The sequence below is a fragment of the Aythya ferina genome, assembly GCF_964211825.1.
Source record: "Aythya ferina genome assembly, chromosome: 2".
Taxonomy (NCBI): Eukaryota; Metazoa; Chordata; class Aves; order Anseriformes; family Anatidae; genus Aythya; species Aythya ferina.
The window spans coordinates 102,167,106-102,743,821 of record NC_140297.1 but is presented as its reverse complement, the minus strand read 5'-3'; the positions used below and the strand labels follow the sequence as shown (position 1 = coordinate 102,743,821).

Here is a 576,716-nt window from a genome sequence, read left to right as displayed (position 1 = left end):
GCTGTCAGGTAAGAGGGAAACCTACACAGCTGGAGCCCTCAACATTAGTTTTAAATGAGAAATACATACAAGTCCAAATGGACTGACCTCCAACATGGCTTATCTCTAATGCTTGTTTCTGTTCTAGGAAACTGTTTTTTTTTTTTTTTGTTTGTTTGTTTGTTTTGTTTTGTTTTCCCAGAATGATCTAATTATACAACTTTTTCAAGTGTAGTGGCTGAGAAGTGAATATTGATACTACAGGCTCAAATGCATAGAAGTTAAGGTTGATATATTATGAAGGTTTGTAATCAAACATAATATTCCTGTGTGGAAAACTTACTGCAAATTATTTAAAGCAGTATTTCAGAGTTTCTTTTGGCCTTATGGGTAGTAAATGACAACATCTGTATTTGCAAATATTTATGTTGCAAGTATTTAGGATTTGAACACAACTTCAAAGACATAAGAGATATTAGCTTACCAAAATAATTTTCTTGAGGGTTGAGGTTTCTGTTCAAGTTGGGACTGTTGCTGGATGTTATGAAAAATGATGTGTGAATTTCTCTGATATCTAATTTCAGTGCTTTTTCTTTGAACTTTGACTTTCTACCCAGTCACTTTGTTTTAGTAATGTTTTAGGAGTTAAATTATTGGTGAAAATGTACTCCATCTGTCAAAGCTATTGGAAAAATTTCAACAGATTCAAAAATGATAACTAGGTGTGAAGAATAAAAATTAAAAGATAAAAAAGATATAAAAGATAAAAAGCAATCATGCTGTTTGTAACTTGGGTTATTATTAGCCTCTTTCCTCAACCAATTTACAAAGTCTTTACAAAGATTTATGTGGGTTATAAATGTACTCAGACATAGGGAAACCAAAACAACCTACTGAATGCATCATATTACCCTAAAATGGAATAGAAACTGTATCCATGACAGTAACCTGCTATAACAGTAATTACTTACAAAGTATTATGAAAGTTATTGAGCATTGACGTCTTATCATCTAATTTAGGACAAAATTTTAGTTACGAAAAGAACATCACATTAAGTGCTTCTGTTTTCTGTTACTGCTTCCAACTGTTGGCACCTCGTGTCCTACTATAACTTCAAAGAGCAACGTTTCTTTACCTAGATATATTTCTTTTATTTAATACTGGAAGAAAAAAATAAGGTACTTAGACTTAGACTTCCACGGTCAAATTATCCTATTGGCCTACAAAACCTATATTTTACAGAAGCAATTCACACATTGAGAGACATAATATAACCCATAATTTTCACAGGAATCATAGTGGATGTAATAGTTTCAAAAACAAACAAACAAAAAAAACAAACACAAAAATCAGTCCAAATATAATGTTTTGTGGAACTTTATGGAAAATTAAATGCTTCCTTCAAGTCACTATTTGTTGCTCTAACAGATACATCTATTCTATATTGTTTCCACCTGTGTTTAGGAGAATTGACCATTAGTCTGGAATCTGGGAATACCTGTTTATCTTTATACTCCATTTTTTTCACACACAGTTCTGTATGTTCACAGTTTGTGTTGGCAGAACAGGTTTACCTGGAAAAAGCTGGGGTTTATACACAACCCTCTTTATTCTCTTTTGTTATCCTTTAAAACTGTGGTCTACCAGGGCCCTCACTGGAGCTGAAATAAAACTATTAGTTTGCTTCTAATGCAATTAGCTTAGGAAGTGACGAAGAGGAACAGAAGAAAGTTTTTTGTCATCACAGAATGGTTTGGGCTGGAAGGGATATTAAGGACTATTCAACTTCCTTGTATAGGGATACCTCTCATTACACCAGGTTACTTGAACACTTTCAGTGATGGGACATCCACAACTGCTCCAGCCAGTCTTTTCCAATGTCTCACTACCCTTACCCTGAAGAATTTCTTCCTACTATCTAATCTAAATCTACCCTCTTTTGGCTTAAAGATATTACTCCTTGTTCTATCACTATACTCCCTGACAAAGTGTTCCTCCACAGCTTTTTTGTAGGCCCTGTTTAGGTACTTGAAGACTGCTGTAAGATCTTCCAGGAGCCTTCTCTTCTCCAGGCTGAGTAAACCCAACTCTCTTCATAGGAGAGCTGCTCCAGACTTCTGAGCATCTCCATGGCCTTCCTCTGAACTTCCTTTAACAGGACCAGGTCTTTCTTTTGCTGCAGGCCCCAGAGCTGAATACAGCACTCCTGGTGGGGTCTCATGAGAGCAGAGTACAGGGGGAGAATAACCTCCCTTAATCTGCTAGGTACACTTCTTTTCATGCAGCCCCATGATATGTTTGGGTTCTGGGCTGTGTTATAAATTCCGAGTCAATTTAGCTTTATGAGATTTTTTTTGGGGGGGTCAATAAAAGGCAAGCAAACAGCGCTGGGTGCGTGGGGAGTCTGGGCTCCTCCAACACACACACACATTACATCAGGCAGCTGGTTTTTATGCTCCTAGGCATATTCATTACTACTACATATTCATTACTACTTCTAGAAAAGGCAGGGTTATTGTAATTAGTTCCCGGAATCCAAACCCTCCCACTTGTTGTCGACGGAAGGAAGACACAGACGCTCAATATGAGTGAACAGTGAACTTCAACTTTAATGGATAGCTCAGTCGCCTTTTATCTAGTTCAAACATAATCAACTCATACATATTGCAAAAACTAAGCTCAGGATTGGCTAACATTTCCCGCTCTTTTCAGGTAGTTCCTCCTTCTTTTAGCCACCATCCCGCCTTAGGGACTTTCCCCATCGCTCAAGGGCATCGTGTCCTTGAGCCTGATTGGCTCTCAGCCAGCTGCGTACGTGCCAGACTCATGTGAGTTGAGTACGGTACTTTACTAGCCCATTGCCTCCTAACTGCCCAACATCCACGTGTCCTATTTCACTTAACCATTCCTCCACACCCACTGGTGCATGCGTATGTCTCCAGTAGTCCCTCTGGGGGTCTCTTGTGCTGTCTCTTGTGCTGAAGGCTCGTAGTCTTCCTCCCAGGCTTTTTCCTTGTCCTTCTCCTTTGTCCTTCTTGGCTGGATATCAGAGACTTATGTAGCGTCCCATGCAATAGTCACAATAGTTAGCAGTTATTCTGAAACCCACTAGATATCAGAGACTCAAGGTTTACCCTTCAAACCATCTATTGACATGAATTGTTGGAACATTCTTTACAGCTGCAAGCATATGTTACTTGCTCATGATGAGTTTTTCAGAACCCCCAAGTCCTTCTCTGCAGGGCTGCTCTCTATCCACTCACCACCCACCCTGTATTTGTGCTTGGAATTACTCCAACCAAGGTGCAGGGGCCTTGTTGAGCTGCATATTATTTGCACGGGAAAATAACAAGTCTTGAACCTGTCAAGGTCCCTCTGGATGGGGGACACTTCCTTCCAGTGCATTGACCACACCACTCAATTTAGTATTGTTGAGACACTAGGTTAGTGTGCACTCAGTCCCATTATCCATGTTGCCAACTATGTTAAATAGTACTATTTCCAATACCAACCCCTTAGGAATGCTGCAGTCTCCACCTGGACCTTTACCTCACATAAGAATCGGAGTCCATCCCTGAGAATAATTAGTCATGATCTGTGGATCTTTTCTCAGAAAGGAGGAGAAATATGTCAAGATGAAAAACAAAACAATACACTAATCTTTCAAAAGGATTTGGATTTGAACAATCTGCTGCCCTTCTACCTCAAGAAAATCTAAGTTATGTGAAATACAATGTAACAGTTCTTAGTCACAAAGAATAGTTCTTTATTTTATAGTATTTTGGGGGGGATTCAACTTTTCTTCATCTTTGCTCATACTTAACTGATTAAATGTCTCTGGTTTTGCATATGTCCAATGTCTTTTTTTACAGGTTGCCCTTTGACTCTAGAGTATCCAAGTATTAAAGTATTACAAATTTTAAGTACTTAGTCTATGTTTATAGACTCAAGTTTTATCTGGCTTGGGAGGAGCATATATTCCTTTGAGCTTCTCTTATTTTAAGAACTTTTTTTTTTTTTCTTTGTGTGCCAGCATTTCTATTCCTTTGTTTTTTTTGGAAACAAGGAGCCTGTACACTTGCAATAATAGATGTGGGAAAGACAAAAAACTGTGTAAGTTGCTAAACACAATCACGCTTTATATCTCAAGATATTTTATATTTTTTTCTAAAATGTATGTATTTGTTTCATGGATGAGTGCATAGATCCTGATGTGTTTCATAAATCCAATAAAAAGATATAACTTAGAAATTAGAGATATGGGGGAGTAGAGCCTAGCTGTCTTAAAAATGTCACTGTTATCTGTTGCATACCTTGTAGTGTTTTTTTGTTTGTTTGTTTTTAATCTTAAATGGAAACAAGAAAATTGCAAGAAAATACATTACTGCCCTTGAATAACAAATAAAGATAATTTAACTGTCCTTTTGAAACAGGTAGTCTGGGTTTTTCTTTCAATCACTAGAGTGAAAATTGTTTAAATAGGAAAATAGTTCAGAGAAAATCTTTTCCATATGTCACTGAATTCTTACAGAAGCATAACATAGTCTTATTTTTTTCTGTGTGTGAGAGAATTCTGATGCTAATCACAAGAATGATTTTTTATTTACAATATGATGTTTTTATTAATGTTAATTGCCATATTGAAAGCAAATGTGTTCTGCGCATAATCTGCTGCTGGATTTTAAAAGTTCAATAATTGAGTTTGTTAGAACAAAGTTCCAAAGCATATATACGTCCACATGAAAAACATGTTAATTATTATTTTTATTTATTTATTTATTTGCAGTAACAGTTATTCCATTAAGATTACAAAATAACTTTATTTTTAAAAATACATTAACTGGAAGAGTTGTAGATGTCAAAAATGTGGAGATACTTACTATTTGTGGTAACAATTGGGATATGCTGCTTCTAGGATTAGTGTTTTCACAGGATCCTCTACTCCTTATATAGTGGTTTTCAAGCCATTTATCTGCAAGTTATATATTCAAAAAGATTAAAAACTCTTGATTCGTTCTTGTTCCTTGGCTGTTACAGCAGTGTTGTTAGGAGAGGTGGACATACACAGCTCCTCCTAAATTGCACTTCTCAGAGAATGATGAGGTTAGAGGGGATGACAAGAGTTCACCCAATCCAAGCCCTGTGCTTGAAGCAGGTCAAATAGTGCAGATTACTCAGGGTTTATATACATCACATAATTTCTTCCAAGAGAAATTTCTGTTTTATCTGTCAGAGTGAAAGCTGTTGTTGTTGTTATTATTATTATTATTATCAATTAATAATATATTATAATGATTATAATATAATAATTATAATTATATATTATGTATAATAATATAATAATCATACTTATAATAATATAATATTTAATAAATTATAATATTAATGAAATTAATAAATTATAATATAATTAAAAGTATAAACAATAATAAATATAAATTAATAATAATAATAATAATAATAATAATAATAATAATAATAATAATAATGTCCTGGTTTCAGTTAGAACAGAATTAATTTTCTTCCTAGTAGCTGGTGGAATGCTGTGTTTTGGCTTAGGATGAGAAGAGTGCTGATAACACCCCGATGTTTTAATTGTTGCAGAGCAGTGCTTATACCAAGCCAAGGACATCTCAGCCTTTTGCTCTGTCCTGCCAACAGGCAGGCTGGGGGTGCAGTAAGAGCTGGGAGGGGACAGACCCAGGACAGGTGACCCAGACTAGCCAAAGGGGTATTCCATAGCATCTGACGTCATGCTAAACAATATATAGGGGTGGCTAGCCGGGGCGAGGGGGCCGGACTGCTCGGGGTTAGGCTGGGCATCGGTCAGCGGGTGGTGAGCAATTGCATTGTGCATCACTTGTTTGTACATATTATTATTACTTTCCTATTATCACCATTGTATCATTATTATTATTATTGTTATTATTATTTTGTTATTATTATTTTCCTGTCTTATTAAACTGTCTTTATCTCAACTCACGGGCTTCACTTTCCATTTCTCTCCCCCATCCCAGAGAGGGAGGGGGGAGGGTGAGCGAACGGCTGCGTGGTATTTAGCTGCCGGCCGGGTTAAACCACGACAAATAATAATAATAATAATAATAATTCCCTCCCCTCCTCTTTCTTCTCTTTCCTGAAAAGCTTCCCTAAATTTTCCTTAAAGTGGGGCAGGACCACTTCCACTTGGAACTGTAAATCTTATTTCAGACGTTGGAGTAGTTTATGGGGAAGGATAGGAGATGAGGATAAACTGTCAATGAGAATGCTATGGCCAGCTTGAGGGCCTCACAAGACTTCTTCACATTTCTCTTTGTGAAGTTACAAATTATATATAAATCAGTTTATATATCTATATATATCAATTTACTCTACATGTCTTTGTGTGAATTGTGAAAACCTTCAGCAGAAGAAAGCTGATGTAAGCTACTATTAACAAGGATTCCTCCAAAGTCAGAGGTTTTTTTTTGTTTGTTTGTTTCTTATGATAAATACTGGAATATCAGGTAGCAATATACTTAATATTGTTTTATAGTGTAAAATGCTTATTGCAGCATTCTGGTGATTGCTTTATTTTCCTTTGGTTTCTGAATAATCTTATTTAGTTTCTGAATAAAAAAGAAAGCCATCATCTATTCCAGACTAAATTCCAGCGTGAAAAAATATTTCTTTTTACTTATTAATCCCTCTGTGGCTTATTACATTTCAGTCAGTATCTTTAATGCTCATCCTTTACCTTTTCTCCTGGGAGTATAAGGATATATAAGATATAAAATGCTGTGACAAAGTGTTTCTGAAGAACCACAGAAAATGTGCTATTACATTGTCAGTCCATGTATAGCTCACTTTGTCACGGCATTTTATACCCTAGAAAAATGCATTTTTTTTTCTACAGAAATGTTCCTGAAGTTACTTTCTTGTATTGAAATGTTTTGGCTACTTAGGTAGTTAACAAACTTTGTTTTGATATTTTTCAATAGTGCACCAAATGGAAACTTAGGTCTCATTTATATACCTTCTCTCTGCCTTATTGTTCCCTCCCATCATCTGGTGGTGATCAACACAGAATTGGGATCTGACTCTTTGCACAGATTCTGTATTCTACTAACAAGTACTTACTTACGTTTGGTCATACTCCGTTGTAGTATTACTGTATTATTATTATTACTGTATTTTATATATATATATATATTAATCCTCTAGTGGGATTATTAATTAATTAATTAAATTTAAAGGCAAAGGTGTTTATACCATAAAGAAACAATGAGCAAAAAAGTGATATTCAGTTTTACCACTATTTTATATTTGACCAGATCTGTACAAAATGTGTAAAACTTCTAGCATTTCTATGTTTACTCTTGCTCTCTAAGGCAGTTTAATTACTTTGGGTTTGTTTTATTTTTTTAGGAACTTTAGAATTAAGTTTTTGTCCTTACATTATCAGTTATATTTCAGAAGCTCAAGTGGAGCGTAGGTGATGGAAGATGAGATTGCATAACTTTTTTTTGTGTGTCAAGACATTGATTAATTGCGGCTGTGATTTCATTTGATCCCAAAGACGTACTGAACAAACCAAACTTTCCAAACTGATATAGTGGAAAAAATTGTTTCTTTCATACACTTACTTGTGATTTTATAATCACAAAACAAATAACAGTAACAATAACAAAAAAATCAAAACCATTAAAACAGTTCTTTTTTATGACACTAGAAACGTAACTTTATATTTCATGGTTTTCGCAGCATAATTGTTTTTAGTTATCAGACATGTAAGAGGATTTTTAAGATTTGCATCAAAGGTTTGATAATAAAAGGAATGTGGCTAGAGAAGTGTAAACAGGAAAAATGATGAGCAGATAAGTTATGACAGGAAGTAAATGATTTGCATCGTTTATCTTTATTTCAGGACATTTTTTTTTGGCTGATTTTTAGTTACAACACATGGAGAGAATATAATGTTTGGAGCCAACATCAACTGCTTAAAAATGGTTTAATTTTTATAGCTCTGGAAAAAAATAAGCACGATGATCCTCGGCTGTGCACTCAAAAATCTTGGAATTGACATCTTTTAATTTTCATTTCTAAAATAACACTTTTCTTAACTTTCTAATAGAGATCATGATCCAGACCCAGGTTGAGGAACTATGAGAATGTGCATACATTGCACTGTAGAACCAGGTTGTGGAACTATGTCAATGTGCATACATTGGCACTGTCCATTTAGGTCTCCCAAATTTACAGGACAAATGTACTCTGTACTAAAATATTAAACTTTACCTTCTATGCTCATTATCAGTAAAAACAATACAAAAACACCAAATAAAAATAAGACTTCAATTCTCTTTGTATAGACTAGTTTAGAATTTACTAATTCAGTACTTCATTAAGTCATGAACTCTGTAACCCACAAGTTCTAATTCCTTATTAGTGCACCTGTGAACAAAATAGTTACCAAGACGATGGTGCAAGTGCACATTCTTCCTCCTCTGTCACAGTTTGGATGTCCCCTGTAATACACCAGGAAGCAAAAAAGCCTCAGCAGTCTGGTTGCTCCTGGATCTGGTTCAAAAGCTTTTTGGCATGCTGACATATTTATACTTTTTAGATTGGAATTTGGTCTATACTGTTTCCACAAGCTAGTGGATTTTGAAGAAATTGCTAGGCAGTAAATCTGCAAAGACCCCAGGAAATGATGACTTCAGGGAACAGCTCATTGCAGGTGAGAACAGCTGCAGAGTGGATGTTACCTCTTCCTGTACTCTGCACTTGTTGCTCTTGCTCTTGAGCTAATGTTTCTGGTTCCTAGTCCCTAGCATGAGCTGTGTGTTCAGCCAAAACCTGAGCAGGATCTCAGGAGTGACCAGTTACGTATGTCCAGATATTTGGGGCCACTTGTAAAATGGAGATGAACTTCGACAGACAGAGAGATTTGTAAGTTGTGAATAGAATGGAAATTGTAAAACCAAGTGTGTCCTAGTCATTCCTGTAACCAGTTACTTGTTCTGCCCTAAGGATTTTGTGCTACATTTATTTGAGACAAAGGACGAGCCACCTGACTCCAATGTGCCTCAAGATTTGCAGGCTTTTTTGTGGGTAGACACATATTCTTAGATTTAGCTATATTGTAAATAATTCTGGTATGTTTACTTTCCCATACATGTCTACCACTTACTTCTCTCTCTCTCCTTTTACCCTACTCTCTAGCCATGGGGTTGAACAATCCCACACAGCATAAATATCTGCATAGGCATGAGTGACTCTATGCTTCAAAGCCATTTCCACATCTCTAAACTCAGTTTTGCTCTGAGCCACCAATCTCTGCTGTAAAATTGTGCTAGTCTTTACTGATATAGTTGCAGCTTTCTCTCTATAATTCCCCACTCACTGTGCACTCCTGTCTGTGATCCACACCGCTGTCAGCAGAGAGATAGGCAGATGGGTGTCCCAACTCACTTTACACTCTCTGTTTGTCCTGTCACTTGTTACCTGGCGATGTACATTCCCCTTTTATGAATTAATGTCTCCATTGTTGGCAGCCCTGCATATAGAGCAAAGTTTTCAGGGAAGGACAGTCAGTGTTCTTCCCTGTTTTTCCCACCCACCTCCTCCAAGCCTTTTTTCCATTGTAGTGGAAACAAAATGCTAAACCAAAGAACTAACTCAAACAACCTAAAAGCCCCAAATATGATCACACTCCCAAGCTATGACTGATTTTTACAAAAATCTATTTCTTTATTTTTTCCCCCCATGGATATAAGTTCACACATTTTTGTAGCACCTGGAGTAAATGAAAATTACTTTTGTTCTTATTGTTTTTAAACAGCTGTAGCAATATCATGTGAAGTTCTGACTTTCCAGTAGCACTTACAAAAAAACACATGTAGTTTTGACTTTTTTTTATATATATATTTTTAATTATTTTTAATAGATTAGACAAAAGAAAATTAACTGGCTTCATCTGAACTAGATACTTTCTGTTAAGATATGGGATCCCTTTAAAAAGAAGTTTGGCTGAAGCCTATGAAGGCATAAGAGAGATGTAACTACAGGTTAAGTCATGCAGTATGGGATGCAGAGGGATGTTGAAATGCTATCCTCTGATAGTGAACTTACTGGAAAAGCTGATTTCAATGAGCATGAATTAAAACAAGGGAAGTGTAATAATTCTTTTCACTTCTGGTGATTTTGCCAACTGTATCACCAGGTTTATTACTTTTCTCTTTGCCCATAATAGTAACCTGGGATAATAAATCTAGAGCTGTTCTTTTTTGTTACAATTGTTTATGATCATAAATAAGCAAAGGTTGTAATATAATAAAATATGGTGTAGATAGATTCCTTGTTTTGTTTGCCAATTATCTGTATGTTTCTTCTTTCCTCTTATAACCATCAGATCTGTTTCTCTAACTCCCTTATGCTGTCCTCACCCCACTCACATGATAACATGAATGTTGATTCCTATACATTACATACATTAGATTATTTAGTTAAGAAAACTACTCTAAAAGGGACTCTGTGTTACATCTTATCCCTGAATTGTTAAACAGGTGGAACTACCATAAGATTTCACAGGACAGAAAATCCCCACTTTCATCTACTTCCCTAACTTCATCTTATCTTTCCATCTAATTATCTTTTATTAAGTAAATTACGTTCATCATGTTCCATATGCTGAGCTAGCTTGTCTACTGCTGCAAACTCAAGCTGGAAACTTTCAAACTAGCTGCAGACAGCATTTTTTTTTCTTCTCCATTATCAGACTCAGCAAATTTCTGATGCTTAGAGGTCTGCATCTGTAACAAAATGAATGCTTTCTTATCTTTATTATCTTTCAGATACACCTTAGACATTTTTCTTGATTGTCCCTGGAACAGATTGAAAACTGTCACCTATAAAATATAACCAAAATTCAACGTAGATGTGAAATGTTTTACTGTGAATTATTTTTCTATGAAGCAGTCATATACCAGAGAAGGGAATTTTGAAAGTATCATGATAGCTAAAAGGATGACTAAGGATTCATTGTCAACCAGGGGATTATGACTGTCTTAAATTAAACATTTTGCTTTTTATTTCGTCAGTGCAGTTTTGTTTAGTAACATGAAAGATCCCATTGACATAAAAAAGCCCATCCTAATCATCCATCTGGAATCATGAGATCCTGATCGCTTCAGGCACTTTGCTAAAAATCAAAAGATTTTAATTTTAAACCTTTGCTTCCTTTCAGGATTCATATTCAGTCTATTTCTGTTAAAATAGATACAAGCTCAAGTCTTAGTTTTCATAGCTGAAATTGAATTCCCATTGCTATTTTTATCAGAGTTGGTTTACAACAGTCAAGCATGGATATTAAACTAGCTGCATAAGAATATCCATCCTTGCTACTATTAATATTTTGTTTCAACACTCACAGAAAGCTATTATTCTTCAGATTAAATGAAAATGTTTGTGAAAAATATCTGAAGAAAATAAACATTACATTTAAAAAAAAAAAAAAAAGTTTGGAAATGCCACATGGCATTTTAAAGGGTAGTTCATCTGCTTTCATCCCCCATGTTCTTAGAGGTTGATGCTCCTAGTTAGAGTTACCTCAATGGATCTGTGCAATACACATTAGTGGTTTCCCACAAAAGGAAGCTGACAGCCAAACGCTCACTTTAGCTTATGTTTTTTTTTTGTTTGCTTGTTTGTTTTGTTTTGTTTTGTTTTCCAAAATAAAAACCAAGCACTGTGTTTTAAATGTAATATGGTATAGCTTATCTAGTGTTTTTGTTTTTTTTTTGTCAGTTGCATCACAATTTCTTGCTTATCTTTTATTGATATTGCTTCTATAATTCTGTGATCTATATAGATTGAATGCAATTCTATGATGCTGTCAAAAGGGACAGTCCTACTTTCCTTCCACCTCTACCATGTGTTTTGTGGAAACACTGTTTCATGCAGCCTCTTGTGAAAATATGTGAGGGCACTGATAAAGCTGACAAATTACTAGATGGAAATGTTGCATCTGTTTGATCTGATTACTTCATTAACAGGAAAAAATAACTAGTCAAAAGAAAGTGTAAGACTGAGAATGTGTGAGAATGGAGGGGCTGACTTTTCAGGAGCTGACTAATACTGGTTATGGAAGTACAGCAATTATGCAAAGCAGAAAATCCTACTTCCATTAAGGTCAATGGAAAAACACCCTTTTACTTTGAGAGCAGGCATGCATCCAGAAGACCTATGGATGCTTCAGTATAAAATATAACGGAAATTTAACAAAGTAAATATGGTAGTGAGATTCATTTTTCCTGATTACAATTAATAAAATTACACTGAGTCATGAACTGCCCTTCCCACATTCTAAATACTCTTGTTCTCTACTGTGTTAAATGTAGTGTTAAATTATAGGGCACTGCACCTTGCTCATTAATCCCAAAATATATCTAAACCAAAAATATATCTAAAAGTCTTCAAATAAGTGTTGCACTTCTGTACACCTGTTTTGTTTTTATTAAGTGATAAAATTTGTAAGTTAAATTACATGAGAGAAATCCAATAGATGAAATGAGATCTGAAAAGTCTTTAGTGAATCATGGCCTCTAGTTACTTTTTGTTCTTTTATTTTTGAGAATTTGGCTTTACGTCTTCCTCTGTGTTTCAGTGATAATATTTGATTGTCTGTATTGTGTACAAATGAGACAGAACAAGGCAATCTGACCCCAAGCAATGAAAGCTACTAATTTATTATTACTATTATTATTATTATTATTATTATTATTTACAGAATCACAGAATTTTCTAGGTTGGAAGAGACCTCAAGGTCATCGAGTCCAACCTCTGACCTAACGCTAACAGTCCCACTAAACCATTTCCCTAAGCTCTACATCTAAACGTCTTTTAAAGACCTCCAGGAATGGTGACTCCACCACTTCCCTGGGCAGCCTGTTCCAGTGCCTCACAACCCTTTCAGTGAAGAAGTTCTTCCTAACATCTAACCTAAAACTCCCCTGGCTCAACTTAAGCCCATTCCCCCTCGTCCTGTCACCAGGCACGTGGGAGAACAGGCCAACCCCCACCTCGCTACAGCCTCCCTTGAGGTACCTATAAAGAGCGATAAGGTCGCCCCTGAGCCTCCTCTTCTCCAGGCTGAACAAGCCCAGCTCTCTCAGCCGCTCCTCGTAGGACTTGTTCTCCAGGCCCCTCACCAGCTTTGTCGCCCTTCTCTGCACCCGCTCAAGCACCTCCATGTCCTTCTTGTAGCGAGAGGCCCAAAACTGAACACAGTACTCGAGGTGCGGCCTCACCAGAGCTGAGTACAGGGGGATGATCACCTCCCTAGCCCTGCTGGTCACACCGTTCCTGATACAAGCCAGGATGCTGTTGGCCTTCTTGGCCACCTGAGCACACTGCTGGCTCATATTCAGCCGACTATCCACCATCACTCCCAGGTCCTTCTCTGCCTGGCAGGTCTCCAACCATTCCTCTCCCAGCCTGTAGCTCTGCTTGGGGTTATTGCGCCCCAGGTGCAGGACCCGGCACTTGGCCTTGTTGAACTTCATGCAGTTGACCTCAGCCCATCGGTGCAGCCTATCCAGATCCTCCTGCAGAGCTTTCCTACCCTCAAGCAGATCGACACACGCACCTAACTTGGTGTCATCTGCGAACTTACTGAGGGTGCACTCGATGCCCTCGTCCAGATCATCGATGAAGATATTAAAGAGTACATATAATTTAGTACATATAAGAGGGTGAAAACAGGCTACCTGACCAAAGAAAGTTTATATGTTTCTATATAGTGAAACATCAAAATATTTCAGTCATATTTCCACTAGAATATTTCCACAGGTTCCAGAATTTTGGTGTAGGTCCTTCAGTGCTGTCATTCTACTTGAAAAGGAAAAACATATGGACATCTAGCAATAACAATATGTAATGTAAAAATGGGCAAAGCTTCTCAATGTTTGTTTCAAGCAGTAAATTATCCTCATTTTACAAATGGGAAAATATATGCAAGTATTAATGATTTGCTGACTTCCCTCTGTCAAAAGGGAGACCAAAGTCAAGGTTTTCTGTCCTAATCACTGATCTTCTGTCTACTGCAGCAGTGTAAGAGCTGGTCAGATAGCATGGTCAGATATCAATTAAACAGTCATTTTTAACCAGTATAAGCACAACATCTTTATAAAGTCAACAATATATGTACATTTCTCTTGTTTATAATGGGGTAACAGGGCTAAATATTTTTCTGTCTTTTATTTATTTCTCCCCTAGAAATTAGCCATGCTGAAAGCTGTATTCAGTGTGGATTCTAATTTCATCTTTTGTATTGTTTGTGCTATTGACCTATATAATCTGTAGATTATTATCTGTAGACCTGTATAATCTGTAGCTCTAGACCAGGTTGCCCATAGCCGCATCCAACTTGGCCTTGAACACTTCCAAAAATGGGTCATCCAGAGCTTCTCTGGGCAACGTGTTTCAATGCCTCACCACCTGCACAGAAAGGAATTTCTTCCTAATATCTAATCTATTTTTTTGTTTGTTTGTTTAAAGCCATTACCCTTTGTATACCCACTGCACTACCTGACACAGTCCCTCCCGAGCTTTCCCGTAGGCCCCCTTTAGGTGGAAGGCCACTATAATGTCTCTCAGTAGCCTTCTCTACTCCAAGCTGAACAATCTCAACCTTCTCAGCCTGTCTTTATAGGAGAGTTGTTCCAGTTCTTTGATCGTTCTTATGGCCCTCCTCTGTACTCATGCTAATAGGTCTATGTCCTTCTTGTGCTGTGGGCCCCAGAGCTGAACACAGTACTCAAAATATCTGTGTTTTTATCTGACATCAGCCAGCCACTGAAATGAATTATGTTGACATATATTTCTTTTAATAATAAATAAATAAATAAAAAGCTAAGACACTGTTCTACCTCCTACAGTCTTACAGGGGATTTCTAAAAATCAGTTTTGGTTAGGTTTTCTGAAAAACACACAGGGAAGTTAAGACAAATATGAATACCTAGTATTCCTTACCATCTCAGACTAAGTCACCACTAATATTTTCTGAAGGAAGAGTCATTTATTTTGACTCTTAATTTATTGGACATTTAGGTACAAAGTTAGGATCAGCTATCCAGGATGAAATGTGCTGGCACATTTCGATGTTTCACAAAACTCTTTGAAGTCTTGGAGCTACTCAGCTGTGGTAGTTAAGCTACAAGTCAACTTCAAAAATTAGCAGCTTCAACTTGGACTGGTAAGTCTGATCTGATGAACCTGATCTGATTTCAGCCAACACAGTGGAGGATGGCCAAGAATTCATGGTCAGTGGATGAGGCCAATGGTATGGCAGCAGTTTGCAGTTAGATTGCCTTAAACCAATAATGAAACCACAGCAACAGGCTGTTCTGATTCTTAAAGGTCTAGTTCTCTTCTCAGGACTTCTGAAGTTTCAGCCAAAGCAAATGATTTAAAAGATTTCCATCCTCTCTCTTTTTTTTTTTTTTTTTTTGTTTTGTTTTGTTTTGTTTATTCTCCAACTTTTCAGATATGTAAATATTTGTAAACTGTACACTTTACAAGTTGTTCCTTCTTCCAGTGAATATATAAAGCCACTAGCAATATCCTTTAAAACAAAAACAAAACAAAACAAAAATACTGATTATCAACATAGTAGTGAATGTCTCCGCAAATACTATTGTTCTTGGACAGAATCAAAAAATGTGAGTTTTTTCACTACTAAAAAATAAAAAATGACCTTCATTTTAAATAAATTTTTCTCTCTTTCTCTCTCTCTCTCTTTTCTTCCTTCCTTTCTTTCTTGCTTTCTTGCTTTCCTGCTTTCTTGTTTTCTTTTTTGTTCTTCCTTCCTCCTTCCCTCCCTCCCTCCCTTCCTTTCTCTCTTCCTCCCTCCCTTCCTTCCTACCTTTTTTTCCTACCTTTTTTCCAACACTTTAGGAAAAAAAATGCATTACCACAAACAAAAATTAAAGTAACAAACTACAGTAAGATTTTAACATTTAATTATTTTGGCTCTACTGGGCCTCTTTGAAAATCATGTGTGGGGATATCTTTGTGTTTTGGGTAGGGTTTATTCAGATGACAGTTCTGGAAAGAGATCAGGAAACAAGGAAAAGACTACCTTGATTAAGCTTTGGCAATGGCTGTTATGCAGCTGTGTAGTGTTGTTGTGTGGGTTGCTGGTGCTAACCAGAGAGTGACAATAAAGGGAGTTGGAGTATATTTGTCCACGTTTTTCCTTTTCTACAGTCATCTACCACAATTCTCCAGAACCTTCTAATGAGTGGCAAGTAAATGTCCTGGAAAGTACTGAAAAGTTGATAACAGCTGAGAAAATGGAACCAGAAAATTCAGAAACTGAAATGAAACATGAAAGAACCATAATGTCAAAACTATCCACTCTTCAATGATTTGTTTACTGCATTTATTTTCTACATTTCAAATACAGGTGTTAATGCTAATCAATGTAGCATATAAACATTATTTATATTAAACAATATAATAGATAATATCATTATATATAATATTATATATAATATATAATATAATATATATTACAATATAATATATAATATATTATATAATGGAATATAAGATTTTTTTAAAAAACAATTTAGTCTTCTATTGATATAGCAAGATGTTTTGTTTTGTGTTGTTTTGTTTTGTTTTGTTTTAACCAAGAGGAGAAAAAAAAAAAAGTGACTACAACTTTTCCATATCATCATTGTTTTAGCAATGGGATAGGAAAGCAATTTCTGAGGTGTTGATTTTCCTCTGGGAATCAATAATAGTAATAGTGGATAAATAATGAAAGAGAGCAGCAAGATTTACTGATAGGATATTGATATTCTTTCAAGAATAATAAATGAATACACTTATACACTTTCTGGACAGTTTCTGGAATGTAGATAGCAAAATAAAGCACACCATAAAGATTCTTGATTTTCTTTTTCTTGTGAAACAAGGAGTATCCAAATGTAAATTGGTGTTTTTTTTTTTTTTTTTTTTTTTGCTTATGTAGATAAATTACTAGGTAAGTTTTGCTTAGTATGAAGTTCCATAGTCTAAGAAAGAAGGCAAATGAATCTGTGACTGTAGATATAGCTAAATCCTTTCATCTTACTAGACATTTAAAACATATATTGATTCAATTTAATCTTATCTTGAAGGAAGAAGGTATTTGCATAATTTTTTTTAGTCTCAGAAATTTTTGAAAGCATATCAAATGACATTTCCTTTGGTAACAATTCCTAGTTATTTCTAGGAATTCCTAACAAGTAATAAGTATGTCTATTTATGCTGTACTCAAAAATGTTACATAAAATATATTTTCATAGCTATTTCTTAATGAAATATACTGCTAAATGCCTAACAGTATTTTTAATAAGATTATATCATTATACAGTAAACAGTGTAACAGTAAAACAAAATACTGTTTGAGGTTATTCATAAAACATAATTTAACTGAGCAAAGCTAAAATATTATCTTTGTCTTTTTTAGGAGTGAAATTATATTATGAATCAAAACATGAACATAGGCTCTTTTCAGAAAATAATGGAAGAGATGCAGGTTTTTAGGACCCAACCAAGACAGCCTTATAAATCAGCTGAAGTTCGCCAACCAGATGGCAATATGTGTAATTCAAATCTTCCATCTCAACATTCCTATCCATATTCATCTAATTATACATGTATGCATATGAATTACAGCAGCGATTTGGAAATCTTTGAAGCAGTAAAAATTCGGGAACTGGAAGAAGTCAAAGCCAGAGCTGCACAAATGGAGAAGACCATGCGCTGGTGGTCAGATTGTACTGCTAACTGGAGGGAGAAATGGAGCAAAGTTAGAGCAGAAAGAAATAAAGCCCGAGAGGAAGCAAGGCAATTGAGAATAAAATTAGACAACGTTGTAAAAGAAATGAGCATGCTTAAAAAGTTAAATCAAGATTTAGCAAATGAGAAGGAAAATTTAGAAAATGTAACTACTTGGAAAACAGAATGCAGTTGCTCAGAAATATATCATATAAAACAAGACCTAAACCAGTTAACATTTCCTGAACAAGAACCTGTGAAAGAATTGAGCAAAACCAACAACATTCCTGTGGCAAAGAAGGTAAAGAATGGGGATTTTTGTAGCTCATTAAGAAGAAGGAAATTATGGATGTGTGTAGGAATTGAATTTTTCAAGGATTTTCACCAAAATACCATGTGATTTGGTCATGAGAAACATGGAAGACTATTCATACTCCTCAGCTGTGGCTAAACATAAAAGAGGCAAACTGTTGCCTCCAATAATCTCTTGTTCTATCTTTCATGTTATAAGGTATCAGGTTACCTCTAAATTCTTCACATTTTGTGTACTGTTATGTCCAAAAAAAAATAAATAAATAGTTCTCCTTTCTTGGAATTTCTGAAATGAGGGAAGAGGTGAATCAAATTCCTCTTCAAGGTAGCAAGATTTTTATTTGGTAAGGAGAGCAATTAAAATCTCAAAAGAACAGACTGGTATGAAACAGTACTGTTGGTACCATGCTAAAATGTGATTAGCTTTTAAGCACAATTGGTTAGAGGTTATAAAATTTAAGCATATTTCTGAAGAAAACTGTTCAGTCTTCCTAATGGAAATGTATTTTGTTTTTTAGTCATTTTTCTACCTGTTTTTAATTTTGCTTGCAGTTTACATGCAAAATATGTACCCTCTAAACAGGTATTATAGTGCTTTTGCTTTCTGGATTGGACACAGATTGGTATGTTATGCAAGTAACTAGTCCTTATACAAAACTTGTTAAAGTCCATCACTTGCTTCAATATGATTTTTATTAGAAGTCTAAGAGTTCTTATCTGGAATTTCTCAATATATTATCTGTATGTACAAATTCTGTTTCTGGTTTTAATAGTTCTAGGTTTCTGTCTTCACCATAGTTACAGCCAACTAGTGATAACTGGAACCTATTTGTTTAGGAGTGATACATTAGAAATATCTTGCATACGGAACATCTTGCACATTCACAGAGTGTGAAATGTCACAAAACGACAGTGATTACTCCAACCAGAATGACCTTTTTTGCATTAGAGAACATTCTAATTGTATCCTATGCAAGTATACAAGATGTTACTTATTCCCTTTCCCCCCTTACATGGTTTAAGTGTTTGGAAGAGCCTTGGTAGGCCTTGCAGAAGTTATGTTTAGACTTCTCATTTACGTTTTTCTGAAATGTCATGTTTTTCTTTTTTCTTAGGATGTGGAGATAATCAAAGACTCTTTAAGAAGCAATCAAAATAAAAAAACAACTCTAAAGCATTCTGATTCCTTTCCTTGTGGAATTGCCAGTATTTATTTGGAGGAACCAAAAAAAAGTCTGGACAATATAGCCCAGACATCAGAGAATGGTTTAATACATGTTTCTGTCTTGCATTTGCATTTGGCTGAGTTACAGAAAATCTTACAGAAGGAAAGAGAGTAAGTGCTTGGGGGTTCTCCTTGGGGAAATCTTTATTTAAAAATAAGTTTTTAAAGACATTTTCTAAAGTAGATATGGTGATGTTTTGCATTTGCAGCTCATATTATGTTATCCTAGATATTTCTATGCTTTATTAATTGCCTTAAGTAATTCAGAAAAAAAAAAAAAAGTATTAGTTAGTGGTTTTGAAAATCTATATTTCCCTGTTTTGAAAACATTTCACAGTACTATGTATGTTTTTCTTGTTTTCTTTTTCTTATTTGTCATTTGCATAAGACGCACTCCATGTAGAAGCGTTAAGAATATACAGTTACTCACAAAATCATACTTACCAGTAATGTGGTACCAATGAAATAATATCTAATGTTTGTTGTACTCAGTTATCGGAGTGCCTTGTGCTTAAGAGGAACTTTTCATAGACTTTGATTTCAAAGTCCACCTACCTCAGGCAGTACCTGCTTACATAGCAGTGATTTTTACATAATAGTGGACACTGGTGTAACAACTTCCTCCCTAGGTCACCTTGGGCAGCGTTTCCTGCTTACAAAGAGGTTCTGTAAGCAGAATATATGCAACTTGAAAGTATGAAGTAATTATTTTTGGCTATGCACACAATATGTACCTAAGAATAATGTTAGTAGGAACATTATTAACATAGTCAACAGTCTCTGAGACGCCCTATGAGTTTTTGTTGGGCAAGCTATCATCTGCCAGCTCACAAAGAATTAGTCTCCACTTCTCATGGGAATGGGATGATTTTGATGAGTTGCCATCTTCAGATTCCCAGATTTTCTCTAAGATTTATACTTCATTTTCATACTTCCCGGATCCTGCAGATGCTACTAATCACTAAGTGTTCTTACCCCTCTTTGCATTGTTACTTATCTTGCATAGCTCTAGCTTAAATATTTTCTCACATCTTCCTCACTATTTATCAGTTTTCTCAATAAAAGTAAGCCAAGGACACTGCTGCGCTGCATCAAAAGCAAGCTTGGTTTATAGACAGCTTGAAACCACTAGGTCAAAGGTTATCTTAGCAGCCAGTATGATCTTGCTCATTCTGCACAGGACCATTCAGAATTTTTTTTCCCCACAGTGCTCCAGAATTGCGGCTACATTCTCTCCAAACTCAAACCAGCTCATGGAGTCATGCAGAGCTACTGTTTGGACATGCCTCTGCTTACCTTACTAACCTCTCCATAAGCAATTTAGATGGTTCTGCTTCAAGAATATGAAGTTGCAGAGGCAACAAGAAGATAGCTCATTCAAGTGAATTGCTTCGTTGGCATAGCTAACATTGCTTCCAGGCCCTGAGCCAGATTACTCAGCGTTAACTCTCATACTTCTGCACAGGCCTGCAGTGTGCTGCGTAGACATACCCTAGAGACATATCTCATCAAATATACTATGGTTTAATTCCTGTAAATAATTCCTGTGACATACATTTATTTTATTGCTAGTCAAATTTTCTTTTTTCACTATTTCAATATCTTTCTCTTTTCTCATCACCCTGCATCCCTCTAGTTTTGTATTATGTATATAATGTAAAATTTTCACCTCCCAACATAATAGTGCTTCTATGGCTTTACTGTTTTTCATATTTTAGATTTCTTCAGAGTCCTGACTTCCATATTTTATTCCTGCATTGCTGTTTATAGCCAATTGAATATTCAGGGATTATAAACTGTGACAGTATTTCATTAAAAATTATTAGAAATATAATTTAAAAGATTTTATTTGTAATTAAGAATTATTTTTTCTTTCATTTTTAGTTGTGGTCCAAATTCTATTTTGCTAGACTATTGCAAAATGATGTACACATGCTACACAAATATTAAATTAAATTATGAAAGCATAAATTATAAATAGATATAAATTACAAATAGGTTTAAAATGTATAAATTATGAGAAGTTCATTCTTATCTTTGGAACTTGGCTAATAGTCTTTACTGTGGACACAGAAATGAGTTTTTAACTGGTCTCAAGGACAAGAACACCTATAGTGCTTGTGCTGCTTCATATTTCTTACATTATCTACTGAATGGTTGAAAATAATGTAGGTGTTTTGAAGACAGGTAAAAATCAAAATCAAACTTCAGTGTTTCAGTACTGCAATACCTTTCTCCAAGGAACCATCATCATTCATTCTTTGTGAATTACGTATCTTAAATATTTTCCTGAATGTAAGAATAAGCATGCTCAAATAACACTCCAAAGGCAAATCCTTAAAATTTTCACTTTAATGAAGATGAGTCCCTCTGAGCTAAACAATCTGAATTTCCAAATTTTTTAAACAGCTAAGTAACACATTTTAACTTTTTTTTTTTTTTTTTTTTTTTTTTTTTACTTTTCTATTTCTTTTTACATCTAAAGTAGATCCTGTGGATTTCTGTTCATTACTCTGTGCATACTGTATATATTTCCACATATGTGCGTACTTAAAATAATCTTTTACCTGTAGCCAAAAAAAGTGGTACAGTATCTTTTCTCTGAGGATTTTTGCTATCTAACCATATGTTATGCAATCTAGATCACTATTTGAAGTCTATTTCCCAATTTTCTTCAGTTGAGCCCAAAGTTGCATTTAATTTAAAATTTGAATTTTATATGACTGGATTTCTTTATTCTTCTCTGCTATTATTTTTGGTAAATCTCTTAGAATAATTATATGGTGATAGTAGGCAGGTATGTAATTAAAAACAAACAAATAAATAAGCAAACAGAAAATAAACCCCACAAATATACAGTTGGAAAAGGCAGCAAAATACAGCTGAACTTATATAAAGAAATTAAATATAATTTGTCTTTTGTTGTCTTCAAAAAAATGTAATACTGATTTTTAAAACACTTTCAGAATGAACATATTTCTGGAAAAAGAAGTGGAAAGGACAGCAAATGAATTATCTCTTTGGAAATGGAAATATGAAGAACTAAGACAATCTAAGCTAGAAAGTCTGAACCAGGTATGCTAGCAATACATTGTTGTTATGTGGAATAAGAAACAAAACAGAGACTTCAGATTTTCTATGTGTAACTAAGAACAAAATGATTTTTAGGGTTTACGAAAATGATAAACAACTATTTTTTTTTTTTATTTATTTAAAAACAACAACAACAACAACAAAAAACTGTATTCACCACAGGATCATAGAATAATTCAAGCTGGAAGGATCCTACGGAGGTCTCTGATCCAGAGTTGGATCATCTCTGAGATGCTCAGAGATGGCTGCTCGGGATTATGTTCAGTAAAGTCTTGAGAGTCTCCAAAGATTGGAGGCTGCACAGCCTTTCTGGGCAGCCTGTCCCACTGGTAGACTTTTCTTATGCTGAAGAAGGTTCTGGCTTCTGATGGTATTATCAGAATATCTCATGTTCCAGTATACATGTATGCTTGTTGTGTGTTCTCCCAATTTGCACCACTATGCAAATTGACCTGGCTTCATGTCCTTGATAATCCCTCTGTAAGTAACGGTATTATCAAAGAGAGGAGAGGCACACCGAAGTCCTCTCTTCTCCAGGCTGAACAAACTGTGCTCCCTTGGCCTCTCATCACAGGGCAAGTGCTCCAGTATGTAACTGTCTGTGTGGTCTTCTTCTGAGCATGCTTCAGTTCATCCACATTTTCCTGTGCAAGGGACCCCAAACTGGTTGCGGTATTCTGCATGTGGTCTAACAAGTGCCGAGAGCACTCAGCTAGCCTGTGTTACTGTGGTGATTTTACCTTGCTAGGTGGCTGAGTTCCACCACAACTACTCTCTCACTCACTCTCCTCATAAGAGGAGGGGAAGAAGAAAAGGAAAGAAACAACTCATGGGTTGAAATAAACATGATTTAATTAAATGAAAAATAATTAAGGGAAAATTATTATTTATTAAATAATTTAACTAAAGGGAAAATGGAAAAGGGGAAACAAACAAACAAACAAACAATAACAACTAAAAAGCAAAGGTCATGTGGAAGTGCAGAGGAAAGAAATTGCACCAGCAAGTGATGCTTGACAACGTTCTTGAAGCAGGGCCTCAATGCACGTAGCCATTGTTTGGGAGGAAAGACTTTTTCACGAGAGCCCACCCCTCCCCTTGTCTTCCTTTTTCCACCTTTTATTGCTGAACGTGGCATCATATGTTACGGAATTTCCCTTTGGTTGGTTTAGGTCAGCTGCCCTGGTGATGTTCCTTTCTCACCTCTTGCCCACCCCGAGCCAGCCAGCTTTGGGGATGTTACAGGGAGTCCTGATATGGTGCCAACATTGCTCAGCAGTAGACAAAACACTGGTATGATACTCTTCTAGCTACAAGTGCAGAGCACAGCTCTGTATGGTCTGCTGCAGAGAAAGTTAGCTCCATCCCAGACAGACCCAGTACAATTGTTACTAATACCACGTAAGGTGCTTTTATCCATCTTTGCTGTCAGGGAACATGGCTAGCTTACATCAAGTTTGCTGCCCACCAGGACACCCAAGAACATTTCCAGAGAAGCTACTCCCCAGTCTTTCCATTCTCTGTCTCTATTGTTGCAAAAGAATCTCCCTTCCCAGGTGCAGAGCCAACTTTAACCTGAACTATGCATTAATATGAGGAGGAAACAGCAATTGGCAGTAGTGGGAGAGTCCCTCCTGTGGAGACAGAAACTGTGTCTCACACTTGACATTTTGAGGGTTATGTTGCTTGCTGTGGACTTTGATCCAGGACATGTGGAGAGATTTCCAAGGTTTGTCCAGTCCTTAGACTAGTATTCCTGGCTGCTCATCCACATTGGCACCAGCAGCACTGTGGATGTTATATTGAGAATGCGTATATGGCTCCGGGCTTGACATCTGTGGGGCCAAGGTATTGTCTCCGCTATTCAACAAGCTGGTTAGCATGATAAGGAGAGTTTTGAACAAAGAATGGTGTGGGAAGGAGATCACAAACCATAGTTAAGTGAACAAGTGGTGGTCAAGGGTGGGAAGCTCAGGGTACATACATCTATATAACCAAATATATGTAACAGGGTACATACATCTATATAACCAAATTTCAGCATAGAACTGACATTTTCTTATAAATTTAACATATCAGATTTAGAATAATCTAGGCAAATTAGTTAACTTTATTTTCACATTCTGGGAAAGATCACGAGCAGCTTATTAAATTCCAAGTCCTAATTACAAGGTGGTGCACATGTAAATGAAAGCTCTTTCGTAGATGAGCATCCATAGCAACAAAATAACATCTGTCATATTTGAGTTCCATCAGATTTTAGTTCTTTATTTTCTGTTTGCTCATTAAGTATGATTTTAGCTTGTCATACTTCTGCACAACAGAAGTAAATCCAGATTTAATTAATAGTCTTATTTAAGAATGGTGGTCTTCATGTTTTATGGCACTGTCAGCGGGAATGGAACAACAAGGAGTAAAAGCTTGCTGAGAAAAATTTGGAAATTGATAGCTTCCAGTTTTTATTTATATGCATGTACAAACATACATGCATGTTTCTGATTTTTATCTGGGGAACATGCTGACTTGCTTTAATTGCTAACAGGTGTTATTTTGAGCATTCTATTTGTCTTCTGAGATTTACAAGACATACGTGTTTTTAAATTTCAGGAGAGCATTGGCCTGGATGAATGTGACAAATGTCAATGAAATCATATTTGTTCTTGTTGTATTTTAAGTGAAAATTCTTCCTTTATTGAAATATACACACCCCCAACAAACAAGATTTGTATATGAATTGATATTTGTATGAGAAGTGGATATTGAAGAGCCATCCAAGGTTCTTGACAATGAGTAATTTGGAAGGGAAATAAAGGAAAGTGCAGATAAACATGGAATCTGATTCATATACACACATGCAATATTAAATCACAAATTAATTTATAAATTTATAACATTAATCATTGCTTTGGGATTATTTTCATGTCCTTGACCAAGAGTTTTTGGCCTCAGAGTCATGAATAACTTATTCTGTTATGTCCTTTGGTAGATCACCTGACAGCTCCACTGGGAATGTGGAAAAGAATGTTTAGATTTTCAGTGTCAGTGCCACTGCAAATTAAACCATTTTTAACAATAACTCAGCTAGCTTTTTAGAAAACTATGAGATTTTGTGCAATGTTATAAGCTTCATAGCAGCCAAGAATATTAGTACTCCAAATAACTAATTGTATTCTGTTGAAAGATCCACTCATCTGAAAACAAAACAAACTAAATATGGAAAACCACAATGGTCTTGGTAATCATCATCTTCTTCATTTTTTTTTTTTTTAATAGATCAATTTTGCATCACTTGGAAACTGTAAATCAGTTCTCAATTTCTTGAGGTTGCTAAAAAAGGTAGTAAAGTGGCAATTTATTTTTACAGTAACTACAAGCATTATCTATAGCTTTATGTGTGATTGTAGCATTGAACTTGGCCTAACTGGCTTCATAAATTAGATAATTTTTATGGATTGACATGAAATTGCATTTAGTGTTGAAATTGCTTGTTTCTTTTTCTGTTGTAAAAATTCTACTCTCCCACTAAATAGTAAAATAAGAAGTTAAGATTTACACTGAGAAGTTTATTCAAACCTTGGTTCATATTTGGCAGCACAGTTTCTTCATTTACAGTCTAGTGTGTGCTTTTTGCAGCACACCATTTTGTCTGCTTCTATACAGACACACAGAGGTCCTCATTCTTTCAGCTTTCTCTGCCTTTCTTTAATTTCAAGTATTCTTTCTTTATAACAGTTTCAAACCAATTTCTAATTCACTACACTTCTTGAGATTACTTCCTTGCTACAAAGGGGGCTTAAAAGTTATCCTGTGTGGCCGGCTAGCTAGAGAAAATTATCTCAGATTTCTTTAGAGAACTAGTGAATTAACATTTATGTACACCAAATATTTTCTTGGAGAGAAAAGAGTGGAGTGCCTCTTCATTACAATTTCTGTTTATTGCAGGAAAAATGCATTGAGCTACCTGGCTATCTTGCAAATTATTGCGAACTTGTGGCGTAACAATGCTGTCAGTCTCAGAGATGATTAGATACATTTTGGGCTTTTGAAGAGAATCATTTATGTGCTTTTTAAACTATACACAGCCCATGTGATCATATTTTAAAGATTTATGTGTTAATATTTCTTAGCTACTGAAAATGGTTTTTATGTACTGTCTAGTTAAGAGGCTTCAGTTCTACTTCTAGGAAAGTTTACAGCTTTATGGGATGGTAAATTATTTAATATTTTATTTACCATAGTTTTCACATATGTCTCAATTAACATATTTAGAACTGCAAAAAACTTTCTTTTTCCTAAAAGAAGGAAGCATTTGCTCAGTGTAACTTTATACATACATTATTTTGTTTGCATTAAAATCCTCAGAAAAGCAAAGATCAAGTCTGTGAAACCATTGACCTTAGATATATTTGTTTTTAAATTAATATTTATTTAAAAACTTTTTTTTTTTTTTTTTTTTTTTAATTCTTTAAGAATCTTTAAGTTCTTTGGACAACATACAAATTTTGCAGTCAATGATGTTGCTGACTGAATGTCCATAGTCAGCCCTGGAAATGAGCTATCCAGTTCTATTACATACAAGTTAGCTTATATGTCAATTAACTAACCTTATGATCTGAAAGGCACAAAAATTATAACTAAGTTTGATCTTTGCGCTCCTTGTAAAACAGTGTAAATCCTTGGTGTGCTGTCCAGATGTTTGTAAACACTGAATTATGGTTTGCAAGACTGTTAAACTTTCAGCTTTTAGAATTCTTATTTTATCTTATAACATGAACAATAAAACATTCTTGTGTACACACATTATTAGTGTTCCTCAGCATTTTATAGCTGCCTTTATCATTTCTGAAGGACATCCTTTTCAGGTGGTTTAAAAGTTAAATGAGACGGGATATTTACAAAGCAATTTTGCATTATACTGTGAATAGTGGAAAGCATGCATATACTGCTATGTTCCACTGGTGTGCACTGTATACTTACAAATGCCTCTATAGGAAGTGAATTCTGTGTTGTTTAAAAATATTATCTTCTAGCTGATGTACATAAAATACTCTTACTCTAGACTGTCTAGTGTGTTGGTAATTAATGAGGGAAATTTATAGTTCAGTTTGTGGGATATGAGACAAAAATTACACTAATCGGTACCTAAAGCCTATTGGAACATCAGTATGAAATACCCTTAGATGAAGGGTATTTCCCTTCATATTTTACCCTTCATAATTCCGAAATAATGTATTATTGTAGGTATGACACAGATAAAATGGAAAGGAACTGTCGTATAAACTGTATTGAAAACAGTAGACCTGTTTCTACAGGCACTTTCCAGCAGACCATTGAGCTATAGAAATTGTTTCATGTACTTGCTTATATAGATCCAAGTGACTAACGTTGGACATTTTAGGTTCATACTCTGAAAGGAGAGCCATGTGGAGGCAATATTCTATGCCACATTAGTCTTAAGTCTAAACACCACAACAGTTTAAAATTCCTTAAAAACAAAGTTTTAAAAACAGCGCTCCTGGAAACCTCTTAATCTTTTGGTTCCAAAGAGAAAGTAAACTTTAAACTGCTTTAATCTGTCCTTTTCAGTAAATGCTGTTGTTTAAGGACAGAAAGGTCACCCCACCAAAATGTGACAACTTTTGGATTCTGGTGTATAATACCTGCAAATTACCTGCACTGTAAGGAATGTTAGTATAATACTCTAGTATTCATCATGCAGCATTGATGCAATCTTCATTTTCCTGAAAATTTAAGGTTATGTTCAATCAGACATTTTTATTAAATATGTTGTTGGTGTGGATTGTTTTGCCTACAGAAAAGTAACAACTACAATTTCTAGTGTTTCACAATATTTAGTATTCTCATAATTTAATACATATTTTTAGAGTTCTACAATTAGATCACCTCAACATCACTTAACAGTTAATCTGAATAGTCAACAATCCTCAGTGTCTGTAAGAAAAATGATCTTCTTTAGTTCCTGACTTAAAATAACTTTGTAGAGTGCTTTGACTGTTCCTGTCAATTTTGATGTATTCTTTGTATGATTCGTTAACAGGTACACTGAAAAATGTACTGTAAACAGAAATAATTTTACTTAGTACTTTCTTTTCCTGTCTATCAGTTAACAGTCTTGTTAGATATCTGATAACTTAGGGCTAATTTATGTTAAGTCACTGTTCTGATCTGCAACACATTGCACTAATACAGTCTAGGAAATTCATGAAACTGATTATAGTTTGAACTTGCTTTGATTGCTTTTAGTCATACTGACCGCTGTTGATTTACTGTTACCTTGTGACACCTTATTCATCTATAAATTTGGCTTAATATAGCAGTATAAAGTCAGGATGGAAGGTCAGCTTAGAAATCAGTTGAAAACAGAGAAGTGTTATTTCAGTGACCTTTTATATGGCAAATAAAACTTGAAAGAGAGAGATTACCCATTGCATTGTTTACTTTTTTCAGGTGATTTTCTACATGCTTACATTCATCATCTTGTGACAAATCACTGCATTTTTTATTAATGTTTTTCTTCTTCCTTTGCTTATTAGAATGGACCATGGTTTATCCTAATCCATTAATTTATTAACAAGTGGTAATGAATACACAGTGATAGATAACAACAAGCAAAGTGATGTAGGCTATTATAGTCTGGACAACAATTGAACTTGTATGCTGTTTATCTGGAAAAATCCCAAATTTTTAAATTATCTCTGGTAAATTATAGGTAAATTTACATTGTTCTGAGGGTTAAGAGAAATGATTAATGATTTAATCATTCAGCCTTTTTGCAGAGAATAGAAGCTTATTTATGCATACAATACAGCAGGTATATGTATTTCTACTCATGGGCATATAAACTGACATATCTGTTCTTATCTTGATGATTGGAAAGATTTGGATTAGTTAGTCTCAGCTCTCTAAGGGGGTCATTAGTCTATGACCCTTACTTTGGGAAGAAGATTATGTTTGGAGAAGAAAAAAAGAAAAAAAAAAAAGCCCCCTTTTCCCTACAGCCCCTTTCAGAAATAGTAACAGTAAACCCACCTCAGATCATTAAAAATCTTAAACTGGGCGATTCGAAAATAAGCACTGGATTTCAAATGTCTTTTAAAAAATGTTCTCAGCATTCTGTTATACCTTCTTTTGAAATGTAAACCAAAATGCCTAATATTGAACCTTTAAACACACTTGGGAATTATTGAACAAATGTTTTGATTTTTTTTTTTTTTCCCATAAAGCTGAGGCAAAATCAGGATCAAAGCTCATGTTGTGCTTCAGATCTTTTGGTTAAGAATGCTCCAAACCAGCTACCCTTTGACATTTAAAATTAAATTAGGAGAAATGATTGTTATAATCCCTGTACCTAAAACAATCCTTGCTATTTACTTAGTTTTTTAACAGTTTTTTTTTTTTTTAATCTATTAATTTGTTTAACCTTTGTTCTGTCATAATCCAATCACCTGCAAGAAAACTATGCTACTCCTTTTAAAGCAAGCAAGCAAACAAAAAAACACCTTTTGGTGTTTTTGGTCAAGAGTTCCAGTTTCCCCTCATTCAGTAATGAAACATAACAAAATGTGATTATTTTTAAAAAAGAAATCATTTTCAGATACTTTTCCTAAATCACTTGATTTCTATTATTGGATATTCACTTGTGTATTCCCTGAATTAAAACTTCCACCTCTCTATGCATAGTAGCAAAAGCAACTATGTGCATGTTAGCACATCAGAGTTCTGATCCTCCAAATGACTGATGGATTGTCAAGTGTTGAGAATTTTAGTTAACATGCATCCTTTATGACTTTCAAGCAATATTCTCCAAGGGATTAGCTGAAATGTAAATCTCTTGATTGAGATTAGAGAACATTTCAAAATCATCTAAATGGCTGCATTTAGATTACTCATTTAGATTAATTCTTGGTTCATTTAGATTATTCTTGGTTGGAACTATAATTATTATGTTCTGTTTTAAGCAAAAATGAAATGTAGTTTGAGAATTAAGTCATATTAACCCCATCTCAAATATCACTTGCATGTAATAATATAGCAAATAAGAATTTTATGCATGACATTTTTATATGAGTTCATGTTTATTGTTCTTGTCTAATCACTGATAGTTTGCTAAACAGAACAAACAAGTAAAAAAAAACAAATTGACAAAGTTGCATTACAAAAGGTGTTACAGAAAGATACATCCAAAGAAGTTTATATTCAGTCTCTGTTTCTAAATATGGGAAGCACTTGAATCTGATTTTTTTTTTTTTTAACATTATTCAAAAAATAATTTTTGTATCAAAGGATACTTAAAGAATGCCTAATATTAGAATTACTGAATTGTGTTGGAAGTGTTTTGTATTCATACAGCTGTGTAAGTGTTGTCTTGAACATGTACTCTTTTCTTCCCATGGGAACCAAGGCTTCAACTTTGACTTCTGCTGTCAGGAATTACTCTGAGAATTCGTGTCTTCAGATCTGTATACATGCTGAAGATGGAATAAAAAGTGTTTTACTTTTGAACAATTTAAATCTTTAAAAGTAGCTAGGTTCAGGAAAAAGACGATTCTAACCTACTGTCATAGATAGTTAATCTGGAAAACCTGAAAGACCTTGCAGGCTTCCTGCTGCCTTTGTTTGCTTTTCTTTTTCCTGGGATGGACATTTTCTTGAGCTTGGAGAAGGGGATCATTGAATGTCAACCATTTCTCTTGGATCCTAGGCTCCATGGGATTCTTCCAAGTAGATCCCTGAACAGACCAAAATATATTCTCCTGAGAATATATATAGGTCTCCTGAGACCTAGTGTTTTTGCCCTGCTTCCCCCTTCTCACAATCCAGAACTCCACTATCTCATAATCAGACCAATGATGTCTGCCTTCAGATTTCATATGCATAACCAGGTCTTCCTTTTTTGTAAGTTAGAGATCTAGCAGAACACCATTCCTTTTTGGCTTCTTGATAACCTGTGCCAGGAAGCTGTCCCCAATACATTCTAGAAACCTCCTGGATTGCTTGTACCCTGCTGTAATTCAAGTTCCCTATGAAGACCAGGGCCTGTGAATGTGATGCTTCTTCCTTCTGTTTGAAGAAGACCTCATCTACTTTCTGATCCTGATCAAAATTTCTATAGCAGATCCCTGTTACAATAGCATCTGTATTGGTCTGCCTGTTAATCTTCACGCATAAACTCTCTGTTGGTTCCTGACCCATCTCAAGACAGAGTTCCATGTATTCCAGTTGCTTTCTCCTGCAAAGGGCAGCACACCCTGGCCTGTCCTTCCTAAAGAGTCTGTATGCATCAGTCACAGCACTCGTTATGTGAGTCTTCCTAAAATGTTTCCATGCCTCTTTGGTCCCAATGAGTTCATAGCCCTTATGAGTTCATAGGCTTCTAATTCCATCTGTTTCTTCCCCATGTTACATGTATTAGTGCAGAAGCATGTCAGAGACTCATCCAAGTGTGCTGATTCCTTATAATCAGTACAATAAATTTCCTCATAAGGCTATTCTGCAGACAATTCCTTCCTTAAATGCTTACAGTTGAAGTGATTCTAATTCAGCCTTATTTTGTTGATTGCTATGTGCCCTCTGTTCCTATTATCCTGGACCCTTGGCTTCCTTGCTCCACCCGGAATTTCATCACTTCTTTGTTCAATCTCCTCCTCTCTTTAAAGCTCTCCTTATCATGTTGGCCAGCTTAGTTAGGTGAACCTTGTCTCTCTGAAGCATCTATTGACCCTCAAAAAGGGACTTGTGGTCACAGAAACCAAAATCCTGCTGCTGAAACCAACTGCACAATTACTTACATGTAGGATCCATCCAGTCCTCCTCAGGCCTTCCTTCTCAAGATCGAGGATACTACTACCATGCCATTGCCCTGAGAGCTGTGCAGTTGCACTTGACTATATGTGTATTGACCTTGTCAGAATCATTGGTATGTACATAGAAGGGCAACAGGGTGTAATAGTTGGAGGGCCAGTTGAGAATTGGCAGCATCTCCACTAAATCCCTGAGGCAAGCTGCAAACCTTCCTCTGACAATTCAGCTCAGCAAATGGGTGCCCCAGCCCCGACAGTAGGGGGTCTCCTACTGCTATTACAGCTCCCTTCTGTGGATAATGAGAGACTCAGGCTCAGACAGTAGAGATATTCCATTTGACAATACTCCCAGCTTCTAATCAACTGCAAGGGCAGTGAACCTGTTTTGAAACTGCAGGTTATCAGATGGGGCAGAAGCCTGCCTCCTAGTATGAGAAGTCACTAGCTTCCAGCCTTCACCACCTTCATGGGAGTTTCCATTTTCCAGTTTCTTAGGGACAGATTCTTCCAGCTCCTCCACCTCAGTTGAAGGCTAGGGTCCTTGAAACTTCAGGGTCTCAGAGAAGATCTGGTTCATCTCTTTCTCATCCTCTCTGATGCTGTGCAGTGTGGTAAACTCTTCCCACAACTCCCATGGAAACATAGCCTCTCAATAACTGCACACTCCCTGCAGTGTATGATACTGTATGCCCCAGTGAGAAGCCCCAGGGACTCCCTACAGCCTGAGACTTGCAGAACTGCATCCTCCTTCTGGAGCTCTGTGTCTGAGAGTATGACAGTAAAGGGACAGTTACTCCAATGGCTCCTTACCTGGCAACAGCAGGTACCCACAAGTTCCTCAGAGGGTTTCCATGATCATTGACAAAGTGCCAAGAAACTCAAGAAGAGCCTAAACAAAGTACTTTCACCTTCAACCTGGAAAATGTACTCACTATGATTATTTCATCTAATCTACTTAAAATTCATCCAATATCAATATTGATGACCAAATTCAGGAATGGTTCTTACACAAATATTTTATTTTAATGTATGCAAATATATGGCCTGCTCCCTTTTTGACTGCAAATATGTATGTAATCTGAGAGCTCCCCAACCAGGAACGGTGATTAAATATTGAAATATTTATGTTAACAAATATGAGACAAAGCTGTACCAAGAGTGAACACTGAGATGAGGCTGATATTCTATTTTATTCTGCAAGGTGTATGGAGATGGTCATGTTTAGTTTTTATTTTTTATTATTTTTGCTAATTAAATTTGCATTTAGAAGCCATTAATATTCATAATAATCAAATGTACTTTCTTATATATGCATGGCCTAGGAATCTTTTTTTTTCTTTTTTTTTTTTTCTGTAATTTCTCTCAGCTGAAACACACCTTATTGATAGGAAAAAAGACAAGTGTTTTTGTGAACTGGGTATATACAAAATTTGCATCCTGAACAGGTTGCTGAGGGTATAGAAGTTCATTTACAAAACAGAATAAAGTACATGGTTTATTTCACATATTCACTATTAACTTAGCTGATATGGATGTTTGTTATATTGCTTAGCCATAAAAATGAATAAAGCATTTATACATTTGTTCAGTTTAGACTATGTCTGAAGGCCCCTAAATTTCCAAGACAGTTTGCAAATGGTTTAGCATTTGGCTCATAGAATTGTTTTAGTATGTAAGAGGATTTAATTCTTCAGTATTCTTGTCTGGAAAAATTCTTCAAGTAATGGTATGCAATTATTGGAATGCATGTGGGATTGAGAGCACCCTCACCAAGTTTTTGGACAACACCAAGCTGCGTGGTGTGGTGTGGTTGACACACTGGAGGGAAGGAATACCAACCAGAGGGACCTTGACAGGCTTGAGAGGTGGGACCATATGAAACATCTGAAGTTCAACAAGGCTGAGTGCAACATGCTGCACCTGGGTCAGGGCAATCTTAAGCACAAATACAGTCTGGGAGGAGAATATATTGAGAGCAGCTCTGCAGAGAAGGTGTACTGGGTCTGGCTGGAATGTTAACTTTCCCGGCAGCAGCCCATTCAGTGCCGTACTCTGTACTTGTAGCTGGAACAGCAGTGTTATCACACCAGTGTTGTGTCTACTGCTGAGCAGCAGTGGCACAGCATTGGGCCTTTCTCTAACCCTCCTAGGGGGTGGGCAAAAAAGTGAGGAGAGAAACATCACTAGGGCAGCTGACCTAAACCAATCAAAGGGATATTCCATACCATGTGGTGTCACACTCAGCAATAAAAGGTGGAAACAGGAAGAAGAGGGGAGGGGTGGGCTCTCGTTGAGAAGACGTCGGTCCTCCTCTCGAACGCCAGCTGCGTGCGTTGAGGCCTTGCTTCAAGGACGTGGTCAATCATCGCTCATTTGTGGGAAGTAGAGAGTAATTTCTTTCCTCTGCACTTCCATATAGCTTTCATTTATTTTGTTTGTTTGTTTTCCTCCCTTTTTCCCCTTTCCCTTTTATTTCCCCTTAGTTAAATTGTTTAGTTCATGGTAGTCTTTATTTAGTTATTATAATTATTTCCCTTTAATTAAATTATCCTTATCTCAACCCGTGAGTTGTTCTTTGCTTTACTTCTCCCCCTCCTTATCTAAAGGAGGGGGAGTGAGAGAGCGGTTGTGGGGTTTAGCTGCCCAGCACGGTAAAACCACCACAGAAGGACTGGGGAGTACTGGTGGATGAAAAACAGCATGAGCCAGCAATGTGTGCTTGCAGCCCAGAAAGCCAACCACATTCTGGGCCATACCAAAATAATTATGGAAAGAAAGTCAAGGGAAGTGATTCTTCCCCTTTACTCTGCTCTTGTGAGACCACCTGGAGTACTGCATTCAGCTCTGGAACCCCTATTGTAAGGACATAGACCTGTTGGTGCAAGTCCAGAGGAATGCTACAAAGATGATTGGAGGTTTGGAGCACCTGTCCTATGAAGACAGTCTGAGAGATTTTGGGTTTTTCAACCTGGAGAAGAGACCTTATGGTCTTTCTGCCCTACACACTGACATAGCATTTCCCCTTCATGGGTCTCTTAAAGAGATTGTAGGTGTTTTGTAGTAGACTTTTTTTCTGAGCTTATTGCATGTAGATGCAAAATAAAATATATGTGTAGCAAGCCTTTTAGGTAGATTTTTGAATTTTAATTTAATCTGATGTATATAGACTTCAGAAGGAACCCAGATACTTCTCTTCAGTTTTAAATTCTAAATCTGATCATCAATTACGTCATAGTTTACCAGGAATATTTACTATTTTTTTCTGTCAAAACCAAAATTTATCTTGTGGGCCAGTGGGGTTACATAATATTATTTTTTATTATTTACATAATGGTACACAAAACCAGAGGTAATTTGAGATAATAGGGGCCTGAGTGGGAATCATATAATTGTGTAAATATGAAAATAGACATTTTATGGGAGAAGAGACAGCTAAAAAAGCACAAAATGTATCAGAAAAAAATAAAATAAAATCTTGTACACACACAGAAAAAAGTAATCCAAACTTTCAAGTTTTTTTTTTTTTTTTTTTTTTTTGTAAGCCCAAAAGAAAGTCTACTTGACAGAATTGTCCTTATAGTTTATGACTAGAAAATATTTAAATCACATGTTTGCATATGCGTCATATAGAAGTCCTTTCTAGTTCCTGGTTTCCTAGATTTTTTTTTTCAATAACTTGTTATTTGTATATGAAAATGTGAAACTGGTAGCTGCAGTATTGTACAACTTGTTAGACAACGACAGTTTGTATATTTCACTGGTTTCAATCTTTTTACGAATTGTGATTACAGTGAAGAATGCTGTCATACAGCAAGGAGCTTTCAGTGTTTACCTGGTCATCTTCCCTATTTTTTTTCCACCCCAAAAATATAAATATTTCTCTTGTGTTTAAAATAAGAATAATGGCACTTCATAATTTTACAGTAAAAATGAGCGCATGATTGGTGTTGGTGTACCAATCCCAAGGTAAGGGAGGTAAAAGTAGTTAATTACCTTTTAGGGAGGTAAAAGTAGTTACTCTGAAGTTTTTTCATTATTTTCAGGTAATTTCTGGAAGTAGAATTTTGGCAGTCATTATAGATAATTCTCTCTGATACTCATTGAAGAAAAAACAAAAACAAAAACAAAACAAAACAAAACAAATATTTTTTTTTTTCCTTGAGTCCATAATAGATTCCCCTAAATTAAGCAGGATGGTTTTATGCAATTCTTCATGTGAATCTATTGGTTTAAATGGGACTCCATCAGGTATGCTATGATCCACTCAGATGATATTTGAGAGATTAACACAGTAAACATCATCTGAATAATCAGGATTTTATGTTCAGTATGTTAATGTATGTTACTGCAAACTGCATGCATGAAGCATTATGAAGCATTATTAAGCAGCATGAAGGATTATGTAAAATGGACACAGTTCCTAGTCTTTTCAATAAAGATATTCATGTTTATTTATTTTAACATAATTCATAGTCCATAACAACTTGTACTTAAAATAAACCAATAAAAACAGTGCCAGAATCAACATGGAAAGAAGGATATGTGAGGTAAAGGATAATTTCCCTCACCTCACTCCAAGTATTTTCCTTTTCTTGAACTTATTCATACCTCTCTGTTTATTTTTTTCCATGATTTACTCTTTTGGTAAATTAGCCATACACACAAAGCATTTTCTCTATGATCAGATGGAGAAAATGAAAAAAAAAAAAAAAAAAAAAAAAAGGCCAATAAATCAGCAACTTTTCTCTAATGTCAACATAGTACAACAATACCAGCTTGCAGCAGACTTAAATATTTGAGTAGCACCAGAAGGAAGAAATATTTGATTACTAAACATGCTGGGGCTCAGATATGTGTATTGTTATGAATATAAACATTCATTAAAAAAGTTAAATTTGTTGCAGGTCTTGGTGTCCTAAAATATTGCCAGACACAATAACATTTATCATTTATCATTATAGTTTCTGATGGCCTAAATGGTGTTCTTGGAAGACTTGCTCACAATCAGAAATAAAGCAGACTATTTTTTTTTTCTATATTGAATATTGAGGTAATTGTCAAATAAAAATGTAACTAACATTTGTCTTCCATTTTCTGTGAAAGGGGTGTTATGGATTCCAGTAGTATTTGATCACTTTTTTTTTAGTTTCCTTAAAAGAATTGTAGAAACAGTCACATATACTGTAAACAATCATTAAAAAACTGCAATTAAAAAAAACATTGCACACTGAGTATCTCTGAAGAAAATGTCTGTAAGAGACAAATTCACTAATTTATTCAGTATACTTTATTGTTATTTCAATAGTTTTTTATTTTTATTTTATTTATTTAGGAGAGTACTGTGATCTCTAATTCCTAATCAATCTGTGGCTCACAGCTTTCAGTTCAATCTTTTGCTTTAAGTTTGCAGAATAACTTTTGGTGGAGGTAACTGGAAATGACTTCCGTGCACAAAGTAGTGGTGAAATCAAGAATCTTGAAAATGTGTACTAATTCTTCTCACTTTAAAACCTGAATAAGCCCTGTACAGGGCTTTTTGTGTAAAGCACAAAAAACATTGATTTTAAATGTTAATTTCTGGTCTGTGTAAGATGAAACAGGTGGTTTACAAGTATCTGACTGAGGTTGCCAGAGGTTTCTTTTTATTAAAAGGGAATTCTTACCTCTTTGGGTCATGAGTTTATAAGTCTTATTTGTCTTACTTATAAATTATTAGTATGAAAGCAGATGTATTAGAATTTAATGTTTCTGTGTCGTTGAGCAAGGCTCAGACTATAAATAAATAAATAAATGAAAACGTTCTGTTATTAGCCAATTCAGTTGGAAAAAGGCCTTGCACATGTGAATTATCTTCTAGAGCAACTGTGCAACTGTTTTTTGTTTGTTTGTTTGTTTGTTTTTAAGATGTTTGGAGAATATTCAAGAGAGAATACTGTTGTTAAAAAGTGAAAAAGAGAATTTCTGGTTGAACTGTTTTATTATTATTATTTTTCTGTTTCTGATAACACTGTTGGTCTATAAAAGATAAAATCAAAATTACATTGTCCTGTTGAAAGCTGGAAATCATAGGTCTCTAGAAACACTTTCATATCTTTTCCCAAGTTTAATAATCTACAATCTAAATTAAATTTATGTGAATCTCTCCTGTCTTTGTTTTAAATGCAAATACATAAATACACAGGTTTTTAAAAAGCAAATTTGAGTAAATGATTTCACACTGCCTTTTGCTTCTATAAAATCAGCACTTTGGGGAAGATTGTATTCAGGATTATTTCAGAATATTAAAAAACAAAACAAAACAAAACAAAACAAAACATTTTTAACAAAACCTCGAAGACCAATCTAAACTCACTCATATTTTTTTTTTCCTATTTTTCTCTCTTAAGTCAGTAAAGACTTTATCCAGAGGTTAGTGTTTGCTGACTCCAACATACACTGTTCCTTTGCTCTTTTGTTATGAGAGACACGTATGTTTGCGATGTTGTCAGGGAGCAGACAGGCAGACTGCTTTCCAAGTGAAGGAGAGCTGGTAGGCTGATGTAGTGCTGTCTGGGGCCCAGTTCTACAGTACTTAAGCCAGGTCAGCAGAGCAGGTTCAGGTCCAGATTATTAGACAAGTCCACAGTGATGGGGAAGGTGTGGGAAGCCAAGTCCATTCTGAACCAGGGCTGGAGCTCAGCTCTGGATCGTAGATTAATAGAATGGTTTGGCTTTGAAGGGACCCACCTCTCAAGCCTGTCCAGTTCCCTCTTGATTGCATCCCTTCCTTCTAGCATGTTGACTGCACCACACAGCTTGGTGTCATCCACAAACTTTCTGAGGGTGCACCCAATCCCACTATCCATGTCACCAACAAAGATGTTAAACATTACTGGTCCCAATACCAACTCATGAGGAACACCACTTGTCACTAATCTCCATTTGGACATTGAGCCATTGACCGCAACTTTTTGTGTGACACCATCCAGCCAATTTCTTACCCACCAACTGTCCATATGTCAAATCCACGTCTTTTCCATTTAGAGACAAGGATATCACATGGGACAGTGTCAAATGCTTTGCACAAGTCCAGGTAGATGATGTCTGCTTTTCCCCATCCACCAGTACTGTAACCCTGTCACAGAAGGCCACCATATTTGTCAGGCATCATTTGCCCTTAGTGAAGCCGTGTTGGCTGTTACTAATTTGTCCTTTTTTAGTGTTTGCCTTTGCATAGTTTCCAGAAGGATCTGCTCCATGATCTTGCCATGCACAGAGGTGAGACTGACTGGCCTTTAGTTCCCTGACTCTTTTTTCTTTTTTTTTTTTTTTTCCCCCTGTGGCTAGAGCCACATATATCAAGTACATATATTCTCTTGTCAGTGAAGACTGAGGGAAAAAAAGGCCCCTTTTCCTCCAGGATGGAGGTTCCCATCCCTCAGCAACTCTAGTTTAAAGCCCTCTTTACCAGCTTGGCAAGCCTGTGACCAGAGATGCTCTTCCCCAAATCTTCCACAAATATGGTGGCCTTCTGAGACAGTGAGCAACACTGGTTCAGCCTCTGGGAGAGCAAATATAAGGAAGGGAAAAAAAACTGCTGCACAACACCAGCTGGGAGAGAGGAGTGAGAAAATGGGAAAGAACCAGCCCTGTAGACACCATGGTCAGTGCAGGAGGACAGGATGTGCTCCAGGCCCCACAGCAGAAGTTCCCCTGTGGCCCCTGGTGGAGCAGGCTGTCCCCCTGCAGCCCATGGGTGGAGTAGATCTCCACGCTGCAGCCCATACCCTGTCAGAGCACTGGGCACTCAAGAGGAAGTTGATCTTTTTATCTGAAAGTTGGAATCTGGCACCTCACCCACCAACCTCCCCTGCTTTCTTTACTTAAGATGAATGGAAGAACAAATACCTTGAGAACATTATATGAAAAATGTCATGTTTAATAAGCATAAGATATTGTTTGGAAAAACTCTAATGAACAACAAACCAGTAAGAACTATTAACATTCTGAAAATTAGCCAATACAGTATCTCAGAACATATGAGTTCTAATACTCTGCTGAGCAGTGATTTATACTGAAATCAGTGATACCAAACTTGTCTATTAAATGTACTAACATATGCAAAATCATTTTGTGAATATTCTAGAGATCCTTGAGTATCTGGTATAATAAATATTAAAAATTGTCATTGTAGACATGAGCTTGTAGCCATCCTGGGTGCACTGAATTAAATTTTACAGACACAGATAAGTAAATTTATCTTTCACATCACCTCTTGGCTTGATAGTCATCTTGTACTTAATTGCTTGACTGAAATTCAACCTTGGATAGCTTTGTGATTTCACTCTATGTGAAGTCAGCCAAAAATGAATTGCTATTGATTAGCATCATCACTGTGAAAAGGCGAGCTTTGAGGCTTAGAATCTGTAGTTGTGTGTTTTGGCAAATGTTTTGTAAAAACTTATGGGGTTCTGGTATACCGAATCTATCATGGATATTTGTAAGACATTATGATTGTATATTTATTCAGAAAGATACAGATTTTGTGAATCACTGAACAGTGTTTGAACAACTATAAATCTGAGCAATTTGAGGGAGAAATGATTTGTTGGTAAATAGAACTACATGATTCTTTTTTTTCTAGTTACTGTACATAAATTCAGTGAATAAAGTTTAAAGACATCATGAGAATCTAGCACAGTTTTGAGCATTGCAGTTAACATCTTAGACTCCTGTCACTAGTGGGAAGACCATGAGGGGAAAAAATAAAAATAAAAATATAAATATAAATAAAAATATAAATAAAAAAGAGGAAAGGTCAATCCCTATTCCATGTTTAATATTAGTACAGATGCTTATCACATTCTAGAGGATTTAGTTTTATATTTTGAAGACTGTGAGGTAGCATAAATGTAAAATATGTAAGCTTTTCACTCTGTATCATTCTCTACCCAGACAGGAAAAACAAACAAACAAGAAAAATTACAACAGCAAAGTTAGTAGTTTAGTAGCTGTGTAAAGTATTTTTATACATGGAGAAGTCCATAATGTAAAGATGATTACTGTATAGTAGTATATGGTTTGAAAAATTAAAATTTGTTCCCAGTTAGTCTGCCAATATGATGCAGAGAGTAAAAGAAATATATTTCTTCCTTTCTTGCTACTGTACATAATCTTAGATCAAAAGCCCATTTCAATTTTAAGAACTGTTTTGAGCTGTCTCCAAAGAGTACCTTCAACAGCATATCAACGTGTTAATACTTACCAAAGTTTTAACAGTGGGTACATGGTTTATTTATTTATTTATTTTTGTAAGAGGAACATGTAATCCATTATAAAAGGAACAGCCTGAGGAATAATATTTTTGTTGGCAGAATAAAATAACTCTAAACATAATCCATTCAATTTTTACCTCTGAGAAGTTACTTTTTTAGTTGATACCTAGTCTCTGTATTTATGTGAATGGGCTTAGAATTTGGATATGGCTCTAATGAATTTGCTAGTGAGTATATTCTTATAATTTCTGAGTTCTTTTGTCTCTGTTTTCCCATTTATTCCTTTTGCTAATAAAGTGTTCATACCTAAATGACAGAAAGATTTAGGTAGTATGGATCTCACTTTCAAACTGAGAATATCATGACTGGGTTCTGATGTTTACATGGAAATGTTCTGAATCATCAGCACTGCTGGTCTTCGTTATCAGTAATGATGCTTGTGGAGAAAAAAACACTTTGGTTTTTCTTTTTTCTTACTTTGCTCAGTCTCTGGGGAAATCTAGTTTATCATATTTAAAACACTATCTAGAGAAATATTTGGAAAAGAATATGATTGTTGTTAGTAAATACTAACACTTTCTATTTTCCATTGAATATGATTTTTGTCTTCACTAGACAGACAAAAATATTTATTTGTACTTTGATTATATGTATATATATATATTTAATACAATACATATATTTCAAAGGATCATTTGTCCTTTGATAATTTAAATATTTTCTTGAGAATCCTAGCAAACTGCATGAATGATTGATATGTTTGTTCACTTTCATTTTGATCCATTCTTCTAAATGAATATATATTTTCATGCATATTGTTTCATCTTTTCTTGACATTTTCTTTCCTGGAGGCTTTGCTCAGTATTTAAGAAAATTCAAATGGCATGAATAATACAATGAAATGACTTAAAATGGATTAATTTTTGTGACTCATTGTTAATATTTGATTTTACTTAGGAAGAACTTTACCAAGTATGTATCTATCTTCAACTAGACAACAGGTTGTAATATACTTATCCTTTCACTCTTATCTGGCTACAGTTCAGTTAGAAAGCTATTTTACTTTTGAGAGGAAATGTGATTCAATTTCTTTTGTGATTTTTTTTCCACATATATAAGCTATTTACGCTTAAAGATATGGTTTTGACTGAGGAAAATAGGAGCAGCTGACTCACTATAGCTGGCCAAGTTAAGGGATAAAAAAATATTTAAATATAAAATTGAATAACTTTTCTCAGTTTTTCCATTTTTACATTTTTTTTACATTCACTGTTTTCCATCATAATTGATGTGTTCTCAAACAGCAACGACAATAAACAAACAAAACCACACCCACTTCTGATCCCTATCTGTGTTCTGTTAAAATCTATTACTACATTGTATAGTGTCCTTGGAACAGGACACTAACATTTAGTGTCTATCATGTGCCTATCTATATGTATACATATGTATACATATGTATGTCTCTTTACATATATGTAAAAATTATGTTTTATTATCTACATATATTGCTGTATGTGCAACTTATTTACAGTCAAGACCATGACATAAAATAGTCAGACCAGGAAGACTAAAGCAGGCTTCTCAGTGTGCAAGCAATGTGACTTGATAGTGTCACGTAGCATTCTTTTGAACAAAGGCTCCTCAGCCTCATTGTGTTGAACTCTCTGTGAAAGAAGCAAAGGTAGCAAAGGTTTAAATGACCCTGTCATTTAAACAGTTTGAGTTGGCTTTTGTGGTTATCTGAAGACCTTTTAATACAACAGCACCACTCTTCCTATGAGTTTAGTTGCAGGGCTGGATCTCCTTTAAAATAATGTAAAAAGATGTTACGCTTTGTGTCAAAACAGGTAAGCCTAATTCTGAGAGTAGTTAAATTCAGTTGTGAGGAGCTGGTTAAATATATATATATATATATATATATATACGTACATATATATATGTACATATACACATGTATTATGCCTTGATAATACAACCACTTTGCTCAGTTTCATTTCTGAGAACACTTCTGGTCCATGAGACATGTGAAGAACTAGGACCTTAAAGAACTGAAAGTTTTGTAGAAATAAGGTGGGAAGATAAAAGTTTATTAGTTGATTTAGCAAGATAATCACATTGTTAAAATTAACAGGGTCTGAATTTGGTTTCTCTGATGTAATGTCTCATTCTCTTTGTTTTACATTCAGCAGCTTTTCATTATCTGCCATAAATTTATTTTAGAATAAAAGTAAGCAATATCTGAAAATAAAACAAAACAATATACCTCTCTATTTCTTTCTAAAGCCTTCCTTGCTTAGAATAATGTGTCTTCCACTGTTGTCAGTCTCCATACTTTTATCATATAGTTGATTCCTTCATGGAACTAAAAATTGTAAAGATCCTAATCTTTTTACTTTTGTACATGAGCAGTTTTAATTTTTTTTTTTTTTTTGGTTGGTTGGTTGGTTGGTTTTGTCCATTGAAAGAACCAGAATCTTTCATTTGCACATTTTTAATCTATTTTAATCTGTTTTAATCTTTTGATAAGTATCTGTTGATAATAACTTATTAGTAGTAAGTGCTTGCAATCATAATCTTCCAATAAATATGTTAGTACCAGTTTTGTGCTATAAAGGTCAAATTGTTTTACCTTTGTTTTTTATTTTTAAATCTGAGAAGCATTTATTACATTCTTGACATAAGCACTATCTCCTTGTCTCTGAAGAGTAAATAAAATCAGCTGTGAGATAATTACGTCCTATGATTAGTAATGTGGCTTTTTGTTGCTACTTTTAATTCCTCCTGTATGTGGATTAGATTAATGAATTAAGAAAACTTGTTTATCCTAAATTAAGGTAGCACTAGTGATTATAAAAGATAATTATGTTAAGGTTATTAATTGCAATGTTAAGAAGTAGAGTAGTGTGAAATATTTCCTTTGGTTATTAGTAGTATCTACTGATGAAGACAATTTATAACTTCAGTATAATGAAAATTCATTGTAGTAATTCTAAAGTAAAAGCAGACAATATGTGAGAAGGTGATTATATTTCATCTTTAGGGAAATAGGAAGTGAACTTTGACACTGTCAGACCAAAATCAATCTCAGTGTATTTTAAAAGATTTTTTTTTTTAAATAATGTTGTTCCATAAATAGAATGGAAAGAAATAAGATTTTGGTTGCTAGTTACCATTTTAAAATGTTATCTATCTTATGCTTTACTTTTCTGGAAATACAATTTATGAAAACTTGTTGTTCAAGTTCTTGATTTTACATGCCATGGAAAAGTACATCTTGGTCTGATTTTTAAGATGCCCACCTTACTTGAGGTGAGGCTGTGAGCTTCTTCTTATAATAAAAAACAGATTTTATTGTATTATTCTTCTTCTTTCTTTATTCTTCTTTCTTATTCTTCTTTCTTTTTTGTTTGTTCTCTTGCTCCCTCCATAAATTCTTCCCAGGTAGAAAGGTTGAAGCTTGAGAATACCTCTGAATGGGGAAAGAGAGAGAGACTTGAAGGAGAAAAGCAAAATTTGGAAGAAGAAAGCAGAACATTGAAGTTGCAGGTGAAAGAAATTCAGAGACTTCTGGAGATGAAAAATAAAGCAACACCGATTAAATTGAGCTGTGATCATCAAAATACACAAAGCAAGCTGCTGGTTAAAAATAAGGTATGTGCATTTCTTAGTTTGATTACTTGAGGAGCATGAAGCTACTCATTTCATTATTTCATAATGGAAAAAAAAAAAAAAAGTTGTCCCTAAAACAAGAGCTGTAAAAGACAGAAGATCTGTATTTGTGCATATCAGATATGCACAATTAGTGCTCAGTGACTTTGAATTTCTGCAGGGTACAGAAACTGAAATATTTTTTCATTTTTAAAAAGAAGCATGGAAAATTGTAAGTCTGAAAAGAAGACTATGGAGCAAAAGTTACGACCAGGAGGATTTGAAGAGATTAATTAATCTTTGGTAGCTACAGAGTCCTGATAAAGGTCGAAGCAAACAAAATGTGAGACAAATCATTTATCTGTCTTTCTGAATATGTAATCTCCCTTCAGAAAAGAGAAAACTGAATGAAGAACAATATTTCTTATTTTTTATTCTTCTAAAATCTGTTCACTTTTAAAACATTATTGTGTAGCTATTTATGCAATAGCATAAATAATGGTGTGATAAATTATTCAGAGACCCTTGTCTCTGTGTATTTCTTCTATTTTATGTTTTTCTATGCCAATACATTAAGTAGTGATCTGGAAGACTTCCACTTTCATTGAGACTCTGAAAGCTGTATAAGAGAAAGCAAAAAACTAACAAAAACCACATTAAATGTACATACTTAATGTTGCAAATTGGGCAATGAGAAGCATTTTTATTTGCTTAAATAAGAAATTGTTTAATTTACAACACTGAAATGAAGCACATGAAATGACAATACCAACCAGAGGAACTAGGACTAGATTTGAGGTATTGTTACACTAGGTAATTTTTCTTGGGAAAGATTAGGAGAGAGACTATTCTATACCTGAGGTCTGCTTATAAATGTAATGATTTTCCTGTATTTCTGTGGTGTCTCAGGAACAGCAAATTGTATTTCACACATATAGTTTACCTTTATAGGTGTTCATTGTATAAGAAGATACTCTGTCTTTGATTTTCCATTACTGGTATTTATCATGTTATGTGATATGAGGATTTTCATGATTTCTTTGTAATGCAAGTAATGTGAGGTTAGAGATGTGGACAGAAAGATTGGTATCTCTGCCTTGATATTTTACTGTATTTAAAATATCTTTTAGTTATCTAGATTTATTATTTTATTATTATTTTTTTAATGTTACTTGTATAGAATATTAGACATCTGTGATCAGGTTTATCTGTTAGTATAATTGCTGTGAGAATATTTTACATCCTTTCATCAAAGTCAAAAGGTGGATATGAAGCTCAAGCATCTCTCTTTTCCTATTATAAAAGTGAATGTTCCTGTAGTGTTTGCTTTTTCATAGCTGGTGATTTTAGGATAAGATTGTCTTCAAAACTATTAACTATCGGTTTAATGAGAAAATTAAAAATTATAATTTATTAGCAGATGAAGCTGTAAACCATCATCTGGTAGCTTGTTAGTAGTTATAATCCAAAGAATGGGGTGGGAAAACATTTATTTGCAGCTGTTTCTCTCTGTGATTCACAATAACTCCTGCAAATCATGGAATCACAGAACATCATCAAAAAACATAGAATGACTTTGGATTCTAATCCAAAAGCCCCTCCCCCACCCCCCCCTTTTGGTTTGTTTCCTTTTTTTTCTTTTTATGGCATGGTGGCTTGAGTTCAATTAAAATAACATGCTGTACAGAGGACTGGAAGAGTGCATAAGGATTTCTGTATGACATGGGTGATGGTTAGGTGTTTAGGTAAGCAAAAGGAAGCATATGCAATATTTAAACCACAGCTATGTAGAGATTTTTATCAATTTTTATATGAATGATTACAGATTTACATATAAAGTACATACAAGATATATAGGTGTTGTAGAATGAACTCGAGAGCAAAACAAGTACCTAATACCCTTACTTCTCCAAAACCTGCATATGCAATAAGGAGATCTGTTACAGTTGTTTAGAACAGCATATAGTGATGAATGTCTGATTCATTCTTTTAAAGGTTATAAACAACCAATGACAACATTTGTTTTCCTTTTATAACAGTTTATAAATGGAATATAACAGAATATTAGACAGGGTATCAAAAGACAGAGGGATATCCTCGTGTAAAGAATTTCATGTTGATGATGTCTTGCTTTTTAATATGGACACCTCTAAACTATATAGAATGCATGCAATCTCTTGCCATGTATACAAATTGAAATTCTGAGTAGAAAAGTTAATATGAATCATATTTTGCTCAAAACATGAAGCCTTAATATTATTCTTAGCTAGCAGTATGTTGGTTGAAAATGTTTCCATGTGCAGTTTTTAAAAGGTTAACTCCTGTCATACAAGATGAGAAAAATTGATGAAACAATTGAGATCAGACATCATAACTACATTGTTTTATTGGTTGTACTTGATGGAACAGAGAATGCCCTTTAAATTAATAGCTGTATTGTTTGATGTGTAGAATGGCAAAAAATATTAAATGGATCTAACTTGTTCATCTAGGAAGGGATAAAATGAAGAAAAAAAAACTTGTTGATGGTATAGATTAATACCCAAAACATGCTTTTTATGGAGAGAAATTTTCTATCTCAGCTGTAAGTATTACTTTTAGGCAAATTTATATGTTAATTTAGATAAATAATAATTGTGTTATTTTGCATTCTCTCTAATTGTTATGCTAAAAATCTGCTTTATTATGTGTTGATTCACTGAATATGTTTTGTAGGGGACTACTACAGAATCTAAGTTTAGAATGCGAAGCTGTGAAGATTGGGGATTCATAGACTAATTTTTGTTATTAACTCTAGTTTCCAACTTTAATGCAATAAAGCTATAATATTAGGAAAAAATGCATATATCTTAAAGATGTGATGACATATAACGTACTTTTATGAAGCCATTTTAGCTTTACATTATTTAGCAAGATTGCTAAGTAATGTTAAGCTAATCATCAACAACATCAATATTTTAGGTTTGATTTTTCAGAAGTAGGAAGCACTCCATTTTTAATTCAAATTCTTTGAAAAATTAAGACATGCTGGGTTTATATGGCAAGGTGGTGACAACAGGAGGGGGACAAGGGCTACAGGTCTCTCAAAAGCAAGGATAGGCTCCAGTGGCCCCACCTCAGGGCACGGCTGGGCCTAGAAGCCAAGATGAGTGATTATCAGCCAGGCCACCCTGGCCCTTCCACCAGAATGATATTGTGGGTGTATCCTACATGGGAAATATTTCATTTTTATGATAATGTCTTGAATGAAATTTAATTCTTATAGATATGAACTTTTGTTTTGAAATGGTTATGATGTGAATGACATCCTTCCTAAATTTAACCATAAAAACCACTAAAGGTTCTGAGACTAAATTGCCACTTCCTAAATCTGTTTGTTTATTTTTACTCGAATGAGGATTGAATAAGGAACAACAGTTCAATCATTGCTTCTTTAAGATCTGGAAAATCAAAATAATAACATTTTCAAAAACTGGGCAAACTTTGTACATCTTTGTCAAAATATTAGTGGAAAACTATTTTAAAATTTATGAATTATTAGAATAATTAATCACATGCTGTAATCCACGTGAAGTATGTAAAATGACATGTATTTCATATTTGTATACTTGAAGAGTATACAAGCAAGGGATCACTCATTCTTTCCTTTTAATCAAATACTGTGGCATAAAGTGTCTGAAATCCTAAATTCAAATCTGTCATTTAAAACTAACCAACTAAATGACTCTTCCTTCCTTTCCCCTGCTACTCTCCCCACCCCTTCCCTCCACTGGCAAAAGTCAAAGGAGTGTTTCTTATTGTCCAATTCTTAATAGATTTACTCCTCAGTAAATAAGTTTTTAGTAACATTAGGAAATTACAGTTCAAATTATGAACAATTTTATAAAACTATTTAATTTATATTTTAACCAGCACAGTATCTGCGAGAGGAAAAAATATATGTTTAACTATGGTATTACCTCCTTCCATCTTTACTAAATTTTCTTGAGTTTCACAAGTGACTGGTGCAAATATAGAGCAGCTGCTTCATATTAGAAATAATATGATAATAGTCAGTATAGCAAAAATAAAAGGAAAGAGCACAACTGGAAGAAAATCTAAACACCCTGTTTCTGCAGGGGCTTTAAATTTCCTTTAAAACAGAACAAGAAAACAAGCAAACAGCAAAACAAATAAAAAAAAAAACAACAAAAAAAAACAGGTAACATTTTACAATGTACATTTTACAATGTACACCAAAATAACTCAGAAAGACCTGATAAATATCCTTCTATTATGTATCAGGGGAAAAATATATCATTTCAATTTAATATTGGATTAGTTATTGTTATTAATCCTATTTTAACACATTAAGAAATGCTCTTTGTAAGTTTTTTAATTTATTTATTATACACATACACACATATATAAATAAATAAATAGTAGAACTCTGGAAATAGACTGAGGAAAAGTCTACTGCTACAACAAGAACTTTCTCCATTTCCTAAATCCTTGTTTTATACCTGTGCTATGCTTCTTAGTGATTACATCTTTAAACAGGCTTTATCAATTTTGCCTGTTCATTTCTTGCTTTTTCTTCCACATTTTGTCCCAGACACCATTCAGTACTACATCTTGCAACACATAAAGAGTTGTGACTGTCCACTGGTGTGGACTTTTTCTCTGGTCAATCTAATCATTAATCTTAGCTTTAATATTTGGGAATTAAAACATTCTCTGTCTTGCAAGTGCTTGGAGCATCTCTCCAGTGCTTTCTTACACTGTGAGAAAAGCCTGTGAGAAAAAAAAAAATGAGTTGTTTGAACCCCAATCCCTTTTTTTTTTTTTTCAGTGTCTCTGTTCCAAATGGAAAAGCTAGTACAAAATGAGATGTTCACAAAGGAATTATTTTTAGGCTGTTTATAAACAGTTTGATAAATATGTTTATAAACTCTTTGATAAATACAATGATTAATGAAAAAAAATGTTTACATCTATTGTCTTATTTGGATCATTTAAAAGTTTATTCATTTTTATTTTTTCCCACTGTTTACTTGAATGTAGAATACTTCTAACGAGATACAGCCTTGTTACTCTAAGCTCCATACAAACTTACTATAGATTATTAACCAGAAAAGTATTTACAATTACAATTGTAAAATAAAAATTTAACAAGTTTTTTTAACAAGTATTTTATTGAGAATAATAAAAGGAATGAGATAAGGTGACAAATGTTGCAGCTGCATAGATATACATGAACATTTTGGTACAAAGAAGTAATGGGGCCTTAAGACAGGTCTCCTAGTATCCCCTGTTGAATTGGTATTGGTGTATTGTTGGGTGTTTTTGTACATGCTTTACTTGATTTCTTCAGTAGCAAACTATGTGGGAAGTTTTGCTTCAGGTACTCACTGTAGTTGTTCCAAGCCCTAAGGGGGTGGACAGGGCTGGACCAATGCCAGTTTTTGAGAAGGTCTGCTATTACATGTGCAGCCCTCAGCACCTGCTGCTGCAGTCTGCTTACCAACTTTTGCTGTGCTAACTTAATAGTGTGAACACAGACAAATACAAAAGGGAATGCAAATTGTTACCTTAACGGTGGTCAGAGGTCTGAATCTGTCTAGCCCAGAATGTGATGTGCCAGAGGTGCTTCAAGTAGGCACCGCAGTACGCAGATGGAATTTTATGATTTGCCTAGAAGTATGAGTAGTAAAGGCTTGTAATAATTGCTGTGTGTTTTATTCCTGGCTTTGTGTCATAGATCTCTTTGACTGAGTTGTTAACACATTTTTAACTCTTCATCAGGAAAAAATACTCAAGAGAACATTATGGTTTAACTATTGGTAAACACTTTGATACTTGTTAGCACTGTTCATCCAATGGAGAATTATCTTTGTTTCAGTACAAACCTCCGGGACTACTTATTGTGATGGTTAAGCATCGGTGGCTGCACAATTTGCGCCCTTAGCAGATTTTTCAAAAGCAATGTGTTTTGTCAGAATTACCACTTGGGATACAGTTGCTTTATACAACTTTTCTTTCTAATCACATTTGTGGTGAAATGGTCATTTCCATCTCTTAGACTGAAACTGGGGGGAGAGATGGACAGAATGGAAAACAGAAATTCATTAATAAAGATATTAATGTTTGAATAATTATATTTCCTGTAAGGCTTAGTATTCTTTTCCTAATAAATCTTAGACTATTTTTTTCCTCTGTTACATATGTGTAACATAATGTTACACATTATACTTCATTCAAAAAATATCAGCTTTTTATTTTTAAAGTAACTTTTATAATTGTACAATCTAATTTTGAATGCTAGTAGCAAACTGGACCTACACCTCTACCAGGAGAATCAGAACTGTGTTTTAATTTATATTTCTTTATAGTTTTCCGTGTTAAGTTTCATCACTTAGTTTTGTAGACCTTTCTGGAGTGCATTTCAGTTGACCCTACTTCACTTTATTGCTTTAAATATCCTAGTATTTTTGTTACTATTATCTAGCTTCCTAAATAATTTCACTTTTTTTTTTTTTTTTCCCTGTGGCTCAAGTCCAGTCTTCCTTTGGGAAGATGGCATGGAAATTTGTCATTTATCCCTCTTTTCATGTGACTTCTTCCTTATTTTTTCCCTCATTCAATAACTAGGTATTCCAGCATGTAAAAGATTTTTTTTTTCCTGAGTCAGATAACTATGCTATATTTCTCTTAATTTTTATTTTTTTTCTCCCCTATTCTTGGACTAGAATGTGGTTTCAGACTATTCCTGAACATCTGTGATAAAAATAAAATTCTGAGTTCTTCCTTATTTTTTTTTTTTTTTACACACACTCCTGTTTTATTTATTTCAGAAATATGTCCTTTATGTTATTGGTGGTGTTAGAAGGTCTATGATTTTTTTTTTTTTTTTTTCTGACACATAATTAAGCTGTAACTTGGTAAAGGTGAAAGTATATATCAAATTTCAGTATTCTAAATTCAGCCTATCAAATCTGTCTGTTACAGCTTCAGTGAGGTAGAAACTTTAGCCGTGTTTGGAATCTCAGCTTAACATCCAGTTTGTGTAAAGTGACTGCTTTGACATAGCAGATATAAAGATTTGCTTGCTGACTAATTCATTTTTAAAGGGGGCTGGGGGGAAAGGAAAGGGCTGATTATGGAAATCAGTCTAAATTAGTCCTGGCGCTCTTTTTTTTTAAAAAATTTTTTTCTTCCTTGGAAAAAGGTGTGATTTGTGACATTTTTTACTAGAAATATAATGCAGAAACAGGCAGCACTAGATATCTAAAGTATCTTGTGCTTTGTCCTGCTGTGCTATGCTTTCCTCATTATTTTTAAGATAGCTGTCTTGGGTTATTATGTTCATTGAGTCTTCATCCCTGTAAGACTATTCTAATTTAGTTCTGATGTTTGCCTTTTATGCTCAATGAATTAGTGTTGGAGTCTCTTTCTCTGAGTAATTCTGGTTAAGCTGTTAATTGTCTTTTCATTATACTAAGTTTTTAGTTTTTATGCTTTTCCATTTACATATTTATTCAATTATTAAATACACAGATAAACCAGGCATTAAGAACTGTTTAAAAAATTAAGTCTCGTGCAAAAGGAGAAAACTGAAATAAGATCTCTACCTTCTATTTTATTATTATTATTATTATTATTATTATTTATTATTATTATTAATATAATTAAGAATATAATTAATAATAATTATAGCATAATAATTATATAATATAATAATAGTATATAATATAATAAAATAATTATAATATAATTAAAATAATAATAATAATAATAATAATAATAAAACAAAACAAAAACAAAACACCTGCATAAACATTATTTTATGGAGCTGAACACCTCTTGTCTGACCCAGTCACTTTCTGTATGCTTTGTTTTGATCAGTTTAGGGATATTGACCTGTCTTCCTCAGTTTCAGAGAATTTGTAAGGAAGAAAAATAATGGTTGATGAACAAAGTTACTTTTCTGTCTGAAGAGAATTCCCCCCCCCTTTTTCTTAAAAAAAAAAAAAAAAAAAAAAAAAAAAAAAAAAGAAAGAAAAAGATAGCTTGACCAGAATTTTGTTTAATGCTTAATGATGAAAAAATATGGTTCCCTAGAAAACAAATGTTGTACCCTACTTCTGCCCTTCATAATGCAGAAACATTGTGGAATAAATTAATTCTTGGGGTTAAGTGAATAATATTTAATATTTCTAATCTGTTTAATTGTTGTTGAAAAGCAGGTACATTAAAAAAAAATAAACTTTCAAGACATTCTTAATAAAACATGTGCAGAGGAAAGCACATATTTTTCGTCAGTATTTTGTCTTTTGTCTAGTCAGAAATACCAAGAAGTCATTTAACAGTACTTTAGATACCAGGGTCAATACTGATTTATCCAGTTTCTGAATGGAATATTTGGGGTGATTATTGTATTGCTCCCTCCCAGCTTGTATTATACACATTCTCTCATTCACTGATTAATTCCTTTTTTTGTGTGTGTGTGCTTTTTTCAGATAGATGACGTTGTTTAATTCCATATGTGTCATAATATTACCAAGGACATTTATTATCATATTACGAAATGTGTTGTATAAATGAGCAGAAACTATGCTGGAAGGAGATTTCATGTCTTTAGTGCAGAAGAACATACTGTATTCAATACACTGTTGTGAATATACTGTGTCTGAGCAAGGCCATAGAAATCTTTCCAAAAGTTTTCTAGAAAATATTATGTTTTCTCTCATAGTGTTTACAAGAGGTCTGAAACTTACCAAGTGATTAACCCGTGGAGACTATTATCTTCTTTTGCCAATGTCGTGTACGTATATTGTAGCTATAAGAATTTGGAATTTCAAGTTCTCTTATGTTGTACTACTGCAATGTTGGTATCAGTGTCAAAGCACGTATGTTGACCTCTACCCAAATATGTCAGAGGTCCAACTGTTTCCTAAGGAAAGGAGAGACAGGAGCTGAGGACAGTACCAAGATCAGAAGAGGCAGAGACTTTCATCCTTTCACCAATCCCTCAGCACCTGAGGAAGGAAAGCAGAGTAAATTGGGTGGTGACAGACCAGGTCAGCTGAAAGTCCAAATCACTAGGCAAGTTCATACTCCAGGAAGCCAGTCAGTGAGGTCTGAGACAATATTAATGGTTGATTTGGCCAAGCACAGGCAGGGCTGTAAATATGACATGGCAGCTGGGACTAGAGTCCAGGCAAGTCCCTTGGGAGAGCCTCAGCGTAAAAGCTCCCAAGGGAAGGAAGAGAAGTCTTTGCTTAGGGTTTCCAGCAGGGTGTTCTGGAAACACTGTTTTCTGGTCCTTTGCAAGCAATTGAGGAGCAGGCCCTCATCTATGCTCTCTGCCCTGAGCCCACGCAGACAAATGTTAGGAAGGGGATATTCCTCACTCACTATCAAATGATTGTATCAGCAGTAGAGCATGGCTAAAAGACTGCAATGCAATTTTAGAATAGAGAGAGGTTCAAGAGGTTCAGCCCATTCTAATACAAAAAAGTAAAAAACAAAACAAAAAAAACTTTTGTCTTTATATTGATTAAATATGATCTATTTATAGTATTGTTTTGTGATAGTTGGTTATTATAATAAATTAATTGGTTGCCAACATTTATGTCCTACTGAAGGTCAACAGTGCAAATTGCTGACCTTCAAAGGGAAATGACTGTAGCAGACTCTCATATAGTTGAGTGGAAATACTTTTTGCCAAGTCTAATGGCCTAGAACTGATTAAGTTGAAATTGGTTACGGTACATTCACACTCTTGTGGTTTTACGATTACTAGGTGTAAAGGTGTCTGTAGTTCTGAATTATCTTAGACATTTACGTTTCATCATATATACAGAAGCCATATACCATGATTGAAGAAACTGCCTTTTCACAAGAAGTTATATTTCAGCTAAGTGTAAGTGAATGCTTTTGGCAGTTCTTCATCGCTGGCTCCAGTGGACTAAAATAGTATCAATTTACATAAAGGATATTGTTTATAAAATCTGGAAGAGCATGGTATTCATATCTACATAATCTGCCTTCTGGCTGCAGTGGATTAGGTGAAGAAACCTATTGATGCTTCTCTTTGTTTCAAACACTGATGGTTGTTTGAGGGTAAACTTTTCTTTCATCGGCCTGATTGGGGCTTTACAAGAAATGTAAAATATTTAAGAGATGGTAGTTTCTTCTATGGTATGGAAAGATGTGTGGTAACTTTTTGTATTAGTACATGATTGTACTAATCTATGTCTGGGAAATAGATTTGAGGCTCTCAGGGAGGTTGCAGAAGAGTCTGAGGGTCTGGACAGTAGTCCGAACCCAGGAAGCAACCCCAAGAAGAGAATCAAGATTGGGTGAAGTGCAAAACATAAGGATCAGGGCTGGATGGAGCACCGCATTGTAACCTGTGCCACAAAAAGAAAGAGCAGAGAGTCCTGGTGATTGGGGACTCCTTGCTGAGGGGCACTGAGGCTCCTATCTGCCACCCAAATAACCTAGCCAGAGAAGTGTGCTGTCTTCCTGGGGCACGTGTCAGAGACGTTAGGAAGGCTCTGCCACGGCTCATTAAACCGGAGGACTACTATCCTCTCATAGTGTCCTGGTTTCAGTTAGCACAGAATTAATTTTCTTCCTAGGTGTTTAGCTGCCGGTCGGGTTAAACCACGACACATAGTCATTCAGGTTGGATCCCGGGAAGCTGCTATTAGAAAAATGAAGAAAGTCCTTATTAAAAAGGACTTTGCTTCCCCAGGGAGGTTGTTGAGGGGGTCGGGGGTGCAGGTAGTGTTCTCCTCTGTCCTCCTGCTGGGTGACTGGGATGCAGATAGAAGGAGCAGAACAGGACAGGTAAATGACTGGCTGAGGGGATGGTGTCTAGACCAGGGATTTGGGTATTTTGATCTTGGGCCGCCCTTTGAGAGGCCGCGTATGTGGGCTATGGACAGACACCAACTGAGCAAGTGGGGCGCAAGTTTGTTGGGGAGCAAGCTCTCTGGGCTGATTACCAGGGCTTTAAACTAGGTTTGATGGGGGAAGGGAGGGGAGCTAAAGGTGACAGAGAAGGGCTGGGGGAAGTCGTCACTACTGTCACTGTTGAAGACAGGGAAAAACTTCTGAGCTCTCCCATAGGATTGTCTGAGGGCTGTCTGAGAAGTAGTGTTCCCAGTCCCCCAGCCAGTATCTTCTTCTTGCATCCCCCCAGGGGTAACTGCACCTGCTGCTTCCCTAAAGTGCCTGTACACCAATGCACAGAGCATGGGAAATAAACAGGATGAGCTCGAGATCTGCGTTCGGTCGCAGGGCCACAATCTCATTGCGATCACTGAGATGTGGTAGGACAGCTCTCATGACTGGAATGCTGTCATTGAAGGCTATGTCCTCTTTAGGAAAGACAGGCTGGGGAAGTGAGGGGGTGGGGTTGCCCTTTATGTGAGGGAGCAATTAGAGTATACCCAGCTCCAGCTGGGGGAGGGGAAGGACAAGTGGAGAGCTTGTGGGTAAGAATTAAGGGGTGGGCTGGTATGGGAGACACGGTGGTGTTGGTGGTCTACTACAGGTCTCCAGATGAGGAGGAGGAAGTCGATGAGGCCTTCTACGAGCAGCTGCTAGTAGCCTCACAATCACAAGCGCTGGTCCTCATGGGGGATTTCAATTACCCAGACATCTGCTGGGTAAGCAACTCGGCCAGGCACGAGCAGTCCAAACGGTTCCTACAATGCGTTGAGGACAATTTTCTGATGCAAGTGGTGGAGGAGCCAACGAGGTGGGGGGTGCTCCTGGGCCTCGTTCTTACCAACTGGGATGGCCTTGTTAGGGATGTGAAGGTTGGGGGCAGCTTGGGATGCAGAGACCATGAGATGGTGGAGTTCCAGATGGGACTAGGCAAAGGAAGTAAGGCTAAAAGCGGGAATGTTACCCTGGACTTTCAAAGAGCCAATTTCAACCTCTTCCTGGACCTGCTTGGGAGTATCTCATGGGCTAGGTTGCTAGAAGGTAAGGGTGTACGTGAGAACTGGGCTACATTTAAGCAGCACTTCTTCCATGCTCAGGACCGGTGCATCCTGAAGAATAGGAAATCGGGGAAGGGGGGCAGGAAACCTGCGTGGATGAGCAAGGAGCTCATCGATAAGATCAAAAGGAAGAGGATGGTCTATGAAATGTGGAAAAAGGGCCTGTCATCTTGGGAGGAGTATAGATGTGTTGTCAGGGCCCGCAGGGATGTGATGAGAAAGACTAAAGCCCACCTAGAGATGAGGATTGCAAAAGAGATAAAAGATAATAAGAAGGGTTTTTTCAAGTATGTAAACAGCAAGAGGAAGACTAGGGACAATGTGGATGCCTTGCTGAATGAGGGGGGTGTCCTGATCATGGGAGATGCTGAAAAGGCAGAGGTACTGAATGTTTTCTTTGCTTCAGTCTTTGCTTCAAGGACACTCCCCTGGGACTCCTCACCCCTGGCAATAGGACAAAGGGTCTGGGAAATGGAGGGCTCCCCACTGGAGGACGTGGGAGTGGTTTGGGAGCATCTGAGTGGGCTCAATGCACACAAATCCATGAGTCCCGATGGGATGCATCCGCGTGTGCTAAGGGAGCTGGCAGATGTGATTGCCGAAATGCTCTCTATCATCTTTGAAAGGTCCTGGAGAACGTGTGAGGTGCCTGAAGACTGGAGGATATCCAGTGTCACTCTGGCCTTCAAGAAGGGCAGGAAGGAGGATCTGGGAAACTACAGGCAAGTCTCATCTCTGTCCCTGGAAAGGTATTGGAACAGCTTGTTCGGGATGCCATCTCCAAGCAACTAGAAGAGAAGAAGGTTATGAGGAGTAGTCACCATGGATTCACCAAGGGGAAGTTGTGCTCGACCAATCTCGTTGCCTTCTATGATGGCATCACCAGCTGGGTAGATGGGGGGGAGAGCGGTGGGTGTCATCTACCTTGACTTTAGCAAGGCTTTTGATACCGTCTCCCATGACATCCTACTAGCAAAGCTGAGAAAGTGTGGGATAGATGAGTGGACGGCAAGGTGGGTTGAGAACTGGCTGAGTGGCTGAGCTCAGAGGGTGGTGATCGGCAGAGCAGAGTCTGGCTGGAGGCCTGTGACCAGCGGTGCTCCCCAGGGGTCGGTGCTGGGTCCAGTCTCGTTCAACATCTTCATCGACAACCTTGATGAGGGAGTACTGTCTGCCCTTAGCAAGTAGGCCGACGACACAGAGCTGGGAGGAGTGGCTGACACACCAGAAGTCTGTGCTGCCATTCAGCGAGACTTGGACCGGCTGGAGAGATGGGCAGGAAGAAACCAATTGAGATTTAATAAGAGCAAGTGTAGAGTCCTGCACCTGGAAAGGAACAACCCGAAGTATCAGTACAGGCTAGGGGATGACCTGCTGGAGAGAACCTCTGAGGAGAAGGACCTGGGGGTCCTGGTGGACGACGGGTTGACCCTGAGCCAGCACTGTGCCTTTGTGGCCAAGAGGGCTAATGGGATCCTGGCGTGCGGCCAGCAGGTCAAGGGAGGTGATCCTCCCCCTCTACTCTGCCCTGGTCAGGCCTCACCTGGAGTACTGTGTCCAGTTCTGGGCTCCCCGGTACAAGAAAGACAGGGATCTCCTGGAAAGAGTCCAGCAGAGGGACACAAAGATGATACGAGGCCTGGAGCGTCTTCCCTATGAGGAAAGGCTGAGAGACCTGGGTCTGTTCAGCCTGGAGAAGAGAAGAATGAGAGGGGATCTCCTCAATGTATAAAAGTATCTGAGGGGTGGGGGACAGAAGGATGTAGCCAACCTCTTCTCAGTGGTTTGTGGGGATAAGACAAGGGGCAATGGCTACAAGTTAAAGCACAGGAAATTCCACACTGACATGCAAAAAAACTTCTTCACGGTGAGGGTGACAGAGCATTGGAACAGGCTGCCTAGGGAGGTTGTGGAGTCTCCTTCTCTGGAGATATTCAAGGCCCATCTGGATGCCTACCTGGGCAGCCTGCTCTGAGGAACGTGCTTTGGCAGGGGGGTTGGACCTGATGATCTTTCGAGGTCCCTTCCAACCCCCTACAGTTCAGTTCGGTTCTGTGACCGTACATGCAAGTACTGATTGGGGTTATATGGTTATCTATGTGAATATATTTTCATATTTTTCATCTTAAAAAAGTTGGTATGTCAGTGTAAAAATATTTTTATGTATGATATTTTTTCTGTTTATAGTATGGAAGTTCTGTTTGACAGATACAAGAATAATGTTTATGATTTAGATCAGAATTGATATTTTGGGGTGATCAGATATGCATCTCATTGTTTAATGCCTTTTTAAGGAGCATACAATTTCTTAAGATATGAAAGCACTGTTTTACTTTCCTGTCCATATAACCATATAATATGGGCATATTATTATAATATATATATATATATACACACACATAAAAACAACTGTAGATGGATATTTAAGTGATAATGCTCTTTTGTTGTTGGGGTACTTTTTTTTTTTTTTTTTTTTTTTTTTTTGAAATAATGAAGTCTGGAAAACATCAACTCCATAAGCCCAAAGTTTTTATGAAAATACACAATGAGAACTCAAGGTCCTAGAATAAACTAAACTGAAATATGGAAAATCTAGGAAAAGATTTTCTAGGGGAAAAAAAAAAAAAAAAAAAGAAAAATGGAAAAGCCTATTATCTAGGCTGGGATAGATCCTCTTAAGGCTATTTACTTGAAGCTCTTCCACATTTAATAAGTCACTGTGGGGTTCATTGAAGTGTTCAATTCCTATTCAGACTGAATCATCTAACAGTCAAGCTGATATGAAGACCCTGTGTATCTTATTTTTGTTCATCTTTTGTTATATATCTTTTCATACAGAAAGAAATACAAACAACCTCCCACTCAAGTCCTTGGTTTTATTCTAACATAAACTAACAATTTTTTTTGCCTGTCAGTTTCATGGATAGGAAAGGTGTTGAGACTTACTTCCAACACTGCCAGCTTCCTCAGAGAAATAGTTTAATTGTACATATTTGAAAACAACATTAACCTGAAAAGTAATAAATAATTTGTGAAAAGGAGCAGTTAGTGTCTGGAAATTAGAGTTATGAGTTTGATTTCCATTCTCTGTGATTACTTCATTCAGCTGTACCCTTTCTACCTATGCTGAACTTTTTAGGAAATAAAGGTTTACATTTCTGATGGACATTGCGTTATGACTTGAAGATCCATTTGTTGCCTTTAAAGATGTATTTTTAAATTCTGTCAGTAAAGAGTGCAAACTGTTGAGGTGTAACTTTGTAGTAGTGATGATGGACTTTTGGCTTCCACATTTATTTATGGCAAATAAAGACAAAGTGATTGTTAAGTCCAAAAGCTGTCCTGTTAAGGATATAGCTGGACTGTCACAAGTGCACAAGGTAGAATAGAGGCAATTGAGTTTGTTTTTTTTTTTTTTTTTTAACAGTACTTCGGATTATAAACTCAGTGTTAGAGCCCCACTCATCCAGGCTTTTTTGTTATTTGATGCTTCATGAAGACAGTTTAATTCTTTATTTCTGTTCTATTTTGATATTAATGTATGTACAAATACAACAGTAGAACACCTCTAAATTTGTTTGTCCTAGCAAGATTTAGTTAATGGATTATTCTTTATTTTGAATAACTTTCCTGTTGGGGACGGTTACTAGTTACTAGTTATTCCAGTGTGCAATACTGACAAGGTACCACAACTTTCACATCTCCTCTTGAATGGTTTCAAAACTTGTATCATATCCACATACCTGAATCTCTTAGTATGGCCTCTGAATGCACTCAAAACCCATAAATTATTTGGCTATCCTATCAACATATTCAAGGTGAAGAAAATAGGATCATTGCTGGGGTTCATCAAGTGGGGTTCAGACAACCAACTTCTTATCATAGGCACTGTACCCCCTCTTTTTGTTTGGAATTGCTCTGGATTGGAATACTTTATATTGTATGTATTTATTTATATTTATATTCTCTATATTGGAATACTTTAAAGCTCTGCTGAGATTCTCAATATTCTCCGAGAATGTGCTGATTCTCTCCTGTTCATGTGAACTGTAAGACAAGAGGAAACATAGTAAACTTGTCCATTTAAAATCACTCCAGTAGAACTTGAGTAGAGGGTTACTTTTGCGATGATATCATAGTAGAGGGTTACTTTTGTAATGATATCATAGTCTACACCTTTATCTCTTCCTTTCTCTCCTCTTGCTTCTTCCCTTCCACAAAATAAATAATAAAAAAATAAAGCCTCCACAAACAAAAACATAAAAAACCACTAGTAATCAAAGATCACATAATCAATAATGAGTTGTGACTCAACTTGCAACTTGTCTTGATGTCAAAAAGCGTGCACAGTCCTTTGCCTACACTGTAGAAGGCTTCATATTTAACTGGTTTTGGGAAAACTATTAGCGCTCTAGTTTATCCTCTATGCAGCAATAGCTTTTTCTTTATGCCACGCAGCTCAATTATTGTTGGTATTAGATTTTTAGTCCTGACTGGGTTTGCTTCCCTACTTCTCATTTTCAGTTTAATTCTTTCTTATTAGTGTAAATATATATAATTCTCTATTCTGTGTGTTTCTTTCTATCCGTATGTTTATATAGAACTGTGGGCCATATACTACTTTTCTTTAAGCTGTATTTGAAAATAGTTCTATTTTTACAGGATGAGAGGTAATACAGTTTAGCGTTTTACACATTGTTATAGGAAGAATCTCTCATTTTCATTACCTCAAAACAAACAAAAAAACTCACAAAGATATTTAAAATTTTATAATGTTATAACACATGATAATCTACTCTTGGCTTGCGGACAGTATTTTCTTCTTCAACTGTTAATTTTAAAACTTTAATATAGTGGAGCATACAACTTAAAAGTTTTAACTCACTGCCATCACTTAGTTTACAGCAACATTTGAGAAACAATTCTATAGTATGTTCCCTTACTCTATAGTCATGGAATATATTTAAATACTTTTTAATATTAGTAATTTACAGGTGCCTTTTGTCAGAGTATCCTTCAAGAGTGTCAATTAAAAAAAATAATTTTTCTAAGAGTATTGCAGAAATGTGCAAACATCCTAAGATAACAAATTTATATAGATATATTCAAAGTACCTAGTTACTTTTAACCTACATATTTTTTTTTACCTAGTAATTTTGTGAATGTTTCAGATAAAAAGTGAAATATGAGAATGATGCAGACATGACTGGAACAAGAAGGACAGAGAAGTCACAATAAAGAGTTTCTTCATTTCAGCTATGAAGCTGACTATCACAACTTTTGCCACTTCATTAAGGATTTACCTCCAAATTAAACATATCAGTAAAAAGGAGATTACAGTTTGAATAGTTCCATTTCATTAAACTTTTAAACTTAATTCATCTTGATGTTCTTTTTCATGACCGGGGATTAAGGTTTAATTTAGGTAATACGTGTTTTTTATTTTGTTCTGAGGTGTAAAATCTCTGAAGAGATTTTAAGAGTTCTAATTTGCCATAAATATCATGTGTGTCTGGACAAATGCAGTAGCTGTAATTATTAAGAATTCTTTTTTACTTCATCCATGCTTTATTCAGTAAAAATAAAGTGTGTTATTTTGATGCATCAAAGATAAAACCATACAACAAAAAGTGATGAGCTAATATACATTTACTACAATGTAACTCTCCTGTAGACATTCAAAGTTACGTATAATACAGCTATTGGTTCCTACTAGATAATGGATGGTAACTGATTTTTTATAATGCAGTTTATTGAAGCATATTAAACCTATGTGATGTGAAAATATTTGTCATAATGTTGTGGAAACTCTTGTAGAATAGTGAGGAGAAAGCAATTTGTCCACGTTTATCTATGAGAAAAGACCAGCATTACAGGCTCATACAGCTGTCATTTTTTCTAATTTATGTTTGTGGTTGCACATGGCTGCTTCTTTGTCCTAAAAATGTGTTTTCACATTGCTTACTTCCTAGTTAATATATCTGTAGTCCTATATGTCTATGGAATCACTTCTTTTGTATATTCATAAGTACCATAGAGAACAAAATTTACCTAAATTAAATGTTAATCCCCACTCACGAAAAATAACATCAAGATGAATGAAATTTAAAAGTTTAATAAAATGGAATGATTTGTGTATATACTCTTGTCTCTATTTTGTGGGAATATATGTAAAGTACAAGGATACCGGACTGATACTGGATTTATACAGAGAAAACAAGTTTGACTTATTTTAGGCTCTCTGCTTTGCTCCAAGAATGGGAAAATGGAATTATGCTCTAAAATCATTAGATGTCTATATATAATATATATAATATATGTAATATATATATGATAATAATCTGTACGCCTGCTTGGCTTGGAAACATATTCTAAACTACAACTGGGCTGTTTTATGAGAATGAAATAATTGTTAGCTAGTATGTTGGAAGTGTACATCATATCTCTTTTATTTATTTATTATTTTACATTACTGTTAGGATTATTGCTAAACAGAAGATAAATAAATAGCTTTTTCTGATCAAGGGTTAAACGTGGGATGTACAGAATGATCAGATTTTGTTTAACCTCAAATATTTGACATGAATGACAAAGAAAACATGTTTAGAGGTCTATACGTTATATATATGTGAATACATAATATACATTATATACTCAGAGGGCTATACATCATAGCCCTCTTACATACTTTAGAAGTAGCAACCTTATATCTTAATATGAAAAAAATATGCTTCATAGGCACTGGGAAACACAGGAAGATTGTGGCAAGTTCCAAAACTCAGTTATATTGATGTGAATTCACTTTCTTAAAGCTCTGAGCACTTAAACAGCATAATAGTAGAAACATTGATCAAAAATCCTTATTTTGGCAGGTTCTGTTTATGAACTTTGAAGTAAATAGATCTAAATAATTTGTAACTCTGTAATTTGTTATTTTGTACAGAGTGTGTTTCTTTTAACAGAAGAATTATTATAAAATGTGATAGCTAGTATCTGAAGAAAAAAAAAAAAAGTCCTCTGTGGCTAAAACACTAACCCATGTTTTAGACTGGTGTAGCTAGACAGATAAAGTCTAACCTGGGTGTGAATGGAGTTTGGAGTATTTCATATCTGTCTGTGAATTGTGGACAAAATGATATGGCTCTGTGTTTTTCTTATTCATCAACAGTGCTATTGACTAAGAAATATCTGTTGCAGCAGTAGTTAGTGTTTGATCAGTTTGGCCCTAGAGAAATAAGAGCTATGTTTCATAAAATCAGCCAAATTGATATTTAGAAATGTCACCAAAGACATGATGGCATTTTATTATGTATCCCAAGGTAAATATAACCTTTTACTCAGAATTTCTGTTATAGAAAATATGTGGTCATATAGTCTGTTTCTTATTTGGAGGCTTTATTTTTTTAATTATGTTAAATTTAATTATGTTAAATAAATCACTGTATTTGGAAGCAGATTTACCTTTGTAGAAACTTTTTATGCTGTGAATTATTACTCGTTATGCTAGATAATAACACATAATTTGAAATATTTGAATATAAATATGCTGTAAACAGTCTGCAGAGAAAGAAAAACTGATTTATCAGTATTAGTTTCACTGTGGTTTATGTTCAGGTGTATGTGTTATGATTGTCCTTCATTTCAAATATAACATTGTTCCCTACTTAAAACATAAGAAACATAAAAAAATGTATACATGTATGTTCTCTTTCTAAAATACATGTGATCTTTCAGCATGTGTATTATGCGAGGCTTTGGTAATGCACAATTGTTGTTAGTGTTTTTGTTTTGGGGTAGTCTATAGAATACAGCTCCATTTTTATGAATGTAGTTTTTATCCAGCCACTGTGCCTTCTCAAGAAATTTGAAGGAATATAGAGTAGCCTGCATGGTCTAAAATAGACAAACTGTTGATGCTGAGGGTCAAATGTTATCCAGTGTCCTACATAACTGTGAAAATCTGTTTTACATAAATGAAATACATGGTTTATTATTTATTCATATTTTGAAGGTTGTTTGTTATTTTGTTTGTTTCCATTTTTACATCTATTATGATCTTAATTGAATTAGCTTAGTAACATACTTATGGACCAGTGTTTACCCTAACATTGGTGTCAGTCACTTATCCAAAGTTTAAACATATTTAAGTCTTTTTCATCTCAAGAACATTGATTTCCACTATTTACATATGTGAGGGAAACTCATAGAGAAAATTTTAAATTTTGATTTCATTGTGAGAATGTCAAAACAGAAGAGAATAAATACAACTAAATATAAGTATTCAAGATATGAATTCCTTTTTCTTCTGTGTGACTCCAGCATGGAAATATCTGTGCCTTGTTTTCAATTGTTTTCCATGAAAATTAATAGTTTCCTAACTATATGTTTAGCAACATAACGTTCATCTTCTGATGTATATATCATCATAATACATGTATTATTTATTTTTTATGTATCATTTATTTTTATTATAATTATTTGTAATTTTAGGCAGACACTTAATACATATCTGTCCCATATCCTGTAAACCACAGACTCATAAATACATATATATATATATATATGTATTTAAATGTAGCAATAATTACAAGAAACAAACAAACAAAAAGAGATTGGTGTCAATAGCGTGGTAGAAAAAGTTTGTGTAGAGGTAGAATGTTTGATCAAAGAATTCCCACTGAAGATGGGAAAAATGGATTTTGTTAGGCTGGGAGAAGAGGAATATTTGATGTGAGAAAAATGCATGGGAAAGGGCAAAAAAGCATACATACTAACCAGAAGCTTTAAGAAATGGTGCTGTCTTCCTATATGTAGTCTTCGGAAACCGAGAACAATGCTCTAAGACTTCCATCTTTAAGCTTTTTTACTTTTTCAGTGTATTGTGTCCTCCTATTCTTTTTCTCTAACCTTCTGCCAAAATGGGCATAATTTTGTTGATGACATAAGGAAAATTTGGCAGGAAAATTATTCTACTTTAGAATAGTCTTTGGACAAATTGTTTCAGAGGGCTGACAGAAGTGCTTTGCTGGTATCATAACACATACATTAGAGTTACCTTCCAGGGTGATCTGAAGGAAGAATAATACTTCTTATGTTCTTTTTCAAGTTCTGAAATAGCATAGTAGCAGACTACCCTGCAAGAGAGCTTTACATGTGCTCTGAAGATTGATTATTGTGAGTTCTTTCCACCACAGTGTATGAACTAAATGGCTTTTAAGAAAATATCAACATTAGACAGTATTCAATTTTTTGATCCTTTGAGCTAAAGTAGAATTTCTATGTGGTTACACAGGGATCACAAAAATAAATAGATAGATTACCAAACCAACCAACCCCCAGCCTCCCCCTCCCCCAAAACAAAACAAAACAAAACAATCAAACAAAAAACAAGGAACCATGCTGCCAAGGTTATTACAGTGCTGTGGGGTGGGCAGCTCTCAATTTACAAATATAGTAAAATACCACTGTGGATCAGTAAGACAGGAAAGATCAATTAGAAAGTATGAATAAACTAATGCATTGTGCTATTAAAACATGCTATTGTGTCTTTAAGGCAACTATGATATTTTCTAGACAAGTTAGTAAGATAGGTTGTTTTTAACTTTCACATTTTTGATATGCAGCAGCCACGTGAAATTGCTGAAAGAAATTGGACTAGGATGTGTTAAATATACAGGATTAACATATAAAATAGTTATAAAAATAAAAATACTTATAGTATTTTTATATACTTTTTAAATACTTTATATACTATTTTAAATACTTATAGTATTTTTATAAAAATAAAAATACTTATAGAATAATTTTAATTGTATAATTGTAAGTTACAGTAGCAAAACTAATGTTTTTACCAATACGATAGCATCCACCTAAAGATGTATAGGTAGGTGTACAGCTGCAGGTAGTTGAATTAAAGAAACAAACAAAAAAAATTATCATTGTTTTGGGCTTAGATGCTCATCAGTTCAGGGAGTTTTGTATGTATCTCTGCCCTCTTGACTGGAAATTTTATTCAATGGAATTCAAAGTTGTTGTTTTTTGTTTTTGTTGTTTTTTTTGTTTGTTTGTTTGTTTTTGTTTTTTTTTTGTTTGTTTGTTTTTTACAGATGTTAGGGAATTGTCTTGTACAAAGTACAAGCCTTGAATGGATTACAAAATTTCATAATTGAAATCTGGGGATGAAATCTTACACAGCATGTCCACTGTGTAAATCAGCTTAATAAGTTCTCTCCAGTGATGCTGTGATTTCAGGTAATGCAGATGGTCTGCAGATGCATCAATGGTTTGACCACACACAGCAAATTTGGCACAAGCAAAATGTGTTGGTTTTCCTGAATGTGCTCATACCATCTGTGTACCTCATACTCAATAGATCTGACTTAGAAATATTGACTCACTGTACTCATGTGCTAAATAGGACATGTGAACATGTTGATGAACACTAGAGCAGTATGACTACTCAAGAGCAACAACTAAGGTAAACAGTGACAAAAATATTTCTTGGGTAGCTTTCCTAAATATTCAAGGTCTGAGTGTGATGCAATAGATTATCTGAATTATTTCTCTGCATGATTCTGTTATCTTAAATATGTTCAGATCTTAGTTAATGGCACCAAGTCATGCTTCAAGGAACAGAGCCTCAGAAACAAGCAAAGCATAGCTGATTTCATGAGATGCACATGAAGTACTATAGCGATGTGCTGCATGGATGTTTGCATGGATGCATGGATGCTTGGTACAGCATTTTTGCATCTTTTTTTTTTTTCTCTCTCTCTTCCCCACCTTCCCGCCCCCCCAGGTCTACATTGAGTTTCTGACTGTTATATTCCTTCATGTTCTGTGAAGTCTTGCTTCCTGATACTATGGTTAGAACCTAAAAATTATCTCAGTAATCCTATTGTAGTTTATGTAACCTATGAAAGATTCTTCCAGATTACATCACACAGAACCATGTGTCTGTGTGATTTAAGGATGGCTGAATAATAGCGTGTGTGTTTCTATTGTTCCACTGCAGTATATTACAGAGGTAAAATGCCTATTTTATTGGTCTAAACACACTATGGTGTTATACTACTTGTTGGAGGTACTAAATACTTCATATTGGTAGACCTCAAGACTGTTTTTTTGTTGTTGTTGATGTTTTTTTTTTTTTTTTTTTTTTTTTTTTTTTTTTTTTTCAGTGAAGGGAGAAGCATAGTTAGATTCCACTTGAATATCGGTAAAAACAAATGTTTTGTTTGTTTGTTTGTTTGTTTGTTTTTATTGCTAAGTTTGGTATTTTGAAAGTTTAACAAATCAGTTTTAGAGTGGTAAAGATGAAATTTGCAATACAAGTTAAAATGAGCTGCTTGCTTAGTTCTTACTTGGCTTCTTTTCCTATATAGTAATTCTCCTGGGGTAAAATTTGTCTTTGAACATAGTCACTTGAGCATACCTGAAGATTCACTTTTTCAAGATAATTCCTTTGTTGTTTTCTATAGCTCAAACTTTCTGTTATGTCAGCATTTAACTTATTTCTTAAGACAGTTTCTTCTGTTGACAGGATTAAAGAGTAACAACAACAACAGCAAAAAAGCTAATTACTGTTCTCTTACAGTATTTTAGATTGTTCTTTACAATCTTTGCTTGTGTACCATAAATAGAAACATATATAAAATACCAGTAATTAGAGCACAGCTCTGTGTACTGTGTATTTTCAGATTGTGTACTGACAACATTCAGACTATACAATGTTTTTTAGTTTTTCTTAACAATTGAGCTGTGGATAGATTTTAAATCCCAATTCTTTCTATTCTTTGAGGGATATGCAGTTGTCATTCAATGCATTTTTTCTATGATTATGCAAAGTTCTCCTTTACTTCTCCTTTGTTTCTTGATTCAGAGCAATAAATGTCATGTAGGCATTTTTCTATCTTCTCTGTTTTTGTTATGTTTGGTTTTTTTTATTTTTTTTTCTTCTATTTAGAGAGAGAGGAGAAGCAGAGGAAATAGTGTTACTGATGGTTATTTTTATTATTAGTAGTAGTTATTTATTTATTTTAATTCTGTCAGTAAGCAGTATGTTTCTAGATAGCAATAATACACTTCTATTCTGAAGAATACCTGTCCTGTTAGAGGAAAATAAATCCAAGAAGAAAAATAAGTAGTCTCTCCAGAATATTGATCTCATTTGTTTGTTTGTTTTACTATGATAGTAACACAGACATTAGAGATGAAATCATGAATTAAATACTTTCTTTTATCACATTCCTCCATGAAAAATAATGGTCATTCTCTTCATGATTTGGACTTCACTACTTTACTATCAGCAAATCATTGGTCAGGTTTTGAGTACCTTGAATGTCTCTAATTTATTTCTCTTTCTGATTGATGAATGTTGCAGGATGGTAGTTGTATCAGAACAAGACAAAGAAAGAAAAGAGACAATAGAGATCACAAGGAGATCTTGAACTTAGGAGGTTCATATGCTGCTGGCACTAATTGAGAAAATTCATCCACATTTCAAATTATGCTGCAATACCTCTAGTTGATGCTGCACATCTAGAGGTTTAGCATGCAAAACTGCTGATGATATTTTAGTTGTAGCCAGAAGAGCATCTTAGCATGAAACCCTTTGCATATTTTTATATATGGTATTTATAAACTTTACCGTACTTTAAACATTGCATTTAAAAATACATACGATATAAAAACCATTTTTAAACAAATTATGTTCTCAGCTTCACTGCAGAAATTTCAGGCCTTATTTAGATATTCCCAGGAGGCAAGAATTTCATGACGGCATAAGTTAGTTTAAAGGCATCTCACTCCCTTTTTTTTAAAGGTAAAAAATAATCACTTCTTTAAAATGTCTAATCATACTTTCTATCTCCTATATATTACAGAACACAAAGGACAGTTTTATCTTGAAGGAATAAATCTAATTGTCTCTGATGGAGGAATAGGGTGCAGGGAGATGATCAGAGTTATTTCACTTCTGAAGGGCTTTATTTACTTGAAAATTCTGGTTTACATTTAACCGTTTATATACACCACACTACATGCAATCTAAAAAAAAATGCTTAAAGATTGAAATTTTAGGAGCAAAATGAGAATGCACCTTATGTACAGAGCCAAGAATTTATCGTTAGTGTAAATCAGTTCTTAACATTCTAATCCAAATGTGATGTTGATAGCTTAATTAAAACACTAACATTTACAGGCCAAAATATCTAGGAAATAAAAAAAAAGTTTCAGCAGTACAGATAAATTTGTACCAAAAAATTTAACTCTTTTTCTGTTTGTTTTTTGTTTGTTTGTTTGTTTTAATCTTTCCATTGTGGTTCTGGTACCTATATATGATCAGTAGTAGTGGAGGGTTGGTTTAAGGGGGAGCATGTACTGAATTTTTTACATGGAGTATATGATTGGTAGTGAGGGTTTATCTTTTTATTTTTCAGACATCATCATATTATTTGCTTTTTTTATCACTGGTAGCTAGTTAAGGTGTCTCTGCCTTCCCTCATTTGCTTTTAAGTTAGAGTCTGACAGCCTCCAAATCCACTTAAAGGGATAGTATTTTTTAGTCTTTAGCTTTGTAGATTTGTTAGACCAACAAGCGTATTCATAGGTAATAGTCACTTGATTGCTACCAAGTGACTATCAGTATATAACAAAACTGTATCAAGCTTTATTCAAAACAAGAACTGAGATACTGTATTGTCAAGTTAATAAAACTTCTGTGGCCTGGTACTAGTAATGGCAAATCATTACATGTGATGGCATCACCACTATCACCACTGAATTACTGTCAGTAGAAAACCTTAGTCAATGTTTTCAATGCATCATCTTTGAATTAACAATCAAATGAATTCTACCTGTTCAGATTTACAGATCTGGATCACTGTACTTCCATAAACATCTGTACTTCAGATTTGCTTTTTAAGCACACATGAGTATGATTACATATGTATTTCTGTTATTTCTCATTGTTCTGTGACAATTCTGCAACAATTGCTGACAACAGACCTGGAGACTTCTTAAACTAATCGTAGTGGTTAGTTCTGTGATTTTTAACAGGAAAAATGACACATAATTTTACAATACTTGCTTGAGTAAACTTGATGGCAGTGTAGTGCTGTTGCCACAGTATACTTTGTACTTGGATAGCAGAATTTCTTATTTTTCATTTTACGTCTGTGAAGTTCTGTCATTGTTAAGCAAAAGTCAGATGATTTAAACTTGAATTCAGTTCCCCTGAGAGCATACTTGCTAAAATAAAATTAATACAGGCAAGTGTTTTTGATCCAGCCATGCACTTTTAATCTGAGAATTCTCTGTGGCATATGTGAGTTTAAATATGTTTAGATGTATGTGAATAAGGTCTCTGAGCAGAGAGTTCATTTTAGTCAAAGTTGGTAGCATTAATATTTTATTCTCCTTTTTCCAAATTTAACAATATACAATCATACTAAATAAATAATTTTCCTACTACCTGATTTATATTCTAATTTTTGTTAGTCTTTTTTTGACACAGCTGCTATTGATGTTGAAACTGCCTCTGGGAGTTGAAAGAAATCATTACTGGAGGTAATTAATTATGGTTTGAAGAAAAGTTTCAATGCCTTTAGAGCAGTAAACTGTATGATAATATGAGGTTCTTATTTACAATGTCAGCCAAATTGACAATAGATAAGTATATAAGATCTTGATGTATATTGATGCACATAAATTACATCAATAAATTTACTTGCGGTCCCGTGTCATGTCGTCCCCCTCCCCCTCCCTCCCCCTCCCCCCCCTTTTTAACAGTACTCTAAAATTTATCATCTTTTTCCTTTCTCCTGAGCAAGTATGAAAGCAACAACCATCCTCAACAAGAGTCATTAAGTGGGAAGTCACAATAGTATTTCCTGTAAATATCTACATGGCATCAACTTTGCATAATAGAACTGCACTATTTTTTACTGCATATACAATATTTTAACTGAAACAAAAAGAAGAGTATTGCACTTCTGAAGTGTAATGCCCTCTATAGCAATCACATCAAATGGTGTACAGTATTACAGTTTTGGCAGAATTACATTTTTGAAAGGTCAAGTTAACGTAGCACCATCAGTGCTAGTTTTAAAAAGTTTCATCTCATTGAAAAACAGGAGAGCACAGTGTTTTTTTTCTTTCTGTGTATTAGGTTTCTTGGGTAGAAGTAGTCATGCTTACAGGGCTGAGACTTACCTACGTGTTTTGTGTTAGCTGTTTTAAAAGGATCTTCTGGTCTTTGGTTTCTGGATTGTTTCTCAGAGGTACCAAGACTTTTTCAAGACTTTATCTTGGTACAAGAGTTTAAATACAGTTCTGGAATTCTGAGGTCTTGTATCCTCTAAACAAAGGTGGACGTTGGAAGCAACTGTCTTCATACAGCTTTACAGAATTACCTCATCATCATAGGTAAGGGTACACAGAATATTCATGAAACACAATACTAAAACTCGGTATAAAATATAATAAGTTTAATAATGTAATTGTATGTCTTATACTTTGGAAACTTTCATTCTCAAAGTTTCATTTATTATTTATTCAATACAGCAAACTCTATTTTTCTGTGTGTTTATCCAGTTGATTAAAATTATTGAGGCTGCAAATACTTGAAAACACTTTCTCTGCATTTAGTGTCAGAATGCCATTAAGTTGAATTTGATTACATGTCCAATGAATTCTATTTGCATTCAACAATAAGAATCAATAGCTTGTTTGATGAGAACTTCTCATAGACTTGTTTACAAGTTCATAAATTTTCAAGTGGTTGACAAAGAGTATGGATAATTTATACTCTGTAAATGGTCTATAAAGTGCTGTAGTCCTTTCCCATACTGTTTAAAAATACAGTTTTTGATGTTTTGTCCATATTTTGAAGTAGTTACAAACACTTTGCATGTTAAGAATTCCTTTGAAAAACACAAAAAAATGTTAAAATGGAAGTAGAGAACATAGGTCAACCAAGAATAATAGAGACGAGATTATTTCTTTCGTTCATGAAAGATTATGAAGTCATTTTGACACATGGAGCCTCATGAGTTCAGATCTGTGAAGTATGAGAAGAACCCTTTTCCAAGTTATGTAATAGTACATGTCCTCTATCTCCTAGGCACGATGATCTTATGGAGGAAATTACTCTTTAAAGGTGACGCATGTTGAATGTCATTCCTTGGCAGTCATTAATGAGGTGATCACTCAGAAAATAAATGCCGGATTAAGATTTAACAGTATTTAAATTCTGCTTGCATTTCTTTCTGCAAAGCTAATGAATGGCCTAAAGGATCAACAGACACTGTTTGCTCTATCTGAAGCACATCATTCATTCAGCACAACTTCATCTTTCATTATGACTCAAATTCTGGTGGTTGAATATATTTATCTCATAAAATCAACTGCAAACTTAAATGAACTCTCTCCAAAATATGTATATGGATGCAGAGGGCCTAAGGAATCAGAAGATAAAATATTTAATTTATGTTCAGAAATTGATCTTAAGCAGAAAAAATAGCCAAAATTTAGTAGATTAGATAATCAGTGTTAAATAATTGCAAGTTTTCCTATATCTATATGAAACCTGAATAAGAATATAAAACAAGATCCACACCGATAAAGATTATCTTTGAGATTACGTTTAGTCCTCTGTGCTTAAGGGGAGCTAATTTTGATTTACATTTATAATATCTGGCAACTGAGGCTGAGAAATCATTCAAAGGTAAGAAACTGTAAATCAGAGATGTCTATGAATGCAACAGGAATAAAAGAAACAAACAAACAAACAAACAACAAACAACAACAACAAAGATTTGTGGCTTACTTTGCTGATGTTTTACTTTTATACAATAAGCAACTTCAATAAACTCAGCCGGTGTCTATAAGGTAGTGATTTTTAAAGTATTAAACTTCTGATAGTGTAATTTCAGATACTGCTATATTCCCTTTCATGATGTGGAAATTTTTTGATCTGTGTTTTTGTTGTTGTTGTTGATTTGTTTGTTTGTTTTTCTCCCAAGTTGTGAAAAATAGGGTAAAAGATCAGAGGATATTTTGCTATGGGTAACTGCCATCTGTATCTGTATGTTCTTTTAGGTAAGGAAGAAATCAGGAAAATAATAATTTGCATTTTAAGAACTTTAATCATACTTGTTTATCATCACAGAACTTTTACATTTAGCTGTATTTCAGCGTAGTTTATTTCAACAGAGGACTCCTGGATTGAGAGTTTCCAAATAAGTTATGATTATTATTATTATTTATTTTTTTTTTGCTTAACCTTGTAACAACCTCATAATGAGATTTTTCAAGGAGTCCTTCTCTAACTAAATAGAGTAGGTTTTTCTATTATGTTTTTCTATTATGTCTTTATTTAGCTAGCTTCCACTGATTTCTCCCATGCTTCCAATGAAAGGGGTTCTCTTAAATAGACTTTTTTTCCCCTAATTTGGATTCTTAACTGATTTTCCTATTTTACATAACTTAGATTAAAAAAATAATAATAATAAAAAATATAAAAAAATAATTTAAATACTCAGTGAGTTATAAACGTATAGGCTACAAATGATTACAAAATGATTAGGCTACAAAACTGTGTTTTAATTTAAAAGATCTATATTAAATTCACTGGGATTCTGTATATTGATAAAACTGAGAATATCAAAACTTTTGATAAAGTGACAAAGATTACATTTTAAACAGGAGGAAATGAAAATGAAAAATTAAGTGACCTTTTGGATTAATATCAATACATGAACTCTTAAAACTTACTCATTTTCTAATCCTTTTCTTGTTTCATATAAAATGTAAAACATGAAAGATGGAAATTAATTTAATGTTCAGTGAACATCAAGGATATATTCATATTGAAAAATATTCTACAGCTAAGTACAGTCATTAAAATCACAAAACAGGGTAATAATATTAACCTGTAAATAATATAAAAAGAAAAGCAGAGAAGACAGTGGCATCATCTACTTTGGGATTTAACTCTAGAAATTCGGAGACTTCTATTTTCAGGTGTTATTATTTGAACGTAACCATTTAAACTGTTAAATGGTTAGAAAAGTGAAAAATAATGCTGCTAGTGTTGTGAGAGCCTGAAAAACACTGCCCTGCTAACAGGTGGCTCAGTCAGTTTGGTCAGCAACAAGCTTTTTGGTTATTACTAAATAGCAGCAGAGCTATTGATGAGTAATAAACATGGCCCGTTCAAGAAGATAAATGGTTCTGTGCTGATCTAGTTTCACCTCCACCATTTGTCCCAGTCTATCCTAGATGTACAAATTGCTCCCTAGGCCCTGGTACATTTGCATCATCTGAACATTCTGCTGAGATTTGTAATTTAGTAACTGCACATTCATTTGTCACCATAGTGTTTTGTTTCTCTCTAGTTTGTTTTGCCAAATAATGACAATAAGGCTAAACATATCTATACATTCCTTTCAATAACTTTTTAACCTGTTGATCAATAACAGTCAAATGATTAAATCAAATGATAAGTGCTTCACAATAACTGAGTTCCTATGGGCTTTGGGAAAATTGTCTTGCTTGATAGAGGAAAAAGACACAAATTATTTTTCGTTACAGCTCCTTAGTAAGGGTGGCTAAATGAAAAAGGCAAAATTTGACTGGTATGTGTTATCTGTGGTAGCAGCTGACCAGTCAGCACAACACATAAATTCTGGATTAGTCAGAGTATGTGCTGTGTGTTATCCAGTATGTGCCTTGTGGAAGATAAGAGAAGTTAAAGATAAATTAGCTCATAAGATACTGGACTAATTCTACTATTCATAGAAACTCATTTGGTCTCTACTATAGCTGTGTAAAAAAAAAAAAAAAAAAAAAAAAAAAAAAAAGATAATTGTTATAACTATTACTTTGGACCTTGAATATGTGATGGATTGTATGTGGATTTGAATGTGCTCTGTGTAAGTGGATTATATGAGGATTATATCCATAGCACTTATTTGGCTATACATATAGAGTCTGGGGGGGGGGGGGGCGGTATGAGAGCAGGAACCCCTTGTTCCAAATACCTCTTAACGTTTGAAGGAAGAAAATGTTGTTTGATTCCAGTACAAACAGAGCACAATAGTGCTCTGTTCTCTATTGTCCACTCTTGGATGTAGATTATATGAAGAATCAGATGAAGAAAACATCTCTTAGCAATGCCACAAGTTCTTTTTAACCTCAGACAATTAGGTTTTAGATGTGGCTAGAATAAAGAAACAAATGTAATGAACTAAGGTTCTGTTGGCAACAGATAGCAGCAGAATATCAGCCGTTCCTTTAGTTTGTTGGTTACCATGAAAACAATCAAGTACGAGATGTTGCTGACACAACTGGGAACTTTAGCAGCAATCATTAACTTCAGAAGGGTTGTGCCTTCTGCTTGACATGTCTAAAGAGTAACAGTGAGCATTTTTGCTTGGATTTGGTTACCAATTCTTCATTAGGATAAACAGGAGCTAAAAAAGAAATGCTTGAAGTGTGGATGTGTGGATTATTGGGTGTTCAGGCTCTGGCTAGAGAAATGCTAATGTTTATAGCCCACTTTTTCTATTGGTGCATATATGTTTGTATGTGGTAAGAATTATCTGGAAGAAACTCAACAGAATATAACGCTGTAATGCTTCTTATGTGAGAAGAAATTAAAGTGAAATTTTGTCATGGTTCTCATGATTGATGAGATTTGTAAAATGAGAGGGAGTGCAATTACTAAATACTGTTTCAGGCGAAAAGATCACTGAGTTTCTCAATCACTGATGACTGCTAATCAGTTCGTTGAGTGATGATTAAAACGTTTTGCTTTGACCTAAAATGACTTAGCAGTTTGAGTCCTAGCTAAATGACTCTCTCTGATACCACAATCACAATCTCTCTGAACCACAATCCTCTGTATGAAAGCTCTCAGTTGCTTGTTTTAGGAAGAAAAAATATGAGTTGGTATTTTACAGTTTTATAATTCCCTCCATTTTTGCCTTAATCACAACAGGAATTTGTCTTATTCGTAATACTTACATAATTTTTTTGTTGGTCATGAAGGTAGGAGAGAGAGTGAAGGATGTTAGGGGTGAAAATGACACTGATATTTTATAAATCTTTATAAGATCTTCCTCCTTAACAATTAGTCTACTCATTTTTTGTTTGACAAAGGTTTTGTGGTGAGTAGGGTGCAGGAAAATACATGTGTGTGTGCATGTGACCTCACATTCTCTTCTTTATAGAATGAGCTTTCTTAGATCAGTCAACAAGGACAGAACCCACTAAATAAATAAAAACTAAACCAAATAAAAAAGCTTTTGGAATTTTCTATATGAAAGACTAGATAGAGAAGAGCCAGAATATTTCTCTGTTTATATCTGTTTTATTTAGAAAATTATGAATATATGAGTTCATAGGGAATAATATAATGCTAATCAAGTAGAGTGACTTCTGGGAGAAAAAAAAAGCAACACCACCTACCAATAGTGGTATGCCATCTGCAGATAATGCAGTGGTATGCAATTAAAATCTATACTCCAGATTTCCATGCAGCATAGAGGTGATGCATGTGTATAATCCAATTCAAATTCTGTAGAGCAGAAGTATCATCCCTCATTGCCTCAGTAATCCTTTTGTAAGATTTATCTAACAGTCAGATAAGATTATACAAAAATTTAACTTAGGTCTGAGGAAAAAAAATGCTGGTACATCAAAATGTCAGGGTAACCGATAACATTGAGGATAGTAAAGCTTTCCCTCATAGTAACATATGAAAACTGAAAACCCTTCACTTTCCAAAGTAGATTTATTGTATAAAAGCTTTGGGCAGAAGTCAGGTATGATTCAAACACTAATTTTTGTGAAAATCCTATTTTAAAAACTGTAGCGTTAATTCTGTTAGTGGTCTAAAATGCTGACTTCTTATAAGTACCTGTACTGTTTGTGAAGTGATTCAAAACTGAAAAATTTCTTAATAATTCTAAGCAGGTTTATTTAGCCAAAAGTTAAATTTGCTTTATAGTTTTATATTAGGAGGGAATGCTAGCTTAAACAAATTATGATGCATGCAAATTAGATAACTCAGAGAATTAAAATCTCTTCAGAGAGTTATAAGAAAACATTTTAATATTTTGTTTAGTTGACCATGCTCAATAGTAAAATAGTAGGGAATACAGTTCTAGTTAATTTTTAGAACTCTTATTTCAGAATTTATTTTCTTTTGGAGTACTTAAAAGAGTGAATACTCCAATTCAGGTTATATTGAAATCAATAAATGTGTTACTTTCATGTATTAAGAGAGTAAGTCATCTTCTCTTTATTCATCTGTATTTGTTTCTGTTTACTAGATTTGTTTTGCTTTTGTTCTGTTTTGTTTTGTTCTTCTAGATCTAAGTAATTTTTTTTTTAGCACCACAAAAATTCCGTTAAAATATGACACATGCAGAAAACAATATCAAGTCCTTATCTGTGTATGAACATCTCTATGAGCAGAACACATAATACAAAACTTTTATTGAAAAGTGCAACGTGGAAGGAAAGCTGAATTACTTATTACACCACCTAACACAGCCAAACAATTCTTTGGAACAGTTTGCTTAGTTTGTAGGCAGAAGCAGTGTCAGTATTTCCTTCTCTGCATTTACTTTAGGTAGGAGAGATTATTCACAAAAACTCTAAGCAGTGCTAAAAAGGAAGTTGGAATTGCAGAGCTAGTAAACTGTGGATTAATTTGCTTGCAGGGAACTACAGTCTGGCTCTGCTTGGAAGAGTAACATCTCACTTTATCTTACTTTATCACAAGATTTATGGCACCTTTAAGCTGAAAAAAAGTTTCTTGAAAAAAAAAAAAAAGATGTGGTGGTCATGATCAAAGCACTGTCCTTGTGATTAATAGTTCTGTGTTTTACGTTCAGTTTTGTGCAGGCTTGAAGAAGGCAGGTAGTAGTTCCCTGCTTCAGATTTCTCATCAATCAAAATGGATATTTTCCTACTTCATTTCTTTATTATGAGGAAAAAATATTGCTTATAGGGCCTTTACAAAATGTGGGTCCATAGTACCCGAGAGAAATAGTAATATCCAAATAGTCCAAAAATCCAAATATCCAAATTAATATCCAATATTAAAATAGTAATATCCAGGATCTACACACACTTAAAATATTAATATTCTTCACTGTGTTCCAATCACTGCTTTGTGGTTGGTCCATGGTTTTCTTTGGTCTTCAAGATATTTCACTTGTATGACACATACAAGTGTCATGTGAGTATCTGTGAGTAGCTCTAAATATAGATGAACTTCGCAGCTGGAATTTAGTTATATTTCATTTATATAAGTAATTATATGAATAATGTTGCCCTTTTAAAACTGCATTTTTTGAGTAGGCTTCTCACTACAAGAAGGATATCAAGGTGCTTCCTAAGTTTGGATTGTGTCCAAAGAAAGGCAATGATGCTAGTGAAAGGTCTAGAAAACAAGTCTTATGAGGAGAGCTGGTGTTGTTTAGCCTGGAGAAAAGGAGGCTCAGAGGAGATCTTATTACAATTACCTTGAAGGCAGGAGATCTCTACAATTACCTTAAAGGAGACTATAGCAAGGTGGGGGTTGGTTTCTCTTCCCAAGCAACAAGTGATAAGGCAAGAGGAAACAGCCTTAAGTTGTTCCAGGGGAGTTTTATGTTGGATATTATAATAAACTTCTTCACTCGAAGGGTTGTGAAATATTAGAACAGCCTTCCCAGGGACATAGTTGAATCACCATCCCTGGAGGTCTTAAAAAATAAAAAAGTAGATGTAGAGCTTAGTGACATGTTAATGGTGGATTTGGCAGTGCTAGGTTAAAGATTGAACTAGATGCTCTTGGAGTTCTTTTCCAAATTAAATGTTTCAACCTGTGAAATTATGAAAAAAAAATAAAAATAAAAAGAAGAGCTTGAAAAATATGTATAAAACTAGTTCCCTTCTGTGTATTACCAGATACTTATCATTTTCCAGTTTTCCATAATATTTTTACAGAAAAGTGGTATAATTTTAATATAGTGAGGAAAAAAACAGGTGACCTACCAGCAGAGAAATGTTTCTTTAATGAATATGCTCTTTAATTATATTCTTGTTCTGCTGTATGCTCAAGATTGTAAAATTGCTGAAGAGAAGAGTAAGTAATTGAATAGCAATTTAAGTGTGAATTTATTAAATCAATTAGATTTACAAAAGTAATTTGAGACACAGTACTGCTATATTGTCCACACCAAGTATATAAAAAATTTAAAATAGATGCTTGTAAGTGTAGTATAGTTTCTAATGGGAATTTGTCTTGGTTATAATAGTAAAAATGATTGATTCTACATGTCTTGCAAAGCTTATTCAGTAAGTTTTTCTAATCCTAATAGCACCTCAGAGGTAGGCCATATAATTTGAGACTGCTGGGGAATCTCTAGATGCACTAAAAGATTTCATAAACAGATGAAAATTTATAGCAGGAATTCAAATATTTCTGTGCTTTCTTCACCTCAATCCTAAAAATATCTACTGTATTAACTAATTTGATAGCTAGTAATTTCTGTATGATTTGACCTTCCATGTACATTATGTTAAAGTTTTCTAATGTACTATGAAATATTTTAAGTGGTACCTTAGAAAGTTAAAGCAAAATGATTTTGTGCAATTTGGTGAGTTTATGTACACTAAGTAGCCAACTGGAAGGAGAGAAAATGGTTATGAGGACTTACATGGCCAATAGCTGCTTTAGTTTATCTGAAAAGATGAATTCTTACCATGGTGTCTTGTGGATTATATGAGTTTGAGAGAAGTTGGTATCAAAAAATTCAAGGATTGAGGATGATGTGCCTATTCATTTGTTATCCCTCCCACCTTACAAATAATGAGAGAGAGGATATCTGTTCAAGCTTTTCTTAGTGTGATAAAAGAAGATGTAATAGCTGCAGACCTTATTATCCCTTAACAAAAGCAGAACCTTATGATGTAGTCATCCTTGTTGCTCTGATTTTATGACAATCTCCTTCCTCCTCTGTCTTCCACAAAATATCTGTGATTCTTCAGGCAACATTTCCTATCCCATGAGACTGTTTTATCGTTTGTTACCTGGACATACACAGGACTTTGAAATACAATTTCATTCTCTACTTTTTTTTTTTTTTTTTTTTTTTTTTTTTTTTTTTCCCCTCTCTGCTTTCAAATGTCCTTGACATCTGATAATTAAAGCTACAGTCACTATTGTTATATTACTTCTTCTCTCTCTCACTTTACCTCCAACAAGTTGCTTGGATATTTAAGTTCCCCTCTCTCACCTCTGGTCTTTAGAGACTGTGTGTTTTAATTTTCCACAGCTCTCCTTAGCCATCTGCAATCAGGAAGTTTTCAGTCTAAGTAGAAGAGTAGCAGTTTTGATTAATCTTTATTATTATTATAAGAATTTGTTACTGATTACTCCAGTGTGTATAAAGTCAATGTGGGGGCTACATATTCATATTAGCAGCAAAATAGTTAATTTTGCTCTCCGTTAGTTTTGGACAGCAAAATTAAGTTTATTGTTTGCTAGAGTATACATTTGTATTCCATCGATAAACAATGATGTATCATAGAGATCAAAACAGACCAAATGAATGTGTTTGAGATTAACTAGATAGATTGACCATTTATTTAACTAAAAATGGGTTTAAAAAAAAATATTTTAAAAGTACAAAAGGAAGCAGGTGAAACAGTATTCAAGGGATGCACAGTTAATTTTGTCCACAGAGGGTGGTCTCAGAATATTAGTATAGGACAATCCATTTAATATGTGTTTTAAGGCAATAAAAGAGAAGTGCCTGTAGAATACCACTATCTGTATTAGCTTGCATACTTTTTCTATGGCCACTTTGGGTATTAGGCAGTCATTTATGGAAATAAAGTAATAAAAACCCTGGTCTTAAAATATTAGTGTTCAATGAAGTAGGAAATATCCTGAAAATCAGATCCCTATTTATGTAAGTTATAAAACATTTGAGAAGCTAATGAAATTAAAGTAAACTTGAATTGGGTTGCTTTATTCAGATTCCTGTATATTCTGAATTTGTAACAACACTCCCCCACTCCCCACTCCCCCCCTCAAAAAAAAAAAAAAAAAAAAATAATATATATATATATATATATATATATATATATATAAGGGGGGGAGGATAATGGAAAACTGTTATAACTAAATTCTACATATCTAATTAGTTGTTGCAACAACCAGTAAAAAAGAAAAGTGAGTGATCTCCCTGTCCTTATCTCAACCCTTCAGCCCTTCATATTTTCTCGCCCTTTTTCTCTGAGGGGGACTAAGAGAGTGACTGTGGTGGAATTCAGCTGTCCAGCAAGGTAAAACTACCACAGTCCTTTCTGACAACCAATGTAGGGCACAAGGAATTTCAGATAAGGATGGTAATTGAGAGAACTAATGGACAAAATATGGACTGGATATTTTGTAAGAATATAATAGTTGTGAAAAATGTACAATGAAATAATGATTGTGAAGAACATGTGTTGTAGTAATGTGGTGAAGGGATGAGGGATAGAATGTGTCTAAGTTGTCCACTTTATCAGTGTTGTGATGATATTTGCTTTGGTATAGGGATTTTTTTTATTTTTTTTTTTAACATAAGTTACTTTTGTGAAGATTGTGATGATACTGATGTAAGAGTATATTTTAATGATAATTCTTAATAAACATTTCACAGAGGTGAGGGGTGTATTGGGTTTAAGGATTGGCAAGGATTTGGTACTGGGGAGGCTGCAGGGGTGGCCCCTGTGAGTAGAGCCCAGCAGCTACCCTGTGGCAGATCAGAGCTAGCTCCAAAGGGACCCACCGCTGGTCAGAGCTGAGCCAGTGAGTGATGCCAGTTGGGCCTCTGGAAGAACAGATTTAAGAAAGAGGGAAAACAACAACAACAACAAACACTGCTGCACAACAGCAGCTGGGAGAGACTGCCCTGCAGACCCCAAGGTCAGTGCAGAAGGAGGGCAGAAGGTGCTCCAGGCACAGAGCAGAAGTTCCCCTGCAGCCTGTGGAGAGGCCCCTGGTGGAGCAGGATGTCCCCCTGCAGCCCATGCATCCCACAGAGGAGCAGTCTGTGGAAAGTTCATGTAGGATCAGCTTGGGAAGGGCAGCATCCCATGGGAGTGACCCCATGTGGAGCAGGGGCAGAGAGTGACCAAGAAGGAGAGGCAGAGATGAAGTGTTAGGGACTGACTGCAGCCCCCGTTCCCTGTTCCCTTGCACCACCTGGGGAGATGATGTAGAAGAGGGTATATGGACATGAAAGTTGGGTTTAGTTTATTTCTAGTTACTCACTGTTCTGGTCTGCTAGTGATAGGCAATAAATTATATAAATCTCAATATGTTGAAACTGTTTAGTCCATAATGGTAATTGATGAGAGATCTCCCTGTCTTTATCTCAGCCTTCAAGCCCTTTCAATCACATTTTCTCCTGCTCTTCCTTTGATGAGTGGGATTGAGAGAGTGGCTATGGTGGAGTTTTGTTGCCCAGCAGGGTAAAACCACCATAGCATGCTACACACACTCCAGCTTCTGACCATTTATAATTACTTGCATAAAGCAGTTGCACACCTCACTGAACAGACAGTTATTTACTATAGCATACAAGCCCTTTAAATGCCCTTATTTCTCTTGGTTTGTGAGGAAAGAACACACAACATGTAGGAATCAACCAAAGAACACTGAAAGCTTAAGTAGTCACTACTGCAGATTCTTGCTCTAAGGAGTCTACTTTAATGATTCAGTAGTATATGTTCTTCTGTGAAGTAGACAATTAACTTTAGAGCAATTTTGTCAACTCTTTGAGATAATACATCTGTTGTCAGTTGGTGTAAAGTAAATGATGTCTTGTGGAAAACATCCCAGAAAGTGACAAATAATAGAGACCATCAGGAAAAAGTAAAGATTTATGAACTCACAAGAAGCTGGAGTGTAGTGAAGGTTTGGGGACTTTATTCAGTTTCTTTAAGGTCTTCCCCCCACCCCCCACTCCCTTTCTCTCTGCATTAAAGTCTGGCAGCATTGTAATTCAGGGAGAGTAAATTTGATGGAGAAGATATCCATTACATTTTCACCTATAGATAGAAGTGTCGCAGATGCTAAAAAATGTTTTCTTCTGATGTAATGTGACCAGATGTGACCAATAGCTTATAAAATAATGCATTTTAGGTGTGGGCTCCTAGTCTTAGCAGATAGAGTGTGAATTCTAGGGCTGATATATCATGGAGTCAAGCAGATATTCTCATGAAGACTGATACTATTGTCTGTATACACAAAATATTTAATAGCAGGTCTTTAAATTAAAATCACCCTGGTGGCATGCTTGAAGGCAGGGAGGTATCACTGTTTGTGTGGTAGTACTGAAGCCACAATTAACAACTCTGACACTATTTAAACAGGTCTAGCAGATCAATTCCAGAAATAAAGTCAAGACAGACTGCACAGCTCTCAGGAGGATCACAAACAAGATATTTCACTTCGACTGACCATGCTGTTTGTGGCTGAAGTCTTACTGAGAGCAGTGTCAGGCCATAGCAGTTGTGGTAACATGCACAGGGATCCTGAGGAAAATGTGGGAGATTACACCAGTGTGTTGTGGTGTAAAAATGCATCAGCAGAACCATTTCAAGAAATAGATTGTTTTAGTATTTCTCCCAGAGATTGCCTGATATCTTGGGGTCTCCAAAGAGCTATGGAATACATTTAAAAAAAAAAAAAAAAAAAAAGGAATTAGAGTTACAATTAGAGTTACAGTTAGTTGTCACTAAGAAAATTGTCATTTAATAAATGGCTTAGAACAACTTAGTTCCATCTAATCGGCATTGTTTTCCTTATACTGAAGGTATACTGGACTGGTAAATTTTGAATTTAGAAAATAATAACAATAATTAGAGAACAGTTTAGAATTTAGTTGATTAAGGTGAAGTCCTCCTAAATCCAAGAAGAATTCTGACAGTAAAAAAAGTAAATAAAAAAAAAATTGACAGTAAAAAAGGGGGGAGGGAGGAGAAGAATTAAGCACTGGTAATATGAAATAGCAGTATAATTCTGGTTTATAGAGGTAACTAAAAATTAATTATAAGAGTTTACTCTCTGATGGAGACAATGGTTTTATACCTTAGTTAAGAAAACACACAGGGTTGTACAGCCTTGGTCTTCTGAATATAGGCCAGTAATGGAGCAGTTAGCTGAAAAGAGTATTTGGTAAAGCCATTTACAATGTTACACCATAATAACACTATTTCTCAGTTACTTGTAACTGAACAGAAATAGTCATTTTCTCCTTCTGCCTGCCTGCAAATTCTCTGCCTGCATGACTGAAGCTTAGGCTTCAAATGTAACTTTGGATACAAATAATGAAACTCATTTCACTTAATTTTGCAGAATGGGCTATTTTAGGATGCAGTTCATTTCATCCAAAAGTAGATGTGTCTCTGAAAATTTGTTTTCCAAGAAGACATGCATGCAACATAAACATATCGGATAACCTATGAGTGTGCAAAGTCTAGAAATGACTTGTTAACTCAAATTAGAGGCTCAAAAAATTTCATTCAGTTCACTCATTAAAAATGTCATTCTGATGTATTGTTGACCATTTGGAAACTAAACAAACTGAAAATCACAGTAATAAATGATTGAGATAGGAATTATGAAGCAATTATTTTATCTAATTACTGATGTGTTTTGGATTTTCAATACTAAGAAAATATAGTACAGCAGTAAATAATAATTTTTCTTTGCAGCTGATAGCCAAATGTCTTCACATTTCAGTCAAATTTAATTTTATTTATGTTCTAAGTTGTTCAGGAAAACGATTTTTTGCTGTTTTCTCTTACTAGAGTGTAATGAGTGCACTGTATTCTAATGTTACCAAGCACCAATTTGACACGTTACATTAGCTTTTGTTCCTAAGTCTTTTCCCTCTTTTAAAAGTTGGTTTCATGCCCTAACTTTACATACTAAAGATATAAAATAAGCCCTGTTGTCATTTTCCTACATACCCTGATTTTATCATTTCTATCTAAATGCTAATTTTACCATAAGAGAGAGAACCTATTTCCTCATCATACATATGCAACACTAGGGGGGGGACACAACAAACCATGCACAGGATTGGTGGAAAAGCGTGAGATAGCAGTGATAGCTAGATAGTTTGGTAATCCTTCTACTGAAAGGACTATTCTTTCTTAGTCAATGTCTGAAACAAGAGAATCACCACTTTGTGACCTTCAAAAATTTACACTTTCTGTAAATATTTCACAGTTGTTTATCTATCTATCTATCTATCTTAAATCCAATTCTCTTTCAAGTAATCTTCAAATATGGATCAGCCATTATACAGTGCATTTATGCCTGTACTAGGAATGCCTATGTACTGGGAAATCTATTAATGCATTATTTTTTTTTTCCCCAACAGTAGTCAGATTTCTCATCATAACTCTGAAAAAGTCCTTGGGGTGTTAGTTGTGTTTTTTGTTTTTGTTGCTGTTTTTTTTTTTTCCTCTGTTCTTATTTAATGGGTACTCCAAAATCTGCAGCATACTTACAGCAAACTGAAAAAGGAATAACAAGAGAGAATCAAGAAAAAGCAGCAGAACTGATGGGCAAAAAAAAAGAAGTAAAATAGCATGAAACTGGAGTTAAAATACTGAGAATTCATGTGGGTGACTTAGGGAGATAAACATGACAAGTTCAGGTAGGTCAAAATAGAGGTGACTACTAGTGCAGTATTTTGTCAGTACAGTATTGTCATACTAGCATATGAAAAAGTAATATTGTTAATTTTGCAAAATGTTATATTTGTTGGAAATGAATCAAGACTTATACTCTAGATCTAGACAAGGATCAGACTAATCCATTGTTTATAGTATTCTTCCTTAAGAATTTTCTGTCTTCTACATAGAAACATATGTGTTTTCCTGTTTGTCTGTGTGTCTATGTATATAATTCCAATTTCTTTTCAATTTTCATAAAATAGTGCGATGGTAAAATGTTAATACATGTTTTTAAATGTAATTAGCTAAGTTTCAACAGTCCTCTTAGTATAATTAAAAGAAGTTGATTCATGTTCATGTCGCAGAATGATTTAATTTGAAGGGGACAGAAGGAGTTATGAATTTAAATTTTTAATGGGAAGTGAATTAAATTAAAGTTTGTTATATAGAAAACAGTATTGAGTAGAAGTGATACACCTTTGTTAATTAAATATAATTAACAATTGTTAATTAAACATTGTTAATTAAATATAATTAACAATCTCTCTAAATACAGATTTAAGATCCTCATGAATATTTAATTTTATACTTTGCTCAAAAGAGACATTATGAGAAGGAGAGATTCATCTTTGCCTTTAAAACTGTATGCGCAAAGGTGTCCATTCTTCCTTCTGTTCTGTTTGTCTTCTTTTACTGAAAATATTCTGACTTCAAAAGTCACCCACCAATCTCTGTTTAAAGATTTATTTTTTTTTTCCCTGAGTAAAATATTCATAGTTCGTGAAAACAGCTGTCCTGCAGAATCACTGAAAAGTGGTTGGACTAGCTTTTTATCACACTTTATTCTGAGGATCACCTTTCCTGTAGGAGTGCATGGAAGTTGTATATTCTTCCTCTTCTGAATTCATGCGAAGAAAGAAGTAAATTACTAGCTATGTTTTAAACCTATTAAAATCGTCTCTGTAATCATGGTCATAAGATCTGGTGATACAGTGGCAAGAAGAGCTCTTCCTATTGTTCACCTTTTAATGTTTCTTTTGTATAAGAAATAAAATTTGTATAACAAATAAATTTGTAAGAATAAATATTTTCTTACCAACCAATATGACCCTAGTAAGATAACACATGTTATAACTCAAGCAAAGATGGACTAAACAAGTACTTCCCTTGTGCTGAGGAATAAATGTTTTTTTCCTTTCTAGCTTTTGCTAGAAAGCTTTTATTTCTTGTGGTTGGCTTTCTGAAGGTCGATTACACCCAAAGACCAGAACCAAGCAAACAGATCTTAAAGAAAAGATAGCAAGAGTTGTGTTAGTAGGAGAATATGGGATGGTAGTTCTAGTTGTTTGTTTGTTTGTTTGTTTGTTTTTTTGCTTGTATGCTTTGTTTTGTTCTAAATTCAACCTCTTGCCTGTTTGAAAGCTTTAGTTTTCCCTCTTTAACTGGAAGAACTGAATTTTTTATCATAGCATGCACAGTCACCATCTTCCTTAGTCTTAATCTGAACTCTACTTCTGCTTTAACAGATGAACAAGGGCTTGCTTGTAGGTTGGCTGCATACGTAGAACTGCTCAAAACTTTACCTACCACAGACTCCAACGTATTTGAAAATCTGTGTAACATCTCAATACAGGCACAGCATCCTAACAGTTCTAATTAAATGTCCTGATTAAAAGGACAAGAGGTAGTGTGCACAAAATGAAATGCAGACAATTCCATTTAAAAATGAGAAAACTTTTTTTTTTTTTTTTTCTCTCTCCATGAGGATGGTCAAACATTGGCACAGGTTGCCCAGACACAATGTGGAGTCTCCATCCTCTGAGAAATTTAAAACCTAACTGGACAAGAAATTGAGCCATCTGCTGTGACCCTGTTCTGAGCAAGTGGGTTGATCTAAACGAGTTTTCTTCAAAGTGGGGTGCATGCACTATAATAAGTAAAATAAATAAATAAATAAATTCTGCAGTAATGGAGTAATATCTTTCCTTTAAACACTTCTTATTTGAAAGGAGAGAGAGGTACCTTGTATTTTTGGAGAAGTTAACATGTTAATACTTATATTCTTTTCCCTAATGCAGCAGTTTAAAAATTATTTAGCAAAAGCATGAAGATCCTCTATTCAGTTTAAAATTGGGCAGTGGGAATAAAATAAGACTAAATGCTAAAACAGTTTTCTTCAGATAGCACTTAACTATGGTATGTTCACTGCACAAACCTGTACTGCAGGCAATGTGTCTTTAATGTACCACAAAAGCTGTTTGTTGTTTTCTCTGTTCCATTGCCAGGAAATTGTCCTGTGTACTTGGGTGAAAAGTACAATCTGATTATTTGTATTCTCAGACTCATAGGAAAATGGAAATTCCTGTCTTCTGACTCTGCTATTTTTTATGTTGTTATATGATCCATATTCTTTTCCACTGGATCTCTTAGATGTTATATAGCTGTAGTCTAGCCTAGCAGGTTTCAAAAGGATATTTGACATGAAGTTAATACTCAATATGATTTATACAGATTAATGCAGCAATCTGAGGTGCTGTCAGATTTTCTCATTATTTTATGTGCTATTCAGTATATGAGTCATTGGAATATCAAGGCTCTTCAGGGGTAAGGATGATCCCGAATACTGTCCTGACTGAGTTGGTAGTAAACTCTCCAATTTCAAGGGTAATGAAATCATAGAATGGTTTGGGTTGGAAGGGACTTTAAAGACCATCTGGTTCCAACCCCCTGCCATGGAGATTGGAACACCTCCCACTGGATTGGGTTGCCCAGGGCCTCATCTAACCTGGCTTTGAGCACCTCCTAGCATGGGGCATCCACAGCTTCTCTGGGCAACCTATTCCAGTGCCTCGCCACTGTCTGAGTGAAGAATTTCCTCCTAACATCTAATAAAAATCTCCCATCTTTTAGTTTAAAACCCCTTGTCCTGTCAAAGCAAAAAGTTGCTCTCCATCTTTTCTGAAGTTCTCTTTAAGTATTGAAAATCTGCAATAAGGTCACCACAGAGCTTTCTCTTCTTCGGTCTGAACAAGCCCAGCTCTCTCAGTCTTTCTTCATAGGATAGGTGCTCCAGCCCTCTGATCATCTTTGTGACTATCCTCTGGAACTGCCCTAACAGTTCCACATCTGCCTTGTGCTGTAGGCCCTGGACCTGGATGCAGGACTCCAAGTGGGGTCTCGCAAGGGCAGAGCAGAGGGGGACAATCACCTTCCTTGACCTGCTGGCCAAGTTTCTGCTGATGCAGCCCAGGACACAGTTGACCTTCTGGACTGTAGGTACATACTGCTAGCTCATGTCAAGCTTTTCATCTGCCAGAACCCTCAAGGCCTTCTCTGCAGGGCTGCTCTCAATGAGTTCTTCTCCCAGTATGTACTCATGTCCAGGATTTCCCTGACCCCAGTGCAGCACCTTGCACTTGGACTTGTTGAACTTCATTAGGTTCACATGGGCCAACTTCTCAAGCCTGTCCAGGTCCCTTTGGATGACATCCTTCTGTTGTATCAACTGCACCACTCAGCTTAGTGTCATCTGCAAACTTGCTGAGGGTGCACTTGATCCCACTGTCTATGTCACTGATAAAGATATTAAATAGTTCTGGTTCCAAGATGGACCCCTGAGGGACATCTTGGGAACATCATGGGAAGTTGTCACCAGACTCCACTTGGACATAGAACCATTGACCACCATTCCGTGGGTGTGGCCTTCAGGTTAATTCCTCATCCACTGAATGGTCCAGCTGTCAAATCCATCTCTCTCCAATTTGGAGATCAGGATGTCACATGGTACCATGTCAAAGACCTTACAGAAATCCAGGTAGATGACATTGGTCAGTCTTCCCTTGTCAACTGATGCAGTCACTCTGTCATCATCATAGAAGGCCACCAGATTGATTAGGCATGATTTTTACCCTTGGTGAAGCCATGCTGGCTGTCTCAAATCATCTTTTTGTCTTGTGCCTTGATGTTACTTCCAGGAGGATCAGTTCCATGATTTTCTCAGGCACTTTTCCCAGGTGATGCTCACTGGTTTGTAATTCCCCAGCATTCTTTTCAGTCCTTTTTAAAAACGGGAGTGAGGTTTTCATTTTTTCAGTCACCAAGGATTTCACCTGACTGCTATTACTTTTCAAACATGATGGAAAGAGGCTTGGCAACTCCATCATCCAGTTCCCTCAGAATACTGGGATGCATATCATCAAGTCCTATAGACTTGTATCTATTTAGTTTCTTCAGGTGGTCTCGAACCTGCTTGTTGCTCACAGAGGCACTTTGCTCCACCAGCCCTCACCTATAGATTCAGGGAAACAAAAGATGTGGGAAGACTGACTTCCAGTAAAGACTGAGGCAAAGAAGTTGTTGAGTACCTCAACGTTCTCCCTGTCTGTCATTACCACTTCTCCCTTCTCATTTATCAGAGGTGGTACAATCTCCTTGGCCTTTCTTTTCTGACCAGTGTGCCTGTAGAACCTCTTCTTGTTATTCTTCACATCTTTTGCCAAGTTCAGTTCCATCTGTGCCTTGGCTTTCCTGATTACATCCATCCATGGGTATCCCTGTACTCTTTCCAGGCCACATGTCCCTGCTTCCACTGCCTGTGCATTTCCTTCTTAGACATCAGTTTGACCAGCAGGTCCTTTCTCAGCCATGCCAGTCTCCTGCCTTCCATGTTTGGTTTCTTATACAGGGGGATGGAGAGTTATTGCACTCTTAGAAAAGCGTCTTTAAAGAGTTGTTCAGCATTTTTGTCCCTAAGGGCAGTGTTCGAGGGGATGTCATCCACTAAGTCTATAGACAGCTGGAAGTTCATTCTTTGGAAGTTAAGGGTCCTGACTTTGCTCTTTGCTAGGCCCATATTCCTCAAGATCACAAACTCAGCCAGGGCATGGTCACTGCATTTGGGGTTCATTTTGTCTTTTGATTTATTGTTCTTTCTTAAGTGAAATAATTTTTACAATTTGTCATAAGAATATGTAGTGCCTAATTTTTATATGTACAATTATATGTGTATGCAGCTGTAGATGTTGGTGGACGTAGTAATATTACCTTGTTTCCAATAAAATATCAGTTATCAAAACTCATGATTATAATATCTTCCTGATAGTATCTTCCTCTATAATGTTTCCCCCCCCCCCCCCCCCCCCCATGGTTATAAATTAAGGTTTTACATTAACTTCTTTATGAGTTAGGAAAACTATTTTATTTTCTTTGTGAGAGGTGAGAAAGAGATACTCCTTTAAAGACCTGTACACATTTATACAACTAACCTGTACATGCTGAACAAGGAGTAAGAAACACCAGTTATTTCTAAACAAAAATTTTATTCCCAAAAGCACATTTTGTGGAAATGATTAGAAATAAAGAGAATTTTGTTGAGGGACTCTTCTTTGTCAATAAACAAAATTGGGAAAAAAAAACACAAAACTATTTTATAACAGTTCTTTAGTGTTGCAGGGTACTGTTTCATTTTCTTACTTTCTTCTGTTGCCTTTTGTTCTCATTTGGTGCCCTATAATGCATTGTAGTCTGTTTTCTTGATACATATATAATTGGGGCATTTTATTCATGTAGTCATTTAAAAATGTATTTACATTGTTCCAACAGGTTTTATGTTAACTATTTTGTGTTTTCAGTAACAAAACAAACAAACAAACAAAAAAGGAATGAAAATATCAAGAGAAATATGTACAGCGTGTTATATTTCCTGACAGTGACATGCAATTAAGGATGCAGTGAGATTTGTGCTTTACAGACATCGCTGAACTGATTTAAGTCTTTCAAAGATATAAATATACCTCCTAAGCATCATCTTTACAGAGTTTAATCTCACTGAAGAATGGCACTCTTGATGCTTAATTTGAAAACTGGCAGATAGAATGGTTGGGAAAAAAGAAGATAAAAGTATCAGAGTTAGTGTAGGATTTATGAACTAAGAAGCACCAGGACAAGAGCAATAAAGCTATGGCTGAAAAATGAGATCCTCTAAGATCTTGCTTTAGTGATCTTAGATGAACAAATTGATGTGGTCTTCTATGGACAGTTAGGAGCAGCCTCAGATTCACAGGACCCAATTCTCAAAAGGGACTTGAGCCACCCTGACATCAGTTGGAATGATGGTACAGCAATCCATGATGTTCCTGGGGAGTATCAGTGACAAATTCCCAACCCAGAATAGAGGAGCCAATGAGGAGAGGTGGACCTCTGCTGAACTTCATACTCACCAACAAACAAGGGCTTATTGTGGATATAACGTCAAATGTTACCTTGACTGCAGTGACCCAGAGATGGCAGAGTTCAGTATCCTAAGAAGAGGGAAGACAAAAACCAAGATCCAAAAACTGGATTGCAGGACAGCAGACTTTGGCTTCTTCAAAGATCCATTTGGAAGAGTCCCATGGGATAAGGCACTGGAGGCAATAGGCAGCCAAGAAAGCTATTTCATACTCTTATCATCTTTTTCAAACTCAAGAGGGGTATATTCAAACAAAGAGGAAGTCAGGCAAAAATGCCAGGAGCACAGCATAGAACAAAGTGCTTCTAACTGAATTCAAACACAAGAAGGAAATATACAGAAGGTGGAAGAAGGGGCGAGTAACTTGGGAGGAATATAGTGACATTGCCTGACCATGAAAAGATGCAGTTAGGAAAGCAAAAGCACAAACGAAATTGAATCTTGCAAGGGATATCAAAAGCAACAAGCAGGGCTCCTCTAAATATGTAGGTAACAAAAGGAAAACTAGCAAGAACGTGGGCCTGCTTCTGAATGGGGCGGAGGACCTGGTGATGCAGGACATGGAGAAGGCAGAGCATTAGGGTGATTTTATTTGGTGACGGAGCACTGGCACAGGTTGTCCAGAAAGGTTGTGGAGTCTCCTTCCTTGGAGATACTCAAAAGCCATCTGGACATGGTACTGGGTAGCTGGCTGTTTCTACACCTGCTTCTGCAGGGTGCTTGGACAAAATGACCTCCAGAGGTCTCAAAACCTCAGCCGTTCTGTGATTCTGTGAAGGCAAACTCTAAGTCAACTAGAACCAGGGCCAGAACAGTTGTTAGTATTACTATTTTATTATTATTATTATTTTTTACAGAGTCCTTGAGTACTTCACAAGGACTCATCTGGAGAGGATCAGCTGGGAGGAATGAAGAGATGCACTACAAAGAAGTCACAGTTGTGAAGTTTAATTTTGTGGATATAATGCATTTCTTAAATTAGCTTCTAAGCTAAATGTCCTCAGAAGGGCAAAACAGAAAGAGGGAAAGAGCAGTTTTATCCAATTGGCAGTCCAAAAGGAAGGTGGGAAGCAATCAAATACAACTATTTATTTTCAAATGCTTCTCATGGCTCCTGTACTTACACAAGCTGTAATCATTAAACTGTTTTGTGTATTTTCATTTTGTGGATTAGCAATTTGTCTTTTTTTTTTTTTTTTTTTGGTTTGTTTGTTTCTTTTCAATTTGATGATTACTTGAAACATTTCAAGAAAAAAAAGCCTGTAACCTTTCACTGAAAAGCAGAGAGAACTCCATGACTGTTTCCTTTCCTAGCTGTATTTTAGTGCTTTTGATCTCAGTTCTGCACCTCACTGATAAAGAACCTATTTTTTTTCTGTCCTACACACTTTATCTGACTCTATTGATGCCTTTGCAATTTTTCCTTAAAATAGTCTATTAATTTTAATTTCCCTTAAATGGTAGTTTTCAGGAACAAGCAACACTGATTTTATTCATTCAATTAAATGTAGACTCTTTAAAGGTCGTTAGAAAGACTGCTACCTTGAAGAACTACCAGAACCAGGTCATACATATGCATTTTTTTCCACAAACACCAGAAAGCTCTGCTCTATGTACTCTAGAATATTGCTTTAAGCAATGTTGGTATTATCTCCTGTCAAATAGTAGACAATACTCATAACTATTTTAACTATTCCTGTTAATGCCAATCAAGTGGGAAAAAAAAAAAAAAAAAGCTATTGTTTATTTTCTGGGAAAAGAAATCTGTAATAGAAGAGGATATGAATGTAATGTAAGTAGAAGAAATACGAATAGTGCTTCAGTCAGTTCCTTCCTTTTCAGGATCTCTTACTCATTTCCTTGTTCTATCTTCAGTGCAATGAAACAGTTAATAAATATAATTAGGTAAATGTAGCTCCTCCTTTTGGTGGAGCAGACATCAACAAATCAAGAGATATTTTAAAATGACAGAATGGCAGGCTAGGGTCAGAATTTAACATATAGCTAAAATAACACGTTGTGATAATTGTGGTGTTTAAACACTCATCGTAGATGAGAAGCTTATAGAAATTGTTTGTTTCAATCATGCTAGCCTGGATGAAGGCTAAATCAATGAAACAATTATGTTTTGATGTTTGACCAGCATAGGGAAGGGGAGGGGAGGGGAGGGGAAGAGATGTAGTTGAACTGCAAGTGATATCAACAATTAGTTATTTGTTTTAGAACAGTAGGCCATGCAGCAACACAGAAACAACTGCCAGAGAGTGCATTCATGATAAATAAATATAACTTTAAATAAATAAAACTTTAAATAAATAAAATTTTAAGTAAATAAAATTTAGGCTTCAGACAGTGGCTGTTGCTCTACCATGGGACAAGGATCACAACTAGAGGTGCTGGCAGATTCATCTGTGGGAGGTATACTCACTGTAGCACCAGGTGAGGCAGCCCCATGAGGTGATCCTGTTCCCACTGTCTCAGGGATTACAAAAAAAAAGATTGACAGAATCTTTGAAGGATCCAGGAGAGGCTAGATCCTAAACTTCAGGAGAGAAAAAAATAAAAAAGGTTCAATGAGGCAATGCAAGAGCAGGAAAATGACGTGTTTTCAAATGGTAGAAGCTTGTTACTTCCGCCAGTAGAAGGAAGGCTCACCATCTCCATCTAGAACTGTTCCCCTAACCGGCTCAGGGCCAAACAAAAGCAATGTTCTACTTCATCTGCTGTTTCCAAGAAGAGAAGAATTCCTATCAAGTGTGGGCAACTTGCGCTGTGGCAACCATGATCTGACTGCATTCAGGGTTTGCAGGAATTCCTGGAAGGTGAGCAGAAGCAATCAGTTAGAAAATTGGATTCCAGCTTGTTTGGAGAATTAAAAGGCAATTATCTGGTAAGCTATCACAAAGGGAAGAATGCCCAGGAAAATTGCTCAAGTTCTAGAGAAAACTTACTGAGTGCTCATAAACAGTGCTCTGAAAAAAAATCAACCCATTGTGCAGGAAAGCTGGTAAATTTGGTGGAACATCATATAGCCTTCTTAATAATACTGAAACCAAAATTATTAATGATGTGCAAATTAACCAAGTCTACAAATGAGCAGTCATAAAACTCAGACACTTAAAATCAGGAAAGCAAAAGCCCAGCAGGATCTCAAACTTGAAGTGGATATCAGGAAGGGATTGTAGCAACTCCCATTCAAAGAAAGTGTCAGTCCATTTCTGGAGGAAGGCAAGCTAGTGACAGAAAATGTGAAGGAGGCTGAAGTGCTTGCTGCATTTCTCTTTAAATATCTGTATGGTCCTGATTTCAGTTTGGAGAGAGTTAATTTTCTTCCTAGTAGCTGGTAGAGAAGAGTGCTTATAACATGCTGATGTTTCAATTGTTTCAGAGCAGTGCTTCCACCAAGCCAAGGACGTCTCAGCTTCTTGCTCTGTCCTGCCAACAGGCAGGCTGGGGGTGCAGCAAGAGCTGCAGACCAGGACAGCTGACCCAAACTAGCCAAAGGGGTATTCCATCCCATCTGACATCATACTAAACAATATATAGGGGTGGCTAGCTGGGGGGAGGAGGGCCGGACTGCTTGGGGTTAGGCTGGGCATTGGTCAGCGGGTGGTGAGCAATTGCATTGTGCATCACTTGTTTTGTACACATTATTATTAGTAGTACTATTATCATCATTATTGTTATTATTATTATTATTTTCCTGTCTTAATAAACTGTCTTTATCTCAACTCACAGGCCTCACTTTCCCATTTTTCTCCCCCATCCCAGAGAGGGAGGGTGTGTGGTGTTTAGCTGCCAGCTGGGTTAAACCACAACACTTTACTTATTATCAAAATCAAGTACAAGTGGAAGAAGAGATCTAAACATTAGCTGATATGAAAATATTTTTACTGGCAATAAATGAAAGTATCAGTAATCATTTGCCTGACCTATAAAAATCTGCTTTCATATCTTATGGGCATGTTAAACTATGTAACTTAGAATTATGAAACCTGTAATATGACCATTCTCATTAGTACGCTTTTCTAGGTTTAGAAAAGTTGGTGCAAGAATTCTTTGTACCGTCTAGAGTGAAAATACTCTTCTTCTGAAGGGAAGACTACAGGAAGTACCTTGGCTGTCGATCTTGCTAACATTAAACAGGGGAGAAAAAAAAAAAAAAAAAAAAAAAAAAGGAGAACAACAACAACAACAACAAAAAAATAAACGGTACTGTGGAAGAAAAAAATGTTGTAGAAGTAAAGGAAGGATTATCATTTACTTTCTGGTCTGCTGAACTTGCCATAAAGAGCAATTAGAATTTGTAGAGCTACAAATTCTTCATACTTATTTTTTTAACTTTTTAGAAGAGACCTTGCCTTAGCATATGGCTAAGATTTTTAGAAGAAGTATATGGATAGCATCTGAGGTAGCCTAGATTAGACTTGCTGTAATGAAATTTTTGTCTTTGAGTAAATCTGTGTTACTAATCTATCTGTAAAATCACCAGGACCAAATTCAGGCACTTATACATTTTTGGTAGGAAAGTCTACAAAAGGAATACATTTTCCTCCTTCCCTCCCCTCCTCCCCCCTCCACTCCCTTCCCCTGAATTTTCTGAACAGAGTTAAAGACAAGAAGTCTAAGAAACTTAAGAAAACTTTAATTTAGTGGTGTTTTAGATAAATGTCATAAACATTTCTAAGAGACATTTCAGATCATAGATGAAACTGGTATGCAATGGATGACAGAGCATTGAATTAAGGCTCAAAAACCTTGAATTCCCATTCTAGCTTTTTCCACTATGGAGTTACGATGTCAGGCAAGTCAATTCTCTGTGCTTTGAATGTATATCCTTTAAACAGAGATGTGTGTGTCTCTTTTGTCAGATCTCTCATGATGTGCTATGATGATGATGCTGAGTGTTTGAATTGGTAATCTACAGGACAAAACCAAGTCAGAAATAAAAGATGACTTAAGAATTGTAATTCTCCTTAAGAAGCATTACCAGTTTAAAGTATAACACATTTCAGGTGGCCTACACTGTTCTCCTCCCATACACCCCCAACCTGGCAAGTCATGTTCTAAGCCATTTGTGTGGGAGTAATAGGAGTTTCTTACTGTACAGAAGATTAGGAGAGTTTCTATGAGAGTCAGCTCTTTAAAGATGATGTATTAAATGTTTGATAGTGAAAGCACATGAATCCCTTAAAAGAGGCACAAATCCAAGGTGATTTTTTTCAGTGTCACTATTTGCAGTGACAAAGTTCCATGACAAAGAGGCTTTAGCAGGTACTGAACCAAATTCTTCCCATTGATTGCAGAGAGATTATACGACTTGAACAGACAACAGAATTTGCCTTGTGTTACTCTGGCCTCATTCCAAATTGGGTGATTGCATTCTGCATAACTATATTTCTCCTCTAGTTTCAATTCAGCTCAATATTCATTATTCCCAACTTTTCTATGCAGCCTTTTTATTTTAGGAGCCTGTAATTCTGTTGTATAAATGGCATGTGTGGATAATATTTTTCTTTAATTAAAACAGTATTTTTATTTGTAGCAATGCAGCATACTCATATTCATATTTTGCTAAGAATCTGTCTATACACAACAAAGCAGGGCAGGTTTTGAGAATCTTAAAGTCTAATTAATTTGTTACACTTCTCATTTATTAACATCTGTTTGGAACCTCTGTTTATGTAATGTCAAATGCATGATCACTTTAATAGCCACTTAGTTTTAAATAAAATTCAGCATCGGTAAGATTTCTGTATTTTTATGTGTTTCCATGAACGTACAAGATCTCAGTTTTTGTTTTTTTTTTTTTTTTTTTATCTGAAGGCTTACAGTTCCAGTTATTATTCCAAGTGATTTATAATTTATCACACGAGTTTACTTACCTTTTTTTTTTTTCAGTTTCTATTTATACTTTTTAAATTTTTCTTACCCTCTTAACATCATCCTTTATCATAAATCATACAGTATGCACCCACCAAAAGTCCCAAAACTTAACTTTTATATTTATTGATGTAATCAGTATAAATCTGTGTATACACATGGTGATATTGAGGGAGACTAAATTCCTTTCCTTGCAGCTGAAGAGTAGAAAGGAATTGAGTTATATGCAGCATGCACATTGAACCCATTTATCTGAAAATGCTCAGAAATTCACAACATAACTTTAGGGATTTCAGAGGTCATGATTAGGAAAGATACATATCTTAATTACACCACAATTAAAGAGCTTTATTCTCTTGACTCCTTTACTGTGACTAAACCATCTGGCTGGGACATGTTTAATAATTTCTTAGGGACTATGCTAAAGTGGCTCACTTTTGTGGCTTTTGCTCAAAAATAAATTTATTGTAATGTTAGTTAGATCCTCACAGATAAGATGATGACATTATTCCAGTATGAATACTTTCAGGAAATGATGGAGGCATGCTTTGGATAAAACAAGCTACTTGGTGTACTTTGCATACAGTGACACTCCCTATGTGAATTATGTGTAGGACGGACTCTTAGCACACTAAAAACTCATGAAGAGAAGGGAATGATCAACTTCTGTCTCCATCAGCATGCTACCTGCTGACACCAGTGCCACTAATATTGTTAGTAACATTTATGCAGACTTGTTGAGGCAAATGAATCATCCTGCTAATGCTTTGGAAGTAATTTCAGAAATTAAGACAAGTTCATATGACTTTTTAAAATGAAGACTTGTCCATTACGTCTAGACATGAATTGGGAGGGCTTCAAGGTGACTACACTCAGTTGGTTTTGCATGTCTTCAGTCTGAGTCTTAAAAATTCCATGCCATGTTGATATCCTAACCATTATTGTGATTGGTTCTTACAAACAAACACTTTTCTTTGTTTTAAAGTCCAGGTAGCCCATATTTATGGTATTTGTTTTTTTTTTCTTTTAAAACAATTATTTTCACTTTTCTGAGTGCAAAGTACAAAATAGTTCCTTTTCCCTCTTCTGTTCAAAAGCCTCCAGTTCATTGATTTTGATTCTTGTAAACAAGTATTACTTTCTCTTTGGTATCATCACTGAACATCATCTATTTTTGTCAGTCTCTTGTAGAAAATTGTTCTCTCCATAGTGTTACTAGAATACCTATCACTCTTATTTCTATCAAGCACTGATGATGAACCTTATTATCAAGATTTAGTTCCCACATGAAAACAATGAGCTATAGATTAGTTCTACACAAATGACATGAAAAGTGAAAGTTAATAATACTTGTTTACAGAAATGAATGCATACTGAACTTACACATGCAGAGACACACACACACACACGATTTCTAGGGACCTATTCAGATTTGGTCAAAATGTAAAAATGAGACTACTCTTTACTTGCAAATGAAGCCAGATAAAACTGCTTTATCCCGTGGAAAACAATAAATTCTGTATGCCTTCTAGGCAGAGTAATTTAAAAGGTCAACAACATGGTGTTTGCTCTGTGTTCCAGATTGACCCAAAAGAGAGTATTCCTTAAATTGAAATACTTATATTAAGTATATATAACTATATATAAATGTAATAATGTAATATAATAATATATTATATATTAATATATATAGAGAGAGAGATAATATATAATAATATAATATAATACTTACATGAAGCAGAACAGCCAGTCTCATTTCCCATCAATTTTTAAGTGATTTGTTAAATTTAGTTCTGGTATATTTACATCTCACATCTTTGTAATTGAGTGCAACTTCAAAAACAACATCAGTAGCATTCCCTAGGACTCCACTAGACAGTGTCATTCCCTTTTTCACAAATTGTGGACAAAAAGCCTGTTTTATCTCATTCTGACTTTATGAATATAGTGGGTTTATGTGGCGAGGTTTTGGTAGCAGGGGTCTGCAGGAGTGGCCTCTGTGAGAAGAATCCGGCAGCTGCCCCATGTTAGAAAAGGGACAGTTTCAGTCAGCTCCAAAGGGACCTGCTGCAGGCCAGAGATGAGTCTGTGAGTGATACTGGTTGGGCAAATTTAACAAAGGGGAAAAAAACTGCTGGGCAGCAGCAGCTGGGAGAGCAAGGAGTCTGCAGAAGGCAGAATGGCGACATGCTGGAGGTGCTCCAGGCATGCAGCAGCAGTTCCCCTGCAGCCTGTGCAGAAGCCCCTGGTGGAGCAGGCAGTCTCCCTGAAGCCCATGGCTCCTATGTGGAGCAGATCTCCACGCTTCAGCCCATGGAGGAGCCCCCGGTGGAGCAGGTGGATGTGGCCTGGAGGAGACTGCAGCCTGTAGAGAGGAGCCCATGCAGGAGCAGGGGACCTGGGGGGGAGCTGCCGCCCATGGGGGACCCATGCTGGAGCAGTTTACTTCTGACAGCTGGACCTGGACCCTATGGTATGGAGCCATGTGGGAGCAGTTCTTGAAGAGCTGCTACCTGTGGGAAGTCCATGCAGGATCTGTTTTGGAAGGATAGCATCCCGTGGGAGGGACCCCATGTGGAGCAGGGGCAGAGAGTGACTGGGAAGGAAGAAATCTTGTCCACTGTGCCAATGGCATTGACCTGAAAACTAATGGTATAATATTTTATTCTTTTTCTCAAAGGTACTTAAATAACAAGATCTGTAGAACAGAAGTTTCTACCACGACTGATAAAATTCAGAAATACAGTACTGAAACTGAATTCAGTTACTGAACAGTAACTGAAAAAGTGTGCTATTTTTCTATGTTTTTCTAAGAATACAAGATCTGGAAGTCCTGGAAACCAGATAATTTATTTTTTAATTATTATTATTTTTTAAAGTTCTTCCTTTTAAACTTTTTTTTTTGTTTTGGTCTAAAAATTATTTGTCTTTGGAAAATATTGTAATGAAAGCTAAAAGAAAAAAAAAAAAAAGTTTTATTTCCAGTTAAAACTATTCCATGTCACTTTTCCAATATGTGACACAGTTCATGGCAGTGTAATATTTCCTTTGATACAGATTTTTCTCATTTAGTGCTGAGTAACACATATACTCTGCTTAATGAGACCTATAACTGAGTATCATTCCAGAAAATAAGTATTTTAAACCAATTTGTTATACATATATATATTTGCTATATACTTCATGTCAGCTTAACAAACTAAAACAAAATATTTGTATGCATGCCAAGCACTTTTGTTTCCATTCTCAGTTTGACAAGTTTTCAAAACTTGCAATTTATAACTATTTTATTTTGACATTTCATCTAACTAATTAATGAAATATCAAGATGTTATTTTAGAACTGTTTGTGACATGTTAGGCACATAGCAAAGTCACAGAAAAAAAAAAAAAAAAAAAAAAAAAAGAAAAGAAAAGAAAAAAAAAGAAAAAAGAAAAAAAAAAAGCTATTTTCTAAATACATGTATATTGTTCAACCAATAATGTTAGTTATGACTCACTTCACATACAAACGTGCCTAATGTCTGCCACTGAAGTGTCTTTCATCGTATTCAAGTATCCTACTTGTCACTATTAAGTGTCATGTTGACAAATAGATCTGGTTGTTTTAAAGACTTGTGTTAGTTAATTCTAACCAATCATATTTCCATATGATAAATTTTCATATATCATGAAATCTTAAAACAAGTAAATTTAACCAAAGTGGATTTAACTTCCATTTCAGACTAAGAGTAAGCATGTCCTTACTCATGTGCTACTCAGAGGGTTACCCAAAGTATGAAAGATCATACTGGAAGGACTGAATTATATCTACCCTGTGTATAGCATTTTATATATAAAACCACTTGATTGCTCCTTGAGTTAATTCAGGTTTTCAATAGCTTTACACTCTGTTACAAAAATATGGGAAAAAAAATCACTGCACATTAATGTTTACTTACTGAAATATAAATTAATGATAGAAATAACATTTCACCTGTAATATACGAGATGTTATACAGTGCCTGTCAGTGACTTGGTTACACTTTTGAAACAGAACAAGCTCTGTATAATAGGATAAGGCTGTGATGTGATAGCTTTTAACAATTAGTTCAAAATTAAGTACAATGGTTCAAAAACATCATTTATAAAAGAAAAAAAAAAAAAAAACAACTTCTAATTTAGACTTGTTCATAAATTATCGGCAATTTAGTGTTTTGTGTTTCAAGGAAGTCAGACTAATCCATCAAGAATCAGATGCAACCTTTTTAAGTAACACTTAATAGCAATAACTATAGCACAATAAATAGAAAATACATTTCTAGATGGTGGGAAAAAAAAAAAACTCTCATGTACGATTAATGCCTGCTTGTTATGTTTCCCTTGAAATATTCTGACATTTCAGTCAATGATAATTCAAAGTCGTTGGCTTATCTGAGCTCTGAGAATCAGGAAGGTTAAGGCACGTTTCTTCAAATTGCTCATGAGAAAAGAAAATGCACAGATTACCCCAGCTCAGTTGAGAGTCTCAGACTGTTAAAGACATTGATGTTAAATCTTCAGGAGAAAGCCACTTTTGATTTCCTTTCTCTTAATTTTATAATAATACAAGATTTATGTTCCATTAATTGCAGATTTAAGCGATCTCTTTGAATCTCTTTATCTGCATGCAACTGCATTAGCATGAACAGAATCACTGTTTGTGCAATAGAATATATAGCCATAAACATTTACTAGCATTTTCTTCTTAAATTGACTAGTGGCAGTATGAGTATATATTCATAGAATCATAGAATCATAGAATATCCCAAGTTGGAAGGAACCCACAAGGATCATCAAGTCCAACTCCTGGCTCCACACAGGTCTACCCAAAAATTCAGACCATGTGACTAAGTGCACGGTCCAAATGCTTCTTAAACTCCAACAGGCTTAGTGCAGTGACTACTTCCCTGGGGAGCCTGTTCCAGTGTGCAACAGCCCTCTCAGTGAAGAACCTCTTCCTGATGTCTAGCCTCAACCTCCCCTGTTGCAGCTTGACAACATTCCCTCAGGTCCTATCACTGGTCACTAAAGATAATAGATCAGCACCTGCCCCTCCATTCCCCCTTGTGAGGAGTCTGTAGGCCATGATAAGGTCTCCCCTTTTCCAAGGCCTTGAAGCCTACTCTTTTACAAGCTGAACAGGCCAATTGACCTCAGCTACTCATCATACATCGTCCCCTTTAGGCCCTTCACCATCTTTGTAGCCCTTCTCCAGACATTCTGCAACAATTTCACGTCCTTTTTGTACTGTGGTGCCCAGAACTGCACACAGTATTCAAGGTGAGGCCACACCAGCACAGAGTGGGGCAATCCCTTCCCTCAATCGACTAGCAAGGCCGTCCGTGCTTGATGCTCCCCAGGGTAGAGTTGGCCCTCCTGGCTGCCAGGGCACAGTGCTCACTCATATTCAGCTTAATATATTCTTGATATTCTTAGTATTCTTAATATTCTTAAAGTACTTAAGTAGAACAATACTAGAAAGGTAGTTTAACACATTTATATTTAGTTGAACAGGAGTTTTTGCCACCATTTTGATCTCAGGAATAAGGATTCTTGGGAATTTCTGTTGCCAGTTTTGTATTTCTTAGAGATGTGAAAATAGGAAATATTAAAAAGAAAAGAATCTACAGTATTAATGGCAAGTGACAACAATTAATATGAGTTAAATAGATCTAGGGAAGTTTTTGTGATATTTCATTAATTTTTAGCTTAAAATTCATATGAAGCTAATTAAAACTAATATGAGTATGCAGAAGACTTTGCTCAATTCTCTTGAGGCTGGTTAGCCTTGAGTTCAAGGTGCTTTTTCACACTTTGCACAATAAACACAACTGTCTATCTGCTTGTCTGTCTGTTCACCCAAGGGTTTGTTTTTACTGTGGGGATAAAGGCAGCATTATTTTGGAGCACATTGTTTTGGTTTGTTTGGAGCTCATGATTTTGATCAAGTTAAAAGGAAGGCAAGGTTTATGAAAGGGGAGCATAGATTATCTTCTAGCAAGTGTGTAAGGGCTTCACAGGGAAAAAAATGGCTTGATTTCAGTTCCATTTTAGAGTTTTAAAGTTAAATGGGTGATATTTATCAGTTTCTAACACCATATAAAACCAGATGACTTAAAACAACCTATGTGATGACACTTGCTGCTTGTTCTCAGGCAATCAAGCATTAAATATTCCTAAGCAAAAGAAAGAAGACAATGAGGGAATTTAGAAACTGGAACTAAGACCAAGACTGAATCCAGACATGGATAATCTACTTGTACTTTCTGAGAAGTACAGATTAATGGCTGTGGTGGTTTTACTCAGGTGGGCAGCCAAGCTCCACCACAACCACTCTCTCACTCCCCCTCTCCTCAGAGAGGAAGGAGGAGAAAATATAACACAGAGAACTCGAGGTTTGAGAAGAGAAAGGGGATATTAAAAGGAAAGGGAATGGGGAGAAAAAGAAACAAAAGAAACAATAAGTCCGCACGGAAGCACAGAGAGAGGGAAAAAATTATTCTCTGCTTCCCATCAACGAGCAATGTTTGGCCACATCCTGGGAAGCAGGGCCTCAAAACGTGTAGTGGTTGTTCAGGAGGAACAGCCCCCTCCGCCACGAGAGCCCCCCTTTTTATTGCTGAGTGTGACATCATGTGTTATGGAATATCCCTTTGTTTGGTTTAGGTCAGCTGCCCTGGCAATGTCCCCTTCCCATCACTTGCCCACCCCAAGCCTGCTGGCTCTTGGGGGCTTGGAAGGAGTCCTGATGCTGTGCCAGCACTATGCAGCAATAGACACAACACTTGAGTGATATCAGTGCTGTTCCAGCTACGAGTGCAGAGCACAGCACTGTGTGGGCTGCTGCAGGGAAAAGGTGACTCCAGCTCAGACAGACCCAATACAATGGCAAAAAGATGGTATCCCACTATAACTTGAAGATACATTAAATCCTATTTTTGATACAACTCTTCATACTGAAAATTAAATTTTAAAATGGAACCTGGAGAAATAAACAATGTGTAAACAAATCAGTGTTGAGATTTGAGATGAGGTATTACAGAAAATGGACATGTCATACTGGTTGTAATGATATCCTTTGGAAATGCTTTTAAATTATCTTGAACATATTGTTAACCAATATGAAATAATGCAGGATGCCAATCATTGTATACTTTTACTGCATTTATTTGGAAAATAATGTTTTACAGGTAGCTTGATCCTGATTGCAAAGACGCTCCTGAGTCAGATCTGTTTCCAAGCCATAACAGTTTCATTAGAAGCTTTTCTACTAAGCTTATCAAATCTTACCATTATGGGCATGAATACACAGGAATATGCTCACAATTATTTTGGGAAATATAAATGCAAGCTTTTGACTCTCCATCACTGCACCCCTTCCCCCCAGTCTATGGCTTTTAGAAACTTAATTGCCAAGTTACATTCACTTTTCCATTTGAGACTGGCTTGTTTTCTTGAGAGTAAGAGTACATGCCTCCATCCATCAACTTTCTTTTCTACAAGTACACAAAGACATAGGGCACTTCAATAAGCTCAGACAGAACATTTTTGAGAATGCCTTTACAAAAAATGCTGGTCATGCATCAGTTTATCAAAAACAGGAAAAAAATCATCTACTAATCTATTATCAGTTTTCATAACAGTTATAACAGGTTTTTGTTTGGTTTTGTTTTTTAAGTTTCATAGGGTTCAAATTACAGTTTTGGAATGAAAGTTATATGCAGCCTGTTTTTAAACCATCACTGCATTATATTGCTTTTCCAGTCTTGTGACATGTATTTTATTGGCAGTGGCACACAAACTGGAGAAATACATTAAGATAAAGAAATGTCCTTGTCTGTGATTAGAAGGAAAGTTGTATGTAATGTCCTGTTGTCAATAAATTGTCACATAACATTTTAATGGAAGAATTTCAAGGTAGCTAAGAAAATGGGGCTTCTGTGTATAGCCTATAATACAGAGTACAACAAATTCAATGCAATAATATCTGACAACTTTAGTTCAAGACATGCAAAGCAGAATGCTATTCCTTGAAGTTCATCTTTTTAAAAAGTGAAACACATGTACATGTATAAAGAACAGATTCAAATATTACTAGTTTACTTTGAATTTATTGCATTATAACTAACATCAATGTAGAAATGTTCTTGGATTATTTGAAAATCAGTCTATTTGCTTTCAGCTTGATGGTTTGCTGCATTAGATTCAAAAACTACAGCAGTGCCTGGATAAGCAGACAGAAGCAAAACAAAATCTTCTAATCCAATTTAAAATGTGTATAAATTACACTAACAGCTGGGTTTAGGTAGATTAAGTGAAGATTCACTATGCATTGATTAAATTTATAATAATACTTAGAATTAATTATTATTATTATCATTATTACTTTTATTTTGCTATTTTTCACATATGTTTCTAATCTTAAATGCTGTTTTTAGGGTTAGATGTGGCAATTTTAAGACAAAGTACAGACAAACAGTGGTGTCACTGAAAGGAAAAAAAAAAATCTCATGGATCTCACGGAGAAGGAATTTCATGAGAGACAAGTAATTGAGCTGTGCATATGCATGTTGTGCATGTAGATGCTGTGCCTGATTGTTCTTGGTGAAAATAAAAGATATTTGACACAGATGATACATAACTGGCATAAAAAATCACAGAATCACAGAATTTCTAGGTTGGAAGAGACCTCAAGATCATCGAGTCCAACCTCTGACCTAACACTAACAGTCTCCACTAAACCTAAGCTCTACATCTAAAAGTCTTTTAAAGACTTCCAGGGATGGTGACTCCACCATTTCCCTGGGCAGCCTGTTCCAATGCCTAACAACCCTTTCGGTAAAGAAGTTCTTCCTAATATCCAACCTAAAACTCCCCTGGCTCAACTTAAGCCCATTCCCCCTTGTCCTGTCACCAGGCACGTGGGAGAATAAACCAACCTCCACCTCGCTACAGCCTCCTTTGAGGTACCTATAGAGAGCGATAAGGTCGCCCCTGAGCCTCCTTTTCTCCAGGCTGAACAAGCCCAGCTCCCTCAGCCACTCCTCGTAGGACTTGTTCTCCAGGCCCCTCACCAGCTTTGTCGCCCTTCTCTGCACCCGCTCAAGCACCTCCATGTCCTTCTTGTAGCGAGGGGCCCAAAACTGAACACAGTACTTGAGGTGTGGCCTCACCAGAGCCGAGTACAGGAGGACGATCACCTCCCTAGCCCTGCTGGCCACACTGTTTCTTATGCAAGCCTATGACAATATAGCTTATGCAAAGCTTATGACAATAAAAAGACTGCCCAAAAGGAAGTTGACATGGAAAATAATAGCAGAAAAGTCTGATCTTTGAAAACATATCCCGTTGTGATAAGCTAGTTAATAATGTGTTTGCTGTTCAATTCCAGAGTACAACCTCAAAGTCTTAGGCTGAATGAGGAGTGATAATTCTTACAGAGCTCAATAAAATAAAATAAAATAACATAAAGAAATAAATTGAAATGAATTTGAAATTTAAATAAATTTAAATAAATAGTAAAACTATTACTGTATGTAATGCAGTATGTATTACTGTATGTAATTACTGTATGTACTGTATAAGAGCATATCTGATTTTCTGAGAAGTTAATTGGAATGAAAATATTCTGGAATAATATTCTGATGAAGGAATATAATAGACTAAAAAAAAAAATAAATACTTCAGGAAACTTAGTTTAGCTTCATGCAAGAATAAACATTGGTCTATATAAACCTATTTCTCCTACAGGTTATAGCTAACCATAGGATTGAGTTGGCTTTCCTGCTTTGCCACAGAAGCACACCTAGTCACTATATTGAATTTATACTCCAGCATACTTTCATTTTATAAATATGGTTTGGCTACATCTAATAACATTATATAAACATTTCAAATTACTCCCAAATTTGTTGTTGTTTGTGTTATTGCACTCTGAATCAATTTAATTCTGTTGGATACAATGTGATGATCAGTTGCCTTGTTCTTAAGTAACACTTTTTTTTGGTAGATAATCGCAGTGAAATCCCACTGTTCACTTTGTAACAACAGATTATCCATGATAGCACGTTTTTGACAGAGATAGATATTCAGCACAGTAGATAATGAAATGTGAGTGAAATAGCATTGTGTGATGGTGGTACAAACGTACATATGACATGATAAAATTACCAGCTGATCTTTTCTTTTGATCAGCATGCTTATGTACTTTGCCAGATTTAATAAAATCTAAATAGATCTACTAAGATCTAAATAGATCTACTAATCATTATTAATGCAATCTCCTTTGTTAAGGAGACAATTAGTAATGTGTTAAATCAAAAAAAGAACTTCATTTATAAATATAATTTCAGGTTTTTGTCCCTAATTTACCAAACAGAGGGGCAGCTAGCTATGTGAGGCTTTTTGATATCGATTTTGCCAGCCATGCAGTGGAAACGCAAGTAAGCCTGAAATGCAGTATTCTTGTTGCTTTTGTTGTGTAATGTTTTTGGAACGGTTGAATGATTATGGATTTAATAAACCTATCAAGTGTTAATTCATATACTAAAATAGGTAGATGTCTTTGTGGGATCTGGGTGTACATCTGCCAGAATCTGCAATATCAGAAAAGCTCCAAAACACACAGGAGACCTCTATACCCATGTCAACAGATGGGATTGTGTTTAAGAATGCAGGGTTGCAATAAAAATTTGGGCTGCTGCTGAAGTGGTTTGGTTCCATGAGCTTTTAATGACCAGCTGTTTTTCGTATCCATGGTTACCCTGACTGTAAAAACATGCTTTTCCAAACATATTATTTATATATTACTGTATATTATTTCACAGTGCAGTGTGTAACTATGGAAAAATATTAAACAAAAGTGTGCAATAGTTCAAATATAGTGCAAAATAGTATTGTAACCAAAGCAGATACACATACTTGAAATACCCTAGGTACATATACATGAAAAAGATTACTTATTTATGGTTCTTTTCTTCAACTGATTAATAAGTATAAAGAAATCTGTCATTATATAATGTAATGGTTGTATATAAAACAATGTGATCTCAGAATACAAATTCACTCAATATAATATTATTTCTGTTTCTCATGTATAATTATATATCTCTACTGGATAAGATGTATTCATTATTGAAAGCACCATTTTAAAGACCACTATTACCTTAGAAGATATGAATACTACTGCTCCACATTACCATTCTGCTGATTAGATTAGTATTTGGGAATTGCTGTTCTCTGCTATTGACTCACAGTAGATCTTGGATCAAGCAGATCATCTCTGGACCTATTCTCTCTCCCCCTGCCCCCACCCCTTTCTCTTTTCCTCTTTATTTTAGTTTCTAGTCTTTTTATACTATTAAATACTGCTCATTATACACTCGGTAAGATCTAGAACAGCTGGTGTTTAAATTCAGCTCTAATTCCCATCATGTAAAATAAACACTTGATTCTGTTCAAGGTGTATATAAAAGTATTTCATATGTATGGGATAGATCTCATGCCATTGCTGTATGTGAGCAATTTGGAGGTAACAGGCAAAAAAGAGGAAAACCTTTAACAAAATTATAAAATATTTTGATGTTTGCCTTTCTTTTTGATTTGTATACCTGAGTAACAAACAGTGTAAGTATCTAATCAGCTTCTATATATTATTATAACTATATATTAGGTATTGAATATCATGAATTATTATATTGGATATAATGAATTAGGTATTTATGTTATATTTAGGTATTATATTATATTGGATATAATGAATTAGGTATTTATGTTTGCATCCCATCTAACTTATCATTAGACAGAAGAGAGAGTGACATTCTCTTCTACTTTCTTAGGGTCTATCAACCATCATTCTCTGTCCTCAGTAATTACCCTTAGTCTTTACAGTTGGGCTCAATTAGCATTAGCTGTGTAAGATAAACTTTGGTTAGCTAGGAGACCGAAAGGTTTATACAGAGTACATCTGTATGTATTCCTTTGATACTTGCTAAAGAAGGAGGAAAAAAAGGTGATAGTGAAAATCAGTAGATGACTGAAAAACAAAAAAAAAAAAGTAGATTTTTCATTGCCCGATATTTTATTTTATTTTATTTTTATTTTATTTTTATTTTATTTTATTTTATTTTATTTTATTTTATTTTATTTTATTTTAATCTGAAGTTTTTGTTTTCTGAACATTCAGGAAATAAAAAAAGCATTTTATTTTTCTGTGTGTACATCTTTCATAAATTAGTGTAATACTATATTATACTATATCATCATAGAATCATAGAATCATAAAATATCCCGAGTTGGAAGGGACCCATAAGGATTATCAAGTTCAACTCCTGGCACTGCACAGGTCTGCCCAAAAGTTTAGACCATGTGACTAAGTGCATAGTCCAATCGCTTCTTAAATTCAGACAGACTTGGTGCAGTGACTACTTCACTGGGGAGCCTGTTCCAGTGTGCAACCACCCTCTCGGTGAAGAACCTCTTCCTGATGCCTAAACTTCTCCTGCCTCAGTTTACCACCATTCCCACAGGTACTTTCTTCTCCTTCTCACAGACGTGGAACTCGATGAAAGCACGAATTAGTTTGTTTCAGTGGAATTATGTTATACAAATGGTGAATTTGTTCACTGTTCCAATAATTTCCAACAAAACAAATGAAAATGCACTATGTAGATAGTCTAGCTCCCTCCTATTCCCTCCTGCTTATTGCAGCAGTGTTGTTTTGTTGATAACCAAATATCCCGATATCTCTTGAGAGGTCAAAGATAAAATAAATTACATGTTTGCAATAGTTTCACCACAATTATATAGTGATAGCAGTTATAACAGAGTCTTCAGAAAGTAACGTCTCAATGCTAAAAAAGTAGTTGTTATTTTTAATATAATTTTCTGTTTTAAATTTATATATCAATTTACTAAGCTAGTTAACAGGTACTGGAGGTATTGAAGAGTTAAATAGTTCTGTAAGAATGTTAGGAATGATTTGGATAAAAGAAATGTATTCTCTGGAATTTGCTGGAAATATTTTTTTACTTCTTCTTCAGAACTATAATGTAAGTATTAAAAACATTGAAAAAACATCATGAAAATGTGTCGTATTGGAGAAATCTTCCTGTCTAACAAAGGACAACAAAACTACACAGAGCTTTCCAGTATTAATGCAGGCAGAGGCTCAACAGATATAACAGATGCATAACAAAATACTTTATTAATTTACCCAATTAGGAGTTGAACAGATTTTATCACTTCAGGGTAGAAATATTTCTGAAAGACTTAAAAATCACTGAGGTTGTTATAATTGCTGTTACATGAAGCATTTAAATACATTTCCTGAGTCAATGCTGAAAAAATAAAGCCTGATAAGTTCTCAGATATTTAGCATAAATTTTCTCTCAGGACATTCTTACATGTTATTGTTGGTAGCTGTTCTAAATCTTCATGTCTTTTTGATACCTTGGGGATGAAAAGAGATTCTGAAAGGATTTTCTGCAAATCTTGCTATATTTCTAATCCTTGATGGTCATATTATTACAATGTAATAATTAGAAACTTATATATACAGTTTTCTGGGAAATCAGAGATGCTACTTTTAGCAAAAATCTTATGCTTATTTTATGTTAATATTTTAGTTTTAACATCTTGATATTTGATATCATATAACTGCATTTGGAACAAAAAATAAAACATTTTTGTTGACTTACTTCAGTTTGAGTTGTCAGCATTTCTAGTCGTAATTTAGCTGTAACTAAGAATTTCACACTTGCACCAAAATGTAAATTGAAATAGATAAATTAGTAATACACTTGCAAAACAACATTCAAGAATATTCCTATATTCTGCTACCAAATTTTCCATACATCTAGGGAGAAGAGATGAACTAAACAATATCAGAGAATTACACAGGGGTTCAGTTTCTCTGAATAAATCTTCTATGTTCTTCCATTGTTATAACTCTGTTCACGTGATTAAAATAAGGAAAGTAACCTGAAGGTTTATACATAAGGTATATGGCTAATATATGTAATAGTAATGAAGCTATGGATTACATGTATCAATAATTCACAATGCCTTATGGTTTTACTAACTTTCCTAAGTACTTTTATTCACAGGAAAGGACAATAACACTAGGTATTTTTTTTTTCTTTTTTCTTTTTTTTTTATTTTCCTATTAAACAAAGCCAAGTAAATCATAAATATGTTATTTGTATCCTTCACGAATCTGCTTTGTGGTCCTGCTGTTCATATGACACATCTCAGCAAGGTCAAGGAGTAGGCTGTATATCCCTCCAGGCATTTTATCTCATTTTAGAAAGGATGCTGATTATAAATCATCCAGAAACACTTTTATTCCCATTTTCTCATTAGGGCACTGTTCTGCCAAGCCCATTTTTAATAGCCAGCCATTTATATATGTTTTTAAGTGTGTTCTAAAATGTTTTTCTTCCTTGAGCTCAGGGTCAGAGACCATGAAATGCACCTGTGATCAGTGCTGCTTCATCTGGGAGATAACTCTGAACTTCAGGATAATTTACTGTTAGCCTTTGGTATACTCTTAATCTTTCAGTAGATTGCTGCTTCTGTATCTTTACATATTTTATTTTAGGCTTTTGAAATCCTTGGTTTCAAATTGATGATACACAAGGGGACAGTATTTTGCAAATCCTATGGGCAGGATTGTAAATTGCAGAAAACACATATTTCCTGGATGTATTTATTTTTTGGAGGATAGCAGAGTTGAATCTAGCTGCTATAATTTTTTGTTTTGTTTTGTTTTGTCCCACCTTTTTTTTTTTGGGTGGGGGGAGTGGGGGCAGGGATGGGGAGGGAGGGTGGATATTGGTTTGGTTTTGTTTCATTTGCTTTGTTCTTTTCTGGTGTGAAGAGTCCTCTCTCATGCTACTAAGCATGTTAATCTGGATACGATCTGCCTCAAACTTCAAGGATCTTACCAATAAATACTAAGAGTAGTTATTAAGTATCTCAGTTATGATCAAAAGTAGCATTTGTGATGTTGCACTGAATGACTGTTTTCATCAAACCATCTATCAAAAAGAATAAAGAAATGTAGAGGCATAACCTGACTATGCTGTCAAGCATATATGTATGCATGCCTACCTGTACACAATTTTTTCCCATGTAATTGCTGAAATATTAATATCAGTGTTATATGAAATATATATATGACTGTGTAGGTATAGTTCCTGCTAACTCTTGCCCTGGATTTTAATTTATGCACTAAAGAATCAAACTATTTTGATAAAATCTATTGGTGTTACTTTTACTTAGACTTTTAATTCACAGCTTAGAGTTCCATATGAGTTCAAATCCACTTAGAGAGTGGGACTTGTATCTAGATCTTCTACATCTTGAGTTCTAACTTCCAAAGTAATTCATCTGTATGTGATGTATGCAACAGCAGATTTTATGTGCCTCTCTAAAAGCAACATATATTTTCTAAACCCTTAAGTCTAGTGAATTGCCATGAAAGAATTCATATCTTAAAGAAAGAGGTCTGAATCCATCATTGTTATACAATAGCTTTTGTGAACTATAAATGACAAGGAAAAAACCTGTTTATAATGGAATTCTTCAGAATTAAAATTTCCATTTGCAAGGATTTATTCTAATTTGTTCTGAAGACTTCATGGATTATCACAATTCCTTGTTTATTAGCCTTGCCTGATTAATAGTAATTTGTAGGCATTTGGTATTCTTAGTGGTTTCTTATAGTGATAACCCATTTGATGTAAAAGGCTATATTAAGTCATAATAGTGTTTTGAGTATATTTTAGGATGCTTTTTCACTCCAATTATTAATTTAATTAAGTAATTAAATTAATTAAATTTAATTAATTTAATTTAATTAATTTAATTAATTAATTCAATCCTTGGGATGAAAAAAACTGTTTATGCCCTGGAAAATATTGTTATTTCTTTGCATTGTGCATTTAATATGTTATTGAATTTAAAACATTAATTTTTTTATTTTTTTTTTTTGGTGCTGGTAGTGGTGAGTTTGTTTGTTTGGTTGGTTTGTTTTCTTTCTGCTTTCTGATGGCTGTTTTTGCTTTCGAATTATTACATGCATTTTTATTGCCTTTCTTTTTTTCTTTTTTTTTTTTCTTTTCTAATCACTTGTAAGGTAATAAATACTATGTTCCTAATTGCCAAGACTCAGCTGTAGTTCATGCTGTCATAGCTTGAAAAACCTCGGTTTTTGTAGACCATTAGTTTTATGTAGATCTGCTCATTGCATATAGAGACAATGTTACTTTGCCTTTTATGGCATGACAATTTGTACATAATATATCTAAACTGCTGCAAATTCCTACTGTTTCTACTTCTGTGTTTAAGATGTTCAATATTTGTTCTGAACAATGCAGCTTGATTATCCATGTTTTCTGCTTTTGTTTTTGCTAGGAAACAGTGTTTCTAAGAAATGCATTTTAGTTTAATTGCTCAAATACATCAGTTTGGTAGTTCACTGATAAATTATTTTTACTCTGTGTCTCTTTTATGAAGATAAATATCTATAAGTGCTTTGAGAGCCTTGCCTATTCCAATACACTGTTATATAACTCTAAAATTTTTTAATACATTTCTCTTTGTTAGAACTTCTATATTTTTATATTGTTACCTAAAATAGTCTTGATTATTATTATTCTTTTTTTTTTTTCTGAAGACCCTAATTCATCACTTCTAAATTCTAGTGTCTTTTTTATTCAATTAATTGATTCCAAAACACTCCTAGGTATGACATGCAACCTGGAACCAAATCAGAAAGTCTGTTTAGGATATAGGTTCAACCTATATCTAGTACACTGATAATAAAAATTTATTTCTTCCCAGCCTTTTCTCGTCTTTGCTTTGGCATTTATGTATGTTCTGAAATATGGAAATATATTTTTCATATGGAGTTCTGAAATAGTATGTGGAGCAATTCTAGCCTTATACATTAAACATTTAAATTTCAAAGGAATAAAAAATTTATAGGTAATAAAAAAATAGATATTTCCAATTTTGCAGTTTCCTTTTATTGCACAACAATTAAGGCTCATATTCTCAAGCTTGTATAAAAATGAAAACATAATGGACTATTTAGGTTTAAGAACTTATAAGTAGGATGAGATTCACATTCTTATTCACTAGGTTGTAGAGTTGGAAGTGGCCCCTTGAAGATGCAAAACACCAGACATACAGCTTTTTAAAGTAACTTGCCTTTTAGAAACAAAAAATCTTGACTGAAAATAAATAAATCCAAACCTCATGAACTTTCAAAAAACATTTCAAATTATTCCAAAGATAAATTACCTTACTGACTTGAAAAAAAATATATATATCTATTTGTCAGCTTTTAGCTTTCAATCACTATTGTATCTTATTGCACTTAAATTAATTCTACAGTCACATACTGTTAACACATAGGTTTTTATAGTTTATGGCTGCACCAGCCTCATTTGATAAACTGAAAAGATTTTTGTTCCAATTCCTTCCTAAAAAAAAAAAAGAATTGCTTCCTAAAAAAGGAATTCAAAAGTTAAAATTCTATTTCTTTCATTTCATTTTAATTTTATAAAATGATTGCATTAGTCCTTTAATTCACAATATCCATTTGGATATTCGGATATTGGACATCATGGATATTTGGACATCATGTAAAATGACCATCCCACAGTTATGTTCTGAGTATTTTGCAGACTTATAACTTTCAAAACACCATCCATCCATTTTGGACATATTTTTATTTAAAATCTCAGTAGGAACTTTATGCACTTCAGTAAGAAAAAAATTCAGATCTATAAATTATATAAATCCTGTTAAAGAGCATAACATCATGAAATATCATACCTTTAAGAGGTATGTTAAATTACAGTAAAAGAATGATGACAGAATTACAGGTCATAAAAATTAAGGACAGAAGTAAACACTTAACATCTTGGGTTATGTATCCTGAAGAGAAAAGTTGGAAGCCATCTTAAATAAATAAATAAATAAATAAATAATGTTCCTTTAATTTCACTGTAACCTTTAAGTAGTCTTTCTAGATTAGACAAGCACAAAAGTCAATATGTCCTTTTCTGACATATTTATTGATTATAAATTTTATAGATTCATACATAATATGATAATATTATGTAATATTATAATATATATAATATTATAATATGTAATATTATAATATATATAATTTTATATATATAATATGTAATATTATAATATATATAATATATAATAATGTATAATATCTACATTCCCTAACTGGTATGTTATCTGTGCAGCTATGTGATTCAGATTTTTTCAATCCTGCTATGGCTAGAAATGTCATAAATCCTGGTCCTACCACTTAAACTCTTTTAACCACTTAAACTTTTTTTTAGGAAAAAAAAAAAAGAGAGAAAAAAGACTTCTTATACTGATGGGTTAAATGGTCTTAATTTATTAATCTTCATTATAAAATGGTAAAATTTTCTTCCCCTATTAATCACCAAGAGAAACAACAGGCACTGAACCTTGAGGTTAATGAGCTAGAAAACAATTTATATAATATTATTTATTATTGAACTAATATTTTATCTATAGTTTTAGCTGACAAAGGAAAGGTAAAATAGATGGAGAGGAAAAAAAAACAATTGTATTTTAACTAAATATTGTGTGTAAAATATCTGCTTGCCTTTCTGGTTTATTTTCTGAGTAACAGAACCACAAAAAATGTGATCTGATATGTTAATTCATAATGTTATTAATTTAATTGTCCACTCTTTCTTTCTTGGCATGTATTCATATCTCATTTCTCTTTAGGGAAACTTTGCATTTCCCTTCATTTGTGGTCATAATGGTTAGAATATTCATTCTGTGATTCTGTTGTTCTGTGATGATATCACTATATTATCATCATATATTAGGTAGGTCTTTTCTGTGGTATGTATTGTCATGTGATTTTCATACCATATGGCATCTTTGGCTATCTGCATATCAAGGGGAGGAAATATTCTTTTTGTAGCTTCTATCCTACTAATTCAGTTTATACTTCATATTATCTTGATGCTATAAAAATTTACATATAAGAATTAGTATTGTTTAGTTTGATTAGAACATGCATCTGCTCCTGAAAATGAAGATGCTTCAGGTTTCTTTTACTGTTTACTCTCATTATAATGACAATCCATTACCAGTAATGAGATTGTTTACTTCAAGACCTGAAACTGAGCAGTAGTCATCTGCCTTCAGCAGCATCTGTATGCACCTACCATCTGTTCTTCCCAAATGGTCATGAAGGATCATTTTTAAAAATTCTTCCTTTCACTTTGTGAATGGTGCCTAAGATTTCTTAATATTGGCTGTAAGCAAATTAACAACTTCCTTGTGTTTAGACACAGCTTAATATCCTTTGAAAATAATATTTTTATACATCAGCAAGGATTAGCTTTCAAGTAATGCTTTAACCTTTCAGAATAATTTCCATAAGAAATGTGTGATGCAGAAATTAGATGGCAATAAACTGAAAATTCTGTAAGCTTGGAATTTATTTTACTCTCAGTAAAATTTAGAAATATAGGTTTTATGGGTGCAACCTGTTGCCTAGGCATGCAAGGTTACATTTAAATTATTGATACATTAAGTAGGTCCATTTTTTCTATGAAGAAAGTAAAGAAGTAAAATGATGGATAATGGCAGTTTAACATGTACATCTCACTCATTATTAGTAGTAGTAGTAGAAGTAGTAGCAGTAATAATATATGTGAGGCTTCATTAACATTATCATTATTATTCATTTATTATATTATTAGATGATCATATTAATATTAATATATTATCAGTAACAATAGCAATAATAGTAATAATAATAGCAATAATAATAATAGTAATAATAATTAAAACAACAACAACAACAACAACAACAAAAATGTGTGCTGAGAGAATCTGGTTACAGTGTAATAATTCTGGGACACTGGGACGTGACCAAAAGTCAGCTTTAACACGCCTATTACAGAAGAATGACCCACTTAAAATTCTTTGGTTGTATCTGTTTTAATGATATTGAAATCTTTTTGTATCTCTTGCCATTACTGCAAAATATGTAAGGTAGAAGAATATTGTGTAAGTTCTGTATTTTGCAGTCTGAATTTTCTGCCATTACTATTAACTATTTAGTAATTAACTTAGGGGTGGAAGACTCTATAAACACGTTTTTATGGCAAACCTGTTCGGTAAATATAAACACTTTCTATATCCAAACAAAGGAAACATCAGCTAAATAAAAACATCATACGATGGGTGAGCAATTGGCTAACGGGCAGGGCCCAAAGGGTTATGGTAAATGGAGCTGCGTCAGGCTGGCGGGCGGTCACCAGTGGGGTCCCTCAAGGCTCCGGTACTTTTCAATATTTTTATAAATGATCTGGATGTAGGAATAGAGGGTATTTTGAGCAAGTTTGCTGATGACACCAAACTTGGAGGATTTGTGGACTCAAATGAGGGCGTAAAGGCCTTGCAGAGGGATCTGGACAGGTTGCAGAGCTGGGCGATCACCAACCGCATGAAGTTCAATAAGAGCAAGTGCCGGGTCCTGCACCTGGGACAGGGAAACCCTGGCTGCACGTACAGACTGGGCGATGAGATGCTGGAGAGCAGCCTAGAAGAGAGGGATCTGGGGGTCGTGGTAGACAGCAAGTTGAATATGAGCCAGCAGTGTGCCCTGGCAGCCAGGAGGGCCAATCGTATCCTGGGGTGCATCAAGAACGGCATCGCTAGTAGGTCAAGGGAGGTGATTGTCCCGCTCTACTCTGCGCTGGTGCGGCCTCACCTCGAGTACTGTGTGCAGTTCTGGGCACCACAGTATAAAAAGGACATGAAACTGTTGGAAAGTGTCCAGAGGAGGGCTACGAAGATGGTGAAAGGCCTGGAGGGGAAGACGTACGAGGAACGGCTGAGGTCACTGGGCCTGTTCAGCCTGGAGAAGAGGAGGCTGAGGGGAGACCTCATCGCAGTCTACAACTTCCTTGTAAGGGGTTGTCAAGAGGCAGGAGACCTTTTCTCCATTAACACTAGTGACAGGACCCGCGGGAACGGGGTTAAGCTGAGGCAGGGGAAATTTAGGCTGGACGTCAGGAGGGGGTTCTTCACAGAGAGGGTGGTTGCACACTGGAACAGGCTCCCCAGGGAAGTGGTCACTGCACCGAGCCTGTCTGAATTTAAGAAGAGATTGGACTGTGCACTTAGGCACATGGTCTGAACTTTTGGGTAGACCTGTGCGGTGTCGAGAGTTGGACTTGATGATCCTTAAGGGTCCCTTCCAACTCAGGATATTCTATGATTCTATGATTCTATGATCTTGCATTTTATATCTTAGTTTGCTTATAGCAAAATGTTCCTGTTTTTTGTTTGGACCATTTTTGTTTGTGAGCAAGCAGATATGGATGTTGAAAATGTAGAATTTCTTGCTGAAAACGTAGAATACAGAAATAAAATAAAATAAAATAAAATAAAATAAAATAAAATAAAATAAAATAAAATAAAATAAAATAAAATAAAATAAAATAAAATAAAATAAAATAAATACAGAAAAGGCAAAAAAAGAATATTATTAAAATGATGGTATTAAAATTCTAAAACTTCTTTCCTAAAAATAAAGAAGGCAAGGACAGGTATGTGATAGAATTATTATCTTTGTTTTGTATTTTGGCTTATTCCTTTTCTTCCTCTGGACTCTGAATACAACAGAATATAAGAAATAGAGGAAAGAGTTGTGTATTGTTGTGTACAACAGAATGTATATTTTATTATTTGGTAATGTTTTCTAGCTTCATACAAGCATAATACAGATAATAACCATTACCACTTAATATGCAGTTCTTAATCTAACTGCAAGGTTAATGATAACATGAGATGAGCAAATGAATGTGGCTCCAGTGTCCATTCTGTTCATTCTTAATGTATTGTAGCAGGGCTTTTTTTGCCTTTCTTACTTTTTAAAAACATAAAATAGGATCTTAAGCATAAAGAACTGTGTAAGCATAAGTGATAGAAAACGAAAACACTCAGCAATATTTTCATTAAAATTTAAATTTACATTATTAAAGTGCTGATCCTTCCTAACTAGACAATTTTTGTCAGGGTAGCTGAAGATTGATCTAGCGTTGTTTCTGGAAACTAGAAAAATGAAAAATGTTCATGCTCACATCAACATTCAATGAGCATGCTTAACTTACGAGTAAAAATGTTCTTTCTGTTAAGGATTCTAAATATACTACAAAGGGTATATTGGAAAAATAATGGTTGTCCATTTTTAGCATAAATAAAGGAAAAATATGAGAAAATAAAAGGCATTTAATGATCTTTTATGAGGACAAATCAATTTTAAAATTATTTTCAGGATGAAAAGCTAATATTTTGCTGATAAGACAATTTTCTACTTAAGAATTATGTTTTAAGGAATAGTCATATTTTATTAAAATGATTAATTATCTCACTGAACTACTAAGCTAATAATGAAGGAAATACACTAATTGAATATTATTAGTATGAGTTTTTAATAAGAGAACAAATTTAAATAGTAATATATGCTTCCCATATTCCTTAGCAGCAATTTAAATGCAAATGTACAGTACAAAAAGGAACCTCTATCTATGCATGGAAAGAATGTAGGAATGAAGGAATTATGCATTATGGAATGTATGCACATGTTATGAAAAGGCACATGTTATTTATTTATTTATTTATTTATCTAGGAACTAGGCTAAGAAAAGACAAACTAATGTGGAAATATTGGTTATTAAAATAGAGGTTAAAATCCTACTCTTTGGAAGACAATGAGTTCAGCAGGGACAGATTTCAAACAGTGTTAACTTTCTTAAAGTGAAAATTCAAAAGCAGTAATTTCTAAATATATTATTTCCTTAGTCTTCAGCTCTGCAACTATTGCAAAACCCACTTGTCCTCTTGGAGCAAAACAGATTACAGATTTTTGTGCAACACAAACCTTTTTTTTTAGGAATGTAGTTCATGGGTATAGTATTGAACAGAACTCTCATTGAAATAGCATTTGTTTGACATAAGGTTTGGAAAACTTTCTGTACAATGAACATGCACAGCATGTACATTACGCAAAGGTCCTATACATAGAATATGCAGTAACAGCATGAAACTGGGGCTGATGGAAATTTTTGCCGAGAAAGAGAATCTGGGATAAAATAAAGGTAAAATACGGATTTTCATGTCTTTTTTTTTTTTTTTTTTTTGGTAGTTTAGGAACTGGTTCAGCTTCTGCATAGACCTATATGTGTGATTTCTGTAGTCAAAGGGGTATTCACACCAAAAAGGTAAGTCAAAGTTAGATGGTGCATCAAGTCATATGTGAATAATAAATTGGAACTGTTCTGTATATTGTTTCCAGAAAGCAATATTGATCTTCAGAACAGCCCTTATCTTCTGTAGAGAAAGAACTAATATCCAATTTTCACATACAGCTAGATATTTCACACTGCTATCATATTCATAACTCAGTAACCATACTTTCCTTTGACGTTTTCTAATTTATAATATAGGTAGTCATCTAAATAATTCAGATTGATTGTTTTCACTCACAAAGTGGAGAAACCTGAAAGACTATGACAGGAAATGCTAGTCTTTTTCTAGTACCTTCTAACTGTGCTTCCAGAAGGGAGAAGGGAAATGCAGATATCAAACTGACATCTGGACATATTAAACAGATTCAGTGCTATATTGCATATCAATACTAGATTTAATTCCCTAGCATTAGTTGTGTCACTGTACACAAGTTGTTACTAACAAATAGTTCCTAAGATGAAAATCTAGTAAGGAAGCACTAGCATCAGAAGATAAGCAGAATAAAAAGAAATACTGGAAACATCTCTTCAGATGGAATTGTAGGTTACTACTATTATGATTAGGTTCCCTTTTTTTTTTTTTTTTTTTTTTTTTTTTTTAATCTAATAGTGTACTGAAATCACTTTATTTCTCACATTTGTCCATCTCTCTAGTTGAAAGGAAACCTTTTTCTTTTCTGTCCTATTTTATTTCCCTCGTTCTTACTATTTTCTAATTATAATAGCCACCAATGTGAAAAATGGTTTCTTTATTAAAGCAAGGACTGAGGAAGGGACTTTCAATCTTAATTTATAATAGCAGTTATAATAACCAGTTGCTTCACAATGGTTCAGTTTATTACATCTCATACCTAAAAGTTCTGAGAAATTGTTCATATTAAAATTTGTATGAAAATGAAGCTTAGAAGTGCAAGAAAAGCAAGAAATTGACTTTCCCACTGAACTGTAATCCAAGGTTAGAAGTAGTTTATCAATTTCCAACATGGCTTTTAGAGATATAGGAATGTGGTGATTGAGAACAAACAGGAAATACATACTGTGTTAGCCTCTAAACTTTATGCAGTGAATAATTAAGTTGTGTTGTCCTTTTCAGATTTGCTCTCTTCTTACAGCAAGTCATCTTCAATAGTCTTTTATTTTAGCCATTGAGAAATGGCTGAAGAGACTGAAGAGACTTATTTGAGATGTAAATAAACAGAAACTACACAGTCCAAGTGCTTTCAAGTAATCTGAATAGTCATGTCCGCCATTTTTTTCTTCTCTTTCTTTTGATTAATTTATAGGTAAGAGCCAATTCATTTTCTGAGTTTTTGGTTTCAGAGTTTCTGATTTGACAAATGAATCTAATGTTTTCTGTCTTGTCATTAGTACAAAATTAGGTGATGAAGGAAAGCATACTTGGATAGTTTTAATACATTGATAATTACTACTCTAAAAATGGCCTCAATATTCTGTTTTGCAACCTATGTTGCAAATGCCATTAATTTTTAAAATGTGCAATTCATAGAATAATAGAATCATTTGCATTGAAAGGACCCTTAAGATCATCAAATCCAGCCATCTACTTAACTACCAAGTACCCCACTCAGCCATGTCCATTAAGTGCAACATTCACACATCTCTTCAGGTATGTGGTCTACAGCACTCCCCTGGGCAATCTTTTCCAAAGCTTAACCACCCTTTTTTTGTGAAGAAATTCTTCCTGACATCTAATCTAAACCTCTCCTGGCACAACATGAGGCTGTTGACTTGTGTACTATCACTTGAGAAAAGAGACCAATACCCTTCTCTCTGCAACCTCATTTCCTAGTTATAGAGAGCTATGAGGTCTCCAATCAGCTTCCTGTTCTCCAACCTAAACAACCTCAGTTTCCTCAGCCACTCCTCATATGTCTTTTTTTCTACTCCCTACACCACCTTCATTGTTCTTCTTTGAACATGTACCAGCAACTCAGTGTCTTTCTTGTAGTGAGGGGCCCAAAACTAAATACAACACTCAAAATGCAATCTCACCAGTACCAAGTAACAAGAGACAACCATTTCCTTAGTCCTGCTGGCCACACTATTTCTGATGCAGACAACGATGGCATTGGCCTTCTTGATCACATGGTTGTGTCACCTGACGGCTCATGTTAAAATGGCTATAAACCAGCATCCCCAGGTCCTTTGCTGCAAGGCAAATTTCCAGCCATTCCTCATTGCATGGGTTTGTTATGACTCAAATGTAGAAACTGGCATTTTGCCTTGTTGAATGCCATACAACTGGACATGGTGCTTCGATCTAACTTATCTAGATCCCTCTGCAGACCCTTCCTACCATCAAGCAAATCAACACTCCTGCCCAACTTGGTTCTCAGAACAGAGACTGAAGGATCTTAGTGACAGACCTTGTTATAATCTATAACATCCTTCAATACATCTTTATGTAATAATAGTCATACATTCTGAAATTTGATTTGATTTGATATTAAAATGTATTTTGAGTAGGAACTATGTATAACATATATTAAACTTGTCATACTTTTCATTCTGTTTCAAAACGTAAGATTTTTCTTAAACAATCACAGCATTAACAGGAAAGATAATCTTCATCTCTATTTTAGGGATTTTGTTTATTTGTGTGTTTTGTTTCACACTAGAGATATCTGGATTTTTCATCAGAAAGTATAAAGGATTTCTCTAGTAGCACTGAGAAATTCTCATTTGTAATATGTAGGCAACGATTTGGACACATTGAGAAAATCCATGAGAATATTTCCAAAAGGTCCATTTCCAGGTGTGAAAAGTCACATTTTTAGCTCTCTTGAACTGGGATATTGTGTTGGCTTACTAAAGACTCTCATATAATGGGCAGTAGGTAGTTTTGTGTGGCTTGAAAAATCAGTTATTCTTGAGTTTTCAGTCAGCATTGATGTTAATCATCATGAATTTCTACTATATAACCTATAGTTATAAACTATAACTATATATATATATAGTGTGATATGCTTTCAAATACTGGAGGTCACAGTCAAACACTAAGCACTGCAAAATATGCAAATATATATATATATATATGTATGCATACATAAAGTTACTTTACTTGTGTTTTTTTTTTTTGTTTGTTTGTTTTTGTTTTGTTTTGTTTTAAAGTTTAATGAATGGAAATGTAGTGCTCATGCAGTTCTTTAAAATTATTATAAGCTGAAAATGCTTGAAGTAATGTCTCAAGACTATAGTTGCTGTGTTGTTTTTTTTTTGTAATTTACAAATATCAGCTACATAAAATTATGTGCTGCATGTTGCAAAGCAGCATATAATTACTGTCAGGAGTGACACCACTCAGCGTGCAGAGTGAGAAGGCTGGGCTTTGGGTTGTTGTTTCTTCTTTATTCTACTATAATAGATGTGTTTATATATTAAACTGTCAGGCAGTCTGATTAAATTATTATTGTTGAGATTGCCTTCTTCAGAGTTAAATGTTTTTATAATAGCTGGGGTATTGGCTTTGTTTTGTGTCAGTATTGTTATTTTTTTTTCTAGCAAAAACAAAACCCTAAGTCTTTTCATTTCTGATGTTGCTGAAATACACTTGCCTCACATCATGGAAATGGAATTCTGGATTTGTTGTATTATTATATTTTTGAAAGCATATCAATATACTACAGGCTGCTTGACAATTTTTCCTCTATTGCCTTACCCTGTTGACATCTTATGCTTCCAAAAAAGTTTCTAATTGCATTTCCAATTTTTTAATCTAATGTGACTTGAGATAATAGTGATAGGTTCTTGGCAATACGATTAAATCCCAAGGTAAACTATTTTAAAAAAAGACGCTGAAAAAAGTCAGGTTTTATTTGAGGTTATGTGGAAATAGAAAAATCTGTGAAAAAGCTCTTCATATTCATTCAAAAATATTTTGAATGAAACTCAGTATAACACATGAAAAAATGGTATGGGGCACCAAAAAGGCTGAAAAATAATTGCAACCACTATATCAAAGACAGACATATTGCAATTAAGTAACTTATGAACTTAGTTACAGAATAAGATTTTTAAAGAGGTTAGGTTGGATTTTACTGTGTTTGTATATGTAGTAGTTTCCAACTGTATTTATGGAGGCTATAATAGTCAACAAATATAAGGTTCCCATAACACCTTGGCTATGTCTCCTGGAACATTAATATGCCATTTTGGAAGATACAAAATGTTTGAGGAAGAAAGGAATAGAAAGAAGAGGTTGTTTATGTTTTGTTTGTTTGTTTTGATAGGTCAAATTTTGTTTGGAGACATCATCGTAATACTTAAGTACTTAATACTACAGCCCCTAAGTCTTTTTCCATATAAACAACAAATGAACAATATTCAAAATAGATTAATTTATCTAAACTGTCTGTTTTTCTTTTAAAGCATAGCTATGTATAAATAGCAACTAGGGCCAAAACAGTAGCATATTAAATTATTTTGCTTAAAATAACGTTACAAAGTCATTCTCTTTAGGCAGTCAAGATCATTAGGCAATCACAGTGTTGCTTGAAGTGTGCATTTCTTAGTGACTCAACAACTGATTTAAGAGAACAGTCAATTTTCTGATATATGAGAGAAAAGGGGGTGTTGATATTTTCTAATGACACAAAAACGTAGGTTATGCTGCCCATGTTAGGTTGTGAAATAGCTGTCAAAATGTTTTCTGTGAAACCTTAAAAAAAATCTCCAAGTGTTATCTAAAACTAATATATCTCATGTGTCCTTATATTCCTTATATAAATAACATTCAATGTTGAATAAAATATCTGCTGAACATATGAAGAATTGATGATCATATGACAATAAAAGTTATGACCATAGGGTGTAGAAAATCACAAAACAAACTTTAGTCAATAACACTACCATCCTTAACCTTCTTTGATGTAAACTAAGTGGACAGGTTAGAGCAGAAATCTAACTTTGTTATAATATTTTTTCTCTCAGTTTACTGGTAAGGGATTTTCTTTGAACAGGCTTGCCCAGACAGCATAAAAGTGTACTCTTCTAATAGGCCTCAATTTTACATGGAAAGAAAATGTACCAGAAAATACTCTATTTGGGTTTCTGCTTTTTTTTTTTTTTTTTTTTTTTTTTTTTTTTTTTTAGCATATATGCTTATGTATTTGTTTGATTGTTGTTGTTGTTAATATAAAAAGAATAATAAAGTGTTGTCAGAATTTGTATCTTCTCCATGTTATTTGAAAGAGAGCCATTCCTTAGTTAAGGACCAAGCTAGTGCATTTTATTAATTAGTTTCTAGGACTATTTTGGTGATATTGTGGTGCATAGAAATAATTTCTTTATTGATCAGTGTGCAATCATGTAAAAACAAGCATCCACTTAAATACATTTCAAAATATTTTTCCTTCTAAAAATATTGTATAGTAATTATGCAGTATATTTAACACTAGTGGTGTAAATTCAGAGTGACAGAGGTGCCTCAGCCAAACATTTAGTGAGAAATTGCACTTTCAGTGAGCCATGAAAGTTAATAGATCCCGGTTCTGCCAGATTCAAAAGTACAAAAGTACAGATTCTGCCAGTACAAAAATGTACTCTCAAAAATGAGAGAAGTACCTCTAGCTTGTTCCTGTCTGTTCGACTTGTCTCTGCTTGTGTTCTCTCTTCATCTCTTCATTTGCTCTCTTCCCTCCATCTCACTTCCTTGCCTTCTCGCTCTCTTACCTCCAATCACTTTTTCCCTCATTCATTCTCTTTTTCTCTACCTCCCCCACTCCCACTTCCCTTCTCACTTTTTAATTTATTAATACCTAAGATCACAATCTTCAATGCTGCTTTTTTCAATTAAGGAAGCAGCGGAAGATCCAGATTGTACATCTTAGATTATTTTACTCATCTGACATCTCTGCTTATCTAAAGCTCATGCATATCATTGATTTATGTAGATCATCTGGAATGATTGGTTATTAAAACTTATTACACCTTGCCCATTCATTAAATGCCGTAGGGTTTCTATTTTACGTTAAACAGAAACATTCAAGAAAAGATTTCAGATTAGATGTCTTTTAATTTTAGTTCATTTTTCTGGTAATTTTGATGTGTAGATAAAAATCCCATGGTCTGGCAAATGGGGACAAGTTACAATGATTTTTGTGCTATTTAATCCCAAAAGCACCAGTAAGGCTTTCAAATACAAATCACTGTAAAACTGAACAACAGAAGTTTGAGGAAAACTTTTGATTTCAAATCCATTAGATGAAGATTTAGTTTGATTCTGTGGACATGCATAAGAAAGCTAGGTAAGCAAAAATAAATAAATAAATAAAATAAAATAAAGCTTTGACAAAGAATGTTTTTTTTGTTGTTTGTTTTGTTTTTGATTTAGGACATTAGACCAGAGTGGGGAGAAGGAGTTGTTTTTAAATTACCTATTAGAAATGTAGAAAAGGATTTGGAATTAATGTTATGAATCAGATCATAAATTTAGAGATTTAAAAAAAAAAAAAAAAAAGATACAAACATAAAGTAATATCTTCTGTTTTGAAGGGAAACATTTAAACTGGCAATTGTTTTATTATTATTATTATTATTATTATTATTATTAGTTCATTTCTTAATGTTAACAAAGGGTATATCTCTTTGTGGGATTAATAATTTCCAAGAATATTGATTTTATTTCTACTGGAATTTAAGTATTAATACTACTAATATATATATATTATTTTCTTTTTCTGTAAAATATAATAGCATTCACAAAATTCTTGAGGTTTACTTGTAAGAGATACTGCATGTAAAAAAAGGGTTCTTTCTACGCAAACAGCATTTTCTAGGTTCATATATTTGATTTCTTGGAGAAATTATTCTAAGTCAAAACTTTTAGAAGCTTGTCACTTAAGACAATTAAATAAAAAGGGAAAATAATCCAAATAATACCTAGTTGTTATATGTATCTTATCTGTTTAGATCTTGCCCCTCATTATTCTGCATGAGAAATGGAAATATCTAAGAGGTTAATGAAGGGCAAAATATTCTGGTAGGAATGTGTCAGTATGACAAGTACTGCTTATTTTTACTGTAGAGAATTAACGCACCATTTTTATTTCTTGCCTGCAGTATTTTATGTATAACACTATTGACTACTCCTCATTATCCTAGATTGTCTAACTGAAATGAGATATTTATTCACTCATTGGCTCAGAACCCCCAGCAGTCTTTTGCTTCTTTGAAATTGGCATTAATATTGCCCATTGGCTTTGATAATTAAATTGTACACCTGTTCGAAAATAAGCACCAGATTGTTAATGATTCTTTGCCATCAAATTTTCAGTAGTTTTCCAACAATATTTCTCTTCAAATTATCAGAACATTTTTGTATTCCTCTAATAGTTACATGAACTATTCCAAGTCTTCTATGGCAAGGTTTTCTAAGGTAAAACCTTGAGTGTCTGTATTCTAAATCTATAATGCTGTAGATGAAGTGGGTAACCTATTGAAAAGAGATCATATTAAGGTTTTCTTTAATTAATCATCTCCTAATTAATCTTAATAAGACAAAATTCATTTCAGTTATTTCTACAAGTATATAACAGGTCTGTGTATAACTAAAGCACAGGAAGTTGAGAAATTCTAGTGAACTGAAATCTGGCATATATTCTCTAAGAATAATAAATTGTCTTATTTTAAATTGCTTGTTCCTGGATAGCTATGATGAAAATACTAGAAACGGGGCATAATATAGAATAAACTATCCCATGCATAGATGTTATTATTTATTAGTTTTTTTCTATAGCAAACATGATCATACTGTCTCACCACTAACATGTTAGAGCTTTAAGTTCAATCCTTTTCTTGCATATTTAAGTTCAATCCTTTTCATTACAAGATTTATGAGCTTTGTGTTTTATGTAGGACCTTTTTACTAGGTCAAAATTTCATTGAACAAATTAATTGTTAAAGGAGCAAACAAGTGCAGAAGTGACTAGTACATTAGTTTTCCTTGCTCTCACCTCATTCTCTGACTTTATTACATTATTAGTATGATCCATACATTTTTAGTCACTGGGAGGGCAGAAAGCAGCATAATTGGGCATTTATCATATAAAGTATAGTGTCTCCTAAACAGATAATTTATTAATGATTCCTTATGGTTTAAACAAACTCAAGAGCATGAATTCCTGAGCTGTCATCCTGTTCAGTTCTGCCTCAGGTTGTTAGGCCACCCAGACCCAGAAGCATAAGTATGGCAGCATGTAAGCCTGTCTTTTCTGTTCCAAAGTGCCATCTGTGTGGTACTCTGAAGTTGGTTACTACATCTGGCAACAGTACTGCTTTTCCTGGGACATGCAATATTCTCACCTTGCAGAACTAGAATCTCAATAGCTGGCACTGCAGTAAGATAATCATTGCATTCTTTTGTGCCTTCTTCATGATATATTCTAATAGCTTCTACCCAGGCTGCACATCTGCTGTCTGGCTGAAATATATATATGAATATATATGAAACAATCCATTCAAAAGAGCATAGCCAGTATTTTTTTTTTTCTGCATCCCCACTCCCTTTTTGTATGCACCCTCCTCCTGCCATACAAAGAATGAAGGACCCTTGACCTGTTCCAGCACAAGTCTTACTGTTTTCTTTATTCAAGATTCTGATTTTTAAGTTCTGTTTTGATTCAGTTTGTCTCAAGGTTCTATAAGCTTCTATAAGTGGGTGGGAAAAAAAGTTCTATAAGTGGGTGGGGAAAAAAAAATATATATATATATATTATAATATAATATATATATATATATTATATATATATATATATAATATATATATAACATATATATAATAATATATATAACAGTGCATATATATATATTATATATATTATATATATTATATTATATATATATAATATATAATATTATATATATAATATATATAATATATAATATATATATATTATATATATATATATATGCACTGTTCAAACCACAAAATTAGACTGTTGCTATCTCTTAGTCAAGAAATTAAGTGAAACTGAAACAAAAGCAATACGAAGGCATCTCTTTCTGTCATGTGTCCAGGAGTATTTTTATTTATGTATTTATTTGTTTGTTTATTTTAAAGGCTTCTCTGGTTGAATGTTGCACTGATCTAAACTGCTTTCTGTTTGAAAGTTGTAGTTCACTCTACCTGAAAAGATTAGTGCTACATTATCTGGAAAAGACACACAAATTTGGTATAGAGATACAAATGTAGAGTTGCAGAGGATGTGGTGTTGAAATTTGGTTAGACAAATAGTAAGCAACTTGCTTCAGCAGATTATTTCAATAATCTGATTTTAAAGTCATTACATATATTTCTATTTTTATGACAACAACTTCCAGAAAGAAATAAAACCTCTACTGGGATGTGAGTGGCTTCCTGTTATCTGCCCTGTGCACCACAATGATCTATATGCTGAACATTGATATTTCTGTTTACTTTGTTCTTCTCTCTACTATATTAATGTGGCCATAATGCCTGTATTCTGATTTGTTCCATGTCTTTTGTGTCTTTTGAATTATGTTGTGAAGCCTGTAAACTTACACCAAATCTTGTTTTCTTTACTTAGATTGTGCTATTTTACCTAGCATTATATCTAAGTTATTTTACCTAACATTCCTATTAGCACATATGTATATATAATAATTATTATAATAATAATTAGAATAATAATTATTATTATTCTAATAATATTCTAATATATACAATATAATATATAGCAAGGTCCCCTGGGAAACTGCTCTTGAAGGCCTTGATGTCCACCAGTGCTGGTCATTCTTTAAGCGATGCCTCCTAGAAGCACAAGATCAGGCAATTCTTAAATATCGCAAGTCAGGCAGGCGGGGCAGGAGGCCGGCGTGGCTGACCAGGAACATTGTAATGGAGATTAGGCGGAAACAGAGAGTGTTTCGCTACTGGAAGGAGGGCCAGGTGTCATGGAAAGAATACAGGGATGCTGTTCGTGTTTGTAGGGAGAAAATTCGTATGGCCAAAGCACAGCTAGAGTTGAAGCTGGCTGTGTCTGTGAGAGAAAATAAAAAGGTTTTTTTTAGATATGTGAATGGAAAAAGGAGAACTAAAGAATACATAGGGCCGCTCCTTGATAGGGAAGGTCTCCTCACAGACAATGACATAGGCAAAGCAGAGACGCTTAACGCCTTCTTTGCCTCTGTCTTCAATGCCGATGATGGGCTTCGGGACCCAGGGTGCCCTGAGCTGGAGGACCGGGACGGTGGGGATGACAAACTCCCAACCGACCCTGAACGTGTGCGGGATTTGCTACTCCACCTGGATCCCTACAAGTCCATGGGTCCGGATGGAATTCATCCCCGGGTGCTGAAAGAGCTGGCGGACGTCATCGCGGAACCTCTCTCAATTATTTTTCAACAATCCTGGGAATTTGGAGAGGTCCCGGTAGACTGGAAGCTGGCAAATGTTGTGCCGATTTTCAAGAAGGGTCAGAAAGAAGACCCTAGCAATTACAGGCCTGTCAGTCTCACGTCAGTGCCTGGTAAAATCATGGAGAAGATGGTTCTCGAACTTATTGAGGTGCACGTGGGGGACAAAGCAGTCATTGGTCCCAGCCAGCATGGGTTTGTGAAGGGTAGGTCCTGCCTAACTAACCTGATTTCCTTTTATGATAAGATCACCCGTATGGTGGACCAAGGGAAACCAGCTGATGTGATTTTTTTGGACTTCAGCAAGGCTTTTGACACGGTTTCCCATAGGATCCTACTGGACAAAATGTCCACCATACAGCTAAATAAAAACATCATATGATGGGTGAGCAATTGGCTAACGGGCAGGGCCCAAAGGGTTATGGTAAATGGGGCTGCGTCAGGCTGGCGGGCGGTCACCAGTGGGGTCCCTCAAGGCTCCATTTTAGGGCCGGTACTTTTCAATATTTTTATAAACAATCTGGATGTAGGAATAGAAGGTATTTTGAGCAAGTTTGCTGATGACACCAAACTTGGAGGAGTTGTGGACTCGAATGAGGGTGGAAAGGCCTTGCAGAGGGATCTGGATAGGTTGGAGAGCTGGGCGATCACCAACCGCATGAAGTTCAATAAGAGCAAGTGCCGGGTCCTGCACCTGGGACGGGGAAACCCTGGCTGCACGTACAGACTGGGCGATGAGATGCTGGAGGGCAGCCCTGCAGAGAGGGATCTGGGGGTTGTGGTAGACAGCAAGTTGAATATGAGCCGGCAGTGTGCCCTGGCAGCCAGGAGGGCCAACCATGTCCTGGGGTGCATCAAGCACAGCATCGCTAGTAGGTCAAGGGAGGTGATTGTCCCGCTCTACTCTGCACTGGTGCGGCCTCACCTCGAGTACAGTGTGCAGTTCTGGGCACCACAGTATAAAAAGGACATGAAACCATTGGAGAGTGTCCAGAGGAGGGCTACGAAGATGGTGAAAGGCCTGGAGGGGAAGACGTACGAAGAACGGCTGAGGTCACTGGGCCTGTTCAGCCTGGAGAAGAGGAGGCTGAGGGGAGACCTCATCGCAGTCTACAACTTCCTCGTAAGGGGGTGTCGAGAGGCAGGAGACTTTTTCTCCATTAACACCAGTGACAGGACCCGCGGGAACGGGGTTAAGCTGAGGCAGGGGAAATTTAGGCTTGACATCAGGAGGGGGTTCTTCACAGAGAGGGTGGTTGCACACTGGAACAGGCTCCCCAGGGAAGTGGTCACTGCACCGAGCCTGTCTGAATTTAAGAAGAGATTGGACTGTGCACTTAGGCACATGGTCTGAACTTTTGGGTAGACCTGTGCGGTGTCAAGAGTTGGACTTGATGATCCTTAAGGGTCCCTTCCAACTCAGGATATTCTATGATTCTATGATTCTATGATATATATTATTCTACTGTATATAATTATTATTATTATTCTAATAGCTATTTCTAGCTATTTTACCTAACATTATATCTAAGTCTACTTCTCCACAGAATCTGTACTGAGTGTACTGTATCCTGAAATCACAAGTCCTTCAACTAATCCTGTCTTATATGTCTTAAATGTCTGATACACATTTGGATACCATACCTATTAGCTTTTCAACATGTGCATTTAATGTTCTTCTGCTCCTCTTCTTCAAATTTAAAAACAGATAAACAAACAAAAAAAGACTTCCCACAGGGCTATATCTTGCCCATAATATATGAACTTACAGGCTATCCAGGACAAAATAATGCTCTGCCACAGAAGTTTGCCAAATTATAAGCAGAAGACTGAAAAAGGGTTTTAATTAATACTATCAATATCAGTTCCAGGTACAACTGCTGTAAGGATAATAGTTTTTTTGTTTGGTTGGTTGATTATTTGTTCGCTTGTTTTTGGTTTTGTTATGTTTTTTAAGCAAACCAATATAAAAATAATCTTTTTATGTATACTGGAAACCTTAAAAGAGTCTGATCCATCCGATGTTCTGAATATCAAGATTTGTCGTGTCTCGTGTTTTCTATGAACTGTAAATTCATGCTACCCTCCTGGAGAAGAGCTTTGCAACATTTATGGGTACAGTTTTAATAATGTCCACAGAGGAGTTGTAGTGCAATTCTTTTTGTTGCCAGGAAAGTCTTTTCTAATCTACTAAACACAGAAACAAAACTGTACTAATTGCACAGCTTTATTTTTCATTGTTTTTAGAAAACTGCAGCTTTCTTAATACCCCCTGTGACCTCTTCTGACTAAAGTGATTAAAGGAGAGAAATCTTGGCATCCTTTCCATATAACCTGCAAGAGATAAGGACATGAAACTATGACATCCTGTGCAGTGTGTAATAAAGCATACAGTTATATGGTCACTGATGAAATTAGAATGGAAAGAATGAGACAATGACAAAGATGACTGGTGGATGAGAAACTGTATATAAGCTAGTAGTGCATTTTTGCCAACTGTATCCTAGGCTGCATCATGAGGGAGGTGATTCTCCCCCTCTGCTCCACTCTTCTGAGACCCCCACATGGAGTACTGTGTTACTGTGTTCAGCTCTGGGGCACCCAACATAGGAAAGTAATAAACCTGATACAGCACATACAGCAGAGGAGAGCCATGAGGATCATAAGAGGGTCAGAGCACCTCTCCTGTGAAGACAAGCCAAGGAAGTTGGGGTTATTTAGCCTAGAGAAGACCTGGGGAGTACTAGACAGTACTAGACAGGGTCTACAGGACAGAAGTGGAGGGACTCTATCAGGAATGTAGTGAGATGAGCATTACCCATCACAAGGGGTAATGGCTCTAAACTAAAATAGAGTAGATGTAGATCAGGAAGAAATTCTTCACTCAGAGGGTGGTGAGGCACTGGAACAGGATGCCCAGAGAAGTTGTGAATGCCCCATCCCAAGGCCAGGTTGGATGGGGCTTTGAGCAATCTGGGTTAGGGGGAGATGTTGCTGCACATGGCAGGGAGGTTGGAATTTAGTGATCTTTAATGTCCCTTCTAACTCAAACCATTTTATGATTCTATGATTCTATGATTTATGCATTTCAAAAGAAATGAATTGGTCTTGAAAGCGAACACCCAGCATTTTCTTGTTCAACCTGTTCTAAAAGCAAAAAAATATTCTGAAATACAATCTCCATAAATAAATAAATAAATAAATCTATAATTTTTATTATTTTATAACTTGCATTTGGGTACTGTTCCAATTCATTTAGGGATTTTTTGGTTCAGTTTATTTTGGTTTCCAACTTTTCAATCTTGCCTAATATCTTTAAGTATAATAGATGAATAGCTTGTGACAAAGCAATTTCAAAGATAACAAGAGTCAAGCGTTCAAAGTCCAAAACAGACGAGACTGAAAAATGTGCTACAGTGCTCTGTAGTATTGACTTACAATCTAGCTCTTGAACTCGTCTCTTTTACCTGTCCACTAAAAATGACAACATGTATTTGAGGAAGTGTATTGGATAGTGCAAATGGTATAGGAGAAAAAGTGTAGAATTGTTTCATTTTCCCTTTTCCTAAATTCTATCTGTTAGCAATATTGCTATTGTAGCAATTTAAATGAAAAAAAAACCTCACTGTGTAGGTATGAGTTTCATTTCTTAAACTAGAGAACAAACTATAGCAATTTTATTAGAGGAAAACATAAACCTGGATGGACATGATTTTTTTTTTTTTTCCTGGAAAAATTAACTGTATTTTTCCCCTACTATTTTAAGGTTATTTATCTATCTATCTGTCTGTCTATCTATCTATCTATCTATTTATTTTGAAAGACACTAGTATGCTGGTCTCTGGACAGCAATAGCACTATGCAGGAAAGTATTAACAACTCTCCATACTGCTTGTATGTGCTCTGTTTTCACTTTCATATATTAATAAGATGCAAATGTATGGGCTGCAGTATAATAGCATTGTCTAAGAAACAAATTTAATTGTTAAAGACTTAATTAAGATAATTAACAATATTTGGGCATCTTAAGCTCATTGCTGATGAAGTATTGGGCATATAAATCTTTATAAATAGTTGACTGTAGTACATGGTGCACATAGTAAGTACTCAGTCAACTTATAAAAACGAGCATACACAGAATGACAACTCTATCAAACTGATTTTAGAATTTTAATATTAATAATAATGAGGTATATTAATCACATGTATATATGCTGTTACTTTGTTTTATAAATAAACAAACAAAAATATTAGCCCCTATATTAGAATACCATCTCTCAGATTTAACTCCAGCAGTGTCCATGTAATTATAAAGTAAAATGTTATTATAAAATATATATTTTTAAAGCCTACTTTGTAGTTTCAACTAGTTTATCTGAAATTTAATTTATATCAATTGAAAGAGGAAAGCTCTTACTACCAGTGACATTGGAGATCATCCCTACCATTAACTGTATAACCTTCTAGAACTTTCTCAGACTTATTTCCTTAGACTGAATGCACAGGTACTGGTACAAAGCACAGCACAATTGCACACTGTCAGGGGAAGCGCACACTGGCACTGGAAAGATACTGTGCCTGCAGTGTGACTCTCGGAGTAGGCAAGGTGAGAGCAGGAAATGGGACCCTCACCAGCTAAAAAGCATTAGAGACACCTTTAAGTTAAAAATGAACCAAAAGTAAATATGCTGATTAAAAGCTACAGTTTAAATAGCCAAATATAAATTTTAAGTCTAAATTTTAAAACCTTAAATGCCAGTAATATTCAATAGAGACTATGCATATGAATATTGTAACCATTTTATTTCATGAAACATTTCTCAAATACTTCAATTAGTCTATTTTGCAGCTAGTATCAACAATTTAAATAAAATTGCATAAATAATTTTTAATAAAAGCTTAAACAATCTTATTTTAAGAACTGAGTACTCTAGTAGTCTGGAATCTATACATTTGTTTTTAAAAGAGTTAAGTATATATATTCACATTTACAACCCCTGAAAATTGGTAAGACCAAGAGCTGTTAAAAAGTTGGTTCAGAAAAGAGCCATCCCCAAATCTTAAGAACTAGGTTATATTTTCCTAAATGATTGTCAGCAATCTTGAAAAATGTCATAGAATTATAAAATAATAGAATGGTTTGTATTAGAGGGGACCTAAAAGACCACCTAGTTCCAACCCCCTTGGCATGGGTAGAGACACCTTCCACTATACGAGGTTTCTCAAAGCCTCATCCAACTTAACTTTGAATACCTGTAGTCATGGGGCATCCATAGCTTCTCTGGGCAGTCTGTTCCAGTGCTTCACCACCCTCTGAGTGAAGAATTTCCTCCTAACCTCTAATCTAAATTTCTCCTCTTTTAGTTTAAAATCATTACCCCTTGTCTCACTCCTGACAAAGAGTCCCTCTCCATCTTTCCTGTAGGCCTCCTTTAAGTACTGGGAGGTTGTTATAAGGTCTCCTCAGAGCTTTCTCTTCTCCAGGCTAAACAACCCCAGCTCTCTCAGCCTATCTTCACAGGGAAGATGCTCTAGCCCTCTAAATTTGACAGGATTTTCTTGATGGCTCTCCAAGATGTATGCACACACAAAACCAAAACAAAGTCTATTACAATGTTCTGCTTTACAACATTGCAGTGTTTATATATTTAGGAAGTTCAATACATCACATAAACAAAACAAGTTGTAGGATTAATACCTCTAATAAGGAGTTGTAATAATGTGACTCTATTTTCCTTTAAAAATTATTTTGTGCTTGACACCACAGCCTTCTTCAGGCACTGCAATGGTTTTGCAAGATGTCTACACTAATTAAGCCAGTATGTTTTTAGGGGGAAGATTCCCCCCACCTCTCAGATAGTATCAGCTATTTAACAAGTGTATATGTGCAGAAGGCTGGTTGGAAATATCTGCATAACAGATCTGCATAACAGATCATGTTTTGCATTTGACTTAATCCTGGATTTAAGAGCTTTAGGCATCATTTCCAAATGTTTTGTTTAATATAGTGACTCTGTCTGGTTTTCCACACAAACATCCAATCTCTCTTAAGCATTCCTACTGCATTTGAGAATGTAACCCTTAGCATCAACATTGCCACACATTTGAAATATACCTCCTGGTGATGGGAGCCTGCACACTATAATCTCAGCATCTGTTGTTTACAACATAGATTATCTGCGATAAAGATGCTAGGAGCCCAACAAAGAGTATTATATGTTTGAGTATACACAAATATTATATACAGTGAAGACTATTAGATACATTATTATTTTGATTCTCATTCATTTTATCCTCTGTTGAACACACATTAACATTGGAATATATATGCCATTCCATTACATTTCTCCAGCTACTTCTGGCTGTTATTTTTCAACGCAGATATTTCAGCAACTCTAGACTTCTGTTATTCATGGTTTTTATGTTAGAAATGACAGCAGCAATTACATAAGTTAAAACAAAGTAAACCCACAAAATCCCAAGTAACAAAAAATAATAATTTAGAGATATTATGAGTTTTATCACTGGATAGAAATGTGTTTGTTTCTCAAACTGTTTCCTAGGTTCATTAAACTGAGCATACAGGTTTAAATTACTTTATAGATCTCAGAAGATGGTTGTATGACCTCACTACAATGAACTAATATTTTGTTATTTCCTTATTAAAAATTAAAAAAAAATAAATGCAAAGAATTGATCATACATAGCATCAGCCACTCTTCTGTAACTTCTACTGGGCATTCCTAGCAATTTTTAGCTGGCATTTTCAGCAAATCTCCTTTTCTTTCCACAGCACAACCTAACATTCCCCAATAAATGTACTTTTCAGCTTCCCTTACTATCTGCTACATGATTAGTTAGTGTTTACACTAACATGTGTCATCAACTTGTTTGTTTGTTTTTTCTGTGCTGAGCTCTGTAAAAGTATGTACAGTTTATATGTTCTAGCTGAGGATTTCCAAATATGGTGAGAAAAGCAGTGACAGCACAAAGAACCCTTTTTATGTTCAGTATGACTGACTATATAGGTCATTGAGGCTAGGCGTCAAATACTGACCAGGGAGAACAACATCCCTGATGTTAATATATATATATGTATATATTAATTAATATAGAAAAAACATGTGATAATTTGAATAATTACAATAATAATTTGAAATTTGAGGGATTATAGTCAATACAGACAATAATGCTCTTTATAAATACATTAAAGGAGGCTGTAGAGAGGTGGGGGTTGGTCTATTCTCCCACATGCCTGGTGACAGAACAAGGGGGAACAGGCTAAAGTTGCACCAGGATTGTTTTAGGTTGGATATTAGGAAGAACTTCTATACTGAGAGGGTTGTGAAGCATTGGAATGGGCTGCCCAGGGAAGTGGTGGAGTCACCATCCCTGGAAGTCTTTAAAAGACCTTTAGATGTTGAACATAGCAATATGGTTTAGTGGAGGACTTGTTAGTGTTAGGTCAGAGGTTGGACTTGATGATCTTGAGGTCTCTTCCAACCTAGATAATTCTGTGATTCTGTGATTCTGTATTACTGTGCTAAGTTACAATATGTCAAAAACAGGATAAGCTTGGCTTTTCCACTCAGTTTACCTCACATACTTTCTTTTCCTTTGCTTGGGATAGGAAGAAGAAATGATGATTCTCTCATTTTGTATTCAGGCTAAATCTAGAGGTTGTGGATATTCTTTAATTGCTACTGGTTATAGCAGAGTCCCTCTAGCTTGAATAAAAGACCAAAAAATGCCATACTGCAGAAGGGAAAATATTGGAATAGGTTTAAGAAAGTTTGTCTAGAATACTAGCTGTAGTAACAAGTTTATTTTTAATTGTTTTTGTCCTAACAAAGGGAACCCATTTAGTTTCACAAACATAAAGATTTCATGCTACTGCACAACAAGTGGGACATGAAGGAGAAATGCAAAGTCCTGCACATGGTGAGGAACAACCACAGGCACCAGTACACGCTAAGGACCACCAAGATGGAAAGCAGTTCTGCAGAAAAGAACATAGGAGTCCTGGCAGACATCACATTGAACATGACACTTGACGCTAAGTCTACTGGCATTTTTGTCTCCACTAGGCAAAGCATTCCCAGCAAGTGAAGAGAGGTGATGCTTGAAGCGCACCTGGGGGACAATGCGGTCATTGTTCCCAGCTAACATGGGTTCATGAGGGGTAGGTCCTGCCTAACAAATTTGATTTCTTTTTATGATAAGATCACGTGTCTAGTCAATCAAGGGAAACCAGCTGACGTGATCTTTTTAGACTTAGCAAGGCTTTTGACACGGTTTCCCGTAGTATCCTACTGGACAAGATGTCCAGCATACAACTTAACAAAAACATGATGTGATGGGTGAGCAATTGGCTGACGGGCAGGGCTCAAAGGGTTGTGGTAAATGGAGCCACATCTGGCTGGCAGATGGTCACTAGTGGGGTCCCTCAAGGCTCCATTTTAGGGCCAGTCCTCTGCAATGTTTTTATAAATTATTTGGATATAGGACTAGAAGTTGTTCTGAGCCAATTTGCTGATGGAGGAGTTGTAGACTTGGATGAGGGTGGAAAAGCCTTGCAGAGAGACCTGGATGGATTGGAGAGCTGGGCAATCACCAGCCACATGAAGTTTAACAAAAAGGATCCTGGGCCAGGAGCTGGCAGGGCTCATTGAGAGGGCTTTAAACTAGCTAAGAAGGGGGATGGGGCTGAAGCAAGGATTGTTGGAGCTGTGCCAGGGGGAACAATAGTAAGGTCGGGGGATAAGGCAATGGCCCAGCTGAAGTGCATCTACACCAATGCACACAGCATGGGTAACAAACAGGAGGAGCTGGAAGCCATCGTGCAGCAGGCAGGCTACGACTTGATTGCCATCACGGAGACGTGGTGGGACCAGTCTCATGACTGGAGTGCTGCAATGCCTGGCTATAGGCTCTTCAGAAGGGACAGGCAGCACGGAAGGGGTGGTGGTGTGGCTCTCTATATTAGAGAGTCTTTCGATGTTGTAGAACTCGAGGCTGGGAACGACAAGGTCGAGTCCCTTTGGGTTAGGATCGGCAGGGACAACAAGGCTAGCGTCCTGGTCGGGGTCTGTTATAGACCGCCAAACCAGGATGAGGAGACTGATGAGGAGGTCTACAGGCAGCTGACAGAAGTTGCGAAATCTTCAGCGCTTGTTCTCGTGGGGGAATTCAACTTCCCTGACATATCCTGGAAGCACAACACAGCCCAGAGAAAGCAGTCTAGGAGGTTTCTGGAGAGCGTGGAAGATAGCTTCCTGACGCAGCTGGTTAGTGAGCCTACCAGGGGTGGCGCCTCGCTAGACCTTCTCTTCACAAACAGAGAAGGACTGGTGGAGGATGTGATTGTCGGGAGCTGTCTTGGGCAGAGTGACCACGAAATGGTGGAGTTCTCTATTCTTGGCGAGGCCAGGAAGGGGACCAGTAATACCGCTGTATTGGACTTCCGGAGGGCTGACTTTGTGCTGCTGAGGACACTGGTTGGTAGAGTCCCTTTGGAGGTGGTTCTGAAGGGCAAGAGGAGTCCAGGAAGGCTGGGCGCTCTTCAAGAGGGAAATCTTAATGGCGCAGGAATGGTCTGTCCCCATGTGCCCAAAGATGAGCTGGAGGGGAAGAAGACCAGCCTGGCTCAACAGAGAATTGTGGCTTGATCTTAGGAGAAAAAAGAGGGTTTATAATCTTTGGAAAAGTGGACAGGCCACTAGAGAGGACTATAAGGATGTAGCAAGGCTGTGCAGGGACAAAATTAGAAAGGCCAAAGCTCATCTGGAGCTCAATCTGGCTACTGCCGTTAAAGATAACAAAAAATGTTTTTATAAATACATCAACACAAAAAGGAGGACTAAGGAGAATCTCCATCCTTTACTGGATGCGGGGGGAAACTTAGTTACAAGAGATGAGGAAAAGGTGGAGGTGCTTAATGCCTTCTTCACCTCAGTCTTTAGCAGCAATACCGGTTGTTCTCTGGATACCCAGTACCCTGAGCTGGTGGAAGGGGATGGGGAGCAGGATGTGGCCCTCACTATCCACGAAGAACTGGTTGGTGACCTGCTACAGCACTTGGATGTGCACAAGTCGATGGGGACGGATGGGATCCACCCAAGGGTACTGAGAGAACTGGCAGAGGAGCTGGCCAAGCCGCTTACCATCATTTATCAACAGTCCTGGCTATCAGGGGAGGTCTGAGTTGACTGGTGGCTAGCAAACGTGACACCCATCTACAAGAAGGGCCAGAGGGCAGACCCAGGAAACTACAGGCCTGTCAGTTTGACCTCAGTGCCAGGGAAACTCATGGAGCAGATTCTCTTGAGAGTCATCACGCAGCACTTGCAGGGCAAGCAGGCGATCAGGCCGAGTCAGCATGGGTTTATGAAAGGCAGGTCCTGCTTGACGAACCTGATCTCCTTCTATGAGAAAGTGACGCGCTGGGTGGACGAGGGAAAGGCTGTGGATGTGGTCTACCTGGACTTCAGCAAGGCTTTTGACACTGTCTCCCACAGCATTCTCCTCAAGAAACTGGCTGCTCTTGGCTTGGACTGGCACACACTTTGTTGGGTTAGAAACTGGCTGGATAGCCGGGCCCAAAGAGTCGTGGTGAATGGAGCCAAGTCCAGTTGGAGGCCAGTCACTAGTGGCGTCCCCCATGGCTCGGTGCTGGGGCCGGTCCTCTTTAATATCTTTATCAATGCTCTGGATGAGTGCACTGAGTGCACCCTCAGTAAGTTTGCAGATGACACCAAGTTAGGTGCGTGTGTTGATCTGCTTGAGGGTAGGAAGGCTCTGCAGGAGGATCTGGATAGGCTGCACCGATGGGCTGAGGTCAACTGCATGAAGTTTAACAAGGCCAAGTGCCAGGTCCTCCACCTGGGATGCAATAACCCCAAGCAGAGCTACAGGCTGGGAGATGAGTGGTTGGAGAGCTGCCAGACAGAGAAGGACCTGGGAGTGATGGTTGATAGTCGGCTGAATATGAGCCAGCAGTGTGGGCTCAGGTGGCCAAGAAGGCCAACAGCATCCTGGCTTGTATAAGAAACAGTGTGGTCAGCAGGGCTAGGGAGGTGATCGTCCCCCTGTACTCGGCTCTGGTGAGGCCGCACCTCGAGTACTGTGTTCAGTTTTGGGCCCCTCGCTACAAGAAGGACATCGAGGTGCTTGAGTGGGTCCAGAGAAGGGCAACGAAGCTGGTGAGGGGCCTGGAGAACAAGTCCTACGAGGAGCGGCTGAGGGAGCTGGGCTTGTTCAGCCTGGAGAAAAGGAGGCTCAAGGGGCGACCTTATTGCTCTCTACAGGTACCTCAAAGGAGGCTGTAGCGAGGTGGGGGTTGGTCTATTCTCCCACGTGCCTGGTGACAGGACGAGGGGGAATGGGCTTAAGTTGCACCAGGGGAGTTTTAGGCTAGATCTTAGGGGGAACTTCTTTACCGAAAGGGCTGTTAGACACTGGAACAGGCTGCCCAAGGAAGTGGTGGAGTCACCATCCCTGGAAGTCTTTAAAAGACGCTTAGATGTAGAGCTTAGGGATATGGTTTAGTGGGGACTGTAGACAACCCTGGCTTTATGTACAGACTGAGCAATGAGATGCTGGAGGGCAGCCCTGCAGAGAGGGATCTGGGGGCTGTGATTGACAGCAAGTTGAATATGAACTAGCAGTGTGCCCTGGCAGCCAGGAGGGCCAACCGTGTCCTGGGGTGCATCAAGCACGGCATTGCTAGTTGGTTGAGGGAGGTGATTGTCCCGCTCTACTCTGAGCTGGTGTGGCCTCACCTCGAGTACTGTGTGCAGTTCTGGGCACCACAATACAAAAAGGACATTAAACTGTTGGAGAGTGTCCAGAGGAGGGCGACAAAGATGGTGAAGGGCCTAGAGGGGAAGACGTATGAGGAGCAGCTGAGGTCACTGGGCCTGTTCAGCCTGGAAAAGAGGAGGCTGAGGGGGGACCTCATCGCAGTCTACAACTTCCTCACAAGGGGGAGTGGAGAGGCAGGCAACCTATTCTCTGTAAACACCAGTGATAGGACCCACGGGAATGGTGTTAAGCTGAGGCAGGGGAAGTTTAAGCTTGACATCAGGAAGAGGTTCTTCACCGAGAGGGTGGATGCACACTGGAACAGGCTCCCCGGTGAAGTAGTCACTGCACCAAGCCTGTCTGAATTTAAGAAGTGATTGGACTGTGCACTTAGTCACATGGTCTAAACTTTTGGGCAGACCTGTGCAGTGCCAGGAGTTGAACTTGATGATCCTTATGGGTCCCTTCCAACTCAGGATATTCTATGATTCCCCTCTACTCAACTTTGGTGAGGCAACACCTAGATATTGTGTTCAGTTCATGGGCCACCAGAGAGACATGACAAAATGGAGAGTCCAACAGAGGTCTACCAAGGTGATGAAGGGACTAGAGCACCTTTCCTGTGAGGACAGACTGAAAGAGCTGGGATTGTTCAGCCTAAATAAGAGGAGACTCAGAGAGGATCTCATTAATGTGTACAAACACTGAAGGCAGGGTGCAAAGAGGACAGAGCCATGTTCTTTTTAGGGGTGCCCAGTGCCAGGACAAGAGGCAATGGGCACAAAATGAACTAGAGATTCTGCCTAAACACCAGTGAAGCACTTCTTCACTGTGTGAGTGACAGACTACTGGCATAGGTTGCCCATAAAGGCTGTGGGGTCTCCCTCCTTGGAGATCTTCAAAAGCTATCTGGTCCTAGACAACCTGCTGTAAAAATTCCTGCTTGAGTAGGGAGGTTGGATCAGATGATCTCCAGAGGTTCTTTCCAATGTTAAGCATTCTGTGACTCTATGATGAAACTTGTAGTCAGTAGTCACTCTAGGGAAAACCATAGCAAAGAAGAAAGGGAAATTAACAGACAAAGCATCTCTGAAACTGTGAGGACACCAAGGAGGCCCTCAGAATGCTGTCAAAGATGTATTCCCAAAGCAAGAAGAAAGTCTGGACAGCAGAAAGTTATTTAACTAAAGATAAGTGAACATAAGTTAACTTAGTTGTCTTCAATAAACGTTAAGAGAGACTATTTGAGATGAGGAAGGAACAGGGCGAAGTGAACAGTTTTACAGTGCTTCAAATAGGAATGGGAAGAAAACAAATAACAAATTAGACCCTGTTGGTAAGGTTCCCACAACCTGGAAGCAATAATGATGTCAAGCTGGTCACATGAACTTATATAGAATTTATCATTAGCTCCATGGGAGAATGGTTTAAAAGAAATAATACACACACACACATTTATTGAAATTAAATTTGACATCTGTAAATAAAGTTACAGGTTTCAGATTGTATGAAAATTGGTTGTTTTCATGTTTATGGAGGCAGTGGTCTTACTCGATGTTATTTAACCTTATAGTGAATCCTTGCCTTCCCTAATAAACATCAAACACTGATGTTCAGCCAACATTTATGTATTAATTACTCTGAATTTTCTTTCTTTTCCTTGCTTTCTTGTTTACTACATAAAAAACTTCAGTGAGGTTTTGCTCAAATTTCTTTAGACATATATGCACAGAAGAAAATTAAAAACAATATTAATTAAAATTATGTAATTGATTAGTTTACCAGTAGCATTTAGCAATAAATATATAGGATACATTTTGAAATATTTATTTAAATAAATATTTCTGCTAAAAATAAACATGTATTTATGCAGATTCTACTATTCAAAGAATGAACAAAAAAAAAGTGAAGGTTTCATTATCTTAAAGCTCGATACTTGAGATGTGGAACTGATAAAACCCAGAAAAAATCTTATTGGTGTGCATTCCATAGTATTATCTCCTGCTGGAGCAGTAAATTATGGTTTAAAAATAATAAATTGGAACTTTAGTAAAATTGCTTAATGTTTATACTTGCACTGAATTCAGAATTGAAAGTTTGTTATAAAGTTGGCTCTAAAAAGGGATTCTTTCCCCTTAGCAAAAGTGTGAAGAATTGCATTTGGCAATTGCTGCCATTGCAGAAGGGAACTTAAGTACCCTTAAAGGATATTTAATTTAAATTTATTTTATTTTATTTTATTTTATTTTATTTTATTTTATTTTATTTTATTTTATTTTATTTTATTTTATCTCTTACTGGATATTTTTATGGATTTGTCATAGTGGAGGTGACAAATCAAAGAAATGTGAATCAGTAGATCTTGGGAAATAATTCACATCATGGGAAGTGATTAATTCTAAACTTGTAGCACCATAGCAACTCTTCTATTCTATAATTCTACAGATTAAAATATTCATATTTTTGACCTACCAAGTTGGCAGCAAGGAATCACATGGATACTATTTCAACGAGCATGAGTGATTATATTATGTTATGTAAAATAAATGTAGGAAAAGAACATTAGGAGTTATATAAAAGCTTTGCAAAGACAAGTTCTTGCATTCTCCTAGCAAAAATTTTCTATGCAAAGGAATTCATGGCATCCCACACAGTATCCCAGCTATATAAGCTTCTGAAAAATAAGACAAAATTATGCATACTGTTTCTACATAGCTTTAAAATCAGTCTTAAAAAAAAAAAAATCATAATTACATAAATACATAAATTATATTTTCCTTATTTTTGATGCTCCCCATTGAATCTGTTTTCTAAATTGGTATCATCACTTAAAACAAGAAATCAACTAAGGAAAGAAAAAAATTATATATATTTACTTCTTTTAGTATTATTTTTATTTAATTAGAAACTATCTGTATTAAACTGCCATTCATTTAGAATATTTTCACGTATAGCTCTTTGAAAATGAGAAATCATATTCACTCATACAAAATATTTTAGTTTGATATTTCTTCTCAAATTAAAAATGTAGCCTGTTTTTTTTTCATCAGATAATTCTGTGTTGAAAAATCTTCTTGTCACTAATTTTTAGTTTTCTGATGTTTAATTATAACTTTGCAGAAGAAAATGTACGAGAAGGTAGGTGGATTACTTCTGAACATTTAGAGGAACATTAAAGAGAATTTCAATGTTCTTCAAAATGTAGAACGCTCTATAATCATATTTATGCACACTATTAAATTGGAAAGCAAAACAAGTCTTACATCAGTGATCTGTTTGAAACTATAACCTGCTTCTCTACATTTAGCTGCTCTTATATGAAGTTTTCATTGGTTTCTTTACACTTCAAAAGTTGATAAACTCTTCGTGTTAGTGGTTTAACTTCAGCAGAGAGATAAATTACTGTTTTAGTAGGAAAGCTTTAGTAATGAAATTAGCTAAGTCCAGTTTACGCTTTGCTTCTTATGCATTTTGATAAATTCAATGTGTGAACATATTTTTATGTTTTGGCAATTCCAAACAATGCTTTCATACATTATCTTCTTTTGGACATATTTGGTATGTTGAGTAAATATCCATCCCAGCCACCCCAGGTTTCATTCTACAAGTGATCCAAAATAAAATAAAATAAAATGTTTACGTGAACAAAATGCATCCTTTCAACTTAATTATTTAAAGATATTGATCTGTTAGAGTGGGTCCAGAGGAGACCGCAAAGATGGTCAAGTGGCTGGAGCACCTCTCCTACGAAGAAAGGCTGAGAGAGCTGGGATTGTTCAGCCTACAGAAGAGAAGGCTCTGGGGTGACCTCTTTGCAACCTTTCAGTACTTAAAGGGGACTTATAAAAAAAGATGGAGAGCAACTCTGCTCAATCAGATAATGACAGGATGAGGGGGATTTTAAACTAAAAGAGTTTAGATTAGCTGTAAGTTTAAACTTCAGTTTGGTTTAAACTAAAAGAGGTTTAGATTAGCTATAAGGAAGAAATTCTTCCCTCAGAGGGTAGTAAGGGACTGGAACATATTTCCCAGAAAGGCGCCCCATTCCTGGAGGTGTTCGAGACTAGTTAGATGAGGGCTTGGGCAACCTAATGGTGGCATCCCTGCCTATGGTAGTGTGGGTGGAGCTAGGCGATCTTTGAGGTCCCTTCCAACGCAAGCCATTCTGTGATTCTATGTTTATATGATTTAGAAGTGATTAGGTCACAAGTGGAGCAAGTATTTTTACCCCATGGGTTTGAATTCACTTGATGATTATATAAAGTATATATAATTATAGTTATATAGTAATATAATATAGTATATTATATAAAGTATAGATAAACAAAGCATTATTCTGAAAACTAACCTCAACTAATGTGTGATTTTGTTAAACATAAGATTAAAAAAAAGGCAGGGTATAATCATAATTGTTCTTAAAATGAGTCATTGATCTTTCCTGAAATTGTTTTGTCACTAAAGACAAATACCATTTGTAGAAAAAATTATAAGCTAGCTACTTAAGCAGACAGGTGCTTTTATGCTAATAACAAATATAATCTTAAAGCATAATTTTACAAATATTTTTTTAAAGTTACACACTAATTGTTTATTGTTTATAAAATAAATTAATGTCTTTTTACAAATAATTTCTAATTTCAACTTTTCTAAATGTATCAGAGCAAGTTTAGCTAATTATCTCCAGTAAGTGTTTTAAAACATTTTCTGTACTCAGCTGTGTATTTTCCATTTCTTGAAGATTCCTCAACAGATAATTTATCATGACAGTTTTTGTGTCAGTCGTTCTTTTCTTTATTCCTGAGAGCTTTAATTAAATCTTTTAGATGTACTGTACTTATCACTTCTCAGCAAATATTTCAATTATATTTTATACCCAAGTCCAGAAGAAAGACTTTTGTCTAGGTTTTAGATATGTTTAGAAATAATTAAGAAGGTTTGGAATGAAGCATTTACATGGCTTCTGTCCTGGTTTCAGTTAGAACAGAATTAATTTTCTTCCTAGTAGCTGGTGGAATGCTGTGTTTTGGCTTAGGATGAGAAGAGTGCTGATAACACCCCGATGTTTTAATTGTTGCAGAGCAGTGCTTATACCAAGCCAAGGACATCTCAGCCTTTCGCTGTGTCCTGCCAACAGGCAGGCTGGGGGTGCAGTAAGAGCTGGGAGGGGACAGACCCAGGACAGGTGACCCAAACTAGCCAAAGGGGTATTCCATAGCATCTGACGTCATGCTAAACAATATATAGGGGTGGCTAGCCGGGGGGAGGGGGCCGGACTGCTCGGGGTTAGGCTGGGCATCGGTCAGCGGGTGGTGAGCAATTGCATTATGCATCACTTGTTTGTACATATTATTATTACTTTCCTATTATCACCATTGTATTATTATTATTATTATTGTTATTATTATTTTGTTATTATTATTTTCCTGTCTTATTAAACTGTCTTTATCTCAACTCACGGGCTTCACTTTCCATTTCTCTCCCCCGTCCCAGAGAGGGAGGGGGGAAGGTGAGCTAACGGCTGCATGGTATTTAGCTGCCGGCCGGGTTAAACCACGACAGTCTCTATCCACCCCTTATTCCATACCATTTATGTCATGCTCAGGTTACACTCTTTTCCAGACATTCTAATTAGTCACCTATAGTAGTCATAGTAGTGATAACATACAGTATTATATAGTAATTAACATGGTACAATTCAGTTCATGGGCTATTCTCACCCAGTATTAAATCTCCTTGAGGTACACACCGGACCTCTCCATTCTTTTGCATCACCCACCAAGTGTATCCAGGTCCCTGAGCGAAAACAATTCCACGAATAGGTTTGCCTTTTCCTGAGGCAGGAGTAGCCCAGACTCTTTTACCCAGCATATTTCTTACATGCACTACAGGAACTTTATCCCCATCTACAGTATGTAACAGGTTTGATTGGGCAGGTCCAGCTCGGTTGGCAGATCCCCTAGTATTGACTAACCAGGTGGCCTTTGCCAAATGCGTATCCCAATTTTTGAATGTCCCAGCGCCCATTGCTTTCAATGTAGTCTTTAACAGTCCATTGTATCGTTCAACTTTCCCGGAGGCTGGTGCATGATAGGGGATGTGATACACCCACTCAATACCATGTTCTTTGGCCCAAGTGTCTATAAGGTTGTTTCGGAAATGAGTTCCATTGTCTGACTCTATTCTTTCTGGGGTACCATGTTGCCATAGGACTTGCTTTTCAAGGCCCAGGATAGTGTTCCGGGCGGTGGCATGAGGCACAGGATATGTTTCCAGCCATCCGGTGGTTGCTTCCACCATTGTAAGTACGTGGCGCTTGCCATTGCGAGTTTGAGGGAGTGTGATGTAATCAATCTGCCAGGCCTCTCCATATTTATATTTCAGCCATCGTCCTCCATACCAAAGAGGCTTTGACCGTTTGGCTTGCTTGATTGCAGCACATGTTTCACAGTCATGAATAACCTGTGCTATAGCGTCCATGGTCAGGTCCACCCCTTGATCACGAGCCCATCTGTATGTTGCATCTCTACCTTGATGGCCTGAGGTGTCATGGGCCCATCGGGCTATAAATAATTCACCTTTATGCTGCCAATCCAGGTCCACCTGAGCTACTTCAATCTTAGCAGCCTGATCCACCTGCTGGTTGTTTTGATGTTCTTCAGTAGCCCAATTCTTGGGCACATGAGCATCTACGTGACGTACTTTCACAGCCAGGTTCTCTACCCGAGCAGCAATATCTTGCCACAATGCAGCAGCCCAGATGGGTTTGCCCCTATGCTGCCAGTTGTTTTGCTTCCATTGCTGTAACCATCCCCACAGGGCATTTGCTACCATCCATGAATCGGTGTAGAGATAGAGAACTGGCCATTTTTCTCGTTCAGCAATGTCTAAAGCCAGCTGAATGGCTTTCACTTCTGCAAACTGACTCGATTCACCTTCTCCCTCAGCAGCTTCTGCAACTCGTCGTGTAGGACTCCATACAGCAGCCTTCCATCTCCGATGCTTCCCCACAATATGACAGGACCCATCAGTGAACAGGGCATATTTCTTTTCATTCTCTGGTAACTGGTTGTACAGTGGGGCTTCTTCAGCACGACCCACCTCCTCCTCTGATGATATCCCAAAGTATTTGCCTTCTGGCCAGTCCATAATCACTTCCAATATTCCTGTGCGACTGGGGTTTCCTATTCGAGCCCGCTGAGTAATCAGTGCAACCCACTTGCTCCATGTAGCATCAGTTGCATGATGCGTAGAAGAGACCCTTCCCTTGAACATCCAGCCTAGTACCGGCAATCGGGGTGCTAGGAGGAGCTGCGCTTCAGTACCGACCACCTCCGAAGCAGATCGAACTCCTTCATATGCTGCCAATATCTCCTTTTCAGTTGGAGTATAGCAGGCCTCAGATCCTCTGTATCCCCGACTCCAAAACCCCACGGGCCGACCTCGAGTTTCCCCAGGTTCTTTCTGCCAGAGGCTTCAGGTGGGGCCGTTCTCCCTGGCTGCAGTGTAGAGCACATTCTTTACATCTGGTCCTGTTCGAACTGGCCCAAGGGCTACTGCATGGACTATTTCCTGCTTGATTTGTTCAAAGGCTTGTCGTTGTTCAGGGCCCCATTCAAACTCATTCTTCTTACGGGTTACTTGGTAGAGCGGGTTTACAATCAGACTGTAATTTGGGATGTGCATTCTTCAAAACCCCACAACACCTAGGAAAGTCTGTGTTTCTTTTTTGTTAGTTGGTGGAGACATAGCTGTTATTTTGTTGATCACATCCATTGGGATTTGACGACGTCCATCTTGCCATTTTATTCCTAAAAACTGGATCTCTCGTGCAGGTCCTTTGACTTTATTTTGTTTTGTGGCAAAACCGGCTTTCAGAAGGATTTGGACTATTTTCTTCCCTTTCTCAAAAACTTCCTCTGCTGTGTCACCCCACACAATAATGTCATCGATGTACTGCAGGTGTTCAGGAGCTTCCCCCTGCTCTAGTGCAGACTGGATCAGCCCATGGCAAATGGTAGGGCTGTGTTTCCACCCCTGGGGCAGCCAATTCCAAGTATATTGGACTCCCCTCCAAGTGAAGGCAAATTGTGGCCTGCACTCTGCTGCTAGAGGGATGGAGAAAAATGCATTAGCGATATCAATTGTGGCGTACCACTTGGCTGCCTTCGATTCAAGTTCATACTGAAGTTCCAGCATGTCCGGCACTGCAGCACTCAGTGGTGGCGTCACTTCGTTCAGGCCACGATAGTCCACTGTTAGTCTCCACTCGCCATTAGACTTTCGCACTAGCCATATGGGACTACTGAAAGGTGAATGAGTCTTGCTGATTACTCCTTGGCTCTCCAATTGACGAATTAGCTTATGGATGGGAATCAGGGAGTCTCGGTTAGTGCGATATTGCCGCCGGTGCACAGTTGTGGTAGCGATTGGCACTTGCTGTTCTTCGACCCTCAGCAACCCCACAACAGAGGGGTCCTCTGAGAGACCAGGCAAGGTAGATAATTGTTTAATGCCCTCTGTCTCTAAGGCAGCTATACCAAAAGCCCACCGGAACCCTTTTGGGTCCTTGCAATATCCTCTTCTAAGATAGTCTATGCCAAGGATACACGGAGCATCCGGGCCAGTCACAATGCAGTGCTTTTCCCACTCATTCCCAGTCAGACTCACTTCAGCCTCCAATACAGTCAACTGCTGAGATCCCCCTGTCACTCCACAAATACAGATGGGCTCTGGTCCTTTATAGTTCGATGGCATTATAGTACATTGTGCACCAGTGTCTACTAAAGCCTTATACTTCTGTGTGTCTGACATGCCAGGCCATCAAATCCACACAGTCCAATAAACTCGATTGTCCCTTTCCTCCCCCTGGCTGGAGGCAGGGCCCCCCTAATCCTGGTCAGAATCTTCTTCGTTTCTGTGTTTGAAGGACTGTCTGCTGGAAGTTGGAGCAGCAAACTTTTCAGAGAATCCCTTTTTCTTGATTGTTTTCTTTTGCAACTCACGTACCCGTGCCTCTAGGGTCGCGGTAGATTTTCCATCCCATTTTCTCATGTCCTCTCCATGGTCTCGTAAGTAAAACCACAGGGTGGCACGGGGTGAGTACCCACCATATCGTCTTCCTTGTGTGGATGAACGCCTACCCCTGATAGCTGAGACACTGCTTTGTACAGGTGCGGAGGAGAATAATCTCTCTTCAAGTTGGTGAACCTTTTCAGAAAGTTTCTCCCAAGTGTTCTCTTTTGGTCGGTGGACACTGGTTGGTTCAGGTGGGGAGGAAGATAGATTCTCTTCAAGTTGGTGAACCTTTTCAGATAGTTTCTCCACAGCTGAGACGCAGGCCTGTAAGGAAGAGGAGAGACTTTCTTCGTACTGCCAGAGTTGTTTAGCCACTTCATCCACTGTTCGTTCCTCATCCTCTTTCCAGGCCATTATTGCCAATGAGCTGGCATATGATGATGGTGCACTCCGTACAAACTTCCGCCACATGGGTCGTGTACACCTGACTTCATCTGGATCTTTGGATGTTTGTCTGAGGTCTGGATCCTCATAAATCACTTCCCGTACGGCTAATTCCCTCAGGTACTGGATTCCCTTCTCCATAGTGGTCCACTTGCCTGGTAGACATAAAAGTTCTTCCTTGAAGGGATACCTTTCCCTCACAGCTGAGAGGAGACGCCTCCAGAGGCTGTGAGATTGTGCTCCATCTGCAATTGCTTTGTCAATGCCTGCGTCTCTAGCAAGGGATCCCAGTCGCTTGGCTTCCCTGCCGTCTAATTCCACACAATTGGCTCCAGAGTCCCAGCATCGGAGCAGCCAGGTTGCTCACCTATACAGCAGGCTGCTCACCTATACAGTGATCAAAATCTTTTCGCACATCTCGTAACTCACGCTCGTTTAGGCTTTGGGTAGTTACTGTTGATTTTTCGGCATCCTCATCTTCCTCCTCCTGAATCCTTGATGGCCCAGCGTCGTCATCGTCTCCGTCGTCTCTATACCTAGATTTGGCAGAAGACTCTCTGCATTCTAAACGACCTGAATCTCTATACCATTTTTTCACCTTCTCTACAGGGGCAGCTTGCACTGCTACTGCTCGTTTCTCTCACCTTGTTACAGGGTCTGCCACAGAGGTTGGAATACCCTCTGCAGGGTCAACTTGCACTGCTACAGCTCGTTTCTCTGACCCCGTTACAGGGTCTGCCACAGGGGTTGGAATACCCTCTGCAGGGTCAACTTGCACTGCTACAGCTCATTTCTCTGACCCAGCCACAGGAGCTGGAGCGGCTGCAGGAGCTGGAGCAGCTGCAGGAACTGGAGCTGGAGCAGTTGCAGGAGCTGGGACTGGAGTAGCGGCAGGAGCTGGAACTGGAGCGGCTGCAGGAGCTGCGACTGGAGCGGCTGCAGGAGCTGGGACTGGAGCAGCTGCAGAGTCCACCGTAGGGGTCACAGTGGCCGTTGGATCTGTCACAGGGCTTGGAGTGGCCGCAGGGTCTGTCACTAAGTTGATAGCAGTATCAATGGCAGCTCGATAGGCATGAGCCAGGCCTCAGCATGTTACAATGATTTGTGTTACTTCGGAACTGCCAGAATCATGACACCTTTTTTTTCAAGCATTCTGCCAGTTTTTGAGGATTTTGCAGTTGTTCAGGGGTGAATTTCCAAAACACTGGGGGTGCCAACTGCTCTAGATGCCTGCCCATATCCTCCCATACTCCCTGCCACCCACAACTATACTGCCTCCGGGCAAATCTCCGGATGAGCTTCCTAAGTAGTTGTTTAACTTTAAGCAGAATCTGAAGTGCATTCAGGAGGCAGAACGACAGGACTATGCTGGTCTGAGTATCCCAAGGATATTCAATATCTTGGAGAGCTATTGTAACAAGCTTGGAGGATAAGAGGGTGGTGAAGGAGGAAGGGAGAGTAATCAAGTAAGAAAAAATATCTTCCCCTTTCCCCTCCACAGATTGACTCCCTAATGGAAAAAAAACAATAGGTATAATTCCTAATAGTTTCCAAGATACAGTTTCCAAAATACAGAGTCGACGATGTTACTGAGTACAAATACCAAGTTAGAGTCATGACCAGATATCTCATCATCTCATAAGCCATTGCTACAACACTCAGTACCATAATGATCTGAAACCAGGGCCCGGAGAGGATAAACAACATGACAGAGAGCAAATACGGAAAATAATGTACTATAATACTCAATTTGGAAAACAGGCGCAGCAGAGTTGAGATTAAAGCAATCAGCATTATGACAAGTGACTATTAAGCAGGTCTAATACTTACACCAATTTTAGTTTAACACACTCTGGTCAGATCTGCCGTTATCTCAACCTTTTGAGCCCCACGTTGGGCGCCAAAAAGACTGTCGTGGTTTAACCCGGCCGGCAGCTAAATACCATGCAGCCGTTAGCTCACCTTCCCCCCTCCCTCTCTGGGACGGGGGAGAGAAATGGAAAGTGAAGCCCGTGAGTTGAGATAAAGACAGTTTAATAAGACAGGAAAATAATAATAACAAAATAATAATAACAATAATAATAATAATAATACAATGGTGACAATAGGAAAGTAATAATAATATGTACAAACAAGTGATGCACAATGCAATTGCTCACCACCCGCTGACCGATGCCCAGCCTAACCCCGAGCAGTCCGGCCCCCTCCCCCCGGCTAGCCACCCCTATATATTGTTTAGCATGACGTCAGATGCTATGGAATACCCCTTTGGCTAGTTTGGGTCACCTGTCCTGGGTCTGTCCCCTCCCAGCTCAGGTATAAATACCTGAGGTGTGGCAGACAGAGGGATTTGGCCAACCTCGTTTTAGTGGTTTGCGGGGACAGGACAAGGAGTAATGGTCACAAGATAGAGCACAGGAAGTTCTGCACCAACATGCGAAAGAACTTCTTCATGGTGAGGGTGACGGAGTACTGGAACAGGCTGTCCAGGGAAGTTGTGGAGTCTCCTTCTCTGGAGATATTTAAGGCCCATCTGGACTTTTCCACTTCTTTTCACTTTTTCACTTTTTCACTTCTTTTCCCTGCTGTTCACATGCTTAAGATAATTTTACTGGTCCTGAAAGCACTTGTACTATTTTATCAGACATAGTGGGTCCTAAGATAATGAAATGTTCAGTATCACAGATTACCATCAACATTTGTTCCTTTTCACTTCAGTTCCCACATGATTTCAGTGGCCAAAATTTGACAAAGCATGGAGCTAAAGATTTGTGCTTTGTGATATTTGAAAGTTGAGGTTCAAACTTCCCAGTAGATAATTTTCTAGCTACATGCAGTCTTTAACAGTGAGATAGCAGTTTCCATCATGCCAGGATTTGAAGCTCGGAGGAGTGAAAGTAAGCAGAATAAGTAATTGTAATGTGCAAGTTTATATTCTATCTCCCAACCTTGCAAGTTTAAGAATAAATGCTTTCACTCTTGCAAATCTTGTAATCACAGTACTGCAATGATGCACGGTATCTGTTTATACTGAGACCAGTTCAAGAGATACAAGACTTTAATACTGTCAAAGATTAACAGTCTGTTTTGGGCAATGGTCCATGGCAGAACATGTTGTATGGCAGAACTCTCTAGTGCTTCCCATAACTCTCATATAATTTTCATTCAATTAATAGAAATCAATTTCAAAAAGTAACATCTATGGGAGGCATAATATTGAATGATATTGCATTGTAAGCATGTTTTCTCAGGAATTAAATAGTGTAATTTGATAAATGTAAGTTTCTTTTCCCCTATGTTGAAAAGAACTTCATTTTCTGTTTAAACATTAATGTAATGTTTTCAATGAGAAAACAAAAGTACATAAAAAACCACTTGACATTATTCCTAAGATACTCTACAGTAGAAACAAATTTTGAGATAAATTTTGACAGAGAATAGAAAATGGATATGGGAAAAATAATAATAATAATATCTGCTACTTAGTTGACTACTTTTCATACCTGGAAGAAGTAAGAGCATAGTAATGAAGATGCATGTTGAACAACTGTTAAAAGTTAAGAATTTTGAAAGGGTAAATGGAAATAAATTGAAGCTGGCAAGCATATAATTACTGGGAAGGAAAATGATCATGGTTTTTATTGGCTGTAAGATTATGCAGGTGAAAATACTACTACTGGAGAAAGTGAATTACTGTATAAAAGAGAAATAAGAAAAGAGCTTGTACCAAGTGTACTTTCTTATCTTTTTTTCTGCTATTAAGGAAAAAAAAAATACTTTCATGCCAATCACACTTCATAGAAGAAAATTGAGTGTATGTATTACTGATACTATCTTTTAAGGCTAGAAAAACTTCCAGTGACCAGAAATAAGAAGCCATTTCATTACAAAATATTAGAGCACATTACACAAATTAGTCTTACGTCTCATATCTACTTACAGCATCTGCTTTTCCTAGATAGGCTTTAGATTGTTTTCTTTATCAATAAATATTTCAGTAAATATTTCATAAATAATGAAAAACATAGGAAAAAAAATCATTTTAAAGAATGTTGTGAAAAATGTTCTTACTTCTACATTCTTTCACTGTAAAAGCAGACGATATGTACAGTTTTGTTCATTCTGGTAGATTCAGAATATTCTAAAAACCAAAGTCAGAAAAGCCAAACGATTACTGTCATTTCTCTAAAAACTGAAATTATTTCCTGTGTTCTTTTTGAGGTGGAGATTGGATGGATCTTTTCTTCTATTATATAGTTGAAGCATTTTCTTCAGAAAGGCAATTATTTTCTGCAGACATGTCAGAAGCTGGCATGATCAGACTAAAATATAAAGTTGGAGAAAGAAGCTATTATGTAAAGTCAATTGAGCAGAAATATGAGATTAACTGAGAATTAAGCAAAAACAGTTTAAGCAAAACCAGATATTTTGTAAGGTCATCTTAATTCTTATTATGTGCCAAGATAGTAAAATTATTTTGTTATAATTTTAAATGATCCTTTTGGAAAACCTCATTGGTAACAAAACCTGAATTTATGAATAAGTGTTCGAAGGAGTCCTTCTCTGTTATATGTCCACTGCATAATGCTGCATCCTCTGCCTTTCTAAAAGGGATGTCTGGATGACTTGAACTACTTAATATACCTTTTTTTATGTTCCACCATAGATAAAATATTAAAAGTAATTGTTTAGGAAGTTTTTGTAGTAGCCATTGTAATGCACAAGACATAGAAATGAAATTCATTCTCAAAAGAATTTTGAAAGTTAAAAGGAGATATATTTATAGGGCAAAATAAACATGGCCAAAAATAAATAAATAAATAAATAAATAAATAAAAATCCAATTTGTACCTTATGTACATTCCATGGAAGAAAAAAATAAATAAACAAAATTGAATGCGAAATACAAAAGTATGTCATTTAGGGTTTTGTGACTCTCAGAGGAAGCTAAATATATGAAGAAACTATTGTAGCTTGAAAGCCCATGTAGTATTTTTTTGAGATTGGATCAGCACATTAGAAGAGTTTACCCAGGGTTTAAGCAATTTCTGTCTGTTAAAGGTATGAAACCTAACTCAATATCCATATGTTATATCCATCATTTGTAACATCCCCATAATCCCATAATACTAAATAACAAATACATTTTAATTAAATCAGAAATTGAAATGTTACTATAATTTGGGAAGGAATATTACTTTTTTAGAATTTTTTTTTTTGAATACTTTTTTTTAGAATATTACTTTTTTTTTTTTTTTTTAGACATCAATAAATGTGTAAAACTGAAGTACAGTTTATAAAAATGAAGATACATACTACTAAAGTTTGTAATGATTTTCTTTCATCCTCATCTGTTTTCATATCACAGATCCCATCTTTTTCCATCCACTCTTGTAAATAAACTCTGCATGTTTTTTCTGTAGTACTGAACAATGCCACTGTCATAGGTGAAACAGTAAAGGCCAGAACCTAGTGTATCTGGATACTGAGTTTTATTAATTACTAAGTGAACCTTCACGCTTTATCTTTTTGTAGTGGGTTTACATGGCAAGGTTTTGGTAGCAGGGGGCTATAGGGGTGGTTTCTGTGAGAAAGATCTAGAAGCTGCCCCATGTTTGGGAAGGGCCCCATTGTTTTCCAGATCCGAGCCAATAAGCGATGTTGTTTGCGCCTCTGTGAGAGCATATTTAAGACAGGGAAAAAACACTGCGCCACACAGCAGCCGTGAGAGTCAAGGGAGTGAGAGAACAGCCTTGCACCAAGGTCAGTGTAGAAGGAGGGGGAGAGGTGCTCCAGGCGCCGGAGCAGAAGTCCCCTGCGGCCTGTGGTGAGGACCATGGTGAAGCAGGATGTCCCCCTGCAGCCCATGGAGTACCACGGTGGAGCAGGGTTCCACGCTGCAACCCGTGGAGGAGACCACGGTGGAGCAGGTGGCCCTGCACCAACGGAGGCTGCCGCCTGTGGAAGACCCCTGCCGGAGCAGATTCTGGGCCGGACCTGTAGCCCGTGGAGAGGAGCCCACGCAGGAGCAGGTGACCTGGCAGGAGGACCTGTAGGGGAGCCAGGTTGGAGCAGTTTTCTCCTGAGGGATGGACCCCGTGGTACGGACCCATATCTGGAGCAGTTCTGAAAGAGCTGCTGCCTGTGGGAAGCCCACGCTGGATCAGTTCATCAAGGACTGCATCCCGTGGGTGGGACCCCACAGCACAGGGGACGAGAGTGACCGAGAAGGAGCGGCAGAGAAGAAGTGCTGTAGACTGACCATAACCCCCATTCCCCGTTCCCCTGCGCCGCTCGGGGGGAGGAGGTGGAAGAGGGTGGATGGGGGGGGAAGGTGCTTTTGTTTTTTTTTTCCTTTGTTTTCTCACTTCTCTCGCTTGTTAGTTGTAGGCAATAAATCTTACTATCTCCTTATGCTGAGTCTGTTTTGCCCGTTACAATAATTATTGCGTGATTTTCTTGTCCTTATCTCAATCCTTGAGCCCTTTTCACATATTTTCTCCCCATTCCTCTTTGAGGAGGGGGAGTGAGAGAGCAGCTGTGGTGGAGCTCGGCTGCCCACTCGAGCGGAACCACGACACTTTTAAAATTAAATATTTAGTCTATTGGTTGTTTGATCTAATCCATTTTTTGATGTAAACATTTCTGATGCAAACATTTAACAACTTTTTTTTTTTAATTTTCTCCTTAATTTCATTTTCTATAACAAACTCATGAAATAATATATGAATGTTTAAGGAAGACAAACAGATAAGGTAATTAACAGTATTCCTTTGGGAAGAGAATATTTTTATTTATTTATTTATTTGTTTGTTTGTTTGTTTGTTTGTTTTAGGATTTCTGAAATCACATAGTATATGTGATAGGATTTAGATAGGGTGGGAATGTTCCTCTACAAGGCATACAAAATCTGTAGATACCAAAGAGAGAGACAATTTATCTCAAATGTTTTAAATATTATTTATGAAAATTCTTAGAATCCTTAATCATATTCATAATTTTGAATATAAATATCCATGAAGGAGATCTTTCAGACATCGTGTTTTTTCTCTTTTCACTTCACATACATGTGGACATTTATCAGTTTATGTTTCTTGTTTTATTTTCTTTATCACTGCTACATTAGTTCGTTACTATTATGCCTCTAGTCCATACTCTTGAGATATATCCACATTATCCTTGGGCAGTGTTCATTGATTAAAGCAGACAACAACCTTGTAGTGGTTCACTGTGGCATTGTTACAGCAAACTGTGTGAACACTTAATTAGTAATAATTTTAGTATATTGTGTAGCTACCTTAAAATAATTTTATATAGGTCCCTCATTTAATTAGGTTTTGGAATAAATCCTTCCTTATATTAATACTTATTATACAGTTGTATTAAACTTAATTTTAAGCAGCAATGAAGAATTTTAAAATATTCTGTAGAAAAAATATACACATAAACTCTATTAATTGGGCACTAAATTAGTGATGCTAAACAGCAAAAACAGGGAAATGCACAGTGAAGCAGGAAATGTACCTTATGTTATTGTGAGCACAATGGGAACACCATCTTAATGGCTTTCTTAATGTTCCTGTTGTATGAGATATTGGTGGACATATGGTATGCTGCCTGTTTATATGCCATAATTTTGTTAGCTGATTTGCTAGCACTTCATATTTTTCTTCTGCTAGGAAAAGGATATATATATATATATATATATTTTTTTTTTTTTTTTTTGTCCTTTTTGTTTTGCTTAATTGGAGCTCAAAAGACAAGTATTTTATTTTGGCTTCCCCTCAAGAGCAATTGCATATTTCTCTTATTATTAGGCCATTGCCCAATAATTCCTATTGGGCAATAACCTGGAACAGAGTTTTGTAGTCCTTCCTTGAGCTTTTGTCTCTCTCTCCACTGACCTAACAAACTGCTAATGCAACTCCAGAGCTGACAGTGCTTTGCACAAACAGGGTGGGCACATGTGCAGTCGACTGCTTCCTTGCATACACGAAGGAGCCCCAAAACACTGGAGGTGGAAGCAGATTGTTTCCTGTTTCCTGTTTCACCTGGTTCCCTAGTGCCCTTTACACCAACCATGTGGCTGAGGGACACAACTGAACAACTTCTTGTCCCACCACTTCCAGGATGCGAGGAAAGATTTCCTTAATTTTTTATATCAAATGTTTATTCCATTTTTTAATGTGGCCTGCCTTCTCATTTGTTTGTTTGTGCCTTTTTTTGTTGTTGTTGTTGTTGTTTTGTTAGTTGGATTTATCCAGGTCTGTAGCAAAACACGTGCAAGATCAATTCCCTTACTTGGTTTAAACATAAAGAGTTGTTAAAAACAGCTTAGTGGGATAGAAGAGACAAGATTCAAAATATTTACAGAAAAATAATAATAATAATAATAATTATTATTATTAATAATAATTTATAATTTACATTATAAATATTAATTTATAATATATTATTTATATTAATAATATTATATTATTATAATATTGTAATATTATAATATTATAATAATATCATTTATATTAATAATAATTTAATAATAATAATAATAATAGGCTCTTTTTACTCATACTGATGCTTATACATCAGTATACAATTCCCTTATACAGAGCATTGATGTCAGAAGTTCTTAGCAGGAGATGCTTGAGGATTGTTGCAAACTGGTATGGAAATGATAGGCTGTTCTTGTATATTAGCTTGTCAACATATGCTCTTGAGTATTGTGTTTCACTACAGACTGTGACTAGTCTTTTAAAGATTTTAGTGATATGCTAGTCTATATGCTAGTGAATTCTGGCAAGCATGTATTCTTTTGTACAAATAATTTAAAAATACCATTGCATGTGTTTATTGTCGTTCTTTACTGTAACTGTATTAATTTTATTAGGAAACAGAAGTCACAATGAAACTCTCTTACTGCTTTATAGACAGTAGACTAACAATACATCTAGAAGCACCAGACTATTTCTAACTTAAGTAAGAAATAAATATTACTTTTTTTTTTTTTTTTTGAAAATGTACTATGTGTATTCCTAGAGGAACAAGATGCAATTTAAGCCACAACCATTAGCTAAGGTTAATAATATATTTTAAATATTATTAGTTTCCTTAAATTGAATGTAAAACTCTTTCAGATGCTATTTTTAGGGATTTTAACATATATTAATATTTTTAGATTAGCAAAATGAATAGAAAAGGATGGAACAATAAATGACATTTCAGTCACGGAAGTATTTTTAATGACAAGGATTACTAAAAAGGAGTTACCTAGAATTTTTAATAAGGCAAAGTTAAGTTTGGAAATCATGAAATTTTAATTATTAAATTTTAATTTTAGTCACTAATTAGAAGGGAAACTGCTTAAAAAAAAAAAAAAAAGGAGAAATTTAAAAATTACAGTTAATTTTCTGATCAGCCTAGTCTTGTGTATCCAATGGGGTGAAGAATTTGACAGCTTGTTGACTCTCACTGACGTAGGGCTTGGCAATTTGTCTGTATCTGTATGATTAGTGGAAATCACAGAATCACAGAATTGAAGGGGTTGGAAGGGACCCCGAAAGATCTGTTCATCAGCAGACAGTATCATCATGCGGTCTTTGATGTTGTAAATAATCTCATTGCCATGCTGGCTTTAAGGTTTTTTTACTTTTTTAACCCAGAGTGATTTTGATATTATATACTTTTTTTTTTTCCTTTCCTTTTTTTTTTTTTTTTTTTTTTTCCCCAAGAAAATAACGAGATAACTTATTTTCTAAGCAAAAGACATACATATTAAATACGTATGCACAGTAGCATGACTGACCCATTCACACTGCCAGGAATTGGGTTACAGCTACAAAGAAGTAATTGGTATCTGCAATATTCTACAGTTTGCTGAAAACTTCCAGGTTCCTTGGCATATTTAGTCATTGTTCCCAAAACTCTTAGGTTCCCAGATTCAAAACTAATCACCTGGGTTTGCCAATTTCCCTTTCTGAAAACATGTTCAAGTTACATAAAGAAGAAAAAAAAAATTGAAATTGCATTGCGGTTTGTGATAGGATTTCAATGCAATTACAGACATCATATGGACAGAATTTGAAGTATATGCCTGTAAGTTTAAAACAAAGGAAATTTTCAATTAATTATAGATAAGATAAAAACTAGTAATAAACACAAGTAATAAACAGTTTAGGTCTGCTAGGATTTACCTATTCTAAAGTAGTCATCTTGGATCAGTTTGTAGTGTATCTACTTTGTGCACTGCTTGAGCACATAAATCTATGTTCTATGCACAGCTATTGAGTATCGGTTCACTGTGCTCTAAATGCTGAAGAGCATAGCAGCTTGTTTCTGGTGCATAGCCTGAGTGGATGTTCCTGTTCTGATGCACATTGTTATTGAGAATGGGATTTATCAAAACAAGATTTGCAAAAACTAATATATATTTCAGCATGGCTATCTTTTAACAGTGTTCTTTATAATGATTATGTTTTTGTAAATAATCTCTCCCTACTGCTATTTGTTTAATAGAAGGCTTTTATGATGGACTTTGTGTTTTTCACTGTTCTGCACATTTGATTCTTCCAATAAAAAGAAAAAAAAAAAAAGACTCAAGAATTAGATGTGACTGTTTTAAACGTATCTTTAATAACAATGGCACTGCAGTTCAGAACTGTCAATCAATAAATAATGACTCCTAGTCATCAGAAGCAAAGCAAGCAAGTGCAGCCTGCTTCACATTGAAAGACAATTCTAAGTAATTGCTCTGAAACCCTGTGCTTTTTCTTCTTTATTAAAGAATCTGTTGAAAAAGTACCCAGTGTATAGTATAAAGTTAACAATAGACAGAAAGATTCTGTATCATCTAAATTCTGCTGGTCTTCTACTGAAACTTTTTCTTAGAAGAAATTTGATCTGCAGTTGTTTTAAATTTAAACTGGCTTTTCCACTTAGTCACAATTTTTTTTTTTTTTTTTTTTTTTAACAATTTCATTTCAGGTTAAAGAGAGAGAAGAAAATGAGCTTAAGATCTGGGACCAAACAAAGTTCTTCGTATGTTGTTGGAGACTTCACCAAGACAGTGAGTGAAGATGCAAGAGACTATCAAACAGACCTTCGTCAGCAAGGCTAACATTAAAGAAAAGGGACAAAGGACTTAAAGCCTTCAAAAAGACACATAAATAAACTAAAATAAATAAGCTGAAGAAGTACATACAAGACATATATAGAAACAACACGCATTATTTCTGTGCATTTCATATTTCCACTAAGGACCAAGAAAAAGTGTCAGTGTATACCAACACAGAAATTTTGGCAGTTCATTCTTCCTTCCCCATTATCTAAATTGCTATCTTCTAAAGCAAAAGGTGTACTTGAATTAATCTGATCCACAGCTTAGCTTTGGGAAAAAGTAATTTAGAATGTACATGGCTAAGGAAAGAGGTTCACATCTGGTCCTGTGAAGACTGAGTCTGAAATGGAAGTCAATGTTTTTTTTCCTTGCTTGTCTCTTGTGGTTGTTGTTGTTTGTTTGTTTGTTTTATACAGCAGCAGGCAAACAACTCTGTTTCTCAGTCAATTTCCCTAATTCTATCAGGGTGGCATGAAGAATACACCTTTCATTCATTTAAAATATACATATATAAATATATTTAAAGAGGAAAAGTTATTTTATTTTAAATATCTGAATATTATCACTTATACATTTACATTTAAATGTATCCATTTTCTTTATGTTTCTTTGTGTTTTCTTTGCATTTCACAAAAGAATACATAGAAATAATGCATCTCAAGTTAATCTTAATGTATACATCATATTTTTATTTACATTTGAATTTATTGTCCATGTAAAAACTGTAAGTGTCACATAGGAAATAGCATGAATATATTAAGCACCAGAAATGTTCAGCCATCAAGTCGGACACGTGAGTATATACAGGTTCTGTTTCACAGAGATAATGTGAACTTGCTCTATTTACTCTGCAATATGTTTCTCTCATACATTATATCCATATAATTGAAAAACTTGTATTTTTGAGAGTTCTATTTTATAGTTAAATCTAACAGCATTTCTTCTCCCACTAATACTCCTTCTAGGCCTTCTTCAGCAACTGTAATCTCTTAGTTTGTCATGGAATTTACATACTACCATAGAAAAATAAACATTTATTTCTATAATTGGTAAATAAGCCATGAAAGTCTTTATGAAGACAGTGTGTCTACAGTTAAAATTTGCTTAGATTTAAGTGGAGGTTGGTCATGTTTTGAATGGAAAATACTAAATATTATTAATTACATAAGAATCACCTTTTTTTTTTTGAGTAGGAATTACCCAAGCTGCTGGAGTTGGAGGCTGGGATCATCCAGCAGACTTTAACTGTTCTTAAGGCCCTCCCTGAGCACCTGCATTTGGCCGCTGCTGGAGACAGCATGTTAAAACAGAAAGTTTGACTCCCACTTTAGGTTCCTAATCTTCTTTTATGTTTGCAAATGGTGACCTAATCCCAGCGGTTGTCTCTTAGGTTATGCTAGGAGTGCATGATGAAGAAATGCTCTTTCTCTGCTCTCTGGTAGCTGACACACAAGCTTTTCTCTTCTCTTCTCTTCTCTTCTCTTCTCTTCTCTTCTCTTCTCTTCTCTTCTCTTCTCTTCTCTTCTCTTCTCTTCTCTTCTCTTCTCTTCTCTTCTCTTCTCTTCTCTTCTCTTCTCTTCTCTTCTCTTCTCTTCTCTTCTCTTCTCTTCTCTTCTCTTCTCTTCTCTTCTCTTCTCTTCTCTTCTCTTCTCTTCTCTTCTCTTCTCTTCTCTTCTCTTCTCTTCTCTTCTCTTCTCTTCTCTTCTCTTCTCTTCTCTTCTCTTCTCTTCTCTTCTCTTCTCTTCTCTTCTCTTCTCTTCTCTTCTCTTCTCTTCTCTTCTCTTCTCTTCTCTTCTCTTCTCTTCTCTTCTCTTCTCTTCTCTTCTCTTCTCTTCTCTTCTCTTCTCTTCTCTTCTCTTCTCTTCTCTTCTCTTCTCTTCTCTTCTCTTCTCTCACTGATTTCAAGGGATGTTCTCCATATGTTCAACAAATACTAGTATGCTGCAGTGAAGATGTGATCCAGATACTTGCTTTAATCATGAATAGATTTTCCAGGCAATGCCATTTCAGAAGGTAATTGATCATAATAAGAAAAGGGCAATGAATGACTGCTTATGCTGAGATTGGAAAAAATAATTATTGGTTATTAACATTTGAAATGAAGAAAATGTACATAAGAAAAGGAAAAATAAAATTATGCTATTTATATTTTAGGCTTTGAGAGTTTTTTCTGAGTAAGAGAAGCTCACTTCAGAAGCTCTTTGCTCTTCATAAAGAAAATAGCAATGATGGCACTGGATGATATCAGATCTGAAATATGTAAAATGGGGTTGGTCAATGTTCAGGAAAATTGGATTCAAATTGTAAATTTACAGTCAAGGGCTACTAAGAAGGATATAAGAATGAAGAACCTTTCAACTGATTTCAGGGTGCTGATTAATGCTCTCCAGAACATGAACAGGCAGTGTGACCACGTGGCCAAGAAGGCCAACGGCATCTTGTCTTGTATCAGGAATAGTGTAGCCAGCAGGATGCGATCATCCCCCTGTACTCAGCTCTAGTGAGGCCACACCTTGAGTGCTGTGTTCAGTTTTGGGCCCCTCACTACAAGAAGGACATTGAGGCCCTGGAACTTGTCCAGAGAAGGGCTACGAAGCTGGTGAAGCACCTGGAACACAAGTCCTGTGAGGAGCGGCAGAGGGAACTGGGATTGTTTAATCTGGAGGCTCAAGGGATGCCTTATTGCTCTGTACAGCTACCTGCAGGGAAGGTGTGGGGAGCTGGGGGTTGGCCTCTTCTCACAGGTAGCTAGAGGGGAGAGAATGGTCTCAAGTTGCACCAGAGGAGGTTTAGGTTGGAAATGAGGAGACAAGTCTTCTCAGAAAGAGTAGTCAGGCATTGGAATGGGTTACCCAGAGAGGTGGTGGAGTCACAGTTCCTGAGGGTATTCAAGGAAAGGTTGAACCTGGTGCTTAGGGACATGGTTTTGTGGGTGGCATTGGTAGTAGGGTCATGGTTGGACCAGATGACCTTGAAGGTCTCTTCCAACCTTAATGATTCTGTGATTCTATGATTAGAATAGCTTGTCTTTTTTCTTCATACTGAAAAAAGCCTAAGCAAATCATAGAATCATAGGTTGGCTTGAGTTGGAAGGGACTTCACAGATCATCTAGTTTCAATCCCCCTACCATGGGCAGGGACACCTCCCACTAGACCAGGTTGCTCAAAGCCCCATCCAGCCTGACCTTGAGCACATCCAGGAATGGGGCACCCACAACTTCTCTGGGCAACCTGTGCCAGTGCTTCACCACCCTCAGAGTAAAGAATTCCATCCTAATATCTAATCTCAATCTCCCCTCTTTTAGTTTTAAACCATTCCAGTTTGTCCTATCATTATCTACGTGAGTAAAAAGTTGTTTTCCATCCTTTTTATAAGACCTATTTAAGTACTGAAAGGCTTCAGTGAGATCTCCCTTCAGCCTTCTCTTCAGTCTGAACAATCCCAGCTCTCTCAGTCTTTCTTCATAGAAGAGGTACTCCAGCCCTCTGGTCATTTTTGCAGCCCTCCTCTGGGCCCCCTCTAACAGATCCACATCATTCTTGTGCTGGGGACCCCAGACCTAGATGCAGGACTCCAAGTGGTGTCTCACAAGGGCAGAGCACAAGGAGAAAATCACCTCCCTCAACCTGCTGGCCAATCTTCTGTTGATGCAGCCCAGGACACAGCTGACCTTCTGGGCTGCAAGCACATACTGGTGGCTCATGTCAAGTTTTGCATCCACCAGAACCTCCAAGTCCTTCTGTACAGGACTGCTCTCAGTGAGTTCTTCTCTTAGTCTGTACTCATGTCCAGGATTGTCCTGACCCCAGCGTAGCACCTTGCACTTGTTGAACCTCATAAGGTTCATGTGGGCCCACTTCTCAAGCTTGTCCAGGTCCCTTTGGATGGCATCCCTTCCTTCTGTTGTATCAACTGAACCACTTAGCTTGGTGTCATCTGCAAACTTGCAGAGGGTGCAGTCAGTCCCATTGTCTATGTCACTGATGAAGATATTAAACAGCAGAAGCATAATGGATGTTTGAGAAATCAACTATATAGGCCACAGTACAATGGCATCATAATAGCATATGATCATAAATTGAATATAAAAGTTTTATCTTCAGCACTAGAACAAAGTCCTTAACATTTGTTATGAGGTCATGATAACATGACTTCATCATCACAAGTGATGAAGTGAGTGATGCCATGATTTCTGACTTTTAAGATGTTATTTATGAATTTGAAAATGATTTAAATTAAAATCTAAGTGCACAGTGTTAGAATGGGGAATGGGAACATGAACCCCAAGGTATTCTGGAGTCCTTTGTGTCAGTTTAGCCTGATGTATTAAGACTGATAGAAAATGATCGAATTCAGCTATCCATCAACTGGGTTTCATACAGCAAGAGTGTGTTCCAATTGCAATAATATAATGCAACTACCAGTCACATTGTTCCAACATACTTCTTCTCTAAGGTATTTCCTCCAAGAAATATTGTATCTAAAGTTGCAGAATTAATGATAATAGTAAATTATACCAGAGCAAGGGGAAAGTGGTACTGAAAACCTGTAACTAATTGGGGCATGTGAGCATAGTCCCTGAAATTCTGCATCCTTTGGGATATAAGGAAATTGTTTGAATTTGTAGACTCTATGAAAAAGCTTTTCTTAACATATGAAACATCCTTGAATTTCAGATGAGGATGAATCATCAAACAGAGGAAACAGTTGGCTCTGCTGCCACCAGCTCAATTTGCAGTTGTTGTCACTGTCAAGTGGTGCTGGCAAGGAAATGGAGCGTTGTGCCACACCAATGTCCTGGCTGCACCACACACCCTGGAGAAATTCTTCCTTTTTATAGAGACAAAAGACACTTTCTGCCATTCACAATCACAGAAAGGACTCAATTTTTGTAGAATTTCTCAGTTCATAAAGAGACCTATCATATGATATGTCTATTTTTTGAAGTAATACTGGCTAACATAACTTGACTAACTCTACAACACTGATTCTCTCAATTAACAAATGTTGTCATAGTATTCAAATATATATCATTCAAACATGTTTTCAAGTGACTAGAAACACAGAGACCTGAATTCTTTCACTAAAAACAGTTTAGGGCTGACCATAAGAAAGATTTGCCTAAATGATTTTAACTTCTGTGCTTAACTTCATTCTACAGGTGTGAATTATCTTCTACTCTATCTTGCCCCACAGCAAATTGACATTTAGCTTCTTAGGCAACAGCAGGATAATTGATCTCTAATTGGGAACAACAGCTAAAACGGTGCTCTCTGGGAGTTGTTCAACAAATACATATTCATTGAAATGTTCTGCATGTTACCTACATAATAGGTGTTGGACCTCAGCCATGCACAAGGTAGATGACAGCAATAGACACCAAGCTATCAGCTATACTCTCAGTATGGGCCTTTTTTTCAGACATCCTTCTGTTCCCTGCATTCCTCAGAAAATAAATTGTTTTCTAAACTCTTACAATTTTTAATGAATTAGAATTCTGTTTTTCTGGCCAAACCTGGTAATAATTCATATAATCCCCTCTTTAAATGATAAATTAATCTGCTTTTTGGCACAGTGTTTCTTTCTTCATTGAGAGGCAGGAATTTATCACAATGGAATAAATTAGATTATTTCACTATATTTTAATACATCTTTAATACAAGTAAATATCCTTCCTTTTTGAGAGCAGTGTACTGCTCAATTCACAATTTAAATTAATTTTTACCCTTGTGTTTAATCAACCTTTTCATACAATGCTCCTTCTTACTTTTACAATAATACATTCACTTACAGTGGTTTCACATGAACCTAGCTAATGTGAACCACACTGCTCTCTCATTCCCCTTCTTCAACAGAACAGGGGGAGAAAATAGGATGAAAAAGGACTCAAGGTTTGATATAAGGACATGGAGATCACACAATAATGAGCAAAATAAACTCAGCACAGTGAGATTATTTTAATTTATTACATATTGCTAACAAACTAGAGAAGTAAGAACTAAAAGCAAATCAAAAACACCTTCACCCATTCCCCCTCTTTTACCTCCTCCCACTAAGAAGTGCAGGGGAAAGAGGAATTGGAGTTCTGATCAGTCCTTAATATTTTGTCTCTGCTGCTCTTTCATGATCACTCTCTGTCTCTGCTCTACATGGGGTCCCTCCCATGGGATGCAGTCTTTCCTGAACTGATCCTGAGTGGGTTTCCCACAGTCAGCAGCTTTTCAAGAACTGCTCCCACAGGGGTCAGTACCATGGGGCGGTACTCCTCCTTCAGGAACAGATTGTTCCAACCTGGGTTCTCCATGGGCAGCAGCTCCTACCAGCTCACCTGTTTTAGCATGGGCTCCTCTCAACAGGCTGCATGTGAACTTCTGCTCTGTTACTGGAGCACCTCCTCTCCCTCCTTACTCACTGACCTTGGTGTCTGCAGTATTGTTTCTCACTCCTCTCTCTCCCAGCTGCTGTTGCACAGCAGTTTTTTTCCCTTTCTTAAATCTGCTCTCACAGAAGCATAACCAATATCATTCACTGTCTCAGCTCTGGCCAACAGTGAGTCCCTTTGGTTGGAGTTGTCCCTTATCAGGGGGCAGGTTCTAGGCTCTTCTCAGAGAGGCCATGCCTGCAGTCCACCAGCTACGACAACCTTGCCACATAAGCCTAATACATCATCTCATTTGTTAGAGGACTGCAGTTTGCAAGCTTTACAAAAATCATCAGAACTCATTTTTTTCCCAAATTATCTTTAAGTGGTACCACTTCTGTAGCTATAATCACATTTCATTTTCAATTGCTAGATCTGTAACATATTCACAAACAATTGTGTCAAAAATAATAGGATATGACATAGATACTGGAAATTTTGCTGCCTGTAAAACATCTGCAAAACCACAGTTACACTTTCATTATTAGCGTATGAGGAGTCAACAAATCTCTTCTCTCCAAGCATTGGTAGTCCCTGGGGCTAAGAATACAGTGGTAAATAAAAGATGTCAAGAACTATTCACTGGCTCTGACACCAGAATGAGCTATCTCACAACCACGTGCCTCCAAAAAGAGGGCAACATCGTAACTGCTTATGTGGAATGGTCCTTGTCATGCGCTATTTGTGACAAGCTCTTTGGGAAATGCATGGCAGAATGAATGCTGATCCTAGCCAGGGCTGTATGAAGCACCATGCCAATGACTTAGCATGCTAACATAACAGACAATAATTGATATTGAATTACAGACAACAATTGTGATATCAACACAAGTCTGACCCTGTTTTATTTATTTATAGGACCTATGAAACATGATACAGTAAAAGAGAGGTGTTTAACACCTGCAGAACATTAATAGAACATGGGTTGAAGGAAAAAATATAATGTGCTATGAAATTATTTTATTGTTGTTCTTGTTTCTGTGAGAACTATGAATTTGAAAACCCTAGACATCTTTTCATGGAATCGACGTAGCATGTTTTTCTAGCTATTTAAGCACCTTTTTAGGGAAGCATCATCATTCCAGATACCTAAGCTCATGGGTAAATCTTACAGAAATACAGGTGAATTACAGTCCCCACATACCTGGACCACATAGTTTCCTGCAAGAGGACTTCCATTCAGTATTGGACCTGCCTTAGTTTCCAGCAGTTAGAACTCTTTCTGGGTATTTAGCAACTTTTGCAACAAGTCTTACTTAGGGATTGATAGGAGTTAATTCTCTTCCAGAAAGATATAAATGGCAGTCTCAACCCAGTATTAATAAATAAATAAATAAATAAATAAAATAACAAAGTTAACCTTTGAAAACAGTGGGAATTGAGGAAATAAAGTTGGAATTGTGGATGCAGAAAGCTACAGAAATTAGACATTATCAAAAATCGCATATACTGGGGGTGTAATAGAGTCAGCAAGAATATATCTCAAGCCCAAATCAATACTAGCAAACTAGTTACATAACAGATGTCTGACTCAGTACTATGTAATTAAAGTTGCCTAAAGTTGGCTGAACAGTTTAAATTAATTGACTTTAAAGTCGTAAAGGTATTCCTCCTGGAAATAATTTATTAGTCATATTTATCTTTATTAATGTGTTCACAGAAAGTGCAAATTGTCATTGAAGAATTTTACTTACTTTTAAATGTTTTAATTCACTGTGAAAGTAGAGTTGCTAAGTCTATACCTTGTGAAACTTACATTTGAATCAAACTGACATATCAAAACAAAACAAATCAAAACAAAACACAAAGATATGACCTATCAAGGTTTGGAACATGACCAACAAAGAACTGCAATATAAGGAAAACATTGATAGCTCTTTAAAAAATCCAGTTGGTTAAAACAAACTTTGTTTTTATTTATTTATTTTTATTAACAGCACTCCAGAGAGAATTTTCAAGAAATGACCAAGATCTTTAGTCCTAAATCATCATAAGTAATTTCCTCAAAGTTCAAGGAAAGAGAAAAGAAATGTTTTTGGTTCTAGGATCATAGCTGATACAAATTACTGTAAATAATTATTTTCTTCCAGCTTTCTTTGGAAGCTCCTATTCACTCCTTACAGTGATATTATAATACTTGAAAATCTGTATGCGTAAGAAGATGTTACTATTTTTCAGAATACATTTATGTCTTTTATCAGTCCTTACAGTATGTTTTAAAATCTTTTTATATCTCGATCAAGAATTGTTCTCTTTTTTCAAGAAAATAACATGCTATGGTATTTCAGAGCTCATTCTCAAACCCAGAGAACCTGTTTGGTGTGGGTCACAGACAATAGTGATAATTATTTCCATTGATTTGAAACATTGCTGAATAATGACCTTCTACATATGTCTGATATCAAGGTCCAGTTGGAGATTCAATCAATTTTTTATTTTTGGTTCCTAATGAACTTAGAAGCATCACATTTGCAGTAACAAAAACTAAATAGAAACATTTTCTCTACTTACTACCCAATATATAAACTGGCTGAAACAAACACACAAACAAACAAACAAAATCAGATGGCACTGTAGTTGTTTTTTGAACCTATCAAAGCATTCTATATTGTGGGAAAGGAATTTGCTTGTGGCTCCATGCTGTTTCACATGTCTCTGAATAAGAGATAATGAGGAAACAAGTGGTAGAAACAAAAACTTGAGCAAGGCTGAGATAAAGTAAATTGGCTACAGTGTTAAAGATGACCTTTGGGCAGTGGCCAATTGCTGGCTGGCTCAAGGCACGCGTCTGAAGGTCTCTAACCAATTGTATGACAGATTCAAGTGCTTGGACAGCATATGGGGCTACAGGGAAAGTATATGTAGTAGTGAAAAAGGGCAATAAATGTCTCCTGTTCAAGAGCGATCAGGAGTCCATGTCTTGCATCCCTTCACTATATAACATATGAAATATTCTAATTTGTCATCTACTGAATCCTTTTCAGCTAGCTCTGCAGCTAAGAAGTGTTCTTTCACTTGAATTTATTTAATTATTCATAAGTTTCTCCAAATCAAATCTGAACATTTGGCTTTATTTTTTTTTAGCCCTAAAAAATTCCTTCTATTTTTCTCTTCATAATGAAATAATACTTGTATTATGTGTAGGATTATTTAGTCTCATATTTACCATAGTAGGGGTATTTGAAAGGTCTCTTGTACTGGGGAGCCCAGAATAGTACATAGTACTCTAGGTGAGGCCTCATCAGGGCTCAACAGACAATGAGTATTATCTCCCTCAATCTTCTGGCAATGCTCTTCCTAATGCAGCTCTGTATAACATTGGTCTTCTTGGCCACAAGGGCACACTGCTGACTCATAGCCAACTTGTTGTCTACCGAGACCCCCAGGTCCTTCTCCAAAGAGCTACTTTCCAGCAGGTCAGCCCCCAGTCTGTACTGGTGCATAGGGTTATTCCTCCACATGTACAGGACCCTGCTCTTGCCTTTGTTGAATTTCAAGATGTTCCTCTCTGCCCATCTCTCCAGCCTGTTGATATGCTTCTGAATGGCAGCACAGCTCTCTGGGGTATTAGCCACTCCTCCCAGTTTTGTATCATCAACAAACATGCTGTGGAGGCACTCTATTCCTTCATCCACATCATTGATGAATAAATTAAACAATACTGGAGCCAGTATTGACCCCTGGGGGACATTGCTAGCTATGAATATCCAACTAGACTCTATGCCACTGATCACAACCCTCTGAAATCTGCCATCCAGCCAGTTCTCAATCCACCTCACGATCCATTCATCCAGCTTTGTTAGTTTGCCTATGAGAATATCACAGAAGACAGTGTCAAAAGCATTAGTGAAGTCCAGATATACAACATCCACTGCTCTTCCTTCATCTATCCAACTAGTTCTCCCTCCATAGAAGGCCATCTGGTTGGCTAGGTATAATTTTCACTTTGGTGAATCCATGCTGACTACTTATCACCTTCTTGTCTTCCACAGGCTTAGAGATGGCCTCCAGTATGAGCTGTTTCATCACTTTTCCAGGGATTTGGGTGAAGCTGACTGGCCCATAGTCCCCTGAGTCTTCCTTCTTGCCCTTTTTGAAGACTGAGGTGACAATCGCTTTCTTCCAGTGCTCAGGCACGTATCCTGATAGGCATGACCTTTCAAAGATTACCAAGAGTGGACTAGCAGTGATGTCTGTCCACTTCCTCAGAATTTGTGGGTGCATCCCATCAGGGCCCATGGAGCTGTGGATGCCAGGGCTGCCTAAATGATTTCTACCCTGATCCTCCTCAACAAAAAGAAAATCTTCCTTTCTCCAGGCTTTCTCCCCAGTCTCCTGGGTCAGGGATTCCTGAGAGCCGGCCTAGGCAGTGCGGACTGAAGCAAAAAAGGCATCCAGTATCTATGCCTTCTCTGCATCCTCCGTCTTCAGGATCATTACCCCATTCAGTAGCAGGCCCACATTTTCCATAGTTTAGCTTTGATATTTATGTATTCAAAGAAGTCTTTCTTGTTGTCCTTGACAGACACAGCCAGATTTAATTCCAAATGGGCCCTGGTCTTCTTCATGACATTTCTGCATACTCTGACAGGGTCCTTATATTCATGCAAAGTGGCCTGTCCCTACTTCCAACTCCTGTACACCTCTTGCTTATGTATGAGTTTTGTCAGGAGTTCCCTGTTCATCCATTTTTTTGTCCCCTGTGCTCAATTTCTTGCTCATAAGGATGAGCTGTTCTTCCTGGAGGAAGTGACCCTTGAATATTAACCAGTTCTCTTGGAATCCTCTTCCTTCTAGGGCCCATTCCCAGGGGATTCTTCCAAGAAGATTCCTGAAGAGGCCAAATTTAGCTCTACTGTCATGCAGGGTTTTGATCATACTTATTGGCTTGCTTCCTTTTCACAAGATCCTGAACTCCATGATCATGTAGTCATTGTAACTAATACTGTCCCCAACCTTCACAGACCCAACCGGTCCTTCTCTGTTTGTTAGTACAAGGTCCAGCAGCGCACCTTTCTTCATTGGCTCCTCCAACACCTATGTCAGAAACTTAACGTTAGTGTTTTCCAGAACCTTGTGGATTGTTTTTGTGCCTTGCTGCGTTGCTCCTCCAGCAGATGTCAGGGTGGTTGTGGTCCCTTAAGATAACCAGGGCCTATGAGTCTGAGGCTACTTCCAGCTGTCTGTAAAAGGTCTCATCTATTTCCTCCTCCTGATCAGGCAGCCCGAAGCTAACATCCACAACACCATAACCCTTGTTAGTCTGTCCTTTAATCCTTACCCATAAGCTCTCAACCACACTCCGAAGCAGAGCTCCATATACTCCAGGTGTTCTCTCACTTAAAAGGGCAGCTCCACTTAAAGGTATGTAGCTATTCACAACATACCAGTCATATGTGCTATCCCACCATGTCTCTGTAATTCCAATGAGATCAAAGCCCTGCAACTATGCACAGATCTCTAATTCTTCCTGTTTATTTCCCATGGTACATGCATCATAACAGAGACCCTTCAAAGAGGTATTCAGTGTGCCAATTTCCCAGGAGGATTTTATATAGAGAGAATCATAGAATAATTCAGGTTGAAAAAGACCTCTAAGATCATCTAGTCCAACCTTTCACCTAGTACAGAAGTCCAGCACTAAACCATGCTACAAACTTCCAAATTTACACATTTATTGAAAACCTCCAGAGATGGCGACTCAACCATTTTCCTGGGCAATCTATTCCAGTGTCACACAACTCTTTCAGTAAATAAATTTCTCCTAATATCCAACCTTGACTTCCCCTGGTGCAACTTGAGGCCATTTCCCCTCATCTTATCACTTGGTGTTTGGGAGAAGAGCCCCATCCCCACCTCTCTTTAGCTTCCGTTATGGAAATTGTAGAGCATGATAAGGTCTCCCCTCAGCCTCCTTCAGGCTAAACTACCTCAGTTCCCTCAGCCGCTCCTCATAAGACTTGTTTTCTAGAATCTTCATCAGTTTTATTGTCCTTCTTTGGACATGCTCCAACACCTCAATGTCCTTCTTATAGTGAGGGGCCCAAAACTGAACACAGTATTCAAGGTGCGGCCTCACCAGAGCTGAGTACAAAGGTACGATCACTTCCTTAGTCCTGCTGGCCACATTATTTCTGATACAAGCTGGCATGTTGTTGTCCTTCTCAGCCACCTTAGCACTCTGCTGACTCATATTCAGCCACCTATTGACCAATACCCCCAGGTCTCTTTCTACCAGGCAGCTATCCAGCCACTCTTCCCCCAGCCTCTAGCACTGCATGGAGTTTTTGTGCCTCATTGATAAGGATATTGAAGAGAACTAGCCCCAATACTGAGCCGTCAGGGACATCACTTGTGATTGGCCTCCAGATGGATTTAACTTCATTCACCATGACTCTTTGGGCCTGGCCACCCATACAGTTTTTAATACAACAAAGCATATACCCATCCAAGCCTTGAACAGCCAGCTTCTTCAGGAGAATGCTCTGGGAAACTATCAAAAGCCTTACTGAAGTCTAGGTAGACCACATCCACAGCCTTTCCCTTGTCCACTGAATGTGTCACCTTGTCATAGAAGGGGATCAGGTTTGTCAAGCAGGACCTGCTTTTTATATACCCATGCCAACTGAGCCTGATCACCTGGTTGTCCTGTAAGTACTGCATGATGGCACTCAAGATAATCTGCGTCATGAGCTTCCCTAGCACCAAGGTCAGACTGCCAGGCTTTAATTTCCTGGATCCTCCTTCAGTCTGTTCTTGTAGATGGGTGTCACATTTGCTAGCCACCAGTCAACAGGGACCTGCCCTGATAGTAGGGACTACTGATAAATGATGGAAAACAGCTTGATAAGCACTTCTGTCAGCTCCTTCTGTACCCTTCAGTGGATTCTATCTGGCTCCATAGACATGTGTACATCTAAGTGGTCCATCAGGTCACTAAACATTTCCTCACGGTTTAGGAGGACTTCATTCTGTTCCCTGACCTTATTTACCATCTCAGGGTGTTGAGTACCTAGAAAACAACTGGTCTTGCTGTTAAAGACTGAGGCACAGAAAGCATTAGATACCTCAGCATTTTCCTCATCTCTTGGCACTATGTTTACACCAAAATCCAGTAAAGGATGGAGATTCTCCTTAGTCTTTCTTTTCTTGTTATGAATTTATAAAAACATTTTAATTGTCTTTCACAGCAATAGACAGACTGAGCTCAATTTGGGCTCAAGAAGGGCTTTGGCCCTTCTAATTTTGTCCCTGCACAGCCTCATAACATTTTTGTAGTCCTCCTGAGTGGACCACCTCTTCTTCCAAAGGTCATAAACTCTCTTTTTCTTCCTGAGCATTAGCCACAGCTCTTTGTTGAGCCAAGACAGTCTTCTTCTCCTACATTGACTCGTCTTTCAGCATATGTGGATGGTCTGCACCTGCGCCTTTACAATTTCCTTCTTGAAGAGTACCCAGCCTTCCTGGACTCCTTTGCTCTTCAGGATTGCCTCTGAAGGGATTCCTCCAACCAGTCTCCTTAACAGGCTGAAGTCTGCCCTCCGAAAGTCCAGGGTGGCAGTTCTGCTAACCCGTCTCCTTACTTCTCCAAGAATCAGAAACTCTATTAATGCATGATCACTGTGCCCAAGACAGCCTCCAACCTTCACATCACCTACAAGTCCTTCTCTATTTAGAAGAAAAAGGTGCAGTGGTGCGCCTTTCCTAGCTGACTCACTCATCAGCTGTGTCAGGAAGGTATCTTCCACACACTTCAAGAACCTCATGGACTGTTTCCTCTCTGCTGTGTTACATTTCAAGCATCTGGTAATTTGAAGTCCCTTATGAGAACAAGGGCTAACAATTGAGATACTTCTCCCAGCTGTTTGTAGAATATTTTGTCTGCAGGTCTTGGTTTGTCCTCTTGCTCTGGGTAGTAAGAGGATACGCCCTAGTCATGCCTTGCAGGTAGTTCCTTGGCTGCATGCACTTGCTGGAGGCTTATTTTGCTCTCTTGGTTGTCTCTATAACTTTCCACTTCCCCTATTTCTCCTAGTTTAAAGTTCTCCTTACCAGGTTAGCTATTCTGCCAGCAAAGACATGTGCACCCTATTTAATAAGGTGGATCCCATCTCTGCCAATTAGTTGTCAATCTTCAGATAGGGTCCCATGCTTATAGAAACCAAAGCCCTGTTACCAACACCAGCAATGCAGCCAGTTGTTTACTTGGAGAATCTGTCTATTCTTCCTCTCATCCTTTACTGGTAGGATTGAGGAGAAAACAACCTGGGCTCCCAGGGCCTTGATCATAATCTCCTTGAATCTATCTCTTGAATCTCCTTGAATCTCTCTTGAATCCCTTCTAATGGTTTCCAAGTTGTCTTTGGTATCATTGGTGCCCACATGGAAGAGCAGTACGTGAAATAATCAGATGTGTGGACAAGACTTAGGAATTTTTAAGATATCTTTGATTCAAGCTCCCAGCAGGCAGCAAAGCTCTCTAAATAGCACATCCTCCAGAAAATCTGGCAAACTGGTTGAGGACAAAAGTATATCTAGGGGACAGATTGGCAATATTTCAGGACCAAGGTTATCATCATTTACATGAACAGATACTGTGAAGTTGGACCTTGGGCACAGCCTAACCTACTTTCCAGAGCTGAGGACCTCTGCTTTCCTAAGCATGGCTTCTAGCTTAACACACACCATAATAAGCCTGATTATGGTTTTCTGCTGGCTTGGGTAGCCTGCAGTCACATGGTGAGCATGCAGATGTGTTGCACAGCATCTTTTATTTATAAACCCTCTTGGTGACAGATAAATAGTGAAAAAGTCAACATCTCTTTAAATCAAATATGACAGGGGCCACTTGTGCAGGGTCTTGAGACCATATGAATTGGCATCACTTGCAGACAGGTGCCCACACTCTCCCTCTCAGCTGTGTTCTTTCTCCCCCAGCTCTGGCTCCTCCAGGGGTCAGAGCATTGCCTTGGAACATGTTATGTGTCACTGGGAGCATGCTGAAAACAGCAGCATGGAAATGATCCCATGCTGGTTTCTATTTTATTTAATGGCAAAACCATAAGTCAGGAGAACAACATTACATCCTTTTCACCTATTTCAGTTCAGTGTTCCCCTGATGGGAAATCAGTAACTCCAGAGAGAAGGAGTCAATCATAGATTGATTTCTGAAATGCTCTCAAGCTTCTAGAATTTAAGAGGAGATGGAAAACTGATTTGTGTTTCGCATGCCACATTCATTTGTGGAACATGTCCTCAGCTGGAGTAATCTAGTATTTCTCCATTACAGTAATGTGTATGAAGCCTGATTTACATTAGGTTTTTGCAATGTAATTCTCTTTTAAATCCCAGGACCGTAGGAGAAATATTGGTATTCCTTACTTACTTTTGGCATGAACATATAAGGTTCTTGAAACCTGTTTCTTAACTCAGAACTTAATGGTTTCCTCTCTGCCCTGTTCATGACCTCTTTTCTGAATATCCCAATGAAGAGGGATAGCATTTTCATGGCAGGAAGCAGAAGGTATTACTCTATTCCACTGTCTCTGTTACATGAATTAAATATGATTAAACAGATGGCAAAATTTCTCTGTAAAAATTATAATTCCTGAGAGAAACAGAATAATGAGAGTATATTTTAGCAGATAAGCAGGTTCAGTTTGAATATTGAGGAAACACTATATAGACTGCATAAAGCCAATATTTGTAGCATTTGTCAGCTCACTATTTGATTTATCTTTCCCTGGGGAACTTCAGTTTACTGGTTCTTAAAAAGATTTCAAAAAATATACTAATCGTGTAGACTGCTTCAGTCCCTTAAAACTGAAACCTTGAACAAATCAATTTCATTTATAACACTGATCTTTCTCAAATTTATTATGCAATATCTATTTCAGGTTATTTATTTAAATCATGAACTTGTTTGAACATGGATCATGTTCTGATTAGATAGAAATATAAAATTAATTTTCTTCAGATCAACTAAGCTGAACAATGTGAATTCCACGGTTCTAAAGCTCACTGAATAACAGGAAGTTAAGAAATATAAAAATTAGACCTTGGTCTGTATCAGGAGGGTAGAGATTCACATATGGATTCACATTTATTACAACTGACTTCATGTAGCATGAAATTGATGCCTCCATACAAAAATGATGACATATTGCTTTCATACAGTCTCTGAAAATGAATGAGAATCTGTGGATAATTCTCCTAGAATTTTCACTTTTTTTTTACAAGCATAAACAAATGATAACAGATTATGTCTGGTAATGACAGACATAGAAAAGTTTTAGGTATTTAACAACTTCTTTGCCTCTGTCTTCACTGGCAGTCAGGCTTCACCTGCCTCTCATTTCCCTAAAAAGGCCAAGGCTGGGGGAGCAAAGTGCCTTCCACAGTAAGCCATTAACAGGTTTGAGACCACCTGATGAAAATTAAAAACAGGTTCAAATATATGGGATCCAATAATATGCATCCCAGGATCCTGAGGGAATTGGCTGATGGAGTTGTTAAGGTGCTCTCCATCATATTTGAAAAGTCCTGATAGTTAGGTGAAGCCCCTGGTGACTGGAAAAGTGGAAATATCAATGCCGTTTTTAAAAAGAGTAGAAAGGAGGACCCAGGGAATTGCAGACAAGTAAGCCTCACCTCTGTTCCAATGATCATGGAACTGATCCTCCTGGAAGCAATGTTAAGGTATATGCAAGACAAGGGGGTGATCCAAGACAGCCAGCATGGCGTCACAAAGAGCAAATCATGCCTGACCAATCTGGTGGCCTTCTATGATGGAATGACTGCATCAGTTGACAAGGGAAGACCGACTGATGTCATCTACCTGGACATGATGAGATGATAAATTATTTCTGTTGTTGTTGTTGTTGCTGTTTTTTAGTTTTAAATATGAAGCATGAAATTAAGAACTGCACCCATCATTTTTAGATGGGCTTATAAAATGCTATAAACACTTTGCACTTTGTTACCTCCTTTCAGTAGCCATTTGTGTCACAGTAACTTAATTTTATCCAATAAATTTGTTATCAAAAACTACTTCTATATTATTATTTCTGAAGGTAATGACATCAATTACAGCAGTGGGGGATAAAGAAAATTCTTCAGAGTAAAATAAGACAACCACCTTATGAATCACTGCATCACAGCCAAAATTTTATCAAAGCATCACAGCCAAATTTTATAGGCTTAAGCTACAAAGAATGTAAGCAGCTTTCCAAAAAGACAACCTCTTTCTCAATGTCCACCTAGAAGAGTCTCCCTTGACCCTCTTTCTCTGTTTCATGTCAATTGAAATCATTCTGCTTGCAACATAAAACAGCAGTGATCTCACTCATTCAGTGTTTCTCTTGACATTGTCTGGTGGGAAACCAAAGAAAACCACTTTCTCTATCCACTGAAACAACAACAACAAATGGTCAAAGATAAAGGCCTTTGAGAAAACTGCTTCCTAACAACATGGACAACTTTCTAACATGAAGGGGGCAGAACAAAAGTCACACATATATTAGTGATGGAAAGCTGTGTTTGAACATATAAAATCTTACTTCTCCTTGATATCTAGCTGTTTGTCATTTGCGTTGATGTTGTAAAGTATGGGAAAATTATTTTTCACGATTAGAAGCCAGGTGACCCAAAACCAAACCATGAGAAATTCATAATTATTTTCAGCCATTCTACAAAGTATAGTTTAAACCTTTGAGAATTTTCTGAGTCTGTAGAATTACTGAAGCAGTATTTGTCAAATTTAATCTCTTCCTTTTTACATGGCTGTTTCATCAGTGGAAATACATTCTTTTGAATCCAGGTATATTGACCATGCAATATCTGCATAAACATATTGCATAAACATTCTACCTTTTATTGGAATGAATGCCATGAATAAGCAGTATATGAAACCTAAGAGGAGAATTTTCTAACTTTAGTCATCTGAATCATCCTCTATAAAGATATCTTTGGCCTATTGGCAGTTTGAGGTTACACAGTCTGAATACTGTTTTGTGTTTAAGACATACTCAGAGTAGTAAAAATTTGCATCCACTTGTGTTGGTTTTTTTTTCAGGAATAAAGGGTATGCCTTGTTAAACCAATGAATCTCTGTAAGAATCTAGTTCTAAATGATGATTTAATACCATCAAGCCATCAGTTTATCTCCAAGATATTTTAAGGTAGGACGTTAAATTGCTTTTGCTATTCTTTCCCTGAAAGAACAATCAATAACAAACATGATGGATGGATAGTGCTAGACAGAGAGAGAGTGGTCCTGCTTGTGAAAGATGCTAATTACTTTGTGCCCTGTGGAACAAACTTTCATTTCACAAAATTGCTAAGACAAAACAACCCTTTCACTCAATCTGCTCATATTTGAAGGCTTCTCTTCTCTGTCTTGTATCTGTAAATATGGCATAGAAGCTACACAGTCTCCACACAATCAGAAGTAGCCGAATGTTTCTGTTTTCAAAGCTGTTTACAGCAATCTGTACTGAAGACGGTTATTCACACATTTTCTTAGCCACTATCCCAACACAGTGTCCTAATAGAAAGTCCCGTGATCCCATTTTTTTTCCTACTGCTAGTTAGGAAACTCTGATGTTTACTTTTCCCTTTTCTCTAGCTCAGTCTGGGTATCTTGTATTGTTCCCTAATCTTCAGCCTGTCTGAATAAAGTTATGTATTGCAGTTAACTGAAATGTAGGTTAGAGTTGAGGTATCTATGAAATTACTGTGGTTCTTCCTTCATGTTGCCATCAAGAAAGGACATAATCTTGTGACCACCCTCTCCCGAATATTTCTGTAGCACCGTGAAATGTCTGAGAATAAAAAACAATAAAATTGCTTGTTCTTCTTTTGTGTTAGAATAAACCTAACATATTGTTAGGAAAAACTACCTCCATTGCAGAAAAGTTATTCATGGCTCACTGTCCTAACATTATTCAACATGCATTGAAAACTGTTTCAAAGGGATAAAATGACAAATATACATGAAAAATTTATTGTCTTTTTACCTGAAGCACAGCATCTTCTTACAGCCTTCTTCTGTTCCAAGTTGCCTATCAAAAATCAGGAGGAATCCAGCTCAAAACCGAATTTAACAAAAACAAGCAAACACACAGACATAAAAGTAAAAATGAAAATATTTTAGATTTGCAAGTTGATTGTGATAATTTAGAATCATTTGTTTATTCATTTATTTATCATATTCTTACTTAGACAAATACATTTGTACAAATACTCAAAGTGAAATGGTAGTGCATGTCATTAAAACAAAACAAAAACTTCAAAGCTTGTATAACTGAAGCATATGGCTATATGGTTTAATGGCTAAAGTTTTAAAATTCAGTTTACTTCATAATGTCATAATTGTTTCTTAAAAGACTTGTGCAGTTAAGAATATGTTGTTTCTGATATTGGATTGCAAGTATATTTTCTTATATAACCTATATATAAGTATAATTAAATTATGAATGTAGAGCGATGTTTCAACAGAAGTTTGTTTGTTTTTTTTAAACCTTTTAATGCAATATTGGCTATTGTGAAGCTATATTGGCTATTGTGAAGTTAACATAAAAGTCCCATATTTCATATTGTCCCCATTTTATGTAATTTACTCTGGCCAGCAGCATAGAGCAAACATGTACGTGTTGAGGAATTAAACCTCTTGTATTCAACATCTGTCTATTTTTTCCCTTACAATCTGCTCCATTCTCACTTTCCCCTCATGTCTTTACACATTTCCTTTCAGAAATTAGTGATTACTTCTCTCATCATTATGCACATGGCTACTTCTTTTCATTTCACAGTGAGAAAAAAATCAGTCTTGGAGTAGATCCAATAAACTCAAACTAAATTCTCTAAGGATACATTTGTCTCTCTTAAATTTCTTTGTCACTTCCAACTGTTAATTCTGCAGATGAAAAAAAAAAATATATTTTAATATTTGATAGTGCCTTGTCATTTTTATACTAGGACCTTTGGAGGAAGAAAAAATTGTAAATTTATCTCCAGTTATTGATGCCATTTTTCAAAGCATTCTTTGAAAACTATGCACACACCACCAGTATTTCATAGTTGTGAGTGCTGCTTATTATAACAGCTTGTTTAGGCTTGCCATTTTTTCTTGGAAAGTATCAGACAACTGGAAAAGTAAAATCCCACATTGGCAGCAAAATGGCTACTCAACAGTTGTCATGACATTGCCATACTGCAGCAATGCCAGATGATGGATGGCATTCTGTGGGTATTATTCCTTGTATACCTTTGGTTCTCTTGATTCATCTCTTTCCTTCCTCTCTTGTGACAATGTTCTTTCTTCAGAAATTGAAATAATTTTCACAAGAAAGAGCTTATAAACTGTGACTGTGAATGCATAAAGTGTAAGAATGTCTGTAGTGTGTGACATAATATAACAGTTATAGCAAAGAAAAAACAATTGTGAAATTTTATATCTTCTAGCAATAAAATCATGATTATGATTTTAAAAAGAGGAGAGGAGAGGAGAGGAGAGGAGAGGAGAGGAGAGGAGAGGAGAGGAGAGGAGAGGAGAGGAGAGGAGAGGAGAGGAGAGGAGAGGAGAGGAGAGGAGAGGAGAGGAGAGGAGAGGAGAGGAGAGGAGAGGAGAGGAGAGGAGAGGAGAGGAGAGGAGAGGAGAGGAGAGGAGAGGAGAGGAGAGGAGAGGAGAGGAGAGGAGAGGAGAGAGGAAAAAAAAGAGAGGCAAAAAAAGAAAAAAAAAGAAAAAAAGATGACAGAAAATACAAGATGTAAACAAACATAAACAGCAGAAACCATAGTTTCTCTGCACTGTTCTATAATGGCTTATTTTAATGTTTGCTAGTGTTTCCAGGGAGATGTTATAATATCTATGATTATTCATTCTGCTGCAGAAACAAATAGGTCAGGAGAAAATCTTTCAGAAATAGAGGTCTCTTGAAGTCCCAAGGTCTAGATGCCATGCAACTTCATGCCAAATCATACAGACTAATGGACAATATTGTAGATATATTCTTAGGCAGCAGGCTTGTTCTCTGACAATTTTGCCTAAATGTCGTGCAATTACAGTGCACCAGTTAACATAATGTGGTGGTTTTACCGTGCTGGGCAGCTAAACCCCACAACCGCTCTCTCACTCCCCCTCCTTTAGATGAGGAGGGGGAGAAGTAAAGCAAAGAACAACTCACGGGTTGAGATAAGGATAATTTAATTAAAGGGAAATAATAATAATAATTAAATAAAGACTACCATGAACTAAACAATTTAACTAAGGGGAAATAAAAAGGGAAAGGGGAAAAGGGAGAGGGAAAAGGAAAAATAAAAAGAAGGGAGGAAAACAAACAAACAAAATAAATGAAGGCTATATGGAAGTGCAGAGGAAAGAAATTACTCTCTACTTCCCACAAATGAGCAATGATTGACCACGTCCTTGAAGCAAGGCCTCAACACACGTAGCCGGTGTTCCAGATGAGGACCGACGTTTTCCCAACGAGAGCCCACCCCTCCCCTCTTCTTCCTGTTTCCACCTTTTATTGCTGAGTGTGACATCACATGGTATGGAATATCCCTTTGATTGGTTTAGGTCAGCTGCCCTAGCGATGTTTCTCTCCTCACTTTTTGCCCACCCCCTAGGAGGGTTAGAGAAAGGCCCAATGCTGTGCCACTGCTGCTCAGCAGTAGACACAACACTGGTGTGATAACACTGCTGTTCCAGCTACAAGTACAGAGCACGGCACTGTATGGGCTGCTGCTGGGAAAGTTAACATTCCAGCCAGACCCAGTACACATAATTATTCATTTCCTAGATCCCATCATTATATCCCATCATTATATCACGTATCACAGGTCTGACATCATCTTAGCAATAGATACCACACAATTTTATCTGAGATAAGAAGGGTCCCCTTTAACAATTACAGTACTTGAGATACATAGCAAGTGTTTATTTTAGTATGTTATTTAATGAGTTCTAAATGAGATATGAGTAAGAATATTCTTATTCCTATAAGAATAAGAAAAGACTCATTTTTATGATACACTTTGACCCATTCCATAATATTTATTTCCAGAATAAATATACCTAAGTTCAAAAAATATTTGAAAGTCAACATAATTTCCAAAGGTCATGAAAACATAATTTTCTTCAAAAAAAAAAAAAATTAAAAATATATACAGAGAGAGACACACACGTGAATAAAACAATTGTACTTTTAGCACATTTATAATACTAATTATCGTTGCTATAGTACCTAAGACTTCCATCTCTTCTCTTTTATTTAAGTGTCTCAGAGCTCATTATTGATTTAAGAGCCCAGACATCTTTATAAGGTGGAAAAATACTTTATTCATTTTGTAGTAGGGATATTGGCAGAAAATTAACTTCTAGAAAAGTCTCTGAAAACTATAGTAGACTCTTTCTTTGTTTTATATTTCTGCATATTCCACTTCTTCCATTACTATTGCTTCTAAGCTAAAAACATTTTAGTCAGTGAGAATTCATGTATATGTATGTATGTATATATATATATAATTATATATAAATATAATATATATATAGTTTGTCTAACTCACCCTTACAGCTCAGTGTGTATACTTATTTCTGTCAGTCATTTTCTTGCATTTCTATTTACATAATGACAGCACAGTTCTATCTTAGTAATTTACCACAGTATGCGAATTCCCATACTCTGAATTGCAGGCAGCAATTAGCCAGGCAAACTATGGGGATCTACGTTAATCAGTGTATGGCTTTCTCGTTTACTCTATTGCAGTTACTCTGATAGGTTTGAGAAAACAGAGTTGGAGTGAATTTAATTTTTGAAGTTGCACATTTTCTAAGGTTTTATGGACTGCACAGGTAAAAAAAATATATATTCAATAAGTAAAGACTGAACAATAGTCTGGGTGAAGTCACAATTATACATGTATATACATTTCTAAGATTAAACATGATGCTTAAGTCATCACTCAAAATGTTCTCAGGGAAGCAGATCTGCTTTAAATTATGACAATAATTATGATATTTGACACATTGGGCCAGTCTTCCTGGTATTATAGGCTGTCAGCACTCTGTTGACTCAGAAAGAATGACATCAATTTACAAAGAATGTAAAGAAGGATGTCCAAACTATGTAAGTGACTTAGAATCTCAGCTGAACTACAACTCTTAATTGCATAGGCACATTTTCATCTCTTGGCCTGTTTGTTCTGGGAGAGATTTAAAAAAAAAAAAAAAAAAAAAAAAAAAAGCATTTGTTCTTAGGTGAGTCATCCTCCACTTTAGGAGCGCTGAAAGTGATATAACTGAGAGAAAATGTGTCTCATACAATAACAAGCAAATTTTTTCATCATAAGGAGACAAATCCTGCACCAGTGACATTTTTTTTTCTGTTCCTCCCAAAATATCAGAAAAAAAAAGTATAAAAAAGTATATATAGAGAGAAAAAAAAAGTAAGCCTATTTGTTTTTCAAAGTGTACGTGGTTAATTTAGTGAATTCAGTGGACTGACAGAAAATTTTATTATGTAGGTGCTGAGCAAGCTGAAAATGAATCAAATAACTGACAAAATAGCAGATACTTTAGTTTGCAGAAAACATCTATCAGCTTCAGTTCCATCTATCAATTTTATTTCAGGTCACACTGAGTATCTAAGGTATCTAAGTAAGTGGGTGTGCTTGTTTTTTGTCACTTCTGCTCAGAGAAAACTGAATGGGCTTGGGACAAAACAAAATTCTGCTTGAACATCACTTTAAATTTAAGGTGAAAAAAGTGTTCATAGCTAAAATATGCTAGATTAACATGTTAGCCAGATGTGACATCTTGTTATAAACGTTTTTTGTAATGGAAAAGTTAAAAATTTAAAAACAAACAAAGTCAATAGTAGAAAGACCTACTGATAAATGTATTTAAAGAAACTCTAGATGCCTTATGTAAATTAGCATAACTCCATGTACTGGGAGTAACATCTGGCTGGGATGTTAACTTTCCTTGCAGCTTTTTTCCCTTTAGTTAAATTGTTTAATTCATAACAATCTTTCCTTAATAATTATTTTTTCCTTTAATTAAATTATCCTTACCATGAGATATTCTTTCCTTTACTTCTTCCCCTCCTCTTCTAAGGAGGGGGAGTGAGAGAGCAGTTGTGGTGGAGGTCAGCTGCCTACCAAGGTAAAACCACCACACTCCAATTAATTAATTCCCCTCTGCCGCCAGTTACTGGCTCGGTAAGTAACTTTTTAAAAAGCGTTATCGATTATAACAACCAAAACAATGCCATGAATATTTAACTTTAAAATTGGTGTTTTTACTCATCTGGGCAGCTGAACTCCACCACTCTATCCCTCTCCCTCCTTAAAGGGAATAGGAAAATGTGATTTTGTCTTGTGATTTCATCCATGAGTTCAGTGGTATAACTGTATGCTTCAACCCATCTGCTTCTGATGAATATGCACAACCAGTTTTTCCAGTCTTGAAGATTGGGTTTAATGCACTACAGAGTTCTTGCATTTACCTGCATGCACAGTAACCTTCACTGGGAAATTTTCTGGCTATGCCCAAAATGTTTGCATGGCAACTCAGGGTAATCCCCAAAGAGGTGCACAGCAGAAAATGGAATATAATCATAGAATCATAGAATCATTTCAGTTGGAAAATACCTAGAAGATAATCAAGTCCAATCATCAATCTGACCAACCAAGTCCTAAATTATGTCCTTTAGTGCCCTGTCCAGAGGTCTCTTAAATACTCCACCACTTCCCTGGACATCTCATTCTTGACCACCCTCTCTGTGAAGAATTTCTTCCTAATACACTAGATCTTTCCTGTCATAACTTGGAATATACAATAAGAATCCATTTTTGTGTTTTTTTTTTTTTTTTTTTTTTTTTTTTTTTTTTAACATTCCAAATAAACAATCTCGTTAGTATTACCTTCACAATATTTTTCCTTTAAGGCTTCTCTGTGCTACATACATATAAATACATACACACAGAGAGACTTAATGTAAGATTTTCTGTTGAAATCTCTAAATTAGATAAAAAGCTTTGGAGCTTGCATTGTCACGTGGATTGAAACAGGATACAGGATAGTTATACAGAGTTCTGAGAAAGCCTAGAGCTTTTAGGGCAACATTCTAGCATTTATTTTGCAGCTATGTGAAGCAGCTAGACTTGAGGCCCTGAAATGTTCTCAGTGGTTTTAATTTAATATAATATTCTCAAAATTAGGAGTTGTAAATATTTTTAATTGCCTGAAAATTTGCAGCAGTTGAAATAAAGTACTCATTAAACCTAGTTTTCCACTCCAGTTATCTTTGTTTTCCTTTTCCCTCAGGAATCTTAATTTTCTCCTGACTGGTGGAAGCAGTACTAAATTTTTGTAAGACAATTGCTATATAAAAATTCATATATATTTGATATTAATTTCTTATTTTCACTGCAAGTTATTAGAAGTGATCTGAAAATTGTTTTTTTTTAATATTTCTATGAAAATATAATTTTACATTAATTTTACTTTTTAATATATAACAATTTGAATGCTTTATGCATGTTTGTTTGTTTGAAATACAAGTAGATCTTCAGAAGATATGCACATATATAAACATAGCATGATTTTGTTCTAATGCTAATTATTTAAAGGCTCTGAAAATACAATAGTGTAGTTTGAAAAAGAACACATCTCTTAGATACAGATTCTTACAGTTTTTTGTAAAAAGAATAAACAAAACTTTGTGCAACATATCCTTAACTTCATATTTATAGAAGTAGGAGCAGAGTCACTTAACAATCAACCAAGAAGTGCTTAAGGGAGTAGCACATTTTCTGTCAAAAGGCTTTGGACTTGATTCTTTTCATGCTTATTATATCCAGAACCATAATTTGGCACCTCGCCCATTTAAATAATATGTAGTTAAAATTAACTATTTATTTAATTGTATATAATTTAATATAATGTATATACATGTATATTTTATTTTTATATTTAAAATTTTATGTTTTTATAATTTATTTTTTAATATTTCTATATTTATTTGTACTATATATTACATAATATATAATATATAATATTATATATTTTTATACTTTAATATTTATATTTTTATTTTATGTAATGTATATAATTTAATTGAATGAATTAATTAATTAAAGGTGCTTTTAAGAGGAATGTGAAATAACCAGCATTATCATCAGACTGGTACCTACTGTTGGCCTGAAAGAAATACTGAACTAACAATATCTCTTATGCAGGGAGGCATTTCTTTCAAACCTCTACAGACAACACGTCTTTCAAAAACTAACAGCATATAACTACATAAAAGTCATTTTTTCAGAGCTAGTGATGTTGTTGTCCCTTACTTCTCCTACATAAATTTACATACAAAAGTACTCAGTCAAGAGGCATTGATGAGGATACATTTCTCATTTCCAAAGCATCCCAGTCTATAGTTTGTGAGGAGTTTGTTCATATAGGTTTATATAGGTGTGCTTGGAGAAGCACATGCTCTCCTGATCGATGAAGAGGAGAATGAATGTGTTATTTCTAAATACAGGTCAGGTTGGCATGAGAGAGTTTGGCATGGAGTAGGATTACTTCAAGGCGGGCAAAAAAGATAAAATATGTAGTTTCTAAGACCTGTAAGGAAAAAAAAAATTAAAAAAAAATGAACCACTGAAAATAAATGCATGTCTCCAAAGTTTCTCCAAAATTAGATATATTATTTTGATGACAGCCAGCTAAAATTCAGGTTAAAGTGCAAGTATGTCATTATTCCAAGCCAAATATAGACCTCAGAGACTACAAACCCAAGCTGATCAAAACTTCATAATAATAATAATTTTAAAAAATCATTTTCTGCATGTTCTTTATAAGGAAAATATGATCCAACTACATTAGAGAGCAAAGCCACTGTTCTTTACAAATACCTGTGAAAAACCTAACAGGCTAGTGTGTACATGCAATCTGTTTTGAATTTTAATGGAAAAACATGTTGATGATGATGATGTTGCAATGATAGTGAATGTGGTTTTTGTTTTGTTTTGTTTTGTTTTTCTAAATGAAAATAAGATGTAAAGTGATAGATTGTTAGGATAACAGCAAAAGTGGATTTGGGGGGCGATAATTATCAGGGAAATAATCCAAAAGTCATCGTGTTTTGGGAGATTTATTTTTATTTTTTACAAGCACATTAAAAAATATAAAAGTACATGTATTATGGAGTAATTCTTCATAGAGAAGGTTTCCTCTACAACTCTATTGTCTAGTGGGAAATATTTGCAGTTTCCAAAGATTTGTGTTCTTACAAATTTTCACATGGCAAAGGATTAATCTGGAGTAAATCAGAAACATTCTGAATTATGTAAGTTATACAGTTTGCATAATTCCAAGAATTTACCTTTTGAGGTTTTTAAGACACAAAATAGAATGAGTTTAGTGTTCCTTGAACAGCATATAACAAAACTCTATAACAAAACTGTATAATAAAATTTACATTAATATTGTTATAAATTCATGGATTTCATGAATGAATTTCATACCTTGATTCTCAGGTATGATGAAGATTCACCCAGCATTACTGAGTGAGATATGGCATGAAAGATCTAGAGAGCAGGGAGCATGTCTTGCAGTTTTGCTAAGGCAGAAAGAGAAGGGGAAGATTTGCTACAGCCCAAATATTCTTGTATTATCATGTAAGTATTTAAATATTAAATATGAGATCAATTGCTGAAAAAGTGGTATTAAGTGCATTTAAACAACAACAATAAAACACACAGAGTAGTGGTTAAGTTTATTCTTTAACCCTTTGCAATAAATGCAGTTCTGGTTTGTAGATAACAAACGAGAACTTTGATCTTCAGAACTGAGAGTCTACTCAAAACTACTTCATATGACATATGAAGTATGACATATCTTGATAAGCAAAGAACAGTGGTGGCTTAAAGCTATCTTTCCTTCTCTTTAACTAGATCTGGTTCTACTGAGATTCTGCTAAAAGTCACTTTTTGATAACTTCCTAGTGAGACAAATTTATTAGTAGTATTTCATAGATATTTTCCCCAAAATATCTGCTGCTTAGAATGCTGCCCTCTGCCTAGTTGCCAGTTATCCACATGAACTAAAGAAATGAAAGTTGGGGGTTCAAATCTGTATGGAGCTCTCCTTGTCAGTTTTGAGTTCCTTCTACCTAATTTGTTTTTAATGAGATGAGTTTGGATTTTCATTTTAGCTTTTGCTTTATGGGTTATTTTGGATGTCATTTCAAGGCCCATTAATTTCAGACTAAATGTGTGATTTTAAAAACTTTATGCAATTATAAAGCATTACTTTGTGGTTTCAGATAAATAACCTTGGTTTGGCTTGTATCTTTGCTTGTTAGCAATTATATATGGTGGCTGGCAACACTTCTTCTACACAATTTTTCCTGGTTTTGATGAGATCCAGGTTCCATCGAATTGGATTTCCCAGCTCAGAGACCATTAGACCAGTACTGCTGATGTTCACATTTGCTTCCATAAAAGCAGCCAAGGCAAAGAATTTTTGCAAATTCAGCTTACAATCTCCAACAATGATCTGCTGCTCCTTGAGTCAGCAGAATCACTCCAACTCACTGGGAGTCTGGCCAGGTTGCATGTTATCAGAATTGTTTTTTCAGAGCCCAGCATTATTTAGAACAGTCACCAGAATGTCTCAAGCTCATAAGCTTGTTAACAGCAACAGTGACAGGATCTTTGATATAATTTCTGATTAAAAGCTATCCCTTAAATAGGACAAACTGAAATGAAATGGGAATTAACTTTAACTGATTACTAACTAGCATTTGTTAGTTGTCAAGACTGAAAAGGAGGGAAAAATCATATTTAGATTAATTTATCTCACATAAAAATGTGTAAAGCAGTCAGATGTATTGATACAGCAGAAGATAAATTTCAAGTGATTTTTCTCTTACTCTGGGAAATTCTTGCTTCTTAAGTGATGAAACACAAATTTATAGTAGAAGTCAAAAAAGTAAAGAGAGAGAGAAATGTTATGCTTTTATTTTCATAACAACAAATATTAACACAGTATGTACATCATTGTAAACAAAAATCATACCATATAGAAAATATTCTCTGCATGAAAGCTGCTTCAGCACCCAGCATTCTAAGCAGGAAAAAAAAAAACAGTGGAAGAAAATCAATATTCTTTTCATCAAATACGATGATATTATATATATCATATATCATATATGGTATCATATATGGTATCATGTATGATATATATATGATATATATCATATTCCATATATCATATATATATATATCATATATATTATATGTTATATATATCATATATATCATATATCATATATCATATATCACAGAATCACAGAATCACAGAATTTCTAGGTTGGAAGAGACCTCAAGGTCATCGAGTCCAACCTCCAACCTAACACTAACAGCCCTCCACTAAACCATATCCCTAAGCTCTACATCTAAGCGTCTTTTGAAGACTTCCAGGGATGGTGACTCCACCACTTCCCTGGGCAGCCTGTTCCAGTGCCTCACAACCCTTTCAGTGAAGAAGTTCTTCCTAACATCTAACCTAAAACTCCCCTGGCTCAACTTAAGCCCATTCCCCCTCGTCCTGTCACCAGGCACGTGGGAGAACAGGCCAACCCCCACCTCGCTACAGCCTCCCTTGAGGTACCTAAAAAGAGCAATAAGGTCACCCCTGAGCCTCCTCTTCTCCAGGCTGAACAAGCCCAGCTCCCTCAGCCGCTCCTCGTAAGACTTGTTCTCCAGGCCCCTCACCAGCTTCGTCGCCCTTCTCTGCACCCGCTCAAGCACCTCGATGTCCTTCTTGTAGCGAGGGGCCCAAAACTGAACACAGTACTTGAGGTGCGGCCTCACCAGAGCTGAGTACAGGGGGACGATCACCTCCCTAGCCCTGCTGGTCACGCTGTTCCTGATACAAGCCAGGATGCCGTTGGCCTTCTTGGCCACCTGAGCACACTGCTGGCTCATATTCAGCCGACTATCCACCATCACTCCCAGGTCCTTCTCTGCCTGGCAGCTTTCCAACCATTCCTCTCCCAGCCTGTAGCTCTGCTTGGGGTTATTGCGCCCCAGGTGCAGGACCCGGCACTTGGCCTTGTTGAACTTCATGCAGTTGACCTCAGCCCATCGGTGCAGCCTATCCAGATCCTCCTGCAGAGCTTTCCTACCCTCAAGCAGATCGACACACGCACCTAACTTGGTGTCATCTGCGAACTTACTGAGGGTGCACTCGATGCCCTCGTCCAGATCATCGATGAAGATATTAAAGAGGACCGGCCCCAGCACCGAGCCCTGGGGGACGCCACTAGTGACTGGCCTCCAACTGGACTTGGCTTCATTCACCACGACTCTTTGGGCCCGGCTATCCAGCCAGTTTCTAACCCAACGAAGCGAGCGCCAGTCCAAGCCAAGAGCAGCCAGTTTCTTGAGGAGAATGCTGTGGGAGACGGTGTCAAAAGCCTTGCTGAAGTCAAGGTAGACCACATCCACAGCCTTTCCCTCATCCACCCAGCGCGTCACTCTGTCATAGAAGGAGATCAGGTTCGTCAGGCATGACCTGCCTTTCATAAAGCCATGCTGACTGGGCCTGATCGCCTGCTTCCCCTGCAAGTGTTGCGTGATGACTCTCAGGAGGATCTGCTCCATGAGCTTCCCTGGCACTGAGGTCAAACTGACAGGCCTGTAGTTTCCCGGGTCTGCCCTCCGGCCCTTCTTGTAGATGGGCGTCACGTTTGCTAGCCGCCAGTCGATTGGGACCTCCCCTGATAGCCAGGACTGTTGATAAATGATGGACAGTGGCTTGGCCAGCTCCTCTGCCAGTTCCCTCAGTACCCTTGGGTGGATCCCATCCGGCCCCATCGACTTGTGCACATCTAAGTGCCGTAGCAGGTCACCAACCAGTTCTTCATGGATAATGAGGGCCACATCCTGTTCCCCATCCCCTTCCACCAGCTCAGGGTACTGAGTATCCAGAGAACATCCGGTATTGCCGCCAAAGACTGAGGCAAAGAAGGCATTGAGCACCTCCGCCTTTTCCTCATCTCTTGTAACTAAGTTTCCCCCCGCATCCAGTAAAGGATGGAGATTCTCCTTAGTCCTCCTTTTTGTGTTGATGTATTTATAGAAACATTTTTTTTTATCTTTAACGGCAGTAGCCAGATTGAGCTCCAGATGAGCTTTGGCCTTCCTAATTTTGTCCCTGCACAGCCTCGCTACTTCTTTAAAGTCCTCCTTAGTGGCCTGCCCACTTTTCCAAAGATTATAAACCCTCTTTTTCCTCCTAAGATCAAGCCACAATTCTCTGTTGAGCCAGGCCGGTCTTCTTCCCCGCCAGCTCGTCTTTGGGCACGTGGGGACAGACCGTTCCTGCGCCATTAAGACTTCCCTCTTGAAGAGCGCCCAGCCTTCCTGGACCCCTCTGCCCTTCAGAACCACCTCCCAAGGGACTCCACCAACTAGTGTCCTGAGCAGCTCAAAGTCAGCCCTCCGAAAGTCCAATACAGCGGTTTTACTGGTCCCCTTCCTGGCCTCGCCAAGAATAGTGAACTCCACCATTGCGTGGTCACTCAGCCCCAGCACTGAGCCCTGGGGAACGCCACTAGTGACTGGCCTCCAACTGGACTTGACTCCATTCACCACGACTCTTTGGGCCCGGCTATCCAGCCAGTTTCTAACCCAACGAAGCGTGCACCAATCCAAGCCAAGAGCAGCCAGTTTCTTGAGGAGAAGCTGCCCCATGTTTGGTAAGGGCCCCATTGTTGACCCGAGCTGAGCCAATAAGTGATGTTGTTTTGCGCCTCTGTGAGAGCATATTTAAGACAGGGAAAAAAAACGCTGCACCACACAGCAGCTGGGAGAGTGAGAGGAGTGAGGAACAGCCATGCAGGCGCTTAGGTCAGTGAAGGAGGGGGAGAGGTGCTCCAGGCGCCAAAGCAGAAGTCCCCTGTGGCCTGTGGTGAGGACCATGGTGAAGCAGGCTGTCTCCCTGCAGCCCATGGAGTACCACGGTGGAGCAGGGTTCCACGCTGCAACCCGTGGAGGAGACCATGGTGGAGCAGGTGGCCCTGCACCGATGGAGGCTGCCGCCTGTGGAAGACCCCTGCCAGAGCAGATTCCAGGCCGGACCTGTAGCCTGTGGAGAGGAGTCCACGCAGGAGCAGGTGACCTGGCAGGAGCTGCTGCCCGTGGGGGAGCCAGGTTGGAGCAGTTTTCTCCTGACAGATGGACCCCGTGGTATGGACCAATATCTGGAGCAGCTCTGGAAGAGCTGCTGCCCATGCCGGATCAGTTCATCAAGGACTGTATCCCGTGGGTGGGACCCTACAGCACAGGGGGCGAGAGTGACCGAGAAGGAGTGGCGGAGAAGAAGTGCTGTAGACTGACCATAACCCCTATTCCCCCATTCCCCTGTGCCACTCAGGGGGAGGAGGTGGAAGAGGGTGGATGGGGGGGGAGGGTGCTTTTGGTTTCTTTCCTTTGTTTCTCACTTCTCTAGCTTGTTAGTAATAAGCAATAAATCTTACTGTCTCCCTATGCCAAGTCTGTTTTGCCCGTTACAATAATTACCGTGTGATTTTCTCGTCCTTTGAGCCCTTTTCACATATTTTCTCCCCATTCCTCTTTGAGGAGGAGGAGTGAGATAGCGGCTGTGGTGGAGCTCAGCTGCCCACTCAAGCGGAACCATGACAGCATAAAGCTTTTGCATCTTTAATGGTTAGTTGATTTTCTGTTAAAGACCAAGCTTAAATATGAGACCAAAAAAAGGTTTGGCTTTTTTTTTTTTTTTCCTTTAGTTTAGGAGATTGCAACTCCAAATTTGTCTATTTGGGAAAGTAAAAAATTCTGTCTATTCTGTCTATGGTCTAAAATAAATTAGCAATTATTTTATTTGAGTTATTCAAGTATTCAAAAAAAATCACATATTCAAAAATATATTGGAAAGTAAAAAATTCTGTCCATGGCCTAAAGTAACTCAAAAGCCTTTACATTGAACTTGAAGGACAATAACATAGAAATGAAACAAAAGCAAAAATAGAAAAATATAAGCAAATGTTCAAAAATAAAAGACAATCCCTCACATTCAATTATGAAATATATGGTACATAGGAAAAACTAGAGGCCAACACTTTTCTGTACACAAACATTTTGTACAGAAATTCTAAAAGAACAGAATTTGAAATCACCTGGATATTTTTTTTTATCACTTTCTAACATTGTAAAAAAAAAATAATAATAATGGTTTAATTCAATCTATAATAATCTAAATAAGGTCACTGAGAGATTCTTAGGCATTCAGGATGACTGCACTTACAAGAGGAAGGAGGATTTGGGCAAGTGTGAGCCTTTTCAGAGGCAACAGCTCCAAAGGTAGGACCCTTCCCAAACATTTTAAGTAGCACAAAATTTTTTATTTTCTAACCACTTAGTTTGAATTTGTTGTGTACTTTGCTACCGGTCTTTCATTTTTTTGCAGTGAACTTGATACTTGGCCTCTTGACTTTATTTCTGGCACTGTACATTTGTCACTGTCATCAGAATGGCTTTTGAAAAAAATAACCAAGCATAATCCAAAACCAGACACAGTCACTCATATGCACACCACACACGCCAGGAAATAAAAATGTAAAATACAAAATTTATTTTTGAGAATAATTCCCATGATTTTCATTTCAGTTTTTATAGGTCTTTTCAACATTTTTTCTTCATTTAAGAAAAAGTACTCTGTGCTTTTTACTGACAATATCTGGCTGGAACCAGCAGCATCTGCTTTAGAGTTTTTGCTACCAAAGGCAATCTGGAAAGTGTTCGCATAAGTGAACCTCCACTGGCACAATAAATGTTGATTAAATAGTTTGGTCTCCTAAATATTTTGATGCCTTAAGCAAGTACCTGCTCTGCTTGTGCATTTGAACCAGTTCTAGGAATCTCTGATGCCTCACATGCTTTTTTTTTAGCTTGCTTATGTGTTTGGATCTGCACACTATAGCTGACTGGCCCTCTAAAATAGTGTTGTTTCAGCTGGCCATTCAGTGGCCAAAAGGAGGTCTCTTTACAAATGTTTTCTGTAGTACAAAATCTCTTGACTTCTAATCACTAAGATTGATTTTGCTGCCTGTCTTGCAACTGGGCTTTCATTTTTTTTGGTAGTGAACTTGTACTTGCCCTCTTGACTTAATTTTTGTCACTGCTGAACTTGTATTAGCCCCTCAACCATGTTTCCCGTTATACACTCTTTTACTCACTCTTTTCTTATGGTCTACTTCCTTTTCTTTCATCCTCTAGCAGGCTATGGCTTTCTTGTCACTTTGACTGCCTTGCAATAGATGGTGTGCAATCTGATAGCCCTTGAGCTACTGATAGCTACTTCATTTCTTTTTCTGTGGCAGGAAGCAATGATTTTAAACATAAAATAAAAAAGAGCACAAACTGTTGATAAACAGAAAGTGCTAACATACTTCTTTTTTTGGTTTCAGCTCCACTCTAATCCCTAGAGCAAGACTATTATGCTATTACTACTTAAGAAAAATGATTTCATTATTAAACCTTCAATGTCCACTTTAAAATGCTAACTTTTCATAGCTGGTGCCAATAATTTTGCAAAGGAAATTAATTTCATTTCATTATGTTGGCATTCTGTCCCTTGGCCCAGAGAACAGACTGTCCTGAAAGACTTGTGTTCCCTTTTATCCTTCATCTTCTGTAATTATTTTTTTAACCTGGAAAGCAATAGTAAGGATTTTTTTATTATTATTATTATTATTTTCCCTCATTGAAAGAGTGTTAAGTTGTAAAATTGAAATATCCATTGCTGGAACAAAACTTAACATTATATTACTGTACTGTTCAGGTCTTTTCTTCCCACCTAATGACCCACATTTTATTTTTCAGACTTTTACATTCCAGATTTAATCTCACATTCTATGCAAAAATACGTACTAGATTCCTTGTAAAAATGACCAGTAAAAGTAAAATATATACTCAGGAATGCAACGCTGTAACCTGTTTGTCATCTGCTCTGCAAGCCACTTGTCATCCTGGAATATCTAATCCTGTTATCCAAAACAGAGTGATTCATTTCACCACAGACAGGTTATTTTTATAAGTATTCTTTTATATAATTATTTTTGATATAGAACAGAACAGAACAGTAGAAAGGGACCTACAAAGATCATCATTAACATTATTGAGGACATTGTCCAAATGCCCCTTGAGCACTGACAGGCATGGGGAATCAACCAGTTTGCTAGGAAGCCTGTTCCAGTGTTTAATTACCCTCATGGTAAAGATTTTTTTATTTTTTTTCTAATATGTGTAAGTGTACATAGAAGAGGAGTGTATGCACCTTTGAGGGTAGCTGGTCAAGGAGCTTTTCTAAGGCAACAAGGGATAATAAGAATTGGAGGCATTGTCTGGTCAGTCATACTAATTTATGAGAGTACACAGTAATGTGGGAATATTTATGCCAGCAGGGTTATGTGATGGAGGACTTCTAAGGTTGGAGGTAACAACCAGATACAAACCTCCCAGTCTCACTAACAAGTGGGTTAGCAAGCTACAGGTGCTATTTCCAATCCTGCAGCTTGTAAAATCATGAACCAAGGAGCACTGGACTGGCAGGGTACAGAAAATGAAGAGCTCTGCAAACCCTTGGAGTTGTACTTGGGGAAGAGGGAGCAGGAGCAACAAAGAGGTGGATAGGTAGAAAAGGTTAGAGACAATCATGAGCAAAACAGGGCCAGTCTTGTCTGGCCAAGCCCCACAGCTGACCACCGAAATCTGTCTTATTAAATCTTGTTAAATCTTTTTTTAACTGTCTCTCTCCTTATTCACAGTCTCTCTCATGTATAGCTGTGCTGAAAGGCTATATGCCAGATACTGGTGAGAATTGTGTGTGTGTTTTATGAAGGTTGGTGCCAGGTACTAGAGTGCATGGGGTCTTCTACCCTCAGCCATTGGAGCAGTGTGTGTTCCCAAACCAGCTACTGGGGGAATTGGCCTAAGTGAGGAGAGTGGGGGATATCACACTGGTGCATGAAGCAGGTCTGTGTGTCACAGCCCATGTTCCAGGTGCTGGCTGCTCGGGGTGATGAGCTTTTCTATCTTCCCCAAACCTGGTGTGTGTGGGCTGTGAGTGTGTACACATGCTGTAGTCCGGACTAACTGGTGAGTAGCGGGCCTTGGGTCCAATATGGACCAATCAGGCACGTGGTGGCTTGATGCTGGTACACCCAGGGGGACTTGTGAATGCCGTGTGCTTGAGAAACAAGTCTGTGAGTGCTGTGAGTGTGCAGTGAAATTCAAGCTGGACCAGCCATTGTGTAGGTGACCTGTGAAGTGGGTAGGGGGCCTAGGATCCAGGCTGGGATGCTGGGCAGACAGAGGTGCTGTGCCAGGTATTTGAGGTATATGTGAGTGTTGTGCTCTTGTGAACCCGGAGAGCACTTTTTATGTGTGCCTGCACCAGTGAACTCTATCTCTGCCAGCAAGAGGGAAGAAAAGGAACATGGCTGTTGTGCCTATGTTTTATGTGAGTTCTGTGGGTAAGTGCTGTTGCAGGCAGCCTGTGGCTGGGGCAGCACTGTGGATGGGCCATGTCAGTGTCCTGTCTGCTATACGAGTCTGAGTATTTCTGCCTGTGTGAGTTTGTGTGAACAGGCAGCATGGAAGGGATGGCGGTGTGGTTCTCTATATCAGAGAGAGTTTTGATGTTGTGGAACTTGAGGCTGGGAATGATAAGGTTGAGTCCCTATGGGTTAGGATCAGCGGGAAGGCCAGCAAGGGAAGCATCCTGGTGGGGGTCTGTTATAGACATCCGAACCAGGATGAGGAGACTGATGAGGAGTTCTACAGGCAGCTGGCAGAAGTTGTGAAATCCTCAGCACTTGTTCTCGTGGGGGACTTCAACTTCCCAGTTATATCCTGGATGCACAACACAGCCCAGAGGAAGCAGTCTAGGAGGTTTCTGGAGAGCGTGGAAGATAACTTCCTGACACCTCTGGTTAGTGAGCCTACTAGGGGAGGTGCCCTGCTAGACCTTCTCTTTACAAACAGAGAAGGACTGGTGGGAGATGTGGTGGTCGGGAGTTGTCTTGGGCAGAGTGACCATGAAATGGTAGAGTTCTCCAGTCTTGGCAAAGTCAGGAATGGGATCAGTGAAACCACAGTCTTGGACTTTCGTACGGCTGACTTTGAACTGATCAGGACACTTGTTGGTAGAGTCTCTTGAGAGGTGGTTCTGAAGGGAGTCCAGGAAGGCTGGGCACTCTTCAAGAGGGAAATCTTAATGGCACAGGAGTGGTCTGTCCCCACGTGCCCAAAGATGAGCTGGCGGGAAAGAAGACCAGCCTGGCTGAACAGAGAGTTGTGGTTTGAGCTTAGGAGAAAGAAGAGGGTTTATAATCTTTGGAAAAGAGGGCGGGCCACTTGGCAGGACTATAAGGATATTGTGAGGCTGTGCAGGAAAAAAATTAGAAAGGCCACAGCTCATCTGGAGCTCAAACTGGCTACTGTCATTAAAGATAACAAAAAAATGTTTTTATAAATACATCAACACAAAAAGGAAGACTAAGGAGAATCTCCGGCCCTTACTGAATGCGGGGGGAAACAGTGACAGGAGATGAGAAAAAAGCGGAGGTGCTTAATGCCTTCTTTACCTCAGTCTTTAGAGGCAAAACCGGTTGTTCTCTGGATACTCAGCACCCTGAGCTTGTGGAAGGGGATGGTGAGCAGAACATGGCCCTCATATTCCACAAGGAAATGGTTGGTGACCAGCTACAGCACTTGGATGTACGCAAGTCGATGGGGCTGGATGGGATCCACCCAAGAGTACTGAGAGAACTGGCGGAGGAGCTGGCCAAGCCGCTTTCCATCATTTATCAGCAGTCCTGGCTATTGGGGGAGGTCCCAGTAGACTGACAGCTAGCAAACATGACACCCATCTACAAGAAGGGACGGTAGGTAGACCCGGGGAACTATAAGCCTGTTAGTTTGACCTCAGTGCCAGGGAAACTCATGGAGCAGATTATCATCTGAGTGTCATGATGCAGCAGTTACAGGGCAACCAGGTGATCAGGCCAAGTCAGCATGGGTTTATGAAAGGCAGGTCCTGCTTGATGAACCTGATCTCCTTCTATGACAAAGTGAAACGCTGGGTAGATGAGGAAAAGGCTGTGGATGTGGTCTACCTTGACTTCAGCAAGGCTTTTGACACCATTCCCCACAGCATTCTCCTCAAGAAACTGTCTGCTCATGGCTTGGACTGGTGTACACTTCATTGGGTTAAAAACTGGCTGGGGAGCCGGGCCCAAAGAGTTGTGGTGAATGGAGTCTAATCCAGTTGGAGGCCAGTCACTAGTGGCGTTCCCCAGGGCTCAGTGCTGGGGCCAGTCTTCTTTAATATCTTTATCGATGATCTGGACGAGGGCATCGAGTGCACCCTCGGTAAATTCACAGATGACACCAAGTTAGGTGCGTGTGTTGATCTGCTCGAGAGTAGGAAGGCTCTGCAGGAGGATCTGGATAAGCTGGACTGATGGGCTGAGGTCAACTGCATGAAGTTCAACAAGGCCAAGTGCCGGGTCCTGCACCTGGGGCACAACCACCCAAAGCAGAGCTACAGGCTGGGAGATGAGTGGTTGGAAAGCTGCCTGGCAGAGAAGGACCTGGGAGTATTGGTTGATAGTCGTCTGAATATGAGCCAGCAGTGTGTTCAGGTGGCCAAGAAGGCCAACATCATCCTGGCTTGTATAAGAAACAGTGTGGCCAGCAGGTCTAGGGAAATGATTGTCCCCCTGTACTTGGCTCTGGTGAGGCCACACCTTGAGTACTGTGTTCAGTTTTGGGCCCCTCACTACAAGAAGGACATGGAGGTGCTCTAGAGAGTCCAGAGAAGGGCAACGAAGGTGGTGAGGGGCCTGGAGAACAAGTCTTTCAAGGAGTGGCTTAGGGAACTGGGCTTGTTCAGCCTGGAGAAGAGGAGGCTCAAGGGCGACCTTATTGCTCTCTATAGGTACATTAAAGGAGGCTGTAGCGAGGTAGAGGTTGGTCTATTCTCCCACGTGCCTGGTGACAGGACAAGGGGGAATGGGCTAAAGTTGTACCAGGGGAGTTTTAGGTTGGATCTTAGGAAAAACTTCTTTACCAAAAGGGTTATTAGGCATTGGAATGGGCTGTCCAGGGAAGTGGTTTAGTCACCATCCCTCTTTAAAAGACGTTTAGATGTAGTGCTTAGTGATATGGTTTAGTGGAGGACTGGTTAGTGTTAGGTCAGAGTTTGGACTAGGTGATCTTGAAGGTCTCTTCCAACCTAGATGATTCTGTGATTCTGTGAAAGCTTTTCTCCTGAGATTATTCAGTTTCTTCCAAGAAAGAACAAACCTCCACCTTTCTTGGGGAGTTCCACTAGACCAAGTTGTTCCCTTTTTATAGGAACATGGAAATACAGAATAAATACAGAGTTACTTTCCATCACAGATTATAAAATCAGTTCTTGATTCCTAAACTGTAGAGAAGCTATCTCAAATTCTGGTATACCATGACCTTTACACTGGAGAAATTCAGCGCTGGACGATTACCAGAAGTAGAGTGTTTGCACTTAACCTCTGTGTCAGCCCACTTCATATAGAAAAAAAAAAAAAAAAAAAAAGTGTGTATTTTTTATATTAATCCATGTTTTAGAATCACTTTCTTCTTTTCCTTCCAATAACTAAGTATTCTCAGTATGTTGCTGGGCTATTCTTTTTTAACACTATATTTGCATGATGCATGTATGCATGTGTAAATCTATATGTAAATATTTATATTTATTTATTATTATTTATATGTATTTATTATAATTTATATTTATATAAATTATATGTTTATTTTTATAAATAAATATTCATATAATTAAATATATTTATTTACATTTATTTTATATTTAAATATGAACATATTTAACATATATTTTATATATATATTCCATCCATCTGCATTTGTATCAGTAGTAAAGGTGCCTTTTTGAACTCCTGACCTGTGCCCAGAACTGATCGAACATCCTGTAGTTCCAGTTTCAGTACTACTGCATCATGTTTTGACTTGGCTACAAATCAAACAAAACCTATTATATATTTAAAGTACTCACATAAAAATTAAAAAGGCTAAAGGTGATATTTTGGCCTTGAGTCTTTCTTTGTATTGTTGGAATATAGAATATATTTTCTTGCTTATTGTCGGAAGAAAATTTTCTGCATGGCAAGGAAAAAAAATCAACATTTCTATGTATACTGATCTCTATACAGGAACAGGCTAGCTTTATTCATTGTGGATGCCAGTATTGCCTATGGCCAATGGCATATTTTGAGTTCATTCAGCATGCATACAGATACTGTGCTCATGGTATGATATAGCATTCTCTTTTCCACTTGCTTGGAGCTTCCTTAATATTTGTCATTTGAAAGAACAGCAGCTAATGTCCCTTACTGTTTTGAAATAGATTAAGGTTTGTTAATTTGGCTGCAAGTTGTGTCCTCTTGGCTCATCTCGTCTCCTCAACTCTTCTCTCTTCTCTCTTTCCCTCTTCTCCCCTCCATTCCTCTCCCTTCTGTATGTATAGTAGGCTATATAACCTATATATATATTAGTTACTGCTATATTACCTCTCCCTACTCTCTCCTCTCTCCTCTTTTCTTCTTTCACTCTTATACATGCTAGTCTTTGTATGTGCTCAAAGACTAGTTGCTACTCCCAGACTGGAAATTTTAAATTTAACAGTAATCTGAAAGAAGTAAAATGTATAAACAGATATCAAGCAAGAGATTTATAGCCATTTACAGCATTTATTGCACTCTCATAAGGTCCCAAGGTCTCAAAATTGTCAGCAGAACTAGAAAGGATTCATTAGTTTGTCAGTAGGCTACTGCATCTAACTTTAATAAAAACAACAGATTCTGAAAAGCTGATGCAAAGATGAGTAGACAAATTCCCTTGATATACTTCTCCTTAAGTACTTTCTTGAAAGAACTGCTGAGCTTTCACTTCTAGGATGCAGTTCAAGTTTACCCTGCTTATCCAGAGTTTTGTACTCTTTATGTAGTTCCTTGAAAAAACTAGTTTGTTTGTGTTCCCTTACAACATTCAAGTTACTTGTTTTATGCAGTTCCTTTCCTTTGACAGATAAAATTTTCTCTGTTTTGATATGATAAATTCTAGGTTCAGAAAAAAAATGATAGAATGATTTACATGAATATAATTCTCTTTCTGTTTATAAAGAGTTAATGAAGAAATGTTTGCAAATAATTAACCATAAGAATCATGCTGTAGAGTTAAATCATATCTTTAAGAGTAATCAAGACCAGGTGCTTATTCTGCACAGTCAGATTAATTGTATGTAAACTGGAATCCCAACAGACTTTTGAAAGAATAAGCAAGAAATTTAGTTTAGTGCAAGTTTATTTTGCTTTATCTGGAATGTCTTCCAGATTCAGGGTATTTGAAGATAATTTTCAACAGAACGAGTTGGTGTTGCTGCCCTGTAGTTCATAAGATTGTCTGCTGATAAACAAAAATTCATTGTCTGAACTATGAAAATGATGAAGAGTGTAGTTTAGGCTTCAGTTCTAATGTCATTCTGACAGAAATCCTTGCACTACATGATGTATGTTATGACAATACCAGTGACAGTCATCTCCACACCAATATTCAAAAATTCCTTTTAAGTACTATTTTTGTTCACTGAAGGGGAAAAAATAAATAAAACCAAGAAAACTGTTCTGGCTCTGTTCAAAAGTTAAATAGAATCAAAAGTTAAATAGCAATATAGCAATTGGACAAGTCACAAATTGCAGGTTGTTTTGTTTGTTAGTTTGTTTGTTTTTTTCCCTAGTGCATGTAAACTTTTTTTTTTTTTTTTTTTTCTCTCTGTGCTTTTATGGATAATGAAATGATTAAAATTACCACAGGACAAGTTCTGAACAGACCAGTACTGTATTGTTTTCACAAGTATGGCATAAAACCATAAAAAAATAAGCTGCTTAATTTTCAAAGGAAAGCTTTCTTACATTTCCTTTAGCCCACTTATTTTCATTTTCACACTGAAGCGAGCAGATTACTCATTGCAATATCTGTCTACATTCTCTCTTATCATTTAAGCTTTTTGGCTTTCTTCCGCCTTGCTACCTAAAATTGCATATTTCAAGTTCAGTTTGTATTTGTATCCCTTGCTTAGTCTGGAAACAGCAAACTTTGCTAACCTAGGGGATATCAGTTTGGGACTAGGCATCCCACCACTCCCCTACAGCCTCAGCATTACTGATTTCAGCATCTTCCTTCTTGCAGCTTTTATGTTTCCTGCTTATACCTTCCTTGGTACTTTTCCATCAGTTTAACTTTGGATATCAACAGCATATTATCATTAAATTAAACTAAAGAGCATATAAACTCTATCACAGTAATCTCATAGTAAATGGCAAATTAATTTACATAGGATTTAAATTTAAGGAGGTGACTGTTGAGAACCAACATGGCTTCACTAAGGACATATCATGTCATACAAATGTGGTGGCCTTCTATGACAGGGTTACAGCATTAGTTAATAGGAGATGAGAAACTGACATCATCTTCCTGGACTTGTGCAAAGCGTTTGACACTGTCCTTCCTCCATGCTATTCTTTTCTCTAAATTGAAGAGACAAAGATTTGATGGATGTACCACTTGGTGGGTAAGGAATTGGCTGGATGGTCACACTCAAAGTGTGGCGGTCAATGCCCCAAAGTCCAGGTGGAAATCAGTAACAGGTGTTCCTCAGTAACAGTTCCTCAGGTCAGTATCGGGACTGGCACTGTTTAACATCTGTGTTGGTGGCATGGACAGTGAAATGCACACTCAACAAGTTTGACACCAAGCTGTGCAGTGTGGTTAACACACTGGAGGGAAGGGATGCCACCTGGAGGGACCTGGACAGGCTTGCATGGTGGGCCTGTAAGAACCTCTTGAAGCTCAACAAGGCCAAGTGCAATGTCCTTCACTTGGGTCAGGACAATCTTGAGCATAAATACATGTACAGGCTGGGTGGAGAATGGATTGAGAGCAGACCTGATGAGAGGAAACAGGGGATGATGGTTGAAGAGAAGGTCAACATGAGCTGGCAATGTGCACTTGCAGCCTGGAAAACAAATTGTATTCTGGGCTGCATCAAGAGAAGTGCGTCCAGCAGGTTGAAGGAAGTGATTCTCTCCCTCTGCTCTCCTGAGAATACTGGAATACTTCATTCAGCTCTGGGGCCCCCAGTACAAGAAGGATATGGAAGTGTTAGAACAAGTCCAGAGGAGGGCCACAAAGATAGTCAAATGGCTGGAGCCCCTCTGGTATGAAGACAGGCTGAGGGAGTTGGAATTGTTCAGCCTGGAGAAGACAAGGCTCCAAGGAGACCTTATAGCAGCCTTCCAGTAACTAAAGAAGGCCTACAAGAAAGCTGGAGAGGTACTACTTATCAGGGTGTATAGTGATAGGACAAGAGGTAATGGCTTTCAGCTAAAAGAAGGTTGATTTGCATTAGATACATGTATAAAGAAGAAAGTCTTTGGTCTGAGGGTGGTGAGGTGTTGGAACAGGTTGCCCAGAGAAGTTGTGGATGACAGTCCTTTGAAGTGTTGCAGAGTAGTTTGGATGGGTCTACTGGAACATTTCCCTGTTCATGGCAGGGAAGGTTGGAACTAGATGGTCTTTAAGGTCTCTTACAACCCAAACCATTGTATGATTCTATGATACTATGATTCTATGAAGTTTATTTTCTATTCTAGCATATAGGTGTGTATGTATATGTACTTGTATATTTGTGCAATTTAAGGATTTTTCTAAGCTAATTTATTTTTTAAGGGGTGGTAGGGTTGTGGTGTAGTTTGAAAGCAATTTTTCTTCCAGATATCTTTTTGACCTTTTTCCTAGACAAATGCCTTTGAGTACATATTCAACAGCGAAAATGTAACAGCACTTCTGCTGCTTAAAACTTATCTTGAAATGCCACATAAAATCACATATCTAAACTACTGAAAATAATCTAATTAATGATTTTGAAATAATTTTCACAGAATATGTTTCAATTGATTTTTTTTTTTTTTTTTTTTTTTTTTTTTTTTTTTTTTGTGGAAGTGGTGAATACACCTTCAATTAATACTGCTTTTTATGGTAGTTTCTTTGGAGTGTTTTATCAGTTTTAAATGAGGTTAACAAAATTGATACTTTCTCCCTTCCTCCCTTCCCCCTCTATGTTGTTAATTTTGTGTGTGTGTGTGTGTTTTTCATTTTTTAACCTTTTTAACCATTTCTCAAATGGTTGAAATCTGTTTTCAGGGTTCAGATCTTTGTTTCATATCTGATAAAGGCAGACCTCAAATTCTCAGAGTCAAACATCTTCTCCAGGCTAAAGACTGATAGATCATGTTGAATCTGTGAAAATTTCAAGAACATTGACCACTGAAACAAAAGCACGATTGCTGTTTTCCAACCAGCAGCTCACAGAGGAAATTACCAGTGTCATGCTTTCCTACCAGTATAACAGAAACATCTCTCTACATCACCAGACTGTAATAAGGATACATTAAATATTCCAGAGTTGCATATATTAGAGAAGTCTATATTTAGGTATTATTTCTCAAGCTGTTGCTAGAAAACTGTACTTGAAACGCAGTAATGTATAGTCAGCATAAGGAATAAATAAGGAAACACCAACCACGCACAATTCAAAACACATCCTTAACCATGACTCTTACTTAATGTCAGCTGATGCTAATGTCACTCCACTTCCTGGGAGAAATAAAATTTCACAATGAATTTCAAAATAGGTTTCAAGTATATACTTAGGTCATTTCCTTTTTTATTTTTTTTTGCCTGTTTGAGTAGCATTATGGAAGTATTACTCATGCTCACACAAAGTAGCTGTAGAGCTAGGAATGTTTTACACTAGTGCAACAGTTATAATAAACTCAGGAAAGCTTAGTGAAAATGCTACATCCAGTTATATAGTTCAGAATCTAACTGCAATTTTCTAAACTGCAAATTTCTAAGGTGTTGTGAGTATGTATCTCGCAGAAGCTAGTCCATATAAATGAATAGTATCACTATTAACAGTACCAAATCTAAAACTCAGTAAAATTCAGTAAGCTTTCAACCTAAAGTTCAGAAGGTCCAAAAAAATATTTTAAAATAAAATAAAAAATCACACAAATACCATGTTTTAAAACAGTAAAATCTTAAAAAGGTGTTATCTTTTGTCACGAAGGTGTTTGTACAAGCAAGGATTAAGAGGTAACTAAAATTGATCAATATTGCAACCAGAATTTTCCTCATGGGAGTTGAAGTACTATCAAGCCCATTTCACATATGATCTAAGGTGGCAACCAATGGCAAAATGAATTTCAAATCTTATTGTGTTAGGGTTAAAAAGATATTAACTAGCTTTTTCAGAAGAGTGGTTAAGACCCTGTTCTTCTACTACACACTGTAAAAACATTTAATCCCTGTTGTTGCTCTTGTAGGAATAAATTATCTGAAAAATAGAATGAATAATCATGTTGAAGTTTTAGTTAGAAAGGAGGACTCAGATATATTTTCAGGTTTTTAACACTAATTTTCAAAATGTGCTTTCAGTGGAGCTCAGTGTAGAACTGATAACTGAATTTGTCTCAAAGTATTAGTCACTGGCATTGCATCAAGGATAGGAAAATGAGTACTGTCTCTCAACACTATATTAATTCCACTGTTAATTCACTCCAGCTATGTGAAATCATATTAAAATATTTGAAGCTCTATTTCACCATTGGTACCAGTGAGACAGACAAATTAAGATTGATAAATAACTATTTAAATTAACAAAATAGGCAAAACCAAAACTTTTAAATCAAAGGAATATCTTTCTCTACATTTGTTCATATTCAAATATTTTCTTTTCAATTCTAGATATCATGCTTCACAGACACGACTGTTTTTTTTGTTTGTTTGTTTGATTGATAACAAACATGTTTCAACTGTTGCAGTTACAGACAGCATAGGACTTTATTTGACAATTGATCAGTAAAAGTAGTTTAGAAATGGCCATGTTTTGTTTACTAAATTGAAAAATAAATAGAGTATATGTTTAAATTGTTCATTCATCAGCCTTTCATGTCAGATCCTGCAGACAATGAATGAGTAGTCCCTGTCCAGACCCGTTCACTCACACAGAACAAGCTCCAGAGCACAGAAACAAGATCTGAATGACCAATAACTGTAACTATTCATGTTCATTTAATGTATGTGCATCTCACTTAGTCCTTCTGAAAAGAAGACTTTTTTTCCTTTCTTCTAAAGTCAAATGATACAGGCTTTGTTTCTGTTTTTGTTGTTGTTTGTTTGCCTTTTGTTTTGTTCTTTTTTGTTTGTTTGTTTTTGTGTTTGTTTTGTCTGTTTGTTTTTCCCAGCAAACTGAATACCAAGTAATGAAACAGTTGCAACAATGCTCCTTCAACAACTAGATTCAGCTTGTAGGAAACCTGGAGTTCCTAGGGCAAATAAGTTCTTGCTTTTTATGCCAACACATCCTTGTTTCAAATAGAAAGAAGGATATATGTAATGCATACATATATATCCACATATATATATGGAAAAACAAATGATGTAACAAATGTTTTGATTAGTGTCTGATACCCCTGGGGGATTTCAGATGATCAGTGAGGTAGCATACAAAATGCTGGAGGAAAAAAATATAGAATTTACTTTAAACTGATGGATGTAGTAGTCTAATGTACATTTCATGCTTCAGACTCTTTATGTCATCCCATTTTATACTATGGTAGTGCCCACTATGGAATGATTTTTGCCATCCCAGAATGTCTGAGTGTGCTCAAAAAAGATTTGAACTTTAATTTTTTCTCACTGCAGAAGGGTATCCTTTGGCAAAGAACTATGCATTTCACTTAATTTATTTCCATCTGAACATACTCTCTCCATCAAATGTCACCTGTGTTTATCTGCAGTAGATAATTAGAATTTATCTAGCAGCAAGAAAATATTTGAGTTTACAATTAGTTTGAGACTTCTGATATTGCTGGACATGTTATAGCATTTTTAATGACTGAACTTACTGAAAAATGTGCCTATATCAACACACAAATATTAGTTTCTAATTGACAATTAATAGAATTTAGTATTTATAATATGATTGTTACTGTTAAAATAGATAATACAGCTAAGATTTTTTTTTAAGAACTTTCTTCCTTAACTTGTATAGTAAAATCTAAATGTAATAGCCTAGACATCTTTATCTTTCACAGTTGGTAATGTTACAGAAACAATAAAGTTCATTACATAACATCAAGATTAGTTTAGAAAAGTAATAAAGAGAATATCAATTCAATATTTTTGTCAAACTTACAGTTTTATACTTCAAAACTTTATACTTCAAACAAAAACAGATCCTATAAGGTGTAGCAAGACAAACTTATCTGTAATTTATCGTGTTATATTTTCATTTGGCCAGCAACAATTTGATATGAATTATAGTTGAAAACTCACCTGACTTAAATGTTTAGCCTAAAAGAGCTATTTAGCTATTTACCTTTGAATATGCAGCTTGAGATGGTTTCTCATATAGCTATGAGAAACGCAAAGTAGCGCTCTAAAACATTCTCCTTAGTATTCATAAAATTTTACTTATGGTACCTTTCAGAGCCACAGTCATTATTACATTTTCTATTAACAGACTATTTTAGTGTGCTAGTCTTAGGGGATAATGACTTTTAAGGGTACATACTCATCCTATTCTATGCAAATCATTCTTGTAATTCCTAATCACATTCTTGGGAGATACTTATAAAAATTCTTATTGAATTAAGCATAAAGAAAGGGCAGCATAAATGGGAAGTATGTTGCAGGCATTCAGAGACTTATAATCAAGGAGTAAAAGTCAGATTTTGGTGTCAGTTAGTTAATTTAGTGGTGACTCAGTTTACACATACATGATTTTGAAAATCATGATTTTCAACAGTATTTTGTCTTGGATCCAACACTACAAGATTGTTAAAAACATGATTAAAATAGTTTTAGAATAATGTGTGGAAGATATTACCAAAAGGTCACTAGCACAGTTTATTTGTTATTTATACTCTAGACAGTTCTTATTTCCTTGTCTCTGGAAATAAGTTCCCTAATAATTCTACTCTTATTTGTCCAAAACATAAAAAGAAATCAAGTGACCTTTTAGCTATTGTAAATGTCATTATGAGCTGTGATATGAACAAGAACAAAGTGAAAATTTATAGATTCAATCCTATAAATATCTACCAGTTATCTAATGCAAATACAAGAAAGGTGGAATTTCATGAACTCTTCACAGTGACCTGACTTTTATTTCTGTCAGATAGACACATATGAAACCTGCCAAGAGTAACTGGCAGACACCAAGTCATTTGTCTTACAAATGACCTTCATTTTATTAAACATTTGTATTTTACACGTATATTAGCAAGAAAAAAAAATTGGCATTGAATCAGATACTGGAATACTTTGTTAGGTTGATCATGTTTTTTAGATAAAATTACCAGTCACTACAAGAGTATGTCCCTTCAGAGACTTAATTGGTCATTAAGTTTATACAAACCATCCAAAACTAGGATGAACTGACTATGTCTGTAAAAAGTAAAGATTTCTGTCTCCAATTATTCCTTGCAATTCACAAGGCAGAAATCTCAGTCATGTTGCCTACTGACTTGTAGAATGCTTTGATCATCTAATTCAATAATGGTGTGATGAGTGAATTCTGTGTAATACTAGGCATTCATACTAAAATTATGTATATGAAAAATGCTCATAATAGTTGTTTTGAAATGACTATATATATTTTAAAGAAGAAATTCACAAATTCTTAATTATTTATGTTACTATTGTTTTTGACAAAACTGAATTTAGTGCAAATGTTTACATATATAAGCTAGTAAATATGTAACCCATTGGATAGACTCAATTTACATAATGTTCTTGTACTTTCAAGATGCATATTTGCAAGTATAGTTTTTGTACAAGTTTCTGTATGCAATAATCACATTAACAGTGCAGCACAATTGTTCCAGTTTTAGCTGGTTGGTTATTTGATTTGATTATTTGGTTGATTGTTTGTTTGTTTGTTTGTTTGTTTGTTTGTTCTTATAGTTAGGTTTTTGAATCACTAGGTTGGGGCTAGGTGATAAGTAAAAATGTTATGAGGCTCATCATCTCAGGGGAAAACATAGAAAGCACACACGCACACACATAATATGATTTTTTACCCTGCCTAACAGTCAGCATATTCTGTGGAAAACAGATGTACGAAATATGAATGCCCTCCAATCTGTCTGAAATCTTTGGGGATTATTTGTGAAATTATGCCAGTCAGTAACAAAATAAGATAACACTGAAGCATTTTTGAGTGAAAGGAAGAGGAGCTAAGAATATTCTTCAACATTTTCAGAATGGCATATATAATTTCCTCCTGTGAATTGCCTATGACAAATATTTTCATTCCATCACGATCATTACATATCTTTCCCATTTCATTGTTGTTAAACACTAATTGATCTATAAGGAAATCCATTATCACATTTCTTTTGTCAAGGACAAAATTTTAGTGCTCTAAAATTTATGTATTAACACTACCAAATCCAACAAGAGGAAGTTATTAGTGTTTTATCTTAATTAAAACACAATTTACACATTAGAATTCAGTATGCTGCTACTTATATCAGTGATATTGCAGTCTGTAGTTTCTGCTTGTCTCCTGTTTGATATGCAATCTCAGATGAAGATTGACTATGAAAGGTACAGGATGCCACAGGCTTTATGTGGTTTTAAATCTAATTGATGTCAAAATGGTTGAAGAGTTTGATAATAACTTTAGAATATTAATGAATATCTCATTAGGAAGATTAATAGTGCATAAACTAGATTTTAATTTTGGTACTAATGTTAATACAGACTAAGCACATAGAAACATGTTTAATTATCTTACTTCTCTTAATTATAAATCAATTGCAGAAAGAAAAAGAGAAAAAAAAGTACTGTTTGTGTAGTAGATAACTCATCTGGGTAAAACATCATCCTAAATATATAAATGATTTGTGCATACAAAACAAAGTAAAAGATTATTCCTTAGAATTTGTAATCACTGATAAATATAATGGTTTTGGAAGCTCTTTCTCAATAGATATCCATCCCTTCTTTTTCCCTTTGCTGGCTCCTGGGCTTTTAATCCTAAAAGTACTTAGTATCTCTATATATCTCCTGTTGCTTCTTGCTCCCAGGAGGCTATTTTATTACTTTAACTCCAACTCAGAGCAGAGGAATAGTATTTTAAGTTAGTACTAACAACACATCTTTATAGGTGCATAGGCAGCATGACATGCAGCGTTATGGAGTAATGGAGGTGACATACATCACTCTGGAGTCTCAGCTTACAATTTGGAACCCCAAATGTGCAATAACAGCATCAGCAAGTCTGGATCATTTTCTTCACTGCAAATATTGCAGTCAATTAATTCTCTGACCACATGAAGTTACTCAGCAGAGCAATTTGCATTTTTTACAAGCTTTAATTCTAACCTAACCATTTTCTATGACAATTAGTTTCCTTATCACAATCCCCAATTACTATGAAAACATTCTTCTGAAATTGGTTTCTGTGCTGCGAAATAGGTGAAACGGTTAAGCACTCAATTATTTTGAAAAACGATGGACATTTATTTGAGGAAGATTTGACACCATTTATACAAAGATTCAAATATGTAAGTTTTCCAAATTAACTGGATGAATTTGAATGGCTCTTCTACATGAAGTCTGAAGATGTGATCTGGTTGTCTTTCCTTGCTAAGTAGCAAGTTATGCATTTTCATGCCATTGATATTAACCACTGAACTCCAATGAACATCACCTGAAGAAAAGTCTGCTAGAAAAGTCTGTTAAGTGCATTTTCTTCAGTCTTCTATGAAGAATTAGATTTTCTTCTGTGAAATAAAAGTTATTAATATATAGCCAGGGGTGGTTATTAGTCAAGGAGTTGGGAAAGGTTTAGATTTTAATTAGATAGAGCTTGCTGCAGAAATATCTGTGTCTTGCCTGCCCTTTCTCCTTCACTAACAGAACTGAGACCTTTTTATAGATACAGTTACAACTGAAATTCATTTCAGGTTATGTATTCATCCTGGCCTATGGAAATAACTGTTTCTCTAACAGTGTACATCATCACTCCACTTACAAGTAAATAAATAAATAGATAAATAAATAAATAAATAAATAAACACATATGCATACTTAAAAAAATAATAATGATTAAAAAAAAAAAATCTTGAGCTGCTTCCTTAGAAAATATATATTTGCAAAAGATACCGGCATTAAAAACTGCAGTGATGCTCCAAGTCATATGTCTATCAACACATCCTTTGTAAAGAATAACGAAAGATACTAAAAAAATGCTTAAAATGTGACCCATTTACTCCTTTTCTAAGTTAATTATCCATGGTATTTGAAGCAAGATACCCAGAGACCATGAGTTTCAGTCTCTGTTTTACTTACAGAAATAATGTAGCCTTGCAGGTTCCATGGGTCATATTCCCATAGGAACAGAGTGTTTCTTTTTCAGTTTGTCCTTTGCCTCGAAGAACTGTGCCTGGCAGTGTTCACACAAGTCCCTTCTGTAGACTCCAGGTCTAACTGCTCTCATTCCATCAAAAGAATTAGATAGATGTGAAACTTTCTTAGAGAAATGACTTCTTTTCATATTGGTCTCAGAACAGTATTAATTTTCAAAAATCAAAAGATTGATATATTTCAAATATAAGCCTATCTGAAGATTTGTGCTTCATATCAATTTACAACAAATATATAAAAAGTAGTGAATATGCTGGTCTTGGGTTACTGTCACAACCCTTGTAGTTTCTAAGGTTGAAGGGAAAACATTTTTCCAAGATCAGCTGAAATCTCGTGATATTGCAGTCTCCTTCTATTGTTGAACACTCCTAAGCATGGTGAAATTAGAAATAAATTTCTGAACCTTCATTGCACATCTTAGGTAGTGTTAATGATGTTTTTTAGATGTGATGTATATATTAATTGTATCTTAAATGTATAGGATTATTAAACAGAATCTTGACTTTCATTTTCAAGTAATTTTTTGTAAAAGAGTATAACTGCTAATGACACTAGTTTGACCTGATGGACCTGCTAGGAGTCATGGCTTCTTTCACCTGTATCACATATCACATCTCTGTTGGACCCTTGGAATCAAGTGTTGCAGTCACCTGGATGCACTCAGCAGCTTCATCTTCCTTCCAGTGGCTTATATCTGTATGCCTGAGTGCATGTGCCTTCTGATCCTAATGGTGATTAAGTGGACAGCTGGCATTCCAGATAATGTAGAAATTAATTCCTCTTTCACCTTGAGCATAATCTCTGTTAAGAGGAAATGGCCTCAAGGTGTGCCAAAGGGGTTTAGTTTGGATATTAGGGGGAAAAAAAATCTTCATTGAAAGTGTTGTGAGGCACTGGAACAGGCTGCCCTGGGAAGTATTTGAGTCACCACCCCTGGCATTCAAAAGACATGCAGATGTGGTTCTTAGGGACATGGTTTAGATTTGAGAGTGCTAGGTTAATGGTTGGGCTTAATTACCTTAGAGGTCTTTTCCAGCCTGAATGATTGTGATTCTAAAAGCTGCTATCATTCATAGAATTCAAGACATTATAAACCTGAACTGTTATTTTTCTTTCTCCCTCACCCTGAGAATATTCTGGCCTTGTACACCTAATGAATATTGTCTTACTTCTCAGAAGTGGGTGATATTGTTGTGTGATAATTTCTAGAAAATCTATGTAATCTCTTTTTTCATGTTTTTCTTACTGATAGCATGCACCCAGTTGTAATTATGACAATGGAATGAACAACAGCTTACTTTCCTAGGACATGTACCTTGAGAGTCATTAGATTCTAATGACTCAAATATGCTACAAAAGCCTTCCTTTTCACTAGAAACTTCTGCTTCTTCGATTTTTGAATATACTGAGTCACTTTTTAGATCCTCCTCTTGCAGTTTCAACATAGGGTAATAAGCACTCCAGCTCCTACACTTTTTGCTCTATTGAGCGTCTTATGCTGAGCATCTTTTCTAGCTTTCACATTGTTTCCTGCACTATGGGACCATGTTGCCTGCATTATCATTATCTTTGTCCTGTGGTCTGAACTCTTTCCATTTCAAAATGATTATTTGTGCTGAACTACTGATTCTCACTACTTCAATCCCTTTTCTGGTTAAATCAGCTGCCCTCTTTAATTTGTATGCATGATATATGGGTTAAGCCTCTATCTTTCAGAAATACCTCTTTGGACTGGAATCACACAGTTTGCAAATGAGCTTTAGTTAAAATTTAAATTTTAAAATTAATAATTAAAATTAATTACATTTAAATTTAGAATGAAATTTAAGATGTATCTTTAATTACAGATTTTTTATAATATCCACAAAGATACAGTTCTCATTTCTGTTTTACAACAATTTTCTGCTTCTCAGTTTCAGACAAGCATGTCTTCTTATTGTTTCATTTTCTAAGGGTGAAGTGTTTTCTTTATACTTTTATTGTCCGTGCCCATGTTTCAGACATAACTGTTGACACCAGTCTCATAGACATATCTGTTATGTGTCAAACATGTGACTCCATCCAGAGTTACTCTCATTCCCTATCTTATGCCTTTGTAGGACTCAAGTGCTTGATGCTGTTCTACATCCACATACCAGATGACCTATTGCTACTTCTACATTTTTAAGAGTAAGAAGAAAAAACAAACAAACAAACAAAATTTCCTTTTCTTATCTTTAGTGTTGCTTGAGCTCAGTAAGCATCAATACATTTTTTTGTTGTTGTTGTCTGGTAGTCCAACACTGTGTCGTCTCTATCCTTTTTGAGCACACATTTCACAGTGCTTTTAATTTTTGCGTTGTTTGCTTAATAATCAAATTCTCTTGCTCTGAGTATCCCTGGACTGATAGCTTCCATTGTATTTCATGTACTTCTCACTGCAAAAGAAGAAAAGTTGAGATGCTTATGAAAACCTGTGTTCCTTATTAAAAAACACATTTATTCAAATGCTATATGCATATCTGACATTCTGTATTCCCCATAGTGTTATTCTCTGATGCATTATCCAGATACCTCCCTCTGTAATTTACATCCCTTCATCCATCCTTCTTTCCATCTTATGAAAATGAGTATGTAAGTAGGCTGTATTTGAGAGCAATGGCATTCAGTTTCAGGACAAATTAACAACAATCCAGAAACTCTGGAGGGATGTGTATGTTTGAATGGAGGGTCTTTCCCTCCCTTAATAAACTTTCCTTCATCCCACTGCCCACACACATGCTCTTGTTTCCTATAGCCCTTCTCATAAACCCTTACCTTCCTTCTCTAGCTTAAGCCACTGTGTTCATCCATCCTTTCCTCAGCAAGGCCTTTCTTTTTTTTTTTTTCTTACTAAGGCTGCTTTTTCCTTTTCTACTATATTGTTGCCTTTGTAAATGTTGGGCTTTAAGGCATAGTAGAGTGTTATATATAAGAATATTGATTTCTCTAGAAATATATTTTGAAAATGGTGTAATGGACTTATGTAAGAAGTAAATGATGACCAAACCACACAGAACAAAATGTCATGTTTCTAGTTTCTCCTTACTTCTCAATTGAACAATAACCATTTTTTCCCACTAGAAGCTGTGGCATAAATTCTGAATGGAAACCTAACCATAATTGCCTTTGCTGCATACCACATCTCATGAAACATGAAAGATATAATATAAAATACAAGCAGGAAGATCATTTGTGGGGCAGATGATGTAAGTGCTAACTCAATTCTAACTGTATTTTCCATTATTGTGAAGAGTGTATAAATAGAGCTATGTGACCTAGCGGTTTGTCTTATGTCCTTAGATGAGAATAACAGTACAGGCAGTCTCTGCAAATGAGATAATGGCATTTATTTCTCAGTGGGGAATGGCACAGAAGTAGTTCCCCTCTTGTTGTCCCTGCTATTGCTGATGCTGTGAAAAAGGACCTACTCTTTCCTCAGACAGGAAATATGTTCCTTCACCAAATTTACTCAAAGAATTATTCTTAGAGCCTGCATATGAGTGCTGAGAAGCACTACCCTGTGAGAACAACAGCTGTCCTGATAAAAGTAATTGCTAGTTGGAAAAACTGTGGATATATGATAAAACTGTGAGGAAGCCCACAGTTTTTCTCATCCACCTCATTCTTGCCTACCACTTTACTTTATTCTGTGCCAAGTTTAGTTTTTAACTGTGGCTTTAAATGTGACTTATTTTTCTGCAAGATATCTGGCATGCTCCACCTGACTCTTTAATCAAAGTAACATTTATTCACAACTATGTGCCATTCACTATCAGTTTAGGTGTTGCAGAGTACAAAGAAAGCAAAATGAATCACTGTCAATCAATACAGTACGGGCAAAGCCTGCAGTCTCTTGGCTGGGCTGACTGCATCTTCTCAAGGCTTTTGTTCCAAAAGCAACCAGTACTTCTCCACATAATTTCTGTATACTTCTTGCCAAATGGCTATGAGAAATACCACTGTTGGGTGTAAAGTTTACATTGTTTACCATTCTGGTTTGCCTTGCTTGACTTCAAATACAAATGGAAAAAGAAGAGCTTTTGTATAATGATTCCTTCTCTTTTATATGTGGTCCCTGTGTTGGATCAGCTGTGATAAGGGACCTAGGTTACAGATCCTTGGTATTCTCTTGATATTTGTTATAGCTGTGGTTTGTTCTTTTATTGTAAATCTTAGGTATGTTTGAAGATGAATTAGGGAGGGTCTTTGCTCAAAGAATGGAGCAAAGTTTTTGTGAGGTCCAAGGGATATCCCCTGTAAGTTAATCTGTCATGCAGAAGATTTGATTTGCTAAGCCATAGTGTTCCCTTCTATGTTTATTGCTACTTTAACAGGAAGTACCATATTTTTTAGCTTTTATCTTGTTCAGAGAGGTAGGGAATCATGTTTTCTTTGTTTCAATGTTGTGTATGAGTGGTTAGAGTTAGTGTGCTGTGTATCCATCACTTGCATTAGACAAAAAGAATTATTAACACCATAAATTCTCTTTCCAAAACTGTTGCCAGGGGACTGGCTTCACCAAGGAGCATTAATTCAGGCACCTCTGAGTAATATTGTTTATTATGGTTTAGATTCTGTCTTTTCCAACAATTAAGCATCTATTTGCCATTTCATCAGATTGAAGTCCAAATACTGCCTGCTCAAAGTACAACCTATTTTGAATTAAAGACACGACAGGTTGACATAAATGAAAACAAGATTAGATCTATCTCAGATTAAAAAACAAACAAACAAACAAACAAACAAAAACTCTAGCCAGTGTAAGGATTGTAAGTAGAAGTTCACAACATTTTGACAATTGAAAAACAATACAGCATTTCAAATCAGCCATAAATAATTGAGATAGCAAAAATCTCTAGATATTTTTAACAACTTTGATACAGATTCATGAATTTAAAATCAAGTTTCAGTCCTCCAGCAGTCAAGACTTTGTACTTTATTCTCTGTCCTTCTATGTACTGACAAATTTATCAAATACGGTATTTATAGAAACACTAACAAAAGTTAAGGGTAGGTTTCTCTGTATCCCTACTATGATCATATTAAACTCTAGAGTGTGTAATACTGACAGAAAAAATAGTGCTTCAAAACATCAACAACAATGTGTATGTCTCTACTGAATGGGCAGATTTCAGATGGAAAATGAAGCAGTGTTTTCTGGTTTAGAATAGATTTGATATGTATGATAAATATGATGAATAAATATTTTTAAATGAACACACTTTAAAGCTCTGTCTTCTTTATCTGATTTTTTTTTTTCCTTTCTAATATCTACATGCAGGTTGAGGTAACTAATTTTTTTATGTACCCATCTGGAACCAAAGCCCTTAGTGATTCAAGAACAAAGGATATTTGATGCACTATTGATTTTCTACCTTAGCAGTAGAAAAACAATTGCTCTATGCAAAGGTCTGTTTTTGCTGGATCTCTGCCATCCATCTTTTTAACATTTATGTAACGTAGCAGTTGTGAAAAAAAAAAGTTCACACAAGGTTAAAAAGGAAAAAGTCATAATCACAAAAATTTCAGGCAGCCCTTAATATTGCAAAGTAACTTTTGAAAAGTATTTAACATAATTTAGACTATTAAATATCTGGATTTCTTTGTAGTATATTAATGCCCTCTGCATTGTATCCCCTCTTACTTCCCTTCTCTCAGACAACATGATGTTCAGTCTACCGGCAGGGACAGGGTTAGTCACTGCCATGTGCTAAAGTTCCTTTCTTAGACAATCTTGCATGGAGCATTTTAGTCTTGAACTTTCTGGAATCAAACTGTAGATTATGTAAGAGGCAACAAGCATCCGCTGGTTTGGAAAATCAGTCCCAGTGTGTCTGGTATGAAAGTGCGACAGGAATTCTATGTGGGAAGCTCCTGCTTGGGATCTGATTTCAATGCATCTGAGTCCAATGTGTGATTCTCTTTGCTGTAGGGTTTCTTTGCCTGTGATCTGCAGACAGTTTGGGGTTCTTCAGAAGTGAAAAGCAAATCCGAGAAGCCTAGTTACAGTATAAACTTTTTATGAGATGTTGCACTATAAGGGTAATTTTATAGCAGTGTTCACTAGTCACTGTATATATAATATAAAATACATAATATATAATATATAATATGTAATATATAGCATCTATTACATATTATATATTGTATATCATATATCATATATCATATATCATATATATTAATGTTATATAATGTATGATGTATAATGTGTCATATATTATAATATATTATGTATATTATTTATATTATATATATTATAGTATATTATTTGTATTATATATATTATAGATAATTCTTCAAAATGACTGTGATGTACCCCAAAGAAGATATGTCATTGCACTCCACTGATAGGTTGAATGCTGTATCATTTAATATGAATCCTAAATAGAAATCCTTTCTATAGAAGGCTGATCAAAATTCAAATTGAACATTTCTCTATCCGTAAAATACGTGTTTTAAGGAAGGAGGGAAGGAAGGAAGGAAGGAAGGAAGGAAGGAAGGAAGGAAGGAAGGAAGGAAGGAAGGAAGGAAGGAAGGAAGGAAGGAAGGAAGGAAGGAAGGAAGGAAGGAAGGAAGGAAGGAAGGAAGGAAGGAAGGAAGGAAGGAAGGAAGGAGTGAACGGGGGAGAGTAACTAAATGATGTTTTTGGCATCAGGATCACTGGCTGTTGTCTCTCACACTGCACCACTGTCCCCAGATGAAAGGTGAAAGCAAATAGAATAATTCTGTTTTGTATGGGGACCTGAACTTTTCCATCCCCTTCTGTAGTCTGGAAACTCCATATTGTCACTCTGATTAATCTCTTCAGTGACTGCTTCCTCTACCATGCTATGATTCCGTTGTCTAAAAGAAACAAATAAACAAATAAGAGGCTGAAGTTGGTCATTATATGTTTCAAATCAGCATTAGTCCATTGGTTTCAGTGGAGCTATGCAGAGTTTTATATTTCGTAAACCAACATGTCTTAGACACAAGTGAAATAAACTTGCCTCAGAGATAATAATCCCACAGAATAAATTTATCACTTGTTGCTGCCATTTTATGGGACAGATGGCTTTGTTGGAAGGGGTTGTAGTTAGTGAAACAAGTGAAGATCAGAGGCAATACTCAGAATTTTACTGGTGAACTAAATAATTGCTTCATTCCAACCCATCTTATGATCTCATATTTTCCATGAAACTCAGATGGTTGACAGTAGATTTTGGACTTTAAATAAACCCGCATGAATTAGATGATAGCAGCTGCTAAGTTTTTCCTCAATTGCCTATTCACATATTTTCACATTTTTTCTCATTCTGATTAATTTTATTTAGCAGAACAGTGGATGCGTTCTGCAATTGCTACATTATAAGATTCTACTAAAAGGGCTAAGATAATACTACTGATCATTCCCCCGCGCCAACACACCGACAAAAAAAAAATAAAAAAAAAAAAAATTATGTGATGAAGTGAAGAGATTGTTAAGATTTCTTATTTCAGTCTGGTTTTACCTACTATCACTGTCTTCTTTCAAGCACCAGTGTATAAACCTTATTTGAGAACTTATTTTCATGTTTACATTATTCCAGTAATAATTCTTATATTCTGGCTGCCAAGGTGGATTTTTATGATTATTTGTTTGATTATTTGTTATGATAGATTGTCTTCAATGTAAAGAAAAATCATAGCTTTGGAAAGCACAGAAGCAACTGTGTAATAAAAATGTGTGAAGTGCATTTGTGTAGAATGTGCTAGAGACACACTGAGTGATTGACTGGAAAGAAAAAATGTTACTATTATACTTTTTTTTTTCTTTTCTTTTCTTTTCTTTTCTTTTCTTTTCTTTTCTTTTCTTTTCTTTTCTTTTCTTTTCTTTTCTTTTCTTTTCTTTTCTTTTCTTTTCTTTTCTTTTCTTTTCTTTTCTTTTCTTTTCTTTTCTTTTCTTTTTCCCTAATTTAATTAAAACAAATGTTTCTCCAAGGGGAAGTCATGTTTGACCAATCTGCTATCTTTCTATAATGAGATGACTGGCTGGGTAGATGAGGCGAGAGCAGTGGATGTGGTCTACATAGAATTCAGTAAGGCTTTTGACACTGTCTCCCATAACATCCTTATTGACAAGCTCAGGAAGTGCAGCCTAGATAAGTGGATGGTGAGGTGGATTGGCAGTTGGCTGGATGGCAGATCTCAGAGGGTTGTGCTTAGTGGTGCAGAGCCTACTTGGAGGCCTGTAGCTAGCAGTGTCCCCCAGGGGTCAGTACTGGGGCCAGTCTTGTTCAACTTATTTATCAAAGACAAGGACAACGGAACGGAGTGCACCCTCAGCAAGTTTGATGAAAAATAAAGCTCAGAGGAGTGACTGATACCCCAGAGGGTTGTGCTGCCATTCAGAGGGACCTCAACAGTCTAGAGGGTTGGGCCAAGGGGAACCTCATGAAGTTCAACAAGGGCAAGTGCAGGGTCCTGCAACTAGGGAGGAATAACTCCAAGCACAAGTACAGGCTGGGGTCTGACCTGCTGGGGGCTGACCTTCTGGAGAGCAGCTCTACAGAGAGAGACCTGGGAGTCCAGGTGGACAGCAACTGACCATGAGTCAGCAATTGGCCTTGTGGCCAAGAAGGCCAACAGCATCCTGGGCTGCATTCGGAAGAATGTTGCCAGCAGGTCAAGGGAGGTGATCCTCCCCCTCTACTCAGCCCTGGTCAGGCCACACCTAGTATTTTGTGTCCAGTTCTGTGCTCAACAGTACAAGAGGGACATGAAACTACTGGAGTGAGTTCAGAGGAGGGCTACGAAGATGATAAGAGGACTAGAGTACCAGTCGTACCAGGTAGAGAGAACTGGGCCGGCTTGGCCTGGAAAATAGAAGACTGACAGATTGCCCGGAGAGGTTGTGGAGTCTTCTTTGGAGATATTCAAAACCCGCCCATATGCCATCCTGGGTGACGTGTTCTAGGTGATCCTGTTTGGCAGGGGGTTTGGACTATATGATCTTCAGAGGTCCCTTCCATTCTGTGATTTTGTGATTCTGTGGTTAGTTACCAAAATATTTTGTATCCTTTGTTACGTCTTCCCATACCCAATGTAACTTTGAAGTATTCCTGTTGCTGTTCTCCATGAGCCAGTTGTCATTTTTTTTTTTTTTTATTTCCACCAAGACTTTATACTACCCACAAATTTTTGTGGCAAATACAGACATATCCCTGTGGACAAGCCATACATAGATCTCTGGTCATTATTTTTTTCTCAGAATTGGCACAAAAAGCCAACTTCTGCAATCTGAATGGCTTTGTTCATTTGATGAACAAACCTGCATTTCTGAATTTTTCCAGTGGTCATTAATTGCTGTCTTGCACTCTTCTCTGTGCCTTTCACTTTATTAGGGCAGTGGTAGAGCAGAGGGTGTCTGATGGGGAACACTGAAATTGTAAGGAGTACATTTTCTTCTGCTGCTCAAAACTGCAGCAAGCTCTAGTTCCAATATTTATTTATTTGTTTGTTTATTTATTTATTTCAACAAGAAATGCTAGCTGCAAATCTCTTATTTAGTAACAACTAAGCTATCTCAAAGTCATAGTGAAATTATGGTAGCTGTAGCATTTTATTGGCCCATTATTTAATGATGGAACCTAGTGATGGATAGTTACCATGTTTTGCCACTTAAATTTGAAAATATGAATATTTCAGACTACCTGTAGGAAACAGAGAAAATCATAAACAACAAATTTGCAACTTGGTTTTATTGTCTGTCCTTTTTTTTTCCTCCTTTTTTTTTTTTTCCCCCTAAAAGTCATTAAAAGTAACAGATATACTGGGCACACCTAGCACAATTCAGGCAAGGAGACTGCGGGGCTCAAGGACTGCCCTGTGTCACACATGTCTCCAGCACCACAGAGAGCAGCCCTGCAGTGCTTCAGTGGGCCTCTACCCCAGCCCTGATGTGTATAAGAGCCACAGCCACTGTGGGGAGGAGACCCACAGGAAAGGAAAGACCCACAGGTGAGGAAAGTGGAGGGGAAATTTCCCCATTGCTGGGGACATGGCTAGAAATGCATTTTGGGAAGGGATGCACTCTGAGGGACAGCAGCTGTGGGTGACCCACAACAAGAGTGGTTAAAGGAACCATAGGCCTCATTGAAGGTGAGAAACCAAGAATAAATTGCAGAAAAGACAGGGGGAGACAAGCCTGGTGAAACAGGAATGGAAGATGTTCCCTGAGTGTTTGTTTAAGTGATTATGGTATTTCTCAATACCCGAATAAGTAATCAAATGGTTGTGTTAATTGTCAACAAATTAAACTAAGAAAAAATTCCACAAGATGAGACTATTTTGCCTACAATTGGTTGAGATGTTTTTGTTATTTTTTTTCAGTATGTTGAGATACATTATGTTGATAGATGTTGAAAATTAACCTAAATTTGCTCCTCTCTTAATTATTTGATGGTTTATTTTGCTGACCATATGGCTATAACTAGAACCATAATATATATTGTATTTGAACTGAAGAACAAGCACTGAGGACAAATGATAAGAGAATAATCTGCTTTCCATTTCTGCTATTTCCTGAAGGGATGTTTTGCATAATGAAAACAACATTGTAAATTAAAATTGTTCCTTTTCTTGTATCAAAGTTATTTTCCTATTTAGGAGAATTGTTTTAATATACTCACAGTATATTTAATAGTATAAATATCTTATTTCTGTTAGAATGTGAGCTCCTAGAGGAAAGAGGAAAAGAGCAAAGAAAATACTGTGTGCCTGAGTCCACTGGTCAGACTTCTGATTAAACATTCTGTGCAATGTGTGTAAAGAAGGATTGAATTTTCAGCACTTAATTACTTTAGCCAGTTGCCATCTGTTCTTTGAATTCTGACCTTTCTTTCCAACTTGAGACTACATGGAGTGTCTGCAGGCAAGCCAATTAGATCATGGGTGTTTCATGCTGACATTACAACAGACTTAATGTCCACCTGCAGAACCCTGGTTGATAAATTTAATAGTGCTGACATGGTGGCTTTCTGTAACCTTCATCCAGCAAGAAAATAATAGTTTATTACACTTGGCATTCTTCTTTTAAAATATAGCACAATGAGCAGTGGCAAAATCACATTTTGATTTGTTTCTTCCGCCCATGACATTAATCATACACTGTCAAAAGCTTTTCATGCTACAGTTTCTCACAAAGATAATGCAAGTTAACTCTAAAAAACAACCCCATAAAAATACCTTTTTCTGGTTTGAGAGGAGTAGTCACAGACTGAAATAACATGGCACTTTAAGCTACCTACCCTCCCAAAAAATTGCATGGCAACCAAGGTTGAACTTTGAAGGAAGTCTGTCGTTCTATTCACATGTAGCTTATCTTCTTCTTGTGGAAAAGATTGACTGTCTATAGAGCTCTTCTACTAGCAACATGAAAATGCTAACTTTAGTGTATCTTGTATCCCTAATAATAATTTTATTCATAAATGTTTATCCTCCAATACCCAATAGTGATACAATGCTATTTAAATATTGCTTACAAGCAAGTGGTAGCAGTAAGTATTCAGGTTTATCTCAGTCTCTAATGGGAACCCACTTCCCAGTTGTGGGAACCTCAAAATATTATAGTTTGTGACTGTAATATTGTCATCAAATAGTAATGTGTCTGTAGATCTATATTTCTATATATCTACATTAATATCTAAACAAGTATTTGTAAAGGAGCTTCTGAAGAAATATATAGCTTTTCTTCTTTAAAAAAAAAAAAAAAAAAAAAAAAAAAAAAAAAAAAGCTCTTCCTTGAGCAATCTTTTGAGTGTGACTAAGTGCAAAGACAAGCTGAAGGGCATGATGTGAAACCTATCAAAGTATCAAAGTCAGGTCTTGTATTGATTTTAATGGTCGTTGAATCAGGTCTTGAGTGTAAGATTTTAATAATCCATTAAAGCTTTCACATTTTAAAACTGAACTTCTCCTGCTGATTCACCAACTTGAAGACCAAAAAAAAAAATAGGTGGTACCTGGATAAGCACAAATCCTTACCCAGTCCTTACATCTGTATGGGAACATGCCTCTTTGCTTACAGTACTGAGTCAAACTGCAGTATATATAGAGCACCATGTTGCGGAGTTTCAGAAGCAATTTTACTGAGGTTCAAGGAGATTAATCTCTTAATAGAACTGTGGATTGTCTGTTTACTCTAATAGGAATCTTAGATTCCTCCCTCCACTTCACCAATGCTGCAAAGTGCAATAAAAACAAGTGCATTTGCACTGAATAAAAATCATTCAATTTCAGTTCTAAGCAGTGATGAAAATTCTAATGAGCCACTTTGTGTGTTCTGTTTATTTGGCAGCAGCAAACAGAAAACTAATGCACTAGGAAAAAAAACAAACAAACAAACAAACAAAAAACAAACACTAATAATCTGGAGATTATGTCATCTTGCTGTATCTATTCTCCTAAATGGAAAATTTTCAGGATTCTGAATGTGAAACTAGCTGTTATTGTAGCTTAATGAAAGAATCTAAATGCTGAATTTCTTCTGTACAGAAACAAAAGTGTTTCAACCTTTCCACAATAACATCTGAATATAGGAAAAATAAAATCAAATTAGATATACAACCATCTGTACACAGCATTGTTTTTTATATGCTTAGATATAAACATACCCTAAATGTTTAACATAAAATATCTTTATTAAAGACAATAAAAGTATTACATTCAAAATGTGACGCAGACAGTAGTTACCTGTTATGCCAATTATCTGTCACGCCTCTTGTCTCCTTTGACCTCACTGATAGTTTATATTTTAAAACAGATTATTACTATTATTAACAGATTTATCATGTGCATACACACAAACACACATACTTGATAACTGTCTTACTCAAACTTTCTGCTGCCCAGAATACAGGAAAGTTAAAGCAAACAGAAGCACAGATTTTGGGTTGTGACCCATATCCTTACTTGTTTTATGACTTGACAATGTGTTTATTCTCATCTTGTTGGCAATTTAATATTTCTTCAAAGAGCAGACTTTTTAGCAACTTAATTGCTAAGGACTGCCTATGTAGTCTTCTCCAGGCATTTATCTACTATTACCTGCTATTTTTTGACACCAGTTCCTTCCTCTTCATTGGAGGAAGGCTGAGGCCAGCTCTCACCTTTTCTTACCTGTAAGTTTCTTTATCAATTATGTTTCCAACTTCAAGACACAACTGCTGCACATGTGTAAACTTTGGGAAAATTTTCTCCAAGTCTATTACTTCTTTCCCTCCTAACCTTCCTCTTCCCCTCACTCCATTCAGTATAGTTTCTCCCTGTTTCCCCACCACCACATCTTCAACTATTCTGAGATCCTTCCATTTCTAACTACCCCGCTTGTCCTTCACCTTAGTTACGCTTTTAACTATTCACCTGTGTCTTCCTCAACTTATACTAACTTCATGCTCACTCTAACTTACAACCCTTCTGCCTAAAGATATCAGTTGTATTATTCTCTGTACTCATTTCTGCCCAGTCTTAGTGAAGTTGAGCAGAAAGCTCATCCCACCTTAGAAGGCATTCACTAAGCCCTGTTCCTAATTCTGAAGCCTTAGATCCAAGCTAACTGGATGGTGAGCTGAATATTGCTATGGTAACTGGATCCTCAGCCACTCTACATAAGGTTTAATTGGCTCTCATAGGCAAATAAACCCTGCCTTGCTCCTGGATTAAAGACCAATGAATTCAGGCCCCAATGTTTTCCTTACTTTTGTAGCTGTTGTTATAAATGACTTACAAAAATGAGGTTAAAAAATAACAGTGTTCATAAATAATGTCTTAAGAGGAAAAAATTCAAAAGGTTAATCAAAGTTAACACCTATGTCAACTCAGTATGTCAGCCTACAGCAGAACAGAGAAAATGTCCTGCATGGATAGAGTAACTTTTCCTACTGCTCAGTCTGTATGCTATCATGTGTGCTCTCACTCACATCTTCAGTTTTCAGACTGCTACATGACTGCTATTAATGTAATGCAATCATCAGGGATGCCCAGGTCCCTAGGGTTCAGAAGTCCCTTTTTTCAGACTGAGACAGATCACTTTCATCTGTTCACTTGCTGTTTCTGGAAGGGATTAATTAAGTTTAAGTAGCAGACAACAAAGAGCCATTCGGCCTCCATGATTTAGGGCCAAATTTGTGCCATTTTTATATTTTTTTTATTATTGTCCCAATGAATTCATGCCAACATTACAAGGTGAATTGTCTTTAAACAAAGATGGATCCAATGAAGCTAATGCACTTGCTTTTATATCTTTCAGAGAGAAAAAAAATAATAATAAAAAATAAAAAAGGGAGCAGAAAAGAGGCAGTGAGCACATAGAACAGACAATTTTTAAGGAAAAAATTTGATTCCTAACTAGAAAGCAACTCGTGACATAGAGTGTTAGAACATTCTTGCTCTCCATCTAGGTTAAGTAATCATGGCATTAATTGCTCACTGGCTGTATGAACTATTTCATTAGTTCTGAAGTCAGCTTATCAGTCCCATAAAATATAAGTATATATATAAAAAAAAAAGTATAAATCACCAAAGGAAAAAAAAAAAATACTGCATTGTCACTTAGAAAGGCAAAGCAAATCTAAACATCAAAAAATAACATCTGTGTTCTTGCAACAGGTTTTGTCAAAATACTGTGATGCACTGAGGTACACTGGTATTAGTCATAACAACCAGAAATAAAAAGACACTGAGATAGAAGTAAGAGGTCTCCATCCCCCAAAATAATATCAAGAAATAAGAGAAATAAGAAGAAGCACTTTACTGATATTATAAATTATATCATTTGACAGAAAGTGGTTTGGAAAAAAAAAAAGGAAATAGAGTTCATGTTCATTAAGAGCTAACAGAATTTTATGTTCAGTGAGAACAAGGGGAATTACTGATTATATGTGCAACAGCTGGACAGATAGCAAAATTCCAGAGGTCTCTTTCAGTCTAGATCCTAAAATCAGAAGTCAATATCAGCATATCTATTCCATTCCATTCCATTCCATTCCATTCCATTATCTATCATTGTTATAGCCAGTAAATAACATAAATAAATAAATAAATAAATAAATAATAAATAAATTGCAAAAAGTCATTTCAACTGAGCTATAGACGTTATATTTGTGTACTATGCTGTACATAAATTTGTCAATGTCTAGTAGGATTTAAGAGGAAATTAAGCATTCTGCAAGAACAAAACCCTAAATAATCATTTGCATTCTCTTGGAGTGGAACCTGAAGTAGAAGGTTGATTCACATTTGCTCATTGATTGTCTTAGAATGAACAAAAAGAAGCCAGTCAAGAAAAAGCAGAAATATTTTATTTCACAGCATTGTGGTTTTACCAGCAAATTAAATAAGAATAGCAAAGGCAATTTCCTTATTTTTAATGTCTGTGATCCTTTCACATTTTTGAAGAAATTGGTCGTGCCTTCACTTCCTTGAATTAAAGATTATTTTTGTCCTTTATGAAAGCAGTTAATGTTGCCAATTATTTATTTTCAGGCAAGCCTGAAGCATTTTAATGGAAAAAATTTATCCCAGTGACGTTTTTAAGTAGTAGATTAATGCATTCTTAGTATAAAATTATTCTTCATATGGATTAAAGAAGCTGGGAAGAAGCTGCCAAATATTTAAGATGTTTACTTCAATCTAAGGCACTAAAGATAACAATTGTAGAGAAAATATTAAGCAGGCAAATTTTATTCTCTTAAAATTTGTAAGCTATCGATGCATCAATATATTATGTGAGGTATTTGTTTAAACAATTGAAATAATATAGAGAGATCTAATTTTTTATGCATGAATACTTTAAGGACTATTCTAAAATAATGTATTTGTGGTACTGCAAGTTTAAGGTAACACTTTTTTTTTTTTTTTCCCCAACTCGAAAACTAAGATTAGATTAATCTGAAAATAAAATTTTATTTTTCATCAATATTTCTTTCTCCAGTTTTAACCAGATGAATTTGTTGAAAACAGTGCCCTCCCCTCACAAAATTTTACTTTGATAAATTGATTTTTTCTAAAATAAGTGTTGTGAAAAATTGTCCTTCACAAACTCTAAAGCCCGTGTTTAGCAGGTTAAGGACAAGGGTTTGCCATCCTAAGAACAGTCAGTTACCAGCAGTGCCTAAACAAAGCATCAGTGACATTTCAGTAAGTTTCAGTTAGTTGGAAAAAAACTTTCATAATATTTACCTTTACAAGGTGTTCTTTGTTCCTGGACACATTTCAAAAAAACTAACAGGATGAAAGTTTCCTCCAGAGTATGCAAACATACCAGAATTTGTAGAATGCTGAGGGAAAAAAAAAATAATAATAATTTTTATGGCAGAAATTAATAACCATTATCATCAGTGAGAAGATGCATGTAATAAGAACATCAGATTTACACACTTATCTTATATGAGCCCTACTTGAAAATTTAGCCCAAAACACCCTCAAAAGCCTCAATGATTAACACACAAACAACAATAATTTTGTAATTTACCAAGTCAAGTAACTGTGAATTAAACAATACAACGCCCAATTTAAATTCTTCAGCTCTTTTCCATATAATGATAAGAATTCTTAATATCTGGAAAGATGAAGAATAGCAAAAATACTGAGATAAGACTGAACGGTGATCTCATTCATTTCTATGATGGTATAGTATGCATGTAATTTCCACGGTGTGCATGCTAGTGAATAACTGATTAGTTATATAATAACTGTTATAATAATGACATTTATTATATAATATTATTATATTATATAATATATAATGAATTATATATACTATATATGTTATATATAATAATTAATATTTAATACAATGTATACAGTATATAATATATAATATAATATCCATTATAATAACATCTCTTCTATAACTACTGTTATGAAAATAGTCACATAACAACTGAATAGCTGTGAGAAGGGAGGTTCAGGTTAGATATGAGGAAGAGGTTTTCAATGAGAAAGTGGTTATACACTGGATCAGGCTTCCCAGGGATGTAGTCATGCCACCAAGCCTGTTGGAGTTTAAGAAGTGTTTGGACTATGCTCTCTGTCATACAGTCTGAATTTTTGGGTAGACCTGTGTGGAGCCAGGAGCTGGACTCGAGGATCCTTGTGGGTCCCTTCCAACTCAGGATATTCTATGATCCTATGAATGATTCAAAAATCCTTTGAAACAGTTATGGTGCATCTTGAGTAAAAAGGAAGATGTTGTCTGTTAGATTCTTTTCAAGTCACCATCTCCATCAACTCACCATTAGTATTTTCTACTAAAGAATAAACATACGTTGAGGTTTAGTTTTCAGTGGTGGGAAAGAGTGTAGGAAACACTAAACTCTTTTTCTTTGGCTGTTTGGTGGTTGTTTAGAGAAGTTTCTAGGAATTCTGTAGATGTAAGTCATAATGTTTTACAGAAATGTGATAAAGAATAATTAACAGCAGAAAGTGCAGGAGAGGTAACGGATCTTTAACCTCCACACCCTCCTTAATTATTTGCTATTACAGCAGGTAATACATATAATGCTTTGAGTGATTTACAATATTAGGTTAGAAGAAAAGAGAAACTGCCGGGTGAGACAGTGGTTTTGTCCTTGTCATGGTTTCAGCTGGGATAGAGTTAACTTTCTTCATAGAAGCTGGTGTTGTAATGTGTTCTGGATTTAAAGTGAAAGCAATGTTGATAACACACTGATGTTTCAGTTGTTCCTGAGCACTGCTTACACTGAGTCAAGGACTTTTCAGCTTTTATGGTTGCCCTGTCAGCAAGTAAACTGGGGGTGCACATGAAGTTGGGAGGGGACACAAGCAGGACAGCTGACCCAAATTTACCAAAGTGGGGGAAGTAGCTAGTGCTAGTAGCTAGGCTGCCAGCGCTTGGGGACTGACTGGAAATTAGTTGGCTAGTGGTGGGAAATTTCATTGTACATCACTTGTTTCTATTATTTTTTTTTTTCTTTCTCCCTTTCTATTCCCCCACACACACTCAACTGTCCTTATATCAACCCATGAGTTTTCATGCTTCATAGATTCTCTTCCCATCCCACTGCAGGAGAGAGTAAGCAAATAATTGTGTGGTCCTTAGATACCTGCCAGGTAAAAAACCACAACAGTCCTTCAGTTTTCTAGAATTTTATCACAGCTGCCTAGTCACTGTTGTAGATTAACTTTGTATGCCTGTATTTAGGTATGAATAAATTGGAGAATTTAAAATGTTTACAGCATTATGTAAAGTTATAGTACCCTTCAGCTATTACTCCCAAATTAATTCTTCATTTAGTAGTGTTTCACTAACTTATTCTCATTTCCCTCTTACATGTGTGCCATTCAAACACACACACAGATTTATTTTGATTTGGTCTGATTCCTGAAATTTGGTATTTCATATTTTATATATATATATATATATATATATATATATATATAAGAAAGAAAGAAAAATATTGAAGCCTTTTTCTTGTTTTATCTTATTTTGAGTTGGAAGGATTTGAAAGATGATTAGTGTCTCTCAGCTGCCTTTTGCAGTGTTCTTCAGATTACTGTAAGTTATTTTGTGAAAATAGAATACTAGGGTATGGTTTATTTTACAGTCTTTGTTTTAAACCACAATCATGGTTTTATTAGTCTTTGCTCCTAATTCCCACTACAATCATCCAGTATTTCTCCTGATGTGCCTCCTGTAAATAGACAGAATTTTCTTTGACTACTCTAGTGCTCAGCGCAATCGTAAGCTGGCCACTGCCAAGCAATGTACAAAACAGCTGAGACTTTCCTGCTCTCCTTTCAATTGCCTGTCTCTACCCACTGTCATATCTTGGAAATTCATAAGAATGTCTTCCAGCCTTATGCTTTTGTGCCAAGTTTATTTGATTTTTGCTAAAACATTAAGTATTATTTGGGGAGATAATCATACAAGAGTGTGATCATATGTGCCTCATTTCTTTAAGAAACGAAGTAATATGTATGTTTTAAAATTATTGACAGTCTTTTTTTGTGATCTTCTCCACTTACCTGTCTTATTTAGGCAAAACTGTGCAAAGACAAGAGGTTAAAAAAGGACGATAAATTGAGATTAATTAGTGCTTTAAGTGGGAATAGTATGAAAATTGGGAAAGACAGACATAAATTAATTTTCTTTTCTCCAATCCAAAGCTTCATCCAAATTGTCTGACTGTTTTAGCCAGGCTCAAGCTGTATTTGAAGGAGAAGTATAGTTTCTGGACCATGTCAATGGAGTACACAGTTTTTAGAACATGATTACATCTTTGCCTGTATTATCAGTGAACTCAGATCTTCCTGTAAAATATACTGAGTGAATATATGTCAGTTGGAAAAAAGACAGACATTTTCTACTAATTAAAAAATAGTTTAAAATGCAGAGAGATAAGTGGAATATGTTAACTGATTTTGTCAGTTTTCCAGCAGTCACTTTTACAAAGAGGCAGACTTCTTTGGTATCCAAGAATACTACTTAGTTACACTAAATAGCTTCCTGGCAAAACATCTCAAACCAATGCATTTAGCTCAGTTCACTTCTCTGTCTGATTTAGCCTAGAGATTCCAGGTGGTCCAGTTTATGGCAAATGTAGGTATACATTATTTATACGTGAACTATGGTGAACACCATCTAAAAATTACTGTTGGTTGGCTATTGCCATGAAATAAATACTACTCTTTTTGGTTACTGCATTTTAACTGCTTTTCTGACCTTTTCTTCTATTTATACACTCCATCTAAATACATCTCGATGTTTTGTTACTGTTGCTCCATTAGTCTTTAATTCAAAGAGAACGATAGAGAAGCTTAAAAAGTCACAACATAAAGTCAGAGATAGTAACATCCACTGTTTGAAGAGAGGCAAGAAACTCAGTATGGTTGTGAGGAGGAAAAAGGATAGGAGATGTATTTGGGTTACTTCTAGTTCTCTGCACATTGAATGAGTTTCTAGCCTTTGATGGTATACAGACTTTAAATGGATGTGGATACCTTGTGAGTGAAATTTGTTTTGCTTCTGAATCAGAGACTGGAAGGACTTACTGCTGCTCTTGAATCAGTAGCTACAGTGAGTCATCAAAGCACTACAATGTCCTTTTCCAGGGGTGCCAAGGCCTGTGACAACAGGCTGAGCCTACTGGACTTCTAGAATGAATTTTGGGTGCATCCATATTATAAACTCACTTAGTAGATAAATTAGATAGGTCACAGCTGCACTAACATGCAAGAAACATTCTTCAACTGTAGGCTGAGATTTTGAGATGGAAATAGCTGTCAATTATTACCTCCGTGTATTAGATGGAATTTGGCACATAGAGGAGATTTTCTTCACAAACAAAGTGGGATCACAAGAGTTGTTGGGATGTAACCTTTTCTTTAATTTGGAAATAAATAACTGCATTAAGCATTCTAAAAAAGAACAGATATACTGGACACAGGCCATTTTGCTTTCACCAGTCAGTCCAGGAGTTGAGTTAAGAAATTTAGGTGATTTAAGAAACTTAGCTTCCTGTAGAACCTTAAAAGTCTTCATGCATTTTAAACCACCTTAACATTTTCACACTGCTTCAAGGTTTTGGAGATGTGTGAGTCCTTTAGAACAGGCTATCCTGCTGCAAAACTAGTTTGCATTGGTTTGAAATGAGAAAGCTGCTTAAGGAATCTAAGATGTCCTGAGCTCCTAAAGTAGTTTTAATTTCTTATAATCTTATCTCTGTTACACAGGCTTTGGTCTGTATTTATAGTGTAAATACAATTACAAAGCTCCGGAATAGACACTATGACTTTAAAACAGAAGGACTGTGCCCAAGGCTTAGAAGAATCCTGAGAGGTATTGCTCTGTTTCCTCCTTGGGAAGCCTTGTCATACTATCACCTACTGTAGAAGTATTTATTTATTTCCTAAGGAAGAAAGCAAAGCTTTGCTGGCAAAACTTAACAGATAACTGCCTCTCTGAGTCATAAACTTTGATTTCTTATTCTGAAAATGTGTGTTTCACCTTATGTTGATGTATCACCTATTTTCTTGCTTGTTAGTTGCTCTTGTTTCGGCAAAGCACAAGTTCACTTCAAAACAGCACTTCCTTCTGCCTTCCCTACACATCACCTGTGCCATCTAAAGTTTTGGAAGACACCTATTGCAAGGGAGTCCATATATGAATTCTCTCTCTGTACAGTAAACCACAGGCACAGCGACTGCGAGTCTAGATCATCTCAAGAAAAGCTCTGCTGCATTCAGGTAACAATATGTGTCACTGAAGGGTTGTCAATTAAGGCCAACTAAACAGCAGTCTGGGCCTACTGGAGGTATTAGAAGATCCAAAGATCTTCCGGAATACAAGATCCAGGGATCCACTGGGATAGAGGTAGCTGTGTATAAAGGAAGTAAATATCACAAATAGTCACTACATCCTGGTAGCACACAGTCCAGAGATTAGGATTTTATATAATAAGAAGAATTGTTTCTAGATAGGTGTAGGAAATACCTACATGTACGAAGGACAGAAGATAAAATTACTACAGTACAGAGACTACCCAGATTTGGATGTTAACAAATTTTGTTCTCCCAATAGGGATGAGATTGCTCAGTAAGGTGAAGCTTTTCAAAGCATTCTCAAGGACTTTCAAGAGTACTATGGTATTTATTAACTAGCATTGGTAGACAATAGAAAAAGAAAATAAATCATAGAATCATAGTATTATCTAGGTTGTAAAAGACCTTCAAGATCAAGTCCAACCATCAGCTTCACCTACCAAATCCCATCACTAAACCATGCCCAACCAAGAAGTCTGAGCCTAGATTAACCTTTGTGGTTCTGAAGGTAAAAACAATAAATTGTAGAATAATTTAGATTAAAAAGGATCTCTGGAGGTCCTCTGACCCAGGGCTGGACTAACTGGATGTTAGATATCACTATGAAGTTAAATCTGGTTGTTCAGTACCTTGTCCAGAAGAGTTTCAAGCCTCTCCAAGGAAATAATACAATCTGTCATTATATTTTCCTACATTTCTCAGTTCACGTCCTCTCTAGCTCCATCTAGCCTATTTAATGAAGTTCTTCAGAAGATGAGGAAGCATTGCTTTGGAAGCATTTATTTCAAGAATAAAAGTATTCAGGAAAACTGTTTAGTTTTCCTGAATTGACATGTAGTTCCCAGGCCGTAAAGTATCTGAAAGCCATGTAGCAATGGCTGAACTACACTGGAGTTTCCAAATCTTGCTGGTGTCATGTTGACCAGATAAATATCTCCTGGTCAGCACAGAATGATAAGTGAGTTTGTCTCATGTCTGTCTGTAAAATGGGATGTAAAGACTGGATAGTCCTCATATGGTGTATCTTATTTGCCTAAGGAGCCTGAAAGAACCATCTGGTTGTTTTTGATCCTTAAAGTTATTGTAATGAGAAACTCATTCAGGCAATTCTTCTGCAGCTGCAAAAAATAGTGGTGAGACAGGCTGCATTTGGGAGGAAAAAAATAAAATAAAAAGACTCAAATGCTGCTAAATGTGTTTCAGGATAATGGCCTCAATAGCACATCTGATGAGCATTTAGAATAAGTGAATGCTGAATGCCTTATCAGTGATAACACAGACAAAGGTTATCAGCATGTGCCACACATCAAACATTGATCTCACTCCAATTAATTTAGCTGAAAAATGGTCTCCATCAGCAAATGCTTTTGCATAAATTAGAGCCTGTTTCTTTATTGCTCCTCTTCTTTTTAATAGGAAACTTTGACCTGTTCTAGCAAGTTAGAAATATTTGTTTCTTTTAATTTATTAGAGTTTCCCATGCTTTGTAATTAACCTCCCAACCTTGCAGTCTGAATGTAGTAGGAATTTTGACTGATATCTTTCCCTCCCCTCGCCTTCTCTCCCCTTCCCTCCCTTTCCCTTCCTTTCTCTTCCTTTTAATACAAGTATTATCCAAACTACCTTCACCATACTAAAAGATCTTCTATTGATTCATTTTTTTTTTCTATAAGATTACTCAAAGCCTGTTTAAATGGGAATTAATGCTCACTAAAAATTTTTAATGTGTGTTTTCATTACTATTAGAATATATTTGTACCAAAGTTAGCTTCTGAGATACCACAATGCTTTGAAAAGATCTTCATCTTCAGTAACTGGCAACTTCAGTACCACGTATTCGTAGAGCCAGTGTGTGACTTTGCACAGACACTGAAAGAAACGAAGTCTCTTTGAATAGAAGCAAAGTCCTACCAGCAGGTTCTTGAACACAAATTGAAATGATGGACCATCTTAGACAATTATTTTTGAAGATCAACAAGTACAAGATGTGCAAAATAATCATTTGAACATGGTGGTGGAAAATATAGGAAAACCTGAGGAAAACCCTTGAGGAGAAATCTCTCAAAGTAGAAAGACATTAACAAATTATTAATATTTTTTACAAGTTCTTTTCAGGGGACTTGTAAAAAAAAAAAAAAAAAAAAAAATCATTTAATTTATTATAGCCATTTATTTCTCTACTTTTAATTTAACATGAAACCAGTTATTAACTGTAGCTGTGCTGTAAGAAAGCTGCCCTAGCATCTAAAATTGCAGCAAGTGTGAGTTATTGAATCTGCATTGAATCATGGATTCAGGGCTCCATTAATAGTGGTAACTCTAGGGTCTGCAGTGTTGTACTCATGACAAACGGCTCAGTGCCAGCACTCCCTCCAGATTCTGGAGACACTACTTTGTACTTTTCCAAGTTACATTTCACCTATTATCAAACAGTATAATATACTGTTCTCTCATGAATAGCTGAATATCCATTTCTAAATGTTGTATTCTGGAAGTACATGTGTAAATGATATCTGATCATGAAGCAAGAATTAAGAAGGGAGTGGGAATAGCTAAATCATCTAGTTCAGTTGTCTGTGGTTGTTCTTCTAGGACTACCTAGATAAGATTGTTATGACAGGGGACACCACAGAGCTGCAATAACCTCCCTCCATGTTTTGTCCAGCTATATGACCTCAGGCCATACATCCACGAGACAGCTGCCTGTATAGAATCATTAAGGTTTGAAAAGACCTCCAAGATCACCTGGTCAAACCATGCCCCTACCACCAATACCACCCAATAAACCATGTCCCTAAGCACCACATCCAACCTTTCCTTAAACACCCCCAGGGATGGTGACTCTACCACCTCCCTGGGCAACCTGCTCCAATGCCTGAATCCTTTACACCACTCTATTAAAACACCTACACTGTAGTTTCTGGTACTGCCACATGGAATATTGTGTATTAATGGCACAGGGAAATGGCATTGTGATCAACAGAGATCAGGATCAAATTATTTGGGAAGTTATTATGGGCATAATAAATCAATTCTAGAGGGAGTCAGTGCTGAACAGTATAAATACAAGGCAACATTTTACATTTTGCTCTTACACAGTCAGATTGTGGAAGTGCTTAAATGACTACAGTCAGTGCTATACAGCTATACAGTGCTATACAGTGCTATACACTGACTAGTCCCCTACAGCAGGACTAGGGCAAAAAGTGCAGTAAGTGAATTTGCTGAACAGAAGTACAATCACACAGTCCATTTTGTTTCCAGATTAACAGACATTGTGATTTCATTTTGATTTGTAAATTATACCAAAAGAATAAATATTATAAAGGCTTGCAGATTTTTCTAAAGAGCAAAAATAGAGGAGCATTAATAAAATTATTATAAGGCATGAACCTTATATATAACATTTATAAAAATGCAGCATCACCACAATTATTCTGATTAATGTAATATTTAACTTGGAAAAGGACGAACGCCCTTTGAAGACCAAAATGCCATTTTAACATGGATTTTTCAGTATCTAACTTTTCAATACTTATATTTATGCATATCAGTTCAATACATTAAGATGTGTTCTGCATGAAGAAACATTATATATTATAAACTAATATTTTATCTACATAAATTATTTTATCTTTATCAAATTCACTGGAAGGTGGGACACATTTTTTTTTGATAACTTTTCTTTGCATTAATTTGTAAGAAAACATATGCAAACTAAGGAGTAATAGTTACTCCTAAGCACAATTTATGAAGCTGATGTATTGTTTAAACAAAACTATAGAAGTATAATTTAGCATGTAAATTGATCCTCTACAAACTGTAGCCCAGGGAGGAAAATTAGCAATATTATGTTATGATTGCTGACTGACAAAGACAGCAGTGGCAGAAACAGGAATTCTGCCGAAAAAAACATAACTCACTTTGCTCAGATATGCACATAAAAGCATATTGGATGACCACAACCCACAACAGTGATAGTGGCACAGTTCTACTTGAAGGATTTCTGATTATTTGAAGAATTATAATTTTGGCAGAAAAATATTTTTACTGTCTGCAATACTGGAACTCCCTTGCAATCACAACAGCAACAGGGAGGAGGGCAGGTTATCCACAAAAAAAGAAAAAAAAAGGTGAAGATGTCAAATGGGAAGTGATTTCAAACACAGGCCTATGTTGAGTCTGTGGTCTGAGTTGAGCAGTCCTCTGACTATCTGCCTGATAAGAAGAACAGCAATGGAAGTTTTCTGCATATTTCCCTAATTCTGTAAAATTAACAAGATTACTTGCTGTGTCAATTTTCTTCACTTTTCTAAATTTTGCCTCTATTTATATAGATAAGTACATTATACGTATAATTTACTTTATACTTCTTACATTAGGAGAAGAGATTATATGTATTTGCCTGGTGATTTATATCTCTCACTAATGCTCTGCCTGCTCCAGAAATATTACTAAATCATTAGCTACTCATAAGGCACTTAGAACAGAATTTTATTAGCGTTGCTTGTAACAGCCTGTGTGAATTCAAGTGCTGGTCTCTGCTCTGTCCCTCTAAAGTTTCTCTCCAAGCCTCTCCAAATTTCTAGACCACAAATAAAAACCAGTTTTAAAAGATTTACAATAAGATCCACGTGGCAGACATAAGTGACAAAGCAAGTTATCTGAATTTATATCAGAGCCTACAAATTTTAGAGACACTAAGATCCTGTAATTTCCTGACACTCAAGTTATATGCTTTTGAATAAAATTAAAGTATTACTCATATTTAGAAGCCAAAATTGTTGTACTTCTCAAAAGCAAAAGAGGGAAAATGGTTAGTTGTTTCCAAATGTGACAAACAATTTCTGCCTTTCAAAACAACTGCATTTACTTGCTAAGTGTAACATAATGAAATCTTAGCATGATAGGAAAATGTCACTAAATCACCTGATGCTTCAGTTGTAAATGCACATTTCCATGGAGATGCATACGCTGGATTTGTTCAAAACACTGTATGGAATTAATTCACCTAAAATCAAATCTAGGATGAAATAAATATTTAAATATTGAATAAATATTTAAATATTGAACAATAATATTATTAATAATAAAACAAATATTTAAGGATCTATTATTTCAAATAACATTTCATGAAGAATTTTCCTTTCTTACAGGAAAATATTTATCAGTCATTTTATCAATACTCTATGAAGATGAGGATTTACCCTCTCATACTCGTTTGCTTCGGATGCACCACAACTTTAAGTTTGCCTTCAAAGATTTGGTTCAAAAGTACAGTACAGTACAGCCCACACTACACAGGGTTGAATATAAGCCCTGGCTGGTTGCTGGTGACTCTTTCTGCAATAAGAAAATAACAAATGTTGTCAATTTTTAAATGTGAAGTAATTTAACAAACACAGTACATGACTGTAATGTTCTTGTGTATCTTGTAAAATATATATATACATGACGACCTAACTTAGAATTTATTTTCAGCACTATTTTCTTTAAACTATTTTTTAACTGATTGGGGAGAGATTTTTCTCCCTTTTTCTGTGACGGCATAATGCCATCCAGAGGCCAACTGAGCTCATTACAAGGTTTGTCAGGGTTATCCAGAAGCCAGCCATCTTCTGGTCAAACTGAGTTTTGAACCTCTATAGGAAATACATTTTTTTCCTATAATAAGTCTTGATTTTCAAACGAAATAACCTCTAGACCTTACAAAACTCTAAACATCTTCAAATTTCTCTATCAGACTGCACTATTCAGTACGTCAGCACTCAAGGAACTAGAGAGGAATGACTAATCAAAGAGCATATTAACACGTCTGGAGCTAGGCACTACATAGCTTTAATAAATTAAAGCATTTAGCTTCCTAGAATTCCCAGTTCTCTCATCTACTTTCTTTTCTGTGAATCACGGCCATTACATGTTTTAAAGAAGGAGCACACTGTTCCTCTGTTTTCAGTGTCAGTCATGGAAATTTTATGCATAGTTTTGAAATTCTTGATTAGTTAATTCTCAAAGAAAAATCTGAAGATTTTTGCTGAGTATTTAAAAATAAAAACATGATCAAAGCAATACATATATGTTGTGTGTGTGTGTGTATATATATATAAATATATATAAATATACATAAATATATAAAGATATATATATATAAAAATACATAAATATATATAAATGTGTATATATATATATATATTTTTATTTTTTTTTTTCCCCAGCATATTTATCTTTGGATAAAGCAAAGCATGTCAAAGCAAAGATTATCTAGATATCTAGATATCTAGAGATATATCTATCTATCTAAATAAATAGATAGATAGATAGATAGATAGATAGATAGATAGATAGAGATATATAGATATATATTTTCCCCAGAATATTTATCTTTGGGTAAAGCAAAGCATTTCAAGGCAAAGACTATATTTCACAGAATCACAGAATTGTAGGGGTTGGAAGGGACCTCAAACAATCATCGGGTCCAACCCCCCTGCCAAAGCAGGTTCCTTAGAGGACGTTGCCCAGGCAGGCATCCAGATGGGCCTTGAATATCTCCAGAGAAGGAGACTTCACAACCTAACTGAACAGCCTGGTATTTCTGGTATGTTATATCCAAGCCAGGGTATATACAGTGTATATTCACTACAATTAGACCAGAATATTTCATATATAATATTTCACACTGCATCAAAGCCATTGCTAATGCATTATATAATTTTCATATTAAAAAAAAAATACATGATAGCATATTAAATTAATATTTCAAAAATCCAATCAGGAACTGAAATTAATTAATTGCTAACTGGGAGTAGATGAATAAATGTAATTAAATGTTTTATTTCGAATTGGTTGTCTTTGTTTAAAAAGCTTAAGTAAATGTTAAAATTGACTGCTTTGAAAACTGTTGGGGTTGTTTTTTCTTTTTTGCTGTTGCATGTTTTTTCATTTTGTTTTATTTTCTTTTGTTTTGTTTAGCTTCATTGTATATAGTTGGAGAAGTTTGTTAACTCGAGGGTTCATAGGAAACAGAATGTATTGGAAACATCCCCACAAAGTGCTTTTCAAATTTACTGTTGAACTCATTGGTTGGAAGCAGCAGATGAAACTCTGGAGAGATGTCCAGTTTCAGTCCTGGCTCTTACAAATCTTTAAATACTCTATTTGTCTTATGTAGAAAATGGGAGTGAAAAGATAGCTTTGAAAGTAACACAATTATTTCTAGTACAATAGAGTAACGATGGAATGTTTGCTAGCAGTTGACATTTAGCATATGGTTTCTCTATGCTGTAAGGACTGATGGCCTATAGCATTTATTTCTTCCTGAACAATGTGGGGATGGATACCTTTGTAATTATGAACCTTTAAAGACTTTACAAGTGGTTTTCTCTACATTGTTTGAAAGTCTTCACTTTCTACTATGGCAAGTTTTAAATAGTGATTTTGAAAGGAGTCTATATCACTGACATATTAAAGTTGAGGGGAGGGCAGAGGATGGCAAAGGAGAGGAGGGGAGGAAGTTACACATTATCTGTTTTGGGTATGTAACACATCATAATTGATAGAAAATCTGCATATTTTATGCTACATGGTTGGCTATGCTACAACAATTCATGAGCAAAGAAAATTTGATTACTGAATAGGCTAGCATTATTGTTATCATTGCTATCAGTCACTGCAATTTTTCCTTATAATATTCTATGAACAGAAAGACTGTATTGTGAAATTATCACTCGGTATAATTTGTAACTTAACTTAAATGGTCTTGTGTAACTAAAACAAAAGTTGTAGCTTACAGAGTTTTTTAAATAAAAATAAAAATAAGAAACGTAGAAAACATTTACCACAATCACCAGATAACAAAATTTATATTATAAAAATTCCACTGTCCTTTTCTCTCTTTATATCTTAATACAATCAGTGTGGCTTTTTTGTTTGTTTGTTTGTTTTTTCTATAATTTATTAGTATCCCTGCTGTCCCTTATTGTGTTCTTCTCAACTTGCCATGTGAGAAAAAGAAAACTGATACTTACTAACAAGTTCCATATTTTAAAGAAAGCTCATCCATTATAAAGAGACTATGTGAAAAATAAATATATGGAAAGTTGTTTTCCATTTATTGTTAATAAAAATACTGCAATTTAAATACTACAAATATCTTAGATGGGAAGGTGTTTTGGTTCTTTGTAATCTCTAGGTCATTGCAGCTACTAAATTCAAACCATTTTTACTTCTATACTCCTTCCTCAGCTTTGTTTCTGCAAAGATATATTTAAAAACTTAATTGTACATAATCATACCAAAGTAGATTTCAATGGAATTTTTCATTAGGTATGCATTCTAGATATCTATTTGAAATTTAGAATATAAATGTTAATGTGTGTATCAATGAGCAGTGGAAGGAAATCAATGTAGACTTCAAGTGACCATTTCTACAGCTATTGCTATTTAGAGTTTCATTTGGACTTTGTTTCCCACTGTGCATTGTTCTCAGGCTGGTCACATGAACAAAGCCACAGCACTTTCCATATCTGGGCAAGAAGAAGGCATGGGAAGCAGGGGCAGAGGAGAAAATATTAAATGGAGAATGTTTTAACCCCTGAATCATCTGCTATAGATAACCATGCAAACCATTGTGGTACGCAATAAACACTAAAAAATTGCATCTGGATGCATTCTATGTTACTGTACTTCTACAGACTATTGCAAATGATTTATCAATCTTCTTTTTCCTTTTTTTTTTTTTTTTTTTTTTAATAGCTGATTTTTTCCCCATTCCTGTTGATTGTACTGTTGATTACTTTAACCAATGTTAAGAAAGCTGGAAGTTGTTTTATATGTGAAAGCTGAGCTGCTTCCAATTGCAGAGAGAATGGCAGTTTTCTTTAGCAGGGCAATCAGACTATAATGTTGCACTGAAATCTTGGCTTCACTTGCAGTAAAATGCAGTTAATTAACTTGAAGCTGTCTGAAAGTTCATGTTGAACAGATAACGCAACTGAGTGAAAAGGAAAACTGAATTGAAAATCAAAAGATATAAATAATCTTCTAATCTCATGCTTTGACTTGTTCCAAAAATCATAACTCTCTTAGAATACAGACTTTGAATTCTTTATTATCTTCTTTTAATACCCTCTCTATATCCCTTTTCAGTCTCTCATTTTCTGACATTTCTGATAGGTCAACTGTGCCTAAGACATTTTAATTGATAATGTGAATCATATAGACTAAATCAGAACAAAATCTGTCAATGAATATCTGAATGCCACAGTAATGCCAACCTCTCATGTTTTCAGTTTCTTTTATGGACCAATATTTGAATTTGAAATATATTTTATGTAATGCATGCCTGTCCTTTTGTTGAGTTATATGTTTATTGGGTTTACGTGGCAAGGTTTTGTTAGCCAGGGGGTCTGCAGGGATGGCTTCTGTGAGAAGAGTACAGAAGCTGCCCCATGTTAGATAAGGGTCAGTTTCAACTGGTTCCAAATGGAGCCACTGCTGGCCAGAGCCAAACCAGTAAGTGATGTTGTTTGCGCCTTTGTGAGATCATAAGAAAAGGAAAAAAAATGCTGCACAACAGCAGCTGGGAGAGTGCCTTTCTAGTGTACATATACCCATGCAGTAAGTAAACATATTAAATTGTCAGGTGCTATTTTTATGAAATACCTTAAATGGAATAATGGTTTGGTTAATATTACTGTAGAAGTCAAAGATTAAAAAAAATAACTGTTACGTAAATTTAAAATGTGAAACGCTTGAAGGTTAACATGAAATGTTCATGATGACATTCAAAATAAAAAGTAGATCGCTTTTTTATTACATTTTTACTTTTTAAAATTTCCCATATTAAGTTTCTGCTAAAAAAGATATGTTCAACTAAGGAGTCTCCATGGCAATTCATTCTCTGGTGTTTGAATAGTTACACAATACAAATCTATTCCCCAAATAGGTTTGGGTAAAAGATATAAAAGAATATATAAATAAATACATATATATTATATATATATAAAAGAATATATATATAAAAGAAATCAGTATCAGTAAACCTTACATTGAAATGCCAGCAAATTGTTTTTGAGATTATAAGTGAATGAGTTTAAACATAAAAAGATGTCTGCCTACATTCTGGAAGAGACATTACATACATTTTCTTTGAGACCTTTTCTGTTCAGTGATCTGTGCTTTTAATTTAACATTAAAAAGTAATACAAAACCTCTTTCAGCAATTTCTTCCTTGTTTGTGGAAGATCAGTCTGTAAATTTGTGCATGTTTTCAGCTAGTTAGATGAAGAGTGTTCATGTGAAAGATACTGTGAAGCTGCTACTGTTCTTATAAAAGAATGTTCACAAAATTAAATCTCTCCAAAAATTGATAAAATATCCACAAAAATTAGAAACCAAAAAAAGTATATGAAACCATTTCTGAGAAATTATAAAGAGAACCAAGAAAGAAATTAAAATGAGTTTGGAAGTCTTGTCAGATATCTGAGGAGTGGCTTGTAGACAGTCTACAAAACCATATAGCTGGACACACAAAATTCTTGCTCACTCAGAAAAAGCTGTGAAGTGTCTGACAGATACTGGAACTGTTATGTCTAGCTTGTGCACAACAGATCAAAGAACTATCAGTAACTTCAGTGACACAGAGTAGGGAGAGGCAGGAAGGAAGACTTTAAAAGGAGTAGAAAGCTTTGACCATTGAAATATTTTTTGCTAAAACCAAGTTGAGTAAAGAACACAGAAAAAAAAAAAAAGTCAAGGGAACAAAAGCACTGTGAAAACTAGCTGCCTGGAAATAAAAATAAATAAATATAAAAACAAATAATAATAATAATAAAGGACAGACAGAGAATTTAACAAAACAAAACATTCTTAAACTTCCACTTCTGAGCTCAGATGAAGAAAATGAGACTGATTCGATTGAAAAAAATTTGCTTTTCACGGAAAGCAAAATTCATCAGATTATTTTAAACTCAATTTAATATTGTATTTCTACTGAATAGTTGGAGAAATCAATAGGAATAAATATATTGGGCAAAAGTTTTTAGCAGTGCAATAAACAATAACATGTCTTTAAAAAAATCTTAGTTAAATGAACCTAGAACAAAACTTCAGCATGTGGCATGGATGCACACAACACTTTTTGTTAGCTGCAGCTCTTCTAAGAGGAATTAACAGGTGACTGGGTGTGGTGGTTCTGCTTGAGTGGGCAGCCGAGTTCACAGAATCACAGAATCACAGTATTTCTAGGTTGGAAGAGACCTCAAGATCATCGAGTCCAACCTCTGACCTAACGCTAACAGTCCCCACTAAACCATATCCCTAAGCTCTACATCTAAACGTCTTTTGAAGACTTCCAGGGATGGTGACTCCACCACTCCCCTGGGCAGCCTGTTCCAATGCCTAACAACCCTTTCAGTAAAGAAGTTCTTCCTAACATCTAACCTAAAACTCCCCTGGTGCAAATTAAGCCCATTCCCCCTCATCCTCTCACCAGGCACGTGGGAGAACAGACCAACCCACACCTCGCTACAGCCTCCCTTGAGGTACCTCTCCAGGCCCCTCACCAGCTTCGTCGCCCTTCTCTGCACCCGCTCAAGCACCTCGATGTCCTTCTTGTAGCGAGGGGCCCAAAACTGAACACAGTACTCGAGGTGCGGCCTCACCAGAGCCGAGTACAGGGGGACGATCACCTCCCTAGTCCTGCTGGCCACACTGTTCCACCACAACCACTCTCTCACTCCCCATCCTCAAAGAGGTACGGGGAGAAAATATGATGAAAAGGACTCAAAGGTTGAGATAAGGATAAGAAGGTCACGCAGTAATTATTGTAACGAGCTAAACAGACTCGGCATAGGGAGATAGTAAGATTTATTGCTTATTACTAACAAGCTAGAGAAGTGAGAAACAAAGGATAGAAACCAAAAGTACCTTCCCCCCTATCCACCCTCTTCCACCTCCTCCCCCCGAGCAGCGCAGGGGAATAGGGGAATGGGAGTTATGGTCAGTCTACAGCACTTCTTCGCTGCTGCTCCTTCTTGGTCACTCTCGTCCCCTGTGCTGTGGGGTCCCACCCACGGGATGCAGTCCTTGATGAACTGATCCAGTGTGGGCTTCCCACAGGCAGCAGCTCTTCCAGAACTGCTCCAGATATGGGTCTGTACCATGGGGTCCATCCCTCAGGAGAAAACTGCTCCAACCTGGCTCCCACACAGGCAGCAGCTCCTGCCAGGTCACCTGCTCCTGCGTGGGCTCCTCTCCACGGGCTACAGGTCCAGCCTGGAATCTGCTCTGGCAGGGGTCTTCCACAGGCGGCAGCCTCCATCGGTGCAGGGCCACCTGCTCCACCATGGTCTCCTCCACAGGTTGCAGTGTGGAACCCTGCTCCACCGTGGTACTCCATGGGCTGCAGGGGGACAGCCTGCTTCCCCCTACAGCCCACGGTCCTCACCACAGGCCGCAGGGGACTTCTGCTTTGGCGCCTGGAGCACCTCTCCCCCTCCTTCTTCACTGACCTTGGCACCTGCAAGACTGTTCCTCACTCCTCTCACTCTCCCAGCTGCTGTGTGGCACAGCGTTTTATTTTCCATCTTAAATATGCTCTCACAGAGGCGCAAAACAACATCGCTTATTGGCTTGGCTCTGGTCAGCAGTGGGGCCTTTACCAAACATGGGGCAGCTTCTAGATCCTTCTCGCAGAAACCACCCCTATGGCCCCCTGCTACCAAAACCTTGCCACGTAAACCCACTACACTGGGGAAAGATATCTCACTTGAACTAACAGATTTTGAAAAAATGTATATGCTTGACTTACCCAGATACCTAGTAGACCTATGTTCAGCCAGATATTGATTTTCAGATTCTTATTCTGAAATTATAATAATTACAGTTTATCTGCGAAGCAGAACAGTAAAATGAAAGCAGACAAAGAACTAGATGAAAGCCATCCACCATGTGTCCCACAGCATATCTAATGAAAAAGGATTGAAACTGCTCCATATTTTCAGTGACTTGGAAAGAAAAATAGTTAAGAATCTCAAATAAAATGAGGAGGGACTGACAGTAACATAAAGACCACAATATAAAGAAATGTGCCTGCAAGACAAGCAACAAAGAATACTAAGAAAAAAAAAAAAAAAAAAAAAAAAAGCAAAAAAAAAAAAAGCTCTTCAAAGACAAATGAAAGCCTGAACCAAAACAAGTGTTTTACACTATATACACTACTCAAACTGGGAAGAATATCATGTGTCCTAGATAGTATCCTTATCTGTTAGAAAACTGTCAAAACAAGTGTGCAGCACAGTCAAAATGGAACAAGTATCACTTTTAAAATTAAACAGCAATATTTGGTAGTTACACTAAAAGCAAAACTGTCTTTAGGGTATGTCTTGCAAACTATGTTTATGGGATGACTTTTTGCATCATTTGACAAGGAATAGAAAAATACACGTGTATGAGTATATGTGTATGTGTGTGTGCATATACACTTACAATATGAAATTAATAAATTGTGGATGGATACAATACCAATGTTAAACAGAGCAGCTGATTTGTAACACAAATGCAGCTGCTGTCATCTCATGGCTTGAAACTACTTCAACAGAAGGTGCTAATACTCCTTTAGCCGTGTCACACACAGCTCTCAATAGTTAATCTGTTGCTCTGTGTCTATCACCAAAGTTAATTACACTGTTGTCATAATATTAAAAGGTGTAATTACCTGGGCATTAGAGTTTTAAAATATTTAACCACCTGAAATGTATAATCATCCATTAATCTGAAGATAGTATTTGATTGCCTACTGCTGAATTCACACAGTAATTATATGTTTATCCATATTATAAAGTAAAATAAACCTTTTAAGATAACAGCTACCTAAATGTTTGTTTCTTAATAACACTACAAGTATGTTGTGTACTAAAATTTTATCAGTTTTTTTTTTTTTTTTTTATCATGGAACCGCATTAGTTTGAATCAGCTGCAGCTTTAAGGCTTATGTCAATTGTAGTTCAATGCAGTAGGTAAGCAATCATAGAGAAGCCATATTCATTCATATTTTAATATCTGGTTATATCGAAAACAGTAGAGTATATGATGGACCTTTGGGGAAATCTGCTGCTTTCTTTTGTGTTTGTTCATTTTGCCAACTAGACTGTAAGTTCCAAGGTCAGTGACAAGTAAATGCCCTATCACAACTGTTCTATGTTTTAGTAAGAGACATCATAACTGAATGATGTAAAAATACATCTCCTGATTCTGTCTTTTTATGAAGCTTTTGCAGTTATTGAGACAGAACATAAAAAAATTTACAACTGCAGAAAATTTCAGTAGTACAAAGAAAGATCTCTCAAGACTCTCATTTGGCAATTTTACCTGTTCCACTGTGAGAGAAAGGGCAGTGAGATACAAAGTAGGCATGCCATTGATCAATTCAAAAGTACACTGCAAAACACAGATTATGCAAAATCACTCTTCTTTTGTAGCACAGCTGTATGAACACAAAAGTAATGGCAACAATAGTGCTAAAGATGTCCAGAATTGTATTATAGTTGATATTAGTTGATGATTAATGAATTAATGATGATTAATAGTTGATTATTAATGAATTGTTGTACTCAGAACAAAGAAGATTCATATGACAGAAAAAAATATATAAACATTTATGATTATTTTTTTAAATTGAAAGAAAAAAAAATAGAGGAAAATTTTTCTTTTCTTTTTTTTTTTTTTCCTAGTTTTTGTATAATGAAAATACATTTACCTCTTCCTAAAACAGAAGGAAGAAAAGCATTGATTCAGTAACAGAATCATTTTGAGACTTACCCATGATAATTCAGTATTTTCACTAACAAGCTGATTTATATTTATTAAATTTAATATCATCATCAAGAATGGAATGGAATGGAATAGGATAGAATAGAATAGAATAGAATAGAATAGAATAGAATAGAATAGAATAGAATAGAATAGAATAGAATAGAATAGGTTTCAAAAATCTAGTCCAGCATTTATGTATGTGTATCTGATCCACCAACCAACCAATTTAAAGCAGAATTGGCACTATAGGTGTCAAAGATATTCAGTTACTTAGAGAAAAATACATTTATGAGTGAATTTCCTACATGTTTTAAACTCAGCCTTTACTAGATAACAAAGACAGTCTCTGAGAAATCAACTGTAGCGTGAACATATGTGAAACCTGGTTCAATTTCACTGTTTCTACTGACCATGGATTGATAAACAGCTTTTGAAGTACTTGGAGATATAGCCCTATGAATGCTTCAGCTTTAACTCTTCTTGGTAGCTGTCTTAGCTGATATTTAGCTCAATCTGAATCTAAAAAATTAAGTTTAAAATAAATGTCTTTTCTCACCCAAATTCATTTTCTGCATACGTTTGTTCTGTTATGGTCCTTTCTCTAAATTGTTGTTATTCCTCTGTAGAATCAGAAAATCTGAAAAGACCATTGACCAAATTGGTTTGACTATATACAAAATCAGACAAAAATAAAATGTTGTTTCTGTAATGTCGAGTATTTTCTCATCATGAGAAAAATAATAACATCTCTGAGTTGGTTTGGGCTGGTGACAGGATGATCCATTATGTGTTTTGCATGATAGAGTGATGTCTGGTCAACTAGGTACTACTGTGTGCATGAAAATTTAGCTCAACCCTCTCTGTCATTTTTCAAACACTTTTCTCCATTAGGCAGCCATGACTAAATGTAATAGGTGTATAATCTAACACTTAGAGCAGCGGACTATGTGTGTACAGTACTCCCCAGTGCCTTGATCAGTATAATGCAAGACACATTTCAAACACAAAATTAAGCTTTAATGCCTTTACAAATAAGATTATTTCCATTTCACATATGAAAAAGCTGACCCCTTCAGCTTTACTGTATGTCTTCATACAGTAAAACCATCTTGTCTTTTACTTCATCATGAGCGTATAGGTTTTATATATTTACATGTATATATATATTTTTATTAAATGGCAGGGCCATTCACCCTTCCCTTCCCAGACCAGTTTCTTGATATAGCTGTCAACTGCTATCATAAAATTTCTCACATTAATATTATAAACATTTTTTTTCTTTCTATTTCAATAGGATGAAATCAAAACAGGCTGAATTAACAGCATCTTGCTCTCAAAAGGTAGGACTTAACAACTGTATTACAGAAATTTTGAAGGATACCAACTGGATTTTATTAACACTTACCACTTTTCAGGAAAAATAAAAATAAATAAAGAAATAACTGCCAGAGACAGAATGAAAAATAGCTAAGTTCTTTAAGTTGTTTTCAAATGCATATTGAAATGCTTGTTCTCACAACAACAACAACAACAAATAATTCATTTTTTTTCAGTGAAGATGAGAATTACCTTACACTATATATGTGAGCATGGTTGGCCATTTCTTTGAACCTCTGATGTCTGAAAATTTTCTTTAAGGAGAAAACACGGTGTCAAGATGTACAATTTAATGACCAGATCTGAGCTGTAGGAAAACCTCTGTTTTCAGGGAAAAGGATACACACTATCTTCTATCTCCTCTTTTTCTATTTTCCACAGGGAAAAACACAAAGGATGTGGGCAAGGAGAGAGCCAGGTCTCAGAGGTCTTCCATGCTGGATGAATTCAGCAGCCCTGCAGCCATGGCTGCCACAATTGTCTTCTGAAGCACCAGCTTACTTCAGGTCCATTCACAGCAAGGTGTGCTGACTCACTGCTCACAGACAGACTATTAGCCCTTAGTAAAAAGGGACACTAACAGAATCCAAATTGTTCCCTACACTGTTTACAAATGTATTAGGTGATGCTTTAATTCTTGTACTGGGTGTCAGGCAGGGGAACTTAAGTTGTAGACAAGTTCAATTTTCTTAAAAATTATAATATCTAATAATACCTGTCACTCACAATGTTTGTCCTCAAGACTTTTCATTTATATTGAAGTATTTCAGACTCAAAAAGACAACTAATCATACTTAAATTAGTTCAGACAATTTTGAAAAGAGCTTCCTTCCATTTTAACACTTTAAAAGTCTATGTTTTTTCTTTGTTGGCTTAATATAAAATGAATATAGACCCATAGGGAGAAAAAATGGTATTTTTAAAAACATATATATATATAATTTTATTAAATAAAAATGATTAAAATAATTTCTTATAATATTTAATAATTTCATATAAATAAATTTAAATTGAAATATTTTTTATAATTCCACACTTACATACCTGTGATAAACATCTAGACTTCATTGTACTGAAGTGTGATTATATTGTTTCTTTAACTTAAAAAAAAATACAGATTTTTGAGCATCTTGCATCATTTTTCCACAAAATCATAGAAAACATGAGAACAGTAAGGAATTTTAAATATTATGTTTTGACATAATATTTGACAAAATCACTTTCTTCTAGTATTATGTTCTTGTGAATTGACAACTGAAATACAATATTGCTATTGGGAACACTGATAGGTGAAGTTACCAACAACATAGTAGACTAACTATTGTAGCTTCAACCATGTCAGAATTTCTGCTATCACCATTACTTCTTGGCAAAGCATAGAAATCCCTTGCTTGCCAAAGTACTTTCAAGGTCAATGACAAAGCATTTACTGTGCATTCCAGAAGCTGTTTTTATTTTAACAAAATTTCAGAGTAAAAAATAGCCTAACTGTTAAACTTTTAAAATAATAATAATAATAATTAAAAAAATCAGACTGCCTCTCATGAGGTGGAAAAGTAGGAGACTAATAGCTTGGATAGCTTGGAGTAAAAATAACAAACTATATTAAAAACAGTAAAGATGTATAGAAAAAGTATTTGGTATTTATGTCTTTAACTGTCTTTTGTTTTATGGTATCTATTCTATTTAAAACCTATATATTTTTGAAAAAGAAAGTGTTATTTCCAAAATCAAAATGATATATCAAAATAAAAGATCAAATTATAACAGCATAAGATATCAAGATTTATTTAGAATTTAATACAGTTCTTGGGACAAGACTTGAACAGCCTTTTGGAGGCATATGTTAATTTTTTGAAGCATATCTTGTTGTGTCTTAGTGCTGTAGTTAAATAGGCAGTGGAATGTGTTCCTCAGAAAGGGATTAATAACAATTTCTAACCTTAGAAACTGCTAACCAGTGCTACTGTACTTACAGAAAAATTAGACTTGTATCTTTGAGGAAGTGGTCAGACAACAGAGTATATATGTATATATGTAACTTGTATATACCTAAATGTTTAAATGCATTGCAATGAAAAGAAAAGATGTAGCAATGTAACTGATTTCTTAACTTTGTTTTTAGTAGATTAATGAATTGGAGAATGTTGGAATTTTAAGGGCTTGACTTATTTTTGAGAGACCATAACTAGCTTTTCTTCCTATCTCCACTGTATCTCTCTCTCTCCTCTGTCTTTTGAGAGACCATTTGACTGAAGGGCATGTATGCAATTGAAAAAGCCAGCCTTTCCATTAGTAATGATCAGGCATCAGTTGTAATAACTCCTCTCAGCTGCTTTTTGTTGAAACATGTTCTGATGTTGGACAGAGGACTGTAAGAAAAAGTAGTTAAGTATTCAGAGCTGTTGGTATGATGGGAGGTTTTGATTAATAGCCCAAATAAACTCAGTCTAGAGTGTTGAAAATGTGTACATAGTGTTGAAAATCCTTCTGTTTGTAAGAAAGAGTTCACGTGAAGAAGAATTGCATTTGTATAATGGACCTTAATCGTTAAAACTATGCTTTATGCCTTTCCTAACTGTGATGGGTTGACTTCAGCTGGTAACAGAAAGTTGAGGATCTGGGTAAAGTGACTATATAATAATCCTGTAATGGGATGGATTTTGTAGGTATGATGACACAATACAAATATTAACCAATTAATTTTTGAACAAGGAAAATGTTAATATTCTTGAGGACTCGCCTTCTCCAGTGAATGCATAACAACTGTACTTAAGGCAGTCTGGTGGCATGAACAGTCCTGTAGGAAGCACCCTTGAAATACATGGTATCTCTTTTGCTATAAGTTCTGGAGGAGGCAGATCTTTTAATGCTTTGCCCCTATGAAAGGTAACATACTTGTCTTTTCTCCTTTCAATATTTTCAGTGTTAAGTGTTAGTTCAGTGTACTGTTCTCATTTCACATCACCTTTGTAAGCTGATAAAAGCTGAACATGCATTGAGTTTAAACAAGTAGAACAGGCAGGGATTAGAATGGGGTAATTTCACCCAGGAATGAGAATGGGGAGACTGCTGTTGTTACTATTTAACATAAGGTTAATGTTTTTGAATTCCGTAGGAAAGTTCTGCATAAAACTCTTCTGAGAAAGGAAAATGCAGTTTAATATCTGCATAGAAAACAATTAAACAAATAAGCTCAGTATCTGGCTTATTAAAGATGTTTCCCTTATAAGCAGTGGTTTTTGTTGTTGTTGTTGTTGTTTTTCTTTTTTCTTGTGTTTTTTTTTTCTTTTTTTTTTTTTTCTTTTTGTCATTATGGAGGGGTGGGGGTTGGGGACGTTGTTATTGGCAGTGGTGGGTATTTTTTCTGCACTGCTTTTTAATATTAAGGCAAGATTCAAATTTTATTTGGGGCTGTTGTGAAGGGTCAGTATGTTGCATGTCTGTATTTCACTTCTATATCAGTGTATGCGTATAATTTTTCAGACATTTCATCAGTCAGAGGTGTTGTCAGCATAGGAACAGGCAATATGCCCTCAGAGATCTTTTGAAATCTGTAACTAAACTTAATTGTTGCTTTCTCCTTTCTCCTTTGTCTTGGCCAATCTACTGCACCTCTTCATGTGCAGGTTACAACTTTAGGTTCTCTGGTTGGATTCACTCACCGTCACCAGACAGGGCCCTCAGTAGTCAAGTTGATTTTCCTTGACTGAGCACAGAAGTTGGGAGATTCCAGGCACTTAACTAGGATGCAATACATACCAAAATATGTAATTCTGGCTGTCCTCAGGTTATATTTTGATTAGGTTGAGAACAAGAAACAAGGCAAGTAATTGCCTTCTAAAAACCAGACTGGGAGAGGTTTAGAGATGTCAGATAAATAGACAAATTTCTTAAACAAAACAGCAACATTTTTTTAGAGACCATTCCCAAGCCCGCCCTTTCTCTAAATAAATGGCACAATGCTTAATCTATTTTTCTACCATACTAGCCTACTTGCTTGGTAGAATAAATACATGTAGATTTCATAAAATGAAAGAATTATGGAATGATTTGGGTTGGAAGGGACCTTAAAGATCACCTAGTTCCAGTCCCCCTGCCATGCATGGGCAGGGAAACCTTCCACTAGACCATGTTGTTCAAATCTGTAGGTCTTCCTACCAGATAAGAAAAAGGGTTTAATTGTACCTTTTATCACAAGAGTGCCTAAATCCTGAGATTATAAAACAATACAAGATCCTTATTTTTAACTTTATAACTTATATATATATAACTTATATATATAACTTATAACTTTACCAGATGAATCTATATCTGCTATATTTTGTATAAATGCCATTGGAAAGTCTGAGAGAAAGACAGTCCATCACATATTTTAAAGAATTATGAGAAAAGAAGGGCTTGCTGTTTCTTTTCCCCATTGATATTTATCTCATTAAAAGTTATTTGGATAAAATGGTCTGAACTGTATAGAAGGAATAGACTTCGTTACAACATCATACAGTCAATGAACAGATTTCAAATACGGAAAATGAAAAGCCCATTCTAATAAGAAAAAAAAAAAAGTCCAGATGTATTTTTCTTGGTCCTACAGTGTTTGAGGAATAAATTAGTCAAACCAGCAAACTGCCATACAATGGCAATTCCATTCCTTTGGTTGGAATTTCCTGAACTAGTTTATTGTACCTCAAAACAGATTCCACCTACACACTTTTTGATTGCATTTGACCTCTGAACTGAAAAATCACTCTTTAGTTTTCCCATTAACATCTATTCAAGGTTCTTTTCGTCATTGTCATTGAAAGTGATTTTTTTTTGTCATTGTCATTGAAAGTAATTGTAATGGAGAATACATAGACAGAATTGTAGCTGATATACATCAGGTGGTACTGAAGTCATATTGGTGAAAATGACCTCCAACCCTCTTACCCCTCCCCCCCCCCCCCAAAAAAAAAGGGGGGGGGGGGGGCTTAATAAGAAAAAGATAAGAAAAAGGATTTTTTAAAACTCTTCCATAGGAAATAAATAAATAATACAAGAAAAAGGTGGTGGTTGTTGTTGTTTTTAAGTAATAATCTGACTATGTTGGTCTGCCTGCCAGCCACATTTGCTGTCTCAAAACCAGTAACTGCTCTTTTCCCATGGGCAAACATTAAAACCTTTTCTTCTAGCTTGCATATGCTGTCTTCCTCCATTTACTTACTTATAGTTTTTCTGGGCTTGTAGTCTTCCAGTGTGCTTGACATGACTTAGGGCTAAGTGGCACTAACAAGGAGCTTTACAGGTCTAGTTCCATTCTTTTATATTTAAGACACTGAAAGATCCTGCATGCCTTCAAATGACTGAAGTGATATACTTCATCATTTATGCAGCTTGCTTTGGTATGTAACAGAGTGTGTGCATTCTCAAAGAGACTAGTGCAGTTGTATCATCTACATAAGAAATGTGGAAGAAAAAAAATAAATAAAATAAAAAAAGGAAGCAAATAAGAAAAAGAATCAACAATACAGCTTTTCTGATTAAGAAAATAAATAGTCTTAATTTGTATCATAAATACTTATTTTTGCAATACTTGGCAGTCTGTTATGAATTTAAACTGTGCCAGATAAGAATCATTGTGGATCCTTCTCCAAGTTGATGAATTAACTAAATGAATTAACATATATACTGGTATTTCATATATTATTCACTTTTTATCATCCCAACCACTGAGAGAATAAAATACCAGTTTGGTTTATATCTGAAATACTACAAGGAATGTGTTCTTGGGTCTGGAAAACCTGAGTTTAACCATTTTTATTGTTTATTAAGGTTCACTGAATTTAAATATTAGGATCTCATTAGTGGAGCAATCTTGCTTACTATGAAGAGCATATCACAGTCCATTTGGGTAAAACATGAAAAATGAGAGGTTTGTTTCAGTTGTTACTTAAAACACTCAGTGATTCAGCAGGAATCAATGGAACTGATCAAGAAAAAAAAAAAAAAAAAAAAAAAAAAAAGAGGTGAAATTTAAAGAGATTACTTCTATTCAAAATTTTGTGATTTTTTGTAGGGACAGTTATTTGTTATAACTTTTGGCAATTATGTGGCAGGGTTGCCAGAAGTGTAATAATTATTTTCAAGACATTCTTTCCACTGAAATGTAATTTCTACCATTAAAATAAAACATCATAAAATGTACTTATTTTTATCAACAATTTTAATTACTTTTTTTTTGCTTTACTATTTTTATTAACAAGTAAGACTGAATCCAACATATACATGAGTATTGCATCTAAATGCAATCTAAAATCAGATATAAATTATGAACAGATAAGACCGTTGACATCTACCAAATTTGCATTTCAAAAATTCTTAAGCCTTTCCTTTTAATTATAACTTTCTAATGTGATGCTGTCTGTTCACACTGACAAATGAAAATTTCAAGCCTTGAACATGAAAGTTCATTCCTACTCTTCTGATTCATGATCCTCAGTCTGTGCAAGGCTTTTACAGTCAAGCCAGGTAACGTAAAAAATGCTAAAGAAGTCATATTAAGAAATCTTCTGTTTTGTCATTGATGTTACTTTAGACAGCCTTCTTCTATGTTTAAACTGACTGATAACACATTTAAATTAGCATTTAAAGTCACTTCTTTCATACTAGTATATGCTAAAAAGCTATCAAAGTAATGCCAGTTGAATTATGCAGTAGGATAACTAACGTTCATACTTGGTTCTCCTTGAGATTAAGCAGAGGTTAAGGCAAATGCAATCTCGAATGCATTTAGAAGAGAGTGAACAGGAGCTTTAACAGACTTGTCCTTTTCCCAGATCCTGACCTTTGGGATTTCCTATGGCTCAAAAGAAATTTCTCTGATCTCATGCATGCACTAAAAGCCTGTTGACTTTCTTTGCCTATAAATTTTTGGAAGAATATTTTGCTCTGTCATTCCAGAGGGGAAAAAAAAAAAAGTTTTTGAAATGCTCTTTGATGGAAAATATGACTGAGGAAATCTTAGGCAGAAAAAAAAAAAAACAAAAAAAAAAACAACAACAAAACAAAAACAAAAACAAAAACAAAAACAAAAACAAAAAAACCACACAACTACTACAACAACAACAACAAAAAACGCAAAGTGGAAAAAATACAAAAAAAAATAAATAATCCTTTCCAATTGATTTTCTACCAATATCTAATGCATAATACTGAGTTCCAATTCAAAGGTTGACTCACAAATATAAACATAAAACTATGCTCTATACTGAACCTGTGTTATTCATGTTACAAGGTAAGATGTTTGAAAATTAACACAGTGTATGATTTTTTGTATGATCCTAGCTCTATCTTTGTATTTAATTCAAGATCGGTGATTTCCTATCAAAAATTGTAGTATGGCAAGTAATTAAAGGCTGCACTACCAAGCACCTACAAAAAGATTTGGCTTGAGGAATGTGCAATCAGTCTGAATTCTGACATTTCCAAAGCCACCTTTCAATTCTCTTCTTTCTCCTGCTTTTGCAATAAGGTAGTACTTCCAGGGAGTTTGATGTGGCTGCTTGTCCCATTGCTTAGCTCTTAGGTTTAAGAAAGTGCCAGTGTGTCTTTGGCACACAGCCAATATTTTTTTCCTGGAGGATTATTAGTTAAATGAAGACAATTTTCATGTCAAATATGAATATGATTCTGTGACCAGAGAAAACACAGTCATGTTCTCACCAATTTCTGGCCTTTGGGCTCCAAAGACTGTGGCAGGTGACAGAAAACTGGAAGTTTTGCAAAAATTATTCAAAAAATTCTTCATCAGACATCTTGAGTATATAAGATGTTATAAGCTATTATAACAGTATTTAGGAAAGTATTTTCTTAATTCAGATCTTGGTACAAGAAAAAATGTGTCATTCTTGCCGAGGCGATCGGCTCTGGGGCAGACACGTTCTGCAGTGGAGCGGGGGATCGGACAGGCAGGGCTGATTTTTCTGGCACCGAGCCCACTCGAGGGAGTCGCCAGGACCCGGCAGCCCTCATGAGGGAGGTGAACGAGGTGAGAACAAGGCGTAGGCGAAGCCAGCAGCGCCCCCTCACCGGCCATTCAAAAACTGCCCCAAGGGAGCGTGGCGACCAGGATGGGCAAACAGGGCGTGGCGCCTCAGAGGGCAGTTAGTGCAGGCAGGGCGAGCAAGAAGGGCAGAGCGTTCACCCCCGCCCATACGAACGCCTCCTTTAACGGCGGTCTACCGCTAGCTCAGCTGCAATGCTGTACACCAGGCACATTGTGCTCTCCAGGAAGTCTGTACACACCCAGACCGACTGCCCGCTCAAAACTGCGTCAGTTCAGGTCTCCGGGTGCAGGGAGTGCCTGAGCCTGTTGCTACCACCTGCGGGGGCCAGAGAGACTGTGTGCATGAGGTGCGAGCAGGTGGACAACCTGGTCTGCCTCGTGGCATAACTCAAGGAGGAGGCGGAGAGCTGGAGGGATATCAGGGAGTGTGAGCAGGAGATAGACTTGTGGAGCAACTCCCTGTCAGGCCTGAAGGAGAGGTACCGGGGTGAGACACCCCAAATGGGGGTGGACCCCCTGCCCTCTTGCTGTTGGGCAGAGGGAGGGGACCTAGGAGTTGAGGAGGAATGGAAACAGGTCCCTGCTCAACATCACAGGCAATGCCCCCTCCCTACCAGCCCCACCTTCCCAGGTGCCCTTATGCAACAGGTTTGAGGCCCTGGAGCTTGAGACACTGGTAGCTGAGGAAGATGTAGAAAGTCTACCCAGGAGGATGCCTAGGGCGAGGAAGTCGACTCCACGCCTCAGGACTGCCTCCACCAGGACAGAAAGAAGGGTGATTGTTGTAGGCGACTCCCTTCTCAGGGGAACAGAGGGCCCTGTTTGTCGGCCTGACCCTACCCATAGGGAAGTCTGCTGCCTCCCTGGGGCCAGGGTCAGGGACATCGCCAGAAAGCTTCCCAACCTGGTTCACCCCTCTGACTATTATCCTCTTTTGATAGTCCAGACTGGCAGCGATAATATTGAAGAGAGAAGCCTGAAGGCTATCAAATGGGACTTTAGGGGACTGGGACGGTTAGTGGATGGAGCAGGAGTACAGGTGGTGTTTTTGTCCACCCCTACAGTGGCAGGGAGGGGTACAGAGAGGACACGGAAAGCCCACCTGATAAACACGTGGCTGGTGCCAACACAGAAATTTTGTTTTTTTGGATCACGGGGCGCTTTACTCAGCACCGGGTGTGATGGCTGCAGATGGGTCCCTATCTCTAAGGGGAAAATGGATCCTAGGCCAGGAGCTGTCGGGGCTCATTGAGAGGGCTTTAAACTAGGTAAGAAGTGGGACGGGGCTGAAACAAGGCTTGTTAGAGATGTGCCATGGGGAACAATGGCAAGGCCAGAAGAGAAGGCAATGGTTCAACTGAAGTGCATCTACAGTAATGCACGTAGCATGGGTAACAAACAGGAGGAGCTGGAAGCCATCGTGCAGCAGGCAGGCTACGACTTGCCATCATGGAAATGTGGTGGGACCGCTCTCACGACTAGAGTGCTGCAATGTCTGGCTGTAGGCTCTTCAGAAGGAACAGGCAGCATGGAAGGGATGGCGGTGTGGTTCTCTATATCAGAGAGAGTTTTGATGTTGTGGAACTTGAGGCTGGGAATGATAAGGTTGAGTCCCTATGGGCTAGGATTAGTGGGAAGGCCAGCAAGGGAAGCATCCTGGTGGGGGTCTGTTATAGACATCCGAACCAGGATGAGGAGACTGATGAGGAGTTCTACAGGCAGCTGGCAGAAGTTGTGAAATCCTCAACACTTGTTCTCATGGGGGACTTCAACTTCCCAGATATATCCTGGATGCACAACACAGCCCAGAGAAAGCAGTCTAGGAGGTTTCTGGAGAGCGTGGAAGATAGCTTCCTGACGCAGATGGTTAGTGAACCTACCAGGGGAGGTGCCCCGCTAGACGTTCTCTTTACAAACAGAGAAGGGCTGGTGGGAGATGTGGTGGTTGGAAACTGTCTTGGGCAGAGTGACCATGAAATGGTAGAGTTCTCCAGTCTTGGCAAAGTCAGGAATGGGACCAGTAAAACCGTACTCTTGGACTTCCGGAGGGCTGACTTTGAACTGATCAGGACACTGGCTGGTAGAGTTCCTTCTGAGGCAGTTCTGAAGGCTGGGCATTCTTCAAGAGGGAAATCTTAATGGCGCAAGAGTGGTCTGTCCCCACGTGCCCAAAGATGAGTCGGCGGGGAAGAAGACCAGCCTGGCTGAACAGAGAATTTTGGCTTGAGCTTAGGAGAAAAAAGAGGTTTTACAATTATTGGACAGCTACTGCTGTCAAAGACAACAAAAAATGTTTTTACAAATACATCAACACAAAATGGAGGACTAAGGAGAATCTCCATCCTTTACTGGATGCGGGGGGAAACTTCATGACAGGAGATGAGGAAAAGGCGAGGTGCTTAATGCCTTCTTCGCCTCAGTCTTTAGCGGCAATACCGGATGTTCTCTGGATACTCAGTACCCTGAGCTGGTGGAAGGGGATGGGGAGCAGAATGTGGTCCTCACTACCCATGAGGAATTCGCTGGCGACCAGCTACAGCACTTGGATGTACGCAAGTCAATGGGGCCAGATGGGTTCCACCTGAGGATACTGAGAGAACTGGCAGAGGAGCTGGCCAAACCACTTTCCATCACTTATCAACCGTCCTGGCTATCGGGGGTGGTCCCAGTTGACTGGCGGCTAGCAAATGTGACGCCCATCTACAAGAAGGGCTGGAGGGCAGACCCGGGAAGCTATAGGCCTGTCAGTTTGACCTAAGTGCCAGGGAAACTCATGGAGCAGATTATCCTGAGTGTCATCACGCAGCACTTACAGGGCAACCAGGTGATCAGGCCGAGTCAGCATGGGTTTATGAAAGGCAGGTCCTGCTTGATGAACCTGATCTCCTTCTATGACAAAGTGACACGCTGGGTGGACGAGGGAAAGGCTGTGGATGTGGTCTACCTTGACTTCAGTAAGGCTATTGACACCGTTTCCCACAGCATTCTCCTCAAGAAACTGTCTGCTCATGGCTTGGACTGGCGTATGCTTTGTTGGGTTAAAAACTGTCTGGATAGCCAGGCCCAAAGAGTCGTGGTGAATGGAGTCAAATCCAGTTGGAGGCTGGTCACTAGTGGTGTTCCCCAGGGCTCGGTAGTGGGGCCAGTCCTCTTTAATGTCTTTATCGATGATCTGGATGAGGGGATCGAGTGCAACCTCAGTAAGTTCACAGATGACACCAAGTTAGGTGCGTGTGTCGATCTGCCCGAGGGCAGGAGGGCTCTGCAGGAGGATCTGGATAGGCTGCACCGATGGGCTGAGGCCAGCTGTATGAAGTTTAACAAGGCCAAGTGCCGGGTCCTGCACCTGGGGCACAATAACCTCAAGCAGAGCTACAGGCTGGGAGATGAGTGGTTGGAAAGCTGCCTGGCAGAGAAGGACCTGGGAGTATTGGTTGATAGTTGTCTGAATATTAGCCAGCAGTGTGTTCAGTTGGCCAAGAAGGCCAACGGCATCCTGGCTTGTGTAAGAAGCAGTGTGGCCAGCAGGTCTAGGGAAATGATTGTCCCCCTGTACTCAGCTCTGGTGAGGCTGCACCTCAAGTACTGTGTTCAGTTTTGGGCCCCTCGCTACAAGAAGGACATTGAGGTGCTCGAGTGAGTCCAGAGAAGGGTGACAAAGCTGGTGAGGGGCCTGGAGAACAAGTCTTTCGAGGAGTGGCTGAGGGAACTGGGACTGTTCAGCCTGGAGAAGAGGAGGCTCAGGGGCAACCTTATTTCTCTCTATCGGTACATTAAAGGAGGCTGTAGCGAGGTGGGGGTTGGTCTGTTCTCCCACGTGCCTGGTGACAGGAAAAGGGGGAATGGGCTAAAGTTGTACCAGGGGAGTTTTAGGTTGGATCTTAGGAAGAACGTCTTTACCAAAAGGGTTGTTAGGCATTGGAATGGGCTGCCCAGGGAAGTGGTGGAGTCACCATCCCTGGAGGTCTTTAAAAGACCTTTAGATGTTGAACTTAGCAATATGGTTTAGTGGAGGACTTGTTAGTGTTAGGTCAGAGATTGGACTCAATGATCTTGAGGTCTCTTCCAACCTAGACAATTCTGTGATTCTGTGATTCACCATTAATAATAAAATAATAATTAGTGATTATTTTTATTATAAATAATTAAAGTATTATTATTATTAATAAAAATAATAGTAATCAATTGAACAAACAACCAAACAACCAAACAAATAAAGCATTGGAAAGCTGGGCAAAAAAAAAAAAAATATATATATATATATATATATATATATATATTTCTCCATTACCAATACTTTAAAAGAAGTCCTGTTTGGTTTGTTTTTCTAAAATCATTTTTGCAAAATAGATTTCTCTTTTATGCAAAAGTACAGGAAGAAATCTCCCATAACCTAAAGAGAGATTTTATGAGGTAAAAGTCTTTACTTGCTTCCTACTCAGAGGATGGAGCTGAGGGTCTGCACATTTTTTGGCATGCAATGGAATTACCATTTTACAACTTATCTGTTTGACCCACTCAAGCAACAAATGCATGTACACACCATACACACACCAAGAAGAGCAAAATAGGTCTCCAGCTGCACAGATTTAATTGCAGGAGACAGAGTGGTGCACCACAGGGCTTTACCACCACTGTGGAACAGAGAAATATTTTCCCCATTGCTGTGTGACTGAGCTCTAGGAAGACACAACTATTAGAAAGACACTAAATATATATAAGTATATACCTATATTTAAATGCAGAAGTTTTTTTTTTGTTCTGTTTTGTTTTGTTTTTAATATTCATCATTAACAGAGTGATCATAAAAGCTTTACTTAATTGCTGAATTTCAGGAAAAGTTGAAGAAATAGTAAAAGCAATTTAATAAATAGAAGAATACTGGCTGATACAACAAACAAAATATCTATACATCATACAAGACTAGAGAAAAATTAATAAAATTTTGGTTCATATATTGGACCTACATATTCAGACCCTGAATGCGAAGAAACCCTTTTCCCTGACATCAGTGTATGAATACTTCGAAACAAAGTCATCATTTTGGTTGCTCTTTGGCTCATCACTTCACTTTTCTGAATACCCAACTAGTGTCACATGTCAATGACCTTAAATAATCTTTAGTAGTGCTCAGAGAGTATACTCTGTCATTTTTATTTTTTTTTTAGATACCTGATCACAGAATCACGAACTCATCTAGGTCGGATGAGACCTCCAAGATCACCTAGTCCAACTTCTGACCTAACACTAACAAGTCCTCCACTAAACCATCCACTAAACCATATCACTAAGCTCTAAATCTCATCTTTTAAAGACCTCCAGGGATGGTGACTCCACCACTTCCGTGGGTAGCCTATTCCAGTGCCTAACTTTCAGTAAAGAAGTTCTTCCTAATCTAATCCACAGTCGCTATTGAACATTTGCTAGACTTAATCTGCTTTAGAAAGGTCTAGAAAGAAAAAATGCCAGCAGTTAAAACATACACTCCTCAAAGAATAGGAACAAATGTCTCTCCAGCAAGATTTTGAAAACCAGAATCTCCAGAAAGGTTTTCCATTAACTTCTAACAGAACCATGCATCTTTTTAATGATGCATTAGAAGGTTTTATATTTTTAAGTATTTCAGCTGTATATTCAGCTATATGTGATATAATTATGTGTGTTTTCTTTATTGAAACTTATTTTCATTGTTTTTGTTGATTACCAGTAGGAATGCTGAAGAACAGACTGTGTAGTTCTCACTTCTGCAGTTACCTGTGGAGTCACGAAGCTTTGGAGTGCTGTTATGTCTTCATCTCTGACTACTACTTCATACCTCTACTAGCATACAGGAAACAAGAAACCACAACCCTGTGTTTCCTTTAAACAGGGTATGACTGAGAAGGAGACTTTTTTCCATTATTGGGGATTGTTTGGCAGTATAAGGATTCTGTTAGGATAAAGGGAGTGTCAGATCTGCATTCAGTATTTAGCTACTGTGGACCTAAGCAAGAAGCTTTCACTCTGCATAGGAGGGAGAAACTAGTTTTAGGTGTCTGTCCTGTTTGCTTACGGGAAAGGATTTTCTTGTATGCATATGGATCTGTAAAAACTCTTCTATGACTCACAGTTAATAATGGACAAACTAGTACTGAGTAGTAGTGACTAATTTATTTTCAAAACTGAAAAAAATAATAATATTTTAACTAAGTTAAAATATTTATCATGTTCTGTTTTTTTCTCAGAAATCTTTTTAATTGGAAGTGGTATTAATTATATATTACAGATATATATTACAATGAAAGCTGATCTGTATTTGTTACACATTTCATTTGTGTAGCCAGTAAAAAATGAAAGCCTAACCTACTATATACCTTCCTTATAAAATGAATATGAAAGGAAATAATTTATAGAGGATACACTTAATGAGTTTAAACATTGTTCTCCAAAGCAGTCACCAGAATATTTCTGGGAGCCAAATGACCTTACTTTTCCAGGGCTCTGTTAAAGTCAAGAAGATAAATAAGCAACTGGTTTAAGTGTAGTGAGAGAGGATATTATATTTGTTTCTTGATTTCTGCTTGGGTAAATCTGTGTCTTTCCTTAGTAATCTGGATGTGACTGGTTTGAAATTAAATCAGTAAAACTATGAAGAGTTAATTGGGATCTCTTAAACATAATCAGGGATACTGTGTCACCCACACTGCTCTACTGATCACTGGGCTCTGAAAACATCACTGATGGTCTCCGATCATGAAGAATGTAATTCAAAAGCTCTGTTTTAAGATTTTCTTCCTTTTAATTTTAACAGATGCTGGTTGTCATTTCAAACAGGCATGGCATTGATAGAAGATGAATGTAATATGTTATCTGTAGCAAACTTATACATTTATTAAAACATTAACAGGTATAAAATAATATACATGTACTTTTAATAAAAGCTTTCTACATAAATTTCCCTTCTAGAAAATGAATCATTCAACATTTTTTTGGTCTTAGAGCACAGATTGCAAATTCAGACGAGAAAGAAAAATCTAAATTTTTCATAAGTATAAAACTTTCTGGAAATCACGTAACAGTTGTAATTATCTCATCTTTGAAAAGAATAATCATGCTTGCTCCTGATTAATATAGTCATTCATATTTAAAAGATAAAACCTGGATTATCTGTGGTGAAAAAAAAAGTCAGGCAGAAAGAGCAAATAGTAACATCACCTCCTAATAACAGATGATAGGCAAGTAATAGCATATCTGACAGTCATAAATGATCAACGCAGAAATTTCTATCAAATCATTGTATTTGTCTGAAAATACATTCACTGCTCCAAACCGATAGGTTCATGGAAAGCAGTCCTTTCAAATTACTGTCTTTGGAACAAAAGAATGAATTAGGTGCCCAGATCTGTATAACTAAATTGAAGCTATAAAAAAATGCAGTCAAGTAAGTCAGAGGCTGATGGATTCCTGGATGATTTTTAAACATTCATAAAATGTTTAGCTGTATTTTATAGACATACACAAGAGTTTTATTGCACTGTTAGGGCACAAAAACAGATAACAGTACTATTAAAAGTTACATCTTGGACCTTACATTTATTTGGGCATGGACACATGCTTATATGTACGTTTAGAAGCAAATGAATGAATGTTAGAAAAGACTTTCTCATTTGGCCTAAAATGTTACAAATGGTTTTAATGAGATAAGAGAGTAATTTTTCAGAGAAATATTTCTGAAAAGTTCCTGTATTCTTTTTTTTTTTTTTTGTCAAACAATGTCTATCAGTTTTTGATTTTCTCAAGCTGCAGTTTCAATCAATCTATGCAGGCAAACAAAATTTCATTAACTACGAAAACAGTATTAAATTTGAAAGATTAGAAACAGTATTAATTTGAAAGATTAAAAATGGGCAATTAGCTACATACATAATACTTGTATCATATCTGAAGATTTACAGAAAGCCTGTAATCTTAATATGGAAATTTTGGGCAAGGTATTCAGGTAAGGCTAAGCTGTGAAATCATACATGTACATGTCTGGGGATAAGTAGGGGAATATTTATGTTTCACATTGTACATCCATTGAAGAGGTATCTATCATCTGCTGTACCTGTTTTTCCAAAACTTTATCAGATTGATCCTCTGTTTCTCACTGGATTTGAAGACACAGTCAGGTTAAGGCTTATAAAAGCACGGACCAATTCTCAGACCCTACAGAAATGGTTAGACTTTCCCAGCAGCTGTAATGTTTGTAACCTCGTTGAGTCCTAGTCTAGATGATCCCTGTGAAAGTTACAGATACTGACAGCAACTAGAGAACATCTCTGCAAACCTGAGATCTATTTGCTAGCATCAGTCAAGATACATTCATACAACACTGGAATACGTGTCACTTTGGTTTATGGTGTTTCCAGAATGTTCTCAGCAGAACAAAGCTTTATAAAGTGGGGGTTTTGTACACTCTCCTGAAAGAGATTCTTAATTCAATCCTCTGAAGTTTCAGTACATCTCCTGGTAAAGTAAGCAATGTGAAGTATTATGCTGGGATAGTGGGTTTGTGACAGCTACCTCCTCCGCTAATATTAGTAATACTATGTTCTGAAATGTTTGGTACCCATGAGGACCACTGTTTGCAATACTGAAGGCACACATTTCAGGGAGCACAAAGAAAAGTTACACATCTTGATGCCTGTCTCAGTCTGCATGGACTGCTGGCAGTGTGAGGGGTTAGGGTACTGTCAGTGCAGCTGGATCTTAGGTGAGTTTCAGATCTTTACTCTGAAACCAGATAGGCCAGTCAAATATCCTAATTTCCCTGTGGGAGGGGAGTGAATTATAGAAGTAGAATATGTTTAGAATGAGTTTGGAATTATTATTTTTTTCTTCTGTAATACTCTTCATTAACAGCGACAATTCTGACAATTTATAGACTTGAAAAGTATATCAAATATGAAGAAAAGTGGTAAGCAGGTGAATTATCTTTTTCATACAAGACTTCCCATTGTAGAAAACTTTAAAGAATCAGAATTCAAGTTTCTCTTCAATAAAAAAATGTACTTTACAAAGCTTCAACTTTTCAGTTTTTAAACATAATTATAATGGAAAATAATACTTTGTTCAAAAAATGGAGTTTCATACCCTAGAAGTTTTCCTGTAACAGTTTTGCTGCATCTTCCTGCTGAAGATGGTTGTAGTATCATATGTAAAATGTGAAATGTACTATTTTTAAATAGAACACTTATGTAGTATTTGCTGTGTTTCATAGAAGTTGGCAGAAGCCAGTCAGAAAAATATTCTTTTTATGACTTTTTTTTTTTTTTTTTTTTTTTTGGCTTTATGGGCTCTCTAAGATTTAGTTGCTTTAATTTAAAACCTTATTTCCCCTGTAAGCAGAAACAAAGAATCTTACTCTTGGATATTGCAGTTCATAGACAAATACAGCAGTCTAAGCCTTTAATAAATTCATTAATAAAGCCAGAATACATATATATTTAACATCCCTGCTACAGGTGTTGTGGTTTAACCTGGCCAGCAGCTAAACACCACACAGCCGTTCACTCGCCTTCCCCCCACCCTCTCTGGGATGGGGGAGAGAAAAGGGGAAAGTGAAGCCTGTGAGTTAAGATAAAGACAGATTATTAAGACTCGATAATAAAATAATAATAATAATAATAATAATAATAATAATAATAATAATAATAATAATTATAACAACAATAATGATAATAATAATAATATGTATGAAACAAGTGATTCACAATGCAATTGCTCACTGATGACTGATGCCCAGCCTATCCCCGAGCAGCTGGCCCCCCTCCCACCCCAGCTAGCCACCTCTATATATTGTTTAACATGACATCAGATGGTATGGAATACCCCTTTGTCCAGTTTGGGTCAGCTGTCCTGGGTCTGTCCCCTCCCAGCTCTTGCTGCACCCCTAGCCTGCCTACTGGCAGGACAGAGTGAGAAGCTGAAAAGTCCTTGGCTTGGTGTAAACACTGCTCTGCTCTAAAATTAATGTTATCAGCACTCTTCCCACCCTAATCCAAAACATAGCACCCTACCAGCTACTGGGAGGAAAATTGGACTCTGTTAGGAGGAAAATCGGACTCTGTCCTAACTGAAACCAGGACAAGAGGGCATTGATCTCCGAAAAAAAAGGCTGGGACCGACATCTGGGGAAAGTAATACAACAGGCTGGTACAGTTACATCAGAGATAACGTGTCTGTCAGGACAAAGTTTGTCAGCATAGTTATTGGGACCCCAGCCATACCTATCTGATTTCTTCTGTGGGAACAAAACTGAAAGAATGAATTTTGCTTTGTGGCAAAAGACAGAGTCTCAGAGGAGCAAAGATCTGACTCTCACTGGCTCTCTGATAGAAGACAACATTCCCTTTTCTGATCTCCAGAAAAAGACGAAATATCAGTTGTCAAGCACAAATACAAACTGGGTGGAGAATGGATTGAAAGCAGCTCTGAGGTTGAAGAAAAGCTCAACATGAGCAATCAGTGTGTGCTCAGAGCCCAGAAAGCAAGCTGTATCCTGGTCTGCATCAAGAGAAGTGTGGCCATCAGGTCAAGGTCTACTTTGCTTTTGTGAGATCTCACCTGGAGTACTGTGTTCAGCTCTGGGAACCCCAGCACAAGAAGAACATGGAAGTATTCCATGTTCTAGAACAAGTTCAGAGGAGGGCCACAAGGATGATCAAGGGGCTGGAAGGGGGTGGCCTCTACTACGAAGACAGGCCAAAGAATTTGGGGTTGTTCAGCCTGGTGAAGAGAAGGGTCTGGGGAGACCTTATAGCAGCCTTCCAATATCTACAGGAAAGCTGGGTAGGGACTCTTTGTCAGGGAGTGTAGGGATAGGACAAGGGGGAATGGCTTTAAACTAAAAGGATTTACACTAGGTATAAGGAAGAAAGTCTTTACTCTGAGGGTGGTGAGGCACTGGCACAGGTTGCCCAGAGAAGCTGTGGATGCCAATACATGGAAGTGTTCAAGGTCAGGTCAGGTTGGACAGGGCTTTGAGCAACCTGGTATAGTATAGGGGGTGTTTTTTTCAATTTACCTTTCTGACACAGGTCAGAAAAAACAAGTTGAGATATTAGCCTACCTGTCTACCTTATGTTTGGGAGATGAAAGTACATACACTATGGATCTGGGTAGTAAGCCAGTAATAAATATGCATGCAGTGTTATGCAGGAACTAATGGTTTTGCTTTTTACAATGCTCACGGAAAACAATAGTTTTTTAATATTGTCTATCTGGGTGATTTATGTTTCTTTCTGGTTCACAAAGAACTCTGGTTAGTATGTGATTTATGGGTTGGAGAATAATAATTGTCTGAAGTCTCGCTGAAGGTAGGCTTCCAAAGCATTAATAATACATTAGCTAATGTTTCTTCCTTGGCATTGCCTATGCAAATTCCTGTTATCATAATAAAAATTACTGCTTATTTTAGATTGGAAATAGCTTTAGGTGAGAACATTTTATTTATTTATTTATTTTAATCAGATGTCTTGATTAAATACTAACTGCCAGTACCCTGATTAACTTTTAACCAGAGATTCTCCTTTAGACTCAGCTGGTGAGAGAAGAAAAGGGAGAAACACAGCTTCCTTGGCTAGAAACAGAGAGGAGTTTTGTGTGTTTCTCTTTGGTAAGTGTGGTACAAGTCTCTTATGGCTGGAAACTTCAAACACTGGTATTAAATCTTAGTGGAGAATTTTTCATGAATTCATAGGATATATATAAGGTATGTTTATATATATATATATATATTGCCAAAATGTATTCATTTCAAAAAGCAAGCATAAGTGAAGATAATTTCATTCAAATGAATTACATTCTGACAGAGGTGAATGGCAATACTTATTGTCTGCCCAAAATAGTTTGATTGGACTTATGCTAGATAGGTTAGAAATTAACTTATCTGCTTGAAGTAATTTGGAACTGACTGAATCATTTCCTTTTTGAGATGATGATTTCACAGCAACAAGAGTATTAGAAATAGACCTTTACAAAATATCTAATGCATTAATTCATAGCAATGTATTCTTCATAATCATAACATGTCTTTCCTGATTCTTTCCTTTGGCTCCCTTGAGCGTGTATCTGTTGCGTTTCTGATAATATTTGCCTCCCTGAAATTTCCAAGGAAAAAGAGGATAAAACATTTGGTGATGTTGCTTTGTGGAATCTGCCTTCTGATGCAGTGACTTTTGCAGCAAATACAATGTACAGATGTGTTATGAAGAGTTTTAGAATACCACTTTTACGGGGAAGCAACAAGACAGTTCAGTTGTCTACCTGTGATTCAGAGTGGCCTTGCTGTGCATTTATGGCACAAGCTGCCCATGGGACCCATATGCAAATGAATATTTGATCGTTCTGTCTGGTGCCATCCAAAGCAGCTGAAAATAAATACCAGATGGATTGTCTTTCAAGCTTAGGCCAGCTAGCTTACGCTCTGAAGAATGCAAAATAAAAATGCTTTGCATTTTACACATATTTTGCTTAACTCTCATTGAATGTTTATTGCAATAAAGTAAATAATAACAATAATGATATGATTCATGCATGGGTTTTAATGAAAAAGACAAGAACAATAATAAATAATTGTGGAAAAGCTGTTGAAAATTATTAATAGAGATATGATATGCCATCAAAACCATTTTTCATACATGTTGTATGAATATATATGATATAAGATAATATGCTCAAAAATAAATGACTGAATAGCTTTTGGAATATATTACCTTGTTCATTTTCACTACCAGAAAATTTTCCAAACAGCAGAATTCTGACAACAGGACATGCACATTAGTGAGGTGACACAAGTTCTGCTGTATTGTTGCCTCTTACTGCAGAGACTGAAAAACTTGAAAATGCCCAGGAATATATGTTCTAAAAGTGCTGCCTTTTTTGCATAATACACAACACAGCACTATCTTACCATAAATAAATAAATATAATTACTTTTTTTTTTTTTAAATAAAACAACCAACAAAGAATCAAAAAAATTAAGTGTTGTCTCGCTGAGAGGTGGTGAGAAAGAGGGCAGAGACCGTATGTGAAACCAGATCTACAAACTGACAAATCTTTCAGTGTTAGTCTGCAAGTGAAATATCTTTTTGTAAATTAATTAAATAGGATTATGCACTTTTCTGGCTAGCAATTGCAAGAAAATATTCCTCTCTTTTTTCAAGAGCTTTTATACTTTAAACAATTACTAGTCTTATTTTGAACAAAGCTTATGTTTAATATGCTATGTGTCATGAAAGAATTGTTTTATAGGCATATCACATTTTTTTCTATAAAATCTAAAATATTCTGATTTGACATGTCATATCAGACATTAGAATAGAACTTAGGGACTAGTATTCTGCCCAAAGTAGATGTTTAAACATATCCTTTTGACATTGCACTAGAAATAGCTAGGAAGTCACAAATATACTAAGTATTTTTTCTATGTCTCTTTATGATCGTATCTTTTATGTATTTTATGTAATGTTATGCTTATATAGATATTTGTTCTTGGATAAAAGTAATGTAGAGTCTTACCCCTAGCAGATGTCCAAAATTCATCTAATCAGGAAACAAGTTGCTAGGACATAAAAGGAGAGTCAATCTCTCATCTCCCTCACTGTTTACTATTTGATTATGGCAAAAGAATTAAGAACAAGAGTTATCCTGGTGAAAGAGAATTTTCTTGGCCTAGTATCATAATTTTTACACTTGTTACACTTGGATAGAAAGCCAACAGCAGCAAGAGTCTTTAGATATCAATATTCTGATAACTTTTTTTCTTTTGAGTGGGATTCTGGTAAGCTAGCAAGATGTTTTTATCACAGTTAAAAATATTTTGGAAATCAGAAACATCAAGATTTCTCTTTTATTTGCCTATATTTTCCCCTATACATGTATGTATGGAGTGCAGTTACAAATTTTTCCTCAGAATTCCATCAGCCACGTGGTGTAATGTTTTTTAGATTGTATTTCTTGCAAGATTCCTCTCTAGATGTAAGCTCACAACAAGACCTTTACTGAGAAAGACAAATTTGCCAAAAGGTTTGACATACAAAAACAATTAAGTTATAACAAACTTCATAATCTATTTGCTAAGAATACTATCGATTCAAAAAATCTGAAATACATCTGACAAACTCAGCTACAGAAATATGCTTCACCGCAGTCCCAGTGGGTATAGCACTCATAGGGATACAGTATATGCTACAAATTCCTGACCCATAAAATTTAAGACAGTGGTGCACTTGGAAAGAGGAAAAGGAACTAGGAAAAGGACTTCTGAAACTTCCATTAACAATCTTTTTCACTGAAAATGCTTATGGAGTGCATTTTTATACCACAGTAGCAATGCACACTCTCTAACCAATCATTTGTAGTTTTTTCTTTCTCGAGCAGTTTAGATTCATTCCTGTCTGTCCATTTCACGTATAACAAAACCAAACACAAGCAGTTCCAATAGTTTTCCCTGATCGCTCTAAAAGCATTCTTTTTTTCCTAAAAGACATTCTTTTCATTTATTTATTTATTGACAGATCCATCTCAAGGAGCAGTATAATTAATTAAAGGCATGGTCATCACTGTGGAGGGCACAGAATACCCATGTGTGGCAGCTCATTTATCAAGTTCAGAAGAGACTTGTGCTTTTCTTCACTTTTTATTTTTATTTTTTATTTTTATTTTTTTCCCCACGTTTAGTAGTTTAAATCTTTGTGTCATTGAGATAGTCGTTAGACACCACATTTCAGCGTCTGGCAGGGAGGCACCTTCGTGGCTTCTTGCTCACCAAAAAAATACCCTCCCGGGCCCTGTGTCCGCACGGATCCGCCACCCGGGCGGGAGATGTGGCCGCGGCCACAGGCACCCGCCTCCTCCCGCAAAGTCAGCACAACCGGTGCCGAGCGGAGCCGCTGCCCCCTGCCAAGCGGCAGCACCCGGGCTCGCCCCCCGGACAGCTACCCCCGGACCCCCGCGGCCAGCAGGGCCGGGCTGGGGGCGGGCTGCGCGGCCGCGGCGCCGGGGGCGGTGTCCCCGCTCCGCTCCGCCCGCTGCCCCGCCCGCCGGGCCGCCGCCGGGAGGAGCGGTGCGGAGCGGAGCGGTGCGGAGCCGGGGAGTGGCGGCGGAGCCTTACCCCGGCGGGCGGCCCCCGCCTGGCGCGGAGCGGGGCGGCGAGGAGCGGAGCGGAGCGGAGCGGAGCGCGGCGGCTGCCGCTGCCTGGATGCCAGAGGCGCCTCCGGAGCCGGCGGCCGGCGGTACCCGGGAGGGCCCGGGGAAGGAGGAGGAGGAGGAGGCGGCAGAGGAGGAGGAGGAGGACTCCGGGCGCGGAGGGGAGGAAGCAGGCAGCGCTGGCCATGGCCTCCAACTTTAACGATATAGTCAAGCAGGGCTACGTGAAAATCCGCAGCAGGAAGCTGGGGGTGAGTGAGCTCTCCCTTCGCCTGCCTTGTCCGCCGTGGGGGCCTGGGGGGCGGCAGTGCCCCGGGCCGGGGCCGGCAGCACGGGGCGCGGCGACCTGCTGCTGCCGCTGCTGTCGCCGCTGCTGCTGCTGTTCCTCCTGTCGCCGCCTCTGCTGCTTGCACTTCGCTCCCTTCTGTAGGGGTCGGTGGGGATGCGCTGCCATTGCACATCGCAGGGAACCGGTTTCTCCCCACTCCCTGCCCGCCGCATCCCTCCGCGGCTCCTTCCTGGAGCACGGTCCGCGGGGAGCCTCGCCCCGTCCCTTCGCCCGCCCGGCTCTCAAGGCTCGGGCCGGGCGAGCATCCATCCCTCCTCGGGAGTCCCTTCCCCCAGCTGCCCCTCTCCGTGATGCCTCCAGCAGAGGCTCTGGGGGAGGGAGAGGGAGGGAGGCGCAGGCAGGATCTGTAGAAACTTTGTGCACGGCTCCTTCCTCACCCCCACAACCCTCCCGTTTGGGGAAAGGGATGCCTTTGATCAGGGCGAGGGCTGGAAATACCGGAGGCTCGTAGTGAAGCTAATAACTGAGGGAAGTGGGGAGGCTGGTGCCCAAGGATGTGGGGAGCTGGGGGTGGTTGGGCAGAGGGTGACAGCCAGCCGCAAAGATGCAAGAGGAGCTGTAGAAAGTGACAGCAGGCTGGCCTTGGTACCCACCAGGATGCTCAGGGAAGCCGAAGGTAACATCGCGTTCTCAGGCTGGCCATGGGCACTTTTGCTGATGGGGTACAGCAAGCCTTGGAAAGGCAGCAAAGTTGGAATAGAGTGCATGCGGCTAGGCAAGGGCCAGCATCTCCTAAACTTCAGGCGCTCCCAGGACTAAGCTGTCCGGGCTTTCTTCCGCTCTTTTGGGTGGCAAGAGAAGGCTCAGGGGAGATGGAAGCCCCAAGGCCTCTGCTGCCTTGCACAGCTGCTGATGTTCCCAGTAATCCCAAAAGACCTGGCTCTGTGTGGGCTGGGGATCAAACCTGGTGGAGAATGGATGGGGTATGTCTTTTGGGCTCTTCCTGTTTTATTTTCTCTGTGTGTGCAGAGAAGTGGAGGGTAAAAAGCACTTGCTTTGCCCTCCAGGAAGGTGGGCTGCCTCCCCCTGCTTTCCCAGTAGAGCAGGGGCCATGTGAAACCTTCGCCCTCTGTCTCCCCCACCCTGCCCCACAAGTCAAGCAGAGCAAGCTTATCACAGTGCTAATATTTATTTCCTCATCTCCACTCTCCTCCACAGATGCTGTGCTCTGCTTGCAGACACAGCATGCGGGATGGTGGGAGACTAATCATAAATTGACCTTTGGAGCGTTTCGCTGCCTTGGCAGGGTTGTTAATTCCAGAAGAACACTGAAGAGTTTGGTCCGAATCTTTAATAGTGTGAAGTCTGAATGTTTGAGGGAAGGTATAAATCCAAAGAGAATGGATGCTCCCATTAATGATTTTTCAACCCAAAAGTTGCTTTATGCATCAGAGTCATGCATTTGTTTATCTGAAGAAACAATTTTTAAGCCTTAGTTTGTTTCTGGCAGTCCTTTGCTTAACCTTTGCTCATTGTGTTTTTCCCCAGCTCAGTTGCTGGATGGGTCCAATACAAAGCAGTGGGATGATAGTTTCACATCACCTTGGTGTTTGTAGTTGAAGGCAGCTGATCTATTTGATTTGCAACTCTGTATTTGAAGGTGTCTCAGAGTCCTTTAAATGTGAAATGGTGTATATGCATATCTCTATACATGCAAATACATATATACCTTTGCGTATAGCGTATATGCAACAAATGTGGAGTTCATATTACAGCAATTTTGGACAATATTTGCTGACTTCTGAAAATGAAATTGTGAAAGTACTGGTATTTCATTATGGCACAGCTTAAAGTAGCTTCAAGGCATACATCTGATTTTTGGGGGGCAGAACGAGTAACTGCATTTTTTGGAAGCAAATATTATTTATGGTCGAAAGGATTATTGTACTTTTGCACTAAAGATAGTGAAACAGTTTGTACAGTGTCTATGGAGAATGTTCTCCTATTGAAGAGGTGTGCGTGGGGTGACAATTCAGACCACAGCCTCAGGCAGGTGGTAGTGTAAGCTTAAATATGACATATGGGGATGAATAAATCTATTAAGTACAATATAAAATGGATTGTGTTTTATAGAAAATAGCATCAAATTCAAATGAGATGTGATGGTTGAAAGGTATGAATATGTGTGTATATATCCATAGCTAATTGGATTCTGGTGACTGAATTTCTAAATTAATGCATTTTTTATTCACCAAGTGAATAAAAGTGAATTAAAGGTTTGTATTTTTCCCCTTAAATCTGTCTCCTAGTCCAGACCTTAATGAATTACACTAGAGCTGTCATAATGTAGGTGAATGCATCAGCTTTCATGGATATAAATGTCTGTTAACGAATATTTTTAACCTCCAGAAAATATTAAAAGTGGGGAAGGGAGTTATGGGTTCTGCAAATTAAGGATAAGATCACTTAGTAAATACACTTATATCTCTTGCTGGTTATGTTTTATTCTTATACACTGGGAGTTATTGATTTTATTTTTTTTTTTGTCATAATAGTCTACATTCTATGAATATTTTGATGTCTCCTGAAAAGTAGATTAGAAATTAGAGAGCCAAGGTGACTAATGCCAATTGTAGTGCTATACTTGGGCAATAAAACTAATTCTAACCTTTAGGATGGTAGCCAACTCATGATGGAAATTCTTCCAGTGCAGCTTTTATTCTGTCGCGTTTTGTGACTGAGGGAGCCCTGGCTGGGAATCAAAGGGAAAATACTTCAGTATAATGTAGCCTGTGAAGTTTTAGGTACAACTGAGTGACATAATACTGTAGAGCAAAAGCAGATAGTGTATTTCTTTTTTTTTTTTTTTTTTTTTGTCTTGGGGTGAATTTTCAGATAGGATTTTATTTCCCCAAAATTTATTTTTCAAAAACCTTAGTTGTTAGGCTTCTTCTGTGTGCCTCCCTTTATTGATTTTTTTACTTTGTAAAATAGAAACTCTTCATAAGTTTTTTGTTTGTTTTGTTTTTATTATTAAGATGTCACACATTTACTTTTGATTTATTATGGCTATGATTTTCAGTAAGTTCACTTGTTACCCTGGATACCTACTCCCTACATATACTCAAATTAGATTCATACTATGAGCAAGTGCTGCCTCCAGTCATGGAGGATGGACAAATGTCCATTCTGAATCGAGCAGTCAGGACTTGGAGCTATTTAAGATTAACATCTTAACGTACTGCTGTATATTTTCTGACAGTCTGGCATTTTCCGGCAGACCCCGTTATTTCGATATTTTTACATTGTTTCTTTCAATTTAGGGTTGGATACTCAGCACATCAAAATGAGGAGCTTTACCAGCCTCTGTTATTGTTAGAAGCTGACATCTACCTCCTCTGGGAATATCATGGTTTCTGCTGTGGAAGTATTAGGCCACGAAGAAATATCCAGTCGGTTAGACAATTTAGATTATCTCCTTACTTTTGTTAAGCATGGGCTGTGTATAAAATAGCTCTATGGTGCCTTCATTAAGTTACTTCAGTATGTACTGAAGCCTACATAATGTTCCCTCTCACGTGTATACTTGCAATGGCTCTATGAAGATGTCATGTATCCCTGAAATTTAGAAATTGTAGTCAGTGAGGATGGCTGTAATTAAAACATCTTAAGAGCTAGTTTCCTTGTAGCCTAAAATATGTCTTTCTTTTCAGTATTCTGGCATTCCTGTGCTGTTTGATGTTTTGCTTTTCTCTAATATTACATAAAGGAAATACCTCATTCTTGCAGCCATTACATTTGACCTGTGTGACCCTCTTTTGAAATAAATTTGATTGTAATGTGGTGTGCTGTTTAGATCAGAATAGGTCATTTGTGTAGTGTGGAGTAGGACTGTGCTGCCTTTGTTCTTTTGGAGTCTTTCATAGTTGTGTTACATTAAAATTCATATGACACAATTTTATACTGTGCTGGCTGTGCTCATAGCTGAAACTTTCCTGTAGCAGATTGGAATCCCTTTGTTGTCTCCTAATAAACTAAGTTGCAAGGATTTCATGCCTAGCTGAAGTGCTGTTTCTTAGAAGGAAAAATAATTTGATGTCACGTTAGGAAATCTAATTAAAAATGAGTGTTGTGTCACTTTGGTAGTCTTGTTTTGACCCAAATCAACCTTCAAAGTCACAATCTTTTTGTTTGTTTGCTTTCTCCTTATTTTTGGCACTCCTTGACTACAGAACAAAAGAATCCCATCTAATGGAAATTTTTACTGAGTTGGTGAATAAATCCTGTTTTTTATGTATTTCCACATACCGAGTAGAATTATTTCTTCATTGGTTCAACTTATACTCTGCTTCTGCTATCCAAAGAGAAAATTGTACCTGCCAGTCAGTCTTGTTTGAGTAATAAATAACAGGATGCTGTTAGTCATCAAATGAAAAGTTTTACTGTATAAACTCCCCCGCTTTTAACTATAATTTTAAGTCATTATAGGTAGCTTTCTGGAGAGAAGCATAGTGTTTTTCCTTCTGCTGGTAACACTGATTGGCTGAAGACAGGGTTAACAATGTTACAGACATGAACCTCTGACTGCTGCTTAGTTCCTTTTGAGCGCAGTATGTATTTTACAAAATCCTAACATTTAATTGATAATATGTAATATTGATAATAATAATTGATAGGGTGAAGAAAGTGAAGGGATCTGCAAGGACAATCTGTGCCCTAAGTTTGAGGTTATGTTGATTGATGACAGTGGCTTTGCAAGTGGGTCGTGATGAATACAGGAGACAGAGCAAGGGTTCTTCATGTTCTCTTCTGCTATAACAACTATAAGACAAACAAACAAATGGAAAAGCCCAAGCAAAGAGTGCAGCCTGGAATGGATATCCTTTCCATAGATTATTTTATATTATTATCTATGGCAAATCTGCTTACCCTTTTTGAAGGCACTGAGAATGGCATTTATAACTACATCATAATATGTGACCTAAACTATGCATTACATCTCATAGCATGAAAATAATTCAAATGAGACTTTAAGAACTTAATTCCTATTTATTATGAATTTATTTTAATTTCAGTAAAGCTCCAGACCTACAGGATTTCGATGCAAGATTCCTTCTATGTAAAGGAGTTCATTTTTCATGCTAGTTCTAGACAACCTAAGATAAGGAATTAAAAGGATTTCACTGTAATCCATTAAGGACGCTAGTCACACTTACTACTTAATACTGAAAGTATCATTTTAAATGCCAATAATTACTGCTTTCAATACTTTTTTGTGCTATAGTTACATGATTGGTTTTGCAGAATTAAATAGAAAATATATGGATTTCCAATTAGGTTATTATGGAAAGAACAGTCATTTTGAACTTTGGACCAGTTCTTATTGATTAAGCATATTGTGTAGCAAATTGAAAGAAATATCTTGCGGCATTGTAAACAAGGACAAAAAGTCCAACAATTTTTTATGCTAATGTTTGTGTTTAAAGAAACTTATGAGTCAGACTTGTATTAAGTGCTTCTGAGTTGCTGTTTCCCAATTGCTTTTCTTGATGTGCTTTTTCACTTAATTCTCAAGAGGTCTGATAGCCAAATATCTGTAAATTTCATAATGGATGGGCAATTATTTAAATGGACAAATAGTTTCTCTGTGGCAGATAGCATATTGCTTCCTTGTTATCAATGGATTATAAATGCTTCTATTTTTACTCTTGTGTGTAATACCATTAGCCTCAGTGAGATTATACCTTAGCTGTATGAAGACTACGAGATGAAGTGTTTGTAGACTTAGCAAGGAAGGAAGGTCGAGGTGGTCACATTTTGTTTAGATTTTGTATCTCTTGGGAGATTATAGCCTTTTCTTTCCTTTTTTTTTTTTTTTTTCTTTTTTCTTTTTTTTTTTTTTTGTTTAGTAGTCTATCATTTTTGTCCTATGGAAGACATTAAAGACCTGATCAAAGACCCTGAAGTTAATTTAAAGAAACACATTAACTTCTGTGGCTTTAGTTCAGAATCCAAGAGGGAATGTTAGCTGGATACATACAACACACATTTTCTTGTTATAAAATGCCCTTCAAATCCTGCTCAAATGAGTTATCCTTTCTCAAATCAGTAATTATGGAAGGAACATTCTCTATGAATCCTGGAAATACACAAGGAATTATTCATGTCATTACAGTAGTGAGTTTTCTTCCTTTTTTTTTTTTTTAAATAATCTTGCTTCAAATCATTCATTCAGATTTTTGCAAGCAGTGCAAAATGTTTTATAGCAGTTGCCTAGCAACAACATACTCAGGCAACAGCATATGTGAATCAGTTGTTAGTTATACATTATATATATATAGCTATATAGGGAGAATACATTTTAGATAAGTACTAATGAGAAATTTCTGGAAAAAGAAAAAAGCATACTATGAAACACTGTTAATTATTTTAAAGACAGATAAAGGTTTTTGTATCTATCATAGCCTCAAAAGTTTGTCTTATAGGTTGTGTAAAAGATCTGCTGGTTGAACTGCTTTTCACAGATGTCATGATATAGTTAATATGCAGTCATAGCAAGCAATTCTTTGTTGAAGGTGAAAAATATGTATGGATGCTGATTTATATCCCTCACTGTTCTTTAAATTAATAATGTGTTCTCAAATAAAAACTTTACTGTATGCTGTAACCTTTCAACTGTGTTACATTTAAAATAATACTTGCAAAAGCTGTGCTACGTTTTGTATTTTTAATCTCTTCAATTTGCATTGCAGCTTTAAGATTCAGAAAGATACTGGTGTTGTATTTTAATTGTCATTTTGTTGATTTTTTTTTTTTCTGGATAAAATATATAGTTCAACTGTAAACACTGGGAAATTTCTGTACTGATGTCAACAAAGGTAAATAAGGAGATCTTTAAATTTTACGGAGAAAGTTTGTTTACAATAGGACAAATTTGCAAATGTAGAAGCTGAGAGAAAGCAGGGTTTACTCTTTCTTAACACTTTCCTATCACATAAATGCCTTTTGTTTTAATGTTATTTATAAATTAATGTTACTTCCAGAATATTCAGAATATATGCCCATGCATCATATCTGAGAAGGAAATTTGTGTATTTAGTGAAGCTAGTAAGTGATTTTTAGAACTGAAAGCCTTGTACAATTTGAGATTTCCAAATACTGAAACTTTCAGATGGTATGAAAATTGAATCTGCTGACTGCAGGAATACTTTCACTGATTAGGGTAGGCAGTCTTTCTCAAAAAGCTGGGACTAGAACTGTGAAGAGTTTTGCAGATGAATTGAGTTCTGAGTGAGAATGAATATTGAGTTCTACTTAGAAATTATGGAAGAAAAAATTATGCAATTTGTAACGTTCTTATGAAATATCTTTCTTTCCAGTGAACCCTACTACCAAATAAGTCTTACATATTGCATCTTTTTAATAATAGTAGTATGTCAAGTGATGTTGCTGTCCTACTGAGAGGTCACAAGATCATACAAATGGAGCCTCATTGTATGTAAAGTGTGTAAAATCTTTTAAAAGATTTTAAAAGATTGCTTTTCTCTCTGTTGTTCAGCTGCCTCACTGGCCCTCATCATCCTGTTTACCTGGATGGAAGTTTGAGAAGTTTTGGTGTTGGTCAGGTATTAAAAACAGAGCATTTTCTCCAGCACCTGGAGAAAAAAAGATACAGACTACTGTGCTGGGTCTGGCTGGGATGGAGTTAACTTTCCGTGCAGCAGCCCATACAGTACTGTGCTCTGCACTTGTAGCCAGAACAGCATTGGTATCACACCAGTGTTTTGTTTTTTGCTGCACAATACTAGCACAGCATCAGGACTCCCTCCGACCCCCCAAAAGCCATAAGGCTGAGGGTTGGCCAGAGATGAGGAGGGGACTAAGGCAGCTGACCTAAACCAACCAAAGGGATATTCCATACCATGTGTCACACTCAGCAATAAAAGGTGTGGAAGGGGAAGGAGAGGGAGGTCTCTTGTGGAAGAGTCTGTCCTTCTGAACAACTGCTACACATATTGAGGCCCTGCTTCCTAGAACATGGCTGAACATCATTTGTTGATGGGAAATAGAGTAATTGCTTTTCTCTCTCTCTGTGCTTCTGCATGGCCTTCGCTTGGTGTTTTTTTTTTTTGTTTGTTTGTTTGTTTTTTTTTGTTTTTTGTTTTTTGTTTTTTTGTTATGTTTGTATTTCCCCCTCTTTCTCTTCCCTTTAATTAAATCATCCTTATCTCAAACCTTGAGCCCTTTGTGTCATATTTTCTTCCCCTTCCTCTTTGAGAGAGCAGCTGTGTTGGAGTTTAGCTGCCCACTGGAGTAAAAACACAACTACCTTCCTCCTGAAGGTACAACTCTTCAGTTTGTTTCTCTAAGTTTTTCATTACAAAAGGAAATACTAGCAAAGTTTAATATCAAAGGTTTTTCATTATGGTATAAACAAACTAGAACCAATACTGAGCAGGAAGCTCATCTTAGTTCTAATGCTTTCTGCTCTTTGTTATTGTGGTATATTTTTTTAGACATTGTTGCTCCAAGGTACTCTGTGCTCGGATGCAGTTGGTGCATTCTCTGTTTTTATGAATTATTTTTTTTTTCCAACAAAAAGAAAATAATGTATGAAGTCAGACAAAATAATAACAAAAAAAAGAGTTTTCTGAAGAAGTAGTCATAATTATTGTTTTCATCTCCTGGAAAGAGGAAACTACATTTGTGGATGGCATCTAGGTATTTATGATAATTTATTATAACTACTATTTTTATTTATCTAACTAGTTGTAGAGAATACAGTCTGATAAAGTGTTTACTTGATATAGTAAATGTATTATCTAGCTCAAGTGTGATGAGAGAATCAGAAAAAATACAATATGTGAGGCCTCACTAAGGAAGGAGAAAACTTCCATTTTAACTGTAGTTGAAATGCTAAATTATTAATCACTAGGTTAGTATGCTAATAATAAGGTACTTTCAGATGAAATCATTTTGCTGATGGAAAGTAATTTTTGTTGATGTAGTTAGAATAGTAGTCTTTCTCCGAATGATAATTATTTGTCTTCTTGAAACTGTACTTTCAAACTGTTCCTATGAATACCTCAGCAAGATGAGCTTTCCCTATGAGAACAGAAAAAGAACTGTGTTTTTGATACCATAAAAGCAAGCTATAGCTGTTCAGTTCATGGTCCTTTCAGTTGCTAAACACGATCAGATCACTCTGAGTTCTGTAGCAAGCAATGAAGGTCCTCAGCTTCTCATGGAGTATAATTCTTAATTAATGTAAATTTTGCTATTGATTACATGAAGCAAAATACATTAGTCATATTTTGTATTCTAATATTAATGATTGTTGCTTTTAAGTTGCTTACTTAAAACAGTGTTTACTTACTGACTAAGGAAGATTGACTTTTCACTTGGGATGACTTATGTTTCTTATCTGAGAATAGATTTCTTGACTTATGAGTATCAAAGATGTATTTAATGCTAGTATTATTACTCTAAGATACATTTTTTTGAACTCCATCTATATATATTGTTACTGATAATACTAAAAAGATTGAGACTTATAAGGATGCAAGTGGAAGAAGAAAAACTTCTTATAAGCAAGCTGTTTTTTGCTTTTCAGGAGACTTTTTTTAATCTATATATGCATATAATATATATTATATTATAAAAGAACAACATTATTATATAAAAGAACAACAATATCCTAACATAAGGATATATAAGGGTAATTTTCTGTAATTGTAGCAAGAAGTGTAGTAAATAATATTTTTTTCTGTAGTTGTTGTATCTAAAATTGCAGTAGAGCTCTTTGGAGTTCTTTGCACTGTTAATGAAATAACCTCTTTCTAGAAAACATACCTTCATGCTTACACATTGGATTGTGTGTGAGAGGAGTTAAATTTTAGTCTTTTTCAGAGATATGATTTGTAATCTTGAGCACTTTGATTCATTCCAGCCTTATTCTCAATTATACTAAGCCATGTGTACACTGCATACATTAAATTTAAACCTGAATTAAGGCCCCTGACATTGCCAGCAGAGTGAAGAATCCTATTAGTGTAAATGGGAAACAGGCTTTCTGTGCTTAAGTTTTCTATCTGTAAAATGAATATAATTTCTCTTCTTCCACCACTTCTTTATTTTGTTGCTTAACTTATAAACTCTTGATAGATCTTATTTATATATGTAGATTGGCACACGCTGATCATGGCAAAAAAATGTTTGATGTTACCATGGTATAGAAAATGTCAGAATAACTTAAAATTTATTTTTAATAGTGTGAGTCACAATGACAGAACGGTTGAGGTTGGAAAGGAACTCTGGAGGTCATCTGGTTCAACCCCCTGCTCATGCAGGAGCACTTTTGGTTTGAAAATATATTTAATTTAATTCTTCTTTAAAATGGCTCTTTTTACAGTCAGGATTTGTTCAAGTGGCTGTGTTTTTTGTTTGTTTTTAGTACGTGTATATTTTTTTCCTCAGATCTTGTTGATACAAGACATTGCTCATCAATTTTCATCTTAGAACCAGGTGTCAATGACAGCAAGGCAAGGAGGTCTAAAGCTGATAACTCCAATAGGAATTCTGTCTCTCTTGATTTATTTGACACACAGTTGTAGCACAAATTCTGAAGTCCTGGATGGTTTCACTTTTAAAGGTGGATATCACTGAAAATGTTAAAGGCACAATTATTCACATGTTAACTGGCAGAATAATTCTGCAAGCTGAATCTAGTCCATGAAGCAATTCCATAACTGCTAGGGTTACTGATCTGCAATTGCAAATGTAAATGTCTGACCTCAGACATAAACAAATAAGCAATATTTGTTAAATTTATATGACACACAATGGAACAGCCTCATTTAAAGGTGGGGTTAACAGTATTCATACATTATCTTTTTCCTTTGTTAGTGCAGTGGTCAGACATTAGATACAGAGATTTTCTCATCTCTAAATTTTATTAGTTGCAAGTTTTTCCACAAAGCAGTTTGAAAAAATTATGTGAAGGCTTATTAAGGCTTATGTGAAGCTTTCTACTTAACAATACTAATACCTAAACTAAATTGTAAATTTCACCCATAAATATCTTGGAGCTCAGCACAGGGAGATTATATTTGTATATTGCTCAGAGGTAGGTCTGTGGGACTACATGCAGTTGGTGGGATGAATCAGTTGAGTCTACTTGCAGAAGTGCCAAATACTTTGACTCTGAGGAAATCTATCTACACAATTACACAATAAAAAAAGCAATCGCAGAATTGTTTAATGAAAACAAATGCACAAGAGATTAAAAAAAAAAAGTTGTTCATCCAGAATAGTAATGCCAACGTGAGCCCTTCCAAAAGAAGTGTTGTAATAGCCAGTGTTATCAGGGTACTGGTTTGCCTTTAATCAAAAAAAAAAAAAAAATACATATATATATATATATATATCTTTCTTTAGCCTGAAATCCCTGAAAGAGTTGTATTCTCTTCAGTAGGTCTTAGCTCAAAGCAAAAGATTGAAAGGATACTAGGTAGCTTTGGCTAATATGGTGTGTGTTGATTGAATATGCTCTTAGGTTATGCAGTGTCATCACAACTAGGTAGTAAGGTATTTAATGAAACCCAGTTCATTCATCTTATCACATTTTTCCAGTTTTTGAATAATCCTGATTTTTTAAAAATTTTATTTTTTAAATAATGAAAATTCTAATGTAGACCCATTCTAGGGTAGAGTAACAGAAAGGAAAATGTTAAAAATAGGCAAAAAGCCTTCTTTTTGCTGTAAAACAAATACGTAGTTAAACTAGATCAGTTGTTTCTGGCATGTGTAATTCTTTCATTAAATCTCATTATTCTGTATAGGTGCACTTTTAATTGCTTCTAGCAAGTGGTAAGATCAAACTTTTTTGCATGAAAAGCTGTGCAATGGGAAACAAAATCTCTGCAGTAAATCTATATTTACATCTAAAACTTAGCAAGGGTGAATTAATGAAAGTGAGATTTACAAAACATAGAGTAAAAAAAAAATTAAGATGTGACTAGACCAGAATTTCTGACAGCAGTTATTTCTGATAATGACCTGTAGCAGAAGGAATAAGGAGCAACAGCAAGCAAGCTGACTTCTCTGATGTCTTGGAAGAAAAATAGGAATAGAATTATTTTTATGGTTTCAGGGTCATTAGTAAAGTTAAAGATTCTGCAGTTTCTAGAAGACAAAGTGGGTAAGTTAATGCAGAGACTGGATTTCTAGAATAAAAGCCATTGCATGGTACAGGACTTGTGCAAGACCCAGAGGCTGAACAGGGTATTGTGAGATCACTGAAGATTTAGGTTATTGGAAGAATTAGCTCTGAATGTCTGTGAAGACATTCATTAGAGATGAATGTTTTCAAACACTTCTTAATCATTTGGGATTAAGATAATACTTACAAATTGTAAAAGTGAGCTTTAGGTAATACCTTAGCAGAAAATATTGGTTATACCATCAAATTGTGAGGTGCTTTCAAGGCTGAAGCCACACAGTGAGACATAGGGAGGAATTGGTGGAGAAGCTGTGGAATAATTAGATAAGATTTATGGTCAATGAGTGGAAAATTTACGTTGCTGGGCCTCATACTGTACTTATGTGAGGATAAATGTTAGTCTAACAGCTTTCATACGATAATGTACCTACAGCATTTGGATGTATTTGGATGGATTTATTTTATTTTAATTTTATTTTTTTGTATTTTATTTTATTATTATTTTTTTTTACTGGAAAAGAAAATATACACATTTGTATCTATTTGTATCTAGATATTAAAATATTTTTAAAATGTGTTATTGAGACACAATCATACCAAAATGAATTTTTTGTCCTTGGTGAACCCAGAGGCTAGATACATTTCAAAATGTTTCTGGAACTGTATTTTTGAGAACTCTTGATGTCAGAAAATAATTTTTGCCTGTGATCTTTTCTTTTTGCCTCTGAACAAATAAATCAGTCATATCTGCAGTTTCTATGTAATAGTATTCCAAAAATTATACTCATTTTTTCTAAAAAGAAATATTCCAGGTGAATGTCTCCTCCACTGCAATATGAAAAAAATTGAGTTTAAAATCGTAGTGAGATGATACCTGTTCTTCAAAATTCTTTTCCTTTTTTTTTTTTTTCCTCCACCTCTGTCTAACCTGAAACATTACTTAGACCAGCCTGTATAATAATAATTGATCTTCTTATAGCAATACTAAAAATTTTCTGTAATCAGGAAATTACACAAACAAACACACTTCTAAATATACTTAACTGATTTACTTGTACCAATTTAAAAGGCTTCAGCTAATGGGCCAAACGTACTTGTGAATAGAAAAACATATGTAGAAGAAGCCTCCTTCAGTTTATGTCAGGATTTCCAGTCCAGGAGAATGTAAGAAGTTGTAAATGATGCTCATTTTTATTGACCTGAACTAACCCACAGCTGTGCTCTTGCTGATACTCATGGATGACCTGAGTTAAACCAAGAGATTTGGAGTGGGAAATGTTACTTTCTGCTTCTTTGAAGTCAACTTTAGAGAACTATAAAGCAAAACTGCTCCCTGCGTAACTCTTAGGATGGTCATGACTGAAATAGTGAAAATGGAAAAAGCTAAATGAGCAATATCTGATCATGTAGAGTTCATTAATTCTTGCTTATCAATTATATCTCTTTGGGAAATTAGGTTTGCAGTGATACTTACACACCAATAGAGGAAAGGCATTTGAGAAAAAGGGCCAAATCTGCCCTCGACTGTGCAAGTATCCCTGAAAGTGTTGCAGGTTGTATGTGCCAGCCACAGGGTTTACCACAGAGGTGAAAGTTTTGGTCAATTTTTATTCAATCCTTTGCTGCAGCCATTTCATAAAGTTCTATCAGTCCCAGAAAATGTCGTTATAAATTAAACTGAACAGAGCAGTTCATCATTTTCAATATTCTCTTTCTAAATAAGTAGATAACTATTTTTAAGAAATTATTACTAAATGAGATTTTTTGGGGATTTTTTTTTTTTTTTTTGGTAATGAATCAGGAGGGTTGAAAAACTTAATTTCTGAAAAAAAAAAAAAATTGAAATGCTTGTGTGATATATTGTCCTCAGAACGAGATGCTATAGGCATAGGCCTTTAATCCCTGTGCCCTAGTTACAGCAATTAGGGTTCATGAAATATAAATTTAATTGCATAAACATCCTGATTTCTTTTTTCTTGTGTTTCAAAATCAGTCTGAAATATTAATGATCACATTAAATGCACTCTATTATATGAATTGCTGTTAATACTGCATTCTAGTTATCCTCATAGGTGCAGTGAATGACATTTTCTAACATTTAACATGTACTCTCCTGTTGAAGGAAATTTGACTTATAATATGGTTTCTTGTAGGCCTGTCTCTTTACCTGCATTTAAATAAAAGTGCTGAAGATGTTTAACTTTCTGGAAGACCACATTTTTGAATTGTTCATGATTTATAGTACTACACGATGCTGAGGAGAATGGAAATGCCAGACAAAGTTGTGGTTCCTTCCTGGAAGAGCTGAAAAGAGCTGAAAATGTTAATCTGAAATGTTAAAGCTCTCCAAAGCCTGATGTTATTTTTTTTCACTGAAAGATTTGTCTCCATCTAAATTTACCAGCCATTTCTGCCTATCATGTCTTTGTAGATGTATTTCTAAAGCTTAATTATAAAAGTTCATTTCTCCCCTCAGATTGGTGAATAAACAGCCACTGATGTGAATCAAGTCATCATCAGAGCATTTGCATTGCATTGCATGATTTTGTTGGGATCAGGGAAGGCACTTGTAAGGTATGAGGGTACAAGTAGAGGTGGAAAATGTGTGTTTTTTTTTTTTTTTTTTTTTTTTTTTAGATATTTGAAAGCTGAAGGCAATAAAAGCATATTTTTTATTTTTTTTTCTTTTGTTTGTTTTTTAAGTTGTTTGTATATCAACAGGTATTGTGATGGATAGATTGCACATCACTTATATAAACACTGAAAGCTCCCAAATGAAAAATTCACAGCCTTGGGAGGGGGCTTGTTTTGTTTTTTTAAGGCCAAGGCATATGTCACTATAAAACAACTATATCTACTTTAATGTGGTCATGGATGAGGCACTTAGCTGTTCTTCTGCAAGAGGAATGAGTTAATAAACCCAGCGCACAATCTGTTTCTGCTGTAGCTCTTGGCACACAGCAGCCCTAATTGGTTGAAGCTATTGAGGCCTTAATTGCTGATTTTGCAGTACTGCCATGTTTACTGATAAGGTTTAATGCAAGCTAAAATTTGTTAACTAGAGAGAAACAGTCACACTTGTACCAAGAGTGTGAAGACAAACAGCAGACTTTGCTGTAATACTGAATGACGATTAAGTATTTCAGAATGTGGCATTGTTAAATATCCTGTTTCAGGCTATTGAAATATCTTTCTTTGAGCAGAAAAGCAGGAAAATGTTTCTGGGTTAGACATTATGCAGCTAGTACTGAAATAAGTCTATAGTGGGTGTGATAGCTGCGTGTTTTCTTTACTGATTCACATGACTTTCAACTATCTTTTTTTTTTTTTTTTTTCTCCTGGAAGAAGACTGATAAAACTCTTAGTTTGCATTGAGTCAGGAGGTCTGGGATTCAACTGAGTATATAAAAGGAGAAACTCCAGTTGTGCCTGCCTGGCTAAGATCATCTGCATCAATATTTTTATCTTCCCGATACCCTAATTTTGGCTTAATATCAAAATTTATTCATTAAGCTGTGGTTTTATTCAGATTCCTGAATATGACAAGAACCTCACTGTCTGCTAAAGAGAGGGCTATTGTATTTAAATGTTTAAGAAGTTAGGTCTTGAACTGAGATATCTTCATGTATATTTTTAACGCAGTATTATTGCAGTATAATACAGGAACCTTTAAGCTACTAACCTGCTCTTTCATTTCTGAATTATATCTTAAAATCATTTTTACTCGTGAATTTTATATAATAGTCATAAAAATACCAAGTAATGTTACAATATGGTTGTTTATGTCCCAAAAGCTTAATAGAAGAATAAATGTGTTTTGTACTTAGCATAATAGTCTGGAAGTGCTAGTTTTATGTGTTTTGGCATGTTTTTTGTATACTGGATGCATAGCTTGGAGTAGTGGAAAAGGTAAAATATTAGTTGAGTGAAAAGCAGATGCTATTGGAAACTCCAGACTGAGTTTTTGTTTTAATGTCTGAAAAATACATGACCCTGTATTCGGAGAGGTTTTGTGCTTGTATGTGATTTAAGATCTATTTCATTTTGTTACTGAACCATATCTTGAGTGTATTATATAAGCTATATATATCATCTCGTACAGTTCATAAGATATATAGATTAATCTACACAACTAAATGTGTAGAAATGTGTATCTGCTCTGTAGAAGAGCAGATAATTGAAGGACCTAATAGGGGTTTAATCCATTATCTACTAATGCTCAGAAGATGAGAAATAGGGTGTGTTCTTCAAATATAATAAGACAACTAATAGCAATTATTATTATGTTTTTTTCTATGCATTTTAAAGCAAAATTGTGACGAACTCTGCTTGCAGACTTAAGACTCTGTCAAATTAACATAATAGGTATTTATTTCAATTAATGGTCTACATTGATTGTAGATTTTCTTTGACTCATTTTGGTTCAGGTATTCATTAAATTGTAATTCCATATGGGTCTAAGATGGTATCAAGTGTTATATACTGTATTAGGTGGTGTTTTAGATATATAACAGGGCATTCTTGCTATTTGCTTGTGATATAAATAAGTGGTGGGTTTTGAATTTCTTCAGCACTCTACATCCTCTGTAGTAGTCCATCATGTTGAGCATTTCTAGCCCTGAAAGGCTGACAAAAAATAAAATGACTTCCATCAGCAAGATAATTCTTAAACAAGACTCATCTTATTGTGCTGTGGCACTTGTACTGGCAGGCAGATCAGTACCACCCAGGTGCTTTCTCATTCGCTCCATGTGAGATGGAGGGGAGGATCAGAAAGTTAAAAGTGCAAGTGAGATAAAGACAGTTTACCAAGTAAAGCAAAAGCCATGTGCTCAAGCAAGGCAAACAAGGAATTCAATTGCTACTTCCCATTGGCAGAGAGGTATTCAGCCACTTCCAGGAAATCAGGGCTTAACACGTATAATGGTTTCTTGGGAAGACAAACACCATCACTCTGAATGTCTTCCCCTTCCTCCTCCTTTACGTCAGCATTTATTGCTGAGCATGACACAATATAATGTGGGATATTTGTTAGGCCAGCTTGGGCCAGCTGTCCTGGCTATGTCACCTCCCAGCTCCAGGTGCACCCCCAGCCTCCTAGCTGTCCGGACAGCATGAGGAGCAGAAAAGGCCTTGGCTCTATGTAAGCCGTGCTCTGCAGCAACTGAAATATCAATGCCTTATCACCACTATCTTCATCAAAAACCCAAACAACAGCATTGTGTGAGCCTCTACAAGAAAATTAGCTGTGTCTTAACCAAAGCTGTGAGACCATACATAAGATGCTCTCCAAACCCCCAGTCAAGAATGTCTGTATATCTTTCTGCATTTAAAAATCTATAAGGTTTGCAAGTCCTGCTCATACAAATGTCCTTTCCTCTTGCCAAACTATTTAGCAAACTCATGTGGTTATCAATAGAATATACAGTGTGTTTTTCTTATTAATTTATTTAAGCAATATGATTCAGAACCGTTTATTAACTATTGTTCTATAATCCATAGATGTGGAAAAATATACCTTAATCATGTTGATTTTATTAAAATTTGAACAGTAAGATATTTCTAAGAAGAGTTACAGAAATTGCAAAATAATTGGCAGTACCACAGTTATGTGGACTCTTTACCTATCTATTTATGTACTTCATTGTGGATTAAAATTAATTTCTGTTGCCAAGAAACAGTTATCAAAATGTATCTGTTCTGTTAACATAAAAATATGGTCTTCAGTCAAATAGTAATGACAGCAAAATCATGAACTTTCCTCCTTCACCTTTTCCTTTCATTTCACTGAAGTAGGAAACAAAAATTATGAAATAATAAGTTTTTAATAAGAAAAAACAGAAAACAAACTGCTATGTTCTTGACCCAGTTAACACTGCAGAAATATTAACTTGTGTATTTCCTTACAATTTAATTAGGATATGCATGTTGACAATATTATGCTTATAGTTTTAAATTTAATATTTTACCAGTAACTTTAATACTATATCTTACTGTGCAAACTTTTTGCAGTAAATCACATACATAGTAACTATACTATATAGTGCTTTACTGTTAATGGTCACCTAGGTTGTTTCATCTCCTGTTCCAAATCTTTTATTTGTCACCTTCTTCCCATTATATTTTAAGCAAAGATAAAGAATTAAAATGCTATAAGTAGAGAATAAGACTTTAAAAGAACAGAACATTTTTTTTTTAATCTTCACATAGTGTATATTAGGATAGACACAGTATTTTTACTGCCTGCCATTGCACTGGGTTGCAATAATAGTCCAGCCAAGAAAAAATGAGATATATAAGAATTCAAATCTTTTATCTTACTAGCAAATCAAACTTATGAAATACGCAATTTGTATTTTATATGCAGTAAACATTGTGGAATAAGGGATGTTATTTGTTGCTGACTATTGTATTATTTTTTAGAAAGAACACTATTGTGGCAAAATCAAAACGTTAATTTTACAGTAGACAGAAAGCTCTTACATTTAAAGCTTGAAGCACCCTCCAGAAAGTGCCAAATGCACTAAACCAGACTTTATCCTATGTTGTAACCTTTGTGAATCTGAAGAGCATGAAAAAAAAGTGTGAGACTCACTTTGTCTAAATAAATGGCTCTGAAGATTTAAAAGAATCAAATTGTAAATGTCCATTATTAAACTCAATCTGACCAGAGGTGGTATACAGTTTATCAGGAGCTAGCAAATTGCAGAATGGTAATTACTTTTTTCCAGTAATTATATGCTCCTTATATAGGCTTTTTGCCTGCTCTGAAATCAAGAAAGGAATAATTTGTTGTTACTGCTTTCTTTTAATCATGGTAGATGGCTCTACCAAGCTACTGTAACGTGTTCTGGTCACAGTGGTTGCATTTTATTGAGGGCATTGGGATGATTTGAGTAGGTAGTTGAGGTGTTTGTAAATGGGGGAGGCTCTTCATAGGTTTGTTTTCTTCTTCCATATAAATTAGGAAGAAAGAGCATGTGTCCAATGTAAATTGGTAATGGCTGTTAGGTAATGACTGCACTTAAGTTTTGCATTCATATTAACTAAGTCATGTCCTAAGTCAGATCATACTCTCTGATTTTGAATATTTTCACAGCAAAATAATGACCAAAAAGAATTTCCTGCTTTAAAAAGCAGTAAGCTAAACAATATAATTTGAACAGAATAATAATAAAGATAGCAACTGCTTCCCTCCCCCATGCTATTTTCATGCCTCTATTCCTGTTAATTCCTTAATTTCTTTCAAAAATTTTCCTTTGAGTATTTCCTTTGAGTCCAGTGTATTCTGTATTATTTCTTCCTGACATTTGGTAAAGGTAAAGAGAATCAATGATAACTCGTATTCCTTTATATTATATACATTAATATACAGGGAAGACATCAGATGTCATGTTAGAAAATAAAACATAGACTAGGCTGGCTTCTGCTGATGAGCTTGACTTTGTGATTTGGTAGGTGGTCTTCTTCTAAAGTATACGTGTACATTGTAATTTAGTATTAGTCTATGCTGGTTTATTTTCCTTAAAGAAGAATTATTAAAGGGAATATATCCCCTAAGTATTGGGAATCAAATACTGTTTTTCAGTTTCATGAAAAAGAAAATATAAAACATGAAGAAAACAAAAATACTGAAAATTCCTACTACCCCAGGAGAACTCCCCCAGATGTTCTGTGGATGAAGACACACAATTTGGGAAATAAAAAATAAATAAATATTTTTTAAAAGATAGCTAAAATGAAGGAACAGTTTGTTTCCATAGTTGCAGTTTCCTCTTACAACTCTTTGATGCATCATAAATGCAGCAAGCATGACCATTAACTTGATTCACTCTATTTCCCAATACATTCTCGCTGTTCTGGAGAGAGGTTTGAGACTGTGCTGAACAAGACGAAAGTAGACAGGGTAAAACAGAGGTAAACAGTTGGGCTGAACAAATGAAGGAGACTCTAGAATCAGTGAATTTAATATATGGAAAACATTTTCTAAATGAGAAACAAAGGAATATATTTTCTGCAGCTAAAATTGCAGCTTATAGTTTCTAGCATTGCTGCACTTGTTCTAATAGAAAATTTAGCCCACAGTTCTCACTGGCATTGTGTTGCAGGGTTATTTCTGCAGGACAGAAAGTCCCATCTAATTTCATATGGTGAGAATGATTAATAACAGATTAATGTGACATCATGTACAAATGTGATAATAGATAAACCGCAGTATAGTGGTTTAAATTTAAAATATTTGGCTGTATCTTTGGCTTTTGAGGTTATTTTCTTGCAGATGCAGTGGTTAATAATCTTATCTCAATGACTAGAAAAAAATGAGCTGTGGAATTTCAGGTACTTGACTGGTTACGTCTGAAAATATGTCTAAACACGTGGTATCAGTTCTTGTTTTTAAGGAAGATAAAGCAAACCTGGGACCATCCAGTTCAATGATGCTAATCATATATGGCCAAGATAGATACAAAAGAAAAAGAGTGGGGAAGATGGGTTCATGCTTTACTTTGAGGTTTTGGTGGTCTATTTGTTACCTACACTAAGGCATCTACAACAGACAGATGTGATGAATAATAGAAAATAAGCAGCTACATTTTGTGTTTTACAGTATCAAATTTTGAACCTTTTCTGACTTAAGCATCTGCTGTCAGTGATGTTGAGTCAGCAGCTTGTTTCAATTCAAGTATTCTAAACTCTGAAAATTACTTTTCTGCTTTTGTTTGCCCTACAAAGAAAACTTGTGTCAGAGTACTATCCTTTTGTTTTACCTCTGATCTGCACTTTTTTCTCTGTTGAAAACCTAGGCTTGTGTCTTCAAGGATTTAATTTCAGTCCAAGGTCACAGGACTCTGGATTTACCAAGCCTTGCTGGCAGCTGGGAAGATTGCATTTGGCAGTACAACCATTTTCCCAGCAGCTTGAAGAATGCCAGCTCACTGTTCAAGCTTTGCTCTTGGCTATTATCTTCTCTACCAGAGACCTGGAAAACTAGCTGGTTAATGTCATGCTTCTTTTGGTTTCATCTCTAAACAGCCATAATACTATCTTTTGACTGTGGTGTAAATTCCCTCATGGGAGAACAAATTGAGGGGATGCACAAACAACGACCTATATAACTTAGAACACCTTTTTTTCCTCAGTGTTATTAAGAAAATCAAGCCATTATTATTGATAACAGAGAATAATTCACAGAATATATTTACTGATTTGCTCACATAGACTACTTATGCACCTGCTTGTAGTTCCTTCGCATGGGTAACGGTGCAAATATTTTTGTATAGCCAGGAGAAGAGCGCTACCTTGGCATGCCACAGGTTTCTTGTTTGGTGTCCGTAAAGAACCTCAGGTGGCCCTTTCACTCATTCAGCTCTGTATATGATACGTATATGATATCTGCATATAGATGCCGGCCTTAGATGTAATCCAAGTTGTTCATCTGGGCGCTGGTGGTTGTGTGTCCCATGGCCTTGTGCATCTGACAGACGTTTGGTTTTGCGTATTTGTTGGCTTTTGCAGTATCAACAGGACAGTTTGTCTCCAGATCTTGTCAGTCCTTGGGAAATTTTCACAGACTTTGTCTGAGAGTTCAGATACATGCTCTTTGGCCAGTTGTTTTCTGGTAACTAGTTTCTGTGTTAAATCCTATAGATAATTCAGAAACCCTTTCACATAGACAATCAAAAAGGGCCATAGTGGCATCCAGGAAGATACATAGGTTGATTTGCTGCTTTGTAATTCTGATCTTCATAAGTGATGACAATAATTCTTTTTTCAAGCTCTGTGTTCATATTTGACTCTCTGCTGCATTTCTTTCTGTCACTTTTCCGTTTGGCTTTTTATTCGTAATAATCGATATTAGATTAAAACTGAATGTAGAGCTTCCAGTGAAGAAGACTGATGCTAAGTCAAGTGCACAGTGAGATGACAACCCACACGGAGTAAAAGAGCGCCAAGGTCTGTATTTATAAGCACAGAAATATGTGATAAGAGTAAAATTCTGATTTAAGGAATTCAGAATTAATGACTGCTCATTGAATACCTCACTTGAAGCATCCTCTTTTGAAATTATTTTGTCTGTTCAGCAAAATGCACCATGTTTCTGTCTTTTTTTTTTTTTTTTGACTACGTTTATGCAATAATACTACACTGAAGAGAAAGCAAGCAGGAGGCTAACTGAATGCAACATTAAAAGCCTACTGTGTGTAAGGCTTGAGAATGTTTAGAAGTGCTGACTTAATCGAAACATATAGCATTTTCCATCCAAGTTTGCTAAATAGACTTCATGATATCTTAATGCGAATTAGCTGAATATTTCTACTTATTAATAACAGTTGTTGGAATGGTTGTTGTGTAGCTGAATGTGCATTTACATTTGCCAATATAAAAGCACTTCTGTCCTGTTAAAATGAAGTCTGTGGCTAAATGAAACCTGAATGAAATACCAACTTATTAAATGAACATTTTTTTCCGTTATTTGATGCAATTAATTTTTTAATTAAAGTTTTAGTAATAAAAGGACAATGATTGACATTGAGTACAACATTGTAATCGAGTTACAAATGGTGATTTTTTGTTGCAAAGAAAAAGAAAAGGTAAAGTACTTGTGTTAGTAATGGAGTCTCCTTATAAAGAGTATTTAAACAGTTATGATTGAAATTTCACATAACATTAGACAAATTTTCAAATGCAATTTAATTGATGTGAAAAAAGTCTCTAAGATGTGTCTTTGTAACTCTGCTTAGGAGGTCATTCATGACCTCCATACTGAGAATTTCACCTATATAAAGCATTTCTGAATTGTCAGTCACTGCAATAACAAGGTGTCTTACTGATTTGAAGTTGCTATAGTATGTACTATGACAGAAGCTTCCTCCATGCATATTTCTGCAGTTTTTCTCAAGACTTCTGTAGAGAAATCACCTCTAGACTGACAGAGTATATGGGTGGTTAGAGTCAGATCCTCTCCCCCACTTCCCCCAAATCCTGATTTCAGTTTGAGGGTTTTATGTAATTTTTATCTTACATAAGGTTATCTAGACTGACTTCAAAATGAGTTCAGTGACCAGTTGTTCCAACTGAATGGTCATGTTAAATTTTGACTGAAGTGCTTTGATGATGAAGACTTTTCATGTACCATTTGGCCTTTAATCTTTGTGTGATAAATAGGTATGCATGTGGATATCTTCTTACACAGAACTGAACCCAAGAACTTACCAAATAAGGCTCTAACAAAACCAAATTATATATGTTTTAAGACTGACTGTCTAAAGCATGTTAATCTTTATGATGCATTTCTACTCTTGGGTTCAATGCTTTCTTACTTTTACTTGAGGATCATAAAGTCCTCAGGCATTTCCTTGCCTTTATATAAAATAGTTTCACCATTTTAAGTTTGAAAGACCTTTGAAAAATCTCTTTACAATAATGGCATATCACATTGTTATATTATCAATGCTTTTAATTGTTAGAAGAGTTAAAGTCCTCCTGAAGTCTGTGTGTATTATACATAAATTTTTTATGGGCGCTTTTCTTGAAGTTTATGAGTAATGCAGAACAATTTTAAGTTGAGTTTTGGTTTTATATACTGTTTCACTGTCCTTTTCATATCAACATATCTGTCTGACACCCTGAAATGGAAGAAGAGCTGAGCCGACTTCAGCATATATATATCTTAGCATGACTAGCAAAGCACTGAGAGGAGAGATATATCTTGCATTTAATGTATGATGTAATACAGGGATGACTATGTAGTAGTATTCCAGACCACTATTAGTGGTTCTACAAAAACCATTCAGAAAGGGACAGAGGTCACTCTTCCTGTACAGTGGATGGGGTGGCCACGGTCAGACTAGGTCCAGGAGCACTGTTTTGCATGAAGATGAATTTTACACAGGTTAACTGAAAGTCTCCCCAGTTGAAAGGGTGGCCAGCTATCCCTTCTTTTCTAGTCCTGAGATACATTTAAAGGCATTTGAGACATTCGAAGACCACTGGCACAAACTGTCATATGAGAAAATGGTTTACGTAGAGGTTATGTGTGTTGTGTGAGCCAGTGTGGCTCAGTGACAAGTCATGCAGTAAACTTGCAGTAAATATTTACTTGTGTATATGTTTAAAGCTTAGTCTGTGCACTAGCAGGTCCTCCAAGGAAGAACAGCCGTGAGATGGTCCCATGTGCTGCAATACTTTGTGATGTTTCAACAGTCCAAACAACTATCTCTTTGGAAGCATATTCTCTGTGTGTTTTTTCTTAGTATGTGATAAAGCTGTTATGCATCTTTTTGTATTTCTGCGTATCTGTGAGACTGCAGAGCATAGTGCCCATATCCTCTTTCAACTGTACTGTGAATTGGGCAGTAAGGTTGTAGCTGAGGCTACAGCTGGATGCTGAATGTAAAGACGTGTTTGCCTGCCAAGGAATAATTTTTGAGCATGCAAAATACATCATCTTTTTCAAATGACAGGCAGCCCTCCATGCTGCTTTCACCAATGGTAGGTGAGCCTAGACATGTATTAATTTTAAGATAGAGTGTTTTGGGGGGATTTAATTAGTCTTTTTCAGGAGGATCTAATTTAAATCTTAAAATCTGTAGGCTATGTTTGCTCATGGTCTTTTAATACTCATTCTTCTGTAAAACACACAGGTGTATATGAATAGGGTTAAAGCGCTTGTCCTCCCCTCACACCCACCAAAAAAAAAAAAAAAAAGAAAGCCCTGACATTTCTTTTGATCTTTTAGAGTAGAGAAACCAATTTGTGTAATATAAATTGGTTTCATTTCATGTTTTGTTTCTATTCAATAACAAGATTAAAATAATTTAGCAACTATTTTTAGCTTGGTTTGCTTTCACAGGGCTGCTTTAATCAACCTGAATTTAGAAAGGCTCCATTATGTTAAGCTTATCCCTAGCTGCAGATGAAATAATTCTGGATTAATGTCATCAAGGTGTGCTTTGAAGGTAGGCCTAACATTGATAGCAGCCATAGTAATAGCTGAGCATGTTATTTTTCTTAAAAGAATAGGAGTAATTTTCATTTGCTGATGCATTCATATGAGACTGACCTTTTTTTTCAGTATGGGTAGGGTGCCTTGAGAAGAATAAGGATGCTGACAGGAGAACAGAAATCAAACTGGTACCGTATGATAGAGGTTGAATGTAATGTAATGCTATTTAATATAAGATTGGCTGCCTTAATACTAATATAGCAATATGCTATTTTTAAGGGAACCTTTTTGACAGAGTGATGTAGAAATTCCATGGCAAATCATTTTTACTTCCTCGGTATTTTTGTCCTTTTTTTTTTTTTTTGGAATCATTTAGAAATAATCCTTGAAATGATTTCCCACTTTCTTCACCAGAAGAATGTATTATTTCATTGCAATTTTCCTCATTAATTAGGAGGAAGTACCCTAGAGTTCGTGTTGTGCACTTTATGCCTCGTTCACCATGACTAAAATCACTAGCCCTGTTTAATGGCTAGTCATTATGATAAAGACAGTATGCTTTAAGGTGGACTAAATACTCACATAACGTTTTCATGTTATAAATCCGTTATTTTCTTTAGGAAATATAATTTAAGTTCTTTACAAGAGTTAGATCTCAAGTTGTACTTTTCTATGGTATGTACAAGTGCAGCTATGTATATAATAGTAAAAGTTGATTTACAGCAATATGATTAATGCACGTTTTAATATTATTGATTTTATTTTTATATATGCATATATATAAAATATAAAAGCCCAAAGAATAATTAAAGTTTTAAACTCTTGGAGCTTGTAGTTTGCAAGTTGTCATTGTTCCAAACAATAGATATCTTATTGAATAAAACAGTACTTTCTTTACCATTTGCTTCATAGTTAGATTGTAAGTAAGGAACTGTGGCAGAAGTAAGACGTGTTGGGAAGGCAAAAAGAATACAAAAAAGATGATATCTGATGGCAACAAAATATTTAGTAATACTGGTAAGAAGTCTCAAATGCGAGTATGTAAGAAGACACAAAGTTCAGCTACCTATTATGCTTGTGTTGAGGATTTTTTTCCCTACGCTTTAGGAGCTAGATTGAAGAAACTGCAAGGCACTGAATATAAAAAAAGGAAAATGTGATTTATGTAAGGCCAGAGAGTGCAGTTTTTCATTTTGTTACAAAAAGTTACCTGTAAAATCAGAAAAATCACTTTTCTGACATTGTGACATTCTGACATTATTTTACTTCATTTTCTGCTGAATTCTTTACACCCAGGTTGTGACATCATTTCTGTATTTGTCTGTTGGCATCTACTGGCATAGCAGTATATTGTGGGATATTTTACCTGACTTTTTTTTTTTTTTGCATTGTTCCATATGTATATCAAAATGACATAAACATGGCAAGTCTCTGGTTTGAGAGCAAAAATGCAAAAGTAGGATTTTTAGGACATAATGTGAGAAAATGGAAATTATTTTTAAAGAAACATTTCATCTTTATTTTTCTTTTGACAGTTAATTGCAACAGATCAGAGAAAGTTAAAAAAAAAAAAAAAAAAAAAAGAAATAATAAAATAAAATAAAGCCTGGAATAAAAACATCTTAATATAGAGGTGCACACTTAAGACAACTCAATTATTTTAAATAACATGGCAAAATAATTACCTTGTACTAATGGAAGGCGCTTCAGTCAGATCTTCTTTATTCTGCTTTAAATTTAAGGACAAATCTTACACCATAGTCTTAAAAAAGTTATAAAATCATGCAAATGCTAAATTACAGAGTTGAAACAACTTGTAGCAAGCCTTCTAACACTTACTCAACACTGATACCAGCGATGATATCATTGAACCTATTTCTGTGATAAGTGCTCTGCCTCAAAGTTACTGTTTTCACATAAAACACTGTCATTAGAAAAATGAGACTCTTGTTTTGAACAGAAATGGCAATGAAACACATTTCTGGCAAAGGATAATTCTGTTCTGAATAAGTAATATAATATAATTGAATATAATATAATTGAATAAATATATATATATTTATTACCATTATTACTTTTGTATGTGTACACTTAGTTTTCCTTTTTATCACATGGTTGTTCATAAATGGGAAAATGTAAATGCATAAATCTTAACAAAATATATCAGAATTTGTTGTGGCTTAACCCAGGTGGCATCTAAGCCAGCATTTAACATAGCCGTTTGCTCACCCTCCACACTCCTTCTCTTTGTTGTGAGAGAGAATCAGAAAAAAATGAAATCAGAAAAAATGTGGGTTGAAATAACAGACAATTTATTAGGACAGAAAAGAAACAAAAAATAATAATGATAATAATACTACTAACGATAATGCACACAAAACAAGTGACGCACAATGCAATTGCTCACCATCCGCTGACGCATCCCTGAAGTGGGTCCCCCCACCCTGGCCAGCCACCCCATATTAATTGCTCAGCATGATGTCAGATGGTATGGAATACCTTTAGCCACTTTGGGTCAGCTGTCCTGCTTCTGTCCCCTCCCAGCTCCTGCTGCACCTGCAGGCTACCCACTGGCAGGACAGAGTGAGAAGCTGAAAAGTCCTTGGCTTAGTGTAAGCAGTGCTCTGCAACAATTAAAACATTGGTGTTTATCAACATTATTCTCATCCTAAATCCCAAATGCAGCACCATACCAGCTACTAGGAAGAAAATTAACTCTATCCTAGCTGAAACCAGGACAGAATTGAAGAATACAAACAATACAGACAAACATTTGAATAATTCTGCAAGATTTGATTATGTAAGTCCACCTGAATATGCCAGAGAACCATGTTATTCAATAGAAAATTTTACTTAGACTGCTTTTTAGATAATTACCTGAATTTCATAAAGTAAGGAATTACCTGAATTTCATAAAGTAAAGTAATATTTATGCAATATTAAGATTTCATCATCATGAGAGTTGAAATATAGTGCTACAGGTTCAGTGTGTATAAAAATTCCATCAAGTTCTGCTAGCTTTGAAATCTTTATGATTTTTATTGAGGGCCTCCCAACATGAATTTTAAATTAAAAAAAAAAATAAATCTAAAAATAAGTGAAATAACACATCTTTATAAATGAGAAAATGAGCAGCTGAAACGAGAACAACGAAAAAAGGATGGAGCAGTAAAAAAAAAAAAAAAAAAGTTTGGTTAAATTCACTGGTATAGTAAGTAATATTTGCCCATGTACTACTACTATCAGAATTAAACTTCATTGCAAGCGAAAATTTCATTTGCAGAAAAAATTACAAACTGGCATGCCATCTCACTGATCTTAATGATTAATGAAAAGTGATTGCACGGAAGTCTTTCAAGATCAGGTGCTGTAATATTTTCCATTTCCTTTCCCTTACACTTCTTGTGCTTCAGAGGTGTCTCTCTCAAACAAATCACTTGGGAAAAGATGTGACACAATAACAAAGGGCAGACTGATGTGTGTGTGTGAGTGCCTGTGAGGGACACCAACTTGTGTGAATCAGGGGATCGATAGTAAGAAAAACTGTAATCTATCTGAAGCACAGCTTGCCCTTTAATTATGATTCCCAATTATAAGGGTAACGTTAAAATATAACGGTAGGGGACTTAATGATATTTCTGGTTATTTTGGGTTAGTCTTTATTATGTGCCCTTCAGCTACTATTGTATTCTTCAGGAAGGCTCCAGAGTTGCTTCCCTTTTTGCATCAGTGTGTTGGAAATGAATGGTAGCATTTCTTATCCTTCATCCTTCCGTTGTACTGCAACTACAAAAAAGGCAGACTGATAGGAAAAAACAGTTTCTCCTGATTTGGAAGTCAGGTGGATTTTATTGTACCTTAGGGAAAATTAAAGAGGTTGCTTTCCCCATAGGTAAAGAATGCACATTTGACTTCAAGCAGAAAAGGACTTGTTCTGAGTCCTCAGAAATCAGTGAAATACTTTTATGTTTCCTCAATGGATCTTGACTTGTATCATAAGTTTACATCTGGAAAAAATCTGATCTATTTTTTAAGGTATTTCAGTCACTGTATAACCCTTCCTTCTGGTTTTAGCCTAATGCATCAGGCAGATTTGAAACGGGGAATTTATCCTGCTTTAAATCATAAACCGGTTTATCAGTTTGCTCTATAGAAACCTTACTCTGCTCTTTGCATGGAATAGATTCTACAGCAGCTTCCCAAGCAGTTAGCAGCTGTGAAGCCACTTACATAAGATACCGCATAATGGCAGAATCTGGCCCTAAATCTTAGTGTATATTGCCGGTGCTATTTGTTGAGGCTGTTACTGTCATTGTAACTGCACCACTTATTTCACTGAGCAGCACAGCAAATGGCATGGTGTTACATGTAAATGATTTATCCAGAGGTCATATGGTAGTGCAGTTTTAGATGTTGCATTATCCTAAGTGCCATTTTCTTTCTACTGACTTTTTGTACGAGCGTTTGGGTATGTCATTGTGAGGGACACTTAGTTGAGCTTTTCAGGAACATTTTGATTAAATTAGTGCCGCACATAGTCATTTTATTATTTGTTCCTTATGACAAAGATATTTTGAAAGGTGTTTATTCAGTAGATTGTTTTAAATGATAGAGTACCTTTCCTCCTAACAGTTTTGTTTAATCTTGTTTTTTATTAAAACTCCATGAACTGTCATGCCTGGGTTTCAATATATTCATGGGACATTTTATATTTGGTATTAATGATTAATCCACGTGCTTGAAGATTATGAACTCAAATCTGTATATAATTCAACAAATCCAGATTAAAAAGCTTTTAAGTATTGAGAATAATGGATCTCTCAGGGACCTAAATAAATATTTCGTTTTTTTGCCAAAGAAACCAAGTCATTAAGAGTCATCATGTGTTTTAAGTTCTTTGGCTATAGAGAGCTGACTGACAGCATTGCCTGGTTCTCATTTTCATGGTCATATATTTATTTTCAGCTAGCTGAAGAGCTTTTTTTTTTTTTTTTTTTAAAAAAAAAAAAAAAAAGTCTTTCAATCCCATACATGCTCTTTCAGACATGAGTGGCATACCATCACTGGTATATACCGTGCACCCAGACCTCTGCACTCCAAACTTCACGAGCAACAAGATACTTATTATTTCATTTGATTTAAATAAAAATAAAATCAACAACAAACAAAAACTCGACCTGTTATAATTATTTAATAATGTAGTTGATGTAACCAGTTATGTGGAGAATGACCACCAAAAAATAAATTGCAAAAATGAGGAAAATATGCCAGTATTTTACAAATATTTTTGGCCTACTCCAGAGATAAAAAGTATTTTCAGTTTTTGAGATCTGAATTTTGAACTATGCTAATTCTGACTTGAAAAACCTCAAAAAAGTGTTGTGTAGTTTTTAAAATTCAGCTGATAATTGTCTATTTTAGTATATGACTTTCACACAAGTTCCAGAAGTCCATTCTTGTTACCTAGATGCTGAATGGTCCATTTCTCTTAATCACTTTGTGTGTATAATGAAATATAAACTTGAAAAGTTACTTCCTCTTTTACTTCCACAAAACACAAGTAACAGAAGTGCTGTTTCAGAGAGGTTGTTTATTTTTCTTTTGTAAAAGAACATATTCAAAATGGATTAAAGAAATGGCATTTAATACCATCAGGCCTGGACCACAATTAAGACCACAATTAAATAAGCTGCTCTGTTTTAGGCATCTGAATACCTAAGTCTATTGGAAATCAAAGTATCAAGCAAGTCCTAGAAGTTAATACTGTGTGTGTTTTCAGTTCCTTTTTAAATTAGATCTGCCTGGGAGTCCTTGCTATGGAAACCTTCCAAAGGAAAGGAAAGGAGTGTTTGATCACTAATTCCTAGATGGTGTATGAAATTTATATGTATGTCCATTGAAAATATTTGAGATCATACTGATATACCAAGGTTTTTTTTTTAAGGCAGTTGCTCTTCCATATTCTGACTATTGCCATAACAGTCATGCAAAATGTGAGATTATTTCCAATTTTTTGTCTGTGGAAATACAGAATGATGTATGGCTGTCCAGAAGTAGGTTGAACTGATCTGAATATTCAGTTCTGTGTTCTTACTTGCATTCTTCTTGCGAGAATTTAGTTGCAGTAGATAAGTAATTCAGGAGCTCCAGTTAATTTGGAAATCTGCAATTAAAAAGGAGAGAGGCTTCTATAAAGTTCTATGCCTCCTCTATCTAATGGAGCTGTGGGTTAGAGTTCTGAGATGTCCCAGGTAGAAGTCAGAAGTCAGGGATACAGAAGATAGTATTGGGTGACCATGAAGTCCTAGATGAAATGTTAATAACACTGTCATATGGATAGTAAAGATAATAGAAGAAGAAAAAGAGATATTCAAAGCTTCTGCTTGTTATTGCTTAGGGCTGCTTTAACTCAGGTAGGAATGTGATGCTTAGATGAGTGTTTCCTTACTTATCTTCTCCTCTATTACTATCTCAATAAATAAATAAATAAATAAAGATTGTACCTTCCCTACATTGTCAAGCATTTTAATTGTTGCACCAAGGAGAAAGTTTGCCAAGAACAATATCCTTTGAATCCCTTAATTAGTTTGTTGTTTGTTTTTATTTTGTTTGTTTGTTTTTGTGTTTTTTGTTTTTTTTTCCCTTTTTGAGACATTTTTCCCATTGATGTCAGCGTTCATTTTATATTTAGTCCATAGGAACCATTATATGCAGGCTTGTAGGTGACTTTTGGCATAAAAGAAGTAAAGGATCTTTTAGGGAAAATTCAATAGTGAGTTAAGATATGTATTTCCTCTGAAATTTTGTACTTAAAACAATATTGAATTTGTCCTTCTGTCTCCAGGCTCAAAACAGTATAAAGACAGTTGATTGGAATAATAATATATACTAATAAAATATTTCTGTCATTTCACCACTCAAGTGGACCTTAAATATATTTAATATATCACTGTTTGCTAAGTAATCACCAAAATATATGTACCTCAGTAGCAGAAAATAGCAGAAATAACTTACTGAAATACACATCACTCATTTAGGAAACAGAAAATATACTGGGGCCTGGTTTACAGACCATTGTGCACATTTTTTTGGCACATATATACTGATTTTATTTATATATATATATATAAAAATATAAATTTTATTTATATATATATATTGGTTTTGTTTGTTTGTTTCCCCCCCCCCAGCACAGTTATGTGAGAGGATTTAAGGCAGTGGGTCTAATACTGACAGAGGAGTGTTCTTATTACAGATATTAACTGGTTCTGGCAAGGAGTGTAATGTTTTTATATTACACGAATGAGGAAGCAAATAATAAGCCTCGTTTTTCTTAAATAGTTAGATTGAATTGCATTTGTAATTAAGGTCATTGTCAATGGCTGAGTGAAAGGCCATTCCAGTTCAGAATGCAATATCTGAATGAGAAGGATCTTAATCTATGAAGATTTCATCTCTCTTCATTCTGTCTTCTTTTTCTTGGAGTTGAGCTGTTGAAGCCTCTTAGCCAAACTACTGATACAACCAAGATAATGTCATGTTCTTGATGTCTATAGTCTCTTTTGCTTTTTCTTACTGAAGTTACGACACTGCTTTTTCTCAGTGCTTCTGAAGGTGCAGTAGAAGTGTGCTACAACAGGGTTTTTTAAAAAAAAAAAAAAAAAAAAGAGGAAAACAAAACAAAACAAACTCTACCTGTCTGGAAGTTAAAAATGAATAAGTAAATAAATCTTTCTTTACCTGAACCGCAGCCTGGTCTGCACCATGGGAGGCCTGGAGAACTCCCTCAGTCCAGCACAGCATACAGGTGCTTCAAGCAGTCTCAGGTGCTGTAACGTCTTAGATTTGAAAGGGATTCTTTGCTGTTACTAGCTGCCACATCACACTTTTTTCCAGAGTTTGACTACTGCCTGCTTCAAAAGATGACAGCTGTGCTTCATGCAAATTCTAGTGCCATCTCCTACATACTCCATAAGTGTTTTTAATGAAAAAAGGGGGAAAAAAGTGTAATTGTTGAATCTTTCTTGGTAAAATATGCTGATGGTTCTGAGGATGAAGTTCCTCAGGACAAAGTGAATGAGGTGCAACATACCTCAGAAAACTGCAGCCTTCCTTTTTTATCTGAACAGTACCCTTCTTATTTTTCTTCGGCTGGGTCCCATCCTCATGTGCCCTCATGTACACGTGTCTCGGTGACTTAGCTGATTTTGCAGTGCTATTTTTGATTTGTCTAGGCACGTGGGTTGCTAGAAATCCATGAACATCTAGGAGAATACTGATTGGAGTTTCTGTTTACTGTTACTAGTCTATTTATAGCAAGCCCATTAACTTTGCACACTCAAATATGGAAATATTCACCAAAATTTGATCATATAAGGTAAAAGTTTCTAATTTATTAATTTTATTTTTATGAGAAAAGAACGATGTCTTTATTAAGTACCTTAACTACATCTAACCTTTTCTCTTAAGAGCCTGCGTTCTCACTAGGGAACCATTCAGTTCTGTGATTGGATTAATACAAATTAGATGGGAAAATTGGGTGGGTAAGAGCAATTGAATTTGGAAAGTTTATGGGAGCTGCTAGTTCAGGGTGAATAATAAAATAAAGACAGCAGTTTTGCAATTTTGAAAAGCTCTGTGCTATGTAATAGACTATAATTTAATTCTGAGAGACTATTTTATTAGATTTTTATCCAAGTAAAATCACAATTCTTATTGTTCCTTATCATATGTCTCATTACTGCTGCAAGTATTATCCTCTTTATATGATTATAGTGATTCATACTTCACTCCCTTGGTTGTTTTGTACACAGTTGCAAGTAAATAATAGTTGCAATTTGATGCTTCTGAATATAAGACAAATAGTGTTTTTTGTTTGTTTTATTTATTTATTTATTTTCTGAACAGGGGTGTATATTTTAGCAAAGAATTACTGACAAGTCTTACTCTGAGATCAGTCAACAGATGCATAACTGATTAAAATGTAAATTCTAACCATTGGTCAAAGAAGAAAAAATGCCAAAATTGCTACTTCTCATTTTAATGCCTATGCCAAACAGTCATTCATAGTTCTACAGTAAATCTGTAAAAAAAAATTGTCATTATTTAAATTCATTTTATATTTTTCAAAGTATGTGTTTTTTTGTTTGTACATTTGAACATAAAATTGTCATAAGAATATACCCAACTTAAACAAAAAAAATCCTTTTTGAGGGGAGCTGAGGTGAGCATTTCTGTGCAATGTTGGGTGTTTGCAAATCCAGACACAGCAAAGGAGTGTTGAGAGAGAGAGTGATTTGAATTGAAAGGACTTCACTAGCAGGGCAAAAAAAAGACTGATCAGTTGCAGTTTTGAGTAAGCAATGACATAAGAAAACTAAAAACACAAGAGCGATGACTTACAAATAATAAATGTGAAACTGTACAGTGAATTGAGACCTAATTACTTTTGCCCATTCAGAGTTGTGTGTTGCTGTCCTGTTGAATTAGATAGCTCCGTTTGAGAAACTGAAATTAGCTTTGTGTTGATTTCGAGGTTGTCTTTTCCTTCAGAATTCTTAGTTAATGCTCACCTAAGGAAGGGAGGAGTGAAGGAAGTCAGCTGGGAATGTCTGAATTAGCATTTCACTGAAGCCACCAATGTAAATATAACTGCAACTACAGCAAAGCAAAACACATGCTCACAAAATTGTAGAGTGAGCAGAAGCTTAGTTTTCAGGGATTTTTTTTTGTTTGTTTGTTTATTTCAGCTAATTTCATTATGAATTTTTAAATTTTCTCCTGCTTTTAAATCAGGTGCATCAGGTATTCAACTACGAGAAAGGTAAATACAATATGGGCTCTCCACCCATTGTGACAAAGGACAGTATTGACATTTGAGCCATGCTAGAGAAGGTTATTTAAGGAATTAAGTGAGTCCTGCGTTTTGGCTTCTGGATTTTACTTGTGGATCAGAGCACTGGTTTAGATTTTGCTTAAAAGTTATAGTACAAAATAGATCAAAGGATATTGGTTATTACGTTTTGCTTGCCTTAGGGCATCTGCAGAAACTTGGATTTTGAAAGTATTGCCTTTCAAAAGGCAATTTTCCTCATTTTTATCACAACATTTTTCCTAAGTTTTAGATTTTAGCATAGTTTAAATATTAAAGCAAATATGAATCATTGTGATTCATTTGGGAAACAAAAGCAATGATAGGCCCTAATAACTGAAGGGTATCTGTCATACTTTGGGTTCATCTTTTAATATTTACATAATGAAGATTAAATGAATGTGAAAGCTATACATTGTTAAGAAAGCGGTGACATTTCTTCAAGTGGAAATAATCTTTAAGAGCTCATTCAGAAATGGTTTCAGATGTTTACAATAAGATTTCATTATTTTAACGGGTTTGTTTCATATTTGTTACTTTCTATTAGTATTTCTACTTCCTAATGGCTGCTTTTATACAGACCTAAGGTTCGTGACGGCTATGTCTATGATACTACAACGTGTTGCTATTGAAATTATTTAAAAGTCATAAATGTAAAGCCTACTTTTGGATAAAATTTTGGTCTTTTTGCTTCTCTGTATTTGTAAGATTATCTAAATATACAACTACTCTAAATCATCAAGACTATTAAAGATGTAATTAAGAAGGTTTGAGTGCCAAAACTGCAAGTAACCTTCAGATGGTTTAACAAGATTCTGGAATGACCAGTAGGAATTTGGTATCCATTTTACATGAGTCCTGATGTTAGAAACAGATGCTTTGATATATTCAGCCCAAATGCCTTTTGATTTGTAGCAGTAATATTACTTTATCTTTTAAGTGCTTTTAATCTGACTATTTTTAAACTTTCTTTCCACCCAGCATTAATTAACTTAATGTTCTGATGTACAGTACGTTAATATCATTTTTGTTTTACAGATGAAGAAGTTATATCTAAAAACGTCACATCTTATGTCAGTGATGGATGGAGGTTCCCAGTACTCTTCTTCTCTAGCCACTGAGAAAAATGTCTTTCTTCAGTGTGCATTTGGAACTGTTACCCTAACCAGACATAAATGCCCAGAAATAAAGCTTTTCATTGCAAGAGCACATATTTCCATCATATGAAGGAAGAGAGGAGGGAAAGAAAACTCTAGTAGGTAGCCAAAACAGACGAATTATAGCATTCAAGCGGACTGGTCACAGGACATGGACAAAACTATATATATATATGTGTGTGTGTGTGTGTTTGTGTGTGTGTGTGTGAGAGAATCTACATACTTAATATATTTAAATTATGATTTAGAAACAGCTGTGGAAAAAAAGAAAGGAGATCTGCACTCTGGTCTTATGTTTAGAGGTACTAGAAAGGATTGCTTCCTCTTGAAACAGATGTATTTGTCATGATTTGAATTGGAAAATTCTGTTTGATAATCCAAAACAAAAACTAATAGTGAAAAAAATAAAATAAAAAAAGTCCTGTAGTGGTATGAGCAGCTGGCATTTTTTGCAGAATAGAGATTCTGAAATTTGATTTAGAGGAAAATGTTTCATTTTAAGTGATCTTTTGAGACCATCTCTCTTTCTTCCAGAAGCTCCTAAACATCCTAAATTCCAGCTTTTAAACATTGTGTCTAGAGGGCATCTTGGACTGATTATAGACCTGGCATCTAGGTTTACTAGGTTTTCTAAGCTGATCCTGAATAGGTTTTGAGATGGTATTAAAAGTATTGTTCATTTAGTTGAATTTAAAAGCTATGGGACCTGTGTCTCCTCAACAGCCTATTTCTGGGCTGCCCCTGAAATGAAAGGGCTGTAAAGCCTATTAGCTTTGGCTTCCGTATGGTTTGACTTGCAGGAGGAAGTTTCTGTGTAATTAGGAGCAACTTCTAAAAAATACATAACTATCTTTTTTTTTTTTTTTTTTTAGCAAAACTGAAATTCTCTCACATAAATCATAACACCTGTAAAATGCACATTTTCTATCATCATTTTATTTTCTTAAAGGAAATATCATTGATATCAAAGGAAATAATAATAAAACAGGAAATTCTGGACCAGATACCTCAGCTATTTTGCAGTAGCATGATTAATGACTACTGAAGACCCTAGAGATGTAAGCAAAGAAGTCTAACTTCTATAATTGAATATAGTAGGGCATTTTTTATATAGGAAGCAATTTGATTACCTAGAAATGCAATTAGTTAGATATGTATCATCTAAATTTAATTTTTAGCAAGACACTGGGATTACTGCCATTACTTGTAATTTTTTTCTCTATCACTACAGAATAACATCTGAATAACTGCACCATCATGAATACACATGCTGGTGTATTTATCAACAAATGATTCAAAGACCTTATTTTGGTTGCACTTAGTATTTCCTTATTTTCCTAATAGGTGATCTTCCTTACCAATCCTATTTTTGTTCATGTTTATAAGGAAGCCAGTTGTGAAGGACTACATACATACCCATGTCTCCCCTGTACATTGTCTTAGACGCTCAGCCCATATAGTAGCTGACCCCTAAACCACTGGTCTCACCTCATGCAGCACTAGGACCTGCAAGTCTGGTGATGTTCATGGCCTCACCTGAGTTACTCAGACCTCTTACTGCATTTTCATGCTAGTCCAGCTTTAAGTTCACTGGCATTCATACAAGCACGCTTGGAACTGAGAATGTATCCATGCAAAATCATAGAATATCCTGAGTTGGAAGGGACCCATAATGATCATCAAGTCCAACTCTTGGCACCACACAGGTCTACCCAAAAGTTTAGACCATGTGACTAAGTGCACAGTCCAATCACTTAAATTCTGACAGGCTTGGTGCAGTGACTACTTCCCTGGGGAGCCTGTTCCAGTGTGCAATCAAGTTAGAGTTTAATAAGAAGATAGGACAGACTGCAGTGCAGTGCAGGCCTCAGGCAAGTGTACAGACCGACAACCTATTTACATGTGAATGGCCTCTTTTATTCCCTTTTTCTCTCATTTTTGCCATGGTTATCTTTCCCAGATCTACCTTGATCCTGCTACCTTTACGTATCTTTGGTCCTTCCCCTAAATATGTCATAGTAAGTGTTACACCATACCAAATATTCTCTCTGCTTTATCCCTAAATTCTCTTCCCCATAACAATTGCTATACCCATTTAACACCATTTAATGTGCATGACTTCCCAGGGAGACATTTTCTCTGTTGCCCCACCTCTGTGGGTATCCTCATGAGGGACGACTGTCTCATAATTTTCCTATGATGGCCTCTGGAGTAGCCATTTCAATACAATCCATTTTCATTTCTTTATGTTACTGGGGATCCTATACCTATTATTTCTCCTATGATCCCTGCTAGTGTTTATGGTCATCAGCCATTAGTCAGATAACCTAATGTTTGTTGTCAGAAAAGATTGCTTAATTAGGTTTGCCTGGATGCCACATAAATTACATTAGGCATCCAAAGTCGAATTTCTGTAGGACTTAGGTTCTTCATCCAAAATTGTGATTCACACTGCCCCTTTTCACCACTGCTAGTTATAGGAACTCTTACAGGAGCCTGTGCAGCAGGACTTACCGGTGCTTAGCAGTCCCTACGTTTCACTTCCATTTTTATACTTATAAAAGCTTCATTTGTTAGACAATTTCAGGCTACTTCTTTTAGATTGAAGCAGGATTTGCCCATTTGTTTTTGTAACATGGCCAGTGCATTATATATATCTTTCCCCAAAGCAGTGCTTCAAGAAATGAATTAGTGCAGTTCATGTTTAAGTGCAAATGAACCTCTGAAAGTTTTGTAACCCATCCAGGGAGAGGGTTTAAGAAAAATTTCATCTGTTCTCTGTTTTTATGTAAATTTGATCAAACAGCTTGTACCATGACTTGTTTTAGGTTCTTCCCATACAGAACACGTGTTTATAGACATCTTGACTCCTGACCCTCACAATCATTAAGTAGAGAAACTGGTAATTGTAACTGTTGCTGTTGGAACAAAACCTAGAAAAATTACTAGTGAAATTCTGGTAGTCTATGGTAAATAGTTGCTATATTTATGTCTATTTATAAAGGTAAAAAAGCATAACCAAAGTTACAGATTTAAATAAATGTAATGGGCGAAACAGTTAATAGAGTCCTCTAGAAAATAATATGGGTAGTCACAGGGAAACTGAGTTTTTCAACAACCAGAATTTTAAAGATACTTTCCCTGCATGTGATATAAATTCTAAACAATGACTAATTTATCCTTTTATAATTTGAGTTTCATTTGGAGAGTGGTATACTCCCAGAACAGTTGCTTTTTTCCTCAGAAATTATGATTTCATACATAAAAGAAATGGTATAATTAAGGCTTTTTGTGTGTGTGTGTGTGTGTGTGAAACTTTCACAGAATAAAAGCAGTGGACTGTAATACTCTACTAGTAAAACTGATCTAAATTTCAAGACAAGTTTTTTAATCTCCTTTTGGAAAACTAAATTCTAATCTACAGTGCTCTCCTCACCCCTTCCCTGCAATGTGACTTTTGTTTTTTTGCTTTCTGTTATTAACTGAAAAAAGTATATACGTATATATATATATATATATATATATATATATATAATATATGTGAATAAGTTTAAAGACATTCTTACCAATTGCTGAACGACTGTTATTGACATAGGGATAGGGAGTCATGTGTCTTGGATATATGTCAATTATAGAGAGTTTTATTTTTGCTTTAATATTGATAGTTAATGTTTTTATAGTCAGAGTTATACCTTCCCTAACTGGTCTAACTGGTATAATCTTTTTTTTTTTTTCCTTCGAAATTCTGAATGCATTTCTCAATTTCACCTTTTTTTTCTTCTTTTTTAGACAATTTCTATTGTATTTTTTTCTTATAAAAAAAATCTCATTTCATTTTTCTTGATGTGTAATTTTTTTCCTTGGAGTTAAACATACCCTGGCGTACTGTGTTAAACCTTGCAGGCCTCCTCTATCTTTCTTGTTTCCAAATAATGCCAACATTCCAAATGTACGGGGATGAAACCTGTGTGTGTTATGATATTCAAATTTTGTCTGTGTACATGGAACTTATCTACAAGAATAACTGCAATGTCAGAATAAGTGGCAGGGGAAAAATAATCAAAACGAAACAAACAGCTGATACTTATCTGGTTACTGTAAACTTCAATTTTGAGGCGTTTATTGAATAACTGACATCATTCACTGATGTTTTAAAGATGTTGGTGTTATCTTGTCTGTAGAATGTATTAAATCATTGAAGGGAAAGTGGCCTGGTATATTCTTGGGTGACAGTTCTTAGCAAATGCAGACAATTCACTAATATTCTTTCTCAGATATGAAAACAGAAAAAAAAAATCTTTGTGTTTACATGGAAATTTGTATTGCACAACTGTGTTTGATTTTTTTGTTCTTCTCCACAAATAGAATGATAGGCAATATAATGTAGTACAGTGTGCTAATGTGAACTCTCTAGAGTAAAATAAAGTTATCCTTTAAGAGTCATGACATTTTATACCAATGATGCAAATACTATTTAAATTTAAAATTAACAGAGCCTTTTATGATGGGTTGGCCTCAACCCACATAGGTACCCAAACAACTGTTTGTGTACTCCCACCATGCAAAAGGATGACGGAGCAAATGAGGAAAAGAAAAGAAAGAAAATGAATGGGTCAGGATAAAGACTGATAGATGAAGGAAGGATGGAAAAAAGCAAATGATGCAAAGGAAATCACTTACTGCCTCCCACAAGCAGATTGATCTGCAGCCATTATCTAGGCAATGATCAGCTTGGGAGTCAAGGTCTCACCCCCCACACTCCACCCCACCCTGCCCTCTTCTTCAATAACCCCATGTTTGGCATTGTTTGATGGTATGATGTAGTAGGTATGTATGTTACATAGAAGTTGTGGTGGTTAGAGGTGTGTGAAAATTTGTAACCCTACTGTATTTCTGAAGATATCTTTTCTAATAGTGTTCTATTATCTCCATTTGATATATTTGCAATCATTTTGTCAGGGTAAATTAAAATGAATGGTTTCATTTGTTTCTCAGCACAGCTGGACATTAGATCTTGCTGACCTTCAGCAATGCAACGTTTTAGTTATTGGAGTCTTGCTTTAAGTCTACATTGAGAAAAGCTGAAAGCAACTGGGTTTATAAGTTGTTTTTTTTTTTTTTTTTTTTTTTTTCTAGTTCATGCTTAATCTCTTTGAAAATGCTTCAGTTTTCATTGTATTAGAACTGTTCATTCTTTAGCTTATAAAGGGAGATAAAAATACAAAGATGAAGGAAAATCAAAAAGAAAGCGCAGAATGAATACGAGATAATTGCATTGAGCAACAAAGGGGGGAGAAATTCATTTCACTGTAAAGATCTGAGCTCTGTATTTTATTTGCATTATTCTAATCTGCATAGTCCTCATAATTTTTCTTCTTATCCAGCACAATGTTGAAAAATAGAATTTAATAATAATTTTGTACATAAGCATAATTCAGATTTGAAAAGGACCGATCTATTTTTGATGTAATGATTTTTGTAAGTTGTTACAAATTTATTTTATTTATTAATCATCTGTCCAAAAAGTTCAATACAAAAAAAAAGATGAGATCAAGCACCTAAGTTCCAAAGTTAATCACACACACACACACACACACACACACACAAAAAAAAAAAAAAAAAAAAAAAAAAAAAAAAAGAGGAGAACTGCCAATAGATAATTAATAATGTCTGAGATCATTTAATAACTGAGGACATATATTGTGCATTGTGCATTTTTAGTATGACTAGAAAATTGGAGCGGGAATAAGTTAAACTAAATCCTGAGGAAATCCTGAGGAACTGTACCTGCTATGATGCATGCAAGGCACTTGGAAACTTATGAGGTGCTTCTGGAATGCTATGATAAAGAAATCATGGAAGTGCTCAATGAGCACTTGCTGGACAAATTATGTAAGGAGATAGAAAAGGACCTGCGCTTGTCGGTTCATACGCACCTAAAACTGGATGACAGAAATCCCTTCAGAGTTGGTATGAAGGATCTAGCTCACTTCTTCTTTCTCAACCCGATACGTTTTTTCAATCGATTCATTGACATAAAAGCTTATGTAACTCACTATTTGGACAAGACCTTCTACAACTTAACAACTGTGGCTTTACATGATTGGGCTACCTATAGTGAGATGAGAAACCTAGCAACTCAGCGCTATGGTTTAAGTATGACTGAAGCACATCTTCCCAGTCAGACTCTGGAACAGGGTCTGGATGTTTTGGAAATCATGAGAAATATTCATGTGTTTGTGTCTCGCTACCTTTACAATCTAAATAATCAGATCTTCATTGAAAGAACTAGTAATAACAAACACTTGAACACTATTAATATTCGACACATTGCTAATTCAATTCGAACTCACGGAACAGGAATCATGAACACAACGGTCAACTTCACTTACCAGTTTTTGAGGAAAAAATTTTATATTTTTAGCCAGTTCATGTATGATAAACATATCAAATCCAGGCTTATCAAGGACATCAGATTCTTCAGGGAAGTCAAGGATCAAAATGATCACAAGTATCCATTTGAAAGAGCAGATAAATTCAACAGAGGCATCAGAAAACTTGGAATAACCCCAGATGGCCAGAGCTACCTTGACCAGTTCAGACAACTCATAAGTCAAATCGGCAATGCTATGGGTTATGTCCGAATGATAAGATCTGGTGAAAAAATTTAAAATTATTTATTAAAGCTTCCTAACCTGGTACGCCCCTCTGACTATTACCCCCTTTTGATAGTCCAGGCGGGCAGTGATAACATCGAAGAGAGAAGCCTCAAGGCTATCAAAAGGGACTTTAGGGGGCTGGGTCGGTTAGTGGATGGAGCGGGAGTGCAGGTGGTGTTTTCGTCCATCCCTATGGTGGCAGGGAGGAGTTCAGAGAGGACACGGAAAGCCCACCTGTTAAACACGTGGCTCCGGGGCTGGTGCCAACGCAGAAATCTTGGGTTTTTTGATCATGGGGCACTTTACTCAGCACCTGGCCTGATGGCCGCAGACGGGTCCCTATCTTTTAGGGGAAAAAGGATCCTGGGCCAGGAACTGGCAGGGCTCATTGAGAGGGCTTTAAACTAGGTAGGAAGGGGGATGGGGCTGAGGCTAGGATTGTTGGGGCTGTGCCAGGGGGAACAATGGCAAGGCCGGAGGATAAGGCAATGGCCCAGCTGAAGTGCATCTACACCAATGCACGCAGCATGGGTAACAAACAGGAGGAGCTGGAAGCCATCGTGCGGCAGGCAGGCTACGACTTGGTTGCCATCACGGAGACGTGGTGGGACCAGTCTCATGACTGGAGTGCTGCAATGCCTGGCTATAAGCTCTATAGAAGGGACAGGCAGCATAGAAGGGGTGGTGGTGTGGCTCTCTATATTAGAGAGTCTTTCGAGGCTGTAGAACTCGAGGTTGGGAATGACAAGGTCGAGTCCCTTTGGGTTAGGATCGGCAGGGACAACAAGGCTAGTGTCCTGGTCGGGGTCTGCTATAGACCGCCAAACCAGGATGAGGAGACGGATGAGGAATTCTACAGGCAGCTGACAGAGGTTGCAAAATCATCAGCTCTTGTACTCGTGGGGGACTTCAACTTCCCTGACATATCCTGGAAGCACAACACAGCCCTGAGAAAGCAGTCTAGGAGGTTTCTGGAGAGCGTGGAAGATAGCTTCCTGACGCAGCTGGTTAGTGAGCCTACCAGGGGAGGTGCCCCGCTAGACCTTCTCTTCACAAACAGAGAAGGACTGGTGGAGGACGTGATCGTCGGGAGCTGTCTAGGGCAGAGTGACCACGCAATGGTGGAGTTCACTATTCTTGGCGAGGCCAGGAAGGGGACCAGTAAAACCGCTGTATTGGACTTTCGGAGGGCTGACTTTGAGCTGCTCAGGACACTGGTTGGTGGAGTCCCTTGGGAGGCGGTTCTGAAGGGCAGAGGGGTCCAGGAAGGCTGGGCGCTCTTCAAGAGGGAAGTCTTAATGGCGCAGGAACGGTCTGTTCCCACGTGCCCAAAGACGAGCTGGCGGGGAAGAAGACCGGCCTGGCTCAACAGAGAATTGTGGCTTGATCTTAGGAGGAAAAAGAGGGTTTATAAGCTTTGGAAAAGTGGGCAGGCCACTAAGGAGGACTTTAAAGAAGTAGCGAGGCTGTGCAGGGACAAAATTAGGAAGGCCAAAGCTCATCTGGAGCTCAATCTGGCTACTGCCGTTAAAGATAACAAAAAACGTTTCTATAAATACATCAACACAAAAAGGAGGACTAAGGAGAATCTCCATCCTTTACTGGATGCGGGGGGAAACTTAGTTACAAGAGATGAGGAAAAGGCGGAGGTGCTCAATGCCTTCTTTGCCTCAGTCTTTAGCGGCAATACCGGATGTTCTCTGGATACCCAGTACCCTGAGCTGGTGGAAGGGGATGGGGAGCAGGATGTGGCCCTCATTATCCATGAAGAACTGGTTGGTGACCTGCTACGGCACTTAGATGTGCACAAGTCGATGGGGCCAGATGGGATCCACCCAAGGGTACTGAGGGAACTGGCAGAGGAGCTGGCCAAGCCGCTGTCCATCATTTATCAACAGTCCTGGCTATCGGGGGAGGTCCCAATCGACTGGCGGCTAGCAAACGTGACGCCCATCTACAAGAAGGGCCGGAGGGCAGACCCAGGAAACTACAGGCCTGTCAGTTTGACCTCAGTGCCAGGAAAGCTCATGGAGCAGATCCTCCTGAGAGTCATCATGCAGCACTTGAAGGGGAAGCAGGCGATCAGGCCCAGTCAGCATGGCTTTATGAAAGGCAGGTCATGCCTGACGAACCTGATCTCCTTCTATGACAGAGTGACGCGCTGGGTGGATGAGGGAAAGGCTGTGGATGTGGTCTACCTTGACTTCAGCAAGGCTTTTGACACCGTCTCCCACAGCATTCTCCTCAAGAAACTGGCTGCTCTTGGCTTGGACTGGCGCACGCTTCGTTGGGTTAGAAACTGGCTGGATAGCCGGGCCCAAAGAGTCGTGGTAAATGGAGCCAAGTCCAGTTGGAGGCCAGTCACTAGTGGCGTCCCCCAGGGCTCGGTGCTGGGGCCGGTCCTCTTTAATATCTTCATCGATGATCTGGACGAGGGCATCGAGTGCACCCTCAGTAAGTTCGCAGATGACACCAAGTTAGGTGCGTGTGTCGATCTGCTTGAGGGTAGGAAAGCTCTGCAGGAGGATCTGGATAGGCTGCACCGATAGGCTGAGGTCAACTGCATGAAGTTTAACAAGGCCAAGTGCCGGGTCCTGCACCTGGGGCGCAATAACCCCAAGCAGAGCTACAGGCTGGGAGAGGAATGGTTGGAAAGCTGCCAGGCAGAGAAGGACCTGGGAGTGATGGTGGACAGTCGGCTGAATATGAGCCAGCAGTGTGCTCAGGTGGCCAAGAAGGCCAACGGCATCCTGGCTTGTATTAGGAACAGCGTGACCAGCAGGGCTAGGGAGGTGATCGTCCCCCTGTACTCAGCTCTGGTGAGGCCGCACCTCGAGTACTGTGTTCAGTTTTGGGCCCCTCGCTACAAGAAGGACATCGAGGTGCTTGAGCGGGTGCAGAGAAGGGCGACGAAGCTGGTGAGGGGCCTGGAGAACAAGTCCTACGAGGAGCGGCTGAGGGAGCTGGGCTTGTTCAGCCTGGAGAAGAGGAGGCTCAGGGGTGACCTTATCGCTCTTTTTAGGTACCTCAAGGGAGGCTGTAGCGAGGTGGGGGTTGGCCTGTTCTCCCACGTGCCTGGTGACAGGACGAGGGGGAATGGGCTTAAGTTGAGCCAGGGGAGTTTTAGGTTAGATGTTAGGAAGAACTTCTTTACAGAAAGGGTTGTGAGGCATTGGAACAGGCTGCCCAGGGAAGTGGTGGAGTCACCATCCCTGGAAGTCTTCAAAAGACGCTTAGATGTAGAGCTTAGGGATATGGTTTAGTGGAGGGCTGTTAGCGTTAGCGTTAGGTTGGAGGTTGGACTCGATGACCTTGAGGTCTCTTCCAACCTAGAAAATTCTGTGATTCTGTAACTGGCAAGGCATACTGCAGGTCTTTGTATATTTTTCAGCATATTTGCAAAGACGAGTTTACCTTTGGTTATGGATATGTTGTTCACACTTAAAAAGTAGCCTGAGAAGTCCCAGTCTCTTTTTTTTTTTTTTTTTTTGGGGGGGGGGGAAGAGGGGGTGCGGGTAGTAGATTGGGAGGGAGGCTATCTTTGTTGGATATTTTACCTTAATGCATCATTTTTCTACCTAAAGTTTCATATGAATACTCATTTCTAAGCAGATCTTCAAATTTCCATCTGTTCCCTAATTCTGTAAAAAGCTTTTTTTTAAAAAAAAAACAAAAAACAAAACAACAACAACAACAACAACAAAAAAAAAACAAACACAAAAACTCATTCAACACAGAATTTATATTTAAAACTGTGAAAGTAAATGTGAAAGTTAGAAAAGTTTACTGGAGACGTCGTAAAGTTATGTCAATGCAAAGTTGTATGTTCAGATAATATTCTCTTTATATATATCTTCATGTAAATAACAGTGATGTTTCCTAACACGTTTTTTACTCTAGATTAGATGCAGCTCAGTGCAAACTTACTTAACTTTGCTTGAATCAGTGCCTTCTTTAGTAGAGAGAAGACCAAATACTTCATAAATAGTAATGTAACACATGAATAAAAATGTTGCCATCTCTGCAAGATTTGAACATCTAGTAGGCATAGACTCGATTGTTGTGTGTATAGTTCAGTATGTTTAACAGCATACATACATAGGTTCTGAATCAGAACCTGAAGACTAGCCTCACATTGAAACTTAGCTCTTTTTCAGTTATTAGATTTTTGCTCAGATATACAGACATAAATCTAATTATATAGTTGCTGCAATAGGAATGTACATTTTATCCCACATTACACATTCTTTAAATTTAATAAAGAAGTTTAATGAAAAAGTATAGTTCAGAATCAGAAAAACTGAGAAATGTAATTGGGTGGCATAGTAAAGGAAGTGTGTCTTTATAAGTAAGCATTTTCACTGTAAACCTCTATTTGTTCTTGAAAACAGCTTGAAAACATGCACTAAATACTTGATAGCAATGAAGGAATATTTGTGTATGAGTGTGTAGGTGTTTAGGAGAAGGAAGAAGAAGTAGGTGTTAAACATGACAGGTGGAAAAAGTGACAATGGGAGAATGACAAATCTAATGCAGAAATTTATCTCGTGCAACTAATCCTTGAGACTCAGGTGACTTCAAGTATAGCTAATATCTAGAAGATATGTCTGAATTAATACCTGTATGTTCTTATCCTCTTGTGTACCTATTTATTTAATGGCAATTTATGTACATAATCAAAGTAATATTGAGCACTAGTTCCAGGATCCTTGTAACCATCAAAATAGGTTACTTTTTTTACTGGCAAGAGCAGAATACTCTTCTGTTATGTCTTGGAAGCACATGAATATTCATAATGAATATTTCACATTTGTGTAACTTTATTTGAGGGAAAGACTGACAAGGTGTCAAATTTTGCATGTTTAACAAAAAAGAAAAAAAGGGGGAGGGGGAGAAGATGTTTGTCATGCCCCTGATACTTTGTCATTTCAGGTTATATTCCAATCAAGTGTTCAGACAATAACTGAAATGAATTGAAATGAACATATTCGTAATGATTATACAATGTGGAATATACTATGGCGAGGTGTTAGTGAAAATTTCCTAACCTTTAAAAGCTGATTACTTAGCCATTCAGTGGTTAAAAGAGTAGCAAATTATATTAAGAAGTTAACAACTCTCAGTTATGACCTGTTCCCAGTTGGCATGCCTTTAACTTTATTAACTTTTTTGATAATTATATAAAAACAAGACTAGTGTAAGTTCCTAGGAAATAAAACAAATGTAAAGCTATGATCTATCATGTTCATATCAGGCTGATCTTTGTTGAGTATTTTATGGTTTTGTTTTCCCACTGATTGGCCATAACATGTTCTCTTCACTATGAATATGTATAGCATGTGTTATGGGTTTACATACCAAAAAAATAAAGATGACAGATTAGAAAGAGTGTATAAGAAGCTCATTGTCATAAAACAAACTTTGACACAGTATTGTTGAAAGTTCAATTTTTTTATTTATGTTGGATATCAAAAAAATAAATTTTGTGACTTACAGACAATTTAGCTTGTTTAGGGTGATAGTTTACTTCATGCTGTGTTAAAAAAAAAAAAAAGTAAAACGGAAAAGCTTAAACATGTGTATAGAAAATAAAAGTTTGTATAGGAAATGTGATTGTATTAATCATTTTAAAATATATACATATATATATATTTAAAACGCTTATTTCCAAATGTCAATTGTGATAAATTGCAGTTGTTCTGGGACACTTCTTTTAATGATAACTATTCATAAACGACACATTACCTGAAAAAGATAGGGGAATCACCATGAGCACCAAGGCATGCTCTGCAGAGTCACAGAATGGTTTGGGTTGGAAGAGCCCTTAAAGACCACCAAGTTCCAACCCCCCTGCCATAGGCCGGGACACCTCACCCTAGATCAGGTTGCTCAAAGAACACTTGAACACTTCTGGGGATGGGGCAGCCACAACTTCTCTGGGCAACCTGTGCCAGTGCCTCACGACCTTCACAATTTTGTCCTTATATCTAATCTAAACCTATCCTTTTTGAGTTTAAAGCCATTCCCCCTTGTCTCCCACTACACCTCCTGGTAGAGTCCCTCCCCAACCCCCCTTGGGTGATGGAAGGCTGCTATAAGGTCTCCCTGGAGCCTTCTCTTCTCTGGACTGAACAACCCCAACTCCCTCAGCCTGTCTTCATAGGAGAGGTGCTTCTGCCTTCTGATCATCCTTGTGGCCCTCCTCTGGACTCTCTCATAGTTGTGTAGACTCTTATGTCTTACTTATATCTTATAAGTATAGGCTCTTATGATCATTTTTTAATGGCCTGTGCATCTTCCTATAATCCATCAAATAACTTGTCAACCACCCAAGAAAAATACAAAGCACTTTTAAATATATTTTAATATTTTTTTCTGTTGGGTTTGGCTTCCAGTAGAGGCATGAATTGGAAAATACAGACAGAAATTGTTGAAATGTCAGTTCTTTCTTGTATCACAAAGTTTATTCCAGAATTGTATCAGGCTTGTTACATTGAATATCGCTTTTTCAATAAATTTATATACCCAAATACAGCGTCAGTTGTATCTAAAAAACAGGAATTTTGACCTTGATCTTTTTTCTCATTGTTTTGTATATTTCCTTGGTGTCCTAGATTCAAGAATTCAGAATGTTTTACATAAGAATAAAGACATTTGATTGTGTTCTGCTAGAACACAATTTTGTCAGAGTATGGATCTGTTATAGTCTCAGTTTCTTATGTTTCTGAGTGCGTTTCTTGTGGTCTTGTGTAAATATTGTATGTTCCTGAGGATTGGTGGCTTTATGCCCAGGTATACTGTATTGCTGAAGACAAGAGGCAGGAAGGCATATATTACATGTTGTCAATCTATAACCTGCTAGAAAGAAATGCACTGAGTCAGCTATAGATAGCAGAACACATTATTTACATAAAATATAAACTATTGTAGTTCAGCATCCTAAATTCAGGAGCAGTCCTTACATTGTAATGTGTCAACCAATTTACAAGCACAAATGTTTAAATAAAAGCGTGTTATACATAAAACTTAATATATTTGATTTTTCCAAATTCAGGCATATAAACCTTATCCCAGGTTGATGTCAGCCAAGTGTTATTTGTCTAGCCAAAATTTTTAACAGTAGTGGAGGTTTGTTATGGGTCAGCTTGTTTGGGCATCTTGTTTGGTGCAAAGAGATTCTGCAAACATTATATACATAACTTGAAAGTGTAAAGCAATAATTTATTGCCAAACATACTACTCAAGGTCTTAGGCTAAGCATTAACATGCTCGTTGACATACTTTGGCTATGAGGTAGCCAAAAGTCTTTGCTGGCCAGGCAGGTAGCAGTTAGAAGGAGAGGAAGTAGTTTTTGTTGTTGTTGTTTTCTATACCTTTTTTCCTTTAGGGTTTTTCACCTTTCCATATTGGCACTTTTAGAGTCCTTGAGTTGCTAGTGGTCACTAACCCTACTTCTGTCTATATTTTTTACTTTTGTTATCTTTATACAGATGTATATATATACTATATACATTATATATATATACACAATATATATATACTATATATATATTGTATATATACTTTATACAGATATATATATATATACTTTTATATATCTCACCATTTTTTCTCAGCAGTTGGAGACAGTTTTGCAGCTCTGTCATATCATAGCTGGGTCTTGCACCTTGGGCACGTGGTTAAGGATTGTTGGCTAGGTTGAAGGAGCCGTGTAGCTGAAGTTGCAGAGAGAAATGGTGACAAGATACACATTTTGATGTGTATCTTTACACATTATCTTGATGTATGTTACTGATATGCAAATGCATGATTTTCCACGTTAGTGCACATTTCAGACCTACTTCTGAATACAATAGGGTGAGAGTAAGAATGGTTGTTTTAAGACTCTGATGTTTGTTTTTTGGCCTAGGTGATGATCAGTTCACCCATAGCCCAGCCCATTTTGGGCTTTTCATTCAGAAGGCATTCCAGTGCAGTAAGGGAATTGTTCTGACACTGTCACCAGCTGGCCTATGAGTGTACAAATCAGTATAGGACAATTGCAACTTACATCTTCCCACCAACCAATGATAGGAAAGGACCACTGAAAATCTTTCATTTTCCCTCAATCCACATCATGCCCCGTCTCAGTTTACTGGATTTTGTAAACAGGTTTGAAACTGGCTTTTAGATAGGCTTTGAAATTTTATGAGAAAAGAAAAACTTGACTCTTGTAGTGATGGTGGCTTGCCCAGAATGCAGGTTTTGCATACCTGCATTTGTCCAGAATACAGGTTTTACATACCTGCTGGATGTTTTGAAGATCTTAAAGAAAGGAGGAAGTTTTAGTTCCTGGTGTTATTAGGTGTTTTCTTGAGAACAGCAACTGCCATCATAGTATTCACTGTTTTTTTCTGTAAAAAGATAGAAAAGCTGAAGTCATGGAAGAATGGGGTATTTTTTGGTAAGAATAAAGATTAATGCAGTCTTTTATTTGAAGGCAATGTTTGTGTGTTTGTGTTACATCTTGTAGTAAATCTGAAAATGAATATTTGTATATATTTATTTCAGAAAAATATAGCAGCTTTTTTAATATAATGAAATGAAACCATAAAATAGCATAGTCTGGAAATACTGTTTCCTCTGTTAAAAGCATCTTAAAATAAGATGTCTGCTATTCATGTTTTTCTGATTTCAACAGAAAAAGTAAAACTATCATGCTTTAAATGTTAGTTTCTCAATAATAACTGATGATGTAAATTTCATTTAGCCGTACCAAAATCCATTTTCAATAACAGCATCACCTTTTCTACTTTTAAAGTCATTATATCTTAGCACTGATTAATTCACGTAGCCAACAGTAATCAAGTGATGTCATAGTAAAATATGCCAGAGTTCAACTGGAAAGTTGTAATTTTAGCTAGGTTAGTATTCCTAGTGAAAAGTATTCAAGTAGTATTCAAGTAGTAGTATTCAAAGTATTCAAGTAGTAGAATACTTAGTGTTTAAGTGAAAAGATAAATGTAGTCTTATGTGGCTGGGCAGGATACTTTGCCACCCAGAAGAAACATGGCTACTAATAAAGAGCAAATTAAGTAGCAAAAGCTAAAAAGGATGAAGAATAGAAAATAAACTATTTACATTTCGTTGTTATGATTTGCAAAATTCAGTTTTTAATATTACTGTAGCAATACTTTTCATGTTCTTTTCTTTAACTGCTTTTTTTTTTTTTTTAATTGATATAAATATTGGAATTATTTCTTAATGTTTTATGTTGCAAATTGAAAGCTGTGGCTTGTTGTATTGGAAATACTAAAAATAATGGTTTTAGCTTAAAGTAACACATTACAATTTATTGAGTTGATAATAATCTATTAAAGCCACAGTTTTCTTAATCATGAATTTAAGCACTGTAGTTAGTCAAGGCATAGTTTCAGGTAAATTTATATCCACAATTGAAATTTATTCTGTTAGTAAACTCACTGCACTTTATGAAGCTCACTAATTATTTTTCAGACAAGTGTTTCAGAGCATACTGAGTTTCAGGTTTTTACTGGTAGATTATGAAAGCCTGCTGGAGGTCAAGAAGTATTTTGGCAACACTGTTAGAAATGTGATTTGACTTTTGTATGGTCCTCTGTGGAGCCAGGCATTGGACTTCAGTAATCTTTGTGGGTCCTTTCCAACTCAGGTTATTCTGTGATTCTGTGGTTACTACTGTTCCTCAAACTGCTGGATTCAATGAGTTCATCTTTAATTTTCCAGAGGTAACTTGAAAGTTAAGCATACTAGCTCTAAGACAGCGAACGTCTAGCAGATAGCAGTACGATGTTCTATTAAGAGTCTGTGGCTAGAGAATGCAATTGCTTGAGTTATTAAGTTAGAAGTAGACAGCATATTCATAAATGTTTATGCACTGTTATTCCTGTTACTGTACCCTTTAAGTCTTATGGCTCATCTCTCAGCAACTAAGTAGGCAATATAGGCAGTAATCATTAAGAAGTGTATTTGAAGAATGGTTAATTCTATAGAATGTACTTCTATATTGCTATAGAAGTACAAATAAGTGTTCTGCTTCAGTTTAAAATAGATCTGTGCTTCGTCTTGAAAAGGGAAAATATGGTATCAATTCCTACTCTATGGAAGGTCAAATGAAATAAAGGTCCCTTTTGAATACTTAAAAAAAAAAAAAAAAAAAGTGAGTCTCAAGAACAGTGCCTTAGACATTTAACAGAGTATCTGCTCTATCATGGTTATGTTTATACAGTAAGATATTTTTTTTCCTTCAAACAAATCAGTTTCTTTCAAGCTTGACTTTTTCTTTTTTCTTCCTTTTTTTTTTCCTTCTTTCACTATAAATATGTGACTATAAATAGAAGCTCTTGACATTACGCATCATTCTCTACACTTGCACTTTATATAGAACTCTCATTGATTTCAATTGTGTATATTGAATTATGCTAGGATAGATGCCTTTTCATTTATAAAAAGGTGATGACAGTATTAACCTCTGTGCCGCTCTAAAGGTTGTTAAATCTTCTTTCATTATAAAATACTTTAAATAATATCTCTGTATTAAATAGTCAATATTCTAGGCCATTATAAATGCTGTGAATGTATAAAGGCAGGTAAAGTTAGTTCTGAACATAACTTAAAAAAAAAAATCACTGTTGAAACAGTTGAGAAAAGTGCTGACTTGTCTGTAATGTACCTTTGGAGTCATGATGACATCCAGTGTACAACTAATAGTAGTTCAAATTCATAATCAAAAAAGTAGTTCAAATGTAATAATCACCTTCTGTATACTCACAAGGAGATATTTACATCAATCTCCACTTTGAAGTTTTCCCATGTTTTTACATTGGAGAGAACAAACTGGTCCACACCCTTTTGTCTGTCATAGGATGGGACAACGAATCTGTGTCCAAAATCTATGCTACTGAGTTCAAGACTCATTTTAAGATATGTCACACTACAAGGTCTTAATTATATACACTGCTCATTTTTTCTTTGGTACATTTTTGAATAGGAGTAAGATAATTGAAGTGGGTTGTGATTAAAGTTAGAAGGTAGTTATATTTTGCTATTATCTCCTACGAAAAAAAAAAAGGAAAAAAAAAAAGAAGCGAATTCCTTTGGAAAATAGTAAACACAATTGTCAAAACAAACAAACAAAAAACTTTATTTTCAAAGTTATTTAAAAATTCAATGCAGATAACTAGTCTCTAATTCTTTGTTGTTTTTATAGTTTGAGATCTGGAGCTTTGGACACTACCATTATTTCATCAACACAATGGTCAAACTGGGATGGATGCAGAATAAAATTTGGTTTTCTGTTGGAGGAAAAGGAAGGATGTATTATATGTGTTCCATGCAAGAAGACAGGATGACAAGATTTAATTTCATTTTTAAAAAGTAATAAATATTAATCTATAGTAGATAAATTTTGAATGAACAATCATTCATGGTTCATTATTTTTTCCAGTCTTTTGCTCCAGGCTTATGATAGATTTGCTTTGTTTGGTTAAGAGAGTATAGACTGACACCTGACCATCTACCATCTACAGCATGACTTTTGTTTCCAGCAAGTAGCTGGGCCTGTCTTGAGCATGGGGCCATAAGAATTGTTGATGAAACAAAACAAAAGAATCCAGTATTTTAGGTTCCATCTGTCAAAAACACATCGCAAGTTTTCTTCAGCAGCTTTATATGCTGCTGAAGGAAAGTATAGTTAATGTATTTATAATCATTTTAGTTCATTCTTATTTCTTGAATACGTACTTTTTTTTTGCTTTGGGATGTAACCATAAATTAGTTTAAGCAAATACTTTCCAAGAAATTCAAAAGAGATTGTATATAATAAGAATTAAACCTGTGTTGTTAAAAGGCAGCTATAAATATTAATTACACTTTATTTTTAAGTGAGTTGCAGTAAAAATTGTCTTTTAAGAGGAATAAAACTTTCAGAATCGTACAAATAACAACCATGCAAACAAGCAAAGATTATGATTTATGAGCTGGAAAACTGCTGTAACATTGGCTCTGACTGAATGAAGTTTATCTGTCTTCTTAGACAAAAGAGAAAAACAGCGTCAAAAAGTGCTTGCTCAGTTTTTACTCGGGCAAAACTTTTGTTTAAGTCAATGATGGGTGAAAAGGAAATATGAAGGGTGAAAAGGAAACACTTCAATTAGGTTCAAAGTGTTTCTCATTAACTAGGGAGGACACTGGAAAGTAAATAAATGAAAGTGTGGGAATCAATAAAGTAGGGTAATTAGCACTGTGAAGAAGTATCAGTACCCTGTCTCACATAGACACCCTCCTATGTAAATTTTAGTCTAGCTTATTAGCATTTACTAGATTTCCTGACATTTCTCATTACAATAAGTGATTTTTAATCAATTAAGTGATATTCAGTTCCAATTATGTAATGTAGGAGGGTCAATGGACTCCCATGCACTCCCAATAGAATTGCATGTGAAATTCATTTTTATTGGATTTTAAGAAGTAAATTTGAGAAGGATTAAGTTGTCTTCTATATTTTCAAGGAGTTGTTTCTTTGAGATTTCATATATTGAATGATTCTGTGGTCTTTTTTTCCCCTATTCTTTTCTTTTTCATATTGGAAGATGATCACAGAATCACAGAATTTTTAGGTTGAAAGAGACCTCAAGATCATCGAGTCCAACCTCTGACCTAACACTAACAAGTCCTCCACTAAACCATATCACTAAGCTCTACATCTAAACGTCTTTTAAAGACCACCAGGGATGGTGACTCCACCACTTCCCTGGGCAGCCCATTCCAATGCCTAATAACCCTTTCGGTAAAGAAGTTCTTCCTAACATCTAACCTAAAACTCCCCTGGTGCAACTTTAGCCCATTCCCCCTCATCCTGTCACCAGGCACGTGGGAGAACAGACCAACCCCCACCTCGCTACAGCCTCCTTTGAGGTATCTGTAGGAAGTGATAAGGTCGCCCCTGAGCCTCCTTTTCTCCAGGCTGAACAGTCCCAGTTCCCTCAGCCACTCCTCAAAAGACTTGTTCTCCAGGCCCCTCACCAGCTTCATCGCCCTTCTCTGGACTCTCTCGAGCACCTCAATGTCCTTCTTGTAGCAAGGGGCCTAAAACTGAACTTGAGGTGCAGCCTCACCAGAGCCAAGTACAGGGGGACAAGCACCTAGATCTGCTGGCCACACTGTTTCTTACGCAAGCCAGGATGCTGTTGGCCTTCTTGGCCACCTGAGCACACTGCTGGCTCATATTCAGGCGACTGTCCACCATCACTCCCAGGTCCTTCTCTGCCAGGCAGCTCTCCAACCATTCCTCTCCCAGCCTGTAGCTCTGCTTGGGGTTGTTGTGCCCCAGGTACAGGACCCAGCACTTGACCTTGTTGAACTTCATGCAGTTGACCTCAGCCCATCGGTGCAGCCTATCCAGATCCTCTTGCAGAGCCTTCCTGCCCTTCCTGCCCATGATTTATGGTAGCAAGCATTTTTTCCAGCCTTTTTCACAGAGGTGACTATTACTATGGGGGCAGGTATTAAAAGAAGAAGCAACCCAATAGCATGATAATGGAAGAACTAATAGTTCAATAGTTTTTTTTTTTTGTTTTTGTTTTTGTTTTTTTTTTTTTTTTTATTTGGCATACACTGATTTATCAGATATCATTATCTGAGTAAGTAATACTTGTGGATATGGCATTTAATGAGATGAAAAAGGAATTGTAGAAGCATTTAAAAATATGGGACTGGGAACTCCAAAGAAAGCAAATGCATTTTCAATGCAGACTTCATGAAAATTGTATCATAAGGTGGTATAATATAATTTGGTTATTTCTAGTAGATTAGAAAGATTTTCTACATATATGGTTACTTTCTAAGGTTTAATTAATTGCAGTGATGTACATAAATACTCCCTAAAATTAGATATGAGATTATTGCTCTATCAAACTTAAATGACATTCTGGAAAAAAATATTTTATATATATAAATATTTATATTTTTATATATATATATATAATATATATTATTCCTTCCACTGTGCGATCTTAAAATATTAGAGTTCTTTGACCCTCCTAAATTATGTAATTTGAACTCAGCATCCTTTCATTGCTTTGTGAATACTTTTTCAAATATTTAAATGTAACTCAATTTTATTTGGAGTGTTTGAGTGCACCAGCTCTCTTGCGTGAATGCAGTTCTATTTTTATAACAACTCTCATTATAATCATTTTTGCAATTTGAATCACATTTGAATGATACCTCACAGCCTAGAACTTTCTCTGAATAATAGTTGAAAAATGTGTGAAGTAGTAAGTAGTCATGTGAACATATTTTTTTCCTTTATAATGGATTATATTTTGATTACAAAACACTGAGTTTATGAGACAACATTGTTTTACTGGCTCTGGTTTTATCTTTTTGAACCAAAAGTAGTCTTTCTATCAGGCTGTATGTTAATTTGGTGTATTTTTCTCACTAGCTACTCTGTCAGGATTAATAAAATATGGGTAGAATAAACTGTATTTCAAAATGAAATAGGAATTGCCAAAAGTGCAACAGGAGAACTGCTGACATTACAGAAATCTTCAGTTTAATTTGTTATATTATATAAATAAATTATACTTTTTGAGAGAAATTTAGCAATGTCTGCTGCTCTAACTGCATGATACTGTAAATCATATTTTGAGAAGTAGCATTATCTCTCGTCAACTTAATAAATATTTATGAATTATTTTCATATTTGTTTTGCAGTGGATTCTTACAAAATACATTTGGAAATGTCCAAGTGTATTGCATGCAATTATAATCAAGGTTAGGGTACCAGCCCTTAAAAAGCAGAAACAGAAGGTATATATACAGTAGATATATGAGATGTGTATATATAGTAGGTAATACTTACCTATACCTCTATATCAGTACAGGATATTAGAGTAATCTATCGTCTATAACTGATTCTGCTGTAAGGTGCATTCCACCTAGCTGTTTTGTTGTTGTTGTTGTTTGTTTTGTTTTGTTTGTCCTTTTTTGTATTTAAACTACATATAACTAAAAAAACATTTCTGCTTAGGCTGTCAGTCATGGGCAGATACAGTAGGTTGCTGCACAGTTCTAAATGTGTTTGAGTTATACTTTAAATAACCTTTTAAGGTACTGTTATTGTATTTTGCCATAACTGATCATTTATGACATGCGTTAATACCATTAGGAGCTATCTATCTTTGTGCTTCTGAAGTTTCTTGTATCTTGTATTACTACTTTTGTGTCCTCTGATGTAGTAGTCCCTGTTTTTTTCTTCAGAAGCCTATGAGATTTGGCTTCCTGATAATATAACATTTAGTAACACAATACTATTTTTTATGCCTTACATACAAGAATAATAACCTTATTATTTTCCGGTTAAACTAGAATAATTTAATCTACAAAAACAATAGGTTAATTAAGAGACATACTGTAGATAGACAGACAATGCTTTTGAAACTATGTGTTACTAATATATACTCTTTATCACGTTATCACCAGTCCTTTGTCAAAATTACTCTGTTACAGTGATACAGTTTTTATGATGATAGGCACTGCTCTTTTACAAGAAGTAGATTATATCTTATGTAGACTTCCATAATGTTTTTTGCTACCATCTCATAAGAAAGGCAAACATCTAGAAACAGATAAAAAAATCAGTTGAGGGATCTAGTGCTCAGGGAACACTAGATAAGTATTAAAAAGGAAGGATGAATAAAATTAAATTTTATTGAGAATGTTGTGGATCCAAACTCTCAAGTACTTTCACCAAAGACATCAATGAAAAAGGAGAAAGCATTCCTTAAACTTACAACATGTTGTAAGCTACTGCAAATAGTGTGAAAAATATTATTAGAATATGCTATGTTTTAGGTAAATTAAAGAGGTAGTTTAAACAAATATGAAGAACCGTAATAGGGACATGTATACAAAGAAAAAATCAAGCCTGTAAACTTACATTGAAAGAGTTCAGAGAAGGAAATACAATTTGCTGGTCCTTAACAAAGGTTTATAAGGTAGTCTTAACTAAACTCGTGTGAAAAATCCAAAGTAATTGCTGTAAATGTACCTAAGAATAAACCCAAGCTGCAGTCTGTTCACTGACCTGGCCTGCTAAACTACAGTGAAGACTGGACAACTTAGCAGTAAATTTTGCTGTGAATTCTGCACTGTGTTTCTCAAAGAAAATATTTTGAGAGTAAACCACAGATTTTATCAAAAAAAAAAAAAATTTTTTTTTTTTTTTGTCCACATACTTTAAAGTGTAAAAAAGAAAAATAGATAAACATTTGAAATTATTCTAACACAGAGGTGAGACCAGCATTTTAGAGTAGGACTGCATAGAAATCTTTAGGTCATTTTAAAAATGGATTGTGATGTGAAATTGCCTATGGTGCAGGGAGACAGCAGAGGTCTGCAAACAAATAGCTTTTTCTAAATGGGGTAGTGAGATGGTTTATTTGATCCTTTAGTTGTATGTCCCTCAGTCTAGGAATGCAAAAATGTTCAGACCTTGTATGGCAATACACAGGGGCTCCTGGAAAAGCATTTGAAAATAATGATAGCAGGGGATTTGTTAGCAAGTGGATGCTATCTATTATCCTTTCTATACACTCTGGTGATGCAATTAGTACCTGAGAAGCCATTGCAACCAGTGGATTGGAAGAGAGTGGCTCAGGGGTGTTAGACAGACAAATATGCAGTTGCTCTAGCCAGTTTAGAAACATCCCAGAACACTTTTGGTCTGCCCTACTGTTCTGGCATCAAGAGTGTTTTATTTGCATATATTTGATGCATAGTACAAAGACAGCAACATCCCAACTTTTCTGCATCATAAAAAACTGTGTACATAAATTACTTTTCAGTATAAAGTCCAAATTCGGACTACATTTTATTGTCATTTCTAAACAATATAATGCTTCCTTTTTAGCATAAAAATTACTGAATTGAGGGAAAGAATTTAAGACAGACTAGATATAGTGCAAACTGCCAGCACATCTGGAAGACAGTTATTCTCTAATTACCCAAGAGACAGAATAGAAAACTGGCAGCTTTGCTGCTATTATAAATCCCATCACTTCCAGAGGAGTTAATGGATGCCCAGCTAATCAGTCTTTGTTATCTTGTAACATGCAGAGACAAAATAAAAGCTATAAAAATAAAAAGCAAAGGAAACTCTTTGGTCTAGGACATTAAAATGTGTGGTTTTGTCTTCCCAACATTCTCCCAACAGACCTGTCGTGCAGTGATTAATCTGGTTTTAAAATGTGTGATATTTTAGCTGTTTGGATGAAAAAAATGTTTCTGTAGATAGAATGGCCATTGTGGGTAATACCTTCTTCTTTCATTTCATCTTACGATGTTCTTCTACACTTAATATGGTACATCAGTGGTACCACTGGCTGCAGAGCAGTCTTTCTGCTAACAAGCTTTGTTTCCTTTATTTTTCTGAATTTGACTAAAAGAGAGAACGTCACATGTGAAAATCCAGAGCATTTCTGTGCTCTTTCTTTGATAACAGAAACCACAAATTACTTACCTCTGTGTAGACCTAAATTAAAAAAAAAGGAATCAAATTCTTTAAGTGTACAGTATGGTCTGACCAAGGAAAATAAGCTGAAAAATAAGTTTGCTGAATGACATAAATAACAGCCCAATTTGGAAAGGTTCCTGAATATGATCAGAACCGTTTTAACATGGGCAAAATATTGGCAAAGTATAGTAACAGGCTAAAGAGAGAATTAGTATCTCACAAGAAAATTTCACTTAAGCCTCAGTCATAAAATGCTTAGGAAATTAAAAATGTGCAGTACTTACTACACATTCTTCACTTAGGGATGGAATGGAAAATAACATTATACTGACCTGGAGATGAGTTTATAATTAGTTTATAATGAGTTCAAATTAATAAAACCGTATTATGGGTCATGTGGTCTAACACCTGCTAAAGTGTTCTTCACTTCTTAAAAAAGTCACTACTTGTTCCTCTTTCCTTCAGCCCATAGCTGTTTTCAGGGGTCCTTGTATCTAGAACAGAACCACTGTCCCTAGAACAGTGGTGAGTCACAATGTAGCTCTGAATATCACAGAATCACAGAATTGAAGGGGTTGGAAGGGACCTTGAAAGATCACCGGGTCCAACCCCCTTGCCAAAGCAGGGTCCTTAGAGCAGGCTGCCCATGTAGGTGTCCAGATGGGCCTTAAATATCTCCAGAGAAAGAAACTTCACAACCTCCCTGGGCAGCCTGTTCCAGTGCTCCATCATCCTCACTGTGAAGAAATTCACATGTTGATGCGGAACTTCCTGTGCTCCATCTTGTGAGCATTACTCCTTGTCCTGTCCCCGCAAACCACTGAAAAGAGGTTGGCCAAATCCCTCTGTCTCCCACACCTCAGGTATTTATACACATTGATGAGATCCCCTCTCAGTCTTCTCCAGGCTGAACAGACCCAGGTCTCTCAGCCTTTCCTCATAATGAAGATGCTCCAGGCCCTGTGTCATCTTTGAGTCCCTCCGCTGGACTCTTTCCAGATCCCTGTTTTTTTGCACAGGGGAGCCCAGAACTGGACACGGTACTCCAGGTGAGGCCTGACCAGGGCAGAGTAGAGGGGGGAGGATCACCTCCCTTGACCTCCTGGCCACACTCCTTTTAATGCACGCCAGGATCCCATTGGTCCTCTTGACCACGAGGACACAGTGCTGGCTCATGGTCAACCTGTTGTCCACCAGGACCCCCAGGTCCTTCTCCTCAGAGCTCCTCTCCAGCAGGTCATCCCCCAGCCTGTACTGATACATGTGGTTGTTCCTTCCCAGGTGCAGCACTCTACACTTGCTCTTATTAAACCTCATTTGGTTTCTTCCTACCCATCTCTCCAGCTGGTCCAGGTCTCGCTGAATGGCAGCACAGCCTTCTGGCGTGTCAGCCACTCCTCCCAGCTTTGTGCCACCAGTGTACTTGCTGTGGGCAGACACTATTCCCTCAACAAGGTTGTCGATGAAGATGTTGAACGAGACTGGACCCAGCACCGACCCCTGGGGAACACCGCTGGTCACAGGTCTCCAGCCAGACTCTGCTCCGCTGATCACCACCCTCTGAGCTCAGCCACTCAGCCAGTTCTCAACCCACCTTGCCGTCCACTCATCTGTCCCACACTTTCTTAGCTTTGCTAGTAGGATGTCATGGGAGACGGTATCGAAAGCCTTGCTAAAGTCAAGGTAGATGACATCCACTGCTATCCCCTCATCTACCCAGCTGGTGATGCCATCACAGAAGGCAATGAGGTTGGTCGAGCACAACTTCCCCTTGGTGAATCCATGCTGACTACTCATAACCTTCTTCTCTTCCAGTTGCTTGGAGATGGCATCCAGAACAAGCTGTTCCAACACCTTTCCAGGGACAGAGGTGAGACTGACGGACCTGTAGTTTCCCAGATCCTCCTTGCCCTTCTTGAAGACCTGAGTGACATTGGCTATCCTCCAATCTTCAGGCACCTCTCCTGTTCTCCAGGACTTTTCAGAGATGATAGTGGTTCAGCAATCACCTCTGCCAATTCCTTTAGCACTCATGGATGCATCCCATCGGGACCCATGGATTTGTGTGCGCTGAGCCCACTCAGATGCTCCCAAACCACTCCCTTGTCAACAAGGGGGTAGATCTCCACTTCCCAGACTCTTTCTCCTCCCTCCAGGGTCGAGGAGTCCCAGGGGGGAGTCCCTGAAGCAAAGACTGAAGCAAAGAAAACATTCGGTATCTCCGCCTTCTCAGTGTCTCCCGTTACCAGGACACCCCTCTCGTTCAGCAAGGGACCCACATTATTCCTAGTCTTCCTTTTACTGTTTACATACTTAAAAAACAAAACAAAACAAAACAAAACAAAAAAAAACACCTTCTTATTATCTTTTATCTCTTTTGCAAGCCTCATCTCTAGGTGGGCTTTAGCCCTCCTTGTTGCATCCCTGCAGGCCCTGACAACACTTCTATACTCCTCCCAAGAGGGCAGGCCCTTCTTGAGATTTTCTTTATGGATGGATAACATCTGATATAAGTAGACATAGTCACATATCCATGGTATAAAAGCACCAACCGATTATCTATTGGTAAAGCTCAGTGACATGCAGCAGGCTCATCTTCCTTGCACTTCTTGAAGATTTTGAGCACCCAGCTTCAAACCATTTCAATTTGCAAGGCAATACTAAAGTGTTTCCACCTTGTACTGTGTGTAGAATCTCTTGCACTGTCTTTGACATTCTCAGGGTTAAAGAGAGACTGCAGGCATGTAGATAGAAACTGGACATTTATCTTGCTAAAGAGAGTAATTTTCTGCTTCCTTTTATATGGAATTGCATGGTCCCACAGAGTGCATGGTGCACTGTGGCACAGCTCTGCAGTGAAATCCTCTCAGTGTCTTGTGGTAATTTTTATATTGGCCTTTTCCACATCCTACAGCAAGATTATCCTTAGTAAAAGGCCAGTTCTGCTCAAATGTCAAAACAAATACTGTCTTCTTAACGGCCTTGATGCCGTGTTCTGGTATCTTCATGCAAAGGTGGGAGAATATCTGAATCCTTTATAAATATGCAAGTACACCTGTGGTTTATCTCAGCTGGTAGCTCCTTAAAGGAGTGGGATGTGAGTAATAGCCTCTACTATACTCTTCTGCTCTGAATCATAGCAGGAAACCTTATCAGAGCAACTGTCAGGAAGGGTTTTGACCATATACCTTGTCATCCCACCTTGTTCTTGTGGGAAAGCTGGTTTATGAGTGAGTGCTTTTTCCTTGTAGCCTAAGTAGCTGGAAACAGCTTTAGAAGAATCTTTCAGAATAACTGATTGGCATCTATTTGTCATAAACATTATTTTATTTTTGATACTACCTTCATCACTCAAAAAGAGCAGAATAAAACTATCCAATTGCATTCCTCTGTGCTTTGATGTCAAGGGATGCCTTTTTTTTTTTTTTGGTAGTATTGTTTCAGGGAACCACATGGGGAGATTTATCTAACTGCCATTTAGTGAACATGACCACTCTGCTTTTCATTTTGCACCATTTTTTGAAGTCTCTGAATCAGGTATTTTAACAAGTATTTTGTTTATGGCCAACACATGAAAAAAAAAGGCATATGTTATTTGAGACTGTAGTTGAAAGTAAATTGAGGAGAAAACTGAAAAATCTCACATTTCTTTTTTCCTTTTTTTTTTTTTTTTTCCTTTTTCCAATTCTTGGATCAGTTACTGGATAGGTAATTACCAGAAGTCTTAATTTATACAAAAAAAAATGGATGTCAGAAAGAATTAGAGATTTTTCTTCTCTGGGCTTATACTTAGTTCAGGAATGATTTTCCCACATCTGGTCATCTTTAAAAATACAGTATTAACCATAAGTTTGCTAACTTTTGCTAACCTGAATGTGAGATAAGACTTCCTTGTTCTCACTGCAGAACCTTCAAGAGTAAAACTGTGATTTGTGGTTTTACGAATGGAGAGTTAGTTTTCTGCCCTATTCTCTGCAGGGAGGATGTACAATATGAGAAATCCCTTCTCACCAGCCCTGTGGCACCATGACTTATTTATATCAGCAGCAGTGTGGTTCTTTCTGCCCAGGATATTATGGCCATTGAGCTGCTAATACTTCAATTTAAAGGCCTTGGGGGAGGAGAAACGAAAAGCGCTGCAATTGTTTTATTTTCCTTTTTCTCATCCCACACACTGTCCCTATAAGGGTTTCCCATGCAAACTGTACAGGGCAAAATTGCTGCAAAAGAATAGATAATTATTATACACAATCCTGAGTTTCCCAAAGAAACTTGGTTTTTGGCTGGTCTGTTTCAACTGTTATGGTTTTTAAAATCAAAATTTTATGACACTAACTGTATTTTCCTGAATTACAAGTTGTGTTCACAATAAAAGAGGTCAGACATGACAGTGGAAGAGCAGAGATTTGAGTAGGTGGCTATGAACTTTATACAGGTCCTGTTTATACATCTGAATTGTGTACATTCTGTATTTTCTACAGATTTCTGTGAGAAACTTTTTATTGTAATGTCTTGCATTTGAACTTTATATTTTCTGCCTTAGTATTTTGCATATACACTGTTTTCACGCATTGCTTCAGAAGAAAAGTTATAGTTCCTTGCAGTGTTTGGTTTATTTCAGTTAGAGTCACGACCATACATCTTTTTGAATTCCAATATGGCAGAAAAGATATATTTGTTAACAAGGGTCCTCCGTGTTCTCTACCACTATAAAGTAGCCTCTACTACTATGTGAAAGGAAGGGAGGTGACTGGAAAGTATTTGATAAGATTTGTAATTAAATGGTAGTGCAGAAACCTGTGGCTGTGTACGGATAGGAAGTGGTCAGTAGCTTCCTCACTTTGGTCAGAAAGTCTCCCTTGCTTTTGCTTTCCTTTCCAGGAAGCAGAACAGTTGTGCCACTGGATGAGGGAAGTGATCTTGCTTTCAAAAGAAACAAGTACATGAGGTTTCCTTGCCCCCTCTATCAGCCAAAATAAAGTATTACATGGCTCTCTGCAGGGAGCTGGGTCTAGTTTCTCCCATGTTTGCTAAATGTAAATTTAAAATAGAAGAACAAATGAAGTCATTAACGTTTGTCTCAATTTGCCACTAATAAGAGAGAAAACACACTTCATCACAACTTACTCAGACTGGGGTCTTGAATACCAAAACATAAATTCTTCTCAGGACTATTCTTTTGAATATTTAAAACTTTAAAGGCTCAAATAATTTTTTGTTAAGGTTTTTGTATTCTGCACCCATCCCAGTGTGGTCACTGGACATTTAAGAACTATGAAGCAAGGTCAAGTAAACATAACTACATGAAAGTAAAATTCATTTCTATAAAAAGCTTGGAGCACCCAATTCTTGTGAGACTAAGTATAGCATATTTTAGGTATCTTCTATGAGACTAAAGTAAGACCTTTTATTAGGTATTAGAATCTGTCAGTAGTCATGGATTATCAAATCTGACATGATTCTCTCTAAAAAAAACAAAAGACCCCCTCCCTTTTTTTTTTTGAAGATCGTTTGCTAATGGAAGATTTACTGCTTGACAGTGTAGGTGCTTTAAGGGTTCAATGTATTTTCCTCAGACATACCATTTTAATACACAGGAGTTTATACTCAGGCTATGTAAAAGGAGCATTATTGAGCATTTAAAGCAATCAAATCTTCACTTTTTTTTTTTTTCTTCAAATATTCCATGAAGAGAGGATGATTTTCTATTGAAATGCTAGGTCATGCTTTGTAGAAATGCTGCTCTGTCTTGCTTTCAACTCGTGAAAGTTTCTGAAAGGGATGGGGTGAATTACACTCAACATTTGAAATGAAATTGGATTTTCTCATCCACGTTGTGAAATTGAGTTCTCATTTAGAATGCATTCTTTCTGGCCATATTCCTGGATACAGGAGCCCTTATTATTATCTCTGGTTTCCAGCACTGCTTTAGTGATGGCCAGCTATGACCTCTGTTATTCATGTGAGCCAACAGTAACACATATGAAAATGTTTGTGGGATTTCAGGGTGGACTTTAGAGCACATAAGATCAATAGAAGAAACTTCTATAATTTCTTTCTACTCAGATTTTCTGCTCAAAATTTCATATGAGAGATTCCAGACTCACAGTCCACAGAGAGAAAATGAAGACGTTTAAAATTAACAGAATATAGTGTATTAGAATTAGTGAAAGAAATAGCAAAGTAAATTGATACAGGTATTCTGAAACATACTTCCTGTAAGAACACATAATGGCCACACTGTCTCTCCAACTTGGTATCCAATGAAGTTAGTAGAAGATACCTATGTTAGCAACAATAAAACATCACAGCAAATTTAGAGTGATACTTCTTTTCTGAGCTTGTGCTTTTCAGTGTTTTCTAAACTGAGGTCAGTAGTATTTTGAATACTTCATGGTGAGTATTTTCTTCTGAAATTTTTTAATTGCTGTTTAAGTAGACATTGGTATCTAATAAAGCTAAAACAGTAAATTCCACAAGATTGTTTTGAGGGATATGAATAGTACTTCCTTTATTATTTATTGTATGAAAAATAGTTTCATCTGATGCCCCTTTTTTATTTTATTTTATTTTATTTTATTTTATTTTATTTTATTTTATTTTATTTTGTTTTGTTTTGTTTTGTTTTGTTTTGTTTTGTTTTGTTTTGTTTTATATTTCATTATGAATCAGTGAGCAATCCATCTTGACCTATCCATCTTCACCATGCCAGGCATGATTTTATGTATGCACACAATCTCTCTTTTCAAGCTGAGGCATTTCAATGCTTTTAGTCTATCCCATTACAGAACCTATTATTTACTTTTAATAACTGTTATTTCCCTTCTCTCAAGTTCAAGTTGTACTGTCTGTTCTAAGAAGCCGTATCCCTGATTCCAAAAGTTACATTGACATTTCACAATTTTAGAATGCTTATCCATTTCTTATTAACTCTGTTCTTTGTTTTTGACTATTTTACTCGTGAAAGTCAGGCTCCCTGCTCTGCATTTTGTACCATATCTGTTGGAATAAAAAATTTGGTCACAGTTACTATTTATCACACTAGTAATGGGACCATTTTAAAGGCTAATTCATTCACTCAATCTTTTGGAATTTCTGTACTTCAGTTGTGCAGCACTTGTATAGGTGCTGTTCAGTTGTAATAATCTTTTATTAGTCATTTTATTGATTATTTTTTAAAGCCTCTATTACTAATGCTTTAACTGAGACAGCTACTTATTTAATGTCAGGAAAAAAAAAAAAAAGTGGTTTGGGTGTCATTCACTATCCTCAATAGATCGATGCAAAGAATCATTATTATTTTTTTATCTTACAAACATGTTCTTTGAACATTACATTTACACTCTTACTGTCCAGACTCCCTGGCATTGGTTATTCTTTTCTTCTTTTTTCCCAATTTTTTTATACCTCAAAATATTCTTTGGCCTGACTTAACAGTTTTGCATTTAACTTGTTACAAATTATTTTATTCAGCTGGACATAACTTTCACTTTTTTGAGAATACATTTTTCAGATTATTTCTGCCAGTTTCTGATGGTTAAAAAAGGCACTTTTTTTTTTGTCTTTTTCATGTTTCTTATATATTCAGTGTGATGTTCTACATTAGTAGATACTTTAAATAATTTCTTCTTAGCAAGACTTTTAACTTTTTAACTAGTCCATTTAATTTCAGTTTACTAATTTAAATACTTTCACGTAGTTCATCTCTTTGGTGGAATGTTACTGAGTAGATGTCTTAATTTATTAAACTTAATCTTTTTTCTTCTTTAAAGCACCATGACATCACCTACTATGCCATTATCATATTTACATGCCAGAATGTATTCATCTAATTCTATTCGTAACTATTTCCAAGATACCTAACATGTCAGTGTCCTTAGTTGCAGTAACGCGTTTCATTTTCATTATTTGTGAACAGGGACTTTATATGGCTGCTGTCTATACTATATATCTGTTCTTAATACCTGTATTTTCAGAGCTATCATTCTGAAAATGGATGCTTCCTTAAAAAAAACAAACAAACAAACAAACAAACAAAAAAGTTGATGTTTGTGTTGCAGAGCAAGGAGATTGCTACCTGTGGTGCGTAAATGTGCATCTCTTTCCCTTTCCACGCAGTCACTGAAAACTTATCAAAAGTCAGTGCTCTAATATCTCCTTCTCAGAGAATTTCTGGTGCTCTTTGCTTGAAGAAGGAGTTAAAGTTCGATAAAATCGAAACAGATTCACTATCCTTTTCCATCTGTTTTTGCCTTGCAGTTGAGACCTAGATCCCACAGCTGTGTTTCTAATTTTACATTGATTACCATTAATGTGTGCTTAAAAGAAATGCGAATTCTAGCTCAAAGGAAATGCAAATTGAATACATCAAATGACCTGACCTGTACACATGAAGAGCTAAGGGAGAAGCCTAGTTTCATGTTTTTTATTCTGTGTTTTTATTTATATCACGCAATCTGTTACTTCAGTAGCATTAAGCCAAAACTACAGCAGGCAGGATTTTTGCAGAACTGATGAGAATTATATGAGGCATAACTCCCCAGGCATTAATTTCTGTCCACAGATGTGGACACAGAGCAAGAGATCTTTGAAAAATAACTTTATATAAATTCTAGTACAACAATTAACAAAAAAATAAACATAACAGTTATGTGTACAATATGCAAATATAAGTTTAGTTCCTTAATTGTTTAATAGAAAAGGAAGCTCTGAGACACTTCTGGCCTTCAGTCTCCCTCCTTATATCCTCTGAAAAGTAGAAAGATAATTTATGCAATGCAAATAGTTTTTTTGTATTTTTGCTGTATCAGACAATCCTAGAATGGTTTGGGTTGGAAGGGACCTTAAAGATCACCTAATTCCATACCCCCTACCATGTGCAGGGACATCTCCCACTAGACCAGGTTGCTCAAGGACCCATCCAACTTGACCTTGAACACTGCTGGGGATGGGGCAACCACAGCTTCTCTGGGCAGCCTGTTCCAGTGCCTCTCCACTGTCTGAGTGAAGAGTTTTTTCCTAATGTCTAACCTAAACATACCCTCTTTTATTTTAAAGCCATTCCCTCTTTTCCTATCCCTACATTTCCTGACAAAGAGTCCTGCTTTCTTGTAAGCTCCCTTTAGGCATAGGAAGGCTGCTATAAGGTCTACCTGGAGCCTTCTCTGTTCCAGGCTAACAACCTCAGCTCTCTCAGCCTGTGCACAGGAGAGGTGCTTCTGTCATGATCATGGCCCTCATCTGTACTTGTTCTGATATGTACATGTCCTTCTTGTGGTGGGGGCCCCAGAGCTTAATGTATTACCCCAGATGGGGTCTCATGAGAGCAGAGCAGAGGAGAAGAATCACCTCCCTCTCCGTGCTGGCCATGCTTCTTTTGATACAGACCAGGATATGGCTTTCTCTGCTGCAAGTGCATGTTGCTGGCTCATGTTGAGCATTTCATCCACTAACATCCCCAGCTCCATCTCCTCAGGGCTGCTTTCTACCCATTCTCCACCCAGCAAGTTTATGCTTGGGATTGCCCCATCCCAGATACAGAATCTTGTACTTGTCCCTGTTGAATTTCATCAAGGTCACACAGGCCCACCTCTCAAGCCTGTCTAGTTCCGTCTGGGTGGCATCCCTTCCCTCCAGCATGTACTTTCTTTCTGTATCTCGTAAACACATCCCAAACTCACAAAATTTGGCCAACACGAATAAAACCTGTTCTGTAAATGACTAGAGGTTACCTGTACAGTATATCTAAGTTTTTGTTTTGTTTTGTTTTTGTTTTTGTTTTGTTTTTTGTTTGTTTGTTTGCCAAAAGCAGTCTATTACATTGAATGAAGTTATATACAAATGTATTTATTGATCATTCTGCTGACTTTAAGTAAACTCATTCAAAGATAACACTTTTTTTTTGCCTTCATTAGTTGAGAGATACTATATAATAGCATCTTGTATGTTTTGAAACTGTAGGTGAAGAACTGAATTGTTCTTTTTCCAAAAAACAGTTTTGTCATTTCTATTCACTTTGTTATTAGCAGGAAATCATTAAGAATTTATCCTGTAATTGAGTGGGGGAGTTGTTCTAGATGGTCATTGTTGTTTTATGAACCCAGTGGTAACCTTCTCAGTCCAGAGGAACCATATCAGCTTCCTTGCAAGAGCATGTAAGACATATGTTGCATATAAAATAGAGCTTCCTCAACATGCTATTTTTATCTCCAGATGAGTAAAAAATACAATATAAAAGATTAAAAGTGTGATTTATAGTGCAATTTTTTTTATTACTACTTTTTTTTATTTTAATGCAGATATTTTCTTAAATGTTAGAGACTTAACACTTAAATGTTAGCAATATGTATTCTAAGTAGAAGATGAATGATTTTTTTTTTTACACGGTTTTCCACATAAGTTTAAATTAAGGAAGTTCCTTCTTTTTTACTCTATGTATGATTTTCAAATGTCAGTACTAACATTGTTTAAATGATCCACACCAATTGTAACACGTAACATATATATATTGGTTCTGTTTCTAGTTCTGTTTTTGATCACCTTCATTAATTGTTTTATATCACATTCATTGTACTCTTCTTTTTTTGTCCCTAGTCATACTTCTCTTTGTATTACAAAGCAGTCTTGGAGGACTCTGACTAGGAAACCTAGACAGATCCCAGGAGAAGTGCTGGGGTTGCACCTTATGCACTCCAACCTATAAAAGCATTTTATCAAATGCAACAAGACACAAATCCAAAGTGGAATGCAGATTATGTGGACACTGGATTCTCAGTCCCATTTACAGACCCTGTAGTATATCTCTAATAATAAATAAATTAATTAATTAAATAAATAAAATAAATACATAAATCATGTCTGTGTGTGACATCTGCTTTTGTTAGAAAAATGTCACTTTTTTCATTGTAACTCTTTCTGTTAAAATCCTAAAATCTATGATACATATTGTCAAAACAGGAAATTTTATTTTTTCTTACTTGTAAGAAATTGTTGAGCTACCAAACATAGGCTACGCTGTAACAGAAGCTGTTTACATAGTGGACTGCATTCTCCTAATTCCTTTCCAAATATAAATCCTGGGAACAAGCCCTCAGGTTATTTCTGATCACTGAAGTAATCCGCATGTAGTGGGATTTTAATTATGTTAATGTTTTACAAGTGTGTTGATTTCACTCTTTGAAATAGAAATAATAAGGAACATCTGGAAATTGGGAGGAATGATGTTTATTTCACTGGGGAGGTTGAGCTGAAGAGCTATTCATTTGTAGGCATTGTACAATTAACATAAACAAGACACACTATAGCCTGGTTACTATTTGCAATGAAGAACAGCATTCTCACATTCTCCCAAACTACATTTGTTTTCAGCATTGACAGCAGAGAACTTTAAAAACAAAAGCTTGGAAGGTAGTTTTATATATACCAGTTGCAAATATATTTGCAAATGTTTTTTACTCTGTAAATTTACAATGCTTCATAAAAACTTTTGAATTAATAGTTAAATAAGAATAATGCTAATATTCTTGTTCTGAAGAAAAAAAAAATGAGAAAAAAAATAATATATATTTGTAGACAAAAGCTGAACATTTAGAACTAAGCCATAAATCAGAACAGTGCAAATATTGCATGAGTATAAATTGTGCAATTTCATTAAATTAGAATATATTTTAAAAATCCTAAGCATATCATGAAATACATTTTTATTTATATAGTTTTTATAGTTTATTTATTTATTTATTTATATAGTTTTATATATATTTGTTTATATAGTTTTTATAGTTTTATTTATATACTTCCTTAACTATGTTGAAAAAGGAACATAATGCTATAATAGTTTGATCCTATTAAAATTATCTGAAAGGTTATTAGTCATGTCACTGGAAATAAATTTAAACCGTCTATAGGATTTGTATTTGTATTTCTTGTTTTGTTTTGTTTTCATATATAATCTAATGAATGAATACTGGTGTTCCAAGTTAAGTATAGTAACAGTAATGAAGTGCTGTTTTCATAATGAGCTGTCAGTGTACATCTATTTTATTTTGTATTCTATTAATGATATTTTTCTGGTCGGTATTGTTAATGGAAATTCTTGACTGGTCACTCATGCTTATATTTCACCTTAGCTATGAAAGCTTTCTCAGTCAATTCACAAACTACAGTTTTGCTGATGGTGCTGATTTAGTACTATGAATTTCTGCCAGCAATAGGCAGAAATTAGCCCTAAGCTAATTGACTTTTTTGGTTTCACAAGTGCGGTAATATTGTGCCTTTCTTGGAACATTATTTTATAAAACTTCTTACACAAAATTGCCCCGAGAATCATTTGCTGTGTTAATAAAACCTTCAAAAACAAAACACACACCTTATAGAAAAGAAATCTACAATATGTTTCATCCGGAAGCTGACAAAGATACCTTAGAACACCATAGAAACTTACTTTCAGAACAACATTTTTTATGACACTTAACTGTAACAAGAAAGAAAATCTGTAGTAATTTTTTAAGGAAAATAAATAGTATGTGCTTTCCTACTGCGCCCATTTTTTTGTCTCCCCTCCAACATGTTTGGATTCCTGTTCCATGGAAGATTTTCTACACGTTTGCAATGGCTACAGTGTGTGTAACAAAGTTTTACTAATGATGTTTCTAACTGAAATACAAATCGAGGGTGCAAAGATTTAATATCTATTCTTGAGTTTTGAATTTGAGTGACATAGTCTGTCAGATTTTGCAACATGGTTAGGCTTAGGATTTTTAAAATATCGTGGTAACATCTACAATATAGCAACGATTAACAAAAATGCAAAAGTGAAAAATCAGATTATTTGAAGTATTCTATAAAAATAACCTGTTGACTAATTCTTACTTTGTCCTTTTTTCTCTGATGTTTCTTTTATGTTCTCAATAAGCAATTACCACTGTTTTTATTCTTTTGATTTAAGAGATTTCCAAATTGTGCATCAAAAGATAGCAATCCAGCACTGCATATTTATGTATGTTTTGACCTGTAAGTAACTGTAAGCCCTATTACTGTAGCATGTTTTAAAGGCTAGGTGAGTAAATATTCTAAGCAATTCAAATGAGCATTTCAGCTCTGGCTTCTGAATGGAAATGCCAAATTTTAGTCACCCAGGTCACTGGAGAGACCCAGATGATTCAGAATGGGTTCTAGAATGTACTTACTGACGAGCAGTTAGTTATAAGGGCTTAACCTGCAAAAATAATAGCATATGGATGTTTACTGAATGATTATTCAAAAATTTTAAAAAAACAACAAAACTTAATAACCTCTAGCTGATGAAGGCACTTTAAATATTTCTTTAAAAAGTCATTTTCTCTTAAAATAATAATAATAACAATAATAACAATGGTGTTTGCTTCTTTGTAATAACATCCTGAAGAAAACATGTTTGGAGGTATTGACATGGATCTCCTATATCCATTATCAGCGCAATCAAGTGAAACAAGGAGATGAAAAGATAATTCCTAGTTTTTACCCAGCCATAAACAAGAATATGGCATGCTTTTATCCATAGAGTTGTTCTATTGCAGAAACCAAGTTAGACCTTGAGGTTTCATCTTGCCCATCTCCAATAACACAATAGAATCAAGTATTCCAAAGAATTCCCTGATGTTTCTCTAACTCGTTTAGTCTTTTAGTTACTGTATTTTAATCTTAATCTTGTATCTTAAAATCACATTTTCCTTCTATAATAGGGAGGCTTGTAAGTGGGTTTTTTATTTATTTATTTATTTATTTATTTATTTTTTACTAAGAACTTCGTTGAATCTGTTTTTAATGACATTCTTGAAGGAAAGATTTTATGTGTTACTATTTTGTTTCTGTTGTTATGGGTAGAATGCTATGCCTTCCATCTTGTTTTTGAAAGATATATTTTTTGGAAAGATGAGACAGTAATAATGCTTTAATTTTTGATGCCTGAAGAATTTGGACAAATATATTTGCATACTGGAAAGTGCTATAGGTCTATCACTGAGTTTCAGCTGAGAATGCACAGGATTCCTATTGATGCTCTTTAACAGCTTTAAAAAAGCAAGGTAGTCATTTTTGAGATGTACTTTTGCATGTTTGCATTCTGTCTTAAATATCTTTGCTTGCAATCTTGTAATATTTTTTAAAAGGTAGGGTTTTGCACAAGAATACATTTGAAGAAATGATAAATGACTGCAAAAAATAAGATGCTGCTAGTTTTGAATTGTCCCTCCTAGAAAATTCAGGTACTGTTTTTGTTGGGATCACCATTGCACCATTGCCAGTATCATTGCCATTTCAGTAGCCAGTTACTAAAAGTGCGTGCTCTGCCTCCTATTCTTTGTCTGTGCCCTGAATTGATTCTTTAGAAAAATTCAGGAGTATTGGTTGCTATTTTCACCCTTTAAGATAAATGGATTAAATATGGGCTAAGGATTATTTTTGTGCTTTCCTAACTAAAAGATATTCATTTATTGCATAAGAAATTAATGCAAATTTGAAGTCTCGGGTAAAGATAGAAACAATAAATCTATCACTTAGATAGATAGATATTGTTAGTTTCTCTAAATGAGAATATAATATATTAATTTTCAGCTGCACAAGATGCCAGTGGTTAGGACGGAGGTTTTTTTCTTTTTCTGTTGTATTCTAACAATATTGCTGAAAACTATTTTACAAATTTTACTGTTGTATGTATGTAGTTTCTGATGATATATTAATTTACTCAGTGTGTTTGAATTTAGCTTGCCAACTTTAGGGACATCTATATTTATTACTGAAGTGCCTGCTTGGTCTATAGCAAAGTATAGCTAAATCTAGCAATTGCATAAACAATTATATATATATATATATATTATAAAATGGTGCCATTAGGTTGTAAGGGTTGTGTTTTCCTTTGTTTAGAGGAAAAAGAAAAAATATATATTTTATACTAAACACTTGATAAATTTAGATGACACTGTTGAATATAGAAATACATTGTACATTGGAGAGGAGTTGTAATTCAAGATGGATAACCTACCATGGAGAACATATGGAGATATAAGTCACTTGGATTGCCAGTCTTACAATTCAAGACATTTCTTCCTCGTCAACTCAGAAATTAGTTCTGCAAATGTTCCAATAGTTTTCTTCAATCAGCTCAGACAAAAAGCAAATTTGTCTTTGTGTTTACATGATCAGGCTTTAGAAGACAGAGAGAGAGAGAGAAAAAAAAGAAATAAAACCATTATACAGATAGAGGAGACAATAATAGAACAAGACACCAGGAGGTGTCTTGAAGGAAGAAGGAAGGTGGCGGAGAGATGCCAGTGTTTATGGGCTCAATTATGTTGCCTTTTCTGCCAATGAGAAAGGGAAGTCTTTTTTTTGTTGTTTTTGTTTTTTGGCAAAGTGAGAATTTGCTATTGCAACTGACAGTTCAAATTAAGGAATTGATTTGACACACCAGAACATATTTTATATATAAATAGGATGATTGTAACAGACCACTCAAAAGACTGGAATTTTGCATTGTTCAGTGAAGTATAAAAAGCAGCAGTAAGGCTCTCAAGAAAGATAAAATATACCTTATACCTTTAAAATAGGTAAAATATACCCTATACCTTTAAACTAATTGGCATTGTGATTGTGCATGCACAGCAACCGAGGACTTAATGAAAACTTTAAAAACCTTCATTCATACAATCTCATGGAGTGTAAACAACCAGGTAGAAGACATTGATAGACTGCCTGTGCCGTTTAATCACAAAGCAAATGGCAAGCTAGTGGCCTCTTACAATGTAGAATGTAATTTTTCTATTTGAAACATGTTTTGCACAAGCCAATCTCAATTGCTCTATGAGAAAGCCAAGGCACCTATGCAACCTACTGAGGTTGACTCAAACACATTTTCCTTAAAACTTAGGATGGGACTGCCTAAGTTTTAAGGAAAATGTGTGTGAGTCAACCTCAGTAGGTCGCATAGGTGCCTTATGCAGAGCTTTCAAAATGCTAGCATACCTCACCAGGTTTGTTTATATGTATATATAAAAAATCATGTTAGTTTAACTATGAAAGGTCTTCATAATTTCTCTCTTGTTCTCTCTTTCCTTTTATTATAATAAGCATCAGCAAAATCTTACATGCCTGCACCTATCGTGCACCTACATGGTGCACCTATTCTGGATTCTTTGTCATTTTTGTAAAATTCTCTAATTTCCAAAATATGGGCCAAAATTCAGGTTATAAAAAAAATATTACAATTACATACAGATTCTATATTAAAAATATTTGGTTTTTAATATGTGACAAAGTATATTAACATTTTCATTTAAGAATTAGGTCTATTTGATGGTGTTAGCTAAAGACATTGCATAATTCTGTCATATCATAGACTTCAGATTTTTTTCTTTTCAGCCTTCATTTCAAAATACATCATTAATAGCAATATTTCAGTATTTGCCAACTATTAAATAATTCATTTCTTCTTAATCATGAACATGCTCTATCTTAATTGTAGCACTGCACTGCATTGGTATGATTAAACCTGAAAAAAAATATGTAATTAAACCCTCTCTTATGATATTCAATTTATAATATAAGATTCATCAAATAAAACCTTTCTCTTTTAGTTACACAGAATTTGTATTAGCAGTATGAATGAATGTCTTTCATACATCATGATCCCCCCTTTTTTTTTTTTTCTTTTTAAGAAAGATGTAAATACTGGGAAGAGTGCCTGTTAAGCATAAGTGAGTTTTTACAAATGTGTAGTTACTCAGAGCCAGAGTGGAATTCTGTCCCATGGAGAACTGTAACAAAAGTCTGTGTAAGAATCTTCATCCCAAATAACTTGTCAAAGTGAGACTGCCAAGTCTTATTTAGCAGAATGAACTGGGTGTCATCTTTCTGCACAGAGCTGGATTGTGTTAAGGCAAGCTGAAGCACGAATTGTTTCAGTAAAGATGATTTCTTGCGTTTTAGGTGAAAGTTTGAATCAGCACATATGTAAGCAGCTATATCTAATTCTTAGAATAAATATCACTGAAACTAAACGGAGCTTGCTTGTAACTGTCAAGAGATTCTGTATGCAAATGTCTGAAACATGAGGTAGCTAAATGGACTATGAGTGATGGTATCAACAGGGAACTTCTCTACAGCTACCCAAGTTCCATTGTCTGAGATGAAGTAGGAAAGATTGATATTTTTTCAGTTATTGAAACTGTTCAACATTATTAACTTAATTCTTAATATGTTACTAACCTTGATAATGTGTCTAAGGGAAGCAGAAAAACTGAATAAGAGGTCTATTCAGTTACAGCAGGAGGAAGAGTGTCCATGAATACAAAGTGCTGTTGGCAAGATAACCTTTCTGCTGTAAAGGTGACATGTAAAATATGCAGAAGCTATTCCAGGTCAGAGTGAATCAAATTGCTAAAGCAGGTTGCCATCCCTACTTTACATTTTGACTAGTTAGATACCTAAATAACTAGCGGCCACTACAATTTACACAGTCTTTTTTTTTTTCTTTTTTTTTTTTCTTTTCTGTTTATCTTTGATTTCATTGCTTTAAGAAAGGTGCTCAGTGAGTTCCAAATTGTGCACTCTTCCGTAATGCTTGTTTTTATGAATAGATAATATTTTTGTTTCATCTGGATCTAAACTTCTTAGGATAGAATAAATTTGATTTCAGATTCAGGAAATCAATAGCTGCCTTATTTTATTTTAATATCTACATAAGAACATCAATATTTTTATGTGCATATTATTACTGTTATTAAATGATAGATACAAAATACATATGAAACCCAGTGCCAGTCTGTGTACTGGACACCTACAGTGCAATGACCGTTTACCTAGCCAAAATCCTTATTTTTCAGTAAAGAGATTAGTGCTTAGTACCATGAGAAAGTCCTAATATTTGTCATTTATCATCCAAAGAGGGACATGGATCTGAAAAACAAGATGATTCTCATTAATTCTTCAGACAAATGACCATCTTTTGAATAAAAGAAATTCAGAAGCTCTGTGAACTAAAACTCATTCAGTTTTAAAAGATCAACCTTTCTTACAGGGTTTCAGTATATTTCTGCCTGCAAACAATAAGATCTTGATCCTGTTCTGGAATAAATGGAAAGTTTTCCACTGATTTAAACGCTGATCATACCAAAAAGGGACATCCTTATTCAAGAGACCAAAAGAAAATTACTGAACTGTTTGAAAGTTTAAAAACTATATGTGAACTCAACAACAACAACAAAAAAAGCTTCAAATGTATTATCTTTTATTTTTAAATTGAATTTTTCAAGCCTGGCATATTACGTTTTCTTTTTTGCTTTAGCAGAAGATCACAGGAATTAAGTGAATACAATGAGTAGTGGTTATGGAGATAACATAAAACAATTATAAGGCCAGTTGGGAAGTTTTTGTTCTAATGCCCTTTTTAAAGAAATGCAACTACTACAGGAATTATTGTTATTATTTATAACTAATGAAAGAATAACTGTAAATTGCAGATTTTAATTGTTTTTCCCAATTAAATTTAAAGATTTAAAACAAATATTTCATTTTGTATTATCTAGATATGAAAATAAATGTCATATTTTTCCTTTTGTGGGCTTACTTACTGGAAGTCATCCCCCACGATGCAATGTCTACTTTGGTACATGTTATATATAGTTTATATAGTGTATAGATATATATGTGTATATATATATATATTCATCTATTCTGGAACTAAAAATAAATAAATAAATAAATAAATAAGGGAAATACTGGAGTTTTCTCCAGGCCAAGTTCTGTGAAAAGATTTTACAGCACCTAACATATTGCTCAATTACAAACAAGTAGCTGAACAAGGGACTCATTAGTAGAGAGTGAAGTACATGGCAAATAGTTCCTTTCCTTTTAATTTCATACTTGGCATTAGTATAATTCAAATACTGTTAGAACACAATGCTTTTACACTGTAATTATTCTGTCACATTGTTAGTTTGATGTTTGTCTGAGTTGCTGCTTATTCCACATAACAAAGCTATAGCTGAGGTTATTAAGATGACAAAAGAATCAACCCTGTTCACCTAAAGGTTAATAATAAGGGGTCTGGATAATTTAATCCATAACTTTCTTTGTTGCTCTCTTCCTGCTTACAGTAGTTTCCTGCACAGCTGCTCTAGGGGCCATAGAAACTGAAATAATTAATTATATACTCCAAAATGGTTCTTTAAGCCTCTGAGTACAGCCATACTAATTATTATAACTGTATTTTGGCTATTAAAATTTTACTTCAAGATGAGAAAACCTAAATTTATAAATGATAAATAAAAATAAAGATAAAAAATAGTATTTTACTTTCTTAAGTTTTTAAAATGTGGTGAAATAGATATTTTAAGTTTTATGGAAGAATATAGTCATCTACATACAATGATTTGACACAGAAAATAATTGATATTGTGTCCACACCATCATCCGTCTTCTTCCCAAAATGTAGCATTGATAATGCTCATATCAAATTAAATAAGTATCTTTGTTATACTGTTAAAATCTTCTGCCATTTTGCTGACATTATTTAAATAAGTGGTAATTGTTTTCAGTTGCTGTAACACTGGACACCTATGAACTTGGAACTGGGCAAAGATAACTTATTTTCTTTGTGTAGGCAGCAGATGGTAATAAGCTTCAGTCAACACCAAGCTGGGTGGGATTTACACCTTCAAACAAGATGTGGAAAACTCAAAATCCCTTGGCTAATTCCACGACCCAGCCATTCCCCATAATTGTGTCTTTCCATAAGAAGATGTATGTAACATGTTCCAGTCTCAGACGAATGAATAAACATGATTTAATGTACTGACTGAATAAAAAAATAAATTTTACTAATTTATTTATTAGCTTCCCTTTCAAGAGAAGTTATAATGATGTATTTTCACTTAAAGCAATTAGAATGTATTTTTAACAGGGGAAATGACATAGATTATAATTACAGAGCATTATGCTGTACTTTTAATTATTTTGCTCTTTAGAAAAATGAACAGTGAAAATCATTTTTGCATAAAGTTATTATCTTGCTCTCACAACATAATACTGTCTTCCTACCCAGGCCATTACACTGCCTACATCACCACAGCTGTTGGATTAGGGGCCTCTGTCATAGATTAAAATAAAAAAGATGATGAATAAATATTTACAATTGCATATGTAGCACCTGAAATATGTCTTCTCAATTACACAATTTGTGTCTTCATATAATTTTGAGGCAAACCAAAAATGGTGTCTTAACAGTATAACAGGAAGATAAATATTTGAAGATTTTGTTTTTGTATTTATAGTTCAGTGTTGCAAGTCTAAAATAGAAAAGTAAATTCAGTGCTATAGCAACAACATATCTATGAAATGATAAAGACAAGCATGCCTTGTCACATGTACTCAACAGATAAAGAAGAAGTAGAACAGTAGAAGGTAGGGGAATTTTCAGTGTCGTGAGAAAAGTGAACAATCACAAAACAGTAGATAGGAAGCATGGTAGGTAGGTCTTCAGCTTTGCATATGCACCAGTTTGCATACATGTATTGGGGGAAATGACAGCAGCCATGGAGCTGCTACATAGACTCTTTTGGAAGGCTTTTGACTGAAAATTTTGGAACATTTTCCTCAAAATACATTAAGGAAACCAAGTACATTGTCTGGACACTGAGTCCTTCAGCTGGTGTAGAAGTTACTGAAGTCACTGATATGCAGCAAAAGAGAAGCCACACATTAGTGAGGTTAACTGAATCAATCCTCTGTACTGAAACCTGACAGGGTCTATTATTTTCTTCTTTAATTCTCCTAGGTTACCCTGTATCAAGAGTACTTACAAGGTGAAGTGAATGTCTTCCTGTGAAAGGTAGATATGTAAGAACAAGCAAGTAAAAAGGATAAGTAGTTATGCATTGTAAAAGTGAGACAGAATGGGAAAGGTATAGAGATAATGGATTTTTACAGCCAAATATTTGGGAATCATAGAATTGTTTGGGCTGGAAGGGACCTACCACCTATTTCCAACCCCCCTGCCATGTTCAAGGACACCTCCCATTAGATCAGGTTGCTCAAAGCCCCATACAACCTGACCTTGAATACTTCTGGGGAAGTTCAAGAATCCACAGCTTCTCGGGGCAACTTGTTCCAGTGCCTCACCACCCTCATAGTAAAGAACTTCTTCCTTATGTCTAATCTAAACCTATCCTTTTTCAGTTAAAACCATTCTTCCTTGTCCTATCACTACACTGCATTGTTTGTCCTTTGACAACATTATATTATTGACAATGTTATAGAGCTCATACCTCATAGGTAAGTAATTGTACGTTTAGCTGTTTCACCACACTGTGTGAATAAAGATTGTTTGGCAGCCTGGTATAAGTGAGGTTCTGAACTCAGAATTTCAAGGAAGAAAGCAGGGAGAGACAATCATTGCTTTCCTAGACAGGGAAGTAGGAAATGTACTGGACTGAGTGGAAGCAAGCTGGGAATGTTTGCTACTTGAAGTATGGGACAGTGCAGTGAGAACAAGAACGATGGTGCTGAGCAAGTTCACAAATCTGAGATGAAATTGGAGAAAATAAAGAGGATGAAGAGGATGGGGTAAGAGGAGTTCTGCAGGAACTGCAGGGATGATGGGGTAAGAGTTCTGAAGATAAGGGTGCAGTAAACAGTATATTCATATCACAGCTCAGATCTCTTCCACAGAGAAGATCAGATTCCTGATATGTTAAGAACAATTTAAAGTTTGACTTCACTTACATTTTGTATTGAGGTTCTCTCAATGTCATGTAAAACACAGATTGCAAATCATTACCTTCCTTCATCGCAAAATATTTTCAGTCATCATACCAGTTCTGTCTCCCTGCAGCTAGCCATTTCCCTTTAAGGTACCAGGCATCATGTAACAAAGCATCAAACAGGGGTTTCTGTGATTTGTAACACAGAAAGGCCATTCATATTGTTCTTTACCCCACTCCTGACTGACAAAACTATCCTCATCTGCTTATAGACCCATTATTTTAGTGCAGCAACTTCCTCAAGTCACACACGTGTGTTAAATCTTCCAGCTGTGGGATGGTTGTCTAAGATGATCTCACTGAGGTACCTGTGGCTAAGTGACTCTGGAAGCATTTGGTTCTTGTAAAAAGTTATTAACAATTTCTTTTGTTGTTGTGCATCCCTGAAAAGTACTTGGGGAAAAAGATCGTGTTTTTTGATGGGTCAATACATGGGTAGGCTGGAATTATAATGGTGTGAGTTGGAAAGAAGGAAAATAAGGAGGTTTGATTCATCACTCAAGCACTCCTTAAAAGGCAGAGACCCTATGGAAGACAGAGCAAGTGTTCAATGTGTTTTTATTTTTTTTTCTGCATTTTTTTCATTATTATGACTCCTTTTTTTTGTAATCAATTTATCAAAATATAATATATTTTGAATGCTCTGATAGGAGCATGATGATTAATCAGTTTGGATTATAGGAGGCATAACAATTTGTATTCAAATGAATTAATTTTTGATTTTATGATTTAAGATTTCACCTGAGTACTATAATTTCCTGGGCTTTATTAAAAAATATATAAATAAATAAAAATCATTTGAGTTTAGTTCTTGCGGTATTTGTTTTTGTTTGTTTGTTTTATTTTTACTGGTATCTTTAGTGATTACAAATCACTTAATAAATAGGTAACTTTCTTCCAAAGCTTTTCTGTTTGTTAATTGATAATGAAACTTATGCTGTTCTTAATATCAAATTTCTATTAGTATTGTTTAGTAAATAATGAATGTCAAAAGTAGGCAAGGAAATTTTAAATTAAATTCATATTTAAAACCTAATATGTTTTGCATTCTTCTATCCTCGAATGGGTATATGGAGTACTACTGCAGTAAAACATGAAGATGTCACCCCTCATTTAAGTTATCTTTACTGTAATGCAAATAATATACAGAATGAAATTAATGATTAAATCTAGTGGCTATTTTAAAGTAGTCATCCATTCACTGTTTAAGGTCTACAGGAAATAAACTCCATGTTAAGACTGACTTATTTAATTATTATTTTTTTTAATATTTGTACCAGTATTCTAACTGAAGTTAAAATTTGGTCTACTTGAAATTAGCCATGTGTTTGAATTTTTGAAAAAGACTTCCTCTGTCTTGCTTTTCTTTCAGCTTTCAGTGACAGTAGAGTCATAGTGATGCCTGGTAAATTGGTGTGTTGCTATGGAAATTACTGAGATGCCACCAGTTCTTACTTGTTCTTCATTTCCAGATCCAGTATAAAGAAATAAGTGAAGGACAAATCTCTAGGCTGCAGTAGTAGGGAAAAAATATAGTGCCAAACCTTGACTTTAATAATGAGTTTTGGTTTGTTTTTTTTTTTTTTTAAATATAGCTGACATGTCAAGCATCTATTTGAACTTTGAGAGGTTCAGGGTCTGTGCTTGATTCAAAACTATCCAAGAAAAGACTCATTCAACCTAGAAATTAGGATGCCTAACAGGGATGTCAAATTATGGCCGAGTTTATGTCAATACCTTGTTATCCTACCTTTTCTGTTTATGTGAAAGAGTATAATTGTTTTCCAGTAAGCCTTATGGCCAGTTCTCAGTCATTTCAAGAAATTAGCAAAGTGGAGGAAGGATGTACCAGCAATTATTTGCTTTGAAGTTTCTAATTGGGTATCCGTCTGCATGCGTGCAGAAGAAGGGATTCTGTCAGACATTTATTTTGCTTGGTTTGGAAGGACAGATATTGCAGGGAAGGGGATAGACAACATTGTAAAACAATACAAGATGAAAATGCTCATTTCTGAGACTGTTACGCCACTTGTTTTGCTGGAAATATCTTTCCTTTGGGTCTGAACAGGATTATTCAGGTTTGAGATGAGTGATTTTTAGGGGTTCTCCACTGTAGTCATGGGAGATGCATCTAAGACAAAATGTGTGTCTGAGTCATAACTTTCCTATGAGATGTCCTGAATGATAATGATGAAGCACTGGTTGTTCCTGAGGTAGCTGTTTGTTTGGTTTTTTTTTGGTTTGGTTTGGTTTGGTTTGGTTTTGCAGACAGTCATCCAGGCTTTCAGCCACAAGGCCAGATGTGACTGCCTCCAAGTAGAGTGGGTAGCTGACCATGTCACAAGGTCATGACTGTACTTTCTTTGGCCTCTCTTTCTCTTCCATATTTTAGTCACTATTGCTTGAATATATGCAAGAGGTTCAGAGGTGAAATTCCTGCACAAATTGATCTCATAAACAAGACAACTGAAGCTTTCAAATCACTGAGGCATAAGCTGCCATTTCCACTGGCATAATTCCCTGTGCTCTGGGAAGACTCTGATCATCTGAGAGTCTTCTCTTGAGAGCTAATGTTAATTATTTCATTCTATACGAAAAATAACTCTTCAGTGAGACAAGATAAAATCTTAGTGCTGATTCCATTTTAATTTTCAGAAATCAAATTTGTTTGTCTTAGTTCTGTTTAGTCTTGGAAATGTGCTTCCTTGGGGGGCAGCGGAAATAATTATATATGAGCAAGAAAACAGAAGTAAGGTAAGATAAAAAGAAGGGTAGGCAATCTCTTTTTATTTATATATTTACCACTGTCATTTTTTCTTAAAGGAATCTGCTACCAGGAGTTGGAAATGAGAAATGTGTTCTGTTTCATTTTAAATTTTTGTCACTTCAGATGTGTCTTACAACCTGTCAATAACTTGGATAACTTGCTATGCTCGTCTTCAGTGGTATTTGCAGTTGTTTAGATGAAAAATGAATGAATCAATTTTATTTATTCATCCTGTGTGTCTTCTTCACACATAAGTTTTTGTCTTATTCATTCAGCTATCATTAATTGAAGGTGACATGCAGGAAATGAGTTTTCTGGAATGCTTGGAAGCACACTCTCTTCTCTTCAAGCAATAATTTGCATCTGTGGAGTCACACCAGTCTCGATGTTGTGACACGGGAGTGCTCCTGCGGTAGTACAAGAATGTCAGAAATATAAAGGTGATACATGTATATTTAAATATCAATGAAATTTTAACTTCTAGTTTGCAAGTTGTTAAGTGCCTTGATGAAATCTAAAGAATACAGTTGGTTTGAGCCTCTGGCCTTTCTAGACTAAGTTAGGTGCTTAGAGACGTGGTTTATTGGGTGACAGTGGTAGTAGGGTGATGGTTGGACCAGATGATCTTGGACGTCTTTTCCAACCCTAATTCTATGATTCTGTGATTCATGATGGATGTTTTCATCCAAAGCACTACTACAACAACAGCAGGCCTGTAAATGCTGATTTGTGCAGTGCTTCTCTTAAAACATGACACAGAAAAGGAGAGAAAAGTGGCTTTGTGGAAATAAGCACCTTAATTTAAAAATCCATATGGTGCCTATACTATTTCTTCTATAAAATGTAACAAAATCATTGTATTTAGCATGTGCAGGGTGTGAGTTATCGTAGACTGGGAGTAAAAAATACAAGTTTTGAACTATCCCAGAAGTATTGTGGTATAAGTATCTAGATGATGTGGTCAAAACTTTGAAAACTTGTCAACAGTGAGTGCATTGTATGATGTTAAGTAAAAGCACACATTTTTGTAATAGCAGATAGAACTCTGATCCCAGACATGGAGTTACTTCTTTCCCTTCATACTTTCAAAACAATGGAAACTAACATTTGAAAGCTTGAAATCTATTTTCTATTCAGCTTTTGTTCAGAGTCTGACATCTGTGTGCATGTTTTGAACTGTGCTATGTTTAGACTGAAGAGAGGAGGTCAGAATTATGGAATTCAGAGGCATAGAGCATGATGAATTTAGGAAAAAAAATGCATATCTTTACTCTTATACTCTAGCAACACTAAACTTTTTACTTTTTTTTTTCTTTTTTTTTTTTTTTTCTTAGAAATAACTAAACCTTAATCTGCAGACACCGTAATCAAATTTTACAGATACACAGTGGGCCACAACCATTGCTAAAAGACCCGTATTTTAGTTCATTGACTTCTTAAAAATTTCTATTGACAACCCTTTTTGGGAAGACCTTTATTTGGAAAGGAGAAAGTTGAATTTCAGCTATTTTTGCAATCTAAAGTGGGGAAAGGGCCATCACTGTAAGTTTTCCCAAAAGGTGACATTTTTGCTGCTGACAAGAATACAGCAGCAGGAAGAATGAGGGGAGGGGAAATGGAAAGAGAGACAAAGGTTGGCTTGGGAGAAGCAAACTGTATTAATTCTTTCAACATTTGCAGAACTAGAACATGATAGGAAACCTTCCAGCCATTGCCTTTGCTTGACAGCCCTGTCAAACCCTGTCTACAAGTGGCAAAACCTCTCATAGGCCCTGTGGACCAATTCTGCTCAACCTCACTTAAATAGAATTAAAAAAAAAAAAAAAAAAAAAAAAAAAGTGTCTGTAGAAAAATACCTCTCTAAGTCATTTTTTCTCAGAAACTCTCATCAGAGAGAAATGTACCTGAATTTGTCTCTTAAAGAAAATGTAAGCATTTGAAATTGCCTTTAGTCATTAATTCACATGTTCACAAGATCATTGAGGTTAGCTAGTCCATCAACCCTGAGTGGGACTATTGACTGTTATTATGTGATTTAAAAATAATCTCAGCCATCATATCAAACTTTTGCTGTTCACAATTTATAAGAATTCTTTGCAGCAGTAATGAAAGGGATACCAAAATAGATTTCTTAATTTAAGCACTCTTATATGATGCACACCATCTTCATGACAGTTCTAAGAAATTTTAATCACCAGTGGTAATATCTGAAAAAGTGCTGCCTTAAAAATGAAGGATTTCAGTCAGCAAACCTTGCAAGTGCTTTATTATCATTATTATTGTTATTTGAAGAACATACACTTTGTTTACATCTTCTGTGCTAATGAATTTTCCAATTTTAGTATCTATAAATTAGTTAAACTTTGATATCTTCTGTGCCTTCATTTTGATAGTGTACATTTCTCACAATAAAGTGTCTGAGTAAAGTTGTATTTACATATTGAGCCATTTATTTGTGGGTGTATATGTAGTACAAACACTCAGTTGCATAAGTGACTTGCATCTCTGGAAAAGTGTTGTATTGTTACAAAGAACCTTGACAACTCTGATGACACAGAACTCATGACCTTAAAGGTATTAAGTATATGTTGTATTGTTGAATTATTGAATTAGCATAAAGGTCCCTGAGGTATTTATATATATACATATATATACATATATATATATAAATATATACATATATACATATATATATAAAAATATATGTATATACATATATACATATATATATATAAATACCTCAGGGACCTTTATGCTAATTCAATAATTCAACAATTAAATTAGGCTTGTCTTCCTTTTCCTGAAAAAAAAAAAAATCAAAAACTTATTATTTCCTATACTAAATTAGATGGTTCCTTTGTATTTGTAGATACAGCAGGGGAATAAGGCAAGGAAACACTTTTAAACTTGCTTTTAAAGTAATCCCATTTTAAATAAACACTAAGACTCCAAGACTAAGCCTAAAACATGGTCTAATCCAAAATTACTGATGTTTTGTCTGGATAAAAAACAATAATTATCCAAAGGAATTGGAAACATTTGAATTAGTCCAAAGGAAATTCTTTTTATGGGTGCAGGGATTTTATATGCAACCAGAGGTTGTTTGAAGACTTCTTGACTAAGGACAGAAAATTGTGGCCTTCTCATGATATCTGAATGATGAAGAGCACTGAAAGACAAACTTGATATACACAGACTACTTTATAAACATTCTGTTAGAACAATTCTAATGGTTCTTACAAGGAAGACATAGAATAAGAAATTATTAGATTCCGTGCTTCTAGAAAGAGTTTGTCCACAAGATCAGCTACAAGATCTACTATTGATCTATGTAGGTATAGCTTGTAAATATATTATATTCTTAATTTTTTGTTTGTTTGTTTTTATTATTTTTTAACTATTTTTTGAGTATAATTTTTTATTAGCAATGGGCATAAAAGAAAATTCTGAGAAGAAATTGGGAAAATATTCATGTACACAGACCAGTTCTGGCTAATTTTGACCACCCATCCTAACGGTGGTATTTTGAAGTAAAACTTGACTAATTTTGGTGAAATGTACCACTTTTCTCTTCCTGTTTCTGTCTGTGGTCAGTGATAATACTGCTTTCACTGTTTTAAGATGCAGATAACCAACTGCAAGACCCCCATGTGCAGGAGATGACTGGAGAAGTTGAATATAAATAAGACTCAGAAACTGTGTAGTTAACAACTATGCTATTACTTCCTTAAAAGACAGAGATAGAAAAAGATAGAAAAAAAAATTAATAACCCCAAGACCTCGTCTTCATTGCCTGTACCTTTAAAATGTCTGTGCCATTGGAAACCACTGCTTTTTATTGATGTTTCTGCAGACTTCAGAAACAAGGACAGGAGCATCTAAAATATCTGGAAAATATTTTAAAAGACTTTGCATCCAAACAAGTATTGTTGTAGAATGTTTTGTTTGGTATGTCTCCTATAAAAATAGAAGATTTCAGCTATGTATGTAGGATGGAAATAAGCAGACTATGTATTATATAGCATTCTAATATATCTCCAGGAACTTACCTTATGAGACAATTACTAAAGCTAATAATATTCCTTAATTGCTGTGCTGCTAATAACAGAAGAATGAAGCCTGTTAACAGCAGAAAAGGAATTTGTCACATGCATCAGTAGAAATAGCAGCAATAATAGAGGTAACAGTAGAGAAATGTAGAATTCTGTGAAATGTTCAATGACATATTTCATTGTAAAGACATCTGATAGATGTTCCATTATGGGTCGGGTCCATTTATGTAATATTTTTATTCATTTATAAAGTCTAAAAGTGTAAATCCATCATAAACCATGACTGAACTCATTTAAGGTGATTATTGAAAGATGTTTAAAGACCAGCAGGCAGACTTAAAAAGGCCTGAGGGAAAACAATAGGAAGCAGTGGCTTATTAATTTGAAAGGTAGAAGAGATGAAGGAGAAATTACATACTATGCTCTGTCTAAAAAGAATAGAGTAGGATCCTTCTGAAGAGAAGTAGAACAAAAGATTCTGTCATCAAAAGGTAAGATGGTTCAGGATCCTCTGCTAATGAGTGTCACAGTGACTATCTTGCTGTGAACTGATGCTGTGAATTCACTGGTGAATTCTGTATTCAACTACTGAGTCTGCACTTAAACAGTTTTTCCTGCTGATAGATTCATTATAATACATGTTAAAAGTACTAAGGCAACAGGAAAATATACTAAACCAAATGATTTGGATTCAAAGGCAAAAATCCGTTAATGAAAATGTTAGCTGCAAAAATTAAAATTTCTGCTGGACAAGGCTTATAAATTAAATCCCCCCTCCCCCTCCAAAAAAATAGCTTTCCAAAACTATGAAAAAAAGAAGCACGACTTTGAAATGCCTGATACCATTCTCCTTGTACTCCTCAGGAACGGAATTAGTCTGTTCTGGTAAGCCAGTACAACAAGGACAAGAAAAACTGACAGACTTCAGATATCTTTTTGGATATAAATATGTTGATGTGTAGAAGAAGTTAAAAAAGTGGTGGCCACATATTGAATGGATTTTTACAACCAAAGAGGCAGGGCTCAGTGACTTGCACATTTTTTCTCATTCATCTATGCCTAATTCTCACCTAACTATTTCAGTTGATATGCAAATTGAGTCACCTTAATGGAGATTTTAAAACATATTAAGGTAATATGTGTAGCAATAGCTCCTCTGCAGTGCTGCACTTAGATCTGTCTGTGTGCTGGATACCTTTTTTTCTTTTTTTTTCTTTTTTTTTTTTTTTCTTGTTAATAAAAAGAGTTGCTTGGGTTGATTTCCAAGATACTGGAAATATGACTGGGAGTTTAGAGACCTACTTATGTTAGAAATACATCAATAAATCTATTGTTGTATGACCAGAAAATATATTAGTTAGCATACAGAGACTGAAATCTACCTACTGCTGTCACTATATATTATCTGGTGTGCATAAGTATGCAATTCTAAACAACAACTCTGAACCATTGAGGATACCTGGGATTATGAGTGTTCATTTATGTAATTCCACATTGATATTTTTTTCCTTCCTTTGGTTCCCTTGATTTTGAGGTCTTGAACAGCATTTGGGAATTTTCAGAAGTGGAAGCAATGTTAATTTCTCCATAACTTCATTACAAAACAAATAGGTCAAAAAAGTACGCTTTCCGTTGACTCTTGATACGTAAGATAGTATCTGTGGTGAGCCAGTCTACTGGTACTATGTATGCAAACTCTTACCTTGAAGAAGGTAAGAATTACTCATACTGCATAATGAAGAGTTGCTCATCACACTTTGCTTATTTCATTAATACAAAATTAAAAAAAAAAAAAACAAAAAAACAAAAAAACACCCCCAAAAATCTTAGTCCACACTCTGACAGCCTCTGCATTCATCAGAATTTGACAACTTTAATTTAGTTCATGATTCATAGTATGTTCTTATTCAGAGTGGCTATTAATAAAGCTAGATAAAAATAATTAATAATTACTTTATTGACCCTATGAGATATTTTCCATACAATCTGCATATTTTATTTTGTAACTATAGTTTTCTACTGGCTTTTTGCATGGAAAGATTGCTTAAAAAGAAAGCTGACTTTTTCTGATTTTGTGAGTTAACTGATTGGCTGTCATATAAAACTGTATCTGTGACAAGTCTCCTACTTTTTAAGTCTCTACCTGAAACTTCACAACTAAAGTATTAGGATTAATCATTTAATACCGCAAAGCCAAATCTTGCTTCTGGTAATACCGCCAATTACTACTAATATAGAAGTAATACTAATGAGCACACAAGCGTATTTTTGTCTCTCTCCCTCCTCTTTTGTATTAGAAAGCTTCAGCTTTGTATTACAGCTTCAGAACTTGTAACCAACACTATCTCAGCAGTCACAGGATGTCAACAACACTTTTTTGCAGTTGCGCTTTTAGTACTGCAAATGAGAAAAGAGACTTATTCTAGTTAATATTGAACCAGGATGCTAGATAGTGTATTGTCTATATAGCGTATCAGAGGTTGTCTGCTTAATTTGATCACAAATATTGCAGTATTTTTTCTCTTCTGCTGTCCAATCCTGTCCCTAGATGGTCTCCAGAGCAAAGAAAATCAAGATGTTTTCTATTTGTATGCATCTGTTTAGAATATCAAAATAATAGCATCAGCTGAGCAGGCTAATCTCTTTCTTCTGCCCACTGGGAGGGATTGTAAAAGGATAGCCTTATCTCCTACAGGCTCTAGAAAGCTGGTGATAATCAGTGGAAGCAATGACAGTTTTTGTTTGTTTGTTTGATTGGTTGTTTCTTGAGATAATATAATTGATTTGGTTACCACCTTTCCTTTACCAAAGAAATTTTCATTTGATCTGAGATGACTTAAGTTTTACTACTGTATTGGGTTTGAGTTAAAGTATATTGGCATTGACATGGCTTCTGTGGATTTACTTGGATAAACTTTGGGTGAATCTCTAAAACACTTCCAGGGCAGACATTTTTTGAGATCTATCACAGGTACAGAGCAGGGAATTCAGAGTGGTCTTTTGTACTTATGAAACCTGGATTTGGAGACCATCTGATTTTCCTCTGCATTATTTCCCTTGGGTTGCAACAAAATTTCCAACCCACGTACCAACACATATCCCCAGAGGATGTGCTGGGTGGGGATGTAGCACAACAGCTGCTTTTGAGTTCTTAGGGAAGATCATTCATTCTAGTTTTCTTAGAGTAAATGCTATCTTAAAAATTTGTGCTGTTGCAACAAAAGCTGAACAGAGTTGATATTAGTAGTTACATGAGCTAATGGCTATAGCTTTTTCTTCCAAATCCTCTTAGTTTTGTGTAAATATTTGTTTTCTCACCCTTTTCTTGCTTAGGCAAGTCTCTCCTATTTTTTTTTTTTTTTTTTTCCTTCCCTGTGCAATACTGATGCATTGCAATAGAAGACTGGTATTTTTTTATTATTATTTTTTAGAGATTTTCAGGAAATACTTTAAAATAAGTAGCAGAAATGGCAGAAAATATACCACTAATACAAATGAGTGAAGTATTTGAAATATTTATTATATACATCTTCCTCTTAAATTTTTATCTAGAGCAAATTAGATTTTTTGTTTGTTTGCTTCAACTTTACAGATTCCAGATAGTTCTGTGAATAATGCAAAAAAAAAAAAAAAAAAGTTTCACCAAACTATTCAACAGCAAGCTTCTTTTGAATATCTTTTTTCCTACTGCTGCAGAGGATTCTTGCAAATTTGAATCTTTTAACTATTTCCAGTTATTTACAGATATTAGTTAATTTTTCTCCCCTTCAGTTAGGTTAAAAGATGTAATGAAGGTCTTTGGGCTGGCATCTGTTAAATCTGTGATTCTTTGGCAGAAGAGTTTAAGCTAAGGGCACAGTAGTGCAGGTGATCAGATATCAATAAATCTTCACTGTTATTAGACATCCTCTTGATCATTGCTGTTTTCAGGGTACTACTTTAGTCCTACAGTAGGCTTCACTTTTCAGAGCACCTTATTTTCTATATAAAATTAATTTCTCCATAAAATCTGGTGGATGCCATAATGCTTAAAGGAGAGTCAAAGCATTATGTGTAACTCCATTGGAAAAAAAAAATGATAAATTTGATTTTTAGAAAATGATTGATTCATACAACCTCCTACTTTAGAGGTTTATTGAATCATATGTCATGGATAAGTGCAGTTTTCAGAATTTATATGCTGTTCTTCCATACAGTATATCAGAGGGTGTTTGAAGGGCTTTTCTTCTACATTAACATATTGTTTAATCTTGCTGTATTTAAATATGTTGCATACACTTCCAAGAATTCTTGGAACAGTGACCAAGCACTTAATACCAGCACCTATAGATCACAGTTGTCTTTCACGAGTATTAATGTGGCTGATTTTTGCAGGATTTAATAGACACATGCTGAAACTTCAAAACACCTCCAAAAGTAAAATGCTTTAACTTTCCTGTTCTACTCTTAGGATCAATTGCTGTTAGATATTATGCACGTATATAAATATTCAGTGTATTCAGAGTATCTATATCCAACAGTTTTAATCTTTGTGAACAGTGCTTTGGACTTAGTGCTGTGATCAGCTTTATTAAATCTCATGCTAAGCACACTATTTTCACCTATTTTATAAGTCAAAACAATATACATCTTGAAGACTGTGATAGCTTTGCTGAGAGAGGTTTCTATGCTGTAATGTCAAGAGAAGTGCAGGTAGATGTGACAGAATGCTATCTGATGATGATGTCAATCTAAAGAATAATTTTTGACTCTGAATTTGAGCTTACAACCCTCTGAATTGAAGCTGTAAAAATTACTTGAATTTTTTGTCCTTAAGTATAGGTGTTTGAACTGTTCTGTTCAGAAGCTCTGCTTCATTTTAAGGTATTCTGTTGCATGGTTTTGATTTTGTAACACTTGTTTTCACAAATCCCTACCTTCCTAAAGTACAATGCTGAGCATCTGAGTAGATTTATATCTCCTTTCAATGTGTGTTATTTCAGGTTGTGTGTAAAGGTCTGATTTTTTTGTATTATAAAGACTCCAGCTTTATCTGTTTCTCAATGTTAAATTCCCTTGCAGATGTGGGAAGTGCCTTTATTATTATTATTATTATTATTATTATTATTATTATTATTATTATTTGGGGGAGGGAGGGAACAAAGTTATGAGTTTCTACTAAATATGTGTAAAAGTTACTGTGTTTCAGCTTTAATAAACTTACACATGGAAGAGTTAAAAATTAAGAACCTTTACTCCAGTGATATTTCCATAGCTATATGATTAAAAACTAAAGAGAGAAGTTGTAACTTCTCCTCTGTAAATACTACTTTTCATTGCAGAATATCAAAGCATTATTTTCAGTCTGTCATATTCAAGTGGACTATGTGTGTTTTTAACTAATTAAAGTAAAACAGTATAAAAAACAGTGAAAAAACAATGTTTCCATCAAAAAGCAACAATAGTGTCTGGTGACTGAAATAAACTAATGGCCCAAGCTTGGTTCAGTTTGAGAAATTACTCAAATTCTGTATTAGAGGGTAATCAAAGTGCAGTTTTCTCTCTAAGTTTTTTATATGGATTTGGGTGCAAACTCTGGCCACACAATTGCTCATAGATAATTGCTGCATGTTCTGTTTAAACTCAATGAAATGCCTCATATTTCTTGGCTATAACCATTTCTTTAAAATATTCTAAGTTCTAGGGTTTTCCTGCTGTATGCCTGCTAAAACTGTTGCAAACAGTTTGTTTTTTATCTACTTTATGAGGCCAAACATGAAGTATTAGTTTTTCTTGAAAAGAGACACTGACGTTAGTCTTGCTGAAACTGAGTTGGAAATGCAGAAAGCCAAAAATGGCTACTGGAACTGATTTTATTAAAATAATTGATTCAAATAAAAAGTGATATATTCTGTGCAGGTACAAACCACCATGAAATCTGAGTGCACTCTTTGTTGTCCTTCTATCCTTGAACTGCCCTGCTGGTGCTTTGAAACAAAATAATGATGCCGAGTTTCCAAGTTTTTAAGCTATAGGTACCTATGGATTAAAAAAATAAATAATAAATAAAAAAAAAAAAAGTAAATCACTATTCAGAAGAATAAAACTTGCAAGTCTTTCTTTCCAGATTTGTATCCCCCTCTTGTTTCCCCCACAAGGAGAAAAAATTATATAAAAAAATAAATAAATAAATAAAAATACTTAAATACTTCAGCTCCCACAGCTAAACTGATTGTGCACACAGTACTTTAGTTACTATATGAATATTTCAAAAATTACTATGGTATGCTTTGATTTCACAGAACTCTCTAATAGTAAAATGAATCTTATGGATTACATATATAGCCTGTGACTATAAAACCACAAATTATAGTATATTATAAACATGTATATGAATCTATAATGGTATGTTATAGAGAATTGACATATATATATACTTTAACTGGGTGAATTGTCCATAATCATCTCTAACCATCATAATTCTCACTGACTGCAATCAAGCCCACCAGGATTGATCTAATCTGAGTTTGTGGCAGATGTTCCTATATTTCTTCTATTTCTGTTTTTAAATGCCATTAACTTTGCAATCTGGAAAATACAAATAATAAAAATATGCTATTAAAATGTTTAGGATTTGAACTGTGATACCAAAATGATCCAAGACCTAATAGTCTTTTATAACCTTGTAGAATGTCATACTACAAGGTTTCTAAACTGCAGGCTTATCTTTGCTTCCTAATTAGGATGATAAAATGAAGCTCAAGAGCAAGAAGAAGGATATAAAAAATGATGAATCTTTCTGTATTTGACAGCCTTCAACAACACATCTTCAGACAGTATTTACTTATTACAGGCATTACTAGTGATCATTTTAGGATATATCTGTGATTTTTGACTCCTGGCTTTACGGTTTAAACAGTTTTGCTCCTATTGTGAATGTTTTGTGATAGACACTTTGGCAATGTTTGAAGAAAATATATTGAAATAGACGAGAGAGTGGAAAGTTAAAATCAATAGAGGAAAAAAAAAAAAAAAAAAAAAAAAAAAAAAAGAATGTTCCCAAGGGTTTTTGTATCTTGTAACGAACAAACAGCCCCATATCCCAGAACTATTGACAGAAGCAAGTAAACTCACACATTTGATCAGGGCTGTAGGTTATTTTTGCCTTACTTCCTGCTTGAGCAGAAATTGGTGGGTGTCAGATGGCCATGGGGAAACCCTGCTTGTCTGTGGAGAAATGGGCAACTTCTTAGCATGGCATTATGGGGCAGTATGCTTGATTCCTACTGCTCTGTGCCCATTTGGAAGCTCAGTGTTGTGCCTGGATATTTCTCCTTGTTGGCTTTGTCATCCAGATTGAAGTTTGCCATTCGTAAGGTACCTGCTCAGTGCTGTGGTAACTGTAATTCAGAAAAGTAGGCAGTAAGATCTGTGCTGGTCAAGACAGGAGAAACAATGTTTCTGGGGCACCTTCATTTCAAATGTGCCCAGAAACCAAAGGGCAGATGTGATGGCATGTGTTGTTACAAGAGTACTTGCTTCTATCTTGTTAATGCAAAGTATTGGTAACTCAGGTAGATGGACTCTGATGTTGACTTTGTTTTAAACTGTTGACTTTATTCAGCAATAGTTCAAATCTTATAACTTGCTCTTTAGCTGAGGAATGAATAATTTTTGCCTTCTCATTTTCCTCTTGGGCCTTTTCACAGACAATAACTTCATCAGTACCTTTTAAAGTTTATTTAAATGTGCAACATGTAGTTCCGCTGAAGCAGTGAAATGTCACCTCTCATCTCTTCTCCCTTTGCCAAAGTATACACGGGAGAATCAAAACAACAACATCAACAAGTGGTGGTGTCAAAACAATGGTTAAATATGACGTTATTGTGACAACTGTTTTTATTTTCATTACAATGGATGCTACGTTTTGTTTTTTTTTTTAATTTGAGTGTCAAGGTACTTTTTTTGTTGGTGGTGGTCTTTGTTTTTTAACCTCATGACATATTGTATTTCTCTTACATACCCCATAAAAACTTCATCCACTTTTAATGTAGAAAACTAACAAAGTCAATTTGAACTTTTAATATTTTAGGGCTTTAACTGGAGATGTGTCATCTAATGATACAGGTCCTGTATCCTCTGCACATGGAAAGTAAGGAAGGATAAATCAGCCAGCCTATTTTGTAAATAATGAGATGTAAACACAAGACTGAACATTACTACAGGTATCTTCCTGGGAGAACCATTGGGGTTTCTCTAGCAAAGAGCTCCATTAATGATTCTTTGATCCTGTCCTGGTCAGTGATGGTTTCTGTCGGTAACTAGGAGCTGGCTCCCTGCTGCTTCTCTCAAGAGACAAATGTTTCTACAGCTGTCATGTTTCTACTGACAGAAACATGTCAGAAACATGACAGAAAAACAGGTAGTTTTCCAATATAGTAGAGGAAATTATTGCCATTTGTACTGTTGGATAGAGGGATGGAGATTTCAGAGGAATGTATCCCTTTAAGAAATCTTAAGTGATCTGATTACAGATCTATACTTTTTTTTGGTGGGCGGGGATGATAACTTAAACGTTAAAATGAATGAAAAACAAATTATTATTACATGTATTATTTGAGTGTTAGGTGGAATTTCTGGAATAATATGTAGAGACTTGTCAATAAAAATCCCTTCTCTAAATATCAGTGATGACTGGCAAAGCTCAATTAGTTACAGCTGTGGATAAAGACAGGCATTGCATCTTTGTAAATGAGTATTAAAAGTCTTTAGAAGTCTCTGGAAAATGGAAACTCCTATGTAAGATTCCCAGAGCAAGCTAATTCTTTTAAGTTATTTTAGGAAAAGGAAAAAAAAAAACAACTTTTTTCTAAAAAACTAGTTTAGTCAATGTGTAATGTGTAAATCAATGTGTAAATGCTGTAATGTGTCTTTTAATAGATTTATTATGAATATCCACAACAATAATAAAACAGAACTGTGTGGTACGGATATGAAGAATAGTTATCTATTCAGAGGACAGACTTTTGCATATATTAGTCAATAATATTAAAAAAATAAAAACATCACTGAAAAAGTAAGGTGAATTAAGCAGAAGAAAAGGCAAGGAGAGGTTAAGGAGAGATTTTCATCATAAATTGGTCTATAGCAGTGTTTTAAGTAAAATATAAAAAGGGGATATCTAAAGATTAAATGAAGTAGTAATGGAAGTTGAATTTTTGACTAGAAAGATTTTAGGAACCATTCTGGGGAGATAAGGTTATTTTGTTCCAGGTCTGGACTCCTTTTTCTTTGCTGCAGGACAAGGCTATGCAGAGCCATCTTCAGCAAGAGAGGCTGTTCGCCCTCTGCATCATCATGAAAATTGTCTTTATGTGCTATAGCAAGTGGCTGCTGAACCAGCTCTCACCTGACCACAAGTGTGCTGAATTACTGCCATTGCTTACTGATGTGGAAGTGCAGATAATGGGGTTGAGAGGAGTGTTTTTACTGCCCAATGGGCATCTTGCAAAACAGAGGGGAAATAATATTTCTGTTTGAAGAGACTCTGCTCTGGCGTGGACTCAGCAGGTAGTTTTGTTACAGTCCTCCTCAGGACTTGTACTGAACTAGTTTGGGTCCTTCTAAATGATACTATAATAGAAAGGAAACCCCAGTACAGCACGTATTTAATGTTATCTTTCTGAATTTCTCTGGGAAAAAAAAAAAAAAAAAAGGATGTCATTAAACTGTTGTTTGCCCTTCACAGAAAATTATTAAATTACTTCTGTTGTTCTGGGTGCCTATCCAAGAATGCTGTAAAACTGATTGAATGATCAAATATTTGGCATTTCTTCAACTATGCATGTGTCAGAAACAGATACTTAAATCTCACAGGAAGTACTAAATATTATAGAGACAAAACCTGCAAGTGGTTATCATTTTCTCTGTTGTTAAAGGGCTGATGCTGAATTCCTTCACAATGACTACCCCAATTATCTGAGGACTTCAGAAGTCTTTCAGAAGTTTTGATTACAGCCAATGGCATCTTAAACTAGGCCAGGGATAAAAGAGCATCTCATAGTTCGTGAATAATTGAGTAGGTTTCTGTATAACAATGAGGTGCCTTATGAAAGGCAAATGTTTGTTTGCTGTGTGCTCGCATCTGCACCTATTTATTCATATTTATAGGTAAATTCATATGCTAATGCATTTTCAAGCACGATGGTACAAACTGTCTGTTGTGATCGGATAAAATGCTGCTGAAATCCACTGGAAATATGTAAGTCTTTTTACCAGTTTTAAAAGTGATTGTAGGTTAAAAAAAATCAAATACAAGAATGTGTCTTGGTGTACCTACTCCAGTGCTGAGTGAGCCGTTGCTTTCTTCAGATCTTTCCTTTCCTTAGAGGTCTGGAAAAAACAGCTGTCAATAAACCAAAACAGTAGCAATCTAAAGGTAAAATGTGAGTTCCTTCCTCTTGCAGTTCAAAGTGTTCTGCTGTAAAAGCAAGTCATTCATCCCACAGCCCATATATATGCCAAAGCTTTTGTGTTTAACACAGCTCTGGGATTAGGCCTAATGAGGAGCATCCCTTAAGATAACTGACATTTGGCCCTCATCAATGGATACTGTGAAGACACCTCTAATAAAGGGCCGGGGGGAGTGGGAGGGGGGTGGTGGTAGTCAAAGCCTCCCTCTTGAATTCTGTTAGTTAGCTGTCAGACCCTCAGAACCCCTTCCACACTCAACCAGGTTGATATCCAGTGGAAAAAAAAAGACTGAAATTGCCAATCAGGAGACCCTGCTCATTTGTCACTGAATGAATTGCTTTGGAGTATGCATTAGATGACCTTTTATCTGGAAGATACTCTCATCCTCCTGGGGAGAAATTTGACTCTGTCACTTAGCTTGTCTAGCTTTCTATTTACTAGGCATGCTTCTGAGGTACTGGATCTAACTGATATTTTAAATTAAAATAAAATATAACCGTGGTGTAGAAAATGAACAAATGAACAAATAATAATAATTTAAAGAATGAACAAATAATAATAAATTAAAAAATAATAAAACAACTCAGTCAATTGATGTAAAATTTCTGTTACCTTATCACCATCTATCCAAAATTCAGGTCACCTGTAAAATGAGGGTTCTGTGGCTGTTCTAAAACCTGCTTTCACTGATGATGAGGCCTGTGGCTTGATCTGTTTTTCTAAAGAGATATCTGTGAGGGCAGCAAACTATTAAGGGCAGATAATGGAAATCAATAGAAGATTTGAAATGAAAGCAATGATTTTTACCTTGATGAAGAACTTCGGAAAATACTATCCTCAGAGGAAAAGAGACGAACTGAAAATACACATAGCCTAAAAAAGGAACGGTTTCCAGAAGAGCTGGGAGTATTATTAAAAGAAACACTTATATTAAATGAATAAATATTTCCTCTTAGGACAGTTGGCACTATTGCTTCTAGTGAGTCAAAGGGAGTCCCTTCAAAAAGAAGTGAATCTTCTGCATCTCCTGCAAATGTGGAGATTTTCGCACCATAACACTGTGAAGAATTAATATGGGTTAAGCAGAAGAAAACTGTGGGAGAAATGTTGTAGTTTTGGTAAAATAAGTTGCAGTGTTGCCAAGAGGTTATTTGAAGAAAGCACTACCTAATAAATATGGTTTATAATGTCCCACAGTGCAAAGCCATTTTTTCAGGAGATAATGATATTCTCTTTTTTTCCCCCAGGTTAGGTGAAGTATTTTCTAAGGTAGAAAGTACAGCTCTACAGTAGTTGCCACTTTACAACCTTAGAAGAAAAAACAAAAACAAAACAAAAACAAAAACAAACAAACAAAAAAAAACTTGTATACTTTTAAAGTCTAATTACAGAAGTTTTCATTAAATGTCTTCATATTTAAATGAAGATAAAAGTACTTATAGTCCAATTAGTAGGTTTTTAAAAGAAAATACTTGTTTTGCCTGATAACATTCATTTGAAATAATGACAACAGGATAGTGTCAGTATTCTTCTATCAAAATGTAGTTAAATAAGCTTAATTATTTTAGTGACACTGTATTTGCTGCTTTTACTCAGTTTAGAGAATACCACACTATGAGAAAACTCAGTTTAGATCTCCTTGCCCCTATTTCATTATTTTTAAATTTTTTTTCTCTAATGTTAGATTTGCTTGATCTGATCATCCAAACTAAATAGTACTGCAGTTCTTTTGTTGTGTCATTAAATTCTGTAGAATTTCTGAAGAAATAAGACTCTTCTGTATATATGGGTGGGAGAACCATTAGCTAACATTTTTTTGTGTTTTATTCTAAATGTACTAGTAAAATAATAACATAAAATTCCGTATGATATTTTTCACAGAGCTGTACAAGTAATGAAAAGGAAAATGAACTAAACTACTCCCATAGATCTTAAAACCATATATAATTCCTTACTTAAGCAAATAGACCAGAAGATTAGCCTCAACCAGCTTTTCTTTGAACTGCAAATGTTTTCTTATTTGATTGATTTTAAACTTCTGGTTATGGCAATATCATCAGACCTTTGGTAAATAGTCTTAAACATGCATTCTAAGTAAAATTTTGTGTGGTTTTCACTGAAATGTTTTGTTTTGTGCTTCTTGGATGTTTTTCTTACATACTACATTCCCAAAATGTAATAATTTGCATAGTTTTTCCTTAGAAAGTTTGTCATTGAATTAAGTGAGAGAAATAGACGCCCAGCAATGGTCACTTATTTTACCTGGAGTTTCTTCTTCTGTGTGTACAAGATATAGTAGCTGCTGATTACTGTGTTATGTTAAAAGCTGCAATAAATGTTTCTGATACTCTTGTAGAAATAGAATATAAATGTGAAAGCTACAAATGCATAGAGTGATATCTGAAAGCACTTTCCCTAATGACAGACTTTTAATTCTTTTCATGTTCAAAGTTCGTGGATTTACTTGCATCTCAGCAATTGTCAAATTTGGCATGTGTGAGAAACTGAAGCAACAAAGTCTATAAAAGACTGACAATCAATATCTATAAATTGAGGAACTGGAATCACTAGAGTAGAAATAATTGATATTTCAGGGTTTTCTAGCCATTTAAAATAAAATATGTTGGCTTTAAAATTTCATACTAAGTGAATTACATAACTGAATGCATTTATGATAACTTCTACCTCTAAAGAAAAGCTAATATAATCCATTGATATTGTTTCCAGATTTTCAGACGATGTTGGCTGGTTTTCAAGAAGGCTTCCAGTAAAGGGCCCAGGAGGCTAGAAAAGTTTCCAGATGAGAAGGCAGCATATTTCAGGAACTTTCACAAGGTAAATCATGCCTTTCTAGTGAACTCAAGCACTGGCTGTCTACCACTCTTCCATGGGAAGAGTGTATTTTTGATATGTCTAGTTTGCAACTAATACACTGGGAATCAGGTTGAAAACCTAACCCTGACACTAAAAACACAGTAAACTTTCTCTATATCTCAGCAATACAGGTCAAATATTACAGTTATTTTTTCTTGATGAGCACAAAAGCCCCAATGTGTGTGAAGTGACAAATTCATGGTTCTTTTTCATTACATATCAGTATTTTGTAAATGTGTTAAATTGGCTGCTTAATCAAATTTTAACCATTATTTATTAAGTATTGACTGAGTTCTGAAGATGATGAATGCCTCAGTTGTAACGGCAACACTCATAGAATAAGTATTTTTTTCCCCAGAACTCTTCAAAATTCACAAGCTTTGTGCACAGCAAGGATTTTTAAGTGTAAGAGTATAGGATTTACTAAATGAGATTTTCCCTGCTTTGTTTGTCATGTCTGCGTTGGAAAACAGGATCTCTGAATCTCATCCTCAGGCTCAATGTCTTTTTAAAATATTTTTGTTTCATTACTATTATTTCATAATAACAATTTGAGACCTTTCTCCTCAATTACTGCCATTCTGCTAAGTGGAGAAGTGATGGAGATATATATGAGTTATGAATACTAATTTTTGCTATTTGAGTGTTACTATTGAGGGAACAGTGCAGGTCATTATGAAAGCAAATATAAATATCCCAATTCTCTCTCTCTCTCTCTCTTTTTTTTTTTTTTTTTCCTAGAGCTTCTTATTGCTTTGTTATATTTTTAAATAGTTCAGTAATGTTTATTGTTATCCAGTGAAAAATGTTAGCCTGTGTTTTGAAATTCCATTTCTTTATCTTTTTTTTTTTTTTTTTTTTAAATATATTGAAAACAGGGTATCTGGTATGCAGAGCTGAAGAAAGGTAACTCTGATGTCTAACAATGAAAAAAAATATTTTATATTGAAGAAATGAAAGACGTTTGTTTGTTGTTGTTGTTGTTGTTTGTTGTTGTTTTTGTTAAGGAAGATTAATATATAGGTTGCAAACCTGACTTCTTATGAAGAGAAAACATGCTCAAAAGGATGAAAGACTCATTATCCCCTAATGTGAATATTAGAATTATTTACATCAACACAGAGATCTTTATTGCCATCTAATCTCTTCGTAACTAGTAGAAGAAAGAGGTGGTACAGAAGTGGCCCAAAACTTACTGGGGTTCTCTAGCAAATTGTGTCCTTCAGATCACTGTAAGTTACTCTGGGAGAAGGTCTATGAATAGCACATAGCCTCATGAGGTTGAATTGTGCATGTTTTCTGTCTTTCTCATGCAAAGGGTTACAAGAAGAAATTTTACATTTCAAGTGGAAACAAGGGAAAAATTGATACCTTTTATATATCAGTATTCAAATAAGTATCCAGGAACACACTTTCCTAGTAAGTAAATCATCAAGGTCTTAAGCATCTCCACTTTTTCACAGATATTTGAACTTGAAATGCAACTTAAGTCAAATTTGTGTTTTAAACACAAAGGTACTTCACCTAGATAGCTACATGTGTCCTACACTCATAGACCTGTGATAGACCTGTGTACTGACTGGGCAATGCAAATTACAGAAAGCACTGTAGGAAAATAAATAAATAAATTTTAAAAATTGGCCTAGTAGTACAAAGCTAGGATCTAAAATCTTCTGTTTTACATATCCTAAATAAATATTTATTAATGTGGAGATAAGCTGACCTCTATAGAAAATTGACTTTTTTTTTTTGTTTTTTTGTTTGTTTACTTGTTTTCTTGCATCCAGGCATTATCTGGATATATTTGTTATTTTGTAAATTCTCTAATGCATTGCTTTGTTTTTCCTAGTGATTTTTCAGTTGTTGTAAATACCAGTAATAGCATTAGTCCTTAAAGACAAGCGCCTCCTGACAGTAACAGTGAATTAGTTTAAACGGGACCTCGTCTGTTCATTCCAGTTTCTGGCATCTAATTATAACTTATCATTACTGTAAATTTAAATCATTACACTCTTGCTCAGGTAAGTAGGCCTAGCTGTATTGTTTTCCCTTGAACATTCATTGTAGAGGTTGTATAAAACAGCTGTGTTTACTCCCATTATTCCAAAGAGGACATAAAGTGGCAATAGTTCCATATCCATCCCAGGGGTAGTAATGTTCCTGGGAGTCATTCTTACAGTATGAGAAAAGGATGAAAAAAGACACCACAATTTTACAGACTTAAAAGAGGGAAGAAATAGCAATAGAAATAGCTTTCTCTCTCTCTCTCTCTCTCTCTCTTTTTTTTTTTTTTTTTTTTTTTTAGTAGAAAGTAGAATTATGTGAAATGTGAAATTCTTCTTTTAGGCTTTGGAAGCATGCTGATCAGAGAGTACCTGTTAAGGTACTGTTAAGGGTTTAGCCTGTTAGGGTTAACCCTTAGGAGAGGGTTGCAGGAGGCTTAAAGGAAGTCAGCATGGCTAAGTAACATTGTGAAAAAGTTATTAGAGATAAGAAAACAAACTAAAAAATCTAAAGTGTATCCAAACAGTCTAGAATGCATAATAAAGTTGGCCAATTAATTGTTGGAACAGAATTAGAAAGATCAAAGTAGATTTAGAAAGAAAAGAGTAGAGCTTGAAGAACAAATAGTAACGAGAGTCAAAACTGGTTATAAGTACAGGTCCGGGTACATCAGGAGAATAGGTCTGAAAAAAAAAAAAAAAAAAAAAAGTTCTACATCCAAATGATAAACTTGATCATAAGCGCTCAACCCCAGGTAGGCAGTGTGGTCACTAATGAAGTATGGAGAACAAGAGGCCAAAGGGAACTTAAGAACAATGTAGCTGAATTACTAAGGGTAGTCTGTTATGGGAATTGATGTGGACTCTTCCATTTCTTGTAAAATCTCCAGTTTTCTCACACGTTTTCTCACTAATGAGGTAAATAATGTTCATGTAAAATGAAGGTTCTAGGAGCTGGGTCTGTCTCTGACAATATATTGCTATCTTGGAGCACAGGCAAGAAAAGCCTGAAGTATAAGAGGTATGGCTTACACTTCAGGACTTACTGATTTATTTCCCCCAGTATGAAACCCTTCATTATTTCAGCCCCCCAGTATTTCAACCCTTCCAGTCTTGAAGAAAACAGAAATGGAAATACTCTCTTCACAAGGAGGCACGGGGCAAGAGGCAATGGGTAGAGCTTGCTTCAGGGGAAATTCTCTAGATATAAGGGGAAAAAAGAAATTCACCATAGGAACAATTAAGCATCAGAGCAGGCTGGGCAGAGAAGTCAGTATCTATGTGCTGGAAAAATTGAAGAACTAGCTTTTTAGGGTCCTGTGTAACCTTATCTAAGGCCCTTCTTTCAAGGTTGGACCAGATGTTAGCCAAGGGTCCCTTCTAGCTTAGACTTCTCTGTGAACTGTGGAGTATGTGTGATTAAAGTGTCTACAAGCTCTTGATATATCCCTGGGCTGCTTGCATTGTGTCAAACTGGTCCTGTCCTCTCTTGAGTATATTTCAGTTATTTCTAGTGATGAAAAAAAATATACTTAATCTTCCTAGTGTCTTTTAAAACAGTCTCAAGAGACCTATTCTTTGAACTGCTCTAGTGTTATTGCTTTATAGTTGAGGACATGATGGTGTGTGTGTCAGTTATGTATAGTCTGCTTTTCCTATGAAAATCTATCCATGTTTTGGCTAGATTTAAAGACTTTGCAAACTTGTATTTTGTGCATGTTTGTTAGAAACACTTCTGACTTTGACAGCTAAAATGTCTCATGTCATCTGTAATGCTTCGTGTGTGATGGAAATTCAGATAATTTTCTCTCTTGAGTAATGAAATGTGTTCCCCCCAGTTATTTCAGGGCTAACACCTGACATTCACTCTAATAACTATTTGTCATTTCTGAAGACTTTTGTAGGGTCAGGTATTTGAGATGAGATCACGGACACATTCTCTGTATATACCTCTTACATCTAGGTAACATGGAAAAGGAAGTTATTGAATTAAAACTTAGAGAAGAAGCAGACCAAATGTTAGAGAGTGGTTAAAATAAAAATTAAAAAGTAAAAGAATAAAGCACTGGCACTCTATGAGAACACGTTATTGATTAGATATCTGGGAGAATCACAGAGTGGCTGAGGTTGGAAGGGACCTTCGAAGATCACATAGTCCAACCCCCCTGCCAAGCAGGATCACCTAGAGTACATTGCACAGGATGGCATCCATGTGGGTTTTGAGTTTCTCCAGAGAAGGAGACTTCACAACCTGTTTGGGCAGCCTGTTCCAGCACTCTGTCACCCTCAGAGTAAAAAAGTGTCCTCTCATATTCAGGAGAACTTCCTGTGCTTCAGTTTGTGCCCATTGCCTCTCATCCTCTCACTGGGCACAAATGAATAGAGACTGGCTCCATCACCCAAAATATCAAGAGCTTGCAGCAGATGGAAACCTAGTTGATCTAGGAGAAACTGAGATGAGAAATGCTGAAGGAAAAAAATGGAACCAAAAGATGTTGAAGAGTGTGTGTATTTTTAAGGGTAAACTGAAATCCCTTCTAGCTGATTTTACACAAAACCGAAGTGACTGATACAGAAGTAAAAATCAGACAATGGGAGGGAGGGTGACAAGAAAGCAAACAGTATGAACACAGTTTGTCTCTTCAGCTCAATCATATCTGGGGTAAAGAGTATCAGTGCAGCAGGATGGATGCACATTAAGTGGGGTCATTCAGATTTTTTACACGAAATCAAATTTCTCTCTAATAACACTGCCTCATTTGTTTTGGTAATTAGAATGGGTGTATTTCTCAGAAATTTGCCAGGAGTCGCAAATGCTGAAATAAGAAGAGCCTGTGTTTGGGAGTGTTTTAGTGCCACATACGCAGATGAATCTGATGGAGAGGTACTTCTGAGAAGAGAGATGGGAAGTGAGGTCTCTAATGGAGGTCTCCACTGCTCCTTGTGGTGAGATCAAAAAATAAGTGATTGAGATAGGTTTTAAAACAATTGGGGTGCTGCATGGGGTATCACACTTACTAAGCACTCCTTTGGATGTAAGTGTTGTTGAGAATTTGAATCCTGGGTATCTCAAATTCAAATTGAAAGTTTAAAGGACATTTTTTTGACTTTCATTTGTTTTCACCATACAGTTGCTCTGTTCCTTCCTTGCCAATATAATCTTCACTTCTCAGAAGTGAGGAAGGTGTGAAAGGAAATTAATATCTGTGAAACCATCAGTGTAAAACATATTTGTGTGTTGACCATTATGTTGAGGGAAGCCAGGGTGTTATCACTGTAGAAAAAAATGCATGAAATTATGAGAATAACAAATAATTTTTAAACCCTCTTAATAAGGGTGCGTAAGAAGATGGAGCTAGGCTTTTTTCGTTGATGTCCAGTAACAGGACAAAGGGTGTTGGACACAAACTGAAGAGCAGGTGGCTTCTGAACAACAGAAAGTACTTTTGCACTGCGATGCTAACCAAGAACTGGCACAGGTTGCCCAGATAGATTGTAGTGTTTCCATCCTTGAAGAGAGATAAAGGCTGTCTGGATATGATCCTGGACAACAGGTTCTAGGTGACCCTGCTCAAGCCAGGGGGTTTGGACCAGACAACATCCAGAGGTTCCTTCCAACATCCAATATTTTGTGATTCTGTGTTTTTTTCTGAGGTGAAAAATAGGAAAAATCAAATGTGATCATATAATCAACACAATGTGTATCATAATATATATAGAAGGGCTACCAGTAAACATGTAGGTATATTTGTGTTAACACGCAGCTTCAGAATCAGACCTGGTGGGCCTCACTGCCATACAAGGAGACAACATGGTAGACTAGACCTATAGAACTAGTATTCAATGTAATATGTATATGTTCCTTTCCTACCCTTCAGCATTTGAGTCTGTCTTTGTTGTTGTTGTTGTTTCCCAATATTTTGTGTATCTATTTTCATTATTTATTTGGAGAATGTAGGTATATAACATAAGGTTCATTACAAACGTTAAAGACTTAATTATCTAACATGCTATTTGCTAACACCAGCAAAGAACATTAGGTGAGGATTCTTTTTTTTCATATTGACAATTTTTTTTTCATTAAATATGCTCTGAATTACGTGCAAGTGTTTTGTGGGGGTGAAGGGGGAGGGGGAAATGCTTACTATTTTGATGTAGAAATGGGAAGAGGCATACTTCCTTGTGTACTAAAAGGAAGCAGACATACAAACATTATGTTACGGTGTACCAGGGAGGGCAGACAAGTTTGTCACTGTAATTTACTTTCTTTTAATAAAGACAGGTGAAATACAAGTCTTGCAAGTACTAACAGTTTCATTTAAGGTTTGGATTTTATAGTGAGGGAAGATTTACAATGTAATAAAGAACAGTATTTGAAAATTGGCAGAAAACTACCTAATTTTTACTTCTTCACAGAAGGAAATTTGAAATTCAAATCACTGGCTGATGAAGAAGGTTATTAAAAATTCATTAGAGCTGAAAATATAGCTGTGTGCAATTGTCATAATAGATACTCAAAATTAATTTATCCCCAGTGACAAATAAGGTAAATTCGATTGATCAGCTAACAAATTTCAGTTAATTTTATAAGTGAATGAAGTGAAAACATTTCAAAAAAAAGTCAAAAAATTGGAATTATTTCATTTTAAAAAATCTAAAGGAATGGCAGAGTTTCTGTTCAGCATCTTTGCATCTTTACAATTCTTCTTTCCCTTATTACTGCATATTTTTAGTTTTCTTTTGCCTCAGGTTCTCTCTATGTTATTTTTCTTTCTCTTTCATTTTTCTCTTAGAGACTTCTGAACCACTTTGATTGTGTGTGTATGCACACGTACACACTGAATTTAGGTTAATTTAAACTTTTTTTCTTTCTCTATATGTTAATTTTTGATCCAGTTGATGATTTTTTCTACTGAGCATGAAGAATGTCATAGTTAATCTGGTGCTCTTAAATAATTCTTTCAGAATATATGAAAAGCCTACTATGAATATATGCATTTGTGCTTAAGAAGAACAGCATCAAAATTTCAGGTTTTGCATTGCTGAGATGGGACAGGAGGTTATTTTTAAAGACATTGAGGCAAAAAATCAACCCTTTAAAAATCAATGGGTAACTTTTTAATTTTTTAGTTTTTAGTATTATTATTACATTTTTATTGTATTAATCAATGAAACAAAAAACTTAAGATAGTGGCTATCTCTTCTGTGCATTCACAAGAATGGTACCACTTGCAGATCCCCCAGCAGAGTCCTGTGTTTCTGTGGGGCTTAGTCTCCTTTGGGACAAAGTGAGCAGGGCAGAAACGAGAGGGTTCTGATGACATCCCTTCTCCTTTCCTGTCTAATGTCCTTTCTACTTTTCTCAAAATAGCTCTTGATAGCCCAGCTGATCCTCAGTATCTGAAGGGTGCCTAAAAATTGCGGTGTAAAGTACCTCTCAGTCATGTCTTGTTTTCCTCTGTGAGTAGTACAGTAGAAATAAGCCAGCCTTCCCTATCTAGTTTTGACCCGAGATTTCCCCAGGGTTTCAAGATCTGGCTAAAAGGAGCTACAGTTGAATTTTAGGGCTTTCACAGTGTCAAAGGAATATGAAGAGGAGTTGAACCTAAGGCTCAGCCACTGGCATTGTATACATCCTGAATACAGCCAAAATAATTTATGTGCATTGAAAGTTGCTTATATCCTCTACACTCCTTATTCAATTTGTCAGGAGATAAACTGCAGTGATACACTTCATAGCTAGTGTTATATCTCACAGTTTTGCAGTAAGAATTATGTACCTATCACTGTATTCAATTAAGTTAAATTTTGTAAGCATGTCTTTGCTTGTAATTTGTTTTGAAATATATCCCATGTTAATAAACACTTACTTTTAATTTAGCTTATCTAACAAGATAAGTGGCAATTATTAGAGGTCAGCCAATTTAAGTACAGCAAAAAGAAGGTTTAAAGGAACTTTTAGAAAAGTAGTTTTCCCCTGTCCTCTTTACTCAAATAGCAATAATGTGTTCCTTTTAATTAATGAATATGTTTGGGCTGAAACTAGAGAAGGTCTGGACATAATTATATACTTTGAGAATGTTATAAGTGAAAACTTTGAGAAATGAAAACAGATTCTAATTGTCCACTATGTCCTTTTGAGGCTATTAAAACTCATATAATGATCTAATTCATTTATACATTCACTTTGAAGTATTGTCTTATTATAATAATTGGATAATTAAAGTACACTCATGATGATGATGATAATAAAAATAATAATAACTCTATTTTGTTCCTCAGGCATAAGAAAAGTGCTACTCTTTGCATACCTAGTAACTATAGCAGGAAGTTTGATGTTAAAAGTCTCTGTTGTTTATTGTAGATGAAATTTAGGAAGATAATTGGGAAGCCTGTTTTATTTCAGTTGTGAATCATCTCTGCATGGTGTTATATTTCAAGTGTGAATCTGGGTTCCAAAGTGCAGTCTTTTAGTATTAAAGTATTAGTTATTTTAAACTTTGCCAACACTCACTTTTACAGAGGACTTCCACCCCCACACACCCCACCCCACCTCCAATTTTTAGAGGTACAATAACATAGCAGTCTGATATTCTTTGCACATTGAAATGAAGGGGAAAACATATTTCAAAGATTCTTTAGGATAGCAGGGAAACTGGATTGGAGAGAACTGTTTTTTTGTTGATGATATTCTGTTTTGTTTTGTTTGGTTTGGTTTGTTGTTTTTTTTTTGTTTGTTTGTTTTTGTTTGTTTTTTGTTTGTTTGTTTTTGTTTTGTTTCATTTTGTTTGTCTTTTAATTTTTATTACAAATGATTGCCTATAAAAATACTCTTTAAAATGTGCAGGCATTTCTTCTTCAGAATGTATTTAAAAATCCTTATTAAGGGAAGAGGTGCATGTTCACAGGAACTGATCAGATTTTAACTATTGCTTTAAAACACCAGGCTAACTTCCTCCTCCCCCCCCCAATAAATAAATAAATAGAATGGCTGAATTTATACATTATGGAGATATTCTTCAGTTCTTTAATTTTTGCAGTATTACAGCAGCAAAGTTTGAGAGAAAATAACTTGGCCCGACAAAAAACTAATTTTCATCTATTAAAAGTAGATAGCATGACAATATGTTTATTCTTCCCTGATAGGTTAGATTTATACAATGTGAAACGTTGCAGAATTTGAAGTGGCTTAACAAAAGCTAATATAATTAGTTTGTGTTCTATCCTTAATTGTTTTAGATTTCATTGAGGCAAAGAAAAGAGTTTGCTTATATGGTAAGTGGCCAATTAGAATGCAGCTTAAGTCTGGGTCCTGAGATAGTAACCCTTTTACAAATCACCAATAGTGACACTTAGCAATACTTAGCAATAGTGATGACTTAGAAAAAGGAGAGAGTTGAGGTGAAGATTAACAATTTATCTTTCTTTTATATTTATTTAAGTTCTGAGTTTTTTTTTTTTAAACAGTTACTGTATTTGATAACATAAATTTGTGCACATACATCCTCTAAAAATACCGATTTTGTTTTTAATTTTTTTAAATCTTAATTTTATTTTAAGGGCAAGAAAATATGATTCAGTATCTCTCTGCTATCAGACCTATACATATCCCATCAAACTTTATGTTCTTGCCCTGACATTACTTATCCTGATCTATTTTGAATATGTGTTCATTCTGTCCCTATTGTTTTGTTTCTGTAATCCACCTTTTAAGTTATCAGATAAAATTCTTGCTGCTATATAAGTATGTTCTCCATTTAGTGCTTGCAATAATGAACATAATTTACTTGGTAGCAGTTTCTTAAACCCTTATTCCTCTGAAATGGCAGCTGGAGACCTGCCCCAGAGGCATAATGTGGAGGTTGATATGCCTTTCCTTGGCAAAATTCCTGGAGAGCGTTGTTACCATAACAACTCATCATCTTCCAGGGATAAATCTGCATGCAGAGATGGGAAAAACTGTTCTGTCTTTTCTGTGAATTTATATTGCTTTTGTATGATCTATTCCTTCACTTTTCTGATCTCTTAATTTCTCTTTTCCATTCTCTTCCTCCTCTAGTCTGGTGTTTTAAGTTTTGCAGTTCTTTCATGCAATATTTTTTTTCTGCCTCTTAGCACTTTTTTCCCTCAAGTCTTGTTTTTCAGTTTCTTGCATCATGTTCCTATTCTTGATCATCATGTGCTGCTCTTGTGCAGGATGAACTATACTGAAGTCAGGAAAACATGTTTCACCTTAAATTCTCTGAACGTTTTAATACCATATGGATTTACCCAAATCCCTAAGGGTCCCAAAAGACTTGCAGATCTTTTAGCATCCCTTTCTTAGGCTCATAAGTTCATTCAGATGTGAATGGACCTCAGGAAGTCTGTAGTCCAACCTCCTACTCACAGCAGGGCCAACTCTGAGGTCAGATCTGGTTACTCTGAGCTTTGTCCAGTTGGTTATAAACCCCCCCAGAAATGGAGACCGCACAGCCTCTCCAAGCCACCTATCCCACTGACAGGCTGTCCTTGTGGGGAAAACGTTACTTTTTACATCCAGCCTGGACACCTCTAGTCGCAGTTTATGTCCATTGTCCCTATCCCTCCCACCATGCACAGCTGTGAAGGGACTGGCTCCATCTCCTCACCTCTGTGCGAACACTGGGGGCTGTTATTAGATGCCCCTGAAACTGTCCCTGCTCCAGGCTGGAGCAGCCCACAGCCCCACAGAGTAGGAGCTCTGACTGTTTTTGGGGGCACTGATCAGCTTGCCCTGATCTATCAGTTGTATTGGGGTCCCAATTCTGTAATCCCAGAGGTCTTTATGATTTTCAGGCAGTGATTTTTTTTTTTCTTTCCTCAAGCCAAAGCCACATCTGTCTTTGTCTGAAGCAGTAACAAGACTTCTACTCTGTGGCAATTGGATTTAACCATGTGAAAGGAGCCCCAGCTAACTGCAGATAGGATGACTGAAAACTGAGCTAAGGGAGATTTTTTTAATTTTTATTTTTTCCTTTGGGTTACTCCTCTTTGTATTCTGTTCATCTGCAGTGGGCTGGTATCTGCTTTTCTCCTTTTGTAGAGTGACAGCAGCATTCAGTGTGACTGGCATATAGGTGGCTCCTATCCCCTTTTCCTGTTATAGTTATGAAAGTTAACATAGCTATTGCTTTATATATTGCTCTCTTCTTATTTCTGGCTTAAGGTTGTTCTCAGCTGCCTGGGCATCACTTGCTAGAGCCCCTTCTCTTTGCCACTGTGTTGGCTTTTGCTTTGTTTTATTAATGCACAGCAGATGGTAGTATGCAGGCCATTATTTAGAAATAAAAGGGTTTACAGTTACATTTTGTAGCACGCTCTTCTGCTTCTAATTTTGCTAGTTAGAAATTAAATGACAGGAAGGTAGTGCACAATGCAATACAGAATCAGAATTATGTAAATTCAGACTTTTTCTTCTGACCAAGCAATTTCCAGGACTCTGCACAGCGGAAGTAATATTAAATAGCTGGAATCTTAGAATCATTTCCCTCCCCATTTCATATGGGAGGCACATGTTTGGAAGAAATCAAGTAGGATACATCCCAGAATATCCCACTTGAGATTTTATGCATTTTTTATGCATTTTTTTTCCTTCCTTTCTGGCCCTCCTTCTTATTTACTGTGGATTTTTTTTTTTTTATTATTATTATTTTTGGTAGTGAGATGGATGTAATATCCTATTTGGAAGTCATATTTCTATAATTGTAGAAGATTTATCCAACCTATTTAAATGTACAAATTGAGCACCAGCGTCCTAGTATACATGTAGTCTTCACATGTTTATGTGACACAGAAGTGGATACTGCAGGTCCTAGATAAGCCCATCCATTTTTAAAATGTTCCCTGACCAGAACAGATTTTAGTATAATAAACAAATAAATGTCCAGTGTAGGTCAGTGATAAATTATGATGGATTCAAGAGAAAGTGGAATGAATTGTTCCTAAAAGTCGCTCTCTCTGAAAAGAACTAAATGCATTTCCAAAGAAAATGATCAGTAAAATGTGAAATTACATTGACAAGAAGCAATAGAACACAGTTAATCTGAGTCTTTATTTAAATTAAATGTATTTTGAAATTTAATTGCATTTCATATCTAATAAGATAAGGAAAATGCAAAAATAAAAATAAAAAAAGCATACATGAAATAGCATGCTTTAATTTAAATTACGTTGACAGGGACTGTTTAGTCATATTGTCATATCAAATATTTTGCTAAAATAATGGAAATATAATTATTTCCTGTCATTTACTTAGATTGCAACTGTACTTCCAAAAGGAAGACTGTAGATTGCTATAACATGGGCCACAGACTCACAAACAGAAAAAAATGTGATTTTTTTCCCTACTTGAAAATAAGCTCTTGACATGCTGAGTTGTTACAGCTGGAGCTCAAACTAAGAGAGTTATGAAATGTCACATAAAGATAAGGTCTAAAGTACCTTTAGAAGGACCAGAAGTTTTTTATCAGCAATGTATTATCTGATCTTGTTATGCAGACGTAATTGTAATTTGAGGTTGGATCTACTATTAAGAGATTTTTTTATTTTTTTTTTTTCCGTTTAAGAGTTCTGAGTACTTTCCTTGATCATCATCCCACACCTGTATATCTTGCTTGGACTTAGGCTATTGCTACTTGCCACTGTAGACTATCTTATGATAGTTTTATTTTATAATAGAATTATTTACTAGGAATCCACAGCACGAATTTACTGAAATAAGGTGATAGTTGTTTCAGCTAAGGAGAAGTTAGGTTCGACTTCTGAAATCAGGATGGTGTTTTAGATCTTTCCCAAGTCTGTCGACGCAGAAATTTATGTAATCTGAAAAGGCCAGTCCTTTACTTTTACATGTAGTTCAGTCCTCTGATATTAGGCAATACTGGGAAATTCTGGCAGAGAATAGGAAATGGAAGCATTTATGCTAATAGTGTTAGTGTAAAATTTGGGATCTGCATGAAAGGTGAATTATGTTCCTGTGGACATCTTAGGGTACAAATGATTATCCTAGGACGGAAGATAGCAAAAATCTTCAAGGAAGCTAAAATTTTTATTTTCTTATGGAGATTATAAATTCTTCCTCTCACCCTCTCATCTTTTTTGAGTATAGGTGAGATCCTATATCAAAACAAAGCAAGTATGAGTTTTGGGTCCATCTGCAGACAAGGATAAACAAAAATGATGATGATAAGTGGAAGTGCATCTTGAAGCAATCTTGAAATTACTATGAAGTGTCCTGCACATGTGAGAAATGGCAGCAGGAAACTAACTACAGTTTTATTTTCATTCTTGCTCAATGTTTAGCGTTCCTCTGTAAAGAAGTTTTGCATTTTGGTGAACAATCTGAGGCTCACCAAAAAAAATTTGTGTGCAGATCAAGTACATTTCTCTTCCTGAGGCTATGCTGGTGATTACTTATGTTGATGTAGAAATTTTGTGGTAATATAAATTCAGGACTATGAGAGGAAGCAAGCTACAGAAACCAAAACTAATGGGTTGCACTGAGACACTGTTACAAGCTGAGCCTAGCCTAATTTTGCAATGTCAGAACTGCCTATACCTATCCTAGAATATCCTCTACCACAGAGATCTTCAGTCTTAGGTCCTTTTTCACCAAATCTTAAATGAAAGGAAAGGAGATAGATGTCTCTTCTATAGCAATGTCAGAAAGTCCCACTAAGAATGAAAATAAAAATAAAATAAATTAAAAAAAAAAAAAAAAGCTTTTGTATATGAAGAAAAATGAACAACAACAACAACAAAAATCTTGGCAAAGAAAGTTTGTTTAAATTAACTATTTATTTATTATTTATAAATAAATTTATTATTTATTAACTAAATTAACTATTACCTATATTCTTTTCTTCAACTAGTGTTCATTGTCATCTTAGAAACAAATAAAATGGTTTTAGAGATTGACAAAATCAAGAAACCAAGTAGAAATAAAACCCAAGGAAATGTATGTGTAGGATGCTGAGTGATGGACATATGAGGCGGGAGTGAGGAGTAGGAGAACTGAGAAGAAGGCCAGGTGCTAGGAGTCCCTTGCATGTACCACAAGGAGTTCCATATGGAGGTATGCACTAAGTGATAGAAGAGAAAAGCTCTAAGTTAACATACTAAAATTAGTAAAAACATGTAAGCTATGTAGTCATAGCTTAATACAAAAGGATCTATTTTGCTTAATAGAAGAAATCACAAAAGCTAAGGGTAGGCAACAAATCCATTTGCAAGATTACTCACAAAACGGGTGATAGGGATTTTATTTGTTATTGAAGTTTATTCTTGCTTTGGTGTAGAGGGACATAACTGTGGGTAAGGAGGGTGTTGGCAGGGGAGGAAAATAAGAAAAATGATTTTCATCTTTTTTATTTATTTCTTTTACTTTTACTAATATACCATTTTTTAGGCAAATTTTAATCCCACTATTTTTATATTTCCACCTGTATTGTGTAAAGTCTAGGCAGGGCTTTTCAGCCCATTAAAATCTCTCCTTATTCTTTTCTTCTTTATGATACAGTTTTACTAATGGTCTACTAATGGTTTACTAATAGTAGATAATTCCAGAATACTATATTTTTATTGTAAAAAACAGCAGTATTTTCAGTGAATTAGCTTTTTGACACAAATATAAATAGTTGCAATTTCCTTATAAAAAGGTTTTTTTTTTTTAATATATTGAAATTTTGAACTTCTAAAAATCACTGAGATAAAGCAGTCTAGTTGCCAAACCAAAGTTTGTTTTTCATTCATACAAAATAATATAAATTCTAAGGTGTTTATTTTTTTAATTGCAAACATTCAGTGTGTAGAAAAATGATTCATGCTTCATTGGCATTAAACCCAGAATTCAGGGTTTGATTAACTTCAGATCTCTCTAGCTGTGGGAGGAAAGACTTTCACAGCATTATTACTCTCGTCTCTGTCTTTCCGCTCTGATTGTGAAGGGAAGCATAATTTCAAAAGGTGAATATGGAAGCAAAAATTCATGCCTCCGATTGATATTAAAAGTTACATATTCAATAGAAGTCATATTTTTTAGTATGACCTCTCTGTTAATATCAACTCGTATTTCTGTGATGTTAACTGTTGTCTGTTTCCTATAGATAAAACTAGAGCAGTTTCTGTAACTTGTGTTGTTTGATTTACATGAGCCAACAAAGTGCCCTTGCCACAAAGAAGGCTAGCAGAAAGAAGGCTGCATTAGTCAAAGTATTACTAACAGGTCAAGGGAGGTGGTATTTCCCCTCTATTCAGCAGCACTGGTGAGGCCACACCTGGTGTACTGGGACCAGTTCTGGATTCCCCAGTACAAGAGAGACATGGACATACTGGAGAGAGTCCAATGAAGGGCCACAAAGATGATGAAGGGATTGGAGCATTTCTGCTATGAGTAGAAACAGAGACAGCTGGTACTGTTCAACCTGGAGAAGGGAAGGCTTGGGGAGATCTCATTAATGTCTATAAATTCCTGAAGCGAGGGTGCAAGGAGGACAGAGGGCACAGGAACAAACTGAAACATAGTGGGTTCCCTCTGAGTATCAGGAAGCACTTTTTTTTTTTTTTTTTTTACTGTGAGGGTAACCAAGCACTGGGAAATGTGGAATTTCCCTCCTTGGAGATATTTATAAGCCATCTCGACATGGTCCTGGGCAACCAGCTCTAGGTATCCCTGCTTACGCAGTTGGACCAGATGACCTCCATAGGTCCCTTGCAACCTCAACTGTTCTGTCATTCTGTGATATTCATTGCTTTCTCAGATATAGTAATGGGACTGTGTCCTAAAGCTGAGTTCCTCTTTCACTTTTCTTTTTTTCTATGTTTGACTAATTATTTTTTTTACTGATCTCTGTATAAATTCCTTTTATCCATAGATTGTTATAATGAAATCAGTATTATTTCAAGATCTTCAGTTCTTGTAAAACAAAGTATTTCAAGGTGTAAGATATGATGTATTTAAAAAAAAAACAAAAACAAAAACAAAAACCTTTTTTTTTTTTTTAACTGCCAGAAATACATGTATTTTGGCTACTCACGTTAAACCATTAAAACATTTGATGAGAAAAGTTATATCTCACAATATCTCCTGATAGTTTGAAACAAGTCCATTATTTTTGAAGGATGTACACAAGGGAAATATGACCTGCATGAAACTGAATGGCTCTAAAAAAATGTTTTGTTTTGTTTTGTTTTGTTTTGTTGTTTGTTTAAAAAAAAAAAAAAAAAAGAAAAGAAAAGCAAATGTCAGGGAGTTTGGAAGAAGCAATTTATGTTGGGAAGAGGTTATTCATGTACGTAACACACAGGAGTTATAAGAAATTCTGTGCTGTCTGGGGAGGCAGTATGATTCCAGAAACAAAGTTGAAATGTGTTTAAAACAAAACCCTTCTTCCCCTGAATTGAAACTGCTTTTCTTCACTTGTCTTGCATTTTGTTCTACTGAATCTCTCGTGAGGGCACTGAAGAGCAGAATGTCAAAATTTGGTGCTGTTCTGATAGTCTTGTTCTGACATGAAGTTCCCACCAGCACATAAAATAAAATTGTGGTTTTTGTTCATTTCATGCTGACGGTATTTACAAGTGTATAAATGGTCTTACATAGAAAATGTTCTGTCGATATTAAATTAAGTCAGCTTTATGTACTGATCAACAAGACAAGCCATAAAATCATCTTTTCAGATAGATATGTATGCCTCCTTCGTTGTCTGCAGTTACCAAAGTCTGAAAAAAATTACTGTGAACGTTACGTTACTTTGGTGCCAGCAATGTAAACTTTGGTTTGGATCTATTATTAAACTTATCAGCATTGCAGGACTTTTGGTAATCTTTAACACTTGAATGTTAAAGAAAATAATATGTCTTTACTGTCTGAGAGAGATTGAAAGAACGTTTAATATGTCCTCTTGTCACTATTCAAAGCGTTTATGTTGTCTTTCCTGTTATTCCAGGAAGAAACATTTACTCTTCATAACGTAACAAGACTTAAGATTGTTTTGTATATTATGAACAGTCATACACATTCTCTGAATAAGACAGTGGTATTTAGTATTCAGACCCTCTCTTGCCCTCTAAGCAAAAATAAAAATAAATAATAACAATAATAATAATAAAAGAACAAAGAGAGAGAGAAATAAATGATTTCTTGCAAAGCCCTATTGTGTTAGGAACCCAATGGCAATGCAAGTGCCCATGTCCAGAAAAGGCCAAAAGGTCACCTTGGGGAAACTACAGGTCTGACAACCTCACCTTAGACCATGGGAAGAACCATGTTAAAACACATTTCTAAAACACATTTCTGGGCATGTGAATGAGAGTTGGGAAAAGATGGCATCAGTTCACCAAGGGTAAATAATACCTGACCAATCTGATATCTATCTATGATTAAATCACAGGATTTGGGAATGAGAAGAGAACAGTGGTTGTTATTGAGTACCTCTAATTTAGCAAAGCTGAGGACATTGTCAAACTAGAGTGAATTTTGCTGAAATCAAGATCTCAACAACACCCATACAGTCCATTTCATGCTTTGTCTCAATTTCTTTCCCTGGCTTCTTGATGGCTGACCCTGCTCATCTGCTCTCAATCTTTTTAGGAATTGCCCTAGCATGCTTTTTTTTTATTTGTTTTACTGCACCATATAAAGCCTGCCTCATAAAAAAAAACATTCTTCCAAGTATCTTAAAAGGAATGCTAGAGCTACACACAGGGATCATCAGAACTCAAAAATAAATAAATAAAACCCCACCCACTTGTAGTCCATTTTTTCCCCTTGGTTGATATTTGAAAGAAATTAATTCTGCCTGAGGCAGATGTTCTGCCTGGGTGGAAAACCTAACTATAAACAGATAAAGTTTGCCCAGAGTTACAAGTAACCAAGAACATTTTACGATAAGTGCTAAGCAGCTTAATATAGGCTGTGCTACCAACCCAAGTTGTAAAAACATGTTCTTCTTCCATTTTTGTTAATTGTAGTTATCTACTTGCATCAAAGGAAGCTGGAAATAGATCGGATTGCTTATGCTGTAAATTTGCTCTCGGAGTTTTTGTTTTAATTGATAAGCTTTACTAATATTTGGAAAATAAAATAAATTTGTCGGTTCTGATGAGGATGACAATTACACTTTAAAGAAATGAAGATCTATCCACACAACTGTAGTGATATTAATTGGCATGATCACTGAGTTACTTGCCTGAACCTATAATACACTGTTGTTTCTACATTAGGTATATATTTAATGTAGATTTCGAAATTTATAAAAGTTGTATGAATGTAGAAATTGAAAAATTATTATACAAGACTCTTAGTATCATTGTAGTATCTGTGTTTTCAAGCAGAAATTTATTATTAAAATATACTTCACTTTTTGATATATTGAATTTTATAGAATGTTTTACAACTTTAAACAGTAGTTATTTATTTGTTTTTGTCAATGACAAACCTACAAATTTAGCTAGCCTTAGTTGGGGGGGGAGGGGAAGTGTGGGGGGGTGGATATAGGGAATATAGACTGTAGTAAAAATTGCGTTGTGTATTCTTATTTGTATTATTTATAAACTGACCTAAAATATTTTTCTTCATTTTAAGGTAACAGAGCTGCACAATATCAAAAACATAACTAGATTGCCTCGAGAGACAAAGAAGCATGCAGTGGCAATTATCTTTCATGATGAGACCTCAAAGACATTTGCGTGTGAGTCAGGTAAGCAATTGGTATTGCATCTTGGGCTTGATGAAATCAAGTTACACATCAAAGCCTTGCTCAGATGAATTAACTTAAAACACCAGAGAGAATTCCTAAAGTTAAAGAAATGTGTTATAAACAAGAATTCTGGTGTTTGGGGTTTATGTTTTGGGGTATCTTTTTGTGTTTTTGTTTGTTTGTTTGTTTTTCTCTTTGTTTTTGTTTGTTTGTTTGTTTTATAATACAATTTGGGAGATGTTGGGGTTGTTATAGAGCTCTTTCCTCCATTACTCATCTTTGACTGCACCTAGATGGCCTAAAGACTGGAGATTTTCATCTAAATTTGTAAAAATGAGTAAACATTACCTATGGGGTATTATTAAGTCAAGATGTGAAACATACCTTTTTTTTTTTTTTTTTACTAAGTTTTGCTATAGGCACTTGCTAAGCTTATAATTATCATTCCATTGCAAAGAGGTAAATAACAGCTAAAACCCCAGGATATAGTAAAGCTGGATGTCAAGTAGTCTGCAGTTTGAACAGCTACATAGTATAATGAGTGAGTTAAATTGAGAGCAGAATTGGGAATCGTGGTACATAATGACAGGTAGTTATTGTGAGACACTGAACACTGCACTATTAAAGTGCACTGTTTTCTTGTTTGGAAATGCATGTATATATACATCTATGTCTGTGTCCTAAAGATTAGTTAACTTGATTTTTTTTTTAATTAGATTTTTTTTAAATTAGTTACTAATGAGATTTCTGTTGTTGTCGTTGTTTGTTTGTTTGTTTTAATTGACATATTTGAAACTGTGCATTTTAAAATGATATCTTTAAATTTTCATACAAATATTGCATGGTTTACAATCTTAGTTAAGTACAATCAAGTATTTTCAAGCATTGATCTGTTTATCCCATCATGAAAGACAGATTGACAGAAAAACTTTTGTTTTTATAATTTAAATTTAAAAACACAAACATAGAAAAATAATGGCTTCCTAGGATCAGATAGCTGTTCATTAGATAAGCATTTCACATTAAAGTCTTCAGTTCCTTATGTGTGTAAATATTAATGACTCTCTACCTTAATATGATTAATAACCTAATAAAAGCATTTACATTATATTTCAACAGCACAGAAATCACTTCTACAGAAATGTTTCCATTTGCCAACACATGCATTCCCCTTGTTTTCTAATGAAAAGGTCTTATTCCTTCCCTAGAGTTACTATAGTGCAGATATATTTTAAAGTGACAACTTTTTGATAGCTTAGGAATGTTTCACCAAAGGAGAAAACCTAAGTTCAGGCTGTTTGGCGCTCTCATCCCTCTCTTCTATAAAAAATATGATGTACCTTCTCAATCTTGAACCCAGCTGTGTATAAAAGATGCAGGTACCTTAAGGTGATAACAAGATACCAGTATTAGACACTCTACCTTAAGATTATGTTCTGTGTAGAGCTGTGTTTTGAGTGAATGGAGTCTTGGGTAAAGTGACAATCCGGTGGAGAACTTGTCGGCAGACATCAGAGGACAGACCAGCACAGCTGATGTTGTAGTACATTTCTGCTATAGACCTGCTCATCAACAAGGGGAGACAGATGAAGCCTTCTTAAGGCAGGTGGAGAAAGCCACACAGTCACAGGCCTTGGTACTGTTGGGTAACTTAAGCACACCAATATCTTCTGGAAGGCCAATACAGGTGGACAAAAGCAATCTGGATTATTGGAACATATTGAAGATAATTTCTTGATGCAGTTGATCAATAAACTGGTGATAGGCAATGCTCTGTTCAGGGATCTGCTTGTTAGAATCCTGTGGGGAACTGTCCTGGAGAGCAAAGGGGCCCAGAAGAACAGGCTAATCTTCAAGGACAGCCTCCTCTGAGCACAAGAACTGTAATTTCCATACTGCAGAAGAAAAGCATTGTGTAAGGCTAGTATGGATGTACATGGCCTCCTGACTCATCTCAAACACATAAGGAAGCACACAGAAGGCAGAAGCAGGGACAGACTAATTGGAAGGCATACAGAGACGTTGCCTGTGCTTGCAGGAATGGAGCCAGAAAAACTCCAGCTCAGCTGGAGCTGAAACTAGCCAGGGAGAAGGACAATAAAGATTTTTTCAAGTACATCAACATCAAAAGGAGGGCTAAATGAATGTGGGAGGGAACATAGTGACAAGGGACATGGGAAAGGCTGAGGTACTCAATGTCTTGTTTATACCTTGCTTTTCTCTGGTAAGGCTTTTCCTCAGACCTTCCAGGTCCCTGAGCCTCCTAGCAATCAGCAGGAGTGAAGTAGATCCCACAGTAGAGGAAGACAGAGGCAGTCCTCAGTTAAATCACTTTTATGTCATAGACAACTCCATTAAATTAGATGGGATGCAATAGAGGGTGTGAAGGAGTTGGCCTGTGGCATTGCTAGACAACTCTCTAGCATCTTTGAATGATTATAGCAGCCTGGGGAAGTTCCTGGTGTTTGTAAAAGGACAGATGTCACATCCATCATCAAGAAGGGCAAGAAGATAGCTGTGGGCAAGTTATCCTTTTCTCTGTCCCTGCGAAGGTTGTGGAGCAAATCCTCTAAGAAGACAGTTAAGTTAGGTTTGAGGTATGTGGGTACTGTGGGTTAGGTATGTGGGGACTGAAGAATATGAGACAGGTTTCTTGTCCAAGTTGTATCTGTGAATGTTTCGATATAACACATATCATTTTTGCTTTTGATAGTATAAGTTGGTATCTTTCTCTGTGCAGTCTGAAACAAAGCACATTTTTCTGTTGCTTTCTTAATTACGAAATTAAGCACGGTAAAATGTATTCTAATCTAAAATATGACTCTAAAGATGTAGAACACTTTGGAAAACAGAAGGCCTGAGAGCTGTAATACCAGTCCATGGAGCGTGCTGTTTGGGAGCCTGTTTTTTTCCCAAGTTCCTGTGGCTTATAGGCCCTCAGCCTGCTTATTGCCTTCAAGGCAGATGCTGGTAAGCCTGAGCTCTGTATGTGTTGTAGCCCCCATATTTCCGTTAGGATTTCATCAAATGAGACATCTGAGGAGCATCTAATTTTTGATAATCTTCATTTGCTGTTGAAAACATTCCATAGAAAAACAGAAATATTCCATATGCCTTTGTTATCAACTAGTTGTTCCCATCACTAACACCAGTACTCCCAAACCCTATAACAGCTGTAGAAATCTGATTCTGAAAGTCTGTTGAAATGTTTTGAAGAGCAAACCCTTCTCAGATATTACAGTGCTCTGATAAAAAGCATGAGATAACAAGTCTTTAAAGAAGAATCATCCCTCTTTAGGGATAGAAGGAACATGCTTGCAGTTGTTTTATTTCTTTCTGAATTCCATTCTAGCAGACAAAGTTGTGAGTTTGATGATTAGTAAGAAATATTTTTAAATTTTCTCAGAATTATTTAATAGTAGCAAAACAATGAGAAGTCATGGCTGGTTAAATAAAATGAAAAGTAGTCTATAACTCATTCAATTTAAGACAGACTCTAAACAGTGGGACTCCTTTTTCAGTCCATGGGAAATTGCTGCCACCTTAGTCAGGAACATGCTAATGTTTCAGTTTCAGCCTTCCTGAAAGTCATGTGAAAGTTATTGTCATTAAGGGAATTTTAACAATCTCATCATCAAGAATCATGAAATTCTCAGTTGCTATAGAACAAGGGAAATGCAATACTCTCAGGTTGCTAACACATTCAGATGACATACAATTTAGTGTTGTCAAATGTATAAGCAGGTTAAAAGTAGAAGGATAGAACACTGTGAATAAAAATGAAGTGGCTTGGGGTAATCTAACATGTTTACTCCAGCATAATAAAGGTTGAAAAAAATATTACTGTTGTCTTTTAAATGCATTAGGAATAATAATAATAATAATAATAATAATAATAATAATAATAATAATAAAAATTTAAGATAGGAAATTACCTTATCACAAGAACAAGAACAGAAGTTTAAAGTTGACATTCAAGTAGCCGTAGCAACATTACTGAAGATGTAATGACTGGTTAGCGGTAAGGGCATTTGTAAAATAAATGATTATTTAATGTGTTTTTCATTCATCCCTTTTGCATCATTTTTCATACGCTTAAATAAAATGGGCATGTGGGTAAGAGTACCTCCGTGCTGCCATGTGGGAAAATGCCTTCATCCTTTACCTGCCACATTTCCTGGTATTTTTACAATGCACAGAACTTCCGAGAGTACTTCAAACAAAGTAGAACCACTCTAGCTACTGTGTTAGGGGTGTTGTCTTTCTATAATACTATTATTAAAAAATCTGTTTTTTGTTTTCAGGTAAGTGTTCTATTAGTCTTTTGTATATCTATGGCTATGCTCAGACAAATGTAGCTATTGAGAAGCTATTCTTCCTGCAAGGCTTACTGTCTGTAATGTGGCAGTAACCAAGTGTCTGCGGTGAGACAAGCATTCTGAAATGTCCTGTAAATTCTCTCTAAATTTGTAGATGGAATGAAGTATGTAATACTTCATTCTATGACCAACAAGAAAATTAAATTGAAGGACAGGAATACTGATTAAAGTTTGTGGTACTATTGTGGAAGTTGATACCACGATAAGGATTGTGCCTGAATGACAGCTAGCTTATGATGAATGAGATTTCTAGGTCACTGACAGGCCACTTGGGAGCATGATTTTTCCTTCAGTGATGCCAACAAAATATTAAGTGATACAAGTTCCTTGCTCATATCAGCTTAGTGCAGCACAGGTTTGTGACAAATTTGTTTTAATATCCCAACTACAGAATGTAAAGAAAAATGATGAAGTTGTAAGCTTATTAATAAAAGGAAAATATTTGTGGGCTTTTTTTGTTTGCTTGTTTGCTTGTTTACTTGTTTATTTCATTTTGGTTTTACTATTTTTTTCTGAATGATGGAGATTCAGATATGACCAACTCAATAAATAAGGTCTGAAATGTGACTTCAGTGATTTCTTGAGTATAAAATAAGAGTGGCATGACCAACAGAAAGCAGGGGGCAAAACCATAGGGCAATTCTAGAACTCAAACCATGAGGTAAATGCAGGCAGCTCCCAGGATACTGGTATTTGTCTGGTCTCTCTTCAGTACAATGCCCTATTCTGCAAAGTAGTAGATGAACTGAAGAAGTTTATTTCTTCCCAAACATACATAAACTGCAGTTACAAGAGTCATCACAGCTAAGAAACATCTTCATTATATTTAAGACGCTGTATTTTGTCATTCCCTTAAAACTCCCACTCTACAAGCCCTGGGGAAAACAGAAATGGGGTATTGCAAAAAGTCAGTTTTGAATATTTGAAACTTCTGTGAGGTTTCTACACAACAACATCAACACAATATATTGATGCAACTTAACTAATGATAGTACAGTTGCTTTGGTTGAATCCACCATTGTAATTTCTTGAATATGTTGTTGCTATGATTGTTACTTTGATAATGCTTTTTTATACATCCATAAAATAAACAGTTCTTTTCTTTTATATTCTTATGCTTTCAGCTCTTCTAAGTGCAGTGAAACTGATGTCTTAATAGTAAAAAAAAAAAAAAGTTTTCCTTTTTGTTGAAAAAGAATGATACACTGTGTCAAATTACTTTTTATTCTTTTGTTTCTGTCCCCATTTTCTTCTTTTAAACTTGTTTTCACTATTTTCTGGTGTTGCCATCTCTTATTAAAAAAAAAAAAAAATTACATTGCTGCTTTTTTTTTTTTTAAAAAAAAAGGCACAAGTTCTGTTTATTTTTATACTAAAAAAGCTTTTAGACTATTACTGAATTACCACTGATTATGAGCTGGATTCTTCTCCTTGCTTGTTTTCACAAGAAAAAGTGAAGACAACTCTGTTCTATATCCTGTGATTGAATAGTTTGGCAGATGTCATTGGAATATTAGATGTAATTCATATCACTATATCCTTTGACAGCTAAGAACCCTGGAGGTTTTGGATTAAAATCACAGTGAAACACTGAGTCTTTGAATGAAGTGATTATTCTTGCTGTTATTACTAGCAATACAAATAGCTACATAAGTTTTAAAAACAACCAGGCTTTCACTGTTTTGTGGATTTGAAGCTCTAGGATCATGAAGGTGTAGAACAGCTTCCCAAACAGAGTTCTGGTACCATAAGAGGGAACACATGCAAAGCTTCCCTTTTGCTTATAGAAAAACAAAATATATAATCTGTGCAGTTGAAAACTTTCTGCAAGATATGTTTCTGTTGTATCAGTGAGGATTGCCATATGAAAATTTATGACCTGTTATTTTCCACTTTCTGTTGTTTTTGTTTGTTTGTTTGTTTGTTTGTTTTTAAATGATGGACCTGAATGAATGGTTCATTGGAGTTCACATATGTTTGTACTTCCACATGTGCCACAATTTTTTTGAGATTAAAAAAAAGGTGAAAACACAGGCATTGAATGAGATTAAATATCCAGATGGATTCTTACCCTCCCTCTTTTTGATCATAATATTTGAAACACTTTTCCACTTTCAGGGCAAAGTTCAATCTATGGTTATAAATGTTATATTTGAAGATCGATATTTAGGATGTGTATTCTCTTTTTCTTGACCACTGGTTGCCTTATCATTAATACTCACTTTTGTTTCTTAATTATTTCATGCCTACCTAAAAATATGCACCTTTATTCTGACTTTAACATTTATAAATTAGAAATATTTGGATTTTGAGTCATTTCTCATAGTTGCTTTTATGTTGGTCCTCATTTTTCTGTGGTGAGTTTAGGAACTACATTGATACAATTTTCTGACACACTAGCATTATGTTAAGTAGTGAATGGAAGGAATAGAGAAAATATTACCCTATCTCCAGGAGATAACCTTTGATAGATCCTTAGATACCCTTGATAGATAGCCTTAGATAGATTACACTATTAAATTCCATATTTTTCAGCCACTTTTAGATTATTAAGTAAGGTGCAAACTTAGTTCTAAGAAGTTCTGTATTGTTCTTTCTTCCTGTACAAATATATTGAAGTGTAGACACTGTAAGTGCTCTCCTTATCACAATTCTACTCAGAGGGATTGAAATCTAAACTGTTCCCATAGGACCAAAAGTCAAGCAAGATAGTTAAGAAAATAGCAAATCACCCATTTTAGAACATGTAGGACTCCTCGAAAGTGAATAAGTAGAAAAAGATCTGCTTAACTGCAGAAGGCAAACAGGAGAAAGAAAGCAGATTCCAACTTAATCTGGTAGATAGTGAACATTCAGCAGAACGTCGATTTTAGAGAGACTTGTACAAATCTCAAAGCCTCTGCCCTAGAAATTTGACATACTTTCCCAATGAGCACAAACTGAAGGCAGGTTAGTCTTCACTAACCTGGTGAAGTCCAGGATGTCAGGCATGCAGCGGCATGGAATTATTTCATAGATTTTAATAAAAAGTTTCATAATTATTTTTTCCCCTAAGCTGCTAAACATCGAAAGAATCTTGCCGTATCTGCAGCTGCCATGCTTTGTACCAGGACAAAGGGTGTATTAGTGGGATGGTACAGGTCTATAAAAATGCTGTCTCACAACATTGTCTAATATTTAGCTAACGAGAAAAAAAAAAAAAAAGAAAAAAAAAAAAAAAAAAGTTCTCTTTGCTCTCTGGCTGTTTACCCTAAAACTGAAATCTGAAATTATTAATACTTTGTGCATCTATATATAACAGGATTTCTTCTTGATTCCATTTTGAGTTTCTTAGGGGATTTGATAAATGTACTATACCATAAATAATTGCTAGTCCTGTGAAGTAAAAATATAGAGATACTATTTTATCCTTTGTATAATTCATAGCATGAATGAATATCAGTGACAGAATAGTTGTCTTTCCAAACTACATGAGAATAGATTAACTATGTTCTGAAGCATGAGTAGGTCCATGCTTCCTTTCTCCTGAAAAACAGAACCAAAAGCCTGCTAATTCAAATTACTGAGTATTTTGTAAAAGACAGAAGCTAAATGCTTTACAGGGTTGCTTTTCAATGCTTTCTTACATGTGGGACTCAAGATATAAAATGACACATTGGGCTGGAAAAGGGTAAGACTGCAAGCAAATTTAATGCCTTCATTTTAAAAGCACCATTTAAACATCCATGTTAACAACCACTCTGGTGTTCACAGAACAGCTCACGCTAAGTATTTGTCATTCTACATTAAGCAAAGTCATTTCTTACTGACTTTCCATAAAATAGAAGGCTTTGGGATTTTTCTAAAGGCTTTGTAATGTTTTCATTATACTTAAGGTTGTTTTTCCTTCACACTATTCAGGTTCTTAGGCATATTACCTTGTTTTTATTATAACGATCATAGAACTGAATTCTTAATAGCCACTGCATTTGAAATTATGGATGGTCTGCCTGTCATTTAGTTGATTTATAATTTCATTATTAGGCAATACAGAACAACATAGGTCTTAGTTTGGAAAAAAAAAAGAAAAAAAAAAAAAAAAAAAAGAATCGCTGTCTATATTTCTAATGGAATAAAAGGCTGAAAGTAATCATGCGGAGATTGTCCTAAGAAATTAGAATCTGTAACTATTTGTAGGTGTATATGTATTTATATGTATTTTAGTGTATATATGTTTGTATGCTGTAATGTAATATAATGTAATTCCTGGTAGATTGTCTTGTTTGTTTAGATTTTTTTTTAACATAATCAAAAAGAACAAAAATGTATCAGAAGTGCTAAGGTTGAAAAGAGATGCATACCAGCATCTAGTTGAAACTGGAACAGAAGCCTGTCATCTCCACCTTGATTAATTCATCCCACACTGCATTATGCATGTGGTAGCATTAAACTGAGTAATTTGTTCCAGGGTCCTCTGCTGTACTAGGTACTCTGGGAGAGAAGTGAATGAGACTTTATTTTTAAAAAGTTCAACGTAAACCCAGGAGAAACAGGTTCAATTTCTTTCCAATGCTTATATTTTCTATCACCTGGTACTACAAAAGAGAATAATGCACATTTGTATGGTTTCACATTTACTACATCCTGTGTCCTAAAACTGAAATTTAAAACTGGATTTAAAAAATGTTCTTGTGAAAAGGAGATTTAAACAAGATTTTTTTCTTGGAAATTTATGCAGGACTCCAGAGCCTGACTAATTATTCTATTGTAGCTATAGTTCCCTAGGCTTTTGAACTTTTGACTTCCATCAACATGAAATAATTGTCCTTGATGCTGAAATCATGGATTCTTCAGCAGCCTACCAGTTAGACTGGCAGAGAGATGGGTAGGTTTCTGACAGTACATTTAGGTCTGGATAAATCTCTGTTCAGTCAGAAAAGTCCCATCTAGCTCTAGGAACACCCCTAGGTGTCCCTCACTGCCTTATGAATTATCCTTTAAAACCTTGCAGAAATGTTAGCACCATGTTAAGAGGTCTCATCTGAAAAGGGCTGTATTCTTCATTGCCCAATGAAAAGGAAAGTCAATAAAGAATTTTTGTTGTTGTTATGTCTTCATGCATACAACCAGTCATGCTCTCCTGCCAAGCCAGTCTGCTGCAAGCCAGCTCTGGTCTGCAAAAAAGGCATCATGCTTCTGCGAAAGTACCGTGCTTCTCTTCTGTTTTGCCGTGGAATCGAAATAGAATCACAGAATCACAGAATTTCTAGGTTGGAAGAGACCTCAAGATCATCGAGTCCAACCTCTGACCTAACGCTAGCAGTCCCCACTAAACCATATCCCTAAGCTCTACATCTAAGCGTCTTTTGAAGACTTCCAGGGATGGTGACTCCACCACTTCCCTGGGCAGCCTGTTCCAATGCCTCACAACCCTTTCAGTGAAGAAGTTCTTCCTAACATCTAACCTAAAACTCCCCTGGCTCAACTTAAGCCCATTCCCCCTCGTCCTGTCACCAGGCACGTGGGAGAACAGGCCAACCCCCACCTCGCTACAGCCTCCCTTGAGGTACCTATAGAGAGCGATAAGGTCGCCCCTGAGCCTCCTCTTCTCCAGGCTGAACAAGCCCAGCTCCCTCAGCCGCTCCTCATAGGACTTGTTCTCCAGGCCCCTCACCAGCTTCGTCGCCCTTCTCTGCACCCGCTCAAGCACCTCCATGTCCTTCTTGTAGCGAGGGGCCCAAAACTGAACACAGTACTCGAGGTGCGGCCTCACCAGAACCGAGTACAGGGGGACGATCACCTCCCTAGCCCTGCTGGTCACACTGTTCCTGATACAAGCCAGGATGCCGTTGGCCTTCTTGGCCACCTGAGCACACTGCTGGCTCATATTCAGCCGACTATCCAACATCACTCCCAGGTCCTTCTCTGCCTGGCAGCTCTCCAACCATTCCTCTCCCAACCTGTAGCTCTGCTTGGGGTTATTGCGCCCCAGGTGCAGGACCCGGCACTTGGCCTTGTTGAACTTCATGCAGTTGACCTCAGCCCATCAGTGCAACCTATCCAGATCCTCCTGCAGAGCTTTCCTACCCTCAAGCAGATCGACACACGCACCTAACTTGGTGTCATCTGTGAACTTACTGAGGGTGCACTCAATGCCCTCGTCCAGATCATCGATGAAGATATTAAAGAGGACCGGCCCCAGCACCGAGCCCTGGGGGACACCACTAGTGACTGGCCTCCAGCTGGATTTGACTCCATTCACCACGACTCTTTGGGCCCGGCTATCCAGCCAGTTTCTAACCCAACGAAGCGTGCGCCAGTCCAAGCCAAGAGCAGCCAGAAAACTCTTCAATTGCTCATTCCAGTATACCTGATGCTAGACTTGTGATGAGGCAAGCCTTGTTCAATGGCACTATTCAGGCTGTATGATTAGGTAAAAGAAATCTTCATAACTTTTAATTCCAACAAGCATATCTAGGACCCAGAAAACATTCATTTATGTAAGGATTTACTGATACATCAAGAAACTCTTAGCAGATAAGAAAGTTTAAGACAGTTCTACTTAGCTGTTTATCATTTACTCTGTATCTCTATGTATTTGTTATTGGGACTGGTATTTTAAGACCCTTGGTTTTGAAGCACAACTATTTGCTGTGTCATTCACTCAAGCTCCTAACCCTGTAACAATCTGGTGTCTTGGAAAGTACTGGGATGTCATTGACTCAGTCTTAAGATACCAACAAAGAAGTACATAGGTGGTGGACCTCTAGGTTCTTTCACTTTTTCCATTAATTTTCATTTCTGTAACTAGAATAAAAGATACAAATACTTAATTCAGGCCTACTTGACAAGCCATGTTGTGTTTGGGCATATACTTTACCTTTGGACTTGTTGGTATAGTACCCCACCTCCTCTCCTCAAGTTTGCTGAAACTGGAGTTATCAACTCAGATAAAAAGGTTTCTGCTCAGCTACATGGAATATAGGTCAGATCTCCTGGGATTTGTGAATATGTATCACCCTGTAAAATAATGTAACTTCTGTGGTTCCTGACCTCCCCTGTGAATAGCATACATTTAGTGACAGCACAAAAATCATGACATTAATTTATAGATTGAATTTGGTGTATTGACAGATGATGTATGGTTGTCTGAGCCTAGGGAGAGTTCAATGAATAACATGATAATTTACTGCTCCAAACCTGAAACACCACATCTATTTTTTATTCTCTGTCACTCTTCAGTTTGAGTTACATTTTGCTACTTACAGTGTGTAAGGTATAGGGGACTGTTAGCAGGTTAACTGTTTCAAGCCTTTTGAAACACTTTTATTTTGGAATGAGGACAAGCTGATAAGAATAATGTATGTAAATGAGCGCAGAAAGTTTTATGTGCTATGAATGTGTATTTAACCGTATATCCAGTACAGTCTAGGCATGAACAATTCAGACAATTTTGTGCAGATTACAGGAAAGAAAAAAGAAAAAAGAAACAAACAAACAACAACAAAAAAAAAAAGATCACTGTCCATCTATCTTCATATCATTTTGAGATGTTGCTTGAATTCCACACCGATGTGATGCTGCTATCAGCTTTAAAACCCTAGTGGGCTGTTGAACAATCAGAATGGTAACTGCTGTCAGAGTGATCTATAAAGCTTATAAATTCGTTTTTTGCTGCTGGGTAGAAATGAGAACTAAAGCAATTCTTAAGACTGAACCATATGTGAGACTACTACAGGTGAAGGTGAACTTTTATATGACTTCTGACTATATGCCTTCATGAAATTTTCCAGAGGTGTCCCCCCTTCTATACCTGCAGAGCAGTTATTTAATGCATTCACACAGTCCATTTAGATTGTTTGTAATCTCTTTGGCAGTATTTAATGGGAAATGTATTGAACTATGATTTGACTTTAAGAACAGAAACAAACAAATTTTATGTAGAAGTAACTCTAAAATTCATGAATTCATAAATTCAGAATTTTAACCTTTTCTGTGTATTTGAAGGGACTACCACATCTATAATTTATGTCCTCCAAATAAAAGAAGAAAATGTGCTCACTTCAGAAAAGAACAAGAAGCTTTCCAGTGTGTAATAATGGTCTGGTAATCTCCAAGAGCAGAACACAAAACAATCTCTTATTTTGTGATACTCCGTGTACTTATTGTCTGGAGAAGTATCCAATCTTTTTATGAATTTCTTGTTTTATTTTTTGTGTTCATCTTTTAAAATATCAATTCCTTCCTAGTAGTTATACACTGATTTTCACCATCTTACCAAGACTATATTTTCTGAGAGTAGTCTAGCATTATTGTGATTGGAATCTGGTTTTGGAGATTTAACTAGGATAGTTCATTAATCTCCAAAAATAGGGCTTCAGTTAGAGTAGATTCACATAGAATCACAGAATCATAGGATCTCCTGAGTTGGAAGGCACCCGTAAGGATCACTGAGTCCAGCTCCTGGCAACACACAGGACCACCCAAAAATCAAAGCATGCCTCCAAGTTCATTGTCCAAATGCTTCTTGAACTCTGGCAGGTTTGGTGCTATGACCACTGCCCTGGGAAGCCTGTCCCAGTGCCCAACCACCCTTTTGGTGCATAACCTTTCCCTAACATCCAGCCTGACCCTCCTCTGTCCCAACTCCATGCCATTCCCTCAGGTACTATTGCTGTCTCCAGAGAGCAGAGCTCAGTGCCTGCCTCTCCGCTCCCTTTGTGAAGAAGCTGCAGACCTCCATGAGGCCTTCTCTTAGCCTCCTCTGCTATGGGCTGAACAGTGCAAGGAACCTCAGCCTCTCCTCATATGTTTTGCCCTCCAGGTGTTTCATAATCTTTAGAGCCCTCCTTTGAATGCTTTCTAATAGCTGTGTGTCTTGTATGCAACAGTTTCTGTCATATAATGGTCAAGATTCCCAGATTTCAGTATTCCCAAATGACTGAGATTCCCCTATTTACAGTAATTAATGATCCTAGAATGAAGCTCCAAGCAAGTCAGCATTAAGTCTCTTGAAAAGTGGACTCAGCCATTCCCCTGGTAAATAAATAAGAATGTTTTCCCCATTGATTTTTTTTTTCCTAATTTCAAATAAAGGAATTCAGTCTAAGGTTACAAAGACATGTAAAAGAAAGCCTCCTTTTTTTTTTTTTTTTTCTTTTTTTTTTCCTTTTTTCCTTTTTTTTTTGCTCCAATTTCTCTTTTAAAATGTGGCTGCTCTTCAAGTTTTATTTTAAGCAATTGCGACTGCTGCTACAGCTGTCTTGCAAGTTAATCTGAGGCTGAAACTGAATTAATAGAATTAATACCAATAGAGGGAAGCAGTTGACTATAAAGGTCTTTGAAGTTGTGTTTATCTGTAGTAGCCAAATAGTTAAATCTGTTTTTCAATTTATGCCTTTGAAACTCAGAGAATAGTGTATTAATGTGAAAATAAGGCAAGTAAAGTGTTAATGATGGCAAAGATTTTCTTACTCTTAGCTGTAATAGCTATCATTGATCTAAAAAATATTGAAAATGTAGGAAATTTATTTTCCCTTTTATTGGGTTGTTTGTTTTTTGTTGTTGTTTTGTCTCTTTTTTTTTTTTTTCTTTATATTCATCTTTTATCAATTTGTAAATGTTCCAGAATGTAGAACCAAAGCCATCCTCGGTTTAAATTTTGCAAGTGTCTGGTGCATCAAACTTGCATTGCTGTTCGGTAGTTTTTGATGACCACCTAGAGTAACAGTTCACTATGTCCATTCAGACAAGCTTTGGATTGCTTCATATTAGGTGGACGTTATTCCTCACCCCCCAACCCCCCAAAATCATTTATCATCCATTTAAATTCTTCTACCTGCTATGTAAAGAGAAAATCAATGATTCTTTACACAAAAGTAACATAAGTTTTTCATCTGAAAATGCACTTATGTAGTATGTTTTACAAGTTTGAGCTTCATATTCAGTAAAATGTATATGATATGTGCTAGTCTTCTAAAGTCTTTTGAAGTTTTGAAGCCTTGCTTTGAAGTGAAAGCTACATATTCATTAGAATGATGAGGAACGTTAGTCTGGTTCTAAATGATGGAAACCTAGATCCATTTGGTTTCTGGAAAGCTGTTCATTTTGAAAATGTGGGACATTTCCTAATTTTTCTATGTTTGAATCTGTTCCTGGATTTTATTTCTCTTTCTCTGTCTCTCTCTCTCCTTTTTTTTTTTTTTTTTTTTTTAATACTATATCAGCATAAGGTTACTAGCAACACATATTAGACTATCACTATATGGGGCAGCATTGAGGAGCAATTATCCTTTTTGTATAGTTGAGAAAAATGGTAATCTCAAGTATCTTGTTCGTTTTTTTAAAAATGTGTGTAGTTCTAAAGTCAAAATATAGACATAATATTATTTTCCTATTAAAGAACCCATAAAACCAGATCTATTATGAAGTATAATTTCTTTCTGAACTAGACAGTATTAAAAATAATTTGGTATTTTGGAGAAAAAATGTAAGCCTGTTGGCTAACAGAAGAATGAAACAAACTTGTAATTAGTGAAATGGAAAAGGGAACCAAGTCTGTCAGTAATGTAAACATTTAATCATATTCCAAATAAGATCAATGCTTTACCAATACATATTATCTCTGTTTCAACAAATGGGAACTACTTTGTGAAGTGTTCCACAAAGGTAGCTCTTTGGAGTGCTGCAGAAAACAGCCAGCTCCATTTCAGAATGATACATTTTCAATGACATTATAAATTTGTCTATTTCTTTCAAGTTCTTCATTGGCCAAACCTTTCAGTAGCACAGCATTTCATTTCAACTTCAAGGGAAAAAATTAAATCAATCCTGTAGCTGAAGCTTATATTCCATAAATAAAACATGAAGTCGATTTTACAGCTGTTTTTTTTTTTTTCTGCCTAGATTGTGTTATGGATAATTTTAACTGGGCATAGCAACTGAAATAATCAAATTAGAGAATTTGCTGTGGGCATATAAAATGAAGATGGCTCATAAATGTAAAATCAAAGAACATTTGAATGTGCTAATGGACAAGCCTCCAGATAATTAAGCAAACTTGTCTGAGAAAGATAGACAAGTCATTATAGGTATGTTCCTCTAAGCATGAATCCAGTAGGAATGACAAAATGTCTTACTGAGTTGCTTCTGCTTTGTATGCAAAACACAGGTTTGCTTGAATATGCCTACATTTTCCTATAGCTTGTAATCATCTGACTGAAAAAAAAGAAGGGAATTAAATAACAAAGACTGTATGACATGAGCGAGAACCTACTACCTAGTAATTAGGCAGATTTAACATGAACAATTCTAATTTGATTAAAATACACTCTGAAGTAGTATAAACGTAAAATTGACTTTTTCCTTTCTCTTACTAAATATGTTGTTTAGAACAAAAATAAAATATTTGCATCAGAAACTCATAAATCCAACTATTTTGAAACTGGATATTCACATTGTGTTAAGCAATCTGCACTCTCAGTAAAGAAGTTGCCGATTTTCTTTGGGTGCTGTAGCATCTGTCTTGAAAGTACTACAGCTGTTTAACATCCACCTCAAACCCAACACAGTGAGAAATGTTGAAATGAATATGCAAGCAGTCTTTGTTCAGCTGAGTATCTTAGAAAGCCACATTTGGGCAGTTTTGTTAGGTGTAATTACCTTCCTGTTACATTCATGGTTAATTATCCTTTTCTGAAAGTAAAAATTAAATCATCGCCTTTATGTTTCAGCCATAAGAATTCTGTGCATATTTTGGGATTTATTATGAAAATGTGAAGAATAATAAGTGTCTACCTGACCTTTTCTGACTCAGAAAGAAGAGAATTATACTGTTTAGTTACTTTTCATGATCTAGCTGCTGCTGTGCTCGTGTTGTAACACTGGCATCCAGAAAAACAAAAGAAAAGAAAAATGATGACAGATTAATTGGTCTATAACTAAGTCAATAAATCCTCAATTACACTCGCATATCACAACATCAAGTTGTTATTTTATTATTTTTAGGGGGAATTTTTTTTAAAAACAGAAGATCCATAAGTAGGGCACGGTTTCCAAGCAGAAGGAAGAGTAATATTCAAGTCAGTTTCATTTAAAAGAATAAATTATTTTAAATAATCATTTAAAATGCAGAAAGTAAGGAAAAGAATTTTAAATGACAGTGTTCAATTTTCTCATCCCTATTCTTAATAATGCCTTTCTCATTATAATTTGTTGTCCAGCTTGTCCTCTCCGTTATAAAATAATCAGCCAAGGAGAAGAACCTGGATTTGAACTTAGTTCAAATGTATGTATGTTCAAATGTACTTCATGAGAGATCCCAAAGAGGATTTTTGCTGGGGTTCCAAGCAAGAAACACAGAAGACCAGTCAGTCTTTGCTAGCGTTTGAATGTTGTCCATCTGGCTATTCCTTAAAGGAGAGAAAGGGAATCTATCCCCTGCCCTGTGTGTGCTTATAAATCAATTTACAACTAAGCTGTAAGTGGGCAAGAGATCAGCAGCATTCATAAATTAGAGCTTCATCTTCAGATAATGTTTTTCACTGTAACCAGCATTCCCAATTTACAAACCTAAACCCTAAACTTTCTATGCAGCTCTCACTTTATATTGTTCAAACTAATAAATTTAAATGTCCTTTATACTTTTATGATGAGTTGTTTGTCCTGAAATAAGGAGGAAAGATTTGAAATAATACAATCTTTCAACAGCGAGTCTCCAGTTAACATGGCCTTAAGCCATGATTCAGCACAGAGTTCTTGAAGTTTCATATTATTTAATCATGGCGTGTGTTTTCTAATGTTAAATTCATCAAGACTTACCCTGATTTTCTTGGAGAAAAATGACACAATTGAATATGGGCCTATTTGGTGTTATTTTTGTTGTCCTGAATCTTAGATGCCTTCTACTGAAATAAAAAGAAGAAAGGAAGGGAATGAGAGGAGAGGGGAGGGCCTATTAAGTTCTTGAAAGATGATATTCTGAGTTTAAGTTTTAGTCAGACTGCTTCCCCTCAGGCAGCCATATGTCTCTTACTTAAGATTATGTTGGTAATGACATCAGCAGTCTATGTCAAAAAACAAACAAGCAAACAGACAACAAAATCTAAAATGATATAACTTAGATACAGTTTTATTTCAAACACCTAATATTTGCAGGAGGCATTGCCTAATTTGAAAGTGTGAATGTTTTCATTGTTCCTATTTTCATAAGACATTTTTTAAATTGAAATTATATTTAGGGATATGGAATGTAAAGATCCATTTCATAGTAACAATAAAAGATTCAGGAAAAGAGTAAAATAAGAGTAAAAAAAGTGAAGAACTGGTAATAAATGAGAAGCTCCTTTGGATTTAAGTTCTGTATATATATTTAAAAAAAAAATAAAAGAGAGAGAGAGAAAAAAAAAAAAAAAAACACTTTTCTCATATTTCCTTAGATATTAAATGTGCAGCTTTAAGGTGTTTTTTTCCTTTTCTTTTTGCAGTAGTACCCCATTAAATTCCACTGAGAATGAATCAGTAAAAACACAGAGTCCTCTCTAGCTAATAATTAGTTCTGCCTGAGAGTAAAATTTTATGCAATTGAAAATCAAGTAGAACACATGAGACTGTGTTATGATATTCTAGGTAATTTCAGTCAGAAGTTGTCCACAATTGCTTTGAATCAGTTTCTTTGCAGTTACAGTGTCATAAAATCTTGGTTGTCAACTCTCATAATAGCAAGGAATCACTTCTTCATGTTACTCATTTTAGTGTTTAGGGCAAAACATTGTATTCTTGGGTAACGGAAGCACAGAAAGAAAGAAAAAATATTTTTTTTTAAAAAAAAGGATTTTTTCATTGGTCTTGTTTTTATTTTAAAAGAATCATATAGAACCATGCAGGAGAGGTTTCTTACAGTCTCTGCAACATCAGAAGGGTGCAGCGCTGACACTGACTTGTCCTATTAAATAGGACAATATTTAATAAATGTGAACATTTGAATCTGTAAGACTTCATTCAGATATGTTTAGTCAAATAAAGAAACAGAGATTCCTAAGACTTTCTAGTCTACTAGTAGCTGTCTCTATGTACTGAGTTAATAAAGTAGCAGATATTCAGATGGCTCGAGTGAAAAGTCCTGTGGTCAAAGGCATAAAAGCAATGAAGCATGTAATGACAATGGTGCATGTTTTTCCTCCCCCATCTTGAAACTAGTCATTACCACCTTGATCTTGTATGCAAAGATTATACTGCTGGAATCGTTTACATTAATTCTTCTTTTCAAACAGTACGAATTGTCACTACTTCAAAGATAAGAAGATATTAAAAAAAAAAAAAAGTTTAAAAAAAAAAAAATGTGAAATGAACCTTAGAGCTTGCAATAGTTTCTTTAGGTCTAGATTCTCTTACCAGGCTGTAACTTAAACATTTGACAATAGGAGAGAAGAATACTTCAGCTTTTCTGCACATTTAAGAAGAGTCTCTACTTCCAAGAGAAATAAAAGTATTGTAGGACTAAACTAGATCTGAAATAGTATGAACTTTTAAACCAGACAAATGTCATTGCTGACTGCCAGTCATGGAGTAGCTGCATAAGTTGATGTGATAGCATCTTCTGCATGTTATGTTGCTGGTGACAGACCCTTTTTGGACAGTTGACTGATGGTGTTTTTGACATTCCCAATACAGACAAGCTGCCTGAGGTTATTTTACTTTCATGCCATTGTCATTTGATGTTAATAACTGTTGAAACAGGTATGAATTGACAGTCCTGGGGAAATGTCTAATTCCCACACCAGATCCTTGTAACTGGTCTGTTAGCTTCAGTCACAATGCAAATCTTTCCTCTATGTTCAGGCAGGTTTTTATGATTCTTACTTTGCATTTGAAAGGAAGTTTACATTGAGAGTGAAAGGTTGTTAGGGATATTTTTGAGTAATGATGCTCTATCAGCTCACTGTTGGTCTGTTGGACATACTAATGCTTGATAAATAGTTGTGGTATAATAAGAAGAACTAGTCCCCAGTGTAAAGTACCATACATGGTCCATAAGCGTACCTAGAAATCTAACCTTAAAGACTAATTAAAACACTAATCCACTTCCCAGAATGCTCTCATTCATTTCTGTAGGACTAATCACTGAGTGATGGTCACTTTTTTTTTTTTTTTTTTTTTTTTTTTTTTTTTTTTCAAAATAGCCATTTGGGAAAGGGAAAGGGAAAGGAAAAGGGAAAAAAAAGAAAGCTACATTAGCACTGGTATTGATCAGAGGAAATCACTGTTTTGTAGATTAACTATATCTCTTCATTTCCCCACACCTTATCCATTTTTAACAAGTCAGCAGAAAGTTCTAGTTCTGTTTGAAGACTACATTCTCAAGTAGTATTTCAGATGAGAAACTTTAGTTCCTAATGTTGTAACTTTGGTTACAGACTACTACTCAACTGTGTGTGGCATTTCTGAGTTTGAGCTCAGAATTTGATGCTCAGATTTGAGCTCAGAGTTTGATGTTCTTTCAGTTGGAGTGTTTCATTAGCTATCATTGTGCATGGACCCTTGCAGTCCCAGAGCCATTCTAAATTGGTTGGCATATTAGCTAGCTTTGTAATTAGCAGTTGCTATTCCTTCAAAAGCATCCGATTAATGCTTTTAATACATACACTGCATATGTTGTATGTTAATTTCATATTGCTACATTTGAATGTGATACTGTGTAAATAATCCTTCACTGGACAAACTGTTCTCAGAAGATTAAGTCTGGTCCTGACTCTTTTGGGGAGATAATATCCCCTGCGTCATATATCCAGCAACCTTTATAATAAGCAATGTAGGTAAAAGTGTAGATATTATATGCAAATAGAGTGTGCTTTAAGGAATAGTTTAGTGGATGGTAACAACAATATGATAAATCTTTTTAAATGTCATTACTGTCTTCAAAAGCAGTCACATAACATTTAATGTTTATGTTAAAGACAGGATAATAGATGGTGTATTGCCTGGGTACTGGTTAATTGAGCTGACCGTTTTGATCAGACTTTCAGAAATGAAGGGGGAATTGTCAGGAAAATGTCAGTTTTCATATACCTAGGTAACTATAGGGACACACAGCTAGCCATTTACAAGCATAGATACCCGCAGAGACTAAAATTAGCAGAATCCTATTTGTGATGCCTCTTCCAGCATCTTTAGATAAGTGGGAATGATTGTTGGTAGAAATATCAGTTTTGATTTTATAATAACTAATAAATGTATTTTGCTAATTGTTGTAATTAGCTGTGCTACCCTCATGCCATGTTTAATGTTGCCAATGAAAGGAAACTATAAGCTTTTTTTTTTTTTTTTTTTGGCATATCACTTAGTTTATGTTTGCTTAAAAAAAATATAATGATAATAAAAAAGCATTAAAATCATTAAAATTATACCAATGGTTGAAGTTGTGGAATAATATTTGCTCATATACCGTAATTTTTCATTTAAATTGATCATTGCATCATTCAATACTCCTTTAAGCAAAATTTATACTGCTAGAAAGGTACAGAGAAATGTAGGGATGTTATTAAATTTATATTTTTAGAAGATATATGTTTCAGAAAAAGCTAACATTTTAGGTTTGCACAGCTTAATGTTATGGAAAGCTCAAAAAGTACATGAGATTTCTGAATTTGCATCAGGACAGTTTCTGTTATCTCCCTCTAATGTTGCATACATGTTATTTTCAATTTAAATCCATGGTGAAACCACTTTAAGTGGGCTGCATGAGAAGGCAAAGCAACAAAATTCCTCATCTTTGTTTTTAAGCTTTGTGAATTACATAGAAATAGAGCCCTTTTTTACCAATGGAATATGTGCTGTTGATAGTGACAGGCGGGGGTTTCCTGGAAAAGAGGGCACAGCCTTACAGAGCAGGAGATGGCATTGCTCAGAGAGATGAAAACTGAACTGAGCAATAGAGTGAGCACCTCTTTGGGGCTTTACTTCTTCAACCATTCTGGCAGCTCATAGTGGTGTGTGGTGACAGTGTGGAATGTGAACTTCAGAGATAAACGAGAAAAATCTGACATTATCGGAACTCAGGCATGGGGTTTAGTCCATATACAAAAGGTTTCCTAAGTTAAGATTCTGAAAACATTCACAACTCTAGCAAATATAGGCAAAGAACTGTAAGTATAGTGAATTTATATATATAAATCTACCCCATCACTTCCTTCCCAGAGCATATGTTGTGTAGCATGAACTGTTTTAAACTTAAAATACCAGAAGAGCTTTTATATCACCTCATGACATTTATATAGCAGCATCCTATAAATGAATTATGGGAAAGATGCAAATGCAAGAATTTTGATTTTATTTATAGCTGTTAATGTTTTTTTGTTTGTTTGTTTGTTTGTTTTTTGTTTGCAATTTATCATTCAGTCCAAGAATTCAGTTATCTTAAAAGGAAACTAATTTTTTTTTAGCGATAAGTACCAGTTACCAGTAAAAAGTCAGCATTTACCACCAATAAATTTAATCTACATGCATTAAAAAGAAGAATTTTGCTGGCAGTATTTTATGGCCTTATTCTACTGTAGTGTTTCATGTTTCAAAATTTACATGTAATCAAAACAAACAAGTAATAGCGATATCTCTCTTTCGCAATGTGGTAACTATCATTCTTAAAGCTTGATATTGTGACTGGTCCATTTATGTACTATAAATTATAATAAATACATTTTAAAATTCATAAGTAATATTTAATTTTTTACCCGGAAAGACAAAGCATTCTAGACTTGCCACGGGTAAATTGCTTTATAGATACACATGATGAAAGGAGAAATATGGCTTTAACTTTGAAAGGTCATTCACCTACTTCTAAAGAAGATTTCGTACGTGAGACAAGGAAAAGGTCTAAGGCAATCCCTTGCAAGTAAGCAATAGCTATCAGGATGCATTAGGTAAAAGTAACTCACACAGTACCCTCCTACCCTTGACCTTCCAAACACATTTGGAGATAATGTTGATGCTTCTGACAGCATACACAAATCCTCACAGCTTTTTGGGAAGATATTTCACACTTGCATTGAAACTGTATTCTTTGTTGTATTGCATAGATAGTTGTTAAGACACAAATTTTGAGTTATACAACAATACAGTGCATGCATTACAGTCTACTTTGCAAAATACAGCCATAATCTTTTAGCACCCACATTAAGAGAGTTTCTTCTGTGTGGTAGGTGGAAAATGGTCTAATCTGGGTCTGATCACAAACATCTTGCAAGGAAGAAGCAGCAGCTTAAATTAAACTGCTAGAGTCAAACACTCGGAAAGGGTGTTTCTGAATCCAAAATTCCAAGTTCTAGATGTTGCTATAATAGGAAGAAGCAAGTGAGCAAGTGGACTAGAGAGATGAAAACAAAAACACTCACAAGGAGCAGCTTCCTAGAGCTTTTTTTGTTTGTTTGTTGGTTTGTTTGCTTGTTTCCCCAAAAGTCTGCTGGAAATGTGGTGTGATAATATATAAATAGAATTTGTTGCTTTTACTTGAGAGTAGTATTTTGAATATATATAGATGTTAACCTAGACTTAGGGAAATGTCAGTACATTTTCCTTTCTCCTTAGATGTTTGCAAATTAGAAAGATTAGTTTTGTATTTTTACCATCATCTCAGTTCAGGAATGTACCCTTTTGTTCTGGGTGCAGGCAAATGAAATAAAATAATAAAATATGGATTTAAGTAAAATTTTGTATCCTGATCATCCTCCAGGAAAAAAAAAAAAAATGCAGGCTCTGTATAAACCTAGACATCCTGTCAGCATTTACAATATTCTGTAGTACAATTTAGTCAAAAAGGAAAATGTGAGAGGGAAGGAAAGGAAACATGAGAGCACCAGACTAGATTTGCTCTCTCACTTGTATGCTACAAGCCTTTCCACACTGATTCCCCAGAGTTGGAGTAGCTGTTGGGCAAGTCAACAGTAACCCTCCCTTGAGGGCTTGGTTTACCTGTATGTAAGTGCACTGCCCCCGTGCCCCCGTCTCCATGCTGGCAGCGTATTACAACATGTCTTGTGAAGTCCTCTCCTTTATAGACATAAGTCTGCTTCATCAGACCTCACAAATATCCAAGGAAAAGGCAAAGGTGGAAAGAGAGGAAGGCAGGAAAGCTGGAGAGAAATTTATTTTCTTCATGCATGAGCAAAAAATGAATTTGGGAGGTAGGATTTTAAATGAAATCATCTTATTACTATTAACCCCCTGTTTTATTTTTATTTTTATTTTTATTTTTATTTTTATTTTTATTTTTATTTTTATTTTTATTTTTATTTTTATTTTTATTTTTATTTTTATTTTTATTTTTATTCTCTAGTGATATAGCTTCTTTCTCCATACTTCCATCAAGCAGGCTGCATCTGTAGAAAAAAAGTGTTAAGAAATAGTATGCTGTTACCTCAGTATTTTCTTCTTACACACAAAGTTAAATGTCATCTGGAGATTACTGACAAAATTCTCTTACTACCAGCAGCTGAGGATGTCATGAGAAGAACAACTTTGGAAATACGTGTCTTGAGACAAAGACTGCAAAAAATCAGTAAGGGTTAAAGAAAGCCTCTTGGCTTGCAGCACTCAATAAATAAATAAATAAATAAATAAATAAATAAATAAATAAATAAATAAAATTATATCCCTGCAGCAACAGTCATGTTAGTCTCAAAAATTCCCAAACTGACTCGGTCATTTGATCTTTCTGTCTGGGAACTCTGTCAGCTAATAGACAGATTAACTCAGGAACAATCTATGGCTGGATTATTCAGGGCCCTGAACAAATCCATGTTTCCAAATATATTGTGGGAACCTGGAAGAAAAAGGCCTTTCTCCCTTTCTTGTCCAGCAAATGTTTCTGTCACTTGAGATCTGTGCAAGGATTCAAGGACTGTACCAATTAGGCATGGAAAGATTTTTCTTGGATATAATTTTTTACTAATTACAGTGAGTCATCATAACTAGATGCCTTTTTTTTTTTTTTTTTTTTGTCTTTCTGAATTTCAGCACTGCATTGGAGAGATTGTCACCAAAGTACCAAAGTATTTTCCAGATCTTCACAAAAATAGGAATTGGAAAAAAAAAAAAGTGGCAGTTTAATAGAGACATTTCTAGATAACTGGAGTCAGCCAGTCCTAAGGATGATCAGATATAGGCTATGACAACGGATTTTCATTTTGGGCCTGGTGCCCAGCCTGCTCTCCAGAAAGTTTCCCTTAGGTGACACTTACTCTGTAATAAAAGGCAACCCGCCTAGCTGCATGATTTTTATTAGTTGTGGTTTCACACTATGTGAACACCCATTTGAGATATTTGTTTGACCAATACCAGACATTTTGTGATGTTAAATTTGGAAAGTGGATGAAATGCAAGTGGGTGTGGAGAGCAGCTATTGTGCTGTCTCAGACAGTGTTCATATCTTGATAAACTGGCAGATACGGAGCTCTCAGATAAAGATCAATGGGATGCAATGGACGACTCAGAAAGGATGAGGAGGGTTTGAATTTTCATACAAAAATTCCAGCTAATGCCTAAATTGCTCTTAGACCAAAAAGAGGTGAGCAGAACTGAATGAATTCCTTATTCAGTCTGACTTGAGTGGCGTAGGTGTTCAGTACAGCAAAGGAATAAATTTTGCATTTAAAGAACTTTTTATTGCTGTTGTTTCCTTTACCCCTAGAAAAATATGAACCTTTAGAAAAAGAATGTTTTTCAATAGTTCAGCTGAAGAGCTAAAGCTCTTTAAATAGTTCAGCTAAAGAGCTAAAGACTATTTCAGATATTATGTTTGATGTTTTTTCTAAATTGCATTTTTCTTTCAGGCAGGCCTTCTGGAAAGATATTGTTTTGAAAACAAGTATTTTCTCTTTTCTGTTAACTCCACCTCCTATCCCTAAGTCTGAAAATGGGAATTGCAGTACTCATAGTGTAAAACCCCTTTTTTAAGTTCATAAATCAAGACTAAGAGATAGAAGTGGAATTTTTTTGTTACTAACTTAAGCTAGTTTTTAAGAAGTTACTGTTTTTGTTTGTTTGTTTGTTTTTAGTAAAATGTTAACATTAATATTTATTTATTTTTATTGGTTTTTTTCAGAATTAGAGGCAGAGGAATGGTGCAAACATCTTTGCATGGAGTGTCTAGGAACCAGGCTCAATGATATAAGTCTTGGGGAACCAGATTTGCTTGCTGCTGGAGTTCAGAGAGAACAAAATGGTAAGTAACTTTGTAAGTGCTCCTATATCAGTTCTTGGCTGATGTCCCATGTTATGTTTGCTGGTATTTGTGTCTGTGGGTTTTTTTTTGCTATTACCTAAACTGTTGGATGTATAAACTAAACTGTTGGATGTGATTTCAAGGCTTAATCATATTTTTTTCTACAAATAAATATTAAATTCTACACCAAATAGCATAAACTTCATGTGTTCATTGTGTTCACATTTTCCTCTCATGGGAAAGGATGATAAAAGCCTTTCTGGTTGAGGAAGCAGTGGAAGAAAGCAGTAGCTGTTGTTCCACAGCCTTTAAAAGGCAGTGATAAACATTTCAACAGCACTTTGGACTACAAAATATATTTGCTTTAAACTCATATCTGCCTAGAATAACAAAAAATCAAAATCTAAATGTTGTCAAACACAGGTGGAAAGGACAATGGCAGGTGCTAGTACTAAGCCCAAGCTTTTGAACCAAAATTTAGACACATGCACAGGAAGGATGCTAGTGGGTGGAATATGCTATAACAAAACAAAATCTGTGATTTTCCTGTCATTTAATTCCTATTAATGAACATGAGGGCAAACAAAAAATGTGCTCATTTATTCCTCCCTAAATTACATCACTCAAGACATCAATTACTGTCTTGATGCTTTTATAAAATCCAATAGCTTTTAACAAAACAATAAAATGAGCTGCCTCAATGGTCATAACAAAACAAGCAAAATATCATTATAAAAAATGACATAATTAAATTATAGAATGAATAGCACTATATCAATTATATTGTATTAATTTCTTATGAGATTCTGGACATCTGTGAACCTAATAGCATAAAATGTACAGAAATCTTCAAGAAATTTGATTCAAAGATCAGGTATTTTTTGTGTGTGATTTAAAGAAAGTTCAAATGTTTGTGAAGTCGTTTCCTTTCCTTTTTATCAGAGGCAGGATTTAATTTGTGACTTGGTTTAATTTACCACTCGTCTCAAACTATAGTACAAGTATAGAAGTATACTTAAAGTATATTTCCTACTTATGTCGTAGGAAAGTGATAAGGATTAGAAACCACTCAACGTATCCTATCTGGCTATCCTAAAGGATCACCACCCTCTTAACAAAGAATCATTTGGGAGCTCTAATAAAAAATTAAAATTTAAAATGTATTATCTTGCCAATATTCCTCATGTTTATTCATATATATTCATCATATAATTTACTTTGTCCTAATAATAATATTTTTAATACATTATGTTCTTCATCTGTCCAAGTACTTATCCATTCTCGCTTTTAGAGTAAATTTGCATGCTCATAAAGGCATACTATCAAAAATTTTAGTTCAAAACACATCTAAAAAATTCTTAAAAGACTACTGAGGTTCTTTTTGACCTGAAACTGAAAGGTCTGTCCAAGTTACATTTTGAATTTAAAACTCATGAAAAGTGAGTATATTTATAATACATCTGAATTCTTGCTCATTTTTAAAATGGAAGCTGTATCACTGCCAAGGTAATTTTGTTATTTTCACATTAAATAATAACTGTACACCGATAATTTATCTTTGAATGTCATTATTTCAAAACACATAGTAAGTATAAGTTAAACTCATTTTGAGATTGACTCTTGAGTTAGTCTATGTAGTAATTTACTTGAAAAAGAGATGCAAACATATAGTTTGTACAATCTGGAGTAGAATCAAGAAGTCTTAGCACCTTATTTCACACATGTTCTGTAGCCATACAAAGGCTTTCTTTCAGGTCACCGACTGAACAAAAGATTTCTCTTAGTACCTGAGCAAGACCATAGATTGTATTCTCATAGAAACTACAGTATTAGTGGGTTTACAGTTTTAGATTTTTGTCGTTGTTGTTGTTGACGTTTTAAGGGCTAAAAGCAATTGAATAATAGTGTTATGCTGTTTATATCTAAATGATATGACAGGATGTTAGACATGACAGGATGTTAAAACCACTAATCCCTACAGAGCAGGTGTGAACCCCATCCATCCCACTATCTTTTTCAAATGGTTACTTTCCCTTAAGAGTTTGTGAAATGTTTACTGTTTGATAGATACTTCTCTGATCAGAAAAGAACTAGCCTAATGAGTTTTCTTTCATAAGATATTTCACTTTGTCTTGGCAATAATATTTTTAATACTCTATGTTCTTCATCTCTCCAAGTCCTTACACATTCCTGTCCTTAGAGGACATTTATGTGATATATGGCATGTGCATCTAAGAGTATTCAGTAGAGGGATCAAGTAAGCCTACTATCCCTTGACAAAAGAGGGAAGGTTTTCTGTTGTGTAGTCTCTGTTTTAGTCATTTGATATGACAAACACACACACACACAAACCAGCATATTTAGTTTGGAGGGTTAGTAATAAATCTCTCAATTGTTATTACATATGCCCTGGGGCCATAAAAAATCTGTGTTACATGCTACTGATAATTTTTATACCCAAAGACTCATTGACATATGAAAATGCATGGCAGGAAAAATATGCTTTTTTGTGTGTGTGATTTGTCTAACATTCATTTTTCTTACATCTGAGTTTGTTTATCCTCCCACTCTCACTCTTGTATCTCTCCTGAGACTTTTATTTTATTTTTTTTTGTGTGTGTGTGATAAATGCAACAATACGATTTGCAAAACAGTTTATTTATTTTAAAGACTGGCAGAATTGGTGTTTAGTGGGCAAATGTCATGGTTAAAAGGCTGTACATTATACATGTATTTCTGTCACATGAGGATAAAATGCATGATAGCACACCAATCTGAAACAGATTAATTCCTTTTTTCATTCTGAGCTGTTTAGTAGGTGTTAGCAAGTTCTCTTTTGCACTGTTGCTTGACCCTCTAGCACCAAGCAGTTCTGTGGTGATTGTAGCTACAAAAGCCAAACTATAGATCTTCACTGCTTATAGCAGAGACCTCTGGCTACTGTGAGAAGAATAGAGAAGAATTCTAAGTGATTCCTGTGCAAAGCACATCAGTAATAGAAAGCTTCTCACTGAGTTTCATCTCTGTTATTACTTTCAAGTACTACCACAAGCATTAAAGTTGTAAACTCCACTGTGGAAAATGACCCTTAGGTGGTTTTATTTTTTATATCTAAGGCTCACAACTAATGTCTGCATAGTTTACAGTGATATGCAGTTTCTATTGAAACTGAAATTAAGCTTCCTTTCTCTCCAACCATTTTACTTTCTCTCTTCTGCAAGTGCATGTGATTTGGTAGCATTTGTCAGCCCTATAAAAGCAACCCTGTTCCTGTTTAAATTTATTTTCACAGCAGACACAGTTTCTTACTATTTGTGAGTGTCCATTTAGATAATTTTTTTAAGGAAAGAGAATTCAGTATTAAATCAAAGCCAGTAAAGACTACATCACATTTAGATAACCAAATTAGTATAATGGCAGTGGAGCTATATATACAATGATAGGACAAATAACAATACACAGTAATAACTTCTGGAAAGAAAGTCTGGACTCAGTTGCAGTTTATAACAATGATGACAAGTGGTCTTCTATCCTGTGAGTATATATAAGTGAGCGTATATATACACCTCATATCCCTTAGGTTTCTCAAGATATCCCTCAGATTTCTCAAGCTGCTGATAGGGAAAACATGAATGTAGAGTGCTGTCTTCATTTGGAAAAACTGGTGACCTGATTTCCAAATCTCAATGTATTTGCATTTCTATTATGTGTTGCTTTACCTGGTTTGTTTTGTTTTGTTTTGGAAATGTTTTATAAATATTTGAAAGATAATTAATTTTTATTTCTTTCACTCCCTGCCTAATATTTCAATTGATATCTCAGAAAATTACTTCCTTTGTAAAGTTCTCTTTCTCATAACTGTTCTATCTTCCTTTTTTATTTAAAAAGATTGCACCATACTGCAGTCCTGCTTTCTGTTTTTTAATTGCCACTAACTCATTAATTTGTTAGAAAAGAATGTAGCTCCTTATATAATTAAATCCTCAGAAGAGGATTACAAGTTATTTCTTTATGCTACATCTTGAGATTACAAACTACAGCCAAATCATAGGGATTTCGTAATGAAGTTCATATAGCTGACCTGTTTTAAGGCATTTTCTAGGGTCTGCACAAGTCCTTTTTGTGATTTTCTACATGAAAACATTGTAGATGCTTTTTATTCATTTTCTGTTATCTTTAATCAATTGTTACAGGGTTGTTGTGTGTATGTTTTTTTTTTTTTTTTTTTTTTTTTTTTTTTTTTTTTTGTGTGTGTATTTTTTTTAAGATAACCCAAATAAAGGCAACTTTATATTATTTGATTTTTTTTTTTTCTCCAGAAAATAAAGACATTTACAGTTTTAATGGCTGGGTAAGACAGTCAGTTTTCAGATTCTTCTCTACCTCACTATCAGTGAAATAATTAAAGATAATTAATTAATGAGAACTTTTTTTTAATTTCCATTGAAATGCTAATAAGCATTTCTGCACATTATTAACAGAATCAAAGCCATAATTTTTTAATTCTAAAACCATGGTTCCTCACTTTTTAAACCAAGAGAAATTGTTTTAACAAACAGTGCTGTGACCAAGACTTGGAGCTCTCTTTCCACCTGAAAATAATAGCTTCATAAGATTCCTAGATGAAGAAAGAGTTTCTTCCAGACAGAATGTGAATGTTTGCTTTCAAAGCCTCTTCTTATATGGATCTGGCCAACCTGACTGCCTCCTTTTGAAAGCACTTTTTCCCTCACATTAAAGCTGAAATGAAGTGAAGCCTCTGGATTACAGGATTGGAATGTTGTCTGTTCAGCTCTTCATCTGGGATGATTTAGGCAAAGGCATCCAGTGATAAAATGATTAGAACCAGGATTATTAGGCCTCCCAGTCATTTTTTGTTCCCTAGTACAGCTGCACTTCAAACTGAAAGACTGAGAGCATTTCATAGCTGCCACCAAGTCTCCATCTGAGTCAATACGCCCATTTTAACAAAGCCCCTTCTCTTCTCTGGAAACCATTATTAAAGGTCATGTACTTGCCAAAGCCCAAATGCTAAACACCTTTATGTAGACAAAGTATATGACAAAGCATTGCTGTGCTTATTCAAGGAGATGGGAAAGAGCAGCTACACTGAAAACAGTGTGGCAATATATTACTTCAGCTGGAGTCCTGCACTTCCTGAACTTTGCTCTTACCAGTTTTAGAGGAGAGAGCAAGATTGTAATACTAAAATGGTGAGGAACTTCACCTGCTCAGTCTCAGTCTTGACTTATGCAACAGGATAGCATCTTCTTGATTGGTTTCTTCCAATTCCCTATTTGTTGAGGACCTCATTAACTTCTATGTATTTAATCTGACCGCCCAGTGGACAATGATTATCTCACCCCACTGATACACAGATGATGACTGATCCACAGACAAACTAAATATCTCATTCAATGTGATGCAGAAAATCTGGAAACTGAATTCAAGTGGAACTGATTCCAGACATCCCAAATCTAGACTATGAATGCTTATTCTTGCCAGTATGAGTTTAAGGGCAAAACTTCCCTCTAAAAACTGAATGATTGTATTAACATTATCTAGAAACTTGATCAAATGGACAAATTAGACCCTACATTTTAATTCCTGAAAACATTTAGTAGTATTCACACTTTTTCATGTCCTCAATTTCCTGCTATTTTAAAGTGTTAGTAAATTTTAGCTTCAAAAGCACATTTGTACACTTTCTTTTCTTGCCAGTTTGAATAAGTTCTAATAGTCCCACATTTTGCCCTGCAGCTCATGGTCACTTCCATCAGGCAGAATTTCTTTAATTCATGACACCTCACCTTAGACACCAACCTCCACTACAAAGTAAACAAACAAATATCTCTTGACCTTTCAAAGATACTGTATGTCCTCAAAATCCCTCATGTAATAATGTCCTCAGATGCTTTAGAGAAGTTGAGCATTTTGAGTGTGTTCTGATGGCTTCTAAAACAGCTTGAAATAGCCTTGTGTCTTCAACACAATAATTTAATGTCTGCTTTGGAAAATAATTGCACCTTTCCATTTTCTCTGCTGTCCAAGTACTATGTCAGTGAAGAGTTAAGGGTAGGATTTCACCTCTCATATAGTAGTGCCTTCCCCCCCATGCACACTGTGTAACTTCTGTATAATGGGGAGGCCTAGAGAAGCAGCTGATATGCTGAATCTTTCTTTCAAATACTGGAGGTAAGTAATTGAAAGCAACAGCACGGTAGTGTAAAATTGGAATCTAGTATATGATAAAATCACATCTGCATACCTCCTAGGCAGTTTTGTATGACTCATCACAGCAGCATACCGAAAAAGGGCAAATATATACAATTCCATTGTAAATTATGGTATCTTCTCCACAATTGCTTTTCTGATGCAGTCATTGACCTGTACCTCCATGCGTGAGATTTCCGTTTATTTCAGTAGACATTAGATTTGACCTGTGCCTAACACATAACTCTTGAGAGTTAGGGGAAGTTCTTTTCAGCAATTTCAACAGCATGTGCTTATATATTTATGCTGTATATTGGAAGACTTTTACAAAACATCAGGAGTTTTGCACTTGTTACCTCAGTCCTAAAATACAAGTTTTAGGGATAAGACCATTAGCTTGATTAATGAGAACTGGAGCCTGGGAGAAGAGGTTGAATGGCTATGAGACAGAGTGAATCAGCTGAGGAGTCATTAATGGGACGAAATGAAATTGACTAAAACAGAATAACATTGTAGATGACAAGTTTTCATACAGCTATGCAGGACAGCAAATCTTACTGCTTATCCAGCTGTTCCATTAATTCTTCAGCCAAACTTTTGTTACTTTATTGACACTCACACTCTCATACACAATTCTGGCATATTTTGTATTAACTCACTTATTTGCCATATTTTCACCGATTTGTCAGAAAAGTACATGTAACAAACTATTTAAAATGGAGTCATAATGTTGGAGTTATTGACCATCAAACACAACTGGAAGCTGCATCTTATTTTGATTGTTATGATTATTTCTCTCATTTTATACCTCTGATTACTTTAAATTCCTTCCTTTTTAAAAGAACACTATGAGAAAATACAGTGCAAATAGTGTGTTCAAAATATTCCATGCCAAATTATCATTCATTGTTAAGTACTAGGAGTGAACTTTCTGGCAGGCATCCCTTCAAAGTACAGTTTTCTAGTCCTGTTCACAGAATGAGCATTCATCATGTTCATGCTTCTAATTTTTCTTACCTTTTTTTTTTTGCCAACACCCTTCAATATAACAGTATTGACACTTTGCATTACTAACCTGTTTCAAAAATGAAATGTTTCAGTGCCTTTAGAGATGAAATACTCTTGCACTTCCAAATATACAGCCTGAACTTTGTTTTCCTTTCTTTGTAGAAGTAACATTAGTTATTCTTCAAAACAAATTACATTTTGCTTTAAAACCTTTTTGCTATTATTATGGTATGTGTATTTATTTATTTTTTCTTCTAAGTTAGTTTTTGTTTTGCTTATTAATTCACTCGCAATATAGGCACTTCAGAAAATTGTTAATGCCTTTGAACTCGTATTACAATGACAGCACTATGAAGTAGAAGAGTAGCTGATAGCAATTGATGTTGAGACCATAATATTATGTAGTGTTAAATGAGATTTTTCAATAAATCGATTATTAAAAGTGTTAAGAATTTTACTGAATTGGAAAATAATTAGAAATTGAATGCAAAAGAGTAATTATTAACAGGCTTCAATAGGTAAACCTGGGTTTTCAAATTCAGTTCTAAGGGGCAATGATTGTATATACCTGTTTTGCCAAGATACTTATAGTTCTATTCTTTGAGAGAGGAGTCTCTATCAGAGTTCAAGCCATTGCAATTTTTATTTGCAAAGTCATGGACCTTACTGTAAGGATGCAGATTTCAGTTCAGTTGCTGGAGTCATATATTAAAAAGTACTCTGAAGATCATGTGTGAAAGATCTTTCAGTCTGCTGCATTATTTATACTGAAAATGAAATGAAAATTCTCCTCTTGGAGTATTGGCAACACTTCTTGGGCATCAGTGAATCCCCACCACTGTTCACAGGCTAGTAATTTGGCCTTGATATCTGAACCTTTGGTAACTAAAGACTTTATTGTTGTAAATATATATATATATATATATATATATATATATATATATGCAATGTTAAATCTTGCTTAAACCTTCTATGCCTTATTCTGCTTTTGTCTTCCAGAGCGATTCAATGTATATCTTATGCCTACACCAAATTTAGATATCTATGGGGAATGTACAATGCAAATCACACATGAAAACATCTATCTCTGGGACATCCACAATGCCAAGGTCAAGCTGGTCATGTGGCCTCTGAGCTCTTTGAGGAGATATGGACGTGACTCAACATGGTTCACATTTGAGTCTGGAAGGTAAGAGTTAAGGAGAAACAGCAACAAGAAGTAAACAATGATTTTTGGGAAGCACTCTGATAAGTTAGATTAGCCTCTCGTCTTAAAGTAAGAAAGATGGAATACATGGCTTCTCCATAGACTTCCATTTGTTGAATATCACTTTTCAATATATTCAGCCCAGTGTTCGAAATAAACATTAATATACCTCATATTTAAAATGAGCTTAAACTTTATGGCTTGTCACCTCCCCTTCCTCTGATTTTTATTTAACTGCCATTGAACTGTCATTCTTAGGTTTTATGGGTCTCACAATGCTTCTACACTAGTGTGCTATATATCTGAGTACAGTTGATACAAAAGTGAATTCTGGAATATAGAACAGGCTCATCATACAGTGGAATAGCTTCCATCACAGTAGATATTACTTTTCTGGGTGTTTCTGATGACTGATTGCCACCCTGGTATATAACTGCAAGCAGGAGTACAGAGAACATTGTAAGCCCATAAAAAGGCTAGCTCTATTTTTCTGCCTGCAGTTTTAATCCTCATTGCCATTTCTTTTCTCAGAACAGTTTTAAATATCCATGCAGCTCTGTTTTGTCTCCCTTTCAGGTCTTTTTTAGTATATTTCATGTCTTCATTTCCTGTCATTAGGTTCACTGCCTTTTCTTTTTGATACATTCTCTCCTTGGTGATGTTTAGTCTTTCATTTTGTGGTTCTAGACTTTTTGAAGTCTGTCTTCCTTATGCTGAGACTTGAATTTTTTGGAGAAATCTATGGAATTGCCATTGTTTCTGCATTCTTCTGTTAGCCACACTGCCTCATTAAAAAACTTGATACAAATTTCAGTGTGTGAAATACCATTGTAGTAACAAATATTAAATATTCATGGAAATACAGTTGGTGATCACAAACAAAAAGACATATCAAATACACTCCACAGACTAATTGGGTAGCAAGCAAAATTCCTATACAGCTTCTTATTGATGGGAATTATTACTTAATTCATAACTTTATATATCCAAATTGATCACCAGAGCGTCTTAGTGCTCTGCTATTTTTCAGTGATAACTTCAACATTAACAATCATGAAGACATAATTCCTTCTTCTATTTAATAATGTTTTTCCAAAAATCAGCAATGGCTGACCCATGTTTCAGTTTAATTTCAGTGATTAAACTGTGGGGTTCATGCAAGTATACAGTTTTAGTAAGAATCATTTGGTAAATCATAACTTCCCTCAGGCCTTAAACTACTTCATGGGAAACTAAAAGGCACATGCCTGCTCAACACCAGAAATTACCGATCAGTACCATATTACTCGAGAAGAAGGGAAAAAGAAGGGGCGAGGGGGGAGAGGAAACTAGGATTTAGCTTTATCTTATTCTTTCTGAATATCCCATTCATCTAACTCTGATTAAATTTGTATTCTCAAGCATGTGTTCTATTAAGGGGGAATGGGGTGATTTCTGCATAAAAAGATAATGATTGAACTGTTTGCTTACACAGATTAGTATATCTATCTGTCTTCTCTTAATTGATTCTGAAGGAAACTCTCTTTGGAAATGAGAATCATCATTAACTCAAAATTAAAGTGCTAAAACTAATTCAAATTAATCACTTGAAGTTGATTTGTAATACAGTGTTCAAAATGTGGGTGTGCTTCTTCTACAGTATTTTCATTATGAAAAATTTCATTCTATACCATCCTGAAATTCTAACTTTTTCAGGATGGTTGCCTTCTGTACTGGTCTATATATAGTGACTGTATTTATTCAGGAAAAATGAGCTTTATCTCTCTGCTTTTTCAAGTCTCCCACAGTATTTAAATTTCATACTAGTATCTAAATATCACAATCCTCTACATCCACAGACCATGCAACATGATGAAACTGGATTATTTTCCTGTATTTTATTAGTATGAGCTAGTTCGGCCTTTATTTGTCATGTTTTATTACCTTTGATCTGATTTGTCCCTTTTACTTGCTTGGGAATGATTAATCTGTCTGATTTGGAATTGTGTAAGGACTAGATTTTGATTGGCAGAAAAATATGGAGGTAAAAAATAGGACTAGAGAAAAAATCAGTATCTTCAATAACATCTGAAGACTATAAAGACTAATGCTCATTTTAAAATCTGCTGTTGATTTGTTTGGGTTTTTATTTTTTCAATCAGCATCTTCTTTCTTATCTTCCTGAGACATGAATTTATCATTGTCCCTTGATCTCCTAGGATATATAGTACAGTAAATTCCTGATGCATGCTGTCTTATCAGAAGCAAAGTGTTCATCCATGGTTTATGAGAATATTACATAGTAAAAGTGTTTTTGCTTTAATTTTTCCCCAAGGCTTAAATATTAAATAGAGGCAATTTCTTTAAAGGAAATATTTTGAAATAGGTTCTTATTTTTTACTGAGCTTTAGCAGTTATGCTAAAGTATATATGTATGTGCTCAATTTGCATGAACATTAAGAGCTCATTTTCATAATTATTTATTTATTATCCAACCTCAATTTTGGTATTACTTTCACACACACACACAAAAATATCCCTCACATTAAAATAAATGGACATATTCACAACGAAGTACTATAACAAACAAGTGGATCAGAATTAATCTTTCAGGCAATTAAATTTATCTTTAATAAGCATATTGTCTTGCATTTAAAAGGAATTCAGATATATAAAATTAAAGTATTCATTTATCTAATGAAATCTAATAAGTACACAATTGAGAGTATGCATAAATCATGGGTAGAACGAACACAGATTTTATTTTCTGTTGTGTTTTCCACTGAATTGAAGTTTCTGAATATGTATCTTTGTACTAGCTACAAAGTTAGACCTATCCTTACTTTTCATTATTAAGCAAATTGGTGAAAGCAAATATTTCTTGCAAACTGATTTAGTCATTTGCATTCTTCGCTATTCAAGTTCTGCTGAAAAGTGGGGGAAGAACAATTTTGTGTGGCTTATGTGGCTTGTGTGGTTTGATGCAGAATGGTGAGATTCCCATTATTTAAAGTATCTTATTAAGGGCAATCCCACTCATTTAATCTATTGATCAAAAAATAGTAATTCACATCTCTGTTGGGCACTACAATGGCTTTGTACTGATTAATGCTGTACATCTGGTATAGTGAATGGGAATTCAGTAATTCAGAGCCCCAAAGGACCAAGCATTTACTTTTTCCAAGAGCCAGGCTTTCCACCTAACAAGCTTCAGATTGGCTTGGCTGGTTTTATTGTTGAATTATCAACAATTTTCCTTAAGGTTGTACACAGGTAACGTGTTCAGATAATTCACTGTTATTATTTTGGTTATTGGATGTGTTGGAGACACTGTGCCTAAGAATGCAGTTAATCTGTGCAAGTTTCTCTTAGAATTTATGGAATCGCCACTTCACATGGGTGTTAATCCTTGACTGACCCTGAAATGGCAAAAAAGTTCCTTATGGAACTTGTCTTATGCCTTATGCCTACTCAACTGTCCAGATGAAGATAATGCAGATATGCATTGGAATAATTAATTTTATGCAGTCTAAGAAACATGCTGGTAAAGCAGTAAAATAGGTACAGATAAATTATCTCAAGGTCCATATTAGATGTGAAGACTGTTTTCAGTGCCAGAGTTTCAGAATTCATTTTTCTGATGTAAACCAAACATTCTAAAGTCCATAAACAATGTTTAAAATTTACTTTATGGAAACTGAAAAAAAAAAAAAAAGAAAAAAAAAAAAAGAAAAAGAAAAAAAACAAAAACAGTTATCCAAGCTTTCCTTTTGGCAAAACAAGCTGGCTGAGGCACTTTTTGTAGGAGCGTAAGAGGAGACTCCTAAGAATTCATAATTTTTTCTCATATCTTGGGGTAGGGTACTGTGTAAAGTAAACATTCATGGATGTTTCATTGTTTTTGAAATGTTCTTTTTTTTTTTTTTTTCCACTTTGCTGCAATTCTTCCATGGACATTAAACAATATTTGCTATGTATGAAAACTGTGTGGTCAAGTCTGTTAATATCTGAGATATCTGAAAACAAAAACAAACAAACAAAAAAACAGTCAAGCTTAAGTCAAGTTAAGTACAGTGAGAAGTTGCAATATGGGAATATGTTGTGAAATGCCAAGCCAAACTTTGTCAAATACCTTTAATTTCCAACTGAGCAGAGAGGTAAATATGCTCCTGGAGTTTCAAGAAGAATAAAAGGAGCCACGAATCCACTACACCCTCCTTTTTCCTGAAATATACTTTCTTCTATTTCATAGACAAGATGTAGAAATTTAAATGATTTTCAATATTTCTAAATTTATTCATGCTCTGCATTTGAAGAACATAGTGTGAATACTGTGGCATTAAATCACACTAAACTTTTGCTTCATTTGTCTTTGATTGTGTTTCTGTCATGAGAAAAAAAAAAAAAGAAAAAAAAAAAGTAATGAAATGTGATATTCCATGACACATGACACTTCAAAGATCTGGAATCTGTTTGTTTGGTTAAAAAAATATAAAGCTCAAGCATGGCAGAGTGGTTACGTGAGACTTTCTCAGATTTTCTTTTCTGTGTATGCGACCCACAACTGACATACTCATTTTCTCAGTGGTAGATACACAGATGCTAGGGTTATCTGAAGCAGAAAGTTCAATGTTTGCTTCAGGCACTACATCTGACTGATATCTTTCATTTGTCTGTCGGTGTTCTGTGGTGATTGTGTGAATGTGAAAAGCATTAGTCGATAAACCCTTAGGTTTTGGGAAACATCCTCTTTTTCTTCCCTTATGTGAGGAGAAGTTCCTTAGGTATGTGCCTTTTGAGACAGTTCTGGGACTTCACATGCTGGTGTATGTAGCAGCTCAGGTCTACACCTCCCTGAAGGAAAGCATTTAAATCCTGATTGCTGGTGAATTGTCTAAATCATGTGATAAGATGAATCTAAATCATTAGATGAACCTAAATCATAGATTCAGAATATCACTGAAAGTTGTAAATTCTATGGGTTTATAAGCCATATGAGCATTCACATGGAGCTGCAGTAAAATAGACTTATAATTTCACATAAACACTCACTCAAATCTCTCATTATCCACTACTGTATACTGTTAGGTTTTTGTTTGCTTGTTTGTTTTTCTGTGACACTTTTTAAATATTTTTTAAAAAGCTATAACATGAATTTTATGTGGTTTTGTTTTCTGTTTTTTCTCACTGCCTCTTCCTTCTTTTTTGTATTCTTACCGAAAGTGGCATGTATTGCTAAAATCTGAATATAACTACAAACAAAAAAAGACAAGACAAACAAACAAAACAAGAATATCTTGTCTCTATCCTTCCCTTTTTTTTTGAGTAATCACATAGCTCTAGTTTTAAGATGTGACATTTTCACCACTGAAAAGATTTAATTAGTTCATGGCATTCAGAAGTACCAGGGTTACACTCTAATATGTTGTAATTGTAGTTCCATTACTACTTTTTTTTTTTTTTTTCCATTGCAACTTCATTCCAGCTCTCAGTTTCCTTCTGCCCAGTTTCTGACCTGGAAGAATTTCTGTGTTAGTCATCTAATTTACTTAAGTCCCACTTAAAAAGGAGTTGTGCGTTTAACCTATCTACATGACTCTTATTATGTTTTTGATCATAGCACCTAATTAGAGCTCTTTTATTGGAATAATAGTAATAATAATAATAATAGTAATAATTTGTTGTAAGTTATTTATAAAGTGCTCATTGCATTTGTTCTCTGCCAAGGCTCAGACTGCTTTTGTGTTGGTAAGACACAGTGTGGTCCACAAAAACTCACGTGCAAATAAAATTCTTCACAACATAACCAACTAAGGCAGACAGAAAGGATTATATGCTAGCTTTTTTATGCTACATTTCTACTGTGTGTTCTAAAGTGTTCTGCTTTCCTTTAGTCCTTGTTTTAAAAATTCAGCCATGATATGTATACACACACCTACAAAACTTTCACGAAGAATGCTTGTGACATTCCACTTTGCTGTAAAAGCTCTATTGTTGATGAGAAAAACAATCACATCTCAGAAAGATAATCTATTCAAAGAATAAAAGTATTTTTATTAAGCTGTAACTTTATTGCAAATAGATTGAAAAGTCACTGACTCCTAGGACAGGGCAGCAAAGTCCACAGCTGAAGTTTTGTAGCACAGTAATGAACAAATTTATAAATGCTAAATCAACAGGAGTGAAAACACCACAAATTCATTGATTCTCTATTGTCTAAGCAGTAAAATTCTTTACAAATTTGCACTGAGTGAAAAATATGTAGTTAGAAAAGGTCACCTGAAGTTTGTCTAATGAACATAAAAAATGTGCAGCTCAAAACAAATCTCGTCATTTCTGTGGTATTTATAGAAGTCTCCTATTTTTATATTTTCCAGCCAGAAGGCCCAGCATGAATTTTTCTTTTCAGCTAATCACTAGGTATGCAGTATCTTTGGCATGATCTAAATGTTACAAAGTTATTAATGAAATCACTAATGGTATTGGGTTAGCCTAGTATGTTAGTGGACAGCATGTTATATTCCTTTTGATGATCCTGAGATAACAGGAACTATGCCTTCCAATTGAAGTGCACAATTTGATTTCTGCCTTCTAACATGCTTTTATGGCATAATCAAAATAGGACTTGTTTTGAAATATTTTGAGATTACGCACCATTTTGCTTTCTGGTGGCTTTTCATCCACATGTAAGCCCAGAAGAGTTGATATTTACTTACCATTTTCCAGCTGTCCCTTTTTCACACATTGCTCTACTGAAAGCATCCATTTTTGCATTAATATTCCTGATGCTGAATATGACTAATGAGGTTATTGCTATGTAATGTGTGAGAAGAAACAGACAAAATAATTCATACATTCATAATCATATTAGGACTATATTATTATTACTACTACACTTTTTAACCATTGAAGTCCATAGTGGGCAAAAATTAGTCTCATATAGCAATTCTGAATAACTGTAGATGCCCCAGCACGTGGTCCTTTACTCTGAAGGAGTTGTATTAACCTTTAATATTCTACCTCAAAATACAGGACAACTGAAACATCTCAGATTTGAAATGTAAAGCTATAAAAATGCTGTTTCATCCATTTAAAAAATAAATAAATCAACAGCACAACTCAAGTACTCATGTATACAAAATGCTAATAAATTTCATAATGGTGTTCATTTTTATACATATAACATTTACATTAAGAGACAGGGTTTCTATTTTAGCTTTTAAACACTGCTGCAACCCCTACCAAGCCAATTTTCATGAGCTGATTTCATGCTGAAACTAGGCAGCTAATTACCTATACAGACAGTAGGAGACTGTTAAATACTTTACACAGGGAAATCCAGAAAGCAACACTTTTAACAGAGACTATCTAGCCACCAAGAATGCTAAACACAAGTAAATCCTCCTTTTCTTCAAAGCTTTGAGTATAGTACCATCAGCTGAGGAGGTTTGAAATATCCTCTATGTGCTGTGTACTGCACAAATGCAGAAGGAAGTAATCAAAATGCAAAGGGCGAAATTTGCACAACAAAAGAGTCTTGTTCATGAATATGTAGGAACCTGTGCAAAGGCATACTTGCACATACACACACAGAGCATTGCAGAAGCATTGAGGGGTGTGTTTTTAAACATTTGTAGGCTTCATTTGTTGTCAGGAACTGTGTTTCCTAGGCTTTGGCTGGCATATAGGTTTATTCTAAAGGTCATTGGAATGTTTGAACAGTTGTTTGTTGTGTGTCACACATGAAAATCTGCAAATGAAAGTTTTATTTTTCCCTCAGTCTTGGGACTTGATTATTCTGGAATCAAGTGTCAGCCATGACTCAGGAGCTGAGAAGCTTATGTCAGCAGGCTGGTCTTGGAGGGTTTGACTAATATCTGCCAGATTCCCTGTTCTCAGCTAGTGTTAATTCATTGTTATCACAAATAATATGTTCACTGATAAAATGCCTATTGACATCTTTTTATTTAATTTTACTAAGACATATCACTAGTGGAGAATGAGGGCAGCCACTGATTTCTTTGCTTCAAAAAGGGTTCATTGGAGTGGTTTGGGCCCATGATGCCATTGACAGAACAGTACAGCAGTTTCAGAAGTACCTCTGTGTTCTGGATATAGTAACTATGTGACAGCAGAAACTGTAGTGCAGGAATGTCCATGGTTGTTCTTTTTATTAGGCATTGAATTCTTTCTTGTCATTATTAAGTTGAATGCCATTATTAACAGAACTTTATAAACATGTATATTACCTATATACTTTTGCATATATACTTGCATGTGTGAACTCAGTACACCCACGACTGTGTTGGAATATGTGTGACTGTATAAGGTACTAATTTTTTTCTACCACTATACTTATTTCAAATGTCATTTATGAATCAATCAATAATCATTAAAGAAATTATTTTTTTATTAAATTAGTTTTTTTCACTTCCATTAATTTCATTAATTAATTATTAATTCCATTAGTTATGCCATCAATTAGAAAAACAAAATATTCTCCACTGTAAAAAGCTATAGCTGTACAAAGCCAAGACAGTAATATTAACAGTAAATTGATGAGGAATTTTCTTTCATTTGCTTTTTGTGATTTTTTTATATATTTTTTTTAATTCTATATTCATGGATACCAGAGAACACTTTGGATATTTTGGTTAAAACATTTAAAGCATTCTCGGAAACTGATATTGATTTCTCATCACTTCTCAACATCTGCACTCTTAATGATATCCAAGTTATGTTTTGCGACTATTTGCTACAAATACATGAAAAAATATTTTACAGATGTATTTTACTTATAAAATAATATAAAATATGTATTATTCCCAGTTGTATAGGGAATACAATACAGTAGCAAAATGTCTATACATATAAATAGCCAGGCCTGGAAGAACTATCAAATTTAAAATTTGTGGGTAATTCCTTTTATTTTTTAGATAGTGATGGCATACTCTGGTGAAATACAAATGTCCATGTGCTAAATTTCAGTTTCTGTTTTCACAAAGCATTCTCCTAAAGAGAAAAATGTGTAATAATTGAAAACCATATCACAGCTTTCCCAGCATTATTGTGCCCCCCTCAAGTCTTTTACTGCAGCTAAGTGTTCTCTCATTCTAATTTAAATTAACTAAAGAATTCTTAAAATGCTGTCACATAAGGGAGATGGAGAGCACTTTATACACAGTGCCTGCTCAGAAGCATTCTAGAAAGTGAGGCTATTTTTGAGGTGGGCTTGACTGGTCCCACAGGCTCTTTTAATCTTCCACTTATTTATAAGGTACTGAAGGAAGGTATGTCCCTTAGCCCCTGTTAGAGGAAATGCTATTAGCTACTGTGTCCCTCCTAATAATACTTCTTCACTATCACAGTAAGTTATTGCTATTATTGCACTATTAATAATTCCGCACTCTGAGTAATAGTGCGATGGTGTGTGATTTATTTCAGCTATGAGTAGTCACTTGTCACATATTTTCTAAAAAGCTTCCATCTTATTAGAAAGAGGTGAGGGAAAGGCAGAGTCTAATGGAATCCTTCAGTCTCAGCAGTTCCAGACATCATTTGATCTTCCTGACTTTTTAGAAGAAAACTCAGTACAGTGCTATAACTCACCAAGATGCTTCATCTAGTTGATTATCCTGTCAGTGGCCAAAAAGTCAAATATAACATTGCACTTGCATGACTTGCTTGAACCAGTGCAACAAAACAGATTTTCACATTTTAAAGATAGATATATACACATATATACTTGGACAAGCTTGAGGAGTGGGAGTATGTGAACCTAGTGAGGTTCAACAAGTCCAAGTGCAAGGTGCTGCATCTGTGTCGGGGAAATCCCAGACATGAGGACAGACCTGGTAAAGAGGTCATTGAGAGCAGCCCTGCAGAAAAGGACTTGGGAGTTCTGGTGGACAAAAAGCCTAACATGAGCCAGCAGTGTGTGCTTGCAGCCCAGAAGGCCAACTGCATCCTGGGCTACAACAACAGAGGGGTGGCCAGGGATGTGATTGTCTCTCTCTACTCTGCGTTTGTGAGGTCCCACCTGAAGTTCTCCATTCAGGTCTGTGGCCCCCAGCACAAGAAGGCTGTGGAGCTGTTAGAACAGGTCCAGAGGATGATCAAAGGGTGGAGCACCTCTCTTACGAAGAAAGGCTGAGAGAGCTAGGGATGTTCGGCCTGAAGAAGAGAAGGCTAGGGGAAGACCTCATTGTAGACTTTCAGTACTTAAAGGGGACTTATAAAAAGATGGAGAGAAACTTTTTGCTTAGTCAGATAATGTTAGAACAAGGGAGAATGGTTTTAAACTAAAAGAAAGGAGATTTGGATTAGATGTTAGGAGGAAATTCTTCACTCAGAGGGTGGTGAGGCACTGGAACAGGCTTCCAAGAGAAGCTGTGGATGCCCCATCCCTGGAGGTGTTCAAGACCAGGCTGGACAAGGCCCTGGGCAACCTGGTCTAGTGGATAGCATCCGTGACAGGGGAGTTGGAACTAGATGATCTTTAAGGTCCCTTCCATCCCAAGCTACTCTATGATTCTATGATATATCCATGTCTTTCCAACTTGGAAAATATCCCTCCTTTAAAATGATATTTTAAATGATCTTTGATATACTTTTTGAAAACAGCATCTTGGGATGAATGACAGAAGAGACTTTATTTTCCTTAATTGCATGATATCATGCCTCAAAATTCATAAAAGTTGGCATTAAATAAATAAAAGTGCAAAACTGCATTTATTTGTATACAGTATATAAAAAGAAACAAACAAAATTGAAACCCTCTGATAAGTACCATTTACCATTAGTGATGCTATTGAAGGACAGTTTAGATGATGACACAGTGGAAATCCCTGAAGTTCTTTCAGATGATGATTAAGGGTGCCTTATCTTTTTTAGTGAAAACTGATTGGATGATATTTCTGTTGACTTGTCTAAGAGAACTGTCACTGCCACCAGAGAATGAAGAGTGACAGCAGTGATCCAAACAAACAGTGGTCTGGAGACAACCATAGCATGAGTGTGTTAAAGGTGTTTTGCATACACAGTGGACCAGCTTGCTGGGACTAATAGAAATGAAAGAGATTGATGCAAAACTGTTTTGTGGGAGGACTAAGCGCATGGAAGCAGAGGAGGAGACAGGAATGTGGTGATGAAATACATAGGCTGGTAAGACAGAAAAAGAAAGGGATTTCTGAGTAAAAGCAAGGTACCTGATTTTTTAAAGAAGCACTGTAACAACTTTTGGAATACATTTAGCATTTCAGGAATAACATCTAGTCAGAAAGTGTGGAAGATCTGAGCACAAAGTAGCAAGAAGAAGTTAGTCGAAGAGATGCATGTTATTGGCAAACTGACTGTCTCAAATAGTTCGTGTCACAGGTACTGTGTCATTTTATGGTATGCTTCTTTAAGCCCCATTGGACCAATTTCTTTCTCAGAGAGAGAAAAAAAAAAGAGAGAGAGAGAGAGAAATAAATAAAAAAAAAAAAAAAAGAAACAAAGAAAAATGAGCATGATTAGCTCTCAGCCTTAGAAGTGCAGATGAAATGGAGGGCAGCCAAGAAAAAAGTGTTCAGTGCATGTGGAAGTAGTGTCAAATAACTGGTAAAAAGGACCATCAGAGCAGAAAGACAATTAGAGCAGAAATAGTAATACACAGAAATAGAAATGTATATTAGCATTTGTCTTGAGACTAATATTCTGTCCGTGATATGAAGGGTACCTATAATATGAATGTTCCAGAGTGAGAAAATAGGAAAGTACTTCAAAAGACTTTTGGCAGGGGTACTCAAAATCGTTTTAATGGCATACATGAAATAGCCACAAACATACCCAAGCTATGATGCATAAATATCTAGGGAAGGTGTGGTCATCTTTCACTGCATAAGTATCCACAATACCATAATGGAATTGTGTCCTTCGTATTGGACTTGATGATCCTTAAGGGTCCCTTCCTACTCAGGATATTCTATGATTCTATGATTCTATGATTCTATTCTTCCACCAAAGTGGATTCTATTCTTCCAAAGTGTTTGCTTTTTGGATAGCTATATATAAATGTTTAATGAAATCAGTAAGTCTATAGTTAATGGATTTTTTTAATTTATTTTTTTAAACCTGGCATACAGAATCATGGACAGAAGGGCTTGATACAGTCCAGTGTTCAGAGCAGTTCCATGGCTGTTATAAATTTCTTATAAAAATATTACTAAAGCAGTGCAGGACAGTAGGAGCTTAAATTATGAAACATTGAACCTAGATGAGTAAGCTCCAGTGTAAAAGTAACTCGTTAGTGTTTTTGTTGTTGTTGTTGTTGTTGTTTTGTTGTTATTTTTTTGTTATTTTTGTTGGTTTATTTGTTTGTTTTTCACAGCAAAGGTAGATTGCTTTTTTTCATTTTGCTTTCTAACAATGCCCCAGATTCAATGGGAAGAGAGCAGGCACGCTGTGTTTGAAAAGCTTGCGAATTAAAGAAAATAGATTTGAAAAGCCTATGCATTAAAGAAAATGGATTTCATGCTTTTAGATTCTACTCTCCCATATTTGTTTTGAAGTCTGTGTGTTTTTTCCCTGCTGGTGGACTTGTCAAGGAGCATTTCTTGTCAATTAGTAGCATCTCCTGCCATGCAAGAAACTGGACTGAGGGAATATTTGCAAATAATAGACAGTGGCACATACACGCAATCACTAATACTTGCCATTCTTACACTCTTTTGTTTTAAGCAAAATCCTCACTGAAACTAACCCAAAGCATTTCTTTCTCTAGTACAGTGTAAGCAGTTTCACACAGGACTCATAGCAGATATTCAACTAAGAGTAATTGATTGCTATTAATCAGGGTCAGGAATTTATCAAAACTTCAGAAAATGGATAGCCATTCCATCCAGCAAAGTTTTAGAAATATGATACTTCTTGGAAAATATGTGGTGAGCCAGTCGTTAGAATATCAGAATATTAGAATATTAGGCATATGAAATTATAAATGGCAACTAATAAATTGTAGTTATTTTTCATCCTTTTTATATGCTTTTCCTCTCCTTTTTCTGCATCATTTTGGTCCATGCTTCCTTGTGCTGATTTTCTTTTGCAGGCCACCTGCCACTCGTTTTTTAATCTCTTTGTTTTTTTTTTTAATCCTTTTGTGTGAAGTAAATACTAGTACCTTTTCCTATACTCTTACTCCTGTAGTTGAAAAGACTGTCTACTTTTACATAACAAAATTTTACAGAAATGTTTTGAGGGTTCTCAAGTTCTTATCAAGTTGCTACTTCTCTGAACATTTCAACAATCAGGCTAAAGAGAAATTCTTGCTGAGATTTTTCCCCCTGCTGGAAGCACCAACAGAAAGATATTATATACACAGTCAAAGTTGGAATCAGAGATGCCAGGCAAATGCAGTGTGATTTGTTTGATCCATAATAGAATTGCTGTTGTTATCAATTGAGAGAAGAACAGAAAAAATGTCTGTTTCAATTCTGCTCGGCTTAGGTAAAAAAGGAAAAGGTAAAGAAAGTGGGAGGAAAGTCATGTTTCTTCTCTACATACCACAAGTAAAAAAATGGTGGAAGTTCAATTAATGTTTTATGTTTGTGGTGGGGGCCATGCCTTTCATGTAATTATTTTTCTATATAATGTTATTATTGCACATACAGTTTACCACCAAAGGACTTACTTGACTGCTTGTATCTGTATGCACTAGGGATGTGGTCTTCTGTTCTTACTGTAAGCTCCTGAGAAATCCAGCTTTTTTTTTTTTTATTTTTTTTTTTTTAGCAAATCCCCATCCTGTCTTGCCCCCAGTGTTTTTAGTTTTGTGATTAGTGTTGGTGAGTCCTTGGATATTATTAGCATATGTTAATTACTGATTAGTGTATGTACATAGAATGGTGAGTGTCTCTGGACAACTCTGTGTGCCCATAATATTTGCATATGACTTTCTGAAAATTCCTCTTTCATCAAAGTAGTCAAAGCAGTAGCTCTCATATTATGCAGACAGAGAGTGACATTGAAAGAAAACAACAGTGGTTATAACCCCATCACAATAAAAACAAAGTGTACGGAAAGTTTCAGAGTGGCTGACCACAAATGCTTTAAAGTGGCCAAACCCATTAATGATGCTGCACTTAAAGAGGGAAGAAAAGAAAAGAAAAAAAGAAAAAAAAAAAATAAAATCAAACTTGGAATGTCTTTTGTAGTAGTGAAAACTCACAAAGCAAACAGCATAGACTGCTGTGTTCTCCCTTCATTACTCCTTTGCACTTTGTGTGTCCCACTTTTGATATGGGAGAATTCAGCTTTATTTTCCATAACCTGGAAAAGATGATGTTTTGAATATACATCATAATTAACTATAATTTGCTTTTCTTCACATGTTCTATAGTACTGAACCTGGCTTTATATTAGCTCATTAATATTTTTTACCTCTAGTGTCTTAATATTTACTCAACCACTAAAAATGTTAACTTTATTAGTTCATTACCATTCAACCCTCCAGAATTTTTCCCTGGCCTCCTTAAGGGAACATATTCTTATACTTTTATTGAACTTCAGGAAATGCCTGTGTCCTCTGCTTCTGTCAACATAAAAAGTAGAGTAACAACACAAATGCAATATCTGACTGCATCATATTAGGTACAAAGTGTTTCCAGTAGCATTTAATATGTAGAGGCATTATAGGATAAAATATCTTACAGATCGTTTTGAACGTGGTCCTACATTTAATATTTAATATCATATTATTGGTAAGTGCAGGTACAAAGTGTTTTTTTTTTTATTACTTCTTTTTGGTTGAACTTTTAGGTTGACCATATTGACCAAATATTGTTGGCATATGTGCAATAGTGTCCAGTATCATAGCTTTGGAGCACCCCCAGTTCCTCGAAAATGAAATAAACAATTTTATCTACTAACACTAGTTCCTCGGCTACTACTTTGCTAACATCTGTAAATTGGCAGATGCTTCCTTTACAAAACTCTGTTTCCAGAGAGATGATTGAATAAGTTCAGAGTTGTGCCTCATTTCATCAAGAAACAACTTGGACACTAGCAAGTCTAAGCTAAGAGGATTTCCACCCTCACTGGGAGTAGTCCCAAACATAATGGTGCCTTTAGGGCTCTGAAAGGGAAAAATAAGAAAATGAAGATCCTAAGCTGCTAAGTTTTGTTGCCTCTGTTGTAGCAAGTAGTGATGCACTGCCAGAGGCCAGAGGGTCCCTGTATGCTTTCATTTACTTTAAACAGTAGTGATCTTATTTGAGTTTTCTCACTAACATTTATGTATTTGGCAAAATCAGTGTTATTGCTGTAGATTAATGCTGCTTCACCTGTTTTTCTACTTAAGACAGTGAGAGGAATTGAGTAATATTGTTATGAGATGTGCTTGCCTTCACTAGAGAATAATAGGGTGGCAAACATCCTGTAGCAAATAACTGTATTTGAATATGATCCCATGTTCCAGAACTTGGAGACTATATCCCTTTCATTCAAAAGTGACATGAAAAATAATAGCTGAACCATGCTGAGTGAAATAGCTTAATCAAAAACATTTAGCTGTTTGTCATCTTCATAACATCTTTATTTTTTTCAGACCACTGTTTTCAGTTGTGTCTTTGCAGTATAGCCAACTGTAACTGCCACTTCTGCACTAAAATTATAATAGTGATATAAGAGTTCTTGGTTTATCTTTCTCAGAGCTGCTAAGGACATATAATCTTCCAAGACACTGTTAAATATTATTTCATCATTATCAACAAGAACTGAGCTTTACAAACCCAGATAATTAATTTTTCAGGAACATTTTCGTGTTCGTTCTGTTAAACTGTAAAAAAATGCAAATGTCTTGTGTATTTAAGAATATGTCAACAATTGTTTTTATTATCCTTCCTTTGTTTTTTATCAATTTCCTTTTTGCATGATATATATAAGATCTAAAAAGGGAAGGGAAGGGAAGGGAAGGGAAGGGAAGGGAAGGGAAGGGAAGGGAAGGGAAGGGAAGGGAAGGGAAGGGAAGGGAAGGGAAGGGAAGGGAAGGGAAGGGAAGGGAAGGGAAGGGAAGGGAAGGGAAGGGAAGGGAAGGGAAGGGAAGGGAAGGGAAGGGAAGGGAAGGGAAGGGAAGGGAAGGGAAGGGAAGGGAAGGGAAGGGAAGGGAAGGGAAGGGAAGGGAAGGGAAGGGAAGGGAAGGGAAGGGAAGGGAAGGGAAGGGTGCAGTCAAAAATCTCCACAGAGTGGGTTGTTCTGCATATACATATTTATTAATTGCCTACACTGTGCAAAGTGAATTGAATACTGACACAAGATAGCAATTTGCATGCTCAAGCTAGTATACTTTTACTTAGAGGTGCTAAAGCATAAACAGCACCATTCAATCTTCCCCATCAAATTGTTGATGTTTTATGAAACTAATATTTACACAGGAAGGAATAAAGTTCATATATATAGTCATATTAAAGTATTTGGGATTTGGCTTATTAGACCAGGAAATCTCCTCTAAGAGAGGAGAAACTAACTGTAGTTTCTACCGTTGAAGAAATAGAAAATGTAGCCTCTGTATGGTATGTTTACCATTAAGTACGGATATATTTCATAATTTTATGTCAATCTCAACATTCTGCTTCTTATGCACAACTCCAATGAAATCTGCTTCTCTGCTTTTTGTACTTTAACTAGCATTGGAAATGAGTTACTATATTTAACTCTTCAGCATTATTTCACATTTATTCTGATACACAATGGTAACTAAAATAAATAAAGTATTTTAATGGAAATACACAAGGAAGTTTGTTAGTTACCTAAATAAAAATGGTCTGAAAAAAAGTCCAAAACAGAGTCCTGCTTATTATCAAAACCAAGCCTTGGGGAAGGAAAATAATAATAATAATAATAACAACAATAATAACGAGAAGAAGAAGAAGAAGAAGAAGAAGAAGAAGAAGAAGAAGAAGAAATATTAATATTATTATTGCCACTGTCTCTTAACTATGTCTTATGATGGACAAGAAAATATTGCTGGAAACGAATTAGAGAGTTACAATGGTGGTGGATAATCACTCAGTCATTGGTATAGTCCAGAGAAAGGCATAGCTTTCTTTTTGTGCTTCTGTTAAGCAAAAAGTGGACAGCATATGACATGCAGGAATGCAGGAATGGGATAGTGTCCCTGAAGCTTTAACAATGAGATATATGCCCCACTAGTCTAAATGGGCTAAAACAGAGACACAGCAAAGACACAGCAATTGTAGAAGCAGCCCAAGCAATGAGAAGAAAAATTTCCCAGGAGGCATAATTACCTCAAATACTGTACAGAAATCTCTCCCATCTGACAAAACAAATAAAAACATGTTTTCATGATTGAAAAAAAAAAAATGTATTATATTATTCCCCTAAAATCATCACTTGGTTTAGGCAGAAAGAGAAATAATCTCATCATACTTTTTTTGTTGTTGTTGTTTTGTTTTAACCATGACTACATATAATATCTTAAAAAGCTATGTAACTATCATTTGGAAAGTATCACAGTCCTCTAGGAAATAATGGAGAAGGACTGCTTTCCTCTGAGTAATTGAATGTCAGCTATCTTGGAGAATATCATCACTCCTTTCCATCCTTATGTTCTCAGAATTGCAGAATGATGCCATAAAAGGACTTATTAGGAAATCTGTGCCTTTAGTTCTTTTAGTTGAAAACACTGAAGATGACTCAAGAAATACAAGATCTGACCTTGAACAAATCTAAGCTGCATGATCAAGTTACTGAGCTTCATCATGTGGTAATACTCCATGCATTAACTTATGCCAAATTCAAGAAGATTCCACATGAAAGAGAGACAATTTAAGATTAAACACTGTGCTACTTCATAACCTATGTGCAGGAACAGTGAAAAGTTACCCATCTCAGCTGAAGTGCAACAATATTACAATAAATTTTATAAAGGAATATCTATCTAAGCAATTAGTAGATATCTTACATAATTAATTTTTCTTGTTGTATATACTTGTCAGTAAATAACTATAGTCTAGGGGGACAGCCAGATGCCTCATATATCAGATAATTTTCACTATTATTTATCTCAGATCATAAAATTGTCAGGATATCCCTGTTTGACACTCCAATGAAACTCTGAAATGATGACAGCAAAGCAAGGCAATCTAACTCATTAGTCACATAGGATGTGAGCAACAGACAAGGCTCAGCAGATTTTGAGATTCTGTGTCTGCTTGTTCTGTGTTTTGCCCTTTATATTGCTGCTGTGCTTTGTGTTGGTGATTTCCATTTCCCTTTTGTGGATATTTCACAGGACATTTCCCTACTTTCACTGTCCTTGTCCCACATATAGGGCTTTCTATCCACATCTATATCTGAATTAATTACACTTTCTGCACATTTCTCTCATTAATTGCCTTCTCTCTGCTTCACTCATAGACCCTTCCTGGATCCCATACATATCCTATTTTTGTAGTTATCTTTTTTTCCTACTGATTCACCCACAAAATGTATCAGTTTTTGATTGCTTTATTCTAAGTCAGATTCTTAGCAACATTTTCTTGCTTCTTCCTGGTTTTCTATCCTTTCAACACAGAAGTTCACCTTACAGCTTTATAAAAATCTACATTGTTTGTTTTAGAATTCGTGATAACTATTCCAAGGTATAAATTGAGTTGTTATTTGTTTGTTTGTTTTGTTTGTTTGTTTATCTCAATATGCTCCCATCAGAAGGAGTTCATTTGTTTTTCTTGCTATTATTATTATTATCTCAGGAAATAGCAACTTTGGGAGGAAGCAAGTTAGCGTGTATTGAAAGTTGGAGAGAGCAAAGCTTTTGGATCCTCAGGGGAGCTTTGTATTCATTTCTCTGTGAGCTCTACTGGTTAGCAAGTCTGTGTTTCGTGTGCGCTGTGTGTAACGTCCTTGCACACAAAGAACAAACAGGATTTCTGTCAAAATGGCTTAGTCCAAGTTGAGATAACAACAAGCATGGAAAGAACAAAAGTGAGACATGCACAAGGGGATGTGCATCTCCTCTGATAATCAAATTAAACTGAAGGCAAAATTGCTACTTTCGACCACTTTTTAGAAAATCAGAGCAGTAGTAGTAACACAAGAAATAAGTACCTTGGTTCAAAGTTAAATATTTTATATCATATGGCTCTTTCCCAACCGACATCCATATCTTCGAGGCTTTAAAGAAAGGCCATTTATTATTTACTGCTCCTCTTGTGACAGAGAAGGTTTGCTTCCCTATATCAAATCTGACCACATTCTTTGCATACAGGAAATAAGCACTAGCTAACTTTTTTACTGCACCTTGAAGTATCTGAGTGAACAGCTTTGCTCTTTAAAGGAAATCATCTTGCACACATTGAGTGTGGACTACACTACAGTAATTGCATTCATTTTGGTACTGCTGACTGCTGACTTTTAGCACTCAGATTTCTGGACAATACTTAATCATGATCTAGTCTCATTCAAAAATTAAATTTTATTTTTATTTAAAGAACTAGAAATGCCAAAAAAGGGTACTAATTTATTATGCATTAGTTATTAAGAGCTATTAAGAGTTATTGATAGTAAGTAGTTGTTAATTCTAAAGGTTATTTGTTTGGTGCCTATTTGAGGATATTTACCTTTTTAAAGTTATTTTTCTGTAGTTCTATACGTTGCTGAGTAATGAACTTACAAATCACCCATTTCTTTAATGCTAAACTGTATATGGGTATAAAGAAATCACTCAAAACCATTAAAAAATAGATATATGAAGAACTAAACTCTTTCTGGTTACAAATGTCTTTGTTTCTTTTGTTTTAAAGCAAAGACTTATAGCAAATAATGTTCCTAGGCATCTCATATTTCAGACAACCTTCGTTATTGTGAAAATACATTTTATATTTTACTGAAATAGTGAAATGAAACTGTCAGGCATGAGAGTATGAACCTCTGTTTGGGAAAAAGTACCATTTGTATATGGTGGTCAAGTCAACAAAGTTTCCTTTTTGGGGGGAATTCTGTGAGGTTACTATATGGTACTGATTTTGCTCTAATAGACGAACTTCTGTAGTGACCAGAGGCAGTGGGAAACCATTATGTGGATTTGGGAAATGTTGAGAACATCTGGCAAGAGTGGTGGGAAAATCTCTTTTGGCTGAACATAAATCTTACCTTGAGTACAACCAGGAACTTTCATTGTGGATCTCTGAGTCCACAATGAATCCACAAAGTTCTTATTTTAAGAACTAAAAATTTTATGATGATTTTCAGACCTTGTGCATCTACTTGTTTCATTATCTGCCCATTATAATTCTTTAACAATAGAGGAAAAAAATACACTTTTCTATTTCAGTCAAAGCACTTCATACATTTTAATGCATTGAATCCTTAAATATCCTAAAGCATAGGTTAATCACATCCCTGTTTTAAAGTTGGAAAACACAGAAATAGAGAAGCTAACATCGGCAGTTTTCAAGCATTCACAGACTGTTAAGTCTCTCATAAAAAATTAAAGTATACAAAACCAGTGAATTTTTTTGACAGCGAAGGTCATATCAAGTTGGAAAAGCTGCAGTGCAAACCTGTGGCAGTACCAGGAAAAGAACAGTTCCACACCTTCATTCTGTCTTTTCTCTAATGTGACTTTAGGAAATATAAAATTTATACGTTACTACTTGGATATAAAATAATTTTTGTTTATTAAGAAAAAAATGGACATAAAACTATTTTGGAAAAAAAAAAAAAAGAAATATGATGAAAATTTTTGGTTTATGCTCTGGGGAAGGTCATTTTTCATTTCAAAAGATTCTAGAAAAAAGAGTTTAAAAGTTTTTGAGGACAGCTCTCAAGCAACAATAATTTGATTGAATTTTAAATATAATTCACTGTAACAAAAAAAAAATGCATTAAGTACAACCACATGTGGTGTGTATTTTGAACTAAGAGTCTTTAATTTACTCAGTTACTTCACATTCAGTCAAGCAACGTGTTAACAAAGCTAAAGCTGAAACTGTAGTTTGAAATGGACAGTTATCTGGCACCTAAAAGAGACTGCAGAATAAAATAAAATAAAATAAAATAAAATAAAATAAAATAAAATAAAATAAAATAAAATAAAATAAAATAAAATAAAATAAAACAAAACATATATATAGTGTCTTTGCTCTGCTGACTGTTTTGACTGTAAATAGGACATGCCCAAAAGTATGTTTTAGCATATCTGTTTGTCCATTTTCTTTGGCCAGATATGTAAAACTTCCCTTGTCCTTTCTGGAAAACTCATAGAGTACACTTACCCCTCTCCCTGTCCCCATCATGCTTCTTCTAGTTCCATAAATTCTTCTAATTCAGGAGTTTTTCTAATTCAGTCTGTTTCAACCTTCCCTTGAAAGACTGTAACTAAACCTGAAACATGCCTCTCCTCTCAGTGACCTAAGGTCTAATCACTTTTCATCTCAATGAAACAATAAAATATTGAGGAGATGAACAGAAATACTTCACTATAGCAAAGGAAATCACCTTTTTGGAAGGCTGCTTGCAAAAAACAAGTTTAGATGGCAGGAAGGGAGTTTCATTCAAAGTTTTTGCTTTTATAGAGCTCAGGCTTGCTGTTGGCTTCATTCCTGGTGCCTTTAAGTCATGTTTAACATAAAAGGGCTATTTGACACTCGAACAAATGAGGCCCATAATTCTCCTCCACATCTAATTTTGAGCCTCTGCATGTATATCATACACTGTTAGCTAGGGAAACCCATAATCCTGGGAGGCTGCCATCAACAGTTTTCCAATGTTGGCATGACATGTCAACTGTGGTCACCCGCTCCAACTGGAAAGCTGGTCCCCGCTGTGCCATCCTGGGTGGTGGAAGCAGTGCCGCAGGGGTGCAGCAGTCTGCATGCCTGCCTCCAACTTGGCGGCACACAGATGATACAGGATGTGATCAAATCAGCAGTGGGGGTGATTAGGTTTTGCTCCGTCAAAATAAGCAGCTTAACTCCTGAATCTTAATCACGTTCCATTGCCTGCTTCCTTGTTTTTATCCCTGTAGGATTTTTCATCTTCTGAAACCAACAAAGAGATCATATTTTGCTTCAGTTTCTGAAACCTCATCTTTTTTTTTTTCTTTTTTTTTTTTCAGACATTCCATTCCATGCTGTTTGAATTTTATTAAGATCTCTTTACACAAAAGCAGAGTACCAGCTATATGATGCCCTGAGGGATCTCAAAGACTGTTGCTATAATGTCTCAAAACTCTTGAGACATTTTATTTCTACCATAAGCTCCCTGGAGGATTGTGGCTAAGAATATAAAGTATCTTAAATGTTTATAGCAGGGATCTTGATCTCCACTGGAATTCAGTGTGAAAGTTTGGGTATTTTTTCCCATTTGTCTATTAACTGGCACATCTCATTATTACGGATCAAATAATACCTGTCTGCAAAATGGCTTATATTTTTCTTACATCTTGGGATGAGTGGAGACTTTTTGTTTCAAAAGTATGGATGTTTGTAACATCGTGAATCATCTATTCCTAAAACTATGACTTTCTTTTCAACATCTCAAATGGTCATTACTAAGTATGTTCACCAGGCATTTTGCAGAAGCAGCTCTATTTTATGTTTCTGCTTCCAATACTTTCTATTCTCTTATGCACAGCCATGCATAAGTTCATTACAGGAGACCCAAAAAAGCATGCCTCCTCCAGTGTACAAGCAAAGATTTAGTAGGTGTTAATAAGGTTTTATTTTAAGTGGTCAGTCCTGAAATCAAAAGGAAATGCTGGATTCTCAATAATTTTTTATAAAACACAATAGCCATGTAAAGAAATAATGTTACGAATTAGAGAGACAGGTTTTAAAATAAAATTTCAGAATAAGAATTATTTAGAATTCAGAAGATGTATTTATAAGAAGATAACTCATGAAAAGAAATGATTCAGTTTTCAAAAAGCTGTTTTGTAATTGTGTGTGTGCACATAAAATAGCAGGAGACATATTTAATGACTAAATAAAATAATATAGATCTATATGTTAGTTTGATTGGACAATATTTTGTACAATTTAATTTCTGAATAATCATTCAGATCCTGGATTCAAACTTTAAATATATTGATATTTAAAACTTTTTTGAATGTTCAACCAGGACACATTTTTCTAAAATGCTTAGTAACAGTAATTCTGTATGCCTTGGACATCCTGGGACCATACTGAAGGTGTTGGGATATTCAAAACATCACATAACATATAACATAATAAATAAACCAAAAAGAAATTAAAGAACCCTGGTATTTTAGGGAAATTTAAGTCTTTCTGTTGTCGAAGGATGTTATGCATCAGTGACTCAAGTCAACAATTTTCTGTCAAAGATAACTCTGAAAATCTTTACAGGCAGTATCAGACCAAATCAAAAGGATTTTTATTGTTCTGTTTCTAAAATTTCAAAAAGAAATATATAAAAATACAGAGATGAGACATAGATAATCTCATCATGGAACTACTAATATAAATATGTCAGATTCCACTGCTGTTTAGCACAGTATATATCCTTGAAGTAACCGTCACTCAATAGTCTACCACGTGTGGTCTACTAATTTTTTCTGTTTCTCAGCCCTCTTTGTCCTTGCATTTACTATATACCACTTTTTTTCCTCTGAATAATGCCATAAGGCTATCACAGTAAGGGTGATAGAAGTTGCTCTTTCAAAAGAAGAAGGTTAATTTATGGATTTTTTTATTTATTTAATCTTCTTAGGCAATAGAATTACTGTTTCTATTGTCAAATAGACTGAATGTCTCTTGTAATTATAAAGAGATTTAGATATTGCCTCACATAAATGTACTGAGGCAGACGTATTTTAACTCTTGTAATGCTGCCTTTCCATACAGCTTCTCTGTAGTGATCAACCCAAAGAATATTTTTAATTGGCCAGTGTTATGTTAAAATGTCAGCTATTCAAAGTCATGCTATACTATGTACTTCTGTTATCAATTGGTTAAGATAATTAAATTTAGCTCCTACGTAGCCATGCAGACATTTGAAATAATGCTATATACAAGTGACTTCATTACTTCAAGTTTTATTCTGTGATAAAACTTATTTTTGACTGTTCAGAGAATGATTTAAACTGAATTTAGAGGTTGTGTTCATGAAGTTCTGCACTTTTCTTGCAATATGTCTCTCTTTAATGGAAAAAATAACTGCAGATAGTCAGAATCCAAAAGATTAACTATAAAAGTTGGCATTTTCTACTGCAAGGTGTGCACTTTTTATAATAGATAAAAATTACACTACTCTTTTTTTTTTCCTTCTGTTCTGCTTACTGCAGGATGTGTGACACAGGAGAAGGGCTGTTCACCTTTCAGACACGAGAAGGAGAAATGATATATCAGAAAGTCCATTCTGCAACACTGGCAATAGCAGAACAACATGAAAGATTAATGATGGAGATGGAGCAGAAGGCACGGGTAAGGTCCCATCACTTATATATTTGAACTTATAAGGATTGGCAATGAACAGAAGTCTGTACTAATGTCAGTCTATGGATTCGGACATAATAACAGTATTAGCTGCATGACTAAGACAAAACAATCTTTAGCTTTTATGTATTTTCATGGTCATGGATTTTCAGCATTTGCTATACAGTGATCTATTGTTGCTGTCTTTTTGGAAGAGTAGATACCACTAAGCGCTAGATCCATGGTTATCTTCTTGAAAACTGTGGTTCTCTTACTCTGAGATGAGACTATTTGTCAGCTGATAGTCAGCTGACAGCTGACAGCTGACTATCAATGACTAAGTGTTAATTGGTCCTTATGGCCTCACATGTGGAAAAAGACCAATGTAAACAATCCAAGGTGACAGCAGGCATGTACTGTTTTACTTAACACAGGAAAGAAATTATTTCCCCTTACAGTGAAGTGAACTCATAAAGAGCTATTTTTTTAATTTCAAGGTCAGAATTCCTAGTTTTCACAAGTTATCTTTAAGCACTCATAGAAGCTACTGAAAAGTTTAGAATATTTAAGACTAATAATAATAATATAATAATAATAATAATAATAATAAAGACTACCTTTGTATGCTTAGGAGTAGAGATGATCTTAAGTGATCATTCTAGAAAGCTAACTTTGAAGTGTGGTTTGAAGCTACCTTTATATTCACCGAAGAGGGAAGATATGGGAAGGCCAGGAAACATTTTCTGCATGGTTTTCATAGAATCATAGAATGATTTGAATTGGAAGAGACCTTAAAGATGTTCTAGTTCCAACACTCCTGTGATGGGCAGGGATATCATCCACCTTTCCTCTCAGATGACCACAGTTCTCCACACATCTTTCTCCCTAGAAAGAGATTTCAGGGTAATTGCACCCTTTCCACTGACATTCTCTTCATTCTTTCCTTTGCCCACCATGCAAATGTCCACAGTCACACAAACATGACTGCATGATCCTCTTCCCACATACTCCATCGCTGTCAAAATATCTCACACTCCTGAGAGAAAAGCTCTTTCAAAGCTCTTTCTTGTCTCTAAGAAAAAGCTGAGATGGGAAGCCATAAAAACTGAACAAAGTAGTACCGTGTTCAAAAAAACTTGAGATACATAAACTTTGGACAGAAAAAATAGGAAAAGGAATATTTACAATCAAGATATAAGGTTAGGGACACAAAAACAATTGCTAGAAAGTCCAAGCCAAGATAGATGGCAGAGTAAATGTATCTCAAGCACTTGGGGGGGTGGAGGGGGGAACTGCATTCTGCTGGGCTGGAAATGATTTAATAATAGTCCAAAACCAGGAAAAAGCATCATTATAAATGTTATGTTTTTAAAATGTCTACACCCGTAAGAGAAATTACAGCATTTTCAAGCTGCCCTAATAAGCACTCTAGACCTGAATCCATATTCCTTTCATGGAATCACCAATTTCAGATTTTCCACCAGTGCTTCTGATTAGCAACTTCACTGCCTAGCAAAGCTGATCCCATTCTGCCATCAGATGACTTCCCTAAAACCTCATTTGTGATGACTGTGGCCATATGGTATCAAACTCTAAGAGCAGACTGAGAAGTAGAAATGACTCAACATCCATGCAGCATATAATATACCTGGTTTCTAGATAAAGCTGTTCTGTCATCAGCATGGGGAGATGGGTAGAGGCTTATGGCCTATTGTAGGCTATGTAGAAGCTGTAGGCTATGCAAAAGAGGCTCAAAAACTAGTTGATTTTTAAACTCCAACTAGTAAGGTAATGTTTTGGTTTTGGAAGCTCTGCTGCTCTTGACTGATGGGGTGCTGAACTTTTAACACATTTTCTGGATTAACTGCAGCATCTGAGTTGTATTCATATTAGGAATAAAATATGAAGATACTAAATAGATTAAATGTATTATTTTCCTTTTAGCAAGCATAACTTCTCTCTAATATCTAAACCCTACAGTTTAACCAAATACCTATCTATATTATTTTTTCCCTTAATTTCTGAAATCAAAGTACAAGCAAGAGATCTCTTAAATCTGGGATCTAGGGGCTACAGTTGTCTTTAAGCCTTCCTAAAGCTTGACCTTTGTTCCTTTGTTTTTACAGCCCTAGAGTTGATTTGTATTGTTTTGTTTTACTTTTTCTTGACCCTTTCTGTAATATACAGCTTACATATAATATCATATAATTAAATATATATATACTTTTTGTGAAGGTGAAAATGAAAGAAATTTAAGTAAAGGAAATAGTATAATAGTATATCCATTATTATACAGATCAGAAAAAGGGAAGAAATCTAATGACATTACTTCTTCCTTACAATCTTCAGAAGCTATATATTAGGAAGGACTCTTAAATATGTGTTCTCTCCTAAATGTTAACACATTTTAAGTAACTAATACTTCAGTTTAGTTTATTTTTTCCAGATTATGTTACAATCCAATATTGTAAAAAGTGAAAGCAGAAATCAAAATGCATTCTTTACTAGAACAACCTTGATGAAATGTGTAGGTAATGATTAGTTCTCATAATGAATATATAAAGTGAATATAGAATATAAGACAATACAAACCTTACTGATTAAAAAACAAACAAACAAAAAAGACATGAAGCATACACACACACACACGTTTAAAAAAAAAAAAAAAAAAAAAGCTGAAGTAGGTAGTCAGGTGCACACTTTTGTTTTCTACCACAACTCTTCCAAAGTATAACTCTGGAAGAAGGATCTGAAACATGAGATCAATTGTCACTGACATAGATGTGTTTCCAGGTTGGTTATTGGCTTTACTGTGATCAAAACAGACTGGATTTTATTCAAAAACTAAATCAAAACTAAGTGAAGAATGACCTAATTTAGCTCAGGTGCTCTTCTTGATTGAGTTTGAAATGTTAAATTGACAGTATGATAATGTTTTATGCTCACTTTGTTTTGGGCAATAGAAAATTTGGGCTAATGCTACTACTTAAACTGAAACTATTTGCAGGGAAAGTGTTATCTGTATATGAACTTTTTTCAGACTTCCATTTGTTAATTGCTGAGTGTAATAGAGATGACAATTTGGGCTTAGAGTGGTGTGTGTTTAGGGGGGAGGGACTGATATTGGAGTGTTTTGTTAGTGTTTTTTTCAGTATCAACATGAAAGTGTAATTAAAAATAATTCTTGTATGCTTATTTTTTTCGTTGTGCTATTTTCTGTTGTGCAACATTATAGTTGATAGTCTCTTAAAGATATGTTGTTAACCTATCTATGATAACATATTCTTATCATCAGAATAGTCTGTATTCTTGCATATCTCTTCTCTCTCTCACACACACACACCCTTCTTTTTTAATGTAAGATTTATAAATCCAGTTGAATTGGTAGTCCAGGAATTAAAAACAAAAAGATGATATCCTCAGGAATAGCAAGTATCCCCACCAGTATTGTGATGTTCAGCATGGAAGATATACATTCCTTCCCTGTCCCCAGGCTGGGCTGCAAAGTCCTTCCACTTTGCTTCTATAAGCTCAGGTTCTTATCTGACACAGTGACAGAGTGAGTTAATTCAGTTTGCTAATATGGCAAAAAAAAAAAAAAAAAAAAAAAAAAGGAAGAGGGTTCTGTTGGGTTACTGGGCTGAACTGGTTTGCACTAAACCATGAGATCTTCTCCATTGTGTCTTCACAAGGAGAGGAGGAAAATCAACTATTAACTCTGTAAATGCTGAGCATCATCCTTTCTGCAGCTAGTAAATGAGTTTGATTTTGGTGATCTTTTTAAAGAATCTCAGTTAAAGTAAATCTCATGCATCAGCATACAAACACTGCTGTTCTTAGCTTCATTTGTCTAACCTCTACAGCATGATGACAACATGCATACAAACAGCATTGTGACTTACGGCATGATTTTTCTCCCCAATGTCAGCTTTATTCTGCCACTCAGCCTTCACTGAAAACACTTCTGATAGAACTACTTCACCTATTACTGTCTGAGTGTCTAAAATGTGAGGTTAAGAACTGTAGATTTCTCATATTATGACTCATATGAGGGAAGCACACTGAGGTAATAGTGTTATTCCTTTGTAACCTTATAATTACTTTTTTCAAGCTGCCAATAGAAACCTATTATGTAATCTCAAAATAAAAATAATACAATATGTAAAACAATAATTCTAAAAGAGATAAAGTTGATACTGACCTTCTGATGTTAATGAAACATCAGTAAGACTGAAGGAAAATTTCATAAAAAATGAGTGGTTGGAGTTTCCATAATTTATTATCATAGGAAACTTTCTATGACACTTGTTTTTCTTAACAGAGCAAAGCTGCAAAAATAATGTAGTTTTAGATTGTGATACTTTTAACATTTACCAGAAGATAAACACATTCATAAAACACATCTGTGTACTTTTCTTCCATTCTCATTATTTACAAGCCTTGTATCTAATATTCAACTTAATAAAAGTGAATGAGTCATCATGATAGGTTTCTGTCATTTAAATAAAATAATATCAGTGAGTTTGTATTAAAAACAAATAAATAAATCAAACCTCAGTAGTAGGGGAATAACAAATTTACCAGAGAAGACAAATATCAGGGAATTTAACTGGACTTTAAAAGATGCTGGAGAGGAAGGTGGTTAAGAAACAAGCCTGTAAGTAACTTAATTTTTCTATTCCTTATCTGAAACACGATGAGGACAGTATATCATTAAAACTGGTCTGAGGATAAACATAAATTACAGGGTTGTCAGGCATGGTATGAATGAGAATGTAAATAGAATTAAGAATATCACTGTAAATTGTCATAGAATCAGGAAAAAATAACTGAAGCAGGAGAAAATAATATCATTAATTTCATAGTAAGCTTTTAATTTAGCTTTGCTCTTTAAACAATTCTTTATTATGTATTTCTTTACTTATTTTAAGCTGATCATAGCCTAAACACGTATTTATCAAAACATTACAGAATCAAGCATTGCCAATGAACACACCTACAGATTCTAAATTTTTTCACTTTCAAAAGGTGGTTTCCATTTGAAGTATCCTACCTTTGCCAATGCATCTTCGAGGCCTTACTTGGGATTTGGTTGTCATTTATGTCTGTGTAATGTTACACCTTATTATTTTCCAACTGTGAAAGATAGGAAATGCAGGAACACACTAGTGGATACTGCAGGCACAATGATTATATGAAATATTTACTTAAAATATATGTCTTTTGGGCTCCACTTCAACATTGTAGTTTACTTAATATGATAAAAATCTTTCATGTTGTTATTCTGCCTAAGTGCATTTGGCATTTACCTGAAGTCAGCAAGTACCTGGAGGAGAAAATGGAGGAGAAAATTCCAGAGTTCACCCATACATGGTTTCATGTCATGACACACTGTTTAGGATGTTTCCTTCTGCTTCCATATGATGTATGAGCTCATATATTGAGCTTCTTAATACGTATGATCATTCATGAACTCATGCATTTTATGGTAATTGAGGTATAGTCTCAGGCTCCTTATTCCTGTAAATACGTAATTCAATTCTGTTCTGTATTTCCCACCTGAAACTACTGTATAGTATTGCTGTAGAATATTCATTTAGAAAATTGATAACTCTATAAAAAGATGTGTGCTTTATTATGATGTATAGTTGTTGCATTGTTTACTTGGTTCACACAGGTATTATGAAGCTTCAATTACTCATTCTAGAGGTCTTTGAAAATTACAGGTTAAAGCTGAAATAGCCTTTCAGCGTGTTTGGCAGAAATGACTTCCAGAGAAGTAGAGCTCACCCTTCTTTGCAGTAGAAAACAATAATAGAAAAATGGGAGTCTTCTACTGCAGGACCTGTCTATCCACTGGTAAACTGTGGTCATCTATAGTGGGTTTACATGGCAAGGTTTTGGTAGCAGGGGGCCATGGGGGTAGCTTCTGCGAGAAGAATCCAGAAGTTACCCTACGTTAGATAAGGGTCCCACCGCTAGCCAGAGCTGAGCCAATAAGTGATGTTGTTTGTGCCTCTGTAAGAGCAGAATTAAGAAAGGGGGAGGGGGAGGGGGGGAGTAATGCTGCTCAACAGCAGCTGGGAGAGAAAGGAGTGAGAACCAGCAGCTCCCAAGGTCAGTGCAGAAGGAGGGCATGGGATGCTCCAGGTACGCAGCAGCAGTTCCCCTGTGGCCTGTGGAGAGGCCCCTGTTGGAGCAGGCTGTCCCCCTGCAGCCCATGGGTCCCACATAGAGTAGATCTCCACACTGCAGCCCTTGGAGGAGCCCCTGGTGGAGCAGGTGGATGTGGCCTGGAGGAGGCTGTGGTCCATGGAGAGCCCCCACAGGAGCAGGTCCCAGGCCGGAGCTGCAGCCCGTGGAGAGGAGCCCACACAGGAGCAGGGCGTCTGGAGGGAGCTGCCACCTGTGGGGGACCTGTGCTGGAGCGCTTGTCTCCTGACAGATGGACCCTGTGGTATGGAGCCATGTGGGAGCAGTTCTTGAAGAGCTCGTGGGAAGCCCACACAGGATCAGTTTGGGAAGGACAGCATCCTGTGGGAGGGACCCCATGCTGGAGTAGGGGCAGAGAGTGACCATGAAGGAGCAGCGGAGACAAAGCGTTAGGGACTGACCACAGTCCCCATGCTCCCATTCCACTGCACCACTTGGGAGAAGATGTAGAAGAGCATGGATGGGGAAAAGGTGTTTTTGGTATCTTTCCTGAGTCTGATACTTTGTTGTTGTTGTTGTTTTTTTACTCTGAGTCTGTTTTGCCTGTCACTATAATTGTTGAGCAATCTCCCCATCCTAATCTCAACCTTTGAGCCCTTTGCATTATATTTTCTCCCCCTTTCACTTTGAGGAGGGGAAGTGAAAGAGCAGCTCTGGTGGAGCTTGGCTGCCCACCCAAGTAAAACTACCACACCATCAGGAAATATTGCTAAGATGAAAAACAAAACCAAGAATGATGCCTTCCCCCCCCCAAGTCAGAATCTGTGTACTTTTTCGTTTGAGTTTTGTAACCTTAGTTCCCATAAATAATAAAAGATAAAAATTAATATTATAGAAAAAAAAAAAAAAAAAGAAAAAAAGATTCTTACTTCATTAAACACATAATGATATTTTTCCTGATTTATATTTTTCTGTGAAAATGTGTTAAGAATTCTGCCAGGCTCCTTGTTAGTACTAGGACTCAGAAAATTATGTGTACTTGGATGAAGTAAATCCTAGAGCAGTGAAGCAGGTCAATTCTGGACATTCACCACTTCAGAATAAAGTAATGGATTTGTGAATATACAGACTGGATGTGTTTTATTTTTTAATTGTATTTCAAATAAAATATTTTCTTGAAAGTACATATATTTCATTAGCATTTTTTTCAGGGACTATTACTCATATCCAATAATAAACATACAAATACTGCAGGAACATTCAAGAACTATGCAGTAGATGCCATGCAATTCCTAAAAGAAAATACTTTGCTCTGCTATGAAATTGTAACTTCCACAGACACTATTGTCCCACATACATTACTTTTTTTCCAAGTAAACACTATTTACCCCCGTCCCTGTCCCTTCCTCTGTCAGCTGCAGGAGTCTACTACTTCCTATAGGGTGCCATTACAGGCAGTGAGAGGATGAGGTGGAGGAAGTTGCAGGCAGTGGTTGTTGTTGAATATTTTCTGTGTGTTTGAATGGAACCACAGAATAGGGAAAGTCTTTACTATGGGAACAAAGCGTTAGAGCAGGTGGGAGGACAGAGCTATTTGTTGTGTCAGAAACACTGCAAACCACATGAAGTTCTGTGAAGTGTATAGATAACTATTGTGAGTAGGTGAGGGAGCAGAGCTGGCAAATCCTTGTATAAGAGTATATCAGATATTTTGGTAGTTGGTGATGTAATATAGGTGCAGTTTTGCCTTTTAGAAAGCTATTCACTAGAGCTTGCACTGGCTTTATTAATGTTTTTTGAAGTGGTCATAGTCATGAGGGCTCTCACTCAGAGCATGGTGGGATAAATTCAATTCCTTCCTCTGCCTGCAAGAAATCTGAACTCTGTCTTATCCTTAGCTATTGGCCTGGATGACCTTGAATGCAACAACATGCTCTAAATCTGTCCTAGGGACTAAAACCCAGGTACCTCTTTATGTGGATATATATCCTAACCTAGAAATTCTTTTGAGTCTTCTTAAAAAAAAACCTGAAATATAGTGTGTAATATCACAGTGCTCTTCTAGATTTCTGTCTTATCATGCTACCTAAGACTCTGATTGAAATATTCTTCCTAATATGAAGTAGGAGCTGAACCAAAACCTATTTGTAATAAAAGCTTCTCAGAGGTATCTCATAACTGAGATAACACAATTTCTTGTCTGACAGGACCCTGTTTCATCCTATGAATCTGTCCTAAACTTGCTTGCATGAATCCTGTGAACACTGTTCTCCCTGTTCTGTGCACCTCACTTGTATACTTGAATTCAAATATGCTGTACTGTGAACATTTTGATATAAGCAATTAAATAAAGTCTTTTTTTTTTTTTTAATTCAATAAGGCACAGTTTTTTACAGAATCAGGTTTATGAAGATGCAAGCCCTATTGAGGGTTTAGCGTGTAAGCTCTTTAAAAATCCAGGTAGCCACCTATCTACATTTCTAGGAACTTTTTAAAGACCTAGGTACATATTTCTTAGAAGTCAGGTGTAGTTTATTTCAACTGTACAAAGTTAACCTTTGAATATAAGTGAATTTTAATGTTGGTAACATAAGTGCATTTGAAGTTTTGGTGTTGTTTTTTAATTATTATTTTATTTTATTCTATTTTTTTTTTCAATATTTTGCAAAATACTGCATTTTTACAGAACTATCAAAATAGCTGGAGAGGCAATGTCAAATTAAAACTTGTATTTCTTTCTAGAAAATGCAAGAAATTGAAGAGCCAAATAACTTCCCCTGAACAAAATAATTTGATTAACAGTCTTATTTGCTAAAAGCCATGGGTGATACAAATTATAATTAGGAATAGTTGCTGTAATTTTACAATAGTTGTTGCATGCCTGACTGAGCGCTATGTGGCTATTCCCAACCCTCCCCTTAAGTAAACTCTGAAAAGCATTTAGTATGGAAGGGAAGTTTTCTTTGGCGTTGTGTACACTTTAACTTGTTTGCATAACCGTGCTGATAGGTTTATATCATTAAACTCTCTTAACAGAGGAACAGGTTATGTTGACTTAAGTATTACTAGAAAAGTAATTCTCAGGACAGCTCTCGAATGGGCTTAATATATTATTAATCTCCTCTCTGCTATTCTGAGAAAACCATTTCTTGTAAAATAAACTAAAGTAGTCTATAGAGCTCCTATTAGCCACAATAATAGCTGATGAAGCCACCCAATACTCTCAGGAGATAGGTATTATTATAATAATTATACTAATGCGTAAAATGAGGCACAGAAAGATTAAGGCCAAATTCAACTGTGTGTGACTTGCCCAAGGTCACAGTGTAATCAGCGGTATGCTGGGAGTAGCACATCAACAAAACAAATCCTGGATCATAGTTGATTACTTATTCATAGAAGAATTAACTTCTGAAAAACACATTTTTTCACACAGTTTTCATCAGTCTTTTGAAGTATAGTATCATTCTGTGTCTTCCATCAGCTAAGGCCTTCCTCTATTTCAGTAACTCTGTTCTTTATATCACACGAGGGAATAGTTAATGCTTTGTCTCTGATTAATAAGAAACTTCTTTATTGATGATTTACAGATGGACACTGTGCTTCTCAGATAATGGGAGATTCATAAAAAGTAATAATCTGAGAGGGGATCAGAAATTCTCATGATAGTCATAAAGTTACTCTGTAAATCCCTCCTGTGCTTTATGTGCTTTGGCTCATCAAGTGCCTGTTGGTATGACAAAAATACGTGTATGTGAAATTCACACTTTATCGTAGTTTTGCTTTTTTTCCCCATTTCTGTTCCTTTTGCTGATGATAGATTTTTGTAACTTGACAATTCCTTATAATAATGTCGCTGGTTATGTTTAGACTGAAGAAAACTGATACTTAGTATCTAAAAAACCATACTTGAATTATGGGCCCTTTTCCAAGTACAAGCTGCCTTTGATATGTATTAATCAAAACCTGTCCAGACAAGGTTTATTTATGTTTCTTTTTCTGCTCAGCCTTGGGTCGTGGTTCTTACATGACTGATATTCCCTGAATGATTCCAGCCATGCTAACAGTTTATCAGCTGCTCTGCAGTGATATGCAAGAATCTGCTTTGGCAGAAATATAAAAGCCACTAGTACAGACAGACTAGTCTCTGAACTGTTGACCTGATAATTTCACTTACTGTAGTAGCTGCACATCTATACAATACAGTTGCTGTAGGTGCTGTGAAATGTCAGATTAACACACTGGCACAGTACATCTCATTAGGCTTTCAAACCCATTGATTATAGCACCAGAAAAAAATAATATTGGAAAGGACCACTGGTGCTCAGCTGATCTAATCTTTTTTCAAAGCTAGGATAACATCAAAACTAGATCAGTTTGCCCACGGCCTTAGCCAGTCAAGTTTTGAATACTTCCTAAGATGTAGGTCCTGAGAACCTGTTCCAGTGCCCACAATCTCATTGTGAAGATTTTTTTATTATGTCTAGAATTTCCTTTGCCGCAGCCTATGACTGTTGCCTCTTGTCCTTTCATTGTGCATCTCTGTTAACAGAGATGGTCTGGCTCTGTCTTCTCTACCTTTAAGAGGAGAGAGAGAAATGGCAGTTAGATTTCTCTTAGCCTTCTCTTATCATGCGGAATAATCCCTTAATACAATGTTGCTTATCATATTCTGCTTCTTAGAGGTTCCCTGCCAGGCTCTCCACAGTTCTCTTGTTCTGGGGCACAAACCTGAAGACTATGTGAACACAGCTGAACTTCCTGATGTGGAAGTTCCAAAAATGCCAAATAGTGGAGAATCGTAGCCTCCCCAGATCTGCTGGCTATGCATTTGCTAATGTGGTCCCATATGTGGTTAACTTCCATCACTGCACATTTACAGTTGTCATTCATGTTATGTTCAGGACCCCAAAGTCCTTTTCACAGGGCTTTTTCCTGGCAAGTCAGCATGTACTCAAGCACTGAGTGGCGTTAACACAGGTGCAGCATTAACATCTGTCAGTGCTGAACTCCATGAGGTTCCTGTTTGCCCATTTTTCTGCTTTGCTGAGGTTCCTCTGAATGGAAGCTGTCCCATCTGGGCTTTTTCCTGCTTGACGTCACCCCCAAATTTGCTAAGAATTGCTTCTGTCTTGCTGCCCATATCTATGATGAAGATGGTAAAAAGTTTTGGAATACTGACCCATCTAAAATTTAAGAATAAGTTTTTCAAAAATATTTCAGTTCTGCAGCATTCAACAGCAAGGGCTTAATGATTTTTACATTTTCTTTAATGTTATGATAGAAGCATATACCATGCTGTTACTTATGACTGTCTCAGGATAAAGGCCGCTAGTCTCATCAGGTATTCAGTCTGTCAGCACAAATTTCCATAAAGGTAGCTGCCAGGCAAGATTCATATGTATTCATATGGCTGGTTGTTGAATACATAACTTTACAATGTTTATGATTCTAAATCCATTGCCAAATCAGTGTAGGTTCTTGTTTATAAGAAGAAAGAACTTGCAGTCCCCTCATTATTCTTAACAATTTCCTTTTAGGGCACGGTGGTAAAAGTTACAATTACCACTGGCTAAGAGATTTGGTAAAATCTTTGTTGTTTTCATGTCTTTTTTTCTAATGCTTTTTTTCTAATTTTTCCCATTGCTTGGTGATCACCTTTACATACCTTTCATATTACATGAAGAAAAAAAAAATGTTGTAGTTGCAGATTTCCATGGCAACAGCTATAACTATTTTCTTTGTTTTGTGAAGTTGGAACTTACCAACACAGCAGCAAAGGATTCTTTTCTGTTAAATGGCAACAGTGGATTTTTAAAGGCTTCAATTATAGGACATTTGGTCATGCAACCACAACCTCTACTACACCAAGCAATTTCAAGTCAGTTATAGTATGAAAATGAAATTTAATGGAAAAAAAATACCAGTTGTAGGATTGGTTTTTTGCAGTTATTTCTTTTACATTAGTAAACTAGCATCAGTAAGGAAGAAAAAAATCACTAGTTTCTTTTATATGCAGAAATTTGGACTGTGATTTGGAGAGTTTTGCCTCTCATTTTAAAATTTTGCCTCTCATTTTAAAATGTTTCTGGGCTAAAAAATAATAATATTTATTTAATTCCAATATAAATTATATTTATATATAATTTATATATATATATTTATATAAATTATATATATTATTGTAGTGGGTTTACGTGGCAAGGTTTTGGTAGCAGGGAGCCATAGGGGTGGTTTCTGTGAGAAAGATCTAGAAGCTGCCCCATGTTTGGGAAGGGCCCCATTGTTTTCCAGATCTGAGCCAATAAGCGATGTTGTTTTGTGCCTCTGTGAGAGCATATTTAAGACAGGGAAAAAACGCTGCGCCACTCAGCAGCCAGGAGTGAGAGAACAGCCTTGCAGGTGCCAAGGTCAGCGTAGAGGGAGGGGGAGAGGTGCTCCAGGCGCCGGAGCAGAAGTCCCCTGCGGCCTGTGGTGAGGACCATGGTGAAGCAGGATGTCCCCCTGCAGCCCATGGAGTACCACGGTGGAGCAGGGTTCCATGCTGCAACCCGTGGAGGAGACCACGGTGGAGCAGGTGGCCCTTCACCGACAGAGGCTGCCGCCTGTGGAAGACCCCTGCCGGAGCAGATTCCGGGCCGGACCTGTAGCCCGTGGAGAGGAGACCACGCAGGAGCAGGTGACCTGGCAGGAGCTGCTGCCCGTAGGGGACCCAGGTTGGAGCAGTTTTCTCCCGAGGGATGGACCCCGTGGTACGGACCCATATCTGGAGCAGTTCTGGAAGAGCTGCTGCCTGTGGGAAGCCCACGCCAGATCAGTTCATCAAGGACTGCATCCCGTGGGTGGGACCCCACAGCACAGGGGACGAGAGTGACCGAGAAGGAGCGGCAGAGAAGAAGTGCTGTAGACTGACCATAACCCCCATTCCCCCGTTCCCCTGCGCCGCTCGGGGGGAGGAGGTGGAAGAGGGTGGATGGGGGGGAAGGTGCTTTTGGTTTGCTTTTTCCTTTGTTTTCTCACTTCTCTCGCTTGTTAGTAATAGGCAATAAATCTTACTATCTCCTTATGCCGAGTCTGTTTTGCCCGTTACAATAATTATTGCGTGATTTTCTTGTCCTTATCTCAACCCTTGAGCCCTTTTCACATATTTTCTCCCCATTCCTCTTTGAGGAGGGGGAGTGAGAGAGCGGCTGTGGTGGAGCTCGGCTGCCCACTCGAGCGGAATCACAACAATTATATGTTATATTATATATTTATTATGTATTTATATATATATTATATTATATATATTATTTATATATATATTTAGTTGTGTGTGAATTATTTTGAATGATTGATTATTGCAGTTCTAAAATTGAGAAATGTTGAGAATTTTGTTTGTATCTATCTAGATACACGATCAATGAGAGCTCCATTTGTGTGGGCACATACAGTGTAAAGGAATAGTTCTTTATTATTACATCCTAGCTTCTCTGTTTATTTTAAATCTGTAAAAAACACTAAAGGCAATGAAGTAAATATTAAACTAAATGTGAATAAATTATTTTAATTGATGTTAAAAAAAAAATATGTATTTGCATACAAAAATAGGCAAGTGTGTTTAGCGTCCCTCCTCAAAAAAAAAAAAAAAAAAAAAAAGTATTTTTCTACTTCAAAACTTTATAATTTACTTTCATGTGCATTGTATAACTAGCCCTGATATGTATGATTGAAGATGCATTTGAGATGCCTAAAAATAAATACTTAATGGAAAGAAAATATATTGTTTTGGAAGGTTTTGAAGAGTCATCTGTACCTTTGCTACATGCTACTGATTTTTATGGGTTTGTTGTGTTTGTGTTGTTTTTTTTTTTTTTCTTTTTAATTGAAATGTCTGTGTCTGACATATAAAATTAACTTCTGAAAATGTCAGAAAGTAGAGGTCAGCAAATCTGTATGTGCTACTAAATACTGGAGTCACTCAATGACAAGCTTAATAAGGCAAAATATTGATGACTGTTTAGCAAGTATTCAGAAAATTGTATTGCTGTCATTTTATTAGAGTTCATTGGTATCAGCAGTTTCTATATACAGAGATGAAGTAACTAAAATAAATGTGATTTCCACAAATATGTATAATTGGGAACTACTGATCTATTTTAGACTATAGAATAAAAATGTAATAAACAAGCTTGTGAGGTCCCAGGCATTTATTTTATCAGAAAGACTGAAACTCAGATAACTGTGCAGTGAACACTCAATACAGATTCTAGCATTTTGTTGCCAAAACATGTGTGTAAGCCTTAAAATTACAAATTTACTCTGGTAAGGTTTGCCCAAATAGGGACATTCTTAATTCACCTTTCTTGCTACACACTAGAGAGAGTTTTGAAAGGGTTCTTCACAAACGGTCATTTTTTTCATGTCATGATTTTTAACATGCTAGCTCTAAAACTAGCCAAAGCTACTTCTATGAAGTCAGAAAGGCTATCTTTCCAATACTCTCAAGTAAAACATTGAGAACTTCAAGTGTCCAAGATCCTTCAAGATGTCATATCTTTTGGCGAGCAGCACCGTGAAAAAACTTCCATACTCTGAGATCTTCTCTAAAGCATATCAGGCTGAGGTGACACATGGGCAGTATTGTCAGAGAGAAGGATACCCAGCAGAGCAAGGACAGCAAAAAGCAGACAGAGGAAGTAGGGCAAGACTGTATAAGTCAGCACTGATAGCAAGTCTCACTATTTTTAACTTTGGTTTGACACACCTCATGAAAGTGAACATTCTGGAATACAGTAAATCTCAGGTTGAATTGCCTAAAAACACTTATTCCTGGTGAAACACACCAGTCTTTGCAGACAGTGTCTTTGATGTCTCCAACTCCTTCATTTAACTTCATTTTTCCCACCCCAACTTATTTATCTCTATAGTTTTCAGAAGATCAAACACTTGTCCCTTTTTGGTTAAAACCTACTTTTTAATTTTGGAGATGTTAATCACAGAATCACAGAATGTCTGAGGCTTGAAGAGGCCACTGGAAGATATTTTGTCCAAGACACCCGCTCAAGCAAACCACTACGGGTTGCCCAGGAATATGCCCAGATGGCTTTTAATATCTCCAAGGAGGGAGACTACAGAACCTCTCTGTTCAGTCTGTGCCAGTGCTCAGGCACCTGCACAGTCACCTTTCCTCTTGTTCAGAGGGGACTTCTGTGTTTCAGTTTGTGTCCATTGCTCTTCTTCTGGCACTGGGAACCACTGAAAAGAACCTGACCCTGTCCTCTTTGCACCCTCATTTCGGGTGTTTGTATACATTGATATGATCCCCACTGAGCCTCTTCTTCTCCAGGCTGAACAGTTCCAGTCTCTCTGCCTTTCCTCATAGGAGAGATTCTCCAGTCCTTTAGCCATTTTATTGGCCCTTACCTGGACTCTTTCCTGTAACTCCATGTATCTCTTGTATTAAAGAGCCCAGAACTGGACAGAGCACTCCACATGTGGCCTCATCAGTGCTGAGAGAGGGGAAGGGCCACCTCTCTTGACCTGCTGGAAACACTTCTCCTAATGCAGCCCAGGATGCCATTAACCTTCTTGGTAGCAAGGGCACATTGTTGGCTTGTGTTCACCAGGTTCACCAGGTCTTTTTCTGCAAAGCTGCTTTCTAACTGGGTGGCCTCCAGCATGTACTGGTGCGTGGAGTTTTTCCTTCCCAGATACAGGACTTTACACTTCTCCTTGTTGAACTTCATGAGGTTCCTGTCAGATCATTTCTGCAGCCTGTTGAGGTCTTCCTGGATGGCAACACAGCCCTCTGGCACTCTTCCCAGTTTTGTGTCATCAGCAAACTGGCTGAGGATACATTCTGCCCCATCATCCAGATCATGAGAATGTTGAACAAGACTGTGCCCAGTATTGACTGGCCTCCAACTAGACTTCATGCCATTGATCATCACCCTCTGGGCCCAGCTGTTCATTCAGTTTTCAATCCAACTCATTGTCTGCTTATGAAGCCCATATTTCAACAGCTTCTCTGAGGATCTTATTGGAGACAGCGTCAAAAGCCTTACTGAAGTCTAGGTAAACAATATCTACTGTTCTCCTTTTTTCTACCAAACCAATCATTTCACCATACATGGTTATCCTGTTGGTCAAGTATGTTGGACTCCCTTGGAGAATCCATGCTGACCACTCACAATTATGTTCTTGTCCCCCATGTGCCTGAAAAGGGTTTCCAAGATTACCTCACCTTCCAAGGTTCCATCACCTTCCCAGGGATCAAGGTGAGGCTGAACATCCTGTAGTTCCCAGGGTCCTCCTTCTTACCCTTCTTGAAGATATGAGTGACATTGGCTTTCCTCCTGTCCTTTGGCAAGCCTGTACTTGACTATCCTGCTATTAACTCCTAGATTCAATGAAGGTCAAAAATTCTCCTAGCCTTCCATCAATTCATCACCCACTAACAAACACTCATAGTAATGCAAATAATTTACATTTTTCCAAAATGAGACAAAAATGAATATTTCAGTGATGAACTGCTTGAGATGAATGACCCCTAGAACACGTCTTAGAAACTTAAGCTAATACAACACAAGCAGATCTATATCATTGCATTATATGCCACCTGTCTTCAGTTAAGCATTCATAAGTCGATCTGAGGGCTTGTTCTAAGACTGTGACTCATCACCATTTTTAACTTGAAGAAAATATGTAGGAAGGTGTTATTCTTGATTTTGTTTCCAATTGTATTTGTTTTTTCACTCTGATCCTCCCTATTTCCCATCTGGAAATAGTCATACCTTTAAGCAAACCACTTTCAAATGTCCCAGGAGATTTTTTTCTTTTAAAACCTGAAGACTTTGTCCTGAGTAATGCTGCGTGGAGAAATTATTTTATAGTTCCACACAGTCTTATCCCAAAATTCTGTATGTTTGCAGGGCAGCAGGTCTACAAAAATCTTTTCTTTTGTGTCATCCAGCACCAATCTCTATTATGATAAAAGCTCCCATATCATGCTGACAGAAGGACAATCAATGTCTGTCAAAGCACCTGTGCAATACTGGATTCTCTATTACATATGCATTGAACACAGTAGTTCAACCTGCTAGGAACTGTTTCTGTTTGTTTGGGACCCCTAACAACTAGTTATGTTTGTTTTCAGCAAGACCTACTGTGTAGTCAGGTTTGGAATAGTCTCAACTCTGTTCTTGGCAGCAGCATCTCCCGTGTTATTAGTAAATGTTTTTATTCATTAAAAAAAAAAAAAAAAAAAAAAAAAAAAAGATAAAATAGTTCAAATATGGCTTATAATACAATAGCTCAAACCCTGTAAAGATGTAAGAACCTGACATTCTGCCCTCAGAGTAATCAGAGTAGTTTCCACGGGTGGTAAATGAAAGAAAGAAACAAAAACAAGATTTCATAACAGAAATAAGTGAAGACACACACCTTACTGACATTTAACAAATATTATCCCAATGCACTATAAAACCCAGCTACTTTCCTCCAACATTAATCTATTCTGTCAGACAACAAAGTGATCTATTATGAGCTTCTTTCAGAGAAAAAACAAAAAAAAAAAAAAAAGAAAGAAAAAGAAAAAAAAAAAAAAGAAAAAAAAAAACTTCTGCCAGAAAAGGAGCAAAATGTCCCAATTCTTTTATTATAATACAGTCATAAAGAATATCAGTCCCACTGAATCTCCCTTCATAATGCTTTTCTTTCACCACTGCTTTATTATTCCTACATAATATTATTCCACAGCCAAAGACTAATCATCATCCATGTTGGCACTGCAAAGCAGTGTTAGTATTTTGAGATTTTTTTCCTCCATGATTGATTAAGAAACTCTGTAAAAGGTCCTTACAAAGTTAGAATAGTTACTGAAAACTCAAATACTATAAATGTATTACAAAGATTGAAATCGCTGAAATTACTTTCACAGCTAGTTTTTCTGTAAGTCTTTCCAGAATACTTATGAGATCATATATCTGGAGTTCTTTGCCAATATTATGTCAGAAACAGCAAGCTGGGTAAAGCAGTATATAGGAAAGAAATAGTATGCTGATACCTGTAAGTGTTTTTATTGTTAGTGGACAGCTTTAAATACTCAGTCCAAATCATGCATGAATGACTATTTTGTAAGCAAGATAAGGGATTGTGAATAAAAGGTTATGGGAAGATTGTAGCCATAGAGTAGTTATAAATAGTACATTCACATTGGACTTCAATAGGAATATATCCTGTATCCTATTAAGTATTTGCATAAGTCTTGGATAAAGATACTATCTAGTCATGAAAATTCCTGATCTTACCATTACAATATGAAATTGAGTCAGTGAAGAGTAGGAATTCAAAAAGAATTTTAAAAGGCAATGTGGACAAACTGTTTGCAACAGCAAAATAATTTCAACAGAAGCATATGCAAACCACTATACTTAAGAATAATCAGTGTCACAATACAGGATGGAAACTGCTTTTTGTAGAACAGGTCTATGTATCACAGTACACAAGTTGAACATGGTACAATAGTGTCTGCTTTGCAAAAAGGCAAACATGACACCTTCTTGGCTTTAACTTAAGAATCGTTAAAAAAATAAAAGGTGTTTTTCTTCTCTCTTTTTTTTTGTGCTCTAATTTATGCTTGGGTGATGCTAGATTGTATAATTTTTGAATTCCAATAATATGTCACTGTGAAATGAGTTTGTGCCATTCCACTGGCAACTTGTGGATTCTTGAAGAGAAATATATTTCTTGTATCCCTTCTACTTCTACTTCAAAGCTTACTCACAAAGGAATCTTCTTTAGAGTTATAAAGAAAAAAAAAATAGTAAAATTCATGTTTCTAGATTACAATTCTTGTTAGTCTTCTGTGACCTGGTTCTCTTGCTATTTTGTTAAAGACTTATGAAAAAGTGAAATGGGCCAGACTTTTTTATCTGTAATAACCTAAACTATTTCCAAAGCAAATCTGTTAAATATATATATATATTATTTGCAGATTAAAATATGGATTAAGATATGGATTGAACTGTTGTCTCCCCAAGACAAATTTATTTCCTTTTCCTTTTTATATTTTGACTATTTTACTGCAAACAGAAAATTAGAGAATAATATGCTAAACAGATCAAAACTCTAAAAACACAAAAATATGTGTAAGAGGCTCCATTCTTGGAACTGCATTCATTATTAATAAGAGAGTAACAAATCTAAGTCAGTTGAGTTGCCCTGTGGGAATTAAAACAAAGATTTAGCCCCTAAGCCCTGTTTCATGAAAGAAAAATAGTGAAAAAATATGAGGAACAACATAGAATAACATATTAATATATTTTTTTTTCATTTCTATTTTAAGAACTATAAAGTTGTCACTGGCAAAGAAAAGCTTCATATGACTTAAGATTTTAAGTAACCAAGAAAGAAAGTGTTCACCATATGAAAGGTATCTTATCAAAGAAAGATTCTGGAAGAAATTAGGTAAAACCAAACTACTAGGTAATTCACATCCAGTAATGACAATGCTTTGGTGATGGCTTTATATATATACGTGTGTATATATATATGTGTGTATATATATGTGTGTGTATATATATATATATACATGGATATATATATAAGTTAGTGTGCTTTTGATGTATGCACTTCTACTCTTCCCCCAAATTCTAATTACCCCATCACTTTTACCTTCTAAGGTGGGCAGGAAAGTCTACATTATGTTATTTGTTTCCTGAAGTCTCATCAGATGTGAGGAATATTTGTAGCAAAAGCATTCTAGGTGCATGCTTTAGTTAATGGTACATTATTATATTAATGTTCTTGATTTGGTATACAGCTTTTACTTTCCTTTATATTTCTAAATCTAGTTAGCAAAGATTAAATTTAGTTAATTCCTATAGAAAAGTGTTTATTTCTTCTATGTGATTGTACTACTTCTGCTGTTATGGGCCCTTCCTTTCTGAAGAGTTAATGCTAATGTGTCTGAGCCTGTTTTGCCAGCTCCTGAGAATGTGCTAGAGTGGGAAACAACAACAGAACTTTGGCCTCCATACTCAGAGATATTGATTTAATTCTGTAATTGGAAAATAAGCCTAAGGACACAGCTGACATAATTTTTTAAGATATTTTTGAATTGCTATATTGTTAAGTCAAGGACAGAAATAAATCTGTGTAGGAAACTGATGGGCTACAATTTTAGAGAAAAGAGAAAAATTAGAGTTTTTTTGCTTGATTTCTCCTGTAAGGACATGTTTTCTGTTTGAGTTAGATGAATCAGATAAAGGTTGAGGACAATTCAGTTTTGGTTTGGTTTGGTTTGATGTTTTCTGAGGCATAGTAAGAAGATGAAAAGGAAGAAGAATATCTAGGATGAGGTCTCTAAATTTACCCAGAGTGATCTCTTCCACTGGGCTGGAGAGCAAGTCTCAAACCTGAGAGACTAATTATGTTACAAATTAGCAGTTCTGGTTCACCTTCCATGATCTGTAAAATGCTTGTTTTTGACATTGTTAACTAACAATGTTCATTTACACTTCTGGTAAAAAGAGTTTTGAAATAGTAGATCTTTGTACATTCAATTCTTGTTTAACCTGTATTATTTGCTATATTATTCATATAGCAAAAAATCTATGTAATTATACATGAATAGTTGATTGTATGTATGTTTAGATGTTTGTTTTCTTCCCCTTTGTTTCCAAAGTTTTTTATTTGAAACACCCACAGGCTAGCACATAAGATGTTCTGTACAGAAAGTAGGTTTCTGACAGCTGATTATCCATTTTCCTTTGAACATAGCAATATTTTTGCAAACACCAGTTTGTAGGAGTAAGCCTCCTATCATTGTCTCGTACATTTGACCAATAAGTTAATTTTATTCATAAAAATTATAAAAATATACACTGTAGTTAATAATGACCTAACAATTAGTAAAAATAACTTCATGGACAAATGAGATGTACAATGTACAATGAGATTATCATCCTTCATATTACTGACAAGATATTAAGGTCTTGAATTCTGTATGTTTATGTTTATATTTTAAGGTATCAAATTAAAAACAAAACTGACTGTATTTTACTTTTTTTTTGGTGTTTTGTTTGTTTGTTTTCTGAGGATAGTATTTTCATAAAATATAAATTGTTTTTTCTCTCTATGGTGTCCCCAAAGAAATCTAGTTCTTCAGACCATATTGTGTTTAGCATATAGTGATACTTTTTTTCCCAAAAGGTGATATCAGAAGTTGTTCTTTAATTAGAGAATCTGAGGAAACAAAATATTGTGAATGCTCACAATGTACTACAGCATTTCTTATTTTAATTTAAAATAAGAATGATTTTTTTTTAATTCTTTCACAGCTTTAATATTCGCGTCTGTTCTGCATCAGTGTTGGTCAGATCAGGCCATTAATCACCTCAGATCATGAATAAAAAAAATAGCTTTAACTATTTCAGTTCATCCCATAGATTTATCTTTGAGACAATGAACCATAGTCAAAGCAGTTCTCTTTACTAGAATTTGTTCGTAATGCATAATAATGAGTTTTGCCCATTGCCTAGACTGAAGTTTACCTTTAAATTCTGAATAAATCATCCATGTACTGAAGTTACATGATGTTTTATTTTTCTAAATCAACAAAATTACCTTTGTTACTCTTGCTAAAATGAAACAGTAATTCTTAGAAGGTTTGATATTGCCTTGATCTCCACAATAAAGGAACTTCTGTACACTGAAAAACTTAAACTTCCCAATCTCCCCAAAATAGATCAAGCTTTTGAACTTCTCTTAATGGTTGAATTGTTTCTTCACAGTCTTTACTTCATATTGAATAGCTTGTAGTGATGATCTGCAGCACTGACAAATGAAATGAAATACTGGCTATAAATGAGCTGTGAAGACATTAGCTATAGAAAGGGATTAATTCTGATGATAATTCTCAAGAAAAAAAAAATAAATAAATAACGTAATTGCTATAGATTGAACAGAGATCGAAATATTCACCACACGTCAATGAATATTAATTCTCAAAGATGAAATAATTATAAATCTTTGGGTAAATATTGTTTCTAAACAAGCCACGTATTTGTTGGTTTATTTGTTTTTGTTTGTATGTTTTTAATTAGTATTACAGATTATCATATGATTGTATGCATAAAAATGGCTTTTTGAATTTTGGATTATGATTCTGAAAGAGGAATCTCTAGGAATTAATCATTAGCCTGCAATAAGCGATCTAAACCATGAATACCTTCTGCTGTATAGACGGACTCTCTGAAAATGTGGCTTACCATTTCAGACTACCACCCTCACCATACTGGTCCTGCTCCTGAAATTAAGGATTTTTTTTCTCTAAATCTTTACATGCAATTGATCCATTCAGTGCTGTTCCTTCCAGACATCTGAAGAAATGACATGCTCCACAGATACAATGATTTGTTAGATCCCACAAATTTTATATTTTTTCTGTAAAGCCAGAGATACACAATTTTTGCAGATAAATTTTATTTTCTTCTATCTGGAGAAAGTGTAAGGTACACAGACATATCCAAAACATTATCAGGTGTATTATCAGCATGAAAAAGGCTCTGTCATTGTTTCTGTTTCCTATAGCCTAGTCTTGTCTTTCTTCCACAGCTCATTTCACATCTGTTTTGGAGACAGAACTGTCGTTATTAAAGTTTACATTCCTCCTGTCAGGTTTCTGTGCTGTAGCTCTTGTAGATGTGAACACTTATCATGTAATTCATGCCTTCAGTTACATAAAGTCCCCAAGACTGGGAAATTTGCTCTTGAGATTGTAGCCTGGTACTGGTAATGAAATGCCTCTACTTAAATGGAGGGTTATGGGACTAATGACCCTTCGTTGCTAATTATCTGCCGGTTGTCTCAGATTCTTTTTTAACATCTTTCTGGATAGGCAATCCAATATGCACGTTACATGACAACAAATAAATGTGATTATAGAGGGTTTTAAGATTTCAGGCATATACTAATGCATCACTATAGTAAAGTTAAAGAAGAAAACAAAATTCCAGTGGTGGTAAGAATAGCCATTGACAAATAAGGACATACTCTTACGTGCTAATATTAAATTTTGCTAGCAAACCTGTATAGCAAAGTATACTTCTGCATCCATTTTTCTGAGCATTCGGAATGCCCATGCTTACAGTGCATTTTAAATGATAGTAGAAAACCTGTGGTAATTCAGCAAATAGTGTCTTCATAACAGCATTGCTTCAATTTATGGTTTCAATATTTATCTATCAAGTATACTTATGTGTGATCTTTCCCTTATGTTTGATTTCTTTTTTAGCTCCAGACCAGTCTGTCTGAACCAATGACATTATCCAAGTCAATCTCACTTCCTCGAAGTGCATATTGGCATCATATCACTCGGCAGAACAGCGTTGGAGAAATCTACAGTTTACAAGGCAAGTTCCTTTTAAGTACATGCCATGACTATTAACTTCTTTCCACTTTACCACAATTCATGTAGTTTGCTTTTTATTTGCACTGGTTTTCTCTCCATTTCATTTTATCAATTGTCAGGAACTGCAGCAGGATTCCCAAATTTACATAAAGCAGGTTTCTTTTAGTCAGTTTGTAAACTATTGGTGAAAATTATTCCAAGAATCACTACACATACATACTAGATAGACAATTTGGCTCAATGTAGTTTCTCAGTAGCTAATGAATGTCAGGGTGCTTTAGTACTTGTCTTCCAATAAGATTGTGTAGATTTCCAATAAGATTTGGGCAACCTCAGGGTGCCCAATTAAATCTACATCAGGTAGCTGTATAAATTGCAAGATTAGAATGAAGTAATTCTAGGAAAAAGAGCTACTCTTGGTGAATTTGCTCGGAGAATCGTATATATGAACTGTTGATTAGACTAACTTACAGACATGCTGTATACAACTATCATCTGTTTTTGTATCCAAATCTCTTTCATATATTTAGATTCTAAGCTATTTGCCTAAATGGTATAATTAGCATAAGGAGGAGGATAGGGAGGATTCACTGCTGTTAAGCTGAAATTATTTTGTATCTTTTAGGAAATTGACATTATCATTAAATTTAAAATGTAGACATTAATTGAAATCATTTTTTCACTTAAAAAAAAAAAAAAAGTAAAAAGTACCAAACTTATTCCTTGAGCAAGAGTTTAAGGATTTCATTTGAATTCCCATTTAATAAGCTGTTTGCATAAGCAATTTACATTTAGATGGGAGGTTAGAAACTACTCAAGAACCAGAGTATGCCGTCCAAGAAAACATATTACATGCTTTCATGCAATATATAGATTAAATCCACGATGTATTTGTTTTGTAAATTATCACATAAATTAAAATCAGCAGGTGAGCTGTGAATTCAACAGGTGACTCATTAAAGGGTACAGCATTTGTTTTTCCTCATCCCCATCCAATAAAGGCAAAGTAAACTGCTAATCATAATTACAGACTTACAGTTAAATAAAACTAATGAAAAAATAATAATAACCTTCCAGAAGTTGGTTGTGAAAAAGGTTGTGCCTGTAGATCACCTTTAAAAAAATTATTATGTCACTGATATCTTTCATGAACACAATAAGAATGGAAAAAGTATTTTTATAGAGGTATTAGAGTTCCTCTTCTTATATGCTTGGTGAGATTTTCCTTTAGAAAAAGAACAGTGAAAGTGTTATGACATGCAGGACGTGAGAAAATGGAACATTATTTATCTCTGCTGTACCTTTTGTTTCTCATAACTGGGCTTTGTAATTCAGTACAATTTAATTTAAACAAAAGCAAAATTTGATACATCAAATACTCAATATGCATACCAACTGCATCTGCAGGAGGCAACTTATTGGAAGTGTATTATTAAAAATGCAAGAATTCTGATTTTTGGAAGTAGGTAGATTCTATTCCCACGTCCACTGAAACATGGGACTAATAAATATTTCAGAACTTAATATTTTCATTCATCTTACATGTACTACAATGACTGATTTCAGGAGAGAGCAGTCCAGTTTTAACAGTGGGCTAAGAAATGCACCCTGAGGACAAATTTCCCTGCCTCCAATTGCAAAACTTCAACATTCAATAATATTATTCATTATCTGTAATGAAGATCTCTTTGAACTTTCTGCTGCAATGCTTCTGGCTAATTAAATGCAGTATATTTGTGCAGAAGCTTAAGGGAGCAAAAAGTACATGTTTTTGTCCTAGTACCTGTTCATACTAATAGTCTTTGCACAGAAAAGACCTACTAGTCAACAAAGCCTTAGCCCACATGCTTCACACATGAGGGTGGAAGGTGGATAGGGAGGAAGCCGATTTAAAGCATTACCTCAACACTGACCTTAGCACAACAGACAGGTGAGAAGAGTTGTTGCAGAGGAAAAAAAAAAAACACTTGCTGCTACCGTGGTCTTCTCTGAGTTTAAAAAGGTATATTTCACCTTCAGAGAGGAGACTTTTTATTTAGAGAATAGTCCAGCAAACTCAGTTCAGCACTTCATGTGTGTTTATTACAAAGCATATTACATTAAAAAAGGTGAAAATTTCACATTATTCCCATTGTCTTGCAGATTCTAAAATGAAATAACTATCATGGTGTCTACCAATATTCAGATTACTATCAATAAGAGTAAAGTAACATCCAAGCTCACTGTTAAATACAGTGCAAAAGTATTTGCCTAATGGCAGTTATTTCAGACTTGCAGTTTGAAGTGACTAGAATTTAATTAATAACAGCTGGTGATATATAAGGAGAAATGAACATGTACTCATACTACCTTAGATAAATTGGCTCTTTGGGAGTTATTTAGCAGTCAAATTTAACTTAATTAGTACTGTGAGTTGATCTGATAATGAATATGCTGCAGAGTAAGAAGGGAGGGGGTGGGTGTTTTTTTTAGAGCCTCTATTTCAGATGAAAAAAAGGCAATTCAGTAGATGGATACTGGGTTTATCATCCTCCATCTGCCTATGAAAATCCTTCATGTACAGACCCAAAAAGATTAAAACAGTGAATAATAGTGTTAAAGGAACACACACTGCACAAAATATCTTAAAAATGAGGTGAACTAGTTTCTCTTTATATACCTTTTCTATTTGGTCTTCCTTGCACTCTTTCAGTTCTTGATTGCACTACTATGATGAAAGTAGCAATTTAGTTGTCTAATTAATCTAATACATAGGTACAAGTTGGTGGTTGGCTTTTCCCAGTGGTAGCACATCACCAGTAGTATTATTTCAAATTTTACAGTATAGTGCTGCAGGTCTGGCAGAGCTGCCATGTGATCTGCAGCTGCTGTGTAGGTTGTGCAATAGGCCCTTGTTAGCTGAAACAGTCATGTCTTTTCATTGCTGTGCACTGCCTTTCCTCTTTTCCTGACGTGACATTGGGTATGTGGCAAGCCCTACTGCACAATATGAAAAAGGGGAGGGAAGGGGGAGGGGAATGGGAGGGGAGAGGGAATTGTTTTCACACAGAAAATCACAAAGTTTTTAAAGCCATCAGGTTAAATTCTAGTCTTTCTGTGTTATAATAATTTCACTTAGAGAAGAAAAAACAGTATCTACCCTCATAAGTCATTATTATCAGGCATGTGATTTAGCATTGTTTCACAAAATAATTAAAAACTGAAGTAAGTAAAAAGAATGTCTTTTTATACCACAAATGTTAATTATATTAACTTTTGGTATGGTTTAAAATTTTCCATTTGGGCATTTAGATTTGCTTAGGATGATAAAGGATTGCAGATCGAATATTCAGCTAGCTGAAACGTAGTTTTGTGCACCTTGCTGTAGAGAATGCAGATAGTATAAATTTTGATCATGGTCATGATCATATTATTAAACAAACAAGGCCAAATAAAATTTTGGTATGGAAACCTACATTAGCTTTTTGTATTGCAGTTATGGAAATCCCTTAGGAAACTATTTTCAGAAAATCTAATTACAGTTTGGCCTTTCTCCAAGAAATTCAAAATAAAGAATTGCTTTCAATCACCTCTGTTGTGTTTGAGTCTTATTTGGCTTTGTATTTGCATACACAAAGGGATGAATACCTACCCACTTAAGCAATCGTAATAATTTCTATGAAGGTATTCATGTGTGAGTGTGTTTGTATAAGAATTATACCAGTAACACCTTACATGTTATCCTATTAAAGAGAGCAGTAATGCTTTTTTCCAACACAAATTGCTTATCACAATTGCTTATCAAATTCTGTAGTAAGCACATAACAAAGTGATTAAATAACACTAAGATTCCTGCTAAGAGTCTACATTTTTCAACTCAGTTAGGAACTTGGAGAAATAAAACTATAATCTTCAGTGAGACAGGTTTTAGGCCAAAAGCATCATTAAAGCTTGTAAGTATATATGAAAAATAAAAACATAATGGATTAAAAAGTAGCCTCTCTGAAGTCATAGAAATTTTGCTATTGATGAAACTGGTTTTTGTATTTCACACTAAAAATGTGGGAAACTAAACTTTTGCAAATCAAAACAGAATGAACCTCTGGTTCCTCTTTAATGCAAACCTCCTCAAAAATCAGTCCTGCATTGCTCAGTGTCTTTGGCCTTGTTAGGAGCTCTCCTCTCTTTTTTGTAATATATTTTAAATAGAATAGCATGTAGGGTTAACCCATTCGGGTAAAAGGTTTTGTATTTAAAAGGAAAGACAGTCAGACACAAGATTTCTTCCAGATACAAAAGTTTGCAGCCTTTCCAAAGTAGCCTTTTCATATGCCATTTAGAATAATTAGATACTGTTTGAGTTGCTAAATATTTAGAAGGATTTGAATCATCCTGTTCAGCCTTCTTTAGGCTAATCCTGCAGGAATTTCCTATGTGGGCTTCTGCAATTTTCTACAAATTAAAGCATGTAAAATGAATTGAAGGACATTCATCATTTTGCCATTTCCATTGTTTGTTCATATGCCCAGGAAAAGAGCACAGAATTCATTTCCCCATCTAATTTGATGCCAGAATAATGTGGATAATGTAAAATGTTAGAATATATCTGTTATTTAAACCTGATTGTTCAGTAATGTTTCACTAAGTGTCTACCAGCAGCTTTGCTGCTGACGTGCTTTATATCCTGCCACCTTCCCATTTCCTTTTCTGAATCTCATCAGGACTTTCACATTAGCAAATGAAGCCTATAAAACTTGAAATATGAATAAAGGACACCTGAAACAAGATACTGAGTAGAGAATGTGTGAGAGCTACATTATTTAAAATGACTATATTATGTGGCTTCTTAAGTCTTACACTGAAGATTAAAACTTTTTCTTCTGAGCTTTGAAGTTCTGTGCAAAATAGTGCATCACTAAGCTGACTTTAAAATGTCATATTGGAAATGGGAAATGTCCTACTCAGAAACTAGTAAAGAAGGACCTCATTTTGTTTTACAATGATTGCTATAGCTAAATAAGCGCATTACTGACCTGCTGTAGAGAGTATCTTAACACACTCCTTTTCACTCTGGTAAATAGCTTAAGAGGTTCTTATGGTTACAAGACATAAAAAACAGGTGGAATGCCAAAAATGATTAATAAAGTATATTCCGTTGTCAAATTCAGAAGTTCTGGTTTACTTTAAGGCCTTTGTTGTAATGCACTTTCTCTCAATATATGGTCCTCCAGTGAGATCACTCATCAGCAAAGTTATTTTGTGTTAGACCAGAAAGCTCAGGAGTCACTGTACTGTGAGGTTACAACTGAAAGCTTGAACAGTTTATGGAAAGTAGTTAAATCTAACGATTGCCTTTTCTACTCAAGGAAAAAAAAAATGTTTTTAGTACCAACTACAGAATTTTTTAGTTATAAATCTCTTTTTATATCTTAGGTTAATGATTTCATTAATAACACTAGCTTCTCACTCAGTATGAGAAGTAAATTAAGCTTTGGTCCTAGCTTAATTTAACCAAACCCAGGAATTTTTAGTGTGAATTAGCTCAAGAAAACACGTATACTCCTGACTGAAGCTGGACTGCTGCAGTCATTTTATCTCTGTTGTGTGATAAAATTCCAGGACCTTCATTGTGTCATGAGACCTGTAGCTCAGAAAAAGAACATGTGCTGTGGGAGAATAGATGTAACCAGCTCCATGGATGCTAATTGTCAGCTGGCATTGGATTGTCTGAACAAGAAAGGTTAACCATGTTATTTTGAAGAGAAAATTGAATTATTTGGCAAAGGTCAACTTTGTGAAAACTGCTTTTTTTTCTATTAAATCTTTTCACCAATAAATCCAGACTTTTCTAGCTAAAACTATTTTGTGTTAAGTATGTAATTACACCGGAACCGGTTCAAGCAACACAGGCAGCAGCATCCTGGAATCCAGACAAAGTACAGCAGCTGGGAGTGGTTGCAACATATTTCCTGCGAGCTCCAAGCAGGGTGGTATTGCACTTTACCTGGCTTTTTTTTCTATTGTGTTTACCTACTATCAATAAGATTGTCGGTAGGCTTAATATCTCATTTTTGTAATTTCAAATAAATTGAAAATATTTCTATGCTGAAAAACCCTATTTTCTAGTCTAACTATTACTCAAAATCATGAATGCATTAAGCCCCCTTAAAAAAAAAAAAAAAAAAAAAAAAAAAAAAAGACAACCATGCCCTGCATACTTAAGAAAAAAATACCTGAGCAAAAAAGATGTATTTTCTTTAGTTCCTATTTGCAGGAATTGTTTGCACTTCTTTATCTTTCAGTAATTATTTCAAATAATGTGAAATGATTATAATTGACACCTCTACAGAACATGTTCACAAGAATTGCTATAATCTAAAAACAGTGTGGGTTTTGAAAATAGGCTGTATAATTGGATGAGTGTGGGAACATTAATAATATCAGCTTTGCCTACAATAATGAGAATAGGATTCACAGGGATATCAAATACCATTGATTGTGTTTAAATAGAAAAAGATATAATACCCCCTTCACATCCCAATGTTTATGAGTTAAAATGACATCATATAAATATCTATTTATCTGTTTGTCTAAAGTGACATAACATTGACCTGCCTGTTAATTGTTTGTTGTGAAGTTTGCAATATATTTGCTATAGAAAGAGCATTGCAAGATCTCAAATATATTAATATAACGTTTCAGTGAGATTGTCCATCTTATGTATCCCACCTTATTAATCTGCAACAATATTATGGTGACAATATTTGTAGCACACAACACAGAGTCTGATATTAGTGAAGACTATTTATTTCATGGTAAGAATTTTCAATTTAAGCATAATGGACACTCTACCCACTATGTTCAGTTTAATCGAGCCATAAGAATATGTTCTTTATAACTCCATAGTGAATTTTAGCTGTGCAGAACTGATTAAAAAAATCACAGCATTATTCAGTAGAGGAAAAAAGACATGTTCAAAAAAGTATCTTAGAATGTCTATTTGTTAAAAAAAAAAAAAAAAAAAAAGCCTTTTCATCTTGGTGAATACTTATGTCCTGCCAACCTTTTATTAGATCAGAATGATATGTTGTAAGACACTATGATAATTTTCACAGAACGAAGAACTGTGAATAATAGGAATTTCCTCCCAATGCAGAGTTAAAAAGATTTCACTGAAGTGAAAGCTTTTCATCCTTTCCAAAGCTGGTCTGCCAACTCCTTGTAGCTCCACGTTTGAATACAAGAAGTAAGTTTGCTGTTTAGCTGCTGGATACTTGTTTATCTTTCCAAATTCTATGAAAATGTCTATTGAGAGGGTATTTTGTAGCTCTGACTTCAAGAGCACACAAAATATTCTTACATTAAACAGAGAAAAATGCACAACCAAACTGGGATAGATTGAAAAGTGACAGGATTTGGTATAAATGAGAGGAACGGTGGAGTTAGCTGCTTGGTGATTTGGCATTTACATTACAAATATCAAAGGCACTGTCCTTCCCTACCTGTGATCAGATATGTCCACATGCATATTCAGCATGAAGTAGCAGAGCACTGTATGATAAAGCCATACCTATGCTAACAGACCAGAGAAGTAAAGTCATGAGTGGTACATGTTTTGCTGTTCAGCAGCAAATGCCTCAATTGGAAAATGAGGGTGAAATGAAAATATCTTTACTACTATCATTAGTGACTTCATATTAATGTTGTTGCTGCTAGGCCAAGTTCACATGCGATGGGACTGTACATTAGTTTTCTCTGAACTGCTAGTGCATGCAACATAACAGAATATGAACAGCAGAGTTCCTAGCAGAGTCCCATCAGCCCAATGCCTCAGCCCAGCCCAAGTGGAGAAAATCCAGGTCTGGTACCTGCTTCTCCAGTCTTCTCCAGGCAGCAGCCTGGATGGGGGAGGCATGGCTTGACCCCTGTGCTGGCAGAGCTGAGGACGCATCTTCTCTTTGCCTCTCATCTGTCTTTCAGTTTCGTCCCCATTCAGGATAACAAACAGGTTCTTCCCTAACCCTCTGTCTTGATGGACAATACTTGGTAGGAGCTACTGCTGCCAGTAATCCTTTTTGCTCTACAAACTCAGCTGATCCCTGTATAGCCACCTCAGACTGTTTCCATGTGTCCTTGATATAAGCTGACCTAAACAGACAGGCACAACTTACTTATAGTCAGTATTATCATGCACTCACAGTAAAACATTTACTTTCTTACCAGAACACTTAGCTGAGAATTAGGTATCTGTGAAAAGTACAATGGCCTGACAATAGTAGTAATGTGGGTGGTTGTTTTTTGTTTTTGTTTTTGTTTTTGTTTTTTTTTTGTTTGTTTGTTTGTTTGTTTGTTTGTTTTGGAACCAAATATTATTAAGAGGATTTTGATCAGCTGTTTGTTTTCAGTTTCCAAGAAGAATATTCTTCCCCTGTTTTCAGTGTTGCTCATTCTTCCCACTTTTTACTAATTAACCAGGACAGATTTATTCTCTTCTGTACTGTGTCTGTAAAAAAAAAAAAAATAAATAAAAATAAAATAAAATAAAATAAAATAAAATAAAATAAAATAAAATAAAATAAAATAAAATAAAATAAAATAAAATAAAATAAAATAAAATAAAATCTTATTATGGTGTCTTTTCATTGAAGCTAGTGAAAACTGCATCAAGCAAGTTTTCATTTTCACCTCATTTTGCTACCTTTCCATATATGTGTATAAATAGATAACAATAACAAAATGTTTTCTTCTTAAATATCTGTTGCTAACATGCCGAAGTAGAACTTCTGTGCTCATATACTGTCCTATATTTTTGCTAAAATAAGAACAATTCTTGCTTTTAAATACGGTTTCTGTATGTTGTCTATATGACATCTAATGGAGAGTTGTCATATTTCCTGGTTTCTTGGTCATTAATTGATGGCATGAGATCAGGAATGCAGGTACCCAACTATGCTTTATGTCTCTGCTCCACATGTGCAGATCCCAGGTTTCAGAAATATTGTCAAGCAATGCTCTTGCTGAAAATAGGGTTCAGAGCTTACATAAATGTTGAAGCTTAAACATAAATTTGAAAAAGCCTATTTTCATTGTAATTTTTATAAATCTATTTGATTGAATGATTGTTGACAGACTGGTCATTTGATTTTATCCATTATTACTGTTAGATTTTTCCAGGGTGTCTCAGCAGTTTTGCAGAGCTTTGTGAGATGACAGTCTATCATTACTAAACATTTGATGTCACGAGCATTTTATGATGGAAAAGATAACCTGTTATGGGTTAGGAAATGGAAGTGTATTATATTTGGTCTTGTCAACTGTCTCATTATTCCCCATTCATCAGAGCAGGTATTTAATTCTGAGAAATAGCTTAGCCGTTTTTTATCCCTTCCATGCCTCTTATAGAAACACTTTCCTCTGATCAAGTATGTGCATTTTGGTGTAAGTGTCAATCTGTTGTAGTGCTTTTCTATGAATCTGTTTCTGAACAGTCTTGTTTTTCTCCTTAACTGTTGTCATATATTAATTAAGACAGCTTGTTTTTAACAAGTAACTGCAGGGGGGCAGGGATGGCAAGTACTGAGCATTATCTGTACCAGTGTGTGATTTTTTCAGTCATAATATATGCACCAATAACCTATTTTGACTCTGTAGTGCAGCTGGAAGAAGGTCTCTTCTCAATGCTGGTGACCGCAGTACTTTAAGACCATTGATCTTCTATTCATCTTGTATAAGAATGAGGATTTTTTTTTTTTTCTTGAGCTTCTTTATCATTTTGTATGATTTCTTGATTTGCTTACCAGCATTTATTCTCATGGATTGGGCCAGCACCAAGGTGTCTTAGGACAGAAGAAATATAAAGAAAGGCTTACAGTGACTCTTCATATACTCTTATTACCTTAGCCGTACTTCAAATCTTGTATTGAACTGTGGGAACAAGCGACAAATTTTGCAGTGGTGTTTATTATATAATAAAATACCAAAGAGGGAGACAATTTAAGCTGTTATCTTCAAGGTGTGACTGTTTATTTGTTGGTGGTGGTGGTGGTGGTAATTTTTTTGCTTATGCTGCAGTAAATCAGGAACATTATCAGGGACATGAATGATATTATGCTAGTGTATAGCTACTATGAAAAAGGAAAATGTACAGAAAATTTAAATGGTATCATTGATATGAATATAAGATGCTTACTCATTTTCCTTGTCTAAATATTCAAAACCATGCAACATGCAAGAGAAAACCTTCATAACAAGAAAGAGAATTTACTGTTAAGGCATTTGTCCTGAGCTGCTGCAAGTTATCCTTGTTCTTCAATAAATAAATAAATAAATAAATAATTTAAAAAAATCTGCTCACCTACAGAAGACAAAACCCTTCCTTATAACTTATGTCCGAAGTTCACTGTGGCATAAACACTGTTGAGCATTTCTTCAGTGACCTCTACGATTATGTAGGGCCTTTTTGACTGAAGGTCATCTTTATTCTGATGGCCATGGACCTCTGCTAGATTTTTATAAGGAAATGTAGATTAATTTTCTGTGATAAAATATCTGTATGTTTGCTGTGGACTCAGAAGTCATCTGTATGAAGGAGATTCTCTTTTTAAATTTAGTTACATTGCAAATGTGATCAGACAAAAAAGTAAACTGAGAAAGTCAATGGAACTGTGGAAATGGTTCAGTAAAGCCATCATTATTACCATCATATAGTATGAAATTTTCCCACCACATATATTGTTGCAGCATAGGTTAATACCTAGAGAAAGAGTCTACACCATTACTCTTGTCATTAAAGCAATATTTGACCTCAACAGTAGGAGGATGCCATTATTTCACTGAAAACAGCTTTTAGCCAGTAGGAGCTCTAAAGCCAGTGAGTAGTGGCCTGCTACTTGCAAATGTTGTTTTTAATCCAGAAGTGACAAGAGAGAATTAGTTTTGAACTCTGTCTTTGCTGACCTCAGAGGAATAAATTACCTTCTCCTTAGAGGTAGTATGACAGACTGACACTTTACACAGTGTTAACAGTTTTCACCAGCCTAGGGAATAATCATTCAAATCTCACAATTATTGTGGCACCTCTCATCTGGCAGCCAATCACTGTTCTTAAACTGTAGTACTAGGGTGTATGTACAATTTTAGTAGACACTGTTTGAAATTGGCTGTTTCTTGAAGTGGACACTGAAGCTATAAACCTGTCAAGAATTTTTCCTAAGAGAAAATTGTTCAGAATCAGTTTATAGCATTTTATTGGAAATTTATATTATCCCTTACCCAAACACATTTATAAGAAGCATTTTTTCTCCAGATAACTGCAGTGTGGTGTGGTTTTTGTTGTTGATTGTTTGTTTGTTTGTTTGTTTTTGTCTCAAGTTTTAATAACAGAATCAGAATGCAAAACCCGTGACTATGAATTTATCAGTCATTCTACAAATATCTCATGCAAATATGTTAACAGGATTTTTAAACCTACACAGTGAAGAAGCAAACAAAAAAAAAGTATTATGCAGACCAAAATGAAATACATGAATGCAGATAAGACTCACATACTAAGACAAACCTTATTATAGCACATGTTAAGGTGAACCTTGTTATAAAATAATCATTTCAGCATGAAGAGTTTCATCTGTTAGTTTTGGAAGCAGCGTTATAACTCTTTCAATGTGAAATTTCTTCTAAACTGTAAAAATATATCAGGATATGCCATATCCCAAATATGTATATGTTTGTGTGTTATGTAATTGGTTCTTAATAGCTGCAACCTTGAACCCAACTCACATTCAGGTGTTGATTCATCACAGAAATGTTTGTTAGATAAAAAGTACAATTTAGTGAAGATTGGAATTAAACAGAAAGCCAACTTATCCATATTTTTACTTATGTTTATCAGATTTCACAGACATAAAATACATTGCATACAGCATATTGTAGATCTTCTTACACCTGTTTAAGTTACATCTGTCTTTCACAAGTAGCCAATTATACATTATGTTCCTCTTAAAATCTTTTCTTGCTTCTTTTCTACATAACTTTGTTTTCATTTCTCATAGATCATAAGTGTATTTATTCCTTATTACTCAAAAGTCTATGAAATACAAGTAGTTGGTGACAATTGGGTCCAGTGTTCATTGGTTATATGACTAAACGAAAGGAGTGTGAGATACCAATCTGTTACGAGTCAGCTTAGCTCTGATGAAGAGACCTCCTAGTTTGTTTGCTAAAGAGATTTCTATTCTTATTCTACATATCAGAAACATGTTTATTTCACCATAGTTAATTGTCCTTTATATGTTACTATTGTGTACCTGTACTATTTGCTATCATAAATGCAGTTGTAAATAGCTTTTAATTGTTATATTATATATATACCATTTTAATATGCTAAAACTTTTTTCATTTGGAACATATATATATATATGTATATATATATATATATACATTGCCATTAAGGCTGTGTGCGAAATGATATCCCTGGTAAGTATTTTCTCTGTACTAAATCTAGTGTCTCTGGGAAGTGTAATAGAAGTGCCACATTTAGTGCCACATGATAGCTGGAAGTGTCTTTCCTAATGACAGCCACTTCAGGAAAAAAGAGAAAAGGAAGCACTTTGCTGTTCTGGATAGTGATGATGAAAGAATGATGATTATTGCAATATTGCACCATTAGACTGAAATGCAGATGCCTTTGACAAGAGTTTTCTCTAAGGTAATAAGCAGTACAGGTCTTTCATATTTGCTATGACCATCAGTATACTGAAGAATAAACTGAAGGAGAAAGAAGAAAGTCTAGCTACAGGTCCACATTGAATTGTATTGATGAGTATTGTCATGTTGAAAGACTTCGTAACTTCAAGTGCTAATCTAATGAAAGCTATTTACAGTTGTATTGTTTGCTTGCTCATTTTTAATGGCAGAATCTGTGCATAGATATTGATATATAATGTAGATATATACATTATTATAAGTGGTAGCACTGTCTTGATTAATTTCTTCCCTTGATTGCTCATGATCCTCTTGATGCATGGAATAGGACTGTGATTTGACAAGACAATAAACCTAGCTTGAAAGTGCCTACTGTCTGATAAGAAATGCCATGGCTCTGTGATTTGGAATTACTCAAAATATTTTGATAGGTAGCATTGTTGAAGCAAACTTTATGCCAAACCAGATACCACTTATCAAATCTGGTATTATCTCATCTTCTGTTGCTGATATCATGCCAATGAAAAGGCATATGGCTAACATAAACACTCCATTCTATGTTCTTACTTACTCACAGTAAATAAAATCATGTTCTGAGGCTTAATCTAGATTCAGTCTCTGACTGAATGATACATCTGTGCCTTACTGATGTTAATAATAAGGTTAGAACAATGACACAAATCTCCATTTTGTTTTTTTCTCCTGGCTGCTGCAGTAGTGGAATTCGGGACAGTGTTCAAAGATTAGATCACCAAGGATGCAAGAAATAACACACACATTTGAAGACATAATATACTCAGGCAGTGTTTCTGGACCAATCTAACATTTAAATTGCCCTAAACCAGTCAGTCTGCCTTTCTGATTTAGATGATTACTTCCTTAATATTGCAGGTATATGTTTCCTTAAGCCCCTGGAAGGTGTAAGTCTCTAAATAGAAGTCAGCATTGATAGTGGTATGATTACAGCTGCTAACATAAGCTGAAGGTGTGACTCCCTCTGTTCACTGTAAGTATGTGAATCCTGGAAAAGTAAGTGCCTTAAATTCCCAAAAGCTATGAGTATAGTGTCATTATAGGAAGTATTTTAGATTTTGCAAAAAAGCCCTCAATCCTCGAGTCCAGGTGTCAGGGCAAGGTTTCATAAAAACAATGCGAATAGTTCCAGATACCTATGCCTGTCCTTTCTATATGGACTATGGCCATGAAAATCTGGACATTTTGAAAATTAGGTTTCTTTCTTTCTTTCTTTCTTTCTTTTTTTTTTAATACTTTGTTTCTGCAATAACATTTTTCTTTGCCTCACTCTAAGCTTTTAATAAATCCTTTTCTCAGCTCTCATAGCTTATGCAGTGAAGCTGCATTGTTGAGCTGGCACAGATAATACAATTTGTTCATCCTTCTGGTAGATACTTCCCATGGAAATTATTGGGAATAACCTGCTTATCTCTAAGACTATTTTTTTGTCACACTGAGAAATAGGGTGATTTGAAGAAACGTTATATATAATCACCATTGTAGTTTTAAGTATATGATTGGGATAAAGAATATTATTCATAAAATATTAACTAATGTGCAATTCTGAAATCAAATTAATTATGTCTTAATTTCTTATAATGACTCTGCAATAAATATTTTTCTTAACTGTTTTACAGTTACATTTTTTTTACTACTAATACTTGTTTCACTAATGTGAATTGTCAGTTTCATCATTTTACTGAAAAATCTGAGTTAATTCAAGAAGCCAGAAGTAGCTGAGATACCTCAGGATGGGAAGGAAGGGGAGGTGGCAGTGGGAGGATGTTTTTGAGAATTTTCTTCTGTAAAGAGTTTTCAAGAAGTGAATAATCAGTATTATGTTGGGTCCCTCCCACCTAAGAAGCTATGTGCCAAAATTTAAGCTTCTTTTGAATAGCAGCTATATTTACATGGCTGGAGAGTTTGCTTGGATCTGTGGCTTAGCATCTGAGGAGAAAGAGGAAATGCATGAAACTCTTCTCTTTTGATTGCTAATTGCTTAGAAACTGTACATTGTATCTACTGCTCATCTTATAGTTACTAACAAGTACCTTTATGTTTTGATCAAACTGTCGCAGGGCTGCGGTAGTCTATCATTTATTTTACCTAGAAGAAGGAATGTGTTTAATATTGTGAGCCCTTGTAGTCCTATTGAAAATAGAGAGAGAAAAAGAAGGAGAGGTTATATTTTGCAGTGACTCAAAAAAATGAAACTTTTTGTTCTCTGCCCTGGAATGTTAATAAAAGCACTGTAGTGACAATAATATATAGCCTTTTCCAGGATGGAAGGAACAGAAACGTATGTTCTGCCTTCTGGCAAGAACAATGATTATGTGTTTTATCTGTCAAATCTATCTGTATATATAATGCTTCTAGAAGCATAGTATCTCTATACTGAAATTAAATTAACAATTCTACAAACCAAAGTCATGCTGAAAATAGAAAACATGTTCTGAATTATAACTGTAGTTTCTAGGAAAAGGAAGACAGAGATGTTCATCCACTATGTAAATATTAACTATTTTTTTGCATGTATGTATAAAGTAGATCTGTGACCAAAAAAAGAAATAAGCTTTTTAAAGACACTCTTTAGTTCCATTTTAACAGAAGGTTTTGTTTATTAAAAATTATAACTAAAATTCTTCCAGTAATTTAGAAGTTTAAATTCAAATCTTCCAAACTTTTTTTTGGCAGACATTACTTTTTTGACATTATGTTATGAGAGGGTAAACACAAATAATACCATATTTTCAGTATTTTGAGAGGCACAATCAGTATAATCCAACACACTATCAACAGTTAGTAATAAAGATTCATTTCTGAAGTGTTTTATTTAGAGAAAGAAACACATAATACATTTATTTATTTAGAGAAAAACACACATTTATTTAGAGAAAAAAATACATATTCTATGGATATACTTCAGTCATTTGACTCAAATTTATTTATTTATTTTACAAATAAAATTAATTTAACAAATTATAGGAATGTTTACTCACAGCTAATTTTAACTTTGAAAACTATTCTTTCTTGTAACATAGATCTGCCCATAGCCTTTTTTATCACACTACATGCATAAACTAACTGAATTCTACATCTGTATTCAGCTAGGCTTATGCTGACATCACTGGTTTTAATATGTTAAAATAAGATCACTTTTAGGAATGTCCTTTTACTTGATACTTTCACACTTTGATTACATTCATGTTCTTTACCTAGTATTTATTTTAACAACACCAACAACCAAAACCAGTTTTGAACTACTTTTCAGAAGGATTTGTACAGTCTTTTGTTATTATACTTTCTAGTGACAACATCTTTGTCATTTTCAGGATTTCATATAACATGCCTAGGATGTTAAATACTGACATCAGACAAGAGGAACTAACAGTGTCTGTGAGCAAATTACCTGTGAGCAAATTTGAGGAATCATTCTCAAGGGATTAGCACACAGGTAGATTCCAGTGAACATATGGATAATTGATGAGTTTTGTCTTAAATATTTCAATTATTTCCATTTCCAATTGATATTTTCTAGCAAAAAGAAGAAACTCATAGTAACTTCCAACATATATCCTATCATTTGAGACATGCAATACAATTATGTATTCCGTTTTTTTTTTTTCTAGTATAAATATAATAGATGATAGAACTGTAATTTTGTTCACTGTGTTAGGAAAGGCCATAACTGTGCAACAGAATTCTAGCAAAGACAATAGAAAAAAACCTGTCAGAGCACATTCAGTTCTTATAAAACAAACAGAAAAATATCGTGATGAAATACATGTACTCATATGAAAGAGTGAATGAATGCAGTAACAGTGATGTTCATTTGAGTGAAAATTTTATCTTAACAATTAGCCTTTATTTCATGTCAAGTACTATTCTTTGTTGTTTCCTTTTGATATCCATATAAGAAAATGTGTTATTTTTCTTCATTGGCATTTCTATCAATCTAAAAAATAGTTTATAGTGATATGATATACTATACCCATAAATGTCATAAAATCATACCCTATCATCAACATCCATGTGGTTTTGGTCAAAAGTACAGAGTAGATATGATGAGGATAGTTGGTTTTATGACACACTCTTATTATTATAGAGCTCAGATGGCTGAAACAACTGCTTGGAACAGAAACACCTAGATTTTACCCAAAGGAAGGGCACATTATCCACTTGCCATGAGGCCAAGTGAAATATGCTATTTCTCTAAAAAGGAGCAAATTGCCTTTCCATAGGTCAAGAGACATGCTAAGCTTCACTGTCATATGCATAATATGTAGCTATGGACTACAATTAGAGGGCGCCAGGAGCTACATTTATTGTCATTATTATTGTCATTATTACCATTATTGTCATTTTTACCATATATTGTCATTATTACCATTGAATGCCAAAAGGTACATGACATTGAAAGAAAATGTGATTCTTGCTCTATGAAGACTTCAGTTTTTCTGTAAATGGAGAAAGGCAAGTATTAGCTCAGACCTTATTGTGGGTGGAAATTCCATACTTTTGTGACCTCTGCAAGAGGTTTTTGTATGCAAGCAGACATTTCTATGAATTTCAGATGTTAGAGTGAAAGGAGGGGACAATTGAAAATGCATGATCAATACATATATAACTTCTTAGTCTGTAATTTATCATATTGCTTTTGCTAGCTATGGGTTAGATTATTTATTCTCATATTTAAAAGGGTTATATTTTTCTCAGAGAGCTTATTTTTCTTTTAATTTACTTAACTGATACCAGTCCACTACTAAAACTCCCCATTAAAGATGACTTTGTGATATAAATATTAGCTGTTTCCTTTGCTCTCAGTCTGTTAACTGCTAATGAGTAAGGGAGTATTCTGCTTAAATATTGCTTAACATCTAATCCATGAAAACAATGTATGAAACAGTTTCTGAAGCCTACATATATGGTCCTTCTGGTAATCTGGAAACTTGGCAAAACTACTTGACTATAGATGAAATGCCATTTTGTGATCAGAAGGGACTGCAGATACAAGGCTGATAAAGTGCATCCATATCACTGTAAGAAAAAAAAAAAAGAAATGACATAAATGCTTCTCCAGAGCTTCATATCACTAGACATTAGGTCTTTAAAGGGAAAGTGGGAGGGACTAAACCAGTATTTTTTTTCTATTTTCCTTTTTTGTGCATGTGTAACTCTGCACAGACAAGTATTTACAAACCATACATTAAATCTGTTGCACACCAATAGAAATACTATAGTGAATCAATTTCTATTTTGATTCTGTATTAATTATTATTAAATTAATGAGACTCATTTATAATTTTTTTTGGCTTGGTCTATCTAGGATGCTGCAAAATATTGTGCTCCTAATGGCATGCAAATCATTTTTCCATCTGCACAAGTGCTCAGCCCCTTCCCAATCAAAAGCAACAACTTTAAACGAATGATTTAGCACAAGGGAAGTGTATTTGATAAGAGAAATTGGAGTTATATTCGCTGAAAAAAAGAAAAGAAAAAAAAAAAAAAGGGCACTGACAGAGAAGCAACACTGCTAACTTTACTGTGATCACAAAATCACAAAATTCAATCCAGATGATTCATCTGACTAAAGCAGAGTACCTATTGCAATGGTTGCAATATGCTGTTTGTATATTTATGTATGCATTTTTCCTATTTAGAATTTTCCAATATGCATCTGTATACTTTTTTTTTTTTTTTTTTTTTTTTTTTTTTTCTTCTAGAGAAATTTACCATGCATTTTTACATGAATGTAGGGAATTCTTAGAGCAGGCTTATTATAGTTCTGCATGTAATCTGACAGTGGGAGAACTACTGTTTTTTTGTTAGCAAATTAAATCTACAGGGCTGGCTTCATTTTCCATAATTTTAATGTAATAGCAGGATGGGACAATTTTTTTCTAGTGAAAATTCTAAAAGTTTAAAATATTCCTTCTTCTACAGGTTGTGAAATGAGATCCAAGTGCAGGAGCATGTTTTGGTTTAAGTTTAGAAAAACAAAGCACAAGAATGATCATTTTAATTTCTTAGCATGATATTAATTCTTTTCATTGCTGTGGAGTTGACACGAGTTGTTAAAAAGGTGTTTGTTTCATTTCTACACTGCTACATTTGAGTACTTCATTTGTATGTTATTCTCAGTCAAAGTATATATATAGAAGGGGAAAGCACGTATACTACCATTCATTACTTTCCATTACACAACTCATTCTAATTATTCTTCTTGCTTTTGAATGATACAGTAAAAAATAGCTACTACATGTATAATGCTCTCAGTTGGTATTTTTATGCAATATCTGATATCAAATAGTGAAACCCATTTTTAATAGTAGAAAATGGTGCCTTTAAATTTCCTCCTTATTAAATACATCCTCAAACTTTTCAGCTTCTATATGGAAGGATACATGATGGATAAATCCAAGTATTTCCAGGGATAGAATGCAACCTAGAAACATAAACACAATTCAAAATATGAAATACTATACTATGCTATATGACCCCAAAAAAATAAAATTCTTCAGGATTAATCTTGTTTTTTGTTTGTTTAGTTGGTTATTTTTGTTTGTTTGGTATTTCTTTTCTGGGCATAACTAAATACGGTGTGCTTTCGGAACTGAGGAATTAAGATCTACTGTTCAATACAGTACATAACTGGAAGACTTGAAAGTGTCCTTGACATAAGCCAGAGTTGGGACACAGAATCTGCTTTCTTTAAACTAAGTCTACAACAAGAAATTGTATTCTAATGCAATTTCTATTTAAGTTTAATGTACTATATTTAATGCCACCAAAAGTGGTGATTTGGGATGAAGAGAACACAGAGCTAAAGGATGTCCAAGCCCTTTGTCTTTTATACTGCCATGCTATAGTGAGACATTGCCAGCATTGAGGCAATTACTAAATGAGTATTGGCAAATTCTTTTTGTATGATCAGCCTTTGAGTGTCTTCATGAGTTACCTAGTTAAGAAAATGGTAGCTTGGATCACAGGCATGAAAAGAGTGTCTCTTCTCTATTCTGGCAGAGATCACAAGGAAAGAATAATAGATTCACTGTGTTATTACATTTCTGTGTCAAGGGAATCTCCTTTAAACTGGATCCCTGAGCAGCTACCAGCTGTGACAATGTATGGCAACAGCAACGATTTAGCACAGATATGTAAAGCTTTTTCAAGCTGTACCTTTTTCTTACCAAGTTCTCATACTAATCCCAAATGGGTCGTCCTCCCTAGTCCACTCCCCATGGCAGGGTAGTATGAGTCCAGCTGATACTATTGTTATAAAAGCAAACTTCTGCACCTGCATTAGCAATCTGAACATGTAGTATCTGAGTGAATAAAAGGTGCTTTCTTCCATTCAGCAGATTGTGTGAAATAAAGGTAGTTTTTCCCCTCAGTTTCTAAAGTGAAGATTCCCACAAAAGACATTAATCTGATAAATATCTGCAACAGTTTTAAGTGCTGGAAGTCAGTGCAAGTAAATTAAAAGTAGTGCTATATTCTCAAAGGAGAGTTTGAAATCTCAGTTCTGGGACTGAATGATTATTTTTAAAGCTCTTCCTGCAAGAGAGAGATCTTTTAAAAATACTTTTTTTTTTTTTTTTTTTTTTTTTTTTTCCGTATCCTTTATTAAAAATTCTATGAACTTTTTTCAGCTCACAGAGTGAAAAGTGCAGGAAAATTAAAGCATTCACATGTGAGAAAACAATTGTTTGATGACATCTATACTTCTCTTTGTAATGCATTATTTATTCCCTTGCATACCTATGGCTTGTACAATATATATGGAAAGGAGTGCAAAGTTCTGTCCCTAAATCTTATATTATGCTCTGGCTATAACATAAACAGTATTTAACACAATAATATATGCACACCTACTTCTATATGCAATACAACTTTTATTACTGCTTTGTTAAGAGTCTGAGTTAAGAGTCTGTGAGTTAAGGGTCTGTGGCCTGCATCTCCTGCATCAAATAACATTAACAAGGTCACCAAGGCCTACCTATATGGCTGATCAGTCAAAGAAAATTATCAACAACTTATCTATTTCATGTGTATCTGGTGATGTCTTCAGGGTTGTCTGTACACTTATCAGCTATTAAAATAAATAATTACAACAAAACAAAACATTTTTAAGACATTATAAATATCTGTCGAGTTTCAAAACAATATTGACACTTTGCTTAAATAATGAACTTTTAAAGAAATAAGTTTTCAGATATTTCCAAAGTGAAAACATTCTTCACTTCAGGACTTGGCCAAGTATATTTAATAATGATCAGAAACATATACATCATCCCATTTTTCATAGAATATTCAAACCATAGAATGGTTTGAGATGGAAGGGACTTTAAAGATCATCTCATTCCAACCCCCCTACCATAGACAGGGTCACCTTGCACTAGACTGGGTTGCTCAAAGCTCAATCTTACCTGGCTTTGAACACTTCCCTGGATGGGGCATCCACAGCTTCTCTGGGCAACCTGTTCCAGTGCCTCACCACCTCCTGAATGAACAATTTCTTCACAATATCTAATCTAAATCTACCCTCCTTTAGTTTAAAGCCATTGTTGCTTGTCCTATCACTACACTCCCTGACAGAGTCCCTCTCCAACTTTCATGTAGGCCCACTGTGTGTACTGGAAGGCCACCATAAGGTCTCCCTGGAACCTTCTCTTATACTCCATCAGCCTATCTTCATAGGAGAGGTTCTTCATCCCTTGATCATCTTCATGGCCCTCGTCTGGACTCGTTCTAATACTTCCATGTTCTGGGGACCCCAGAGCTGAAGGCAGTGCTCCAGGTGAAGTCTCATGAGAGCAGAGTAGAGGGGGAGAATCACCTCCCTCAACCTGCTGACCATACTTCTTTTGATGCAGGCCAGGATACAGCTGGCTTTCTGAGCTGCAACATTGCTGGCTCATGTCAAGCTTCTCATCACCCAACATCCCCAGGTCCCTCTCATCAGAGCTGCTCTCAATCCATTCTCTGCATGGCCTGTATTTGTGCTTAGCGTTACCCTAGCCCAGATGCAGGACCTTGCCCTTGGCCTTGTTGAACTTCATGAGGTTTACACATGAGCTGTGATTCATGAAATTTCAGAGTCATACTAGAAATGAAATATTTTGCAAGACTGAGGAAATTAATCAGAATGGCATGATATAAAAGAAAAGGTTATTGAAATTTTTAGCTATTTCGCAGGGAAACATAGCAATGTCTCTTCACTTTTTGATAAACAAAGGTTACTTTTTATCACACATAAGCTTTGGGGCTTGCTTTCTTTTCCCCAATATTTTACTTTCTTTGACTGTGGATCCCATGGCACTAGGTGAATGGAATAGAAAGAGGTGAACTCCCATGTAAGCCTAAATGTGTCACCAAATTTAAACTGTTCTGATTTGGGTGCATTCCTTTATGGAGATTTAAAATTTGTTCTTTCCTACACCACATATTTCCAAACTTCTAGTTCATCTGTGATCCTTAGATTCACAGCAATGAGCACTGAACAGGAGAGTGAGTGGCTACGTTGACAGCCCATGCTGAGATTCAAATGGCAAGTCACTACCCTTTCTCCTTCCTTCCTTCTGTCAGTAGGATGGTTATATCCATACAGATCAAATCTTGCAGATAGGCATCTGTACTTCAGGCTTAGAAAATATATATTCAGCCACTGAGTGAAGTGGCTGAATAGTGGCAGAGGTTTTTCATTAATCCTCTGTTACATTCCACTCTTCCAGAAGGGCTCTAACAGAAATAGTGGGTTCCACAAAGCATCATCTAAAAAACCTATACAACTGTGCATGTACCCAGCCACATATATTTCTGCAGAAGGAAATAAATTACCCCTATGAATGATGCATTAGATCTGCATTTGGAAATGAGATTTCAGGACTAGATTTTGTGAACTTGTTTTTCTTTTGATTACTCATATGGGTTATGAGATATGTTCATTGGTCTTTGTCAACCACTGTTAAATAGTTCTGAACTGACAGGATACCTAGTGAATCTACACGTACCATTTATACGTACTTCTTTCTTACTCTTTCTTCTGGACAAAATTTCAGGTGTAGGTGTTCTTACTGGAACAGGGGAGATTGTTTTAAACTGCAGGAATTTTATTGCTACAAAATTCCAGCAACTTCTCCAATGCTGTAAAAGATTTTCACCTATTACAGCTCTGCAGCTGAATGTATCACAGCTCAAAGCCAGGTGGCATATGTCTTGTGACTGTACACTCTCATAAATACAGTACAGCAAAAGCCTAAGTGGAAACACATCTTTTTGAAACCATCTGTTCTTACAGATATCTGCAACAATAAAGAAAATAAAGACTTTAAATGTTGCTATGCTGTTTTAAACCTTAAAGGCATTTCTTATAGGTCTCTCATTGCATTCTGAAAAGCTCAATTTGTTTCACTTATAAATAGCTTAGCTGCCATGTTTGTTACTGTTATGTTTATGAGCTTATGAATTTATGAGTTTATGTATATGAAAATTTGACTATGGCTGATGTACCTATATGTGAATATTTATAAAACAGAACCTTTGTCATGCTGGAAAGTGCTGGATTGCTCTCTGGTAAATATAATTTTTCTTTGATTGCACATTTTATAAAAATCCACAGTGTGAAACCGTAAAAATACAGTATTCCTAAGTTTACATATTTAGTTTGTACTCCTTGATTGGTGTAGTCTATAGGATCAGAGACTTTTGCAGTATTATTTTAAGCCAGAGATTTCTTCTAAACTAAAGTTCCGAGATCGCTACTCTCAGAAATTCAAGATGCAAACCAATATATGAAATGACCTTAGGTATTTTGGGCCTGACAGTCTGACCTCAATACTGGGGAATGTTGTGGAGAGAATCAATTTGAGTACCATCATAAAGCATATTAAAGACAGCTGAATGATCAGATGCAGACAGCATAGGTTTTTGAAGGGTAGGTCCTGCCTGACTAACCTAATCTCTTTATTTGACAAGATGACCCACTTAGTAAACAAGAGAAAGGCTGTGGATGTTGTTTGCCTTGATTTTAGTACATTATTTCACATCATCTCCCATGGTATTCTTCTGGAGAAACTGGCAGCACATGGCTTGGACAGGTGTACCAAGGTTCACTGGGTGAAGAACTGGCTGGATGGCAGGGCTCAAAAAAACACAGTGAATGGAGTTTAATCCAGTTGGTGGATGGGCACCAGTGGTGTTTCCCAGCGCTCAGTATTGGGGCCAATTTTTTTTTAACATTTTTCTTAATGATCTGGATTAGGGGGTTGGGTGCACCCTCAGTAAGTTTGCAGACAATACCAAGCTAGGCAGAACTATCGATTTGCTTGAAGGTAGGAAGGGTTTGCAGGGGGATCTGGATAGGCTAGATTGATTGGCCTAGTCCAATCACATGAATTTCAGCAAGGGTGTGCTGGATCCTGCACTTGGGTCATAACAATCCCATGCAGAAGAACAGGCTTTGTCTAGAAAGTTACACAGTGAAGAAAAGGATACGGGGGTGCTTTGACTGAAAGTGAGTCATCAGTGTGCCCAAGTGGCCAAGAAAGCTAATGGTATCCTGGTCTGCATCAGAAATAATGTGGCCAGAAGGATTGGGAAGTAATTGTTCCCTTCTACTTGTCCACTGTGAGACCACACCTCAAGCACTGTATTCAGTTGTAGGCCCCTCATTACAAGAAGGCTATTACGTTGCTTGTGTGTGTAAAGAGAAGAGCAATAAATTTTTTGAAGGGACTACAAAACAAGTCTTGCTAGTTTGCTCCTACTCTGGAGAAGAGGAGGCTGAGAGGAGACCTCATGTCTCTCTACAAGGTTGCAGCAAGGAGGGTTTCAGTCTCTTTTTCTCAAGTGACAAGTGATAAGACACAAGGAAACAGGCTCAAGTTGTGCCCAGGGAGGTTTAGATTGGACATCAGGAAGAATTTTTTCATGGAGACAATGGTCAAACATGAGAAGGGGCTGCCCAGGGAAGCAGTGGGAGCCCCCATCCCTGAGGTATTTAAGTTTAGTGATGGCACTCAGCAGGTGAGGTTGATGGTTGGACTTGGTGATCTTGAAGGTCCTTTCCAACCTGGATTATTATACAATTCTGTGTTTCTATAAACAGTGCCATTCCTGAAAATCTTACAAAGAACAGAAGAGGAACTGCAGCAAGATAAGCTGCAAAGTGAGGTTGTGAGCCGAGTAGGGACTGGCTCCTCAACCAGAATCTGTTTTCAAAACTTTTAAGTAATTTCTGTGGAGTCTGGGAGCAATCCCTCTGAAAGAGGTGGAATTGCACAGCTGCAGCATCGGTGTCTGATCAGCAAGGACTTCACTGGAAGTATCAAGGGGAAATCTGAAGACACTGGTTGCTCTACCCAAATGGGGAAATGCATTGAGGGAAAAGTTCATATTAATGTTACTGACTCAGCTGCCAAGGTGAGCTTAGTTTTAAGCATCACAACAAGTTGTTACAAGCTATTGTTTAATGAGATGTGGAAAAAAAAATGCCACTGATAACTGGAACAGTGATGGAGATTAGAGCGACACCTGGGTGTGCTAAAAGCTGTGTTCTGCTTCAGTGTTGTTTTGTTGATAAAAAAAATAATCCAGCTGATCAAAAATGTTTGAATCAGAATGGGGATTTGGTGTAGTTGTTTCTCAGCAAAACTCAGCCAGCATAACAGTATTGCGAAATTTAATGAGGTATTGCTTTCTCAGGAAATTAAATATTTGCAGAAAAAAGTTTCCACTTTACAGGTGGGACTAGGTTGTTCTCATCCAGATGCTTTATATAAATGGTACACTTTTCTGGTGCATGGGGGGAGGGTCGAAATAATTTTAAAAAATCATCATAATACAGTTAATTAATATTCACAGTTTTCAGCTGGTGTTCTAACTCCTCATACAGCAGTGGGACATTCTGCTAAGTGCTGTGAAATGACGGCAGTTGTGATAAATGTAACTTAGATATTAAAATATTTTAGGCAGCAATGGTATTCCAGCTGATAAAGCACCTGTTTAAAAACTGGTTTTATTTAGAGTTTCTAAGACAGGTAAACAACCAAAGGAGTCCATCAAACACACTACAGGTAATAAAGTGGTTAATAGGTGTGTCACAGCTTGCTATACTTCAATATATTTCTCTTATTTCCTTCAATAATATTTAGTATATAGTATAAAGCATCCTTTTATAGTGAGTCCCCTTTAAATGTATGGGCATTTGAGGAGCACATAATAGTGCTCAGGTTTTTTTCACCTGAAACATGATCTGCTTATATGAAATAAAGCCAGCTTAGAAAAAAATGCTATGAGACAAAATCAGTAAAATAGTAAAACTTAAAATATTCAAAATCTTCTAGAATATTTTTAGGATTCTTAATATTGCATTATACATTTACTCTTAGTGTATAGTGTATACTCTTAGTGGATCACTCTTAGTGGAAAGTGTATATGTGGTATACTCTTAGTATAGTGATCACTCTTAGTGGAAAGTGTATATGTGTGAGATATTGCTGATAAAGTTAAAAAACAAGTTATGGAGTTATGGTTATATGGAAATATTGGATGTAGATAATAATACTAACGGGAGGAAAGTAAGAAAAGGCTCTGTTTAAAAAGGTGTTTTCTTTCTCACTAAAAAGACTCCATTCCTGTGCCTTACCTCTGACCATCAAGAGTAAGGCAAGTAGCAGAGAGATTGCTATTACTACAGAATAATGAAAAGAATGTTTTGCTCTCTGTATGATATTCTAGGAAAAAGATCAGAAACCTGGAAACATCCTATTCTTGCACCCACTGCATCACAGTTGCATTAAGCAAGGGACAGAATTTTTTCAGTGGTTTGGTTTGGTAGTGCTCATCATTTGAAAAGGTTTCTATTTGGTAAGTTAAAAAGCACGTATATACTAGGTTCCTGTTAGGAAAATACAGGGCACTGAAAAAAAAAAAAATAAAAAGAATGGATCTGGTGCAATATTAGGTGCTTACAGTAGTTTTAAAGAACCTGGTCAAAGGGTGATACTCAGTCAACCAAAAATCACATCTTATTTGTGGGGAAAAAAAAAAAAAAAATAGCATATGCTATAGAGGTCCCTTCTCTTCCTGAAGGAAGGCACTGCAAGGTATTGTGACACGTCTGCTGTTTTTTCAAGGCAATTTATTTAAAAAATGAAGAATAATATCTCGCAGAAATAGTAATGCTGCCTTGTCAATGTGCTTCTTGCTGCTACTGCTTCCTCATTTTTGCTGTTATAGTTGTAGTGGTAAAATGGTGCATCTGTTTTTAAACTGTTTTAATCTGTTTTTAAACTTAGTGAAAACTTTTATTTCCATCCTTTATTTGATTCAGGTGATACAATGTAATGCATCATGGTCGTCCAGTTGCCTGAAATATTGCTCCTTAACCATTCCAGCAAAGACTTAAAAACTGGGTCTCCTCTTGCTCATTTCATACTGAAATCCCTGAATATCTTCTGGAAAACACATTTATAGAAGCAAAGCATATGTTCTCAAAGCCTTCAGCAGCAGGCCTGAACATCTTCTGAAATTCTGATAGCTCCCCAGAAATTCAGTTCCTGATTATCCTCTAAAGCAAATGGACAGAGGGGTCCTATGCCACAGAACAGTTCTTTTTTTAGCATATGACTGTTTCTATGAATTTATTTAAAAAGCAGTAATGTTTGTTTATTTATTTTTTTTCCTTTAAAAGTGAATTAATGAAGCCAGGGATTTTTATAATGGGTATACACTGGCTGAAATTTTGAGTTCCTGCAACAGTTTCTGAGTTATTTTAGAGGTTTCTATACTCATGCCTTTATTTCATTAGTATTCATCCTAAAGAAACAGAAGTGGAAGTAACTAGCTGTTACTAGAAAGATATGAAACCTTAAAAGAATGCGAAGATTTCATTTTGTGAGAGACAAGGCTCTCCAAAAAGGATATAATACTCCTTCCTCTGTGAATTAGTTCTCACATCTGCAGCTGCAAGACTATACAAAGAAAATTATTTTAGCTTTAGGATTTAAATACAGTGATTTTATGATGCAGAATCGATGTCCTGAGTAATGAGGATGGAGGGATGAAGCAGTCATCACCAATGTGAGCTATAACTTAAAATATTTTAGTTCATGCTCTTCTAATCATATAAATCGTTTATATTTTGTTGTTAATAGCATACCTGTTCTATGAGAGTTATCTCACACCTCAGCTGTTGCAGCGTGAGGACTCTTCTAAGAACTTTATTCTGTTTAAACAAGTGATGAGTAAAATTCCTCACAATTACTGATTTTTGATTATTATTTCTCCAGGGAGGAGAAGGCTATAAGAAGATAAATTGAAAATAACTGGAAAAAAAACATTGGCTTTCCTCTTTATTTTATGAAATTGCTTTGTTAGGTATTTTTTGCTTTTTTTTTTTTTTTTTTCTTAAAAAATGTCCTCAATATGCTCGTAAAATAGAGGATATATATTTTTAATTTTAGTTTGGCTTTATGCTTGCAACCTAGAGCCAGTGCCTTATACAGCACGGTTTTGCAAGCTGCCATTTTTCTTTAATGCAAAAGTATGCCATCATGTTTCAATAGATTCAGTGCCTTCAAAGTAGTTTCTGCTAAAGTTATGCTTTTTCTTTTTAAATCACAGTTGATCGCCAGCTCTCTAAATTCCCATTTCTTGTCCTTCTGAAATACTATTTATATGCTATTATTTTTCCCCTCCATTTAGAGTTGCAATAATAAACTTAGAATGTTATATTCAAGTTAATATTTTCTGCAGTGTTCATGAAGAAGTAGTGCTGTAACTCAAGAATATCGTATCTCATATCGTATGCTTCTACATTATATGCTGCTCTGGTGTAATATTAACTGAGAATAGAAATAGCACAAAAAGCAACAAGACAAGGCAATGGAAGGACAGAAGGAAAAGCTGCTTTTAGTCTCTTTTGTGTTTGAGTGTATTTGGAGCAGCAATACACAAAAGGATGCTCTGAATTTCACTTGTTCTGTTGATGCCAATAGCCGAAAATTGCTGGAGTAGTATATGGTCTAGCCATATACAAGAAATTATAGCCATATACATAAATTAAATGGTAAAGTGGAACCTGAAATCCAGATTTCATTCAGATACGATGAAATAGGTCTTTTATGTTACTTCTCTTTCTCTTCTGCTGCTGATGGCTCCGTGTTGTCTTGCTCTTAGCTAATCGGCTACCAAAGACCTATATCTTTAACACCAAACCATCTTGAGGGAATCATCATTGTTCACTTTCTGTTATGCAATACTACAGACACTCACAATGAATTTGACTTCTGCTTGTTCCTATCAAAGCCAATAGCAAAATTACAATCAGGAAAATGCCTTGGTTTAACATAAGACGTTCTTTTCTCCAAATATCTGTATGAAATATAATTACTCTGCACATGGCATGTTCTGAATATCATTGTTGGTTATTGCTTTGTGCTATGGGAAATTTTTAAAAATAAAATATTTATTTCCTAGCTTACTTTAATAACATTTAACTAATGGGCACTGAGAGAGGGCATCACTTAAGAGATGATAGCTTTCTGCCCTTTCTATCTTACCTGTGCTTTCAGCATGTCAATCTGCCAGATCTGCCAGAGTGCACTGTTTTTGTCAGAACTCTCTTCCAGGCTGCTGGGGCTAAGGAAAGCTGTTGAAATCACAGCTGCACTGCTTTTACAGTTTCTGTGACTTGAGTGGTCACAAAATAAATGCCAAGGGGGAAAAAAAGAAAAAAAAAAAAAAAAAGAATTGTTATTATTGTTAGTTTTGATATTCTATTTATTTGTTTATTAGCTAATTGGAAAGAAATAAGTGCTTTGACTTATGTTGTTTCTTCTGTCATCTGAGGGAAAAAAAGGAAAAGGGATGACTCCCATCTCTAGACAAAAACAAATAGTTTGACATATCTTTTTAAGATTTACCTCAGCTCATTTCCTCTAGCTTTACACAAGTTGGATGAAAATGACACAGCTTGTTCACACTGAATCACAGTGAATTCCCTTTCAGGGGGAATGCAAAAGAACATCAATCGCATCCCTCAATGAATTACAACCATTGTTTTTGATTTCCTAGTGAGTAATTGAAGGCTTTTACAACTAGAAGAAATAATTTATAGAGCCATGAAAAAAATAATTAACTTTTCTGAGTGCTTCATTGATGTTTTAAGGCATCTACTTTATTCCAATTAAATTTATATAATCTAAAATCACTGAACTTCTTTATTTTAATGAATAAATTATGGAGTAAAATAATTTGTTTAGCCTGTGTGAACTGCCTTGTTTCCACATATTTTATCTTTCTAATCTCTGCAAGGAAAGGAAGAATTCAAATTTCTATTAAGCTCAATGCGGACAGAAACCTCCCAGTGCCTTCAGAGGCTGCACAGAAGCCTGTCTTTGGGAAGGAGTCTAGGAGTTTTCCTGCTGGGTTAGACCTATATCCATCTAATAAACTGTTCTACCACTTACAGTGTCTACTACCTTAAAAGAAGGCATAGAAACATTCAGGACATCTGATATATCTGTCCCCTAAGTTATTTTTATTTTATTATTTTTTGTAATGCTTAGAGAATTTCTCAAACTCACAATAAGCCTTAATTATCTACATATATCATAAAATCTGTTCTCTTTTTATGTTTTTGTTTTGTTTTGTTTGTTTGTTTTTTCCATACAGTGTGCATGTTTCTCATCTGAGAATAGTAGGATTTTATTTCCAATTCAGATCAATATATATTGATTTATCTTTTGAGAATACCTGGCTAAGTAAAGATAAATGAAAGGTAAATGAATCTAATGAAATCTGAAGTGACATTCTTAATAGCCATAAATCATTTTAAAAATATATAATACAATCTTTATTCATGGGAAAAGAATCTGTCTGGACACTGAACATGGAGATGGTAAGGCCATCAGTTAAATAACAGTGACCAGAACAGGTCCCTGTTACCATGTCAGCAATAATCATCATGTCTCTTGAGCTAGCTCAGGATGGGATCCACTAAGATGAGAATTCCGAACTTGTTCAAGATGCTTAGTTTTTACCAAGTTGATCTCAAATTATCCTATTCAAGATGAATTTTTATACCATAATAACATTGTGTCTGAGCCCTGAAATATTTTAGATAGGCAAGGTTTTTTATTTCTATTTGATGAATCACGCAAGGGTTCACCATGAAATATGAGAAAACTGAACTAAATCCTGTGAAACTAAAGGAAGCATTAAGTTGTCATTCTTCAGAAAATAATCAAAAGGTCTGTTTGGGGCAGATGAAATACTGATTAAGAAATACCCAAATCTTAGGATAATTGGAAATAGAAAAATCATTTATCAAAATGATCAAAAATCATTTATCAATTATCAATTTTTTTCTAGTCAATCTTTTATGTCTCAGCTTAAGTTTCCTCACTAAAACATAAAATAAATTCACAATCCTAAACTACAATAGTGAATTGGTAGCCTGCAAAATTCCTTACTAGAAAAGTATAAGTATTAGGTACTTTTTCTGGTAGAACTTTACAACTTCACCTTACAAGCAGGCGTTGAACACATAACGATTGAACATACATTTAAACTGAAAAATTCTTTCGTGTGTGTAAGCTTAACTTTCTTACTGATCATTTTCAAAACTCTGCTGATTTTTTACTTCCACGAGTGTATAAGAGAAACTTTTGCTGTAAAGATGACAGGAGAAAGATAGGGAGGTTTTAACACATTTTTTCTGGTAATTCAGCCATGATGGAAAAACATTCCCCTCGTATGATAATCTTCTAAATCTACAACTAGCTATAATCATGCTTTTATTTGGTCTAAGAAACATCTTTAACTTGGTGGACTTGGCAGTTTTAGGTGAAAGATTGGACCAGATGGTCTTAGAGGTCTTTTTCCAATCTAAATGATTCTGTAATTGCATGTCATTCAGCAGATTGTCTTTGCTATTTCAGAGAGAAAGTATCACAGCATTCCTAAATTTGGAGTCACCGTATTTCAGTAGTTCAGTTTATCCTTTTAAGTTGTTCTGGGAATGTATAGTGAAAGGTTAAGTTCTGTATTAAAGAGACTCAGGAGACCTTACATTTTAGATAAAATGTCTGCAGTCTTGAATCTTACTAGTTAAGTTTAACGCAAAACTATAATTTCAAATTGCTTTCAGAATAAACCATTGTAATTTCTTCTTTACAACTGCTGGAAAGATTTCATCTTCATGTCTTCAAGTGTTAGAAGAAACCTCTTAATCATTGCCGGAGAGCTAATTAAGCTAATGTAATATTTTCACTTTTATATGGCATCTACTATTACTATTTGGTTGTAGCATAAAATAACTTCAAAGTCCTATAAAGAATAATTCCAATTACTATTTCATCGAAAGCTTAAATCTGAATAGCAAATGGTTCCAGAAATGCTTTCAATGCATGAATAAAAAATAGAACATCATTTAAAAGGTATAAGTTCTAAAAGCTGTGTTTCATCCCTGAATATATTAATGAGATCTATTATCTTTTCTGAAGTTTGTTCATTGGTGACAGCAAAGAAATTAAAAAAAAAAAAAAAAAGGAAAATCTGTAGTCAGCTTAAATAACTCATTTTATTAAACTGAGGAGTACATTTTTGCCACCCACAACCTGCCCTCCTCCTCCACTTCCCAGCAAAATACACATACGCAAGACTAATTCCCATGTTACATATAATTGTAATGTTCCTTGAATGACAGAAGTTTTACCAAGTCCAAGATTTTTTTTCTATCTTTGAAGGATATTATCTACAGCTTGAACAGAATTTGGTCCTCAAATATATATAAGGAAGTGCAATGACAGGATGACTCTGAGGTCTGTATCAGAGATAGAAGTATAAAAACAAAGCAGCTGATGCAGCTGCTTTTTGCAGCTTTTGTGCAGTGAAGAGCACTAGCACAGCTCAAAGGAGACTAAGGCTGTAGTGCAAAAATTTGTTATAGTAATCTAAGACATATCTGACATCAAAATGCATGGTCCAATTATACTTCATAACCATTTTTAACAGCAAGACATCCCTGCCTTTTCTCTGAACAGTCCAGAACTGGAGCATATCTGACTACACAATGAAAGCCAAGCAGGCATAAAACATGGTTCAGGATTAGATTTTTGATATTTCGTTGGTTTGTGTTGGGTTTTTATAAGGGTTAGTTTTATTACCATTTATCTCCTCATTTCCCTAGCTCATCATGTGTGCAAAGAAACTGGCTGGGAGAGTCAAAGTAAGGGCTGAGCTATACTACCACACTCATCCTGAATGCCATAGACTTCGTGTTCTATGTGTTTAGCTCTTAAATAATACTCATGTGATAAAATTGGCTGTGAAAAAATGAGAATTTGTACATTAGCTATCTATTTGGAGTGCTGTAAATCCTTCTCTCCACACCTTTTCCCATGTCAAGCAGTGTAAACTATACTGCTTGCTGTTTGTTTGTTTTTCTAATCAAAGTTGTATTTTACTTGCACTTAACCATGGTGAAAATCATACACACTCCATCCTGTCATATCAAATTTGCTCCCTGGCTTCAGACCTCATGTACTGAGTTTCATTTTATGGCAACTTTTTATAAGGTAGTTATAAATCTTTGTGAATGGAGTGTTTATAATAAAAATACTACCAAGCGAGGAAATATTGGCAACACTAAATATCAACAGAACTATAACAGCAAAAAGATTGGACAGTACTAATCAATCAACCTCCAGCGGCATTTCATTTTCAAAGGCAGTATCCTAACTACATTATACATTTTTGTCAATGAACATTTTTTCCTTCATATAGCTTTACATATATTCTAATATGAAATTAGAATTTTTTTATTTTACTTCACCTCTGTACTATCAATAGATTTCGTGCAGTTTTTTGTAGTTAGTAGTTTTGTTGTTGTTGTTGTTTCGTTTTGTTTTGTTTTTGAATAGTGTATCCAAAGAGAAATACCAACATCGTTTGAAATGCAGTAAGTGTTTACCAGTGAAATATTCTACATCATCAAACTGATATTCAATATCAAAATTTGCATTTTTGCAAAATTTTTGGAATTTTTATCTTCATGCTAAATCCATTACAGATTTAGGGGTTGATTTTTTTATTTTTAACATGTTAACTGATAAGACCCATATTTTGAATGCACATTTAGTTTGGCTTTGATAAAAATGCAATAAAAATATTTTCAGGAAAGGAAAAATTAACAGTGAGCTAACAAATTGGTAAAGTGAGATGATAACACTGCATGTGTAGCTACCTATTTTGAATTACTCTGGTAGATGTAATTTTCAAGGATGCAAAAGAAAACTATACTTGAAATTTATTTATGTACAGATATCAACAATCAGTTGACTCATATAGTGACTTGCTACTCTTTCCACACAGGAACCAAAAGCAAACGAAGACAGCCAAGTGACCAACCAGCTTTGCCTACTCAAATACAGCAGAAAATCAGTACTTGAGACAAAATAACTGAATCCACACAATTTTAGCTATCATTTGTATTTGTTTTCACTACCTTTATATTCTTCCCACTTTTTTGTTATTCCACTAGAAAGGTATTTTTTCCCATTGGTTCATTTTGCTTGTTTCTTATGTCCCCATAAGGCAAAGTATTGTAAAGACTAAAATTATTTGATTTTTTTTTTTTTAATTGGAGTTTTCCTTAGCTATTTTTTTAATTTTTACTTTCCTATATGCACTTAGGATCAGAGCATTTTCTTCTTATTTCTTGTCTTTTTTTTTCTATCATCTTGTCATTTGTCAGCATTTTTAACCAATTCAAATGTTCTTTAAAGTAAAAGAAATAGTCACCTGGAATAATTTTCCCTCTGCCATTTTCTTATTTCCTTAGTATTGATAACATGGAATATCTCAGTACTGTGAAGATCCTGTTTAAAATGCTCATTAGGTTTTGAGCTTGAATAGGCATATGAAATTAGCTGCATTTTGTGCAAATAAAAATGCTTAGTCTATGTTTACTTCTGTGGTAAATGAAATAATTTTACTTGCTTTTGGACAGACACAGAGTTCAGGAACAAAGTTATTATTCTCTTACTTAGTGGTTTATATTAGTTTCTTGTTGACTGAGTCTGTGGCTGAAAGGATGAATTAGGCTGGGGATGCTAGCCACCTTGCACAAAGTGTTCAGCCTTTTCCAGAAACTTTGTTAGGACACTCAAGATCACATTCAAGATCAAGATCATATTCAAGATTTCAGATTTCACCATTAAACTGCACAGATTTCCTCTTGGAAGCTTTTCTTCAAGGTCATGATACCTGTATCTTTCATTATAAAACAAAAGCTCTGTCCATGGTCACTTCTCTACCACACACAAATTGTATCATGTTTGATCTAGAGAAAATCACAGGTCTCCTAATATAACATGCTACTTATGAAAAACAGCTGAATGTTTTCTTTGAGTGATTTAAAACAAAGTGGTTTATCTTCTCTCAAAAAGCAAAATAGCTGAAAACAAAGTATTGCATCTTATCAAAGCATAATTTGAGTTGGAAGATAGCTCTGAAAGCAATTTCATTCTAAGCATGACTAGCTTAGATCAGCTTTGATACATCTTTTATAATTCATAATCAAAGTATCACTGAAAAAAAGAAAAAAAAAGAAAAAAAAAAAAAACTTTTACATAGTCTGTGAAAATGAACTCAGAAAACCCTTCTGTCCAAGAGTTTTCATCTGGAAAATTCTATTTGTTTTGAAGCAAAGTTGGACCTTAGCCTAATTCTGTGTTAAGTGAGAACACAATTATGCCTCCTTCAACTCTGTTGGTATAGTTAAGGAGCTGGACTCAGAACTGAGGGAGGGAGGAGGATTTTCTCTTATTGTAAGACTAGCAAAGTGCAAAAAGATGGAAAGATGAAATCAATTAATCTCTGTAAAGACCACTGTAGTCTGTATATGGAAGACAACAAGAGAATGCTTAGTATGAGCTTTCTGTCCTTATCTGCATGTTGGCTTAGAGTGCAGGAATAAAAACATTACCACTCTGGTTGGATAACTTCTTTTATTTAATCTCTCTGTGGTTCAGGCATGAAGCCATACAAATATATATTATGAACAGAATAGCACAGGAGTCACAGAGATGAAAAATATATTACTTTCTCCCAAATACGTGTCATATTTTGGCGGCAGGAATAGGGGTAAAAATGGAAAAGATGTGATGCATGTAATGTAATGTAATGTAATGTGACACATGGTCAAGTAGATGGAGATGTTCAATAGTGGGCATATATATATATGACTCCTCCCTTTATAACACATTGAGGCATGGAAAGCTGGTACTATGAATAAAAAGATGAATTATTAGAAAAAATCCCTAGCAGTCAAAGAGTAATAAATTAAAAGTAGAGAGCAAGGTAAACCTACTCATCTTTGTGAAAGATGTTGTTGATGTTCTGATATTTCTACCACAAGAGCTACAGCAGCTTGTGATAGCTTGTGATAGGATTTTAAAGGTAAAATACATTTTAAATGCAATAGGAGAGCAAAGTATTTAAAAGCAATGTTTTGCAACACCCAACTATGATTAAACTATGTAGTAATCAATCTGCCTTCTAGTCGATACATCAGTTTTAGTTATATGATTAACATAGTGTTTTTAAATACTTGCTCTTTTAGGTAGGAGTACAGATGAAAGAATGCTCATTTCTTCTGTACATAATGTTCACAGTCAATTACCTTTATTTGTAAGCATTAAAACAAGTACATGCATTTTCTTGGTTTCAAAATATTGATGTGTAAATGTACTTATCATAAAACACTAGTATTCTTGTGCCAAAATTGCAATATTTAAACCTTAATCCTTAAGATGCAACAATTTTGTAAATTCACTGCCAATTCAGCAGTCTTTTCTGAATGCATAAGTAGAATTTCTTCTTTTCTAGAGTGTGACTTGATAACAATCCCAAAAACTTTTAAGATAAATAATGGACTTTTAGTTCTGGAAAGTGGTAGGATTCTGTAACAAGTATAATCTACTCAGATACTGACTGATCTCAATGATATCCAAAAAGAATTATACATTTCACTTAAAATTCCAACAAAAATTAAAATGCTATTTGAGAATAAAACCAAAATATTTTAATATATAAGGAAGGTTGTTTGTTGGATTTTTTTATATTCACTTTCTTAACATATTTCCTATATATTCTAGGAAATCAATTTAAAATATTTTGATTCAAAATTATTTTTAATTATAAAAAGTAATGCTTAAAATCTGTTTCAAAAATTATGTTTCCAAATACTTATTTTCCCTAAAGATATATATAATGAAATGAAATACAAAATTGTTTTAGAAAGTATAAAAAATGGAGCCCAGCTGTGTTCCCTGGATTTTTAATTCCAAATGCAGTTAAATTCAGGGGAAAATCTGTATGTCTTTATTTGGAGTTGAAATAGACCCACGTTTTCACTTTCAATTAGTATATGAAAATCAATAAGCTGTAATGTAGTTTATGCTATTTTTCAGTTTCCATCTGCTCCCTTCCGTTGCATCTTTCTGTGAGTGACAGCATAATAACTGCTGTACCAATTAATGCCCTTCCAATCCAACTGCATCGTTACTGCAAAATAAATGTTTTGCTTTGTAGCAGTTTGTCGTGCTATGAAACTTTCCTTTAGTTATTCCAATCATCTAACAGCAGAAAAGGAAAAGCTGCTTTGTCATCAATAGCTCAATAGAAGACACTGTATATTCAATACAGAGAGTTGGCAGAATTTTAACCAGTATCAATTTATAAATAGGATAACAGCAATCACTTATTTTCTGCCTTAAATGAAAGTATCCTTTTTTTATGCAATAATAGCCACTTAACTGATTTCAGATTGTAGTAGGGTAGTTGTTGTTGTTGTTGTTGTTGTTGTTGTTTTTGAGAAGCAGAATAAAATGTGGACTCTCTTTCTTTGCAACAAAAGCTCTTAGAAGGATAAAAGCTTCCATTGGAAATAAGCAGTCATAGTAATTTAGTTTCTTGCAGTAAGAGTTTCATTTTTCCTAGAGGACTTTCAGTGCATAGCTACAGTGCCTTTCCCATTTTGTCCTGTCTTAACAAAAATGCTACAAAGAATATTAAAGGCTGAACCATTTCAAGACACACTTCCCCATCAAAACTTTAGTACAATCTGTGGGCTTCCTCTGGTAAAAATAGGAGCTGTCACTGCTATTGGAAACGTCCTTAGAGAACTTAAATCTAGATTAAAGGCTGATATTAGCTTTGTGAACTTTTCTATCTGAGGGACCACATTCATTGTCTGGTCAGATTTGTGTGAGCAAACAACATAGAACTAAGTCCTTCTTGCTATCATTTCATTCCCGAAACATAATAGCTAATTTGTTTCATTTGGTTTCATTCACCTCCTCATGTTTTCATTCACCTCCTGATGTTTTATCCTTTGTAGATAAAACATCATCTCAGTTTCACTGTTTTCCGGACTGTTTTCTTTATTGTGAGCACCAGAATTTTCCAATTAATACTTATAAAAAATAAAAGACTGTTTTACAGTACAGCAAGTGTTTCACCAGCTTGGTCAGCTTGCACTGACTGATTCATCAAAGTTTCTATTCAAAAACCATGTTTGTCTATAACATTTACAATCGTAGAGCTTTCATCCTCATGAAGTCTCAGAGGACTCCCAAAACACAAATTTCCAAAATATCTGAATATCCAGTTGGCTTTAATTTAATGACTTTAATTTAGTGCTCATAATATCGGGAATGGAAATGCTAAGTTTTATTTTGAAAAATAAAGTTTATTATTATTAGCTAGAAAAGTAATATGTAGAAAAGTAATGTAGAAGTAATGTAAAAAAAAAAAAAAAAAAACTACATTAGAAAACATCATTTTGTTTGTAAAGTCATCTGCTCAGGGGTTAGGAAATCCCAGATGAAGTCTTGATGTGCAGCTGCAAAATACTGCTTCTTTATTTTATCTAGTGACTATCTAATGTGAGGTGCTTAAAAGGATCTGCAACAGAAGCTGATACACAGTAGTCTCTGGTCCAATTAACTTTTAATCACTGTAATGTAAGAATGTACGCATACATGAGATCTTATAGTAGAAAAGCTTAGCCACAGGGTTTCGAAAGTGATCCTGCATCAGAGACCTGAGTAGCCTGATGGCAATATAATTTGCCATCATATTTGCTTACTATTTGCTCACAGGTCCTCATTCCCTAGACAAACAATCTGGCACTAAAGCCAGTTGGAAAAGTCCTGTCATCTCTTCCCTTTGGTGACTTGTTTCTGCTCCTCAGCTGTGCAAGTGCAAAAAATTTTAGGGCTCTCTGGCAAGCCAAGTGGCCAAAATGCTTAATTTTACAAAGCAGTCTTTCAGACAGTTGTAGTGGCACAACTGAGAGATATTGAACAGTGGTGTGGGCAGAGAAGTGGAAGGGAACATTTTCAGCTTAGTTTTCCACTACAGAAAGTGTAATGACAAACTCTACCCAGAGAGAGGAGAATTTTAACACAGGACTTGTATATCATAAATGAGTGCTTTAACCAGAGAATACCAGATGAGATAGTCCCTTGACTTCTTTTATTTGAAAAGAAATTTGACCTTTTTTGTTTGTTTGTTTTAGAAAAAAAGGGTTTGCACATGTATTTTGGTTAAGAATTTGAATTCTGAATCCCAGAGAGAGAAACATCTCCAAGTAAGCAAAGCAGCAGTAAGGGAGTTTTTAAAGCTTATCCCTGGATCCCCTCCCCCCCCCCCCCCCCCCCGTCTCATTTAGCTGAGTACTGCAAGTTTCCTCTTAGAAGTTGTGATCGATCTACTTATATGTACATCAGTCATTGCTGTTACTAGGAAACCATTGAGTATTTCCTCTAAAGAATTGTTATAAATAAGCACCATATCAAGAAATAAGATTCTTGTGTATACTGCCTCTGCTTCCAATATAATTAAGACCAGAAAAAATCTAATTTTGCTGTAATTTGACAGGTTACATTAAATTATCTTTATGAATCATTCATACTTAATTGCTTGGGACTACAGTTTCATTGCATTCTGTGATCCTGAGAGTAAATTTAAATAAGGGATGAAGTAGACTGAATAATGCTTAACAAGGTCCTGTCCTAGAAGACAAAAAAATACATTGCATAGGTATGCCACAGGGGAAAATAAATAAATAAATAAATACATAAATTAAATAAATAAATAAAATTCTGATGGTGTCTTCAGGTTACAAAGTGTGTGGTAATCAAATTCCTCTTATGCTGACTTCAGAACAATAGAGAAGAGTTAGGCTATTATTCTTGAAAATGGCTTTCCATCAAAGAGATGGAAAATCCACAATAAATAAATCCACAAAAAAGGAGTTCTTCTTCTTCCCTCTTAATAAAATCCCAAAATTACAGAGAAAATATTATTCAACCTTAGAATATATTATTCAAGCTTAGAAACCTGTGGGATTTAAATTCTTTACCACAAAATTCTTACTGCTGACGTAAAGCATGACTGTGGAGACTCTCCAGGCTAAGGCTCCATGATGTTGATCAGCCATATCAGTATTAAAATGATCTTTAGTAGGAATGCAAATAAAAGAAATGATTGTGATTGAAAATTTCTAGTGCCTAATAATAATAATAATAAATAATAATAAAAAAAGATGAACAAACTCCTAATTTTGGAAAGTTATAGACTTGGAAGTCTTAAGCAAACTTGAAAGCCGTTGAAGCATTTCATTTTTTAACCACCATTATTTTTCATTGATTTTATTTAAATGTTAAAATATGTTTTGTTTTGTTTTGATTTGTTTAAAAAAAAGAGATGAAAGAGATGATATTTTGCCATTCTTTCCAAAGTCAGAAATTCTTTATCATCCATAGCTTTCTTGTTTCATTTGAACTGAGATCTATTCTTTTCATTATTATATCCATATAGTGATGTCTTACTGTTTGACTTGAGCCTAGACCCAGTGTCTTTAATCTTTTGTCTCTGCTGAGTGTGTCTTTTAATCTTTTGGGTCTCTGATTGTTTCTATCTCTCACTACATGTTGTAGCAGTCAGGGAAGGAGACACCCTTATTAACCCTTTTTCTTACAGAATGTCTGAATCCTATTATGTGATTTAGCAGCTTAAAAATTTCTTTTAAGGAACAGTAAGGAATGTGCTAGCAGCTGAGGCATATGTCTAGGAAATGGAAGACCTGAATTCAGTTTACTTTTTAACCTTAATAAGTTCAAATTTATCTTTGTATTCTAAGAGACTGCCTTAATAACTTATCTAGAAATTAGTGGGAGCACTCTTCATTTCTGTACTAAAGCTGCAACATTCTATGGCAGCAAATTCAAAATTGGCTATATGACAGACAGTGAATGATATAAATAGACCTGAGTTAAGGGAACTCCTTTGGTTAGCAAGTGTTTTTACTCTTGCTCATTGTCACAGGGTCTGTTTCTGTGTTCTACACTTTTTGGATAAGATAAATAATGAGAATGGAGGAAAATGTCACATTGACATATTTTATTTATCTTTACTAGTAAGAAAGAAAACAACAAAGATATAGCTAAACACATGGCTGGATTAAAAGTTACCTATGGCCCTTAAAAATATATGATTCTAATTTCTGAATAAAAAGAAAACAAGATAATACATCCTTAGAAGGAATGACAGATTTGGAACACAAAATTAAAACCTACTACTACTACTACTAAAATCATGCTACTTTATATGTTTAGGTTTGCATGAAACTTAATATAACTTAATATAATGGTTAAAAATTACTTGAAGTACAGCTTTTAAGACTATTCTCAATGTATTATCGGCCTTTTCAGTGCTTTTACTTTGCAGGTCAGACCTCACAACCACCACACATTTTAATTGTTCAGTACAAAAGCTTCTCAAAGCAGAAAACAGTTAAAATTGGCATCTTAGTCAAGTTTTGATAGCCAATGTCAATTTACTCCACTGAATGAACAGTAAAATCAAACATACAAAATTCATTCTGCTTGGTCATGCTCTGAAAAGGATTTTATGGCCATTAACATGACCTTGGGAATTCAGTCTGTAGTTTTATTGTCTCCAGTGTCACTGAGATGTACCTTTTATTCTGTTTTTAATTTAGTTTTTATTCCTCTCTTGGTCCCAGTATTGCTCTTATAGACTTGTCTTCAGAGAAACTGTGATTTTTTTGCACGAAGCAGTCAGTAACATGTTTTAGTCAAACTTTTCATGTTACAACAATTAAGACAAAGTTTTAGCAAGTCTGGTAACAGCATTCTTACTTCCAGTACTACTAGGGCAATCTAGAAAATTGCTAACCATTTTGAAACCTTTCAACATAAGCAGAATTCTTCAGTGTATAAGTGCATATTCTGTTAAAGGTATTCTTAATTAGTACTGTGCTCAACAGAAAAATACTATTTTGCTTTCCTACTTATAATACATGTATTAAATATTGTTTTAAAAAGCATTTTCCAAAACCATTTTAAAACTAAGCTTCAATATGCATTTCCAAAATCTGGAGAATATACTTTACATGAAGTTACACCTGTTTAGCTACTAATTAGGTCGCAATTTCAAGAGGGGATTTTGAAATGGGCAAATGATCAGGGTACAAAATAAAGTTGTGGGAGTTAGCTAAGTTTTGCCATTGGGTTTTTAATAGCTTTTCATGAATGATTTCCCATCTCCCTGACTGTAAGTGAACAAGCCATGACTATGTGAAATTCACAAGACCACCTGAGATCTTATATCCTCTTCCTACTAGTCTTCTGCCAGATGGCCCTATTCCATTTCCAATTAACTTTTACCAGTTAAGTAGGGCATCCGATAAATAAGAAGTGGGTTAGTTCTTCATCAGCTCTAAGAAATAGAAGAGACTTACAGAGTATCAAATATATAGACGTAGATTTGCAATTCAAAAATAAAATCCAAGCCTAAATAACATACTTGTTGGGTCTGGGAATTCTCTGCCTCAGCTGGATATGTGTCACCTGCTTATGCCTCAGGTGCAGGCAAAACCCTCCTTTCTAGCCACGGAAAAGCACAATGGGGTAGGTCTGCTCCCGAAGCACCCTGGCACTACCAGGAGCAGCAGAATACCCAGGGAATACCATGATTTTGTGCTGGGGCAGCACAGTTGTGGCTCACCTGGTGCCTCAGACCAGTGTGTTGAACTTCAGTGAGCCTCTCACACATCCCTTTTCCCCCCTGCAGGTCACGGCCTGGGCTCTGCAAAGGTGTCCCGGGCACAGACATTTCCCAGCTACCCCTCAGAGCAGGGCGAAGAGCACCAGCAGTCCCTTTCGCTGGCCAGCAGCTACACCTTCAGCTACAGCTCGGGCCTCGTGCAATGACAGCCGGGGACAGCCGGCCGAGAGAGACAGTCAAGCCTGGAACCTGCCGCCAGGGCCAGGGAGCAGCGTGTGCCCTCCGCACCCACAACTCGCCATGAAAACTGAAGCCTACCAGCTCCAGCCTGACCACCGCGTAGATGGGAACCTGGAGAGGCGGCTTCCCTGAAGCAGAGGCTAAGTCTTTATTTATTTTGCCGTTCCTTCTGTTAATATGTTTAGGAAGGAGGGGGAGGGGTGGGAGGGCGGGGGGGCAAGCATTCGTGTTGTAAGACAGTGGTTAAAACAAATGAAACTGTGTTGGTGTGAAGGTTTCTGCATGACCAGAGAAGGTCCTGTCACAGGGCTCTGTCACAATGACGCATTCAACATTGGGGTCTTCCTACCCATCTCCATCAGCAGGTTGGCCCATCCTAACTGGCGACATGTTTAGGTCACTGCTGCAGCCCACTAACTCCAGCTGGATTCACTGAAATGTTGCCAATGGAACAAGCAGCATAAGCACTGCAGGTGTTGCCTTCAGAGCCAAGCAGGGTTGCTAATTGCCATAGAGGGCCTGGTGTTTTTTAGAGTCAGACTCCAAATAGCAGCAAGTTAATGCTGTTTGTTGAGAACAGAATCTAATGTGTTAATATAAGGTTATTGCCTAGTACATTTCTTAAATTCTTTAAATTCCTGGGGCACAAATTCAGCAATTATTAATATGCACATACGTCTCATGAATGCCCACAGGAGCTGCGAATGTTCATGTGAGCAGCAAAGTCTCATCCTTAGAACTACCAAGAAGCCTTCTAATTTGCAATTGATTTAAGTATCCATGCTTGCAAGAATAACTTTAAAAAGCAGGAAAACTCTTCTTCAAAATAATAAGCGTGGGCTGCATCCCTGGCTGGCAATCCCCTGTTCCATGATTGGACCAGTTATGGTCCAGAAGTTGAGCTCTGGTCTTTTTTTCTCTATGTTCAGCTTTCCTTTGAATTTTCTCTGTTTCCTTCTCAGCTTTCTGTTTTAGATGCACATCGTATCTTGTATGATCACATATCAAGCATCAGTTTACTTTGGAAAGGATGATGAGTACATCTCAATGGAAATTTCTGTCTTTGGAAGACATCTTTCAAAATTCAATTGTTATAGGTGTGTTTGTGATCAGTAACAAGGGAGTAAGTTGGAAGGCATACCAGTGGGTAGGGAACAAGTTTTACCTATCCTGAATATTTGGATTTTTGTAAGTGATATCAAGTATTTATGTACGTCTCACGATACCCTGAAATGTGTGAAAATGTGGGGAGAAAAATCTTCTCTTTTGCTATCATACAAGCAGGCCTTGCATTCTATTCCCAGGATGAAACTGATTGCCATGATTACTAGAGGAATTCTTCTCATTAGTTGTTTCTCAGGACAGGCTGGAAGCATATCAAGGAGGAGACACAGACTCTTTTCCAATTAAACAATCAGTTTTATGTACTACAATTTAACTGAAAAAGTGCTGTTTGATTGTTTTATATATACACATATCTATATATATGTATTAAAAAGTATGGAAGAAACTTCTGCTTTTAATTAAACGTTTACTAGTACATCATGTCCAGCTTTTCTCCAACCATTTTACAGGCTGAGAGACTTTGCAGACACAGCTTTCTACACCTCAGTGAACAGCTGCTGAATAAAAAGGCTTTGTGATCCACTTGAATGAAACACTTCCACCCCACCACAATCAGCTTTATTTTTCCTCTTTTTTTCCTGTCTCATTCACTACCTCTTCTCCTTCTCACAGTGCTGCCATACTCAGGAATAGAATGACTTCCTGTGGAGAATATTTTGATGAGCTAAAATGAAAACCTGCTCTCCCACGCTGTGAGGGAGCTATACCTACAGTGCTCTCTGAGCTGAGCTGTACCCATCAAGGAAGTTTCATTCATGCTTTCATATAAAAAATAAAAACATGGTTGATATTTTGCTTTGAGAAAATTCCGGTTTGCAAATGTTATATGCAAAATATGATAAAAATATATATAATGCTGGTGTAATTCTGTTAATCAAGGGACCTTTACCAAAGAGCTTTTTTTGAAGAACTTACTAATTATTTTTATTTCTATGCAAATGAGATTCTTTCACTTGCCCTATTTTTTTTTTCCTTAAAATTTCTTAGATTAAGTTTCCAGTATGTTCTGCAGTTTTCTATTGCATGTCCATTTAACTGTTTCCCTCTGTGACTTGAATACTAGTCATTTAATGCTTTTATATTCTTCATAGCCCCAAAACAGGCAAAAGGCAAAATAGGAGAATTATCAGAACTGCTTTGAGGACACAGTGCCCATACAGTTTAAGAATCTTTTCAGAATCTAAATCCTAAAGTGAGTGCTTTAGCTGTGTTTAGATAGAAAGCATAAGGTCTATATAGTGCACTCTTTCCATTATCTGGGGAAAGGCCACTGTCTGTCAAAGAAGGTTTCATCTTTTTCTGTACTGCCTAAATATTAATAAATAAATAAATAAATAAATAGAAATAAAAATAAAAATGGATTGGCCATTTAGAATTTTACTAAATATTTTGCTTTCATTATTTAATGCAACTATCTTCTCGATTCATACATTTATAAATACTTGTGAAATTGTATCTTGTAGCAACAGAAAATGAACTCCAGGGCAAAGCTCAAGAATGCTATCAACAAAAAGCAAAACTGAGCTATTGGGAACTTATGTCTTGCAGACAGTAAACACAAGCACACTGGAAGTTGAAGATAAGGATACATCTTCACAGTGTACTGCAACACAGTCATAGAAAACTGGGCGCCAGAAGCACAAAGGTACTACATGTCCAGTGGAGTTTGCCATTTCTGCCACTCCAGAACAGCAGATAATACCGTTGTAAAATTTGTGCATTTGTGTAGCTTCCAAAAATGTTCTTCAGAAAAGCTCCATGAGAACCACACAGGCACTAGGTCAACAGTTTGCCAGAAAATTGTTTTCATGGAGTTGCTTTGATTCCTGGTGTATGCCTCTCAATAACCTAAGTAATTCCCCACTGAGACAACTTTGTACAGCTCCTAGTGGTTCTGCCAGAAAGAAATCTCTCTTTTGGCGAACGTGGTAGAGCTGCCTGCCTAGAGACTACAAGGGGCTTTCAATAGGCCCTGGGGCTCCGCTGGTCCCTGTTCAAGTCTCGGCTACCTTCAAGTGAAGGCACACAGGTAATATGTTTATTCCTGACCCAAGAAGAGCTCTCTGATTTCAGCCAATGAGCTGGGAAGAGCAGGAGGGCAACAAAATGTCTTCAGTGGTAACCAGATGCAACTGGTGAAAAGGGAACTTAACATTAAAAAGGGAACTTAACCATAAAATTATAAAATTGATGTAAGGCTATTGTTTTCATTTCAGTTCTGAGGAAGTGTGATGAATATATAGCTGTAATATGATCTAATTTTTTTTTAAAAAAAACAACCCTTGATACAAATACATTCATTCCTTTAAAAAAATAAAATAAAATTATATATATATATAACACACACCATTGCTGATATAGTTACTAATAACTCTTAACTGACTATTATAGATTGATGCATACTGGTACTTTTGATTCTGAAATCACTCGGTGCAGAAAAGGAGAAATTGAAGGAGACCAGTAATAAATCATAATATGGTTTAAGGTACTTGAGTAATCCCATTTTTTAAATGGCTACATTTTATTATTACTAGTTTGAATCATCAGTGAGTGTGCTCCTTTGGAACAAATTTTCTTGCCTATGTAAAGGAAAAAGTAAGAAGAATATCTTATAACATGGAGTTTGCTGCCTTACTGTTCAGGCTCTACTTTGTTCAGGCTCTACTTTCTGTGGTAGGCTTTAACTCCAGCTGCTCACATGTATTTGGTTCATGCAAAATTCTTTTTTTTTTCCCCTTTTTTTTTTTTCCCTAAAGCTAGCAGGTAAAGCTTAGAAATGTATTGACAAACCAAAGAAGTTTACTAGACAGCATCGATAGCTGCTCTCTTTTGTTTTGTCAAAAGTCTGGTTTGGGAATGTCAAAAGCATTTTTGGAAAATACTTCATTTCACAAATGAATAGAAATCCTGTTGGGGAGTAGCAAACACATTTCTAATCAAATCGTGTTCTAAACTAATAAGACTGTGCTGGAAGAAGAGTTGAAATTAAATATCCGAGGTCAAAAATCTTTTTGATTTTTGCATTCTATAGCAATATTTTATAGCCAGCAAACAGCCTGCAATAATGTAAAGCTGGCATGCAGCCTGCAGACACATACTTGTTTAGGTGTTGCTTAGTGCAGGCAGACTGTGAAAACCCTCACCTGTTCATGGCAAACAGAAAAAAAAAGAGCACTAATCAGACCCCTATATTGCATTTATCAGAACTTCATACTTGTTCAGCTTGATCTCTAGTGTAATAGGAAAAACTATGAAGAGTAGTGATTTTTTGATCTATTTGATTTCTAGCAACTGACAAAGATCAGCAGCCTGTAGCAAATAAAGCTCTACACAGACATAGCTCACCAGCCACATTTACTAGTTTTCAGTTGTTAACCTAGAAGCTGCAGGATAGTTTTCCATGACAGAATGTAAGTCTCGTGAATGTCTGTACTTCCTAGCATGAAATGCAATGTTATTTTTTTTTATTTCTAAAAAGAAAGGAGGGAAGTGTTCCATTTACTTTGTTGTTTGGGGTGGGTGTTGGTTTGTTTTTTGTTGCTTTTTTTTTGGTGGTGGTGGTGGTTTTTAGTGTTCAGTATCAGTGTATCCTTTTTATTCCTGCTGCAAATAAATAAATGTGGCTTTTATCCACATATAGAGTAGCATGGACTGTGGAGAAAATGTGAAAAGGGACTTGGTTAGAGGAACTGATCCAACAGCACTAGAAATTTAATTTTTCCATACATCATCCAAATATTTCTGACTCTTTCCAAATCAACTTGTTACACAAACTGTGTGTATTAGAATCTTTTATTTTTCAACGCTGACAGCTGGTTAGGTCTATGTATTGTTAGAGGAAGTTAATGACTGTGCACTCCACTGTAGTGATAAAACTTTAAAATTATGGGGTATAAAGGTTTGATATATTCATTCTTGAATTCATTCAAGTCTTCAACTCCATAAAGGATGCTGTGTTTGTTCTTGATATTCTAAATAAATGCTTTTCAATTTTGATTTTGGATAAAAAGGTGTGTTATACTGGAAACATGTACAGGCATATGGTGAAATAAAAGTCAAAGAATATTGACTAACCTGTTGTAGCAAGAAGTCTGTCTCTCTATTTCCAGACCCTTACAGGACAGTAAAAGGTGACAGGTGAACATGCTGAGTATTCAGCAACTACTTAAATGGCACTGTGCTTAGAAACCTAAATATTAGAATCCAGAGGTGAACGGGTTCTACTGAAGTAAATGGAAGTTCCACTTCACAAAGATGCATCTAGCATCTTTGCATGCATATGCAACTTAACAGATTTTTATGTATAAGATTAAAAAAGATATGAAAATGATTTTTAAGGTTTAAGTATGTTTAATTACAATTAAAGTGTTTGAAAATGTCAATATTGTTAAGAATGTTGCAAGTTACAATTGAGAAAAAAAATCTGTTTTAACTAAATGAAAGCTCAAAATCTAATACCCATCTCTTTAAAATGGAGTTAATCCCTTTAAATCTCATACTGAAAACTCATAGAATGGTTAAGATTTTTTTTTCCTTTGAGTACAAAAATCCTGATGAGGTTAAATAGATTTACCTCATGCTCTTCTTACAGTCCTGGGTTTGTCAAGAGAGTGGATACATTTTACAGTAGACTTTTTTTGTTGTTGTAGTTTTTTTCTGTAACAGTGTTTGGCATGAGTGAAGTTAACCCTCATTTTTAATATAGGCTACACATGGTTTTCAATCTTTTTTTTTCACTGTATGATAGCAAGATGTATAAAATAGCAAAAAATTAGTCTTGGTAATTTGATACCAATAACAAAACTAAAGGTTGCAGTTAAATATTTATTCTCATCAGAGCTTCTACAGCTAAAACAGAATAAATGATATAAAATAAAGCTGTCCTTGTTGATGTTAATTATTGCATTTCCTGACTTTTCTTAGATGACAGGCTGTGATAGGAAATATTTATGTTCTAGAACTGCTGAAAGTTTTATTGATTTTAGATAGTTACCGGGAAGAACAGACAATGCAGAATAAACGTATTATGACTTCCTAGAAAAGTATGACATATGCTCACCTTTTCTTTCACTGTTTTCAGTCTTGTTTTTCCTTCTTTGAAAAACACCATTATAGAGAGGAAAGTTTTTGAAACCTAATGAAAAGAAAAAGAATAGCATAAGAAATCAACAAAAATAATTTAGAGAAAAAATCTGTAATGTTTAAAAATATTAGGAAATATTTAGGAGACATTTTAGTGCATTGCAGTGGTTCGTGTTGAGTGCAGAATAACTTCCCAGAGCATTCAAATTCTGATTTTATCAGGAGCTGGCAACAATATTTTGTGTTTAGTGTAACTCACAGCTCTAAGCTGAGGTTTCAAGAGTGCTGGGCCCATTCTCCCTAACATGTCTGAAAGAACCAAGTACCAACCTAGCTAAAGTGCATTGTAATCCTCAAAATGCAATTATAATGCAATATAATCCTTGCAAAATAGTATCATATATAATGCATCATAATTGTTATCACACAAATTTGTGAAACTTTCTGCATCCAAATATTGCTAAATATTACTAAATATTTGGATGCAGAAATTTATAGTATTTCAGAGCTGATCAAATTCTGGATAATAAGAGCAACATTTGCATTTATGATTCATAAAAATACATACATGGGTGCTTACACTTATGCTTCCAGTTATGAAGTGATCCGACAAAGCTGCATGAGAAAGATCCACCTTTACTACAATTGTTATGTAAATTATGGAAATTTAAAATTAGTTAATAAATGTCTGCTTCAGACAGTCTTATTTCTGATAAATATGTGATGTTAATAGAGAGTATTTGTAATAACGTGTAATCAAAACATATATTTTCCCTCTTCAAATACACAGATAGACATCAACACAAATGGAAAAAAGATATTGCAAAAGAAAAAGGAAAAGTTGCTGTGCATTTTTTTGTCTATATCTTAGTATGATAAGCTATTGATCATTTAAATCATGTTATAAAACATACTGCTTAATACTACAAATGATTTATTTACTTTAACAGTCTAATTAAATAAACTGTTAAAAAGGGTGTTAAATTTCCTTCAGAATCACTGAGACTTTTTTTCTAAAACTAGAAAGTTATCTTTTTGAAAAAGCATAAGGTAAGAAGAAATATATCAGCTAATACTAGTAATTTATATTAGTTATTTTATCTAATTCTACTGGCTAACAATGTGGATAAATGGAGGTAGTTAATAACATTCTTTAGAAAGTTGCCTTGAATAACTTGTTATTTCCTTTTGTATTTTCTAGCTTGAGCATTATGTTATGAGAAGCTTATTATATATTTGTCCCAGATGCTCACCCGGTTCTCATCACTCTGTATGCATTTGAACATAAACAGGGATTAGAAAAGAGTAAAACAAGGTGTTACAAGACAAAGCAGAAAGGAGGATACTCTTGCTGGAGGAGTGCCCTACTAAGCCCTGCAGGCCCACTCCTAGCTCTTCTTAGCCCCTAAAACCTGAGCTGTTTCTGTACAGGAAGGAGCCCAGCTGCAAAGGGAAGGGTGGAAAGGGCACAAGGAAAATGGGGAGTATCTGAAGTTGTCTGCAGGAATTGAGCCAGGGTCTTCCATTTCCTGGCTGATTTGGTAGGTAGGAAACAGTATGAAACAACTGTGGTAGAAGAAACAGACGGGATTTCATAGGCCACTGAAAAGCTTAGTCCAGCATAGTGTTTTGAACACCACTGTGACACTCTAGCCTCAAGCTGGGATCCTTCATATTGCATGTCAAAGGGACAGTGGCTACCCTGACCCCACATGCAGGAGGATGACACATGGCATACCAATAGAGATGCATCTAGCCCAAGACAGTTCCACAGGAATGTGTGAATATTTGAAATGTCTTTTGAGTTGTCTTACTCCACCTTAAATAATGCAGTCAGAGAACTTGATGTATAGTTTCTACTCCTGGGGTCTACAGACTAAAAGATTTTTTTTAGAACCTATCTTGTAGGCAGTATTTGGAACTAACCCTTAATGTCAGACTTACAAATCTGTTTAGGGGATTAACTTCTACTGAACATTTAGGCTTTAAAGGAAATAAGTCTTCTTGTGCTGGGGAATATTCTCTGAGTCAGTGTCAGCAGGTGTAAATAAATACCATGGATTTGAACTTTTACATAGCTCAATATCACAGAAGGTTTAGAGGAACATCTTTGAGTCCCAGATAGTTACAACACTCAGGGAAAAAAAAAAAAAAAAAAAAAAAAAAAAAAAAAGATCAGTCCTCTGCTTCTTTGTTTGTTTGTTTGTTCTTCTTTTTGTCAGGTTTCTTATTTGAATTTTTCAAGAGTAAGCTACCATCTACTTATGATCAAAATAAAACCTGTATAGCAGGCAGATGGTTTGGTTGTGCATCGTAATTAAAACTAGTTGTTTCTGAGGGAGATTATAAAACTTTAGGTGCCTGATAGAAAATACAGAAATGTAAAATTCCATGGGAAAATACCTGGGAATTTTGGACAGGTTGCATCAGAAACAGTTAAGTGATGGACCACCCTGCGTAAAGTGGGAGTTTGGAAAAGTCCAGGTTCTTCTATTCCTTGGTGAGTCCAGTCCTTGAAGCAGACTGTTTCCTCACAGGAACACTGTTTTACCCTAAGATGCACATTCAAGGAAGATGAAAAGATAAGCAGACTAGGCAGTATCATGAACATATTACAGGGTCAGAGACACTCCTTAAGTTATAGGGACATATTTGAGACAAAAGAAAGATACAGTATCAGGAGGTAGCATGCAGTATGTTGCTGTTCTAGCTTTCACCTTCTTTCATAGACAGTGGGTTTGGTGTTCTGCCTTGTGATCCAGATTCTGGTGACTATGTCTCCTACATTCGGAAATCCCAGCAAAGACAGATTTCAAATATTTTTTTCTCTGATACAAGTTTAAGCTCTTCTAAAACTTACTATTACTATTAATCTAAATGGTACTAAAAGTAATGAAAACAGAATTTTAACATGGGCTTAAATAGCTACCTTTTTTACACAGCATAAAACATGAACATAAAACATACATTTTTATTATTAGGGAGGAGAAGACTTGTTTTCCTTTTCTTAAAATTTCATAGGTTCATTTTTCTGTTACACAGAAATTAGTTATCCAGTGATTCAAGACTGAATTAATGAAAATGAAAACATACTTTATTATGTTTGTTGCCTTTGAGGAAAGCTTCTAAGGCTTTAAAACAACAAAAAAGACAACACTATCTTACAGTTCAAACAGTATTCTGACCTTGTTGTTGTCCATATTTGTGTTGTGTTATATTTGATTTTTTCTCCCTTTTAACTTCTTGAGCAAGCAGTAAAGAATGAAATAGCACGGTAACCATTCAAAATAAAATTTCCAAATTACAGTTGATTAAGTTTACACAAAAGGAACTAAAATTTTCCCAAAGAAAATGGGAAATCTATGGAAAATCCTGAAAAGAAACACAAGTAAACAATAGTTTTTATTATTTTACACTGGAAAGCCAATTTACATAATCCAAATTGTGTCACAGCAAACATGCTTTTGCTAGGTCCCATTCTGTCAGACTCATAAAATATATAAGGAGCTTTAATATCACATTTTAAATGACACTTTTGGATTTTTATGGTTTTTTTGGTGCATAGTTTACTAAACTATTGAAGAGGTTTGAGTTGATTTCTTTCTTTTTGGTTTTCATTTGTATCAGTCTCATGTTCAGCTGCTGTTCACTGATATTACAATGGTACAAAAATGAAGCTGTTGTTTTGGGTTTGTTTTTTGAAAGAAAAATAATATATTGTTATTATGCTATGTGTGATTGATGTGATTTTCCCTGTGGACTATCTTGGTAAAAGTAATGTGTCTATGGAATTTGAATTAAACCAGATTAAATACCTGCAAAGATGTGAAGTAGAGATTTTTTTTCTTTCTCAAATCTCAAAACTAGTTATTTTTAAAAAATGTATGAAGACAAGCTAAAAGCATCAGGGGAGGCAAGAAATAAGGACAGTAACAGAAATAATCAAAGCAATCTGGTATTATAGATACTTAACCTCCACCTCTCCCCTTTTTTTACCCTCAGTAAAGTAGGGATGTATTTTGAATGTCTCTACAAGCAGTGAAACAATGCCAACTTCTTGGCTTATGTATAATTCTGTATTAGGATTCCAACTGAGATCTTCAATGTAATCAAATTCATTACATCATCATTTTGGCATTTTAGTATAAATGGAATCATCAAACAAACAACCCAATGCTACAGGGTTTTTCTTGTAATGCTGTGCACAACTTAGAATTATCTGATATGACATATGATAACTCAGGAAATAAATCAACTTATTAATAGTACAGTTCTGTGTTCTCATCAACTTCACATGCAAACATTTATATATCTGAAGACATTCAATAAGTGAAAGCAAAAATATATACCTTGTAATGTGTATGTGTTCTTGTTCAGGAGTACACAAAACCAAAATGACATGTTTTCTAATGGTATTGTAATGACATGTAAAAGAATTTAAGTCTTCAATGCCAGGTTGAAGGACTCTTTGGTTTAAGTTTTTAGATTTTTAGCTGAAGCATAGTATAACTGTACAACACTATTATCACTCAAATAGTTCAGACAAGCCTTGTGTCCTCATTATTGTCCAAAGAACCTAGACTTGTATTTTCTTTTGTGTGTGAGGAAAGCTTTGATTTGCAAAGAGTTACACAAATGTGCTTGTCACTGTCAGGCTGTTGATGCTCCTTCTTAGCCAACCAAGTAGAACTGTTTTGTAGCAGACTAACAATGCCTTCCCCCAACCCCTTTCAGAAAATAATAATAATAATAAAATAACAAATAAAATAACAAATCACTTTTACTAATGCTACAAGAGAAAAGGGGGATCAGACATAGGTGGGCCAGGAGGAATACAGTTTGTAGAACACAGACACATCTGATTATTAGCCGTCATGGTAACACCTTCATCTACTGGGATTCCATCCTCAGTAATACAGCAGGTTTGTAAAATGCCATAAGATGCATAGATCTTAATTCTCAGGTCTGCCTTCTAGTGCTGTTTGTTTGAGGAGTTTTTGTTTGTTTGTTTGTCTGTTCAATTTCTGTGTGGTTTATTCTGTAGGTTTCAGCAGAATATATACATATGCGCATATAAAACCACACATGTATTGTTTTGTAAATGTTCCCAATCATGCCTTTTCTGCTTTGCATCATTTATTCATGTATCTTCCATAATCTCATTTATTTTTTGTGCAACTAAACCTTATAATAAATTATTATGAAATATAACTTGACAGTGACAGAGTCTTCATGTTTTGCTTTCTTCTGGGCACTAAAGAGAGGGGAGAAAAAAAAAAAAGTTGTGTGTGTGCACATGCATGCGCGTGGGTGTGCGTGTGGACTACGGGCTATATTTCTATTCCATCCCCAAATAGTGAGTGCTGAAATAATTTTGCTGCATGCAAGAAGCCTTTAAAACCACACAGCTGTCAGATAGAAAGCTTCTTTTCATACTTTTAAATCTAGATTCAAGGATCCCTGATACATTTGCTTTTGCCAGCTGAATAGTACTGTTTGCCCAGCAGTATAATAACACATCCTTTGCAGAAAATAATGGATATTTATTATTCCATAAAGCTCTCAATTTGATATTTGAAAGTCATGGATACAGAGAACATAGAGCATATTTTCATTTTCACCTTTTCACACAGCTTTCTCAGACATTTATTTCTCAGACAAAATTAATGTTATATAAACATGTGCACCTCTGCTCTAAAATTATTATAAGTACACTTACTGGGTAAAATAATAATAATAAATTTTAGAAATACAAAAAATCTTCACTTCTACTTATGAATCAAAAGATACATTGATGCTGCAGACTGTCATGTTATACAGACGCATCCAGGCTGGTTCAGGGACCAATGCTGTCCAGCCGGGGCAGCCTGGGCAGTGCTTGCTACGGTGACTTGAATTTTCTGCAGCCCACCAGTGCAAAGCAAAGCAAATCCAACATGCAAATTTGTTGACTGAATTTGGTTATTTCATCCATAAGAAGTAAGCTAATGGTCTTTCCTCGGGTTTATGCAGTTGATGTAAATCTCCTCTGTCTGATTGGGTAATGATTCTTCTCTTCTTTCTGTGTTCTATGGGGAACAAAAATTACATCTTTCATAACCATTAACGCTCTAGAAGAACAGAAAAAAAAAAAAGAAAAGAAAAGAAAAGAAAAAAAAAGTAGAAGAAATTTTCTGAAAAAGATATGAAAAGATATGACTGAAAAAAAAAAAAAATGACACATTTATTTTACACTGATTTATTATTGGAAAATATTCAGCCATCAATCTCTCTCTTTTTTTTTTTTTTTTTTGGTGTGGCGGGGTCTCTTGTTTCCTAGAGATAAATTTTAGATTCAAGGAAATTTCATGGCTATTCCACATCAGATGCCTGGTAAAGTATCAGTATCAATGGAATGCCTCCTTTTCATGTACACAATTCACATACTGAAATAGTTACCTATGTCAGTCTTAAAACATAAATTCTCTACAGGTATGGACCATGCTAAGAATTACTCGTGTAATTAATGTGATGGTGCCTTGATTAATTGTCATTTTTTCGGAAGATGCTTTCTGAAGAAAATTAGTAGTCCCTAAGGTAAGGTTACCCTAGGAAGAGCTTCATTCTGATGTGAACAGTAACCAAAGGGGCAGAATGAGATAAATTGAAATGTTAGGAGGTCAAAGGGCTTTATGTGTCCCTGTCTACAGTGGACCTGTATGCAGAGTCATACAGCAGTGCTGTCTGAGGGAAATAGATGGAAAGCTAGAGTCACACCACTGTGAGGAAAGGGCCATTTCCCTAAGAATATTACTACCTCATACCATGACCGAGGGTATGAAGATACAAGGCAGAAGCAGAAGAATTGGATCCTGCCTTACCACTTGTAAATTTCAGGCCTTGAATAAGATCACTAAGACAAAAAGAGTAACAGAGCTTCAAGAAATTGATTATTAAAGTAGAAAAAGAAAGGAGAAACACTCAAACAGTTGTCCCAACAAATTACAATGAAGTTGAATAGGTAAAGACAAATGCTATGACAGGATTCAATTTTTTGCTTCCATTTTACAAGTAGTTACTTGAGGAAAAAAAAAAAAAAAAAAAAAAAAAGATACTGCCAATACACAAATAGTATAAAAGACAGCAAAACCAAAAGAGCTACATGAAACACATCTCAATATAATTAGATGCATTTAAAAAAAAATGCATTAAGCATTTAAAAAAAATATATATATATAATTAAGGGATATATCCCTTATTTAAAAGTTATGCCAAGCATCAATCAGATACTGAAGAGATGTTAAGAAATATACAAAATACATTATGAGTAAACTCCAGATGATCTTACCTTGGTCTGAGTAGAGTACAAAGGGTTTAGTAAGGCCTCTTTTATTCTCTTTCTCTTCTTTCTGATGGCACACATTCCATTAGAAACATAATGGAAACAAACTGCACCATGAATGATAGTATAGACCAAACTATCTAATTTCTGCATACAAAAGATAACAGTGGTATAGCTTACTTGTCCACCAAAACCAATAAAATCCAAGTAGCCTTTTCTCTGAACTGCAGACCATAACATGCTAGCACTGTTTTGTAAAGGCCTGGACACAGATAAAAAGACATTCTTATTCAGTAATAACTTGCCAACAAATTCCAGAAACTTTATATATTGTAATGGGAGAAGAAATATATGTATTTTTTTTCTGCTCAGTATTTCTTTCCATTGGAAGCAGAGATTCTGGATCAGACAACTACGATATATTTGGTAGAGAGTAGATATAAAATGCTAGAAGATGTAGAAACATCAAGATGTCATATGTTGTTTATGCATAAAACATGAACAGCCTATGCCTAAGCCTATGTTATTCTTGACAAATCACCTTTGGCATGATGTTTCAATTAGTATCAATGTAAGCATTTAGCTGACTAAGGAACTTCAGTAAGCTGTAGGTGTTTTTTTTTTGTTGTTTGTTTGTTTTTTTTTTATGTTGTTTTATTATTTTTTAGTGTGAAAAAAAAAAAAAGAAATGAAAATGTCATCTCTATCATAGGTTGAAGAATTGTTTAGTTGTTTTTTTTTTCAAATTTTCAAAACTAGTTTTTTTTTTTTTTTTTTTTTTTTTTCAATATCCTCTGAAGAGGATAGCAGAAGATGAGCTGTTAACACCTTCATACATTCATGCCACTGTATCAAGCAAATTGATTTGTTACTCACTTTTTGTCATAAGCAGTGGCGATGAAGATAATCCATAGGAAAACTAACAGTAAAACAGCAGCTGATATTCCTCCAGCTATGTAGATAATAAACCGTTTGTGATCCCAAGTTGCTAAAATAGAATTGTAATAAATATTATTAGTATTTTTTATAAATCATAATGAAGTTGCCATAACAGATTAAGTTGAAAATCAACAATTAGGTAGACACATGGGATCTCAAGATCAATATTCAGAATTCACAAGCATTTCATCATTTCTAAAATGCCATTGTTATGCTGAGCTAACTCTTACAGAAGCTGTGACTGGAATGACCAAAGGTGAATGAACACAGCACAGCAGTATGAAAAAAAAAAAAAAAAGTTTAACCACAGAACTTCAACAGCTTTTTGCAGCCTACCACAGTGTACAACTTCATTCTTTTCTGCAGCATCTCTGCACTAGATGTCTTCAGACTTGAGAGTAATGGCACAGAAAGCAAACAATCACAAATAGCATGCAATAAGCACTACAGTATATAGTGGATTTGTGGCTAGCAATAGCAGCTTCTAAAGCACAAATCTTAGCCAGATGGTCTTGCCAACTTCTAGCAATCTCAAATGACCCTATGTGATAGGATCTTGATGAGGTAAGCATCAAAAGTGACTCTGTTCAGTTAAGTACAGAAAAATAAATATTTCCTGTATATTCTTCAGTTTCTCAACATGTAGGAATAAAACAAAAAACACTGATTACAGAAAAGTCTAATACTAATAATTTTTTTTCCCTGGAAAGATAAAAGAAAGAAAATTATCTTAGAAATTACATGCTGAAGGTATGTCACACAGTACGGAATGCTGACTGGTAACAAACTGATCTTTTGTATTGTGTTTTTGTATTGTTGTATGTTGTATTATGTGATTACACATAAAGTCACCTTACTCCCAACATGTTTTCAGTTGCTACACCCTTGAAATGACAGGCTAGTGCATGTGGATGTGTCCAACTTTGAAAAAAATATATTACGTATTTTTTCTAAATGTTTGGCTACCCACCACAGAAAACCTTCACCTGTGCCAGTGAGTATTTACAGAAATAGGGAGAAAACCCTCTCTAAGTAACAGAAATTTTAAAAGTTTAGCTACTTTGTTAAAAATTCTGTGTTTAATTACCATCTAGGGTGGGTGAATTTGAATAGTTCTGGACTTCAGCAGCATCTCATCCAGCTGTCTAAGCATTCCAGACCTTATTTTTCTTTTCATGACATTTCACCTTCGGTTTTATCAGGTCAAGATAATGATCTCCGAGTGAATGAGTTTGAGAGCTGGGATTATCAGCTATCAGTTAAATTTGGATGAGAAAAATCATTAGATTTTTTTAGAAGTAATAAAAACTCAAAGTCCTTTTGCCTTTTCTCATCTGAAGTGAGTAAAGCTTTCCTGAGGCTTGTTATGTTTTATTTTGTTTCATTTTTTGTTTATTTGTTTGTTTAACTGTACAAAACCTGTTGTAATTATTTTCTTTAACATAACATTCAAGATTTTGCAGAAATATGCCAGAGGCTTTTTATGTGTCTCTTTAGTTCTCATGTTCTCATCAAAGGTGATATGCTGAAAGGAGTACAATTTCTATTAAGTATTAGAACAATATCCCACCCCCAGCTGCCACACCTAGTTTTGTAGCCTTGGGATTTGCTCTCCAGGACTGAAACCTTTCTGAGTGAAGGTTTTCAACCTTCAATGCCCTGACTTTGGTTTTGAGGAGGAAGCATTGATGAGGCAGACACAGTTACTTGTACCAATAAGAGATTTGAACTGCACTGGAGATCTTCATGTAGCTTGTCACATTCCTTGCTGGTCTAGCATGTAAGCTATGCTAACTAAACATCACTGAGATAATTTTGCCCACAAGTGAAAGGCATTCATGCTTGGAGAAAAGTGCTTCACTGAGAGACCCACAGGCACAGATTTATATCTTGCGTTAATACAGGAAGAATTCAGGAAGGAAGAAAGAAGTTAATTTCACTCCTACCTTGATTCTCCTCACACCTTACTTTAGCCTTATTTTGTGTCTGTTTTCCATGGCACAGCTGTGATTGGTCAAGGAGTCCCCTGCTTTTCATCTCATCTGACACTTTTGTCTCGATGTTGGATTAGTCTTATTCTGTTCTATTATCTTTCTGATTATTTGGTTTTTGTTCTCTAAAACTGAAAGTATCAGGAGATGGAAAGGTTCCATTACAGCCAAAATAATACTGGAGGCAATTTATGTGCCCTGTCTCAGTGGGTCAGTGCTCTGAGACCCAAACAGCTCTCTATCACCCATTTTAGACATAAGTTACATATGTGATTTAGGAAGAAAAATGACAATTTCAAAGGACAGATTTACTATTAGTCAGTTTCCATATTCCTGAGGAATAACTGGATCTTATAGGCAGTTATCTAAATTCTGCATGGAGCTCAGCTATGTAATTCTTTTTTTGTTTGTTTGTTTGTTTTTTTGTTCTTGCAGAATAGGTGAATCCAAAAATTCACCTATTAATTGTATGAATTTGTATTAACTTAGTATGAAGCTACAGTGAGGCTTAACTGTAATGCTAAGACAAAGAAAATGAAGTGGCTGGACTGGTAGAACATACACAAAAATATATACATACACATCTAATATAAACGTACGCATCAAGTTTCTGCTACCGTTCTTTCATTCAAGCCACATCAAGGCAGAGTAAGTAACTGAGTTTGTGAGAGGCTTCACAGGATCTATGGGAGCTGACACCTGGCCTGTCTCTCCTTATCTTTACTGTTTCTCCATAACCGTCATGGAACTATTAGTCATGTATGGAACAGTTCGAAATGTTTAAAGACCAAAAAAAATAATTGGGAATCTTTGACACCTCATTTCTTTTGGAATAACAAGCAAGCAAACAAATAAATAAAAACGTGTGATAATGCAAAGCATTTAAAAGGTAGAAAATGTATATTTTGAATCATGCTATACTTCATATACTTCAGCTTCTTCAATGGTTTCACACTATTTTTTTCTCCTACAAACATGCATAACTATGTTGATATTGTTAAAATCAACAGTGATAAATAGGGTTTGCTTCAAGATCAAAAGAAGCACGTAAACTGAAGTTTTTTCGTTTGGTTGGGTTTGGTTTGTTTTTTTAGTAAAAGAATTTGCATAGGTAGGACATTTTTTTATTATTATTACCTGGCAACTCATTGTTTGGTTTAGTTTTGTTATGAGAAGCACTATGTTCAGAGTAAACATTTTCATTGCTCTACAATTTGTATGTGCTTAATTATATGAATGCAGTTGTCAATATTTTGAAATTTGAATGTTTAAAATTTTTGGAGGTGAGAGGAATTACACACCTGATAATTCTTATCATATTTTGTCGAATTTCATGGACTTTTGTGGTCAAGTATTCAGAGTAAAACAGATAAACATTTTCTTTCTGAGTGCATTCTCAGTAACAATCAAGCATATTCAGTTTTATATCTCAAGCCACAGCTCTTAGTGCTGCCAAAGGGATGTCTGCTTTTTATTTATTATCACTAACAAAGGCAGTATCAAAGACACCAGAGAGCTCACCTGAATGTTACAACAGAAGAGGAACTGTGGTGGTACAAGAACCATGTTTTCAAAATCCATTCTACAGAGAACTAAAACTGAGCCTTTTCTGTTTGTTGTTGTTGTTGCTTTTGTTGTCATTTTCTCCAGCCATAATAAATAAATAAATAAAAATAGAACTAAAAGGGATTCAGCTCACATTTTGAGCAATCCAATTTTATGTGTTTACATATGGAGACCTAAGCTTCCTTATAATCAAACTATGACAATATTCACAGCAAAACCTGGAGACATATTCTGCTCCCCAAAAGAAATTCCTCACATGAATAAGGCATTTTTTTCCATTTTTGGACAAGAGTGTGCTCTTAGCTCTTGTAGGAAGATAGGTCTTTCCCCTGGGACACAGATATGTACCACACAGTGCCCTGTGCTAATGAGGACTGCTCCACATCTCCAGGAGAGCACCCCTTGCTGAAGAGTCTGCTTCCTAGCATCAAACCAGTTTCTCACAAGCAGGTGTGAAGTCCTGTAACGAGATCAGACAACCTTAAAACCAGCTTTCTTCTGTGGAAAAAAGATTGGTTGTTAACTTTGCCACTGCTCATTTGAATGTGTTATGAAGTGTGATTTCATATAGGTAAATGTGTTAATACCTCAGAAGGTCCTGCCTGTGGAAACATTTACTACTACCTTCTTTACTTACCAAGCATGGTGAAACTCATCACATAGGTTTTGTTTCTTCCAGTAGCCACACAGCGATATGTTGCAAAGTCAGAGTCTGAAACATTTTGAATGACAATCACGGAGCTTGCTTGATCAGAGCAATCCACCAGTGCACGCTTTTTAAAATCTGCACCAAAGCGTTGCCCTCCTACTGAATTACACTGGACAATGGTATCTATGCAATCTGCTTTAATCCTTTCCCACCTCACTTGTTGAACTGAATCTCTTCTGTTATAAGGACAAATAAAAGTGACATTTTCTCCTGGCTTGGTAAACACAGGATTATTTTGTTTCTCAGATATTTCAAAGGCATCAGCTGAAAAACATTAAAAAAATAATAATTAAAAAAAAAAAAAAAAAGAGAGAGAGAGAGAAAGAAAGAAAAACTGCAATTAATTAATAAATGGAAGTTCTGTATTAACATTTCCTGCATAGCAAAAATGTTAATGAAATTGACTTAGAGCAGAAAGATACTCAAATCATTTGAAATACTGAAAAATAACATTTATACCTCTTTATGAGTTTATTTTTGTGCTTACCTAGACCTAACAGTGTGTATAGAATTGTGAGGCTTTGCTGACATTGCAAGAAGCCTTTTTCTACAATGTTTGAATATATTTATGTTTTATTAACAGTTTCAGCAAATATTCTACAGCATAAATTATGAGGCCAGTCTAATAAAATTTCTGATAGTCTTGTTCTGCTTTCACGTTTATTATAAAAAGAGAGTAGTTTGATGTGACCCTCAGAATATATATCAGTAATGTTACAGGACATTCCAGCCTATGAACTCTAATTCTCAAATCTTGCCACTTTAATAAAAAATATTCTTAACCACCCACATATTATGGAAAAACATGTGCAATAGCCAGGCTATAGTAATAAAGGAGACTTACAAATAAATTCAAGATTTCACCCATAGATATATTCTTATCTCAAATAATTTTGACTGAAATTTCTCTGCTTTGAGTTATTACTTTAAGTAATAGCATTCACCATTTTAAAATCAAGTAAATAACAAAAAATATCTTCAGTAAAAAGCTTGTCAGTGTATAATATGTAATACTGTAATATATTTTTTTCTGCAACCTATAAATTACAAATCTAAGGTTGTCTTACAACTTCAGTGAAGAATTTCTAGGATACAAATCTTAATATATTTATATAATTTGCTGGATTTACATATAATAAGTAATATGTTAATAAGGACAACTATGTAGGAACAGTAAAAATAAATTATAAATATTTTTGAGATTCTCAGCCACTATACATTCTGCCATTATTTTCACAGACATTCTGACAGATTTATTTATATTTTTATTTTTTGCTTTACATGTGTAATTTACTTGACAGTATGAAGCAAAATTCAGGCATTTGCACTCCAGATAAAAGATGTAAATCACTTTCATCCCTACAGTATCATGCTGTGCACAGCTTAAATTGTTATGCAGCACACAAGCAGTGGGGAATAAGGCCTACATATTTCTAATTAAATTTTCCAAGTACACTGAAGTGTTTCAGGCTTTTGTTTTAAGCAATTGTCCCATTTTTATTTTGACACCTACATAACTGTTCTTTCATCCTCCTTCTCCTCTGTTTAACCACTTGCTTTATTTAGCATCTTTCTGAACACAGTTTCTTTGCTTTCAGCCTGGTACGCGTGGGTTGAGAACCTCCCGCTCTGAGAAATACTTCTATGGAAAAAAGAAAAAGGCACACCCACATAGCTTCACCCCTGCACACACGCATCTCAAGGTGATACACCATGTCAACATTTCAGTAATGCTAAAAAAAAAATAACATTGCTTCCAATAAAAATAGACTTCCCCATCTCTCTGCTTATTCTGGCCACAGCTGCTGCTGCCCGCTCTGCCCCCTGCCATGGCCACATCATGTCTCCTCCTGGAGAGAAAGGAGTAGGAGGTGACAGCACTTAAGGAAGGCACATTTACCTCTGCTTTATAAAGAAATGCTCAGCATTTGATACCGTCCTCGCATCTCTTGGCATACTGTTATCACATCATATTTTGCAACTACACATATTTCGATATGGTTCAGGGCCATTAGAAATACAAAGAGAGAAAAATAAGCTTTTATATTTTTAAAAGCATAATATTTCAATATATTTCTTGGAAAGTAAATCTCAGATATATAGAGGTATAAATGAGTGCAAACCAACTTCCTAGGATTTAAAGGCTCAAGAAACTGAAAAGAAATTCTGCAGCACAGAAATTGATTAAGTTCAGGATTCCATTTTGGAGGGAAAATAAAATAATTCTGTAGCTTTTTTTTTTTTTTTTTATTTCTTACAGCAGGGAACTAAAAATCAAAATAAATGTTATGTAAAAGCCTGGTCTTCATTCTTTTGGTTAGAAAATTTCAGACTTTCTATTTGTGGTTCTTGTCTTATCCACTTCTGATATTGTTTTTTGTTTGTTTGTTTGTTTTTGTTTTTGTTTTTTTTTCATTCTTTTGGTCTTGAGCTAGAGGTGTTTCTTCACTGGAAAGTTACTTAAATATTTAGACTTGTTTTCAGCTAGATTATTCATTTTTAAAGTCAGTATATGTGACATTTTAATTACCATTCATTGTGAGTTTCACCAGTTCCAGATTTTTAATCTTACACAAGGTTCCAGAGTTTCACTCTGGGCTACAGAAATATTTCATAAATTCTTTCTGATCTAAAACCATATTTAATAAATAAATAAATAAATATCACGCTTCAGCATTTGTACTGCAATATCAGAAAGTCAAAATCCAGCTGAGATGTACTGAAGGACTTAGGCATTTTTCTGGCTTTGCATGTTTCTGCTTTTCTGTGGTTAAGCACCACCAGTGGAGGTGTTATACAGAGCTACACTAGCTGCTGCTGCCCAGTGGGCCAGTGTACACAATGATGAGAAATTAACATGGTGAGTTACAGCACACCTCCAACCATCCCAGCACAAGGGTATTTTCTATGTGCTCTGAGGTACCTCAAAGTCAGGACAAGCTCATATCACTCAGACTGATGATAACAGAACTATCTTCAGAGTAAGCTACCATTAGGAAGGAATATTATCCATCAGAAATAAGAAATGACCTTAACAGATTTTTTCAAAACAGCAAAGCTAACTTAGCTCTATGGCAGAGATAGATTCCCAGGTTTGCATAAGGTTGGTTTATGTACTAGAACAATTGTCTTCCTCTGCTAAGAGGAAGTGACAAAATAAACTGCAGATGAAAAAGAGTCTCAAAATTTTCTGCAGATAAACTTTTTCCAGGGCTTTCTAGCACCAAGAAAATCAACTTTCAGATTAGAAAATATTTCAAGAATGGCCTTTTCACCCTTTCGCAGTAGGCTATATTTGGAATTGCATTTAGCTCCCAAACTAACATCTTGTGTGCACATACTATGCAATTTTGTTGAGTCCTTAAAAAACGGTTTTGTCTGGTTTTGGATGAAGCAGGGAAATGTGGATACATAGCTATTATATACATTGGGCCAATAAAGATCTTAGTTTCTTATGAGCTACTGGCACCAGTTCTAAAATCGGACTCAAAAAACAGCACTAGTAAAATAATTTTTCCAACAGCAAGTTATTCAGGTTGCAGAAGTCAAAATGAAGGTATTTATAGCCCTATACTTTTAAGACATACATTTAAGTTGTTATATTGTAACAACTTTGTGAAATAGTGTAACAATTTGGTGAATCTTTCTGTACCAATTAATAATTCTGCATGAAGTTATAAATAGCATGTGATTTTAATTCATCTGCTCCAGTTTGTTTGCATATATTGCACCACCATTTGTTGTAATTTTACTCTTTTAAACTGAACTTTAGCTACCTGCAATGCAAAGAAAGAAAAAAGCCAAAGAGAAGGAGAGAGAGAGTACAGTAGGTACAAACATTTCTGAGCAAGGAAAAACTTGATTGTTGGGAAAGAAATCATATGAAAAGAATATAAAATGCGTCACCATAGGACTTGACTGCAGGAGGTCTTGAAACTATAAGAGGTCACAGTTTCAGATTTTTGTCTTCTCCAGGAATTTCATCAGTTCAGAATTAAGGGAATTTGCCCACAATAGCAGTTCAATGAATATCTAGAAATGGCATAGGATACTGTGCTCAGCCTTCACTTATTGTTAATGATCCATATTTTCTCACTGTGGATGAAAATAAATATTATGCTGGAGAACTGTATGTCACAACATCTCTGTGTGTGTCTGTGTGTACGTGCATGCAAGCATGTGCATGTGTGTATTTTGTGCCTCTCTGCTCACATCTCCCATAGAACAGAGGACATCACATTTTAAGTCATATAGGGCAGAAAAAGCAGAGGAGAGAGGGAGAGAAAGGGTGTGAAAAGGTAAAGTGGCTCCTAAGAGCAAATGTATTTTTAGATATATTCCCTCTGATGTTTCTCGGGGGGAAAGTCAAAGGGGTTAAGTCAGTGGACAGTGTATATACAGCTTCACAAGCATTATAATGCCCTGGAGCACAACATGAAGATGTACAGGGTTGTTTTTTTCTGTTTGTTTTGTGTTTGTTGTTGTCATTGTTTCCCTGCATCTCAGAACATATTTAGTACTTTTAATGGATTGTTTCATGAACTGAAACTGTAGTGGAGAAGTATTTCACAATAAGTTCGTTATGCAGTTTGGTGCCAAGTAAGAAAAATAAAAGAAATCAATATATCATCAACATTCTACTCTGAATATTTCCATTTCTTTTTGTTTTTAGTAAGTTATAAATTATATTCCCTGTCTGACAGGCCAGCTGAAAGAAAAGTTCATCATTAGAAATATAAGTAGTAGAAAGAGGTTCTACAGATGGGAAAAAATCAGAACTTAAAATATTGATTACGTCTCAGTAATTTTCTTCAGAGTATTTTGGAAGTTTAATTATCTGAATCTGTAATTCCTTTTACCTTCTGCTTTTCACCTACCTCTATTCATTCCATAACTTAACATGTATTTCTCCAAATAAAATATTATTCTGTCCTATATAAATTATTACTGTATCTCCTCAATTTCCAATGTTTTAAAACCGTCACTGTTCACTTTCTATTTTCCCCTGCAATTGCATCCTATAGTGATTTCCAAATTCCATTACCTCAAGATTTCATCTATCACATTTACACTTGCAGAAATAAACCCTAAAGTCATAAAACTCTTGGATCTAGATCTGGGTGTCACAGAAGTAATTGTTGATACCAGAGATAATTGAAATTATAATTAAGTTGAAATTCACAGTGATTCCTGCAGTGGCATAGAATTGGGGATTAGTAGCTGGGAAGATAAAGTGTTCTTGGCTTATAGAGACAGGGGAATACTTTTTAAAAAACAAACAAAAAAATCCACTAGATTTAATTTCAGGTTGGTTTTCCTTTCCTAATTGCATTCCTGCATGCTTGGACAATCTTCCAAGGTTCCTGCCACGTTACGTGCCACTGCTTCCACTTCTTCTATGCTCTTTTTTTATGCTTCAGTTTAGTTGGGATCTTCACTCATGCAGGCCATCTGGCATTTTTGCTCAATTCCTGCTTGTCTGGATGTAATGCTAAGAGAAGCTAAACTTAAAAATCAGCAAGATCTCCCCCAGCCCCCTTTTCTCCATCACCCATTGGATTCTTCTAAGCAGATCACTGAATAGACCAGTCTGGTCTTCTGAAGCCCTGAGTTGTGATCCTACTTTTTCAGTTTTATCATTTTTAATTGGGATCATGAATTCCAGCACCACACGGCCACTGCAGAAAATGTTGCCCTTGATCATCATGACCACAAGTTCATCCTTTTCTGTAAGTCTGAGGTTCAGCAGACTGCCTCCTCTCATCAGCTACTTAATCACCTGTGGGAGGAATTTATCATTAATGCATTCCAGAAACCTCCAGAAATGTTTGTGCTCTTCTGTGTTGCCCCTCCATAGATACCAGGTAGTTTTATTCTCATGAGGTCTGGAAAATGGCAGGATGCAGTCTGAAGGAGGTCTCATCTACTTATTCCTCATAAGGATGTTGGTAGCTGACACCCATCACAGCATCACCCATGTTGGTCTGCCTACTAATCCTGGCCCATTATCTCTCAGATGGCTTGTCATCCATGCTAGACAGAACTTTCTGCATTCCCTGTGCTTTCTCACATAAAGGGCAACACCCTCAAATAGGGTGTTAGACTAACCTGGCCTGTACTTCCTAAAGGGCCCACATCCATCCATCGCAGCACTGTGTGAGCCATCGCAGACTCATGTGAGCCATCCCACCGCTTCTCTGTGATCCCAATGAGATCTTAGTCCTACAACTGCACACATAGTTCAGATTCCTTGTTTTTTCCCCCTGCTATGTGCACTGGTGTACAAACATTTCATATGGTCATTCTGATTTACAGAAAGGTATGAGTTTCCCCCCCCCCCAGTGCTGCCCTTCAGCATTTCCTTATTTGTGTGCATACATTTAGGGTAGTCATCCTTCTGTCTTGTCAACTCAGTCCAATGCCTTGCTCATTTGTGGGTTGTCATCTCTCTTTCCTGTCATTCCTGTTAAAGATCTCCTCCTCAGTTTGGGACTGAACAGCCTGTTGGAAAAGATGTTTTTTCCCCTCTTGCTCAGTTGGATCCTGTCTCTTCCTAACATCCCTTGATCCTCAAAAAGGGTCCATGGTGATAAAAGACAACACTTTATTGTCAACACCAGCTATCCATCAGGTCCACAGAAAACAATCCCTCCCTCTTGGGACTTTTCCCTTCATCTGCAGGATCAAGACACCACCTAAGCCATGCATGTCCTTGACCACCACATCCAGCACCATGTAGTCATGCCTGGTCTCTTCTTGCCATGTTGTTGGTGCCTGTGTGGAAGAGCAGTTGGGGGTAGGAGTCTGATGACAGAGAAAGCCATGGCAATTTCTCTGCAACAACTGAATCGAGATCTAGTAAGTAGTAAACCTCCCCAGACAGCAAGTTTTGTCAACAGGTGAACAGATCAGAAGTGAGACTCATCCCCAAATTATCATACAGCAGCAGGTCAGATAATAACTATAGTATCCAGCCAACATGCAATATATGTTCATTAAAACAATGCTCAGAGAGAATGGATAAAATGACTCTTCAAAAGTATCTTATTTTGTTAAAAGCACACCACTCCTCATAGGTAATGAATGTTATCATTATTCCTTAAGATTGTACATTCTGATGAAAACATAGTAAGTAAGAGTACTACTACTAGTTTTAAGAAACAACCAGACATTCAAAATGGTAAGGAGAGAGGAGAGGAGAATAATAATAATAATAATAATAATAATAATAATAATAAAGTCCTGAGTAAAAGGCTAAAAGGCTCTGGATGTTATAATTGATTGCTAGCTAGATAGAATCAAAATCAATTTCCAAAAGAAATTTTTATCATGTATATAAACCATGTACATGTAAGACAAAGAAATTATTCTGCTTCATTCAGCAATGTTAAGGCCTTAGATGGAACATTCTAGCTATCTTATTTTAATAAGGTAATATACAAATTGGAGGCAATTCTAATGAGCATGAGTGGGGAAATTAAGAATCATGATCTAAGTATAACACTTAACTGTTTGTACAAAGAGATGACTGAAGTCTGACAATAAGAGTGCCTTCCTTTTAGTTTTCAAAGGGAAGGACTACAGTGAATAAGCTCAATATTAAATAAAAGATATCTAGGTTAGATGTAATGGGAAAAAAAATCTCACTGCAAGACTGGTTAAGCACTAGAATGACTATGCAAGAATATTATGCATAAATTTCCAGCATAGGAATTAGTTAGAGATTATTCAGATATTCTTCCTCAGAATACAGAGATGGATGAGATGAATGTGCAATGTCTCTTCCAGCCTGAATTTTCCACTGCTCTGTAATTCCTTTTGATCAAAGCTTTTCCTTTGGAAGGGAAGCTTTTCCTTCTACTCTTCTCCAAAGAAGTAGTGTGTGTGTTTTGTTGTTGTTGTTTGTTTGTTTCTAGTCTTTTATACTGAAGGGGCATCCAGCCCTTAGTTCTTCACAGAAGATAAAAACAAAGAAAAGCAGTATTTAACAGGTCAATAACCACAGCAGAGGTGTGGAAAAGGCAGCTTCCCTTGGCTCCATCCTCTTTCTTTTTAATTAAGTGCTGATAATGTGGTTGACACTTTGTAAAATACAGAGATAGTTCTTGTTCTGGGCATCTCAGAGTCTAAGAGCTGAGGAATGAAGATCCCTCAGGATTTGTTCCCGTTTCCATGTACTTTAAAGGGATGATAATTTTTCACTGTAGACCTATGAATCACAATCTAAATTGAGACAGAAATAAATAGAAAGCAAGCTATTTCAGGTGAATAGGTACTCGAAAAAAAAAAATCTATACAACGTACTGCTTTTGACAGGCAGAAGAACATTAATATAGAAGTAAGTGCTGAGTGGCATGGATATCACCACACTAGCTAAGAATAGAAAAGCTGTCTCTGCTGTCACAGAAGAGGTTGATCATTATATTTAAAGTATGGGAGTACTTCATGGTACATCTGGCATTTAAATACTTTATTAAAGAAGTTATTCAAAGTTGCTAGCAAAGCACATCTCCTGAGCAAATGATCCACTGTCAGTAACTAACTGAAAGACAAATTTACTCAAAAATTTAAGAAAAAAAAATAATTTCAAGCAATTTAACAATAAAACCAATTATGCAGCTATACATAATTAACATTACAAGACGTAAAAGTTAATATGAATGTCAAAAGAATATTTCCCATTAAAGCACAGCATGACATTTTTTTAAGTCAAACTAGTAATATTTTATCAACTAACTGAAATAAAGCTAGTGAGAAAACAAACATAAGATTCAAAATATATAGAAATTCTTGGTCAGATTCAACAGATTTGAAAGGAAAATAAACACAGAACAAAAACATTGAAGGCAATTTTAAGTATATCCACTCTTTCTGTAAATTAACATACAACATTGGTCTGACAATTGCACGGTAGCTTTCATTTTATATATCAGTTTTCATTTTATATGTCACTTTTTTTTCTGATGAAGACTTTTGACTTTCTATCCAGATGTGTGGCAAAGACATGGTGCATACAAGTGGAAAAATACCAGATTGTCATAGATGAGGGTGGAGGCCCTACAGACAGATATTGATAGATTTAGAGAGCTGGGCATTCACCAGCCATATGAAATGTAATAAGTCCTGGATTCTGCACCTGGAGTGATACAGTCCTGGGTGTTCATATAGGTTGGGGAAAAAGTGGCCAGAGTGCAGCCCTGTAGAGAAGGATATAGGGATTTCAGTTGACTCAGTATGAGTCAACAATGTCTTCTGGCAGCCAGAGGGCCAACTGCATCCTGGGGTACAATAACTACAGCATAGCTAACCAGTTGAAAGAAGTGATTGTCCTGCTGTGTGCAGGTACAGACTCATCTTGAGTATGTTATATATGGAGTGGTAATTTGTGTCGAGAAAATGGTTGATATTAGTAAAGAAGGGGGAGATTTGGGAGTGTAGCCATGGGGGTCGGCTGAGTGGAGCCCTGAGTGGAGCCCTGAGTGGAGCCATGAGTGGAGCCCTGGGGGACGCCACTAGTGACTGGCCTCCAACTGGACTTGGCTCCATTCACCACGACTCTTTTAATTTTGGTCAGCTTGCCAGCTGAGCACTGTGGTATTTAATATGGCCATCAGAGATCACAGTCAAACACACACCTCTTTACACACCTGACCAACAGATTAGTAGTGTACACCACTCCCTCAACTTTCTTTTATCTGCAATAAAATTACAAAAATCATCAGCTTAAATGCTTTCTCTTCTGCACAGTAAACGTATGAAATAATATCATTTTGGTACTCGGCAATCCCTGCATGGTGTCTTCAACTCTAATGTTTCCTCCATTAGTAGTGACTTCACTTCACTCTCTATTCCTCACATTATATATGGTACTAAATCAGTCTTCAGTCATAAGAACTATATATAAGGAACTACGGATTGCCCTTAAACTGTTTATTAAGAAAGGTGAAATATTGTGATTAATGACAATTCCTACACAATCTTTACACCTTTTTAAAAATTATAGAAGGAGTTATCTCTGAAAGCATGGGTTACATTTGTTTAATGTAGGAGTGGCTGTGAATCATAAAAATGTAGGAATATTAAGAGAAAAAAGCTCTAGAATTCTGTTCTGAAAACCATTGGATGTATGCTTACACTACAGGATAAAAGAAGCACTAGATTCACACAGCTGGCAAATACCTTCCTGTGGGATAACTAGACTATTCTTAGCCAATATAATCATGTGTAGTGGTGGCAGAATGTACTCTTGAGTTCTGTGCAATTATGTTACAGAATTTCAGCATTGCATTTATTTGTAAAAATATCCTGTAGCTATATAACATGTGAAGTTGTTATGCCCTAACTATTATTGCTTTTCTGTCTATCTCTGAGTAACTACCAACAAAGAAAACAAGGATAACATTCTGCAGCCGAGGAGAGTTCTTTCTCATGTATTTCATGAATGTCATAGGAAATCTTAGCCAAAATTTAAGGCAGAAAGAAAAAAAATATGTCCTAACATTTTTATTGTATCGCCTAAAATAGTTTCAGGACTGATTTAAAACAACATCTAGTAGTAATAATAACAATAATAACAACATCATCATCAACAACAATAATAAAACACTTGCTGGAACAATTATATCAAAAAAATTATTTAAGTGGTGATTTATCACCAATTTTAGGGTCTTCCACCTGTCAGTAATACAATGAGGATAGTGCACCAGGAAAAGACCTCTGTAATGAAAACTATAATCTCCTCTGTGTCCTGGGATCTCAGATCCTTATGAAAACTCAGTCATTCCCAATCAAAAATTAAACTTTTCTCACTTTTTATTTTTTTTTCTCCTTATTGAAAATGAAGCTAGTTCACTAGCTTCACAGTGGGATGAACAGGTGTTCAGTGTCCAGAGAGTAATCCAAGAACAGAGTCCTAAATAAGAGTACTCCAGCACTATTGTAGTACATTGTGAGAGTAGTTCTACTCTCACAATGCTAAACTGTTGTGACCTTTTATTCACTTAATAGCATCTTTAATTGTGTGAGAAATTGTAACAATGATGGAATTTTGATTTATAAAAACACCTTTAAGCTAAAGAGAAAGAAGTAGAGATGTCAAAATAATCATAAAAAGAGACTTGCTTAAAGTTTTTCAAATGCTAAACTTCTTTCTTTAAAAGCAAGTTGTGATCCCAAAACTTTTATATCTGATTGGTCTTGTAATGTGTCAGGGGCCTGTTAACATTTCTGTGTGGCTGGATCTAGAGATAGTACTTTAATCGATACTAACTGACATTATTCATTGAGCATTAGTACTTGATCCTTCCTACTATGCAAATAAAAAATGTTGACAAATCAGAATCATGCCAATTTTACTGACTTTCTATTCACAATTTTTAAAAATTGTATACAAGAACATGGGAAAGCAGAATCAGACTCATGACTTCTGTTAACTAACAGTAATGAAGCACTAGAGCAACTTTGAACTGTTTGAGTGCAGAAGCATTCATTTTTTCATAAGCCAGCAAAAGTTAATCCACGATACTTTATCCAAATTTACATAACTGGCAGCAGATATGATTACCACGTGCAGAACATTTTACTTCATACTTTAATCTAGTTAAGAAACTCCACTGTGACTATAATGCCATTTGTAATTATTTCCATTTATTTCCACTCAGTGGAAATTCGATTCCATGTTTATATTCTGTTGCAAATTTTCATTGAGATCTGTGCTGCAAATACATCATTGGCATACTTACCTATTTAAGATAGGCAGGAATATCTGTGTCCCCCACAGTACCAGGTCAGTATAGACAAATCCTGAAACTTCTCAATGCCCAGGTAGAACAAAAATTCTAAACTAGACTTCAGTTTTGACTGACATAAAAAAAAATTAATAATATAAGTTTAATTCATCTGTGCTAATATAACAGAGAAAGCTTAAATTTTGCACTGAATGTTGAATTTTGAAATTTAAAAGTTGCATCCACTTAAAGGCAGCAACAGCTTTAGCTTAGCCAACGGATCTTTAAAACTAAAACAGTAAATTACAAAACAGTAGATATCATGCAATTCCCTGAATAAATAAATAAATTTAGTCTATTAAAATGTTTGTTGATTAACTATTGTAAACTGAAGAAATGGATTTTACAGTGAGTTCATTTATCTGGGTAGTGCAGGCAAATTAGTGTTTTTCTGAAAAAAAATGTTTATGATGTTTATTGGGAATCAATAAATTATAAATCCTAACCAAAGAAAACAGTGCAATTCAAAAGCAATTTTAATAACCTATAAAAAGATTTTTCTAGCATGTTGGCCAGATTTATGTATACCAGAGGATATAAAATTCCTTTAAAAAACACCTCATTTTCCAGGACCTTAACTATTTAATAGTGTACATTCATCCAACAAAACATTTATGTCCCATGCATGTATGAGACAAACACTTAGATTTCTCAACACTCTCTTGAATTCCCTGGTGCAGAATACAAACTTTAAAGATGAACAGCAATACCCTAATTTTACCGCCTGGAAGACAGAAGAAAAATTATACTTCTAGTGTCAGCAGCAAGCTAGAATACTGGCTGTATGGAAGTGCAATTGAAGTTTACTGTTGATTAAGCCAAAACAAAATCTCATCCAAGGAATTTAAAATATTTATTACTGATGAATGAGTAAGTAAAATGTACATAAAGTCTGAGTAATAACACTTCTACTATAATAAATATGTTAAAAATAAATAAATAAATAAAATTCTTCAAGCTCTGTTTTTAATAACATATTTAATTTGCAGTGTAGTTGTAATATTTCATCTTCTCTGGTGACACTCTATTCTCTTTTGATCAGTGAATGTAAAGACCTTGTTTATGCACATCTATTGGGAGCTGAACAGGATTGATTGTTCCTGTTCTTAGAAACCTTGATTCTCTAAATGGAAAAGGATTAATTTCTATTCAACGCTATTCTCTCTCTCTAGCAGGATTAAATAGACATATTTGAAAATGGGGAGGTTAGCTTTGTATTTTAAAGTGCTTAACCCAAGAGAGAAATCTTGCATACCAAATACTGTATTTATCTGTATTGCATTATCATTAAAAAAAAAAAAAAAATGTAACTGATAACAGATCCACTTTTTGTTTTGGTTACAGTGTGCTGAAATCTGTAAGTGGATTACCAAACTGAAGTGCTAGGCTGAAGGGTAATATCCCACAGGAAACTCACTGCCTTGTTTCTTGAACCCTTTCAGATTAATGCTAGCCTACACATTCAGAAAAAAACAGCTGAGGTCAGTACTGCTTTGACCAGGGGAAAAAAAAAAAAAAAAAAAAAAAAAAAGGCAAGAGCTTTCAGTAGACTTCTACTGCACCTAACTTTTAGGATTTTGTACCAAATCAAACCAGAATGAAGAAACGCTCAGCACTGCCAGAACTAAGGTTGAACAGAGCCTCATAAGGGATCTAGTTTGCCTGTTCCTTTTGGTAAATAACAATTAGGATCTCCAGATCTATGTAACAAAACGTCACCATAGTGAAGCAAACATTCAGAATCACAGTTAAGGACCTCTGACCTTGACTGGAAGCCTGCAATGAGGGACCCTGCTTAAATCTTTCACAAGATGGTCATTTCATCTACACATGAATGATTGAATTATTTGGGGGCTAAGCTAAGTGGGCTATAGCAGCAAAAATCATTTCAGTTACCTTATGTAACTATGTAATTCAGGAGAGGTAGAATTATTATTTTTTTTTTTTAAGTTAGGCCAATAATTTGTGTGTGGTTTAGTTTCTGCTTTGATAAGTAGCCATTTTTACAGATAGAAAGCTATCTGGAAAGCTATAGAAAGACAGAACTGGATTCCCATTCCATCACCAAAATTATTGGCTAAAATCAAGTTTCAGAAGTCTTCAATGGTGAAGGCAGGAACAATCTAGCTTTAACATTTTTTAAATTAGGTATCTACTACAAGAGTCAGGTCCACCACTAAACTGTAACAATGAAATAATAGAAGTGCAGGGAAAATAAAGTTGAAAGAGAGGGATCAGGCAAGGAGAACTCTTATTTTTAATCTTCTCGTCTTTCAAAAGGTAGGGGCTAAATTTCTCTTTCAACTCATTCTTTGCCAGCTGTGAAACACAATAAAATATTGAATGAAGTCTATTTTTACTCTGGAGGATGGGAAAGAGATACAGACTCTTTCTACTTGCACTGTATCAAATCAATACACCAATAACCAAAATCAGTTGCTTTCTGAAGAATGTTCTATCATTTGTGTGTAATGATTTTCTAAGGACTTAATGATTACAGCTCAGCTCCTATCATCAGGGAATCTTTGAACCTTCCATCAGAGTTGTAAAGTGACTAATACTGAACAGGCATGTATGGAAAAATACTTGAAAAGGGGTTCTTTCTCATGTTACTCATAGAATTGGAAAAGAAATCAAATAGGATGAGTGGTCAGGTAATTAGAGAGCCTTTGGAAAGTACATGGGCAGCTGAACAGAAAGTACATGGGCATAAGTGGATCTTTTCATTCCTTCTTCCCTTTTCCACCTTTGAACAGTCTCCTTTTGAAGAAAAGGTCATTTTTCTTCATTTATTCTTCCCTACTTCCCTTTATTTTGTTGCCACACCATTCCTAAATGTTTATTATTATTATTATTATTATTATTATTTATTTTTTTCCCTGAAAAGACAACCAGAGAGGAGCTGCTAGAAAAAAAACTACCCTAGTTTTGAGACAAGGGTACCCTCACTGTGGAACATTATGATAAAAATACATTACCCTCCATGAGTGTAAGGTGTAATTTTATCCTCCGATAAGGATGTAATTTTATCCTCTGTAGAGATCCTATAGCTGACTGAAATGCTAAGAGAACCCTGTTACAATGGAAATATTACTGTTGCAATGAACATTAGTACCTGAAGTATGTAACACATGGCTGCTGTAACATCTGTCTGGCTCCACAAGTTCCACTCCCTACTTTCCACTTCTCCTAAAATGACCTTTTGTCAAAGTAATTTAATTATTTTCTGACATGTCATTTTCCCCTAAGTTACTCCATTTCTATGTGAAGAATAATTGAAAAGAAAAATACAGCACCAGATACACCCTAAATTGGCATATATTTCTGTTTTGCATAAAACAGAAATTAAAATAAGAAGAGAGAGAGAGAGAGAGAGATTCTTACCTGGCTGAATAACTTCTATTACCTTTTCCCAAGTTCCATCTGGGTAAGTTGCAATGGAGCAAAAATAAAAACCAACATCTTCAAAAGTGCTCTTGATGAAAGATAAGGACTTGTCTTCTCTGGAAGCATTTTCAAAATATATTCTTCCTTTGTATTTGTCTTCAATATGTATGCCATAGTTTGCATGCAAGACAGCTATATTTTCTTTATAAGTTACATTATGTTTCATCCAGGATGTCTGGATTATCACAGCTTTTTTTGGATATATGCATTCCAGTTTCATCTTCTCAGAAAGCTTTACAATTGAATCCACAAACCTTCCTTCTGCATGGGCTAAAACATGCACAGTTCAGTTTCACTATTAACATTGTGGGAATGTATTATAGTAAAACTCAGAAATTACTTTGACAATGCCAAAAGCAAAACTGTGAAAAAAATGCTCACTAAAAATAAAGTCTAACCCTAGATAGTATAATTTTGTAAACATTATTGAATGGTTAACATTTGCACAAACCACATAGTAATACATTTGTTAATTATGATCCTATCTGTCATGATGTTGAAAGAAAAAAGGAAAAGGAAAAGGAAAAGGAAAAGGAAAAGGAAAAGGAAAAGGAAAAGGAAAAGGAAAAGGAAAAGGAAAAGTATAGAAGTATAGAAGTATAGAAGTATAGAAGTATAGAAGTATAGAAGTATAGAAGTATAGAAGTATAGAAGTATACAAGATAAGAATAGGGGAAGGATCTTACTTCCACAGAGCTGAAGAACAACAATAAGGAAAGCTGTGTGGTCCATCTCAAAGAACACTGGAATCAATGACTTTGGCACACAAGGTTTTATGCAGTCTCTGCATACCACATTCTCACAGGAAGTGTTTACTTCTGAAACATGAAAAACATCATGAGCTTTTTGCTTTCACATTCTAACACCAACTTTGAGATATTGATGCAATTGCATCAGAGACTGAACTCATATCAAAATCCACCTCAAAGAAAATTTCTCATTACTATTGAATCTCCAGAAATACACATGAATACTGTAATAAATGATGAAGCAGGGATCTTTAGGCTTCAAAAGAACAAGCAAAACACTTCTATGTTATTTACTCAAAATCAACATAATTTCTCCATGTTCTGACACTGCAGTTCAACATCTACCTATTATTTGAGGAGCAAGAAATCTGGGAGAAGATAAGACAGTTCCTATAAATTAGAGTTTATAATTCTGTGATTAGTTACAAAAAGTAATGTCTTAAGATCTGAGAATTTACTTATCATAAAACATCACAAGTTAGTATTTAGGAATCATGATTGTGCAGCTTGAAAACTTTTGTTAAAGGTGTAAGAATCCTTAGTATTTGTGACTCATATTGAAAAGTATCAAAACAAGCTACACTCTCACATTTTTACAGATTTTTCTCCAGACAATTGCAAGCATTTTTGCACTTCAGCAGGCCACAGTTTTGCAGAGCTGCTTAAAATTGGAACAATATAATGATTGATTTGAAGTTTGAATCAACAATCTAAAATTCTCAAATGAATAAACAAATGTAGTTTGAACTAAAGCTGACAACAAAAATAAATAGTAATAAGTAATAGCCTGCATGAGATTGAGTAGAAATTAGCATTAGATCTGTTTAAGACTCCTACCACAATGCAACAACCTGTCTGTAAACCAAAATATGTATATTTATTGGTATGTATGAAAGTAGACATGTTTTAGGATAATAAAACATTTTGTTTTGCATTGTTCCAGTTCTTTGCTAGATCTCTAATTATCCATTGTTGTGGTTGTATTTTTTCTACTCTACCTTATTTTTCTCATATAGCAGAATATATTGATTTAACAATGAAGTGATAGAATAAATGTACTCTATGACAATTTTTAATTCAAAAACATGTACTACCTGAATTAAAGTTTATCTTTACTCTTAGGAAAAAATAAAAGGTAATATATTTATATAAGTATGTTAATAATAATGTGTCTTTGTTAAGCAATGAAAAAAAATTATAAAGGCTACTTTCCACAATTTCTTACTTTTGTGATCTCATTATCTAGAAAAAGTTTTACTAAGGATTCAAGAACTTTATTTATTTTCTTCTTCTGGAAAGTCTGCCCTTGGAAGGGAACAGATCTGAGATTCAGTGTGAAAGTGTTTTTTCTTTTTTATCCTCGTGATTTTTCATTTTTATAAGTGATTCCTTAATTTTCCTGTCCAATTGTCCTGGACAATTTTCCTGTCCAAGAAATCATATTTACAGCTGTAGGTAAAAACAGTTTTTCTAGGTAATATATACCTTCTCAATACAGGAAAGTTCTAGTTTGTTATCTTATGAAGAAGTTCTATTCTTCAAATTCATTGGATGCCTTACCAATCAAACTTCTTTAGAAAAATAGGAAAATATTATATACAAAACTTTTTTTTTTTAGATACCTGGGCTTAGCCTTCCAAGTTTAACAACTTTAACAACATTTAACAACAACAACAAATCTCATGTCCTTGCTTTCATAATCTTTTCATTTACATAGTGCTTTCTTTTAATTACTGTAATATTCAATTTCCTCAAGCACTGGAACGTTACAACAGCACAAGCTGTGAGGACCAATAATGTTTTATAACTCAATGAGCTTCTTTTAAAAAAAAAAAAAATTCACATTTTCTAATAGCAATCCTTAACTACAAGTTAACTGAACAATTAACATTTTAATATTTTCCTGGACAAGCCATAAACTGGATTCACAAAATACTCCATAGTGTCAGTAGTCCATCTTATCCTGAGTCTGAAATATAAATATATTTAAAAAAAAAAAAAAAAAAAGTTGAAGACTTAGTCTTGTTTTATTTGGATTGCAAATTTATCTCTTCAAACTGATAAAAATATTAATGGACATTTAGCTTTTCTCAGGAAATAGGTGCTTTGCTGAAAACAAGAACAGGAAATTGGAAGTTTCAGAAACCAAACTGCATATTTTGCATAGGAGAAGAAAGGATTCTGTGAGCTGAAGAGGTCTGGTTCCTGGATGCTGCGGGGCATTGTGGCCTTTAAACCATCAACACAGGATATGTTTCTTACATTTAAATCTCTAATAACATCAGTGACTAGCTGTTCTGTAAACTGTAGTTGCAAATGAAGGGGCAAAAGACAAAAAGACAAAGTTTTCTGCCTTGAAATTTGTTTGTTTGTTTTCTTGTCACACTTCATATGCATATACAAGTTTACAGATGAGTGATATTTTTGCAAATTGTACAGTGGAAAGAAAACATAAACATAAGTTTATGTTAACATTTTTTTTTTTCAATTATTATTACAAATGAAACTTCTTACACATCCGTTCTTTAATTAAAGGTAAGATAAAATACACAGAATATCTCCAAAATAAAGACAAATTCTCTTAAGTGAAAATTATTCTTAATTTATCTGTATATATAAAAATTATTTATTTATTCATCTGGATTTCAAACTCATTTATCTGCACATGGCATTAAAAGAAAAACAAAAGTTAAGAAATTAATGTCCAACTTTACATAATGTCCAACTTCACATAATGATCAATGATATAAAATGTTGTCTAAAGACATTTATTTGTTTTACAATAGACACAGCTACTACAAAGTCAGTCAGAGATTCTTGGTCACCTAGTTGGTCCTAAAAACAGGGTCCTTGTCACACCCACTAAGAGCAGCATCCTGTAAACAGAGCATTACTGGGTTTCCCCCTAAAGACTGAATTTCATGTTCCCTCTAAACACCCGGGCATCATGCCTGCATTCACAAATTAGAAAGCTGTAGGCACTGTATGTACCACTTACCTACTGGTATAATTTGGGAGCAGGCACACAATTTGTGTCATTTTTTCACATAACATATAACATATAAAAAGAGAAATAAACATTGCTTCCACACTGCCCTTCTGGGCTGTGAACATAACAGAGCAGGTTGCGTAAGGGAAGGTCCATCTTCAGCCTTCCATCCTTCCTACCTGACTTCTAACCTATGATTCTCCCTATTCTCCCCAGCACCAAAAGGCTGGGAAATCCACATTTCTCTGATCATCTGTGGAGATTTGAGAAGAGACTTACAGGAGCAGCAGCAGCACATCTCATGGTCACCCCATCACCTGAGTGGTTCCTTAGGCTCTTCCTCATTGGTTCTCTGCCATTCCCCATAGCCTCACTCTTCTTTCCCAATAATCCCACTTTCTTTCTGTCCTGTGAATCCCAATGCAAAGGAAGAAGAAATTCAGAGAGGCAATCAAGCCATTTTTCACTAATTGTTGGCTAAATGCTAATTACTGTTTGACAGCAAAAACAGCATAGTGGAATCTTCCAGCTGAATGTATAACTAGGTGTAGTGGGTTTATGTGGCAAGGTTTTGGTAGCAGGGGGCCATAGCGGTGGTTTCTGTGAGAAAGATCTAGAAGCTGCCCCATGTTTGGGAAGGGCCCCATTGTTTTCCAGATCTGAGCCAATAAGCGATGTTGTTTTGCGCCTCTGTGAGAGCATATTTAAGACAGGGAAAAAAACGCTGCGCCACACAGCAGCCGGGAGAGTCAAGGGAGTGAGAAACAGCCTTGCAGGCGCCAAGGTCAGTGTAGAAGGAGGGGAAGAGGTGCTCCAGGAGCCGGAGCAGAAGTCCCCTGCGGCCTGTGGTGAGGACCATGGTGAAGCAGGACGTCCCCCTGCAGCCCATGGAGTACCACGGTGGAGCAGGGTTCCATGCTGCAGCCCGTGGAGGAGACCACGGTGGAGCAGGTGGCCCTGCACTGATGGGGGCTGCTGCCTGTGGAAGACCCCTGCCGGAGCAGATTCCGGGCCGGACCTGTAGCCCGTGGAGAGGAGACCACGCAGGAGCAGGTGACCTGGCAGGAGCTGCTGCCCGTAGGGGACCCAGGTTGGAGCAGTTTTCTCCTGAGGGATGGACCTCATGGTACAGACCCATATCTGCAGCAGTTCTGGAAGAGCTGCTGCCTGTGGGAAGCCCACGCCGGATCAGTTCATTAAGGACTGCATCCCGTGGGTGGGACCCCACAGCACAGGGGACGAGAGTGACCGAGAAGGAGCGGCAGAGAAGAAGTGCTGTAGACTGACCATAACCCCCATTCCTCTGTTCCCCTGCGCTGCTCGGGGGGAGGAGGTGGAAGAGGGTAGATGGGGGGGGAAGGTGCTTTTGGTTTCTTTCCTTTGTTTCTCACTGCTCTAGCTTGTTAGTAATGAGCAATAAATCTTACTATCTTCTTATGCCGAGTCTGTTTTGCCCGTTACAATAATTATTGCGTGATTTTCTCGTTCTTATCTCAATCCTTGTGCCCTTTTCACATATTTTCTCCCCATTCCTCTTTGAGGAGGGGGAGTGAGAGAGCGGCTGTGGTGGAACTCGGCTGCCCACTCGAGCGGAACCACGACACTAGGGTGTGGTTTAAAAGAAAAACTAGAAAGAGAAGAGAAAGAAGCAATTGTGCAGTAAACACAGTGGAGATCTACGGCTTGGATTTTAATCTTGACTTGAACACACATCTTTTGTGACCCTGAGTGAGTCATTTCATTTCTTGGTGCATTAATTTCCCCAAATCCAATACATAGATAATATATAATGAAGGCTGCTGTTTCAAAGCATGTCACAATAATTTCTGTAATGAGGTTCTCTAATGGAAATTGCTATAAAAGTGTGAAGAATAAGACATACATATAGAGCCAGCACAATGTTAATACCCTTTTTAATGATTCATTAGTATTTAAGATATAACAGGCCTGCAGCAATAGTGCAGAAAGAGAGGCAAATATACTAGTGCTACCATCAGAATAAGGGCCTTAACTGTGGCAGTGAATTGAAGCAGGAGATAAGCAAAAAGGAGATCACTCCAGGTACTATTTATTTACCTATAAACATGACCAATGGGAAAATGGACAGGGCACATGGTCTGTTCAGTTTCAGTGATTCTTCAGTGAAAATAATGAAGAAAATAGGCTGGGAAGAGTGATTTGCATATTTTGGGCTTGGTCTGATCATCTCTTAAGATTAGCTCTTCCTTCTAGGCACCAGGTTAACCAACCCAGAATGGTAGTTCAGCGACAAATGATATAACTCCCTCTTTCTCCAAAGATAAGGGTTCTCTTCTCTACTGCCATCAAGGAAATTAGATTTTCTTTCCATTTTTTTAAACAGGAAGGCTGAGTGGTACAGTTGGATAAAGGCAAATAATTCAATCTGCTTTTTCCTATTCTGCATCTAATCTAATTGAATTAATAAAGACCACCAAATTGAATTAATCTACAAGCATGCCTGATGCAGTAACATAATGGATAAGATTCTTTACTATGTACTCATTCACCTCAGAGTAGAAGTTAACACCCAGTATTTCTCCAAAGAAACTGAAAAAAAAAGAAGAAAAAAAAAAAGAAAAAAAAGTTGTGAATTAAATACAATCACATTTTAGGGATAGATAACTAAATATGATCCAGACAGGGGCAATATATATATATATATATATATATATATATATAATTTTATATATATATATAAATAAATAAATAATTATTATATAATATATATATATAATAATATATATATATTGAATATAAAGGCCTTCTTCAATGTAGAAAAGTAAAGAAAATATAATTTATAAATTACACTTAAGTTCTTGATTTATTTTTTTTAAACACACTGGTCACCAGGAGGCTATCCAATATAAGTTATAATTCTATGATGAAATGTTTCAGCCCGAAAAACTGCAAGAGGGAGGTCTTTAGATAATGTTCTTACATTTCTGGAACTGGAAAATTATTTGCAACTTTGGAACCAGACCATTAACTGGATATTTATTCTAACATAACACTGAGCACCTAAACAGGTCAGGAAGCTGAAGACTGTGGGTGATAAAACCACAGCTGCAGTATGAAGGCTAGTTATCACTAAATGTTGAGATCCAGGAAGGGTAGTCTCACATTTATTTTCAGGGGGATTAATCACAAGTAATCTATGGCATCTGAACATAGAAAAGCTATGCAGAATGACAGAATAAGCTCCTGGTAAAACGTACTAATAGTAATAGTATAAAGGTCTGGTTAAGGAACTGGGAGAAACACCATTGCAGAACAAATTTTGAACTAGACACTGTAAAGCAATACGGCTGCTGACTCTTAAGTGAGAGGTGTGTTAGTAAGAGATAAGAAAGTTTGTGGCATTTCTTAAGTTCACTGTGTAAGTAGTGTTCCTTTGATGTGTTTGTGGCTAGACTGCCTGTTATGACTTACCAAACTTCAGAGAAGTTTGCGTGTCTGTTTGTGTGAAGGGAAAATTCTTAAAACAGATGCTCAAAGCACTCTTCTGTCCATTTGAATAAAACAAAAGTGAAAAATATGACAAAAAAGTGACCTTAAGACAATAAGACAATTATTAAGACAATTAAAAAAAAAAAAAAAAAAGTTTTCTACTTAAAAAACACAGAGAACCTCAACAAATAATCCCAAGAAAATTACCAAAAATTTCATAGAATCATAGAATCATAGAATATCCCGAGATGGAAGGGACCCATAAGGATCATCAAGTCCAACTCCTGGCACCGCACAGGTCTGCCCAAAAATTTAGACCATGTGACTAAGTGCACAGTCCAATCACTTTTTAAATTCAGAAAGGCTTGGTGCAGTGACTACGTCCCTGGGGAGCCTGTTCCAGTGTGCAACCAGTGAAGAACCTCTTCCTGATGTCATTTCATTTTAGGATTTAAAATTTTCTTTATATTTTAATTATATAACTGCTTAGTGATAGAGGTTATCACCAAGCCATTTTCATCCATCTAAACATTTTCTAGTATGTGGTCAAATCTGTAAATATTTTCCATTGGTTCAATAAGGTATTTGAAAACATCTACAAAAATATATTTTAAATTCTTCTTTTTGTTTTAAAATAGGAAGATACTATTGGATTTCTATTCACTTTTCTTTTTTTTTCTTTCTTTTTTTTTTTTTATATAATTGGTCTATGTTATGACCTTGCATTTTTATCTGTATTAACATGAAAGACAGTATTTGAAAGGCGTGAAAGAAACTAACTCACGAAGGAATGTATTAAATTATATTTGAGTCTATGAATTTAATGTACTAACACTTTTTAGTTGGCTATGTGTGGGGGCTTTTAAATTCCTGTCCTCCTGTTGAAGTCTCTTAGCTTATTAATTTCCAGAAAGTCATAATATTTACAGAAACCTGAAAGTTTCATTTTAATGAAGGAAAAATGGAAGCAGAAGAACTTCAAGGTCCTCAAGCAAATCCATTACTGGGAAGGGGCCTTTCCCTTTCAGAACACAGCCATTTTCTCTTATGTACCTGTTATCTTTACTGAACTATTCTTTTCCTGATTCAACTCTACTTTTTATGTCAATCATGCTGATAAGAGAAAAAAAACAAAAAAAAACAAAAACAAACAAACAAACAAAACAACAACAACAACAACAACAACAACAACAAAAACACTTTAAAACTGTTAAAAGCCAGTTCAAGGAAATGAAGGTTGCTGCTTTTCCCTTTTGCTGGCAAAGGCTTACTGAACTGTTTCCTAAACAATATCCTCAAATATAGCCAGGATGTGAAACCTTCCTGCAGAGGCAATTCAGTTAAGGTTGAGGTTACCCTGAATTATATGGCGTTGTCAGTTCAGACATGGACAAGACAAGGAAGATCTGGAACTGATAGATGGCGAAGAAGCTTATAGTTTTAAAAATGGCTTTCAAAATCCAGGGAGAAAGCTAAAGAGAGAAAAGACTGCATCTTTTATTTATACAGCATCTTCACCTTTTTTTGTTGATGCATTCAGGACCTGATACAGCCTACCTTTCTAGAGTAAATAAATAAATAAATAAATAAATAAATCTCAAGTATCTTATTTTCTTAAGCCCTTTTTGTGCCCCTTTTCTGAGAAAAAAAAATGATAAAGAGCAAAGTGGCAGAATTTATTTTTTGATATTGCTCATCTCTTTCCAACAAAATCAAATCAATCTCCCAATACTATCTAAAAGCTTCTCCCCCTACACAAACACAACTAAAGGGTCCCCCTCCCCACCAAACTCCAATATCTCAAGTTAGCAGTGGTGATGTGTAAAAACAGAAAATCAGGTAACTGTTTGCTTTGTTAACTATGTCTAGTTTGAAGACTTTTGCATATTTCTTTTTCTGATTAAAAATAAAAAAGGAGGGAGCAGGGTGTCACTGGGCAACAGAGATGGAAGTTACTGTTGGCCCATGGCTGAGAAAGGACAGTTTCGGCCAGACATTGAGGTGGGGCAGGAAGCCATGTGCCTGCAGCAAGAGCCCAGATGCAAATGAGAAAAGACCCTGAAGCAGGAGGCAGACAAGACCCGATGCCACCAAGGTAGTGGCCTTGTGAAGCCCTTCACCCAGGTGGCATGGAGAGGTTTTGCAGCAGAACTGGAGAGAGATCAGCTCCCAGGAGGACACAGGGTTTGGGGGAAAATTTATTTTCAGACTCTTTTATTTAATGAGTCACACTCAGCAGGTTTGAGATCTTAGAGGTACCTTGTTCTGGTTCATTACCAAGGGCACCTAGGCACTTGGTACAGTGGTTTCATGGAAGGCAGTGGTAGTGCCTAACACAAGGTCTTGTTAACTTAGTGAGTGATCCACTAATTGTTACAGAGAGGGTTGTATTCAGATTTCCAGAGAGCTAACTTGGCACAAATCCATGGTAGCTTTTCTTTTCCTCTTTTTGTTCTTTGACTGGTTTTAAATGCTGCAGGAGATACCAACCCATTCAAACTGCCCCTTGAAAGCAGCATACTTCAGAACAAACAAGCAACCTCTCTCCCTACAGGTATACTGCTAACGGTATTCAGAATAGAAAACTAAAAATATTTGCTAGCATACTTTTGAACAAACAAGGCTCTATATTCCCCCACTCTACAGAGGACAATGATCCTGGGGAGAGAGAATAATAAATAAATAAGTTAATTAATTAAAAAAAAATAAAATAAAAAATGGAAAACCAACAACTACTTCCTAACAAAACTTCTAATATGCAATGAAATGGAAGATGCAAACAAACAAACAGACAAACAAAAAACATCTGAAGACAAAATTTCTGTTTTATTGCAATTAATTACGCTCTGTTGGTTTTGGATTTTGTTTTTACCATTACACTCTCATATACTGATACATTTCAATTCTTCAAGCAAAAATCCGATCTTTACTAAAATCAAGAATAGATGTTTCTTGATAACTATGCTGTTTTACAGTTCATTTGCTCAGGGAAGGCCCAACACAACAGTAGAGACTTTTCAAGAAAGGTCTCGCAGTAAACTGTAAATTAGTGGAACTAAGGAATATCTGTTATAATCATTTGTTTTAGTAGAAATAGCATAATTGTACCATAACCTCCTGCCTGATTCACTACAACATATTACATCTGTTTTATGCTAATGGAGATGCAAAGAAATCAGTGATATTTATGCATACATAAAGCAGTGGTGAGTCATATTCTCAATTAGTCTCTTCAGTTTGAGAAGGAATATAATAGGTTGTCTTTATTTTCCTAAATTTAGCTTGCAACTGTGATTGTTGATTTCTAAGATCCTGAAAGTTTAATTATATTACATCAGTATGGTTTCAGAGCAACCATTACAGAATCATCACAAATTATTTAATGAGGATTTTTTTTTTTTAAATTTAATTATGGTGACTGCATAGTTTTTTATTTCATTAATTTCCTCATAACAAAGAGAACTGGACCCTTTTTTTTTTTTTAATTATGTATGTGAACTGTAACATAACATGTCTGTAAAGTAGCATACCTGCTCAAAGATGGCTTATCAAACATCATAACATAATTATCATGGTATATTGATATTGCTATTAATTAAAAATATTGTGCTTTTACTTGTACAATTTGGTTCAATTCCCCTTACTTGAAATTTTGTCTGAAACCCCTACCAGTTTGAAACCTAACCTATTTTGAACCATCCAAAGTTAAAAGTTGCAGATATTTATTTTTTCTTTCTATTTTAATTTAAATTTTATTTCACTTTTGTTACCATGAAAGAGATTTTTTAAAAATGTAAAGATCTGTGTTTATGATGTGCAAGTGCTCAAAGGCTTAGCAGAATAATCTGATGCATTAGACAGGAAGGAATATAAATAGATAATCCGAGGTAAACCTTGCTAGGATAATTTTAAAGTCTTTGTTGACTGAATTTAGGTTGATCAGAAATGATCAGAGACCTTGTTTTTGCAGGCAGTTCATTCGTATAGCTCTAACTGAAGAGTGGTCTTCATGCACACACTGGACTGTCCTACATACAACTGTAGGTTTCAGGTTATTCAGGCTAGTACTTTGATCAAGATCAAAATCAAGGACAGAATTGGATTCATCAACTTCCTTGCAGTACTGTTTGTATCCTTTACGCGTATGTATGTATTTTGCAATGAGAAACCTGGATATATAACATTAGTATTTTTTTTGTTGTTGATTATTTTTCAAAACGTAAAATAAAGGATACAGTATATCATTATAGCTGATTTTTGTCTCAAAATTCCTGGCTTGACTGAGAGCAGTGTGTGCTGCTTTTTATTGCTGTTGTAGATGATGGCAAATGGTATTTCCTGCATGTTGTTTTAGTCTCAATGGGCTTTTTTTTTTTTTTTTTTTTTTTTTTTTCAGAGCCAAAATAATGGTATTTCCTATTAAACCTAAGATGAATATATATGTGCACCCCTTCTATTTGAACAGAAAATCTATTACTTCAAAAAACACATATATAATAATATACGGAATATGGCAGCTCAATTAATTCATCAAATTGTGAATAAAATCTTCTGAGAACAAAGATACAGATTTCATGTCATTCTGATATTAGACATTCTTTGTATAAGACAGGTGGTATCTAAAGCATCTTAAACAGTTCTCATTCTGCTTTTCTTGAAAGATTTTGACAATGTTAATTACTTCTACAAAGAGAAATTTCTGATGCTCTGAATTCATTTTTTCCCTATATGACCTTCTACTGCATCTGAAAAAGGCTGTCATTTGTTTTACTGATACATCCAATGAAGTGGGTGAGAGGTGAGGGGTAGTGGTAAAGGGAAAAAAAAAAGAAATACACACGCAAAACAAAACAAAACTCTTGGGTACCAAGTAAAACATTTCCAATGACTACTACAGAACATTGATATTACTTCTGTGAGGGGACTTCTGAGAAAGACTATGCAGAGATTAACTCCTTTTAAATGTAGCAGCAATAAAATGCACTGACTGCAAGACAGAAAGAAGCGTGACTCTTCTCATTTTATCCAGGAAAAAGGACACTGCAAACACGAGTGGAGTTCCCTAGTGTCCTGTGATGCTGCTAGCCTGATGTTATAGATGGGTGAGCTGCTTGTGGTCTATCATGGAGAGAAGCTTGTGGTGGGTTTGTGCCTCATTTCACTCTGCTGGTCAGCAGCAGATTATCAGTAATTCTCAAATAGACTGTACTAGTTTCTGTGAAATCAGATGAAAAGATTCTAACTAAAGCTAAGAAAGGACAACTATAGGAGTTTGGGAGAATAAGGACATTTTAAGCAGAAAAAAATATAGAACTGCCAAAGTAGATCATTTTATATTCTCTTTATTTTCCTTGGAAAAGATGAAGGCTTTGCTGTGCATGAAACTTGTACCTTTCTGCCACTATGGTTAGAGTAATACCTTTGCTCTTGGACAGACACATTTATACAATTACAAAATTTTGTTTATTCATTACTTATGGTTTCATTCACAGATGAGAAGAGAAATATAACACACGATACTCATGTTTATGTAGTATGCTTGTAAGAGAGGCACCAATAATATTGTTACACTGGTATGAAAAACAACAAAACTTACTGTACCTATGATGGTATAAAGGGATCTAACAGTTAAGTGGTTGGCACAAAAGTCTGCTAACTGATGTTAAGAGCACTGACTGCAATTCAAAGAGGAAAGTTCAACAAATGTTTCTAGAACTGAAGAAATGGAAAGCACTTTAAGGAGGACATTGATATGCACATCAAAATAAGAAGAAAATAAAGCTCAAAATCCTTACAAAGTACGGTAGTGCAGGTAGTTAGTGTTTTCACAGGTGTTTATAGTTGTGCCTTTGAACTTATTTACTTCATCAGCTATTTTACTTTTTACGGTCTCTCTCTCTCTCTCTCTGTGCATAGACTGTTGGATTTCAGACCCTTGTTTTAGCACTTGTCACCTACCACTGTTTTCAGTAGGGCATTTTCACTCTAACTGAAAATAAATTATACCAGCGCATTGGAGAGAAAACACAGAATATTTTAAAGAGTCATATGAAAAAGTGTGTAGGCTGTTAAAGAACTTTCTTCTGACACATCATTGCGAATACATTCCCAGCACAGGATAAGATTTATTACCATCAATAGATGTTTCAGTTCAATGGGAGAATAAAACATTCTGCCCTGAAGAGCTGCGTTCTGGGTGATTACATTTTGACCTCAATTCCTGCTACACCCTATAGTGAATTTGTCTATAGAATAATATTTCCTCTGCTTGGATCTAGTTCAACATCATGTGAAGTTAAATCTTTCTTTTTATTTTTACATTCTTTGGCTTCTTAAAGTCAGTTATTACTACATGCATGGTGATTTTTCATCCATGTTAGATGCTAATTGTTTTGCCATGAAAAGTTTTTTAAAGCATATAGAATACTTTTGTTTGTTTGTTTCTATTCTTACAGGATGCTAGCATAACATTGTCATTAAGAAATTCAACTTTAAAAACTAACATTCAAATACATTTTTCTGACTCTGGCCTCAGTCCCTTTGTGACTTAAAATAGCAGCTTTGTTTAATTTCTTTCCCTCTGTTGCTGTAATGATAAACCCAATAAATGGAAACAAAGCAGAAGCAGATTACTATCAACAAACACCCAAAGTGAGCAAAAGTCATTTTCCTCTAACAAATGTAAAAATAGTACAGAAAGGCATTCAGAAGCCACCATTAGCATTATGCTAGACACCACCATTGCCTTCCAAGCTGTTCTCTGGCTGTTTGCTGTGGATACCCCACCACTGGCTGCAGAGAGGGAGAACCCCACCCCACAGAGGCAGCTGCAAGTAGCATGGTGCCCCAAAACCCAGAGTCCTCCCCACTGGTGGCTCTGCACCTACTCACATAATAGCGGGCCCATCCATAGAGATTTTTCATACACAGTTCATTATGTTCAGTAACTTCTGACAGCAGAAGCGTTCTTACTCAAGTGTAGCTTTTATATTAGGTCATTAACCAGTAGGCAGGGGAATTTGACATTCCTTTTTTTTTGAAACTAATTTTTAATGCTGGAAATAGTACATTTTGCAAGTGCAAAGTAACCACTACAAAGGGTTTAAGAAATTGTTTTCCAGAAATAATTTCTGGATTAATGAGCAGTAGATGTCTTAAATTACACAAATGGATTCGAAATTATACCAAAAGTTTCAGAAAAGTTGTGAATTCCAATAACACTGCTTCTACCTGCAGAAGTTTTACATTAGCTCTTGAAAAGCATTTATAAAAAGCTTTCAAACCACAGAGAATCTGATCTTCAAGGCACTGAAGCATGTGCATAGTCTCAGGATTCAGGAAATTCCAGGTTGGGAAAGGCTCTGAAATTCAGATAAAGTCGATTTAATTGGATATAACTTAAAGCTTTTGTTTGGGCACTGTTATTGTGTCTGGAATACATCTTTCTGGAAAAATCTCCCAATGGGCAAGAAACCTGGGTGACAGAGAGTGAGTCATAACCTAGTTGCCATGGCAATGGGAAATGGCTCCCTGTGCAAATCGTCAATTACGAGAGCACTAGAATCATAGAATGAAGACTGATAGGAAAGAAAATTTTCTCCTTGATTTTGTTAAATTCACTTCTGAAGTGGAAGCACTTTGAGCTTTTCTAAAATACCCTACATTTGGATTTATGTGATGAGTACTGCTATTCTGATATTAACATAGTGGTTGCTGCCTCAGTCAAGAATACATTTTTCCCAATCCAACTAAATTTTGAGCACTGTATTTTCTTCTGTGAGAAGAGCTTTTGAGGAGTTTTTGTTTGTTTTTGTTTGGAATTCTTTGGTGTTCAGGTTTTGGTTCATCATTTGGTTCAATGATTGGCGCCAAGACACTCTAGCTGATCTCTGAAGTAAGTAGCGACCTGTGGTACAGACCTCACATGGGAAATTAAATTGAGGAGATATGACCTTCATGTTAAAAGTTTAACATCATCTAATGATGGTTTTGATGAAGTTTAGACCTCAACTAAATCGGCTGGCAAGTTTTTCATAACACACATTTACCATTCATGGATCAGAAACAAGGACAGAGGTTAGCTTTCAGTTCCCTGTACCTGTAAAACACCAAATCCCAGGCAGCGAGGACATCTGCTCTCTCTCCATGAAGCTTTGCATTTAATGTTATGGAAGAAGTGAGAACTGAGAATACTTGGCTTTAAGAGACATGCCTTGCTGTTGACGATGTCATGTATTTCAATATCAGGTGAGGTTTCTGAAAATTTTCATTAATTATGAAACATTTCTAAAGCTGCCTTTTTATATAAACAACACCTGCGAAAGACTGCAAGGTATGAAAGTTACTCATGCTAGTGAACATATCTTGTATTATCTACATGAAGCACTGAGAATTGCCAAACTGCATTCTGATGGCTTCAAACATCTCAAACATTCAACTTGCTAGCACTGTTATTTGTTGAATGCTACTCTATACTTTTTGTTGGTTTTAGAAACACTTCTCATATAGAACAAGAAAGAAAAGGAAACATACAGTTTTACCTGCCGGTAAGAAGCAAAAATTAGCTCTTCCAGAAAGTACACATGGATATGTATTGCTTGAAAGGTCAGATCTACTTTTCATTAGTCATAAGAACCTGCTGTAACCTGTGCCAAGCTTGCCTAGTTGATTGAGATATGTCACACACACACAGAGAGAAGACTTTTTTCCACAAAGTTTATTTTGAGCCTTTTCTATTTTAGAAAATATTTTTTATTTCTGTGTTCTTTTGTGCTGCTTTTGGCAAATGTTATGTCAAAGACAATGCTAAATTTCTACTTTTAAACAGTAAGTTTGCTATAAATTATTTTATAGGAAGCAATCGTATGCATGATTCTTGGGCTCTTGACCACAGGCTTAACAAAACTTTCTCAGCTTTGATACAAATGGTCAGAAATCCCATTATTGAGTGATTCTTCTGAAAGCAGATGTGACCTGGCCAGCATTAATTGTGAAAGAATATACAGCAGATTTGCTTGGTCCTCTTTCTTCGTTTTCAAAAATGTTGTGCAACTGAACCAGCATTCCACTACAATGACTCACAAATGAGTGAGAAAAACGATTAGCTTCTGTATACCCAGACCAAGAATATCTAAGGCACACCTAAAACAGGTTTTCCTTCTATTTCAGAAAGAAGTAAGCAAATTGGAACTTGGCTGCATTTTTTCCTTATTGCTACTAAAGTTAGAAAGCACATTCAGCCAGAACTTTCCTGCTCTAATTAAGAAGGATCAGTAGTCTTTGACCACTGTGTCCTTCTAGGAAATGTGGGTGAGTGCAGTCTGTTCTCTCACCACTTAGGTGAGACACCCTGTCCTCGTGGATTCTAAAGACAGCTCTCAGCCAGGCAGGCTTTGGGCTAATTCTCTTCTAGCATGATTTTACTGTGAAATAGCTGCTGAGTTCTGAAGATATTGTTTATTTCAATTCTGAAAGGTTATATGGTTTCTTCCCACTGTATGCCTTCAAATCTCACAACATCTCTGCAATGATACAAGTTATGTTTGGATAAAATACTTAGTTCATCGCACTCTGTGAATAGGTGCAATTTAGAGTGAATAAAGCATTTTTGATTGTGATGATTATCTGTCATGGCTATTTACTGTGATAAGTTCTTGCACTGTGTTTGAAAGGGAAGGCAGCAAGTTTAGCAGAGTTTTCAGTCTTTTGCAGATAAAAGCATGTTCTGCAAGTCGTAGGGTGCATCTCTGACAGGTTTGAAAATACCAGAAGGGGCTTTGCATGCACCACCCCTGCTTTGTAAAACCACAGATCAACAGACACCCGTCAGCTTTCTGAAAATCATCGGTTTCATTTGGCAGCGAGACTTACTGTTAACCTCTGATATTTTGATGAAATCATGTGAACGCTGGCCTTATGAAGGAGAAGAAATGAATTTTGCTTAGTAAAAAATAAAGAGCAACACAAAATTGTATATTTTTCAAAAGAACAATAAACAGTATTAAAACATGGTTCTATGGTTGAGTTTAAAAACTCAACATTATATTTCAGACTAGTGTGATAATAATGGCTGACAATTTAAATGGCATAATTTTGCATAGTAAGAATTAGAAATGCCAAATTAAATTTAAGATTCATGTATTGGATAGAATCGCTGACCAGAAAAATGTATATTTTTAGGCTCTTGATAATGCATTGTTATATCTAAAAGGTAGATAAAGGTACATCAAAGGTGTGCCAAAAACAACAAAAGACAATAAAAACAGAAAAATACTAATGCTGAAGTTACTCAAAATTCAAAAGCATTCTCTGAATAAAGTATAAAAATCTAACCATAAAATGTAATATGAAACAATAAAATTTCTTTTCCTAGCCTCTTGAGATTTCTTTATAGAACAGATTATTCTTACTTTCAGCTGAAGCTGAAAGGAAAAGTAAAAAATTAATGGAACAAAACAGAATCTGTTTCCAAACTCCAACTGGCTTACAACTTGTTCATTTTGAATAAAATTACAGAATCATACGCAAAAATCACATGCAGTACTGATCTCTTAAAATTACATTCCTGATCTACAACGATCTGTGGACACATGCCAAATATCTAAGGACCAGAATCTCAAAAGTACAAGCTTTCGCATACCTGTGTGTAAATAATGAAGAAGCTCAAATGATAACAAAACACTCAAATTGATTATTCAATATTGATTCATGAGTTTACAAAGAATTAGTACGTTTGTGAACCCGAGCCCATTTGTTTGATGTAAACCCAGTGCAGATTGCCACTCCCCATTTGGAATGGAAGAGAGTAGTATTGTAAGAATCTCCTCTTCCAGTGAAAATTGGACCAGTTTTCATACTTCCCTCCCACACTTAGAAAGGTCATGGTAGCTGAGTTAGGGCTGGCAGGTAGAACACACAGCAGAATACCAAACTGACTTGTAAAGTCACGATTGTTAATTTTAAGCACCTAGAACACCACGAATAAAAATAAGTAAGATGTGCCTATGAGCAGCTGGCACTGAGACCAGAGAGCATAGAATGACCCTCATCTACAGAGGCAAACCCTTCCAGGTTACCAAAGGGGAGACTAAGCAGCTATCGGGAATATTGTCAAATATTGTCATTAAACTGGGGACAATACTAGTTTGCACACCCCAGAACTCTGCCATACTTGTTTAAAACTGTTAAACATTCCAGGCAATCATCTTTCCTGTGATGAGCACTGGTTCCTGTTACTATTTAAGCTGCATTAATACTGATGAGTTAAGTATCTTCAATTA

General features: G+C 35.8%; 3 protein-coding genes and 1 long non-coding RNA gene across 19 annotated transcripts in view; 2 read left to right on the top strand and 2 right to left on the bottom strand.

The window, feature by feature from the left end:
• Positions 1-165,786, top strand: part of CCDC102B (coiled-coil domain containing 102B) — a 172,995-nt gene extending 7,209 nt beyond the window's left edge. For 4 of the 13 annotated variants that reach the window (XM_084511393.1, XM_084511398.1, XM_084511399.1 and 1 more), the window contains 6 exons: positions 17,481-18,092; positions 19,219-19,439; positions 22,295-22,403; positions 44,941-45,150; positions 122,265-122,335; positions 164,999-165,786. In XM_084511393.1, the coding sequence (XP_084367519.1) occupies positions 17,496-18,092; positions 19,219-19,439; positions 22,295-22,403; positions 44,941-45,150; positions 122,265-122,335; positions 164,999-165,131 (1,341 nt within the window). In that variant the 5' untranslated portion in view covers positions 17,481-17,495 and the 3' untranslated portion in view covers positions 165,132-165,786. Of the gene's footprint in view, positions 1-4,073; positions 4,094-5,792; positions 5,817-17,480; positions 18,093-19,218; positions 19,440-22,294; positions 22,404-44,940; positions 45,151-45,328; positions 46,160-62,317; positions 62,749-122,259; positions 122,336-123,455; positions 123,578-164,998 lie in introns of those variants that run through there. The other 9 variants (XM_084511403.1, XM_084511404.1, XM_084511401.1 and 6 more) reach the window with 8 other exon arrangements.
• A 1,108-nt stretch (positions 165,787-166,894) lies between these two features.
• LOC311432859 lies at positions 166,895-185,923 on the bottom strand. The gene is made up of 3 exons (XR_014690382.1): positions 185,820-185,923; positions 184,570-184,614; positions 166,895-176,590 (listed from the first exon to the last, which is right to left on the bottom strand). It is a non-coding gene; the product is annotated as an uncharacterized lncRNA (long non-coding RNA).
• A 92,020-nt stretch (positions 185,924-277,943) lies between these two features.
• On the top strand, positions 277,944-524,360 carry DOK6 (docking protein 6). 2 transcript variants are annotated; one of them, XM_084511407.1, is made up of 8 exons: positions 277,944-278,185; positions 380,399-380,506; positions 399,152-399,266; positions 424,719-424,838; positions 433,059-433,248; positions 457,547-457,685; positions 481,108-481,225; positions 515,299-515,500. In XM_084511407.1, the coding sequence occupies exons 1-8, from the start codon at positions 278,120-278,122 to the stop codon at positions 515,373-515,375; spliced, it is 933 nt and encodes a 310-aa protein (XP_084367533.1). In that variant the 5' UTR covers positions 277,944-278,119; the 3' UTR covers positions 515,376-515,500. The 2 variants fall into 2 exon arrangements, with proteins under 2 accessions (XP_084367533.1, XP_084367532.1); XM_084511406.1 differs by lacking the exon at positions 515,299-515,500 and adding an exon at positions 524,092-524,360 and having other exon boundaries at positions 277,947-278,185.
• An 11,634-nt stretch (positions 524,361-535,994) lies between these two features.
• On the bottom strand, positions 535,995-562,297 carry CD226 (CD226 molecule). 3 transcript variants are annotated; one of them, XM_084511408.1, is made up of 7 exons: positions 562,249-562,297; positions 558,918-559,049; positions 558,169-558,501; positions 542,927-543,262; positions 538,670-538,781; positions 537,800-537,860; positions 535,995-536,540 (listed from the first exon to the last, which is right to left on the bottom strand). In XM_084511408.1, the coding sequence occupies exons 2-7, from the start codon at positions 558,961-558,963 to the stop codon at positions 536,457-536,459; spliced, it is 972 nt and encodes a 323-aa protein (XP_084367534.1). In that variant the 5' UTR covers positions 558,964-559,049; positions 562,249-562,297; the 3' UTR covers positions 535,995-536,456. The 3 variants fall into 3 exon arrangements, with proteins under 3 accessions (XP_084367534.1, XP_084367535.1, XP_084367536.1); XM_084511409.1 differs by lacking the exon at positions 562,249-562,297 and having other exon boundaries at positions 536,445-536,562; positions 558,918-559,931; XM_084511410.1 differs by lacking the exons at positions 535,995-536,540; positions 562,249-562,297 and having other exon boundaries at positions 537,801-537,940; positions 558,918-559,931.
• Between the last annotated feature and the right edge of the window lie 14,419 nt (positions 562,298-576,716).

What these genes read in the sequence shown, in the direction of transcription:
- DOK6 (XM_084511406.1), top strand. Translation starts at nt 278,120, where the DNA reads ATGGCCTCCAACTTTAACGATATAGTCAAGCAGGGCTACGTGAAAATC. An exon ending in ATTTCAGGAACTTTCACAAG is followed by an intron (nt 380,507 to 399,151) that starts GTAAATCATGCC and finishes CTTCATTTTAAG; the next exon opens with GTAACAGAGCTGCACAATAT. An exon ending in GACATTTGCGTGTGAGTCAG is followed by an intron (nt 399,267 to 424,718) that starts GTAAGCAATTGG and finishes GGTTTTTTTCAG; the next exon opens with AATTAGAGGCAGAGGAATGG.
- CD226 (XM_084511408.1), bottom strand. Translation starts at nt 558,963, where the DNA reads ATGGACCACACAGCTTTCCTTATTGTTGTTCTTCAGCTCTGTGGAA. An exon ending in GCCACTGCTTATGACAAAAA is followed by an intron (nt 537,861 to 538,669) that starts GTGAGTAACAAA and finishes GTGTGCCATCAG; the next exon opens with AAAGAAGAGAAAGAGAATAA. An exon ending in TGTACTCTACTCAGACCAAG is followed by an intron (nt 536,541 to 537,799) that starts GTAAGATCATCT and finishes TGTTCCCCATAG; the next exon opens with AACACAGAAAGAAGAGAAGA.